The sequence below is a fragment of the Gamsiella multidivaricata genome (assembly GCF_025024155.1).
Source record: "Gamsiella multidivaricata strain RSA 2152 chromosome Unknown BC939scaffold_1, whole genome shotgun sequence".
Classification (NCBI taxonomy): Eukaryota; Fungi; Mortierellomycota; class Mortierellomycetes; order Mortierellales; family Mortierellaceae; genus Gamsiella; species Gamsiella multidivaricata.
Window position 1 is genome coordinate 506,300 of NW_026251709.1, and position 519,790 is coordinate 1,026,089.

The 519,790-nt window shown below is 49.4% G+C and overlaps 168 protein-coding genes and 2 non-coding genes across 170 annotated transcripts in view; 89 read left to right on the forward strand and 81 right to left on the reverse strand.

Annotated features, from left to right (window-relative positions):
• Positions 1–767: 767 nt before the first annotated feature.
• Positions 768–4,819, forward strand: BC939DRAFT_472271 (uncharacterized protein; the record flags this gene model as incomplete). Its single annotated transcript, XM_051558258.1, has 3 exons — positions 768–1,153; positions 1,256–4,751; positions 4,811–4,819. 3 exons carry the CDS (start codon positions 768–770, stop codon positions 4,817–4,819), a joined length of 3,891 nt encoding a protein of 1,296 aa, XP_051417821.1.
• A 1,516-nt stretch (positions 4,820–6,335) lies between these two features.
• On the forward strand, positions 6,336–11,114 carry BC939DRAFT_472272 (uncharacterized protein; the record flags this gene model as incomplete). The annotated part of the gene is made up of 4 exons (XM_051558259.1): positions 6,336–6,379; positions 6,474–9,036; positions 9,129–10,838; positions 10,935–11,114. 4 exons carry the CDS (start codon positions 6,336–6,338, stop codon positions 11,112–11,114), a joined length of 4,497 nt encoding a protein of 1,498 aa, XP_051417822.1.
• Positions 11,115–11,722: 608 nt separating this feature from the next.
• BC939DRAFT_434059 (cytochrome b-c1 complex subunit 7) lies at positions 11,723–12,886 on the forward strand. The gene is made up of 2 exons (XM_051553323.1): positions 11,723–11,940; positions 12,483–12,886. The coding sequence occupies exons 1-2, from the start codon at positions 11,832–11,834 to the stop codon at positions 12,743–12,745; spliced, it is 372 nt and encodes a 123-aa protein (XP_051417823.1). The 5' UTR covers positions 11,723–11,831; the 3' UTR covers positions 12,746–12,886.
• A 545-nt stretch (positions 12,887–13,431) lies between these two features.
• On the reverse strand, positions 13,432–13,821 carry BC939DRAFT_472274 (uncharacterized protein; the record flags this gene model as incomplete). The annotated part of the gene is made up of 1 exon (XM_051558260.1): positions 13,432–13,821. One exon carries the CDS (start codon positions 13,819–13,821, stop codon positions 13,432–13,434), a length of 390 nt encoding a protein of 129 aa, XP_051417824.1.
• Positions 13,822–14,432: 611 nt separating this feature from the next.
• On the reverse strand, positions 14,433–18,385 carry BC939DRAFT_488570 (uncharacterized protein). The gene is made up of 2 exons (XM_051559378.1): positions 16,245–18,385; positions 14,433–16,162 (listed from the first exon to the last, which is right to left on the reverse strand). Exons 1-2 carry the CDS (start codon positions 17,940–17,942, stop codon positions 14,831–14,833), a joined length of 3,030 nt encoding a protein of 1,009 aa, XP_051417825.1. The 5' UTR covers positions 17,943–18,385; the 3' UTR covers positions 14,433–14,830.
• A 707-nt stretch (positions 18,386–19,092) lies between these two features.
• Positions 19,093–20,923, forward strand: BC939DRAFT_498085 (autophagy-related protein 22-like protein; the record flags this gene model as incomplete). Its single annotated transcript, XM_051559771.1, has 3 exons — positions 19,093–19,648; positions 19,729–20,706; positions 20,793–20,923. The coding sequence occupies 3 exons, from the start codon at positions 19,093–19,095 to the stop codon at positions 20,921–20,923; spliced, it is 1,665 nt and encodes a 554-aa protein (XP_051417826.1).
• A 2,955-nt stretch (positions 20,924–23,878) lies between these two features.
• Positions 23,879–26,143, reverse strand: BC939DRAFT_434068 (mitochondrial carrier domain-containing protein). Its single transcript, XM_051553324.1, has 7 exons — positions 25,633–26,143; positions 25,431–25,514; positions 25,001–25,220; positions 24,817–24,886; positions 24,630–24,725; positions 24,323–24,504; positions 23,879–24,189 (listed from the first exon to the last, which is right to left on the reverse strand). Exons 1-7 carry the CDS (start codon positions 25,821–25,823, stop codon positions 24,052–24,054), a joined length of 981 nt encoding a protein of 326 aa, XP_051417827.1. The 5' UTR covers positions 25,824–26,143; the 3' UTR covers positions 23,879–24,051.
• Positions 26,144–26,267: 124 nt separating this feature from the next.
• On the forward strand, positions 26,268–29,619 carry BC939DRAFT_418186 (putative WD repeat protein). The gene is made up of 7 exons (XM_051553032.1): positions 26,268–26,395; positions 26,519–26,631; positions 26,730–26,824; positions 26,921–27,020; positions 27,116–27,676; positions 27,776–29,380; positions 29,492–29,619. Exons 1-7 carry the CDS (start codon positions 26,378–26,380, stop codon positions 29,547–29,549), a joined length of 2,550 nt encoding a protein of 849 aa, XP_051417828.1. The 5' UTR covers positions 26,268–26,377; the 3' UTR covers positions 29,550–29,619.
• A 1,967-nt stretch (positions 29,620–31,586) lies between these two features.
• On the reverse strand, positions 31,587–32,859 carry BC939DRAFT_482693 (3-hydroxyacyl-CoA dehydrogenase; the record flags this gene model as incomplete). The annotated part of the gene is made up of 3 exons (XM_051559141.1): positions 31,587–31,763; positions 31,887–32,028; positions 32,237–32,859. The coding sequence occupies 3 exons, from the start codon at positions 32,857–32,859 to the stop codon at positions 31,587–31,589; spliced, it is 942 nt and encodes a 313-aa protein (XP_051417829.1).
• A 404-nt stretch (positions 32,860–33,263) lies between these two features.
• Positions 33,264–35,785, forward strand: BC939DRAFT_434072 (uncharacterized protein). The gene is made up of 8 exons (XM_051553325.1): positions 33,264–33,778; positions 33,872–33,936; positions 34,123–34,221; positions 34,315–34,396; positions 34,494–35,239; positions 35,329–35,543; positions 35,627–35,673; positions 35,763–35,785. The coding sequence occupies exons 1-6, from the start codon at positions 33,487–33,489 to the stop codon at positions 35,467–35,469; spliced, it is 1,425 nt and encodes a 474-aa protein (XP_051417830.1). The 5' UTR covers positions 33,264–33,486; the 3' UTR covers positions 35,470–35,543; positions 35,627–35,673; positions 35,763–35,785.
• Positions 35,786–37,891: 2,106 nt separating this feature from the next.
• BC939DRAFT_390849 (glycoside hydrolase superfamily) lies at positions 37,892–39,506 on the forward strand (the record flags this gene model as incomplete). Its single annotated transcript, XM_051551920.1, has 2 exons — positions 37,892–38,888; positions 39,007–39,506. 2 exons carry the CDS (start codon positions 37,892–37,894, stop codon positions 39,504–39,506), a joined length of 1,497 nt encoding a protein of 498 aa, XP_051417831.1.
• Positions 39,507–40,636: 1,130 nt separating this feature from the next.
• On the forward strand, positions 40,637–43,252 carry BC939DRAFT_418194 (tim-barrel domain-containing protein; the record flags this gene model as incomplete). Its single annotated transcript, XM_051553033.1, has 4 exons — positions 40,637–41,096; positions 41,197–41,995; positions 42,106–42,818; positions 42,861–43,252. 4 exons carry the CDS (start codon positions 40,637–40,639, stop codon positions 43,250–43,252), a joined length of 2,364 nt encoding a protein of 787 aa, XP_051417832.1.
• A 46-nt stretch (positions 43,253–43,298) lies between these two features.
• Positions 43,299–44,551, reverse strand: BC939DRAFT_434085 (NUDIX hydrolase domain-like protein). Its single transcript, XM_051553326.1, has 4 exons — positions 44,402–44,551; positions 44,262–44,311; positions 43,978–44,172; positions 43,299–43,827 (listed from the first exon to the last, which is right to left on the reverse strand). Exons 1-4 carry the CDS (start codon positions 44,471–44,473, stop codon positions 43,434–43,436), a joined length of 711 nt encoding a protein of 236 aa, XP_051417833.1. The 5' UTR covers positions 44,474–44,551; the 3' UTR covers positions 43,299–43,433.
• A 274-nt stretch (positions 44,552–44,825) lies between these two features.
• On the forward strand, positions 44,826–46,525 carry BC939DRAFT_482695 (DNA-repair protein rad2; the record flags this gene model as incomplete). The annotated part of the gene is made up of 6 exons (XM_051559142.1): positions 44,826–45,013; positions 45,101–45,203; positions 45,315–45,488; positions 45,594–45,797; positions 45,927–46,145; positions 46,256–46,525. 6 exons carry the CDS (start codon positions 44,826–44,828, stop codon positions 46,523–46,525), a joined length of 1,158 nt encoding a protein of 385 aa, XP_051417834.1.
• Positions 46,526–46,724: 199 nt separating this feature from the next.
• Positions 46,725–48,666, forward strand: BC939DRAFT_434088 (WD40-repeat-containing domain protein). The gene is made up of 4 exons (XM_051553327.1): positions 46,725–46,988; positions 47,079–47,192; positions 47,308–48,022; positions 48,126–48,666. Exons 1-4 carry the CDS (start codon positions 46,773–46,775, stop codon positions 48,626–48,628), a joined length of 1,548 nt encoding a protein of 515 aa, XP_051417835.1. The 5' UTR covers positions 46,725–46,772; the 3' UTR covers positions 48,629–48,666.
• Positions 48,667–48,750: 84 nt separating this feature from the next.
• On the forward strand, positions 48,751–49,980 carry BC939DRAFT_434091 (uncharacterized protein). Its single transcript, XM_051553328.1, has 2 exons — positions 48,751–49,125; positions 49,263–49,980. The coding sequence occupies exons 1-2, from the start codon at positions 48,804–48,806 to the stop codon at positions 49,724–49,726; spliced, it is 786 nt and encodes a 261-aa protein (XP_051417836.1). The 5' UTR covers positions 48,751–48,803; the 3' UTR covers positions 49,727–49,980.
• Positions 49,981–50,327: 347 nt separating this feature from the next.
• On the reverse strand, positions 50,328–50,842 carry BC939DRAFT_434092 (uncharacterized protein). The gene has a single exon (XM_051553329.1). The coding sequence runs from the start codon at positions 50,676–50,678 to the stop codon at positions 50,379–50,381; it is 300 nt and encodes a 99-aa protein (XP_051417837.1). The 5' UTR covers positions 50,679–50,842; the 3' UTR covers positions 50,328–50,378.
• A 2,054-nt stretch (positions 50,843–52,896) lies between these two features.
• On the forward strand, positions 52,897–55,045 carry BC939DRAFT_434093 (uncharacterized protein). Its single transcript, XM_051553330.1, has one exon. It carries the CDS (start codon positions 53,107–53,109, stop codon positions 54,928–54,930), a length of 1,824 nt encoding a protein of 607 aa, XP_051417838.1. The 5' UTR covers positions 52,897–53,106; the 3' UTR covers positions 54,931–55,045.
• An 875-nt stretch (positions 55,046–55,920) lies between these two features.
• Positions 55,921–58,910, forward strand: BC939DRAFT_434096 (transmembrane amino acid transporter protein-domain-containing protein). Its single transcript, XM_051553331.1, has 7 exons — positions 55,921–56,322; positions 56,838–56,901; positions 57,016–57,143; positions 57,239–57,411; positions 57,533–57,736; positions 57,850–58,089; positions 58,189–58,910. Exons 1-7 carry the CDS (start codon positions 56,244–56,246, stop codon positions 58,834–58,836), a joined length of 1,536 nt encoding a protein of 511 aa, XP_051417839.1. The 5' UTR covers positions 55,921–56,243; the 3' UTR covers positions 58,837–58,910.
• A 4,102-nt stretch (positions 58,911–63,012) lies between these two features.
• BC939DRAFT_498099 (uncharacterized protein) lies at positions 63,013–63,763 on the reverse strand (the record flags this gene model as incomplete). Its single annotated transcript, XM_051559772.1, has 3 exons — positions 63,013–63,066; positions 63,230–63,628; positions 63,716–63,763. 3 exons carry the CDS (start codon positions 63,761–63,763, stop codon positions 63,013–63,015), a joined length of 501 nt encoding a protein of 166 aa, XP_051417840.1.
• Positions 63,764–68,858: 5,095 nt separating this feature from the next.
• Positions 68,859–73,358, reverse strand: BC939DRAFT_488583 (uncharacterized protein). The gene is made up of 5 exons (XM_051559379.1): positions 72,959–73,358; positions 72,203–72,875; positions 70,430–71,998; positions 70,102–70,344; positions 68,859–70,016 (listed from the first exon to the last, which is right to left on the reverse strand). The coding sequence occupies exons 1-5, from the start codon at positions 73,264–73,266 to the stop codon at positions 68,940–68,942; spliced, it is 3,870 nt and encodes a 1,289-aa protein (XP_051417841.1). The 5' UTR covers positions 73,267–73,358; the 3' UTR covers positions 68,859–68,939.
• Positions 73,359–73,802: 444 nt separating this feature from the next.
• BC939DRAFT_498101 (uncharacterized protein) lies at positions 73,803–75,002 on the reverse strand (the record flags this gene model as incomplete). The annotated part of the gene is made up of 2 exons (XM_051559773.1): positions 73,803–74,655; positions 74,743–75,002. 2 exons carry the CDS (start codon positions 75,000–75,002, stop codon positions 73,803–73,805), a joined length of 1,113 nt encoding a protein of 370 aa, XP_051417842.1.
• On the reverse strand, positions 74,726–75,789 carry BC939DRAFT_4084 (uncharacterized protein). Its single transcript, XM_051552884.1, has one exon. It carries the CDS (start codon positions 75,671–75,673, stop codon positions 75,101–75,103), a length of 573 nt encoding a protein of 190 aa, XP_051417843.1. The 5' UTR covers positions 75,674–75,789; the 3' UTR covers positions 74,726–75,100.
• An 89-nt stretch (positions 75,790–75,878) lies between these two features.
• On the forward strand, positions 75,879–77,814 carry BC939DRAFT_434114 (uncharacterized protein). The gene has a single exon (XM_051553332.1). The coding sequence runs from the start codon at positions 75,906–75,908 to the stop codon at positions 77,481–77,483; it is 1,578 nt and encodes a 525-aa protein (XP_051417844.1). The 5' UTR covers positions 75,879–75,905; the 3' UTR covers positions 77,484–77,814.
• A 69-nt stretch (positions 77,815–77,883) lies between these two features.
• Positions 77,884–79,385, forward strand: BC939DRAFT_472292 (mitotic checkpoint regulator, MAD2B-interacting-domain-containing protein; the record flags this gene model as incomplete). The annotated part of the gene is made up of 4 exons (XM_051558261.1): positions 77,884–78,888; positions 78,948–78,968; positions 78,994–79,146; positions 79,239–79,385. 4 exons carry the CDS (start codon positions 77,884–77,886, stop codon positions 79,383–79,385), a joined length of 1,326 nt encoding a protein of 441 aa, XP_051417845.1.
• A 146-nt stretch (positions 79,386–79,531) lies between these two features.
• Positions 79,532–81,461, reverse strand: BC939DRAFT_434116 (mitochondrial carrier domain-containing protein). Its single transcript, XM_051553333.1, has 3 exons — positions 81,028–81,461; positions 80,388–80,926; positions 79,532–80,294 (listed from the first exon to the last, which is right to left on the reverse strand). The coding sequence occupies exons 1-3, from the start codon at positions 81,355–81,357 to the stop codon at positions 79,688–79,690; spliced, it is 1,476 nt and encodes a 491-aa protein (XP_051417846.1). The 5' UTR covers positions 81,358–81,461; the 3' UTR covers positions 79,532–79,687.
• Positions 81,450–85,324, forward strand: BC939DRAFT_434119 (uncharacterized protein). The gene is made up of 4 exons (XM_051553334.1): positions 81,450–81,593; positions 82,086–82,300; positions 82,428–84,984; positions 85,045–85,324. The coding sequence occupies exons 1-4, from the start codon at positions 81,548–81,550 to the stop codon at positions 85,212–85,214; spliced, it is 2,988 nt and encodes a 995-aa protein (XP_051417847.1). The 5' UTR covers positions 81,450–81,547; the 3' UTR covers positions 85,215–85,324.
• A 1,709-nt stretch (positions 85,325–87,033) lies between these two features.
• BC939DRAFT_472295 (uncharacterized protein) lies at positions 87,034–90,994 on the forward strand (the record flags this gene model as incomplete). Its single annotated transcript, XM_051558262.1, has 3 exons — positions 87,034–87,146; positions 87,560–87,686; positions 88,217–90,994. 3 exons carry the CDS (start codon positions 87,034–87,036, stop codon positions 90,992–90,994), a joined length of 3,018 nt encoding a protein of 1,005 aa, XP_051417848.1.
• A 91-nt stretch (positions 90,995–91,085) lies between these two features.
• BC939DRAFT_498108 (telomere length regulation protein-domain-containing protein) lies at positions 91,086–94,818 on the forward strand (the record flags this gene model as incomplete). The annotated part of the gene is made up of 8 exons (XM_051559774.1): positions 91,086–91,914; positions 92,007–92,408; positions 92,489–92,578; positions 92,672–92,823; positions 92,900–93,449; positions 93,549–93,678; positions 93,768–94,231; positions 94,316–94,818. The coding sequence occupies 8 exons, from the start codon at positions 91,086–91,088 to the stop codon at positions 94,816–94,818; spliced, it is 3,120 nt and encodes a 1,039-aa protein (XP_051417849.1).
• A 117-nt stretch (positions 94,819–94,935) lies between these two features.
• Positions 94,936–96,705, forward strand: BC939DRAFT_4196 (uncharacterized protein). Its single transcript, XM_051553062.1, has 4 exons — positions 94,936–95,756; positions 95,889–95,984; positions 96,062–96,186; positions 96,281–96,705. Exons 1-4 carry the CDS (start codon positions 95,225–95,227, stop codon positions 96,377–96,379), a joined length of 852 nt encoding a protein of 283 aa, XP_051417850.1. The 5' UTR covers positions 94,936–95,224; the 3' UTR covers positions 96,380–96,705.
• Positions 96,706–97,160: 455 nt separating this feature from the next.
• BC939DRAFT_498110 (uncharacterized protein) lies at positions 97,161–99,116 on the forward strand (the record flags this gene model as incomplete). The annotated part of the gene is made up of 1 exon (XM_051559775.1): positions 97,161–99,116. The coding sequence occupies one exon, from the start codon at positions 97,161–97,163 to the stop codon at positions 99,114–99,116; it is 1,956 nt and encodes a 651-aa protein (XP_051417851.1).
• Positions 99,117–99,162: 46 nt separating this feature from the next.
• Positions 99,163–100,110, reverse strand: BC939DRAFT_472299 (uncharacterized protein; the record flags this gene model as incomplete). Its single annotated transcript, XM_051558263.1, has 1 exon — positions 99,163–100,110. The coding sequence occupies one exon, from the start codon at positions 100,108–100,110 to the stop codon at positions 99,163–99,165; it is 948 nt and encodes a 315-aa protein (XP_051417852.1).
• An 889-nt stretch (positions 100,111–100,999) lies between these two features.
• BC939DRAFT_4188 (uncharacterized protein) lies at positions 101,000–103,374 on the reverse strand. Its single transcript, XM_051553042.1, has 2 exons — positions 103,251–103,374; positions 101,000–103,076 (listed from the first exon to the last, which is right to left on the reverse strand). Exons 1-2 carry the CDS (start codon positions 103,261–103,263, stop codon positions 101,089–101,091), a joined length of 2,001 nt encoding a protein of 666 aa, XP_051417853.1. The 5' UTR covers positions 103,264–103,374; the 3' UTR covers positions 101,000–101,088.
• A 1,372-nt stretch (positions 103,375–104,746) lies between these two features.
• On the forward strand, positions 104,747–105,592 carry BC939DRAFT_376847 (cyclase/dehydrase; the record flags this gene model as incomplete). Its single annotated transcript, XM_051551696.1, has 2 exons — positions 104,747–105,136; positions 105,443–105,592. Coding segments are annotated over 2 exons (540 nt in total), but the record flags the coding sequence as incomplete, so codon positions are not given.
• A 355-nt stretch (positions 105,593–105,947) lies between these two features.
• BC939DRAFT_434134 (uncharacterized protein) lies at positions 105,948–106,620 on the reverse strand. The gene has a single exon (XM_051553335.1). It carries the CDS (start codon positions 106,594–106,596, stop codon positions 106,045–106,047), a length of 552 nt encoding a protein of 183 aa, XP_051417855.1. The 5' UTR covers positions 106,597–106,620; the 3' UTR covers positions 105,948–106,044.
• Positions 106,621–107,493: 873 nt separating this feature from the next.
• On the reverse strand, positions 107,494–108,544 carry BC939DRAFT_498114 (uncharacterized protein; the record flags this gene model as incomplete). The annotated part of the gene is made up of 3 exons (XM_051559776.1): positions 107,494–107,772; positions 107,925–108,244; positions 108,361–108,544. 3 exons carry the CDS (start codon positions 108,542–108,544, stop codon positions 107,494–107,496), a joined length of 783 nt encoding a protein of 260 aa, XP_051417856.1.
• A 5,283-nt stretch (positions 108,545–113,827) lies between these two features.
• BC939DRAFT_381337 (uncharacterized protein) lies at positions 113,828–114,067 on the forward strand (the record flags this gene model as incomplete). The annotated part of the gene is made up of 1 exon (XM_051551755.1): positions 113,828–114,067. A coding segment is annotated over one exon (240 nt), but the record flags the coding sequence as incomplete, so codon positions are not given.
• A 206-nt stretch (positions 114,068–114,273) lies between these two features.
• Positions 114,274–114,984, reverse strand: BC939DRAFT_4325 (uncharacterized protein). The gene has a single exon (XM_051553242.1). It carries the CDS (start codon positions 114,789–114,791, stop codon positions 114,399–114,401), a length of 393 nt encoding a protein of 130 aa, XP_051417858.1. The 5' UTR covers positions 114,792–114,984; the 3' UTR covers positions 114,274–114,398.
• A 230-nt stretch (positions 114,985–115,214) lies between these two features.
• On the forward strand, positions 115,215–117,091 carry BC939DRAFT_434141 (flavin monooxygenase-like protein). Its single transcript, XM_051553336.1, has one exon. It carries the CDS (start codon positions 115,310–115,312, stop codon positions 117,071–117,073), a length of 1,764 nt encoding a protein of 587 aa, XP_051417859.1. The 5' UTR covers positions 115,215–115,309; the 3' UTR covers positions 117,074–117,091.
• A 397-nt stretch (positions 117,092–117,488) lies between these two features.
• On the forward strand, positions 117,489–118,570 carry BC939DRAFT_472306 (uncharacterized protein; the record flags this gene model as incomplete). Its single annotated transcript, XM_051558264.1, has 3 exons — positions 117,489–117,662; positions 117,841–117,906; positions 118,043–118,570. 3 exons carry the CDS (start codon positions 117,489–117,491, stop codon positions 118,568–118,570), a joined length of 768 nt encoding a protein of 255 aa, XP_051417860.1.
• A 307-nt stretch (positions 118,571–118,877) lies between these two features.
• BC939DRAFT_434143 (uncharacterized protein) lies at positions 118,878–120,467 on the reverse strand. The gene has a single exon (XM_051553337.1). It carries the CDS (start codon positions 120,249–120,251, stop codon positions 119,085–119,087), a length of 1,167 nt encoding a protein of 388 aa, XP_051417861.1. The 5' UTR covers positions 120,252–120,467; the 3' UTR covers positions 118,878–119,084.
• A 1,519-nt stretch (positions 120,468–121,986) lies between these two features.
• On the forward strand, positions 121,987–123,255 carry BC939DRAFT_472308 (uncharacterized protein; the record flags this gene model as incomplete). The annotated part of the gene is made up of 1 exon (XM_051558265.1): positions 121,987–123,255. One exon carries the CDS (start codon positions 121,987–121,989, stop codon positions 123,253–123,255), a length of 1,269 nt encoding a protein of 422 aa, XP_051417862.1.
• Positions 123,256–123,394: 139 nt separating this feature from the next.
• BC939DRAFT_434146 (uncharacterized protein) lies at positions 123,395–126,828 on the forward strand. The gene is made up of 2 exons (XM_051553338.1): positions 123,395–123,980; positions 124,922–126,828. The coding sequence occupies exons 1-2, from the start codon at positions 123,635–123,637 to the stop codon at positions 126,601–126,603; spliced, it is 2,028 nt and encodes a 675-aa protein (XP_051417863.1). The 5' UTR covers positions 123,395–123,634; the 3' UTR covers positions 126,604–126,828.
• Positions 126,829–126,842: 14 nt separating this feature from the next.
• BC939DRAFT_434149 (pyridoxal phosphate-dependent transferase) lies at positions 126,843–129,224 on the forward strand. Its single transcript, XM_051553339.1, has 3 exons — positions 126,843–128,131; positions 128,300–128,453; positions 128,612–129,224. Exons 1-3 carry the CDS (start codon positions 127,148–127,150, stop codon positions 129,217–129,219), a joined length of 1,746 nt encoding a protein of 581 aa, XP_051417864.1. The 5' UTR covers positions 126,843–127,147; the 3' UTR covers positions 129,220–129,224.
• Positions 129,225–130,679: 1,455 nt separating this feature from the next.
• On the forward strand, positions 130,680–131,942 carry BC939DRAFT_434152 (ras family-domain-containing protein). The gene is made up of 2 exons (XM_051553340.1): positions 130,680–131,830; positions 131,895–131,942. Exon 1 carries the CDS (start codon positions 130,915–130,917, stop codon positions 131,536–131,538), a length of 624 nt encoding a protein of 207 aa, XP_051417865.1. The 5' UTR covers positions 130,680–130,914; the 3' UTR covers positions 131,539–131,830; positions 131,895–131,942.
• A 2,045-nt stretch (positions 131,943–133,987) lies between these two features.
• On the reverse strand, positions 133,988–135,171 carry BC939DRAFT_434156 (uncharacterized protein). Its single transcript, XM_051553341.1, has 3 exons — positions 135,145–135,171; positions 134,993–135,018; positions 133,988–134,862 (listed from the first exon to the last, which is right to left on the reverse strand). Exon 3 carries the CDS (start codon positions 134,712–134,714, stop codon positions 134,241–134,243), a length of 474 nt encoding a protein of 157 aa, XP_051417866.1. The 5' UTR covers positions 134,715–134,862; positions 134,993–135,018; positions 135,145–135,171; the 3' UTR covers positions 133,988–134,240.
• Positions 135,172–136,329: 1,158 nt separating this feature from the next.
• Positions 136,330–138,167, forward strand: BC939DRAFT_390773 (P-loop containing nucleoside triphosphate hydrolase protein; the record flags this gene model as incomplete). Its single annotated transcript, XM_051551912.1, has 5 exons — positions 136,330–136,474; positions 136,601–137,186; positions 137,250–137,461; positions 137,578–137,777; positions 137,898–138,167. The coding sequence occupies 5 exons, from the start codon at positions 136,330–136,332 to the stop codon at positions 138,165–138,167; spliced, it is 1,413 nt and encodes a 470-aa protein (XP_051417867.1).
• A 170-nt stretch (positions 138,168–138,337) lies between these two features.
• On the reverse strand, positions 138,338–141,405 carry BC939DRAFT_498126 (uncharacterized protein; the record flags this gene model as incomplete). The annotated part of the gene is made up of 3 exons (XM_051559777.1): positions 138,338–140,639; positions 140,732–140,856; positions 140,986–141,405. 3 exons carry the CDS (start codon positions 141,403–141,405, stop codon positions 138,338–138,340), a joined length of 2,847 nt encoding a protein of 948 aa, XP_051417868.1.
• Positions 141,406–143,155: 1,750 nt separating this feature from the next.
• On the reverse strand, positions 143,156–143,644 carry BC939DRAFT_434163 (uncharacterized protein). The gene has a single exon (XM_051553342.1). It carries the CDS (start codon positions 143,494–143,496, stop codon positions 143,254–143,256), a length of 243 nt encoding a protein of 80 aa, XP_051417869.1. The 5' UTR covers positions 143,497–143,644; the 3' UTR covers positions 143,156–143,253.
• Positions 143,645–147,876: 4,232 nt separating this feature from the next.
• Positions 147,877–149,808, forward strand: BC939DRAFT_4587 (beta-lactamase/transpeptidase-like protein). Its single transcript, XM_051556638.1, has 4 exons — positions 147,877–148,150; positions 148,238–148,420; positions 148,512–149,106; positions 149,213–149,808. The coding sequence occupies exons 1-4, from the start codon at positions 147,926–147,928 to the stop codon at positions 149,785–149,787; spliced, it is 1,578 nt and encodes a 525-aa protein (XP_051417870.1). The 5' UTR covers positions 147,877–147,925; the 3' UTR covers positions 149,788–149,808.
• A 3,571-nt stretch (positions 149,809–153,379) lies between these two features.
• On the forward strand, positions 153,380–155,213 carry BC939DRAFT_4619 (uncharacterized protein). Its single transcript, XM_051557055.1, has 4 exons — positions 153,380–154,073; positions 154,158–154,262; positions 154,416–154,799; positions 154,889–155,213. Exons 1-4 carry the CDS (start codon positions 153,465–153,467, stop codon positions 155,102–155,104), a joined length of 1,314 nt encoding a protein of 437 aa, XP_051417871.1. The 5' UTR covers positions 153,380–153,464; the 3' UTR covers positions 155,105–155,213.
• A 576-nt stretch (positions 155,214–155,789) lies between these two features.
• Positions 155,790–157,025, forward strand: BC939DRAFT_482700 (alpha beta-hydrolase; the record flags this gene model as incomplete). Its single annotated transcript, XM_051559143.1, has 4 exons — positions 155,790–156,008; positions 156,106–156,264; positions 156,407–156,638; positions 156,754–157,025. The coding sequence occupies 4 exons, from the start codon at positions 155,790–155,792 to the stop codon at positions 157,023–157,025; spliced, it is 882 nt and encodes a 293-aa protein (XP_051417872.1).
• A 650-nt stretch (positions 157,026–157,675) lies between these two features.
• On the reverse strand, positions 157,676–157,748 carry BC939DRAFT_t2. Its single transcript has one exon. It is a non-coding gene; the product is annotated as a tRNA-Trp (tRNA).
• Positions 157,749–161,621: 3,873 nt separating this feature from the next.
• BC939DRAFT_472317 (uncharacterized protein) lies at positions 161,622–161,933 on the forward strand (the record flags this gene model as incomplete). The annotated part of the gene is made up of 1 exon (XM_051558266.1): positions 161,622–161,933. The coding sequence occupies one exon, from the start codon at positions 161,622–161,624 to the stop codon at positions 161,931–161,933; it is 312 nt and encodes a 103-aa protein (XP_051417873.1).
• A 533-nt stretch (positions 161,934–162,466) lies between these two features.
• On the forward strand, positions 162,467–165,124 carry BC939DRAFT_434200 (uncharacterized protein). The gene is made up of 7 exons (XM_051553343.1): positions 162,467–162,875; positions 162,952–163,111; positions 163,233–163,623; positions 163,726–163,999; positions 164,145–164,155; positions 164,282–164,479; positions 164,565–165,124. The coding sequence occupies exons 1-7, from the start codon at positions 162,641–162,643 to the stop codon at positions 164,775–164,777; spliced, it is 1,482 nt and encodes a 493-aa protein (XP_051417874.1). The 5' UTR covers positions 162,467–162,640; the 3' UTR covers positions 164,778–165,124.
• On the forward strand, positions 164,991–167,444 carry BC939DRAFT_434222 (uncharacterized protein). The gene is made up of 8 exons (XM_051553344.1): positions 164,991–165,290; positions 165,376–165,535; positions 165,638–166,031; positions 166,150–166,423; positions 166,526–166,536; positions 166,638–166,835; positions 166,939–167,272; positions 167,351–167,444. Exons 1-7 carry the CDS (start codon positions 165,005–165,007, stop codon positions 167,149–167,151), a joined length of 1,536 nt encoding a protein of 511 aa, XP_051417875.1. The 5' UTR covers positions 164,991–165,004; the 3' UTR covers positions 167,152–167,272; positions 167,351–167,444.
• Positions 167,445–168,712: 1,268 nt separating this feature from the next.
• BC939DRAFT_472320 (uncharacterized protein) lies at positions 168,713–169,746 on the forward strand (the record flags this gene model as incomplete). The annotated part of the gene is made up of 2 exons (XM_051558267.1): positions 168,713–168,803; positions 168,887–169,746. 2 exons carry the CDS (start codon positions 168,713–168,715, stop codon positions 169,744–169,746), a joined length of 951 nt encoding a protein of 316 aa, XP_051417876.1.
• A 1,161-nt stretch (positions 169,747–170,907) lies between these two features.
• BC939DRAFT_434227 (uncharacterized protein) lies at positions 170,908–171,383 on the reverse strand. The gene has a single exon (XM_051553345.1). It carries the CDS (start codon positions 171,266–171,268, stop codon positions 170,981–170,983), a length of 288 nt encoding a protein of 95 aa, XP_051417877.1. The 5' UTR covers positions 171,269–171,383; the 3' UTR covers positions 170,908–170,980.
• Positions 171,384–172,443: 1,060 nt separating this feature from the next.
• On the reverse strand, positions 172,444–175,443 carry BC939DRAFT_418227 (uncharacterized protein). Its single transcript, XM_051553034.1, has 4 exons — positions 174,391–175,443; positions 173,696–174,302; positions 173,393–173,594; positions 172,444–173,306 (listed from the first exon to the last, which is right to left on the reverse strand). Exons 1-4 carry the CDS (start codon positions 175,376–175,378, stop codon positions 172,563–172,565), a joined length of 2,541 nt encoding a protein of 846 aa, XP_051417878.1. The 5' UTR covers positions 175,379–175,443; the 3' UTR covers positions 172,444–172,562.
• A 23-nt stretch (positions 175,444–175,466) lies between these two features.
• On the reverse strand, positions 175,467–177,794 carry BC939DRAFT_434230 (alginate lyase-domain-containing protein). The gene is made up of 2 exons (XM_051553346.1): positions 176,438–177,794; positions 175,467–176,344 (listed from the first exon to the last, which is right to left on the reverse strand). The coding sequence occupies exons 1-2, from the start codon at positions 177,490–177,492 to the stop codon at positions 175,546–175,548; spliced, it is 1,854 nt and encodes a 617-aa protein (XP_051417879.1). The 5' UTR covers positions 177,493–177,794; the 3' UTR covers positions 175,467–175,545.
• A 662-nt stretch (positions 177,795–178,456) lies between these two features.
• On the reverse strand, positions 178,457–180,307 carry BC939DRAFT_434232 (uncharacterized protein). Its single transcript, XM_051553347.1, has 6 exons — positions 180,122–180,307; positions 179,769–179,929; positions 179,603–179,678; positions 179,432–179,508; positions 178,941–179,335; positions 178,457–178,835 (listed from the first exon to the last, which is right to left on the reverse strand). The coding sequence occupies exons 1-6, from the start codon at positions 180,226–180,228 to the stop codon at positions 178,662–178,664; spliced, it is 990 nt and encodes a 329-aa protein (XP_051417880.1). The 5' UTR covers positions 180,229–180,307; the 3' UTR covers positions 178,457–178,661.
• A 373-nt stretch (positions 180,308–180,680) lies between these two features.
• On the forward strand, positions 180,681–182,119 carry BC939DRAFT_405280 (uncharacterized protein; the record flags this gene model as incomplete). Its single annotated transcript, XM_051552822.1, has 7 exons — positions 180,681–180,942; positions 181,041–181,097; positions 181,187–181,238; positions 181,360–181,460; positions 181,554–181,690; positions 181,789–181,965; positions 182,029–182,119. Coding segments are annotated over exons 1-7 (864 nt in total), but the record flags the coding sequence as incomplete, so codon positions are not given.
• Positions 182,120–184,421: 2,302 nt separating this feature from the next.
• On the reverse strand, positions 184,422–187,635 carry BC939DRAFT_434236 (uncharacterized protein). The gene is made up of 2 exons (XM_051553348.1): positions 186,635–187,635; positions 184,422–186,456 (listed from the first exon to the last, which is right to left on the reverse strand). The coding sequence occupies exons 1-2, from the start codon at positions 187,325–187,327 to the stop codon at positions 184,567–184,569; spliced, it is 2,583 nt and encodes an 860-aa protein (XP_051417882.1). The 5' UTR covers positions 187,328–187,635; the 3' UTR covers positions 184,422–184,566.
• A 2,297-nt stretch (positions 187,636–189,932) lies between these two features.
• Positions 189,933–191,777, forward strand: BC939DRAFT_434240 (WD40-repeat-containing domain protein). Its single transcript, XM_051553349.1, has 5 exons — positions 189,933–190,180; positions 190,321–190,456; positions 190,646–190,909; positions 191,041–191,178; positions 191,286–191,777. The coding sequence occupies exons 1-5, from the start codon at positions 190,054–190,056 to the stop codon at positions 191,584–191,586; spliced, it is 966 nt and encodes a 321-aa protein (XP_051417883.1). The 5' UTR covers positions 189,933–190,053; the 3' UTR covers positions 191,587–191,777.
• On the reverse strand, positions 191,776–193,923 carry BC939DRAFT_434244 (putative Golgi membrane protein). The gene is made up of 4 exons (XM_051553350.1): positions 193,825–193,923; positions 193,594–193,724; positions 192,793–193,091; positions 191,776–192,182 (listed from the first exon to the last, which is right to left on the reverse strand). The coding sequence occupies exons 2-4, from the start codon at positions 193,654–193,656 to the stop codon at positions 191,975–191,977; spliced, it is 570 nt and encodes a 189-aa protein (XP_051417884.1). The 5' UTR covers positions 193,657–193,724; positions 193,825–193,923; the 3' UTR covers positions 191,776–191,974.
• Positions 193,924–195,103: 1,180 nt separating this feature from the next.
• Positions 195,104–196,426, forward strand: BC939DRAFT_472328 (tubulin binding cofactor C-domain-containing protein; the record flags this gene model as incomplete). The annotated part of the gene is made up of 4 exons (XM_051558268.1): positions 195,104–195,158; positions 195,266–195,420; positions 195,512–196,021; positions 196,121–196,426. The coding sequence occupies 4 exons, from the start codon at positions 195,104–195,106 to the stop codon at positions 196,424–196,426; spliced, it is 1,026 nt and encodes a 341-aa protein (XP_051417885.1).
• A 242-nt stretch (positions 196,427–196,668) lies between these two features.
• BC939DRAFT_498142 (Golgin subfamily A member 7/ERF4 family-domain-containing protein) lies at positions 196,669–197,746 on the reverse strand (the record flags this gene model as incomplete). The annotated part of the gene is made up of 4 exons (XM_051559778.1): positions 196,669–196,689; positions 196,796–196,897; positions 197,010–197,159; positions 197,288–197,746. 4 exons carry the CDS (start codon positions 197,744–197,746, stop codon positions 196,669–196,671), a joined length of 732 nt encoding a protein of 243 aa, XP_051417886.1.
• Positions 197,747–199,299: 1,553 nt separating this feature from the next.
• BC939DRAFT_405291 (PAP2 domain protein) lies at positions 199,300–200,538 on the forward strand. The gene is made up of 4 exons (XM_051552823.1): positions 199,300–199,744; positions 199,842–199,932; positions 200,020–200,100; positions 200,221–200,538. The coding sequence occupies exons 1-4, from the start codon at positions 199,405–199,407 to the stop codon at positions 200,468–200,470; spliced, it is 762 nt and encodes a 253-aa protein (XP_051417887.1). The 5' UTR covers positions 199,300–199,404; the 3' UTR covers positions 200,471–200,538.
• A 100-nt stretch (positions 200,539–200,638) lies between these two features.
• On the reverse strand, positions 200,639–201,558 carry BC939DRAFT_390942 (uncharacterized protein; the record flags this gene model as incomplete). Its single annotated transcript, XM_051551925.1, has 2 exons — positions 200,639–201,278; positions 201,410–201,558. 2 exons carry the CDS (start codon positions 201,556–201,558, stop codon positions 200,639–200,641), a joined length of 789 nt encoding a protein of 262 aa, XP_051417888.1.
• Positions 201,559–203,954: 2,396 nt separating this feature from the next.
• Positions 203,955–206,940, forward strand: BC939DRAFT_434254 (uncharacterized protein). Its single transcript, XM_051553351.1, has 5 exons — positions 203,955–204,362; positions 204,508–204,696; positions 205,443–206,262; positions 206,360–206,532; positions 206,617–206,940. Exons 1-5 carry the CDS (start codon positions 204,232–204,234, stop codon positions 206,885–206,887), a joined length of 1,584 nt encoding a protein of 527 aa, XP_051417889.1. The 5' UTR covers positions 203,955–204,231; the 3' UTR covers positions 206,888–206,940.
• Positions 206,941–206,951: 11 nt separating this feature from the next.
• BC939DRAFT_5149 (uncharacterized protein) lies at positions 206,952–208,388 on the forward strand. The gene is made up of 5 exons (XM_051561138.1): positions 206,952–207,127; positions 207,294–207,357; positions 207,465–207,512; positions 207,712–207,865; positions 208,022–208,388. The coding sequence occupies exons 1-5, from the start codon at positions 207,069–207,071 to the stop codon at positions 208,228–208,230; spliced, it is 534 nt and encodes a 177-aa protein (XP_051417890.1). The 5' UTR covers positions 206,952–207,068; the 3' UTR covers positions 208,231–208,388.
• A 365-nt stretch (positions 208,389–208,753) lies between these two features.
• On the reverse strand, positions 208,754–209,447 carry BC939DRAFT_391036 (uncharacterized protein; the record flags this gene model as incomplete). The annotated part of the gene is made up of 2 exons (XM_051551931.1): positions 208,754–208,975; positions 209,076–209,447. 2 exons carry the CDS (start codon positions 209,445–209,447, stop codon positions 208,754–208,756), a joined length of 594 nt encoding a protein of 197 aa, XP_051417891.1.
• A 6,425-nt stretch (positions 209,448–215,872) lies between these two features.
• Positions 215,873–216,202, forward strand: BC939DRAFT_434272 (uncharacterized protein). Its single transcript, XM_051553352.1, has one exon. It carries the CDS (start codon positions 215,959–215,961, stop codon positions 216,181–216,183), a length of 225 nt encoding a protein of 74 aa, XP_051417892.1. The 5' UTR covers positions 215,873–215,958; the 3' UTR covers positions 216,184–216,202.
• Positions 216,203–217,292: 1,090 nt separating this feature from the next.
• Positions 217,293–219,917, forward strand: BC939DRAFT_405301 (cyclin-domain-containing protein). The gene is made up of 3 exons (XM_051552824.1): positions 217,293–217,916; positions 218,631–218,770; positions 219,139–219,917. The coding sequence occupies exons 1-3, from the start codon at positions 217,583–217,585 to the stop codon at positions 219,826–219,828; spliced, it is 1,164 nt and encodes a 387-aa protein (XP_051417893.1). The 5' UTR covers positions 217,293–217,582; the 3' UTR covers positions 219,829–219,917.
• A 2,431-nt stretch (positions 219,918–222,348) lies between these two features.
• Positions 222,349–223,609, reverse strand: BC939DRAFT_434283 (uncharacterized protein). Its single transcript, XM_051553353.1, has 3 exons — positions 223,152–223,609; positions 222,727–222,904; positions 222,349–222,579 (listed from the first exon to the last, which is right to left on the reverse strand). The coding sequence occupies exons 1-3, from the start codon at positions 223,413–223,415 to the stop codon at positions 222,545–222,547; spliced, it is 477 nt and encodes a 158-aa protein (XP_051417894.1). The 5' UTR covers positions 223,416–223,609; the 3' UTR covers positions 222,349–222,544.
• A 117-nt stretch (positions 223,610–223,726) lies between these two features.
• On the forward strand, positions 223,727–225,898 carry BC939DRAFT_5297 (uncharacterized protein). The gene is made up of 5 exons (XM_051561528.1): positions 223,727–224,159; positions 224,279–224,729; positions 224,850–224,937; positions 225,052–225,286; positions 225,381–225,898. The coding sequence occupies exons 1-5, from the start codon at positions 223,792–223,794 to the stop codon at positions 225,808–225,810; spliced, it is 1,572 nt and encodes a 523-aa protein (XP_051417895.1). The 5' UTR covers positions 223,727–223,791; the 3' UTR covers positions 225,811–225,898.
• Positions 225,899–225,986: 88 nt separating this feature from the next.
• Positions 225,987–227,003, forward strand: BC939DRAFT_488627 (uncharacterized protein; the record flags this gene model as incomplete). Its single annotated transcript, XM_051559380.1, has 1 exon — positions 225,987–227,003. The coding sequence occupies one exon, from the start codon at positions 225,987–225,989 to the stop codon at positions 226,980–226,982; it is 996 nt and encodes a 331-aa protein (XP_051417896.1). The 3' UTR covers positions 226,983–227,003.
• Positions 227,001–231,103, reverse strand: BC939DRAFT_434286 (elongation factor 2). The gene is made up of 3 exons (XM_051553354.1): positions 230,960–231,103; positions 229,595–229,841; positions 227,001–229,464 (listed from the first exon to the last, which is right to left on the reverse strand). Exons 1-3 carry the CDS (start codon positions 230,993–230,995, stop codon positions 227,222–227,224), a joined length of 2,526 nt encoding a protein of 841 aa, XP_051417897.1. The 5' UTR covers positions 230,996–231,103; the 3' UTR covers positions 227,001–227,221.
• A 1,278-nt stretch (positions 231,104–232,381) lies between these two features.
• BC939DRAFT_434295 (uncharacterized protein) lies at positions 232,382–234,133 on the forward strand. The gene has a single exon (XM_051553355.1). The coding sequence runs from the start codon at positions 232,589–232,591 to the stop codon at positions 234,014–234,016; it is 1,428 nt and encodes a 475-aa protein (XP_051417898.1). The 5' UTR covers positions 232,382–232,588; the 3' UTR covers positions 234,017–234,133.
• A 16-nt stretch (positions 234,134–234,149) lies between these two features.
• On the reverse strand, positions 234,150–235,411 carry BC939DRAFT_434296 (3-oxo-5-alpha-steroid 4-dehydrogenase-domain-containing protein). The gene has a single exon (XM_051553356.1). It carries the CDS (start codon positions 235,341–235,343, stop codon positions 234,171–234,173), a length of 1,173 nt encoding a protein of 390 aa, XP_051417899.1. The 5' UTR covers positions 235,344–235,411; the 3' UTR covers positions 234,150–234,170.
• Positions 235,412–235,973, forward strand: BC939DRAFT_434297 (uncharacterized protein). Its single transcript, XM_051553357.1, has one exon. It carries the CDS (start codon positions 235,557–235,559, stop codon positions 235,794–235,796), a length of 240 nt encoding a protein of 79 aa, XP_051417900.1. The 5' UTR covers positions 235,412–235,556; the 3' UTR covers positions 235,797–235,973.
• BC939DRAFT_434299 (cold-shock' DNA-binding domain-containing protein) lies at positions 235,915–238,883 on the reverse strand. Its single transcript, XM_051553358.1, has 6 exons — positions 238,699–238,883; positions 237,012–237,067; positions 236,902–236,910; positions 236,678–236,787; positions 236,527–236,594; positions 235,915–236,421 (listed from the first exon to the last, which is right to left on the reverse strand). Exons 1-6 carry the CDS (start codon positions 238,811–238,813, stop codon positions 236,111–236,113), a joined length of 669 nt encoding a protein of 222 aa, XP_051417901.1. The 5' UTR covers positions 238,814–238,883; the 3' UTR covers positions 235,915–236,110.
• Positions 238,884–240,216: 1,333 nt separating this feature from the next.
• On the reverse strand, positions 240,217–242,398 carry BC939DRAFT_524384 (mitochondrial 2-oxoglutarate/2-oxoadipate transporter-like protein; the record flags this gene model as incomplete). The annotated part of the gene is made up of 9 exons (XM_051561252.1): positions 240,217–240,437; positions 240,555–240,613; positions 240,721–240,899; positions 240,998–241,165; positions 241,295–241,351; positions 241,483–241,657; positions 241,938–242,034; positions 242,146–242,223; positions 242,350–242,398. The coding sequence occupies 9 exons, from the start codon at positions 242,396–242,398 to the stop codon at positions 240,367–240,369; spliced, it is 933 nt and encodes a 310-aa protein (XP_051417902.1). The 3' UTR covers positions 240,217–240,366.
• A 903-nt stretch (positions 242,399–243,301) lies between these two features.
• Positions 243,302–244,290, reverse strand: BC939DRAFT_472344 (ADP-ribosylation factor-like protein 2-like protein; the record flags this gene model as incomplete). Its single annotated transcript, XM_051558269.1, has 4 exons — positions 243,302–243,436; positions 243,583–243,663; positions 243,807–243,969; positions 244,115–244,290. 4 exons carry the CDS (start codon positions 244,288–244,290, stop codon positions 243,302–243,304), a joined length of 555 nt encoding a protein of 184 aa, XP_051417903.1.
• An 808-nt stretch (positions 244,291–245,098) lies between these two features.
• BC939DRAFT_390930 (nuclear transcription factor Y subunit B-3) lies at positions 245,099–245,525 on the reverse strand (the record flags this gene model as incomplete). Its single annotated transcript, XM_051551924.1, has 2 exons — positions 245,099–245,232; positions 245,339–245,525. The coding sequence occupies 2 exons, from the start codon at positions 245,523–245,525 to the stop codon at positions 245,099–245,101; spliced, it is 321 nt and encodes a 106-aa protein (XP_051417904.1).
• A 1,773-nt stretch (positions 245,526–247,298) lies between these two features.
• On the forward strand, positions 247,299–247,758 carry BC939DRAFT_434308 (uncharacterized protein). The gene has a single exon (XM_051553359.1). The coding sequence runs from the start codon at positions 247,421–247,423 to the stop codon at positions 247,598–247,600; it is 180 nt and encodes a 59-aa protein (XP_051417905.1). The 5' UTR covers positions 247,299–247,420; the 3' UTR covers positions 247,601–247,758.
• A 1-nt stretch (position 247,759) lies between these two features.
• On the reverse strand, positions 247,760–250,647 carry BC939DRAFT_488635 (uncharacterized protein; the record flags this gene model as incomplete). Its single annotated transcript, XM_051559381.1, has 4 exons — positions 247,760–248,323; positions 249,004–249,117; positions 250,398–250,537; positions 250,626–250,647. The coding sequence occupies 4 exons, from the start codon at positions 250,645–250,647 to the stop codon at positions 248,144–248,146; spliced, it is 456 nt and encodes a 151-aa protein (XP_051417906.1). The 3' UTR covers positions 247,760–248,143.
• A 922-nt stretch (positions 250,648–251,569) lies between these two features.
• BC939DRAFT_524388 (uncharacterized protein) lies at positions 251,570–252,692 on the forward strand (the record flags this gene model as incomplete). The annotated part of the gene is made up of 3 exons (XM_051561253.1): positions 251,570–251,764; positions 251,842–252,124; positions 252,191–252,692. Exons 1-3 carry the CDS (start codon positions 251,605–251,607, stop codon positions 252,690–252,692), a joined length of 945 nt encoding a protein of 314 aa, XP_051417907.1. The 5' UTR covers positions 251,570–251,604.
• A 579-nt stretch (positions 252,693–253,271) lies between these two features.
• On the reverse strand, positions 253,272–253,862 carry BC939DRAFT_498160 (uncharacterized protein; the record flags this gene model as incomplete). Its single annotated transcript, XM_051559779.1, has 2 exons — positions 253,272–253,709; positions 253,812–253,862. The coding sequence occupies 2 exons, from the start codon at positions 253,860–253,862 to the stop codon at positions 253,272–253,274; spliced, it is 489 nt and encodes a 162-aa protein (XP_051417908.1).
• Positions 253,863–256,088, reverse strand: BC939DRAFT_434311 (AP-1 complex subunit MU-1-like protein). The gene is made up of 6 exons (XM_051553360.1): positions 255,767–256,088; positions 255,081–255,554; positions 254,759–254,976; positions 254,558–254,647; positions 254,335–254,458; positions 253,863–254,231 (listed from the first exon to the last, which is right to left on the reverse strand). The coding sequence occupies exons 1-6, from the start codon at positions 255,972–255,974 to the stop codon at positions 254,026–254,028; spliced, it is 1,320 nt and encodes a 439-aa protein (XP_051417909.1). The 5' UTR covers positions 255,975–256,088; the 3' UTR covers positions 253,863–254,025.
• Positions 256,089–256,483: 395 nt separating this feature from the next.
• BC939DRAFT_472350 (uncharacterized protein) lies at positions 256,484–256,996 on the reverse strand (the record flags this gene model as incomplete). The annotated part of the gene is made up of 1 exon (XM_051558270.1): positions 256,484–256,996. One exon carries the CDS (start codon positions 256,994–256,996, stop codon positions 256,484–256,486), a length of 513 nt encoding a protein of 170 aa, XP_051417910.1.
• A 621-nt stretch (positions 256,997–257,617) lies between these two features.
• BC939DRAFT_472351 (uncharacterized protein) lies at positions 257,618–258,157 on the forward strand (the record flags this gene model as incomplete). The annotated part of the gene is made up of 1 exon (XM_051558271.1): positions 257,618–258,157. One exon carries the CDS (start codon positions 257,618–257,620, stop codon positions 258,155–258,157), a length of 540 nt encoding a protein of 179 aa, XP_051417911.1.
• A 520-nt stretch (positions 258,158–258,677) lies between these two features.
• BC939DRAFT_5868 (uncharacterized protein) lies at positions 258,678–261,428 on the reverse strand. The gene is made up of 3 exons (XM_051561764.1): positions 260,843–261,428; positions 260,518–260,743; positions 258,678–260,399 (listed from the first exon to the last, which is right to left on the reverse strand). The coding sequence occupies exons 1-3, from the start codon at positions 261,219–261,221 to the stop codon at positions 258,812–258,814; spliced, it is 2,193 nt and encodes a 730-aa protein (XP_051417912.1). The 5' UTR covers positions 261,222–261,428; the 3' UTR covers positions 258,678–258,811.
• Positions 261,429–266,011: 4,583 nt separating this feature from the next.
• On the forward strand, positions 266,012–267,070 carry BC939DRAFT_434318 (uncharacterized protein). The gene has a single exon (XM_051553361.1). It carries the CDS (start codon positions 266,260–266,262, stop codon positions 266,830–266,832), a length of 573 nt encoding a protein of 190 aa, XP_051417913.1. The 5' UTR covers positions 266,012–266,259; the 3' UTR covers positions 266,833–267,070.
• A 222-nt stretch (positions 267,071–267,292) lies between these two features.
• BC939DRAFT_434319 (uncharacterized protein) lies at positions 267,293–269,648 on the reverse strand (the record flags this gene model as incomplete). The annotated part of the gene is made up of 1 exon (XM_051553362.1): positions 267,293–269,648. A coding segment is annotated over exon 1 (1,640 nt), but the record flags the coding sequence as incomplete, so codon positions are not given.
• A 33-nt stretch (positions 269,649–269,681) lies between these two features.
• Positions 269,682–270,212, forward strand: BC939DRAFT_434320 (uncharacterized protein). Its single transcript, XM_051553363.1, has one exon. It carries the CDS (start codon positions 269,773–269,775, stop codon positions 270,001–270,003), a length of 231 nt encoding a protein of 76 aa, XP_051417915.1. The 5' UTR covers positions 269,682–269,772; the 3' UTR covers positions 270,004–270,212.
• Positions 270,213–270,720: 508 nt separating this feature from the next.
• BC939DRAFT_524394 (uncharacterized protein) lies at positions 270,721–273,296 on the reverse strand (the record flags this gene model as incomplete). Its single annotated transcript, XM_051561254.1, has 2 exons — positions 270,721–272,221; positions 272,712–273,296. 2 exons carry the CDS (start codon positions 273,294–273,296, stop codon positions 270,926–270,928), a joined length of 1,881 nt encoding a protein of 626 aa, XP_051417916.1. The 3' UTR covers positions 270,721–270,925.
• A 1,897-nt stretch (positions 273,297–275,193) lies between these two features.
• BC939DRAFT_498169 (uncharacterized protein) lies at positions 275,194–277,558 on the forward strand (the record flags this gene model as incomplete). Its single annotated transcript, XM_051559780.1, has 5 exons — positions 275,194–276,178; positions 276,306–276,736; positions 276,841–276,951; positions 277,052–277,152; positions 277,270–277,558. 5 exons carry the CDS (start codon positions 275,194–275,196, stop codon positions 277,556–277,558), a joined length of 1,917 nt encoding a protein of 638 aa, XP_051417917.1.
• Positions 277,559–278,145: 587 nt separating this feature from the next.
• On the reverse strand, positions 278,146–278,526 carry BC939DRAFT_498170 (uncharacterized protein; the record flags this gene model as incomplete). The annotated part of the gene is made up of 1 exon (XM_051559781.1): positions 278,146–278,526. One exon carries the CDS (start codon positions 278,524–278,526, stop codon positions 278,146–278,148), a length of 381 nt encoding a protein of 126 aa, XP_051417918.1.
• An 8,493-nt stretch (positions 278,527–287,019) lies between these two features.
• BC939DRAFT_6080 (uncharacterized protein) lies at positions 287,020–288,959 on the forward strand. The gene is made up of 3 exons (XM_051561774.1): positions 287,020–287,106; positions 287,318–288,159; positions 288,278–288,959. The coding sequence occupies exons 2-3, from the start codon at positions 287,318–287,320 to the stop codon at positions 288,738–288,740; spliced, it is 1,305 nt and encodes a 434-aa protein (XP_051417919.1). The 5' UTR covers positions 287,020–287,106; the 3' UTR covers positions 288,741–288,959.
• A 1,013-nt stretch (positions 288,960–289,972) lies between these two features.
• On the forward strand, positions 289,973–291,391 carry BC939DRAFT_434348 (uncharacterized protein). Its single transcript, XM_051553364.1, has 5 exons — positions 289,973–290,211; positions 290,298–290,432; positions 290,526–290,725; positions 290,811–291,009; positions 291,104–291,391. Exons 1-5 carry the CDS (start codon positions 290,046–290,048, stop codon positions 291,211–291,213), a joined length of 810 nt encoding a protein of 269 aa, XP_051417920.1. The 5' UTR covers positions 289,973–290,045; the 3' UTR covers positions 291,214–291,391.
• On the reverse strand, positions 291,303–291,824 carry BC939DRAFT_434351 (uncharacterized protein; the record flags this gene model as incomplete). The annotated part of the gene is made up of 2 exons (XM_051553365.1): positions 291,778–291,824; positions 291,303–291,475 (listed from the first exon to the last, which is right to left on the reverse strand). Coding segments are annotated over exons 1-2 (158 nt in total), but the record flags the coding sequence as incomplete, so codon positions are not given.
• A 4,105-nt stretch (positions 291,825–295,929) lies between these two features.
• BC939DRAFT_t1 lies at positions 295,930–296,003 on the forward strand. Its single transcript has one exon. It is a non-coding gene; the product is annotated as a tRNA-Asn (tRNA).
• A 224-nt stretch (positions 296,004–296,227) lies between these two features.
• Positions 296,228–297,234, forward strand: BC939DRAFT_434363 (uncharacterized protein). The gene has a single exon (XM_051553366.1). It carries the CDS (start codon positions 296,309–296,311, stop codon positions 297,113–297,115), a length of 807 nt encoding a protein of 268 aa, XP_051417922.1. The 5' UTR covers positions 296,228–296,308; the 3' UTR covers positions 297,116–297,234.
• A 2,573-nt stretch (positions 297,235–299,807) lies between these two features.
• On the reverse strand, positions 299,808–300,188 carry BC939DRAFT_472363 (uncharacterized protein; the record flags this gene model as incomplete). Its single annotated transcript, XM_051558272.1, has 1 exon — positions 299,808–300,188. The coding sequence occupies one exon, from the start codon at positions 300,186–300,188 to the stop codon at positions 299,808–299,810; it is 381 nt and encodes a 126-aa protein (XP_051417923.1).
• Positions 300,189–302,792: 2,604 nt separating this feature from the next.
• BC939DRAFT_524403 (uncharacterized protein) lies at positions 302,793–303,580 on the reverse strand. The gene is made up of 2 exons (XM_051561255.1): positions 303,413–303,580; positions 302,793–303,220 (listed from the first exon to the last, which is right to left on the reverse strand). The coding sequence occupies exon 2, from the start codon at positions 303,210–303,212 to the stop codon at positions 302,874–302,876; it is 339 nt and encodes a 112-aa protein (XP_051417924.1). The 5' UTR covers positions 303,213–303,220; positions 303,413–303,580; the 3' UTR covers positions 302,793–302,873.
• Positions 303,581–304,085: 505 nt separating this feature from the next.
• BC939DRAFT_434371 (uncharacterized protein) lies at positions 304,086–304,903 on the forward strand. The gene is made up of 2 exons (XM_051553367.1): positions 304,086–304,253; positions 304,446–304,903. The coding sequence occupies exon 2, from the start codon at positions 304,454–304,456 to the stop codon at positions 304,790–304,792; it is 339 nt and encodes a 112-aa protein (XP_051417925.1). The 5' UTR covers positions 304,086–304,253; positions 304,446–304,453; the 3' UTR covers positions 304,793–304,903.
• Positions 304,904–305,561: 658 nt separating this feature from the next.
• BC939DRAFT_434372 (uncharacterized protein) lies at positions 305,562–306,056 on the reverse strand. The gene has a single exon (XM_051553368.1). It carries the CDS (start codon positions 305,824–305,826, stop codon positions 305,644–305,646), a length of 183 nt encoding a protein of 60 aa, XP_051417926.1. The 5' UTR covers positions 305,827–306,056; the 3' UTR covers positions 305,562–305,643.
• Positions 306,057–306,779: 723 nt separating this feature from the next.
• On the forward strand, positions 306,780–309,149 carry BC939DRAFT_472366 (uncharacterized protein; the record flags this gene model as incomplete). The annotated part of the gene is made up of 4 exons (XM_051558273.1): positions 306,780–306,976; positions 307,080–307,242; positions 307,300–307,704; positions 307,746–309,149. 4 exons carry the CDS (start codon positions 306,780–306,782, stop codon positions 309,147–309,149), a joined length of 2,169 nt encoding a protein of 722 aa, XP_051417927.1.
• A 30-nt stretch (positions 309,150–309,179) lies between these two features.
• On the forward strand, positions 309,180–309,530 carry BC939DRAFT_498184 (uncharacterized protein; the record flags this gene model as incomplete). The annotated part of the gene is made up of 1 exon (XM_051559782.1): positions 309,180–309,530. The coding sequence occupies one exon, from the start codon at positions 309,180–309,182 to the stop codon at positions 309,528–309,530; it is 351 nt and encodes a 116-aa protein (XP_051417928.1).
• A 215-nt stretch (positions 309,531–309,745) lies between these two features.
• On the forward strand, positions 309,746–310,183 carry BC939DRAFT_472367 (uncharacterized protein; the record flags this gene model as incomplete). Its single annotated transcript, XM_051558274.1, has 1 exon — positions 309,746–310,183. The coding sequence occupies one exon, from the start codon at positions 309,746–309,748 to the stop codon at positions 310,181–310,183; it is 438 nt and encodes a 145-aa protein (XP_051417929.1).
• A 1,319-nt stretch (positions 310,184–311,502) lies between these two features.
• BC939DRAFT_380585 (uncharacterized protein) lies at positions 311,503–312,006 on the forward strand (the record flags this gene model as incomplete). The annotated part of the gene is made up of 1 exon (XM_051551739.1): positions 311,503–312,006. A coding segment is annotated over one exon (504 nt), but the record flags the coding sequence as incomplete, so codon positions are not given.
• A 661-nt stretch (positions 312,007–312,667) lies between these two features.
• BC939DRAFT_391060 (ABC-2 type transporter-domain-containing protein) lies at positions 312,668–317,435 on the reverse strand (the record flags this gene model as incomplete). The annotated part of the gene is made up of 5 exons (XM_051551934.1): positions 312,668–314,587; positions 314,618–315,517; positions 315,619–316,095; positions 316,191–316,567; positions 316,664–317,435. The coding sequence occupies 5 exons, from the start codon at positions 317,433–317,435 to the stop codon at positions 312,668–312,670; spliced, it is 4,446 nt and encodes a 1,481-aa protein (XP_051417931.1).
• A 691-nt stretch (positions 317,436–318,126) lies between these two features.
• On the forward strand, positions 318,127–319,395 carry BC939DRAFT_6305 (uncharacterized protein). Its single transcript, XM_051561795.1, has one exon. The coding sequence runs from the start codon at positions 318,524–318,526 to the stop codon at positions 319,187–319,189; it is 666 nt and encodes a 221-aa protein (XP_051417932.1). The 5' UTR covers positions 318,127–318,523; the 3' UTR covers positions 319,190–319,395.
• Positions 319,396–319,511: 116 nt separating this feature from the next.
• Positions 319,512–320,718, reverse strand: BC939DRAFT_434381 (uncharacterized protein). Its single transcript, XM_051553369.1, has 2 exons — positions 320,465–320,718; positions 319,512–320,208 (listed from the first exon to the last, which is right to left on the reverse strand). Exons 1-2 carry the CDS (start codon positions 320,650–320,652, stop codon positions 319,830–319,832), a joined length of 567 nt encoding a protein of 188 aa, XP_051417933.1. The 5' UTR covers positions 320,653–320,718; the 3' UTR covers positions 319,512–319,829.
• A 1,307-nt stretch (positions 320,719–322,025) lies between these two features.
• Positions 322,026–324,226, forward strand: BC939DRAFT_391129 (acyl-CoA dehydrogenase/oxidase; the record flags this gene model as incomplete). The annotated part of the gene is made up of 5 exons (XM_051551936.1): positions 322,026–322,076; positions 322,236–322,310; positions 322,531–322,594; positions 322,702–322,849; positions 322,942–324,226. The coding sequence occupies 5 exons, from the start codon at positions 322,026–322,028 to the stop codon at positions 324,224–324,226; spliced, it is 1,623 nt and encodes a 540-aa protein (XP_051417934.1).
• Positions 324,227–324,422: 196 nt separating this feature from the next.
• On the reverse strand, positions 324,423–326,845 carry BC939DRAFT_434387 (elongator complex protein 3). The gene is made up of 6 exons (XM_051553370.1): positions 326,670–326,845; positions 326,241–326,473; positions 326,063–326,133; positions 325,593–325,961; positions 324,566–325,488; positions 324,423–324,472 (listed from the first exon to the last, which is right to left on the reverse strand). Exons 1-6 carry the CDS (start codon positions 326,701–326,703, stop codon positions 324,444–324,446), a joined length of 1,659 nt encoding a protein of 552 aa, XP_051417935.1. The 5' UTR covers positions 326,704–326,845; the 3' UTR covers positions 324,423–324,443.
• Positions 326,846–326,914: 69 nt separating this feature from the next.
• BC939DRAFT_434388 (uncharacterized protein) lies at positions 326,915–329,552 on the forward strand. Its single transcript, XM_051553371.1, has 5 exons — positions 326,915–327,422; positions 327,512–327,763; positions 327,865–328,939; positions 329,100–329,200; positions 329,346–329,552. The coding sequence occupies exons 1-5, from the start codon at positions 327,036–327,038 to the stop codon at positions 329,496–329,498; spliced, it is 1,968 nt and encodes a 655-aa protein (XP_051417936.1). The 5' UTR covers positions 326,915–327,035; the 3' UTR covers positions 329,499–329,552.
• Positions 329,553–330,118: 566 nt separating this feature from the next.
• BC939DRAFT_524412 (uncharacterized protein) lies at positions 330,119–332,698 on the forward strand (the record flags this gene model as incomplete). The annotated part of the gene is made up of 2 exons (XM_051561256.1): positions 330,119–330,992; positions 331,071–332,698. Coding segments are annotated over exons 1-2 (2,193 nt in total), but the record flags the coding sequence as incomplete, so codon positions are not given.
• A 995-nt stretch (positions 332,699–333,693) lies between these two features.
• Positions 333,694–335,470, forward strand: BC939DRAFT_524413 (Tetraspanin family-domain-containing protein). Its single transcript, XM_051561257.1, has 5 exons — positions 333,694–334,179; positions 334,270–334,446; positions 334,531–334,605; positions 334,686–334,943; positions 335,052–335,470. The coding sequence occupies exons 1-5, from the start codon at positions 334,111–334,113 to the stop codon at positions 335,250–335,252; spliced, it is 780 nt and encodes a 259-aa protein (XP_051417938.1). The 5' UTR covers positions 333,694–334,110; the 3' UTR covers positions 335,253–335,470.
• Positions 335,471–335,815: 345 nt separating this feature from the next.
• On the forward strand, positions 335,816–339,926 carry BC939DRAFT_524414 (uncharacterized protein). The gene is made up of 2 exons (XM_051561258.1): positions 335,816–336,372; positions 336,462–339,926. Exons 1-2 carry the CDS (start codon positions 336,170–336,172, stop codon positions 339,802–339,804), a joined length of 3,546 nt encoding a protein of 1,181 aa, XP_051417939.1. The 5' UTR covers positions 335,816–336,169; the 3' UTR covers positions 339,805–339,926.
• On the reverse strand, positions 339,890–342,914 carry BC939DRAFT_6391 (uncharacterized protein). The gene is made up of 2 exons (XM_051561800.1): positions 342,345–342,914; positions 339,890–342,244 (listed from the first exon to the last, which is right to left on the reverse strand). Exons 1-2 carry the CDS (start codon positions 342,617–342,619, stop codon positions 339,976–339,978), a joined length of 2,544 nt encoding a protein of 847 aa, XP_051417940.1. The 5' UTR covers positions 342,620–342,914; the 3' UTR covers positions 339,890–339,975.
• Positions 342,915–345,116, reverse strand: BC939DRAFT_6390 (tetrapyrrole biosynthesis porphobilinogen synthase). Its single transcript, XM_051561799.1, has 4 exons — positions 344,520–345,116; positions 344,198–344,294; positions 343,686–344,050; positions 342,915–343,583 (listed from the first exon to the last, which is right to left on the reverse strand). Exons 1-4 carry the CDS (start codon positions 344,693–344,695, stop codon positions 343,211–343,213), a joined length of 1,011 nt encoding a protein of 336 aa, XP_051417941.1. The 5' UTR covers positions 344,696–345,116; the 3' UTR covers positions 342,915–343,210.
• A 19-nt stretch (positions 345,117–345,135) lies between these two features.
• On the reverse strand, positions 345,136–346,881 carry BC939DRAFT_434399 (uncharacterized protein). Its single transcript, XM_051553372.1, has 2 exons — positions 346,791–346,881; positions 345,136–346,690 (listed from the first exon to the last, which is right to left on the reverse strand). Exons 1-2 carry the CDS (start codon positions 346,836–346,838, stop codon positions 345,362–345,364), a joined length of 1,377 nt encoding a protein of 458 aa, XP_051417942.1. The 5' UTR covers positions 346,839–346,881; the 3' UTR covers positions 345,136–345,361.
• A 1,877-nt stretch (positions 346,882–348,758) lies between these two features.
• Positions 348,759–350,196, reverse strand: BC939DRAFT_6462 (uncharacterized protein). Its single transcript, XM_051561801.1, has 5 exons — positions 349,985–350,196; positions 349,783–349,849; positions 349,581–349,601; positions 349,337–349,464; positions 348,759–349,225 (listed from the first exon to the last, which is right to left on the reverse strand). The coding sequence occupies exons 1-5, from the start codon at positions 350,048–350,050 to the stop codon at positions 348,917–348,919; spliced, it is 591 nt and encodes a 196-aa protein (XP_051417943.1). The 5' UTR covers positions 350,051–350,196; the 3' UTR covers positions 348,759–348,916.
• Positions 349,843–351,204, forward strand: BC939DRAFT_6538 (uncharacterized protein). The gene is made up of 3 exons (XM_051561806.1): positions 349,843–350,544; positions 350,646–350,763; positions 350,939–351,204. Exons 1-3 carry the CDS (start codon positions 350,228–350,230, stop codon positions 351,110–351,112), a joined length of 609 nt encoding a protein of 202 aa, XP_051417944.1. The 5' UTR covers positions 349,843–350,227; the 3' UTR covers positions 351,113–351,204.
• A 24-nt stretch (positions 351,205–351,228) lies between these two features.
• BC939DRAFT_434406 (Adaptor complexes medium subunit family-domain-containing protein) lies at positions 351,229–353,972 on the reverse strand. Its single transcript, XM_051553373.1, has 10 exons — positions 353,868–353,972; positions 353,716–353,755; positions 353,430–353,621; positions 353,112–353,323; positions 352,750–353,012; positions 352,306–352,651; positions 352,064–352,211; positions 351,860–351,971; positions 351,552–351,756; positions 351,229–351,451 (listed from the first exon to the last, which is right to left on the reverse strand). Exons 1-10 carry the CDS (start codon positions 353,868–353,870, stop codon positions 351,362–351,364), a joined length of 1,611 nt encoding a protein of 536 aa, XP_051417945.1. The 5' UTR covers positions 353,871–353,972; the 3' UTR covers positions 351,229–351,361.
• A 571-nt stretch (positions 353,973–354,543) lies between these two features.
• Positions 354,544–355,029, forward strand: BC939DRAFT_498200 (uncharacterized protein; the record flags this gene model as incomplete). The annotated part of the gene is made up of 1 exon (XM_051559783.1): positions 354,544–355,029. The coding sequence occupies one exon, from the start codon at positions 354,544–354,546 to the stop codon at positions 355,027–355,029; it is 486 nt and encodes a 161-aa protein (XP_051417946.1).
• An 857-nt stretch (positions 355,030–355,886) lies between these two features.
• BC939DRAFT_6563 (uncharacterized protein) lies at positions 355,887–357,728 on the reverse strand. Its single transcript, XM_051561809.1, has 2 exons — positions 357,442–357,728; positions 355,887–357,344 (listed from the first exon to the last, which is right to left on the reverse strand). The coding sequence occupies exons 1-2, from the start codon at positions 357,671–357,673 to the stop codon at positions 356,137–356,139; spliced, it is 1,440 nt and encodes a 479-aa protein (XP_051417947.1). The 5' UTR covers positions 357,674–357,728; the 3' UTR covers positions 355,887–356,136.
• Position 357,729: 1 nt separating this feature from the next.
• On the forward strand, positions 357,730–358,930 carry BC939DRAFT_6586 (uncharacterized protein). Its single transcript, XM_051561811.1, has 2 exons — positions 357,730–357,989; positions 358,664–358,930. The coding sequence occupies exons 1-2, from the start codon at positions 357,890–357,892 to the stop codon at positions 358,828–358,830; spliced, it is 267 nt and encodes an 88-aa protein (XP_051417948.1). The 5' UTR covers positions 357,730–357,889; the 3' UTR covers positions 358,831–358,930.
• Positions 358,931–359,114: 184 nt separating this feature from the next.
• BC939DRAFT_498203 (uncharacterized protein) lies at positions 359,115–360,127 on the forward strand (the record flags this gene model as incomplete). Its single annotated transcript, XM_051559784.1, has 3 exons — positions 359,115–359,273; positions 359,635–359,694; positions 359,786–360,127. 3 exons carry the CDS (start codon positions 359,115–359,117, stop codon positions 360,125–360,127), a joined length of 561 nt encoding a protein of 186 aa, XP_051417949.1.
• Positions 360,128–361,304: 1,177 nt separating this feature from the next.
• Positions 361,305–361,874, forward strand: BC939DRAFT_498204 (uncharacterized protein; the record flags this gene model as incomplete). Its single annotated transcript, XM_051559785.1, has 1 exon — positions 361,305–361,874. The coding sequence occupies one exon, from the start codon at positions 361,305–361,307 to the stop codon at positions 361,872–361,874; it is 570 nt and encodes a 189-aa protein (XP_051417950.1).
• Positions 361,875–362,081: 207 nt separating this feature from the next.
• BC939DRAFT_498205 (uncharacterized protein) lies at positions 362,082–363,821 on the reverse strand (the record flags this gene model as incomplete). The annotated part of the gene is made up of 2 exons (XM_051559786.1): positions 362,082–363,361; positions 363,629–363,821. The coding sequence occupies 2 exons, from the start codon at positions 363,819–363,821 to the stop codon at positions 362,082–362,084; spliced, it is 1,473 nt and encodes a 490-aa protein (XP_051417951.1).
• A 3,255-nt stretch (positions 363,822–367,076) lies between these two features.
• On the reverse strand, positions 367,077–370,815 carry BC939DRAFT_434420 (uncharacterized protein). Its single transcript, XM_051553374.1, has one exon. The coding sequence runs from the start codon at positions 370,477–370,479 to the stop codon at positions 367,279–367,281; it is 3,201 nt and encodes a 1,066-aa protein (XP_051417952.1). The 5' UTR covers positions 370,480–370,815; the 3' UTR covers positions 367,077–367,278.
• Positions 370,816–371,302: 487 nt separating this feature from the next.
• BC939DRAFT_434423 (uncharacterized protein) lies at positions 371,303–373,659 on the forward strand. Its single transcript, XM_051553375.1, has 3 exons — positions 371,303–371,953; positions 372,409–372,534; positions 372,745–373,659. The coding sequence occupies exons 1-3, from the start codon at positions 371,615–371,617 to the stop codon at positions 373,501–373,503; spliced, it is 1,224 nt and encodes a 407-aa protein (XP_051417953.1). The 5' UTR covers positions 371,303–371,614; the 3' UTR covers positions 373,504–373,659.
• Positions 373,660–375,271: 1,612 nt separating this feature from the next.
• BC939DRAFT_524426 (uncharacterized protein) lies at positions 375,272–378,865 on the reverse strand. Its single transcript, XM_051561259.1, has 2 exons — positions 378,606–378,865; positions 375,272–378,508 (listed from the first exon to the last, which is right to left on the reverse strand). The coding sequence occupies exons 1-2, from the start codon at positions 378,812–378,814 to the stop codon at positions 375,355–375,357; spliced, it is 3,363 nt and encodes a 1,120-aa protein (XP_051417954.1). The 5' UTR covers positions 378,815–378,865; the 3' UTR covers positions 375,272–375,354.
• Positions 378,866–380,712: 1,847 nt separating this feature from the next.
• Positions 380,713–383,096, reverse strand: BC939DRAFT_488666 (major facilitator superfamily domain-containing protein). The gene is made up of 8 exons (XM_051559382.1): positions 383,063–383,096; positions 382,705–382,925; positions 382,531–382,548; positions 382,379–382,385; positions 382,055–382,251; positions 381,366–381,965; positions 381,022–381,269; positions 380,713–380,907 (listed from the first exon to the last, which is right to left on the reverse strand). Exons 2-8 carry the CDS (start codon positions 382,876–382,878, stop codon positions 380,760–380,762), a joined length of 1,392 nt encoding a protein of 463 aa, XP_051417955.1. The 5' UTR covers positions 382,879–382,925; positions 383,063–383,096; the 3' UTR covers positions 380,713–380,759.
• Positions 383,097–384,228: 1,132 nt separating this feature from the next.
• Positions 384,229–386,590, reverse strand: BC939DRAFT_524428 (uncharacterized protein). The gene is made up of 3 exons (XM_051561260.1): positions 385,510–386,590; positions 384,825–385,419; positions 384,229–384,732 (listed from the first exon to the last, which is right to left on the reverse strand). The coding sequence occupies exons 1-3, from the start codon at positions 386,414–386,416 to the stop codon at positions 384,339–384,341; spliced, it is 1,896 nt and encodes a 631-aa protein (XP_051417956.1). The 5' UTR covers positions 386,417–386,590; the 3' UTR covers positions 384,229–384,338.
• Positions 386,591–387,603: 1,013 nt separating this feature from the next.
• BC939DRAFT_434433 (uncharacterized protein) lies at positions 387,604–393,031 on the reverse strand. The gene is made up of 4 exons (XM_051553376.1): positions 392,503–393,031; positions 391,605–392,325; positions 391,098–391,434; positions 387,604–391,013 (listed from the first exon to the last, which is right to left on the reverse strand). Exons 1-4 carry the CDS (start codon positions 392,597–392,599, stop codon positions 387,702–387,704), a joined length of 4,467 nt encoding a protein of 1,488 aa, XP_051417957.1. The 5' UTR covers positions 392,600–393,031; the 3' UTR covers positions 387,604–387,701.
• A 3,420-nt stretch (positions 393,032–396,451) lies between these two features.
• On the forward strand, positions 396,452–400,859 carry BC939DRAFT_6803 (fungal-specific transcription factor domain-containing protein). The gene is made up of 4 exons (XM_051561829.1): positions 396,452–397,729; positions 397,961–398,025; positions 398,108–398,544; positions 398,633–400,859. The coding sequence occupies exons 1-4, from the start codon at positions 396,798–396,800 to the stop codon at positions 400,712–400,714; spliced, it is 3,516 nt and encodes a 1,171-aa protein (XP_051417958.1). The 5' UTR covers positions 396,452–396,797; the 3' UTR covers positions 400,715–400,859.
• Positions 400,860–402,364: 1,505 nt separating this feature from the next.
• Positions 402,365–406,831, forward strand: BC939DRAFT_482716 (putative ABC transporter protein; the record flags this gene model as incomplete). Its single annotated transcript, XM_051559144.1, has 10 exons — positions 402,365–402,878; positions 402,957–403,170; positions 403,273–403,310; positions 403,395–403,500; positions 403,583–403,887; positions 403,975–404,870; positions 404,967–405,558; positions 405,728–405,881; positions 405,973–406,242; positions 406,309–406,831. 10 exons carry the CDS (start codon positions 402,365–402,367, stop codon positions 406,829–406,831), a joined length of 3,612 nt encoding a protein of 1,203 aa, XP_051417959.1.
• A 1,715-nt stretch (positions 406,832–408,546) lies between these two features.
• BC939DRAFT_472394 (major facilitator superfamily domain-containing protein) lies at positions 408,547–411,055 on the forward strand (the record flags this gene model as incomplete). Its single annotated transcript, XM_051558275.1, has 4 exons — positions 408,547–409,042; positions 409,306–409,606; positions 409,714–410,092; positions 410,204–411,055. The coding sequence occupies 4 exons, from the start codon at positions 408,547–408,549 to the stop codon at positions 411,053–411,055; spliced, it is 2,028 nt and encodes a 675-aa protein (XP_051417960.1).
• A 164-nt stretch (positions 411,056–411,219) lies between these two features.
• Positions 411,220–413,061, reverse strand: BC939DRAFT_6922 (uncharacterized protein). The gene is made up of 4 exons (XM_051561840.1): positions 412,903–413,061; positions 412,664–412,813; positions 412,045–412,578; positions 411,220–411,913 (listed from the first exon to the last, which is right to left on the reverse strand). The coding sequence occupies exons 1-4, from the start codon at positions 412,964–412,966 to the stop codon at positions 411,384–411,386; spliced, it is 1,278 nt and encodes a 425-aa protein (XP_051417961.1). The 5' UTR covers positions 412,967–413,061; the 3' UTR covers positions 411,220–411,383.
• A 1,478-nt stretch (positions 413,062–414,539) lies between these two features.
• On the reverse strand, positions 414,540–416,793 carry BC939DRAFT_6848 (uncharacterized protein). Its single transcript, XM_051561832.1, has 3 exons — positions 416,515–416,793; positions 415,615–415,694; positions 414,540–415,517 (listed from the first exon to the last, which is right to left on the reverse strand). The coding sequence occupies exons 1-3, from the start codon at positions 416,648–416,650 to the stop codon at positions 414,609–414,611; spliced, it is 1,125 nt and encodes a 374-aa protein (XP_051417962.1). The 5' UTR covers positions 416,651–416,793; the 3' UTR covers positions 414,540–414,608.
• Positions 416,794–425,892: 9,099 nt separating this feature from the next.
• BC939DRAFT_434484 (uncharacterized protein) lies at positions 425,893–431,769 on the forward strand. Its single transcript, XM_051553377.1, has 7 exons — positions 425,893–426,021; positions 426,114–426,163; positions 426,244–426,481; positions 426,567–427,560; positions 427,643–428,072; positions 428,170–429,720; positions 429,818–431,769. The coding sequence occupies exons 1-7, from the start codon at positions 425,962–425,964 to the stop codon at positions 431,367–431,369; spliced, it is 4,875 nt and encodes a 1,624-aa protein (XP_051417963.1). The 5' UTR covers positions 425,893–425,961; the 3' UTR covers positions 431,370–431,769.
• A 2,403-nt stretch (positions 431,770–434,172) lies between these two features.
• Positions 434,173–438,442, forward strand: BC939DRAFT_390819 (P-loop containing nucleoside triphosphate hydrolase protein; the record flags this gene model as incomplete). The annotated part of the gene is made up of 6 exons (XM_051551915.1): positions 434,173–434,330; positions 434,426–435,546; positions 435,650–436,374; positions 436,453–436,806; positions 436,889–437,490; positions 437,584–438,442. The coding sequence occupies 6 exons, from the start codon at positions 434,173–434,175 to the stop codon at positions 438,440–438,442; spliced, it is 3,819 nt and encodes a 1,272-aa protein (XP_051417964.1).
• Positions 438,443–440,807: 2,365 nt separating this feature from the next.
• BC939DRAFT_498222 (uncharacterized protein) lies at positions 440,808–452,646 on the forward strand (the record flags this gene model as incomplete). Its single annotated transcript, XM_051559787.1, has 9 exons — positions 440,808–440,868; positions 440,951–441,376; positions 441,655–444,381; positions 444,479–446,164; positions 446,258–450,657; positions 450,750–451,074; positions 451,162–451,418; positions 451,518–452,453; positions 452,551–452,646. 9 exons carry the CDS (start codon positions 440,808–440,810, stop codon positions 452,644–452,646), a joined length of 10,914 nt encoding a protein of 3,637 aa, XP_051417965.1.
• Positions 452,647–452,837: 191 nt separating this feature from the next.
• BC939DRAFT_509319 (uncharacterized protein) lies at positions 452,838–454,778 on the reverse strand (the record flags this gene model as incomplete). Its single annotated transcript, XM_051561082.1, has 3 exons — positions 453,716–454,778; positions 453,362–453,379; positions 452,838–453,240 (listed from the first exon to the last, which is right to left on the reverse strand). The coding sequence occupies exons 1-3, from the start codon at positions 454,312–454,314 to the stop codon at positions 452,838–452,840; spliced, it is 1,020 nt and encodes a 339-aa protein (XP_051417966.1). The 5' UTR covers positions 454,315–454,778.
• Positions 454,779–456,094: 1,316 nt separating this feature from the next.
• On the reverse strand, positions 456,095–456,740 carry BC939DRAFT_434512 (uncharacterized protein). Its single transcript, XM_051553378.1, has one exon. The coding sequence runs from the start codon at positions 456,563–456,565 to the stop codon at positions 456,254–456,256; it is 312 nt and encodes a 103-aa protein (XP_051417967.1). The 5' UTR covers positions 456,566–456,740; the 3' UTR covers positions 456,095–456,253.
• Positions 456,741–457,534: 794 nt separating this feature from the next.
• On the reverse strand, positions 457,535–459,129 carry BC939DRAFT_482720 (uncharacterized protein; the record flags this gene model as incomplete). Its single annotated transcript, XM_051559145.1, has 3 exons — positions 457,535–457,984; positions 458,015–458,092; positions 459,106–459,129. The coding sequence occupies 3 exons, from the start codon at positions 459,127–459,129 to the stop codon at positions 457,535–457,537; spliced, it is 552 nt and encodes a 183-aa protein (XP_051417968.1).
• A 1,365-nt stretch (positions 459,130–460,494) lies between these two features.
• Positions 460,495–465,012, reverse strand: BC939DRAFT_434513 (uncharacterized protein; the record flags this gene model as incomplete). The annotated part of the gene is made up of 5 exons (XM_051553379.1): positions 464,765–465,012; positions 464,613–464,657; positions 464,384–464,452; positions 462,482–464,260; positions 460,495–462,396 (listed from the first exon to the last, which is right to left on the reverse strand). Coding segments are annotated over exons 1-5 (3,719 nt in total), but the record flags the coding sequence as incomplete, so codon positions are not given.
• Positions 465,013–469,888: 4,876 nt separating this feature from the next.
• BC939DRAFT_488680 (uncharacterized protein) lies at positions 469,889–472,461 on the forward strand. Its single transcript, XM_051559383.1, has 3 exons — positions 469,889–470,436; positions 470,524–471,685; positions 471,800–472,461. Exons 1-3 carry the CDS (start codon positions 470,019–470,021, stop codon positions 472,170–472,172), a joined length of 1,953 nt encoding a protein of 650 aa, XP_051417970.1. The 5' UTR covers positions 469,889–470,018; the 3' UTR covers positions 472,173–472,461.
• On the reverse strand, positions 472,385–473,902 carry BC939DRAFT_434519 (inosine triphosphate pyrophosphatase). Its single transcript, XM_051553380.1, has 7 exons — positions 473,849–473,902; positions 473,724–473,735; positions 473,551–473,625; positions 473,380–473,444; positions 473,214–473,287; positions 472,964–473,108; positions 472,385–472,838 (listed from the first exon to the last, which is right to left on the reverse strand). Exons 1-7 carry the CDS (start codon positions 473,868–473,870, stop codon positions 472,638–472,640), a joined length of 594 nt encoding a protein of 197 aa, XP_051417971.1. The 5' UTR covers positions 473,871–473,902; the 3' UTR covers positions 472,385–472,637.
• Positions 473,881–476,483, forward strand: BC939DRAFT_434520 (uncharacterized protein). Its single transcript, XM_051553381.1, has 5 exons — positions 473,881–473,926; positions 474,050–474,362; positions 474,492–474,872; positions 474,980–475,308; positions 475,406–476,483. Exons 2-5 carry the CDS (start codon positions 474,312–474,314, stop codon positions 476,337–476,339), a joined length of 1,695 nt encoding a protein of 564 aa, XP_051417972.1. The 5' UTR covers positions 473,881–473,926; positions 474,050–474,311; the 3' UTR covers positions 476,340–476,483.
• Positions 476,484–476,596: 113 nt separating this feature from the next.
• BC939DRAFT_498232 (uncharacterized protein) lies at positions 476,597–477,601 on the reverse strand (the record flags this gene model as incomplete). Its single annotated transcript, XM_051559788.1, has 4 exons — positions 476,597–476,716; positions 477,155–477,220; positions 477,420–477,443; positions 477,596–477,601. 4 exons carry the CDS (start codon positions 477,599–477,601, stop codon positions 476,597–476,599), a joined length of 216 nt encoding a protein of 71 aa, XP_051417973.1.
• A 256-nt stretch (positions 477,602–477,857) lies between these two features.
• BC939DRAFT_434524 (uncharacterized protein) lies at positions 477,858–480,319 on the forward strand. The gene has a single exon (XM_051553382.1). It carries the CDS (start codon positions 477,889–477,891, stop codon positions 480,274–480,276), a length of 2,388 nt encoding a protein of 795 aa, XP_051417974.1. The 5' UTR covers positions 477,858–477,888; the 3' UTR covers positions 480,277–480,319.
• BC939DRAFT_434525 (uncharacterized protein) lies at positions 480,320–482,734 on the reverse strand. Its single transcript, XM_051553383.1, has one exon. It carries the CDS (start codon positions 482,546–482,548, stop codon positions 480,350–480,352), a length of 2,199 nt encoding a protein of 732 aa, XP_051417975.1. The 5' UTR covers positions 482,549–482,734; the 3' UTR covers positions 480,320–480,349.
• Positions 482,735–483,365: 631 nt separating this feature from the next.
• On the reverse strand, positions 483,366–486,350 carry BC939DRAFT_472409 (FAS1 domain-containing protein; the record flags this gene model as incomplete). The annotated part of the gene is made up of 4 exons (XM_051558276.1): positions 483,366–484,318; positions 484,434–484,871; positions 484,957–485,721; positions 485,816–486,350. 4 exons carry the CDS (start codon positions 486,348–486,350, stop codon positions 483,366–483,368), a joined length of 2,691 nt encoding a protein of 896 aa, XP_051417976.1.
• A 2,116-nt stretch (positions 486,351–488,466) lies between these two features.
• BC939DRAFT_390873 (uncharacterized protein) lies at positions 488,467–490,605 on the forward strand (the record flags this gene model as incomplete). The annotated part of the gene is made up of 2 exons (XM_051551922.1): positions 488,467–490,311; positions 490,411–490,605. 2 exons carry the CDS (start codon positions 488,467–488,469, stop codon positions 490,603–490,605), a joined length of 2,040 nt encoding a protein of 679 aa, XP_051417977.1.
• Positions 490,606–491,111: 506 nt separating this feature from the next.
• Positions 491,112–492,373, forward strand: BC939DRAFT_434536 (PQ loop repeat-domain-containing protein). The gene is made up of 2 exons (XM_051553384.1): positions 491,112–491,705; positions 491,861–492,373. Exons 1-2 carry the CDS (start codon positions 491,337–491,339, stop codon positions 492,191–492,193), a joined length of 702 nt encoding a protein of 233 aa, XP_051417978.1. The 5' UTR covers positions 491,112–491,336; the 3' UTR covers positions 492,194–492,373.
• On the reverse strand, positions 492,340–494,134 carry BC939DRAFT_7642 (uncharacterized protein). Its single transcript, XM_051561887.1, has one exon. It carries the CDS (start codon positions 494,089–494,091, stop codon positions 492,547–492,549), a length of 1,545 nt encoding a protein of 514 aa, XP_051417979.1. The 5' UTR covers positions 494,092–494,134; the 3' UTR covers positions 492,340–492,546.
• Positions 494,135–495,315: 1,181 nt separating this feature from the next.
• BC939DRAFT_8088 (fungal-specific transcription factor domain-containing protein) lies at positions 495,316–500,034 on the reverse strand. The gene is made up of 7 exons (XM_051561917.1): positions 499,807–500,034; positions 499,468–499,504; positions 499,254–499,301; positions 499,104–499,145; positions 498,764–498,942; positions 497,518–498,656; positions 495,316–497,409 (listed from the first exon to the last, which is right to left on the reverse strand). The coding sequence occupies exons 1-7, from the start codon at positions 499,837–499,839 to the stop codon at positions 495,480–495,482; spliced, it is 3,408 nt and encodes a 1,135-aa protein (XP_051417980.1). The 5' UTR covers positions 499,840–500,034; the 3' UTR covers positions 495,316–495,479.
• Positions 500,035–501,088: 1,054 nt separating this feature from the next.
• On the forward strand, positions 501,089–503,198 carry BC939DRAFT_498239 (uncharacterized protein; the record flags this gene model as incomplete). Its single annotated transcript, XM_051559789.1, has 5 exons — positions 501,089–501,115; positions 501,195–501,283; positions 501,388–501,466; positions 501,564–501,724; positions 501,812–503,198. The coding sequence occupies 5 exons, from the start codon at positions 501,089–501,091 to the stop codon at positions 503,196–503,198; spliced, it is 1,743 nt and encodes a 580-aa protein (XP_051417981.1).
• Positions 503,199–503,277: 79 nt separating this feature from the next.
• Positions 503,278–504,683, reverse strand: BC939DRAFT_434554 (uncharacterized protein). The gene is made up of 3 exons (XM_051553385.1): positions 504,364–504,683; positions 503,867–503,971; positions 503,278–503,527 (listed from the first exon to the last, which is right to left on the reverse strand). The coding sequence occupies exons 1-3, from the start codon at positions 504,661–504,663 to the stop codon at positions 503,408–503,410; spliced, it is 525 nt and encodes a 174-aa protein (XP_051417982.1). The 5' UTR covers positions 504,664–504,683; the 3' UTR covers positions 503,278–503,407.
• A 64-nt stretch (positions 504,684–504,747) lies between these two features.
• Positions 504,748–508,135, reverse strand: BC939DRAFT_498241 (uncharacterized protein; the record flags this gene model as incomplete). The annotated part of the gene is made up of 5 exons (XM_051559790.1): positions 504,748–504,958; positions 505,045–505,933; positions 506,029–506,629; positions 506,743–507,883; positions 507,972–508,135. 5 exons carry the CDS (start codon positions 508,133–508,135, stop codon positions 504,748–504,750), a joined length of 3,006 nt encoding a protein of 1,001 aa, XP_051417983.1.
• A 66-nt stretch (positions 508,136–508,201) lies between these two features.
• BC939DRAFT_8102 (uncharacterized protein) lies at positions 508,202–508,795 on the reverse strand. The gene has a single exon (XM_051561919.1). The coding sequence runs from the start codon at positions 508,563–508,565 to the stop codon at positions 508,260–508,262; it is 306 nt and encodes a 101-aa protein (XP_051417984.1). The 5' UTR covers positions 508,566–508,795; the 3' UTR covers positions 508,202–508,259.
• Positions 508,796–509,025: 230 nt separating this feature from the next.
• BC939DRAFT_498242 (putative bifunctional fatty acid transporter/acyl-CoA synthetase FAT1) lies at positions 509,026–512,019 on the forward strand (the record flags this gene model as incomplete). Its single annotated transcript, XM_051559791.1, has 10 exons — positions 509,026–509,059; positions 509,174–509,288; positions 509,390–509,520; positions 509,627–509,640; positions 509,767–510,271; positions 510,374–510,460; positions 510,548–510,663; positions 510,759–510,927; positions 511,073–511,148; positions 511,254–512,019. The coding sequence occupies 10 exons, from the start codon at positions 509,026–509,028 to the stop codon at positions 512,017–512,019; spliced, it is 2,013 nt and encodes a 670-aa protein (XP_051417985.1).
• Positions 512,020–512,734: 715 nt separating this feature from the next.
• Positions 512,735–514,375, reverse strand: BC939DRAFT_8298 (uncharacterized protein). Its single transcript, XM_051561930.1, has one exon. It carries the CDS (start codon positions 514,252–514,254, stop codon positions 512,965–512,967), a length of 1,290 nt encoding a protein of 429 aa, XP_051417986.1. The 5' UTR covers positions 514,255–514,375; the 3' UTR covers positions 512,735–512,964.
• Positions 514,376–516,397: 2,022 nt separating this feature from the next.
• Positions 516,398–516,849, forward strand: BC939DRAFT_434585 (uncharacterized protein; the record flags this gene model as incomplete). The annotated part of the gene is made up of 2 exons (XM_051553386.1): positions 516,398–516,722; positions 516,826–516,849. A coding segment is annotated over one exon (294 nt), but the record flags the coding sequence as incomplete, so codon positions are not given.
• Positions 516,850–517,989: 1,140 nt separating this feature from the next.
• Positions 517,990–519,790, reverse strand: part of BC939DRAFT_524457 (uncharacterized protein) — a 3,829-nt gene continuing 2,028 nt past the window's right edge. The window contains exons 2-6 of the mRNA XM_051561261.1: positions 519,208–519,718; positions 519,025–519,128; positions 518,702–518,941; positions 518,206–518,551; positions 517,990–518,107 (exon numbers count right to left, since the gene is read on the reverse strand). Coding sequence (XP_051417988.1) covers positions 518,482–518,551; positions 518,702–518,941; positions 519,025–519,128; positions 519,208–519,718 — 925 coding nt within the window. The 3' untranslated portion in view covers positions 517,990–518,107; positions 518,206–518,481. The remainder of the gene's footprint in view (positions 518,108–518,205; positions 518,552–518,701; positions 518,942–519,024; positions 519,129–519,207; positions 519,719–519,790) is intronic.

The window sequence follows — 519,790 nt, forward strand, 5'->3', positions numbered from 1 at the left end:
CACCAGTGCATCATCCACTCTCTTGTAGCCTGTCTTGAACGCTTCTCCACACAATACGCCGCACGGACACTGCCCAATTGATATTCACCATGAACAAAGACGAACCCTCACACTCGACCACACAAGTCGCTGCCTCAATACCACGGCCTCTACACCTTTCCCAGTCTTATACACCTCAACAGCCATCAACCTCACTAGCCGTGCCAGATCCCACCCTCGCCCCCCTTGCACAGACACAGCACTCCTCACAGACACAGCACTCCTCACAGCCACATCCGAATCAAGCCTCCCTTTCGCCGACCCCAAACGAGTTTCCTCAAGGCGAAGACATCCTCTCGACGAATTCCACCAAAAGTGTGTCCCTTACATCGCGGATAGGGTCGACAGGGTCCCAATTAGTATCGCCAACACAAGAAGTCCGAAAGAGAACAGGACGTAGAGTGTTGCACCGACCACGACCCCTGGACCTCGATCATGCAAAGCTCAATCGGGGGGGTAGTCAGCAATCTCATCAGCAACCACCTTCAGCTCCGGGGATAGGGACTGAACAACGGCCAGTCTCCGCATATTTGGCGTCTGCTACTGAGTCAGGACCAGTTACTGGGGAGGAGGGTGGAGCACAGCGTGAGCCAAAACACCGAGGAAAGTTCCCACTGCTGCAAATCAAAACCGACCTTACCCCCGCAACGTCTTTTCGTCGGATATCCACGAATGGTCCAGCATCTGCCCTCAGTCAAACGAACCCAGCGCAGCCTGCTGTATATGGCATGAGCAATAAAGTCAATGAGCCTCAACGAAAAGAACCCAGCAAGTGGCAGGTTGGATTGGAGCGGATTCTGAAAAAGATTCAACGACGGAAACGGGCCCCCTCCAACTTGGTATGGTATGCGACACACTCGACAGAGTCTTACTTATCAGGAACGACATTTGATTTTCAGTCGGGTGTATTGACGAGCGACGTTGATCCAGAAGCAGAGGAGTTACATTTTGGACGCGATCAGCCACCTCGATGGGTCGTCAATTCTTTGCAAGACAACGACCCGTTCTTTAGCGACGACACTGTAGACTTGATGCTGGGGCTTCGCGACTACTTGGTCAAGGCAACAGAGGATGGATGGGACATTGCAGAACTGAAGGAGGAGATTTTTCCCATGTAAGTCCGAGACATCTCATAGGACAGCGTGTTCCAAATACCTTTGATGTGAGGAGCTGCATGCTAATAATTTACTCCGCATGTGCATACTACGTGATATAGTGAATCCAAGTCCATATTTCAAAGTCGCAGGAACCGATCTGTGTCGCCACATGGTAGTCCTCATCGAACATCACCAATCATCCGCCCATCTGCACCAGAATCACCAGGAGCAGCATCACAAGATTCAGGAGCGACTTCACGACGTGAATCGAGGGGGTCGCTCGATTTTGAATACATTTCTCAGCCAGCTGCTGACCGCTACGCCGACGAAGAAGCAGGGTCGTACCGGTTACTGGACTATTTCATGGCAAATCTATCCGATGTCATTTCTCACGATTGTCACTACAAAATTCAGCATCCTCGCCCATCGCGTCCAGATTGGATCCTCCACTCGATTGTACTCGACATCCTTCTTTATTTCTCAAAAGCCTTGGCACATGACCACAAGGCCATGTACGATATCGGCATGTTAGCCCTATCTGCATTCCCCGTCTTCGAGAACAACTGTCTCATTCGCCTCCTGAATCTTCTGACGGATATGATCTTGCCGTCGTTCGCCCTCGCTCGGTCACAATCTTTCGGATCTTCGCAAAGATTACCTTCGATGGCGCCCTTAAAACCAACCTCCCCGCTATCGCCATCCGAAATCCGAGTTCAGCTCGATAACAACCAGACATTCGCTATTCAGGTGCATTCGCCTACAGAGGAGCAAGGAATGTTAGCTGTTCCTCAACGAGGGGAACAATTCATTAGTTCGCTCGGTTCGCCTCACATACCTAGTTCTAGATCAAGTTCGACATCCCTCTCAAGAGCAAGTCCAGGACCTACAACCCAAGCTCAGGACACCATGGATAAGCACGCCAGTTCTCTCATTTCGCTCACTCTCCTGGCTGTACTCCAACAAATATCCTTTTCGAAATCACCACTTCCCGTTGTCCAACAGCTTCAAAAATCGATGGGCGACTTATTACGGATAAAACCGGACCTCTCAGTGGACTTGTTGGAGGTGATTACGATTGTCGAGAACGAGAAGGTAGTGCGCCAGGCGTTGGAGGTCATGTGGTGGATCGGCATGCCATGCTTGGGACATCATATTCTTGGCGAGAAGTTTTATCCGCTCGACTATGATTCCGTATTGTTCATGCGGCAGAGTCTTCAGGAGTGGCAAGGCGCGGAGACAATGGGTGCTATAACACGGAACAACACTGTAAAATCGGACACTGTGTTTTCTTTTCGAAAAGATTTCATAGACGAGCACACGACACCCAGGAATGACGCTTCAGCCAGGAACAACTCTGTAGGAAGTTTCGGGATTCGGTCCAAGCGTTCATATCGATCTGTATTACCATGGAAAACCGCCAACGGAGCAGAATCTATACCCTTATCTGGTTCACTACCACAACAATCAAACAATTCTGCAACCACGGGCGCGGATTTTCTTGCGGATCATGAGCTATATCCATACATGTTTTCTTCACCGGATATCGAGGACGACGACGCAAACAATATAACCCACTGCGAACGATGTGAGTTAAACATGAAGGGCTTCGGACTTTACTGTTATCACTGTCGGGGGGCGCTCCATTTGGAGTGCTTCTACTCCATCAAAAAATACGCAGGCGTCGACTGCATGCAGCTGGGCTGTGCATTGGATCTTGTCTCGAGACGGTCAAGGAACCAGCTCATCTATCCGCTCGAGAATTGCGGGAACAAGAGTCATATCGACATGACATGTCGCATAAGGGCCGGTCATCAACTTCAGCTGGTGAATTTGTTTTCAACCTGTTTATGCGCCGCGTGCAAGTTGCCTCTTTGGGGTCTCCACTACCAGGCGTATCGATGCCAAGAATGCTCACAGTTGATGCATGCGGAGTGCAAGGGTACCGTTCAGGACTGTGGAGTAACGTCGCAGCCACTCACTCTTCGCCATTCCTTCCCCACTCAAATAAGCTATGGCGATTTAAAGCAGAGTTTTCAGGAGTTTTTTCGAGAGCTCATCGCTATCTGGGAGACCTATCATCCGACGGCGCCGTTATCTCCAGCAACGCCATCATCTACTCAGTCTAAGGATCGGTATTCGTACGAAGAGGCGAGCTGTAACGCCAGCACATTGACATTGCAGTTGGAAGTCTTCAAGGCAGGAATCGCGCGTGGAGAAATTCAGGTGCAAGAATGGGTTCTGGAAGGGCAGATCACAGACGAAAGCTGCATAGGGTCGAGTGGGTTTGAGCTGCTGACCCTTCAGAAGCATTTCGTAGATCTCGTACGACTCTTGCGACTCCCTGGCCATTCAACAGCGCCCACATTGTTCTTATCGGATTTCTTCGAGGACAAGAGACCTGACCCTCTTCTGCTCTTTTCGTGTAACTATTGGAGCCACTTTGCTGCTCTGGCGAAAACCATGATCAAGGACGCAGAGGCAACTCGATTGAGTTATAGCCACGATCCCTTTTCACCCCCTGCTGAGGATGTTTTGCAAGGGGATATCTTTACAACCAGTCCGGATACAGGGCAGGATCAGTTACTCGCAGGACTCTCGGCTCAAACGAGCCATGTATCATTGTCGACTATCTTCCGATTCTGCATGCGAAGACTTTGTTTTCACAGCACTTGGACGATGCAACTAGTCTTACAAGAATGGGTCAAGATCGGATTGCTGGAGCGTCTCGATGGAGAGCTGTGTCTTTTTGAGAATGCGGTACAGGATCCAGCTTTTTCACCACCCGCGGCATCACTCTTTCCCCAGTTCACTACTGGTATTGCACCCGGCCTTCCAACATTTCAGACATCGTACTTTGACAGCATCAATGGCGAGAACGGCGTTAACAATAGCTGTATTCACACTCCAACATTTCGGAACGTACATTGCCTCTTCTCCATGGCCACCGCCATCGATCCTACCCCAGATGTCGAGAACCTGATTCATGCAATTTGGCGTTGCCTAAGCAGTGTCGATCTGTCTGTGAATGAGTGCGGCTTCTTACTTTTGTCACGGCGATGCTGGCCGGACCCATTCATGTCGCAATACACGACCGAGCGGCTACTAGGATGTGTCTTCCATTGGCTTTTACTGGAAGACAGTCATTTGTTTGATATCCACAAGAACTATACATCCAAGGGTAAACGGATCCCAGGTGTCAGGAGTGATTTGGAGGAACAGATAGGCATGAGGCGTACAGCCTTGAGCGCTAACAACCGGCCTCCCAGACTTGGTGGTCCAGCGGAGAGTTCGACTGCTGCAATTGGGGCTACAGCGGCAACCGAAACCAGTGGCAATACTACTAGCTCTCTGACGGCGGTGACGGGCGGTACGATTTTGAGCGCGACCGGCAACTCGAGGAGCAGCTCTGCGAACTCGAGTCTCTTTGGAACAGTTGGTTCGTATGTCATGACAAGGAAGCTGATGGCAAAGAAGTTTGCATTGCCATGGCTGAAGAAAGTCATGAATTTGGACCAGGAGGGGTACGTGGACATGACTTACCGACAAATCCGTATACTGGAGAGAGAGATGGCTCCTGAAATGAAAGAGCAGTACGTTTCAAAGGAGGAACAGGAGGTAAGAGTACAATGGACATGATGTCCGCATATCTGAAGTGCTTTGCGACTATTGTCTAGTCATACTGATGAATATCGGTCTTTGCCATCCTTAGAAATTCCGCCATACGCAGTCGGAGCGTTACCTTGAGTCTATTACTAAACTTCGGCATGCCGGATTCCTATTCTGTGCGTTCTCAAGTGTTCTCTGCCGCTGGCTAGAGGAGGTCGAGGAGATGCTTGGGGGTATGGATGTCTCCAGTAAAAGTTTTAAGACCCTAAATCGACTATTCATGAAAACGAGCGCCAGAAACGGAAGTGGACTTGGACTTGGCATTGTTCAGGGCAACACCCACTCAGTACTCAATGGACCATCTGCATCTGCATCTGTTCAGGCTGCGGTTGCAGGCGCTGGCGGTGATGTTGGGGGACAGGGTGAGGGAGATAACGAGTGGCGAAATCGACTTAGAGCAAGGCTTCAGCAGGGCAGCGGGAGTGGCAGTAGCTCGCCGGCTAGTGTAGCAGCAACGACTATATCGGACGCTGTAGTTAATCGGGTTGATGATTCAGGAGAAACCCCATTAAACACGCTTCGGTCAATACTGAGTACCACGAATGGACAGAGTAAGGACGAACATACCAGGAGGGCACTCATTTGGCTGGATTTGATGGTGGAAAGTGGTGTCCAGCTTCCTCTGCAGGTTTTCTTGGATTGCTGCAGCGAGCTGTTGGGTGCTGCGGAGACGTCATTACTCACGCCTGCTGGAAAGGCATCTGAGGGCTCATTGGATCCAACTGAAGCTACAGCAGCGTCTATTTCTACGGCTACCGATCAGGCACCGCAGCCTACTCTGACCTGTGCTGGACTCCTACAGAACTCAGGGGACTTTCTTCGGACATGCTGGGAGCAAATTATGAGCTCTGCCCACCGTATATCCGAAGTAGAGGCTGGCGAAATCTTGGATGCTGTGTTGACAGCGAACAGGACGAAAATTCTTGGAGTGATGGGCGATAATCCGACTATAGATTCTAAGGATCTTGACAGGTAGAAGATACACTACCACTTTCAACATTGGATATTCATGTATGACATTAATGGATACTGACACGCCCCCCCCCCCCCCCCCCCCCCCTTTTTTTTTTTTTTTTTCCTTTTTTTTACTTGCTTTCTCGGAACATTACAGAGTTCAACAGCTTCTCAAATATGCATTGGCAATCATGATGTACGTATATGGATGTCCGCTGCAGGTTATTCAGTCTCTTGAAATCACACCCGCAAGCCCGAATGTCAGGACTCTACTAAGGTATGCGAACACGATCCCCATATTTGCCCTTTTTTTAAAATGACAAGTATTTGTCCCTAACACCAGCTCCACAAACATCTACTGTTCATAGCCAACAAAGCAAGAGCACTCCAGCGGCAGCAAGTCATTCACCGCTGCAGCAACAGCCCCACCATCGACCTCAGCATCAGACAGAACTCGACCGCAACTCGGTGCCGATCACCATTTTCTTGGCAAGCCTGCGATCACATGCACTATCATTCCAGGGAGAGGTGATTAAAGCTTTGGCGACGATACTGGAGCACGCGCAGCATGTTTCCAACATGGATGATTTCATTGATAGTATCCATATGGAAATAATTCCTTGGTAAGGCTAGGGCACACACTCAGAGACACTACGTACTATATGATCCGAATTGAGATGTAGTGCGCTAATATTCGTGAATCCTTTGCTTTTCTAGCCTGTGGGAAATGTTATCACCGTTGAATGATCATATGGCCGATACGACGCTACCGCTGATCATGCTTTTCGCCTCCAAACGCCCAGGATTCTTTCACAAGACCGTCTCTCAGCTCTTTCATGACGACGACTGGGAGGTCCGCTTCTCAGCACTCGATCCAATCTTTGGGCTATTCTCCAAGTTGGATGACGCTTTGGTCATGAAACTCTTCTTCCGGCAGACTGTACCAACCACATCCCCTTTGGGCACGATGCAGAGCGGTAAGGGAAAAGGCAACAACAGAGGTCAGCGTAACCGAGATCGCTCACAACATCAGACCAGGACAGGAACCAGTTCATTCGAACCTGAGACCAGTGAAAGCAGTGGTACGGGCTTGAGCGGGCAGGCACGAAGGGGTGCGTCGACTCTGCATGGCGAGCAAAACCATCCAAGCACCTACCAAACTTTGCGTCAGAGCCCACTTCAGCAGTCGGTCTTATACTCACAATTCCTGCCAGAGCAGCTCCAGATTTTGGGACCGGCGTTCAGTTTCTTTGTCTCGTCTATGTGGGATAAAGAAGAGGCCGTTCGGACTAAAGCGAGGACACTACTGAAGTCGCTCCAGCCAGTTCATGTCTGCCACGCGCTCAAAGCATGGGAGCTGCATTTTATTGATAGCCCTCCCGAGATCCAACAGACGCTACTGAAACTGATGACTCGACTCAACAACTACTTTCCTGGCTGGAAAATCATGGACTACAGTCAAGTCTTCAGATTACTGACGAGCGGCACATTGGGCCGACCAACGAACAAAGGCTCGAGTGACCCTTTTATGTCGGGAACTGATACCGGTAGTGTAGCGTCGGACCCACAGGAAGAAAGTAGGTTGAGCGGGTCTGGAGTACACTCTCAAGGTATCAGTGGACGGAGGCCTGGGCGCGCACCTGTGGGCTCCTTCATACCCCAGGACAGCGCTAGCGATAACATAGCCGGAGATGCATTAGCAGAAGGCGCGGAGCCTATTCATCCTCACCACGGACCACAGCCCTCGATTGCCGAGTCATCAGTTCTCGATGTGCCCCCGATGGCGTTCATGCCTTCCGGTGAACCCTCTCGCAGTAAGCAGCGCGCTTCCATCGTCTCGGCATCCAGCGTTACGACGACTTCAGAAGAATCTTTGCCAGCAATGACAGCGGAGGCAGAAGAGCGTGAAAGGCAGTTAGCACTGGAGGACGATATTCACTGCAGTCTGTTGAATCTGGCGCTTCAAATGGCAGCAAACGGTATTGAACCCCGACTGGACGAAGTTATTCAGCTCAAATACCTGGTCGTCTTCTATCTCGATTTCGAGGGCTGCGAACTGCTGAGTTTGGGCCAAGGAAAGTTTCAGGTGCGATACGGAGAGTACATTCCTCGGCAGCGAACGACGCCACTTTATGAAGGAGAGGAGGAAGATCTCAATGGCAATGTTCTTCTCAATGATCCAGGGCATGAGAGTTTTGTCATGGTAATTTGCAAGAACCTGCAGTTGATCCTGGACAGATACGTCGAGATCAAGCCTGACTACGAGAAGGATGCGCCGACACTTTACGATCGTTTACAATCAAGGGATACGAGCTTGTATGGTGGTGGAATGTACGGCTATGAAGGAGTGGCTATGCAGAGCGATCTGCAGACACAGGTCCCCCAGGATGGGCGGACATTCAGCGCCACTACTACCACAAGCAGGGAGTTATCCAACGAAGGCACCCAGGATGGTGAAGACGAGTATGGCCAGGAGCACTACCATCGGCGTTATGGTCTGTTCTGCTTCCCGCGTTATAAGCATCATCAGGACGATCACTATCGCAACCATCACCACCACGTTGAGGATCCATACAATCTGCAGAGTCCAACTACGCAAAAGAGCCAGTACCAGCAGGCCTACTACTCTCTGCATGGACAGCATACAGCACCACTGTACCAGCAGCATCACCATCACCACTATCACAGAAACCAGAATCGACGCCTGGACGAGAACGCGCCCGTGGTGGGAACGTATTTTGTAGATGTGATTCTGAGATTCTTTGGATCGGAGACGGATCTGAGCGCTCTCCCCGCAGGCAGACTGAAGAATTGGCTGGAATTGCTTCTGATTGTGATATACAAGTACGTCAAGGAGGTCGACCCTCTTTCTGACTTAGTAATCGTGTTGATGAAGCGCATCGTCGAGATGCTTATGGGCAGGAAGAGTGGTCTCGCCACGACCGCAGCTGCAGCTCCCGTGGGAGTGAATGGTGCGAACGGCAACGAGTCAGGGGGTGCTGGTGGTACAGGAAACGTGGGCACTTCAGCATCGCCATCCGGAGAAGAATCAATGTCAGAAGAGAATATTCTTTTGGCAATTTCGATCTGCTCAACTCTTCTGAAGAGATCATCGACTATGACTACTGCGCTTTTGTCGAGAGAGATTATGGCTATGGGACGATTGATGACCAAGAGGAGGGACGATCCAGAGGACCCGGTTTTGATCCGCGCACAAAACTTTTTGCACGACGCATTTGTGCATTTTATGGGCAATGGTCTTTTCGTGCTCGTCTTCAAGGTGAGTGTGATACTCCTACAATGGTTTATGGAAATGTAAGGCGTGATAAGAATATGTTTACTGATGCAATGGTTCTGGTTCTGGTTGTATAGACGCAGCCTGCGCATATCACCAACACTTTTGGATGGGAGGAAGAAGGATGGGAAGTGGATCAAGAACTCGACCTTTTCTATGTCCTCGCAGCAGTATTGGGTGAAGACGAGATGGTCCCACTAGATCCTACTAGCACCTCATCCTCTGCAAACGGCCGCCTGGTGCACTTTCGCGATCAACCTATCCGGGACATCTTGGACCGCGTCATGATCTTCAGGGACCTAGAGCCCATTCAAGTGTCGACTATCTTGACCAACCTGGCCCTCTATATCGAGCGAGTCCACTCCAAGTTCGAAGACCCACACCTGCTGCCCGATATGGGCCAGTTCTTGATCAAAATCACAAAGTATACGGCTGAATGGGATCACCAACAGCACCAAAAACAAAAGGAGCAGATCCAGCAGCTTCGGATGGCGCAGGAGCAACAGCAGCGGATGGTTCAGGAACAGCAACAGCATCAGCAGTTTTTGCAACAGCAAGCGCAAATGAAATCACAGGCGAAATACAGAACCTCTCAAGCCTTGTTCTCGACGAACACTTCAACCATGCTCTCCAGTGAATCGTCTCTTCGTATGTCAAATCAACATCAGCAGGAGCTACAACCGGAACAAAAGCAAAAACAGGTGCAAACCCCAACTCAGACGCCGATACTGCAGCAGAAAGAGGGCGTATTGTCCATGACATCAGGATCAACAGTGGTCGGAGTGAGTGAGCCATCGACAGCTCCCTTAATTTCTTTACCAGCGCTGCCGGCTTCCGCTCCGCTGTCGACTCCAAAGCCAGTTGTAGAGGCACAGAGAAGAAATACAGCGACCTCAATAACGTTGACCCCTACGACGCCGTCTTCATCATCCACTTCGACACCTGCGCGGCAAGAGCAGAGCCATCAGTTGACCCATCAGTCGACCATACCTTCCTCCACCACCTTTGAATTGTCGCCCTCTATCGCGACACCTAAGCCGTCCTTTGTTAGAAGCAAATCGGATATCCTCAAAACCATGACATCCTTTGATTCGGAGAACAGCCCGTTCGCAAAGTTGCGGAACAATCGACAGGAGAACACCCACGACGGCTTTCAGGCGCTACCGCAACAGCAGCAGTCATACCATCATGATCCACACCTTCATTTGCATTCCCGCCGTCAACCGAGCCAAAAATCCCGGGCTCATCGACAGGTTTACGGGCATCATTGGGATTACAGCAACGCTGTCTTGCGGATGTGCTCGATCTTGATGATCCAGAATCCACTTAAGGGACATCATTTGATCGCGGCGATCAAGCATGTCTTGAGACAAGCGCTGTATCGGGACAAGATCTCTGCACCGGCTCTGATCCGCATAGTGACCGGATACTGCTATATGGCGGAACTAGACTTCTCACTCTCCCTGGTAAATATATTCGGAGAGTTCGTCGTCGAAGAAATGAAGACGTCGATCCAGCATCATGCGCATGCCAAGCACGACGATCATTTAATAGTACATCATAAGAACGGGATTGAAGGTCAGGATTTGGATTCTTCTCGGAGGAACAGCGTTTTCCGACGCAGCAGTGGAAAAGAAAGCGAGAAGGAAAAAGAACACGCGATGGGAGCTGTGAACCTGGGATTGGGAGCAGTGAATCTTGGCGTTGGAGTCGCCGGAGTAGGTGGAGGATATCATCCTGGCGGGCGCACTAAGATCCTGGCCAGCAATCTTCATCTACTACATCATGTAAGTTACAAATTTGGCCTTGCACTCTCTCATTATGCTCAACTCATTTCTGACATATCGCTGATCAATTTTATCTTGCCTGCTATGGATATATAGTTACTGATTTGGGACTTGGATCCGAATTATAATCAGGAATGGACCCAAATCAAGTGGGAGATCTTGGGATCAATGCGTTTCCCACCTGGACATCCGATTTTGTTTCCTGGAGCGAATGAAGCCTTGCGTCAGACAACTGCTTCCATTATTAGTGACTGGGCTGACCGGTGCCCTAGTTGACCATGCGAGAAAATAAGGTTTTGAAGAGCACATCGGTGGTAAGGAATGGTTCTGGAGGGCTATACGTGTATTATGCATTGTTTATCATGTCGAACCTGTATACCACTTTGAATGTGGTATAGATAAATAAAAGGCCGTATCAGAGTCTTACTCTGTAGTTTCCCAGTACTCCCCTTTTTTACATAAAGAACTCCACGACTCCACAGCTCACCACGTTCTACATTTTCTATCAACCTCTGAAGTGAATCAGGGGCAAAAAAAGTTGCCTGACAGAAATGGGAAAAGAGGTGATGGCCCTTCGCTGTTCTCGTGCACTGATCGCTACGCGTGAATCAGCCAAGGACGCGAGCAAGACGCGCACAGCACATTGACAGTCGAGCGCGTTTCTAGTAGGAAGGTAAAAGGCGGGAAACTGGATAAACCCTGGTCAGACCATATAGCCGCGTTTATATGCACAACACTTGCTCTTTGCCCCTTCAAAAGCGGCACCCTGGTTCCCAAGCGCCGCCCGGTACCCATTTCTTGGTGCCCTTAAAGCCAGGGCATATCACTGCTAAACGCGTCTTCCACTGGCCAATGGGATCATAGCAACTCCGCATTGAGTTCGGGACCAAGCCACCCGATAATGCTCGGTGTTTTTTGTTGCCCAGTTCAGCGAACTTGATCAAGGCCCGCATCACTCCCCTCCGAACATCGCATACATCCGCCTCCTTCACCATGTCTGGAATCTCTCTTGTCAACCAGGTCAAGGCCTCCAAGTTCTTGTCTGGATTCCTCCAGCCTGTCGCCAACGCCTTCGTCAACGCTGCTGGCTACCGTCAGCTTGGTGCGTCTCCCCCCACCCCTTTTTTATTTTTTTTTATTCACGATTGTTTCCGAACCTTACCAGAGTATCTGCAGGAACTAGAAACATCACCCAGCAATGGATGCATCTTTTCACAACTGCAACCATGCAACCATGGATCGCACTGGCGAAAATACGTTTAATTCAGGTCGACGCAGGAAGCTTTGGAGTCAGTATCGCTTTCAACACACCGGAGAAGACAAAGGTTGTGTACCGGAGACACTGCACTGGATCTGTTACACTTCAGCATGTCTGAATCCGAGATGCATACTGGACACATGCACAGCATCAGGAGCCATGCAACTTCCGACTCGGTCGGCTTGAAGCATTCATACTAGAAAACCAAGGATACATCGCAGGTGCAAATTCAGCCGTAATACATCAGTAGGGGCAGCATATCCATGGCCTCCTCAGCACACTTTACAAGGGATAGTCAGGAACGTTAGCATGCTTTCCAATTGCATTGAGAGTACTTACCATCATGCTCTCTCAATTGCACCTTGCTCTCCCCGTCTCGATGATAGGTTTGCGCTACGACGATGTCCTTCGCGAGGAGACCGATATCATTCGCGAGGCCATCAATCGTCTTCCTGAAAACGAGAGCTACGAGCGTGTCTTCCGCATGAAGACTGCTTTCCAGTACTCGCTCTCGCACACTGTTGCCACCAAGGACAGCGCCCTTAAAGCTGAGGATGATATCAGATACCTGACCCCCCTCATTGACGAAGTTGCTACCGAGGTTACCGAGAGAGAGGATTTCAACAACATCAAATCTTTCAGCAAGTAGGAACACTCCAGCACAGGACAGATAATCGATAAATGTTGGAACGAATCGAAGACTAATAGAGGCACCAGGACCACAACGCTAGAAAACTAGAAATAAAATAAACATTACTCACGCTACACATGCAAAACAGCGTTGTTGGGATATGGAAGGAAATACTACTGGTTGCTGAATGGCTTTCATTACAAGTCTTATAAGGCCATATGGCCGCTTGGATCTATGATATCAAACACACGAAACGAATAGAACGCGTTGCCCATCTCAATTGCTGCGTGCTTTACGCCAATGCGGATGGTTACCGTCCTGCTGGTAGCCTCTATGATCGGATCTCGGAACGGTACCTCTGACTCGCCTTTCTTCTAAAATTGACCCCTGTAACCTACAAAATTTGGCCATTTCCCTGAAGCGATATCGTACTCGGTAATATAAGTGGCGTCGCCCATGCTCTGTTCGTTGATGTATCCGCCCAGGTACATAATCGTGCGCCTCGCGCTAATATAAACCGCTCCGCCAAAGGTCCTCTGGTTGAGTACGTTTGGGGGGATTATGCTGTATTGACAGCTGGCCACGAACGGGTCATAAATATACATACTGAACGAGTCTACTATATAGATAATTCCAGTGCTGGCGTCGGCTATGGGGTAGAACCCAAAGCCAAGAGGCTCAGAGGGCGTTGTTGTTCCATACCTTCAGGTGTTGACTTGGAAATCATACAGGCCAACCGTGATGTCAGCACTCAGGTTCACGAAAACCAACAAGGTATTAAGGTCGGGTATTGAGACTCTAGAAGAGGGGACGGCTGCTGATCCATTGACGAGTGTCTTCCAAGGCAGGGTGCTGACCGGCCAGGATGTAGATAGATCTGGCGCATAGGATTGTAGGTAGAGCGACACTTGGGCGCTATCGACCACATGTCTGTCACCTTGGATATAAAGACTGGAGCCAATACGGGCAAATGCCATCTCCTGAACAGGCAATGGGCCTTGTGCGCAAGACACGGTCGGAAGAATGCCTACCAGAAAAATAAGGAGCGCAAAGAAAAAGGCTACGGCTGGCGGAGAGTAGGATGATCGGGTCATGATGGCGTCTGGTGTTATTGGGGGGAGGAGGGAGGTCGATTAAGTAAGGCCAACGGATACAAAACGCTTGATCAGAGTATCAGAGTGTGTATGCGCTGCATGGGAGAGCCTTGCCAGGCGCAATATGGTTTAACAATTTTAAAGCGCGTCCACGACTTGTTCTAGCGAGGGCTCCTGCATCTGCATAGCTCAAAAACGTTCTAATAAACCCCTACATAGAAGCTTTACTTCGTCCCTCTTTATTATTCTGCTTATTCGCGTGTTGCTGCGATGATGCTCTCTACCAGTTTTTGGGAGCAGCTAGTGATACGCCATACGCCTTGTAAAAGGATAGAGAACGCGATGACAATGATTGGAATTCTCTCGGTCCTGATTCCAAGTGCCCAGTCCAAGTTGGTGCTCTTAGTTGTCTCGGGTATTGTCTTTGCAAAGGCGGAGCCGGCGTCAGCGTAGTGGTCCTTCTCTCTCATTTCTCTAAGCTTGAACATAGCCACCATGGTCTATATCTCCACTTGATCTATCAGATCAATTCTGCCCTGGATGCTACAGACGAGAATAAAGTTGTTGACGCATTTATGCGTTTCTTTACGTTTACTGTCTTTACCCGCACTGATGTCTCTTATGCAGCGCCTAGCCATCTTGATCCTCAGTCCAACTTCATAACATACAACACCTGCCTCTAACTTTGTGCGCCTATTGGCATAGCACAATCCACGGGTGCATTGAAATAATGGCCGTGAGATTTATCGCCATCTTGCCAACAAGGACTACTTCGAACATCTTATAACGGTGGTAGCGCAGTAGATGTTAATACTGGTGCACTTGCTTCTCCGAAAACAGGACATTTTGCAAGAGAACACAGGGCAGCTCAGCCAGACCAAAGTTCTAGCACAGCCTTCCTGGACAAGCGATAGGATCAAAGGCATAGCGTCATTCAATATATATATTTGCTGGTAGAAATGTTGCACTAAGCACATAGAGTACTGCTTCTGTTTTGCTCCAATTCCCACTACCTCAGCGAGACATGGACCATAGAGTCTGCAATATCAGGCCGGACAAGTGATGCATCCGTGAGGGATTCGATCCCCATCTCTTTTCTTCTTCGCCTTCTTTCTAGCGTTCGCCGCCGGTAAGCCACCTTGAGTCTCCGGAACTCGTTCTCGTCTAGCCTCCAGCCGATCCAAACCTTGCCCGTGATCCGGGCCTGATGCATATTCCTGAATACTGATGCGTCGACCTGTTGCATCACCATGTTGTTGTTAAACCTTCCTTCGCAGCCTGAATCCCCACTCCACTCATCCGTTTCGTCTTCATCGTTCTGAGATATTTCCTGATCTAATATCTCATCATTGGATCCGCCATGCTCCCCCTCTTCGTAGTCGATATCGTACTTGTCTATGATCATAGTCGACATCTCAGCCCCTTGTTCGTGGTACCCCTGCAGCCGCGACCCATTAAAGTCCCAACAGTAGACTCCCTCCCTTCCCTCGTGTGAGCGTTCGCATAGCGTGGCAACGAGGGTTGTGTGATCAGGGGTGACCGTAATGTCCAGCAAGGTTAATGGTGCCGAAATAGGACTCTGAGGCGACTGGGATGTATGTAGCCGGGATTTAATACTTCCACGCTGCTGCCGGCTTGATGCGAATGAAGTATGCCCGGAGTCCGTAGATCCCATATTATGCTGAATTGTAGTAATATCAGGGGAGCGAGTCGCTGTCCGTATATAGTGTTCGGTGTTCGAACTCCTCGTCTTCCAATGTCTCACATTACTTGGCTGAGGGTCGCTGAGTATAGAGACGATATTTCTTGTCTGCTGGAGATGGTGCATTGGCAATCTGGGGGTCAGCGAGTAAAGTCGGTCGCCTGTTCTGAGATCCCAGACATTGATACAGCAGCTCATATTGTCGTCACTGTCCATTGCTATCCCATCCCGCCACCGTTGTTGACCCGCCACGTCCTCATCGTGTCCAGCATCCTCGTGCTCATGCTGCCCATTTTGCTGTGAAAGGCGAGTCATCATGCTGCCTCCTTGGTTCCATGGTCCTCGACCTCCTGTCAACAAAAAAAAGTCTGTCATACACATCTTTGATGGCTGATAAAGCCCAGGGATCTCGTAGACCAGACTTCCAGTAGCGAGTGAGAAGACAAGTACCGACCCTGAGAATTCTGTAGAACAGGCAACAAGCGAATCACCGACACATATATGCTCGATTCCGGAAACCCACTCGTCTAAACCTGGTGTAGCAGTTGAGGCGAGATAAGATGCCGAGTGTATGGTGCCATGCGAAGACAGTGACGAGTTCGGGTCAGGGTGGATATCCCAAACACACAGCGTAGAGTCCTAGTGAAAAAAGGCACAGGTGTTAGAATTGTGGGATGGAAACATTAAACGTGTGATATGAATGTATAACCATGCACTTTACAGCGTTGCCGCAGACAACGACCCTGGAGTTCATGCCAACACAAAGAACTCTGCGACGCGCCCCTGTCTGCCAATGACGGATACATTGTTGCCCCGGCTCCTGAATGGACATATCCCATAGCCGCACTCCTCCATCCATGTGCCCTGTAACAAGAAACGAATGCAAGGGCGAGGAATAGTGGCACAAGATATCGTTCGCAGAGTCTTCGCTCATCTGATGTCCCAGAGGTGGAGAGAGCAGTGTTTCCAAAGATGAGGGAAAGCCCTGTGGATTCAACTGGTCGTCGTGCTGCAGCTGCTCTGTTATTGTCGTGGTAGCATTTGCAGTCGAACCGGATTCATCACCACCGCCACCAATATTGTTGCTACTGTCTTTGTTGAATTTCAGCGCTGAAGCCGTTCGGATGGCAAAGACAACCCGATCATGCTCCTCTGGATCCTGCGCCATGATATTTGGTGTTTGACGGTTCGTTTGAGAGCCTACTCCATGTTCAGCTCCAGAAGGCAATTTGTCGCGATAATGAGGATTGGATCGTATCAATGCCGCCTGGCGACTCTTCGGGCGGGACCCTGTTCTCATCATCTCATCACTGCATCCTGTTGAATCGAGATGACGCGTGGGAAAGCTGGCCAAACTCAACGCCGTCAGTGCCGATCCTTCATGCTGAAGTCCAACAACTGCCATAGGTCGCCGCTTGCCCAGTATCCTCCGGATAGCACGATGTGCTGGCGTCGACAAAATCCGTCCAGAGGTTGATCTCGACCTTGAAGATGATCTCGTTCCTGCTGAAGAGGACGACACTGATGGGCTCTCTGAGAGGGTCTGCGTTGCAGAAGTAAGGGTAGTGAGTGATGGGAGCATGAGTGGACAGTACCCTTTAGCGCGACCGCGGTACCAATTACTGGTCAGTCGGTAGAGAGCTCTCCAGTCCTGCTCCTGATCCCCCAAGATCCAGTCCTCGCCTTCATGATTGATCGCGTCCAAAGTATTCAAAGAGTCTTCTTCATGGTCTGGCTGATGTTGGTAGAGAGCGTCTGCACGCCGCTTGCCCTTCGGGTCTGCTAGTCGTACGCAGGTGCAAGTGTTGGAAGAGGTTGCCGAGATTTTATCCCCGTCTCCGTACTGACCGGGTCCTGACTCGCACTCCGCGATGCTGTCATGCTCAGTATCGGTCCCTAAGTTCGGACCGATACGCGAAGATGTGCTCGCCGACGTTGCTGTGCCCAGCTGGCTTGCATCGTCTCGATGCCGTGCCGTGCAAGAAGTGCATAATGAACACCTCCGCAAGCGTTCCTTGTCGCCACTGGTGTGCGAAGACAGATCATTGCAATCGGCGGACTCTGCTAACATAGCAGAGAGCGGAAAGCAAAGACGCAGGTCACGGTCTTTGAGGAACTCCAGTTTCCACAGCCCACGAGCAGCGGTGAAGGAGAAATCCCTCCAGGCTAGATGTCTCCAGAGAAATTGGCGGTATCGTTGGGTGAGGGCATACCAGCGCCGGCAGGTCGCAGCCGCGTTAAGAAGTGTGAGATGGTCTAGGTGAATGAGGACCAGGAGGATGATCTCTGTGGGAAGATGAGCGGGTGCATTGAAAGCATTGCAGCTGAGGTCCAAAGTGGAAGTTGTTGCTGCTTCAGAGGCTACAGTGTTTGTGTTGCCTAGGGCCGGCGTAGCCTCGGCCATGTCATTGTGTTGCATCTCAGATGGTGAAGTGTACGAGAAGGGCTTATCTGATGAAGAGGAGAGTGGAGGCGGAACACTAATAGACGTTGCGAGATTGAGAAGGATGGAATGAGGATCCGTTTATTTGATTGAACAAGACATGGAGCTGCTATGGAGGTGCTCGCGAAGGCTGCTGGAAGAGTGAGCGTGGAAATTGGCCAGTGCAGAGCTGCCTGCAGCTCTTGATACATGACATTCCAATTTGATCCCTATTGAAAAAACCGAGGATGCCCTACGACCAGTAGCCGACGATCTCGAGGTACTAGGCGATTTAGAGGTGGATAGACGCGCATAGCGGCTGAACTCTTTGTCAATTGAGGCATAGACAAACGCGTCTTCAGTGATAGACAGCAGCTGATTCTGCCCTGCCCAGCAGTGAACAGAGCACGACACGTGTGCCCAATGTTTGTGTCCTTACTCTACCCTTCAACAAATGGATATACCGATTTATGGTGGATAATAAATTAGTCTATTGGGCTAAGAGACGGACGCTTGTCAAGGAATGCAGACTATGGAGCACTTGCATGTGGAGTCTACATGTGGAGAAGCAGCCCGAAGGAGATAGGCCCGGCCCCCACAAAAGAAGGTGTGGGTCATCCCGCCTACAAACAGCGCCCCAAGCGCACAAACAAAAAACCGTTACTCTGTTTACATTCCCGCAAAACCTTTATTCGCTTGCTCCTCCTCTATTTCTTTCCTCTCCACAGCCCTTGTTGCTGGTGTTCTTTGTTTCCTCCGCATTGCCGCCCATGCAAAAGAGCAGCCTCGGATGAATTCTGTGCAATCCTGGAGCTTGCATTGTCAACAATGGTCGAAGAAGCAAAAAACGTTTGTCTTTCGTGTTCATGGCATTCTGTACCATCTGTTCATGGCATCTTCCTCTAGAGTTTGTGTTTTAACTTTTGTTCTTAGCTACCTTTTGTCCATGAGCGGTATATAAACAAGTGGAAGGCATACACTCTAGTATCTCTCTTGTCTCTCTACTCCTCCCCTTCTCCGCTCTGCAGGTGCTTACGCTCCATGTTCCAGCATCAATAGCGCTTCCCGCAATAAGGATAAGTCACTGTCGCTTCCTCGACCACTCCACATCCCACTCCAGACTCTACTTGCCCGACCTTTCTTGACAATGGCCAACTACACCAGCGCTACGGATCTAAAACATGTATCTGGGCTGCAAAGGCTCCGACGCCGACTCTTTTACAACAACCCCTCAGACGAAACAGAACTCCAACCGTTCATTCAGGAGCCACTCGTCAAAAAGTCAGAGCTTTGGGGATTCTTTCTTTTAGGATTCGGTTACTACTCCTGGCCAAATGTCTGCGCTTCGCTGTTACTCCCTATTCTCCTTCAGGGCATCGCCAGAGATGCTTCCCACCTTGAATCTAATCCTTTGATTGCTTGTCCGGACTTGGACTCAGACATCCCTGCAGGTGATCGGTGCCAGGTACCGTTCGGCTGGATCCATGTCACACCAACGTCGTATGTGCTCCTGCTAAACGTCGTCTCAGTCTGGTGTACTATCTTTGTGACAATGGGCGTGTCCGCGCATGCAGACCATGGTCGGACATCAAAAAAGATTCTGTTGACTTTTATCACGGCGCTGTGTGCGGTTGCCTGCCTGTTCTTTGTTGGCGCCCTGAGACCGGAGGTTTGGTGGTTCTCTGGAATAGTTTATGTCCTTGGTAAGTGCTTCTGCAAAGGCGAACTGTGTCTGATAATAAATACAGTATGCGCTGAACGCTTCTCAAATTTGTGAATATAGCGGCTATCATGTATGGCGTCGGGCTCAATTTTTATGACGCCCACATCTCCATTTTGACAAGATACCATCCAGATGTCGTCCGTGCTGAACTGGCCTACGGCGAGTCCGCCCCTGAATACATTGATGCCAAGGTCAATGTCCAGACATTTCTTTCAGGCGGCTCCTCTGGCGCTGGATACGCTGGCGGTTTGATTCTCACAATCTTCGTGGCTATCATCCTGTTATTCACAGATGCCAGTCTCCTGATGGTCGGCTATTGTGTAGTCATGGCCGGCATCTACATATTTATCTTCACGGTCCTCTATGCCCGACTGTCCATCCAGCGCACATTCCCACCTTTACCACCAGACGCTAGCATACTCACGTACGGATACAAGCGTATTGGAAAGACAGTCAGCAAGGCGCGCAAACTGAAGACGCTTTTTTACTTCCTGTGCACATGGTTCATTCTCGGAGACGGCCTCTCTGCAACGTCCAATATGGCCATTTTGATCGCACAAGATCAGCTCCAGCTCGGTAATACATCCATGATAATTGCTGCCTTGATCCAGTTCATCACTGCGGGCGCCGGTATTGTATTCTGGATATGGGTGCAAAACTCGCGCGGCCTCTCGCCTCTTAAAACCGTCATCCTCAATACCATCCTCTTTGGCATGCTTCCTGCATACTGCCTGCTGGGGCTAATCAAGGACAGCCCCATTGGTCTGAAGCATGAGTGGGAACTATACATGTTGGCAGCTTTCTTTGGATTCTTCTCAGGAGCGATCTATTCGTCCAATCGCGTCGTATATGCACAACTCATCCCATTTGGACACGAGAATGAGCTGTTTGCGCTGTACGAGATGTCGTCCGTGAGCTCGTCTTGGATTGCGCCATTGATTTGCACAGCGATCATCGAGCGTTCAAGTGTACGGCATACGTGGTGGTTCCTGGCGTCACAGTTCTTCATCCCTGCATTTTTCATGATATTTATTAATGGTAAGTTCCATGAAGTTGAGACGTTTTTTTTTTTTTTTTTCTCGTTCTGCTATTAACATAATTCCTTTTTACACGACGGCGAATAGTGGACAAGGGTCGTACGGAGGCTACAGAATTTTACGAAGCTGAGCAACTGAGTCAAAGGCAGCTTGCCGAACACGAGACTTCCGGGATGGTGCAAGCGGACAACGCCTCTGGTTTTGAAGATCAAGAGTAAAGTTCTTTAGGTTCTTAATTTATTAAATCGTAATACTATGCTAGGTGCTATATACTATTTGAATCGGCTTTCTAGACGAAAGACACGGTGCACGAGGTTGAATAGTCCAATAGAGTACTTTAGACACGTATTACTGTGCATGGCCTTGATTGAGGTGCTGACGCTATGCGGTTCTGCCGCACCGATACCTTCCAGCCAACCGTTTTTTTTTTTTTTTTTTTGTAAAGAGCTGGGAAACATGACCCTGAATGGCGGTGTCCTCTTCATGAGAATCGTGGCCAGCCTTCCTACTGTAGGTGCAGTAAAGGTATGCCAAGCATACTTATATTTAAAGACCCCTTCCACAAGTATGCAGTCAACTGGTATGTGGAGCAGTTCTGGCACAAAGTTGGAGCTCAAAAAGTCTCTTTTCCAGGGCCAAATACATGGGATCGTATCGGATTCTATGAAGCGTGACGAGTCTTAAATGTCTTCACGGGTTGGGAACGGCCGCGGACGAAACCAGCCGGCTTCTATCTGGTTCCTCTGATGACGGACAAGGGAGGTTTTTTTTGGGATTGACGTAGCGTAAACCATGGTGGCAATCCATTGGGCGCAGTCTCGAGAAAGTTTTTTGTGCGTCCATGTAGAACTGCTCAAACAGTTCTACAGTTCTAACTCCGAGAGGCCATATCTTCTTGGACGCAACTTTGTAGCCACGAGGATCCAAATTCCGGCAGGCTTCCCTGTTAACTCCACACAATCCATTCATTTGCCATATCGACGAAGCAACTGTTCCACTTTTACACGTTTACACTTCTCCTTCGTTGGACCTATGGATTCTCCCAGAAATTATCGTTATTGTATGCGATGTTGGCGGACACGGTGTCCACTGAGCAACTGAGATGCTAAGAAGCAGAATTTCGCCCTTGTGAATCAGGATTTGGTTGTTATTGCTATATATTAATGTGATGGAGCGTACGATGCTCCGAGAAAATAACGTTCCTAGTATCTGCAGTCGTATTGAAGATGGCATGCGTGGTGTCCGGGAGGGCAGCCAACCTTTACAATAATCAGACTGAGATTTCAACTTATGATGATGAGGAGTTGGTGCTTCGAATTCATAAATTCATGATACTGCAAATTGATGAATGAAGGGAGGACATGGACTGTGCTTAGATGCCTCAGGAACAGATAAAAAAATACGGGATAAACAACCCCTGATTACCTGGTTGCTGCTCGCCGCAGAGGTTGCACATCAGACTTTATTCACAAAGACCGTCCACAAAAGAAGTGTGATATGCCGGATGCGAGGATAGCCCTCATTTACTCGCGAAGTAATCCATCCCTGGTCCACAGCCTGCCAAGGTCCTCATCATCAACGTCGCCAAGGTGTTTCGCGAGGTGCAGCGTCCTGAGCTATATCATGGTCACTATTCGAGAGTACATCGCACGCTGACTCTCTCCCAGGCCCGTCAAAGAATGATCATCCACCTCGATGTAGACTGTCATCCTTCGCATACCGCGATACGCCCGCGGTTCACCCTTGACAATGTCCGTCACCATCACCGTATCAGCCTGAAAAGTCGTTAATTTCAGACAGTTCTCCTGCAAGATTTGCACCATGGCACTCGTCACCGCCACGCAGCCATCGAGTCACAGACTTGCAATCAATTAACAGAGCCGAAGTCCTTGCGTTCTCAGCTGCGGTCACTGTTGGTATACATCCATCACGAGAAGTCCTGCCACACCAATCTTGCGGTTCAGAGTCAATGCTCGGGACGACCTAATTCCTCTGCCGTCAAGTCCTGAAGCTGTTGCATTTTTTTTTTTTCAATAACTCCGCCAAGTCCTCATCCTCCACATGTACCCACAACATGTCTATTGACTTGAGTTTCGAAAGTGGCTATGGATTCAAAGTAAGCGCCTTGATGGAAATACTAGCCTCCTTGTCATACCCCTTTCGCTGCTCCGACGGCCTGAATCAACTCCTGTTCCCACTCGATAATTCTCCTCTCCAGTGAAGTGACTCGAGATTCGGATACTGACGGAAGAACATGGCTTGACTCTGAGGCGATAGATCTGTGGGCGCACTATTGTCGATACAATTGCCGATTTCTCCAGCTTAAAGTGCCTCGGTCTTTCAAAAGCGAACACAGTCTGGTTTTCCATATGACGGAGCCCATTGTTCTATAATAGTGCTGATCAATCTCGCACGCTAACTTGAGTCAACGTCAGAGAGCGAGGTTTCGAGCAGACTTGAAGGAATAGACCCTACAGCTCGTCCAGGATGTTTGTCAGCGCGAGCGAAAAGTTACTTAGGTTGGTGCATAAAGCAAGCGCGCTAAGGAATGCCCTCAAGAATTGGGGTTCAAGCGAATGGTATCTTAACATGCCGCATCTAATTTCCCGCAGGGTTACAGAGAAGACCCCAGACAAAAGCTTTGCTGGCTCGGGATGATCCATAGGAGACTCCCATAAGTTGATGGGGAGGACCCAGAACCGGCTGCAGTCGTAGAGGGAAAGATACTCGCGGGTATACTTTCCCATAAAGCTGATCTCGTGGATGTAGCTCTTGTAAAGGCTACGAGCATTTTCGGTGGGATAGATGGAACCTCTCTATCTCCGTTTCGGTGGTCTGTCCAGCACGATGGAGTGGTATATACCTGGGATAAAGGTGTCATGAGAAAGCTTGTTGGATAGCTGCTTGCCAATATAGCCTCCACGATTTCAGGAATATCGAGTGGATTCGTTTGGACTGCCGCGGTAAAAAAAAAAAAAAAAAAAAAAGGTCTGGTAAACAAGGTCTGGAAGGAATGCACTTTTTATATTCTCGCCGATTACACCCTTTAAGGTCTGCTCATCGACAGCCTGCATCGCTCGCATTTACGCTCATGATAGACTCGTTCTCCCACTCCACCTTGAATTCAAGACGCTGTTGCTTATCGTTATACATAGCGAGCTTGTTCCAAAGAGTTGTTGTTAGATTACTATATTGTTTTATTTGATTATGAACGAAACATATATACGAAGTACTAAATCAAGCTGTCGCGGAACCCGCGCTGGTGTTATCATTGTTCATGAGGTATATGTAAGATGTGGGTATTGCAATGGCCAGACATAGGCGCCTAAGCATGTGCGTGGCGTTATCACAGGAGATGGTCAGCCTTTCGGGCCCGTTGCCACCGCACAACCTCCTCGTACACGGTCCAAGAGATGGCAGAGTGGATCGATTTGCGTATCGTTCTCACGAAAATACCATCAAGGAACCCGATTGCACCTTCCTCCTATTAACATTCACGAGAAACAATAAAGTATTGATTAAGTTTGGAGTTGCCATGGATAGACTATCAACGAGAGTCTGGTAGATTATATATGCATGCACAAGGCTTTTGTAGTGTATGTGTGACAGATACGTACCAGTAGGACCTTGCGGGCACCTTGGAACACATTCTTGTATTCTGCAGGCTTCAACTGCATTCTTGTTTTCAGCATATCGAACGGGTGCGTTAAGGTTGTGGAAAGAAAACCCGCAGCGATACCGGATACCATATGGATGGTGGGTGTGCTCACATCGAAGTATGCCGAAGTTGCCCTCAATGCTATATATTTACCACATCGGAATCGTACAGTAAGAAGGCAACACATGTCAGAATACTGCCTGTGTAATGGGAGATATCGTCCAACCATATCCAGTTACATCGCATGAATGCATTCGTGTACATACCTGAGAGATGGGATTTGCTCTGCTCGTAGAACAGAACATAGAGACCGGCAAGAGGAGCGTCTCTCATAGCGGTCGCACCAAATCCTGCCCACAATCCTAAAGTAAATCATGTTTGTGATACATTAACACTGGAGCCCATGCTAGTACAGACATCAATCATGATAGCATTAGTGCTTCTATGGTGTACCTCGAATTCCTTCGTTCCTGAAGATGGACGAGAAAGCTCCAGACATGCTGTTGTAATTATACAGATTGCTCTAGAACGCATAGTTGAGTATTCAATAGTGATTTAGGCCAAGCCGTAGCAGTATTCGCATTTTTGCGCAGCGTTGTATCCAAAATGAAAATAAAGGAGTAGAAGGCCAGCCTACCTCATAGCGCACTTTAATCACCGTCGCAGGCATCATCACAAAGCCGATCGCAGCTCGGGATGCACCGCCAGCAATCAGATTTTCGGTATTGCTCAGCTTAGGCAAGGCACTGCTGCTGGACATGGTCTCTGTCCGTTCCAGGCCATTGATCTTGCGCTTTGCGAGCAAAGTTCTCGCCTCGTTCAATACTGTAAAGTACATGGCAGCGCCAGGCACATTTCTGTGCGAGATATGAAGATGGAGCGACTCTGGCATCAGTTAAGAACGTTCATACTGGGAGAATGGAGCTAATCCACGTTTGCAATAAAGTTTGGCAAGAGTGTCGTGGGAGCTTTCCAAATGCTCGTAGCACGGCAGTGTATGGTTCCTAGGGGTGATACTTTGGGGGTCTTTGCTTAATACGAATTACATCGCGCTTATTAAAACATACCTGACAACTGTGGGAACGGTTCCACGCCACAGACTGAGCACCGAGCCCTCTTTGATGATGCCGAAGACAGTCCTCCAGATCGTGCTATAGTCCCATTCAGGACAGCAGAGCGCGAATAAAAGGCGACCGTGGGATTAGATTCCGGATGACCGAGCGGGGCCCTCAAGTCACCAAACGAGGGGACCGTGAGTATTTTGTTTACCTTTCCAGAGGAGCGATGGTGAGGCCGGCCTGACTGCCCTGCTTGATAAAAGCAAGATGGGCTTGCTGCTGCTGCTGTAGCCGTGTCTTGAGCAGGTCTAGGGGCTGGACAAAGACGCAGGCACATAGTCCGGAGACGGCTCCACCGATGAGGTGTTCAATTGGGTCACTTGATTTCTGCTTCGAAGGCATGGTGATGTTAAAGTGGGGTTTGATGGAGAGGAAGGGTGAGGTTGGGTGGAGACGTGAAAAGGAGAGGGGTTCTGTGTGAGGGTAGGGGTAAATCGCAAAGGCGCAGAGAGGGAGAGAGAGATAGAGAGAGAGAGGAAATTAGGGTGCTTTAAAGAAAGGAAGACTTGAGGGAGGATAACAGGCGCTGGCTGGGAAACCGGTCTGTTGGTCTGGTCCAGGCTGGTTCGCTATCGGGAGCAATTGAACGGATACGCGGTGCTGTGCTTTGTACAACTCGCGGGCTCACTTGCGCCCGTTCTCTGCTCCCAGCGGAAGCAAAAGGTTCCGCTCGGCTGCATTTGCACCAATGTGCAGTGCAGTCACGGATGTAAACAGCTGTTGGGGGCTTGCAAAAAAAAAAAAGAAAAAAAGAATAAAGAAAAACGAGACCAAGCTTTGCTGGTACAACACGCTTCATTCACATTCAGGACATCGGCTCGACTACAAGGCCATCCCATCCTCCATCCCTTATTTCTTTCCTTCTGTATTGCTGCCCATTTCAATATCATTGCAATATGAAGTCGGACTTCAAGGCATGTAAAACCGGACATAATTCATACTTGGATACGTGGTCAGCTTCAAAGGAAATATCACGACGGACAGGATCCATGAGAGCAGTCGATAATAACCAGGACTTTGAACCTATGCTCCTCTAGTTCTCGAATCTATGTGGAACTGTCTACAAGCAGGGAAACCTCATTTTCACGCCTGACGGCAACTCGGTTTTAAGTCCCGTTGGAAACAGACTGACAGTCTTCGATCTGGTCAAGTATGTATACACCAAGTGGAAATGAACCAGTGGGTACCCCGTCATCAATTCACGATCTGCTAAGGCACTGACTCTGTTTTAACGTTTGTATTCCCTAGCAATAAGGCGACGACGTTCCCATATGAGAATAGGAAAAACATTGACAGGATTGCTCTCAGCCCAAACGCCACTCTCTTGATCTCCGTTGATGAAGGTATACGTTGTTTTTCACAAAAAACGGTTCGAACAATTAGAGGAAGTGAGCTACTATCAATACTGACCATTACCTCAATCATTTTTTCAAAAATAGATGGTCGTGCCCTACTTGTCAATTACAATCGCCAGATCGTCCTACACCACTTCAACTTCAAGACGAAGGTGTACGACCTTCAATTCAGTCCAGACGGAAGGTAACGATTAAATCAGGAAAGACTCGAGCTATTTTTCCGCATTATTTTTATAGTATACTTCTCACCGACTTTTGCATCGTTACTTTTGAAACCAGATTCTTTGCTGTTACGCATGGAAAGCAGATTCAGCTTTGGAAGACACCAGGATTCCATCGCGAGTTCACCCCAGTTGTTTTTCACCGCACCTACACTGGACACTATGACGATGTCATTTCCATCTCCTGGTCCCCCGACTCTAAATATTTCGTGACCACTTCCAAGGATATGAGCGCCCGCATTTACTCTGCGGACAAGATCGAGGACTTCGTGCCATTCACTTTATCAGGACACAGAGATGCAGTCATTGGAGCGTGGTTCTCGAAGGATCAGGATTGCATTTATACTGTCAGCAAGGACGGAGCCCTCTTTGAATGGCGCCACCAACTGATCAACCCAAAGTCTCAGAACGGCGAGGACTCGGATGATGAGACGGTAATGGAGGTCGATGAAGGCCCACGGAGATGGTCTGCTGTTCAGAGACACTTTTTTTTTCAGGATCATGCCAAGGTTATCTGCGCTGCATACCATGCAGCATCAGGAATGATGGTGGTCGGGTTCTCGAACGGTGTCTTCGGTATCTGGGAGCTCCCTTCTTTTAACAACATTCACTCTCTGAGGTAACAGCAGGCACATGGACATCGTCATTAATGAGGAATGTATTGTCCAAAACTGGAACACCCTATTTACGATGTGTTTAATCTTTCGTATCAACATAGCATTTCACAAAAGAAGATTGATTCTGTGACAATCAACAAATCTGGAGAATGGCTGGCATTCGGTGCATCAAAACTAGGACAGCTCTTGGTCTGGGAATGGCAATCAGAATCATACGTGTTGAAGCAACAAGGGCACTTCTACGACATGAACTGCCTCTCCTACTCTACGGATGGACAGAGCGTAGTCACTGGAGGCGACGATGGCAAAGTCAAGGTCTGGAACACTGTCTCTGGATTCTGCTTCGTCACCTTTTCGGACCACGCATCCCGCGTGGCCGCAACGGAATTTGCAAAGAACGGTCAGGTCGTCTTTTCCGCATCGTTGGATGGGACTGTAAGAGCTTACGATTTAGTCCGTTATCGTAATTTCAGGACATTCACATCGCCCACACCTGTCCAGTTCTCCTCTCTTGCAGTGGATCCTAGCGGAGAAATTGTCTGCGCAGGAGCACAGAACACCTTTGAGATATATGTTTGGTCTGTTCAAACTGGAAAGCTGCTGGATATTCTCGCCGGACACACTGCTCCCATTTCTGGACTCGCCTTTTCACCTTCTTCTCAGTTCTTGGCTTCCTCCTCCTGGGATCACTCTATTCGCACTTGGGATGTCTTCGGTCGTGGAAAGAGCGTCGAAAGCTTTACACATATGTCAGAGGTTTTGGCGTTGGCCTTCCGACCCGATGGCAAGGAGCTGTGCGGGTCAACTCTGGATGGCCAGTTGAGTTTCTGGGACGTCGAGGACGCCCTTCAAACGAACGTCATTGACGGACGCCGCGATATTTCTGGAGGACGCAAGGCGGCAGACAAAATCACAGCTGAGAACTCGACTTCAGGAAAGCACTTCAACTCTTTGTGCTACACTGCGGATGGATCTTGCATCATTGGAGGTGGTAACAGCAAATACGTGTGCATCTACGACATCAAAGCCAATATTCTGGTCAAGAAATGGCAGATTTCCAAGAACCTGTCCTTTGACGGAACACTCGAGTTCCTGAACTCTAAAAACATGACCGAGGCAGGGCCCATGGATCTGATTGATGACGACGATTTCAGTGATTTGGAGGATCGTCAGGACAACGCTCTCCCCGGAACGAAGGATCTGTCTAAGCGAAATGTCCGTCCAGAGATTCGTACCAAGGCCGTCCGATTCTCGCCCACAGGACGATCATGGGCTGCCGCCTCAACTGAGGGACTGCTGATCTACTCTTTGGACGACACGCTGATGTTCGATCCTTTCGACCTTGAGATTGACATTACACCGGAGACTATTCTGGAGACATTGGATGAGAAGGATTATCTGAAGGCTCTGGTCATGGCATTCAGGTTGAATGAGCGGCAATATATCCAGCGTTGTTACGAGGCGATCCCTCCATCAGATGTTCGACTCGTAGCAAGGCAACTGCCGACAAAGTACCTGGAGCGGCTGATGAAGTTTATTGCCAGCTACATGGAGGACTCACCTCATCTGGAATTCCACCTGATCTGGTGCACAAGTCTACTGATCAGTCACGGCAGGTACCTGAAAGATCACTCTGGCGAATTCTTGACAGTCTTTAGAGGTTTGCAGAAGGGTGTCGGCAAAATGCACGAGGACCTTGCAAAAGTGTAAGTGCCTTTTGTTCTGTGTTTTTTGAAAGAATGGTGCGGAGCGACCGTTATGGTTGAGTTGCATGCTAATGTCTTATCCGCTCTTGTTTTTGCCCATACAACCTGTAGATGTAACGACAACACATACACATTAGAATACCTGTTGTCGCAAGCAGAAAAGAACTAAGGCGCAAACATTAGCATGAGCATTTCTACATCATCTTTAGCATCTTTAAACCAATACACGCATTTGCAACCAATCCATGTTCTAAAAAAAGAAATGCTGTGCACAACCGCAGCGCACGGTGGCAATCTGCGAGAGCTTAACAGCAACAACAGCAACAACAACAACAACTGGATCTTCTCGCCCTCCCTCGCCCTCCCTCGCCCTCGCCCTCCCTCGTCGGCCGTACAGGTATACGACCGTAATGGGCTGACGTACTATCCCCATGCCACCCTCATAAACAAACATATAAACTGGCCTCTTATTTTTTTGCGCCACAATACATCCTTATTCATTTTGCGCAAGCACACCAACGCTATGGCTAGGATATAGTTCCCATCGAAATCCTGTTTGAGATAAGCCAGCGCCTCGATCGCCGCTACTTCTCGCGCTGCGCTCTAATCCGGTTTGCAGACCGTGGGGTACTTCTTTCGGTTCATCCACCTAGTTTAGTGTCCTCTTTGGAGAAAAGCAAGGGGCCAATCAAGCCGCTATAGATGAGTTCTAGTCGAACTCGAGATGGATAGCATAATCACATACTAGGCCCACCACGATGCCGCCTATGAAATTGACCTCCCGTGAAAAATCACAAGAGTCTCGTCAAACGGAACCAAGACACTGGAGTCTCTCTCACTCTATGATATGACCTTCCCCGACCAGATCTGAACAACGCTCCCTGATTTGGAGTCCCTTCTTCAGTTTTACACGTCCTTCGTATTCGGCCCTAAAGACCCAAGCTATGGTTCAATTCACACCTCCAGCCCGGCACATACGAGTCCTTTAGGATGTCCCTATACGACCAGAGGGACCTTGAGCTGGCTTGTGTTCGTTTCAACCCGCCACCGCACATGCTGAAGCCCAAGCCCCAAGGCCTAAACCCATCGCCGCCTTAGGGCAACCAATGTAGCTTCCATCAGGCCATCGACGTGTAGTCTTTCAAGGTATGGATGGATTGATATCCATAGCCGATTCTTCTTTGATCAGGCTAGGTATGATGCACATACGATGCATTGGCAAAACAGACTGCCAAGCGCTGGTTTGTTCCTTTGTCTCTTCACCTAAAGATGCGCATATTCAATTCCACACGGAAGCTGGCGCTGGTACTGAAGGGCTTCTCAGGTTCGCACATTGACGCCGTTAAATCCTTTGCTGCATTCCGCTTTCGTTTTTTTTTGTGCCTCCCACAGCTCCTATCGCAATGATAGATGCTGGCTCTTTTACTCTGGCGTTTCATTCGATTACAACTCTCTGCCTCCAATTCTAGCCTATCTGTTTTGCTATAGAGTTATCGCTCCAGTGTTTAGCAAGAATACAATTAGCCGAGTCTTTCGAGTAGGCTGGCGTGCTGCGGATGGACCATCAACAAGGGTCCTTCCTGGTGAATCAATTGACACCAATGATTCCGCACCTATTCAGCTCCACCAATTGCTCCATGGACCGGGCACGTTCCATATCCTCGTTTTCGTCTCTGATATGATAAGCGTTGCCTCTGCAGATGCTGCTATGACTGCAGCGAAGTTGACCACGAACCTGGAGCAATATCTTTAAGAATGGCGGTCCAAATGAGGCTATAGACGATCGTCTTGCTCATTGCTGTTTCAGATCCACGCTCTCGCTACCCTAAACGGAATATTATCTCTAAACCCATCCAAGGTTCGGCCTAATACTCTAGTAGACGAAGAGCGCTAACGAAGATAGGGGTCTACGCGGATTAATCAAGTACTGTGCAAGGATGATATGGCATACCTATCAAGATCAGCGTGGATCTATAGTCCTCCCGCCAGATTCGTATGTCGACTACAGAGCGATGAGAATCGAGGGGTTAGCGTGGCAGGATGTGGACGGGCACTTTAGGTCCACCTTTATGTTCATGTTCATGTTTCTTTTTTTGTCCAATGTTTTTATTCCATAGGGATATCTACAAGTTGTGTTTTTAGCAATAGGCATTGACTCAATTGCATTCTTTTTTTCTTTTTTTTTCACTGCGTTCCGTTTCGTCTTTTACTTCTTGCCTGCAACGCCGTTGTAAGGGTAGAAGCCCTGTCCAGACTTGCGTCCCAAGTTGCCCTGAGCAACCAACTCCTCCAAAAGCTTGACGGGAGCGACCAAGTTGGCATCGATCTTGCCATCCTTGCGCCAGCCATCGACAATGAACTTCATGGTATCCAGACCGACGAACTATATATCGTTTCAAGCAAACGATAGAAAAGCAAAAAAAAAAAAAAAAGCGAGAACCGGGAGTTAGCGGACATCGTCTCACGTGAAATTAGATCAGGGCATGAACCTAAAAACGAAACGTACGTCGGCAAGCTCGAAAGGACCCATGGGGAATCCAGCACCCAACTTCATGGCGGTATCAACATCCTGAGGAGTAGCTTCGCCACGCTCAACAATGCGGAGAGACTCCATCATGTAAGGGACCAAGAGACGGTTGACGATGAATCTATATTCCACAAAGATTATAAGAAAAGATAAAATAAAAAAGTAGATAAAAACGTTAGAGCCTTTGTCAGCCCTGGGCTATAAAATCTTCACATGCCACTTGGTACCCGGCTTCTTGCGGTGGATCGTACAAAGATCCCCGAAGGATCTCATTTCTTTCCAGTCTCTCTACTTTACATTTCTATGAAGAGAAACAGTGTATTGCTTACCCAGGGGTGTCCTTGCAGGAGACAGGGGTCTTCTTCATGCGCGTGCAGACATCCATGAGCGAATCGAAAGAGTCCTGGCTGGTTTCGTTTGTGCGGATCACCTCGACCAACTTCATCTGGGGGACGGGGTTGAAGAAGTGAAGTCCTCCGAAGCGATCTGCCCTCTTGGTGGCTTTGGCAATTTCCTCGATGGGCAAGGAGGAGGTGTTGGAGCAGAAGAGGGTGTGCTCGGGAGCGACCTTGTCCAACATGGCGAACAGCTGCTGCTTGGTCTTCAGGTTCTCGACAATAGCCTCGACGATCAGATCTGCATCCTTGGAGGCAGCCTCAGAGTCGGTGCTGATCTTGATCTTGGACATGGTCTTGTCGATGAATTCCTTTTGCTTGTCCGCATCCTCGGGGAACTGCTTCTTGGCAATACGCTTGAGGGACGAGGTAATAATGTCCTGGCCCTTCTTGAGGGCCTCGGGGTTGAGGTCGACCATCGTGACGTTGAACGCGTTCTGGGCCGCGACCTGGACGATACCGGCGCCCATGAGCCCTGAGCCGAAGACGGTGATATTCTTGACGTTGGTGGGGGCATAGGCAGAGGACGAGGTCGAGAATGAGGAGGTCATGGTCATGGAGGTCAGAGGACGCATGAGGGCGGCAGGGTTGGCCGAGGCCACACGACGGACAGCAGAGAGCATTATAGGAGGAGCGAGGTTTTTGGTTGGTAGCGGGTGGAAAGAGTGAAGAGGATGGAAAGGAAAGAGAAAGAAGAAAAGGAATGGAGCAGGAGGAATAAGAACAAGAATAAGAGCAAGAACAAGAACAAGAACAGGGAAAAAGAGTTTGCCCACGGACAACGGTGCGCGTTCGCATTGGGTGTGGGGGGGAAGGAGCCGCCTTTCCTTAACTGCATGCAAACAGCCATTTAAGTAAGTTTCCAGCGCATTCTCCAATTGCACGATGTCCATGAAACAGGGTACTGAGAGTGTGCACTGCCCCTTTTTTCTGAATGGATTATGGATTCCAATTTATACTCCTCATGTATTTGAATGCTGGTGTCCCCTCTCTTTCTTTCCTCGTCTCTTCTCTCGCTACTACCCCACACAACCGTCGCATCCCTCTCTCTCGCTCTCTCTCGTTCTCCACATTCTGCGCACTGAATCCGTCCAAACTAACTCTCAGCCCTCAACCCCCCTCGTCCTTTCAAGATACATTCCCTAATCAAACGCGCCTCTATTTCGTTCCAAGAATTCAGAGGCATGAATGACACCTACTCCCAGGTCCGCGAGGAAGACTCGCCAATCCAACCTCAGCCCATTTCCAATCGGGGCAATGGGCATCCAGATCACATAATCGTCGCAGACATGACCTCCTACGGCACCGGAGACGAGACCATCCGCAGCAAGGCCCCCAGAAGACGATATAGCCACAAATCGACAACATCCAGCTCGTCTTCAAGCTCTGGTCTGTCACGGCCGGCACCATTGCCATCGGGTCTTAGCCGATTCAAGAAAGCAACCGACCAGATCGTCGCTGCCCGACGAATGTCGAGTAAGTCCATGTGAGCTGTAACCTTCCCCCTATTGGTCTAAGGGACGCTTTTTTCGCATTCTGATCGATATAACCTGCTTCGTGGTCTTGTAGCGTACGCCATGAATGGCCAGGGTGTTGATGTCTCGGATATGGACAGTATCTTCAGCTGCATCGAGGTACGGTATTGCGCTCCTAAATTGAGTGCAAGTCAGGGAACACAGCGATAAGAATGACGATGCGGGGGGATGGATCACTCATGACATAAGGATGAGCCAGCTCCCTGGAATAGCTTAATTTTGTGCTTTAAAGTCCGTGCGCCTCTAATTTGAATCTCAATATTGCTGTCAATGCTGTGTGGATAGAGCACTGTCGATGTACTGGCAATGGATATGGACAGCGCCCGATATACGAAGCGGTCAGGGATGAACAACGAAGAATTCTTGATGTGGCTGGAACAGCCTGTAGGTGAACAAACAATGTGCACGATGAGGCACGACTGTGGATCTTGATCTTTCGTTTTACTTACTGTTCCATTCACATTATTTGTTCAATAGAGACCAGAGTGGTCGAAGGTACGATGGATCAACATCAATGGAATGAGCTGGGATGTCATCAAGGCCATCTCTATCAAATATAGTACGACGGGCTGCAGCTTGCTTCTACGAATGCAGTTGTGTCTGCAGCTGTTGAATTCACTACTAAAATTCTTCTTTGCCCTGCGTTTGATATCCAGGTCTGCACCACTTGGCCGTCGAAGACTTGTTGCATGTGCCACAACGAACTAAGGTCGACATTTATCCTAAGCAAACATACATCGCATTAACTCTTCTGACTTTAATGGAGACCCTTGAAAACGGCGAAGTCAGGGAAGTCGATCCAACAGCAACCTCGACCGGAATACACCCAGACATCCTGAGCCACCGCTTACCACTGGACAAACTGGACCATTACAAGCAACAATATCCTGTTAGCTATAACCGCGAGGGAGGTTTTAAGGTCGAATTGGAGCAAGTCACCATGTTCCTGCTGGACGACGGTACCTTAATCACGATGTTCCAAGTATCTGGAAAGTCCGTGGTGGCACCCATTGCCGGACGAATCATACAAGACTTCTCGATCGTCAGAAAGAATAACGATGCCAGCTTTCTGCTTCAGTCAGTCATTGACGGCATTGTGGACCATGCGATTCCCATCACGGACGCCTTTCGCCAGGCGATTAATGAGCTAGAGACACATGTGCTGGCATTACCGAGTATGAAGTTTACAAAGGAACTTCATCAGATGACAGCGCAGCTTTCGACGTTGAAGCGTACATTGGCACCGACTCAGACTCTCGTTCATGCGTTGCGGGGAAAGGATGAACGAAGTCCTTTGTCAAGTCTATCCAGGACATATATGGGAGACGTGGCGGATCACTGCAATACCCTTGTGGAAGACATTGACTCAATGCTCTCTCTCTGCGCTGCGCTTATCGACATGGTAACATAACGCCTCCGCTTTATGGGACAATCACGAGTGGAGCGACGTATTCGGTGTTAATATGCCTCGATCTTCCATGCCGCGTTTAGATTTTCAACCTTATCGCATATGATACGAACGAATCCATGCGGCGCCTGGCTCTGGTCTCGATTATCTTTCTTCCCATCACATTCATTGCTGGAGGTTCGTCCCATTACTATGGCTTGCGTTTCGTACCTTCTTTGGGCTAAGTATTAACCATGGGATCTTGTGTAAAATTTAGTATACGGCACGAACTTTGAGGATTTCCCCGAGCTGAAGCACAGTACGTTCATTGATTTAGACACGCACAGCAGCCATCTCGTCTTTATGAATAGCCGGCTAACGATCCTCCATTGATTTCGGTAGACATCTCTTACTTCTGGATTATTTGCGCGGTTGTCACTGCGTTGGTAGTAAGTATTACGCCATGGTGAGGTTGACCCGAGACACACTGTTTATTATCATGCTAATGCAAAGCACTGTTTGCGGATATCAACCATAGCTCATTGGCTTTATCATGGAATGGCTCAAAAACCAATGGAGGGCGTCGAAGGTGGAGAAACGTCTTGGGCAGAGAGAGCCTGTCAGCATCGGCACTGGTCATTCGAGAAGCGTCCTGTGGTGTGTCTGAGCTGTGTGAATTCCTAGGGCTATGTGGCAGCGTCTCTCAGTGAGACCTTGACAGCATAATCAGCATAAATAATAAAATGTGCTGTCTTAAAAGCCATGCGTAACTCGGTAGATCCTTCTTTTCTCCACACTCCTCCAGACACCCACACTAAGAATACACTTCCTTCGACAGCAAGATACACTCCAACATGGTTGCTATGATCAATAGATACAAGGTACACTTTGAAGTGGTTCGGAGGATGGATTATCCACTGTTTGTTCGATCCACCGCTTACACCTCCTTCTTTATCGCTGTTTTTTTTTTTTTTTTTTTTTTTTCCCTCCTGCTGCTGCTTTTGTCTACTGCAGGCGCTACCTCAAAAGACGCGCAACTACATCCAACTCGGTAAGTTAGCGAGACCCGTCGGCTTTTATGGACTGGACAAGTTCAGCCGGACCTTTACCAGAAGGGTTTGCTCTTTTTTTTTTTCCGTCCTTGAACCAACACTTTTTATTGTATTTTATTTTATTTTTTGTCTCTACACGAGCATGTTTCTGTGCCATGTAACTACGCACATGTTCCCATAGCCTTTCATCTCTAATATGACGCACCTACTCTACCTACTCTACCTTTGCCCAAACAGGTGGGGCGAGTGCGGCTGCATTGGGATTCTACTACCGCAACAGGATTATGGATATGATGGGCCCTGCGAGACGCGAGGCCAGAGAGGCCGCCCATCAGGCTGCCCTTGACGTTAATCAGAGGACGAAGCCTTAAGCAAGACAAGGCAAGAACCGTGACTGGACCATTCGAACCTTGAAGGAAAAGCAGGCGGGGGCGGATTAAGGGGAAGGTTGTTTGATCCGTTGATTTCCAAGGGAGAGAGGATCGATTGTCATCGACGCGTCGCTTATCGCACGCACACTTTCTCGCTTTTTTTTTTTTTCTTTTTCCGTCGATATGCAACATTAGTGCTGTGTTTCTTATCTTTCCATCAATTGTATCGCCATACATTGAGTAAAGTCTTTTGGTCTCTGGTGGCAAATATGTGTGGTGTGTTATATGTGCTGTATGTGTTGAGCGGCCAAGTGAAATGCAACCAGTGCAGCTGCACCTGTTTAAGTCGCGTTTTGAAAAACGATTCTCCGCCTTGGGCGCTAACCTTGTTGCGGACGATAACGTTGTCCCTGCAGCTGGGAATGGCCTGATGAATTCGATGAGAGCATTCATTTTTGTTCCGTGCGTCATTTGTAAGGAAAGAGGGCCCCACAGGACGCATGCATCGCAATCACGATGGCAGCGGTAGTTCACAGGCCCATTGTTTGTGAGTGCGAGCTCGATGGGCGGGGTGACGATGTCATGCGCGCATCATTGCTGCTACTTCACCGTACTGCAGCGGTGTGCGCCTTCCTATTTTTAAAGCGGCCGTTGACAAAGACGCGGTGGGTGCACTGTGGTGCCTGAGCGGGGTAAATCACCTTCTTGTTCGCTCTAGATGCCGGTGGTCTGTTCCTGAGAAAACCCCATGCTGCTGTTGTTTGTCTGCCGTCGGCGGTCGTCCCCTGGTGCTGAGGCGACATTCGCTCATTGATTGCCCCATGGTCATCGCACTTCATCCTCCGTCTTCATCGCCCGGCCAAGTTTGCCCCATTCGGTCACTGGTGCAACCACCGTAGTCATATTCCTCAATTGGAAACCTGTGCTGGCCCCACGCAGCTACAATTCGCTCATTTCTCTTGCCACTAATATTGACGTACTTTACTCTTGATTATGGTTTGCTTATCTATCTTCGCGCACAATTGCATATATACTCTCCATTTCACACCTACCGCGTCAAAACCCCCCAGTCTCTAACAGCCCTTCTCTCTGCTTGCAGCTCGCCATTGCTTTCCCTTTCTTTCGCCTCAGGATCCCCTCCCGACCTCGCTTATTATCGCTACAACCATTGCCACTTCCACCCACCATCTCTTTATATTGCTCAGGAACGCGACCACAACAAACCACATTTTTATATACTACAGATGGGACCACATAAACATAATGAGCGATCGTGCTTTCGCCGATATCTATGCCTCATCATCCTCGCCGCCCTCGTCATCATAGCGGCTGCCATCGCAATACCGCTCGCCATCATCAAGCCATGGGAAAAGAACAAAGGCTCCTCAGAGTTAGGAAATGGATCAGAAACACCGAACTTGATCCCCGATAATACTCCCATCACACCATCATCCGACAACTCAGCAAAGGTTAACAGCTATACCCCAGCTCTTGATCAGCCCTTTGATTATGCCGGCGGGACTGTCAAGATGCGCGGCGTCAACCTTGGAGGATGGCTGGTCCTGGAACCCTTCATCACGCCCTCGCTCTTCAATCCCTATATCTCTGCCGGTGTCATCGACGAGTGGACACTTTGCGCACATTTGGGACAAGATGCCGCCAAGACCCTGCTCGAGAACCATTACGCGTCCTGGGTCACCGAGGACACTTTTGTGCAGCTCAAGAACCTCGGCCTGAACCATGTCCGTATCCCAGTTGGTTTTTGGGCCATGGGCAACCTGACCGCTGGAGAGCCCTACGTCCCAAATGTCGCGTGGAAGTACTTGCTTCGTGGTATCGAATGGGCTCGCAAGTACGGCATCCGTGTCATGGTCGAACTGCATGGTGCGCCCGGATCTCAGAATGGCTGGAACCACTCTGGCAGGTCCGGTCAGATCGATTGGATCAATGGAACCATGGGCCCCATGAATGCCCAGCGGACGCTGCCATATCTGCAACAGATGGCGTCCCTCTTCTCGACCCCGGCTTATGTCCACGTAAATCCTATTGTGGGCATGCTGAACGAACCTGCTGCGTACGTTATTGGTGCCGAGAAAGTTATGGCCTGGTACAAGCAAGCATTCGCAGCCTTCAGACAGTCAACTGGAGCCAGCAAGGGTCCTTGGTCAATCATTCACGACGGTTTCTTGGGTCTCGAGGCGTGGTCCGGTTTCATGAAAGGCGCTGACCGCCTTATGATCGGTATGCACCACGACATCTATGTTTGTTTCCAGTTTGAACGACCTCTGATCTTGGTGACAAAAGAGCGCCCACTAACATATAATTCGTGTCTTTATCACTATATCCTTGATATCTTTAGATGTCCATCAGTACATTATGTTCAACGAGAACTTGATGAACATGAACCAGACTGCTCAACTCAAGTTCGCATGCGAGCAATGGGGCTCAGCCTCGTCGACGAGCACCAAGAACTTTGGCCCCACCATGGTCGGCGAATTCTCCGTTGCTGTCAATGACTGCGCGACATATCTCAATGGCATTGGTGTCGGCTGCCGCTGGGAGGGTACCTTCCCCGGCTCTAAACCCCACTCTGCAAACAGCACGTGCGCTCACGAGAACGATGTTTCGTTCTACAGCACCGCGTACAAGCAGTTCCTAGCCAATTTCTTCAACGCTCAATTGGATGCGTTTGAACAGGGCGCGGGCTGGTTCTACTGGAACTTCAAGACAGAATCCAATCCGCTGTGGTCGTATTTTGATGGAGTCGAGAATGGATGGATTCCCAAAGATGTGAACAACCGCGGACCGAGCTTTTGTGCCACGAACGGCTTTTCAACCAGCAAGGCTCTCGATTCATAGACATACCATAACCCTCCTCCATATATGATCTACAAAACAAACTCACTGACGATCTCAATGTATTTCTTTTTTTCATATCCCGCGATCGCTACCGAGATTTGATTCGTAGTACCATGCACTACAATTGGTCTTGTTCAGTTGTTTCTTCCGCAGCTCGCCACCTCACCATCAATTCTTTGGCCTGTGGAGGAACAAGTTTGTTGTATCTATAGATTCGCGAGATCCATGCTTGTAAAATCTTGCGCCCATTACCAGTGAGATGGTCTCATCGGCTACACAAGTGTTTTTTTTTTTAATCCTTGTTTGTGTATTTTTAATCTCAACTTGGGATGGACTATATGACGTTTCAGTGTCCCATATCGGATACCGCACCTCTGGATGGATGCTCAGAATGTTCCTAAATTTCAAATGTCTCGTTCCCTCCACAGGCCGAACTAGACCCTGTTCTGGCCGCCCAAACTCTCCGTAAACAATACACCGGCGCCCATTTTCTGCAGGAGCATGTTGGATGGATGAAAGGTGTATACACATCGACTATATACATGTAGAAAACCACGGACCGTCCAACCAAAGATTGCAGGTCTGTGTGCGACGTACCAGAAATGAGAGGCTCACCTTATCGTGCAGGATCTACAGAAAAGCTCCAGAAAAGAACATGTCAACAAACTCGCGCCGCTACCTTAGTACCCTAATTTTTTTTTCTATACGACAAAGCGCTAGATCAACCTGTGGTCGCTTGTCCGTATGGCTCCGCTATGGCTCCGCTTTAGGCTATGCAATAAGTGCATTTCGGCGCAGATACACTGCCTTATAATGTGTTCGATAGAACCTGTTTTCTACGGCTATAAATCTAGACTGGCCTCCATCTCCCGCTCTTCTTCTTTGCCTCTTCGCCACTCTGCAGCCACTTCACCTCCCCTACTACTTCCTTATTTCCGCTGTCGCGACTTTTTCTTCTTTTTTTGTTCATTTCCGTCCTTTTCCATTCTTTCGATCATTTCAATCTTCCTGTCTCCCATTTGCCCAGTCTAGTCGCTATGATGGCCAAGAAAAGTGGTTCGCTCTCTTGGGCCTCGCTAGGAGTCATCGCCACCGTGCTGCTCCACGCGCTGGCCTCGAGCAACCTCGCCATGGCGGCTCCTGCGCCAGTAAATTCGACCGCGTCTCTCCAGGGTCTCGTGCAGCGTCTTTTGCCGCGATCGTACCACAATGCCTTTGATTTCAAACTGGTATCGGACTTGGCACCACCAACACCCGAGAACAAGTATGACGTGTTCCGCGTCTCGAACAAGAACTCGACCAATGCCGCCCGTATCATGATCGAGGGAACCACCCTGTCTGCCCTGAGTCGCGGACTGAAGTATTATTTGGATCAGGCTGGTCAGGTCGAGCTGACCTGGAGCGGCAACCGCTTCGATGAGCTCCCCCAAACACCACCACCCGTGCCTGATCTGGAGATCGACACTAAAAAAGTTGCTACCGCCGGACACGTCCGTGGAAGTATTGTCCCCTGGAGGTATTACACCAACGTTGTCTCCTATGGTTACCAATTTGCCTTCTGGGACTGGAAGCGCTGGGAGCGTGAAATCGGTATGAAGCGTAGTCAAATTGTTTGCCTTAAGGAAAATTCGTGCTCTCAATCGCTTAGATTATCAGTTTATCTAACAATGTTTATGACTTTCTTGTGCAGATTGGATGGCTCTGAACGGCATTAACATGTTGCCTGCCATGATCGGTCAGGAGTACGTCGTCCGCGAGTTCTACCGCAGCCTGGGCCTTACGGACGAGGACATTGACAGCTTCATTGCCGGTCCCGCTTACATGCCTTGGCAGCGCATGGGTAATCTCCAAGGTTCCTGGAACCACGATCTTTTGAACAGCAGTGCCGCCAACGAGCTCGTCTACAAGAAGAAATGGATCGATGCTCAGTGGGACCTTCAGCAGTTGATCCTGGCGCGTCTCCAGGCCCTTGATATCACTGCAGTCCTGCCCACTTTCCAGGCCTTTGTTCCCCGAGCACTTGTGAACAAGTTCCCCAACAACGAATTCAAGAACACGAGTGTCTGGTCCTTCTTCCCCGAAAAATACACCATGGTCACCTATGTAGAGCAGACGGACCCCCTCTTCAACGAGCTCTCTACCAAATTCCTGCAGCTTCAGCAGAAGATGAATAATGGTTACCAGGCTCACTATTACCTGCTGGATCTGTACAACGAGTTGGTCCCTGACTGTGTCACTCCTGAGTGTCTTAAGGCGACAACGACTAGTGTCACGAAGGCGTTGCAGGCTGCAGACAAGGATGCGGTTTGGGTGATGCAGGGATGGTTCCTGACGAACACTGCCATTTGGACACCCGAGGCCACCGCCGCTTACTTCCAAGGTATTCGCGATGCCAACGGCACGCCTTTCATCTACGATTTGGCTTCAGAATCCATGCCCATCTGGAATTCGAATGATGGATTCTATGGAAACAACTTTGGCTGGAGTTTGTAAGTTCATCTCCGCTTCTTTTCTATCGCCTCTTCGTGGTTTGGTTATCCGAGTCCAAAATACATGTTGTTCATATATATATTTTTTACTTTTTATTATCTTCACCTAGGCTTAACAACTTCGGTGCTGCCCAAGGTCTGTTTGCAAAGCTTCCTGAGCTGCTGACCGTTCCTTTCGAGGCCTACGAACAGTACTCCGGCAACTTGAAGGGTATGGGTGTCACTGCTGAGGGTATCAACAACAACGAGTACATCTATCAGACCATGCTGGAGTTACCCTGGCACAGCCCTAAGGAGACCATCAACGGCACCCAGCATCTCCAGCAGTTCATCCGCCGTCGCTATGGTGCCACCAAGGCCACGGCTCTTGTCCAGGATGCATGGAACAAGTTGCGTCAGACTGTTTGGGATTGCCAGTCCGGCCAGGCCTCGCAGAGCAAATCCTTTGTCGAAAAGTTGCCCGCACTTAACATGACCAACACCGACTGGTTGGGCACTGTCTTCTGGTACAACCAGACCATCGTCGTCCAGGCCTGGGATCAGCTGGTCCGAGCCGCCCTCCACGAGCAGCACGCCAATGTCCCCAAGTCATTCAAATTCGATCTGGTCGACACGACCCGTGAGGTCCTATTGGCAACCGTGTTCCCTGCGCTGCACGAGTCCCTTATCGACGGTTATGAGACCAAGAATCTCCAGAAGATCAGGAACTATGGTCGCCAGATCATCGCCCTTATCCGCGATGCTGATACGCTGTTGAACACCAGCCCTTTCTTCTCCCTTGGCAGCTTTATCCGCGAGGCTAAAGCCTCGATCGACCCCACCGGTAAGCTGAACCAGAAGGTCACTTTCGAGACTAACACTTCAGGAGGCCCCTCTAAGGCCGGATACGAGCAGTTCTTGGAGTCGAATGCGCGTAACATCGTGACCTGGTGGGGTCCTGAGGGCACTGGCCCACCAGGCTCGCTGCCTGATTATGCCTCGAAGCAGTGGGGTGGTCTGCTCAACTCATTCTACTTGCCTCGCTGGGAGTTGTTCATCCAGCAACTGGAACAGGCTGTTGCCACCAAGACCGCTTGGGACCCAGAGGATTACTTGAAGAAGAACTTGGCTCGTGAGGCACAGTGGCAGGCAGAAGTTTGGGGCCGTCGCCCTGGAGAGACTGTTCTCAACGGTCAAGAATCCACGGAGGTTGTGCGTGAGTTGTGGGACAAGTACCGTGCTTTGGCGGTCAAGATTGCTGCTGGCGGCAAGGCTTAAGAAGCTTGTAAGCACAGTATAAAAAATATAATATTAGATAGAAGATCCTTAGATCGCTTATTTTATTTATTTTTTAAAGCGACTTCTTTTCAGTTCAGTTTGACATTTGAACATTGGCGCTTTTGTTATCTAATCTATAACGTTTATTGTTTTTATGAAAGGTACATGCTATACATACTCTTTAATCCTCGAAAGAGGCGATGGTACCATCCAGAGCAAACTCTCTAGGGACGCCTGCAAGATTCTTTTCCAGATGATAATCGAACATAGCAAAGGGTCCACTCTTGGGCTGAGTGGCCGTGAAGGATGTGGTGGCCATGGTTGCGGACAAGCTGACTGCAGATGTCGTTGAGTTGACCATGACTGGATCTGCCACGGTCGTGGTCGTGGCCGTGGTAACCGTGGAGGGTTCTAATCCAGTTGATTCTTCGAGAGGCTTGTGCTTAAAATACATTCTGCCATAGAACGGGTCTTGCCCCTCCAGAAGTATAGGAAGCCAGATGCGATCATCTTCCCACATCTGGTCAAAGGGAATATCCGCAAAATTGAACCATTGCGGACGCATTTCTTCACATCTAGGAAAACGATGTAATAGGATAGGGAACATGTTCAAAAAAAAAAAAAAAAAAAAAAAAGAAACGCGCGCTTTGTCAATTGGAATCAGTTGAAAATTATATATGAAAAGATCCCAGGAAGTGTGCGCTGCAGTGCAGTGCTGAGCTTACTCTCGGATCTGGCCCTCATACTGATAGGCCTTATAGACATGCACCTCTAGACCGACGGGATCGTTTTCAAACACGAAGAGGAGGACGCCGGCCTTTTGGAAGCGTTCAGGACTGACAGTGATACCGGCTTCTTCTTCCAGCTCACGTAGGGCACCTTGCTGAATTGTCTCGCCCGGTTCGACTTTACCACCGAAACTATATGGTATGTGAGAAGGAGGTGTGTTATTAAAGCAAAGATCGGGACAAATTAATTGTTGAGGATGGAAGAGAGCTAATCTACATACCCATTCCAGAGGTGGGCGCCAAAGCCTCGCTTCTTGTATCCGAGTAGGATCTGCAGAGAGATATAGATGGGCTAATTAGAGTGCGGTTTTGGGCATAGTTGTTCGCCCTGAGAAAGTGGTGCAGTTGAGTATTGCGGTGCCTTTTGCAGGTCCTTGTCAATGACCAGGATGAGGGTCAGGACTTTCTTCGATGTGATGCGGAAGGGATCCATGGCGATGTACTCAGTTCAATGTTGGATGATGGACCGAAGATGAATCAGTTACTGAGGGAGCGAAGAGAACGCGGCTAGAAGGGCGGCAGGGGTATTTTTTTTTTCCTTTGCTGGAGATCAAGATGGTCACTTTTTGCCACCAAAAATGAGTCTGTTGTGTTTTGTTCAGGGTCGCGTCTTTCTTCCTCTTCTCTTTTTTTTTTTTTTTTGTATGCACGTTTTGGCCACACCCTCACGTCTCCCGCTCCCCAACTCCACCGCGCTCACCCGACTCTTGCAGAAACGACCGCTGCGACAAGCATTCATTCAGCCACTTGTCCACACCTTCTCCTTCCACTCGGGATCCATCGCCATGGGAATTCACGGTCTCTCCAAGGTCATTGGTGACAACGCAAAGGAGGCTATCAAAGAGGACGACATCAAGAACTACTTTGGACGCAAGGTCGCAATCGACGCTTCGATGTCCATCTATCAGTTCATGATTGCTGTCAGACAGCAGGATGGACAGCTCTTGCAGAACGAGAACGGAGAGACGACAAGGTAGGCCCTTACGTTTATGTCGACATGTCAAGCGGTTTGCGTGCGTGCTGGTTTTACTAAAACAAACCGTTTTGTACTGTGTTGTAGTCATTTGATGGGCATGTTCTATCGTACGCTGCGGATGGTCGATAACGGTATCAAACCTGTTTATGTCTTTGATGGCAAACCACCCACCTTGAAGTCTGGCGAGGTAACGACAAACGATTCTGATTGTCTTGTGGGAAATCACAAAAAAAAACACCAGCTCTTTCTAATGTCCACTATATGTATTACATGCATTTTCATTTCGTACGAAAACTAGCTTGCGAAGCGCACAGAGAAGCGTAAGGCGGCCACAGCAAGCAAAGAAGAGGCCGAGGAGATTGGTGACCAAGAAGCCATTGACAAGTTCAACAGACGCACAGTCAAGGTCACACCGGAACATAACGCAGAGTGCAAGAAGCTATTGAAGCTGCTTGGCATTCCATACGTCGATGTAGGTATCATTCCTCTTGTCGTTTGTCATTTGTCGGTTATATTGAATCATGTCCGCATGCTATTTGATAACTTATTGCTAACATGCTTGCATATGGTCTATTAGGCGCCATGCGAGGCGGAGGCCCAGTGTGCTGCATTGGCAAAGTCTGGAAAGGTGTATGCGGCAGGATCGGAAGATATGGATACCTTGACATTTGGATCACCCATCCTACTGCGCCATTTGACGTTCAGTGAGGCCAAGAAGATGCCCATCAGTGAAATTTCGCTCAACAAAACTTTGGGCGGACTCAATTTTACCATGGATGAGGTATGCTGGATGTCCATTATGCACAACTCTACGGCCTTTTTTATTTTATTTTTTTTATTTTTCTGTACATTGATGTCTCTATATTTTGAACTGACACTGGACATTCTTTGTTGCGGTGCTTGCTCACAGTTCGTGGACCTGTGTATCCTGTTGGGATGCGACTACTGCGACTCGATCAAGGGTATTGGACCGACACGAGCGATCCAGTTGATCAAAGAACACAAGAACATTGAGACGATTTTAGAGAACATTGACCAGAAGCGCTATCCTATTCCTGAGCACTGGCCCTACAAGGATGCGCGCGAGTTGTTCTTGAATCCTCTTGTCAAGGATCCCGCTGAGATCGAGGTAAATCATCTTTGCTACATTAACTCTTTGGTTAGATCATGCCAGGATTGATTGCATCCAGGGGGCTGACGATTGAACCTCCAATATCTATTGTCTCCCCATTCTTTTAGATCAAATGGGACAAGCCAGATGTAGAAGGCTTGGTCGAGTTTTTGGTCAGGGACAAAGGATTCAGTGAGGAGCGTGTGCGCAAGGGATGCGAGAGACTGGAAAAGAACTTGAAGACCGCGACTCAGGGACGATTGGATGGCTTCTTTACAGTCCAGGCGTCGTCGGATAAGAAACGCAAAGTTGAGGAGGCTACAGGCGGCAAGTCAAAGAAGGCGGCACCAGCAAAGAGCAAGGCCACAGGAGCTGGACGTGGTCGGCCTAGAAAGTAATGTTTTTTTCTTCATATCATCACTCTGTAATATCGATCGCCCTCGACTCTCGATCGTTTTCAAATAAAGCTGTATCACCATTGATATGTTGAACGCGGGTGAAAATTGGTGGCAAATTTGCTGGTCACTGTTTTGATTCAGTCACAAACATATTTGCCTTTCTTTTTTTTTTTTTTTTTTTTTTGGTCCTGAGAGGTAGCTCTACAGCCGTTAACCTCATCTCATCCGCCAAAACGTTGAGCACGCCATGTTTGTCGAACTTGCATTAACCTCGTCCTCTGATGTAGGCGATGGTACCACATACCTCTGGAACCTGCACACTGGATCGATGCTGGGCTCGTTCAAGCAGAATATCACTCCTCTCCAGTCCATGGCCCTAGTGAACAATCCACGGAACCTGGGTAGCATCTTTTTGAGCGCGCAGGCCGAGAAGGGCATGATGCACGTTTACAACTTTCAGAAGGTTAGCAACCTCTTTTCATATGTTCCAACTATGGTATATGTTCTATTTCGCGCTCAATTGCTGACTGAAATGAATCTGTCGATGAATTAGGACCAAGTGTATATGAAGTTTCCATTGCCAGACAAGATTGTATGCCTGACAGTGTCTAGCCGCGGAACGTACTGTGCAGGAGGAACTGAAAGTGGTCGTATCCACATCTGGGAGGTAATACGGCGACATGTGGATCCGTGTCATACGAAGAAAAAAGTGTCGTTGGCGGAAACGGACCGGGACGGCAGTATCTGATCAAACATGTATTTTCGTACCTCCATGGATCTAGATTGCAACAGGAATTCTTCACAGGACATTCGATGCACACTACAAGAAGGTCACTGTCCTCCGGTTCTCGTCCGATGACACTGTCATGTTCTCAGGAAGTGAGGATGCCGTCGTTCATGTCTGGATGCTCAACTCACTTCTCGACGACTCATTCACGGATTCACCCGCACCACACTACTCCTGGACAGATCACACTCTCTCCATCACAGATATTCAATGCGGGATCGGTCGGTTCCATGGCGCCCGTGTCCTGACCTCGTCGCTGGATCATACGTGCAAACTCTGGGATCTCTCAACAGGCCTCCTGTTGACGACGTTCTTGTTTCCGACAAAGATTCTTGCATTAGCACTGGACCCATCAGAGCGGTTTTTTTTTGCAGCATCCGGTACACCTGCGGCTACGGCGTCTGCAGCAAACGAGGCGGACTATTTAATTTATCAGGCGTTGTTGTATAAGGCTAAGCATACGCAGCAGGGATATACGACGGTTGAGGCCGTGGATGGTGATTCGGGCTTGGAGCAGATTGGATTGGGAGGCGCGCAGAGGAATGGCGCTAGGGGCGGGGATTTGGTGATGAGGGGTCATCATCACCCAATTTTAAGGTTGGCGTTGAACTTTGACGGGTCGGCATTGGTCAGTGGAGACTCGAAGGGACACCTCATGGTCTGGGATGTTGCGAGTCGGCAAATGATCCGGGACATTAAGCAACACAAGGGTATGCTTGCGCAAGTTTTTTTTTTGAGAACATTTGAACTATGTCCTCCTGACTGCTAACCTCCTACAAATCTATCATATTGATTGCTCATGATGTGCTATAGGTGCCATTTCGTCAATTCACACACTTATCCAGCCCGCGGATCTGTACTCCAACACCACGCTTTCTGAGAAGCCCAAAGTCTCCCCCATTACGCCCTTCAAGCGGATCCCACAGTCCCGGATGGGCGAGGGAGGACCAGAAGTGAACGGCAACAACTCGATTGCGGATGATCCTCAAATTATGATCTCGACTTCGACCTCAAGTGTAGGACAAGCAGCAGCCCTTGCACAATCACAAGAGTTTCGGATTCTGGAAAGTGCACGTTGTGCATTAGTAGGGTCACGGTCCGGAGGGCTGAGCACTGCTGCCTCAGGAACGAAATCGTCAGCACAAGACTATGAGGAACTGCAGAAGCGATACCAAGAATTGGAGGCGAAGATGGCAGCGATGATGAGCGCAGGTGCAGCGGCGGCAGTGGCTCAACAGCCCGTGGTCTCGTCCTCAGATATCAGCGCGGCGTTGAGTGGGTTGAGGAGTTCAGGGACCAAGAGGCGAAAGGCCTAGGGACATCCAATTGCCAGAAATAAAACAGCACAGCCAATTTTTTCATTTCCTTTTGTGTCACCACGACCGACTTTTAAAACCATTCAAGGGGAAGGGGGACGAGAAGGAATCATAACTTTCCTCATTCCTCTTCTTCCATCGAAAACACATCTTCATCCACACCCAAGAACAAAGAATGTCCATGTGGCACTCATCAGTCGCCGACCCTTCTCTGCGGCTTGGTCCAGTATGCACCTACAAGACCTGCCGACTACAGAGCCCTAACAACGAGCACCGCATGTATCGACACCTCGACATCCCCTATTTCCACCTTCACCAAGGAGAGCGGATCCGACTTGAGCGCATTGGCAAAGAAGGCGACGAGGAGCGACCGTATGAATGCCGTTGCAAAGAGCAATTCCATTACCAGCGATGGTTAATAGACCATATCCATCACGGATGTGTTGAACTCAAGACAGCAGAGCAGCAGAAGAGTTCTGAAGGCATCCAGAGTCCAGGTATCGACCCTTTGTTGTTGTGAACTTTGAGGAATGGTGGAATTCAATGGGCGCAGTTCCTCAATGTGGATTTTATTTCGCTTTCTAAATCAAATATATACATATATATCATAAATCTGGATCCATTTCAATGATAGCGGTGGTTTCCCCTTCCAGTCCCCTCTCCGCGCAATCGCCGTCGCCTTCTCTCTCGTCACCGCGATCGATGACGGACTCTGGAGGACCACCAGATTCTTTTGGGACCCAGCTCCTCCAGAAACTGGATAATTTGAATCAGAGGCAAGCCCCCATGGGCGCCATTACTATCACATCCACGACCTCGACCCCATCAGTCACTCGAGAGTCGTCTCAGAAATCTGCTACTGCATGTCTCGACAGATGGGAGGGCAGCACTTCGGATTTGAATGGACGGGTGGACAGTTTGGAGTCGCAGTTCTCGGATATGGAAAAATCATTGGCGCAGATGATGGAGAAATTGAATGGGGTCGAGAAGAAGCATGAGACGTTCCAGAAGGACACGCAGCGCGTGAGGGCCTTGTCGGGGATGATTCTCGAGTTTACAGAGAGGATGAAGAACGAGGTCCCTAATGAGAGCAAATGAGGAGCAGTAGAGGCGACCACATGGCGGGGTATTCCTCCGTACAACAATTACATGTAAGAAAAAAGAAAGAACAGGGAAGGAATGTACAATTCTGGGCTATGCTGGTTTCATGTCAGAGCAGCCTTTGAACGCGTTCAATTTGACTCAGGAACGCAAACTCTACTCTTAATAAAGTGCACGCGGTTATTGTGCCTTTCTATTTTATCATGACAATAAAATTGACACGAGCCTCTAGAATAACTACATCTTTTAATACAACGAAATACGCGTTTTCCGCTTCTTCCTGGGAGATGTAAAGTAACCAGTGGTGTTTCTGCATTTTTTTTTTTTTTTTTTGGGGGGGGGCTAAAAACACGAGGTACACTTTATCTCGACCACCTTCTCTCACACACCCCGTTCAGCCGTCTCTAGACAACCATGGTCTCTTTTGAAAATCCTCATTGGCAAGCCATTACGATATTGGTGTAATGAACATGAAGATACAGGGTATTGGCCACCCCCTTTGTCATATCACCATCCTTCATGTAGCTCTTTAGGTATAATAGTTAGAAAATTCCGAACGAAATAACTTTATCGCCGACATAATTAAATAAAATTATTGCTATCATTTGGAGTGCTGAGCGAGAGACAGAAGGAGTGAAATTATCGTTGTTTAGCAAAGTCCCTTTTTGCAAGGGTATTCATAGTCGCCGCAGTACTGGAAGTTGAACTTCTGGAAGCAGTAGTTGATGCGCTTGCATTGGGTGAGGGCTGGAGCGTTGTCGTTCGCGTACATGACCTGCTGTTGGTCCGAGGTGTTGGTGACAGTGCACAGTCCGCAATTGACTTGTCCGTGTGCGCCAATGACAAGATCTCCACCTGAGCAGCCGCTGGCGCGCTTCTCAAGGTCGGCAGGGGCAGCTTGGATGAGGGTGAGACCGAGGACGGCAAGGGCAACGAAGGAGAAACGCATGATGTTAAGCTCGAGATGGTCTTGAGGAGATGTCTTGGTGAGTTTGTTTGGTAATGAAGCAGAGAATGAGAAGGATGAAGATGGAGTTCTTATAGTGGGAACTGAGGCATAGTTTTAAAGTGGAGCGATATAAAGTACTATACCTGCCCTGAGTTGACCCATTTGTTCCCAGGAAGAACGTTGGGAGAACGCGAACTCTGGGTTATGGTATTTTGATGGGAATAAATCCACCCTTGCCCTCACCCTCGCCCTCGCCCTCGGTTAAACCCGATGTAATGCCAAGCAGAGCAATAATGGCGCTGAGTAACCTACGGCGTAAACCCAACTCATCTAGAGTCGAAATCTCTGCAGGGATAGCACAACATGTAAATAATCAGGCTCTCTGAGCCGCATGTAGTCCCGCCGACCATAGTAAGAATGTTGTATCCGAACGGAATAGAGATACCGGATTCATAACAAGCAGTAATTGGCTCCATATGCTCTTCTAAAAGCCAAGGGAATACACGAGTAGAGGTCTCGTTGTTCGCGTCCTTTTTTTTTTTCTTTTTTAACCATCGAACTGTGAGACTTTAAATCCGGCCTATTCATCAATGCGATTGCTGCCATTAGGGTCTCATGGTGGAACTATGAACCTTGAAGATAGCCCCATAGAGTAAAAGCTTCAGGCTCATAGTTCTAACCATACAAACTCGACACTCTAACTATGGCTGGTGGGCCTGTACCATTGTCCTAGTGAGGTGTTTGTTTGGTTGCGGTGTTATCCATGGTTATTCCTAAGAGAGCGTTGGTGTCCACAATCGAGCGCGAAGGGATGCAGTGTCCAACCGACTAAAATTTTCCCTGGAGCCTGCCTTTGTGTTCAAGCTCCTCCGTTCAGGCAGCTGACAGAAAGTAGACATCATTTTTAATTCCGCGCTGGGCTCATTCAACTTTTGCTTTTAAGATTGGGCTGAAGGGCCCTCCAGCTTTGCAGGGTAACGAACGGAATAAGAAAGTAAGAATGCTAGTACCTGTAAGAAGACGGTGCCTGTTACTGTTTGATATGAAGATAAGAGTTCCCTTTTAAAATGGGCGACCTTGGAAGTCGACTCAATCGCCAAAAAAGGGTTTGTCATCAACTGACGAGTGCTGCACAAAGGTCGACGTGTGCGCATCGTTCTCGCGCGCCCCATTCGTTTTCGCATCTCCGGAAGCTTACAGTTGCGAATGTCCAATCGATCGTGGACATTGTGCGAACGTATATTTCTTGTCAAACCTTGTTGCAGCGGAAAGTAGACACTGTTCGTCCAACGTCCCAAAAGATTTATATTTTATTGGGATAGTACGCTGTTTCTCCATGGAGCGGAGGTATCTGGATCTTGCGGCCGTTGTACATGCTGATGTGAAAATTGATGCGCTGCGTTTCCTGCAGGGTGTGCTGAGCGTTCATTGACAGCTGCATGCCCCTGTCCTCGCCCTTTGCCTTCGCCCTTTGCCTTCGCCCTCACCCTTGCCCTCATCCCTTGCATGGTTACAGTAACACGTACAAGACGAAGACAAGGTGATACGCAATGCAGAATGTGACAAGAGGATCCAATTATGTTTAAGGTGCTCTTCCATGGAAGGTATTTTTCTCGACGTTGCCATCACATATGTCTTGGCCATGGAGACACCCGAAGTGAGCAAGAAGAAATGCACTCAAAAAAGAGTTCGCGGCCTAGATAACGAGAAGAGTGCGCTGCCATGACCCGCCGATAGACGCTTGATGCAGCTGAAGAGAAAAGGTTTGGAGAAACTAATTATGTCGGATAGAGGTCGTTTCCAAGGGGCGCTGGATGCACGTCCTCTCTTCACCGTATACAGGAGAGTGCTTCGATGAACAGGACGGAGGATTGGAAGAAGATAATTAGCCCCGCTAGAACGCGACCACTCACAGACGCGTCCGTTTCATTTGGTTGATCAGGAGCACAAGCAGTGTCCCAAGTGCCCGTAGGTGCGCTGAACTCAGCGATTGGACGACAGTTGATGCCGCCGAAAACACGACTCCGGGAAAGTACCGCGTGTATTTGAAAAGCCGAAGGACAACCAGGGCTTAACGTTCAAGAGCGTCAGCCCTCACAGTGCACCACCAATCCAAACTATGGAAAAGCCTCATAGAAAATTTGGAGGAGCTCTCGTCCCAAGCACACCCAATGTGGACATGTGGGGTGGGGCGATTATATCACACTAAAAAGGATCAGTTAGTAAGTTGGTGGCGATCCAGGTATCGGCCTAATCTGGTTGGTCAGTTGCGGTGTGCAGTGCCCAGCTTAGCGAATCGGGCGTAGTAGAGTGGACTGATGATCATCCTCATCGTCAACTCCATTCTCATCCTCAACTTCGCCCTCGTTCTTGTCCTTCTCCTCATTCTCATCCCCATTCTTAAGCACAACTTGCCTTTACAGAAAAAATGAAATTATCGCCCAATACCATGTTCAAGTTGACCAAGTACTTCTCGCGCTCCAAAAAGCCAGCCTCCAGCATAAAATCGCCCCTCCTAATACCAGAACTCTTGTTGCTCATTTTCGCCTATCTTAACCCCTTCATCATCCACAATTGTGTCCCCCTTGTCTGCCGCCAATGGTACCAGGTCTCTAGGTCCTTCGTACCAGTCGTCTGGGACGAGTTTCCGCCCAAGCACAAATTCAAGGTTCAGGATTACTGGCCAAAATGTTTGCAGCGGAGCCGGAGCTTGATCATACGCAGCCATGGTTACATACCGGGAGTGACATATATTTCAGACAGGGCATGGCGAACATTGATGGACAGGCTGCATGCGCTATCTTCGGAGGGCCAGCTCAGCATCATGGACCTCGTATTACAGCGACCACTCGCAGTCAAAACTCAATTGTTCCCGATGCTGGCCTACGTGGGAACCGCGCTAACAAGCCTACGAATCGAATCAATGAGATGCTCTGGAGATATTCCTCTTAACAGGATCTTGATAATGTGCTCGCGGCTTGTGACACTCCATCTGACGGTTGAAGACAAGGCAAGCATCGAACAAGTCCAACCAGTTTTACATGGTCCACTGCGTCTACGATATCTGGTGCTGGGGGAACTTGTGATCAAGGAAAGTAGCTTACTGGAACTCTTGAACGCATGCCCTGATCTGGAAGAGCTTCGCTTTATACGGCTGGAGGCATGGAGGAACATTTCCGAGGTGACTATTACTCCGCTTTTCAAAGTTTCCTTTTTGGAATTCATGGAGCGCCTATCAGTGCTCTGTCCCAACTTGACGAGCGCACACCTCTCAAGTGGCTACGGTAGCGGTTGGAGTAGTATCCAGGAGGCCGGTCGTATCGTCCAGACGTTGGAGTTGTTCCCAAAGATCAATGAATGGAGCTTCGATTGTCCCGACGCAACACTGTTCAAGGCACTCATGGATTGCACGCAGGATACACTCACGTCACTTGAGATCTGGAATATCATGGGGCCAAGACATGTTTGTGGACTACTCTTGCATCGGTATTTGTGCAAGACTCCACATCTGTTAGACCTCAAAGCTTCGGTCGTCAAGTTTTCAGTCCGCTGGTTTGATCTGGAGGGGATCCTGGGTACCGATGACGACCAATTCGACGAACGCGATGGCAGAAATCATAATCCCACTGTTCCTTTACGCCGAAGGATCTGGGCTTGTCGTAGCCTGCGCACTCTACACTTTACATGCGGTCCAAGCAGGAGACATGACAATGTTGCCCAGAATTCAAGAATACTTTTCGATTACCTGACCAGAGTATGCCCTCGACTGCGGGATCTAAAGATCAGGTCTACTGACAATTCCCTTACCTTGACCCTAGAAGGCGGATTCTGTCTTCTCTCGCGACTTTGCGATCTTCGCCGACTGGAGATTACGGGGCACAAGGAGAGATTGCGGTGGAAATGGCATATGGCATGGATGGTCAAACGCATGACAGTATCTCAGAGGTTACGGACGAAGATCCTGTTGGCGCGACGCAGAGGGCTTATGGAGAAAGGATCCACAGAAAAGTTAGGATCTGGCGGGTTTGATTTGCAGCAGCAGATGATAAGCAGCAATTCGGATGTGCATGGGCGTAGCGAGAGTAATGGCAATGGGATTGACCAAGAAGAGGACCCGGGGTTGGACTACATAGTCGATGGGGTGGATATGAAGAATCTAGGACGTTGGAAGAACGTTACGGATCTGCTTCAGGATCGTATGTCGAAAGACTGGTGCTGCTGGCCACAATTGGAGTGCCTCAGTTCGATATAATGATAGAGGGATTTACCCAGTAGTAGCTTCACTAAAGAAACTGGTCCCGAAATACCGACCTAACGTCGAGTTTCTCTTGAGAAGCAAGTAAAGCATTCGTGTAACGAAATAAATTTCAGTGCATGTTTTATTGCTTTGCATCTTGAGTTCAGGTACTCAGCGCAGCCATGCCCAACCGCACAAACACCGACACAAAATTATATTCCACGCGTGATATTTGGTCCTTGAATGGTGGACAGGATGCGATTGCAAGCAAAAAATTCTCGCGCAATTGCATTCCATTCATTCCACTACAAGATACGTACATTCGCAATCAAAGTCGTTGTCTCCACCACAACAGTCTCGTGATATAACACCACAAAGACAACTCACCAAGCAGCGAGTTGAATGTAGGGACTATGGTCCACACTGCCTTTACGATTATCTCAGGAACAGCATTGATATTCTCAAGTACTCATAAGAGGAAATGTGCAACATCAATCGCTGTTTCTAGTAGTTTTTTCACCCATGACGCAAGCAATGGCCCAAAGGGCTCTTTAGATACACCAGCATGGAGGTGGATCGACTATGCTACTGCCACGGAATCAGATGTTATGTCAGCTCATGTTCAAAGTTGTGAAAGTAGCATAGGTCATTGATAGATTTGCTCAACAAGACGCTGGTGACTGGGAGGGATATGGTGCCAGTAGGGGCTTTTCACAGCCTCAGGAAATAGATGGAAAGGCTGACTGTGTGGGAGTCATGGTTGAAGGTGTCGTCCACGGAGGCCGATATTAGAAAGCGGCTCCGGTATGCGTCATCTGCATATCTAAACAGGCTATTTCCAGAGCATGGTCATGTGCCAGGAATAGCTATTGTGAGTGAGCGAACGAGAGAGGGGTAATGTGAATTGTGGGGTTGGTTATACGGGTGGCCAGAGGCACCACTCACATTGGTTCCTGCTGTCAAGTAAGGAAAGAGAGGATCGTCGGATATACAATGATATAGTACAGTAGTACAAATACAAGGGGGGGGTGGGGTATAAGCCTGCTCTCGATATAAAAACTCCAGCCTTCCGTCCCTCCAGCTTCGTCTTCATTTCCTACCTCTGCCACTCTTTCACACTTCACACTTCCTACACCATTGCAAGCAACGGATCATCAACCTACCATTTAGCCAGTCAATCTCCATCCAGACGACCTATTCAATCTCGCCCAACACATTCCCGTAGTTATCTGTATCTGTCACTTTTGTCCTCCCCATTCATCTTCGACATATACCCAGAAACCTCCTAAGGATCCACCACCACTCGACTTGATTTTCACACTAATACCATGACACAGCCGTCGAGTCCTTCGAAACGGTCAAATGCCGTCGACGAGCCTGGATCTGGCAACTGTTCTGTGCTAGAGGGTAAGGCTTGGTCCGCTTTATTCTCACTTCACTCGCTTTACTTGGCTCTCCCTCTGACCGCTCAGGGGCCGGTGGTTCGCTCTTGTGAAAAAGAAAGACGACATCGGCTACCAAGGATTAGGTCATGCCTGTAGAGGGGGGCGGTGACAGGAATGAGTCGTACTACATATTGGATTTTGAGTTTCGAATAATTCCTTCATGGGATGGATGCCAGACATGTGGTTGGATGAAAATGGTGTCCTTCCTCGACTGAATGACACACAAAAAGAAAAGGAGGGCCGCAGCAGCAAAGAGCAAGACTAATATACATAGTATACATACACACGGACGAATGGCTGATGAGCCATTTGTGGGGACGACATCGTCATCCGATAAGGGCGGGGTGACCCCTTCCGTCGTGCTCTCTACACGATCGGACACGGGGATCGGAAAGCGAACTACGCACTGGTGTATCATGCGTGCAGAGCAATTGCTAATGATCGATGTCCCTGTTCAATCCCTTTGGTCGCCCCTAGTGTCGTTCAGTATCCTCAACTGCACCGTCGGGTCGGGAATTTTGGCCCTGCCTTTTGCCCTCAAGTAAGGAAAACGAAATCGAGTAGGATGTAGGGCCCCTGGAAACACAAAGACACAGGAGCACAGAGAAGCAGGATGCTAACCACGATTTGTCATTTACGCTATCGCTTCTTGCAGAGATAGCGGATTCGGACTGGGCCTTACGCTGTCAGTTGTGGTCAGTGTCTTGTGCTGGTTCGCATTGTACATCCTGATTGTAACAGGACAGCGCATTGGAGTGTACAAATATGCGGCTCTTTGTGAAGGTAGGCGATCAGGAACGATGTCTGCTCTGCAGGAGGAGGCACTAGAGATCATTCATAGAGCATCCAACTGACACCGCCGTATTTACATTATTTAGCAACCATGGGATCATTCGGCGTTTATCTGCTGAGCTCAGTTCTCTTTTTCCAGGCAGTCGGTGCCTGCATCACATATATGATCGTCATCGGAGATACCATCCCAGTCGTCCTCGAGATTGTCGGCATCAACGCAACAAGGCAGTGGACCATCTTTGTGTCGTCTTTGATCTTTGTAAGGCTCTAATTGATCCGGCATACAGGAAAAACATCTCGTGGAGACTGGATCCTTCTGCTGTTTGGCAGCAAGTACACTAGCACTCACATTTCGTGTATCATTTCGTTTCTCTTTGCAGATCTTGCCACTGCTTTTTTACAGGTCAGTCGGATCGTTGGCCAAGGCGTCGATCGTCTCAGTCGCGACTCTGCCTCCAATCCTGCTCGTAGTCGCCATCCGTGGTTTCCACTACGCTCCAGAGCATAAGCGCTCATACGAATTCGTCGGCGATAATGTGTTCCCTGCCATCGGCGTCATGGCCTTTGCTATGCTTTCAACTCAGGTGCGGAGAAAAAGAAAACGATTGCTGCAAATATACCATCTACTTTAAGCAGTTGGACGACGACGGAAGAGTGTATTAACTCGATTTATTTTCTTGACATGTCCGGAATGTAGACTGCATTTTTGAATTTTACGACCATGAAGCAGCCGACGCGAAAGGCATGGGCGCATGCGACTATTATTGCAGTCTTCCTCTCGTGGCTGGTCTCATTCGCGTTTGCGATTTTCGGGTTTATTGCGTTCGGAGTCGATGTCAAGGCCAATATCTTCAACTCTTTCCCCTTGACAGATGGACTCATCAACTTTGGACGTGGCCTGCTCGGGTTCTCCATGTTCTTGACCTTTCCGCAAGCTGTAGGTCCTATTTTTTTTCTATTGCTTTCTCATACTACTAGATTTTCTCGCTTGTATTTCTCGTATCCTTAACATTCTTGTAATGATCTCTTTCGTTAGTTCTATCCTGCTCGCACAGCTCTCCACAGTGCCTTTGGCCATGAAGACAACGTTAAAATTCCTACGGACAACCAACATCTCTATACGACCATCGGACTGTTCGTCCCTATCCTTATCTGCGGTGTATTTGTCAAGGACCTCGGACTGCTCTACCAGCTCATCGGAGGATTCTGTTCTACTTTCTTGGCCTATATCATTCCCGCTCTATGCTACTTCCTTGTGTTCTGGAAGAAGAACAGTGCTCTTGGTAGCTCCTCCAGACTGATCTCGGAGGACGAGCATGGAGAGAGCCGGTACGACGACGAGGAGGATTCTCAGGAGGATGAGGAAGAGAGGCTGCTGAAGAAGGCAGCAGCGAACAGGAAGCAGCATCATATGGGACATGAAGAAGAACAGGATGTCGCTATAACGGGAACAGCAGTGGCATCGTATGGAGCTACGGACTCTTCATCGTCATCGGCATCGGCATCCTCACAGGAGGATTTGCTGGCGACGGCGGCGCACATGAGGCAGGGTTACACGAACAATGGTAGTGAGAAAACGGATCTGTGGTTGGATATTGGTTCGGGTGTGTTGTTGGTCTTTGGAGTATTCGTCATGGTCATCTCAACGTCGCTCACTCTCAAGAAAATGCTGGGTGCTGTGTGACAAACGCTGCTCTCCTGTAGATTGTCCCTTGTACAATATAATATACAATAAGTCGACTATGGTAATAACGCAGCATGCGTTATTATTATTATTACTGTTATTACTTGTATATCCTTTCTCTGCCTTACTGGTAAAGTTTGATGAATCAAATAGACAAGGCAAGGCTTACATAAATGACCATAATTGATATGCACCGTTCCAGTCGGCGCTTCTTGACTCTCAACGAGTTGTCGGTTCAGCACGTCGAGCCACTTGAAGTCCTCTACCTATTAAAGGGCTGCGTTGGCCATGTTCTGGCCAGCGTTGTGCTTACGATCGCGCTGGAGACTGGTATTAGGGTTCAACTTGCGTGTTAAGTAGTGATTCTCACCGGTGAACGGTTAACCGACCGGTGAAAAATAAATTTCACCGGATTTCACCGCTCACTGAACTAAAATACACGAGACCGATTCTTTGTTCACTAGTGAATTGTAGTGCAATTTTCGCAATCTGCTCGAGGATACCCTGCTTGTCGTCCGGATCACATCTGCGCAGCACGGCGAGGTTCTTTGCGAACTTGCGAACGACTAGTCTCGCACACGGCTCGTGTAGTTGTTGTCTGTAACGATGACGGGGACAATCCACTGGACTCGCTGACTTTCAGCTTCTGGACCACGTCTTTTGCCTTGTACGATGTGAAAGTGTGGTTACGAAGGTCCTTTCTAAGTACGATATATATTCATTTACAGACAATAAAATCAACAAGACAAAGGCCAGACGGTACCTTATAAAGCAGTTTCCGTCTGCGCCATATTAAGGGCACTCTTCTCTGTTTGTACGCACTACATAGGTCATATAGTGCAGATGAAACGGGTCTCTCCGCGAAAGAATGATGCCAACAAAGTCTTGGCTCTGCATGGGCGTCAAGGACTGTTATACCAGTCCTCCGAACATTTATTCAGGCACAACGACGGGCTGGTAGGCTAGACTCTTTTTGTAAAATTTCTTCAAGTGTGGACAAACAATAATGCAGAGGTGCCTAGTTCTGCTGCTAGAATTGGAGGATTCTTGCTCTTTCCCTCCCCTCTCACTCTTTGTAAGAGGATCAGCATCGAACAAGCAGGGTGTCCTGCGGATCGGAGTGCTGATATCACCGTGACTAGTGCACACATCTTTGGGACAGTCAAACCCTTCGCCGCTTTCAGAGCGCGATCTTAATGGCTTCAAATGCATCATCGTGAGTGAGGTAGGTACAATTCTGGCGCTAGGCAGCCACCTTGACCCAGTTCAGCATGGAGGAACTAAAGATACCATGATCGACCAATAGGCGCGCCATGCTGCCATAAAAACCTACGCACATGTCTTCGACCGCTTTAGGGTGGATAAAAAGGAAGCGGAAGGTGTAGCTCTTAAGGGCATGGCAACGCATGGAGAACCCCGCGGCTGTATCGGTACTGTGACCACTTTCCTTTGACTTGAAAGCAAGGTGCAAACCGGTGACAGCGGTTTCTGTTGTCAACGGTATCATCCCTCTTCCCTCAGAAGGTCGTAAGCTGCTATGGCGTGTATAACAAGGTTTGGGTTTGGATTTCTTCGAAATTGTGGACTGCGCCCATTTTTACCACGACTGCAGATTTCTCGTGTGGTTATACTAACACGGAAGAAATGAAGTGCTGCAGAATATGCGCATAAACATGGACAATCCTTGGAGAGGGACGCGTGTGTCGTTGCTGACAGCCCTTTTTATCCCTCCCAGTGCTGCTGTTCGCAGCCACGACGTGTATCGACTAAGCAGTGTCGTCCATAACAAAGTGATTTTCTCAAGGAGTGGATGCAGTGCAGTCATATGTGAGCACCTGATGAAATAAGAAGAAAGCTGGAGAGGATACAGCCAGCAGTGGTTATGCTGGAATAGATAGTTTGGTCCGAGTCCAACATAATCGCGGTGTATTGTCTTTAAGGACTGTTGTATGCCCGCATACTGCCGCGAAAGAATAATATCGCTGTATGTGACCCATATGATCATCGTCGCTGTAGCCGCTTTTTCCTTGTCTCACTCGTTCTCTTTCCTTGCTGCTTATTCTTGTGTCTTTATCTCTCTTTATCCTTGTAAGTTCTCAGGTACATCATTGGGCGCTTCGATAGACGTCCTGACTGAGACACTCTTGTGGTGGCACTACTTTTGCCATGTCTCTTCTGTCTATTGCTTACTATCTATTCTATGCTTGCATGCTCATCAAAGGAGGCCTCTCTTCCTCTCTTCCTCCCATCCTCACTCTCTCACTCCCTCTCTCGCTCTCTTTGCTCCTTTGCTGTCAAGACCAGGCTATCTTACCACCAAAGTATATTTCATGTCCCGATAGGTCACCGGTCAGATATATTTTGCCACCATTATTTCCTTGCTTGTCTCTGTCCGCTGTCTCCGTGCTGTCTATCACCCACTATCTCTTTTTTCTTTCATGTGAAAGGTCCGAAAAGACTATACCAATAGGAGGCCGCTCGAAGACACTCTCTTCGTTGCAGATAGCAGCGATGACGCGCACCGTCTGTCGAGGAGGGAGTGTCTATCGAGGGCCGAATATGAAGCCCTCCTCTATTTTTCTCTCTTCTCTCTTCTCTCTTCTCTTCCTTATCTTCTCCCCGATCTTCTTCCTGGTCTTCAAGGTAAGCTCTCCTTCCTCCTCCTCTTCCACCTTTACCCCTACTCCAGCTACTTCCACTTTCACTCCCAGTCCTTTACTTCTGCTGTCTCTTGCCCTTCTTTCTCACTGCTCTCCCCCGCTGCTCTCTCCACTCTTGTCCACCTCAGTCTCGTTCATCTGCACTTCTTGTATCTCTCTCACGCACTCACTCACTCAGCGCTCCCTTGTCTCTATTGCTTCTAGCTCTCTCTCTTTCCCCTTCTCCTCCTTTGTTTACTTTTGCTTTTGCGTTTGCTTTTGCTTTTGCTTGGACTTTTGCATCTATCACTGCTCTGACTCTGGCATTTGCCTAAGCTTCCGCTTTTGCTTTTGCTTGTGCTCTGGCTTTTGCTTTCGCTTTTGCTTTTGTTTGGACTTTTGCTTTTGCTTCTGCTCCGGCGTTGCTTTTGCTTTGGCTTCGACATCTGCTTTTGCTTCTCCATCTGGCTTTGCTATTGCTTTTGCTTTTGCTTGGACTTGCGCATCTATCACTGCTCTGACTCTGGCATTTGCTTAGGCCTCGGCTTCTGCTCTTGCTTCTGCTCTTGCTTTATTACACCTCTCTAAAAAAAAGAAAAAAAGAAAAAAAGAAAGAAAAAGAAAAAGAAAAAGAAAAAGAAAAAGAAAAAGAAAAAAAAACACGAACAAGAAAAATACAATTCCCCACCCCCAAAAAAATAAGAAGGTCAAAAGCCGAACTTTTTTTCCCTTGTGGTTTTTTCTGGGGTACCATGGCTTGCAACCTGCCCGCGGTGTACCCTGCACAGTCTTTACTTTCCCAAGTAAGACTGACTGATGGCAAGCCAATCCACTTTCCTTTGTATGTATCGCTTCGAATCCCACACCTTAGTCAGCTTAGAGTCAGCAAACGTCAATGTGAAAATGAAATAAAGAGTGAGTAGAGTGAGGATTGAACCAAATGATGAAAAGATAAAAATGTGCAATAGCAAGAAAAGCCTTTGTCAGCAATATAATGAAGAGATTTGCACTTGGTGCTCGCGCTGCATTGAAGGGACATAGTGATCGACGCATATATCTGGCCCGGGCGGTGCACAGCCTCGATGGCATCACATAGATCTTGACCTCCAGAGCACCTGTGCAACATTCACATCTACCCGCAATGAAGGGACTCAGGGGCTGTTTTTTCTGGGAAAACCCATTTCTTTCACCATAATCGAACCTTCACCGCGACTCATTGACTATGAGGAGTGCGTCAGATAGTCGGTTTCGTAGTTGCTGTTCTGTTGTGGTGGTAAAAGCAGGTCCATTGGCTGAGCCAGACGCGCTTTTTCATGTGTTTTTTTGTATCCGATGTTCACCGCAAACCACCCCTGAGGGTTTTTGTCTTCGGTAGGATGTGTCCTCGCTATTTTTCTTCAAAAATTATTACGCTGGTTTTCGTGTGTCAGGCCGTCTCCATGCATTTGGTGGTGCAATATTTTACCCTTATATATTTACTTACAAGAAAGTCAACAAGACAAGTGAGATATCCTTAGTTCCAGGGCAGACGGGCACCTTATAAAGCGGTTTCCGTCTGCACCACATTAAAGGTGCTGTTTTCTGCCCGTACCTATTACATAGGTCAATATAGTGCACTAAGGAGCACCTTCACCCCGCGGAAGAGCATATCTGAATCAACTGAGGCAACCGCAACCTGGCCAGGGCGCGCTTTCGCTTTGACACCGATACAGACGTCCGTCTCCCCCGTTGCAGTGGCACACGTTCCAGCCCACCTCCTTCAACCCGGCAGTGAGACCGGTCTTTATCGTCGAATAGACCAGCTTCGCGACGGCCCAACTCCCCTTTACTTTCTGAATCGACTGAACAAGCTTCCGCTTCCGAATCCGCGAGAATAGGTTGGTGCTGTCAGAGCCTACCATCTCCTGAATCTTATTTGCCTGATCGTTCATGGCCTCCACATCCTTGCTGCTCTTGATCCTTCTCTTCTCCCGTGCCTTCGCTTTCTGCGTCGTTGGTGGACCATCAAAGTGCAGGATGGTTGCTGAACCTTGGGTAAATATCTGCAGCAATGTCTTGTGGTGCGCCTGAACGAGTCGTGTCATGACCGAATTGGATGGAATTGACAGAGTCGTGGACTGGGCGGCGCGTCGGAATGCCTCGTAAGTCACCTTCTGATGGGTTGCACGAATGTAGGAAAAATATATGTCGAGAACATCCACCTCGACCTCTCAGATCAGGGCCATATCCACGGGTGTTACCTCCACCTTCTGCTCCTCCAAATGAAGAAAGGTGCCCACCACCCCCATGTGTGCGTTCTGACAGGAGCAACAAATAGAAAGATGAACAAGTATGTAAACGAATACAGAAAAGGAGCAAGTGCAAGGGAAATGCAAGGCAGTTGAAAAAAAGACGATGAGCAGCAGGTGGAGCTGAGGTGAGGAAGAAAAAGAGAGAGAGTTGAGGTGGTGTTTGTTCGGGGAGTTGAGGTTTTCGATGGGGTTGGTGGAAAAGTGGTGGTATCAATTGATTTCTCGAAGCGCTGTGGGGTGGGCCTGACTCTGACTTGCGCTCAATCAAGTAATACTTTGAGGGCATTTTTTTGGTTACCCAGAGTCTTCTCCATAAGAAAACTTGCTGCGAGCTATTGCGATGGTGATGTCGAATAAGTCAGACTTTGCAAGCGATGCAACTTTTTTAGATCACCTTGGAGAGCTGTTGTGTAACTTGGACAGGTATGTGCTGTAGTTTATTGAACCTTAACTTCACGTTTCCTCTGCAAAGCACAGCTCGTTCATAAGCGTGTCCTCTTCAGTATCCTCCTCCCCGTCTTCCTCGCCTCCGTCTTCCTCATCATGGTCAACCAGCAACGGAGAGCAAGGGGCGACCGTCCACATTCATTGCAGTCTTATATTTCCTTTCATTATCCATTGTCCGTCTCATCAAGTCACATCATTTTGGACCTGCTATATAGTACATTTGCCAATGAGGAATCAGGTTGCCCTTCTCGAAAAGTCAAAATCCTGTCTCGCAATTTGCAGTTACAGGCGTGCGCCCTGTGATCATCGGAGAGTGCATGTTGTCTGTTTGCGTCTTTTTCTGTGCGACCTTCACTCTTACTACACTCGTCGTCCTGGCGGTCGCTGTCTATACCGTTAGAGCGACCCTAGTCGAAAAAATCAAGGAGACCAAGAATGCCAGTGCCTGCACCTGCACCCATAAATCATCTTACGAGGCCTGTTATCAAAATCTGTCAACGAGAATCTCGTAGTGCCAGGACAAGCGCAACAACAGCGGTGGCGACATTGGTGGTTATTAAAGAGCGTCTCCCGCATCTTGTTATGGCGACTACATTCATCGCCTGCGTGGTTCGGAGGGCTTCGCTGATTTCAAGTATGAGTTTTATCGCGCCAATTGCGGGAGCAACTTTCGGTCCATCTGGTCACTTACACCTGGACTACACGGACTTTGGACTGCACAATTGGTGACCACTAGATTTTACTTTACATTCCATCGTTCTTTCTTTTAGTACATCTTGCCATTAGCCCCTCGGCAATATCTATCTCCATGCTAGCAGCAGGCGCAACTCCAAGACAGGGGCTCTTGAGCTACAATGGTTCATGATGGAAGCTTCGAACAACGGCCTGGAAACGCAAAGACTACCAGAGTAAATATCACCTTTAGACATCATCGCGGAAGGATTTTTGTATGGTTAGGGATACTAATGCGGACAAAACTCAAGGTTAAGATCCACAGTGTAACGATCTGGACAATGACGGGGCAGGCTGAGGTACTCGCAGCCTGTGAGGTATGCGAGTCAATGTACGGCACATCATGAATAGGAAAGTCAGGTTAGAAGAGTGCAGGAAGCTTAAGCGATGCTCCCGTTGTTGGGTCTGAGGCCTTTGCCAAAGCTGTCAGACCATTAATCCAAACAATGCATGCGTCTATTTCTGAGAACTCAGGGGCGCTGTCAAAGAAGCCGAAGTGGCCGCAGGCTAGCAGATCTGGGTGTTGTGCGAGATATTCTTCAAGCCTGTGGTGAACCATCCTTGGTTTTGAAGGCGAGAGAAGTGGTTGAAAGGGTAGCAGCGACCGCCTACCAAAAAGAGGTGGCAAAGAACAGCACTCATCAATACTCTGACAGTTCGGCAGCACTTTTTTAAAGGAAGAAGCCAGATATTTGCACTTCCAAGTTGAATATCTGCCCCCTGCTATTAGCGACAAGTTTTTAGATATCCTCCTGGAGCCCATGCGACAGCACTCAGGCTCCTATGCTGCATGGTAACCACTGCTTTATATAAGAGACGCGTGGATCCCATGATCTCATCCAGGGCGGTTGTCAAGCCAATCAATACCGCAAACGAAACAGTCAAGCGAGTTGATGGAAAGGCTAAGGAGAGTTAGGCATCAAGAGAAGGAGGAAAGGACATGCATACCAGCAAAAGAAAAAAAAAAAGCTGTCGTCGTATTAGGCTTATGTCATGGACTCTAGGCTATCAGTGATCAACGCCTTGGTCTATATAAATAATAAATGAGTGTGCTTCGTGTTGTGATATTCGCGTCGTCTGAAATTTCGACGTGCACGTTGTTTTTGACACCAAGCATCGATGGGATTCGTTGTTTTCATACTACTCCTCCCATTTGTTATGCTCAACTTGGTGTCTAGGCTACTGACATTAAGCAAAAGGTCATTTTATAAACTTGGGGGCAGGCCCTGAACGTTGTGGACTGGTCTATGGATGCCAGAGTCGGTTCTGAATACCACCAAAAAACAGATCAACACGTCATTCAGGAATAGATATCTCATGAGTAAAGAAGTTCTTTGTTGATCTGTAACCAAAGGCTAGGAGTATGGATTTCTGCAATGGCATCAAAGATTTGATCCCGTATATGCTAAAGGACTATATAGATTCCAAACAGCAGATAACATACGTCGAGATGGTCCTAGAGGGGTTTTAGCACCGCTGTCGTTTCAGCTAGTTGCTGCACCAAGTAGCCAGAAGAATACTTACCAGAAACTCACGCCGAGCGTGAGATAGTTTGTACAGGGGAAGGGGATTCTATCTTGAGGCTTTGTCTTTCCTTGAGTATCATTACGGGGGAAAATGCAGCAGATCCTGGGGCATGTAGTCCCACGCTTGTTTCGTCTCCTGCATCAGTCTCGCTGGGCTAGCAAGTAACACCCGTCTGACTCCTGCGTCCCTTTGTTCCTGTTTTCGAGTCTCATAGTATGTGTGCATCAAATCTAGAACAGTGGTCTAGAAAAAAACAGCGCAGATATGTTAAAATGGAAGAATGAGTGAAGTAAATTATGTAATGCACAAAAACATACCCGGAACAGTAACATGGTCCAAGCTTTGCGAAAACAGTTCTACATGCGACTCCAATCTCATTACCGGGGTTCGTCTAAATCGTGTCACGTTCGTGCCCTTGAGTTCCCAGCAGAGCTGAACTTGTATTACCGGGCCTATATCAAAGGCGAAGTCAGAATTCGTAAAAAGAAACCCATGCGTGCATAGCGTGCATACCTATAAAGTGATGTGCTTACCCCCAATGACGAGTCCTGGAACGACAGCTGCTCCCCCAACCTCTTGTGTGCGATGGAGGAGAAACATCGTGCAGTTGACGTGGAAGTTTTGACGTGCTCTCAACAATGTATTTTCTGCCGAACGTATTCTATGTCTTTGCCACTTCAACGACTGCCCAGTCTTTCACTGGCTCGTTAAACGAGCGCCAAAACATATCTCCTTTCTTGCCCATCCGAGCTCGTCTTTGCTCCTTTGTACCTGGCCCCTCTGTCTCACTATTGTAAAGAATCATGTTCTGGCGTTTCTTCGACTCTACTCTAGTAACATCTCCTGGCAGCATAATGCAATCTGGAACTCCCTTCGCCAACTTTCGTACACGCCCCATGACTCGTTTTGCCATCAAGACCGACAATTTATCAGCGATGGTAAACGCGAACGGATCGTCAGCATAGATATCGAACCTGAACATGAAAAATTAGCAACCTTAAATGCTTGATAAAAAAGAAGAAAAAAGCCAAGCAAACAGTTGACTTATCAGTCCTCAAGGCAAGCGATACACAAGCAACCCTTAATCTTATCGAAAGACTGAATGTACCCCAAGGCTGAACTAGAGAAGGGTGTAACTTGTAGCCATTGTGAACAGATCTCGCGCCAATCACGCGCTTTGAACCTGCTCTCGAGCCACTTGTCGTCGACGTCGAGTGGAGCGCGCTAAGTAACAATTACAGTAAAAGATATATTGAGCAAAAAAAAAGACGGCATAGAGAATATCCAACGCAGAAATAAAGAAGCTTACTGGTATTCGGTGCAATCTCTCTACTCCTGCCGGGCGATACGCTATGCTGGCCAGCGATGGCAGATTATACCAACTTGGGGCACAGTGTAATGGGACAAGGGTGAGTGGAGCGACTTAGGGAGCCGTATAGGGCAAGTGTTGTACAAAGTATGGGGAGGAAACAGACCAGGAACCATCGGCCCTGTCGTTCTGTGTTATTTATTGTTTATTGACCAAGAAATTCCTATAAATGCATGTACAGCCTGTACTTGGTATGGTCGTATGAATGTCTGTATCTATCCCGCTCATCGAGTCATATCAAGTGATGTGCCTGATCCTTGTATCTAGCTATCCCGTTTGCACTCTATGTAGATATACCACACCACATCGCTGTCGGCTTGGAGGAAACGCGCGCATTTGCGGGCGTACAGAGGGATCGACCCTTATCCTCGATCCCCAATTAACCCCAGGCCATCGATGAAAGGCTTGAGTGAGGTGGTCGAGGGCTGCATGGCGAAATAGTTTGGGTGCCACAGGCCTGGAATGTCGTACGTTAACATACTAAGGTACATGGTTCGCGCCGTGCTAGCTTCTGAGCAGGGGGCCATGGGGGTCCCCTTACCCTAACTAAGAGAATGCTGGAGAAAACTGCTACGAGCACTTGACAAATACTTATGAATAGACGGATGTTCAAGCTAATAAAGTTAGGAAGCTCCAGAGCGGAAAGAACAAAAGGGGATAAGGTGCGTGCAGAGTACGCTCGGTGAATGACTGTGGAATAACGCGCACATATGCTAGTTCTTCTCACGCCCTCTAAACATGTGTGCGGGATGGAGCATATGTCTGAAACCATTAAGGTGGATCAGGATAGGGCGGAAGAGTAAGTAATCTTTGGGAATGATGCCGTGTCCATCTCACTTCGGCTGCTGTTTCTGCAAGGACGCCTTCATCCATTTGAAAGCAAAAACGTAGAGACGCAAGTGGAGGAAGGAAGTGATGGTAGCGAAGTGTTACAGCAAATGGATGCAGGAAAAAGAGAGCGAGAGCGAGCACGCGCGTCTATCAAGTGAAAGCAAAGGGACACATAGTATGTACAATCGACGATTCACAGCTTTTTTTATTCCGATCTTCTGAGGTTATACACTATTCCTTGTTCTCTTCTTTTTACAGTTGGATCCTCTATTCCTCTCGGGAAGCCTCGTAACCAGTGGTCTTCAGATGCGACTCGAGGTGGTCGAGGATGAATGGGTACACATCCTTGTACGCCCTGTCGCCGACAATGCAGTCCAAGTGACCATAGCCCGGAATCACCTCTCTCCTATACATCCCCTTGTAGTCGGATGCCATATTCGTCATCGGCAACAGATCCCTGAGCTTCTCAACAGTCTTCAAGGTCGACTCGGGGACGAACACCTGATTCTTTGCACCATGGATCAGGAGCACAGGGACGTTTTCAAAGGCCTTCTTCAAGTTCTCCTCCGTCACCAGATTCTTGCCCTCCGTGTCCATCAGTGTCTGCTGCTTGCACCACCCCATCACTAATCCCCTCAACGACTCAATGTTGATGGAGCCCAGGATTTCGTCCAGGTTGTCGTGGAAGTTCTTCGACAGCTTGTCGTGTTCCCAGAGTAGTCCAAAGCAGAAAGAGGCGCGGTGGCAAACAGCATTGTTGCAGTACTCGTGCAGAGGCATGGGCATGAAACGCAATGCATTATCAACCGCGCGATCCAACAGGGTCACCTTGCCCGCTGCTGGCTTGTTGGCTTCCGCTGGCTTATTGGCCTCCGCTGGCTTCGCGTCTTCATTATCCGAGGATGATGCAGAACCCGAATGAGTAACGCAATCGAACTCATCCTGTCGCAGCACCTTCTCGAACAACGGCACAAGCTGCAAGTTCTGCTTGATTCTGTTGGCGACCGTGACCAGAGGATGGGTAGCAACTTGAGAGGAAACGACGGATCCAACACCCTCGATCTCTCCGTTCAGCATACCGGCCCACAGGGTGACCGATCCAACACAGTGAGCAACAACTTGGATGTTCTTAACGCCAGTCTCTTTCAAGATGACCTTGACCGCAGCGGCATGGTCGTGGGCGCCACCATAGACGGGAGATTGGCGACGAGAGTCCTTAACAAGGACGGACATGCGCCAGTCGGACAGCCAGACGTCGTAATCGTGAGCCAAGAGGAAGTCGCAGAGGTTGTGAGGGATCAAATTGGTGGCGAATATCTCCGAGCTGACCGAGGCGCCATGCAGCTATTGTTCGATCGAATAGGCTACGTTAATTAAGACCGATCTTTCAGGAAAGACATCAACCAAGAACATTTCACAGGCTGTTTACCAGAAGAACGGGTCCCTTCTTGCCCCTGTAGCGGGTCAAGCGAGTGTGGAAGCCATCAGAGGAGACAACCTCAAACACTTGTGCTTCTGGACGCTGGCGTGGGAAGGTCTTACGAGTATGCGTATCCTCTGGATATTTGAGGTCGTTCAAGAAGGGCAAGTAAGTCTTGACGGTAGCGCTGATCGTCGACACACCAAATTCCTTGATAGCCCTCAAGTTAGCTGTAACACTGGTTGTGTCGCCCTATTGCATCAGAAACACATGCTGTTAGCGGTGGGAGGATACCTGGCAACAATAAAACAGGAGGGCCTCCATTGACTGAACTTACGCGGAGTGCCGAAATCTGGCTGAAAAAGTCGCCATCGCGCTCGCCCAGCTTGCCCCGTCCAACGACCTTTTCAGCGCCATCCTCAATCTTGTACACTGTCACAAGGATGCGTGAGGGCTTGATCCAGCCCTCCAGGACATGACCAGTTGAAATGGGCTTGCGACCCTCGAATAGGTAGCGGTCGCCAGAGGCGCAAAGAAGGATCATCTTGTACAGGATCGCGCACTCGTCCGCAGGGTCGTCCTCTGTGCCAGTGAAAACCGTAAACACACCAGTCTCGATCATCATGGGCTGGTCAGACAGGGCTCTGCAGGAAACCGTTCCGACGATCCTGGCGCGATGATCAGTCCTCTTCAAGAACTCCTCGATGGGTCCTGTAGAGAGCGTCAACACCATGTTCATGGTCGAACCAGCAGATCTGGCCTGGTTATCGGCGGTCTCAAAGTCCTCAGTCAAAATCACAGTCGAAAGGTGTCCCTTAAGTAACTCTGTGAAGCTGACTCCTGCCTTCTTTTTCAGCTCCGCCTTCTCAGACGACTTGCCCCAGGACGAGAAAACAGAGGGAAGTACTCTGCTTGGTTTAGCCCCGTCATCAGAATCGCTTGAAGAGTCGCTGCTGTCACCAGGGAAGTGCTCCGTGACAATCAGACCACGAACTTCGCCCTCCGCTTCTGCAACGTCCTTCAGGGCCGACTTTCTGAGCTTTTGCGCCCACGCATAAGCTTCCGTCTCGTGTTCGTTGTACGGAATGGGGAACTGCGGCGTCTTAAAATCGATAGGCTGCGTGGTGGGTTCATACTTGATTGTCCAGCCGCGATCGCGGGCCAACAGAGTACATGCGCGTTCTGCAAGGGCTGAGATAGTCAAGAAGGGGTTGACACCCAAGGACATAGGCATGACAGCGCCATCCATAACATAGAAGCCTTCGTAAACCTCGTCGCCCTGACCGGCAAAGACCTGACCCTTGTGGTTGATGACGCCTTCAGCGCCCGTACGACCGATACTGCAGCCTCCGATAGGATGGACAGTGACCACAGCATCCTCTGTGGCCGAAGTCAATGGGTCACGAACATAGGTTCCGCGAACAGCCTCCGCCAAGGTCTCCAACAGCGGATCAAGTCGCGAAAAGTTGCGGGTGGTCCCAATGCCGGGCCAGTTGATACGAACGCGATCGTCCTGAAGGCTCAATTCACCGCGAGCTTCATCGTGAGACATGACTAAAAATGTCTGTGTGTTGGCCATGGCTCCTCTATACACGCCAGCGACATAAGACGACAGCTCGCGTGCGTTTCTACCAATCTTTTCCTGGAAGGATAAATCCTGGGCGGTCTTGATCGACTTGCTTGATTTCTCGCTCATGAACTGGTAGATGGTTCTCAGGAGCAGTGCAGCCTGGGCAGGGATAGCACCTTCCTCGACCACATATCCATCCATGACATTGGGTGTGTCGCGGTAGTCGATGAGCCCTGTGATGACGGGGCCGACCTTGTTCTCGAACTTCTTGGGGTCTTCATCTCCCATTGAAACTCCGTTGACGAGGGTCTCGCCATTATAGGAAAATGCAAGGAACTATAAGATATTTAAGGAATAAGGAACCCAAGGAGATGATTGAGTATACAAAGGTTGGTTTTCACATGGGATGCGATGGATGTGAAAAAAATGTCGGCTCAGGAACCGCCACAGCCTAAGGATGCTCCTTGTAGGAACAACATGCGCAGGCTGTGGGAAAATAACAAACAATTGTGTTCAGCGTGACCAGATGCGTCTACATACGTCGCCGTTTCCGCTAAAGCGCTTGCCCAGTTGATCCGATGTCTGCAGTCCAGACCTATTTGACCGTAACAAGATCTCCGTTGACCCCAATGCTCCGGCTCCAAGAACAACGATATCGGCTGTGACGAACATGGGTGCGATGGAGGACCCATGTCCGTGCAAGAAGACCTCACGATTCGGCTCCTGCCACTCAAAATAGACGACATAGGGCGCCGGCTGGTTAGGTTTCGTGTTAGATCTCTCGACACGGACGACATTGCAGCAGGTGAAGATCTCGGCGCCGTGGTTCCATGCGTCAGGGATATAGTTCATGAGGGTGGTGTTTTTGCTCCAGTCGTTGATTCCTGTGGTGTCGTTACCCGTGAGGGTGCTTGGCTTTTGGAAGACTCCCGCGGGGTTGAGCGCTTCCCTGAAGTGCACGGTGATTGGTGGACGCACAAACTTGTCGTGGACTCCTGCGCCCTTGGCCTGGGCCTCCAGGGTGGCGAGCTTTGGCAGGACAGGCCAATCCTCTGGGTAGGGAGTCGGCTGCAGCATGTCAATAGCATGTTGAAACGACTGCTCCAGGAGCTCTTTATCCTTGTTGATCTCCTCGGGCCACGCATCCTGGTCCCAGATGCGCGGCTCGGGCCTGAGGGCTGTGTTGGCGTTCAACAGCGATGTTCCTCCGAGACTAGAGCAGGCATCAAGCCAATTGGGTAAGTAAGACACCAGTAAGCATATACATTTTGAGAGAGAGGTGTTCATTCAACTCACCCGCAGGCGACGAATGCCCATTGGTCCTTGTTCTTGTGGATTTCGTAGAGACCCGTCTTCTTGCCCTCATGACCATGCTCGCCATTGAACTGAACCTCGGATGCAGCCTTGAGGGTGTCCTCGGGGTACTCGCCAGGCCAACGCTCCTCGCCTCGCTCGAGAATACAAACACGTTTGCCAGCACGGGCGAGACGCGAGGCAGCAATTGAGGCACCGTAGCCGGATCCGACAACGATAACATCGTAATGGCTCTTGAGCTTTGTCAAGGGGAGGCTGAGCCTTGGGGGGCGGTTCTTGTGGCCAGGCATGTCTCCAGGGGTATATGATTTTATTTTAATGCAAGTACCAGAAAAAAGAAATAGAGAAACGAATGAGGAGGAAGACAATGAGAGGATGGGATGAGGAAGGAGGGAAAAGACGGTACCATGCGCAAGAGTATTTAATGTCACCACGATGTCCAGCCTCACCAACCCAGCCCAGCCAGCCTGGTCTTTTACCCGTTGCTCTCAAGCGCAAGTGCACGTTCTAGGGTTTCCACAGCGCTTCCCGTTATTCCGTGTGCTTATGCGATTTGTTTGTCCTTCAGTGAGTGGAATTTCACTGGGAACTGCCCCGAGGAGAAAAATAAAGAGTGCATGGGTGGGGATATCAATTGACCACCTGGTTCGCAGGGTAGCATGTGAATGGAAGGTCTACCTATCTCTACCTCTCCTTTACTCCCATTGCCTGCATGGACAAACGCCTAGAATCGCCACAAATGGCTCGGCTGTAGTCTATTGGCATGCGTTATTTTATATCCTGGAAGGAACACGTCAAAAAGAGACGACGCCTCGAGACACTGTTCTCATAGTTGTCCTAGATCTTCACCAGGCTCGTCCTCGTCGCCGCTGAACCCGCAACAGTCTTCAAAACCGTCGTAACCAGGTTCCTCCGCCAATATGAGCAGATGATACGATTTGTCGGTCGTGATCCCGCGTTGATTCAGCCATTCAGACAGCTTACGCGAAAGAAGATATTTGTCGTATGAATCTTCATAAATGGCTAGAAGGCATCCACCACCAAGCCTCTTCAGTCGCTTCCAGCGCTCTACCATCCAGACCAGTTCCTTCATGCACACCTCATATCTGCCACCCCAGAAGCCGACCTCCTTCAGGTTCGTCAACCCCGCCAACAGATCCAGACCTGCTCTCAACCGCATCGGAAGCGGCACCAGAAGGTGTCGTAAGCGCCGAGGGCTCCCAGAGTCATAGGACGTACACGCCTGGTAAAATGTAGCCAGCATATCCAGCACCTGCAACTGTTTGAATATCGCTAGTCTTTTGTACACTGCTCGGCACAGCTGCAGCTCCTCCACCGTGAATCGTCGAAAGGGTCCGTTATCCCGAAATTCCATATCAATACAGATCTGCCATTTTTGCAGACCCTTGCAGGCCCACGGCCTCGAGTTCAAGATATCCTGTGCAGTAATAATCCTTGCAGTGGTCTTCTTCAGTCCCGGACAGAAGTTGAGGACCTCGATCGCCCACCTCTCGTGGCGTTCAGTGGAATATAGAAGGTCAACGAATTCCAGTGTCGCAAAGTGTCGCGTCCTTAGCACATCGAACGTCTCAAGTGAGACTGTATAGTGCTCGACTTCGAGCCGACGCAGAGGCCGCGGGGATGACTGTAAGAGTTCACGGTGGTTTGTATCAAGTACCCTAGCAATTTTGGTCCTGATTCTGATCGAAGTGAGTTCCGGTCACGTCGAGGCCTTAAAAAGGTTGCCGAAGTCGTCGATGGTGTACAATGACTTGTGAAACCTCCAGTAGAGGGTCCGGAGGACAGGGCATTGGCGGATCAGTAATTCGAGCTGTCGTCTGGGGTGAGTATTTATTCCGCGAAGACTGAGCTCCTGCAGTCTTGGAAGCCGCTTAGCAGTCGCATCTGCTCCGTTGATACGTCTTTGCGGCATCGACAGGTCGAACTCGGTCGATTCCAGCTCCAGGACCTCCAGCCGAGCAAAGACTGTCCAGAGCGTCTTGAAATGTCCCCCTGGATCTGACATTGCTTCGGACGTAATGTCCTCAAGTTCCAGCTTCCTGTACAACTCAGGATAGGTGCCCACATAAGGTGTCCGCGTGGCGCTGTGTTCGGCTCATCTATTCAATCGACCAGTGCAAGAGACTGCAGGTGAGGCTGGTTTTGAGAAAGCATTTTCCTGCAATTCTCCCAGTAAATAGCCCCGCTCTTCTCGTCCTTAAGCGACAAGCCCGCCAGAGTGATCGACTCGAGCCGATGGCAGATCGCGCCGAACTGTAATGGAAGACCGGAGTCATGTTTATGGATCGATAGGGACTGAACCAGGGGCGCGATCCTTGAAAGTGTGCTCAGCAACTCATTTTGATGTTGATGATCCTGGTTATCACGGTTCGGAGAGGGGTCATCGCTGTCCTGATAGTGGTCTTTGACAGGCAGGGCTTTATAAGTGAGGCTGGTGGGTATAGATCTTGCAAACGGCTTATCGCGATCGTCCAGTTTTTGGGTCAATCCGAAATGTAGATCTTGCCAGACAAGGGGCCCAAGGGAATAATGAATCGACCTGGAGACGGCAGAGAAGGCAAGCATGTCCTTGGCATCCAAGTAGCTTCCTATCAAGAGGATGATATCGCACAGTTCAAGTACGTGAAGCCTTGGCGACGCCGCCGGATTGGACTCGATGCTGTTGTGAGTGGACATTGAGAGGCAAAGGAGAAGGAGAAGGCGTGAGCACTTATGTATGGTGTTTACTGCGGTTGTGGACTGGACCCCATCAGCTCAATATATGACACATCGTTTCCTTCGGCTGCGCCCCTACACTGCGGGCGGAAGTCGTTCACACTACCAATACTTTAGGCTACTTTTTTCTTTTGTTTCCTGAATAAATACAAAAACCCCCCGCCTACCTTTTGTTCCTTATTCTGCACATGATATGCCTGCCTCACGCATCTCCATATTCGACATTCCACTCGTGGTCGAGGCAATATGCGACCACCTCACCACAAAGGATATCTGGCGTTGCTATCGCGTGAACAAGTCCTGGAGCGATCTCTTCAGTCCCCACCGCTGCAAGCATATCCAGTTCTTGGACCTAGACTCAACACAGACCTGGTACATCCTCAACAACGCTCATCATATTCGGGAACTCAAAGTCGACCTCGCAGATGCCACTGATCTTCTCAACAGTTCATGCACGCGGCTGGAAAAGCTATCCTGTGTCAACTTCGGATACATGACCTGGCCATCCACAGTCCATCAGGACGAGTGGGCCTTGGATTTTACCCCTCGCTGGATAGACCTTGAACCATCTATAAATGCCCTCTCGCTAATCAAGATGAACCCGCGACTGAGGGAGTTGAACATCTTGTGGTACCCTGCCATAGGAATCCCTGTACGACCATTCACTCCCACAGTACTCAGCGCCCTCTCCAGTCACCGATTTCTGCGGAGTATGTCTATCAGCTTACGGTCAACGCACAAAGAACTCGTCGCACTCTTGACACATTGCCCGCCTCATTTGGAAGAGCTCGAACTCCAATGTAAGGTATCTTATCCTTTTGGAGAGGAAGGACAGCACATCCCGTTAGTGCTCTCAGGACCAACGAATCTTCGATGTCTTATTGTTCGGGATACATTTATCAGAGACCAACCGAATATCTTCTCGACACTGCTCAAGTACTGCCCCTTGCTCGAGAAAGTCGAGCTACCACAGGCGGAGGGCTCAACGTATCGCGACTTTATCAACATACTGGTAGAGCACTGCCCGAAACTACAGTCCTTCCACCAAGGTATGACGCACAGCCTCATCGCGAGTAGTGATGCAGCCAGACTACTGAATGGATACCCGAATGGACTACGCGAGGTCAAGCTAAACGTGTATATCTCCGACGGGGATCCAACCTCGAGATCTCAGGAAGGCCTTATGAGACCGCTTGCGGCATATTATTTCAACGTACTTGAAGTCCTGAGATTACAAGTGAGAATGGGCCCAATCTCTGCTAGAATCGTATCCCTTCTAGGACTGTGTCCGAGACTAAGGGTACTGGAAGTCATAGGCAATATTACTATGTTGGACGAGATTGTCTCGAAAGAACGCTGGAAGGTATTAATGGCTCGGTTGGATGGGGCGATAGATTCAACAGCAGATGCGCAGACAGAGTTACTTCCCTGGGTCTGCAGTAGACTCGAGTCCCTGATGCTACACATCGCCAAGCCCTCAATCAAGCGCATCGGTACAGTCATGCTTCAGAAGCATCCGATGACCGAGGATGCCATTGAGGAGGTCAGCATTTCGACGATATTTCAGGCTGGTTTGTTCTGTCAAACACTGAAGTCCTTGAGGTGCTTGACAAATCTGGAGCTAACCTGGGAAGCTTCCATTGTTGAGGCAGTTGGGATGATACCATACGATCGGGGGTCCTTATATATGGAGCGAGTTGGACTGCCGCGAGTATCGCAGAAAGACATGCTATGGATGGGCATAGAATGGTCTACTGTGACCGATCGTTGATGGATGGAGGATAGCGAGCGGATATGTCAAATCGCCCTCAAAGAGCGAACGAAGAACGAACGTTTAAAGGAGCACAGTTCTTGCTGCGGTGGTACACTTGTGGACACGGATGATGTGGAAGCCAACGTGGAATGGTGTCCTAATCATAAGACACCTAATAGAACCCGGAAGTTATATGCGCGTAGGTCGCAGAGGAATACTCGAGAGTAGTTCGAGACGCAACCAAGGTAGCTTGCCATCATAAAATTCACTTGAAGAGCAAACACTTGAGAGGATCGTTGAAGCTTTTTTTCCTTGGGAATGATAGACGCATTATCGGTTACTCCGCCCACGTTGACAAGTGAGCTGCATCACCTGACCTGGAAGGCCATGGAGTTCAACCTGCTTTGAAGCGGGCCGCATGGTCTTTGAATACAACAACGACAAGCTCAAGCAAGCACTCAGATCAATGGATGCCCTCGCAGCCTACGGATCTGACTCGGAAGAGTCAGGTACAGAATTGGCCCCCATCTCGGCTAGTACTCTTGCATCAACCTCAAGTCCAGCTGCTTCAAAAGCGTCAGCGCAGGGTTCAAAGATCAACTCACTTTCTAACATGCTGCCTCCACCGAAAGCGCAAACCAGCAGTACATCAACCATGAAAATCCAGCCCTCATCAGGATCAGCATCAGCTGCACCAAAGACAAGCAAGTACCACACACTTCCAACCCTCGAGTCTGATTCGGACTCTGACGAAGAAGAATCAGCTTTTAGGAAAAAGGCCAAGTTGGCCGAGGCATCCAAGAAAGCAGGTGGAGGAGTCGGTGCCTTGTTTGCGATGCTTCCAGCGCCCAAGAGTGCCGCTGCAGCGTCTTCGTCAACATCCTCAGGAAAGCCGGCTGCAGCGAAGCCGGGATTCATGCCTAGGACAGTCAAGAAACCAGTACCAGCAGCAACGCAGGCAAAGAAACCTACGGCTAGTGTCACCGATGCCAAGGGAGAGGGCACTGATCAGGATGATGATGAGGATGATGATGAGGAACCGGCTCCATTCTTTCCTCTGGGAGCAGCGGCAACAGCGACAACATCGGCTTCTTCGACAGGAAAGGCAGCCTCAAGCACATATATCCCGCTGTTCTTTGACAGGAAGCCGTTGACTACGCAGGAACGACAGGCACAGCAGGAGACTGTTGTGGATATGTCGACAACGAACGAACAGTATGCATATCCGAACAATGAGCAGTATGCTTATAATGAGCAATACGCATACCCGACGAATGATCAGTACGCCTATGCAACCAACGACCAGTATGCCTATCCTACTGATGATGCGTATACAACAGAAGGCTACGGAGTGGATGCCTATGCACAAGAAGCACAAGGAGGGAGCAGTGGTTCCAACAGGATTGAGCTAGACGATGCCGCGGTAAGCAAGGATACTCAAATCTGCTGCGGATAATACTAACTGTATGGCATATTTCTTAGATGCGATTGGAATCCACTCATGTATGTTGTTTTCTCACAATTATAGCTGCACAAACTGGGCATGAGGAAGGCAAGGGATGTCCCCATCAATGTTATCGATGTCTCTGCAAGGGACCAAATGAGCCAAGCCCAACATGTGCGACAGGCCATGAGCGCGAGCAATAGTCAGCCCAAGCCCGTCGATCTGGCCTCGATCAAGGTAACGTCCTCAACACTTTTGTTCGCTCTGCGTTGAGATTGATGTGATCTTTAGAAAACTAATAGCTGCTGTCGTCCTGTTAAACTGTGTAGCATCTAAAACCAACGGCTGCCTTGAAGCGCAAGCACAATATCATGTCCCTGGCATATGAGGCCAAGGCTAACGAGGCGCAACTGAATGCTTCTTGGGCGGCAAGTCGTCGAACGAAAGCAGAGACGCAATCGAAATACGGATTTTGAGTCGTCCTTTTCGCTCTTGTACATTAGTAGTTAGAAATAATAATAAAAAAAAAATGAAACTCGTTAAAACTTCAGCACATGGATGACAAACCAAAGTGTAGTTTGATGCATTATGCCATTACTACAAGAAGGCTGCTCTGCAAGATGTGCCAAAGCTTTTCAGGCCCTTTTATTTTTAATCTTCAGCCAGAACTTGGCCCAAGGGTCAATATTTATTAATTTGATGAGGTCAAAAATATCGCGTATTTTCGGAAAAACAATGTCCATTGAATGTGAGAATGCGATCCCTACTGGCGATGTATCTACCAGTCGTCGCTGTCGTCCTGCAAGTTGGTTACTGCACCGACCGCAAAGATGGCCAGGTTACTCGTCAAGTGCATGCCGAGGCCAGTATACAATCCGCGGATAGCCCAGGTTCCATACCACGGCGTCTTTACATCCTTCTCACCACCATCCTCGTCGACCTGCTTCTTCGAGCGCCCCCTACGCTGTCCTCCTTCCTCCTGAATAATTCTGTACACACAATCCATGATGCCGGCATAGGGTCTCTTCCTGGTCTCGACCACGGTCTCGTATCTCTTTCCAGGGATCTTTGCCTGGATCTGGATCTGGAGACGCTTGCGGATAGTTTCGATCGGCAAGCGGATCAAAAGATCGAGTGTGTCCAGACCCAGTTCTGCAACTGCATAAAGCACCGGTGAGTCTGCCGCAGAGATGCCGAAGATGCGATCGATGATAAGTGGGATCGAGTTTGACAAGAGCGGTGTGATTGTGTGATAGAGAATCGTGGGAAAGAGGTTGACACCTCCCCAAAGAGCAATGAATCCTTCCTCTGAGACAATAGTCGAGATGCAGTTGAGCATACCGGTGTACTTTCGCTGCTTAGGATCCGAGGTCTGAACAACAAGACTAGAGTTGAATGCAGAGGAGAGGTACATTGTTTAGTAGAGCAAAACCATGAGGCAGTCCGTTGCAATACCGACATGTTAAAGTGTTGCCTACCGAGTGCGGACGAGCTCCAAAGGCGAGAGAATGAATCCGACGACGAGATGGGAGGTGACCATTGTTGCGATGTTGGGACCGACTCTGTCCAAATGGACGAGTGGGATCGTATCATCGTACAGATCAAACGTGTCGTTCAAGGTCGCTTCCAGAGTCGGCTGAGCAAAGAGGTGCAAGATCTCATACACCCAGTTTGTGTATTGTCCCTTCCAAAGAGAAAGGTATCCCTCAGTGGGGTGGTAGGCCAATGCCTTCACTACCTGCCACACGCCCTCCTCTTGGGGTGGCAGCTGGAAGGCGGGTCTCGAGCTGTCGTCATATACATTGGTTCGAATCAAGTATCCTGACTGATCAAAGTCCCTACGCTCCCGGAAGACGACTGAGCTGGGATCTAGCTTATTGACATTTGAGCGAGGCGAAGGAAAATGGTCGTGACGGGTACTACTCGAGTAGTATCCTCCTGATCCCGATCCGTCATTAAGATACTCTTCCTCGTCCATTTCCTCCTGCATCCGGCGAAACTCTTCATCACGTCGCTCCTAATTTTCATTAGAGAAGGGCTCAATTAAACATGACGAGTTGACACTATCCATCGCAGACGAAAGAGAAGGCACGCGAGGACATGTTGATCTTATGGTACCTGCTCTGCGAGATCTTCATTGTTAATGCTCGGATCGGAAGTGTTATTGGGCATATACTGGACTTGCAGCAACGTCTGTCCTGCCTCGAAGGGCGCAGCTATCGCGAGCGTTAGGTACTTGATCAGGCCATAGTTGAGGAGCTCCTTGGCAGCAGCCTGTGTGGTGACATCGTGTGAGGCAGCCAGGTCGTGTTCGAGCTGGGAAGCGTCTTGGTAGTAGGACTGCAGGGGAGAGTCCAAGGGTGAGCCATAGAAGGGCCGTAGAGGACTGGTGCTGCTGTTGGCGTTGGGGACACCGCCAGGGGAAGGAAAGTTGAAGTTGGATGCCATTGGTTTGCGGCGGGGCTGAATGAGGACGGAAGGAAGACCGATCGTGACAGGGCTGGACGCGGGTTCAAGCCGTTTTAGATTCGATATGTAGTCTGTCTAATTTGGTGGCAGACTCGAGAAAGTTTTTTTTTTTTTCTGCGAGTGATATTACAATTCCTCTTCTTTACCCCTTCCACCTCCTCACATCATCATGGCACCATTCGCAAAGCCGGAATCCGTGCTTCGCAGAGCCGATGGTAATAAAGCAGACCCCACCCCATCCTCCATCCTCCTCCCTTCCTCCCGTTCAACGCGTGTACACCTTTTACCTGGAGCCAGCACACAGATCGCACCACCCCCAGAGCAGATCCGATCGAGCTCACGTTTAAAGTTCACTGCTGGATACCACTCCACCACTCCACTACGACAAAAGGAAAACATCCGCTGACTGGCTACTTCGCCGCCTATCCATCGATACAATCCTGCCATACATCCACCTATCCACCTATCCATCGATCCATATATCCCGCCATCAAGCCCACCATCCATCGCCCAACATGACCCTGCGCCCTGAACGACCTTTTTGGCCAGCTTGGATGTTACATGGTGCTTCCAGGAACACACAGACCAGCACCCGCCAGTGCATACCCGATCTGATGTCTTCCTCGGCCAGTCAGCACCTCGTCCACATCAGGACCCAACACTGTTCTCACACCTGCACGTCGCTTCTGAATGAATCCTTGTAATAGAGCTCATCGCTGTCGGTCAGAATGCCGCAGCCCTCGAGGCCCTCCATGACGTGATCATCTCAAAGAGATCCCGCAGTGTCCCCCTGGCATCCCTGGAGCCAATCATGCTCAAGTTCGTTGAGCTCTGCGTCTCGCTCCGTAAGGGCAAGATCGCCAAGGAGGGTCTCCATCAGTACAAGAACATTTCCCAGAACACCAGTATCGCCACTATTGAGGTATATAAAAAAAGAAAGCGCGACCATAGAAGAAAGTGTCCTGTTGTTTTGTTGCTTTGTTGCTTTGTTTGGAAATAGCGCGCTAACCCTCCGACGCCATGGCTGTATACGCGACAAAACAAACTAGCTGGTCATCAGAAAGTTCATCCAGCTCTCGGAGGAGAAGGTCCAGGAGGCTCAGGCCAAGGCCGATCAAATCACCCTGGACGGCCTGGACGATCTAGAGGCGACCGAAACCCCCGAGTCGATCCTCCTCAGCACCGTCTCTGGCGAGCAGAACAAGGACCGCACCGACCGCGCCGTCGTTACCCCCTGGCTCAAGTTCCTCTGGGAGGCCTACAGGACCGTCCTGGACATTCTCAGGAACAACGCCCGTCTCGAGGCCCTTTACCAGACCACTGCCCATCAGGCCTTCCAGTTCTGCTTGAAGTACACTCGCAAGACCGAGTTCCGCCGCCTCTGCGACCTCCTCCGTAACCATTTGCAGAACATTGCCAAGTACGCCCACCAGCCTCACTCCATCAACCTGAACGAGCCCGAGTCGCTCCAGCGCCACTTGGACACCCGCTTCCAGCAGCTGAATGGTGCCGCTGAGCTTGAGCTCTGGCAGGAGGCCTTTCGCTCGGTCGAGGATATTCACAACCTGATGACCATGTCCAAGAAGATGCCCAAGCCCTTTATGATGGCCAACTACTACGAGAAGCTGACCAAGATCTTCATGGTCTCGGACAATTACCTCTTCCATGCTGCTGCCTGGAACAAGTACTACACCCTCGTCAAGACCCAGAACAAGTCTGTCACCGATGAGGAGCAGACCCGCATGGCCTCCTTGGCCTTGTTGTCCGCCTTGGCCATCCCTGTCATTTCTTCCAAGGACAACGGTTATGAGGTCGACGAATCCAAGAACAAGTCTCATCGCCTTGCCGCCCTCTTGGGTCTCAGTCGTTCCCCCAACCGTGCTGGTCTTTTGAAGGAGGCCCTCAGCAAGAACATTCTCAGGCATGTTCGCCCTGAGCTCCGCGAGTTGTATAACATTCTCGAGGTCCAGTTCCATCCTCTCTCTATCTGCAAGAAGATCGAACCCATCATGAACAAGCTGACTGAGGACCCCGAGCTTGTCAAGTACGTCAAGCCTCTCCATCAGGTCATTTTGACCCGTCTCTTCCAGCAGCTTTCTCAGGTTTACACCACCGTCAAGTTGGACTTTGTCATTCAGCTTGCCTCGTTCGCTGCCCCTTTCAACTACGATTCTGCTACAATTGAAAAATTCATTATGAAGGGATGCAAGAAGGGCGAACTCTCGATCCGTATTGACCACGCCACCCAGTCTTTGACCTTCGAGACCGATTTGTTTGCTTCCGACAGCAAGACTGTGACTGACGGACCCGTCTTGCAGTCCTTGCCCTCTGATCTCATGAGGACTCAGCTCACCCGCCTTGCCACCTGCCTTAACACCACTGTCTCTATGATCTCACCCGACGTTGTCGAAGCGAAGAAGGAGGCCAAGAAGGCTGCTTTCGTCAAGGCTTTGGCCAGTATGAAGGAGGAGCACAAGCTTGCCCTTGAACGCAAGGCCATCATCGAGCGCAAGAAGGAGTTGATCGAGACTATGTTGGCTCGCAAGGAGAAGGAGGAGGCCCGCGAGAAGGCCCTCCGTCTCCAGGCTGAGCAGGAGGCTCTCAAGATCCGCCTGGCAGAGGAACGTCGCAAGCGCGAGGAGGAGCGTATCCGTGCTGAGCAGGAGGCTATTCGCAAGAACGAGTCACTCAAGTTGGCCGAATCCCTCAAGAACAAGGCCGGTGTCGATCTCAACGACGAGGATCTCGAGAACTTGGATAAGGACAAGTTGGTTGCTATCCAGATCAAACAGCTGGAGAAGGAGAAGAGTGAGATGGCTGCACGTACCAAGGCCATTGGCAAGCGTCTGGATCATGTCGAGCGTGCCATGCGTCTGGAAGAGCGTCCCCTCTTGGCCAAGGATTACGAGCGTCAGCAGAGAGCGGACCGCGTTTATCATGATGCTGCTGTCAAGGCTCAACGCGAGGCTGCTGCTACCAAGCACGCCCATGAGTTGGAGCTCAAGAAGCGCATGGTCAAGATCCTGGATGATTACCGCCAAGTCCGTCACGATATGGAGGAGAAGCGTCAGGAAGAATTTGCTCAGAAGCGCGAGGCTGCCCGTCTCAAGATCGAGGAGGAGAAGCAGAGGCGTATTCTGTGGTTCAGAGAGCATAAGGCTGAGCTCGAGCGTCGCAAGGCTCAAGAGGAAGAGGAGAGGATCGAGCGTGAGGCTGAGGCTGCTCGTCGTGCTGCCGAGGAGGAAAAGAGACGCGTTGAGCGTGAGGCCCAGGCTGCCAAGGAGAAGGAGGAGTACGAGGAGAGGAGACTCCAGTTGGATGCTATCGCTGCCAAGCAACGCGAGAAGGAAGCTCAGATCGAGGCCCGTCTCAGCGGCGCAAGAGCCGGATCGGCCGCACCTGTCGTACCTCCCAAGCTTGTACCATCACCATCTGGAGGGGAGAAGCCCAACTGGAGAGAGCGCTTGGCTGCCAAGGAAGCTGCAGCTGCAGCTGGTGAGATCCCTGCCCCCGCTCCCTCGACCAGTGCCTACCGTCCCCCTGGTGCTCGTGGATCGGAGCCACCCCGTCGCGATTCACCTCGCGATTTTGGACGCGACTCTCCTCGCGATTCTCCTCGCGATTCTCCTCGCGATTCTCCTCGCGATTTTGGACGCGACTCTCCTCGTGATTCACCTCGCGATTCACCTCGCAGTTTTGGACGTGAATCTCCCCGCGAGGCTCCTCGCGAGGCTCCTCGCTCGGAAGAGCCGTCAACTGTCCGTCCCCCATTGTTCGGTAAGGCTGGCGGTGGATGGAGAGAGCGTGAGGCCAAGAAAAATGAACAGAACCAGTAATCAGCGGTCAAAGATGTGTTCACTGTCCTATCACCACATTACTACAATAAAATGACCAACCTACAAACACTTGGATTATGCAGAAGATATGGTGTTGGGCGAAGTCAAATACACCCTTATTTAAGGTTATCAAGATCCAAGAAATCGCGATTGGGCACTGCCAGCAATGTGGCAACATTTTATATAAATGTGAAAAGACGCGCTTTGCTTCCCCACGCCTATGTTCTCTTACTCACTCGTCTCTATTTGCACAGAATACTGAATCGATATGCGCTGAAGCCGCTCTTTAAAAGGCCCTATTGGTGCGCTGTCTTTCTGCTGCAAATGCCTCTCACTATACGCGTGGTTTATTCCGCTGCATCTTATCTGCACCAACTGACTCTCCATTGTCTAAACGCTCGAACTCTTAAGCCTCCGCGAGGTGGGGAACATATCCTTGCAACAGGGAAACCATTCGCCATCCCAGCTCATGACCTAGAATAATATTATATACATGTGGATTTTGTGAGTACTCCTCCCTTTGTGAAACAAAGAAAAGATGTGGTTTGCGTCCAACAAGGCAGGTCTTGCATATGTACATGTATGGTGAAGATGAAGAAATGACTTTTCAGGAACATCCATCTACAAGCAAGAGTTGGAAGAAGAATTGGATATGGTGAGCATTGTTTGATGCAGGTAACAAGTGAATCCATTTGTCAGGCTATGCATCCAGATGAGGCAAAGGGAGGGGTAGACGTTTCCATTACACTACTGTTTCCATCGCAAGCTCGAATGATTGGAGCCAGCTGCTTCAGTCCCTAGAATAAAGCAGGGGTTCAATTGCGCTGTGGCACACAATCCCGCTGGCTTACACACCACACGCATACACACAACGCATACAGGCAAATAAGGAGGTTGTTGGAGAATATTGCGGAGAGAGATGTACGGAAAATACCATTTATGTTGTCTCTGTTTAAAACGCAGCACCTTTTGCTTGCGATGGGGATGAGGGGCAGAGAGCGTCCAGAACTGGAGTTATCAATTCTTTAAATCACGGCTTGTGTACTTCCCTGACAAATGTCAAGGCGCATGGTCGGCTTTTGTTTTAGGACCATTATCGTAATAATACGAGGAGGCGCTTAAATAATTGATGAGGAAACAAGGTCTCGTTCACGCGAGCGAGAGAAAAATAAAAATAAATAGACGCGACGGACCACATAGTGCGGAGACATATCTACGAAAAGGGAAAACGGAGCCCGATAGAGATGAAACAGGCGAGGGCCCAACAAAACGGGTCAGCTAAACCGCCGAGATATTCTTTGCACGCCTGAACAAAGCGCCTCCATACCGCTGCACCCTTCGTCTCCTCATTACGGGAGCCGCCTTGCTGCTATTCCGTTTTTCTGTCCCATTTCCTTTTGTAGCCATTCGAAGGAGGATGGGCTCTTTGATTAGGATCAACGGTCCTAATCGAAGGATATGAGTTGGATCGCACCACTGAGCAAACAGGAAAAACAATCCGACGTGTCGAGCAATCCAATGGTTTCTAGCCCGACAAGTCGCGCATTGACACGCCTCCCAGTCTCTGGAGTGTGTGGGGGCAAGAAGGAAGGGGAGGAGGCGCGTAAGGGTCCATCTGGAAAAGACCGTCCATCCAAAAAAGGACGTCCATCCTAAAAAAAAAAAAGGGCCAATAGGGAATAGAGGGAATAGAGGGAATAGAGGGAAATTGGGCGCTTTTTTTTCTCTCTTCCTCCTCTCTCTTTCCGCTCCTCCACCCGCAGCCCTTTCCGTCGCCCATCACTCATCAGTCAACAATGATGTTCCTGCTCAGGATCTGATGACCCCACAGAAAGCATCATCTCTGGAAACCCCCGCCCCACCCCGAACCCCCCTGCGCCTGAACCACAAGTGTCCTTTGCCGTACCTTGTCTCTGTCTGCCGCATAGAAGCGTATGTCATCGTCACAGCGGAACATTGTTTTTCTATCGCATGCAGGGACAGCGAACCTCCTCCGCCTCCCCCAGGGTACACTGTTTAGCATTGGGGTGCACATTTTGTATTCTCCCGCAAGACGTCCATCCATCCCCCGGTGTCTAGCACCCTGACGGGGTCTTTTGGCCCTTCGAGCTCCAATGCCTTGATCCAGCCCAATTAACGTCATTATCTTCTATTCCACAGTATCTCCTTTTTTTTTTTTTTTTTTTTTTTTTTTTCCTCCACAACGCTCTGCCTTGCACACACTCTACTCCGCACCAGCAATGGACCTTATCCACAGACTTAGACGATCTATATCGCATCGACCTCGCCATTTGTTCGACCTGCCGGACGAGATCTTGTGTATGATCTTTGAATACTGCTGCCAGGACCTGGACTTCTTACTTTGGAGCTGTCCCCTTGTCACGCTCGAGAACCAGTTCTGCCACGATTGTTTTCACTGCACCCTCTGCCATGGCCCTGTCCCACAGATACACCGAGCCAATCACAGGCGCCGTCAGCACGGACTGTCCATATCCTCAATATCGGGGACATCATCAACAACATCGAGAGAAACCGCAGGGAATTTGTCATCCGAAGGAAGCAACAGCAGCCATACACACGACAGGGGCCATCCACTAGAAAACATCGCGCTGAAAAAGAGGAGAAAACGATTCCACAACACAATAGTATATGGCAACAGCAGCAGGACCGATCGGTTTACCATTGATTTACAGCGGCACGAGACACGAGGGGCACAGCCATGTCCGAGGAACGGAAATCGTCCATGGTGCCAGCACCTCCAGCAGCAGCATTCGACCCGGATACCCCTTCTATCGCGTATCTTCCCGCGGTTCATATCACGTTCAGGCTGGCGTTCGTTCCCCAGTCTTACTTTTAGGCGCCTTCTACTGCGACCGTTTGATCATCTCACTTTGATATCGTCGTCTATGGGATCTACCCATTCTTCCGCAAAACTCTCTCTTCATGAACTTGTGCATCGCCTGGAGGGCTTATTCTCATTTATCTCGCCCGCAGATGAACAGTACCTTGAGGAGCAGCCAGAGTCTGGGCCGCAGCAGGTCAGTCCGTCCAGCTCCCCAGCTTCAGCAACAATATCCAGCGTATCCGAACTGCCAAATGGCCATAGCTCCAGCTCCAATCCTTTCCATGGCAGCAATCTTCACAGGCGGAGAACAGTAACCTTGGACACGCATTCCACCAATGTATCCAGGGGCTCTTCCATGAGCGGAACAAGAGGTAATGCAGGATCTATACGGGCGCCGACATCTCAGAGTCATGGCGACGGCGCTGAGCCATTTGATTCATTTTCTGAGAGCAGCTCCGACAATGACGAGGACAGGGATGACTTTGACAGCTCGATCCATCTTGCAGCACCTTTCCAACTTTTGCTTGTCAGCAGGCGAATCGCCAATGCAGCCGTCAAGACCTTGTGGCGCGACGTTGTCTTTCACGGCCAGGATCCGTACCAGATACGGTCGCTATTGACAATGCTTTCAATGGGAGACGGTTTATCGGACGGTTCTTCTGATCTTGGTCGCCATTCTTCCGGCCTGGGAAATCTCGAGGAGGTGGACGAAGCGGAGGAGTCAGAAGGTCAGGAGGATGAACGGATTAATCAAGCACAGGACACAGCTAGGAGGTGTGGAGTAGAGATGAAAGCTAAACCATCAGGAAGCAAGGTTTGCCATTCCGAGCATGGATCATACCAACGAACACCTCCTGGACAGACCAATCGTGAGCACGGGGCGAAGTTGGCCTGGGCCGAATCTTGGAACAAGTCGCTGAAGCAATTCTCGAGATCCCAAGAGGTTTCAGGTGTTCGTGGCTCTACCACCGAGACCGCAGCCAAGGGTCCAACTCACACTACCAGTAAGCGAGCAACACCTGGTGAAGAGTGGAGTCGTTTCTCTAAATCATCGAGCGCCAGGCAACAAACCGGCCTTTGTAGTTCGAATCGTGGTCAAGGACATATATCTCCTATGGCAAGAGATCGGGCGTCAGGGATGCGATCGCGTGAGCCAAGATGGCCTTATCGGCGTTACATTCGGCGAGTGGTGCTGAACTTTGCGCACCCGCATGCTTCTCCGCACATGCTCGTCCAGGCTCTCGAATGTCTCCGCTCGCGTTGCCCGGATCAGATTCTTGCGCTGGATTTGCATGCCAACGAAAAGATGCGGGATGCAGGATTGGAAAAATCTGAGGAACTAGAGCGACTGTTCGGCTCAGGACTCTCGAAGCTGCGCTATCTGAGGTTACAGGGAGGATTCGTGGACAATCAGTTGCTGTGCGCATTGATCAAGGGTTTAGGCGCGCCTAAACCTGACCCTACAGACCACAGCGACCACAGCGACCACAGCGACCACAGTAATCACAGCAACCACAGCAACCACAGCAACCACAGCATTGGCATGCAAAATACGGACCGCGCTTTACCATCTATCCCATCTTCATATCCCAGTCCCCCATGCCGTCTCTCCCAGGTGTTTTTAGGCCCAGGATCAATCACGGACACGGCGATCGAGAAGCTTATTGCAGCTGCAGGATTATCTCTCGAGGTCTTTGCAGTCACCAGTTGCGTAGATGTAGGAGGAGGCGCGCTGGCGGATTTACTAACAAAGTGTCCAAAGTTGCGTGTACTGGGAGTCCATTGTTCGCTCGCCCGCGACAAAGAACTACTGGAAGGATTGGGCATCGAGGTCGATCTTCCAGCTGCAGGCACCATGCTTCCTGAAATGGGTGAGCAATCAGGCTTAGCATACGGCGCCAGCAGCAACCCCAACGGCGGATCTGCTCCACCAAGAATTACTAGAAAGACCATTGTTGCACCACTGGAAAGATTGGAGCTGGGAATAGTGAAGTTGACAGGAGCTGGAGTTACGGAAATCTTGAAAGGCACCTGCAATACGCTACGGTTCTTAGTTCTGGAATCGCAGCATTTTAGCGAAGAACTCCTGGAAGACGTTATCTCACCATTTTGCACGCAACTGGAAGGGCTTTATTTTGACGACCCGGATCAGATTCAAAAACATCAACAACAGATGCAGGGTTTAGGATTCAGTGCTGGCCGTCGTGGATCCCATCGCCCGAATTGTCACTTTGAGTTTGGTCGATCACGGAGAACGTTTTATTCGGACCCAAATCGCCAGTATCAGCAGCCATCGACGCCGCCTCCATCACCACACCAGCGTTCGTTCAACCGCCAACATCCGAACCAGTTCTTGGGAACAGAGGCCATGGAGCAACAAATTTCGAGTCGATCGAAGCCGACATCTAAAGTGAGCGCATGGCTCGGGGAGACAAGCACAGACGAATGGATCACGTATGGCGACTGTGCACTATGGACAAGTGCGGCATCACCAAGTATTTCGTTCGAGAATGGAGATGTGAACTCGGGTAATATGGGACTCCGCGACCATCATCCCCGCTGGCAGCCTTTGCCATTGCACCATGCCTATCACAGTCCAGCATTCATGTCGACTATAACCAATCCCTCTCGATCTGGTGTACAGAGAGGACTCAACCCACTGAACAACGCGTATGTGGGTGACTATGACCATATACTGGAACGGTTCCGGGTCACACACGCGACTATCGAGAATCTGCTACATACGTTAAGACGCCTTGAAGCCTTCACTGTGATGCAGATGGACTTCATTCTGGAGAGTCAGGGACTGTCGGAGTGGAATATACTGATGCAGCAGGACGAGATCTGGGTACAGAGCATAGGATTCCGGGCACTACAGCCGTTTTACTTGTGCCTCTTCCTGAGCACCATCTATTTCGGAACATTGCGATGGTGAACAAAATAAAGCTTCGTCCATAAAAGGAAATCAATTGTGTTTAAAGCACGGCTGCAGTGTTTGCATGGCATCCCTGACCAACAGAACAGTAATGGGCGACACTCAGGACTCGGAGGCGATCTCAGCATACCTCACAGACCTGCAGGACCAGGTCCGTGCACCGTCGCCACCGCTTGCGGCTGCAGTTCGTGTCCTCGCGGAGCCATTGTCCTTCCTCGGTCTCCTGCCCAGTCGTGCTGACACAAATGGGACCACGAGAGAATCATTCCCACATTGGGCTGGACCTGTTCAGCAAACGGCCTCCAAGCAGCTGTACTTTATCCAGCACCTCCTCCCCAACCACCTTGACTTTATTCTCGATAACATCACGTTGGACTGGCTGAGCGCACTGCCTTCAGCACAGCAGACGGCCTTGTTCGACACGTACTTTATCCCAGCACTGTCACGCCAACAAAACGCCTGGAATGCATTGGTGGCCGTGATGTCCTTACAGACCCTTGTGAACAGGATCAATTCCCGGTTCAGCGAGAACCATTCGTTCTTCAACAAGACTGTCCTGCGTCTGCTTCGGAGACTGGTAGAAACGTACTCGTTAGCGGATTTCTGCCAGGGTTGCTCAGCCTTCGGACAGATGGATTACAGTTCAGGAGGCACTGGCGGGCCAACATTGGATATAACAGCCTGGGACACATTCCTGTCAAAGTTGTTTTCGGTCCCTACCAGGATCGCGAACGCATTTGGAGTGTCGCTCAAAAATGAAATCGAGGAATGTTTTCAGGAGGTAGTGTTCATCCAGCGGCAGACTGCACAATTACAGCGCTGTCTGGAGAGTATAGGGGATATGGAGCAAGGGTTGCAGAACCAGTATGCTAGAGCACTTGCGATCGTCGTTGCGAAACTCTTGCGCCTGGGTTATGGAAGTGAGTGCGCAACAGCTTTGTTTTCATTGTTGCCTGTCTTGAGAAGGTTACCAACCAAAATATATCTGTTTATCTGTTTCTCGGTACATTAGGGATCTTGGTCGAATTGGTGGTATCTGTACTTTGGGGTTCAAGTGTGAGCACTGTAGCGTCAGGATGGAAACTGGTATTATCACACACGTCTTCACCAGGGACAACACAGCTTTTTCTCACAGCATTAATGGATTATCTCGACAAAAATCAGCTGGATTTCAATAGTGGTGACAATCTACTTCGTCAACATCGTCCGCAGGATACGATATCGGAGGATCAAAAACTCGAAGCCGTGCAAAGAGGAGCGAACCTACTGATATCGATTGGATTTGGAGCTGAAGAGAAGAACAACGGGATGGTTGGAGAGGTGTTGCTACAGGGACGGGTCTTTGGTCTTGGCGCGCTGCGCATGTTGATCTGCATTCAGAGTGGCTGGCCCACAGGTGTGCGGTCGAATAAAGGTACGTGTCGATCCGTACCTTGATTTTTGAGTTGCCACATCACTGGGAGACATTGCTGACTCGATCGTTGCGCTGCTTAGATTCGGTTCTGGCGCAGACTTTCAAGAGATCCCTGGAAATTTGGTCCGATTCTATACTTGTTAACCATTCATCCGTCGAGTATCAGAGATGTAGGGGGGGGTTTTTTTCCGCTCCACAGGTCAGGAATGCGATTCTTGTCGAGAAATACATTCGTTTCTGACATCTTTGTGTTTTCTTAATAGACATTTCGTATCAAGTTCTGCTCATGCTTGGATATCTCGACCATAAAGTGATATTCGAGATGGATTTGATACCCATGTTCGGTGCTGGCATGACCGGTTGGCTCGAAATAGAGGATTTCAAAAAGAAACAGATCGCACTGGCAAGTCTACATGTCTGCACCATTGATTAAGAAGGTATTTATTTAGTGCGCTTGTTCCTGACACTGTTGTTTCGATTTGATAATTTAGGTGGTCGCGGAGGAGTTTTCGCGGATCGTGGATACGATTGGGTCACCGGCAGATTTTGACCTGAATAATGAGGATAAGGACGTTCGGCTCGGCCGATCCCTTGTTCGCCTCAAGGACGGTGCCAAGCCGTACAACCCTACCACGCTTCCATCTTTCAACACTATTGGGGGCCCCGGTACAGAAAAAGACGTAGCTGAAGGAACATCGACGACGCCGACTGTTACCCAAGGATTCTTGCTACAAGAGGATTCCGACGATGAAGAAGACCCAGACGCGATTGAGGGTCCCTATTCCAAAGCCGCGAGGGCAAGGAAAGACAGTAGTGACGAGAGTAGTGATGAAGAAGACGACTTGAAGCCCTATGAGATGGAGTACGAGTCAGATCCGGATGAAGATGCTGGATCGGTCAAGAAAGCCAAGGTCGCAGTGCCAGTCTACCTGCGCGATCTGGTATCCTATATCCGAGCGAGTGAAGATCGCGACAAGACCGAAATTGGACTGAAGAATGCTGCTGAGCTGATTCGGCGCAAGGTTGGCAGTCTGGAATTGGGTAAGTCGCATTGTCCTGAGATGTTCAAGCTCTATGTGCGCTCCAAATTTGATCCGCAGGCTTGCGCTAACGGAACGGGCTATTTATTATCATTCTTAGAGGAATACGCAGAAGAATTGGCCAGGTCACTGGTTCTATTGCAGGATAATTTTGACTTGCCCGGTTTCTACAGATCCAGAGAAAATTCATTGATAGCCCTGATTGTAACTTCACCTGTCTTGGTTGCAGGGTAAGGACCTTTTGGGAATCATCCGCAAGCAGGCTAATGGTTCTCTTCTGATTGATGCTGATCCATTCCTTTTTCCGCGTTTATCGTAGGGTGTTGACGCAGGAATTTTACGCGCGAAAGAACTCGATGGGGCAGCGACTAAATATTTTGACCGCTCTAGCGCTTGGTGCACAGGAGCTGTCAGGGTCTGATCGTCCTCCAGCAGTATCCTCATCAACATCAGCAAAGAATGTCTCAAGGTCACTTCCCAAGAAGTCCGAGATACCCACCGCTGTTGCAGTTCAGAAGCCGTCGTTCGATTCAATCACATCAAGTATTTCCATGGAACGAACGCGTCGCTTTTCTCAAAAGTCGCATATCGAGGCGAGTCGTCCAGCACCCAAGGCCAATGCGTTCTCAAACGTAGCACCGATCTTTTTAGGTGGACTACTTGGACGTTGGGGCGGTAACCGCGGTGCAGGAATGGAACGTGGATATGACGCGTTGAAAAAGGCACCAGTGATAGTCCTCAAGAAGTTTGTGATCACTCTCGGCGTTTTGGTTCATTATGCAGGTACGATGTGGGTCTTTGATGCGCAAGGTTTTATTAAATTCGTCTATATTTCATGCTAACAAACAAGATATTATTTTTCTACAGGTACTTCACCGCATCTAATTCCTATCACTAGGGAACTGTTTCAGTTCTTGCTTGCACTTCGATATCATAATCCACCGGCCCAAGCAACTCCAGGACCGATACCAGGAGCAGCAGCCACTACTGCAAGTCTGACAGGATCAGTATTTTCAACACCTTCGCTGACCTCTCTGAGACTGCCGGGCGACGTTGGGGTCGCGACCAGACTTTCATCTACAGGCGCTGGAGGCTCATTGTCAGCACTGTCTTCAGGGTCGTTGCCCTACAATCCTGACCTGGTAGAAAGCATCCTCTTCGATCTCCTGATTTTGCTGACACCATCGACACAGACACTATCGGATCAGCTTCTTATGCATGAATTTTATGCAGAGATTATGGAGTGCCAGCAGTGGGCAATGGAGCTATGGGAGGTGTACAAGCTTGAACAAGGCAGTGGGGAGAAGGCAAGGATGTACTGCGCGGCATTACTGCAGCGGTCATTTGAACTCTTGGAAGTGCACATGTAATAAAACACGCGCTTTGCTTCCCGAGACAAATAAGGTTTTTAGCATTCAAGGAGGGGATACATTACCGCTAAAAATATGTTCAACCATGCGTTCAGCCCCCCTCAGGAGTTGGGGAAACGGTGCTTTCCCCCTCCCTGCACATCGCTGCAGATGTGCTCTCATCCCGCGTCATAACAAACGATTACTATTTCAAAGTCGATGTAGACTTCGCCCTCTTTTTCTTGATTCTTCTCATTCCACCTTTCTTACCCTCTTTCAGCCGGCGTCATACCAAACTGCTCACGCCGCGTGCCTTCTTTGTCTGTTCCTGACCTCATAAACAGTGTTCACTCGTCGCTTCTGCACACGCTTGACTCCTCATTCGATCGAATAGCACATACCACACACCACAGAACACAACCACACCATGGAGCCACCATTGCCTCAACCGCCTGCCAGCGAAACCTCTCAGTTCTACAGCTCGGCCACCCGTCCCGTCCGTGTCGGTTCCTTGCTCCTCCAATCTGTCGCCGTTACAGTACCAACGTTCTCAAAGGAACTCGACCTGGGATCGATAGCCAACCCTCAGAAACACTCGACCATCAAGCAATATCTCTTTGCGTCTCTTCTTTTCAAGCCCCTCGCTGCACTCTTACTCGACTGCTTCTCGTTGGTATTCTTGTCCGCATGGGTCAGGGGCTCGGTTGGCAAGGGCAACAGTTCTGGACTTGTTATCTATGCCCTGGCAACAACTGGATCGTTGGCGATTGTGGCCTATGGAGGATGGAGGGCGAGTCAGGTGCTGAAAAAGGGGCATATCCAGGCCATCTTTGTGAACAGGGAGGCCTACCGATGGGTGTGTCTGAAGAGTCGGGATAGGTTCTTCTTCTTCGAGAGGGTCGGACAAGGATATGGACAAAGGGATGCACTTGCTTTCTTTGCTTGGTTCACACTCCGCGGTAAGGATCATGTTTACTCGCAAGGAAAAAAGAAAAAAAGAAAAAAGAAAAAAAAAGCTGGGTTATTAGTGTTCTCGGCAACAGGATTCACTAAATGTCATTGGGCTGTATATTTAATTCTCGGAAGCATAGATTGGATGCAACATTTGCTTTGCGACCTGCCTCGTCTCGTCATCAACTCGACTATTCTCGCCCAGGTCGCCCACCAGCGTTCGTTGATCAGCAGAGGTGAGGCTCCAACGTTGAACCTTCCAGAACTGAGCACGATCACACATTTGGCATTGGCGCTCAACATCATACTTCAGGTCTGCAACTTGGTTCAGTTCCTGGGCGCCTTGGTCGTCCTGCTCCTTGTGCGCATGGGCAAATTGGTAGCGCTGAGAAAGGACGAGCACCTCCATACGTACTGCCAGAGGAATCTGAACGTCAGGTAAGCAACATGCGGATCGCTCGTGCCACACAGAGTACTTACACAGTGCCATTGGACTAACTCCCTGAAACATCTGTCCTGGATTTACATATAGAATCGTCCGCCTTTACAAACTCGCCAAATCGGGAACAACAGCACCGCTTCGGGAGAACAATCAACTGGAGCAGCAGATGAATCAATACAGAATGGATGAAGAGGGCGGGATTGATCTCTCGCTTGCAGCACTGGCTTGGGACACCGAGACTCAGGACGATCATGTTGATTACAACCACTATGCGTACAGACCAAGGCCTATGACGAACACTCCGTCCTCACGTACGGGACAGCCTGCAATGGAAGATAGAAGAGGGTTCTATGATGATGAGAGGATAGAGATGACGGAAAAATTGCCATCGTCGCTTTCTTCGCCAGCCCCGGTACCGGGGACGTTCTCGTATGCGCAGATGCAGCATTTGGAGCTGCAACGACAAAAATATGGCGACAATAAGGAGCTGTACGAGACCATGGAATGGAGGCCGTCAGCATCGAATCCTGGGGGCCAGAGTCAGCCTGGTAATCACTTGCAGAGTCAATACGCTCCACCAATGACAGGGAGCGGCACGTCGGGAGGATCATATGCACCGCAGCCGGGAGGATCATATGCATCGCAGCCAGGAGTGGTCTCACCGCCCATCTCACCAAAGCCATAGTAGCAGGTAAATTGGAAACGAAATAAAATCTGCTACAAACCCCCCCTGACCATTGATATATTCGGTGTATCACGTATCATGTTCAGGTGCTCCAGATTTCCAGGGGCGTAAAGTGAGCGTTTTGTCGGTACTCTTTTTGTATTTGAACTCTCGACTATGCTGCGCCGTACTCCAAACCAAAACGCTGCGAATGACTGTGGCGATGCATTGGAAGATGCTTGTCTTTTTATCTTTTTTTTTCCTCCCACTTTCCACCACTTCAGCATATTTCCCAGTTTCCCAACAATGCGACGACCAGCAACCGTCTTTGAGATACCCCACCTGTTGGACGCAATATGCGACAATCTCTCAGGGCGCGATACCTGGAACTGCTACCGCTGCAGCAGGTCCTGGCGGCTCCTCTTCGACATCTACCGCTACAGGCACATCCGCTTCGCCAATTTGAACTCTTCGCAAACATGGTATATTCTCCATCACAGCCATCAAATCCAGGACCTCCAAATCGATCTCTTGGATGGGGGACTCCTCCTCAATTCTGGTTGTACAAACCTCTGGAAATTGGTCTGCGTCGATTTCGGATACGCAAAAACGGCCGAGGAGTACTACGAATTCGAGGATTATTACAACATCCATCCGAGGGGCCCTGAATTGATCGACTCCTCTATCAATGCCCTGGGTCTCATCGCCAGGAACCCGAAACTGGAACACTTGGAGGTGAGGCATCCATCTCTCACACATCGGATGCAGGTCCTCAACGGTTCGATCCTCAGAGCCCTCTCGACCCATTCTTCCTTGACGACGATTATCCTCGAGGTTCAGTTAAGCAGCTTGCAGGCCGCATTGTTCTTGAACCACCTCCCCGAGGGCATCGTCGATCTGCAACTATGGACAGAACAAACCCGTTCGGATCTTCACGAATACCATTTCTGGGACGCACGCTTTCTTGCTCCCAATACAAGGCATCTCACCGCTCTTCGCAGCCTGGCTTTGGTGGGCACGATGCCCTGCACAAGAGAAAGCCTGGTGGTCAAATTCCTGAGACGATGTCCCGCCCTTGAGGTGATCACCGTACCGTACATCCTCACCCGCAACTATGATGATCTAGCCTGTACGCTGAGGATATACTGTCCAAAACTCCATACACTCAATCAAGCGATCGCGTGCAGGCTCTATCTTTGTGGGACCAAGATCAGGCGGCTACTGGGAGGCTTCGCGTACGGCGCGCCGCGGGAGTTGTGGTTGGGGACCGTGTGTTTGAACGAGGACTTTTGGGGCACGGATCGCGACTTTTTATGGGTGCTGCTCAATAGGTCCAGGGCTGCGGAAACACTTGAGGTGCTGAGGATGTGTTCACAGTTGCGTGGGTGGATGGAGGTCCCACAGATGTTGCGTTATTGTAGCAACCTGCGAGAACTCTCTGTGGAGAGCGACCAGAACCGGGACGATGGGGTCGAGCTTTCGGATGTGGTTGCGTCTCTGAGCGGGCCTTGGGAGTGTTGGGCGACGTTGGAGATCCTGCGGCTCGATATCGTCACGACGCCTCCTGTCTTGGACGAGATAGAAGTAGAGTCTGTGGCCGAGTCAGAGGCAAGTTCAGGGGCAGAGTCAGAGGCAGAGTCAGAGGCCGAGTCAGAGGTAGAGTCAGAGGTAGAGTCAGAGGTAGAGTCAGAGGCAAGTTCAGAGGCAAGTTCAGAGGCGGACCTTGGTCGAGGCTATTATGGTCGACGGAGCGAAGAGCAGTGGTGTACATTGCGCTATATAGGTCGCCTGTTTGAGCGTCTGCATTTGCTTCCAAAGCTGACAGTTCTGGAGTTGAACTGGAAGTCCAGCTGTTCTGGAGAGGATCCGATACCATTGGAAACGGCCCTCGCCTACGTGAATGAGTATCTAGCAGAGCGGGGTACGGCACTGATGACAAAAAAGGACGTGGAGTGGATGGGGTTAGGCTGGCCAACGTTCGAGGAGATCCGTCGGGATGCGGAGCTATGGACAATGTGCGAGGTCGCTGCTACAGAGAGGACTGGTTGCGAGTTTTATTACTATCCTTCTAGATCGGATGTTGAGGAATTCGAGGACGAGATCGAGGAGGAAGAGGAGGAAGAGGAAGAAGAGGAGGGATGCCAGGATATGGATGCGCCGTGGCGGCTGAATCGAAAGCGGTACAATAAGGAAGGAGTGATGCACTGTCGAAGGTCGCTGAGGAATAGTCCGACCTGGTTCCGGACACGATCAATACACTAACTCTTTCGGCCCTTTTTTATTATAATAAATGCCCCTCAAATGAACATCACTCGTTCCACCGAAGGCGAGCCTCTACGGCCCTGTCATCAGAAGTGTCTTCCGTGATGTTGATCCCGTGTTTGTTCAGCAACTTTTTTTGCTCGCCTGCCAAAGAGAGAAAGAAGCCGCCTTCCGCTGTGCAGCACCATCCCCCATCAAGGCGTCTGAGCTGCTTCCAATGTTCCAGAATCCAGGCCAACTCTCTCTCGTTCACCTCCTCTCTCCCGGGCCAGAGCTTGAATTTCTTCAGCTTGACCGAGCCAGCCATCAGTTCCAGACCTGCATCCAGACAGAATGGGAGTGGAACTTTCAAAGCACTGCCCATTGAACCCCATATAGTGTCGAATTTAGAGAGCATATCCAGGACACGCAGCTCCCTGAGCGCAGCCAGCTGCCTGTAAATGCCGCGACATTGTTGGATTTCCTTTGCTGAAAGTTGGTTTCTAAACTGGCCACGTTCAACAACATCCATATCAATGAAAACCGTCAGCTCCTTCAGCCCATGGCAGACCCACGGCTCACCCTCAAGGATGTGCGAAGCAAAGATAGTTTCAGCGCTGAACCGCTCCAGCCTTGGGAATGACGTGAGAACCTTGATCGCCCATTTGCCAGCATTGCCTAGGTAGCACAAGTCGATCGACTGCATGGTCGCAAAGTGTTGGTCCATAAGCAGCTCCAGTGTCCTGGGCCCAAGTCCTGACAGGTGATAGTCCAGAACACGAAAGGGTTGCTTGGCAACCTGTAGCAGTCTGAAATGGCTCTCCTCTGGTATATTGATTCCAGCGGCTTTGAATGTTATCGAATCAAGATCTGGCCATTTGGATTCGATATACAAGGCACAGAATTCAGCGTGGGGAAAGCCCCTTCCATATGTGGGTCTCCAAAGCAGGGTCTGGAGTGCTGGGCATTGGCAAATGAGCAGGTGGAGTTGGTCAGTGCCGCTTAAGGATGCCATGTTGATTAGGGTGAGTTCCTGGAGTCTCGGAAACCGAACTCCCGCCCCCGTCATCGCTGAAAGCTCTGTCTGTGTCTTTGTAGCGTCCGCGGGCAAAAGTAGCGAGACCGATGGGTCAAATTCGATCCTAGCCAAAGTCAGCTTCTCCAGTTGCTCGCATATCTCCCAGAACGCCTTCGAATGCTCCACAGGGATTTTGCAACCACTCATACTCAGCGATCGCAGGTTCCGACTTTGTGTGCAGTCCAAGAGGGGGCTCCACATCCGCTGTTTTGGGTGGCCTTTTGTGTATTTTGACTCCCAATTGACTAGCACGAGCGATCGCAAATGACCAGAATTTCGTCGGATCATCCGTTTGCAGCTTTTCCAGTGCTGTCTCATGTTGCACGTCATATACGATGGTATACCTTCCATAGCGATGAACTCAAGCCGGCTGCAAGCCTCTCCTAGCAGCAACGGAATGAGGGAGTTTTGGTGGTGGATTGTGAGCGACCTTATCCAGGGTGTCTTGTCCAGAAGGTCGATTAGCGCTTCATCCTGCTGCTCTTTTTCAGTCTTCTCTGAGCAGGAGAGAAAGGCGGGAAGAGGGTCGAGGCTGATGGACCGTGCAAAGGGTGCACTGTCGTGGTCGATGTTGCAGGGCCGTCCGAAATGAAGGTTCCGCCAGACCAGAGGTGCGAACGAGGCATACAAGGGTCTCGAGACTGCAGACAAGGCGAGGACAGCGGATGCATCGAGGTGCCACGATATCCTGAGGACAAGCTCCGGAAGGGACAGTACGAAGACCGCGACTCCTGTCATTGGTGGTTCTGTGTCGTTTATTTTGGCTGCCACTGTTGTTCGTAACGGTGTCTGTGGTGGCGATAAGCGTCGCCGCGTTTATGGGGGGGGGGGTGAGAAAGGGACGAAATCACCGTGCTCATGATGGAATAGAAATGGCGCCATGCAGTCACAGCTTGAATTGCTTTACTAGACGAGTTAGCTTACTATATCACCCTCCTGGATATCCTGGTCAAGCGCACAGCATTCTCCGCAACTCTGCTTGTCCAGCTCATTCTCATCTCGTTCAAAAATCTGACAGCCATCCGTGTTGATTCCGCGTTCGGCTAGCCATTTATGATGTCTTCCTGCCCGAAGGAAATTATCCTGGACAAAGTGCGTCTTTCCCGGCGCCGTGCGCCATGCCCCTCTGATAGCCTTCAGCGCCTTCATATGATCGACCATCCAGACCAACTCCCGCCGGTGCACCACGTGCTTGCCACCCCAGAAGCTAATCTTCTGTAACCTGCGCAAGCTCGCCAATTCGTCCAGACCGGCTTCCAATCGCATCGGGAGTGCTGTGAGAGAATATTGCGGGTGGTTCGAGCCCGATATTGGCTGGCCGTTCGTATACAAACAGGGATACAAAATCAGCATATCCAGGTTACGCAACTCCCGTAGGGTAGCCAATTGCTTGAAGACGGCTCGACATTGTCGATGTTCCTCCTCCGTTAGCCTGCGGTTGGGTGCGTTGTCGGGAAAGCCCATATTAATAAAAACGTCCAGTTCTTGCAGTCCCAGGCACACCCACGGCTTCATGTTTTTAAGGAACTGTTGCGCGTGTAAAACATTTGCTTTAAGCAGTTTCAGATTCGGACAGCTCGTGAGAACTTCTAACGCCCAGTCATTACTCACTTCCTCGCGGTTGTAAATAATGATGGTCTCAAGGGTGGAAAAATGGTGTGCCTTCAACAAGTCGAATGCCTCAGTCTGGGTCCAGGCAACGCATAAATTGAGGCAACGAAGTGGTATCTTGGCCGCTCGCAGAAACTGTGTGTACTGCTCATCAGTGAACCGGTCACTGTGGCTCATGATTATAATCGAGTCCAATTTTGGCCATGTGCCCGCTGCAAAGTGATGATAAAACTCCGTAGTTGGTGTTTCACACGTAGAGTAGATGCTCCAGGTCAAGCTTTGGAGTTCTGGACATTGGGCGATAAGCAAGTTGACGATCTGGAGCTGGTCGTAGCGCGGGAATTTTATCACAGTGAGTTCCTTTAGTCGTGGAAATCGAGTTGTCGGGAGGAGATGGGTCGACTGCACGGGTGTGCTTTCCGTTGGCGTTGGCGTCGGCGCGAGATGTGTTCCATTAGTTGCCGTAGGTTCGTTATCCGCCCTGTTCAGGCTATTCCTGGTCGGTCGCAGCGGTAAATCGAAGCTGGTATGATCCATGTACAGAGTCTCGAGGCGCTCACAGACCTTCCAAAATGCTTCTAAATGCTTTCCGCGGATAGCACAGTTCTCAAGGCGCAGCGATCGTAAATTCCAGGCCCGGGTGCATCGCAAGATCGGGTTCCAGACTGGTCGACCATACTGGGCCTTCTTATCGGGACTATAGAACCAATCGACCAATGTTAGGGACCGTAGGTGGGTTCGATTCCGCATCATCATCAACTTGCAGCTGTCCCAGTGCTCTGCTACGTGGTTCTTCTTTTCGTCCAGAGATAGTCCTGCGATCGTTATCGATTCGAGTTGTTGACAGACCATTCCAAGTTGCAGCGGCAGAGTTGCGTCCTGGTTGTTGATCGTCAACGACCTGACCCACGGAGCGTTGCTCTGAAAGGTCTCCAAAAATGGATTTCTCGGCTCCTGTCCACCACCGTCGGCTGTACGGTCGGGGGCGGAGACATCAGTCGCGGCGACGTGGGTCAAGATTTTGAAGGATCTTGCGAGTGGCGCCTGTTCGGGATCAAGTCTGCATGGGGTCCCGAAATGAAGGTCTCTCCATACGAGGGGCGCAAAGACGCTGTAGAAGGATCTGCAGACATAGGAGCAGACCCAAACATCGGCTGCATTGAGATAGAAGGCCACCTGGAGTAAGATTTCTGGAAGGTCGAGTGCGCGCGTCATGGTTGTTGTCGGTGTCACTATGGTTGTTGCTGTTGGCATATCTGTCGGTGTCGCTATTGCTATCGTTGCTGGCGTTGCTGTTATCGTGTGCGCCATGAAATGAGAGAGAGGGCCAGTGAGATTTTATATTGTCCTGCTGCGGCAATTTACAAAAGAGTTCATGACTCATGTGCTATATGCACCATATACACGTTCCAGAACAGCGACACGCTCAATGCGCGTCCGTTAGGAGGACAATGGTAATGACGAACCTTTGAATACCATCGTCCCTTTGTCCTCTCTATAGACGCCGCAGCCTAGACTATGTCACTCTCTCTTTATCTGCTACATTCTCTGTTGACCACTTCGAATCAATCCGTATCTACTTTTTGGCGTAGATAAATAGAAGGTAGGATCCGAACCTTTTCTTTTATAAGGCGCACTATAACTCACTTCTTTCTCCCTTTACCTCATTTCTCCGTGCAGCCAAATTCCTCGCGATGAAGGTCTATTTTGTCCGTGCAATTCCCTTCATCCCTTGAGAACCATAATAAAATCGGTCGATCAGGCTCTTGCGCTGTAGCTGACAGAAACTGCGATTGGGGTCAACTCCATGGATAGGAGCTGCTGTTTGGATGACAACGCAGCGAGATGGCACAAGTAGGCGATGGGAAAGCTGCTGTGGAAAACAGGGAGAGAACATGCATGACAATAAGGTTCACGCCGCCACCAGCCTAAAGATGCACAGATCGACTATTGAGTTTCGTGTATAGAAAGTTAGATATTTTATTCAGCTCAACGTTCGTATCCCAGGGTATTGTCATGGCCGAAGTTAACCTCAGCCGACGGAACGATGGTCAGTAATAAAAAAAATCAGTCTTACCATGTCATTCGCTTTGTTGCGGAACGAGCACTTCTTGAGCGATACTAGCGATTCCTTCCTCTAATTGATCGCTAGTGCACCTGGATCAAATGCCTTCGTTACAAACAGCCGGGGCTACTCAAGGCCAAGGTCAGATCTGTAAATAATATGGACCTGAATACGGTATGCATTTTTTTCCTGAATGTAGACGGACTGTAGGCCTCTCAGAACTCGATCCTCCAGCGGACCAATTGAGACCAAAAGCATAGGATATGTGAACAGTGTGGAGGATCGACGAAGTATTTGATGCGTGCCGACCCTTGGATATCTGACTGGGCTGTGTATGTCAACGAACCGGGTTGTATCCAATCGAATGCGTGAGGCGGTGCCAGTTCTCTGTACGAGAGGAATGAGGAATGAGGAATGAGGAATGAGGAATGAGGAATGAGGAATGAGGAATGAGGAATGAGGCATGGAGTGATCCTTTTGCGAAGCCGTGGGCGGCGGGAGCTGTCCATACTGACAAATGCCTGCGCCCAATTGACATGTTTTTTTTGCGCCTGAAGGGATCAAACCAATCAGCTTGGGGTTTGTTTTGCCACTAAAAAAAATGGGCTCCGTACACACGGAATGCTGTTCGTGATCAGACTGTATACATTCAACAACGCATCGATGCAAGGATTCGTGCGAGGGGCAGCACCATGGCTCACAAGAAGTTCATCTCAGCAAGGTCAACGGCTAGGACTTCCAAGGCATTCAGTCGCCTTCTCTGGACACAGGAGACATGAACATCCACGTCATTTCATTACCCTGCCGAAACTGCCGGATCTACCCAACCTGCTCAAGCCAATCTCGTCGTCGCGACAATACAAGGACCGCACCCTTGTCAAATACTCCCAGCAGGAATTCTACAGCCTCGTTGCTAATGTTGACGACTATCACTACTTCTTGCCCTGGTGCACCCACTCGAAAATGTCAGATCCTCTACCTGCTGGATCCGAACAAGTCACCGTCGCAGGATCAGGAGCGGGGCCAAGTTCAGGATCCGTCACCGTGAGACATGGTGAACTCGGGATTGGGTTCAACTCTCTCCAGGAACGATACGTCTCTACCGTAACATGTCAAGAGCCATGGGCCGTCCGCGCTGTCTCGTATGACTCGAAACTGTTCAAAGAGCTTTCCACAACCTGGAAATTTACGCCCAATGCCCCAAAGAACACGACTCTGGAGGCAGCCATGGACCAGGATCTACAGGAGACACATTTACTTAGACGATTAGCAGGAGAGCCGGACGCAGTATCACCACAGCCGCCATCGCCAGCGTCACCCACAAATCAGTCAAATCAGCCTGGGCACCAGCTTACAGCCGCAGCCGTGTTCGGTGCTGCCGCTGTGCCAAAACCTAGGACATCCGAAAACCGGACAACGTCATCTCCATCCAAAGTATCACCGGTACAGAAGTACACCATTTCAGCCTCGAGAGTGCCTTCTCCATCTCCCTCCCCTGAGATTCGCATACCTACACACCAAAAGCCGCTCCCCTCTCCGCCAAAGCAAACCATACAAAGAACATCTTCGCCCTCGAATCTGGCGGTGATGAAGCCGAGCGATTACCCATCGTGCTGGGTGGATTTTGAGATCCAGTTTGAGTTTGCGTCGCCGGTGCATGCGTCCATGTCGTCGCTGTTCTTTGACCAGGTCAGCAAGGAGATGCTGAAGGCATTTGTCGATCGTGCGGAAGAATTATACGGAAAGCGGTAGACCCTCCACATTATCGGGAGCATAATAACGGTTATCAGATAGACCAACGTGATAGAGAGATACCTAAGCTTGTGCCAGTTCAATCTAGATGCTGTACTTAATGTAAAATCGCCTGCTCTGAAAACCTGCGTATCTTTTTATCTTGTTAATAAAGCACACGGATAACGTCGTAATTCTATTGAAAGGTGTCCTCACCAATTGCTAGATTGCCCAAATATCCTCCCCATTCTCAGCCCGATCCGATGTGCGGCGCAGTCTGACCTCTTCATCGTCATCGTCTTCGCCCTCATACTCGCAATCTTATCTATCGTAATCCTCAAGAAATTCATTGCGCGGAATCCGTATACCATGCGTGTTGAAGATAGGCGCTCACTCCGAGCCTTGACTTATTTCCCCAATGAGGGACGATCCTTCCGCTGATTTTCTGGAGTGCAAACTAATGCTCAGCCATCCACATCCACATCGCGCCCGTCTTGGTCATATCCTGAGATCCTAGTGATTATATTTTCTCTAGCTCTGTTAGTCCTGCCAGCTGGCCTAGTCCCATGGCCAATGTGATAGGCAAGGACACATTCTTTTTTCCAGAAATGGACACCTGATTCCCATATACCATCGGAATATCTCCGGTCCAAGGCCCTCAATGCACGCAGCCTGCTCAACTGCACATGCGTCGCCCAGCTCAGTTCCCTGAGCTCCTCCAGAGAAATGGGTGACTCCAACGTCCGCAAATTGAGCCCACGCAGCATACTGCTATATCGCTGCGCGAGTTGTTGATAAATCAAATATTCCGGATAATTCACGGGCGCGTCTAACTTTCGAAGGCGCGGCATAGTTTCGAGGAGTATCTGATGATCCTCTGATTCGTAATAACTTCCCCAGATCCAAAGGGTAATAGACTCGAGGTCTGGCCAGCATGGTGAGGTACAAAGATCCAATCGGACGTAACTGGGAGGCTTCTGCTCGTCGTACCTTTCCTGTGCCGTGAGGAGGCACATAAGGCGATTTCTCGAAAGGTAAGAGGTCGTAGCTGTCGCCCATTTGAGGGACCTTAGTTTCGGAGACCAGCGGATGATGCTCTCGAATTGGATCAGAAAGTTGCGAGGACCCAATAGTATCAATTCGAGCTTCAGGGGCCATGGAAATCGCATGTCGATATCCTGTTGTGCGCTGCCACGGTTTCTCGATGGCGCGATAGCCTTAGGTTCGGGCCTCAGTATGTTCTGGGGTAGTTCGAAAGAGATCTCAGTCAGCTTGAGCCCTTCTAGCCTTTAAGCAGATGTCCTAGAAGGCGCGCAGGTATCGGTCGGTATGGAAGATTGCAGCGCACAAGACAAAGACTGTTCAAGGATGAATGCGATGGATGGGGCGAGACTCAGCAGTGAACACCAAAGCTGGTATCTTCGAGGTTTATGCACAGGCAAGTTCATGTCACGTAGAGAGTGATTGTAGCGACCTTAGATTCTGTTGGACGAGATCCCTGCAGCTTTTCCAGCACCTCTGACAGTCGTGGCCATGGTAGACGATCAAGCGTATCCGCAATGTTATTTACCCGAGATATATCAGACGCATCCGCCGTGATTCGATGGTCTTCTTCCTTTTTCGAATGAGATGCTGAACCAGACGAGCGAACCAAAGGTTGCATACTACGACTTGCAGACAAGTACACAGCGTGCGAACTGACGACGACCTAGGTACCGGATTCTCTCAAGCAGGACCTCGGTCGGCAATTGTTGGATAAATATGACTGTGCAAATGGCGGTATAAAAAAAAACTAGAGTATGTGAATACCCTCCATATGAACCACCAAGGAGACATGAACAACACTCCAAGATTATCAAAACACACACAAGTCCCTTCCTCTTATTATTGTTTGCTTTTATTTCCTACAGTCTCTAATCATTGTCAGGAGTTGCCTTAGGCTTACTACGGATGAGGCCAAGGTTTAGTCCGCTCGTTCCTGCACCGCCTCCCGCAGCGAAGTACCCGCTCAGGTTCTGCTCCAGCTCGTCAGACTGGGGGCCCGTGGACGTCGTAGATAATTTGTCACCATCCGCATGAGTATCCAATTGTTGTCCTAGCTGCTGCACATCAACAATAGTCATTTGAAGTGGAGGCAGGGCACCACCTTGATCCTTGCCTTCGATGATGACATTCGCGCAATGATGATAGAACTTTATAAAAAAAAAATGTAAATCGTGAAGAGAAGTTAGTATACTACAGTCTGTTGTCACTATCAAAGAAGGCTACCCTCCTCTCTCAAAAACTCTTTGCAAAGCTGAAAATACCAAAAAAAAAAAAAAAAAAAAAAAAAAAGATCCCTCACCTGGTTCGTTGAAAAGGCTGTCCATGACATCGCGAATAGACATCTGTCCGAATCTGTACAGCTAGGGACGTTGCTCGGCACTAGCACTGGCCACCGGTAGTAGAGATCTGGGCAGGTCTTGGTGTATTGTCCAATGACATGCCAGGTCTTTCCGGCGTTGTACGACAGCGAGAACTCGCAAGCACCACCGCCATGCCGTGCCTGTGGCACACCTGCAGGTGGAGGGAATACAGTGCTGTCCTTGACCTGGAAGTTCCAGAACGTAACGTTGATCACTTGGCCGGCCTGATAGGTCGTTACTGGACCCTTCCTATAGCCGCCTGATGACCGAGTCGTAAATTTGGATGAGATAAAAAAAAAGGGTAAAGACGAGTCAATGAGCGGAACTTCTGCGCTGAGATGCGGACTGTGGTGCTGAGAGGTGTGCTTTACATACCACAAGGAAACGGCTTGCCTTCAAAGCCGATCCAAGCATGGACATCGCTCCTTGGGCTTTGGGACCAAGGTCCAGCCTGAGCAGGTGGGTTTGAGATGGCGATATGGGCGGTGGTTGTGAAGAGGATGGAGAAGAGTGTCACTGCGACAGCGAGAACGCTGTTGGCGAGTGTGGTGGATTTCATGCTGGAAGTAGTTTCACTAAAGTGAGTGGGTGAGTGGTGTGTGCGTGAAGGAGAAGGAAGAGAAGGAGGAGGAAGAGAAGGAGGAGGAAGAGAAGGAGGAGGAAGAGAAGGAGGAGGAGAGAGAAAGCGCGGGAAGAGTAGAGATGGAGCGATGGGGTGAAGGGGTGAGGGCAGATAGGGTGCGGAAGTACAGGAAGGAAAGGGTATCAAGAAGCAGAGAGGAGAGAGGATTGAAAAACGATTTCCCTTGAGGACAAGGGCCGTTATTAAATAGGATTGGTTTCCCTCCATGGATGACACAAAGACGGAAGGTTCTTAGGTGGCATGGTTCGTTTAGCAGTAGACCGGCCAGGGAAGCTAGTCTGCAAGTGGGATAGGACGCGTAGGTTTGGATTACATACGATTGAAAAAAGAGACTTATCAAATAACTCTCCGACAAGCAAAAATTGTTTACCAATGAGCCCTCATTCCCCCTAGGAGGTTCACCCGCTAGTACAGTACGTCTTTACACAAATGTCTTATTTCACTGTCCATCGATAGACTAGGTATCGATATAAAAGTAGTCTATCCCATGCAACCACTGTATCGGTCAAAGGAACAGCGGTGTGTGCTGTCCATGCCAGCCATCACAATCGGTTCCTGTCCCTGTCTCGGGGCACGGTCGTTCAGGACAAAGTTAGCCACGAGAACTTTATCTTGATTGGAATTGGTCGCTTTTATTTGTTTCAGGGTTCTCATCGCTGAAACGAGGCGCACTCACACACTGGCGCCACCCCCTAGATGATGCAGCATGAGACAAGTACAGCTCATTCCTGGCTCTTGCTCGCTCCCACGCGCCCTTGTTTTTCCTCTTCCGGATACGGAACAGACCCGGCTCTCAGGAACTGTAACCATCCGTAATCAGCACCGACATTGCTTCATAATCCCATCCCATACAGATATCCCTACCCTAGCCAGCGCTGCATGAAGTTTCGGATGTATTGGTCCTCCCATTTCAAGCTCTCCCAATGCCATACTATCCAATAGGCATCCTTCCTCCGCAGCATCATGGACCCCTTCAGTTCCTAACAAACCCATGGGAGCCACCCATCCTCCAACACTTGCTAGGCTAGAGTCGTGTGCGCCGAAATGATCTCCATGGCCTGGACAGGACGCTGACACCCATAGACCCGCGTAGCTGCTGCCGAAGTCACGCAAGGCTAATTTCTTGAAGAGTCGCAAAATGCCAAGAATGTTGAAAGCTACCGGACTATCAGACGCATTTCGTTGATAGAGAGGTCGATTTTATTTTTATTTTTTGGAGGCACGCTTGTCTCTGTGTAGAACCCTTCTGCATCACATCCTGGACAGGTAACCCTCCAGAGTGGCCTCCAAGGATCCGAGATGTGACCACGTTCCGTTTTACAAGAGTGGAAGAACTGTTCAGAGGGCCACACAGAGGGGCATGGTAATCGCCATTGTCCATACACCCTCAACAAGGGCTCTGGAGAAGCAGACATTCTACAACGATGAGGTTGAGCAGCCGAACAGGGGATGCGGAAAACATCTCGTTGAGCTTGGGATCCAGTACTCACGGAAATCTTGTCGGTGGTGTCAAGCCTGCAGATCCGAGAGTGCTTGATACGTCGGTATGAAAATTGCTGCTGCTATGGTTGTTGACGGCGATGGCTTTGATGGTGGTCTCATCAAGGCTGCGAATGCTGAAACTTGAAAGGTCCAGTCTTTGCAAGGTCCTGTGAAATGTTCAAGTACCCTACCCTACAGTCGAAAAGAGAGATGTTGGTGTGATCGGAGCAGCTCATAAAGGGGGTCCATGGTGATTCACCGTATGAGGACGCCCAGTTGTCGCTCCAGCCCTCAACAGAAAGCAATCGCAATTCCCGACTCATTGTTTTTGGTCAAATTCTTGAAGTTCCGGACGTGCTCCTGAGGATGTTCATCAGCTGGAAAGTATCCTTTGATGGACTGGAACGTCAAACGATTGTGTGTTCTGTCCGAGAGAAAATTGTGCGGGTCTGCAGTACTGATGATAGCTGAGGGACCGTGTTCCTGCGAAGGATGTGAACCAATTGCTCAATATGAAGTTCGTTCCGATCAAGACGGAGAATGCGCGTCCGAGGGCTTCGATGGCAGAAATCTGGAGGGCTGTTGATGCAGTATCGGCCCTAGGGTGCCAATGTTGAGTAATGACGGAGAGAGTAAGAGAAATGCCGGTACATCCGCTACGTCCAAGTATTGTTCAACGAGGAACTGTACTTCAGGCAAGTGGAGCCCCTGTCCTGTGGTCGTGTGGGCGGGAAGACTGTCTGATAGTGTTGTTTTGAAGTACAAAAGGAGGAGGATGCCAACGATAACAGCCGCGCTCTTGTTATTTTGTTGCCTCCAAAGCATAGTCGCAACCCGGTCCTGCTTTATCTATGCATCACTCTTAGAAAAGCATCTAGCTGGAAAACAGCGGTATTTCAGGCGACCGCTCAAAAGGAGATACGGCATGAATAGACTGTGGAAAGAAATCACGTTGCCATATCTGCTATCGTGGAAAATAAATGGCTGCTAGCCTGCTATACGGTCCGGGGACTTGATGCCCAAGTTGCGGAACTGAATAGGAAAACGGATCTCCGGATGGGATCCCCCTCCTTACTTCCTCCTCGGACACGTGTGATATATATGTAATGCATGGTGTGGCGATGCAACCTGACACATCCTGCCAAGAGAGTCGAATCGACTGCTCCCCCGCGTTACACGAGCGAACATCAGGGTTCCCCTCCCCCTCCTTTCATAGCGCTGTTTGCTCTATTTATTCCTTCTATCTGTTATGTCTGTTAGTCTATTGTCCGCGTGCGCCTCAGAAAGCGACATGATAGCCATCGTCTTCATGACTCCATTGCTCCATGCAGACCATCAGACGGAGGGGGCCGCAGCGGATCAAACTATTGTATTAGAAGGTGGGTTCCGGCGGGTTCTTCAACGCGTATGCAAATCAATGGGGCAGATACCTGGGGTGACAAATTAGGATTTATTGGTGGGCCCTCTCTCCGCTTTCTGGTTTGATCTTTGCCACCAAAGGAGCAATGGGCGCATCTGAAGAAGGATGTCGCTCTGTACTTTTTATTTGTAAACGTCGTTTGTGTGTAAAGCTGCCACGATGCAACATTTAAACAAAAGGGCCGGGAGAAAAGACAAATGGATGGCGAGGGCAACTACTGTAGTAGTCTCTCTCAATTGCTGTTATGCAATTTGTCCCGATATCTTTCTATCTATCTCTCGCTCCCACAAACAATAGGGAGGTCGACTGCGGCGTGGTGCATATTCTCTTTTTCCTTTTTCCTCACCCTTTTGACCTTAACCATACACGACTCCTCCTATAGGACACGAGCGTGGTTTTGGATGTGTTTTTTTCCACTCTCCCCCTCTCCATGCTGAATGGCAATGGGACGGCGGGGGGCAGTCTGTCGGTCGTGTGCTCTCGGGCAGCGATATGATCAATTGTATCCCCCAGCCTCGACTCGACTCTACTCGGACATACGCTCTTTCCAAAGGAAATGCATTTTATGTGGTCCCTGGCTGAAGGCCCAATTGGTGCACGGGTCTATGGGCCATACGTCGTATACATCGGTGGCCATGGTTGAACAAGGAACGGGGTGCTTCTTTGGCTTTGTTATATAGCGTCGTCTACGTTCTCTCTCTCTCTCTTTTTTTTTCTTTTGTTCTTCGTCCTTCATCACAATTCCATTCAGTGCCGGAAAGACGCCTTCATTCACCTTTTTCCATCGGACAATCTTCTCCTTTGCCACCCAATTCACATCCCCCATTCCAGAAAGCAAGCATAGCCCTTTCTTAACAGCAGCGCACCACTGGGAGATCTCAATAAAGCATCCGTATCCGAGCCTCAATTGGACTCTCTCCTCTCTTCTCTTCTCCTCTCCCGTCAGAAAAAGCATACTGTTATCCTATCCCCCACTTGACATCAACTCGACTTGACTGATGTCTGACCACTTGAACACCTTGACCACCTCGGGCACCAACAACTCTGCTGCCAACTCCCCCACTGCCAGCCCCCGCGTTGTACCCATTCCCCCTGAAGCCTCCGCTCTCCTTCAGTCGCTCCTCCGTGAGAACAACATCGTCATGCCCACCAACGCCAACGCCAACGCCAACACCATCAGCCAAGATTTCTGTCTCTTCGAGGCCAACGAATCCGCCTTTGACTATCCCCTCTTTGCTGAAAGCCTCAAGCTGCAGCAACAGCAACAGCAACAGCAACAGCAATTCACTCAACATCAACAACAGCAACAGCAGCATCCTACGAACATCATTACTACCAACCCTCTTTGCACTCCGCAGACCCCGTCCATGGACCTGCCCGAAGGCAACAACCGGTCTATGGATTCGTTTGGATTCGACGGCTTTTCTGCCTTTTTAGAAGAGTCTGCTAGTAGCCACAGTGCCCCTTCAGTCGCCCTGATCCATCTGAATGAGGACCCGTTTGACAATGCTATGAATCGAGCCAGTTGCGCAGACGGCCTCATGAGTCAGCAATCTCAGCAGTCGGCCCCGTCACTCATGAACACACCTTTCACACCCTATCTCGACACTCCGTTCGAGACCCCGTACCTGGCCGATTTTGGGTGGGACAATAAACGCACGAGCCAGGTCCTCTTTGGTGCCGGGCAGGACATGGCCAACGGCTGCGGTAATAGCCATGGCCGTAACCAACCCCCCGTCATCGCGTGCTCGCTCTTTCCCGAGTACGACTTTGACATCGCCGCTGCTCTCGAGGGCTGTGCATACAATACAATTGAGCCTGCAACGCTCCTCATGGCCTCGCCCGCGATTCATCACCCGACTGATTTTTTGGACGACAACGCGTCTGACACCTCCTCCTCCGCCTCGGACCTTTCCCTTGGCTCGCCCTCGCCTTCTCCCGCTCCCGTCAAGGCCCTTTCTGAAGACTTTTTGGATTCTGAGAGCGAGGACCTGGAGCAGGGTGATGAACAGGACGACAATGAGGCTGACTCGTCTGAGGACAATGACGAAAATGACCTTGACGACGACGATGACGAGTACGTCCCTTCGCGGTCCCAGGCATCCGCAAGCGCCATGTCTGGATTCAAGCGAAAGGCGCCCTCCTCCTTCGCCTCTGGCCGCGCCACCAACCGCACCAGTATCGACGATGCCACCCCGGCCAACCCATGCAAGAGGACTCGCCCAGAGCTGGCGAGTCCTTTTGGGGGGAAGAAGTCCACCAGGAAAAAGAAGCCCGACGCTGACAAGCGTTTCTTGTGTATCCACCCTGGCTGCGGTCGTCGATTCGCGCGTCTCTTCAACCTTCACACACACGAGCGGACCCACGACCCTTGCCAGGTCCGTCCATTTGTCTGTCCCGCTCTCCATTGTACCAAAGCGTTCTCTCGCAAGCACGATCTCCAGCGCCACGAGGCGTCGGTCCACAAGGGAGAGCGCAATTACAAATGCCCGACATGCTTCAAGCCCTTCTCGCGCCAGGACGGCCTCCGCCGCCACCTCGTTGTCAAGGGCAGCATCTGTGCAACAGGACGCGTTGATGATGCCGCCGAGACCGAGACAGGATGGAGTGCGACTTGAGAGCATAGGCTGCGTCAGCCCAGCCACCCTTGCACTTGAACAATTACTCTTGACGACAGGCGAATCCGACTCTTTTGGATGGCCCTGGTTCGGTACCGATGATATCCATGCCTCCATAGGCGTCGATCCCTCATCTCTCTTCATTCCGACTTTTCCATGGAACCCCGGGATTGGACCGCCTTTTTATAAGGCTGGTTCTCGAAACATGGACACCGTATATGTTCCTTACACTGATGGGACTACAACTCTTCTACAACAGGACACAATTGGACCTGGATATGCGCGGGATATAATGGGAGTGGATTTCGACGATCTCGCTCTTTTGGATTGACGGACCATGAAACCATCTCAGCAGCAGACTCTTGTTGGACATTTTCTTTCTTTGATATACTGGTTTTTCGGCGGCTACAGCACGGCGCGCTAAAGGATGGTTTTTTCGGGAGACGGACATGATCTTTTCTCTCTTTTCCTTCCACTTGCGCCCCCCGATGTGTGTTGGCTTTGGTTTTATCTTCCATTTGGTTTTATTCATCTTCGATACTGTCAATACCCTTTTCTTGGAAAATCTCAGTCCCCTCTCCCTCTCTTTTCTTGAGGGTGTTTTTTCTTTCTTTCTGTATTGTTTGATAGCGACCACCTGCATGCATGCATGTATGTTTGCGCATTAGAATACAGCGTCCTAGACCATACTCTAGATAAATGTGCATGCTTCTTCTAGGGGGTTGTACTATCAGAAGAGTAAATCGCCTTAATGGCAGAGGACAAAGAGACAGGGGATTAGAGACAACAGAAATAATAAATAATACTTTCACAAGTAAATGAAGGAGTTACAGAACGCGGCGCTGCGGCTCAACAATAAGAGAGAAAGTGATCGAGAAGGCGCGTGGTTCTAGACGAGGATTACGTGTCGAGGACAATGAAAACAATCTAGTCCGCCCCCTCCCTCCCTTCCTCCTCCAAGCCGATGCGAGCATTCAGAAGAGGGCTCACAGAAATGTACATGGTACTCAAAAGGATAGGGCTTCATCGTTTCTCTTTTTTTTCTTTTTCCTTCCTTTCTTCTTGCACTTCTCTTGCTCCACAAACACAAACACACTCCATATTTCGTACATATTCTACCCCACACTCCGGACCATCTTAACTGCAGGAACACACACGCGAATGACACCAGCAGCGACGGCACATCCGGGTGTCAGGGCCAAGAAGCGAGTGGCAGTGATTGGAGCTGGTTGCGTGGGCTTAGCAGCCATCAAATCGTGCCTTGAAGAACCGGAGCATCTCGAGGTGGTCGGGTTCGAGCAAGAGTCCTACAGTGGTGGTCTCTGGCGCTATGTGGATGTCACGGCCGAGAACACGGACCCGCACTCATCCGTTTATCAGAGCACGATCATCAACACGTCGAAACCGATGATGACGTTTTCGGATTATGCGATCCCAGGATCTTGGCCGATGTATTTGCATAATAAGAAGGTCGTCCAGTACTTTGATCTTTATGCGGCACATTTCAAGCTGGTGGAACATATCAGGTTCAGGACAAAGGTCGTTGAGGTCAAGGAGCTCAAGGATGAGAAGCGAAGGTGGTTGGTGCGCTCACATTCCTTGGGCGCACCCACGCCGCCGTCATCTTCAACGATGGCTACGTCAGAGATTCAAGAGGAAGTGTTTGATTATGTGATGATGTGTACTGGACACCACTCCGTCCCACGGTACCCATCCTTCCCCGGTATGGACGCCTCAGACCCAGACGCCTTCACGGGCCAACAGATGCACTCGCATTTTTATCGATCCCCGGACGAGTTCAAGAACAAGAAGGTGGTAGTCGTCGGATTGGGGAACAGTGCTGTCGACCTTGCGGTGGAGCTGTCGATGAACCAATCCCAAGTGTATCTCGCGATTCGGTCCCCGATCTGGGTGGCCCCCCGCTGGCTCTTTGGCAAGCCCCTGGATTACTACACCCTCCGATTCAATTACTTCCTTCCGTTTATCGTTCTGAAACTCATGGCCGCATTCCTGTTCAGTCTCGCGGTCCCGGATGTGCACCCGCTGATGCGACCGAAGCGCCGACCCTTTGAGGCCCATACGACAATCAATTCCATTCTCCCCGAGCGGATCTCGACGGGCACGGTCGTGCCAAAGCCGAACATCAAGCGGATTGGACCAGGCAAACGTGTGGAATTCGAGGATGGAACGGTGGTGGAGGAGGTGGATGTCATTTTCTGGTGTACCGGTTACAAGATCTCGTTCCCTGCTCTCCATCCCGAGGTCCTCACGGACGGGCACGGCGATCTTTCAAAGAACCAGGTCTGGCTTTGGAATTATATGCTCCCGCCTCGCCACCCGAACCTGGCCTTCATCGGACTCTTCCAGGCCGTGGGCGCGCTCATGCCTGTGGCAGAACTCCAGACCCGGCTCCTGGTGCAGGTGTGGTCCGGTAAATCCAAGCTTCAGGAACCCATCCCGACCGATCCAGGAAAGATGGACGAGGAGATTTTGAAGATGAAGGGAGAGATCCGGAAGCAGTATGGGGATTCGCCCAGACATACGATTCAGGTCGATTTCACGCCCTATAACGATAAGCTGGCGAAGCAGATTGGGTGCTTTCCAAGCTTTGGGAAGCTGGTGAGGGCGTTTGGGGTGGTCGAGGGAGTGAAGTTGTGGCTGGAGACGATCTTTGGGCCGCCGATTCCAGTGCATTTCCGGTTGGTGGGACCTCATGCCTGGGTCGGGGATGAGGACGAGGTGCGGGGTCAGGGAGATGAGAAGGCGGGAGAGGCGGCGAGGCAGGCTATTTGGGGGTATTCGGGGAAGAAGAAGTATGTGGACTCGAAGTACCTGAGGGACGAGACCGAGGAATTGCTGGAGAAGGAGAAGAAGAAGAAGAACGGGGTATTGGTACAGCCGCAAGAAAACCTTGTGGATCTTTGAGCGGCCCTTCTTTTTTCGTGTTTTATTACTGGTATTGCTATCCTATACCGGTTAATGCAGTTTAGTGATTGATATGAGAATAAAGAAAAAGAAAAAGAAAAAAGAGAAAGACAGCTGTTGGAAAGCGAGCCAGCTTGGTTCCGGAAATGGACTCCTCCATGGTGCCTCGGCGAAGCACTTTGAGGGGGGAGGAGGAGGGGGTGTGATCCAGGCACGATTTCACAGCATAAGTGTATTAAGGTTAATAGTCACCCATGGAATCCTCAAGCCACTCTCAACAACAGACCTCAAGGAAAAAAAAAATGCCCTTTTCTTCAACTCAATTCTCCTCCTTCATTCCAAACTCAGAGTCCAGCAAGCCCTTCAACAGAACAAAAAACAAAGAAAGGAAGAAAGAAAAAAACCCCCCGAGACCATGGTTGTTATCACATACTGCGTGGAATACGCCCAGTCTCAGAAGAGTGTCTGTTTGAAATGCAACAAGGTGATCCCGAACAAGTCTTTGCGGGTCGGACGCATGGAGCGTCAGTCCGAGAAGGAGAAGAAGAAGTTTGCAAAGTTCCGGTGGTACCATTTCAAGTGCTTTGAGGTAAGCAAGCAAGCAAAAGAAAGAGAAAAAAACTCCTTCCCCCTCGGTCGTCAGCGAAGAAGAAGAGGAGCGTTGTTACAAGGAAACAACATTAGGAGGGAAGGAATCCTTCCAGGAATATTGAAAGTATACTGACAGCCCATTACTCGTCCTCAACGCCCCCTTGTTGTTTTGTTAGATCCCCGAGATCATGACCAAGATCCCAGTGCACCTGATCCGCGGACAAGTCGACCTCCTCGACAAAGTATGCCACTGACAACCTACAGCCTGTTTTTTTTTTTGTGTGTGTGTTTTTCTTTTCGTTTCCAACCTTTCAACCCTTCCCCTCCTCTAACTGTCTCCACTATTTCCTCCCTACTCAATCTCTCATTATCGCATAGGACAAAGTACGCCTGGAACGCGTGATCAAACTCGGAGTCGGAGCCTCATGGTCCCAAATTGTTGAGCAGCACAAAAAGAAGGCCCAAGAGGACGCGGACGCCGCCGCTGCCGAGGCCCTCGCCAATGGCACACCCCTGCCTACTCCATCTTCGAAATCCATAGACTCTGACGATGACGAAAACGACGATGATGGCAACGGACAGAACGGCGGGAGGGATTTCACGGCCCAGTTGACGGGTGAGGTCGACCGGAAACAGGAGCGGAAGAACCGAAAGGTGAATAAGTTGAAGGCCAAGACTGAGGGAGCCAAGGTCGAGAAGAAGAAGCAACAGAATCAGAAGGGCGCAGCAGTATCGGCATCAGGAACAAAAAGCAGCAGCAGCAGCAGCAGCAGTAATAACAACAAGAGTGCAGGAGCAAGCAAAGGAGGAAAGGAAATGTCGGCGGTCGAGAAGGCGATTGCGGCCTCGAGGGCTGATAGTAAAAAGAAAATGGAGCAGATGCAGAACAAGTTTGGGAAGAAGTAAGGGCGAGCTATCGTCTGAGGCGAACCCCACACGCATGCACATACACACACAAACACACAAACACACAAACACACACACATCACAACAGCAATAACAGCATTCAGGATAGGCATTAGGGACGAAGCATCAGGACAAAGCATCAGGACAAAGCATCAGGACAAAGCGTCGGGGAACAAGCGTCGAGAGGAATTCGCATCATTCACGAAAAAAAAAAAAAAAAAAAAAAAAAAAAAGATATTAATAAAATGATAATAAAAACTGAAACTCATCAGGCACTATTGCGCTACATTCCATCCATATTGCTATGCTGACATGGACAACGACGACGGCGCCAGCAATCATCTGTATGTATGCATAGATAGGATCGAAAAGGTAATGTTTATAATCATGTTTTTTTTTTCTTGTATTTACAAGTCTTTGGTCGACTGCGTTTACTCTTCGTTCATCTGTGGTTGGGCGAGATATGGTGTTGGGGTTGGCAATTTTGGTGGCAAAAATAAAATCGATCTATTCCTCACACAGACCATTTGTTCATCTCCTCAACCAGCCGATCTACTGTACTCCCCCCACCTCCTCCTGCTCCTTCTACTCCTCTTGTAGTAGATCCAGTCCCAGACATGCCACCATCCTGCCTGGCCTGCAACAGATTTGCCAATCCGCCACGCTGACTCTTCCAATGCCTTCCACCACCACCACCACTATTAATACTACTCTTGAGTCCCGACAACGACGACGACGAAGACGACAATAAAGAAGTGTGTGTAGTGACCAGATCATTAGTCGCCAACCGCATGATCATTCCTCCCCCACGCTGCTGTCCTTCGTCCTCCAGATCCAATCTAAACGCCGACACCCTCTTCCAGTCTGACAGTCTCCTCCAATTCGATCCTGCAGAAGACGACGACGACGACGACGCATTGTTATTGTTCAGGCCCGTGGATGGGTCGGCTGCGAGGGCTGAAGGTGGTGTCAATCCAGTCGAAAACTCGTCATTTATGCTCAGATTCGACAACAAAGACCCATAATAGTCCTGCTTATCCTGCTGCTGTTGTTGTTGCTGTTGTCGCCCTTGAGATTGCTTAGTCCCGTCCTGAAAGGGATTCACACAGGTAGCGGCCCGTCGATTCGTCCTCGCAGTCATATGCCTCAAATGCACCGGTAGTCTTGACCGATAATGAGCCTTGTTCACTCCTCCCCCACTCGCTCCCGATCCTGTCACCAACAACGACAACGGTGGCGGCCGTAGCACCATATCCTCACCTCCATCCTCCCACCGTCCCTCTGCCGAGAGCGGTGGCACAGTCCGAGGCCGTCCAACGACCCCGATCGTCCTCAGATGATAATCCCGCTGGGCCGAAGAAGTCCAATGCTGATAGGGTGGGAACTTGCGATACGTGAATGGATTGTAATGGAGATGATGGCGAAGTGTGTAGCCATGGTTATGGTTATGGTTATGGCTATGATTATGGTGATGGTGGTGACTCGGATGGGTGTAGAGTAAGGCGTTCGCACGTTCGGACCCTGGGGCGGGAGCATAATAGAGCCGGTGCCGGTGCGGACGCGGGATGGAGGCGAGGAAGGATTCGCGTGAGAGGTGTGGTAAGTTCGCGTAGTCTGGAGTTGCAGTGTGGAGTGTTGTCTTTGAAGGGGCAGTGGAAGGGTGTGAATCGTCGGTTTCCATATCCTGGTCGCCGTCGTTGTCCGTTTGTTTTGAGGAGGAGGATGACAATAATGGGGCGGTGATGGTGGCGGTAGTAGCGGTGGAAGAAGAAGAAGTAGTGGTGATGGTTGTATCGGTGTCTCCATTTTGGGATTGCTGCTGCTGCTGCTGTTGCTGTTGCTGTTGCTGTTGCTGTTGCTGTTGCTGTTGCTGTTGCTGTTGCTGTTGCTGTTGCTGTTGCTGTTGCTGTTGCTGTTGCTGTTGCTGTTGCTGTTGCTGTTGCTGTTGCTGTTGCTGTTGCTGTTGCTGTTGCTGCTGAAGAAGCAGGGGGACAGATAGACTGCGTTTGCGGTGGAATCCTGCGATGGCAGCCCCAGAGCGACCTCGTTCGATAGGCTCCCCTTGCTGGGCCATCGCTGGTTCTTGTTGGAGGTGAAAGGCACTACGGTGGTGATGGAGTTGTGGATGGGGGTGGTGGATGTGCTGCTGGTGAATATGGATGAGATGGGGGTGGAGATGTTCTTGCTCGTTGATGTGTTGGGAGGGGAGGATGGTTGGGCTCATCAGCAGGGCCGGTGAGGGCGAAACTGATGAGCCGCTGTTGTTGCCGCTGCTGTTGTTGTTGTTGTTGTTGTTGCCCCCATAGCGTTCCTGGATGAAGCCCCGCTCCTGCTCGTGCTCCTGTGCCTGTGCATGGACCGGTGGCTGTGCCTTTGACTCCTGCTGATGTGGATGAGGCTGATGGTGTGGATGATGTCGATGCTGGAGCTGCTGGTTCAAGAAGTGTTGTTGTTGCTGTTGCTGTTGCTGTTCCTGCGCGAGGGCACCACTGTTGTATTGATGAAGCATGCAGAAGTGCGGTGGCAGGAAGGGATCAGATGGGATGGGGAAGAGGAAGGAAGGAAGGAAGGAAGTGGAGAGTGGGAAGTGATTGGAAGGAAGGAGGGAGGGAAGGGGGGAAGGAAAGATATAAAAAGATGTGTAGAAAGATATAAAAAGATAAAGACGATTAAACAAAGGAAAGGGGAAGGGGGAGCATGGACGACGTGTCTTTCCTCCTTTCCCTGGGACCCTTACACCCTCACACCGACTCAATGGGTGGTCCTCGCCTCTCCATACGCCCACTGGTCTCCCTTCCCTTGCCTCCAGTCTGCTATCGCATGGAGGCTAAACGAGCACGCGTAGCCATCCTTCCCCCCTACCTCTTGTTTGGCTGCTGGTGGGACAATCGGACGCGCCTGAGTGGTTGAGTGGTTGAGTGGTCGATCGGATCTTCATTGCCTGAAATCGAGGGGGCTCGACTCCACGCACACGACTTCCTGGCTGGCACACCTTAATCTCTCCAGATGAGTCCTGTCTTTGTATCTTTTTCTGCGCACATCAGCATGTATAAAAACATATACAACATATACATGTACATGTACATACACATACAGCGCACATACCGGACATCCACAAGCAATGGCCAGATCGTACCACCAAAAATCATTCGCTCCCCTCCTCTCGCACGGACACACTGGACCTCAAGTCCTCTGGTGACACAGCCGCTTAGCCACGACCAAAAAGCGTCACCACCAAGTCGCGCCCTGCTTGCCAATCAGATCTCCCTATGCTGCCCGCACCGTACCCGAGGAAGATGTTTATAAAACCATGCCCAGGGACCTCTCTCTCCTCCACTTCCTCGATCGCACCCTCCCCTCCATATTAACCTTCCTCTGAACGACATCCCCCTCTCCTCCAAACACTCCGTCGCAGCATGAACACCCTCATGGACATCCCCGAGCTGCTGTCAACAATCTGCCACAACCTCGACAGACACTCTCTGCTCGCCGCTACCCTTGTTTCCCGATCCTGGAACTACATCTGCTCCCCTCTCCTCTGGGAATACTGTCTCTTCTCCGCAGAGCAATACGGCCTCTTTCATGACATCTTTGACAATCATGCTCAACTTATCCGCCACATGGATGCCAAGCACCGCCTTATCGGAAACGAAATGCGCTTTGTTGCCCAACAATGCACCAATCTTGCTTCGCTCAAGCTACAAAACTGTCATGTCGCCCCCTCAAGTCTCGAGATCCTATGCGAGGGCATCCCTCAGGTCCAGTTCCTGGCCTTTGAGCTCTGCAGAGGTGTCAACAGCTCTAGTATCGCTTCCAGACTAACACGGCTACCGAGGCTGTCGCGTCTAGATATCGTTGTCCATGTACAGGAGCGAGGCAATGGCGACTGGCGAGAAAACGATGTTGCCCTCATGCTGACGGGATGTTCGCTTCTCGAGTACCTCAGGATTGTAGGACCAGACTTATCGCATATCCATCTCCGTAGTGTCCGTCGCCACAGTTCACCACTACGGCTGGTCCAGCTGCATTTGGTGTCCACATTCATATCCGAAGGAGCGCTAGAGAACCTGCTGGCGAAATCCCCGAATCTCTCCACACTGATCCTCCTGATGAACGCGAATAAGAACTCGATGGTCCAGGCGATTGCCAACAACTGCCCGAACCTTCGGATGCTCGAGCTCAAGAATTCCAAGAGCATTGCGACCTCTGCATTTGGCTCTGTCTTCAAGAAATGTCCATTGTTGACGAACCTCGATATTTCGTACACACTCATCTATGACGCTGCCATCTCAGCCCTCGCACAGCATTGTAGTCGGCTTCGGATCTTGGATCTCACAGGCTGCTCGCGTATGACACATGTTGCGTTCTTGGAGCTGATGTCGAGGTTGACGAATCTCAAAGAGCTGTTGGTGAGCGGGTGTACTCGACTGAGGATTGCGGCCTTTTCTGATGCGACAGTGTGGGCCAGTCGAGGGTCGCTTGAGGTGCTGGATATTTCCTCGGTCGGGATCAAGGTTGGGTCGGATTCGTTGGAGGGGCTGGTTCAGCACTTGAGGTCGTTGAAGAGGCTTCGACAGCTGTATCTGGACGAGGCAGTGAGTCAGCATGGTGATGTGCAGCGGCTCCTAGAGTCTTTAGATGTGGTGCTGTCCATAACCGAACCTGCTCACCAACCACCCAACTGAAAGTAAATTGGTGGCAACACAATTCCCAGTCCATATCACATGACGAGTGTTTTGGTGATGAAAAAGAGAAAAAGAGAGAGTGGGTCCTGGCTCTGTTCGGCTCCTTCTCTCTTCTCTCCATCCTCACTCCCCCCATCCAAAAAGAAAAAAATCTTTTTTTTTTTTTTTTAATACTCTTTTTCCTCTCCGATTGCCTTTGCCCAGTGCACTCCCAAGGGAAAAACAAAAAAAAACAAAAAAAAATAAAAAAGAATCAAAAAACAGCCCTCACTTCCACCCTTTCCCTTCAACCGAACGACCCTCCAACGGATTTCTTCAGTGAAACTCCCTTGTCTTCACCTCCATCCAACCAACCCTCCTTTTCAATCTCAATCCAATAATGTCCTCACCTGTTGCCGCCGCTGACGTCCAGGCCGCTGCTGCCACCCCCGTCGCCACCTCTGCCGCACCCGCTGCCAACCACCTCAGTTTGGAACAGCAGCAGCAGATTGCCGCCGCTCAGGCCCAGGCTGCCCAGGCTGCCCACTTCGCACCCGTCCCAGCCGCTGCCCCAACTGCCTCGGCTTCGCTCTATATCGGCGAACTCGATCCCTCCGTCAACGAGGCCATGTTGTTCGAGATGTTCAACTCGGTCGGCCCTGTTGCTTCGATCCGTGTCTGCCGCGATGCTGTCACTAGACGTTCGCTCGGCTATGCCTATGTCAATTTCCACAACGTTGCCGATGGTATGTCCCTTGTCACTATTACTGAATCCTTATTCTTACTTTGCCACCAGCTGTCTGTTCCTTTCTTTGTTTCTTTGTTGTTTGTCGTAGGCGGCGGTGGGTGATTAGTCTTTTTGTTGTGATGGAAGAATTTTACTATTGTTATTATTTTTTTCCCCCAGAGCAGGACCGGACTGGACTTTGAACGGGAACAGTACGGTGCAGGACGGGACATGTGGGGCAAGGTGGCAAACACAGGATACAAAAGCAAAAGACCCAACTTGTCGGATCTATTAGGGTTAATTCGAGCACCATACCTGCAGCATTTTTTTTTCTTCATCGATAGGGAGGGAGTCTAGCAAAAAGAAGACGGATACCACACACCATGCATACCATGCGCCTTTTTCTTTTTTTCTTTTTCCTTCTTTGTTACGGCTTTACTGCGGAGAAAATCAAAATCAGCCAGTCATGAATGATTCTACAGTCGATAGCGAGCAACAACCTGGCATGAACACAAACACAAACACAACTTTTTTTTTTTTTTTTTGTAACATCTTTTATGCATCTTTGTTGTTCGTTGTGTTTTTTTTTTTTTTTTTCCTTCAGGTAGAAAAGGCATTTGATCATGGAGAAAAGAGATTGCTGAAGGACAGACGGGTCTAAAAAATACGCTGTTGTTCACAGGGGTTGTTAATGTGCAACTAATGACTCAGGATGGCACTGGGATATCCTCAGTGGTTGTGAAACGACCATGGAACCCAGGCACTCGGCTTCCTTTCAAATTGGATGCAGTGCGTTCTCACGGTCTATCGAAACCCTGATGGCGTGTTTTATTTCTTCCTTCTCTCCTTCCTTTTCTATTTCTCTCTATCTTGTGGAAACAGATGCTTTTGGATTGTACGCCGCCTCTACTGAAGGCATGCTTGTGGCTAACCATAGCTCGCTCTGATCTCTTTGAATAGGTGAGCGTGCTTTGGAGACCTTGAACTACACTTTGATCAAGAACCGTCCCTGCCGCATCATGTGGTCCCAGCGCGACCCCGCCCTTCGCAAGACCGGTACCGGCAACATCTTTATCAAGAACTTGGATGCTACGATCGACAACAAGGCCCTTCACGACACCTTCTCTGCCTTTGGCAACATCTTGTCGTGCAAGGTCGCCACTGAGGATGGTCAGTCCAAGGGATACGGTTTCGTTCACTACGAGACCCACGAGGCTGCCGAGAACGCCATCAAGCACGTCAACGGCATGTTGTTGAACGACAAGAAGGTCTTTGTTGGTCACCACATCTCCAAGAAAGAGCGCCAGTCCAAGGTTGAGGAAATGAAGGCAAAGTTCACGAACGTCTATATCAAGAACTTGGATCCCGAAGTCTCCCAGGAGGAGGTTGAGGCTCTCTTCACCAAGTACGGCCCCGTTACCTCGTGCGTCGTCTCGACCGACGAGAACGGTCGTTCCAAGGGCTTTGGATTTATCAACTTTGAGAACCATGATGATGCCAAGCGCGCCGTCGACGAGCTGCACGAGTCCGAGTACAAGGACAGGAAGCTGTTTGTGACCCGCGCCCAGAAGAAGGGCGAGCGTGAGGAGGAGCTCAAGAAGCAGTACGAGCAGCAGAAGCTCGAGAAGCTGAGCAAGTACCAGGGCGTCAACCTCTACATTAAGAACTTAGACGATGATATCGATGATGAGAAGCTGCGTCAAGAGTTCTCGGTCTATGGTGTCATCACCTCCGCCAAGGTCATGCGTGACGAGAAGGCCGCCGGCGAGGGTGAGGAGGCCAAGGGCCCCTCCAAGGGATTCGGATTCGTCTGCTTCTCTTCCCCTGACGAGGCTACCAAGGCTGTTACGGAGATGAACGGTCGCATGATCGGAACGAAGCCCATCTACGTTGCTCTTGCACAGCGCAAGGAGGTCCGTAAGTCCCAGCTCGAGGCTCAGATGGCTCAGCGCAACCAACTCCGCATGCAACAGATCCCTGGACAGATGGCAGGCGGCATGTACCCACCCCAGCTCTTCTACCCCGGCTTCCCTCCCCAGGGCGGCCGCGGCATGGTCTACCCTGGCCAGCCTGGTATGATGCCCCGTCCCCGCTGGGTTAACCCCGGCCAGCCTCAGCAGATGCACCCCGGCGCCCCCATGCCCGGCTACCCCATGGGTCAGGGATTCCCTCCCATGCAGGGCCGTCCTCGTGGTCAAGGACCCCGTTCCCAGTCCCAGCGCGGAGGTGCTGCCGGTCAGCAAGGTCGTCCCCAGGGCCCTCCCTCCCAAGGACCTGCTGGAGCTCCCCGCGGCGCCCCTGGCGCTGGCCGCGGTGGTTACACCCGTAACACTGGACAAGGCCGTGGTGGTAATGCACCTGCCGCGGCTGCCGCCCCTGCTGGCGATGCCAACACGTTGACGGCTGCTGCTTTGGCGGCTGCCGACCCTGACCAGCAGAAGCAGATGGTTGGTGAGCATCTTTACCCCAAGATTGCAGCCCGCCAGCCCGACTATGCCGGCAAGATCACCGGAATGTTGTTGGAGATGGACAATGGAGAGTTGCTGCACCTGTTGGAGGATAGTGAGGCTCTGGATGCCAAGGTCGAGGAAGCGGTTTCGGTGCTCAAGGCCCACGAGGGTGATGATGAGAGATCTGCTTAAGGAAGGGACCAAGGATCGAACAAGACTGCGCGAGGAAAGACAAGGAAACGAAGGGGAAAAGGATTAATCAATGGGATCGTCGTTGGCTTTACTTCTTTATCCTCTCGTTCTCTCACCCTCTCTGCACCAACACACACACACATCCTTTTGAGCAGGTTGTATCAATGAAATAAAATTTCGCCTGGGCAAAGGTCATCTCGAAAGAGAGTTAAAAGAAAAGAAAAAAGAAAGAAAGAAAACTACCACCATGCGTTGCACGTTTTGTTTCTACAAGGTACATCGGCTCCTTCGGCTGTCCCGTCTTCCTGCCAATTGTCGCGTCCTTTGAAAATAAGCACCACGTGCCTTATGGGAGATGGCACTTTATTTTATTTGGGCGTAAGTCTATTTTGCGCAGACTCCCTCTGGCCAAAGGGCGGTTGCACAAAGGATCATCCGCCCCATCACTCTCAAACCCATCCTCTTGTTCATCCATTCGAGGAAGAAGAAAGAAGAAAAAAAACCAACCCAACTAACTACAACCAACTACAACCAAGAAAGAAGAATGGCACTCCCGGACGACCCAAAGACGATCGCAAGGCTGCTCGAGCAAGTGGCCCAACACGCGGCCGGCCAGCTCGACTGCTCGACCGAAGTCCAGCGGCATACCCTTCCCCTCCGACCCTTCCCTGCACACTCTGCGCAATTCGTTTCCAGCTCCTGCAAAGAGTCTTCCGGCTCCACCGTAGGAGCAGCAGCAGCAGCAGCAGGTACAGGAGCAGGGTCAGGGGCAGGAACAGGGACAGCGGTTGGGACGATGGATGAAGAAACACGGGCGTTCCTAAAGCAAGGGTTAAGTGAACATGGCTCTGGGTTAGAGAAGACTGTAGAGGAGCTCCTGACGAGGATCGGACCGTCGTTGGCGAACAGTGCGGGGCCACGGTATTTTGGGTTGGTGACTGGAGGGGTCACGCCGGCGGCCCTGTTGGCGGATTGGGTGGTCTCGACCTATGATCAGAACACGATCCTCTGGAGCGACGAGCAGACTTCGGGATATAGTCTGATCACGGAGCTGGGGATGCGGATGCTCGTCCAACTGTTTGATCTCCCCTTGCCCGAGCAGGTTGGGGGCCGCGACGGTAACGACGTCGTCGTCGTCCATAGTGAAGCCAATGGTGATGGTGATGGTGGACATGAAGAGTCCAAGGGGTTCAGGGCAATGACGACGACGGGGTCGACGGCCTCGAACATCGTGGGCATGGCTGCTGGGCGACAATGGCTTGGGATCTATGATCGGGATGGGACGGATTATGCACAGGATGGGTATGATGGGCAGGTGGTGGTGGTGACGAACATGGCCCATGCGAGTGTGTGGAAGGCGGCGAGTATCTTGGGGATTGGACGGAAGCAGGTCGTGGAGGTCCCAGAGATGGGGATGGGGGACTCGGAGGAGGATGAGCGTGAGGAGGCCTTGGAAAGCAAGGTGAAGGAGTTGAAAGAACGGGGAAAGAGTGTTCTTGTGTTCTTGGCCTTTGGGGAGGTTAACACGGTAAGTTTAGATTGATTCAGCTTCGTCGTTTGTTTTTTTTTTTCTTTTTTTATTACTATGGTCTGAACTGTAGTTTGTGGTTTTATGGAGTAGAGGAAGGACGAAGGAGATTAAGACGCTGGATTATTTTCATTTTTTTTTTATCGACTCGACTGGGTGGATGTGTAGGGCATATTCCCGAAGAACACGCGTCGGATCGCGGAGATTTGCAGAAAGTATAACGCGTACTTTCATATCGATGGCGCCTTTGGGATCTACGCGCGTTGTTCTCCAAAGTACGCGCACCTCGCTGACGGGCTTGAATTGGCCCATAGCATCACCGGTAAGGACTCGATTTTCATGGTGGATGAACAACACGCGTTTATTTCGTTTACTTTTTAGTTTTTTTCTATTCACCTCTAACGCATACTTCTTTTTTTCTTTTTTTCTTTTTTTCTTTTTTTCTTTTTTTCTTTTTTTCTTTCTTTTTTTTTTTCTTAGCCTGCGGACACAAATGGCTGAATGTTCCTTACGACTGCGGCCTCTTCCTGTACCGGTCCTCACTCGAGACCGCGATCCTCGAACCGATCTTCTCCTCCACAGCCGCATACCTCCGTCCCTCCGGCACATCCTTCTCGCACCCGATGAACATCTCGATCGAGAACTCTCAGCGGTTCCGCGCCCTCCCCGTCTGGGCTACCCTCCACGCCTACGGTCGTGAGGGGTACTGTAGGATCGTGGAGGAGAACTGTCGGTTCGCGAAACGGATGTTTGATTGGATGAAGGTGGAGAGGTGTGATTTATTTGAGGTGCTCACGGAGGAGTGTCCGTTGAACATCGTTGTCTTTGCGGGGATTAGTCTTCCTAACCGTTCTCAGGAAGGAGGAGGAGAAAGGGAGAAGGAGGTGTTGGAGAGGAGGAATGCGAAGCTGTTGAGGGCAATCAATGAGACGGGGGTCGCGTATTTCTCACCGACAGTGTGGAAGGGTCGAGCAGCGATTCGGGCGGCGATCAGTAACTGGAAGACGACGGTTGAGCGCGATTGGGAGCCTGTGAGGGCTATGCTGGAGGAACAAGGGGAGAAGATCTTGAGGGAGGAAGTAGTTTGAGGGGCTTTTTTTTTTTTTTTTTTTTGCTGAGCATAGATCGTACTATAGACATAGACGCGTGTTGTTTCTGTTGGAAATGAATTACTACCCCCAAGATGTGCTATGGTTGGTGTGAATTCTCAACCCATCCCCGTGCGTTCCTGGATCGGCGTGCACGGACAGTTCGCGTCTAGAAGAAATTGGCCCCATTCAAGCCTCGCTGAGTTGAATCTGCAGGAGAAACAATAGGATAATCCGTGACGAAGATGATGATAGCGATAGAGGACCTATACAGGACGATGACGCGTTTGACAATGGGGATATTGATCCCAGGAACAGTCGAGCGCCTGGAGGAGAGCAAGGACCGAAAGCTAAAAAATAAAATACAAAAACTGAAAAGGAAACCAGCAGTGGACAGTGTTCTGGATCACATCAAGAAGATCGATCATCACACGGAGGCCTAGTTAAAGGAAATCGAGGAGATAAAGCGGCAACTGGCTAAGGAAGAGGCCGCGTCCGTGGAGTGGAGGGAACCTGCGGAGTTTCAAGCAAAGACGGGAGCAGAGAAGAAAGAACTTGGGGTCAAGCCTGCACGGCAAAAGAGACAATACACGATAAAGCCGATTTAAGAAGGGTGCAGCTCAAGTAGGAGGAGGTGTAGCTAGAGCAATCAAGAGAGAAGGGGCCCGAGAAGAAGCTGCGAACGAGTTCTTTGGAACTACAACGGATATTCTTGAGAGGTGAAGGAACGCAGATGGGGTTACTGAGGATGAAGTTGCTACTGCGGGCGAATAAAAGGACACGTCAACTTGCTTAATATTAGCACACACACTTCTCCTCCACGGTAGCCGGAATTAACATTGTGACGACCTCCTCTCAAAGATATACAAAAAGCATAGCTCTTGTTGATAGATCTTTTACTTCCCACCCCCTCGGGGGGGGAGGGTTAGAACGCGTGTTGATGGGTCGGAGATGAAATGGGTGTACTGGCAATATTGCTGCTGGACGCGCAAGAAATACCCCCCCCCCCCCCCTTTATTCATCTCGAACCCGTGACCTAGAATAAAAATAAAATAACACAGCAAAACACAGCGCGGAGTCAAAGATGCGTACAGCAGCACAGCTATTTTGTGAGAACTGACAGTGGCGCGTGCATAGTTCAGCAAAAGAGTTTGCTGTCTAGCCTAGAACTGAGAGAAACTATGCTTGGCGCTGTAAAGCAGCCAGATTCGATGTTATAGTCTGCTTTGCGTGGAATTCTAGTAGACATTCCTGTGGTGTATTCACCATATGATTGTCTTGCTTATATAAAGTGCCTCATTTCTCTGAATCCGCCACCACTCGGCGCCGATTCTTTATGAAGAGCATTGTGCCTCTGGGACTACCTCCTATATTTCTAGCCTCCAATTATAGATGCATTTATAGCCATTCCCTAGTATATAAGGCACGATCTGCCACTATTAAACGGGCACCTCGTTTTTCACAGATCCATCGTTCTCACATACTCCGCAATCCCCATTTCAACTGACACAGTGGCAGCCTTATTCTAATTTATACCAACAGCGCTATAGATAAAGCCAGCTTAAATATTCTTTCTCCTGGGTGATAGAACGTATTCCTTCATTACACCCTTGGCTGCATTATCCCAGCTACATCAGCGCCCTTACGCTCCCAACCGCATCAGCGCCTCCAGAAGCGATTCACTAATACGGAACCATGTTCTGCTCCAATGGGTTCGACTATATCATCTCGCTTATCGTCATCGGAGATTCGGGCATAGGCAAAAGCGCACTACTCAGGCAGTTTTCCCGAGGAGATTTCGAATACGATGTTAAGCCAACAGTTGGCACTGAGATGGATTTGCGTCCAGTTTCCGTCTTAGGAAAGAGTCTCTGTCTTCGACTTACGGATACTGCTGGGCAAGAGAGATATAAGTCCATCACTCGACAATACTACAGAAACGCCGCCGGTATATTATTAATATATGATGTGACAGCACGACAGACATTCAACAACTTGCCTAGATGGCTCGAGGATATCAGACAATATGCTGGCGCCAACGTGTCAATCACGGTTGTCGGCAACAAGAAAGATTTGATCAACCAAAGGGTGGTTTCGTACGCTGAGGGAGAAGCCTTTGCCAGGGAACACCACCTCCCTTTCGTTGAAACCTCGGCCAAAGATGCATACACCGTCGAAGATGCCTTTATGAACACCACTGTGGAAATCTGCAAGAAGATTGAGCTTGGCCTGCTCAGGAACAAATCACACGGAATCATGATCGGGGAGCCTGAGCTTCCTCCTCCACCTCCATATAGTTCTCAATCCTGTTGTTGGTAATACAATTCGCGGGACGTCTCTGTACCAAATGTCTTCAGCCAAACTGTCGCAGGTAGCATCCACATATAGAAACAAAAAGTAGTTTCAATAAAACAAGAGATCCGGGTACGTCTCATGACAATATGTGGAAGTCTTTGGTGATCAGCGCGTCATATTGTTTATATAGAAATATGATAGCATAGCTACCATAGAGGAAGAAGGCGGACAACTAGACCAACTGACTTGTAGCGGCCAAGCGTTCATAGCGATGTTACTTTTTCCGATCCTTCGATGTCGGCTCTTCCTACCATAGCTGAAGCAGAACTCGGTAAGCGGTGGAATAATTCATCAAGGAATTACGAGCATGTAAAACGTACCATAAATAGGTACTGTGTAGTGTGCATGTACAAAGGCCGTAGAGAGGTCGCATCTAGAAAATGCTAGTGGCCGATCCTACATTAATGTCCTTATCCGGTGCACCCCAGACTTGTCCAACGAGAGACGAGAGTGCCTCCTGCTGGGTCATCTTGAGCGCTAGTTTGGGAGCTTTTTCTTGAGCCAGGTCTTGGGATGAGTATGGTGGGGGGGCAAGGTCGTCCTGGGCCAAGGTAGGGACAGGGGCAGGGAAAGGAACGGCGGCGGGCTGCTTCTTAGGGGACTTGAAGAGAGTCATGGTTTGTTGTGGCTGCGGTTGCTTGATGGCTGTAAAGAGGGTGCTGAAGAGATAATGGGGAGGAAGGCCAAAAGGACGATCCCTTTTAAGCAGCCACGGGGAGCTGAACACTGTGCTGAGGTGGGGGTAAAGGATATCAGGGAGACACTGTCGCACAAGCGACTTTCAAGTTTTCGACTTTCAAGTTTTCGACTTTGAAATCAATTGTCCATGGACGGTGGGAAAAATGGCTTGGTCGTAGAGTTTTCACCAAGAAGTCCCAGGCCCAATGTAATTTCTCAGTAGCTCTTTCCTTTGCCCCCATTTTGCACCCGCCTATGTCCTACCTTACACTCCTAGCCTATCCTCATTGTCATCCGCATCTCTGCAAAACAAAGCGTGTGCATTATCAAATTAGGGATAGAACTCGCATCAATTCAATATATTGCGCCCGCGACTCTCTGGCGAGGGCTGACTTTTGGACGGACTCTACTGCTGTGCTGAAGGTTAGCCGGACCAATAGAGTTAGACAACAATGAAGACTCGGACAATTGACGAGGCCCTAGCGGTCTCACGGCGGGGCGCGAGTCAATTGACTTCAGAGGAAAATTGGCATTATTTCTCACAGGTGGACACATTTTTCTAAGGATTAATGACTTGGTGGAGTCCTCGCCTAAAAGTTGCAGTGAATTTTATTCCTATTTTATGAGGATGACGATGGGGATAGACTAGGAGTGTAAGGTAGGACATAGGTGCAGAATGGGGGCAAAGACGTCAAATCGAAAGAGCTATTGAAAAACAATATTGACCCTGGACCTTCAGGCGAGGATTCTACCAAGTCATTGATCCCTCGGAAAGTGCGTCCATCCGCAGGGCCTTTTTTTTTAAATGACAGTTTGCCTCTCGAGACGATTGGCTCTGTGAATCTATCGCGCTCATCCGCGAGACCGCCAGGGCCTCGTCAGTAGAGTTCGAGCAATCAACTTTAGCCGCAGTCGCCATATCAGATTAGTCAGGCGCTTTGGTACCTCGTATATTCAACTGCAGGGATAAGTGGATAAGACAGACGTTCGAGTTTATTGCAGATAGCGTGGCAGTCGTTTTTCTTTTCTTTTTTTTTCTTGTTTTTTTTTTATTTGATGTATGTAGTGGTAAGGACAGGTACGCTGAAGGACTGACAAAGAAGTAGGGTTCATTGGCTGTGCCGTGAGCGGGCGGAAGACGCGTGTCGAAGGCGCATCCAGTCGAATTAACGGTTGTAGCTATATCCCTTGCCCTAAATTCAACACTTTTTTGTATTGGGATTGCAATTGTGTAAAATACTATTATGATTGCCACCCCACCCCCCACCCCCCCTTTCTAAGCACATATTGACACCTGGCCCCCGGTGCACCTAGAAATATAACTTGGTTGGCATTTGCTTGGAGTTGGTATTAAGGAATGAGCTGAAATGGGTACCATTGAACTCAAAACAATGCAGGCTTATATGAAGTGGACAAGAGAGCCATCAATCGTTACATGGAGATAGTGCAGGAAAAATTTCAACCCATATGTGGGATGAATTTTTTTTTCTCCCTTTTTGTAAAGGGCAAGGGATATATTAAAATAAAAATTCCTAGGGTATTCAAGGGGTCAATTGAAGCAAGCGCGACAAGCAACTAAAAAGCTTGTACAGACACACACCGAATATTCATTTCTGAAGGACTCGAAGGTGAAGGTGAGAAGGAGGTTGTGGGCCATGATGAGATCGAGGGTGCCGCGCTTTTTTTTCTTCTTTTTTTTTTTTTTGCTGCGTTGAGCGTTTGTTCCTAGTCAACCTTGTATAAATTAGAAATTGGAAACTTAATAATAATAATGATGACTGATCAAATTTTATATATCTAAAAAAGGGGGACTCAAAATCAGCCATATCAAAATACAGCGGTCGACGAATATGATTATTAAATAGTTCTTTTGTATCGGTCGGTGTATTCAGCTCGTTCGCATTGACCACTGACTATGAATGTATATACAAAAAAAATCTGCCGCAGTGGATCATTTCCTGTGCTTGTGCGGTGCTTGAATGCACTCTTTAGCGAGGAGGCAATAATTCATCGAAATCGGGTTCGCCGCTACCCGGCAATCCCTGGCCTTGCACTCGTCCCTGTCCTTGTCCTTGCCCTGGGCCACGATGCGGTAATCCCTGCCTGACATCGTCCGGCATGATCGGATCGAATCTGGCTCCCTGGGGCACTGCGTCTGGAGGAAGGTACGAATCCGCGTCCGGTCCTGCTCTGAACCGTCCCGTCGCGCTTGCTTGTCCGCTTGACAATCCAGAACTAGGATTGTTGGTTGAAGAGCCGCGCTGGGGATGCTCGTGTTGTTGCTGGTTAGCGAAGTCCTGACTGTGGTCTGCGTGCCAGGCTGGGTGGTCGGGCGTGAGGACCATGTCGGCGCTGCTGCGGGTAGTAGACGGGTTGGCTGCTTGGTGGAGCGGGTTTGAGGATTTTGAGGGCGTGGATCCCATCGAGGGGAGGCGGTCGTTGTTCCCGAGATTGAAGGACATGGTTTCTGTTGGCGATGAAGATGTAACAAGTGGTTGAAAAGTCAAGGATAGCTCGAACGCTTTGAGGGAGTAACAAGTCAAGTCGTAGAAGAACAAGGAAAATGTCTTGGCTGAGCTGATCGCGGACTGAGATCATAGACCCCGCTATGTACGTGGAAATTGAATACGTGAAAATGCGACCGCATAAAGTCTGTGTTGAATCTCCACTCCCATTCTCTCATTCACACTTCTTTTCTTTTTTACATTCATTCAACACAACGCATAATGTCGCGGCATAGGAACGTACGCAACCTCGACCTGGATGGTAATTGAACAACACACATGTTCTTCATCAGGGACGGAACCGCTTTGCACCGTCTCCACGTTATTGACTGATCGCCCCCTTTGCCATACTTTCGCACCCCTTCTCCGATATATTTCACACGAATAGATGTCCTGGACGACGGATACGACGAAGAGGATTATATCGAGGAGCAGCCCATGACCGAAGAAGAGCAAGGTAGCGATACATCCTGTCAATCGGAGACTCGATTCCTGCTCTTATTGTTCCGTCCTGCACAATGGATACTGACTGGATGTCACATCTTTTTTTTTCTTTCAAATCTGGGTTTTCTTCGGTCTAAACCCATCTCAAATATGACATCAACTGCGGTCCTCTCTACCTTCGTCGTCGTCATCGAAAAAACGGGAATTATCTACGGAAACCCAACCAAACCCTTCTCGACCTTTCAATCGCATGCTCGGAATGACCTCTACGGCATTCATCCCGCCATATTGATTTCTATCGGAAACAATAAAAGCCCAAATGGCCGATGCGATAGAGAAAGTGAAGGCGATGCTTGGAGGTGCCAAGTTGTCGATCAAGGAAATCCAGGATGCATTGTGGTATTACTATTTCGATGTCGACCAAGCGGCTGTTTATCTCATCGGTAAAGTACTCTTTTTATTCCTTTTTTTTTTTTTTTTTTTTTGCAATTGAACTACGCCTCCTTTATAAGACATATGCATGGCACCCTCTGTTTCTTATCTTAACATCCTAGTTGTTTTTCTGAAATAGATGAGCTGGCAAAGAAGCAGAAGGCGACCTCATCTGCCGCAGCAAAGAAGAACAACAACGCGGCAACTAAACCCGCGCAGCAACAGGGCAGCGCCGCAACACCTTCAGGAACAACTGGAAAGCCCCTCTCTTCTCCTTCGGCTCCAGCAAAAGGTATTGCAATATCAACCTGAGTCCTTCAGGATGGGGATGAAAACATTAGGATTGGAAAAAAAAAAAAAAAAAAAAAAAAAAAAAGTTTCATGTTTCTAACCTGCTATATCCTCCATATGCATTTTTTTCTTTTCTTTTTCTTTTTCCTCCGCCCTAGTCAAGGAAACTCCTAAATCAGCAGCAACATCAACTCTTGCACATCAGGACGATAACGACGACATTGTCGAGTATTTAGATGATGATGAAGATGTCTCAGAAGGACAATTGCGTTTCGACCTCTCCGCCATGAACTTTGGACCACTTGCAAAATTCCCAATCAGCACTGGCACTCAGCCGTCCAAAAAGACCACGTCAGCGACACAAAAGGCCGCATCGGTATCACTGACATCGCCGGATCAATCAGAGATGTCCTCGCCCACGGGATCGGCTCCACCATCGGGCGTGTCGACTCCGAACAAGGCATCGACGAAAGTGGGCAAGAGAATTGATGTGGCTTCGGAGTACCAGAAACGTGTGGCAGAAAAGGAGTCTCTGAACTTGGTCGTCATTGGTAAGGAACTGGACTTTAAAACAGCAGGAACACCTAAAAAAAAAAAAAAAAATTGCTAACGCCTCTTTTTTTTTTTTTTTTTCTTTTTTTTCAATCCTATGAAAATGATGTTCCTGGGAACATTAGGCCACGTGGATGCTGGCAAAAGTACATTGATGGGTCATTTGCTATATCTACAGGGCGAAGTTACGGAAAAGACGATCCGAAAGCATGAGCGAGAGGCCCAGAAGATCGGCAAGGCCTCGTTTGCGTTTGCGTGGGTGCTCGACGAGACCGGGGAGGAACGCGCGCGTGGAATCACCATGGACGTTGGTGTGACGAAATTCGAAACTGCAAACCGTCGGTTCACGCTCCTGGACGCTCCTGGACACCGGGATTTTATTCCGAACATGATCTCGGGCACTGCACAGGCAGATGTGGCGATCCTGGTGGTCGATGCGACGACGGGGGAATTCGAGGCCGGATTCGAGCAGAACGGACAGACGAAGGAACATGCGCTGCTGGCAAGGAGTTTGGGCGTCCAGCAGTTGGTCGTTGCCGTGAACAAGTTGGACGTGGTCGGGTGGTCGCAAGAGAGATTTGAGGAAATCAAGCAGAAATTGGAACAGTTTTTAGTCAGGGATGCAAGTTTCAGGAAGCAGAACTTGATCTTCGTGCCCTGCTCCGGGTTCACGGGCGAGAATCTGGTGAAGAGGTCGAAGGCGGGAGATGTGTGTAATGGGTCAGCGGTTAGCGGCACGCCTATGGGTGAGAATGTGAAGGATGTGGTCGAGAGCTTTGGTTGGTATAAAGGCCTGACGTTGATCGAAACGATTGATGGGTTGGATGCGCCGACGAGGGCGGTCGAGAAGCCATTCAGGATGTCGGTCACGGATGTATTCAAGGGTACCGGAGGAGTTTCTGCGGCGGGACGGCTGGAAGCCGGACATATCCAGGTCGGAGAGGCGGTCATGGTCATGCCTGGGTCTGAGATGGCCGTTGTCAAATGTGAGTATCCCCGATCTGTGACGCATACATTTGTAGGATGTTCCACGACATTCAAGGTTATCTAATGATTATATTGTTATCTTTATTTTATTTTTCGTATTGTGCGATGGATATAGCGATGGAAGTGAACGACGAACCGACGCGGTGGGCTGCTGCAGGCGACTCAGTGCTGTTGACGCTTTCGGGGATCGATATCTTACAAGTTAGTAATGGATCGGTGCTGTGCGCAAGGGACGCGCCTATCCCTGTCACGACACACTTTGCAGCCCAAATCGTGGTCTTTGATGTCAAGATCCCCATCACCGTTGGATTCCCTGTAAGTCCCTCTCCTTGACTTTGTCTTTGTTCTCTATTATTTGTACTCTCCTTTCTTGTTCCCGACATTGTGTTAATCAAACTATTATTGCTTTAAATTTGTTCCGCGGACTGGTAATAGATTATTATGCACCACCAGAGCCATAACGAACCTGGCACGGTTTCGAAACTGGTTGCGACTATCGATAAGGGCACAGGCGAGATTGTGAAGAAGTCGCCCCGCCATCTGGGCAAGAACACGACGGCCATGGTCGAAATTAAACTGAACGGACGGCCTATCCCGTTGGAGACGTTTAAGGATTCGAAGGAACTGGGAAGGGTTATGCTCCGAAAGGGCGGCGAGACCGTCGCGGCGGGTATTGTCACTAAAATCTTGAGCTTTGGGTCATAGACAGCACCACAAAGAGATGAAGGGAATGTATGCTAGGGAGAAATAAAGACATTTACACTTAAACATTATAATAAAGACACGGTCTTCTTATGTTGGGATATGAGGTTGTTTTCTTTATTTTATTTTTTTGATGGGAGACGTAAAGTACATGTACAGGGGTGGCTAGGGGATTATGACTTGAAGGTGGGGGGCAAGGGCCAAGTGTTATCCTCTGCAGAACCGACACTTGCGCCATCCTCCTCCTCCTCAAGCTCTTGCTTCTGAACCGGTGCGCCTCGACCTCTCAACGACTGCGGATGTGATTGCAAAGGCGTGGGTTCATCTTTTTGGCTCTGATATCCACCTCCGGGACCCCTGGATGCTGCCACGACAGCCGCGACACTGGGAGAAGGCGCTGTAAGTACCTCCCTCTCCCTGTTCTCTTTGCTCGCACCGTTGCTAGCACCACGTCGGACTCCATTTCCCATACGCGGAGATGCCTGTTGTTGCTGAGACTGTGTCTGCATCGATGGAGAGGTTTGTGCGTTCAAAGGGACGGCCGTAATGATTGTGGGCGATGTTGGTGGAGAGACCATCGCGCCGCCGGTTCGGCGTACAGGACTCGTGGGGCTCGTGGGACTCTGAGGGGTCGAGCGTGGAGGAGGTGAGAGACCCTTGAACGCGACCTGGTGCAGCGGATGTTGTTGCTGGAGCTGCATGTCGGTGGGCAGGTCCGGTTGTTGATAGTGCTTTACAGAGGAAGTGGGCGGGAAGGGCATGTTGCTCTCGTGGTAAATGTACTGGGCCTGGTGGCGTGGTGAGGAAGGAGTCGGGACCATGATCGGGGAGGGTTGGGTTCGTGAGGAGGACTTCATCCGAGCGTGCTTGGGGGACTGCGGTGGTGGAGACGATAATTCAAAAGAGGCTTGACGCATGCTGTCGCTGTACAGAAGGTCGCCGCCGTAGTCCTCGCCAGCTGTGGCAGTCGCAGTGCTCTCGGGGATGGTCTGGAAGGAGCCGCCCTTGACATGTATCCGCTGCAGAGAGACGCGAGGGTTGGATTGCGGAAGCTGCTGGAGTTGCTGTTGTGTTTGTTGTTGCAGCAGAGATGCAGGGTTCAGGGCTGGGCTAGTAGGCGGGAGAGGATACCCCAGGGAGCCGCTGGAGGAGGTGCCATGTTTGGAAGATCCGTGTGAGAGCCTTGAAGAGATGGTTGAGCTCGTGTGGGTCGCAGAGCTGGTAGAAGGCCTTGGTTGTTGCGGGATGCTGTTCTTAGAGTTCGATCGCATGGCTACAAGTGGGAATGACGGTAGTGAAAATCCACCCCCGCTAAGTGGTGGTGATCCTGGGGTGCCATCCTCTCTAATTGTGCGTCCTCCAAAGACAGACTCGCGGATATTGCTGGGAGTTTTCGTCATTGCCTGGCCGTTGTTGATCTGGATCGTCAATGACCGTGTAGGCGACGTAGGGCTAACAGGTCTCCAAGAATCTCGGTTTTGTCCATTCATGGCAGCCTCCTGGTCCATGCTGTCTGACAGAGCCGCCATGGCAGCGACTGATGCCGCAACCGTCGCTCGATGACGGTCACTTTCCTCCAGGTATACGATGTATCTCGGGTCATCATATCGTTCCAACGATCCCTTTTCCGAGTCCTGTGAATCCAGTTCATGCGAACTATCATGCGTCAACCCCGTCTCTGGGTCTGAGATATTAAACTGGTGTCCGGATTTCGAGGCTCTGTTTGCTGAACTCTTCTGTCCCCCCGAATGCGACAATGTCATCGTCGCCGTGGTCGTCGAGGGCTCATGCAGTCCACGTCTTCGACTCCTGACGGACTGTGCAGCGATCAAGGACATCACCACAAAGAAAGCCAAGGCAATCGCGCAAGTCCAGAACACAGCCATCGTATGCGGCAATCGGTCATTCGGCATCTCCAAAATCCTATCTTTGAAAAGAACCCAAAGTATACAGAGCGTTCCTGCAAGGACCGTCACCGCGCATCCACCAAAGCCAGTGATCTGTAGCTGAATGAACAAGAACCGTGCTGGTGATCGCGATTTCAGATTTCCAATTCCAAAAGCCGCCCTCGGCGCCTTGAGTGCCGCCTCTGCGATAATGATATTGGCTCGCAGGATAAAGGTGTACTTTAGTCCATAGTAAAAGAACATCAGGGCCATCGTGTACAAGATCAGGACCCAGTTCGAGTATTGCAGAAGCATGAGAACCCTCGAGGCATAGTAATGTCCGGAATCATGCAGCGCTCCCGAAGCGATTCCAAGACCTGCGCCAAAGATCGTTGGGTAGATGGCACCGATGGCGAGCATGGAGTTCTTCTGGACGGTTGTCGGGGTGAGTACATGGATCGGGGGCAGGGGCTTGGTACCAAAGACAACTTCGGGATGATAGACTGCGAAGATACCCTCACGTGTTGTTACGGGCATGGCGTAGAGGAGTCCAACAAAGTATGATGAGAACGCAAACGCGACGAAAATCCTAGTTATATCAAACAAAATATTAAGAAATTAGCAAGCTGAAGGAAGAGCGGAGCAGTACAACTGGCGTAAATGAAATGAGGTGTTGTTTACCAGTAGACCTGCTCAATGGCGACGCGTAGCCACATGGTATGCTGTAGAGCACCGGAGACTAGGATGAGATTTGCAACAATCTTGACGAAGCAGGCGATGCTCGTAAAGAAGACGATGCAGTCCATCTGTTTGGAGAAAAAAAAAAAAAAAAAAAAAGCAGACAGACAGATAGAGCACGTTAATCTTCTAAAACACGGCCTGCCACGCGTTCTTTCGTCTTCAGATCACAAAGTGTCTGGTTTTCCTGTGCTTACAGGTTTGGGCCGGATGCCGGTGCCGACTTTGACGAAGAGCTCTGTAAATATCTTGCTGTTGAACCCTCGGTTGCGATAGCTTAGCAACCAAATGCCAAACAAGGCAACGAGGAAGTGTGCGGCCGAGGAAGTGATGAGCATGTACTTTACGAAATCCGAGTCCTTACAGCCGGTGGCCGAGCGGGTCCAATCACAAAGCAGGCTCGGATCCAAGGAAGGGTCATCGTAGGTCTGCTGGGGTATCGTTGGGTCAGGGACCGTGGTTGTGGGGGTGGGCGATGAGAGGGATGTGGCTGTACTGGTTGCGGAGATGGTTTCGGATATGGTGGAGAGGATGGTGGATGTAACGGACGTTATGAAGGAGGTTGTCGTAGGGGAGGCGGTAGAAGAGGAGGACGAGGATGAACTTGACTCGCTCATGGTATGGTATCTGCATAAAAGGTATAAAAATGGCGGTTAAGGAGCTGAAGTGCCTGTGCCACAGGTGTGATGTGGAGAAGCGACAAATATAAACATTTGTAGGTATGCACACGTAAACGAATGGGGATGTAAATGGTTCCCTCGAGTGTTTCCTCCATAACAAATCTTTTCCTTCTCCTTCTTCCTTCTTTCTCCACACACGGCGCCGAAAAGATGATTTGTAAGAAAATGAAAAAGAACCCGGCTCACCGGAGCGGAAGCAGGTTGGCGGATTTGTTGATAGTTTGCAGCATACTTTAAGAAAGTAGATGCAATCTACGGGCCTAGACTAGACTGGACCAATGTAATCCCGTTAAGGTTCTTCCTGCCATCCTAGTGCTCTTTTTTCTTGAATCCACCACATCACCCCCGCATATACTCACAAATTCTATTCGTCCTCCTCTGAGTCCATCCTGACACCCGATCTGGAGACAAAGGACGAGCCTGAACAAACGAAGCGCGTAAATCAGCCTATTGGCGCGACCCTTTTTTTTTCTCCAACTGATCTCTCTACCTAGCCTCGTAACGAACCTGTTCGCTTAATGTGTAGTACGCGTAGCCGTATAACTAATCACTTGCGACCAAGATTGATCCAATAAACAATAAAGCAAATGGGCAATAGAGCTATATAGCATAAGAAAAGCTCTAATTTACGGAGCATACCTCCCCATAGATTCATCATGTGCCCTCTCTAAGTACCAGATGCCCCAGGAACGGTGGGAGAAGCCTATGCTAAGATCTACACCACACAATGGAAATTGGGCGTAAAGTGGCCCTGAATGTTGCTGCACACATATTCCTTAGTGTGACAGTGTAAGAATTTGATATGTACTATTGATTCTTACCTATTTACAGGAGGGAGGGGGTGCAAACCAAGACAAATGAAAGAGAGAATGCGGTGGACGTTGATAATGAAGATGGAGTTGAGAGAATTAACATGAATGGGAAGGAAAGCTAGGGTAGTGTTTGTCCGAGGAGGAGTGCGTGAAAGTACTGGTTGGATTGGTTTAAGGTTGGTTCCTGGGTGGAGTACGAAAAAAAAAAAATAGTCTCGAAACAGTGGGGCCGAGAGTGTCGAAGGGATCAGGGTGCGGATGTGAATGTGAATGAGATGAAGAGATGAGGAGAAGAGGACGGACTGCGATGGCGAAAGAGTGAGAGAGTGAAAGAGAGCAGGGAGGATGGAAGGGAGGGGAGGATGGAAGGGAGGAGAGGCGCAACAACAACACGCGCAGCAACAAGAAAGAGAGAGAGAATAGAAGAAGGACCGATGTGGGGTAAAGTGTCGGTGTCCGACCCTTCAATCAATCCTTCATTATTCATTCGGCATATGCATATGTCTGAATCGACTGCAGGAACTAAAAAAACTACCAACACCCACCCACCTGTTTGCCCGCAACAGCCATATGAATGGCCATCTTCATACTGTGCCGAGTAAATAAACGCGCCCCACACCCCTTTTCTTGCTTGCTTGCCTCCTTTCGTAGTTTATGCACTGGGTCATCACCTTAAAGTGCAACGCAACCTGCAAGCCCATCTTTATGTCCATTATATCTGGATCCACTCGTTTGCCCTGTTTCCAAAACTGAGAATAAAAAACGGTCGAATGATCGACGGACACCTGAAGGAGGAACAACAAAAAGATTGCTCCGCAACTTGAGAACCCTTCCCTTGGCTCAGCTCTGTGCCCATCAGGACCAGAACAACCCAAACCGCATCCGAAACCAAGATTCCACAAGTGCCTAGAATTCGGGCGTAGATCTCTCAAAGAGGGCTTCGTTTTAAAGTGTAAAAACTCCCCTGTCCTGCCTACAACGTTTTTTTTTTTTTCATACAACTCCTTTTGCTCCAATTGCTTCTTCCTTTTATTGACACACAGGACACAAAGGCGGTCGTTATTGTCGGGTTTTTTTTCTCCTTTGCAGCATGCGATCGATGGTGAAGAAAGATATCTCTGTGCACAAAACAACAAACTCCACTCCACCTACGACAAATTGTCATTTCGTGCAACCGGGCTAAAAAAAAATAAAAAAAAAAATGCAGGCTAGACATGTGCTTGTGTTCACATCAGACAGACGACAACGGCATGAACGTGCATTGGTACTTTGATCCACCTTCTTGTTGGGCAGCCAGATGGACCATATGCGATGATTAATGTGCAATACATCATCGGACATATTATAGCCGTGGCATCGTTTGGAAAAGAAGAAAAGAGGTAGGCATTTCCTGGGAACCGAATAGACACTTTAATAGAGGTCGTTTTTTTCTACTCCACAAATTTCTTCAAGCCCAAGAGCTGCGCCTCAATGTACTTGGCATGTGTACAGGCCCAATCCCCAGAGCTGTCAATTCCGCCTTCTTGGCAAGCAGATGGAAACACAAATTATAGTACTCTACTCATTCCACCACTGTGAAATGCTTCCTAAAGCTATCCTTTGAGCAGACAACACCATAGTCATCCTCATCTGCACATGCTTATCTTGGATAGCTCGTATCACTTTTGCTGGGAATTCATTTGTGTCGATAAAATGAACCCCTGGACTCGTGTACAAAAATTGCGATAAATGGTCGTGTAGTACCAAATATCATGCGCGTATGTGTATGCATTGTGCACAGTCTCGCTCGGCATCTTTACAGGTTGTCATACATTACAAGCAATGCTACCGCATACCACAAGGAGCATGGGCCAAGCGGCTATTCCGGGTCGGTGCGGCGCGGCCGACTATTTTAGTAATGGTGGCGCGCCACCAATTTTGTACTGAAGGCTTTTGCCCGAAGGGGGAGAGATGTACTCACGCGCGGTACTACGGCGCGACATGCTTGACGCGTCTTGGCTATGATTTACGACGCAGAGCACTCTTGATCATCTCAAGGGACATCTCTCTTTCATCCATGTGTATCATTATGGAGATCTGTGCGCTCTATATGAACGTGTACCTGTAGGGTAGTTTATGTGTCTGCGCCTATGCACATTTGCACCCCTTTGACCTGATGCTTCCCCCAAGAAGCGAGATCTTTCTGTACTACAACCTGTTGCAGGCTGACATATAAGTGAAAATGTTAAGCAACAATCCAGAGCGACTTAATTTGCTTTATTCTTTTCCGGCTGCAGCTTTTTGCTACTCAGATTTGTTAGTTTCTTTTGTGAAGGAAACAGGAGAGGGAAAGGATCGAAGGATGGGAAGGGCAGAGAAGAGAAGAGGAGAAGGATTAGTCTATCTCTCACATGGGTAGTCTGCATGGGTGAAGAGAAAACCGGAGTGATCTCAATTACTCTCAGGAAAGGTGCCAGTAGCGGACATTCATTTGTCTTTCATTAAGAAGGAAGGAATGATAACAAAAAAGAGCAAAATCGAAAACCAGGGCAGCTGTGAGCGGAGACACGCCACACTTGTGCTCTTCTTTTTTTCATAACAATCGCAACCTCTGGCCTTACAAAATGAAGATCTCCATTCTATTCTCGATCGCCGTGGTCATTATAACTGTTGCCGATGGCGCCACTCCCGGTGGGGACAAAGTCCCAGCCCTTTCCCCTGTCTTTAACAGGATTGAACCCCACTTCAGCTCGGTCTTGAGCCGTCGCGATGATTCGCTCAATCTCGAGACCGATAATCTCTTAAAGAAACGAAAAGGTATGGCGAGTCTGACATGTAAACGAAAGCCAATTTATGTAGTCCATGGAGACTGGAAACGATGGTTTTAAAATTAACGCTGTTGTACTTTTAATCTAAAAACATCGCTTTGGTTTAATCTGTCCTGGCAGAACCGGCCTTTGTTCCAACAATCGATCCCGGTGCTGTCCCCTTGGGGGTAGATGCTGCCCCAAACGTGGTTGTTGCGCTGCTGGTAAATTTTGTGTCAGGCCAGGATGTTGCCCCAACAATCAAATGGGATATGGCGGGAAGGATTGTTGCCCTAAGAACTCCAAGCACTGTAAGGGAGGTGCATGCTACCGAAAATGAACCTACTGTGCATGGCTTAAAGGAGAAAGACAGGTTGGTGCCCAAATGGCAAGCTTTGTCATGCTTGGGGCACGAGTGCCATACACTATATAATCTCGGATAGAGTAGTTTTAAGAGCGAGCAGGCAATCTGCCATTAATCTTTGGAAGCATTACGGGTCTTGCTGGTAATGCCGTTATTCTACAATTGATCCATCCTGAGCCTATCATCGGCTACTAATCCCTGAAGGTGACCAACCGTTAACTGCATTCATGCACGACGGTAAGCAGTAAAGCCTTTATCTAGTCTTTTCAAACGGGCATTGAACCAGGATCCCAGCGATTTGTCCTCTGTTTTCAACTCTTGACAGCACCGCGATATTCTCTCGAGATCGAGATGAACGGATTGAGTATGTGCGTACAGTTATCGAGAGGCTGAATACGACCAACCTGGCCTTCAACACAAATAAGTGTAATTTTACAGTACACAGATCTCACTGCTGGTTTTTGTGATTGGTTTGCACAAAGTCGCGAATGCGGATGATTGGGGACCTCCACGAGCTGCTAGTCTCTTTCGTGAGCTTACCCCTATCTTCAGCAACCTTGTTGCACCGCTCGATCGACCTCGCAATCGAACGGAGCCATTCGTGTCGAACGAGGAATGCTCTACATTGGTATCCAACGCCAAGCGATGCATCCATACTGCTTTGACTTTGTTCCGATTGCTGTTGCCGTGGTCCATCCGTCGTTGGGTCACTGTCTCTAACTACCTTAGGTATACACATGGCTTGGTTGTAATTGGCTAGACAGGAGTGAAAATGAGGTGGAGTTGGAAATAACACACGTCAAGGCTGGCCAATCCGTTGTCCTCTATCAGTTGGATTCACCTCTTCTCATCTCTTCTTGTGCTTCCAATTACCTTTAAAGATCCGCCATGTTTAAAACTCGCTTGCGTTTCATAATTATAGAAAGCGTCTCTGTTGTCAGCTCGACGCCACATAAAGCGAACAGCAGTAAGCCGTTTCCAGCAACGGGTCGAAAAAGGAAACTAGCGGCTCAAGGCGGTCCTACCACAAAAGTGCTGGACTAATCAGCTTCTGCAACGGGCAATGGATTTTGAAGATGTTCTTACTCGACGCAGGAAAGAGTTTGAAGCAGAAGTGTCTGAGCGTAGGGCAGCATTCAAGAAGGAAAGAGAGAAGTTCGATGAAGAACGGGCGGGCCTAAGAAAGGAACTGGAAGAAGAATAAACACAAGTGAAGAAGGCGATGTCAAGGCACGAGGAACGTCCCTTTCTAGAGTGAAGATAGATCCTTCTGTACGCCAGCGAGTCATGCATAGACCCAAAGTAGCCGGTGGAGAAATAGATGAAACGTCTCAAATGGCCGCATACGGCTGCTGCTCCCATTGCATAGTCGCATTTGCGTATGATTCAAGCATTCGTCTCCCATGTTGGAGCCATAGCAAAAAGAAATGATGCCCCGTCGACGGCACCAATTGCATTGGGAAATCCATGTTCGAATCTAAAGGCATGCTTGACCGCTTGGTCACATCCTTTACTGCTTGGTCCGGCCAATAAACAAATTGTAGCAGAAGTTCCCCGATAGCATAAATACACCGCCATATATAGCTGCAGACCGACTCTTCGCTGACACCGAAGATAAATGCGACCTTCTCCATGGACTCACCTCTAGTACCCAAGCAGAATAAGACGACCTTTAATTGGATGACGATAAGCTGCGGAGGGACTTGACCGTCTTCTGTAGCGGAGGTTTACAAGACCATCAAATTAAGTTGTTGTGAGGTGAACAATATCCTGGAACCCGTCATCATCGTACTCCTCGAGGACTCGGTCCTGCAAATCCTCTAAAGATGAAACTCGTACTCGAGACCGCAGATACCTCCAAGCCGAGAAAACGCCGTGGACATCATCAGATTGAATAAAATCGACATATGAATGTAGACGCAAAAGGGTTATGTCTCCGATTTTGGTGAAGAAAGACGAGCGCATCGTAGTATGCCTCAAGTAAAAAAAGGGTCGCTAATTATACCCGCCATGATGAACCTAGCATGTCCTTTTGCAGCCTCGGTGAAGGCTTCCTCAATATACTTGACCAGACGCTGCTTTGGGGTGAATCTTTGTCTAGGCATGGTGATGAGCAAGGCAGATAGGGAACCATGGTGGGGAGAGCTTTGACATTTTACGGAAGAGCCCGTTCGAGTCAGCCAATAATTGCGCGTTTTCGGACCCAAAGATTGAAATATCTATCTCAGCCTTGACAGAAACCCGCCCTCGCCCGCTTAATGAACCTTACTGGGGAAAGCGCCATTGTAATCATTGCAGAGGAGAGAATCAATTATATGCATGCACATGCATGGTACAAACATGTAGGAAGAGTGAGGGGGAAGAAAAGAAACGCAGAGGGATGATGATAGCGAGTATGTCAATCAAACTATCCCTCCTCCCTCTACTATTCTAGGGTGAACGAATAGTCTTGGTAATTGCTCCTTTCATCTTTTTCTCCCTACTTCCTCTCAGAAATGTACCGGTATTGCTCTCATCTCTTTATTCAGCAAAGGCAGACTCACAGTCTCTCGAGACCCTCGTCCATTAAAAAGACGCTCGCAGATCTTAGCGACGTTCTTGAGAAGGGAAGGATCCAGTGCGGCATCCCCGGAATGAGTGTGGCCATCCTCCACAAGGGCAAGCTCATCTTTGCAGAGGGGTTCGGAAAGAGAAACGAACAAGAACCCTTCACCTCGGAGGTAAAATACGATATGATCTGCTTTACTTGACGATTTTTTTTATCTCATCCGAGGGATATGCTAAGAGAAAATACAATGCGACCATAGACATTGGCACCTATCGGATCTCTCACAAAGGCCTTTACAGCCACAGCCATTGGTGAATTGATTGCAGAAGGAAAGATGGATTGGGACACGACATCGGTTAACAAGTACCTGCCAGAGTTTGAGCTCAAGGACCCAGTCCTGACTTCTCAATTGACACTCGTCGACCTTCTCTCTCATCGCACGGTATGTTTTGCGATATTGGACATTGTTTACCATGTATATGTACAGAAGTGAGAAGCAGTTCGGTTCACTAAGCACAAGAATTTGCCTCTAGGGTCTACCACGCAACGTTGGATATTCCTGGTACAGGACCACAGAGAGCAGAAGAGACCTTATCAAGCGCTTGAAGCACGTTGAGATGACCTCCAAGCTAGGCTCCAAAACTCAATACAACAATATCATGTACGCGGTCGCAGGAGAGGCTGCAGCCAACGTCGCAGGAATTCCATACGAGAAACTCGTTGAAACAAAGATTCTAGAGCCATTAGGGCTAACCAATACTGGATTCTCGCCTATGGAGATGAAGAAGCGATCACCCAACCATGCCATGCCCTTTTCTGCGGAATCATTACGGGACGCACGAAAGGGACTCTACGTGATGGACTCTCTAGACGAAGTTTACATGGCATGTGCACCTGCCGGTGACATGTATTCCAATGCCTTGGATCTAGTTCGCTGGGGTAAGATTGTCATGAGCAGCGGCAAAATTGATGGCGACCAGGTCCTAAATAAGGAGGCTCTTCGAGAGACCTTGACCGCGCACACCATCACGGCAAGTCTAAGGGGCTCATCCGATTTTGGGCGGGTAGTTGCCTATGGCATGGGCTGGGCCCTGGATTCTTTCAAGGGACAGACTTATTACACGCACGGTAAAGTCATTTGTCCATAAACCTGTAGAAGACAAATGTATGCACGTCTGATACACAACGGCATTGATGCACAAAGATGATAACACTATTCTTTCAACGCATGTAGATGGCGCCATCTCCGGTTTCCAGGCACGCTTGGACATTTTTCCAGACGCTGATTTGGTCGTTGCTCAACTTTTCAACATAAGTGTCGCGGATTGGTCCCACGGTGTTGCGTGCTATATTGCAGATGAGGTTCTCGATTTGCCCAAGACTCGAGATTGGATCTTTGATTTCGCTATCAAATCAACTGAAATGGCGTACAATGAGCGCGAAGCTGGACTCAAAGGCAATCTTCCCAAGCGTATTCCAAGCAAACAGGCAGCCCAGGACTTGCATGCCTATGAGGGTGAATACACCAATCCGATATTGGGCGATGCTTCCGTTCGAGTGGACGTGGACAAGAAGACAGGAAAGGAGACTCTGATTTGTAAGATAAGCGCTTTTGACAGCAAAATGGAGCATTATCATTTTGACGCGTTTGTCGTCCGTCTGAAAGATGCACTCGCCGCGATGGCAGGTCTCGTGACATTTCGAACAGGAGGTCATGGCAAAGTGGAAGGGCTTCACTTCTTTAATGAGGAGTTCAAGAGGAAGGACAATTCCAATGCCGGCCCTTATGAAGCCAAAGAGAAGCAATAAATTTCTAATTTTTGACCAAGGTGGTTCAGCCACACGTATTTCATCAAAAGCCCCTTGATACTACTAAGTAAAGCCGGATTTGATATATGGCTGAAGATATACACTAACTCGTTGGGGTTGATACATAATCGCGCGCGAGTTCGTGGGTTCTTTTCAATTGCAATGGTGTGTAGCGCAGAGTGTCAATTGAGCTGCGCGCTCAATTGCTCATGTTGAATTGTGGCTGGTTCTAGGCGCTCTCTCTTTTGCACGCGTTACTTCAGAGTCGCGTAGAATCTTCGCCTGGTACTCTGCCATCGTATTCGTCCCAACCCATCCGTCTTGCCTCAACCCATCGGAACCAATATATGCTCAACCAAATATCTTTATTGCCATTACTATTGTCATGCTCGCTGAGTACCATCGCTCCCTACGTAGATCTTTGTACTATTCTCAGCAAATATACCTCGCGTCCCGTAGTAGCCATCCAAGTACCCTGACCAAGAATCCTAGAAACACATAGATAGAGCCATAGCATCCATAGCATAGAATCTCAGTTTGCAATACAATTCTTACCTACCTTGTCCACCTGTCTGCCTTTCTCTTCCACTGCCATAACCCATTTTCCTAGTCTGTTCCTGACAAATGGCGAATAGCGAATGGGCTATCTGCAGCCAACTGACTAAAGGAGTTACTGGATGTTTTAACGCTTCACCACAGTCAAGCAGGAAGAAGATGGGAGTCCAATCTGACCTTATTTGGTGTACTATGCTTGCACCTGTGAAGGACTGGGCGGTAGGTGAGGCTTCAAGGGCTTGGGACGATATGAGACAGAAATACATACATGAGAGTACACTCAAGCTTCCTCGGCAACTGCACGATGGCAAGGTCGATGAAAGTAGGAGAGCCTGATATGATGAGGGATGTGCAATTGTCAGGGCTAGTCATTGGAGATAAGAATCTTTCGCTTGTTTGTCGTTTTTTGGTCAGTATCCCGAAGGACCTGCACTGGTCTTCAACTCACCATTGACTTTATCATCTAGGGCCTTGCGTACAATGCTTTGCTCTGTGCTGTGGTGCACAGGGAATATAACCAGGTTGTTAAGATGGGACCCCACACCACTGGGTTCATCATTGAAGAATCTTTCTGTATCGTCTTTCAAAGCACCCTGTATCTTCAGTTAGGATTTTAATCAATCTAATGTCTCGGACTGATTCTCTTTCATTCTAGACCAGTACCATGCATTTTATGGACATGTACGATCGCCTCAACGAAGAATTAAACAAACAGAGGCTTAAACACCGTCAAAAGGATCAAGTACTAGCTCGCGTCTCGATGGGATAGATCTGTTGAACTCTTCGCCCTGAATCAGTCTTCGGACTGAATGGTACATAGGTTGAACGGTGTTTTTAAATTGGTTAGCTTGCATTCAACGCACTGAAACACCGTTGAACGAGATTTTCAAGAACTGAGTAAGGCACCTAGCTTGAGCCTGCCGTGGATATTATATTTGCTGCAAATGTTTTTATCCCATATATTTTGCTTCTGTCTTAGACCCAGAATCATCGCTCCCAATGCGGACAATGATTCCGGACCAATACGTAATAAAAGCACAGAAAAAGACGCGTCAAGTGACACGAACAGGCGCGCCTATGGATTGACAAACAGATGGAGTGTATTAACTTTGATATAAGTAGCGGTAGACGCGCACTGGAGGCTATCCGTCGCATAAAGATGGAAGTTACGGTGCTACAAGTGCAGCAGCTATATAAAAACATAGAGCACCACGCATAAAATAAGATACGATCAATCACTGTTGGTGTTGCATTAATTCATAATCAATTACATCAGAGACTAGACGTGTCCACGCGTTCAGGCATGTTGAAGAACGGTCGCTTATGTTCTGGGTAAAGAGTCTACAGTCTAGGGTCTAAGGATTGAGATGTCGATGCTGATTGAGTTGGAAGATGATGCGCCAGTAGCCTGTCCTGGCCGTTTACATGCAAATTGAAATCTTATTCTAAAAATATTGGTGCTAGCACTTATTGGCGAGGACTCTAATACGCGATGCTTTATTTTTTTTGCTAGCACGCATGTCCCGTCCTCCCTCCCTCGATGCCCAACTCTCCTTGGTCTTTCCATCACCTCGCTTGCTTACTAATCCTCTCTCTTCTACATTTGAAAGGTAAGTACAACGTGCTTTGAAGACTGTTTCGTTTGTGGTGCTAATTGTCTTGACAACCGCCTTGGTTGAGACCATGCGGTCCACGCAACTCCTGTAGAGAGCAGTGGTTACCATGCGACATGGGAGTCTGGGTACTGGTGCATGAGCTCCAGGAGGATATCTAAAAGCTCTTCGCTAATAGTAGAAGGCAGATACTCGACTTGGAAGTGCAGATATCCGGCTTCTTGCTTTAAGAGCAGCCTGCGCTGCCTCCCCTCCCCCACACCGTGCAAACAGAGTGGACGGAAGCTGGATCTGGTAGCCAGAGACACAACACAACCAACAAGCGCGACTTGTTTGTAGAGAGTCTGAAGGCCTGGTAAAATCTATAATTGCAAGGAGATAACTTAGGTTGTTCGAGTATCGGTTTTGTTGTGCAGTAATACCACGGGCAACCTTTATGTCCTTTGCAAGTAATGCACTATTGTTTGAGCAGTGTGATAGTGCAAATTCGAAGGATTTTTTGCTGACATTGAAGGCTATCGATGCCAAATTTCAAGGAAACGGCTACATGAGACGCGAACTGTTTGTCGATCGACTCTGGAAGCTAGACTGAGACATGTACAGGAAGAGACGCGAGGTCGCTTTGGTGATCGACAGCGCACCAGGACATGGGAGGTGCGAAGAATGGGGCTTCCTCAACGTCGCCATCATCAGGCTACTTCCAAACACAACATCCATGATCCAGCCGCTCGATGCTGGGATTACCCGGTCCTTGAAGGCCCACTACAGTCAAGAGATGCACCAAGAGATGCAGGTGGTCGAACTCGTTCTCCGTAACCGCACCGTTGAGGAGATTCCCATCGAGGGATTCTCGCCAGCACCTTCAAGCCCCTACGCAGTTGAGGCCTATTCTCAAGAATATCTTCAAGACGCTGTAAGATGTGTTCGTTGATTGTCATGGGCTTGGGTTATAAGATAAAATATATTTTTCAATCGGATTGAATACGGGGCTGGCCCCTCCATAATGATCCCAATGCACAGTAGCCCGCCTATGGTTCCATGGATCCATGTCCGCTGGTGGAGAGAGGAAAGAGAATGGAATGCTCAATGCAAATCACACTTGCAGGTTGCACAACATACACATAAAACTTCTTCATACTTCTCATCCTTCATCAGCACCCTTGTTCCATCATCCTTCATCCTTTCACACCCTCAACCATCATGTCATCACCCGCTGGCCCATCCCCATCCTCATCCGGGGTCAAGACCATCATCGTCGGCGCCGGTGTCTGCGGTCTGCTCACCGCCATCCAGCTCGAGCGTGCTGGCATGGACTACATCGTCATTGAGAAGGCCAAAGACTTCTCTCCCCTTGGTTCCGCTCTCTCCTTGACCCCTGCCTGCAATTATATCCTGGACCAGCTCGGGTGTGTATTTTTATTTTTATTTTATTTTTACTACCACTGCATACCATCGCCAGTTATCCATCTAGATGGAATTGCATTGCCATCGTAGCCAACGGACAGCTGTATGCCCAAGATGCCTCAGCTTGGTGCAACCCTTTCATCTGACATAACCCTGCTTTTCTTGTGCCACAGCCTCCTCGAGGAGATCCACAAGAACTCCCATCCTTGCCGCAAGATCGATTACGTCCGCGATGACCTGTCCAAGGTCGGCGTCATGGACGCTGGCAACCAAAAGTCCCGCTACGGCTACAACGGCGTCCTTATCACTCGTCCCACCTTCTATAACATCCTCCTATCCAAGGTTCCTAAGGAGAAGATCCAGTGGGGTAAGCGCATGATCGGCCTCAAGCAGGACGAACACAGTGTCGAGATCGAGTGCGAAGACAACTTGGTTGTCCAGACTGGCGAGGAAGGTGCTGCCAAGCCCAAGGTCCTGTTCAAAGGTGATATCTTGATCGGTGCCGATGGTGCATACTCGTCTGTGCGTCGCCATATGTACCAGGCCATGAAGGACGAGGGTATTGAGTTGCCCGAAACCGATATGGCCCCTCTGCGATTCGACTCCAACTGTGTGGTCGGTGTTACTGAGGAGCTGACGGAAAAGGAATATCCAGCTTTGGGAAACAGATCCGGGGACTTTTATGTCATCATCGGCAAAGAAAGAGCCATCCAGGTAAGCCATGGCGACTTCGCATTGCCAGGTACCGACAAAAAAAAGGGGGGGCCAATCACTGAACGAGCATCGGTGTGATTTTAGGTGTACCTGTTCACTTTTGCAGAGAACAGACTAGGATGGCAGATTTGCGGACAGATGGACAAGCCCGAAGAATACGACGAAAAAGACTTCCGCTTCAGCGACTGGGTAAGTAAAACGCTCTCTTTCGCTCTCATGTATGAACTGTTTACAAATAAAAACATGGTTTACGCTTAAGAGACCTGCTGACAGACGCTCTACGGGCATATTTGCATATTTGTGTGCATTCCCGCCTGCTGTTCTGTCCGTTTTCCGCCTCAGAAACCCACGGCTGCGGATGAACTTTGCGAGATGGTCCGTCACTACAAGAACCCTTATGGTGGCACGGTCGGCGATCTCATCGACCGCACCCCCAAGGAACGTCTCTCCAAAGTCATGTTGGAGGACAAGTACTTCTCAACCTGGTTCCACAAGCGCACTGTCCTTATGGGCGACGCCTGCCATAAGCATCTGCCCTTTGGTGGCCAGGGTGCCAACCAGGCCATCCTGGACTCGGTGCATCTCGTGAACCAGCTGTATGGCATACCCTCGAACTCACTGGCAGATATCACAAAATCCTTCCAGGCTTACTATGACTACCGTAGCCCTAATGCGAAGGAGGTCTTCAAGAGTACCACCATGGTTGCCAACGTCCTCAGCGCTCGCGTAAGTCTTACGAATCATGGTATATCTCTTGCATCTTGCGAGTCAATTGCGCTACATGTCCCTCTAATGTGATTCGTTCCTTCTTGCAGGGGTTTGTCTCGGACATGGTGCGTTTCGTTGCTTTGGGCCATCTGCCCGAATTTATCAACAACCTGGGTATGGATGGCATGAACACGGATCGTCCGTACCTCTGCTTCCTCCCTCCTCCTCCCGGTCAAGGCACCGTCATGCCCACCCCCCAGGCTGTTCCTGTGCATTACAAGGGAGGCCCTATGGCAGCTGCTGTACCAGTTGGAGACCAATAAAGTTTTTTAAGTTTGTATAATTTTCATGGATACCGCAGCAGCTTTTCAAGTGTGTGTTGCACAGAGATGACGACGGCACACGCACGCTCTTTCCCTTCCCTTTTTCTCTCCATTCATTCCTCTCATTCCATTCCACTCACACCACTCACACTTGCACTCAAGCTCAACACGCCAGCAACAACACCAGGGAGAAGCACCGCGACAGAGCCTTCAAGCTATGCGCACGCTACACCTCACGCTGGCCACGCTTCTCGCCACCTGCACCGCTGCATGGCCTTGGCAGCAGATACCGTTCTCCTGGGGAAGGGGATCCAGTTCGCCATCGCCACCAATCCAGGACACAGGAAATGCACATGTATTCTCACCACGGCGACAAACCCTTCGACTGGAGAACATCCTCGTCCACGGGGCACCGCACTCAAAACACTCCAAGGTCTTTCGTCGACTCGCAGTCGATGATGAAACCCGACAACAGATGGCGCAGATAAACGCTCTGAACGCTGAGAGCTCCAGTCCTGGGTCTTCGTTTGAGCACCCCATTACGGACGCCTTCTTTTCTTTGTATGATGACGAAGGTGATGATGCTGATGAAAAGGGCAGGAAGGAAGGTGCGCAGCTTTTCCCCCTTCCTTGGAAACGAGTCCCGGATGCGAAGGACCAGGCAACAGTGGTGTCAATGGTCCGGATGGCGCTGGATTGTTATGTAGATCCGAAACGACAGGGGTGGGTTGATATTGGGGATCCATGGGATGTGGAGACGGAGATCGGATGGCTTGAGGCTGGATTGAGGGGATATGTGTTTTCGAGCGAGGATAAGAAGACAGTCGTGATTGGGATCAAGGGCACGTCGCTGAAGTTGTTCGGGACCGGAGGCGGGCCAACAGGGACAAATGATAAGATCAATGTGAGTGAGTGGATCAATTGGCTGGTTAAGTAATGTGTTGTAGCCAGATATTGTTGAAGGAATCTGATTAACTTTTTTTGGCATGTGGGGTTAATAGGATAACAAGATGTTTTCGTGCTGTTGCGGAAAAGTTGATAGGACGTGGTGGCCGGTGTGCAGTTGTGCAACGGGCGGGAACCAATGTAATCAGCAATGTCTGGTCAATGACCTGATCACGGATCGCGACGAAGGCGATAGTTACTACGGCATTGCACTGGTATGCGAAGAGAACATCTCTTTTTTTTTTTTGCTTTTGGACCACGCAAACTTTAACATCCGTGAATGTTGACCCGAACAACCCGCATTCTGACCCAACCTGACCTCGCCTTAACTTGATTGGCCTTCTGACGATGCGATAGAGAGTACTGGATGCAGCAAAGCAACTATACCCGGATGCGAGTATCTGGCTGACAGGACATTCCCTGGGCGGGAGCGTAGCCTCTACGGTCGGGATCACGAAGGGTTACCCTGTTTTTACGTTCCAATCGCCGGGTGATGCACGGTTCGCACAGCGGATTGGGATTGTAAAGTCTGGAAATTTGACAGCATCGGAGCTGAAGCGGATGCCCGTCTGGCAATTTGGACACACCGGTATGTCAAAAGGGCCAGAAAGAAGGTGATAATGCGTTATAAACTATATGTCAATAGCTTTTTAACATGAACTTCCACTTCTGATTTTTGATTTTTTTGGTGTGTATATGTGTAGCTGATCCGGTATTCATGGGTACGTGCAACGGTCCAACATCGTCCTGCTACTCTGCAGGATATGCGCTCGAGACGAAGTGTCATCTAGGCAGGTCGTGTATTTATGACACAATGGGCGTCCTAGGTTGGCGCCAGAATATCCAGGCACATACTATTTTTACGTTCATTAGCGTGGTCGAGAACTGGGGGAACATGACAGAGGGACGGGAGTTTGTGCCAAAGTGTGAAGCACAGGCGGATTGTCAGGATTGCACGTACTGGGACTATGTTTGAAGCCACGAGAGCAGACAACGAAGATTACGACTGCGTAACGGATCTGGAGGAGGAATAATAATGAAGAGGAGGGGTTTATGTTGCTCATATACGTAACCTTTAAGCGTTCCATTGCAAAAATGACATATATAAATAAAGGGACAATCTATTTGACAACCAGGGTTGCCACTGCTATTTGGCAACCCCTATACTAACTCCATATAAGGCCAACGTTTTTTAAATATCGATTATGCCAGTAGTCTTTATGGTACCTGGCCCCGGCTCTTTAAGCTAGAATCGTCATCTGTCTCTTAAAGGACTCCACAATGTAACTGATTTCCCATTTCGTCATCGCTGAGTCCGCCATCGACAAAACCCTGTTTTCCGTCATGAAGAAGGCTTCTCCCAAGGTCGCAAAAGGTTGCATGGGGTGCCAGGTGGAGGAAGGGATGGTTTTTAATCTCTCGCCGCGTTGTTTCGACTTGAAATTCGCAAAAGATACGAGTCTTGTTTTACATGGGATTTATGCAGGGGTTGCCAAATAAGAGTGACAACCCGGGTTGTCAAATAGATTATTCCAATAAATCGAAACCATTTCCGTATCCAAATGTTGCAACAAAAAGATTGTGGAGCTCCTAAATGTGTTAAACTTGAGCATGGCAAAAGGAAACTGGAGAATGAGAGACTTGAACTCCCGACCTTCCGCTTTGGAGACGGACGCGCTGCCAATTGCGCCAATCCTCCTTTCTTTCCGTTTTAATGAGCGAAAATGAGATCTAAATCTCTCAATTACCTTAAGGCACGTGATAAACCTAAAAAATCCGGTTCCTGGCCCTCCTGGCCCCACAGGCCCCCGGTTTCAAGCCTAGATGATTTGGCTGGAGTTCTTGCAAGTGCAGATATCAGATTAAAAGACGCTAGGGGTACAGCAGGTCGCGTAGCGAGCAAGACACGTTTGGTACTTACCCATGCGGTCAGCGATTATAAAAGTAAGATATATGTGTCGGTGTGCTTGTGCTCATGGGGATTTATGTTAATAAAAAAAAAAAAAAAAAAAAAAGATATATGTGTCGGTGTAGGCCGGGGTGCATGGATTGCAGAGATGTGTGGGCTTTTGGCAACAATTCTTATCAGCCCAAGGGAAGAGAACGTCGACATCTACATCGACAATCTCACAGTCGTCAACAATTTCAAGGAGTTGGTGCAGCAGCGGGATTCAGCAACAGCAAGGCAGCGTTTGAGATCTGCAGATGCACAGTGGTGGGCGATGGTGCATTATGCCTTATTGCAACAAGGACAAGGTATATCTGTGCATTGGGTACGAGGACATGCTGGACACCGTGGCAACGAGGCTGCAGACACTGTTGCCAAGGCAGCACATGGGATCGATACAGGACTATGGAGGCTAGACGCAACGCAGCACCATGATTTGAAGTGCCACGCACAGTTTGCAACACACAGTGCAGACCTGGACTTGAGGAGGATACTGAAGCTGCAGTCCGCGGTACGACACCATTATCAGTGGACATTGCAGCATCGAACGAGGACCTACATCAAGTATTGGCGGTCGGTAGCGTGGGCGCCCACGCTGCGGATCTTACACGATAACAACCCACCAAAGCGCTTATACACCAGCCTGTAAGACTGTCGTTTACGTTTGCACAGGATCAAGAAGTTGCATGGAGATTTGCCGACATTGCAGGTGATGAAGAAACGACATCCAGATACCTACCAAACGGACATATGTCGTAGGTGTGAGAGGGAACCAGAGACGAACGATCATCTTTGGCGTTGTTCAGCTACCTTGTGCGACCAGCGACAAGAGTGGAGGGACGCGGTGGAGGAAATGGAGTTGAATGGATATCGTGCATGGAGACAGGCAGTGCGAAAATGGGAACAGGAGAGAGAGGAGGCCGAACGGAAGGACAAGCCCTTCACTGCGACTTGTCCCAACTTCTCGGCAATAGGAACGAAGGCTATCTGGGAGTCAATGCAGTGGATTCAGGGGACGGCGGAAATACGAGGGACATATCGGGTTGCGGAAGGAGAGGAGCCGGAGAGTGAGGCAGATTGGGAGGTCAAGGACTTATACCGAGGTTTGGTGCCAACGGGACTCATTGAGACCTGGAAGCAGCTATTTACCACCACCAAGTGGATTGCGACGATCATGGTGACAAAGTTCGTGAGCAGGATCGAAGAATTTGGCAGGACCAAGATATGGAACAAACGATGCGAGGACACTGTCGCCTGGGAAAAGTCAGTTGGAATCACCTTCATGAGCAAACGCGCCGGAGGACGCAACGGTGATCGGGGACACCAACGTAGTGTTGGTGATTTCTCTGATTTGAAAGGGAGACGGTTACTTGCAGCGGAGATCCAGGAAGGTAGACGGACCGCGGATTATAGGGTGCTACAGCATTGCTTGGGGCGAGGGAAGTTGGACATAATGGAGGGGTTATTCGGTTTAAAAACAACTTTATTAACATTGGATCTGGATTAGGAGACGTGTATCGCGCAACAGGTCACGCAGGAGTTAAGTTAGGCTAGCTATGCGACATGGGTTATGAATTTGACGCCTCAAGCCAACATAGTTGGTAGGGGATGCGGCTCTGCCGTGCATGGAAGGCATCTATGGCTTCAAGGCCTTTGCGGACCATGCGTCGCGTGCTCATGGGGATTTATGTTAATAATAATAAAAAAAAAAAAAGCCGGGATGGATATAGCTATGCTGCTTGAGGGAGACGCTATGGGACACAGCCTCTACGGATTATAAATCCCATGTCGTTGAGGGTTCTTGTTAATAAAAAAAAAAAAAAAAAAGAGAATAGGTGTTAGTAGTGAAATAATGATCAGATGTTTTTTTTTAATGGGGTCCCACGTATATCGTTATGAATGATGTGCTGAATGGTGTAGACGAGTATCTAGAGTTGTGTAGCTTGATGGAGATGAAGCATTGGTTTTTGTGAAGTTATTCGCAGGCGGAAATCAGCGTTAATTTTAATGGCCGCTTGTGAAGGAACACAAGATGTAAAGTCACCGTCGACTGAGAACGAGAACATGGGATCACTGTTATGAGCAAACGCGCCCAGAGGTATAACTGTGATAGGGTCACAGACATGGCAGCAATGGTTTTATGGAATTTACCCTGAGGCCACAACAAGCATTCGACGTGAAAGAGATCAACGGTGCCGTGGATGATCGAGTGTAGGGGTACTATCTGGAGCAGTTGAGACTCGATGAAATATAGTCGGGGTAGACAGCTTGCTGTTTGCTTTTTGCCCCACCTGTAGATTTCCTCCAGGCCGCTGTTAATAAATGCCATTTTTCGTTTTTTTTAAAAAAATAATAATTGAGTGCGTCAAATGTATTAGGACATCTTGTGCCTGGATTACCATCGCCTATCCACACCCTCGAGATCCTTGTGCACATCCTCTCCTTTCTTATCCAGTCTAGTTTGCGATACACCATCTCACTCGTATGCCGCCAATGGAACAAGGTCGCCCTCAGTATTATTACGCGAACCATCCACTTCTCGGCCATGCATGTGCCCCAGGAACTAGATCATCCTGCGTTTCTACAACGACTTAAGGCAGCCAAAACACTCATTCTCGAAAGGATCGCAGCTCGGTACTGCGAGAGGATGATGTGGCCTTTAGCTCTTGGACAGGAAGATGCAGTATGGGCAAAACTAAAGGACAGTCTCGCACTCTTTTCCAGCAGGCCAAGAGGATCAAACATTCGCTGCCTCACACTCGATATTAACGCGGATTTAGATCCTTTTTATACTATGTGGTCGCTGGTCCACGTCGTGGGCCTCACATTGACAAATTTCCGGCTCGACAGGATCTCCATAACGTCGACTATTCCCTTAGCGAGATCCTGAAATCGCGCCCTCTGCTCAATGATCTCCACCAGAGGGGTGCGACATTCCATTCTGGTGAAAGCCTTATATTGATACGTCAAGAAGGCGACCTCGTACTGGGCAGCTTACAGACGTGTACCCGAGAACCTAGTCCTCCTTGAGTCCGCGTTGTTGCATAGTTTCTGAGGGTGGAGAGCTGGGGATTAAAATTGCAGGTACCGTGCTGAGCATACATGGATGAGCTTAGTATCCACAGGGACACGAATCGGCTGACGACTGTCGAGATTACGATTCCCAGATTCAGCGAATCTTTTGTCAGGAGCAAGAGGTGAGCGGAATTGGTTCATGATTTCCTGTGCTTAAGTCCTTTGCTGGGACATTTCCAAGCGCCCGAAGTCAACATCCTCATGGAGCTACCGGGATGCCGTAAGCCCCTTCGGTCACCGACAACTAAGTCAGAACCGAGCGTACCCTAGATACCAAGCACGCTGCCGCCAAAGATGTGAGCCTGTCAGCAGTTGAAGACGTTGCAACTGCGTATGAATCCACAGCATTGGACAGTCCCCAAACACGCATACAGACCTATTTTTGGATACATTGGTTGTGTATGTCCGAATCTGGAGGAATTAGTCATCAAGTGCGATGAGATCGATCTTCGCGCGGGCAGTGGTCTGTGCCTGCTTTCGGGACTGTGTCGGTTGAGGCGATTCAAGTTGGTGGTCCAAGATTGACCATGTTGGTTTGACGAGGATCAAATGAGCTGGGTGCAGCGGCAATATATCTATGATTCGCAAGAACACCGACGTGCTCGGTTACAGGCGAGGAAGGAAGGTCTTTGGCGTGGTCTTAGGGACTATATGCTAAAGAAATCGGATTCTAGTATTTCGGAGCTGAGCGTTCGGCATAAGGTCTTCAGAAGAATCGTTCCGAAAGGCGCAAGTTACGTGGTTGGCGGCGTGGGCTTGATGCATTTTGGTCTACTGAAGGATGTGTTGTCGTATTTTCGAGGAACGGAAGAGCTGCCCAGACGAGTACCTTTGGCTGGAGATGAAGATATTAGAGATTAGCCATGAAGAATACAAGCCCAGGCTTCGTATACGGGGGCAATGTGAACTGATAGCGTCAATGATTAGGAAGTACCAGTCAGAGATCCGGGCCAGGGTCTCTAGAGCAGACCCGCGCGGTTCATAAAAGAGAACGTTTACTCTGTAAAAATTGTGAGGAATGATAAAGAACACCATGGACGCATTGGCTGCGTGCGTTTGTGCTTGCTTACGTGAGTTCGTACAACAAAGCAAGCCCTTGCAGGTTTGTTGTCTGTCGCGTGCTCATGTCGCCAATCAGCGGGTTCTTTAAGACATTAACATCACTTAGAAACGCGAAAAAGAGACTGGGCTCAGCTGGAGGCGCGTTTTTTGCTGGGAACCCTGATGATTAAGGTTGTTGTTTCGTTTACCAAGGGATAAGCGGTCATGCGCGGCAGCCATTTGCGATTCAGTCTCTGGTTATTTTAAACGCGTGCATCATGACTATATCAGGCATGGCCTAGACACGGCACAGAAATGCCAGATGCGACTGAAAATGCCTCTGCACAGCAATTGCGCAACTTACAGAACGGACAACACATCTTTCCTTCGTTCCTGAAATCTAATTCCTCATCTGACCACCGCCCTCCTCATTCCCCATTCTCATCCCTCGTTCTCATTCCTCTCTAAAGAATTTTTAAACCTCGTCGAACAATCACCAGCTCACATAATATATTATCTTTCGCACAATGTCAACATCCATCGATGTGTCTTCAGGATCCATGGAGGGGAAAGAGGAGTCCCCTGCACAGAAACACCTCAAGTTCTTTAAAGGCAGTCAATTGCCGCCGCTGATCTCCAATGGCCCACCCCATGTCCTCATTTCAGGTGCAGGATTGGCTGGATTGTTCCTGGCCAATTTGCTCGAACGGGCCAACATTCCTTATCAGCTCTTTGAACGGGCCAAGGAAGTCCTTCCACTGGGTAAACGATACAACGACTCAACGCACGTTCCAACTTTTTCACACGACTAACGACGAATCAAAATTTGATCTCATAGGTTCCATTATGTGCCTGACCGCAAACATTCTGCCAGTGTTTGAACAGCTGGGGCTATACGACGACCTCATGAAGGTGTCACATCCAAGTCTGAGCACCAAGATCTTGTCTGCTGACCTAAAGAAGATCGGCGAGTTCAATGCCGAGAACGACATTGAGGTGTAATGGACCATTGTACACCATCCCGTATCCAGTTATCAGTACAGTTAGCACCACCTGCTTGCATATCCTTTTCCCAAAGACGTTACTAACAGCGTTAATGTATTCTGCCCGCATACATAGTACTGGATACCATCGGGCACTGTTTTCCCGACCAGAGCTATACAAAATCCTACTCTCCCGCATCCCACCGCACAAGATCCACATGTCCAAGAAGGTGATGTCCTTTTTGCAGAATAAGGACGGCGTGATGGTGCGTCTACAGGATGGTTCTACTGTTCATGGCGACATCCTTGTGGGAGCTGATGGGGCACATAGTGCTGTCCGTCAAACCCTCTATCAGGAGATGGAGAAGCAAGGAAAGTTACCGCAGTGCGATACGCGAAGGATGATGAAAGGATATATATGTATGGTGGGCACAACGGGTCCATTAGACCCGGCCAAGTATCCCGGCGTTGATGTCCCTGCATCGGATGGTACGCTGCTTATTGGTAACAGCTCATCGCCATATGCAGTAAGGAAATTGTTCTATGTACCTCTCCTTGAAGCACAAACCTTCTGGTACTCATTTTAAACCTTTTTTTAACGGAAACGATAACGATTGTGATAATAATAGTGGAGCATGTTCTCGGTCCCTGGGAACAAAATGTGTTGGAACGTGGTGCTGCAGCTGGACGTGGATGCATCCGAGGACGAACAGTTCCGAAACTCGGAGTGGTCTTCGATCACGAACAAAAGAATGATCGAGGAGGTTTACCATTTCAAAACACCGTACGGGATCATGGGTGACTTAATCGATGCCACGCCCAGTGAACAGATTAGCAGAGTATTTTTGGAAGATATTCTCTACGAGACTTGGCACCATATGCGGACAGTACTCATTGGAGATGGTACGGCATCTAATTGGAGGGCCTTGCCTCAAGAGAAAAAACAGTGATCGGGTTGTTCAATTACTGTCAGCATCTGAAAGCTAACCGCTAACAACATACTTTCGTCCATCTTTTGGTTCCCTATTTACATGGTGTCCAAAAAAAGCTGCGCACAAGGTTTGTGGTTTGATCGAAGAGTTGGAGCGGTACTTCATTTTTCGGTTTCCAGCATGCATGTCTGCATGTCATGTAGAACATGCAATATACTCATATTTGACCATTTTCACCTTTGTGTCCACTCAGTTGCTGCCAAGTACTGGCCAAGGAGCCGTGAACGCAATGCAGGACGCAGTTGTCCTTGCTAACTGCCTCTATGATCTTACACCATTATCCATTGACGGTATCAAGACCGCGTTGAAGGATTACCGCGAGCAGCGTTTCGCCCATGTGAAAACTCAATACGAAGCAAGCCAAATGGGTGCAAAACTACAATACGGCCATGTAAGAAAGGACACTCTTATAATACCGATTCTATAAAAGACATAACTTTGTGTTTGCTGATTTTTTTCTTTCATCCCTATCGTAGACTTGGCAGGAGCGTATTCTAAGGCACTTCGTCTTCAACTATATGCCGAAATCAGTACAACGGAACCATATTTTGAAGGATTCTCAGTACCGGCCTCAAGCAATGTTTCTTCCCCCGGCACCCAAGCGCGGCTCAGGCCCAGTTTTGGCACAGAAGCCCTCAAAGCGATACGCGGAGAAGCAGACCATGTCAGGTTCGACAATGGTGGTTTAGTAATAAATAAAAGACTCATTCATGAGGTGCTCTTTGATCAAATGCTTTAGCCAGGCATCTCAATAAAATGGCGTACCAGTGCCTGATCTTCAATCTTTTTTTCTAGGGAGCCTTGGGAAAACTTGTGCGTTATTGAAGGCGTATGCGCATGAGGGCGTAGAGCCTGCAACAGCACAGCATGCCTCGATGCATCAAATTGATGGCGGCATTTAAAAGACCTTTTGCCTATGTACATCTTTGTCTTAGTCCACTTTGTCTTTATCTCTCATTCTCATTCTCATTCTCATTCCCCTTGCTTCCTCCTCTCTCGGCACCATTCTACGATACTTGGTTTCAAAATGAACGGCGAAGACTCGGTTCAAGCACATGGAGCAACAGCTAGCACGACGGATCGCCCTCCCAAAGTCCTGATTTCAGGTGCTGGCCTTGCTGGTCTGCTGTTAGCGAACCTGCTGGAGAAAGCTAATATCCCCTACGAGATCTTCGAGCGCGCCAAGGAAGTCCTTCCCTTGGGTATGTATATACTGATTTGCTTGTTTGTTTGTTCCAGCCACTATATATACTGCCAATGATGCTTACAGAGTCTTCGGCAAAATAGGTTCGATTATGTGTCTGACTGCGAACATACTGCCAGCGTTTGAGCAACTGGAGCTGTATGATGATCTTATGAAGGCCTCTTATCCAAGTCACAGCACCAAGCTCCTCTCTGCCGATCTAAAGCGCATTGGTGAATTCAATGCCGAGGAGGATAAGGCTTTGTACGAGTGATGTTTGGAATGTAATTGTAAATCAAACGAGACAACATCATTAGGGCCTGTGTTCTCATCGATGAGATCATTTTGTTCATGATTCACGCGTAGAACTGGATATCACCGCGCTCTCTTTGCTCGGCCTGAGCTGTATAAAATTCTGCTCTCCCGTATCCCGCCGCAGAAGATTCACTTGTCCAAGAGGGTGGCCTCGTTCCATCAGGACAAAGACGGCGTCACTCTGGAGTTTCAAGACAATACCCCCGCTGTCCATGGCGATATTCTTGTGGGAGCCGATGGCGCTTATAGTGCTGTGCGCCAGCATTTATACCAGGAACTGGAACAACAAGGGAAACTCCCGCTCGCCGATAAGCGCAAGTCTCAGAAGGGCTATATCTGTTTGGTAGGAACGACAGGTTCTTTGGATACTACAAAATTTCCAGGCGTGGATGTGCCAGCCTCTGAAGGTACCTTGTTAGTCGGCGACAGTGCATCGCCATATGCTGTAAGTGTTGTAACTTCCTTGCGTGATCATAGATAGCCGTTATGCTCTGTAAGGACATCCATGGCTATTGAGCAAATGGCACTTTATTGAATGACTATTTCTTATCGATTGTTGCTAGTGGAGTACATTCACTGTTCCCGGAAACAAGATTTGCTGGAATGTAGTGGTACAGCTAGATGTAAATGCGTCCGAAGAAGAGAAGTTCAAGAACTCGGAATGGGCATCGACTACCAACGAAAAGATGATCGAAAAGGTCTGCGAGTTCAAGACGCCATATGGCAAGATGGGCGACCTGTTTGATGCAACACCCAAGGACCAGATCAGTAGGGTGTTTCTGGAGGACATGGTCTACGAGACTTGGTACCACTCGCGTACTGTCCTTATTGGAGATGGTATGTACGCTACCGTATTTTGTTTGTAAATGAAAGGACTACTGGCAGACAACTCACCGGTTTCGTTTCCTTCATTGTCGACTTGACTCTTCATACATATAGCTGCACATAAGGTAAGATAAAATCCCTCTGAAGATACATCAAGGTTCCGAGGCGAATGAATAAATTACTTGTTGTAAACGCGTCTTCGTTCTTTCTTTGCGGTCTTACCTAGCTACTTCCGAGTACTGGTCAAGGCGCGGTCAACGCCATGCAGGATGCAGTTGTTCTCGCAAACTGCCTCTACGACCTCGAGTCTGTGACGCATGAGAACATCCAAGCTGCGCTCAAGAACTTTCGCGAACAGCGGTATGACCATGTGAAAACGCAGCACGAGGCGAGCCAGTTCGGAGCTAAGATTCAATATGGACATGTAGGCTAAAAAAGCATTAGAGAGGTTGTGGTTGGCATCATGAGGACGTAGAATGATTCTGGTCTAACGTGATGTTGTCGCCCCTCTTTTTTTTTGCGCGTAGACTTGGTATGAGCGTATTCTGAGACACATCGTGTTCAATTATCTGCCCAAATCGTTGCAAAGAAACCATATTCTCAAGGATTCCCAGTATCGTCCCCAGGTTGCTTTCCTTCCTCAGACTGCCAACCGTGGGTCTGGTTCAGTTCAGCCGCAGAGACCGTCAAAGCGCTACGCTGAAGAGCAGGCCAAACTATCATCGACACAAGCAGTGTAGAAACGCGAACGACTAAATAACAACGTGGTGGATTGGCGATATTTTATTCGGTGTCCTGTCATATAAACGTATGAAAAAAAGGTGCATGTTGTCTGTAATGCACGGGATGAAAAAACTAAATGTGTGTATGACTTTATGTGCGAAGTCTAAGGTGGACCGTTGAAAAGTCATAGACTGACAGTTAGTCTATGCTCCTTAGGTGTTTGTTCTCGTGTCTTGAGGGCTTCTTTTTTCATGATCGCGTGGTGCTTATTCTTAATTTTAGTACTGGGACCTATGCAACAGCTGCAGCACGTACCGTGCACTGAGCGGTTCATAACCACCTGTGCAGCTGTTCATTGGAGGGATAGCCTAAATGCTGTCCGTGCAGATGTGGGTAACTTGACTGTAAACTATTCATGCCGTCCTTGCAACGAGGCACTGGCAAGGAATGCAGGGGACCCTTGACTTTCCTTTATCCTGGCTTGCATTTTGTCAAATTATAATGTAGGGAGGCGAACCTCGCGCAAACCAAATAAACGGCACGTCGTCGACTCTTTCAGGAGTTCGTTCCTCTCTTCTTTTGTGGTCTCGCGGCCTCGCCTTTTGCACATGAGTATAAGGGAAAACAAACAAACAAAAAGCACTGGGTTTTGATGTCATATATTGATGAGTTTTTGGAGTGTCCTTCGACAAGAGGTGTCTGACCATAGCCCTTCATTCCAATTCATCATTTTTCATGCGTCAAAGAGTGAGGACCGGAGGGCCATTGAGGGGGCTTTATCGTTGCACACATGCAGCGTTCGGTATTCAGAGAATGAATCCCAGTGCGAAGATCTCAAAGAAAAAGGCCGGTCTGCGCACTTTTTTGTGCCTGAAGTGCCTGAGGCCCTCTCCCGAGCAACCAACCTAAAAAAAAAGAGGGCGGCGAGGAGAATTCCCGTCCAATCAGCGCGGCTATCGGCTCAATCGCTCCAATGATTCTTGGATTAAACCCTTAAGCAAACGCCCGCTTTCAATCTATTTTCTGTTTATCTTTCCTCCTCTCCTCTCTTTCTCTCTTTTCTTTTCTTCTCCTCACCTTTCCCCATACTCACATCCATTTCCTTACCCTTTTTTTATTACAACACACCCCTGTCCCTTTACTGACCATCTCTTTCTTCTTGGACGTACTATCCAACCCTTTTCAGAACTCGTAACCATTTCCAGCACGCACATAGTTGCCAAGATGGCCCCCTCCGCTTAAACGCCTTGTACATTTGTACACCGTACCCAATTCGCACCAGAACAGTCAAAAAAATTAGAAAAAGCTTTTCCAGAACCCCCCCGTTCCCCCCCCTTAACCCCACCCCCAAGCATTACCTTACAACCTTTACGGTTTAAAGCAAGTTAGCCACCATGGTTTCCTCAATCATCCCCCCCACCAACAATAGCAATACCAATAGCAACATTCCAGTACACACCTCGATTATCTCTGTAATCGCCTTAATTGCCTTACACTCCTAAGTACCCTACATCCTTTTGAACACTCCCTTTGAGCAACCCATTGTTCTATACCCAAGAAACTTCGTCTTCTCCCACCATGGCCATCTCATTCGACTTTACTATGTTTGATACGACCAACCCCAAGCTCTCGAAATCGGCGGACGCTCTAGAGTCGGCCCTTGCCCAATGTATGTATTTCCTCGTCATGTTTTCACGATCTGGTAAAGTTCACGCCATATCTTAATACTTTTATCCTAATTTTTCTCCTTAGTCGGCAAGCACGCCAGCGTCAACGATGATATCGCCGACAGTCTCTTCGCCGACACTCCTGCTGTCGTCTCAAACAGCGGCAGTGGTTTCGACGAGTGGCTCGCCAACGATTTCCAGTTGGGAGCCTTGTCTGGCGATGATATCTCTTCCTCATTGTCGTCAAGCCCATGCTCGGCACTGGATGATTCGCCCCTCTTGGGCTTGGATTCTTTCAGTGCAGCTATGGGTCAGTCGCTGTTCGACGTGACCTTGGGCTTCCCTATTAGCAATAATCTGGCTATGCCTGTCGTTCCCACACCTGCTCCCATTCCTGTCCAGGTCAAGGCTGCGCCGCTTCTTACAACTGCTGCGGTCCAGCAGGCTGCCGCAGCCCTTAACATCCCCTGGAGTCACGATTTGGAGATGGCTGTACTGGCTCAGGCTGCCAGCCAGGCCTCTGCCTCTGCTTCCGCACCAGCCGCCGCATTCCCCATTGACAACGCATGTGCGATGATCATTCCCAAGGTCGAGCCTGTTGAGAAGAGCTTTGCTTCTGCTCCCACGGTTGATGTATCCAAGGCCAAGGACATCAAGAAGCGTGCATTCACGCCCGAGGATGATATGGATGAGATTGTCGCCAAGCGTGCCAAGAACACGGATGCTGCTCGTCGCTCCCGTCTCAAGAAGATGCTTCGCCTGGAGACACTCGAAACCAAGGTGGCCGAGCTTGAGGCGACCAACAACCGCCTGACGATGAAGGTGGCGATCCTTGAGACCGAGAAGAATGGCCATCTTTCCAAGGAAGTCGATCAGAGCGCACGTATCGCTCAGCTCGAGGCTAAGCTTGCCGAGGCCCATGCTGCACTCACGAGCCGTGCCTGAGCATTCGCTTCTTTTTTTGTAGTTTCTGTAATCATCATTTGTAATATCTATCATTGCTGTCAATAAAACTTTTCGACTCTATCGATATCTTGATATTAGTGCTTGTTCGCTGGAAAAAAATGACCTCTTGTTCTGAGATGAAGTGGTGCCTACACTGTAAGCAATTGCTCGTCCCTTCGAATATCAAACAGCTTATCCGCCTACTATGTTGTACGATCTAACTCCATTTGATTCGCCGTCGAGATCCGAATGCCTTCATGGAGAAGGACACCGCACCACTAGATTTACTAGAAATCATAATCCTCGTCGGGTCCTTTCTCAAGCCTTAGGACCCTTAGTGGTCAAATTAGCGACATAGCAACGCGTTAATAAACAACAAGGAAGATGGTCGAGGCCAAGCATTAAAAGCACTGCCCCAAGGTACTAACGTTTCGATAGAGCAGTGCCCATTTCGATAGAACAGTGCCCATTTCGGCAGACTTTCATCGTTAGTCCACCGCTTCTCTATAAATCTGATAAAGATATTGACCGTTGAGAAGCATTCTTTGAATCGATCCCATAGCTCCAGGAGCTCAACTTTAGTCTTGGTTCTACGGATCTGTTGCAAGATCGGGCGCATATCATTTCCAACTGAAATCTAACAACGCATTGAAATTGGATATTAATACATAGTTTTTACATAGTTGGAGGATGCCACACCAATGTGTGAATATTCAAGTCAGGCCTAGTGCAACATCCTTACCGACACGCTTGGCCTGACCTTCTGCTCCCACGATTTTGCAACGTGAAAGAGGCAGTAATATACGGATAGAGACGCCTCATTCACCTCAATGTCTATCAGCAGTATTTTTTCCCTCTAGCTCCTCTTCAAGTGCTATCATATCGTTCGGTAGATCAAGCCCATTTCTCACGGCTGTGAAAACACTGCGACTAAGCGGTTGTGTGGGGACATCGGATGCTAACGCATGTCTCCTTCAGACCCTGCATCACCAACTCGTACGGCTCTTCTTCATGAATGCTTGATTCTTGCAATGAGTTCACGTTTGGCGGCAGCTCCGTCTCATGTGTACCAGACCGACGTTCCATGGCTCGTTGGGGAGTTCTGCTCTTGACTGCCTCATTGCTTAGCGGTAAGGAATAGTCCGTATCGGAGAAAGCATCGTCCTCATCCTTGTCATCCTCGTCGACTAGTCGTACACTCCCGGGAGATAGAAAGAACATCTTGAATTTCTCGTCAGTCGAGACAGTTCTGTTTCTTGATGGCTTCTACACGATCATGGTACAATTCCATTATCTCTTGCTTGAGCTGTTCCACGTCTTTGTTGTCGTTATCGAGATCGTCGGCCGTTCGTAAAAGATCCTTAATTTCTGGAGGTATAGTAAGGACGCGGGCGAAACAGATGCTAATGGTGACCTTTGTCACAGCGTCCCAAGCAGAACTAAGGCATGGCCACAGCAGATTGTTAGGAATTGCTTTGCCAGATTCTGCCTCTGCTCGCCACTTGGATACAACACGAATCATATCCCGACTATATTTCACTTTAAATGAGCGAATGGTCCCTGCATCCAAAGGCTGGGGAACTGAGGTTGTTTTTGGTGGTAGTCGAATGATATCAATATTCCTGTGGATAAGGTCGCGGGCATTGCCGTGTCCTGGTGTGTTGTCGATCACCAAAGCAATATGTCGCCCCTCCATAGCAGTGTCGAGCTCCCCAAGCCATTTGTCGAATAGGATACGGTTCATATATCCTTTACCACCGTAATGGGGTTTCAGTTGTGCCTCTAGCACGGTATTTAGCTAAAACGAAGCCAAAAAAACACGACGAAAGGGCTGTGTTAAATTCCACTGGTTTGTTAGTGCTGCATTTGGAGGCACGCTTGCTAAAGTTTGGACGCCTTACACCCGATCCATCAATATTACAGCACAGCAGGATGGATATCCTGGGGACCTTATCAAGTATAAACACTTACTCTTGATAATCTCGGTCTGAAATTGCTCTTTCATTGACCTTCATCTTCCGTGGGTAAATATTTGTAATCGTCACTGCGTTCTTAGTGGCTTACTTGTTCAGCCTTGTGAATGATGCCTTCTGCTTCACGGGACATGCAAGTGACTTTCCTAGGCCCGAAGCTGTATTTTTCTCATCTCCCGACGGAGGCTGCTGAACATTTTGGATCCCATTGTCATGCGGCGAGCATATCCTTGATGAACCCTGCCTTCAAACCTAATGGAGTACCTTTAAGTCGCTTCTTACTGTCAGATTATCCAGCCACAGAAGTAGTCGAGGAATTTTTCATCTTAGCTTTAGTCGCAGGGTGTTTTTTTGCAGGAGGTTTGACCGATGTTGTAACTGTGGTTTTCGGTGGAGGCTTCACGTTAGTTTTGGACTTTGTCACTGGGTCCTTGATCGCCTTCGATGTCGTCGTCTTGGTATTAGTAGATATAGGTTCAGTATTTGGCATAGTGGAGTCGAGAAGGAGTATGGGGATGGGGTTGGGGAAGTTTTTTCTCTCACATTCAGCACTCAGGCACCATGGCGTACTAAGGTTTACATAAAAGATTCCGAATCTGGGTAGAACATATTAACCTTATTTCTGCGAGCTAAATTTTGGTGGCGCATTTTGTTTGTGCATCACTGGTTGCTTTCGGCACGCTAAGCCCAACCCATGCCGTCCCATGGCCTTTCTGAGCTGCGCATATCGTTTAAATTACTCATATGGTCTCATTGGCGAGCATCAAAAGGAAATTTTCGTTGAAAATGAATGAGAGTACACTGATATACATTGATACTAAAATAAATGCTCCTGTGTGTCCTTTACTGATTCTCTTCCTCGTCTTCACGTCGTTCCCTTTCCACCTTGCGCTGCTCCTTGGTCTTCCTAAAGTACCGCGTCTCTTCCGGGTCAAATCCACCCTCAGGTGCACCAAAGTACGCCCATGAGGGTGTCTCAGCCATGTAATCCAGACTCGTGAACTTCTCGCCCGATTCGACCAGATCAAAGAACTTGTCGTAGTCAATATGTGTGTACCATTTGTCGCCCTTCTTGAACTTTGTGGACGCAACCAAGATCGAGCACGAATGTGCGTGTTCGGCCGCAATCTCATATCCCGCGCCCAATTGCTCCTGGATCAGTTCGACAAACCGGACTACTTCTGCATGGTAGGGAACGTTAGCCATGGTGAGGCCAGAGGCACCTCCGTATCCACAGTAGGTCACTCCCTTGATTTCGATAAAATCGGGCTGACCGCGACGGATGAGCTCGACATAGTTGGCAATTTCGTCCGTGTTGAAGTCCTTAACAAGGGTCAATCTGTAGACTGTGCGCTGTCCCTTCTTCCCAAGGGCATCCAAACTATCAAGGAACCGCTCCCAAAAGTCGCGGAACAGGGGACGGTCAATCTTCTTGAGAGATTCCTTGGTCGAGGCGTCCACGCTGACATACAGTTGTGTAACGGGATCCATGTTGGCAATGGCATCGGGGAACTGGGCGTTGGTGACCAAGAAGGATGAGATACGCTTCTTATGCAATAGCTTCACGAATTCGTTGATGTGGGGGTACTATGAGAAGCAATGAAAACCAACGAGGACGGTTAGAAACAAGTGCAGATGGAACGCAAAAGAAAGTTACAGTTTGATGAACTTACAAAGATCGGTTCCCCGACCAGGGACAAGGCACAATGCTTGACCTGGGTCGCCTCTACAAAGCGATCTGCACGGACTCCTGGAACACCCTTGAGCTGCTTCAGCATGCCGTAATGGTTCTCCAAGGCGCCCTCCAGAATGAACTCGGGATCGTCCACCTTCCATCTCCACTCAGTTCCAACGGGATTTGTATGGTGTCTCCAGCTATATTCAAGGATCATTTGAGTAAGCCGTTGTTAATAAGGCAGTGCATATCAGGAGCTGTGATCAAGCATCAAGTTGATGAACATGTGCTGACAACTTACCAGAAAACACACTTGTTGGCACAAGCCAGGGAAGGCGTCGTCTCCATGCACAAATGGGACTGAATCCCGTAAAACGAGTGCTTATAACAGAATCCGCGTCCACGCAGAGCAGCCTTGGTCCAGCGACAGATCTTGACTCCAGAGTGCGATCCAATAATCTTATAGCCCTGTTTCGTCAAGGATTTGTACAACAGAGGACTGACCATCTCGCGAACCTCGCGAGGCTTGATCGCCTTGCCATCCTTGGTCTCACCTACAGCACGTTTAGCTCGGACCTTCTGGTTTGCATAGGCCTCCTCATCAAGGGCCTTGTCCTCCTTGGCCTGTTTGATCTTGCGTGCAACATTTCCCATATCCTCAAGATCGACCATCTCACCCTCCGAAGCATTGCCACCGTCGATCGTGGGGAGTCCGAGCTTTTCCTCCTTGGTCTTTCGTACGGGTTCACCATCCTCGTCCAGCTCGGCATCGTCATCATCGTGTTCCGAGGCAGAGGCACCGTCTTCCTCGTCCGAGGAAAAGTATGCCTCATGTGTGTGGCTCTGAGTGGGATCCAAAAGCGAGGCCAACAAGGCATCGTTCCATTGCTTGAATGAGCCTCCCTGGTCTACAATATTACAAGTCAATGTTAGTGTTGCTCATTGCAGGAACCTCGGGACGTGATCTGGCATTACGACAGTTCTCTTCAAACTTACCTCCGTTCTTGTCTCCTTCGCCAAGAGGCCAGACACGCTGGGCTCCCATCTGTCCGAGCCACTTATCCGCTGATCGAGGGCCGTTACAGAACTCTTCAGTGTATGCCGAGTCGCCCAAACCAAAGACCGAGAACTTGAGTTTGTTCAAGGACTCCTTCTGCACACGCCAATCGAAACGAGTGTCCTCCAACCACTTTAGGAACCAGTCATTGGGTCCCTCAACGTTGTAGGTCGACAGAATAAAAACGCAAAGGCTGGACTCTGACAAAAAATCCTCCGTATCATAATCCACAATGTCAATCACCTTGGGTTCCGGAAGTCCGTGATCAGTTGCAGATTGAGCTAGCTGCTGTGCAAACAACTTTGCAGTTCCAGTAATAGTCGAGTAGAAGATCTTCATGGGCTCAACGAGCAGAGGCAGGAGCAATGGATCGAGTTGAGTGAGAACTGGGGGCGGAGTCAAAGTTGTTGATGAGGAGCATGCACAGGCATGGGCTGGAGCAGAGACATTGTTGTTGCTAGTGTCCTTGTACTTTCCGCCGCAGCAGCCAGTCGAGTTGTCTCCCTCAGGCTTATTCTTCCCACCACAACATCCAGAGTCGGTAGCGGTTGCGTCCATTTCGGCCTGCTTTTTCTTGGGCTTTTTGCGGATGACCTTGGGCAACCTACGGTAGACTTCCTTTTTGAGCCCCTGGTGCTGATAGGGCTTTTGCTCAGGAGTGGCATGCTCCACAACACGATCGACGGCTTCAGGAGATAGTTCTGGTATGGTGGGGTCCTGTTCCATATCCTGGACGAGCTCCTCGACCTTGCTTTGAGGCCGTCTGCCGTGGGAATTATTGGGGTGAGTTGGACCCTGAGAGTCGTCCGGAGAGGATTTGTTCTTGTTGGCGAGGAGGATGGAGAGAGTGGCGATTCCGACGGCCATGCAGACCAGGGGGATTCGGTACTCCTTCCAGAGCTGTAGAGTGGAGGATGAAGAACTCATGTTGTGTTGACTCCTTTCACTCCTGCTGAGGTGTGGATTGCGGGGATGAAGTGTGAAAAAGAAAGACCTTTCAGTTGGCACCTTTTTATTTTTATTTTTTGCTGTTGTTTATTAGCAAGCCACTGCTAAGTGTAGCAGGGTTCATAAGCTTTACTGAGACTCCATCTCTATTTGTAGCAGTGCCACAGTGTGCCCTTGCTGAGGACACCCAGCTCGCAAATGAAGCTGTTAGAATCGCTTTCGGCCGGCACAGCCGCCTTGGCCCCTTCACCACCATTATCGCCTTCCTCGCTAGCACCCTTGCCAGGAATCGCCTCGTCGATCTTGGCCTCCAGGTTCTCGATCAACTCTTGCCACCGGTCACGTCCGTACACTACGCTCGCAACCTTGGCCATCAAGTGCACGTCTTTAATGGGGCGCGAGCCCGAGTCGGGATATGGCCACTCGGATGCGTCCCTCACGCCGTAATCGGACACATACCGAGTCGCATCCTCAATGGTACCGCCTCCGACCACGATATCGACACTGACCCTCGAATTCACACGAATCACGCTCTCCTCAATGGGTCCCTTGTGACGCCACAGATCAACGCCATGGCTATCGGCCTGCATCGCAAGCAAGTACAGTCCCTGCAAGTTAAATACTGAGTAAAAGAAGCTGATTGGGCGGATGGTTTCATGAGGTTGGGCACCGTCCTTGCGGATCTGAGATCCAACGCGCGCCTCCTTGGCATCCTCCAGCATGGCCTTGGCCTCGTTGTTGCGGCCGAGGAACTCGAGGATGGAAATGTACTGGACAGTGAAGTAGGTGCCGTGGTTGTTCCTGGCATTCTTTTCTTGGTTGGCTTGAATCGAACCGTCCATCCATTCGAGATAGGAGGTGAACCACTTTCGGAGATCGGAGATCAGCGCTGGCTCTGCCTGCAGAGCCTTGGATCCCTCGATTGCTCGCAGCCCGTCAAACATGCTAAAGAAGATTTGTCGATACAATCGATTAATAAGCTTGACTTTTTTTTTTGGAAATTGTAATTGCAATCTGCACAATAAGCTGAAGACGTACCCATAGACCTTGAACATGTCGAGAACACCCTGGGCTCGACCCAGGTCATTGCCAAAGATCAAGCTTCCATACTTGATGTTCGGATTCATGTACGTCTCTCTGTCCACAAACCACTCCTTGATTCTGTAGACGATCTTCTCTGCATAACGCTCCTCGCCCGTCCAGAAGTACGCCATACCCATATAGTAGCAATCCCTGAACATCTTTCTCAGCAATCGATAGTCGTGGACAGAGTCCATGTCCGGGTTGGGCTGACCATCGAGACGGATGTACGGCAATCCATCAGGAGTTTTCGGGTTCTTCCAAAAGTACCGGGCCAGCGATGTATAGTCGTGAATGTCGCCCGAGGGTGCGATCTTTGACTTGGGCTTGAGCACGACCGAGTAAACAGAGTCGTTACGGTAGGCGATGTTGGCCTGACCCAAGATGTAGGCAATAGCGGAATCGCGCGACAGCAGAGCTCGCGGCTTTCCGTGAAGATACTCCTTCATGGCTTTGGCGCCAATCTTGGTCTCGAGGATCTTTTGCGAGGAAATAGGGAAAAGCGATTCGTTGAACTCTGTAGGCAGGCCGTCCTGAGGTTTCTCCAGATCACCATCTTCCAGGGAATTATCGTCCTCCTGCTCGGTTTTGGGCTGCTGCTTCTCTCCCTCCTTGGTCGTCTCTTTGTTCTCAAACAGAATCTTGTCATTGTTGACCTCGCCGAGTTCCTTGTCATTCTGTTGCGCCTCCTCCTTCAACCTTTCCTTCTCTAATAGTTCCTCCTGACGATTTTCTTCCTCTTGTTGTTTCTGCCTCAGGATCCGCTCTTGATCCTGCTGTTCGTATTTCTGGCGCTGCTGTTCTGCGTCGACCTTTGGACGTGTTTGCTTCGCGATAGGTTGTTGATTTTCCTCGGGAGCGAGTGATGATTTGCTGGAAGTGCGCCAGTCATAATCGGGCAGTTGGTCCAGGGCCTTATCGGAGTATGGGGTGAAGGTGAAGAGGATGACAAAAATGCAGAGCCCCAAGAGGATGGTCAACGTCCGCTTCGTTGGTCCTCGAAGGTATACCATTGTGGGGATTGTATTTTCACACTAAAAAAATAAATGATAGCGATTCCTGGTAAGAAGACGTGCTCGATTGTACACAAAATGAAAAATGGAGTAAGGAATGAGAGGCGGGAAAGCCGGGAAGAAGAGGAAAAAGTTGAAAGCGGAAGAGAAAGGAAGAAAGAAGAGAGAGAGAGAGGGGACCAGAAAACATCTGGAGGAAATGCACAACGCTAAACCGATCCAGCAGACTAACTGTCCATCGGGCTATTCTAAATATACAAGTAATTCCGCGGCAACGTGAAGCAAGCAGGAGCAGCACCACCGGCGTACAAGGTGCCTACTTGACTGGCTGGGTGCCCTTGTGCCCTCAGTCTCGCTCCGGCTGGGGCGTATTCAGCGCCTAGACCTCACTTCTGAATGAACCCTATTCTGGACATGAGCGGAGCCAGCGCCATGGATGTCTTCATTTGTTCTTTTTTTTAATTTTTTATTTCCCCGCCAGAGAACAGGAGAGCCCTGTTTGATCGTGAATTGGAATTGCAGATGTGCACTTGTTTGGTTCTGAGGAAAAGACCAATTAGGGCCCACGACTCTTTTTGGGCAAGATCTAAATAGACCTTTGAAGGTTCAGTGGAGGAGGGGGATGGTGGTGGGTAAGCAGAGCAAGTGTAGACGATAATCCGGCCCAAGTATTCAGTCCAATTGAAAAAACATACAGCTTACCACATGCCCATTTATCAAATTACTGGAGACTCTTATATTCTTATATTTCCGATTGGACTGAAAACTTGAAGGCACTTCTACACTTGGGGCCACTTCCCCGGATTAGCGGGGATGACTGTAGGCATCGCCGTGGACATTTCTCTTCTCTCTACCAAGGATTGTGTCTTTGTTTCCCGTTGAGAGCATGTGCAAGTCCATGCAGGAAACAAACACGCCATCAAATATTTAATCTATCCCACCATTTCGTCCCATCATTTGCAGCAGATGCAGAGTCCATAACGGATTGAAATTCTGACGACATCGTCCAGGAACAAATCCGATCAAGAAGCAACTGTTTCATAGATGGTTTATGGATGGTGCACTTCCTTCTGAACTCTTTAATCAACATCCGTTGGTCATGATGCGTCTTCATGCTAATCTCATTTCAGAGAGGGGAAAGAAAGTATCAAAAGCCACTATTCACGGCTCTAGTCCATCTCCTCGATGGCAGGCTGTGGCGGCTGTGCGCTTCCTGAACCCAAAGCTGGTCGTGATGCTGAGGAGGGAGGGCCTGAGAACAGGCTGCTCATCAAATCTGCCAACATGTTGGCCTGCTTGGGCGCCTTGATACCAAAGAAGAGCTCCCCAATCGTCGTCATCAACTAACGTCCGAGCGCGATGCAGCAAAGAGAATTACATATTAGAATAAACGAGTTTCAATCATAATGCTCATTCGACACGTTGCAGACTAATAAGACAGCACTTACAGCGCCAAAGTTCTCGTCAATGGCAAGGGCAGGTCTGTACTTTGCTGAGACCTGCTTGAAAATCGCTGGGTTGCCCGTCTCGCACGCCAGCAGCAGCAGCTGGGTCAAATTCAGCAACGAAGACTTAAACGTCTGGATAGTCTTTGAGCCATCGGATGTCTTTTGTTCAGAGGCCAAATAGGTCGGGGGCAATCTCTCCATAAACGTCCTGAAAACGATATTGGCATCTCGCAAATTGCGCATGGCCAGTTCCTGAAGGACTCCTCGCAACAGATACGCACCCTTGTCGTGACTAGGCTCCAGTTCTGACCATTCAAAGAGAACATGGCCCAATGCCTCCGCGCTTTCCTGAGTACCGACCAGGAAATGTGCCTCTGCTTGGTTGTAATCCTTCTCTGTTTTGATGCACACCAATGAAAAAATGTGCATGTATTAGATTTCATTGGCCAATGCAAGACGATAATGATTGCGAGAATATATCCTGGCTTTACCTCTCCAGAAGATCAATCCAATGTAATGCTGAAGAAGAGGGTCCCCGTTCCTGTACTCGCTGTTGTTTGCTGACCAGCTATTGGTAGTTTGGAGCGAGATATGGTTTTATAAGTTCACGTCAATTCTACCTTGCGCATTTCTTAGAAACCACGATGCGTCCTCGCCTGTACCTGATAGCGTTCTGTAGGAAGGACTTTCGCTGACTGTTCTCATTGTCCATCAAATCGGCAAGATCGAAAATACGATCTTGATCCAATAATAAACAGTATGGATTAGAAACGCCGGCTCAAATGAAAATATGGGAGCACTACCAATACACGCTGCATGAAGAATTACCTCGCGACTCTTCAGTGACAGGGACCTTGTCGAGATTGTAGACCTCGATGAGATATATTGCCAGATCTGTGCCTGAGCCAGTCTGCTTGTGCTTGAGAAGGAGCAAAGACCCCGAGTGCAATAGGTCAATTGCATCCTTGTAGTTGTGCGCTTTCACATATCTATGTGAAGAGAGTAGAGCTATGTCAGTCCCCAGACCACTTTCGAAATCAGTCCCAAGACAGTCAGATTCCCTTCCATTGCCATTTCTTCTCGTCCATCAGTCCCTTGTCCTTGCTCAGGGTAGAGTTTTCGAGTGTCGCCTTTCTCCTCATGCTGTCCTTTGCAGATGAAGATTCGAGGCCCCTGCTTACCGATTGGCGACAGTGCGATACATCTGATGGGCCTCATAATAGTTTCCGTCGCTGACTGACTTTTCGAGCTTCTGCAGCACCTTTGCGGTTCCTCTTGCAGCTGCCATGGTTGTATGTGTTGATTGTTGCGAATATATAAGAGGGAGACGCGAGAAACGGGTTCGTGTTGCTCGCGGTTCTATTCACTTCCACAAGCACGGTGCCTGTGAGGGTGACTCGATGTTGTGGTGTCGAGCGCAGGAGGCCCTTAATAGGGTATGCAGGATTCGAACCTTGTCTCTTTTCTTGGTTCGACTCTCGGCAACAGGTACACCTCCGTCGTAGAAACATGAAGTTATAATCCGAAGCAATATCTAATACAGGGTCTTCGAATCTCGACAACAGCTTGGGTACACCACCGACGGTCAAACTATCCACCACCCTTTTTCACCCAATCAGCATGGAGGATCAGCAGGATCGGGCGATCTAGACAGCAACTCCCCCAAACCAACGAAACCCAATTCTCCCACGTGTGTATGTCTCACGTGATGTCTGAAGTCCTCCTCGACCGCACATGCCTCGCCAAAAACCCGATGCGCTCCCATGTGCCTACACGATCCAGGTTCTCACTTTCAATCTCCTTGAACTCTTCTATTCGACTGTCATTGCTGACAAAACGGCTCCGGGCCCGTTCGACTTCTCCTCTCCGTACCATATACACAATATACATACCCGTCTTTTCCGCCGCTCAGCATATCTTTCCCGGTCCTTGGCCGATCTATCTTGGACCCACACGCGCACACTCACACGTTGCAAAGATGGGCATTTACCGACCACTCGTGGTAAGTAGTACGAAGTCCCTAAAAATGACGATTAGTTCCATGTTTCGAGATAACTCAGCTGTCGACAAATATGTCCTCTTCAATGGGAACTGAATTAGGTCACAGCACTTTTGGAAGGATGTCAGCTCCTGGAATGCGACTCGCCTGTTACCATGGTACGGAAGCGGACATTTTTCAGATCCATCACGTTTTATCAACATGGTTACCATACTAACGGTTTCCATCCTTCTATCTTCATGATTAGAGGATGAACTTGATGGCATCGAGCAGAGATGATCCAAGGATCCTGTATATCGGTATGGGCGTCGGTTTTCACAGCAAATCGAAGAACATCTGCAACGCACGCGGAAATATCAGGGAATACCGTGTTTTTGATATATAAAACCAACAGACGTCTTGTCATCGTCCATGACATAGTCAACGGGGACCGGATTCTTGTCTACCACTTCTCGACGCTGACGCCCTCGGGATTACCAACGTTGACGAAGCGAATGTCGGATCCAAGATGCGCAAACGATGTAATGCTCAGCAGTATGATTGAGATATCAAGTGTTGCGATCCTTGCAACATGGAGGTCTCATCTAACAATATTCATGACTTTGTCAACCTAGAACAGTGACGACAAAACGATCAATGTCATAAAAACTGGATACCTCGGCACAGAAGAAGTTCTGGTAACTGCAGATGAATCTGGAGATGTCTGCGTATGGTTTACCATGAACCTGCAGCGCGACCCACTCCTATTGAGGTAGGTTTGTTATGGCCAATCACCGTTTTTTGTGTGTCATGTATTTGGCATTCTCATTGCGCGGACTAATCTCAGTCGCCGTTATTTCTTTTAACTAGTGTAACAGAGTCCGCATGGGGGATCGCAATACACGCAGAGCAGCGCCTCATCGCCATATCGTCCAACGCCCATACTGTGACAGTGTTTCATTGTGGAATTGACTCGCGGCCCTCACAGCGACTTTTCTCAGGATATACAGAGCCCTCGGCGTCGGGATCAAACGCGTCTTCATCCTCGTCATCATCAACAACAGGAGCAATGCCAGCGCTCGTCGATCGCACATCACAGCAGATTCTCAGAGGCCATGGGCACAATATTCCGTGCGTGACATTCAGTCCCTGCGGTCGCTTTGTTGCCACTGCATCAGTCGATCAGACCTGTCGGACCTGGCGCTTGTCAGATGGGAAGCAGATCCAGCAAAAGTCCCTTGGTCCACTCTGGGGTTGGGGCGTCTGCTTCGTTGACAGGGACTCCTGGATAACTATTTCCAGAACAGAGTACAAGATGATCCCCAAGGACCATTTGCGACCGGGAAAGCTACCTGGACAGAATGTCAGGGATTCTCCGCTCTCGACCACAACATTTTCGCAGAGACGGCTACCACCTGGACGGGATTTTCGCATGATTAGGAGTAGGTGGTTTGCGGGGCCGTTGCATAATACATCGTGCGATGAACAGGAGTCGGGTGATGAAGCGGATGAAGATGGCCATCGGTGGACGCGCGATGGCGATTTAGGAGATGACAATGACGATATGGACGACCGGGATGCAGCATTGTTTGGCATGGATGACGATGAAGGCGAGGATGAATGGGAGGATATGAGCAGCACCGATGGAGATGACGACGAGGGGATGGAGAGTGAAGAAGACGTGGTCGATCAACGTTCTGCAGAGACAGCTCCTCCTGCGCAGGATGCAGAGATATCGATAGATACCGGGGACGATGGTGACAACGAAGGCGCAGGAGCAGACACGGAGGATGGTGGAGGCACTACGACTGAGGAAGGGATCGCTGCCAGATCTGTCACCGCACGAAGCCTAAAGACAGAGCGGCGGACAAGTGTCGCAACTGTCGCGAGAGCACAATTCAGCCATGGCGAATCGTCTTCAGAACAGGAGCAGTTGCGAACTACATCCTCGCGGTCGGCGACTTCAGGTCCTGTAGCTATGCCGGAGCCTGAGATAGCATCGGGCGATCTAGTACATTCAGAGGTGGAAGAGGTAGCCATCAACCAGGACCCAAACCTCTTTGTTAGTTTGATCCGCACCGATCAGAGCATTGATGGACGATCAACATATGGGCAGCCATCAGAAATACAACCAGGGGTCGGACTATCTGCAGCAGCAGGACAATCGCCAACATTGCCTCCGCAGTATCCGTCAGAGCTCCTATTGTGTGCCACTGCTCGAAACATCTACCTTTTCAGTCGGCATACGCCACCTGATGAACCTGAGGATAGAACACAGGGTGCAGACACTGCTCGAGATGAGGCGTCAGAGTCTGCAGAGCGGTTCGGAACCCACAATACCGAGTGGATGTCGATGTCTATCGTACAGGACAATGAAGACGACGGAGAGGAAGACATTGTTCCTACTCTGACGGATCTGGCAGCTCACGGAGATTATCTGGATTGGCATCATGATGAAGAGGGCGCTGAAAGCGAGTACGATCCTGATTATGATACTGACCCGTATTACGAGGATATGGACGATTTCATGGGCACCGCAGATGAGGACAGCGTTGAGGACGAAGGGAATAGCGATGAGGACGAGGACATGAGTGATCTACTTGGCTTCCAGCATCAGCACTCGCGGCGTGGTAATAATAATGCGAACAACAACAACCAACCTCCAACGGTTCCGCTACTGCACACACTCTCCGTCGCCCGTGCAGCAGCAGCACGAGCAGATGGACGCAGGTTCCATCATCTGGAGCATTATGATCGGCTCTTTGTGATGCTGTTGGTTCCAGAGCTGAGTGTCCTGGTTGCGGCAAGTCAGAAGGGATCGGTCACGATTTTCCGGCTACTGAGGGTCCTTGACGATCTTCCACCACCGTTACCGCCACATTCACCACCACCAGTCACTGCTTCTTCTTCATCTTCAAGGGAACGGGTGATGGCCGTGGAGATACCTAGTATGACGCGCAGGCATCGCGAAGAGGCAACGCGTGAACGCCATGCTTCTCCAAATCGCGCAGATGGCGAGAAGGACAAGAATGTAGCTGGTTCTAAAGACTCTGACGACAAGAAACGGGGAAGCAAAGTGGAAAAGGATTCGGAATCTGCGGGTACGCAGCAGCCGGCAACGATTGTGACCCAGGGTGCGAAATACGTCTTGTTTCCAGAGATGTACCTCCCTCGACTCGAACCGCCGCCGTTTCCACTGCTTGGAATCTCGGTTGTGCCTATCCAGCGATCGAGCTGTCCCTCGCCTTGGAGTACCGGCAGCACTAGCGGTTTTGTAGGTATGAACCCGACGTCGTCACCTTTATCATCATCAAGGTCTGCATGTTCGACGACGTCGCCGGGTGCATCTTTCATGTTGCATATGGTGTATATCGACTCTCAGTTCTATAGTTACGAGATCCGGCTCCGTAACGAGAAGGATGACCCAGTTGGCTTGAGTAATGTCTTTGTATAGTTTGTTTTCTTTTCTTTGTCTGTCGTATATTATTACATTATAAAAGCAAATTACAATGGCGCCAATGTTTGGTTTTGCATGCTATGCATGTCTCTCTATCTATGTCAAAAAATAAAAATAAAAATAAAAATAAAAATAAAATAAAGGCGCTCTCTTTTTTCCGTGCGCGCCCTACTAGCTTTGCTTTGGCTATTTCAGCGTCGGCTTGACTGTGCCCTCTGCACGTCGTCATCGTCTGCGTCTACGTTTCCAAAAACATCTTTGTCCGCCTCAACCTCTTCCTCGTCATCATCCTCTTCCTCCGTAGGACTACCACGTCCGCTTCCACCGCTACTACCTTCCGCACCTTCGCCTTCGCCTCTAGCTTGGTCGCGGTTACCGTCCGAGCGATGGTGACGATGATGACGATGACGACCCTGCTGCTCGTCTTCATCCTCCTCTTCCTGTTCCTGGTCTACAGAACTCGGCGTAGCCATTCGATCATCCTGCGCCTGGACCATCATCACTGCCGTCTCCGAGGTTGGCTCCGCATCTTGATCCTGTCCAGCGGTGATCGTGGGCTGAAACCGACGCGCATGGTTGTGGTAGTACGGACACAGGGGCAAATGGGTATTGTTGGGTGTCCATGCAGATGCAGACGCCGATGACGATGATGAATCCTGTCCCGAAGACGTCGTAGCCGTAGTCGATGTTTCTGATGCTGATGCGCACGAGCTTATCCCGCTAGAAGCACTGTCTGTACCATGCCCGTGGTGTCCATGATGGGGATGACGCTGATAGTGGTGTCGATGATGGTGACGACGGAGCAAATGGTGCTGCTGCATCATCATCTCTGCATAGTCCTGCTCCGCCTCGTCAAGGTCCTCTATTTCTTGCTCCAACTCCATTGTCAGCGCTTCGCTCAAGTGATTCTGCTGCTGCTGCTGCTGATGATGATCTGAAAGAGTGCCGTCCGCGATCATTGCAGAAAGAGAATCCGTCGAGCCCGGCCCCGCCATGGCACTTGACCCTTGTTCACTTTCCGCCACCGAAAGACTCTGTACATGCGCCTCAGTCTCTCTCAGAGTCAATCCCAGATGCGCCAAAATCGCCGAAGAATGCTGACCTCCCGCCACCATGGACGCAACTGTCGATCCCATGATTCGATAGCTCCTCTGAATGCTCGATAAAGTTGACAAAGGCATCGTCGGGTTCTCGTGCATGAAGTGCCTCAACTCCCTCACGCCCTTGCCCGAAAACACACAAAATACCTCCCGCTGGTGCGCCGTAAATTCAGAGGGGGGCACCCGACAAAACTTCTGGTATTTTGGTGACGTGAACGCGGGTACGCCCGTAACAGACAGATGCGTCAGCTTCGTGCACTGGTTCACCAGAGCCGCCACGGCGGTGTCTGACAGATGCACACAGTATGACAAATGCACCCGCTCCAGCGTCTGCGGCACAATCTGCGACACCAACATCGCATAAATCCCGTGGTCCGTAATGTTCGAGCACTTCACCAACCCGATCCTCCTCAATTTTGGCAACTGCGCCATCGCGAACACAGCCGCATCCGTTAGTTTGGAACAGCATGCTAAATCCAAGTATCGGATTCTGGTACAGTGCTGCGTCAGCGTCGTAATGGCCCTGTCCGTCAATTTGGAGCAATGTCCCAAATGCAGATAATGCAAATGCTTGCCCAGCAGCTTGATCACACTCGCGCCTACATCCGTGATCTGATCACATTTCGTCAACGCCAGGTTGCGGAGTCGTGGTGCCGCTGGTATGATCCTCGCCAGGGTCTCGTCCGTGATATGCGCGCATGATGTCAAGTTCAGGACTCGTAATTGCTCGAACCGGATAGGGGATGAGGTTGAGGACGATATCGACCCAATGGGAATAGATGCAAAGGCATGATCCGTGAGATTGGTGAGGAGGGCCATGTTGATATCTCGAATTTGGGGCAAGAATCGGAAGACAGCTTGGATGGCGTTATTCGTCATGAGATTGCAATTAGTGACATCAATTTCCATGAGATGTGGGCAGTGCTGAATGAGGGCGAGGATCGATCTATCTGTCAACAGCATGCATTGTCCTAGTTTGATCTAGCAGAGTATTCGTAGAAAGCAAAAAAAAAAAGAAAAAGAAAAGAAAAGTGAGTACAACTGCAATCAACATTGCTACCAATGCGAGACCCATCTACCTATCCTTCGAGACCCCATCACCCTATTTTTGGCGGCCCATTCACCTGGGCCCCGCCGCTCGCCTCCAAAAGAAACTTACTCGCTTGAGACTTGGACAGCTGGTTGCTAATTTGACTACAGACTCATCTGTGAGAGTGACACATCCTGTCAGGTAAAGGGTATGCAGTTTTGGACAGTGTTCTGCTACATGTTCGAGGACTGAGTCCGTCACTGCAGAAATGTCTGACAGATCCAATGAATATAGGCCATGTCCGACCTCCAGGATCTGCTTCAGCCCTTCCTCCGTGGCCCTAGTACAGCCCGGCAAAAGCAATCGTTCCAATCGTCGACAGCAGCTGAACTGGATTAAGACATCGTCTGTAAGGTCCTGGGCCAGAAAGGAGAAGTTGAGACGTCGGATGTAATCAGCATAGGGGAAGACGGTTTCGGATCGGCCAAGGGATATGGTCTGACACATTTTTTCGACGAGAGGCAGGCTCAGGAGTGCCGGGCGAGACCAGAGCAGGTCCATGCCACAGGAGCACCAGAGCTTGCAGACGAGGATAGCGGTGCGCAGGTCCTGGGGGGCGCTGAGGAACTTGAAAATATGGAGAATCAGCTCTGAGGGGATGATAGGGTGCGGTTTTGTTGAGGGAGGCTGATTGAAGTGCTCCATCGTTCCTTGTGAGTGAGCTTTCTGGTTAAGAATGGGTGAAAACGAGCGTTCACGCTCCTGGTCCGAGTCGATATCGACGTCCATGTGTTGATGCATCTCTCCTTGCGAGATGAGCATGGAGGTGAGGGAGCAGACGGAATTGAGGGAAGGAGGAAGGACAAACAGAAAATAACAATAACAAAGAAGACGTAGGGATAGCACCGAAACGGAGAGGGAGGATGTGAGAGCGGTAATGGGTGGTTATCCACACCCTGTTAAAATGATTTGGAAGGGGAGGAGTTGGGGTTGAGGCGGTGGGGAGAGCGGCGGGTAGAAGGGATGAGAAGAGGATGGGAGAGTATGGAGAAAAGATGGAAGAAGGGGAGGAAGGGGAGGGAAGAGGGTGAGAGTGTGGATGGGATGGGATGGGATGGGATGGGATGGGAAGGGATGGAATGAACGGGAATGGATTGAAAAGAAGGAAGGATCACAGGAATAGCGCCTTGAATAAAGGGCACGGGCGGTCCATTGCACCGAATGAGTACACCAATCGGTGGATACATCGATTTATTATTATTATTGCTATTATTATTTTCATTATCATTACGCTCCTTACATCTGTCCATGGAGTCTACCGACACGTCGATGTCGCCGTCGGTGTCAATGTCGATGTCGATGTCAATGTCGTCGTCGCCAGTAGTGTCTTTCTCTATTCTTGACTCGTATATGTCACTGCCATGTCATGTCCCCAGGCACTTGGACATCGACCCGTCCCTTTTTTTTTTTAACTTTTACTTTGGTGGTGACAGTTTGAAAACCACCCTAGTCCTCATTTTTATCTATTAGATCGCACCTGCAATAGTCATCGTAAGAGAGATAGATCGGCGATATTAAAAAAAAGAAAAAAAAAAGAAGGGGCCGCAGTGAGCATCAGGGGCACAGCGCATTCTTCCTAAATGCGCCTGCTTTGCTTAGCAGCCTCCAAGGAGCGGCATTTGCCATGTATGCCACATGGATCGACTCACATAGCGCAAAGGACAAAGAAAAGAACAGCATGTGCGTGCCTGTTTGCCTGTGATTGTTCGATCCGTGCCGTTCACCCAACAGAAAATACAGGTGAGTGTCCTGTGAAAGGGCACCCTCGCTTGTCGTGTAAACCATTCCTCCCCTTAGGAGCATGGCAAGCGCTGGCCAGTGCATACCGCGCACAGGGACATACAGTACACAGCCAAATCAAACCTATCGGAGCATGAGCTCCCGAACTCTCATGGGTTCTCCAGCATGATTACGGTCTCCAGGATCTCAGATTCAGCAAATTGCATTCCAGAAATAGACTTTTATTTCTTCGTCAATAAGCAGGATTTCTGCTTACAGAATAGTGCTGAACTCCTCTCCATGACCTTTGGATGCAGTATTGGATAGCAAAGGCCCGTCCCTCAGGATCAGGGAAACATCCACGGCATACCATTGTCGAGCGCAACGCGTTTCAGTACTGATCAATAGGCACCCCTCCATCGTTGCGTGGACAATTACATGGTAGTACAAAGGGCAAAGGGATTTTGCCACGTACTGCACCTGAACAATGATCTCAGCCCTCTCTCGTCAAGATCATCTCATCTTCATTTTCTGATGCCCCAAAATGATTCCCAAACGCCTACTTCCATTTATTGGAGTCTTCGCGCTCAACCTCCTATCCCTGGTATCCCACCACTTCGATCTTCTAAGCACCATTCGCAAGAAATGCACCAAAAGCGATGACAACTGCTTTATCTACCGACCGTCGGACAGACGACGGCTCACGTCAAAAAGAACTCGACGAGTGCCTGGCCAGTGTCACCTCGAACGCAATTATTTCACAAGCCCATGTCATGGTCGAGAAGGACCACTTGCCCCTGCCATCCTTTGCTGAGCTGTCCTCCAATCTCACACAGGCTGAAGTCTCAAACCGGTCGCTTGTGGGCGGCTTTTTCAGTACATTTGCCACCACTTACTGGACTATCGAGTCATTTTCTCTAACGCTAACGTTCTCTTCTACTCCTTGGTCGACTACTTTGCCAAAATGTCGGACAAGATTTTTGATTCGACCCTTTATGCGATCTCACGGCGGCATTTGGATCCTGTCGACGGCCTGACACCCCATCCATATCCGTTGTATGGAGGTTACGATACATTCGCTTTCAAGCCGAGAAGCATCTGCATGGATAAGTAGAAGCTACAGGATATGGTTTCGAGTCTCGACTATCCGCTAGCTGTCCTGTGAATGGAGAACAGGGTGCTATATGAAATCGACCGACAATATCCAAAGATGAACATGCTCAATTCAGTATGGAAAACCAAGGCGCTTCATAACCATAACTGGCCCAAGCGATCTGCAGGATGGGAACATCGAGTAAGTCTCAACGGAAAGAGCATGGTTATTGACGATCCATTCGTCGTCTAAAGACATATATTCTCCAGAAGGCAGCCCAAGAGTTTATATTGTACGATTAGCAGAGGAAAGAAAACTATTTCAATAAACCTATGGAAAACGCTCTCGACTGCCCACTCTGAAAAGGAATGGTTCTACGCTATGCGAAGAGCAATTTGATCCAGGGATGGCCTCAAAGAGCCCAAGGACAAGGTCAGCGTTTCCACAGAGACATGACAGCGGCATTTCTCCTTGGGGTCGCTGTGTGGCTTCCGTGGGGGGAAGAAGTCCTGTCATTGGTCGACTGCACGTAAGCTTTCCTCTGCCCTGCCTGCCTTCCACTTCCACTCACCTCCTTCTTGCCACCACCACCACCTCCCCCTGGACGCGCTTTCATCATCTCCTCTCTTTCATCCAAAATACCCTTTCCCCCCTTGAAACCGATTCCTCCCTTATTATGGCCATGGCATCAACCCCGCGCTCTATTCCCCTGACCTGCTCTGGACACACGCGTCCAGTTGTCGACCTCCAGTTCTCGAGGGTCATGTCCGACGGCACCTACTACATGATCAGTGCTTGCAAAGGTACCTTGCTCTCAGCAGAGGCACCGTGCATACACGTATTGTATACTGTATAGCACACGCCACTAACATGCATCAACCTCAATTTCCACGCCTTCTGTTTGGCGGATCTTTTTTTTTTTTTTTTTTTTTTTTTTATAAAGATGGCAATCCCATGCTGAGAGATGGCCAGACAGGAGACTGGATTGGAACATTTATCGGACACAAAGGTGCAGTCTGGAGCGCGCGTATGAGTACCGATGTCACTAAAGCTGTTACCGCCTCGGCCGACTTCACAGCGTAAGAGGGTCCTCTTCTTCACATCTACTGGTGCATGTTGTGTGTGTATCTTGTTCAAATGTTTGCAAATCAATCATCCAAAGCATCCATACTGACCTAGTCTTTTGTTTTAACCTCCTCCTCCTCCTTCTCATGCATAATTTTCTCCTTTTTCGATGGATTATGATGATAATGATGGGTCGAGAGCAGTAAAGTTTGGGACACATACACGGGCGACATCCTTCACTCGTTCCCTCACCAACACATTGTTCGTGGATGCGACTTTTCCGGAGATGGTAGCCGCATCGTCACAGGAGGCATGGAAAAGAAACTGAGGATCTTTGACTTGAACAGAGAGGATCTCGCGGGCCAGCCCTTGCTCGCCGCAGACGGACATTCCTTAATGATTAGGAACGTTGTCTGGGATGGCGCACGGAATATGATCCTGAGCTCGGGCGATGACATGGAGATCAGGTAAAAAAAAAAGGATAAAACATATTATCTAATGAATCTTGGTTCTCTTTCATTGCAGCGGATTGATAATCGCATTTTTGCACGGTGATCTTACTCGTCACGGTTTTTTTTCTTTCTTTTCTGCAATATAGGGTATGGGATCCTCGTACCTTCAACCAGGTGCACTCTTGCAAGATGGATGGACCCATTGCTTCGATGGAGTTGTCAGCAGATGGACAGTACATCACCTCAACCACTGGAAAATCGGTCTACTTCTGGGATGCCCAGACGTAAGGCTTTTCTGAATCAACCTTTCACTCCTCTTTGCTGCTCTGGTTCATTTGAGATACATGTTGATAATTTTTTTCTTTCGCTGTATGTCTAAATTCCCGAATAGTTACACACTGAGGAAGCACATCAAGACGGAATATGACGTTTCGGCAGTCTCGCTTCATCCAAACCACACCCGTTTCGTTGCCGGTGGGTCTTCGGATCTGTGGGTCCGCATCTACGATTTCGAGTCGGGCCGTGAGCTTGAGGTCTACAAGGGTCACCATGGACCCGTTCACACGGTCAGTTACAGCCCCGATGGAGAGCTGTATGCCACAGGATCGGAGGACGGCACCATTCGGTTGTGGCAGACAACACCAGGAAAGCGATATGGACTCTGGCAGGGCGATGGTAACGAGGATGCATGAGGTCACTAATGGCCAAGGAAGCTAGTTGCTATGCATGCAAAATTCGCAGGGTCCTTTCGCTCTCGTTTTCGCGAATGTAGGACAAAAGGAACGGTCTTGAGAGCGAGCACGCAGGAATCACACGAGCAGACATACAAGACAGACAGACAGACAGCACTCGCAGAAACCTTGAAAGAAATAAACGATTGTCTGTTATAAAAGAACACACGACTCTTTCGATAGCATAGAGTTTATTGATAAAGTCTATCCAGCGCAGGAGAAAAAAACAGGGTGGGATTTGAAAAGGCGGAATGGCCGCTTGATGTCTAACTGTCTTGAACAGACAGGGCATTATCTGATCCGCTTCTCCAGTTTTTATTTTTACTATTTCCTCTGCTGACCGAGTCCTTTATTTGAAACTACTCTTTCCATACGACCGCTTGCCGACGTTGAAGGGGATATAGCGGTACTTGATCATATGCCGGATCTGTCGCTTCATCGTGATCGTGAAGAGGACGCAGAAGTAGACGAGCAGGATCGGCCAGAAGACCGGGATGTCGAACACTCGGAAGAGTGTACATCCGAACGCGATTATTATGGACCTCGTCGCTGAATGCCTAGGTGCGATCAAGTGGGCGCAGACAAAAATATAAAAGGTGTGAGTGAGTTCGATGTTGTTACTCAAAGATCGGCCGTTGAGTAAGCGCTTTTTTTTTTTTAAGGAAGCGAGGGGGGGAGGGGGAGAGAGAGAGAGATTGTCGTTCATGTCCGCAGTGTTTTCCGCAAGTCCTTGTTGAACGCCGTCCTTTGCTCTATCCTGTCGTGTCCCCTAACGTAATGCATGTAATCGCCTAGCTGCATAACTCTCCATGGTGGTGAGGAGCCCATAACGTTGAACACAAGATGTTGATGCCTCCACAAACCGACCGCCCAATGCTCACAAGAAAAAAAAAAAAAAAAAAAAAAAAGACGTTCGATCGAGAAAAAGAAAAGAGAAGAGATACACAACGGACAATTCTCCTTGCTGCGTTCCATTGGCTCCGTATCTCATTGGTCGGTCGATGCTTTGTTGCGGTAATCCACCTGTTTGCGAGCCAATGTCCCTCATAAAAATAAAATAAAAAAGCGCCCATCTCCTCGTTCGTCCTGATACTAATGACATGATACGATGCTGGATAACATGTTCAATACAAAGAAAAAAAAAAAGCCGAAGTAACAAAAACTTACCAGAACTTGAACTCTGGTAGCCTCCTGACGAACGGTCTAAACTCCTCATCCGATCTCATCGGCAGCGTCGGTCCCTCCTCGGCAGCGTCCGCCGCCATGTCCATCTCCAATGAAGGGTCGAATTTCGGTTGCAAGAACGCCAAGAAGAGGTTCAGGAGGTAGATACCCAGGGCATAGGTCACGATATACCAACCCTGAGCAAACAGCACCCTGATGAAGTAGATCAGCAAGACGACACCCGTGAAGGTCCAGCGTTCTATTGTGTGAGGTGTCACCCTGTCCAGGATAACTTGATAACGCTATTTTGACGAAACATGAAAAAAAAGGTGGGCGAAATGTCAATGACAGTGGGAGGGGAAAAGTTCAGAACCTACGATCAGATAAGGCGAGAGACGTCTTCTGAGGTCGAGAAAAACTGTTGTGTTCTGTCCTGGATGCGGATGGACCATCCAAAAACCCCCCTTTAGTACTCCTGAATCTGGATCTTCATCCAGAACCCTGCCCTGCATTATAAGACGATTTGCCTTTGGTCAGATATCCCTTGAACAGGCCGCCTTTGTCGATCGACTGAGATCGGGTCCTGATATGAGCCCTGAGAAAGGTTCTTCGACTCGACTCCTGACAATGATTGGACCCAGCTTTTGATAATGCCTGTCAGCATCCAGACAAAGGCTTTCATGAGGCCAGGTTGCTTTTAAGGTTGTCCTGTCTCGACCTCCCCAACAAAGATGTCTGAACAATCACTCAAAGAGATCACAGTTGTCGAAAGAAAACAAGAACAACAGTAAGAAAGTGTTATACCTGCTCCAGGGCAGACTTTTGTGCCCAAAAGGTGTTGCCGCTCTCTGGTGGTTCGGTGTTCATGGTTGATGCTCGGTTGATGCTTGGTTGCTGGATGAGATGAAGGCTGGTGAGACTTGTGTTTTGAGTTGCTGCAGGTTGGTTTGACAGGGAAATTAAAGAACGGAACATTAGAGAAGTTGAATGCTACAAATTGACGATCGAAGACCCTGGAGATATGGAGATACTTACTCGGAGGGAGACTATACTGAGGACGGAGACGATATCCTTGGCCCGGATAAGGATGTGGAAAGACAGGAAAAGAGATGGGGGGGGGGGGAGAAGGTGGGGTGAGAAAGCGAAGGTATGCGGTTCCCACTCCGTCCCAAGTAGGCCCCAGTTTTTTTTCCCTTCAAAAAGGCAGTCATCATTGTTCTGGCGAAGACCAAAAATAAAAATGGGGGAAACTGCCGACTCTCTGAGTAACAACGTGGTGTGATGGGACGAAGGAGGCCATTCGGTGGGGGAGCAGCTAACTGAAGGCGGATACTGCCGCCAGCATCCTCGCAACTGCTGTTTGATCAGACATTGCGCCATCGGCGCCTTTGTTCTTCTCCCTCAACGTTTTACCGATTTACTTGCGTCAGAAATGAAAACAGCATTTCCCGCCAAAAATAACAAAAAAAAAGATACCATTGCTGGACATGGACATATGGAATCGTTATACCGTATGGCATCAGCATTCGCTCTGCTTTAGACTTTGACTTGGATGTCCACATTCTTTTGGAGGTCCCTCACAATCATAGGGCTGGCACAGTTGCTGCTCAAAGAAGACAGGACTCAAGAAGACTCATTCAGTGTACTGTTCTCGCTCAAACCTCATAGCAATCATCTTCCTCTGTTCTACATGCATCCCATTTCTGGATCGAGCTGGGAATATTATTGGATTATCGCAGCACTTGCATGCGAAGCAGCCTATGAATGATATACAGGCATGCGGTGCAAATGAGCAGGCTGCGGCGACAACGGAGGATATGCCACAGCTTTACATTGAACTGGTTCGCAAGCTCCAGCCTCAAGGGCCATATCACCCCCTGGGGTAGCCATTCCGGTGAGGGATATCCACTGTTGCCATAGCCCCGTAACCTTAGTCTGAAGCAATGGTCAGAGTAGCCCTCTCTCCGAGGAACATATGGGGAGCAACCTCGCCCCAGCCGCGGAGGACATGGCGGCCCCGATCTGGGTCATAGAGGACTTGTTGCGGTCGTGGGACGAGTCGAACTTGGAGTCGTTCTCGAGTGTGCCGAAGTGCTGTAGTTGACTGACTCGAGGGGAAGGTGGCTTGGTTTGTACGACAATCCGAATGTGCCCTGAACTCAAAAAAAAGAGGTCCGGAGAAAACGACCGCGCGTCAACTATTTGAAGGAGAGGCATAGCGTCCGAATTAGCAGTACGCCCCCCCCCCTAAACACGGCTCTCTTCCTTCTCCAGAAACACACCTTTGCACATAACAACTACACTACTGAACGCCATGGCCGCTGAAGCATCGAAGGACTTTCGTGCTGTTTTTGACCCCGAGAAACAGAGTACCTATCAGCATTTTCTTCCTTTGTTAAAAACACGTCTGTCCAATTTCGTACCTCGAATTTAGTTAACTAATTTTTTTTTTTTTTTTTTTGAACTGCTGCAATAGGCATTGAACGCGAACTTGCTGAACTTAACACGGTCCCCAAGGACAAGATCCAGGCGGTCGTCGACAATATTCTCCAGCGGATCCATGCTCTAGAGAAAACAGTTACCGACAAGATCACTGTCCTTCCTCCATACGATGTCCGCATCTGTTTAGAGGTACTGATGACGCCTTGCCTCAAAAAAATAAAACAAAATAAAAAAATATACTATGTATGATATGTGTTTAACCAAGCATCTAACGATCTAGGCTGTGAAATCCATGTCCGAGACACTGAGCCAGCTTCGCGGCAAGTTAGTCCCGAAACCAAAGTTTTCCTTCAAGTCGCGCAAGGCCCTCACACCGACACCATCTTCTCCCTCCGCCTTGGCCGTGTCCAGCACCCCCATTGCTTCCAACAAGTCCCCAAAGCCTTCAGAGTCCACAATTGACGAGCGCCTGTTCATGAAGTTTGAGGACCGTGTGGGCGAACATCTCTTCATTGGGACCCTAGAAGATCCTGATTCCACTGCTCAAATGGATCAGACCATTTATCTGGGCGGTGTTCCTGTAGAGTCGGCACATTCGGTGCAGAGAAAGGCCAAGGACGTGGCCTTGACGAACTTGACGGACTGTACTGTCAACCTCGTCCACAGTATACCCCTCGGAGCGATCCATATCAGGAACTTGAAGCGATGCACCTTGGTCATCCCGCCGGTCTCAGGAAGTATCCTGCTGCACGACTGTGAAGGATGTGTGCTAATTGGAGCGTGTCATCAGGTAAAAAAAAAAAAAAAAAAAGAATAGAAAGAAAGAAACGTCGTGTGCAGTTGTGCTAATTTGGTTCTTTATTGCTCCATGGCGACAATTAAAAACTAGTCGCGTATGCACACCTCCACAGATATGGATATCTACCTCCACGTTACAAGCGAGCCCATCATCGAGGACTGCACCGAAATGCGCTTCGCTTCCTACCCATACCAAGACCTCCTCCCTACAGACCAACTTCACCGTCTTTTCGCAGCTGTACAGCTGAACTCGGATGTCAACTATTACGACCGAGTCAAGGACTTTAACTGGCTGCGTCAGCAAAAGTCGCCAAACTGGCGATTGCTTGAGCCCCATGAGGTTCACAATGAAATTGCACAGACAGTCCTGGCAAAGGACGGTATGGGGCCCGCCTGACAAACACATACAGGGGTTCTTCTGCGGGGCTGTGAAATGACAAGGAAACGACAACAAGAGAACCAAAGGACATGTCGAGTTATATCCGCACATCGAGACAAGCGATTGTGCTATTATTGAAAAGAGTAGACTATAACCGTAAAAAAAAAAAAAATAAAGGGTTCTATGTGTACTAAGGTATATTGATGTCTTGCAGCGTCCATGGTCTGTGTCCTGAAAAACCGTGCGGACGTAAGGCACACCTAAAAGATCTCGAACTCAAGCTGTCAGTGGAGCAAACAGAAAAAAAAAAAGATGTGGGTGTTAGAAAACGATATCTTCTTCGGTCTACTGCCCGGCGTGTCAGCAATACCAAGTGCAAGGAATTACATAGATCATGCCGACTTTCTGTGGATCTCTCAGGTGCATCCTCGCGGGATGATACAGTCGCCTGTTCTCCTGTTCAATGAACTGCTCCATCTTCCGAATTGCCTACCATCAAACAAATTCAAACATGGACCATAAAAGACGGGCATTAGTCTTGATCGCTCGGATACTCGGTTGCGACTGCTCCAAAACCACGAGAACATAGCATGACATTTACCCGCTGATAATGCGTCCCAAAACAGTACTTAGCCGTGTATGCTGTAAGACAATCCAGAAACGTATCTAGACAATTCATGATCGACTCTTCCGCATCGCGCATGCACTCATTGATCCCCTCTACCGTCGCCTTGAGTTCTTGACGGGTTATCTACACAGAAATACCAGCATACATAAGAACTGGTTATTAAGTGTCCGTTTATCCCATAGCAAATAGCAATTCACGATGCTTATCGCTCGATCTTTGCTTCCGCAAATGTTCTCTATGGGTCTTCATACTCGTCCAAGGAATTCCTCTGGAAACTGCTCGGTTTCGAATCGGGTTGCTTCGTCGCCCAAATGATGGTCCCGCTCAATCCGTACGACCAATCGAGCGGTCCCAGTCGGCTGCTCTGATGAATATGCATTCACAGAGGACCGCGTACCCCGATTACTGATGGTGGATCCGTTGGGTCCTAGTGCCGCGCTTGCAGCTGTGCTTGTGGAAGGGTATTTGGGCGCAGTGCTTGGAGAGAATTGGGAGGGTAGTTTCGGTAACGGTTTGGAGTGTGGATGGGGTGATACGATGGTTGAGGCATCCGAGGGTGCGTGTCCTGGAACGACCTCTTTGACATTATCATCTCCTACTACTACTGCATGGTTGCTGTCGCTTGCGAAGGTGGCCGAGGTGAGGGTAGGCAATGGGATGGGGACCGAGACGGCATCTTCTGGTGGTGGTTCTGATGGCAGCTGCCACATGGTATATAACTTGGTGATGAAGTGATGGTCTGCCCGTCTTTTGATGGGTAGTGTCTTGTCTGGTTGTTCTGTTTGGTGTGATGGTTGATGATGCAAAAGGCTGGAGGCGATCCTATACTTGGCTGAAACGTAGTTCAACTAATGCAATGGAGCTGCTTTTGCTTGCAGAACTGAGAATGCAGACTCAAATAGAACCTGCAGTAAATCCATCCAGTTACAGCCAATGCGAGAACCACAAAGCATTTGGCAACCGCGACAAGAAAGACGCGTCTTGGATGCTTGAGGCCCCAGAGTCCATAATAAACCGGCGTCCCGGCACCGAAACAACACTACCTCTCTTTAAGAATCCCAGTCGTTCTGCATCGTTTGGTACTCTAGTCAATCGCTTTGAGATACACCTGCGATTGAGCTTCCTGCTGGGGATCTGGGTTGACCAGCTCAACGGACCAGCTCAAAATGAATATTTGGTTCGTCTGCCCATTACAGGCTGACTGGAGCTATGGAGAGATGCAACGCTGTGGGCAGTTGCTGGAACCCAGATAACCGGCACCTTTGTGCGAAATAAATGTCACTCTACTTATAAATCCTGGCCTTCCTGAATCGCGTACAGAGTGTAGCTACGAGCTGATCGCGAACCTCGCAGGTAAAAAATTGGTGGCAAAAAAACCGTCATACGAGTTATTATGTGGGTCTTGTGTGCTGCAAGAGTCCACTGTGTCTCTTGAAGCCTTTGCTAAATACCGATTGTCTCTCGAGATGTTGAACTGCAACTGCATGATCCTCAAAAGAGAATTAACCAAGATAGAGTGCAGCTTCCTTTTGACAGACACGTTGAAAAGATAAGCTTCACCATTTGTCCTTTTATATTAAACAGCAACTTTGACGGCGACGCCTCTGCTGGTATTAGTGGTTTAGAGACTTTTGAGGCTATAGGGAGCATCAGAGGCCATCGATGGTCCTGATCCCGTTGTGTATCTCTTTTATTAAAACGTTGAAGTAGATCCTGATCTTCATGCTTTCGGATTTATGTGCGCATTTGGACGCCTTGAAAACAGCTGTGCCTTGTCATGCTACCCGTTTCATCTAAGAATATAGCTGCTACTCTACTTGTTCGATCTACGAAACAAGCCTTGTCGCCGCAAGTGACTGCAAACATCTACGTCCGCGGTACTTCTGTGCAAAATCAGGTATATTTGATGATGATCAAGGATATGGATCGAAGAAGTAAAATGAGTACCTGAGTGTTCCGCTTGTCCAGGAGATGGAACGCGCCATCCAGGATTGTCTGGTTCTGCGTGTTTCTTTTCTTCAAATGGGAGGCGTGTAGTGCCAATGACCGAAAATGTCCAGAGCGATCTCCCGACTTTAGTGAGCAATTGTGCTCCAGCGTCAAGAGTTACGATAACAGAACTATGCAGACATGTTGCAAGAATACGCGAGATTATACTCCGTCGATCCGAGGCATGTGCAGCGAAGAATGGAAGCAGGAGTCTTGAAGGGTGAAAAAGGTTCGATTTGTCTGATTTGAGTGAATTCCACGCGCATGCCCTGCTCTCAATCGCTATCTCTGACACTTGACACAGCAGCAACTTTCCATCTCATCCCATCCTCTTTGCATCCGATTCATCTTTCTTCACTCGACACATCCCCTCACAAGAATGTCGCCGGATGTGTCATCGCTCAGGTACCGTGCCATCGCCGGTGCAGCGACCCTGGCCAAGCCAGCAGCAGCCGCCTTAGGAATCTCTGTTTCACAGATCCCTCCCCACCACACCCTCACGTCGCTCTCCATCACCCATGTCCAGTTCTCGCAAAACAACTTTCTCTCGAAGCTGCTAGCCTATGTGACACTGTCCCCACTGGGTATCATCTGCAGTTATGTCGCTATCGTCCTCACCTCTCGGGATCTGAAGCCCCTAGTCATGTTTGCAGGCCAACTCGCCAACGAATTCGTCAACCAGGTCCTGAAACGGCTCTTCAAGCAGGCTAGGCCTACAGGTAACGTGAAACTCTTCAATTACTGGATGCAGCTCTCTGAATATCTCAATGCAGTTGAATGTCTGAATGTCCAACTGACGCAGTGAATCTATGATAGAGTATCTCGGAGATGGCTATGGAATGCCCTCTAGCCACTCTCAGTTCATGGCCTACTTTGCAACCTACACCGCGATTCTCATGTACCGAAGGTAAGTTGCGTTTATTCGCTTCCAACTGATGTTTATATTGCCGTCTGCTTTGAGGAGATCTATGCTAATCTCATCGTATTAACATAGAGGAGGGGCATCTGACGGTTTCCTCCCACATCTCGTATCTGGTTGTGTCGTCCTTTGGTCCGCTCTGGTTGTCTACTCTCGGTAAGTTGATGCTGTGCCGTTTGAAAGCCACTACACTTCCTTGTCGTGGTCAGTTTTAACCGTATAGACATGATCGTTTCTGACCTTGTAAACGCTCTGCTGTTACGATTTCAACTGTAGCGTACATTTATATTATCACACATGGCAACAGGTGGTGGCAGGAAGCCTTTGCGGTATTGCGTTTGCACTGGGTTACTACTACATTGTCAATAGCGTCTTGCGGCCACAAGGTGTCTTTGACTGGATCGTCAATCTTCCGTTGGCAAAGCAATTCTACGTCCGGGACACAGACGCGATCCCCGATCTCGCCAAATTCGACTGGGAGATGTGGCAACAACATCGTAATGCCGACCATACCAAGCAGGAATAGATTGTACATTCCCCTTCTCGATAACGCTTGATGACTAAAACGATTCAACATATTACCAATGTCACTCGAAATGCTTTTACGATGATTCTTTTTTTATTACTGCAGAGATTATGTTACAAGGAAGGATATAGCGGAGAGTGAGTGGTATTTGCGCAAAGGATGTCCTTTTTAAGCACTTGACCTTAAGCCGACAGCGACAGCCAGGCTATTGATCAAATTCGAGGGAGCCAAGGACGACATCAGAGTAGTGGCCTTGGCAGCATCAGCGGCCTGTGCTGCCTCAAGGGCTTCCTGCTCCTTCTTTGACAAGGGCAAGCCGACAAGCTCGTCATCAAACTCCTGGAAGATATCGATGTTTCGGATGAAGGCCTGGCAGGACTCCTGGACGATCTGGTTGTGGGTCACCTCATCGACTTCAACCTGGTTCAGACGAATGCGGTATTGGTCCTTGAACCCGGTCTTGTCCTCGATCTCGTCAAAGCTGTAGAAGGCAACACCCTTGCCCTCGGGCAAGTCGTTGTACTTCTGCAGCTTCTTGGCCAGGATCTGACCACCGGAGAGATCACCAAGGTAGCGGACATAGGCATGAGCGATGAGCAGCTCGGGTTTGGTGGCACTGCAGCGCTCGATGGCCTCGATGTAGGCCTTCTGGGCGGGCGAGACAGGGTTCAGCATCTCACGCCATTCGGAGCCGTTAAAGAACTCGAGATCCTCCTCGAGGGCCTGCTTACGGGAGAGCTCTTTGGGGAAGTAAATAAGCTGGATGTTTGCGTTGTCCTTGTGCTCGTCAAGGGCCTTTTCAAGAGCGCTGCGCGGCGAAGAAGAAAAAAAAAATTGTTTGAGTCGTTGGAAATAAGGGGTTTTTTGTGCAAAATCGATTATCCTTCCCCATGCATTCCCAATGTGTAACAGTTACTGCGACTGTGCTCGCGTTCTTACCTGTAGATCTGGTAGAGAGAGATGAGGAACCTGCCATAGACAGCAGGGGAAATCTCGCCCTTGAAAAAGTACTTGACGAACTTTGAACGCTCGGCCTCGGCGTGAACGGTCTTGGTGCCTTCCTTGAGATCGACAGCGAGAAGAGTCATTGTAAAAAGTGGGTCTGCTTATGTTTTTAGTCACAAAGGAAAAGACGAAAGATCGTTGGAATCGAGATTAGAGACGAGTCGGAATGGCTCATTCAGCGAATGAGTAAACCGTCAGGCATAAGTGAAAGGAGCGCGAGGGACAGGAGACGGACCTTGAGAGAGAGAGAGATTGACGAGGACTTGTAGTGCGTTTAAGCGAGCGTGGGATAGTTCAGGGACAGGTGTGGGGTATAGGTGTAAAGGTGAATATGAGGATGGAATGTGGATGAAAAAAAGAGAGGGAATCAGTGGATGCCGGGGTGGGTATTTATACCCAAGGGACGGGGCAAACGGCGTGGGAGAAGGTATCCACTTTTCGTATTGTAAGCAGAGAATGGCGCCCTTTTTTTTGTTTATGAGGCTGTTAGATTGCTTGTATTCAGTCCAATTGAATCGAAGTGGTACCTGACCTGACGGATATGTCAAATCTGATAAGAAAATTCTATTCCTTCGTCTCTCTTCTGGGCACACAGGTCTCAGCTTCAATCATCTGCACGCCCTTACTCGAAAAAAACGCAACATACACTCACATCTGACCATCGGCCAGGAATTGCACTCTTTCCTGCCACGGCGCTGTTTGCACAGAGTAAATCTTAAATCACTGCCGAGATGGCCTTAAACAGCACCGACCATGACTAGTGTCTGCTACCAAAGGCCTATATTTCAGTAAACAGCATTTACATCCGCACCAATCTTTACCCTACATTCTTTCCTTCCCACCCCTCTTCATCCATTAAGCACGCCGTCGCCGCTTCATAATCAGTAAATGCAAATAAAAAAACATTCATCGCGGCTCAGGTTTTCAATCCACTCTTTTTTTTTTCGGAACATCATGCCGCGTAATCAACCATGTCTTGATCGGAACCTCAAATACTTATTAGTCATGTCCGTTCGACTCTTCTCGCCCTTCTTTTTTGTTCGTTCCTATTGACAAAAAGGATGGATCCAAACACGAAAGGCCGTGATGAAGCTCCAAAGTTCAAGGCAGTTATTTATTTATTTTTTCTTGGGAAGACCTATAAATTCTCCGATTGGCTAGATTTTCCTCGTACACGACTAATTTGTCACGTATAGTTTCTACAAAATCAGCTGGGCGTAGCCGCACTATCATCATCCTCAAGAGAGTTATTCATGGTTCCTGAACGGCCATGCTCTTCAGTTCCTGGTATTGAATGAATGAATTGGGATTGATACCTTGCCAATAAACGAAAAAAAAACTTCTCATCGTGGCACCGACTCTGGACTCGGGAACGGTGTTTATGCCGCTCACTAGCAGGGATGAATAATGATGGTGATGAAAAGACCATGGGTTACAGCCGATTGTTGTTCCATGGCGTAAGCATAGACTGTGAGAGACGGCGGCAACGAAGCACTATAAGCATTATAAGCAGAAGGCGTCATGTCTGCAATGATATGATTGGGTCTTATGATGAGGTGCAGTCTGGATGACCCGTTTTGGTGGCGTTGTTTGGTTCCGTAGATCCCTAGGCTGGCAAAACTCGCGTTTCCGCTTTTGCCAACAGTCTGCCCGTGTAGCACGTTTCTCTCTTTCCTCTTTAATTTCTTTCGCTCTCTTCTTTTGAGGCGCCAGCGCCCATGATTCATTGTCTCTCATCCTTCCTCAACGTGTTAAGCGAGCCTATCATGTGTGGAAGAGTCGTTACTCTCAATGGATGAACTGGACCCTACCCCTACGAATCAGCGAATGCCCCGATAGTCCCAGAAGGGTCGATAAACACTTGTACGTGCCAAGATAGACAACCCGGCGGAAACACAGGATGCCGTGATAATAGTAGGTGCTGTGGGATAATTCTCGTGCGTGGCAAAGTTGATAGATAAGTAGCGTTTCATTTTACAAAGACGTGTTACAATCTGCAGATGAAGATGTCCATATGACAGATGAACCGATACTTTAAGAGAGGAATTCGTTCATGAATGGACCGAGATACGAGAGCACACGCTTACTTTGGGTTGCATATCCTTCGGACGCCGGAATGAGGAAATGGAAGGGATGGGTCTGAGCAGTCTGATCCGAAGAGATGGTCAAGGAAAGCGAAGGCGACTATGTCTTGGCAAACATATGATTAATGCTATGCTATGCTGTGCTGTGTGTGGGCCGTTGGCGTTTGATGGCAGTGTAGAGCAAGTGTGTGCTTGCCTTAGTTTACAGCCCATGTCCGGCATATAAAATGAAGCTCTCTCTCTCTTTGAAGTAAACGCCCTGTGCAGCTCTGCCTCCTTCCCCTTAAAAGAAGCTTCTTTGTCGTGTGCTTCACCTCCGCTAATTCGCTTACATCTCCACCCACACTTTCCCCCTCCCCGCTCGGCCCTTTCCTCTTCTGCACTTCCTTCCACGGACACACACACATCTCCACTTCATCTCGCGCCTCCCTCCAGGCTCTTCTCGTCTTGTCTCCTCCCCCATACTCTTTCACATACCCCACAGTCGCCAATTCGTGGGTTCTGCCCTGTCCGAGCAGGACTTTGTCATTACATCACGCGAAATCATAAAGATGCCAAGCGCCTAGTTCCTGACTTTCCATTTTCTTTTTTATATATATTTTTCACCACACCCCAACCCTTCTCTTCCACATACCCTTCCGCTTCCCCTACTCAACACACCCGACTGCCAACATGGAGGATGCCTGGGAGAACTTTCTTGAGGCAATTGCCGGGCTGCTGTCCATAGCCTTGACGAATAAAGAGACGGAAAAGGTCATTGCCGGATTCAACAATTTCCAACAGCGACTGCAGCGTCTTAGCAGGTACTGTAAAGCCGTGCGATGCATGCACACTTTGCCCCTGCGTTGAAACTGGAACAAAAGGGTCCGAGACCGTTAAACTTCGGACGTTGGGATGAACCCTCATGAACTGACGATGACTCATTCGTTCTCGGCATCGCAACTGTAGTCATAACCTTCAGCGGCTGCACCTCGAAATCACCCAGGACACGAAACGGGTCAACAAGTGTAAGCACGAGGGCAAGACTTGCACCCAGAATGTGACTCGAGGATTCCTCAAGACCTGGGTTATTGGATACGTGGTCAAGTACATGATCGGTGTCTTGCCCGCGCTCCTGACGGGGAAGGCCCTGAAAAAGTAAGTCGGTTATGCCCATGCGAAAGGCTCCTTTTATTTATTGTTGTTTTCCGGCATTTTTTTTTACAGCAGAAAGTGACAGGTATGGCAGCTATCTACAAAACACAACTAAGGAAAAACTGGAAGGGCCAGCAACAAGATCAGCAAGATAGGCAGAAGATCTATTTTGAAGCAGGAACATCCTTCCATTACGCATGAATAGAGGGCATCATCCGACTGACCCGACAACCACGAGCATTCCGAGTTGTTTTGTTACAGCTTGCTTCCCGTTCTTTGCTCGAATCAATCTATCATGCATTTTGAAATCTCGGATGGAACGGATGTCAAATGCTTGACGGTGTTTATTTTGGCGGTGAGCCTTTTGACTGGTCCCATTTGGCGATGTCAGGGAGAAGAATGGCAGGGAGGAGCGTGTTTAGATCGTATCATCTGTGCTGCCCGGTTCAACGGCGGTAGTAGGGTTGCTCATGTGCTTAACATAGATCCAGATGAGGGCTCGGTATTGTGGGTGAACTATTAGTTCATTCAAAGGGGGAGAGGATGCAATATGGGTATTGGGGGAAGGGCTGCAGGTCATCATTCTTGACTCTCCACAGAAAACCCTTTCTGTTGCCTTCACATGCCAGCCAGGCACCTACACATCACATACTCTTCCGCATGTATGTTTTGTATACCAGTTATTTTATCCTAGCTCTATTTTTTTTTTCTCACGTTTTCTCTCGCTCCATCAATTGAATCGAAATTAGTCCAGGGATATTTAAGAAAAGCGGAGGCAGAGACACTGTCGGATTCGCGTTCTTCCTGTCCTCATTCTTGTCCGCCTACAAGGCGGTGCTCTGCACCATGCGGTACTATCGGCCGGATCACGAGGGTGACCGGCTGAACGCGTTTGTGGCCGGATCTGTTGCAGGACTGACACTGTTGCTCGACAAGAACAAGAGTCGCAGGACTGCACTCACTCTCTACCTGTTCACGCGATCGATCCAGTTCGGATCGAGCTACACGATGAAAAAGTGGGCTGAGCACCGGGACGCCAAGAGGGCTGCGAATCGCCAGGCGCTCATGGACAATGCGGAGTTTACGGGACAGAAGCAGACACTCGTGACAAAGAATGGATGGGACGATATTCTTGCAAAGGTATTAACGGCATCGGCGGCAACCATTCTGATGTCGCTCACGGCCTCGGTCAACTTGTACTCATGTGTCATTGAGCCGGACGCCATGCCGAGGTCCTACTGGAACTTTATCATGCAGCACTCAGGTCTGCCCCAAAAGTTCGGACCCATGTTCCCGCCCCTGATAGAGACATTCCAGTCTCAGTACAAGATCCTGAAGGAGCTGCCGGGCGGCATGGAGAACGTTGGCATCCCAGCGGGCATGTCATCCAAGGACTTTGTCGCACAGAACATTTCGCCCAACATTGCGACATTGTTTCCTAGCGGTCTGCACCACGACTTTCAGCTGTGCGCGTTGCTTCACCCCCTGACGCCTTGCAAGGGACACGCGTTAGATGTCCTCACAGGCGAGTTTGCTCGTGCAGCCAAGATGTACGGTACACTGAACTTTGTAAGTTGCCACTCAGTTGTTACCGTATTGGATTCTGGTATATATTGGCACGTAAGGCAGAAAGATTCTCACTGACGACGACTTCTTGGTTTCATAGATCGTAACTCTCGTCTTCCAGCATAAGAAACTAGCGACGAATCCTAAGGGAGTCGCGTATCGCTATTTCAAATCGACTTTGCGGTCATGCCTCTTCTTGACAATGTATGTCTTGGGCGCGTTCAGCACTCCCTGTGTGACGCGTAGGGTCTTCAAGAGTGAGGTCCTTTTCACGTAAGTCGCGAAAGCTGCTATTCACTTTTTTGGGTTTCTTTACAATTATCAAATGCACTCACCTTTTATTTCTCTCTTCAATAGCTATCTTTTCAACGGCATTATTTCTGGATTGGCGGTCTTGATTGAAGCGCCTGGACGCCAGATGGAGTTGGCATTGTACTGCCTGCCCCGTGCGCTGGAGACTGCGTGGAACCTGCTGTTGAAGCGTGGGCTGGTCCGCAATGTTCCTTATGGCGATATCGCATTGTTCAGTGCATCGATGGGAGTGATGATGACCCTGTACCAGAACGATCCCAGCGTGATTAACAAGCACTACCTCACAGTTTTGACCCGCGTCTTTGGACGCAACTAGAGCAGTTGTTTACTATTTTAACATGCACCACATCAGATAATAAACAATTGCCAAATGAAATATGTGACAAGTGAACCTGACTGAAAGCTCATCCCATCATCTTGACCATCGACCATCACTCTTTCGACACACCTCGACAGCGCATCAGCCAGGAGCGGAATAACAAAAGAAGCCGATCAGCATGTCGACCATCATCCCACAGACCTGGAAGTTTGACTTTACATCCGTAGACGCCTCATAGTAAGACAAGCAGCCAGGGATGGGCAAGGGAGAGGTTTCTTCAGAACGAACAAGACATTTAGAGATGATGTTCCACGAAGTCGCGCCATCACTATGCCATTCTACTCGCTCACAAAAACATCCACCACCCTTTGCGACAAAAAAAAAAAAAAAAAAAAAACAGTAGCAAACGCAGCGTCGCAGACCCTCCAGGATACGTCGGTTTAAAAGATGTCGCCTCAAGAGGACAGGTACGCATGTTTTGTTATACAACTGGATAATCTGAGTACGACACGACAATGTAATGCCCGTTCTCGGGTCTGCTAACGATTGGTTTTCTTGGATTGTCCGTTGATAGAAAGGATCCAAGGGCAAGGAAATAGACAACGAGCTTTTGAAAGTCAAGGTACATACACATCATATCCCAGGAAGCTGTCCATCAACCACACAGGGACTACTCTCAGCACATACATTATCCGATCGGCCATTTGGAATCAATCGAACTTACCAAAAAAAAAAAGCGACTTCTTCCTCTCCGTCTTCGACTGACCACTGGTTTTTTTTTTCTTGTCTGCATTGTTTATTGATCGATACGACATTCACAGAAAGCATGGGATACGGCATTGGCGCCAGGAAAGCAGCTTCCAATGCAGGGATTCATGCTGTGGATGAGCGGTAACAGCGTCCAGATCTTTTCCGTCGCCATCACGGCCATGCTCATGTTCTCGCCTATCAAAGCGGTCCTCAACATGTCCCAGGGTAAGCATACCTCAATCTTCTAAAACCTCCTGGGGCTCAGAAGTTCGTTTTCATACTTTGCATGTTAAGGTTGGATCGAACCGACAACGAGCGACATCATGACATTTTCTTCTTCTTCTTCTATGTATTTTACTACTTCGTTTATAATCCTTCTAGTCTTTGAACGCTACGAAACAGTGTCGCCCGTGAAGGTCTCCTTTCTGGAGAGCAAGTTGGCGTTGCCGAAACTGACGTTTGTGGCGATGCAGATCTTGACGATCCTCTTGGGCATGTGGAAGTTGAATTCGATGGGGTTGTTGCCGACCTCGCATTCGGACTGGTTGGCCTTCTTGGATCCCAAGGTGCCTCTGGAGTACACTGCGTAATGCCTTGCCCTCCCCTCCCTCCCTAGGAAAATTGAGATACAGACGAGTGGATGGACTCTACATGGATGGGGAGTGTAGGATATACAGGAGCAGCAGCAGCAGCAGCAGTATACGGCCAAAGGATAGAATGGACACAAATAAAACAACTTTTACACAAATGCTTTGCTAATCAAAGTTGTACCTATCCCTTGCGGAGGGGAGGTTATTATTGTTTTTTACTCAGAACAGCAACGTCGGTGTCTCCGAGGCGATAATGATTTCATCCGCACAACACCACTCTAATACAGGAAAGGGATGTGATAACGTAATGTATTAAAAAGAATAATTCGAATCAAGTAATAGTACAGGACTAAAGCTGGGTATTCAAAAGAAAGAAAGATCATATCGCAATGTTCATGATGCGAAGTTTTGAGATCGTTTCAATGTGTTCATGTCGCTTTGTAGGTCGTAGCAATAATATCATATCATTTGCGGATGTGTGATAGCGTGTGTGTGTGTGTGTGTGTGTGTGTGTGTGCATCAATCAATACGCGCGAAGTGTGTGCTGATGCTGGTGCTGCTTCTCCAGAGGTGCCGGACTCGTCGGCCCCCCATACTTGTCCTTCCAGATCCACGAATTCCCCATCGTCTCCAATCCCTGTGCAGCCGCCATTCGATAGTACTTTGCGGACTTGTACATGTCCTTCTTCACTCCTATGCCGTGGTAATAGCACCATGCCAGATCGTTCTGTGCATCCGGATCTCCCTATTTTTTTTTAACGTGCAGAGCGCATTAGTATCTTCAACTACCAGAGTTCACGACACCTTTCAAATACTGCATGCCGCTGTAGATCGAGAGGACTTACCAAGTTGGCCGCAATCTCAAAGTAATACGCCGCAGTCTTCTTGTTCTTATCCACACCCCACCCATGTCGGAAGCAGATCCCGAGCTCATAGATCGCCAGGACCAGTTCCCCCTTCGCCGCCGAGCTCGTGAACGAATCCCTCGAATTCAAGTCTCCGACCGCATGCTCCGCACTTTTCTGCAGATACTGGAACGCCAGGACCCGATTCGCAGTACAGCCCCATCCATGTCGGACCGACAACCCGTACATCAACATCCCCACAGGGTCGCCAATCTCGGCAGCCGTTCGGAAGTAATGGGTCGCCTTTGAGATCTCTCCGATCTCATGGAACTCGATCCCCTGTCGGACGTAGTCCTCGGCCTGCTCGGGCATCGGGTTTGAGGGGCTAAAGGCTTCTTCCGGGCGGACGTATCCGCCGCTAGGGAAATGATGGGCTGGATGCATATTCAAGGGACTGTTCTTGTTATTGCTGTTGTTGCCGAGACCAGCGCCACCGCGCGCCGTTGTCGGGAGTGGATGATGTGATAGACCACCACGAAGAAGACTGCCAGACGGCGAGAGTGCGCCTGCTCGACTAGGGGACTTGGAGCGGTTAGGATCCGAACCTGGTACGGATCCACCGTTCCGCCCTTGCTGTGCGTCTGGCCGATGACGGGAGTATTGAGACCGCATACTCTGGGCACTCTCATGACTCGGCCTGGGTTCATGCTGGCCACGTTGCTGGGCTGCGCTTTGTGAACCAGCTGATGAAGAGGTATTAGCCGGGGTCGGAAGGTAGTTCGACGGATAAGGATGCTCTTTCCAGTGTTGCGGCTGCTGTTGAAGCTGACCATGGTGCTGGTACTTTGACTTTTGGTGCTGCTGTTGAGATCCGTCCATCCGTTGCTGCGAGCGACCGGCACCGCTGTTCTGATGATAAACATTGTCTGCAGAGATGCTCCGCTCAGGAGCCATGGTCTCCTTTGACCGCGATACCGGCGGATCATTTGTGGTGTTGGCTCGGACTGGCCGTGGCCGACCTGCATCGTCCTGACGAGAGCGCGAATCGTGATATCTGTGTCCCTGATCGGTCGTCGCCAGCGATGATCCAGATCCATAGTTGCTGCCTGACTTTACGTTCCCCTGTTGCTGGTAATGAAGGCTAGAAGATTCTTTACTCGTCGGTGATTGCTGCTGTTGCTGTTGCTGTTGCTTATGTTGCTGAGAGGACTGTCCCTCATCCTTTTGTTCCTTGGCCACTGTCTTCACTCCTGATACGGCAATCGATCCCGCCGCAGACCGATCATATTGCACAATCTGCGGCCTCTGATGCGAAGCGAATGGGGTGATATTCGCTACGCCCGCTCTGCCCATATAGGTCATCGAGAGTCGATGAATCGACCTGCGATATGACACAATCGATCCAGAATCACTGTCCTCGTCCGTATCTTCGCCTTGCTTTGGCGGCTTCTGCCGCAGCTTTTGCTGGTACTGCAGTGCCTGCTTCTCGTACTCCTGCGAGTTCTGAGTTGGCTGGTCCTGTCCAGTATTCCGGTCAAAGGACAGGGAGAGGGAGGACGATGGGATATCGGTGATGATCGACGGCCGATCAGACCGTGTAGGAGAGGATACTGTTGTCGTTGTTGCGGAGGGCCCATGGCGCGGTGAAGTTGAAGGAGTAGACCCGTTCTGTTTCAGTCCATTCTGATGCTGGCTGGATCCTGACGGCGTGGAAGATGAGCCCGGGAATGTAGACTGTTTCAGGGCGGCGACTTGTCCTTGAGCGCGTCCATGCTCCTGCCCTTGATTCTGTTCGGCAGGAGATGGCTTCTGAACCGACTGCCGTGGCACACTGCCTCCATAAGTCGGGTGTAGCTGTAGACCATGCTGTCGAGACGGCGGACTAGAGGCATACAGCCCTAATGGCGTTGAAGTGCTGCTGACTTCGCGCTGTGCTGTGGTCTTGCTGGAAACAGCCTGTCGATCGTTCCGAACGCCGTCACTGCCTGCGCCCGCTCTCATTGGTGCCCGATCGCTCTGTGGAGAAAGCAAAGATTTGTCGTCGATCACACGAGTATTTCCCTTGTTGACTGTGACAAAAACTTTGGATGCTGGGCTCGAAGGGGATATGGGCGATGGGAGGACGTTCTTCAGTGAAGAATAAGCTTGTTGCTGCTGTTGCTGAGAAGGGTGAGGTTGCGGGCTGGATTGCTGTTGATTCTGCTGTTTGGAGTTCTGTTTGCTGCCTTCGCGTGTAGAGACCGTAGGCTGTGCTTTCGCTTGTGCGCTGGCAGTGTGAGATGACGACTTTGTTGATGAAAAGGAGGATTGAGTCGTTAGATCAGAATGGGATGCCTTGGACTTTTGGTCCTGCCGGTTCTTTGATAGCAGTTGCGAGGGTGAGGGTGGCAGCTGAGGGGCAGAGGGCTGTCTGATGGGTGGGTCAGGGTAGAGGGTATATACTTGTGGTTTGGAAGGGCGCTTTTGCTGTAGCTTTCCATGCTGTGGTGGAGGCTGCGATTGCTGTGGGCGGTGACTCCTCGAGGCTTCAGTCTTGGCAGCCATTATCGGCGATGGTGTGAAGTGCTTGTCAAATGGGGTTTCTCGAGAGCTCTCGGGCTAGAAGACTGCAATATCGGATGATATTACGATGGTGTAACCACAATATACAGCACTTGCAGTAGTATGCGGTATCGACAGTGGACGTGGGAGGAAGTGCACTTTGACTTGGGTAAGGAATAAAGTGTGAAGCGTAAGCAAATACGATGAATGTTTGGAGACAAAGAAGAACCTACAAAGTCCATGGTACAAATTGCAGTACATGCAGAAGATAGAAAGAAAACCGTAGGTGAGTCTGATGTTCAATGCAGCAGCGTTATGCTTCATCCGCTTAACTTCCTCCCCTCTTATCTCCATCCATGGCCCGTGACAAACTTACTCAGGCAACCCTTCGATTGCTTCAGGTCCAAAAGTGGAAGGAGTGAAGGTATAAAGTATAGTACAGTTGACAGCACTGCAGAAAAGATACTAAGCAATAAAAGTACAAGGGTGTGCTGGACAGGAAGTGTGAAAAAAAAAAAATAGCAGCAAAATAGAAGGACAGGATGGGGGAAAGGAAAAAGGAGATGTACGCCGTTGCATCAATCAGGTCATGAAAGAGGAATGGTGAGGGACGAGGGAGGGATGCAATGAGGAAGGAAGGATTGCACAAAGGTTGGGATGAGAAAGGAATCACCAAGAGAAGAGGCAAGTTGAACCGCTCTTCCACACAAACAACACACGTCGGGTACCGAATGAATTCCCCACAAAGCAACGGTTTTTGTCTCTCTTCTTTGCCATAAGCAAACAAAGCAAAGCAGCTCACGGGCTCCTTTCTCTTTTCTTTTGTTCATACGCATAACGCTCCTTTTGTATGCTCTCGCGGAATACTTTGCTTGTTCGTGCTGCATGGTGCGTGTGCATCTGTAGACTATTGTGAACCATGAGTAATACTTATTCTCAGCAGCTTTGTGCTTCACATGCAGTTCAGGAAAGATTTGTACTCGTACTTTTGTCCATTGTGCCCCTCCTGTCTATCGAACAATGGATCAATAATTACCTCCGCCTATTCTTTGCGGTCTTATCCTCAAACAAAGAGGAGGCTGACTACAAATCGGGCAAAATGGCAGCGCAACGTCTCTTTCTTAACTCTTTTTGTCTTCCCGCGCATTTTAAGTTTTCTCCTCGGGCAGTGCGCGTTCTAGGGCGAGACGAATGATCCATCTGCAGCTTACGAATTCAGTCTACTAAGGACACATAAGCATGGGTACAACCATAGACATGGAGTCTCATCCTCTCTTTCTTGTCATGAGCCATGGCCATGTCCAAAGCGATCAGATGAAGACGCGTCCAAGGCGCGTTTCGCCTCCGGCCGGACTCGGTTCCTTACTAATTAGTATCTTCTTCTCCTGCTGGTCCCTTTGTCTCGGTCCCTGACGTGTATCGTGTGGTCCCTGGTTCCTGAAATTATTTGCGGCTAGTTTCAAGAAACACGTAGACTATTCTTAGCCTGAACCAGTCTCCATAAGTCAGATTAGGCGCAAAGGGACCTGATCCACTCAGCTCTTGTGGACCCAAGATTGCGCTCAATCGGATGTTTACAAATTGCTACCCCGTTGCAACCATTTTATCGTTACTGTTTTTTTCTTCTTTGTGCTCCGTAGTTGCCCAAGGCATGTTACGCATTTGCCTGCTTTGCCACTTTGCCACTACACGGTCCTCTCATACGCTCACATCCCTCCATCTGCTCCTGCTCAATGCACAAGGAATGCGTAATACGATTCAACGTCGAAACTAGCACAGAGGAGCAAAGTGTATACTGAATAGGCAGACTGCAGCCTTCAATCTAGACAGCACGTCTCCTTCCTTTTCCAAAAACTCCTCTGCCGCGCTCTTCTTCTAGTATCCAAAGCAACAGCACTTTCGCTCTCATTGAGTAGGCTCCGTCTTTTTATTTTATTCTCTTTGCTTTCCTGGATGTCGAGTCGCCACCTGTTTCAAAACAGATACAACTTTTGCTCCTAATACACCAAACTATGCCACTCTGTTCATCTGGAAGTGGTTGCTCCTATTGGTGTGAGAAAAGCGGGGAGGGAGGGGACACTCCTTCAGATAGAGAAACTGTGCTGCAAAACCAGCGCCTCCAGGAAATCCCCTTTGGAAACCCCTTTAAGACTATTAGGGATCTCCATTTTCGCTGCCTATGATGATCCTCTGGCAACCAAATACTAGCAACCTTGTTCGAATCATGCTGTTCATATATCTTGGATGTCAAAAACGGTTGCAGTTGCACTTTTTTTTTCTCGAAAAATTTCTAATCTGCCTAGGATCAAGACCTGCTCGTGCAAATAAAGTGAGCTCTACCGGCCATCGTCAATCAAGTCGGCGCAACAGCAGTAACAGCAGCATCATGTCTTCAAAAAAAAAATCGACAACATCATCAGTTACGCGGACTGTGTGAACGAGACGATTGTGAACATCGACTCTGAGCATGCTGAGATCGATGAACAGCCGGGCAGTAGCACCAGCAACCGCAAGGGGCACAAACTGAAGAAATGCATGAGCTTCAATCCCACCAAGGCTGTCATTGGCGGCATCTCCCAGAGTGCAAACGTTGTCAAGGGTGGAGTCACACAGAGTAAGCGCGCGCTCCACCGCAATGCGTCCATCCGCTCAGGTTTCTGGCTATGACTGGCGATTAACCGGAGGCCTCTATGCATTTTTGTAGTTCCATATACACCTTAATAGGGAATGGGCTTAACGACGTCGGCGGCGAGCTGACAAACGTTCCCGGCATCAGTCAGGGTGTGTCTATCCTTGTGGATTATCGCAAATTTCTGGACCGAGGTAATGTGATCGATCTGGCAGTGGCAGTGGTTATCGGTAAGACACTGCATATTGCGTACACAGAAGACCCTCAGATGTCATACCCCTGGGCGCAGCCCTTTGCCTTTGACGCCACTAACTTTGCTGCACTCTCTTGTTATCCATAAAAAAAATTCGTTCTACGCGCCTACAAATAATAAGCGCTGCTTTCACTGCAGTAGGCGTTCGAGTTTTTTTACTCATTTGTAGACGTGGATTGCTTATTCCTCCATATTTTGGTTTGTTGACGACTGCTTATTACTTCAGATCGTCGGTAGCTTGGTCAAAGACATCATCGCACCCATCCTTGCTCTCGCTTCTGACAGAGCACTTGAAGAAAACTTTGTGATTTTGCGCAAAAATGGTTCCTTTCCCAGTCCATATGTGAGTATTTCATGATGTAGGGTCGGGTATGAGCATTCCAGCGTTCTTGGAGCAGTACTCTCATGTTATCCTTGTGTGTAATTCTTATTGAAATAGTACTCGACGCGAGCAGCAGTGAAGGCGAGCGACGCCTTGTCCTAGAACTATGGTAAATTTATCCAGGGTCATCAACTTCTTCATCATCCCTGCTTGCGTCTTTATCGTTGTCAAAAGTAAGCTCGCTTTTATTCCTAAGTGGCGTACTATCTAGTTATTCGTCTGCTATCTGTTCTCTCTTCTAGTTTATCAAATGGGTCGAAACACAAAAACGGCTATAACGGAGAAAATATGTCCCTACTGTGCAGAATCCATTAGCCTGAAGACTGTCCGGTGCGGAAAGTGCACAAGTTGGCTAGATTTGGACGAGTATGCAAAAGCCGAGAGCAGGCTTGCCCAGAGACTGGAAGAAGACGAGCACAGGGTCGACATCCAAAAGGAGGAGTACTCAATGCATGATGGAGTCAACCGCTACTGAGGCTATGGATGGAAACAGTTGAACCTTCATCACCCGAAAATAGTATTTCCCTGCACAATGAGATAAATCCACTCAACTTTATCATAGCAAGCATCGATGACGAATTCAAGGCGCGGTAGCCAGACGTCTAGAACTTTAAATTCCTCAGTATTTGAGGGCGCCGGTAGCATTCATTCTGGTCGTTCGTCCGAATAGGGCAAATAACGGCCATCTCTACAATCAATCAGGCTCCAGAGGTGTTTTGCCCGATCCTCCAGCAACTCCTTCCGTGTGAGATCTTCCTGGTCAAGTCCAACAGGCCTTGAGAGACAATTTAAGGTTCTTAACCAAAACCTAGAGAAATCAAAAATTTAGGATTGGCTACAGAGCGTGCAAATCCAACTCGAGGAAAGCGTAGGAGCTTGACGATGAGTGGACGCGAAATCCACATGAAGGAACGAGAGGCTGAAATTGAATGGTGGTCATACGCAACACAGCCTTTGATGTAGCTGCGTGGGCTAGAGCGCTAAGAAACGAACAGGAAGGGACGTATAATTTTATTTTCGGAGCAGACAGATCTGGGGCAATGCGAGACAGAATATATGTCATTAGGATATACGATACATGGGGAAGGCGGGTGCCATTAGGCGTACCATTGGCTGGGCACTCATGAGCGGTTGGATAAGTGGATGCGATGCAAAATGTGAACATGTGGGGGCCTTGAGGAATTGCCCGAATGCATACATATGTGGAAACAAGGAGAGAGTCAGAGAAAGAAACGTGTATATATCATCTTGCATGCATCAGCTGCAGACACCCTATGAGTCTCTTTCTTTTATTTTTTTATAGCGGAGGCGCTCTTAAATGCACGCACCGGATAGGCTGACCATATAGCTAGCTAGTATGGGCCGTGGCCATGCTGTCATCGGCCCATCGTCCGATTCCCCCCACACGTGCTCTGGACAGGAGCGGCCGATGCTGGGATGCGAAGTGGGGAATAGACCATTGAGCAGATGCAGGGAGTCCACATGTACCTAAAATTTCATTCATACCCAATCAGAGCGCGTCTTCTTCACACGACGCATCTGTCGGACATGGCGAACCTGTGCTTCGTTTGTTCAGCTCTCAACCATGGGTGGGATGGGATGGCCATAGAGTAGGGAAGTGCCCCGCCGGTTAACAGAGGGCAGGGACAAGGACACAGCTTTGGCCATTGATTGTCCCCAGGTGCACTTTTGTCACAGATTGCAGCGATGGTGATGACGATGGCAACAAAAGTCTGCATCCCTTGGACATACTTCATCCTTAACCCCCGGCATGATGTCCTGCCCCAAGCTACTGTACGCACCCCCTTGCCTTGCCAAATGATTTGCCATCATTGCTTGGTTACCCCGGAACGTGTACTGGATACTGGATACTGTATACCGTATACTGCATGTATGTGTTATTGTTGGATGCGGAGGGAGAAGAGGAAGGACCTTCCTCTTGATCCTCTTGCACAACGCAGGTGCCTTTTTTCTCTTCTGTTTCTTCTTTTTCTTCTTTTTCTTCTTCCTTTCTCTCTCCCCTCCTCTCTCTCCCTCCCGCTTTCATTCTCTTTCTTTCTATCTCTCTCTTTTCTATCTCTTTTCTCTTTTTATCTCTTTTCTCTTTCTATCTTTCTTTCTCTCTTTCTACTCTCTTCTCCTAAAGATCTCTTAAGCAAACTGCGAAGGTGTGCCGGACAGATCTCTTGGATTATCTGATCCATCGTCTGCAGATCCTTTTCTCTCTCCTAAAGAACGATTCATTTTGTGCTGACAGGGGGGGGCGATCGCAGATTATTCTTTACCGTATCATGCAACACCCGTGCCTCGCCTCTCAGCACCATCGCACTCGTACCACTGCCACTGCCGACGCCACTGCTATCTCCCACTTCCCTCCTCCTCCTCCTCCTTGCTTAGTCTTGGCTGCTGCTTTCCTTGACCACACACAGTCCTCTACATCCTCAGTATCCCCATTGTCCCCAACATCTAGATCAACGTCGTCATCAACAGCACAGCCCCTCCTATCCACAAGCACTGACGCGACACCAACACACCCCTTCAACAGATCAACATCGGTTCCCCTTTCAGCACCACCGCATCATCAGGCCAGAGCCACAACCAACATTCCACCATCCGTCTCACCTGCTGGTACAGCCGAGACGATCGAGTCTACTGCAACACTCGCTAATAAACCTACAGCTGCACTATCCTGTGATCCCTGCATGGCCGAATCCAGCGCATCTCAGCAATCGTCTTCCCCACATCGCCATGCATCGGCAGCACCTCTCTCGCCAGCAAACGAACCAGAATTCGATATTGTGCATCATCCTATTAAGGACACGTTGCTGATCGTCTCATCGCTGCTCTCCTTGATGGTGCACAAGAACGATAGTCAGTACAACCCCCTCGTCGATCCTGTTACCCTCTTCCACTCACGAGCAGTTCCTCGGATATCGATCGAATCATATCTTGCTCGAATCCTGCAATTTATTCCATTCACAAACGAGGTCCTGCTCAATGTGCTCGTTCTCCTGGATCGGATTGGGGGATTGAGCGGTATGGAGATGACCCTGTCCGGGAGGGTCGAGTTTGGTCAACCCAAGCAAGCGGGGGAATCTTCAGAGCGACTCTTTGGCAACACTGCAGCACCCGCTCTACCACCAGTAACAGTTCCCTCGGCATCTACTGCACCAGCAGTAACATCTCCATCAACATCATCACCGACCTCTTCTTCCCGCTCCTCTCAATCCTGGGCAAGTGTATCAATATCAACCCCTTGTTCAGCATCCAAATCATACGAATTATCTCCCTCGTTCTCGTCGTCACCCTCTTCTCGATCGTCACCACAAATACCATGGGTAGCACGCTCTTCATATTCTTCGGCACATCCATCGACCTGCAGCAGCGCCTCATATTCCTCCCCGAAGAAAATTTTGCGAGACTCACGATCCTCAGCCAACTTGAACTCTGATTCGCCAATGGTGCAGAAACGTGCGAGGGAAGAAGCCGAAGGGAAGGAAGTAGGGGGACCCGACGTGTTTGGCGACCAACCGCAGCAATATCACCCACACAGCCAACAGGAACAATCACAGCCCCCTCTTCTACAGCATGAGGGCGATAGGGATCCTCCGCGCATTTCAAAGAAACCCAGGCTTGAACAAGGCCCCTCCTCACCAACAATGTCAGCGCCAAGCATAGCACCCGCAGCGCAGTATACACAACATGCATCTGCTACCATCGATGCACACGCCCCAGGCGGATCAACACCAGCGCCGACACCAAAGCTGACGGTCGCCCCAAATGGGTTCCGGATTAACAGCTTCAATATCCATCGACTGCTCATCACCTGCCTCATGGTCGCAGCCAAGTTCACGTCAGATCTCTTTTATTCAAACGCCCGATATGCCAAGGTAACTATACTCATATTAAGCTGCCAATAGATCTTTAATGCACAATGCAAGATGAATAGTGCACGTTCTTCATTCTCTCGTCCTTTTTGCCTACATTTATTTGTGTCCATTGTGCGTCCATTCTATCACATTATATTAAAAAGAGGGCGTTGCATCGAGGAAGCAACATGTGCACAATTATACGCTATAGCTCACTTCATTTTCTCATTCCTTCGCCCCCTCGCTTCAGTCAGGAAAATTTCTTCATATCAGACAAAAAGTGCTCAGCATCGCACAAACTCATTTTTGAACAGTTATGGAGTGATGTCTTTTTGCAATTATGAGATTAAACAAAGATGCCCTTTTATCGGTTTGTGTATTAAATATAGGTTGGCGGTCTTAGCCTATTGGAGCTGAACCAACTCGAGCTCGAGTTCCTCTTTACAACCCGGTTCGAATTGAATGTCAAGGTTGAGGAGCTCCAGAAGGTTGGTAATGCGCTCTTGCGGTTCAAGAACCACGAGATGATCCCTGAGCAGCCAGCACAGTCTTTGCAGAATAAGCATCAGGCACCACTTCATGGCCCACAAATGCGTACACCTATTATTGTTGCGGCGAATGGCCATCATAGTAATGTCACCACTACTGCCACTTCGGAAGTGACAGGCCATGGCGGTCAGAGCCAGCAGGCGAAGGCAGGCCGCTTCTCGATCCCTTCACCCACCAGTCCACGGAACGGACCCATGTCGGACAGAGCTGTTCTGTCGGCTACGCTATGTTCTTCGTCGGCGTCATCGACCACGACAACCAGTGCCCTCGTATCCACCGCCATTGCATCGTCGGACAGCGTCGGAAACGCACATGGGGCGACGGCGGTTGTCGCCTCTGAGGCGTCGTTACAGCGCCCTCAATTGCTCTCTCCTCCAGAGGAAAAGCACACGTGGGCAGAGACCGAGGTTCAGATGACTGAAGAGAGAATCGATCAGGCCCAGGACCAGAAAGAAGCGTCTGGGTCTGCATCCTCAAGTACTGACTCGGCCTTGTCGTCGGACCCTTCATCGTCATCATCGCCTTCGTAATCCCAGCACTTTATAGTATTATTGCATGTATATAGTTATATTGTTTTCCTATTTCTTCCTCTTTTTTGTTGTCTTTTTTTTTTTTTTTGCAGTTCATAGTAGAACATACAAAGTGCTTAGAGTAACTTGCACGCGTATGGTTCTTTGTACATCACATCCAACCTAATACAGCATCGTATAGTCAAACATGATCTTCTTGAAGACGCGTTTCCAGGATGCGTACATATGAGGACTGGAAATGGTGTGGTCACATGTTAAGGGTGCAGAGGGCAGCCGATTTGTTTATTTAGATCGAAAAAATTTTCTTCTTTTTATTTGTTCTTCACACCTTTCCCCCCCCTTCAGTTTCCCCTTCTCCTCAAGGTATGCATTGTGATCGATTGTTACCCTGACTCGACTTCAACCTCTGTTTCCTTCTTTATTGCCTTCATGGCCAAAGAGTCCCCAGCCTGGATGATCACCTTTCAACAAATTCAAACTAGAGTTTCTGAAAGCATACATGTTTATAATGCAAAATCTGAGCCAACATAACCCAAGAACTCTTTGGACCAGTTATCCTCCCTATGGGGTATCTTTTTTGAACAATTGAATGGTGCGGTTTCTGACGCGTTTGTTTATTTGCATCGATCGATCGATAGATGTGTACCGCCTTACCGGAACGAACTTGGACGGACTGAGTCAGCGATGAGAGTTTTTTATTTTTGAAATGGTAAGGATCTATTTTCTCATTCATTTTTTTATTTTCATTTTTTTTCATACTTTTTTTTTTCGTGACCACGATCGGAAGAACGCTTTCTTGGACAATTGTCAACTAGGATGAGACATAAGCAATTAAAGCTGGAATTACCGCCTGAATCAACAGTGTTGATAGTTATTGCACCCTACTGAAAATTCGACTTTTGCAGAAAAAAAACCAGAAAGATTGCTTCCGATCTATCCTATCCTTCTTTTTTTCTTTCATGCTTCATATCCAAAGTCGCGTGGGTCTTGAACTAATTTCATCCGCAAAAAATCGGTTTTTCTTTTCGGATTGATTAGATATCTCAATCAAGTCTTCAATGGAAGTGACGCGATGAAGTCGTTGTCGTGTTGAGCAGGATAGGAATGTCAATCGGTAAGCATTTTGATATGTTCTTTGACGACGACGCGCTCGATGGGACTGGAGAAAGGGTTGCCTAAGCTGATGAGCCCTTAAGGGTATGCACTGGGCACTGAAAAAACCATGTGGTCAAGCATATATACGGCCTAGAAAACCGTGGACTGAACCTTAAGCAACCAATCATCTCAGTCCTTTTCGTCTTTCTCAAGTCGAGACTGTCGAGCTCTGCTTAATATAGATTGAAGTTTCTAACCGGTCTGGTATTATCTTTTGTCTTTTTTCAGATTGGTAGATTGACTCCTCATTGATCATGCCCTGTTCCTCGCTCTGGAGCATCCATTCTCATGGCACGCAGGATCTTAATTGGTAAGTTCTCGCGTCCTCGGGTTCATCTCGGTGATTTTTTCTCCTTCCCTTCCGAACGGTTGTTTGTTTTTATTTTTGCATCGAAAATGATGATCCCCTTTTAGATGACGAGTCTGAATGTTTATACACTGAGCGGTTTTCGCAAAGTGTTGTTACGTGTTGAGACTCTTTTATAATACCATTCATGCATTTCTGATTTTCTTGCAAGAATACAACAACCCGTTCTCTCCAGAAAACCCGGGTGCTTGTTGATATACTGTATATTTATTTTTGTTAACGACATTTTTTTAATTATGTCCGTTGGTCAAAGTAGATCGACTCCTTCATGCGTTCCCAAGTCGCTTTGGCATCGTTTTTTTCAGCTTCAAGTCTGGATCGGATTGAAAAGGTAACGATTGGGACCCATGGATCCATGACCCTTCCCTCCTTTGGCGAAAGAAGAAGACCGAAAACTTTTAGTATTTCCTGTCTGCATGAGATGAATTTCAATTAAAAGACAAGCATATGTCTGAGTTACGATGACACCTTTGACCGACTGATGCATCCCACAAATACGACCACGCGTTCTGAACGGAAGCTCGAGAATAAACAACAACAGAAAACTAATCGTCCCAACGGTTGTTTGCTTCTGTTGATAGGGTACTGTAACAGGAACATGCCACGGCAACAAAGATTCCTTTGTTCTTTTCCCGAGCGGCCGCACGACTTGATGATATCTCTTCAAGCAAAGTATCAAAAGGTAAAACACCAACTCCCTTTTTTCTCTCTTTCCATACCTTGGGTGTCTTCCCTGCTCATTCCTCCTTTCAGCTCAATGATGATTTATTTAATCACGACGGTCAACTTAGCACAAAAGTGCATTGATTATAACGGCTGTGACAGGCCACTACCTTTCTGACTCTGCATGCTCTCCTTTTGATGCAGAGGTTTTGTTTTGGAGAGAATGGGATTATCGATACACAGTTTTTTTTTTCTTGAACTGTTTTCGCTTGAGATGTTGACATGCAAACTCATCGTTTCTGAACGTCCCTTCTTTTGCTTTAGGTATGTTATGGGCTGTCTTTTGTTTAATGTAGTTGATATTATTTACAATGAACAATAAACTGTTGTCAAAACGAATACTTTTATACTATGTGCCTCGCTTCAGTCTGTGTCTCGCACCAGTCCACGCAAATGATAGAGTTTATTATGTAGCAAGTGACCATTAAAAATTAATGACACTGCTGTCCTCTGCCACGACTTGATGAGGTATCATGGCAGGGGCATGGTCAATTTCAACACATTATCTACAGAAAAGAAGCAGACGAGGAAGAAGAAGAAAAAGGATACCGGTTACTCGTGCAACCCCATTCATTATTCATTATCGATCAACTTTGATCCTTAAGTCGCCCTCGATAGACGCACGTCAACATAGAAGGCACTGTTACACTTACGACGATGCTTGACTGCAAAGAGGAAGTAGGCGACGCTGTCGAGTTCTTTGGCATTGACCGAGTTCCAGTGCTTGGTCGCAGCAGTAACGAGGTCGTCGCGTGCCTTTGACTTTGGTTTCAGCTTGTTTAGCCGGCAATACCGGCGTAATGCTGAGATATCCATATCCGCAAAGTCGACCTTTTTTGTTTTTGTGCGTAGTTGTATGTCAGACGCGTTCCATTGATGAGGGCGTCCAGCGGTAGTTGTCCAGAGTGATGGGGATCAGAAAAGGGATGGTTCACATCGTTGAAGTAGGTAAAATAATAATATTAATATTAATTAGTTCACTGAAGGGACCCGTTACAACAGCCCTGATGCTCCAACCCCTACTCGTATCCTTTCATTCAGTCCTTGGCCAGGAGAGGTATGCATCGTGTGTGCTTACAGTGATAAGTGGTGCCTCTGCTTTCCGTTTGGCGGTTCCACTGCTGACTGTCAAACTGGATCCTTTCTCACCGTGTCCTGTTCCTGAGGAGGAGCGGTCGTTTCCTACTCCTGAGCCAGCACGTTCCAAAACTGCGTTTCCATTGCTGTGTCCACCGTGTCCCCGTTCAGAGTTTCCCTGGCGGTCGTGCGGGTTGTTGTTGGAAGACTTGGCTCCAGTGGAGGTCGAGGATCCTGCGTCGGATGCCTTTTGTTTCGGTGCCATCGAGTCCTGAGTGAGTGAGCGGGCGAGTGTGCGTGCCTTGTCTGAGGAAACAGGCTAGAGCGGGAGAGAGCGAGAACGGGAGCAAGGATGGGAGCGAGAATAGGAGTGAGTGGGTGAGGTGGAGCGAGACGAAGAGAAGACGAGGCTGAGGAGGAGAAAAGAGGATGGGGAGAGTGGGGGGCGATGGCAAAGGTGAAAAAGATCAGTGGTTCGCTCGCTGCCCCTCCTCTTGGGCAGGTTCTTCTTTTTCACGGTCACTCCCTTGCGCTCTGCACCCCGTTGGCTGCATGGATTTCCCCCCCTCCACTTTCCCCTCTGGTGCTCTGGTACAGCCGTGAGCTCTCCTCTCCCCCAGCATCAGGTCGATCCCTCGACAATGGACCCCGACGACCAGCACCTGCGAGGAACCCAGCACCGTCCACCCGTCCTCCTTCAGTCCGATGACCACGACCACTCTGGTCATCACTCCCGTCGCTCGTCGAATCCTCACCCCCTCAGCTTTGGTCTCCCGGACAAACCCCTGTCGCGACAGGGTCACCGGCACGATGATATGAACAACGACTATGACGATTCTTTATTCGGATACCACTCGGATCACGGAGACCATCGACGAGGAAGTGGAAGTGCCCTGGATGAAGACGAGCGACCCGCTCCTGTGCACGCGCAGGCATGTCAGGATTCGTGCCCTGTGCAGGATATTTATACAGAGACATGTTATTCGCGCTTCAGTAAAGGCGCCCGCACGTAAGGGCCCCTACCCGCCTTAACTTTCTTTTTATCATTTTTTCCCATTTCGAAGGGCTCAAAGCTGAGCATCGAACCAACATATATTCACGCATTTGCCTTGTCTATATCTCGATTAGGAATCTCTATGGACTGGCGGTGATCAAAGAACTGGAGAGTAGCACGCCACCAGCACCACGGATACTGGATCAAGGAATTTCGTCCGCAGAGGATACATCAACTAATAACGATCGCGTGAAAGGATCCAGCATTTTTACAAGCAGCGGCGACATTGCGTACAAACACCTCCCAGCAAGATATGCCCTCGTCGCAGCCGGTGGGACCATCAAATGCTTCATGGGACTTCAAGAGTCATTCGAGTTCACGCTTGGAGAGGCTGTTAAACCAGTAGGCAGCATAGCTGATACTGGAGCCACAGGAGCGACTGAATCACCATCATCATCAGCGGCAGCAGCAGCGGCAGCTTCAACAACAGCAACGGTGGTGAACCAGGAGATCATTTCCATGGACGCGTTTGAACGCAAAGACGGACGTGGCTGTCAATTGGTCATCGCCGTATCCATTGCGAAAGTACGTAAGAGCGGTCATTACTGTCGGATAGAACCCAGCTTGATCAGCGACCATCATTACGAACGGAACATTTCTCTCAGTTGCTTGCGGACTAAATTGTTTCTCTGTTGATGACTTTAGGGCGAGAATCCTGCACAATTTGAGCTGCGTTTCTATGGTGCCAATACGTTTGGCGAGAGCATTCGAGATCTCTTGGTTCAATTGCCAAGTAGGTGCTTCTGCACAGATATATATCTTTTGGATCGCCTTTTAGAATCCATCTTTACCCATGGTTATTAACAAAAATGCGACGTTCTTGCTTTGTCAATTTTTGTGTTTATAGACACTACAGACATTCAGTCCATTCCAATACCCTGGGCACCGACTAAGATTGCCCACACCCCACTGGATGACGACCCATTCGAGATGGCAGTCCTAGTAGCAGGGAGTGATAGCAGTGTTCATTTCTTTGTTCAGGATCTGTCAACATCAGATACTTTGACCGACAAATTCTTTGATGAGCGACCTATTGAGCCTCATGTCACAGTCCTGGCGTCATTCACGTACTGTGAATACTGGTACGGAGGCCTTGCGTGAAGGAAGGACTCGTCATTGAGCAAGAAATACGTTTGAGGGCCATACTAATGTGATATTTTTGGCTTTATCGCATAGTGTATTGAGTCTTGACGTAAAGGACTATCCTACATGCCGAGTCGTGGCGGCAGGGACACAAAACGGGACGTTGAATGTCGGGATTATCCCTAGGGACCCTAAAACACTGAAACTGACCCGCTCTCAGACTAGGTGTCATACTGTCGTCTTATTTGCACCGATCACGACTCTCAGCGTGTTTACGTCCCGAGTCCCGACAGAGCATCGACAGAAGCGGGGCGGGGTCGTTGGTAATAAGGATGGTCAAGGGCAGACGCAGGCTGATCAGCAGGCTGAACAGAGCGCGCAGACAGCGACTAACGAGCAACAGAAGAAGGAAGATATGAAACCACATGATGTGGAGGTGGACGAGGCTTTTGAGGAAGAAGAAGAAACTGGGATCCATCTGTTGGTGACCTGCGCGATCGAGCAGGCTTGGGTCTACAGGTAATAGACACAAGAAGCACTCATCACCGTCTTATCAAGATATTTGCAGAAAGGTCCTAATTTTGCATATATCGGTCCCTTTCTTTTTTTCTCCCTAGCGATATCAACAAGTTTGGATTAAGTCGGAGGACAGATCTGGCAGAATGCTCGCATCACGACAGCATCCTGACCGCCCATATTATGGACGCCGATTGGGACGGACACAACGAGATCATGATCGGGACGTATGGTCGACAGCTCATGGTGTTCAAGGAACTCCCGCCGGGACAAGATCCGTACTCTGAAGCCTCTGAACCAGACATATATAATCATCAACATCAGCATCAACATCAAGAATCACAGCATCGACCTCAGCCCCAGTACTTGTATCCGCCACTTCCGGATCAGCAGCCTCAACAATCATCGTCAGCAGCTGCCAAGAGCTCAACACTACCCATCCCTCCTTCACCTCCTTCACAATGGGGCATGACCTGGAACCGACGTTTCGCGACCCCCATTTATGGGATCGCATCCGCAGATCTGAATGACGACGGATTGGAAGAGTTGGTCATCACTACCATCAACGGCGTGTCCCTGTTCCTGCCCGATCCTTATGCGGCAAAACAACGACTTCAACAAGCGGTCGAGCGTATACAAGAGATTGAGGAGATGAAGGTTATCCTCGAACGGCTACGGAAATCAAATGAGGAACTTGCAGAAATGCAGCAACAGAAGGAGATTGAAAGAGAGAGGAAAGAGAAGGAGGAGAAGGAAAAGAAGGAGAAGGAAAAGAAGGAGAAGGAGGAGAAGGAAAAGAAGGAGAAGGAGGAAGAGGAAAAGAGGGAGAAGGAGGAAGAGGAAAAGAAGAAGGAGGAGGAAGAGGAAAAGAAGAAGGAGGAAGAGGAAAAGAAGAAGGAGGAAGAGGAAGAGGAGGAGGAGGAGGAGGAGGAGGAGGAGGAGGAGGAGGAGGAGGAGGAGGAGGAGGAGGAGGAGCAGTTAGAGCGAGATGCAGAAAAGCAGCGGGAGAAGGAACGATTAGAGCAGGATCAGAAAGAGCCTGAAATAGCGTCAGAAGAAGCAGACGTAGAAGCAGTCGTAGAAACAGACGTAGAAGCGAAAGCAGACACGGAAGCAGAAGCACATGCAGAAGATGCCGAGAAGAGTGCCGAGGCACATCAGGAAGACTCAAGGAAATAAAGCCAACATGCACGTATTGTCATTCTCAGTTTAGTTCAGTTCAAGTGTCTTAGCATTCTTATACAACGGATTGTTTATGTCTTCTTTCTTTTTCAAACTGTACAGGTTTCTACATGCAGAAAGAAGAGTGGAATGGTAGAGGGACGGAGAGGGAAGGAAACGACTGGATGGTAGAACAGAACAAAGGATTATTGTATATATCAACAACAAACACGCGACACGTAACGACGACCCTTCGTTTAAAGTCTGTCCATGAAGTTCTCCAGCTTGGGCATTTCCACCTTCAGACCCTTGCGCTTGCGGATGCTCAGCACCAATGCCTCGAGCTTGGCGTCCTCGCCCAAGGTACCGTTCAACATCTCCCAGTGATCGAACACAGACTGGGGGAAGGCCTGACCACTGGTGGCCTGACGAAGATCTGACGTGAAACCGAACGACTCCGCGACGGGCAGGTAGGCCTTGAGCGTGTACATGGGGGTACCGGGGCGCTGCTCCTCACCGATCATGTGGCCACGACGCTTGTTCAAGACACCATAGATACCACCCATGGCCGTCTCAGGGCACGTAATCTCGACCAAATAGATGGGCTCCATGAGACCGGGTTCTGCAACCATGGCCGAGGCATAAATGGCGCTACGACAGGCTGGAATAATCTGTCCACCACCACGATGGATAGCATCAGCGTGGAGGACAACATCGAGAATGTTGAAGCGACAGCCGCGCATCTGCTCATCAGCAAAGACACCCTCACGAGTGGCCCACTGGAAGGCGGCAACACAGGAATCCTTGATTTCGTTGAGGTAGGCGACTCCCTTGGTCAGATCCACGAGCAAGTTAGGGCCAGTACCGTCGGGACCGAACGACCAAATCTTACGGGCCTCAGTGTTATCCCATGCATATTCATCCGACATGATACGGGCACGGGCCTTGAGCTCATCACGGGCACCAAGCTTTCCGCTCTCGATGGCATTTGAAACCTCCTCACCAAGAGGTGCGGCCTTGATGAAGAGACGGTTGTGCTTGTTGGGGGACTTGGCAAGGGCAGTGACTGAAGACTCGGCCTTGACGGTTTCCTTGTACTGGACGACGGGGTCCGACTTGCGGATGGGGACCTGGGCGTGATCCTCCTCAAGATCCTTCAAGCAAATCTCGAGATGCAACTCTCCGGAACCAGCAACAATGTGTTCTCCCGTATCGGAGGTGAAGCAGAGGACACAAGGATCCGACTTTGACAGACGCTTGAGACCCTCGACCAACTTGGGAAGATCGGCAGCGTTCTTACACTCGACAGCGACCCGGACGACAGGGGAGACAGAGAATTTCATGACCTTAAGGTTGTGGGCAGTATCCGAGGTGGTAATGGTACCGGACTTGAGCAAGAACTGGTCAACACCGACCAAGCCGACAATGTTACCGGCAGGGCAGTCCTCAATGGGCTCGACATAGCGACCCATCATCAGAACAATACGCTGGACAGACTTGACAAACAAATCGGTCTTGCTGCCGACCTGGTAGTTGGGGCCCTGGATGCGGACCTTGAGACCGGCACGGACGGTACCAGAGAAGACACGACCAAAGGCATAGAAACGACCCTTGTCGGAAGTGGGGACCATCTTGGAGACGTACAACATGAGGGGACCGGTGGGGTCGCAGGCACCGATGCTCTTAGCGCACTCGTCATCCATGGGGCCTTCATACAAGTTCTCGACACGATACTTTTGCGCAGTGATGGGCGAAGGCAAGTGGATGACAAGCATCTCCATGAGAGCCTCACCGGCGGGAAGGAACTTCTTCATGACGGCCCTGAGTAGCAGCTTTCCCTCCATCTCCTTCTCCTCAGACTTCAAGGGAATCTCGAGCTTCTCGGCAATGGCCCAGGCATCCTGCTTCTTCTTGTTCATACAGGTGTCGAAGAGCTTGAAAATGGGATCCAAGACGAACATGTTGAAAGCACGCTCCAGCGGCTTGCCCTCGGCAGTGGTACCCTTGTTGGTCCACTTCTTAGTGGCGGGGTTGAAGTAGTTCTCGCCCCAGAGACGGGACATCATCTTCTGGCGGTCGACACCAAACTTCTTGGCATAACGCTGAGCGAACTGGCGGATTGTGAAAGCCCATCCATGAAGAGCGGAGGCGAAGGCGACGGTTCCCTGCTCGGGGTAGACCTGGACATCACCGAGGACCTTGTCGTTGTAGGTGGCAATGATAACGTTCACGGACTCAATGGTACGGGAGAAGGACTGGTAGAGATCCTCTTTATTGATCTGCAGCTCGAGAAGGGCACGATCGACCTTGTTGATGACGACGACGGGCTTGATACGCTCACCCAAGGCTTGACGCAAGACAGTTTCGGTCTGGACACAAACACCGTCAATGCAGTCGACGACGACTAGGGCACCATCGGTGACACGAAGAGCGGCTGTAACCTCGGACGAGAAGTCAACGTGCCCGGGGGAATCAATCAAGTTGATCAAAAAGGCAGTTCCTATAAGAAAACAAGAAACAGCGCAAAAAGTTATTGGTACGTTAGCATATTATTCAGCTTGTAAACTGCGATTACTGTTTGTCAGGCAATTGGCTCTATTTACGTGTATTTTTTTTTTTTTTTCACATACCATCGGTCTTCTGCTTGATATCCGAAAGATCGTCCTCTGAAATCTCGAAGAACAGAGAGATGGCGGTCGCCTTGATGGTGATACCACGGTCCTGTTCGTCCTGACGGGTATCCATGAAACGGGCCTCACCAGCACGAGCAGAGGAAATAATACCGGCCATCGAGACCAGGGAATCCGTCAAGGTCGACTTTCCGTGATCGACGTGGGCAATGACGGACATGTTACGAACATTCGTAACCTTGTCCATCTATTGTGGATGCAATTCATGATAAGAAAAAAAAAAAAAAGGGATAAACCGCGGTTAGTCAAAGTTAAAATACGAGTGGTCTGTTATGGATATATATGGTATGAAGGTCTCCTCTTCTTGCCTCCTCCAAAGCATTGTGTCCATCGATGTGGTTCCCACGCTCATATTTTTTGAGCAAAATGGATATGTTTGAGGGAACGAACGGGATCAATTGTTCGTTTCAATTGTATCGCGTACGGTGTGGAGAAGAACTTGAGATCGCATAATGGATGATATCGTCGTTCTGTTCCCCACATCCAGGCCACGGACCCTCTTTCGTGTCCCCACGGGGGCTCATTTGTGTACGTGTGCAAGAGAGGGTTTGTTTTGTGTTGCGTCTCGTGTTCGCGTTGGCATTGGATTTTTTTTTCCTCCTCCTCAGCTGACCGGGCCCAGTCCCAACCTAAAACCCCCGTACAAAAGAGTACGGTCTTGTTGGACGTGGAAAGACACGTCATACAACCATTGGCCGTTAGAGCATACGACAACAATGCACGCGATTCACACGCTACCCATCGATTTGTATCGATCCAAGCGCGACTGTATACGCACGATAGAAAAGTATTGATCTTTAACGAGTCGGATTCCCACTTGTCAAGAGTGGGGGGGGAAGTATTATGGAACACTTTTTTTTTTTTTTTATTCTTGATTAAAAATGAAACCAAATGATCGTATTGCGCCGCATAATATACACCAAGAAAGAAAAAAAAGCGAGATCAACCCATGCAAGTCTGGTGGGAGCAAATCCTCAAGGATGAACTTTGCCATAGAAAACCCCCCTTCAGTGTGGGGAAATACACTTTAGAGAACGCAATAAAGTATGAAAGAAAAGACTGCTTCCCATGGGAAGCATAGGGACGGAGTCTAGAATGAACGAAAAAATGCTCATAACGACTGAAAGGAAATATGTGGCCCCAGCACTCTGAATCGCGTTCATTCCCATGGTCTCCTCCATTGCCATTGACCTTGACGAATCTCCCTCCACAAAACACAGCTTCAAAGAAGAATAGTAACCAAAGAAATGACCATGGGAAAATAATAATAATAATAATAAGACGAGACATAGAAAGATAACTTACCAAGGCGCGGATTTGGTCGATGGTAAAGTTAACCATGTTCGCTTCTTATTCGGAGTTGAAGGGACTACGTGAAGAGAGGAATGGGGAAGGGGAGATGAGGGTGATGAAGAAAAGAGAAGAAGAAAAAAAAAGAGAGAAAAGAGGGAAAGGGAGAAAGAGTACAGGTATCCTTATATATGTCTCTGCTGCGTAACATTGCAAACCACAGACCCCCACTGAGACCTGCGTCCGCCTTCCTGCACTCTTTCGGCTTGGCCAAATCGCGCCGATCGGACAGATCTGTGTCCAAGACACCACTCATCAGTGGTCATCGCAACCACTTACTGCGTCGCAACGACAACGAGCGCTCTTATTCGCTTTCGTGTTTCTTTTTCATCATCAACTACTTCTCCTGCTTCCTTTTTTTTTTTTTTTATCATGGGGAGGGTCTAGCTGGACTTGTGGACCCAGTCGACAAAACTGCCCTAGTAATTTTTTTTTCCATTTGTTTACACAACTGATGTTGCAGCAATGGAGGGTTTCCTCTGTGTGCACACAATGATAGCGCTCGCTCTGCTGGATAGACTATCGATCGCAATCGATGGGTTCGTTCTTGGCGAGTTTTGATAGACACAGATGTCATCATACGACGCTTCGCAGGACCAAGGTCATTAAAGTCAACCTATGATTCAACTAGAGGATTGCTTGCTTAAGGTAGCTCGACCTGGACGGGGAGTCGGCGCGTGGAATTGCAATGTTATCGATGGATGGGTAAATGGAGAGATGAGTCGATGGATGGATGCAGTGTCGTGGATATCGTTGCATTGCCTCCTTAGGACATGTCGATGGCTTCCATTGCTGCAAGGGAGAGGTTGGCTGTCCAACCCAACCATGCACTGTCGAATTCGCGCGCACGAGGACCGTGCGCAGGAGGGAAAGGTCAGCAGCCCGCCAACCGAGCTGTGAAGATACTTGGAATGAAGAGCTGCCATCCAGGCGTGTGGGGGGTGGTCCTTGTCTGCCGCAGCAAGCAGTCGCGCCGCGGCTGCAACAAAAGAGGAGAAAAAAATAATAAAAGACGCTCTGGGACGTGAAGGAGCAGATGTGTGTTTTTTTTTGGTGGCAAAACGCGTAGCAGATCCTCTTTTGCGGGTGAGTGGCCAGTGAGGCTCTACTCCTCAGCACACACACACACACGGGCACACACACGCATACATTTATATTATATATGCTTACACGCACACGTACACGCTCCTGCTTGCCTCGCGTGGAAGGACTGGGCCGATCGATCCATCTCCCCTCTTTCTCTCTTTCCATCTTTCGTCTGCTCCCGTCTTCGGGCGTTTACCAGGGCACATCCACTCTTCGCTGTTGTTTTTTTGTGAGCAAAAAAAACTAAAAATAAAACACGCATTTCCTTCTGTCCATCAGCACTCCCTTTTTTCATCACACTCCATGACCCCATTCACCCTTCTTCGTCCCCCTCTTCTTCTTCTTCTTCTTCCCTCTACCTCCTTTCGCCACTCGTCTCCTTCGCATCACCCCGGCGCTCCAAGAGCACTCTCACGAATACTTCCCAACTCGCACTCCCGCTGACTGGTGCCAGTGGTCCATCAAGACCCCATCCGAATCCCTCCCTCTCTCCTTTCAATGATGCCATCCATACCACCACTGGGCCGCTCATTGGTTCTCTTCATCGGCTGTGCAGTCTTTGTCCAGTTCATCTTCTTCATCAGAAGCAATCTCTTCTCCACCTCCCCCCATCGAGACTTCCCCGAGCCATACGACTCACCATCCTTCCACGGGGCCGACCCCACCAGGAACCGACACCCGACCGTCCCTCTCTCCCTCCACGACCTCGAGATCCTCGATGGACTCTCAGACACTATCGCCGAAACCGAAGCCTACCGCGTCTTCGAGGACAAGGAAGCCGGACGAATCCACGGCACGACCATCAAGAACAATCCCTTGCTCGTCAGACAGATCAGGGACCAGATCCGATGCTGGACCACCCATGGCTCCTGGCAACGACAGGGCAACGAGTTCCAGACCCTCAAACACCTAGGCGACTCACGCTTTACCAAATGCGACAAGAACTTTATTAAGGCACTCGATCGTGAAGGCAATGGACACTATCTGGGCGAATTCGATCATGTCAACAACCGACTCCTGATCCGTGAGGCCGTCAAGTATAAATGGGTTCCGGACGAAAAGATCTGCGGACCGGGTTCAGGACCAGGAATGATGGGACTCGAGGACGACAGAGCAGAATATCGGTCCTATACCAAATCGAAATTCTGTCAGGCGATCGGAAAACGGAACCTCTTGGTCGTCGGCGACCTCACGCAGTATCAGCTTCACGACGTGATCGTATCAGCCTTCCAGTCCTCGTTCGTCTGCTATGGAGAGCTAGGCTGTCTCCATCACAGTTCCCATGGGCTCTGTCAGAACGTTGCAGTCAAGTACGCCAGGAACGACTTGCTCTCCGTTCCCTGGGCAGTCGACCCCGAGGCGGATGAATTCCCCAGTGCATCGACGGTCGAGCAGACATGGGCGACACCGGATATGCTGCTTCAGTACCCGATCTTGATCCTGAACAGGGGCCTGGTCTGGAGACCAGACGAGGTGTTTTTGAGCGAGCTAGTCTTTACGATGAAACATATCTGGAAGTATTACCCCAACACCTTGGTCCTCTACCGTGCCACACATCCGATCTCGCCCAATTGCACACAGTTCAAGAACGAGGGCGAGGATGAGGCCATCGCCGACAATTTTGGCAAGCCTATCTCTGCGGGAACTGTTCTCCGGAAACCGCTTGATACGCCACCCAAGAGACAGGAGTCTCATCATGAAGGCAAGGAAGAATATCGGCCCACGTTGGCGGATATTCAACGACAGAACCGGATGGCGAAACGGGTAGTCGAGGCCGCTGGAGGCATCTATCTGGACACGGAGGCCATGTTTGCGATGCGACCGGATGGACGGATGGGCGATGGCGATTGTTCAAGGTTCTGTGCTCCAGGCCCATTGGATGCATATGCAGACCTGCTCTACAATACCTTTAGGATCCTGCAATAGTGAATCTCTCTTTTTCTTTCTTTATGTAGATATTGTAATATGTTTAGTCCGCATCCGTCCACTGCCCATTGAACAATATTGTCTGATGCGTGAAATGCCAGTATTATTCGTTTCTTTTTTTTTTTTTTTTTTTTTTTTTTTTCCATTGAATGATTCAATACACAAACGGAATTAGAATTGCGCGCCTTTGTCCAGCATAGGCTTCCCCAAACCGACTCCTATACCACTGATCCGTCTCCTTTGCCACGATACCCAGGTTCACGACCACCCAAACCCAAGCGAACAGGAGTGTCATCGGTGACAACGACGACGACGACGACGACAGGGTGAGATACAGCGCAAAGTAGATCACCATCTCTGCCGAATAATGCGGTGTGACCAGGTACTCGAACCAATCCCCAAACGGCACCCTGTACTCCTGCGATCCTTTCGCTTCCTCCGCACCACCTGCCTTGGAGGACCCCCTAGTCTTGACCACTACTGGTTTTCGTAAGTCCGCCAGAATGACATGACACCGATGCTGATGCCACGACGCCCAAACGAACAGCCCCACACCGACCACACACCGCCAGCTCTCCAACAACCCCTTCAACTCTGCCTGTGTATTTTCTAAATCGTATTCCCTCCACTGCGGACCAGATCCGACTCTGACCCAAGATTCATACGCATCCACCCACAAGGCTGGAGCCATGGCCGCATAGAAGGAGATGCCGACCAGGTAATGTCCCAAATGAATCTGTGCCCCAGTCGAGGGCCGTTCCACGAACCAGGATTCGTACCATCTCCGGAGGACGTGGATCCAATAGCAGGACATGGCGAGGAGGACGGCTGCGGGTGGAGTCCAAGAGGAGATTTGAGGCGATGGTCCTGTGGGCATGATCCCAAGCCAGTTCAGGAGGGAAAGAAAGCTCCAGTAAGGGTATGTGGATACCAGGATATGGGGAAGCGCCCATGATCTCGCAGAGGTGTACTGGACGAGATCGATCGAGAGATAGACAAACCAGATCGTCGCAAAGACGTAGAAATGTCCGAACCAAGTCTTGGGCACCCTCAAGGTCTTGAGAACTGAAATAAACCGGCCATGGTCCGTGTTTGTGTCCCTGCGCGGAGTCGCAGAAGAATTGGAAATGTTTGTTGTGTCAGTGGATGAGCAAGGAGAGGAAGAGGGGGCGTCTAGTTTGCCATAGGTGAGGATCGAATCGCGGAGGGGCGGTAATGTTGCGGCGAGGAGTGCAGTCGAGGTGATGATAATGAAGTATAGCTGGATCAGCTGCGAAAGCGAGGGGATCCAATCTGCCATGGTAGACATAGTTGACATAGTTGGCATGGATGCCGCGGGGTGGGGAGTGTGATGATTGATGGAGGGGAGGATAGAGCCGATTTCCAGATCTGGAAGGAGACGCCTTTCGAAACGCGTTCCTGAACGCGGTGACCCGTGCTCCCCCCGCTTCGGTAACGATGGCGTCAAGACTCGATCGGATCCTGATCACTTTTTTTTTGCTTCTTACATCTCCTCCTCCTCTTCCTCATTACAAACACCATGGCCACCTCCTCAACCTCCTTAGACTCTCAGCCCTGCCACAAGCAAGCCTGTGCGATCCAATCCTGTCTGACAAAGAACAACTACCAAGAAAGTCGGTGCAAGGACGTTATCGAGAAGCTGGAGCAGTGCTGTCAAGCCCTCATAGATGCCGGCGGATCCTCGCCCAGCTGCCCCACCAAGAAGTACAAGAAAAAGACGCCCTCCTTAGAGCCACCGTCATCATCATCATCGACCTAAGGGCCTTCAGAGTAGCATTGAAGCCAACATGCAATAAACAAAGACACGCTTCCCAAAGCATTCCTCCTCTTCAGTTGTTTCGCATGCTGTCAAGAGAGTGTACGAAGTGACATAGACATAGACAACACCATGGAGACCATATTGTGTTTGTTATTACTATCGTAAACAAAAAAAAACAATGGTTCGGATTTGAGAGGATGGAGGGAAGGTGAAGGTGGGTAGTTGAGGATGGGCAGAAAGAAGATGGATCAAAAAGGGCGCGTCAAAAGAATCAGCTAAAACAAAAAAGCGTTCAATCGCACTCAATTGCCTGCTTAGTGCTGCTGAGGACCTCCGCCAGAAGCCTGGGAATTCCAACCGGCCGCCTGGGGTCCAGCATTCGATCCGTAGGGCTGTCCAAACGACGATGGTGCATTCTGCTGCTGACCCTGCTGACCCTGCAACCCTGCGTTCGCGCCACCATAGCCACCCTGAGGGTATCCGTACTGGAACTGGCTGTTACCCTGCTGGAATCCCTGGCCTCCAAAGCCATGCTGCTGGTAGCCCTGGCCATATCCCTGCTGACCACTGGCTCCCTGGCCACCATAAGGCGCGTTGCCCATGCCTCCGAATCCACCGCCATAGGCTATATAAAAAATATAAAAAATAGATTGTCGAGACAATGTCAGCAAAGCTGCCTTTTTTGGATACCATATTCCCGCCTTTTTTTTTTTCTTTTATCCGTCTTTACCGTTGGGTCCGCCGAATCCACCATATCCGCCGCCATATCCTCCGCCACCATAGCGACCACCGCCATGTCTAGACAAATAAAAGACGGGCGATGGTGAGTTGCGATGTCTTGGAATCATTACGTCAGCAGGGTGGCTATCTGGTGTCCTTACCCGTAGCCACCGCGACCAATGTTGGGATCACCACGGACAGAGGCACCATGAGGGCCAGTTACATTGGCAGCCTGCATGCCCTTGGGGCCTGGCACAATGTCATATTCGACCTGTCAAAATAAGAAGGAACAAAAGAATAAGAATGGGCCTATCCTGTCCTGTCGGGACCGTACACGAAATAAGATAAAATAAAAGTGTCGATGGACAATCGTATTCGTTTCTACCTCTTCACCCTATCAGGTACAAACAGAAAATAAGGATGGATCAGATTAGCATGGGGCGTTCTCGAATACATGTTTGGGCGCTGCTCTTTGTGTTCAAACGGATAGGATACCTCTGCAAGACTCTTAAATCCGCCATCATTGTGGATGGCGGTGTGGTGGACAAAGACTAAAACGAACGAATGGATGGGTCAATAATAAATTAATTATTCAGTTACCGTGCGCCCACGGAAACAATCATCAAGAGCGGGCTAGCAGCGGACAATAACAAAACAAATGGAAACAGCAGCAATCCTCCCTTGGCAAGAAAAAGGAAACAGCAGCAACAATAGCGAGACCAACACCAGTAATACGATAAGGCATCCAGAGGGAAAAAAGAGGCGTAAACAACAAGAAACAACAGTGAAAGCGACGATGAAAGCGACGCTAAGCACCTTCATCCCCCGACTGAGAACGGCACCAGGCGGTACTCCAGATTGTCCCCACACTTTTCTCTTGCGAGACAAAATAATGTCGTGTGTCGCACCACGATGCCGTGCCGACCTCCAACTCTTTCGAGGCATCGCACTCGCCCGTCTCCTCCCTGGATCTTCCCCGTCGCATGTCCTGTAATTGTTGCGGCTGGTGCGAGTGTTGATGTAAGCTGCCACCGTCCTCTCTCCCTTTCTCTCTTTTTTTTTCATGATATGCTGACAAACAACCGGTTTTGTACGTTAAATAAAGACCTCTGCCGATATGGTTCCTGCTTGCTTCATGAAATGGTGTGCGTCTGTCTGTAAAGTGTCCAGTACACCGCGACGATGCTGTCCATTCCCACGGCGACCTTGCTCCACTCACTCTCTCCTACGTATGCCTCCATTGGTCCTGCAGGCGAAGCGAGCAGAGAAGAGGCCCTTCTGATCCTATCGTCACTTCCTACTTCGACCCAGCATACACCAGCATACACCCTCCACGCATCTGCTCACAGACAAATAACTCGCACTAATCTGCCGAGCCCAACCTCACTTGTTTAATTTCGATCGGTTGTCGGTGCGCTCCCCCGTTCTCTCCTGTCTACTTAGGCAAGCCTCTCTTGTACTCACCACTCTCTCTCTTTGACCGATTGAGTAAATGAATGAGTGAAAAAGGATTAAAGAAACTTTTGGAGTGTCTTTGGACACGTAAAATAAAAAAGGGACCATTCCTTCAGTATTCGCTCATCATTTCCCACGAACAGGGGAACCTCTCCATTTTTTCTGATCCCTGGCCTGGCGCAAAAAAAGAAAAAAAAAAAAAAAAAAAAGAGGCGCCAAAGAAGAACCTGCCCCAGAGTACAACTGCCGACCTCGGTATTCCTCTCGATCGAGAGTAGGACCCAGTCCCCAACAATAGCGTGACAGCAAGGATCGCAGACAACCGTGCCCTGGAACAGGGGATAAAATCGAAAGGGGCCGACAAGTTCAAGGAGGAGGAGGACAGGTCCGCGGACCCATTGACAGAAAAATAAAATAAAATAAGGAGCACAGCGCGAAGGGGTCTGAGAGTGAGGAACCAAAGGCAGTGGAGCCATTGGAGGATCTACCGACCAAGGGTCCGATGACCGAGGCACTCTGTTCGAAAGCGAGTGCCTATCACTGATCACTTCCTCCATTCTGATATACAGCTACAGTGCTCAATCGATGCATTGCATTGCAATCCTCTACTACTGCTCCTACTGCTGCTGCTGCTGCTGCTGCTGCTGCTGCCGGTCTTGTGCTTTACACAATAAAATAAAGTAAAGAACGGGCATGAAGCCAATTTGGCAAAGAATGGATGACTTACTCTCGTCCACAGGGTTGGCTTCAGTACTCTCTGAAGGGATAATGAAACCAAATCCCTTTTGGCTGTTGAAGAACTTGACTCTTCCGGATCTGCGGGCAGCGACGGGGGCAGACATTTTTTTTTTTTCTTTCTTTTTGATTACAGGGAAGGACCAGCAAAAAAAAAAAAAAATGAAAAATGAAAAAGACAGAGAAATGAAAGAAAACGTACAGTCAAAAAAAAAGAAAAAAAAAAAAAGAGCAGATAAAAGTGGATACTGTTGTAAGGACTTTTTTACTAACTGATGCAAAGTACAATGCAAGTTAATGGATAAACGAACAGAAAGAGCGATACAAGATAGCAATTAAAACAGCAAAAGGAGCACTGACGACTGAACCACTGACTGGACTGACTGACTGACTGACTGATTGACTGACTGACTGAGAGACTGATTCACTGACAGGACTGACTGACTGATGGACGACTGACAAAACGGAAACAGATTTCAACAGAATGGAGAAACAACAAAAAGAAGAGAGGAATGAAGAAAAAAGAAGGACGAACAGGCCAGCCAGAAGGCAGGCGTATGCATGCACGCTACTACATTTCGACAGGGGGAGAGTACAGAACAATTCAAGCTCAAATACGTCACAGAACGCATCTTTGCAGGAAAGTACTGCATCTGAACTATGAGAGTGTTACTTGCTGACACACATTTATCTTACATGGTCTATTGTCCCTTGGCGCCAGGCGTTTCCATCCCTTCCATGGGTGAGGCTGCTCGCTTGCGTCCGCCAGTCCATCCTTGCCCTTATCCTCGCCCCGCTCTGCTACCGCTGTTGCTGCTACCACTACTGCTTTCCCCGACTTCTGTGTGTGGTCTCGTATCTTGCATCCAATGGTCGTTCCTGTCCTTACCTACTGGCTGAAGATAGAGCGGTCGCTGTTGATGGAGTAAACGGCTGCTGCCATAATATCGCGGCGCATGAAAGCGCCACAGGCTGAGCAGTATAGCCTGCATATCTCGACCTGTCCGACAAACTTCTCGCACGTCGGGCACTTCTTCGAAGTAGCCTAGGGACCTGGCCTAGAGGACATCAAGACAAAGTCAATAAAAGCATAAAGCGATTTTATATAACTTGGATCTTCAAGTGATAGTGCTCTTACCTTCTGAACAATGTACGACTGAAAGGACTCGTGCAAAGAGGAAGGTCGAAAACTCGCCCAGACCAACCCCAATCACAACCTTGTTGGCTTCCTCTCTCCAACTTGAGTCTGTCCTCCGCGTCCCTGGCCCTTCTTGCATCCCACTTATGCTTCTTGAACCGGTTGTTGCCGTTGTAGAACTCATTCAGTTATCTCCAGCTCCGTAAAGTAGCTCGCAAAGCCGGCTCCCTCACCGCGCAGTGGCAGCAGCCTAGTCTCAATGTTGCTGATGGATTCTATTCCATCGCCTGGTACAATGTTGTTGTTTTTTTTGCTCTTCCATCCATATTCTGTGCTTGACACAGGCCCTCATTTTCCATGGTAATCTACACGAGCGAGGAATATGGTGCTTTATTTCGAGGAATGGCAGTGAGGGAGGGAAGAGTGAGAGATAAAAATGTGGGGCTTCTATGTATATGCTGTCCTTCCCAGACAGCCTCTATCCGATTGTGTGTTGGTTGTGCTGGATTGACAAAGGCACCTTTAGACGGTCTCCAGCAGGACGTGCTTGCGGATCAGGGTCGATACGGTATCAAAGACAACCAGCAGGATACCTATTTTTCGCCAATGCAGAAATCCATTCGAACGCGTCAGATACACACGCACATGCGCACTTTTTTTTTTTTTTTTTTTTTTTTACAAAAAAAAGCATGATGCCCTTTGGATCTTACCACCGCCCGGACCCAAACGAAGAACCTTCGGTACGAATCCCTTGTACAAAGCGCGGAATCTGCAGTGGAAGTGGGAGAAGACGAAAGAATGAGCGAATGAGGGAGGGAAACATCTAGCAATAAACAATGTCGTATTGACAACAAAACCAACGCTGGCGGTTCTTACCCTTCCTCGCGGTAGACCATGGCGACACCGGGCAATGTCCAGTTGTACTTGAGCACTGTTCCCTTGGCCTGGTTCTGGATACGGGTCTTGACGACATCGAAGGGAGTGTTGAGCATGGTGGCAAAAGTACCACCAACAGCACCAGCAACAAAGTTACGAGCCAGGTTTCCGTTGGGAGTCTGTAATACATGGCAGCGACAAGAACACAGGTCTTAGAATCACTTCGCTGTCAACGTTGCCGTCTAATAGTCCTGCCTCTATACAAAGAAATCGTTACCTCGGCCTCAGGGATGGCATTCTTGACTCCCTGGATGCACCCAAAGTATCCACCGTTCCACATGGCGTGGCGCCAGAGAGTGGCCTCCAAGCCGTTGAATAATGCCAGGGGACCCTCATGTTTGACGATCTTGGACAAGGCATCCAACGATCCGTTGTATTTGCCGGCCTAGTCGCAATATTAATAAAAAAAAAAGGTGCGATGGACCGTCAATACACCACCACAAGGAATCAGCTGCTTCATCTTTGGCCCTCTCTCCTAGATATTCTCTTTTTTTTTTTTTCATGCGGCCCTTACATTGCCCTTGTCCTGGAGACGAATCTTGACCAATTCGAAGGGAACGACGAGGAAGGCCTGAAAATAGGAAGTAGATTGGGTTTGCAGTGTCAGCTTTGGATTCCGTTGTCATAAAAAAAACCTCCGCGAGTTGTTCCTCCTTTCGATTCATGAACAAACGAGAGAAAAGGCGAGCTCGTTTCGTTTACCTCAGTGATACCGGCGCTGACACCGGTCAAGATGGCGAGACCCTGCTTATTGATATCGCTGCCGAGAATGTTCCTGTACAGAATCGTGTACTGCTCATTCGCTGCAAATTTGGTTGCACGCTTGGGTGCCTCGACCATGATGGGAGGGATGATACCACGATAGAGCGTGCCGAACCTGGATTTCGTTTTACCACATGGAAATGTGAAATCGTATGGGCCAAGAAGATATGAAAAAAAAGCGTTAATCCAAAATATTGCTCTCATAAAATCTCAGTCTAGATCGTGCTTCGTGCTCGGATCTGCAATCCATGCATTGACTCTTGGCTGCTGCATTCACAACAGTGCGTTCAAAGCGATAATGGACCCCAAGAAAACTAAATAATAATAATCGAAACACATGGTCATACAACAAACAACCCAGACCACTACAAGGTGCACATCTTCATATTCATTACCCTTCATTCTTGATAATCTTTTTGAAGCAGTCGCCGATCGAGCTGTATCCATCAGCTCCTCCGGTTCCGACCTGAAGCTGGAAGCGGGTCTTGACGACTATTTTTTTTTTTTAGTTCCCACAGGAATTCAAGATAATCAGCAAAACAAACGTATGGGGGTAGATAACGCCACCAACAAATTCGATTGCGAATAGAAAAAGGCACTTACCATCAAGAGGATACATGGTCAAGATTTCAGACACACCAGCCACAGCTCCGGCCAAGAACTGCCACTGGAAGGGCAGGGCTATATTGGAGGGTCGGGGAGGGTCAAGGAGGAATGTCAGATTCAGAACTCGACTTTGTGATTCCCATCAAGATCAAAACGACCTCAAATGATTTGTGTAAATCAAATTGATTTGATATATGATACGATCCTGCAGAGATCCAAAGTCATCCAGCGTGAGGCATCCTTCGCCCATGTTCGTCCGCAGTCGACAATGCTTTCAGGAGCAAATCCTTCTACAGTTCCTGTAGACCCAACTGCTGATCAAATATGATCAAATATCCCTGAAGATTTGGTTCCTCATTGCAAAACGCCCGTTCGTTGTCGAGATGCCAAACTGACAGATTTCTTACGCTTTTGTGCCTGTTTTTCCTTGATTGCGGACATTATGGATATGGGGGTATGTGGAAGTGGGAGGGTGGAGTGGGGAGGTGCTGGAGTGGATGTAAAGCGAGAGAAAGAAAGGAGAAAAAAAAAAAGAAAAGAAAGAAAAGCAAGAAGAGATAGAGCCAAATATGAAAATCGGATAATACTGCGATGATAGTAAAAAAAATGACTCCCTCTTTCCCCACATTATCCTCCAATCACAATCTGTCCTTTAAAGTACACCTCGTGTCAAAAGCCTGTACCTGGACCGAGCCTGGCTGCTGGTCCCCTCGTATACTTCCGTGTTACCCCGCAAGGAAAATAAAGTCTCCAGGCCTTCCACTTGCACATGTGCGCTTTCTGCAGAGCTGTCTGTGGCAATGCATTCCTCAGCAGAGTAGCTGCTGTGGTCAGTCTCATTTCCACTTTTCACTTTTGCAATCCATCCCAAAAGTTACCAAGGACCCATTTTTCGGGGAAAGTCGCTTCAGCTACTCACAGGTTGCACCCACCCTGCATGTTCATTTCCCCACGGTGCATTAGATCCACTTTTTTCATTTCAAAGTTGTCTTATCCTGGAGTTCATTTGTCTCTTTTTTTTTACTTGCAAGATCACGTCTGAGCTTGCAAATGTGGCATCAATTCCAAATACACAGACAGCCTTCGCACGTTCGCTTTATTTTATTTTATTTTTTGGACGCAAGGAGTGAACGCTACAAAGCACAATAGTCTTTCAGTCAAGCAGATAGATCCTTGACCCAATATCGCCAACGATCCAATCCATACCCTTGAGCAGATGTGCACCCGTCTTGGCACTGCAGGCGAGGATCGCCCAATGATGTGTCTGGATATCGTCGAGTGCCAATGCCTATTTTTATTTTATTTTTTGGAGAATGAATATGAATCACGCGTTGAGTCTTTGCCATCAAAAAAAAAAAAAAAAAAAAAAACCTCCTAGAAAGAAATCAGACCATGGTCAATGTTGGTGGCAAAAAAGCACGTAACACAACTTACCTCGCGAATTTGATCGTCGGTCAATGCGCCAGGAAGATCTTGCTTGTTTGCAAAGACCAACAACGAGGCACCCGACAAGCGCTAAGAGACCAAAACCATGAAAAAAAAAGAACGAACGAACGAACGAACGAACGAACGTAGGGGTTAAGGACTGTTGGTCAGATCAACTGCTTCTTACAAAGAAAGAGCCAATAGCACAAGGGACCATGAGTCGCTTCACTTACTTCCTCCTGGAGCAACTCATGCAGCTCCTTCTTGCAGTCGTCCAGTCGAAGTCTGTCTGCGGAATCAACGACCCAGACCAGCCCGTCTGTCTGCTCAAAGTAGTTGCGCCAGTAGGAGCGGATCGACTTTTGTCCACCAACGTCCCAAATGTTCATTTTGAACCTGTGAAGCAGCAAAGTGAATGTTAAAGTCAGCAATGTGGGGAAGAACGAGTGGCGTTAATTGGCTCCACATGGTGCGCGCTTGGGAAGATCAGTTGAAGTATCCAATTGGTCAATTGGCGTCAATTGACCACAGCTGTGCTTACCCTTTGTGTTCCAATGTCTTGATGTTGAAGCCCAGTGTGGGCGAGATCGTGTCGATGTCCTCGCCATTGATACGTTTGAGGATAGTGGTCTTGCCTGCATTGTCGAGTCCGAGCATAAGCAGCCGAATCTCCTTCTCCTTTTGGCGGTTCTTTTTAAGAATAGTCAGGAGACCCATCGTGCTTGCTTGTTGTAGGGGTGATACAGTTCCGTGAGAGGATTTTATTTTTATTTATTTTTTTTACAGAGAGGAGCGTATACGGGAATGAGGTTGAATGAGTTGGGGGTGCACCAAGTGCTGGATGGTGGAGATGATCTTTTCAAAAGGCGAGCGAGTGCAAGTGATGCAAGCGATGGGATGCACAGAACGTGGTGCCTTTTCTATATGAGCCGTGTGACTGTAAGCTCTCTGTGGAAATCCCTTCAAATCTGCCGCGCTTCGCCCCGAGGGAGATTTGCGCGGTTGCTCTCACTGGATCATGGACCTACATATTGTACGTCCATGTCAAATATCTATGGAGACACACCTTGTTTACTACGCGTTCAATCAAATCTGTGGCCCTGTAATGGTTCTCGAAAAAGTCGCAGTTGACCCTCTCTTCCCACGACTACAGGTCTGACATAAATGAACAAGGATAGTGGTGGTGCGACAAAATGCCTTTATTCTCTGAAGTATGATACAATACGTGGTGGTAGAAATGTTGCTTTCTCAAGATTGGATACGCATGTTTGGTTTGCTCTTACTACTGGTGCTGAATGGACTGGTAGTCATTGCTGTCTTGGTAGTATCCCGCATTAACGTCCTGTTGCTGGAAAAGCGTCTGCTCATCCAACTTGACATCCTCCTCCCCGTCCTTGTCCTTCCCACCCGTTGCAGCTTGCCGTTCGATCTTGGTGGTCTATAGTTTTAGCGAATGAAAAAAAGAGGGTTTAGTTAAGCTGTTGTCTTGATGATACATTTGCATGCATTACTGAGCATAGAAGGTTCATACCTCTCTGTACTTTGCCAAGTAGATCTTAAGCGCCTCTGCATAGTTTTCGAAACCGAGAGACTGCATTGCCCAAAGGATATCCTCACCATTGATCGTTTTGCGCTTCTCGAGCTGGCATCGATCGCTTGCTATTCCATAGGATGTATTTTTTTTTTTTTTTTTTTTTCACCAAGCACTGCGTTAGTCTAATTGGTCTCATTTCTTGCTTTGGCAAAACACTGCTATCGCCCATACCTTCACTTGTGATAAAGGAAATGAACTCTGAGACGCATTCCTGAACTGTCTCCTTGGCCTCCTTTGCGATTTTAGCATTGTCAGGTAGGGCCTTCTTCATGATACGGGCGACGTTCGCGATCGGCAAAAAGCGATCCTGCTCCTTGAAGTCGTCCAGCTCATCGCCCGACTGGTGTTGCTCTGACATGGCTGGTTTCCAGTTGTGGAGTTCCGCTTTTGTGTCGTCCCTGTGTTAGTTCCGGTAGTGGCGTTCTGCTCAAGTGCGGTTGAAGAAGAGAGAGGGAGGAGAGATGTTTCGTCTGTCCTGTTACAGCTACGAAGCGATGACCCACTTGACCCTCCCAACGGTTTCGGTCAGTCTTGGAGGTCAAGAGTCCACTTTACCCTTAATAAAAGGGAGTGACATCTGCTCCCGTCCACCCCTCATAAAATGTTTATTCGTTCGACTGTGCGCTGTTTCCGCTCCCTCTCCTTTCCGAACCCCTTTCTGCACACTCCTCAGAGTTGATCATTTAAACAGGGAAGACCCGATCACTTTAAACTCATGCCGTCGCGGAGACCTCAACCTCAACCCCAACCTCAACCGCACGCCGGTGTCAACCCACAGCAGCAACCGCAGACCATCGCCACCCTGACGCCCGCCGTCGTGCAGGCCGCTGCTCTGTCTCTGCAGCAGCAGCAGCAACAACAACAGCAGCAGCAGCAACAACAACAGCAGCAGCAGCAGCAACATGTTCAACAGCCGCAGGACCACCATACCGGCACGGCTTCCAACTCCAGCTCCGGCTCGAGCCCAAAACTCGAACCCGTTGCTTCAACCTCCTCTAAATCCACGGGCTCCCGCACACCCTCTGTCCATGTCGGCCGCAACGTCACCCTCACGAACGCCCACCGCAAACAGATCTGTGAGAAACGCCGCCAGAACCCGGATATGACCCTCAACGCCCTTGGCGACTGGGCCTTCCAAGAATTTGCTCTCCAACGCAAGCCCGCCATGGGCACTCTCTCCCGGATCCTCAAGGCCCAGAACCGATATAGCCATATGACAGATTCGGAACTGCAGAGTCAACGGCGACGGGCAGTTTTGTGTACAGAGCTCGATGATGCCCTCGTGGCATGGATCCATGAGAACCAGGAACGACACGTCCATATCTCATACAAGATGATTATTGAGAAGGCCAAGGAGTTGGCGGCGTATATCAAGACCATGCCAGGAAAGAGCGACGCGGAAATGCCGAGTTTCTCGAATGGTTGGGTATCTGGATTTACAAAGAGGCATATGTTTGTAGGGACGGCATTGAATGCTCCAGGAGTGACTCCAGCATCGTCTTCCCCAGCAGCGGCAGCGGCAGCAGCGGCAGCAGCGGTGTCGTCATCGTCGGCAATAGCAGGAGGGTCGTTAGTGTCCCTAGATTCGGCGGTTCCAGCTGACCTGCCATTCTCGACAAATGAGCAGCTTGTTCAGCGGGCCATTGAGGTTGGAATCGCACGGGCGAGGGAACTGGAATTGCAAGAAAGCATGGATATGGACTATGATATGATCGACAATGGTGTTGATGATTCCATGGTAACCGCATCGATGGAGGATATCGTATCAGACATGCAGACGGATCTGCATCACCAAGTCGTCCATGCCGTCGTCTCCTCTGCGTCAACTTCAACAGCACCAGCATCTGTACCTACGCATGCACCGGCATCGGCGCAAGCACCTGTGCCAGTACCGGTATCGGTTCCGGTGGTACTACCATCTGCAACACTGGAGCCACCAACGAGGAAACAACGGGGCAGGAAGCCTCGTACACCGCAACAGCATCAAGTTCATCCCGCGACACCAACTGTCATACAGGTATTTTATTGAGCAGTGCTTTTTTTGTCATCTCTACGTTCTCAGTCTTTGTCTTATCTAATATTTTCACATTTATTCTCATAACCTAGCAGCAACAGCAGCAACAACAACAACAACACCAAGTACTTCTACATGCAGCAACAACCACGAGCGGAACAAGCGCGGGAGATTCCATAGCTGTGGTTGCACCGCCAGTCATCACCACCACAACGACCACAACAGCATCTTCTTCTACCATGCGACCAACGCCTACATCAAGTGAAGCTCTGGCAGCGGTACGGATCGTCATCGACTCTTTGAACGTCAATATCCCAGCGGAGGTGGATCTGTTACGGCCGCTCTTTGATATGGAACGGAGGCTGCAGGACGAAATCCATGCAGCCGAGCGGCAGACGCCATTCAACTGGGTCAAGTGAACGAAAGCGCGGGCACGACAATATACTCAGCACTGCTTCTCTAGTTATATCCTTCTCGAATAAAATTGGATGAGTTTTTATTTTTTGTCACCCAGTCCGAGAAATAAAATAAAATAAAAAAAGACTCTTGTGAGATTCAGTGCACCGAAGAAGTGCCGATTGTGCATTTGAGTCCTCTCGATTTTCTCGCCCTATCTTCCCTCCCATATCATCAATTTTCGGCCTTCAAAAAAAAAAAGTCGAGGAGGGTGACCGCGACGCGCTCCCAAAATGATGACATCCAGACACCAGACTCTGTGTAGATATCGCGGTTACGAAAAAATAGCTCTGCAGTGGAGGCGGAGTGGGGATGGAGGAGGGGCGTCAGTAAGAAAGTGAAGACTCTGACGCCCTGCATGCCATATTTCTGGAAAAGGACTACGTGCGTGTCATAAAGGAACAAATCATAAGCTAAAAAAGCTGAAGATGATCGTAATTCACCTCGAGTCGGCAGGAGCTGTTTCGCTCCCCGCGGTCGCTCGCTTGCTTGTGGGTCAATAGACTTCAGAGTTTCGATCGAAGTGTCGCCAACACCGTTTGGATATCCTCGGCCTTGATCCGTATCTCGTGTATGCCATTGCTACTACAGCTGGCGCTCTTCTTGTTGGCTGTCCGTGTTGATGGAAGTGATGCCCTGAAGGCGCCCGCGCGCTGATTTGATGTTGTAGGCGCAGGCTGATACAGCTATAAGCGAAGCTGTAGTTCTTGCTGACATTGCTATCGATATCATGCTCGAATCTTGGAGCTGTCGTCTGCCGACCTGCCTTGACTCCACTGTAGTATCAGCGCAGGGCTTTCAAGTTAATGTTCATGTTAAAAGAGCCGATCCACAGTGCCACTAAGACATATTGGGGGAACGATGCTTACCTTGATGGAGTTCGAGCTCGAGCTGATTCCCCACTGCCTCTCGTGCGCTCCTCTTGTGCCCTCTCCTGGACCTCCACTTTCGTTCTTCTTTCCGAGTTTTTTTTCTTTTTTTTCTTTTTTCTTCTTTTTCTTTTCTTTTTCTTTTCTTTTTCTTTCTGATGTTTTTCGATATCGCTTTTGGACAGCTGCCATCCTCCACCCTCCCTCTCCTTTGCTAGAGCCCTCCAATGCGCACCGCCCGCACTCGTTTTGCTGTCCCTCCTCACCATTCTTCCCCATCGTCTATGACTTTACCCCATTCGCCCTCTCCCTCTTGTGCCCATGCACACTGGCCATCCCTCCGCAGAGGAGCCGACCTCGCGACCAGCAAACCCCTAGGGTTCGGGACTGTCTCCCCTCAGCCAAGAGAGGGTGATCTGCTGTGCGGTCACTGCCAGCACTGCCCCTGCCTCCTCCCTACCCGCTCCACCTCTACCTTGAACCCATGGCGTACTTACCTCTTTGCATGTGTCCAGCCTAGGACTAGGACCCTTGATCGACTGACGCGCTCTTTCTCTCCCGCTGCCCAGATGGGGAGCACTACTAGGCTTGATGTTGCCGAGACATCGCCGCTACCACGAATGGATCAGTTAAATAGTGCGTCAGTATATCGCTGTTTTCTGCATGTTGAACTCAACACACATACATCTCTTTATCCAAAAGGGCACGCGCAAACGTACCTTCGTCTTCCAGATGTCAGTAGCGGTTTGTCGACCATGGGTCTACCGGTGTGCTACCTCAAAGACGAAGCCATCTCTGTCACAGATCTGCCCCAGAGTCCCTTCCTAGGATCAGGACCGCTGGACATCCCCTTGACCATGATGTTTCCGCTCCGAGCCTCACAATCAGCTGGCCTATGAGTCGGCAAGTGTCCCTTCGCGCGACCATAGTCGAGTCCCCCCAGGACGATGAACCTGGAACAAGTCCAGGATCGGAGAAAACGGCGGGGACGCTGTCTCAGCATCAGGCCATGCATCCATCCGGGTGAGCAAGAGTGAGCATGAGCACGTCGACGATCTATAGGATCCCTGGACACAGCAAAGGGTAAGTATCTTGGTTTGACCCCAGAAACAAGGAGGATGGGCAGGAGAGGGCCGGCTAGGGTACAGCACTGGATGACCAGCACAGCAGGCACCCAATCCCAGCTGGGATCGACAGCCCCTCAGCTTCGAGGTCACTGGACCGCGAGAGGACTCTTGCGGGTGGTGACCAAGCGCACAAAGGCACTCGAAGAGGAGGATATTTTCGGATGGGGTAAGGGCAATCATTGACGACGGGAAGGGTGGTGGAAGGGTTGAGTGGGGTGGCGGAGGAGGGGAGAGGATGGAGCGCACTTAGCTTTTTCTCTTTTTCAAGCTTGATAGGTTCAAGTAGTCTGTTGGGACTTGCTGGGACTCGACGGGTAACAAAGGCCTTGGCGCGTTGAGCGCGTGCTGAACTGAGCCTGATTGGACTGAGCGGACGGTGCGTGGTTACTGCCGCGTCTCGCTCGAGGCAGAAGGAAGCGGAGGCTACAACGTATGCAGTTTCAAACAGTAGCAAGGGCAAGGCGACAGGTAAGAAGCGAGAAAACGATATAAACACCTATCATTCACAGGCATGACAGCGAATAATGATACCTTTGTGGACTCCTGGTTCCTTCTCCTTGATGAGTCCCTGTGTGCTGGGTCGCGCTTGCATGGAGGCCGCAGTAGTCGACCGGCACATGTGTTAGGGTTAGAGGACCAATCGCTCTCTGGTAGGGAAGGAAGGAAATGAAAAATATGGTCAGAATCAAGTGGCAAACATCCTCTGGCGCTTGAGAGTGGAGTACAATGCACCTGTGCTGTGAAAACTGAATTTCAGGACGTACCTTCCTGAGACTTGGCTGGCCTCTGGGATGATCCGCTGCAGCTGAATGGCTACTGCTGCTCTTGAATCCCTCGAATAACGGAGCAGAGACGCTGCTGGGCGAAGCAGAGAACAAAAAGGGGTCAGAAATCAAACAGCGGGCTCAGACACAGGCGCAGGCATTGCAGCCATGGGCGCAAAACGCAATTCAAGAAGCAGAATGAGTAATTCCATTCGCACAGTAACATACCTGAACGGCACTGCGATGCCATTTGTATCCTCAAGAGAAGGACGGACAGACAGATGAGAGGATTATCTGTGTGCTTCTGGTGGTCTTGGAGGGAGGAAAGTGGGGAGTGAAGGAAGGAAGAAAATGCCAGCGCAATTCGACGCGCAATAGAAAATAAAAAGAGACGCGTCACCGAGTCGCATACTTTCGGCAATTCATATGAGGTGCCCCAGGATTTGGTCGACTCCTAATCAAAATACTGAAGAGGCGGCTTTTCCGTAGCTATTGATGTATGTAAACAAGGCGAGGTTGTGTAGAGGCGCGTCGCCCGGTCGTCTGCACACCATGTTCAAAAATAGAGAGTACTTTTACGACCAAGTTATTTTTCATTAGCAGCAGCTCGTTTTTATTTCCTGTCCACTATAGAACCCTTTAGATTAACACCTGAGGATTGTAACCACGTACCTTTGAGGTCAATGCGACCATGAGATGCAGAGAACAAGGTCTTTGTGGTGTCAGTTTACATGGATGGAGCACGAAAAAGGGTTAACACGCGAGTAGATTCCTTAGGAGGAGACAGTGTGTTCCTCGGCTCTAGGCCGTGTAGATTCTAGTGGTAAACAGCGTTTCCTCTCAGTCTGAAGAGGACAAACTCTTCGGAGAGGACATATTATTCCTCCAAACGGTAGCCCATACACACACACACACACACACTTCTGCATCCTCATACGATGCGTACGTATACTTATATGTCTACGTACATGCGGCCATTCTCCACTCTTCTGTCTTTTAAAAGGGACAGCGTCTCAGTTGCATGAAGATGTGCCCGCAAGGAGAGCGATGCCATGCTTCTTGCCGAGAAGTGGTCTGTGCAGCCACATGCTGGAAATAACAGTCCTGCAACTTGTCTCAGCATGCGGGCACGTTTTAACAACAAACGCAAGAACACCTCGTCCCTCATCACTCTCTTTTCATCAACACTTGTTCCACTGCCCTCACAATGCCACCCAAGCACTCCCAAGAAGCTGCCCATGACCTTAGGCCGAGAAAGAGGGTTGATTCAAAATCGCTGTATGCCAGACTAAAGCCTTTCGTAGAATTCTTCAAAGACCCCCCTAACGTGGACGGCTTGACAAACTCTGTTCGTCCTCCTTGTAATGGTGAGTTCGGAAGAAACTTTGTTTCTGGAAAATCCGCTTCGAATCCGGAGCTAACGATAATTACCAACGATTTTTAGCCGCCAGTGCCTCGTTAGGCCCAGAAGCCTCAAGAGGTGGTGGCGAGGAGGCTCCGTACCATTTATTGCAGCTCGAGTTCAGTGGGTCTGACAGTTTATGTGAGGCAAACCGGCCAAGGGTTTTTCTAGAGACATTGTACCTCAGTGATCGCATTAGGCAGAGGATGCGGAACAACTTCGACAAAGTGAACCTGATGAAAGGAGGCAACACTTTCAAGGATATAGCATCCGAACTCGACCAAACAGAGCCAGAACTTCAGGGAGTTACGGGAGTTGCGCTGGCGTAATGTTTTAATCGCATTGTTACTATGCGGCGCGAGCTCGAGCAGGAGCTGGGTCGATTGACTAGTGACCTCTGGCAACCAACTAAGTTCTCGGATGTGGCTAATGAAATTGTCGCTCTCGTGGACGACATCCAGGAAGCAAAGGGCAGGAAGACAGCAGCGAAGGAGGGCAAGCAAGTGGAGGAAGTTTCTAGAGCGGCAAGGGCTACTCGAGCTTTATTCGCAACAACATCCCGCTCTTTTCTGCCATCACAGCCGTCAGCGTTATCAGCACCATCAGCCTCTACATCCTCAGCGCCGTCCTCCATGCACTTGGCGCCATCTTCCTCGTCGTCTTCACCGCCATCCTCTTCCATGGGTCCTACTACACTGGCAACGGCATCGTTACTATCTTCGGACTCGTTTGAACCCATCACCTCAACCGCTACCTCACCATTGGCCTCTACAGATATACTTGTGGCTCCTCTGGCCACCACTAGGTCGTCGACCACATTACATTCAAATCGCGGGTCAAATGCTGTCTCGAATGTAACCCGCTTTTTATCGCTCAGCTCAGCAACAGAGTGAGAGGACTCGCCCTACTCGCAGCAACCCCGGCAAGGCATTAAGAAGACGCCTTATGCATATCGTAGAGTGCAAAGATTGTTAAAGTCTGTTATTGTGAAGCAGGATGAGGAGCTGACGGCATTGAAGAACACAGTAGACAGCATCAGCCAAAGGACTGACAGCAACAAAAGCGAATTACAAGAGATGCGGAAATATGTCGACACACAGCAAACGATGATCTTGGGGCTTAGGAGTGTAACTGAGCGACTGTCAATACAAACGGCGCCTGACACATCAAGGAGTGGAGCTGCTGGCAACATAGGATTTGGTACTTACCAATACCCCTGAACCCCTGACATATATAATATGTCTCTAAGGGCAGAAAACATTGCTCCGAACCCTCAACAACTGATGATGGGAATGTACAGTCAGCCGATGTAGTTCTAACAAATAAAATATCTGTCAGAGAATTGACCCGTCGCGTCTCCCTTTTATTTAAATTTCCATATTACTTTTTTTTTTCCTTGAACGATATCACATTATGAGGATCCCAAATTGGTCCCCAGAGTAGCTGTGGGCTCTGGTTTTCTCGTAATATCTTTACTCACAATCATCATCGCTCTTGTCGCCGAGATCTATGCTATCATAATCTTCAGTCTGGCCATCAAATGCTAGAATACCGTCATCGGCATCCAGGTCCTCAATATCGTCCATGTGGTCTTCATCAAACACACCAGAACAATCAGGCTCTGTCATGACAATCCTCTCATCTTTCCAGACATCGCCCGGCGTAATATAATCCTCAATGATGGGTGGCTGTATTCGATAGAAGCTCCTCGTAGGTGTATATCTCCCAAGATGCACATGCAGATTCGCAAGAATGGTTGAAACAAGATAAAGCATCCCGACACGCATCAGCCCAACCCTCAATCGTTGAAGGTAGTTACAAAACTGCCAATTGTTGGACATAGCCAATCGATTTTCAGTGCGGAAGGTACCAGGCAGGCGAAGATAGCGCGCCAGGAGATCGAGACCTCGCTAATGAAATCGATAGTAGAGGAACGGGTTGACTGTGCTCTAGTTCTATGGGCTCTGTACTGGGACTTGCAGCGGGATTGCATCAAGTAAGTTGTGCACGACCTCAAAGAAACCGATTTGGGCGCCCTGGAGCGCTTGCGTCAGCCCGTCCATGTTATGAAATGGTTTACGCGTTTTATTATTTATTTACTTTTTGCTTTTTGCCGAATCGATCCCCATGAGATGGTCGTGTAAAAGAGTTATACAAAAGAATAGGGGAATGCGCCTCATTTTTGTCAGTCGAAGGGTATGGGCTTAAAAAATGAAAATGTGTTGTTTAAATGGGTGCCATTTTCGAAGCCTTGATACTGTCAGGCATTCTCATCTGATAGTCACCGTTCTGTGTGATGTAACGAACCCATGGAAGGGCTGCATATCCTGAGCGTTCCTGGATCTTGAGGTACCGGACCTGAATGCCCGATGTTGTGAAGTAGGGGATCTCAAACTTGATGGACATGGGTGGTCGCTTGTCAGCATCCTCCACTAAGGAAACAGAAATGGAATGCGCAAGGATATGTTTAGTCAAGTAGTGAACAAGGTCTGCCTTATTGCCAGATCCCCTGCGACAAAATTCAATCAAACATACAGTTCTTGACGGATGGAAGTCCAAAGTGTGCTCTCATCGAAAACTCCTTGCCTCCCTGGAACTGTTTGATCTTCCAGATAACACAGGCCTTTTCAGGAACATATTGTACTGAGCCGATCCCGCTCTATCAGAAAGGAAGGGACAAAGGAAGAATGTATGAGTTCCATTGATCAGGCTTGTAGTTGCCCTTCGAAAAATCCAATTCCAATGCATCGTATCATACTCTGAATTTTGGCGTGTCAGCATCCTCGGGGACAGGGATGTGGATCTCGACATTATTGGCTGATGAGCGACGCTTAAACTGAGCCTTAGCCTAATACCATAAAGAAGGGGAAAACTGGAGGTCAGCCTACTTTTGCTGCATGTTTGCAATACGAGACTCAAAAAAAACTCATTGCTGCCGACAAAAAGACATCAAACGTACGCGGATAAGATATTCGACTCTGCTTCCTGTATAGTTCTCAACCAAGGCCTCGACCCAGATCAATGGCTTGACCTGGGTGTTAAGGCGGTAGGTCATCAAGTCGAATTCGCCATCTGGAGGGATAAACGAAATCGTCCTGTCGTTCTCGAACTTTGAAAGGCGTACGCACTGATGGAACTTTACATCTTCCATTTCGATCGACTTGCCCTTCGTAGGTGCTATAAAAACATATGATATAGAAATAAAAAAGCAACGTGTCAATAAAGTCGTGATTCCTTGACAAGGATAAACCCAAGAACAAAGGAGGCCCCAACCGACTTACCACGTCCAGTGCTCTCGAACATGACCTTGTCGTTCAATCCCAGTCTCAGCTCTGGCATGCCGGACAAAAAGACCTTCATCTTGACGGCGCCCAAGATCTCGCTTCGCAGCACATTTCCGTTGGCATTGACCAACAGATTGACAGATTCGACCACGTCCAAAAAGACCTCGTTCTTGCGATATCGAATACCCTCTGAACGCCATGAGACCGCATTGGTGACTGCCATCGGTGGCCTGACCTGGACCTCCAGCTTGTAGGCGTCCTGAGTGATGTATTCCTGCAGAATCTTGGACTCTGTCGTCTGTGGGTATCCGAAATCCATCATCTCGTCCAGCAACTCATAGATGATCACAAAGTTGTCCCGGATCGACTCCTCCTCGAGCTCTTTGAAGTACTCTGTCAGGACCTCAGCGATCGTGTGCAGGAAGAGCATCACAGTTGTTGCATTTGAGTTTTTGCGGGTGATGGCCAGCACTGCAAGAATATCAGAAGATGAAAGACAAGGACGAGGATCCCATTTTAGTTCATAGCATCTCCAAGGCTCCAAGCTGTGCTAATGGCGTCCATCCTGTGCTCCATATCCCTTGGAGTCGCCTTCATCACCCTTCAAGCGACCGGAACGTTGCATTTATCGATGCGAGTTGTGCTCCTGAAAAGAAAAAGAATGTGCGTTCGAGACGACTTACAGAACAGGTTATTGTGTCGGATATAAAGATAATTGATGCCGTCATCGGTAAAGCATGGTGCTGGTGCCTGGCTGTCCTCCTCGGCCTCGAGAACGAGTGGCAAGAACTTCTCGACTGCAGACATGGGGATGTCGCCACGATAGTTGCGCGAGATCAGAACCTTGCCCTTGAGATCAAGGATGAAGATGGCGGACACTGCTGAGGCCATGGTGATGGTGCTTGTGCAGTTGCTGAGAGTGCTCTATAGTTCGATTTGGACAGCTCGATGCGATGCTGATGTTGATGGCTATCCGTGTGAGTGTTTCGTTTGGCGGTGAAGATGATGAAGGGTGAGATGATGAGTTCCTTTTAAAGCTCTCGCGCCCAAGAACAAAGTCAGGTGCAGATGTGACGTGGTCCTACTGGGCTGGACGCGAGAGCCCTCAGACGCGATTTTGACGCGAAACACGACTCTGACCTGATAGCATTGACGCTTTTCATTATAGAAGACATTTTGCTGCCTCGTTGTCATATTCAGAAGAGACCTTGACCGTACACGTCCTCTGCTGTTTTCGCAAGGCAACTTGAGGGTTTACTTTTTTTTTTGTTTTTTTTTATTTCTGGTAGAGCTGCTGTGAGAGTACTCTCTGTTGGGGCTGATCACTGCCAAGTCGCACTGTCTGCCTAAGCTGGGGCGTCCAGATGTCCACTTACCCACTACATCGTCGCACCGCCATGCTAATACCAGGGGCGATACCACCAAGGACGGTACCAAAAGGGGCGGCGCCAAGGAGGGAACATGCCCCACTTCTCGTGTTCCTCCGCATCCATGTCCACATCCATATCCACATACCTGGTGGATCCCTTCAGATTCAGCGTGCCAACGTCGGCATCCACGTTTCTCAAGTCTTTCGCCTTTTCGGCCTTGGAGGTCTGATACACGAGCTCCTTTCCGGTTGACGAGACAAGGACGGGTGAGACGTAACCATGGTCGGGCTGGTTCTCCACGCCGTAGTGGACGACCTGGCTGGGCATCATGCCAGTACCCTGGTTGAGGTTTCCGTAGTTGATGGGCGCAGTCTTGGTGTTGAGGGTTGAGGAAAAGACAGAGGGGGTTGAAAGACCGCCAATCATCTGCTTGTCGATCGGGGACTTTTCGAGCTCGATCTTGGGGCTGGAACCAAGGTCGACAAGGGGGGCGGCCGAAGCGGTGGCGGCGAGAGCAGCGCCGAGGGCAATGGTGTACTTCATGATGGCGAAGTGTGTTTTCGAGTGATTGGTGTTGCTGAAGTTACTGGTTGCAGTGGATGAATAGGTGAATCGCAAGGTGAGGAGAAGACGTTTTCGACGATGGGGCCAGCTGGATTTATAGTAAATGGAGGGTGTTCATATTGTGGGAAGCATCAATGCTTGAACGCGTTTGAACGATATTTATTAAACTAGCTCCTCCTCGTTTGACGCCATACACCATCGTTACCCTGTGAGAAGCGAAGACCTGTTGAGCTTCTGATATTGCTGTGTCCTTGCCAACAAAAGAAGTCGATCAGCCAGTAGCCGGGTCTCTTATGGGATTACCAAGGAGCGAGTTTTCAGTCCTTCACTTCTATCTCTCGGATCAGCCTGAGCGGGTTAAGCGAGGACCCGATCAGTGTCTGCATCTCTAGTTGATCCACAATACTTCCGTCGCGTCCATTGATCACTGACACTTCCTCGCACTAATCTGCCTCTCATCAAATCAAATGCCGCGCGAGATCGCAGTGCCTAAAGAACGCGTCCCTGACGCGTCTTCTATATTATATACTTTTTCTTCTTCTGTACGATAATCTCTGTCGCTTCTCTTTGCCTTCCACTCACTTTTCAGCTTTCTAAAAAATGCGCCTCATCATCGCGTTGTCCGTCGCCATTCACTTTGCGGCCTGCACCGCTCTTCCCATGGTCGAACGCGCTCCTGTTCAAATCTACGCGCCCAGCCCAGCCTTTCAAGTCAACCCCCCCCTCAGTACCATGCCGACGCCATCTCTTGCCCTGCTACATAACTCCCTGGTCCGATCACCGGCGCCAACACCGCAACACGAGCCGCAACCACAAAAATCCACCCGCCCTGATTACGTGCCTCAATCAGAATCCCAGTCTATATCGAGCTCTGTTCGTTCCGAAGTCCCACCCGAGAACTTGCACATAGGCGAGAAGCAACTCGAGGACCTCCTCAGCCTTGCGCTGGATGCTCAATTCTATCTGGAGGTCATGTCGGACAAGGCGGATGCGAAAGGTCATCAGGAGTCCCTGGGCACCATCCCGGTGCATCTGAGGGTCAAGGAGTTGACAATCGGCGGCGTGTCGGTTCCAAGCATCCATGCTGAGAGTCTTAATCGCGTGGTGGGGCCGATCAACTTTGGGAATGTTCGAATTTGAACAAACGGAATGCAGCACAGATAGAGGGGAGGCAAGAGTTGGTATTGGAGCTTGCTCTGTCGTCAGTTAGGATCGACGCGGATAGGGCTAACATTGCTGCTTTATACTGAGCGATTAAAAGAAAGAAAGAAAAATGTATCATGTAAGATGTGCACTGGATTGACTTTTTTCACAAAGTTTTTTTTTTTTTTTTTTTGAAGAATGGTTTGAAGTAAGCATCTCTCTTCAGTAAACTATAACATGGGTAAAGGGTCTACTTTTTCAAACAAGTTTGAAGCAGGAAAGATCCGACTGAGATTGCATTGCAGAGGGGGGCAACGAAAAGCCGAGTGCTTTTCCTCGGTGATTGTGATTGTGGTGGTTAGGGTTATCGACTTGGAACAATGATGTCGTGAACTAAACACAATGGATCAGAGGACACAAGTACGATTTGATAGAGACTCGGTAGCATGGAACACCACTCTCACTTGCATTTAAAAAATTGGTCCGCACATCGTCTAGATCGATGGTACCCTTCATTGAACCACAGCAACTCGTCCAACGCCAGTTCGCAATAAACCGCTTTGATATTAGCCCTTGATACTACTGGAAAATAATGTCGCTAATGGTACATATAGAAATAAAAAAAAGGTATACGGATATACCACTGCGCTTCTAAACGTCAAAGATCCAGTTCTTCAGCTCCGTGATCCCCTGTCTCATCGCCTCACTCTCTGGCTTATGCTGGCCCCACTTGTCGATATTGTCCGTCGAATACTGCGCAAACGCGCTCGAGTCCTGTACCACGTTCCTGTTCAACATTGTCTCGCATTGCTCAAACCCACACGCCTTACCCTCCTTCACATAGTCCAGGTACTGTCCGAACGTCTTTTGAGTCTTCGTCATCGTCTCGCTCGCACTGTTCTTCAGGTTCTCCTGCTTCTCACGCTCGAGATCCGCCTGTCGTGCCTGCATAAACTTGATTACACGTGTCACATCCACATATCGTGGCATCGCCTTCCAGAATTCCGAGAGAAACGACCATACGTCCTCACCGTACTTCTGAATCAGCGAGACCGGCAATTCGGCGCCGATCAAGATCTCCAGCTCCTCTGCTGCCAATGCTTGGGCCTCAGGATGGCCCCTGACATAGGCCCGGTTACGGTCCGCCAATCGGCCCAGCTCTCTATTCGACATATTTTTCTTCTCTTCGTCCGATTTGACCATCGATGCTGGGATACCTAGAATCAGCCTGTTGTTCTCGATCTGCTTCTTTCCTGCGGCGAAATCTTTATAGAACGGACACTGCGCCTTAGTCGCTTCATCTTTGTAATCCGAGGGTCCACAGGCTGTGGAGATGAACCGCTGTCCGATCGCCGTTGCCGTGTACTTGAACCAATTCTCCCAATACCGAGACGAATCGACACTGATCAAGGTCGGTACTGGTTCGGTCGTGGGCATGAAGACCGATGTGCCGATCGCGTTTCCGTGCGGCGAGATCAGGACCTGAACGTCTCGTAGCAGGTAGGCCGTCTCGGCGAGTCCACATCCGTGATCGAAACTCATCCATTTGACTCGGAATCCAGCTTCGACGAGACTGTTGATGAGCTCCTGGTCATTGATCAGCCTTCTTGACTTCTCGCGCTGAATGATCCCGACCACCAGCTTTCGCTTGCTCCCCCCGTTCTCTTCAGCTTCCGTGTACCGATTCTGATAGTCCTGCTCCGGATCTGAAACGTCCGGAAACCGCTGTCCGACTCGGTTCTTCTTCTCTTCCGGCTCTACTCCATGACCTGGGCCGGCCTCTTCAAAATTGTAATACCTCGCCAGTTCCAAGCACTTAATTGGTGTCCCATCGTCCTTCTTCTTCGCTTTTCTCAGGACCTCATCAATGGCTTCTCGACGAATCGTCTGCTTCATGATGCTCAGGTGCCTTTCCCATATCTGTGGTGTCTGCCAATAATACTCTGCGATTTCGTCCCTGAAGGATTGGTAGATCTCCGCAGGGATGCTCTTTTCACAGTAATCCAACGCGCATTGAGATCCCAAGCCGATGACGGCCCTCCGGAAACACACGGGTGCATCAGACGGGGGTAAGGTCTGGAACGAGGTCGCGAGTTCATATTGGGAGAGGACAAGTTCTTGACCGGTTTGGAAGAAGTGGTCCATCTCCCAAGTGCCTTGACGGTCAATCGGATCCCAGGAGAAGCGGGCGGCACGGAAGGTCCAGGAATTCTTTGTGCCACCAAATCGCCTCATCGTACTACTCCAGAGCGTAAAATATGAGGCCATTGATGAGAAAAGGGATACAAAAAACAAGAAGGCATCGACAATGTTTAAAACGACAGTGCGTTCACAAAAATAGAGGGGGAAAAAAGTACCTGTACAGAGGCATCATGCCGTTATAAAGCCAATGTGAGAAATGGAAAGGCGAGTATAATCCATGGACAAACAGGGTATCGTTGACATAGTGCGCCTTCATGGTCTTGCTCCAGATCCGCTCCACTCTCGGCTGCCAATAGACATCGGACTGCGTGTCGGACGATAGCAGGTTGACCTTTGGCATATTCTCCAGACGGTATCCCCCGCTTCCTCGAATAAAGGCACCTGCAATGGCATCATGAAGAAGACAACGTTGTTTCAGTTTACGATAACACACAATGGATCGCACACTTCCATTTGCACATCGGAAACCGAGGCCTTTACCTTTACGATCCACGCATAGGTTCTCGACAACGCACTGTCGAGTGCGTCGGTTCGACTGCGTATCCTTCTCCTCCTCCGAGAGATGATCATCTGTACAGGTCCATGTTGCCTCTGGGATCTCGACTAGTCTTGCAACGGTCTTTCCTCGATACTGATGGTTCTCTCTCGTAATCGGCCGCCTTGAACTATCGAATCCATAGAACCCCCCATAGGACCCAAGGTCGAGGACGACGCTCGACTGCTGGAAGGTGAGGAACAGAAAGATGATGATTGAGAACAGGAGCACGAGAAGAAGGTGGCGGCGGCTTTTCCTGGAGCTTATGATATTGTGTGCCATGATTTTGAAAGACGAGGGCAACGAAGCCATTGAGCCCTTCATTGGCTCTATAGGGTGTTGTTGTGTTTGTAGTGGAGGGAGAGGGCAAAGTTCTAGGGAGGCGGTAGAAGAGGTGGTAGAAGAGGAGGAGGAGGAGGAGAAGTTGCTGAGGTTGATGGAGGCGGTGCGATCCAGATGAAGGAGGGGCCTGATGGGCAGGGATGAGTATTTCCCAGTCCAAGAGTCGACAGTGTGCGGGGGAATGTCCTTCGATAGATTTTTTGTGGACTGCGAAGGTGTCGAGCCACCACTCTTTTGGAAGAAATCAACGGTACGGGGGGGGAATCTTACCAGCAAAGAGCTACTCAAAAAGCAGGTGGGGCCGGTGCCTTCCTTTCCTTCCATCCATTCCTTCCCTTCCTTCCCTTCCTTCTCTCCCTTCCCTTCCTTCCCTTTCTGTCCCTCTTGTCCCTTCCATCCCTCCCTTTCGCTCCTACAACTGAGGCGCAGGGCCGTTTCTTCATGAAAAGGCAACGTGAATAAAAATCACGTTTCCTCGACAAACAACAGCCGTGTTATCGAGCGTCCGTTGCCGTTAGGGTTCAGCTTCAAGAGCATGGTGCTGCTTACGGGTCTCTTTCGAGTAGACTAATAGCATTTTGAGTTCAGGTGCAGACCACAGCCGGGGCATCAAACTAAAAAAAAAAAAACATATGTTAGAGTCCTCACCAGTACTCTATCTTTCCCGAAAAGTGTGAACCTTTTTGAAATTGAGTTGCGGTCGTTCTACTCTTCGCGTCTACGCTTCCTGAGGCTATCCTCGGCCAGACAGATCTCAACACCATCATCGTCGATGGCTTCGTAGCCGCGCGTCTCCTCTTCTGAGCGAATTATTTAGAAACTGGGTCTTGGTGGGCGTAGTCTTTGTAGGCGTGACGACTGGCTCCTCGGGAACATGGGGTCCAGCAGGGGTAGACACGTCTTCCCGTCGAGACATAGGTTAGGCGTCTTAGAATCAGTCTAGGAAATGAGGGGGAGATGATGGTGGTGGATGAGGCTGTTGCGCAGGCGAAAGGCTTGTCTTCAGTCCATTCTGGAAAAGATGGATGTGCACGTTGATTATCATAGACTTGTCAACTGTACATTAGACTAGTAGCATTTTGTGTTCAGGTATAGGCCAGCCGGGGCACCTAACTAAAAAAAAAAACAAGACGGACATTGAATGCTGTACCTCTATTCGCCCTCGTCTATGCTGTCGGGATCGATCCAATCTGCCTGCTGTGCTGTACAACACGGTCGGCTGTAGGCTTTTTCCCGTTTCGCGAAGAATTCCAGGTATTCGTCGGTTATACTAAGTCTTGGAATAGTCTTTGCAAAAGTGGTTGCAACAATGTAATGGGTTCACACCTGCATACCCCATAGATATGCTGTACGTAAATACTCTATGCAATACGTGTTCAGAATGGCTGAAATTAGGCGCCTCGACATCTGTCAAGTCCTACGATGGTAGCCCCTTGGCGCCCACTTGATTCTGATGGACATGCAGTTGCAGCATGCATTAGTCGCCCTCATCTCTTAAAAAACTGCTTCCCACCCAAAAACCAATTTACACAAAAAAGTACAAGCGAGAAACAGGTTTGCTGCCTACAGGAAAAAAGGTAGGTTGCCGCTCTCCAGTGTTTAAACCACGTTTTATAAGTACTATAACTCCATTACAGGACGCCTGTGGACCGCCCGTGAGAATCTAGAATCGAACAGACCAGCAGTTCCTGGTCCATTCACTGAGAGTCAGCCTACATGTGCAGCACTATTGCTTGTTCGCGCACAAATGGATGCACTTGAGCCGTTACTTAGCACCGAAAAGCTCATGATGTACCTGGTACCTAGTGCCGTTTCGACCGCCTGCCCTGTATTTTCTACTGGACTGAAGCTGTCAACCTGCCCAAGCTAGGACACTGTCCAAATCGGAATAGAACTTATTCTGGGACACTCGCTTCAGTTCGCGGTTCCTCTATGGCTCGGGTCTCTACAGCCGCATAGACTATACTCTGTACAGTACATACTCGGGTTGCTATATAACCCTTGGTAGTCCACCTCAAGTATGGGAATATACTGGGCTATGGGCGCGTATATATGCAGCCAATCAGAGGACATATCCTACACGCGTATAGCACAAAGAGCTCTCGATGTCATGTTCATATTCACAAGACTACATGTCCTATCTTTCCTGTGCACAGAAATATGCACATTCATGTGCACCCGCAACCCTCTTGCGGCGAAAAGATACTCTGCAAGGCGCGCTAATCTTCGGTTTTTGGATACGGTCCGTTGTCCCCATCCAGGTCCGTTGTCCCCATCCAAGCTGAGTGGCAACTCTCAGGTTGTTGGTTATCGATGGATCTGGGACAACGAAACAAGGCAACACTTTATAGAATGTTTCTTCATCTTTTTTTCCAATACACTCTTCATTTTATATGCCTTGACCTTATCCTAGGCACTTGCCCAATGCATGTGTCGCGAACGTTTATCCAAGCGCGTACCTTTTTTTTTGGTGGGTATATAAGGCACTACATTCTGCTACATTTTTAACCACCACCGCCTCCTCATCCACACAAGTCCAAGTAAGTCCCTAAACCCCTCTCACTCTTAAAACCTGCAACAACCGCCTACAGATGTATTAAACCGATGCGATTTTCACTTCGTTGACTGAGAAGTGCCCTACCTTGCAGGTTATCGATCACGGCGACTGGGTTGAGACTCTATGCGAGCCTGAGGAGCACGCCCTTCAGGCCCGCGCCACGCTGGATCATTACTTTTCCTACAGGAAAGACGACGCCTACGTCTCTGCTGTCGAGTCCCGATATGGAACCGCCCACACCATTGTCGTCAGGGGCAGCAGCTGGAACAACGTTGTGAACCAGCCCAAGCTCTGCACCTCGGACGGACACTTCTGCTTCGATATCGCAGAGAATGTTTGTTATTACTACTTTTCTAATTCAGTGCATCAGGCAAGCTGCTTCGAGTGGAGCGGAGTTGACTTCTGGGCCTAAAGTCGATGAGGACGATGACTGGATGCAGGTCTTAGAGAGTACTTGGGCATTCGCAAATGAGGACTGAAGAGAAATAGTACCTATGTATTTGAGTAGAATGCAGCTCTTTAATAAATGTATCTAAAAGGCAACTCGGCAAAGAAGAGACACAGAATGGGGGACAAGGAGGTTTGTTGAGAAATAAAGGACAGCGCCACAGCATGCATTTTTGTTTCCATTATCTTTATTTTTTACACAAATATACCGCATCTCTTCAAAAATGAGTAGGATTCCCTTACGTGGCACAACCCCGTTGCGCATCTGATTATAGGATAGGGTCGATCTGAGGATAGGAATGACGAGCTTCCATCCTTGTCTCGGATGTTCAACTGCAGATTCATCGCTTTGCCTACATCTGAAGGTCAATTTTGACGTCCCAGCCGTGGGTGGTTATGTATAAGGGCTGTAACTAGATATTTAAAGTTGGAACCGGGATAGGACGAGCTGTGAGGCGCAATTTTGGACTATGGGCATTGCTTTGAATTTCTTTCGCCGCTATTACCTGGTACGTAAACTATGATTATCCGTTCATGAGCTATATAGACCATTGAATAATAACAGAGGCCGAACTAAAGCGAGGAAGGAGTTAGGCGGAATGCGCGTTTTAGTGGAAGTGTGAAAGTGAAGATTTTTTTATTTTTATTCTTTTTTACATTGCGCGGAAGGAACCTGAACTTGAACCTGGATGTTCTCCACACCATTCGCTGTCCTTGGTTGTCTTGTCATGCATGCACCCTTCGTGTCCACTGCGGTTCTTGCTTCCTTCACCTCGTTCTGCTCCTCGCCCCTTATCTCGACCCCTCCCCATCAACCCTTCTTTTCCGCACCATCTTCTGCTCCCCACCACATTCTCCGCAGATTCTCTCGTCCGTTCCCTCGCGCCTCGGTACATGACATGTATGTGTGAAGCGTGAATCCTGATTCGCCCTAGAAGCAAGTACAGTAGTCTTTTATTTATTTATTTTTGGCAGTGGGTGGATGTAGGGAAAGATAAAGAAAAAGGAAGTTTATGAGGCGTTGAAAAATGAGCTCAACTGCTCAACTGTACGCTATGCTAGATTATTGCGCACTAAACCTTATGCATAGCGTTGATGGTGCTGTTGTTGTTTTCTTCCTCTTCTTCTTCTTCTTACTTGCGTGAGCCGCCTGGTGGCGTTGAAGGGTCAATGAAGCTTCAGCATGTCCACGCGAATGCAGCATGGTAGTCTGCGCACAATGGTGCTACAGCAGGCTTTCCCTCGATTGTACCAAAAAGACGTTTACTGAGCAGAGGGATGTATTCCATGGGACAAATGCTTTTAAATACCAAGGCCGCAGCCCGTCTACTCAATAGACGTTTCTATATTGCAGCTCGTTGCCCAATCAGTCTGCTCCATGCAATACACAAACCACTTTTGGGTCAAAAAATGTGCGGGACTGCAAAAAGGGTTTTCTACTCTTGATTGGAGTGCACACTGCAGTTCTCGGGAAACTGCTTAAGCGACCATCTTTTGTGGCGCTCTCCATCTTTCTCTCCTACTCCTCCTCACTCCCGCAACTTTGATACCCCTCCTCACCATCCTCACTTCCTCAGCATGTCTTTCAAGCGTCTCCTCCCCTTCTTTGGACTCTTGTTCCTCGAATTCGTAATCCTTACTGTCTATCACCGTCCAGATGTCCGAAGGATTATGTCGAAAGAAGAGATCGTGCCAAAGGAAGCGATCGTACCAAAGGAAGCGATCGTACCAAAGGAAGCGATCGTACCAAAGGAAGCGATCGTACCAAAGGAAGCGATCGTACCAAAGGAAGAACCCTTCCAACATGACCGCACTCCATGCAAACGAGACCAGGACGGCGACACTCCCCTAACTGCCAGCATAAAAGACGGTAACGACTGCCTCATTTACCGACCCGACGCCAAGGTGGCCCTAATCACCTCCTATTTCCGGACAAACGAACAAGGGCGCCAAAGAGAGCTCGATGAATCTTTAGCCAGTATCTCCTCCAACCCAATTTTTGACCAAGTTCACGTCATGGTCGAAAAGAAACACCAGCCCTTACCGTCCTTTGCTGAGCTGGCACCCCACGTACGACAATCCGTGATCCCAAAACGACCATTCATGGGCGACTTTATCCAGTATGCATGCGACCACCTCATGGACTATCGGGTCATGTTCTCAAACGCCGATATCCTCTTTGACTCCTCGATCGGCTATTTCACCATGATGTCCGACAAGGTCTTCGATTCGACCTTTTATGCGATCACACGCTGGTATAAGCATGAGACTGAGGGCATGACACCGAACCCGTTTCAATGGGGTGGAAGCTACGATACCTTTGTGTTCAAGCCCAGGAGCATCTGTACGAACCAAACGGCGCTCCAGGACTTGGTCTCGAATCTGGATTTTCACCTGGGCGTCATGGGGATGGAGAACAGGCTCCTGTGGGAGGTTAGGCGACAGTACCCGGAGATGAGGCTGATCAATCCTTTATGGCAGGTCAAGACCGTCCATAACCACGCTAGTCCTGAGCGATCGGCAGAGTGGGCGAAGAGAGTCGATTCTGGAGGAAAGAGTATCGTTATTTCTTGGGAATACATGGTTTGATAACCTCCTATCCCCCCATCTCCACCCATCCTTCCTACCTTAACCTCTCACTATGTTAGACTATTTACTTCCTCTTATATACAATAATACTGCACGCATATAACAATGCATCGAAAGCATCTGGGAAGGTTCTGGGTTCTGTTCTGAAAGTACGCAGGCTTCAGAGACACCTGAAATTAAGTTCACACGCACCTGGTAGGTAGTCCATCTTCGGTACCTCCCGGCACCTCCCTCCCCCCCCCCCCCCCTGGACGGGTGATATATAGTTCCGCTGAACAGACGTCCTGAGCCCCCAATACTAGTCTAAGTTACTCCAGGTCCCCCTGAGTTCCCAAGATTGTAATCTCCAGAGGAGGGGGACAAAGATATGGGTAACTGTGTTCAGGTTCTTTCCCCTCCACAAAAAAAATATATATATATGTGTCTGCTGGGCCTGTCCCATTGCTCAGTCTTCTGATGCATGCACCAAGCGTCTGTTGATTTATTGATACATCGACAGCAGATGTCTCCGACCAAACATGCATGCGTGCGTGCGTGCCTCGATGGAAAACAGATATGTGATGTTAGGGTATGCATCTATGCCATTGCACAGCGGAGCCTCCTGCAACTGTCCACGTTCCCAATGAGTGGATTATTGTCATAACTATTACTACTACCATTAATATTACTACCGTGATGAATATCTCAAATAGAGCGAGAAGGGAGGGAGGACACATATAAGGAAGAGCTATTTACTAACAATAGCGACCAGTGGCTCCAGATCAGACGCAACAGCCCCATCTCCACCTCCTCCGCGTCCTCCTATCGTCGCCTGTCCTCCATCATGCTGATGACCATGAGAACTGACTCTGTGCGCAACACTCCTCCAAAGCCTACTGAATTTGCCGCCCGAAACCAAATCCGTGGACTTTGTCCTAAAAGATCTCTCCGCACCCGTCGACATCGTCCTCGGGACCATGCCTGCAGTCGCAGGCGTCTGTGATGAGGATGAGGATGAAGAAGGAGGTGTAGAGGGCGAGGGAGTGCTCAGGTTGCGGTGATGTGTCTGTGCACTCGGCCGGGGCTGTGCAGGTCGTGCGGGGAGTGAGGATGGCGGGACTCGTGAGACGGGCATGGACGTGGATCTGCCAGATGTGCCGAGATCACCTTCTATAGATGGACGGATTAACATGGGCACCGATACACCCCCCGCCTCGCCGCCCGACCTCATCATCGTCGCCCTCGTCGAAATCTTAGCGCTCGGCGGCTCTCCCCCCACCTTCGTTCCCACCTTTCCCTCTATATCCTCATCCACCGCCGTCCTCGCCGTTGAGGGATCCTTCCACTGGTCCAGTTCCTTGAACGAGACCGTCTTCGTACACTTGGCACTCTGACTTTTCTTCAACGGGAACTCTGGGGTCTGTCGAAACTGTCGTGACTGCCGTTGCTGCTGCTGTTGTGGTACAGATCCTCGTCTCGTCTTGTCCGCTCCTGCGGCACCGGCACCGGGGCCACGATGCGGACGTGAGATCTCGTCGCGCATATGAAAGACCATCCGACATTTCGTCGGGATCGCGTATACGTTCTCAGAGGGAGGCTGTGGACCGTTAGAGATGTACATCGATAGAGGTAGGCATCGTGTGCCGTCCTCGTTCTGCCCGACGCCGTGCTCGTGACCGTGGCCGTGGACAAGTCCGTCCTCGGAAGAATGCCTTCTTTGACCCTGGGATGATCCTGATTTAGCTGTTGCTATTGTTGTCGTCGTGGACTCTGCGGGGAGAGAGACAGGTCTTGTATGCTGCTGCTCCACTCCCGCTGCCACTACTGCTCCTGCTCCTGTTCCTGCTCCTGCTGCATCTGTTGTTGCTGTCATCATCTCTTTCGTCGCCCGCATACATGGGACTATTCCTACTCTGCTACCGCTAGCTCCATTCATGCCCATCGACGACGTCAATATGTTCTTTTGACCCTGCACGGACACCAACTCTGTTTGTCCTTGGACAACAGCAGCCATCATCACATCATCCTTCAGAGCCTTTGTACCATCGCCATCGCCTTTGCTGTTGCCTCTGCCGCCGTCGTTGTCACGCCTTGGCCTTGTCGCCCCTGTTCTGCCACGGCCCTCATCATCAGCATCGCCGTCGTCCCAGAAGGCACTGAAGGGTGCATAAGTCCAAAAGGCCGACGGCGCCGACGACGACAGGGACGCTGTTTCTGAAGAGCTCACTCTATTGGCCGCCTGAAGACTGTTACCGGTAATAGAAAGGGCGATGGGTTTGGGCTTTCTGATGGGAACGGCTGCGTGGAAATTGGGTCGACGATCGCATTCAAAGGAGACTCGTCCGGAAGGATTCGAGGGAATGGTTCGAGAAGGTTGGCCTGCTCGCTTCATTGGTCTGTGTTGTGTCTTGCTGAGTTTTCTTTTTTAACTGCTCTGTTTGCTTGATTAGTTCTTGGATGGTGTGGGAGGGAGGTGTTACTTCAACGGACGGTACCTGGTGTCTGGGACCAGGTTGTGAATGCTGAGAATGAAGGAGACGTTTGGATTTGGACTGCGAGGGTCTATTCCTTGAAGAGCTGGAATGGGATGGAGAAAGAGGAAATGTGGAGCTTTGTGTTGCTTTTGTGCATCAGGTTTGGTGTGGAAGGGTTTGAGAATGGCAAAGTACAGTGCAAGGCGGGTGAGATGTATGGAGAAGAGGAACTGGAGGTGAAATAAGGGAGCAGCAGATGACTTCCAGCAAACGAGGAGGAAAGGAAGATGGAGGAGGAGGAGGAGGAGGAGCTGAAGGAGTTAAAGGCGTGAAGGAGTTGAGTGCCTTCACACTGTGGGTTGGGTGCATATCATATCCCGAATAAACTTTTTTAAGGTTGATTTTATTATTATTCTTTTGGTTCACATTCCACTTCTTGCGTGCCTTCGGTTGGACAAGGACGAATCTCCTGCTTTTTTACTTTCTAATGCCAACCCTTGCTGCTCACACCGCCAGCTTATCCGTCTGTCTGCCGTACGCTACGGCGTGTGCTTTTTCTTCTGGCCGACCTCTTCTTCTTCAGCCCTATCCCTATCCCCATCCCTCGTGTCCCCATCCATCGCTCGCCTTTGTCCTACTTTGTTTTTCCTTAACCCCATGTCCAGTTGCTGGGTGCTACCACGCGCTCCAAAACATTCCACCATCTTTTGTTTGCTGATGCTATCCCCTAGTTCCTCGTATGTTTCCCCCCTGTGTCATGCTAGGCCTGTGGGTCGGGTTGTTCCTCATGATAAAAAAAAAAGCCTTTACAACTGCTTCACCCAATTCTTATGTAGTGGAGGGCGATGCGAGTGGAATGATAAAATTCAAATAAAATAAAAAATAATAATGAAGTGGAGCATGGAGCATGGAGAATGGCAAAGGGTGTAGGGTCCTCTGGTGAGTCCAAGGCCACACTCACTCTCCCTTGGAAACGCACATTCCAAGACCCAAGTTCGAGATCGATCAAATCAAAGGAAATCGGGCCAAGTTCCTCTCTGGTTTCTGTTGCGAACACAAACAAATAACGGTGTCAACATACCGAATGCGCGGTAGTGGTCTACCTTTTTTTCCTGTGATTTTTTGGTATGGCATGTGTCATGAATAACCGCGCTCCAGAACAGCGGCAGAAACCAAAGAAAAAAAAAAAAAAAAAAAAAAGGTGGCCTGATCAACTTCACAAGGGCAACAATGTTCCCCCGACTCAAATATCATGCTATCGAGTAACATCCGACTCATTGCCTTTAGACAATCGAAAGGCGTATGATAATAAAGAAATGATGATCTTTATAGAAATGCTATGATAATGCTATGCCAATGCAACTATGTATGAATGAATCTTTTTTGTAGTCTTTAAATGAAATGATGGGTATGCGTCAACTGGTCGAACGTATCAAGGAACGAACGGGATATAAAATGAGAAGAAAAAAAAAAAAGATGGATGAACACATGAGATATGCCTGCGTCCAAAAAGCACAACGACCCCAACGCCATGGATGGAAACAAAAGAATGTCTCAAATGACACTCATCAGCAGAGAAGAGAGTGTAAAAAAAAGAGAAAAATAAAGTAAGAACGATCTGCACCTGGTACGCACGGCCTCTAATAATGCTGCTCAAACATGGCGGTCATGCTGTCCCTGCGATCCAGAAACGAGGCGCCGTTCATGTTGTGAAGCTGGTTTCCAAGTCCGCTTGGCTGGGACGGGGTCGAGTTCCGCACACCGAGTGGGTTCTTCGAGTAGCTGAGACGAATACCACCCTTGACAGAGTTGCTCAGTGGGTTGCCATACAAATCGTTCAGCGCCTGGGTCGCACACTCGATGTTCTCAAACTCGACAAAGCACATCGGTCCATTGGACTTTGTACGGAAGCACAGGCGGCGGTATCCCACGCAGCGCGAAAACAGGGCCCGAAGTTCGTCCTCAGACGTGTTCATCGGCAGGTTTCCGACATAAAGCGTGTTGCACGGAGGGTTTTGGTCACCAGGATTGACAGGCGGACGGAATCCGGGGGAGGCCACGCCAGGCGAAGGAATGGGTGCTGAGATCAACGCCGCTGCAGCGGTGGTGTTGATAGGCAGTCCCTGGAACCTGGGGTTGGGCAGGTCCTCGTTGTTGAAAAGAACGCTGTTGAACCCGCGCTCGGTGTGTGCTGGAATCGACTTTGAGAGGTATCCTGAAGTGGTCGTCGGTGTGTCGTTGTCTAGATCCAAAAAGTTCTTGTTGAATCGCTGTGAGCTTGCGAGGCCAATGTGACGACCGCTGCTGAAAGAGTTAGAGACGGAGTTGGGGAACGAGCCAGCGATCGATCCACCCAGCCCTCCGGCATTGTTGCTCAGACTACCCATCGACAAGGGGTCGACTCTGTTCATATCAAAGACACTCTGGCGCCCCAGAAACGAAGACGAGAGATCCGACTGCTGCTGCTGGATCGAATTCTGATGGCGACCTCCGAATGATTCTGAAGAGCTGAGGTTGGACGTGCTGTTGGGCGCATAGACATCCGCATAGAAATCATAGCTGCTGGGATAGTCCTTCGGGGAGAGAAGGTCGCTGGGCAAGGCAGGGCTGCAGGGGACGGAGTGAAAGGCATCGTAGGCGGCGGACCCAGCGAGACTGTTGCGGTGCTGGAGAGGGTGGGGCAGCTTTGCGTTGCTGATACCGTTGTGGTTGCCGTTGATGCCAATGGGTGTGGGAGGCATGGCGGCAGCAGCAGGGTTGATTGCAACCGCGGAAGTGGCAACCAGTTCGTTGGAGAGACCTCTGCGGGTATGAAGGTTCTTCTTGGCCATCTCGGCCTTGAGCAGGGAGCCCTTTTCGGCGTCGACCCTACGTCCGCTAAGCACGGTGATGGCCTGCAGGGCCTCCTGGTGAGTGCGGAACTTTGCAAATCCAATCTAAATTTCCCCGAGTGAGCGAGCCCAGAGAAATGAACGGGTTAGCTTCATACTTCATATCCGGGATTGTGTCCTTATTTGCTTGTTGGCTTCTACTTGGGATGATGCAGCAGGGGCATCGGTGTTCCCGTCCTTGGGTTCTCATGTTCTGTTTGTGCTCCTGCAATTGGGTCGTGAGGCCGATGAGATTGAGCAGGGGGGGGATGCATATGTCATCTGTTTACTTTTTTCCTGCTGAGATAACACAAACAGCACCAAAAAGAAAAGGAAAAAAAAAATGAAAAAGAAAACGAACCAAAGGATGGGCTGGCAGAGAAGGGCATTTTCATCCATACGAAGGGGATAGTAGACTAGAAAAGGGATGGAAGACGTCTTGCCCGCAGGAAATAGCAGGGAAGCGGGCTAGTGATGCAAGCATGGGCAGGCGAGCATGCGAGGGATGGGCGAGAAACAGAGATGAGGCCCTGATCACAAACGGTCGTAGACTTACAATCTGCTTGCGAGGGTTGATTCCATTCACACCCAGGGTCAGGGCATCGTCCTCCTGCTGGTCCTTGTTCGGGATCTTGAGTGTCGCCGCCTCGAACCCCGGCGTAAACACAAACATGTTTTGGAACTCTCGTTCCTGCATGTCGTCCGGAAAGCCAACGACAAAGATGGTCGAGATCTCTTCTTGCTGGCCAGTACTGCTGGTGTTGCTGCTTCCATTGACAGTGATATTGCCGTTCCCATTAGCATTGCCGTTGCCGTTGCCACTGTAGCTATGGAGACCCGAGCTCAGAGTGGAGGAGGTCGTTGGAGAGTAATTCTGAGCCGCCAGACTGAGGCCACTGAGGCCACTAGTCAGACTGCCGATATGAACACTGTTGCTGTTGTTGTTACCGGCTTGCAGACTGGACTTGGAGATGCTTGAGCTGAGATAGTCAGAGATACCAAAGGAGCCGGATATACCACCGTTGCTATTGTTGCTCAGACTGCTGCTGAGGTAATTGATGCTCTTGACCGAGGAGGAGTAGTCCTGGGGCCCATTGGAGAAGGGACCGCTGCCGACGATGTTGAGGGTGGCAGCGGACATGGCAGCAGATACGGCAGATGTCTGCGAGGGGGGCGAGATTGGGGAACAGTGGGAGGCAGCAGGGGTGGTGGTGGAGGTGGAGGGGGAGGAGAGGATGGGGGAGGAGGAGGAGGAGGAGGAGTTTGAGACGGAGTGGATGGCCATCGTTTTAGGAGGCACTCGTCCTTTGTTGCTGTTGCGTCGAGGGCGGTACCGAGCAGAGTAAGGGAAGTAAAGAAGGAGTGATTATCGATAACAAACACGAGGAGGATGGGGATAGAAAGATGAGAATAGAAGGATAGTAGGATAGAAGAAGAGAAAAGGTGAACTGAAAAAATCTTTATAGCAAAGAAAGAATATTAAAGGGTGGAGATAAAGGGGAGATGAAGAAAGGGATGATGATGATGATGATGATGATGATGATGATGATGATGTAGGATGTAGGATGTGGATGAGGATGATGACGATGACGCTCAGGATGATGATCAGTTAAGGTGCTTTGAGGGGGAAAGTCTTGCCTGGTGTGGGGGACATGGGATGGCCCGCACGCACTGTCTGCCACTTATATCGCAGTGAGTACGTGGCCCGGGTATACATTTCACACTTTTCATATTACGGAATGGCAATCAAAGCAGGGACCACCCCGCCTGTTTCATCTTTTTACTCTTTCTGTCCCGCCATCTTTCCTCCCCCTATCCCTCTCCCCTTCCCTTCCCCAGGCTGGAGACGATTGTCACCCATCTTTGTTGATCCCAATGGGTCTCCTAATGCTCTTCTCAGATCCATTTAGCCACACAGACAGTGGCTAGATAGGAGGGGAGGGGGACATGAATAAAGAAAAGAGATATGGAAGGCGGCAGAGAAGAGAGCCCTGTGTGCGTTCATTTTTCTTTGTTTTGCATCACTCGACTCAATTACCATCCTCTGCACTTCCCAATTGGATTGGGCATTTCCGAATCGATATATATTCCAGGAATCAGCAGATCTTTGATGGTTTTACTTCATAGCCATGTAGCAAGCAGAGTAAGGTGGGCACGGTTCTCTGCAGGAGACTACCCGGGGCTACTCGATAGTCCAGTAGATTATGCGTGCTGCGAAGAGGACCGTGGATGCTCATTTATTACCACACGACTTGCAGCATCCGATCGCCGTTGCACACGAGCAAGTACCAGGGGTGGAACGTGCACTTTTGCATATCTTCAAGTCACCCTTAATGTCATCTGTCGATGAACACTGCTCTCAAAGTTGGCTGCACGTAGACCGCCTCTGCCGCGCGGGACGGAGGAGGTATAATAAAGACCGTCATAGTAAGTGAGAAATTGAAAGAGAGCAAAAGTTCTCAGGAACAACGTTTTTCAACCTGCCTTTTATACTCTGCAAAATGGCACAATGCCACAAACACACAACCCTGGTATAGATGCTCTCTCCCAGATGGACTCGCCCACTTCTCCTTCCTCGGACTGGTTGCCAAACCAAATTTGCTTGAACACATGCCATGCAGACGGCGCAATGTACTTTACTGTAGGACGAAACCTTGTTCCTCACACGTTTATTTTGATCCGCTTGGGTCATCCTCCGTCTGTATCTCTGTCGCTTCATATATCTCTTTTTTGTCGCTGTCGCACTCGTCCAAAGGTTTCTCCGAAAGAGCGAACTCTTGTTTGCTCTCCTCCTTCGCGATTACCAGGCGATCTGTACAGTCAAGCAACCTCGTGAGGAAGCACCAGCCTGTTGAGCTCTTAATGTCAGTCCAGGCCTCGCTTCGCCTTGGTACCTGTCCTCGGAGGACATGAGTATATATATTCCGGACACTGTTTTCGCCTCTCCTTCCTTCCTTCCTTCACTCTCACCCACTCCAACCCCTCTCTATCTTGCTCTGTCCTCTTTGATATACCCCTCCGTAGAAGAACACCCAGCCATGGCACTTAAAGACGAGCACCCCCATCTGTCTGCCATCAGCGGCTTTGTTTCCCAAATCGGCAACAAGATCTCAGGCATCTTCGGTAAGGACGACGACCAGCCCAACCACGACGGGACCATCATCACCATTCATGACCGAGACCAGCACAATATCGATCCACTTCTCGAAGACCCAGAAGAATGCGAGGACTGTAATGTCGAAGCCGTCCATCAAGAGTACGAACGCATCCTTCCAGCCGCCCAATTCAAGTGTGGCCCCGTCCTTCGTTACCAAGACATCCAGGTCGATCGTCGTCGGTGGGTTGGCTCTGCGCTGATCGTCACCGATAAAGAGGCTCAGCCCCCGCGTCTAGTCATCAAGGACCCTACAAAGTCCCGCCTCGGCTACTCCCAGCCACGACACCTCGAGACTTGGCAGGAAAATCGCTTCTACCGCTACGAGATCCAACTGACCCTGATGGCACATCGGGAGAAGAGGATTGAGTTCTGGTTCGAGACCGAGGATGGCCAGCGTGCGGCAGAGCCTCAGAAGTGGAACTTTTATATTCCGGCGCTGGAAGAGGGCTTCAACTGGGCCTTCTATTCCTGTAACGGATTCACGTCCGATGTCGAGGACCCAGAGAAGAACTTCCATGGGGCTAATCCTCTATGGGACGATTTGTTGGTCAAGCACGACCAAAGGCCCTTTCATGCCATGGTTGGAGGCGGCGATCAGATCTATAACGATGATGTACTGGCAATGCCCGAGATGGCCGAGTGGTTGGCTATGGACGAGGAGAACCGAATCGGAACTGAATTCACGAACGATAAGAGGTACGCGGCCGAGAAATACTACTTTGACCACTACGTCAAGCACTTTACCACGGGTTCCTACTCCAAGGCCTTGTCGTTGATCCCCTCAGTGAACACCTGGGACGACCACGATATTATTGATGGCTACGGATCTTATCCCTCCAAGTACCAGCTCTGTCGTGTCATGCAAGGTAAAGCTGATTTTTATTTTTTTTTGCAAGGTTCAACTGAGCCCATAGTCTGTGTTTTTTTAACGCGCAGTTTAAAAGTGCTCCTGGTTTGTCTCACTCTCGCCCATCCATCTCATTTGTTTATTAGGAATCGGCGCAGCCGCTTCACGCTTCTATCTTCTCTTCCAGCAACACGCTAATGCAAACACAACCACTCAGGCTGGTCTCCAAACCTCTGCCTCCGGCAAAGGTTGGAACTGTATCACACACTTCGGCAAGCGAACCCTGGTCGTCCTGCCCGATACCCGTTCAGAGCGAAGCAAGAGTATGATTCTTTCGAACGAGACCTATAACCTGTTGGAGAGCGTGATTAAGGAAAAATTGCTGCCCACGACCAAGCATGTGGTCATTGTTCTGGGAACACCGTTGGTCTACCCAGCCCTGAAGCTGTTTGAAGAGGTACTGGAGAAGATGGGAGACGCGTTGTCGAGGGGAAGCGTAATTGGCAAGATCTTTGGCAAGTGCAAGGCCTTTGGGAACGTTCTGGGACAGTTTGGTCCAGAGCTGTTGGATGATTTGGTAAGGAAGCAAACTCATTATGACAGCTGTTTTTGTGTACGTGCTTTTTTTATATTTCTGGCACCAGTGTCTAATGGTCTGTGGCTCTTTCTGTTATGTGGTAGGTCGATTCATGGGCCTGCACTGTCCATACGGACGAAAAGAAGCGACTTGTTGAGATGCTGCAAGCGATTGCCGTTCAGCGGGGTGTTCGTGTCACCTTTGTTGGTGGAGATGTAAGCTCTTCAATAGCATGGGGCGCTCGCATCTATTTGAGCTTTTTCCTTTGCATGCGATGCTGATGTTAGACCATTGCCATATTTATCAAATTTTTAGGTCCATGTGGGCGGAGCAGGTCGCTTGTTCGGTACCCAGAGCACTGATCGATTGAGCGATCCCTACGACATGGTTCAAGTCGTGTCCTCTGCCATTGTCAAGTAATGCCCTCCACCCCTCCCTCCTTCTCCCTTGCTAACCTATGCTCCCTACTCCAATATTTTTGTAAGGACACAGGCACTAACACGCACTTTTTTTTTTGTTTAATCTTACAACAGCGGTCCACCACCTGGCGCCGTCGTTTCTGCACTCCACAACGCCTCGAAGACCTACATCCTAAACGAATACACCTCCGAAGAAATGACCGAGATCTTCCACCAGGATGTCGATGGCCAACCTCTCGACAACAAGAAACTATTGAACCGTCGCAACTGGTGCACAGTCCGTGAGCTTGTCAACGAGGGCCAATTGAAGTTCACCCTTCGTGTCGAGAACGTGGATCATGTTGGGACTAAACAGTACCCGATCATCGTAGATAGCCTGCAACTTGCACCCCGCGAGGAGTAAATACATTTGTTTTGTTTTGTTTTAATTTTTCTTTTTCTTTTTCTTTTTCTTTTTTTTTTTTTGAGCAAGTGAGAGAAGGAAAAAAACGAATCCACATGCTGGGATCTGTTTTTATAGAGTGCTATCATTGCGAGTGTCCGATCTCATTCCCGCTTTGTATGCTCATGTTCTTCACGATCATGCTGGGTTTATATGTCAACGCCATCCATGTAGCCGATCTGCGCCCACAGCCGGAGACGTGTGCTAGTAGGCTTGACCCTTACTCTTGACATCCCTCCCGAGTTAAATCCTCCGGGGAGGTTGTTGCAGGCACGTAGTTTTTTTTGAATCGCTATCCTAATAGACCATGCAACCTCGTTAACATTCACTGAAATCACAGAAGGTCGAAGGCTATTCTCCTTCTGTCTCTCTATTATGAAATGGTCAATAGCAAGATGTACCAACATGGCACTTGCTCTTCTTTGATTAAAGGCCAAGCGTGACAATAAAGCACGCGAAACCAACAACGATGAGTTTTATAGAGTCAACGAATCCGCTTGCGCTTGCAGAGTTAGGTCTCTGCTTAATTTGAATAGGCGATGCTCCCATTATGTTTCCGTACCGCTGTCAACGGCCGGATCGTATCCAACAATAAGAATCTCCATGTCCCTCTTCATGCAGTCGTTTCCAGTCCCGCCGTTGTAACTGACCACGGCAGCATAGGAAAATGTATGCTCAAAGGACCGGTCTTTGGACTTTGGGCCCGAGTTGAGCCCACCAGCCATGCTATTGCAGCTACGTGCACCACTCGTGGTTTTGACAACCATGTGAGGTGCGCTGTCGGTCATGGGCCAGACAGCAGTATCTCCGGAAGCGATGGTGAGCTCCTTGGGCGAAAACATACCGTTAATGATGTTGACGTCCCAGGTTTTTACACCCAAGGCCGGGGCGATGGCGGCGGAGATGAGAACGAGAGGGATGAATTGCATTCTAAAATGAGATGCATATGTGTCGACAGGTGTAGACAGTTGCAGTAAGGAGAGAATGCTAAGAGGATGGAAAAACGAGGCTTGGATTATATAACTCGTTATCTGGTCGTTCTCCTCGCAATCGGTGCATTTGAGAGGCTCCTTGTAGGGACGAGATGTTTAGATCCTTGTTTAAATAACAGGTCTTTACTTTCTATTACATTTGCTTCCCTTTCTCCTGGATATGGGCGCCTGTAACTTCAACAGCGTAATGTCGCCTGCGTGTATCTGTTTGATCGGTGGATCCTAGCAACGATTGTGTGAAGGTGCCACGACCTACGCTTAGATCCTATATTTAAGGCGGAAAATGAGATATAACGCCTTTCCATGCTGTTTTACTCGGCAACATTCTATTATATTACAATCCATAGAGGTATTCGTAGAGATTCAAAAGCGGTAATAAAAAATCAAGGCCCCATTAAAGGACAAGGGTGCTAGTAAAGCAGGTAATGCCAACAAGGCGCTACGACCTCGCCGGTGATGTATCCGCTCGCAGCGCTGGGCTACTGCGTGGGTGGTGATATCAGGAGCCATAGTACCCGTGCCAGTAACCATATACGTGCCAGTAGCGCCCTGAGGACCCGTAGTCATTATTTCAATGATAGCCTTGGGTCCTACAACAAGCATTCTTGTAGTTCTCATTGATACAGTATCTGTCTACCAGAAATCACCCAAATCAAGTAAAAAAGTGACTGGTTAGAATTCAGAATAGGTTGGGTGTTCGTGCACGTTATTTTTGTATGTTGAACTTACAAATTTTGAAAGAGGGTTCCGACCCCCTATGATTATGTTGATGGCATGAACTTGGCAGGTCGGCACTGGTTCTGAATTTGCGACAGACACACGGTGGCAATGTTCTCAGAGCCGACAATATCGCGATCAAAGAACATTTGACAGCTTCGGCAGTACTTTGACCGCCTCTTGTCGGACTCCAAGAACGCCATACACTGGTCACGAGGGCACCGAGCACTGGTGTAGTACTCGTGCACCCCGACCACAGTGTGTCTCATAGCCTTTGCCTATCAGCAGCGTCAAGGAACAAACAAAAAGATGAGAAAAAGTTGCAGTGCAGATGAGAGATGGTATGCCACCCTTTTTTTTTTTTTCTCCTTCCTACCTTGCCGACAAATTTCTTCTCGAGTGCGCTATGCTTGCTTGGCAGGCCAGTTTGCGAATCAAAAGAGCCCAATCCTACCGCAAACACCACTTTTACACCATCCTGCGAGCTCAGCGGCTGACCAACAAAGTCCTTGCTGACGGCGAGGTCAAGCAAGGCCGCAACTGCGTAGTCATACGTTGCCTGTTGAGCCTTTTGAAGATCCCAGCGCTTCCTTAGCATTCACTGACTGTTGTAAAAGTTAAAAAGGCAGACTCTCGTGGTGGGCGCGGCAGTGCCGTCCATACCAGGCGCCTCCAGGTACGCCAGATATTCCTCGATCTTCTCCACGGTAAATGAGGGCAGTCTTGCCTAAAGAACATCAATGCGTGCCGCGGCCTTCTGCTTTTCTAGGAGACGCTTGAAGAGCATATAAGGCCTGTAGAGGAATGCCCTGCGGATTCGTAAAGACTCTCTTTTCGTAGGTAAGGCGGGGTCGATTCTTGTCGCTGTCATTGTGTAAATCTCACCCGGGTCAATGCCGATGACCACAGTATCGCCTGGTGGACAAGTGCCAGGAGAGTTGAAGTGCACCTCCACGTTTTCTAGGATCTTTGAACTTCGCTTCCAGTTGATGGTGTTGCAAGTGATATCGATCGTATCTGCGCATGATGTCGGAACAGATGAGGCTTCTGAGCTGGATGAGGACGAAACAGCCGCAGTAGGGTCTACGGGTGACAGTTGGTGTATCGACAGCCTCTGCCGCTTTGAACTTTCTGGCGTCGAAGACGGGAGCGTGATGCGTTTCTTTTTGGCGGGTCCTGCCGCAGCTGCGACCGGATCTGTACCAGATTCGCCCCCTCCACTTTCAAGAAACGCGTCGTCGAGGTCATAGTCACCGTCAACATCGTGGAACAGGGTCACGTCCTCGTCGCCGTCGCCATCGTCGTCGTTGTCGTGCTCTTCTTCATCGTCGTCATCGCCCCTGATGCTTTGGCGGGGTGCTCGGCATCGCGTTGTCGTTGTGTGATGCGCAAGAAGATGCAACACCAGTCCGTTCGTGCAGATGATGCCCCGAAGCTTGAACCTTGTGTGGTACTGTCTGTCACTCTGAAACGAAACCTTCCTGTAATACCCGTCAAAGCGCGTCGCCGGGTCCAGTCTGTATAGCAGCTTCTCGATGAGGATCCCTTTCTTGCCGATGACCTTGGCTTCCGCAGCGTTGGATGTTGTATCGCTCAGCATTCGGACTATAATTGGCCGTGTCGTATTGCTTGTATAGAATAAATGGACAAGGTCCGCCTCTGACAAGAACACGAAGTCAGCTGCAAACTTTGCCTTGACAAAGTCTACAAACATGCGCTTCTCGGTATTCTTTTCGAAGAAGTAGTCGATCGGATTGACAGCTTCGGGGCGCTCTTCGTTCTCGGAAAACTATTAAAGAAATTTGAAGAGCTAATGGTCAACACTAGTGCTCCGAAAAGCAAGGAACACAACGGATACATCTTGCATACTCTTTAACATACCTTTGTGCCATAGTAATGGACTCGCACTGCATTGTAGACTGCCGCAACAGCAAGCTTCGAGACCGTCAAAGGGAACACCTCTGGTTCTCGTTGGCGAAAGGGGACAAAGCCGGTGAACGTCGTGTACGCTTCAAAGACACGTCGGGCATGGGTGGCTGTTGGTTGTGGTTGTGCCTGTACATATGCCTGTACTTGCGGTTGTGGGACGCCAGGGACCAACGGCGTATTTTGAGTGCTCATTCTGCGCGCAGGGGCAACCGATACTCGAACAGCCTGGGAACCTCGTCCTTCTTGACCACTGCACAAGAATGTGTTGAGTGCAAAGTAGAAGGCCTTGCTGTCGATAATGTCTGCAATATCCTCCTTCTGCTGTGTCACGTCTGTCGCTGTGTCCTTGGAACGAACAAGCCGCGCGATATCCAGCGCAATAGCCTCGTACATATGCATCTGGATCGCGTTAAGGATCGCAACCGTTGAACGTAGCCTGTCTGAAAGGAACTTGCTTTCTGCAACCGAGATCTGATCCATTCGCTTTACGTTGGCCTGGATACCCCCACAGTGAGTGCCTTGGTTATATGCAGCTTGCGGAGGCGGCGGTTCGCTGCAGTTGCAGAAGTGGGCCGTGGGTTCGATGGGTCGGCAGAGCCCACCCCTTTCCGTTTTCTCGGCAGTGCCCCCTTCTTCCTCTTTTTCTTGTTTTTCTTCTTCATGACCGCCTTCCGAGTCTTGACGGGGGGCTTTGCTTTTGGCTGCGGGCGATCGTGAGGTACGGCAGTCGAGAAGTCAATCGATTGTCGCGGTAGGATCGATTTCTTGTCTGAAAAGATCGGCCGGAACTGGTTCCGCTTTGAGTTCCTCGCAACGTAGAAGGGAACCGCACTAGTAAATATACGCATACATCGCCATGCAAAAGGTGTTAGAGAACTTGATATCTGTACAACGCGTGCGTGAATGAAGTGGTGTCGCACTTAAATTACCTTTTACTCGCATGCTGATATGTAGCGACGGCAAATCGCTGCAGCTTGAGATGCTGGAACTGCGGTGCTGCACTGCTGAAATCAAAGCCGAGCATGTCCTCATCGGCGGCCTCATCTCCTGGTTGCAGTTGGAGCACTTTCTCCTCGAGGTCCAAAAAGATGTCTTCCGATGGCTTGAATCGGCTCTGGTCGATAACCTCATGGGTTTTGATGGCTGCCATGAATCTGTAAGCATCGATCATATGGCTGATATCGGGCGACTGGGGTAGAGCGCGGATGATCTCCAGGTTGCGAACTATTCCAAGGCCGGGAATGTTCTCGGTATAGTCGTTCTTGGACACGATGGCCAGCAATGTCACATAGTCTGCGCTGGGAACCTGAAGTGCATTGGTAACACTCTCCTTGGTGTACAACGCGTAGGTCAGGCCGTAGAAGATCGGCCGCAAAACCTTGGTGACCGACGGATATATCAACAGATCGGAATCTGCTGACACTACGAAGCTACCGGCTGTCATGGTCAGTGTGCGTGCAATGCAGGTGTCGGCCTCGGTCCTGCAAGTGCAGACAGAAAACCCTTTTCTCGTAAGGCATCCCGGAGTGTCTGCTTGGCTGCTGCATCAAATCTGTATACATCGCGGAAGCCCTTCTTGATCTTCGCTACTACGCTCTTCGAGGTCAATTGGCCGTTCGATGACTTCGTGCTCATGACTTTCAAGTCCGCGTGCAACTTCTTGAGGTCCGCTGTCAGTCTGTTCTTTCGCCTGATGTGCTCGTTCCGCTTCTGTTGGGATAGGGCGCCATCGATGTGAATCGTACATTGCGCAGGGGTAAAGTCCTTCGCCAAACGCGCTGCCATCGCGAGACCGACAGTTCGGACCTTGCTTGGATCGTAATCATCCGTGATCTGGCGAACGAGGGATCCATAAAACGCGCCGAAGAGGTCAACCTCAATAGCTTTGTTCTGGTAATCTTGAGGATCCGCGGCAACTGGATCCAAACCGCGCTTCTTCAGAGCACCGTAAAGGCCTCTTATGCCCATGCTGTGATCACTATGGTGAGTTGAAAGCTTAGCAGTGTTAGTGAAACCCTCTCGTAAGGACGCTGAAGATATGGAAGGATAGGCTTGGAGGGTACATTACCTTTTCTACAGGCGTATAGTATCTAGCGTGAAGGTGTATATGGATAGCGAACTGCGGGCAAAGGGCAATGAGGAGAAAGCATGATGAACGAAGGGAGCTGTGAAGTGTGTGGCAGAATACTTATAGGCGAGAAGCAATGTCTGCTTTCTCACAATAAAAAAGACTTTCCACAATAAAGAAAGGCATTACCACAATAACAAAGACTTTCCACAGTAAAAAAGGCATTGCCACAATAACAAAGACTTTCCACAGTAAAAAAAGGCATTGCCGCAATAACAAAAGGCTTTGATAAAGAGCCATCACACTGATATATGTTAGTCGCTTGACACGAAGCACGATCAGTGTTATACAAGTAGCTTTGCCACGGCCTGACACAGATGTCCACCTACATCGCCATCATCGCTGTTTCCAACGTACGCGGGGCAGACGCAAATCTAGATAGGTCGCTAGGGATGCAGTGGAGGATAGGGAAATCAGTCAAGTAGCACGGTCAACCTTCAAAGGACTAAAGCCTATGAGAACTTTTGCTATTAAATTAATTACGGGGAAGAGCATCACTCCAGGATAAAAGAATAAACGGTCTGGTTCATGAACCAGTCTCTTCTCCACATATATATCTTGTATCACACATTGTATTCATCCAGATTGTCCGGATAACACCGCATCTTCGACAGGTACTGACTGCCGTCGTCAGCAACCCACGCAACGAGATACAATCAACAGAGAATGCCAAGCCTGATCATTCGCCACCTTTGCGCTATCAATTGCAACATTTCCCCGATCTCCGATCGTCTCATTATTGAGCATCCGTCATCGGCTTACCCTCGTGAAACGGCATTATAAAAGTACAATGGGGGCCTGATCAGCGAACATTGCCATTCAACGACTCCGGAGGGGTGGACTTCATTGTCACGACTTTTCACTTCATCAGATATCATAGAGTCCTGGCCAAAAATTCGAGCACACCGTAACACTTTTTTGTATTCGCTACGCTCATTAAAAAGAAAAAATCGGCTTTATTGAGGAGAAAGCTACGGAGCTGAGTCACAGCCAAGATGAAACGCGCATCATGCAAGGGCCTTAGAGGAGACTGGAGTGAGGGCAATGGATACATTTGCGACGCTGACCACTGTCCGTGTGGTGCGTTGCTAGCCGACCATGCAAACGAGAGCTGCCCTGGCCCCGTACTCGAACCAGACGCAGCGGATCGGACGCTGCTGGATTGCCTGCAAGGGAGGAGGCGGTTGACAACTATGGAGGGGATGGGGAAGATACCCTTCTTGTAACAAGGTGTTTTCAGCTTTTAACACACTGATGAGGTGTGGCAATTGTTGCGCAGGCCCTAGGGGCAGGCCCGGGGAATGTGACCTGTCTTTTGGCGACTGTGGATCGGTTCCGCTTTGGTGGTGAGGACAGCGATAGTAGATCTTTGCTAGTTAGTCTGATAGATTCGCAGAGTCAATTGACTCGAGAGACAAGTTGTTATAAAAAAAAAAAGCCCCTATAAAAAAATAAAAAAAAAAAGATTTGACGCACGGATTGGGAAGTCAAGGACTTATACCGAGGTTTGGTGCCAACGAGACTCATTGAGACCTGGAAACAGTTATTTACCACCATCAAGTGGATTGCAACGATCATGGCGACAAAGTTCGTGAGCAGGATCGAAGAGTTTGGCAGGACCAAGATATGGAACAAACGATGCGAGGACACTGTCGCCTGGGAAAAGTCAGTTGGAATCACCTTCATGAGCAAACGCGCCGGAGGACGCAACGGTGATCGGGGACACCAACGTAGTGTTGGTGATTTCTCTGATTTGAAAGGGAGACGGTTACTTGCAACGGAGATCCAGGAAGGTAGACGGGCCGCGGATTATAGGGTGCTACAGCATTGCTTGGGGCGAGGGAAGTTGGACATAATGGAGGGGTTATTCGGTTTAAAAACAACTTTATTAACATTGGATCTGGATTAGGAGACGTGTATCGCGCAACAGGTCACGCAGGAGTTAGGTTAGGCTAGCTATGCGACATGGGTTATGAATTTGACGCCTCAAGCCAACATAGTTGGTAGGGGATGCGGCTCTGCCGTGCATGGAAGGCATCTATGGCTTCAAGGCCTTTGTGGACCATGCGTCTCGTGCTCATGTGGATTTATGTTAATAATAAAAAAAAAAAGATTTGACGCAACTGTGTTGGAGAGCACAGACGTAGTGATAGCGGTTTCGTTGGGTCCTCAGGAGGCAACGACGCGCATTGGATGTGAAAGAAATCGAGGAACGAGCGGACAAGCGAGTGCTGCAGAGTTGCGTGCAGCAGGTGGAACTCAACGTGATGGAACGCACCGGCAACTGTAAATTTTTTGATGATTGAGGAACGCGGCTAAAGGATGACCTTCGCGCACAACAGGCCAAGTAGGGAGCAGGGCTCAGTCATCGACCCCAGGCGGGGTCGAGTCGCCACTCATGCTGACGGAGATTGTGAAGGGGATTGGAGTTGCGAGTGGCCAGCAGCGGTGCGGCAAAAGCCGCTTATTAGAATATTGAGTACCCTTTTCTATGCCCCTAGCAATAGGGCTCCCTAGTCTAGAGTCCCTCACTAATAGTCTAAATCCCACATATTCTCGGTTCACTGAATTTCACCGGAATTCACGGATTTCACTGGATTCAACGGTGAGCGGTGAACTTTAATACACGTAACCGACTCTTTGTTCACCGGTGATAATCACTACAATTCACCGGTGAGAATTACTAATAATATCTTTCCGATATGAAAAAGTGTATTGCTTTTTAAGTGGTCGATGATGAGGATAGTGATGAGCTGGAGAACGCTATCGTTTGTCTACGAATCCCGCTACAAGTCGATTTTCAAACACGCCATGAAGTATAACCAAACGCTTAATTTTGAACTAGGCGGATTTAGAGGCGGATAAGAATAAGTAGCGATCTGAGGTGTGTCCGAGGTATGCTGTATACCATGCTTCATTTCAGAGGGTGCGGCAACAATACAGACCTGCCTAATATTATATTTTTCTTCTCCATCCAAATCCATCACATCGGAATGCTCACGGCAAAGGAATCCACGCCGTTGCCGCCACCCCCGATCTTATCTCTCACAACATGTACAGCCCTCCCTTGATGGCAGCGACAAACTGTCACCAGTATCGAACCCATTAGATTTCGACGAATACAACTGGCAAAGGCTGCCAGGAGACAGCGCCAACCTCGGCGTGCAGGCCGCAAGGCGGAGTTTGAACTCAATTGTATTCGTTTTGTCGGTACCGTCGAAGGAGGGCTGTAGCGTGAGGCATGTAACCCAATTATATTTGTTTGTCGGTACCGTCGAAGGAAGGCTGTAGCCTAGGGCATGTACTGTAGTAGTATTGTTACGCTAAACTTTGAATCGCCTTAAGGGGCAAAAGTTGATCCAGTAAATGGTCAGTAGGCCATGTTGACAGCCAACACGGCCTCTAGAGATACAGCAGCAGGAACGACTACTGTTCCTTTCAACTAAAATAAGATAAGACAGATGAAATCATTACTCTTTCGAGGCCACAACCCCGGAAATGATTACACCGGGGAGGAGGGCAAATTGCGTTGTGTAACCTATGCTGCGAGACACGAGTGAAGTCGATGGATTTACTTAAGGGGTTTAGTTGTGGGAAGTGCTGTGCTTTTAACCTTCCCATAATACGCGAGCTCCTTCGTTCATTCTCATTCTCAATGCATATCCCCCCGCACACACGCACACACACACGTTCTTATCGCTGAAGCTCATCCCTCAAGCGCACATCGAGAGTCGTTACGGAAGGTACATCTCTCCATCTGACCGTTGCTCCATCGCTCCAACCGCTGTCTGCGAAAATAGAATGCGCGGCCTCTTTGGCTATATGTCCATACGGGTACGGACTTTTAGCCATGGTTTAAATGGCTCATTCTCACTTTGATCTGACTTATACTATTATTATTGCTTTTTTCACATCACTGAATTTAACGCGTAAACTCTCCCGCCACTCCAAAAGATGGCAAAGCCACGTAGTTGGATGCTCCTAGCCTGTGGATTGTTGCTGTTAACTTTTTCGTACTACGCAATCTACATGGGTATAACAAACGAGTCTTTCGAGTACGAATCTTCAGAGCTCACGACAAGGACGCTCGAATGTCCCATTCCTGACAATGGAGATGTCTGCATTCATCATCAAGCAAACATAGAAGACTTCGTGCAACTGTGTAGAAACATCCTTCCGTCAGTCGGTACCTGTCAAGATCGGACGTACGGAGCGATTGTGACCACCAAGCGATTCATCACAGAGGCCAGCAACAACACATATACGATGATTGTGCAAGGAAAACACCTCGGGAAAGAGATGGATAACTTCGTGCAAACAAGGTCTCATTGGATGATTGACACCATGGGCGAGAAAGGATATGAGGCGCTGAGGTCGTTCGCCGATACCGAGCGTCTCGCCCTGCAGAAGGAGCTGGATCGACTACAACATCGATGCGTCCGTTTCTTTAACGGAGCAGTTGGTTTTAACGGTTTCGGATCCAACTGGCACAACTTGGGTCTGGGGCTTTCCTATGGCCTGCATTACAACATGACGCTGTCGCCTCCACACAAGTTCGAAAACTTCATACCCATGACGACATGCACCTACAAAGAAATGGAAAGGGCTTTCAACGAACACTCTCCAGAGCTTGAATACTCCAGATGGAATGTCTCCACGGTCAACTTCAAATCTCTTCGCGAAGACGTCATGCTTCTGATGGAGAACGTAACCATCATCAGGCCTGAATTTCAGCACAAGGGCCATTTCTGGTGGAGATCTATGTTGACCTATTATGCCGTACGGCCCAATTTCAGGTAACTAAATCGCCAACACTCTGTACAGCCTCACCATCATCAAAGCTGACTTTCAGCAATAAGACTATCTCAAACTGAGATCTATATCGACCTAATATGCCATATTACTCAATTTTAGGATGGGGAAGCTAATCAGGCAGTCTGCAGTCGTAAAAACTCCCTGCATCTCCATCCATGTGAGACACTCGGATAATTTTTCAGAGGCTAAGCCCATTGCATTCCCAGAGTACATGAAGCAGGCCGCTTTAATGAGGAACAGGACAGGAATATCGAATATTTATCTCATGACGGACGACGAACATGTCATAAAGTCGACCAAACATTACCCCGACTTCCAGCTCCGCTACATGAATGTAACAAGGTCGAATAAGGGATGGGCCGTCGACAGAGGTAAGGGTTTGTCCATGGATTATCAGGAGAGGACTTTTCTGGTTGACCTGTTTTCGGCCGTACAATGCCAACACAGCATCGTCACATACTCCAGCAACGTTGGTAGGCTCATCGCAGAAGTCGGGTACGCGATACGAAACAAAGAACCTGACGTCGTGTCTATGGACATGGAATGGATGATGCAACCATAGAATATATATATATTTTTAACGAGAATCCTCAAGAAAGTAGCTCGTTTCTCTCCGAAAATATGTCACCGAAGTCGCTCTTCCCGCGAAGACGTGCAGCCTCTAAACTAAAAGTGTGCTTGCAAACACACATTAATGGAAAATAAAGCAAGACTAATGTAACTAGCTATGCGATATGAGTTATGAAACCAAGACGCCTCAAGGCAACATAGTTGGCAGGGGACGCGGCTCTGCCATGCATGGAAGGCATCTGGGGCTTAAGGCCTTTGCGGACCATGCATCTCGTGCTCAAGTAGATTTATGTTAATAAAAAAAAAAAAAACCTGCCCTGGCTCCCGACTGTGGATCGGTTCCGCTTTGTTGGAAAGGACAACTGCAGTAGATCATTGCTAGTTAGGCCTGGCGGATACACAGGGTCAATTGACTCGAGAGATGGAATGTAAAGAAAAAACTCTGGCCCTTGAGACCCATCTTGAAGCGCTGTTAAATATATATTACATTTAGCGATAGTCGTCGTAGAAATGGCGAAAATAGATGGTAGACCAGTCTTTGCGCGCGGCAGTAGATCAAAGCGCAGTTCTTCGAAGAATAGAAACGCAGTTCTCCATACCTATGCTTGCGCAGGATCATTGTTGGGATGGTACGGCCGAACGGATGCGGCTGGATACCTTTTCTCAAATGTAGATACGAATGCAACGTAAAAAATTTAAACGTGTTCTCGATCCATTACTCTTTTGACATTCTACCCACTGCATAATAATTCTCCTCCTCCTGCTTCTACAGATACCATTTTACAACGAAGACCACCGATGTCTCTCTCTCGTCCTCAACTACACCTTTCCCCTTGACGAGGTCCTCATCATCGAGATCAATCCTGGAATGTGTATCTGCAAGGTCAGGGGGATCAAACTAGTGAGCAAACGTTCCGCTTGGAGGGGACGATTGAATTACAAGGATGCCATTGGAGCCAACTGTATAGAGTATTTTTTCCAAAAATTTCTCCCTCGACCAAGGAAATTTCCGCTCTCACATTCCATCCGTATGAGATCTCAGCCATAGGACGAATAGGCAGATACGCATCCTTTTCCAAACCTTAGTTCCATGTCTGGTCTCTAATCTAATAATCTAATAAAATATGCTGTCTTGCCCATTTCTGCCTTGCCACTTCTCACTTCTGCCTTATTCTTTTTCAAGTTCATTGCCTCTTCTCGTATTCATCGGCTACTCCAATTGATCGACTATTCCTCCGCTTTGTCCATCGATTCTTCTTTCGCCTTATTCTGAAACTCATCTCTTGCCTCATTCCTCATGAGCACCTCACCTTCGAACCAGCAAGCTTCCAAAAATCAGGCCACAAGGCAGACACAAAAACGTCGAGCAGCAAAGCGCCAGATCTCAGAGGATGTAGAAAAAGAGGAAGAAGGAGGAGAGGAAATACTTGTGAGGCGGCGCCGTCGTCTTCACGCCGCTCAAGGCAAGGAACTTACAAGACCATCATCGTTGCTTTGGTTCCCACGCATGTCATCCTTGATTTTGCTGACCTTTGACAGCATGACGTAGAAGGTCGAGGCATGATTTCCCTAGATCAGTTGATTGAAGCTGAGGAAGACCTGGAGGGAAGTCCGGTTGCTGAAGAAGATTCAGAGGGTGAAGAGCCACAAGTCGATAAACGAACCAGAGACCATGGAAACAATTGTATGTGCTGCGCTCACCCAGAAGTTGAGTAACCATGCTGCTGTGCATGCGTTCATTAATCTCCATATCTATTTTTTTTCCCTCTGGCTCCAGATTTGGCTTCAACGATAGACGAGTTAGTATGTTCGCCAGAACTTTTACAGGAAAAGAGAAATATAGATTGTGGCAGCGTAGATGAAGCCATTGCTCGCTTCCAGGAGAACCAGCTTCTTACCAACAAGCTCAGGCTGGAAGAGTCGAGACTGAAGCCAAACAGCCAGAAGAGCTATAGAACATATTTAGGCTTTTGGAAGGTATGCGGATGGAAGGCCATGGTTTGTGCATACTCTCGCGTGCTCATGACACGACATAACCGAACAACTGGCTCATTATGTCTAGGCTTGGTGCGACGCGAAATACGCGTGGGAAATGGGACGGCGCTACGATATATGCGAACTCAAGGCGCTTAGGTTCTTCTCTGAGTTCATGTTTAAAAGGGAGACCAAGAAATCCTTCTATGCGAACCAGAGGAAGGACGTCATTACTCCTTACAGAATTGAAGCTGGATCGGAAGGTCGAACGATCGATTTGAGTGAAGGTACGGTCCATGTGATAGACAAGCGCTTTTCGCCACCTCTCAGGCTTTCGTTATTCCTCGACACTCTTCTGACATCTGATATATTGCTATTCAGTCCTCGAGGTCGTTCCAGTGGACACAAAAGGAAGGAGAATGCTCACGATCCCTTGTGGCTCTGGCAGTAATGAGCAAGCGCTCAAGGCGATTATCCATCTGCAGAAGTGACTGGCTTGCCGCAAAGTACTCCCTGTAACTGAGAGAAGTGTTCGAGAGAGCGGGACCATTGCCAACGCCCTCGAAGAGTACTGAGGTGTAGTAAATGAGAATCAGTTGGTTGTTCTTGCAAAGTTAATATTAGATCACGGGGAAGAGCATCGCCCCCAGAATAAAAGAATAAACGGTCCGGTACCTGAACCAGAGTCTTCTTTCCACCTAAATCATTTGTATCACACATTGTATTCGTCCAGATTGTCCGGATAACACCGCATCAACGACAGGTACTGACTACCACCGTCAGTAACCCATGCAACGAGATACGATCAACAGGGAATGCCGATCCTGATCATTCGCCACCTTTGCACCGTCAATCGCTCTTATTTAGACGTTGTACTTGCCCCGCAGCGCTTCCCCGATTACCGATCGTCTCATTGAGCATCCGACATCGGCCCACCCTCGTGAAACGGCATTATAAAGGTACAACGGAGGCCTGATCAGCGACTATTGGCATACAACGACTCCAGAGGGGTGGACTTTATTGTCACGACTCCTCACCTCATCGGACATCACAATATGCGAACTCCTTGCAACTACCCCAGTCATTCCCAAAGGAATATAGTCCTAGCTCGCACCATTTAGCTAAACAGATCCCCATATTTATTCCTTTCCATTTACGTCTAGTCTATTTTGCCTTTGTGTTCTTACATTCCGATCTAAAGGAGGACCCTGCGCCGCGAACCAGTAAGTGACCGAAGCACACCCTTGCCGAAGTCCTATTCGCGTGGTAACTCCTGTTGTAAATAGAACTAATGGTAGAAGTTATAGAACCCGTTAGTAGACCCCCTACACCGCAGTACAGACAGAGCATTGTGATGGGAACTCTGAAGCACGGCGACGACATGACATTCAGGGGCGAAATCAGCAGGAGCTACAGCATTGAGGAGCACTTGCGCATATTGCTGGGCGCCTGGGGCCAGCCGCTGTCAATCCAGTCACCTTGGCAGAGGGAGCATATGGCGTACGCGACAAGGCACGCCATGGCATTGCGGGACGAGGAGATCCGAAAACTGAATCTGTCTGACTGCTATGTGGATCAGATACTCAATCAGGATGGAGGATCGCAAGCCGTGACAATGCTGGTGTTCACCACCCATCGTTCGAAGACGAACAAGAGTGGGCGACCACAGTATGACTGCGCCCTCAGGCATGAAGATGTTCGCCGCTGTAGTGTTGGTGCTATGGGGTTCTACCTTTATGACCGGTTCGAAGTAAGTGCGATGGTTTTGTTTCCCATTAGTTAATGCAAAGCTCGATGTCGCTGTATAACTAATTCATATTTCTTTTCGCAACAGATCTGGAAGGAGGACAAGATTAATTTCGATGAGCCTTCCTGGCGTAGTATTAAGACGTTGAAAGGCACAGGGCTTGACCGAACAAAGGAAATCTCGTATACCGTAGGGCACAAGCATACGACGGAACTCTTTGCCAGGCAACAGCTGAGCAGCGATGTCAAAGCACATGCTAACCGCCACAGCGCAGCTCTTGAGGCTCAGAGGTTAGGTTTGACAGACGATTCGATCAAGGTGGGAGGTCGATGGACTCAACGTGGCAGCAAATTGCACAGCTACAGTGCGCAACAAAAAGTTCACATGATTTTGTAAAATTCGACATTTTCCTTCATAAGTCCTCGTTGGCACATTTGATTACTCCAGAACCTCGGGGAACTACACTCTGGTATTATATCCTCCACAATGGGAAATTCGAGAAGGATCTGATGACTATGGATTTCTATGTGATTTTAAAGTCGCATGTCCATATGAACTTTATTTTTTGGATAAACGTTGATTGTCAACTCCTTTATTGATATCTCCAGTCATTCTTCCTTTAATACTCGATAGGGCCTCCCTTACTTCTGTAGACCATCGCGATGCGCTGTGGCATGCTATCGTACAGTTTATGGATAAAGTCTATGGGAATATTTGTCCATATGTCCTGCACTCTCTCCCATAGTTCTTCCATGTTCACTGGTGCCTTTGGGTAATGTCCGAGCTTGCGTTTAACGTGCGTCCACACATGCTCGATCGAATTAAGGTCTGCTGAGTTGGCAGGCCACTGCAGGGTTTTGATCTTGGCCTTGGAAAGGAACTTTTGGACGGCTTTTGCGGTGTGAACCTTGGCATTGTCATGCTGATAAACAACTTTTGTCGGATCCATGTCATACCCATCCCTGGATTGGAGAACATAGGAATTGAGGACATCCACGTACGCCTCAGCGGTGACCCTGTCCCGGATCCAACAGGCATCTCCTACGCCGTAATAGGTGATACAACCCCAGATCATCATTTTACCACCGCCGCCTTGCTTGGTTTTCTTGGTTTGAAATGTCCGGATCGTCTTGCCCTCGGGCCTTTTGTAGTAGAACTCCCTTCCAAAGGACCCAATCCTGCTAATTATGCTTTCGTCCGAGAACATTATATCACGCCATTGCTCAGTAGTCCAATGTAAATGGTCGCGAGCGAATTTGTACCGATTCTCGATTTGATCGTCCGTCAGATCAGGTTTCTTAGGCTTGACGTACGCTTTCAGTCCTTGCTGCCTTAGATAGTTCCGGATCGTCTGTACATGGACATGAACACCTTGTGTCGAAAGGACAAGTTCCTGACCATCATGTGGAGTTAATAGTTGTCCGATTGACATTTTTCGGGCTAAAAGAGTCTTCGTGGTCTTGGAAACCTTTGAAGGCCTGCCTCTTTTCTTGATGGGGATGTAGTACTTGTATAGTCTCCTAACCTTGGATACCATTCCGACCGATATACGAAGGGTTTGGGAGATCTCACGAACAGTTTTTCCTTGTTTGAGGAGCGCAAATGCTTTCGCTTTGGTTGATTCCGGCAGAGACTTCATGTTAAGGAGCAAAGTTGCTGAGAGTGAATATGAAGGGGAGTGCAGTGTAGCGGTAGTGTTTAATTGACGAGTGAGGATGTAAAGTACAGAGAATGGAACTATTGAGGATGAAGTTCTTATATCCAAAAAATAAAGTTCATATGGATATAAGACTCTAGAATTACATAGAAATCCATAGAGTCATTAGATCCTTCTCTAATTTCCATAGTGGAGGATGTAAAACCAAGGTATAGCTCCCCGAGATTCTGGAGCAATCAAATGGGCGAACAAGGAATTATGAAGGGAATTGTCGAATTTTGCAAAATCATGTGAACTTTTTGTTGCGCACTGTATCACGCTCTTGCTGCTTCTTGCTGTTCTTGTTGTATGCGGTCGTTGCAGCTTGTCCCCACTTATCAATCTGCTGCAGCCCTTCGCGCCAGATCTCCTTGTGGACATCTCCAGTAGCACTGCACGTCCACAGGTGATGGTTGTCCTCGTCCTGAACATCGCAGACGCAGCAGACACGGTCAGGATATAGACTCGGGTGGCGAGCCTTCATGGTATTCAGGGTGGGCAGCATACCATGCAGCTTCTTAATATGATGTGTCCTCTGGGACGTATCAGCAGCACTGCTGAAGAACGTGTGCACAGAGCGCTTGTCGTGGACATGGGCAAGGGTGGACCGCCACTCCACGTCGGCAAGATCTGGTATCGCTCTCTTGACACGACGTTGGGTTGTCCAGGCCTGATGACGCCTGATTGTCGTCTGCTGCTTGAGTAGCTGCCGCAGATCATGTTCCACAAGATGGTCGTGGCAATGTGCAAAAAAACGGATGTCTTGCTGCTCGCTTAAATCAACCGACCAGGGCGTTGACTCGACTTTTTTTTTTTATTTTTTTTTTTTATTAACATAAATTCCCATGAGCACAAGACGCATGGTCCGCAAAGGCCTTGAAGCCATAGATGCCTTCCATGCACGGCAGAGCCGCATCCCCTACCAACTATGTTGGCTTGAGGCGTCAAATTCATAACCCATGTCGCATAGCTAGCCTAACCTAACTCCTGCGTGACCTGTTGCGCGATACACGTCTCCTAATCCAGATCCAATGTTAATAAAGTTGTTTTTAAACCGAATAACCCCTCCATTATGTCCAACTTCCCTCGCCCCAAGCAATGCTGTAGCACCCTATAATCCGCGGCCCGTCTACCTTCCTGGATCTCCGTTGCAAGTAACCGTCTCCCTTTCAAATTCTCTCGAGCAGCATCCCAGTGTAGAGTGGGGGAACCTTTTTTTTTTTTTTTTTTTTTTTTATAACAACTTGTCTCTCGAGTCAATTGACTCTGCGAATCTATCAGACTAACTAGCAAAGATCTACTATCGCTGTCCTCACCACCAAAGCGGAACCGATCCACAGTCGCCAAAAGACAGGTCACATTCCCCGGGCCTGCCCCTAGGGCCTGCGCAACAATTGCCACACCTCATCAGTGTGTTAAAAGCTGAAAACACCTTGTTACAAGAAGGGTATCTTCCCCATCCCCTCCATAGTTGTCAACCGCCTCCTCCCTTGCAGGCAATCCAGCAGTGTCCGATCCGCTGCGTCTGGGTCAAGCACGGGGCCAGGGCAGCTCCCGTTTACATGGTCAGCGAGTAATGCACCACACGGACATTGGTCATCGTCGCTAATATATCCATACCCATCACTCCAGTCCCCTCTCGGTCCCTTGTATGGAGTTCGTTTCATTGTAGAGTGGGGGAACCTGGACTCGAACCGTGGTTATGACGTCACCTGTCACTGAACCGATGTGACTTTTATTCCGTCCAGCGGATGGCACAAAAGAGCTTCTGTGGCGCAATTGGTTAGCGCGTCTGACTGTTAATCAGGAGGTTGGTGGTTCAAGCCCACCCAGGAGCGACGTTTTCTTTTTTGGGTTAATCTATGATGACAACTCCTCTAGTTTAACAGTCCCATTTTACATGCTATGGGCAACCCGGCCTTCTGGCTGGAGCGAGGCGAGGACTCAAGACGCGATTAAAAGAAGGCATACTTCCTCCAGCATCACCCTAGTCATACGTGGCTATTTAGTATTATTCACCACCTAGACTCAATAAAGTTCCTGGCTTAAAAAAAAAGGATATATGCTGTTGAGTCCAGTGCTGTGCTGCAGATATTGATGGGGGAGGGGAGGGGGTGAATTTTTAAACCCTCTTTTTCACATCATGACATCCAGGCAACTTTCTGTATTCCTACTCCTCGTCATCTCTGTTGGGCTCATCATCAAGGCATCTCGTGGCAACTCGGAGAACTGCGACCCGGCCGACCACAGATGCTTTACCTACCGACCAGATGCAAAGATCGCCTTCATCACCTCCTACTTCAAGCCAAGCGATGACCAACGCAAGGCGGAAATCGATGTCTGTCTGGCCAGCCTGATGGCAAATCCGGTGCTGGAGCAGGTCCATGTTCTTGTCCAGTCAGAGGATCTGCCTCTGCCCTCCTTCGCTGTCCACAATCCAAAGACACATGTTTCCAACGTCACAAAACGACCGCTAATGGGAGATTTCATTCAGTACAGCTGCGACCACCTGCTCGACCATCGTGTCATCTTTGCCAACTCGGACATCTTTTTTGACTCATCGCTGGAGTACTTCACTAAGAAGTCCGACAAGGTATTCGACTCGACCTTCTACGCTATTTCTCGGTGGTGGCTAGCCAAAGAGGGTATGACGCCACACCCTTATCCAGCATACGGCAGTTATGATACATTCGCGTTCAAGCCCAGGGTCCTTTGCACAGAGAAGGCGAAACTCCAAGAGCTGGTTGCCAACCTCAATTACACATTAGGCATCCTTGGAGCCGAGAATCGACTTTTATATGAGGTCAAGCGCCTTTATCCAGAGCTCAAGCTGGAAAATCCCGTGTGGACCATTAGGACAGTGCACATCCATCAGTCTCAATATCGCTCCGGCGATTGGCATAACCGCGTGGACGAGGATGGGAAGAGTCATAGGATAACGAGCTACTAGAGCCTTGATTCCAAACAGGCAGATAGAAAGCATGTCCCTTACACTGATTAAACGCTCTTTCTGCGACATTCCTGGTGAGAAATATGACTGTGTCCAGGATCAATGAGAGCAAGAGAGGGATCTTTAATTACAGCGACCGAGCAATTACCTATTGCTCAGCGGCTTAAGTTAATGTCTGGACTCAGTCTAGCTATCGAGCACAGATACAGCGTGTAAATGGGCTATATGCCACACGGCTCCCCTCCCATAGGAGAGTGAATCGTACTGTTCTATGCGAGCTCTTAAGATGCTGAATGTATGTTGAGGATAAAAATGTAAAAACCTCTAGTGATAATTATGGGGCGAGGATAAAAATATAAACCTCTTTGATGTATGATGTGCGAGGCATAAAAAGCTGATTCCAGCAAAACCTCTTGGTAATGTAGATTTGACGAGGGATAAAAAGCTATTATGTAGCAAAAAACCTCTTTGATGAAGTGCGATCATTTGCGGGCGCGAAGACTTCTGTTATCCCTTCGTCTGTTTCTGCCCAAAATATTGGGCAGATTTTTTTCAGTTTGCAGATTAAAGAGGTTATCTCAAAAACTGGCTAGGAGACCCCCTCACGCCTAAACGAAGTCGATTCTCGCATCAATTTTACGTAGGGAGGAAGTTCGTTTGGAGCAGGTCGCCATCATCGACATGTATGCTTTCCTCAATTCACTTTTTTTGCTCATTTCGCCCATTTCACCCATTACTCTCAATGGACCCTATTCTTGCGTCTTTAGATGTCCAGGATTTTTAGCCCTCTATACCATGCCAACCATCTTGGCTCACCCCCCCTCACAGATAAACGCAAGATATACCAATCAATGAAAAATGAGTGTCTCGAATTTCAAGGCCCCAGGACCGGCACTGGACACCTGAGGCCATATCCCCTTCACCCTATTTTTATGACTCTTATCGTATGGTGTGACATGCATTTTGTGCCCAGAAAAATCTGCCCAATATTTTGGGCAGATTTTGTGACAGACGAAGGGATAGGGCTTTCTTCTTTCCGTTTTATTCTGAGATTTGGGTTTGTATTACTGTGATTATTAGGCTTGTTTGGTGCGGCTTTTGTGCCATGCTTCTCCCAATAATCACGAATGCATTGTCTTTCTACGAAGTTTTCTTCGGGTTCCCAGGTACATTCCTTTGTTAGAGTAACCCTTCCACTTAGTTCTGTACTCCCACTTCCCCTTCTTCGTAGGATGTGGACGATGATGTAGAATTTTCTCCACCGCGTACGTTGGTGTTAAGCCAAAGTCTTCTAGAGTTGAGATGGAGCGTATTTTCTACCAAGTAGGGCTCTTGTACCATCTCACGGCTCATATGCGCCTCCTGTCGATCGGCGTACTACGGTGTAAGGCCCTTCATAACGAGGTGATAGGTTATCGCCTCTGATTGCATCGAGGGTCATAATCTTTGCGCCTTCAGGAAAGTCGTTATGTAGAATAGTCGCATTAAAGCGCTCAATCATTTTCTGTTGTGTTCCTCTCGATCTTTTGTCGATTGCGGGAAAGATGATTGTCGTCATATAATCGAGACGTTTACAGAGTCCTTCATGGGTAAGCAGTTGGTCCTTTCGTTGGAGAAGTTATGGAACCCATTAAATTTTCTTGCAAAAAATAGAGAGAACGGCGATGAGTTGTGCAGCGCCACTACGCGGGTGTTCATCGCCAGTTGAGCCATGGGAACATGTTCGTCCCAGGTATCACTCTTCTGTTTGAATTCTTTTTTGATAATATCTACGGCAACTTTGACGTGCCTTTCTGCGACGCCATTGCCTCTAGGATGATATGGGATGACTAAGCGGTGGTGTGTGCCCATCTCAGTGCTGATAGTGTTCATGAGAGCGTTCACAAATTCAGTGCCATTGTCAGATTGCAAACCACGCGGAAAACCAATGAGGCAAAATATGTCAAAGAGGGCGCGCCCGATGGTGATTGCTTGCTTATCATGTATTAGTTTCAGAAACACGAAGCGCGTGCACACATCGACTACTATCAGAAGGCATTGATTACCATTAGCTGAAGTAGGGAATTTCCCAGCGAGATCTGTGGCCATGTGTTCTCGAGGCAATTGAGCGTGGATGGCTTTCAATAGATGATAACCCTTTTGAGCAATGTTGTATCTTTGACAATCCGGGCATTTCTTAACCCAGGTCAGGCAATCTTCTGCTAGTCGCGGCCATGTAACATGATCAGCATGAATATTCTTCGCCATGACATTAGTGCCAAAATGACCAAGAGAATGGGCTTTGTCCAATACAGTTTTAGCACGGAGGGCGGATTATTCTCAAAGGAAGAAGATTATTCACCATGGAATTTTAAAGACCAATGTGCTAGTCTATCTCTGCCCAGGACAACCAATTTTTGTTGCTAAAACTACCTATAATAAACTACACAAAATAAATCATCACTGAGCCTTTCTATTGCTTTTCATTACCATGGCTATTGCCATACTCAGCTTTTCCTTTTAGGTGACGAATACGATGGCTTTGCTCCTGAAGATGCTCCACCGCGGGCACGCTCCTCTACATCCGTACTTGTTCCACTAGTTGATATGTTCCTAGTACAAGTCCTTTCACATCCACCACTTCGCACTTTTTTCCATCCACCTCTGTAATGAAACGCATCTTCGATTATTTTATATTTAGAATATACATGCCTTAGAACGGCAGTTTAATGTATCTACCCATTCGCCAGTCGTTGAACGATTGTATGTCAAAGTTATGGCCTGCCCAGTGGATCATAAAATCACCTGGGCGGTACATTTCGTATAGCTTCTTGACGTGCCAGTAACTGTTGAAACTGCATTGCGGGAGGTACTTGACATGCTGTTGCTCTTCAAAATTGGGATCCCCCAACAACTTGATCATCCAGTCCTGTTCACTTGATCCATTGCCCATCTTGGATAGAATCTCTCGCATGTAGGACCGCGACCAGTCATTGACTTTGAGCATAAAGACGCCCGCGTTCATGAAATTCAAGTCCTTTGTGATTAGGAGCGAGTAGCGATCATCGACAAATTGCTCGAGTTGGATATCCATATTGGCGATCAAAACTTCGCCCAAAAACCTCCTCCCACATCCACCACTGCCAAACACCCTTCATCTTTACACATTCACTGTTTGACCCTTATCACTCAACACCATTCCCTTTGCTCCTCCTCAACCACTAAATCCCTACTATATTGACTACCGAGAGCATGGATACAGCGTGCAGCCAATCGTATGTGAAGTGTACCTTTGTTACTTTTTACATAGACATTGGTCCCATGCTGACTCGACACGAATTTATCGAATCTATAGTCCTGCCGCTGGACCTGTCCGAGCACCTCGAGCATGTAAATGTGGGCAACTTAGCCACTCCAGAATCATCTTCAATGAATGCCCTGAGAATGCTAATAATACGCCCGAAAGGCAGGTTCTTTTTATTCTTTTATTTTCTTTACTTTTTTTTATGGGATGAGTTTATACTTCTCACCAGGCGCGCTGATTTAATTGCCGCTTACAATCACCGGCATAGCGCATTGGATTTAGGTGCGCTACCCATCGGCCGACTGCACTACGCGGTCTCAAACTTTGCGAGCAGCGTGGATCGTGATCGTTACTGTTTGCTTCTTTTCTCCTGCATGTCAGTGGAGCGACCAGCTTTAATCATCTCCGCACGAATCCAGACACTGGCGAAATTTTATGCTACTTACTGAGAGACCGCCAATGCGCGCAGGTTACTGGAAGATGACTCTGAATGGCACCGTTGTCTTCAGGAAACTGCAGGTCACCAAAGACCTGCGGCCTCGCGCCATCTTTTTGCCATGGTTCTACATCCATGCAGCCCATCTACTCCTCTCGAATTATGGGAAGCGTTCGCTGATGACCCATCTCAGAACTTTCTGTACATTGCTGGAGATCGCCCAAATACTGAAGAGGATGCCAAGAGCACTGCACTGTTCCACGTCAACGGGATTTTGAAGGGAACTGGGACTAGTCTGGCGGTCTATGAGGAGATGCCTCGAGACTTTCGCAACCTCATCGATCGTCAACCCAACAATGATGAACTTGGACAATATGCAGAGCTCGACACTGGAACACTTGCGACTAAGGCGGCACATGACCTAGATCTCTGCAATGACGATCAAAATGCGATGTACGCTGAAATCACAGCAGCGCTGTATATAACAAGGACGAAGGGGCGACAAGGGTGTTTTTTATTGATGAGCCAGGAAGAACGGGCAAGTCTTTTTTGTACAACGCTTTGATTGCCCACATCCGAGGAAGGCGTGAGAAGGACGTGATCGTAGCCGCCTCATCTGGAATTGCTGCTCAGCTCTTGACAAGAGGTCGTACAGCCCACTCGACTTTCAAAATCCCGCTCCAGATCATGGAAAGCTCAACGTGAAATATCCCTATGGAGTCAGGAGCGGCAAAAAGGATCCGAGAAGCAGAAGCCATCTTCTGGGACGAGGCGCCGATACACCACCAGCATATCTTCAAAGCGGTGGATGGCACATTCCGCGACATCATGCAAAGGTCGACCTCCCATTTGGTGGTAAAGTCGTTGTATTTGGAATAGACTTTTGTGAAGTCTTGCCAGTGGTGCCTCGAGGAACTCCTGGCCAGATCGAGGGTCCTGCCTTAGGGACTCTCAGAAGACCTAATCGCATGTACAGACGTTGTTCCTTAGAGAGAATATGCGAACAAAGGGAGATCCGCTCAACCACCTTTCTCAAAATGGCTACTCGACATTGGCGATGGTACGGAGCCAACAGTGGATTCAGGACCATACAATGATTTGGTAAGGATTCCAGATCGATTTGTCTTCAAACTACCCGACCCCGTCACCAGGGACAACCCTTCCGAAAAGCAGTTCATCGGGGAGATTTGCCCCGACATTGAGACCGCTCCCTTGCGGCCAGCTGTTTTAAAAGATCGGGCTATACTGACGATACTAAATGCCGATGTTGACAGAGTCAACGCTATGGCAACCAGATGGTTCTTAGTGGGAGACAAGGCGAGGGGAAGGTTTATATCAGTCAGGACATAGTAGCGGACGGCGTGAACGCTGCCGCGTATTCTGTAGAGTACCTGAATTCCCTCAACCCTCCAGGTATGCCTCCGCATGTGTTACTGTTGAAGATTGGCAAGCCCATCATTCTCCAAATATGGATGGCAAATCAGGCCTCTGCAACGGCACTCGATTGGTCGCTCGAGCGCTCCATCAGAGATACCTGAGTGCAGAGATTCTTCATGGCGAGTTCAAGGGTCGGACAGTCCTCATTCCGTGCATACCACTTACGACCATGGACGACGGAAGTACGCCAATTAAGTTCACTAGGCTTCAGTTCCCTGTCAAGGCCGCATTTGCCATGATCGTCAATAAGGCGCAAGGGCAAACACTTTAGTATGTTGGTGTTTACCTCCCTCAACACCATTTTGGTGCTGGGCAACTTTATGTCGTCTTCTCGCGTTGCACGCACCGAGACAATTTAAAGGTTCTGGTAGAAAATAGTACCATAAATGGACGAGAGGGAGTTTATTCGGGAAACATCGTTTCTGGAGCGCACAATAATTTTTTTGCGCCCCTTGGCCTCGAGGCGATAGCCGCGGGCAAGCTGTTAGTGGTTATTAAAAACGACCTGTGAGAAGTGACACATAGGCAAATACAATAAGAGGAGAGCTGATCGTAAACGGCTTTGCTTTGATAGTTTATAACAATAGTTGTGGCAGAAATATCTACTGTTTGTAGTACTTGAACATGCTGACTCTCTTCAAATCGGTATAGTCGCAAGAAGCCGGATCTCCATCTGCGACATCTGGGGCAACAGCAACGCCTGCCTCAGGGCAGACCTTTCTCAGTCCTGACTCAGTGAAGCGCTCATCCGAGCAAGAAACGCACATATTTCCTCTGCAGTTACTCAAAACATTGTCATTCATCGTTCCATCCTTTCCGATCCTGACCAAGGCGTAGAACAAATCGGTGACATCTTGACCCTTGATCGTGCCGCCCCCGCAGGCGGCAGCCTGGACATAGACGAGAACGGAGGACACAATCACGACGAGTGTAAGTTTCATGGTGGAAACTAATTTGCAAGATGTCGCAGAGGTTGAAGTAAACAAGTTAATGGCTGGTTATACGTTCCATGACATAACGGTTTTTCTCCACAAGAGCACATGGGATGTAAAGCTGAAGCATTACTGAAGCCGGACAAAACGCGACACAGTTACGGAATGGCTGCTGTGGTCTGGAGTAGCATTACCAGGAGGATACTTACATTGTGAAGGTGATGAGGAATGGTAAGAAGCAAATAGGGCATAGTCCTTGCCCTTTATAACAAAATCAAGAAGTAGGGTACCAAAGTAAGTAGATGGACCAGCATAAACTATGACGCGCAGAAAGACGCCTGATATTGCGGTGAAGTATTGAGCTTTGCTGCCTGCGCTGGTCTAGGTATGGATAAGAGTATACATCAAAGCCAGTTGCTGTGCTAAAATTTATGTTGAAGACAAACGATTGGAGACGTGGCGCATTCTGTGAGGTACATTTTTTGTGTTGTTGTTGCGCTTGGAGATAGTTCTTTTACAGTTGTATGGAGTAAGGAAACTCCCAATCTGAATGCTCGAATAATTTGTGTTCCACACTGAATACAAGGGTCTAACGCACAACTACGCACACTGTAGCGAGTGATCAGCACAACGGTCTTCTTGTTCAACTGGAACAAGGAACAAAAGACCGCTGGCTTCGATCCTCCTTTTATACAGGCACAACCCCAAAACCTAATATCAAATCCTGCGTACCCTTGGTGGCTGCTGGCCAACAATGATCAATGACCCCTAACACAAAAAATGTACCTCACAGAATGCGCCACGTCTCCAATCGTTTGTCTTCAACATAAATTTTAGCACAGCAACTGGCTTTGATGTATACTCTTATCCATACCTAGACCAGCGCAGGCAGCAAAGCTCAATACTTCACCGCAATATCAGGCGTCTTTCTGCGCGTCATAGTTTATGCTGGTCCATCTACTTACTTTGGTACCCTACTTCTTGATTTTGTTATAAAGGGCAAGGACTATGCCCTATTTGCTTCTTACCATTCCTCATCACCTTCACAATGTAAGTATCCTCCTGGTAATGCTACTCCAGACCACAGCAGCCATTCCGTAACTGTGTCGCGTTTTGTCCGGCTTCAGTAATGCTTCAGCTTTACATCCCATGTGCTCTTGTGGAGAAAAACCGTTATGTCATGGAACGTATAACCAGCCATTAACTTGTTTACTTCAACCTCTGCGACATCTTGCAAATTAGTTTCCACCATGAAACTTACACTCGTCGTGATTGTGTCCTCCGTTCTCGTCTATGTCCAGGCTGCCGCCTGCGGGGGCGGCACGATCAAGGGTCAAGATGTCACCGATTTGTTCTACGCCTTGGTCAGGATCGGAAAGGATGGAACGATGAATGACAATGTTTTGAGTAACTGCAGAGGAAATATGTGCGTTTCTTGCTCGGATGAGCGCTTCACTGAGTCAGGACTGAGAAAGGTCTGCCCTGAGGCAGGCGTTGCTGTTGCCCCAGATGTCGCAGATGGAGATCCGGCTTCTTGCGACTATACCGATTTGAAGAGAGTCAGCATGTTCAAGTACTACAAACAGTAGATATTTCTGCCACAACTATTGTTATAAACTATCAAAGCAAAGCCGTTTACGATCAGCTCTCCTCTTATTGTATTTGCCTATCGCGCTTTAGCCACACTTCTTACAGGTCGCTTTAAATAGCCATTCGCGATATTGTGCATTTCACACAAAAGTGTAAAAAATATATTCTAAGACTAAGACCAGGTTCTAAATTGCTCAAGAATGTACCGACCTCGAGTAAGAGCCGCTTCAGACAGCGCAATTCCATGCTGCTCGAGTCTCGGCTTTATCTGTTTGGATTTGGGCAATGAGCGCCATCGACTTGTATTATACCGCAAATTTTTTTATTTTTTTTTTATTTGACAAACCCCTGCGGTATAACTTGTTCAAGCTGCAGATCGCCTATTCAAGGAACAATAGTTGTTTAATGGTCACCGATTTGTAGGCCTGTCCTCTTCATCTCAGGCAACAAGGCCTAGTAACAATCAAAGAACATCGAATAATGAACCTGAGCAAACAAGCAATGTCATTCATCAAAAGAAAAACGAGAAAAAAATGTCATATAGTTTCCTTCTATATATCACTTAATGGACTGTCCACTACGGTGCAGGAAAGAAGGATTGGTGAGTCCATTTAGGACGCGAGAACAGAACGAGATGCATGAAACAGGATCGGCAGTAGACGTGAAGGATGTGCGGAAAGGCAGCGGGGCGAGAACGACGACCAATACGGAGTGCAAAAAAAAGGTCAAATGTGTCGGCTGAGTCGACAGTGACACGCTCCTAAGATGTTGGCACAAACAACCACAAAAGAAAAAAGAAGAGATAGAAAAGAAAAAGAGAGAGACAGCAGACTCTGCGCAGATATCACAATTACGAGCAGATAGCTCTGCGGGGTGGCTCTTTATGGTGAGAGTGGAAGAGGAGTGGGGACAAGGGAGGAGCGCCAACTGGGAGATGAGAACGGGGAATAGGAGGTCCTGATGGCTTGCCACGACCGCCGTCTCCCTCCCATAAGAGACTTTTCTTTCCGAGGCGAGTGTCGCGAGTCATCATATACAGTCTTTGCTCCAGACATCCCAGTGGAGGAAGCCTCTTTGGACCAAATGTTTGTGCAAGACACACAGCAAATTTTCTCTCCAGAAGATGAAAGCGAGAAGAGTCAGGATGGTCAAACAGAACCACGCTACCACAGAATGAAGGAAACGAAGGAGTATAAACTAACCCTTGCCACCAAATGTTTGCACAGAGACGCACGCCAAGTTTTAGAGGAGGCGGGAAGGATGAAGTTGCAGGTCAGAGTGGAATGAAAGAAACCACGCTTTACTTGACTCGGGGCGTTGGCCGCGAGCAGTGCACCTAGTTGCAAATAGAAGCTAGTATTAAAAGAAAATGCTTTATTAGCGCCCCTACACCGCAGTGCTAGACGATTTGAAGCGAGGTTATATGAAGCGATAGTATGTTTCAAGAAATGCATCCAAGGATGATGTCTCTAGTACAAGGATGTAAATTGGCAATGGACTTCAAGCGGACATCAAAACAAACGGGCCAGAGAAGAAAAAAGCATGCAGTGCGTATGAAATTCCAATACTCGGCGAGGTTTTACAGCACAGACTCCAAGTTTAGAGTGTAGTTGGCAATGGTACTTGAACGTCAAATTGTACCTGCGCTTTTCATCTGCACTAAATGCCAAGCTCGCTCGAGCTGAGAATCTATCCTGATCAGCTTGTGATTCTGCAAAGGGCCCTGTTGTGTGTCTACCCGCCGCAGATATATACCTAGTCAATATGTAGGGCTTATGGTTCCGCAGAAATGACAATCAACATTGGCACGATGGTGGGACAAGATGTTGGCGAAGCAGCACAAAGAGGCGATGCAAATGGGGAGGCGAGGGCAGAAGGTATATTTATTCTTCACACCTTCCTCTTTCTGCGCTCGCCATCTTCTTCTCACGACTTTTCCCCGCCCGGTATCTCCCACCACTTTTTCATCCAAGGAGCAAGAGAGGCATGACAAAACTCAACCATGACCAGCAGTTCCGAGCCCAGTCGACGAGCAACATAGTCGCCATCCCAAGCCTGCCGGATATCAAGTCTGGAGATCGCTTTGTTCTGTGGAAGCATATCCAGAAAATATTCAAGAATGCGGACTACATCGCTAACGGCAGCGGTTTGGTCCCCTTTATGATAGGCGACGACTATGAAGAGTAAGAGGTGCAGAAACAAAGAGTGAAATATCCATTAGTTGCCGAGAAACGAAAGAAGGACAGCATTCAATTGACATGCATCTACTTCTGCTATGGAAACTAGTCTAGTTCCCCAGAGAGTCCTCTATCATCCAGGCGTTGTTCTCGATGTTGAGATGAAAGATGTCGACCAAGAAGCCATCACTTCGCTAAAGGCTACTTCTTGCAGTAGCACCACCGCCATTGTCCCTGACGCGAGTTCATCGTCTGGATCGTCGCTGGTGGTGGTAGAACGCGCGCGCACCACATTTCAAAATGCAACAAAAGTCATTTCTGGCTCGTAGCAAATCACAGACCTCACCATAGCAACCGAGAAGGCGTCGAGAAGGAGTATTATCGCCCAGTCTGCCGAGCAGGCGGCCATAGCCCAGCAAAATACTCAGGAATACCTCCGGCTCTACACTTCATACATCGAGGCCAATGTCTCTGGCCAGTCCATCCAGGCTGCAAGCATCAAGAGCGCAATGCAGGAACGCTTCGGTCTCTGGGACCCGCAGGTCCTGCAGCAGGCCCTCGATCGTCAAGCCGTTCTCCAAAGCCAAGTGCGGCGCTTCGCATCCAGACATACGAGCTCCACCAGTACCCAATACCTCGACTGTTTATCGTTCTACCGAAATCAAAGCGGCGCAGAGACAAGCTCTTCAAACCATTCGCAAAGCAGTTCCGGCTGTTCTTCCTGTGCGAGTGCGGTGAGCACACCATGATAGAGGATACCACGATCCCGCACGAGATACATCTGGCCAAGCACGAGGGATATGATATCGACCAGCCCAACGACTTCTTCGAGAGATACGGATCCCATGTTCTGACGGTCATGAAGCTGCTCAAGCACGGCTGCACTATCGTCGGTCGTGCTGTACCGCCCTTGGCGTGCTTAAACTTAGCCGAGGGAGTCGAGACTATCAGGAGGAGCGTTGAGGTCGGGGTGTATGGCATCGAGACCCTGGTAGGTAATGCGATCAAGTACATCGAGGATTTGCAGGACCGCAGCGGAGGGCTTCACACATCACCTGGAACGATGGACCTGAATGCGATCGAGGCGTTGGAGGGAGCGGATCTGAGGCAGCTCGAGTCGTTTCTGCGCGCCAGTGACAAGGGTCGCGATCTTGGTAATCTATTCCAGGTCGTTACGCCTAAAGGTCACATCAAATGGGTGTGCTCGGACCACTTCCGCGACAGCTACCGAGAGTTTACAAAACAGCAATTCAAGGATATTGTCGAGGCAAATCGAGGGTCTTATGCCATTGAAAGAGACTATGTTGACATCACTCTTGAGACCAATATCGTCGCACAGCAATTTTACGAGGCGCTGATCAAGGCTCGTGGGGTACGATCTCTGACTGTTACTATGAACTGGGATGTTAGCCTGGACGACCTCCGGATGTTTGAGGCTGCCATTCGCAAGACCAACGTTGTCGACCTAATAATACGGGGACTAAGGAACAGGAAGTCGCTAGTGGATATCTTCAATCGTGGCCGTCAATATGACCCTCTTCTCCAGTGCATGGCCAATGGAAAGATCCAACAAATTAAGATCTACGCAGATGACAACTTTTATCAACACACCAACAGCTCCTCTTTTACGACGGCACCTCAACTACGTACACTGAGTATCTTTTCTGCTGCAGCACCACCAGGGAAACAGTTGCCAGGGTCTGTACTGTTCGGCAACCTCAAACGCTGTCCTTCATTGTTGGAACTCGATATCACGACTGACGACATACATAATACATTTGAGGACCTCAGGAGTAAAGCATCCCAGTGTTTGAGCCTCAAGAAGTTGGTTCTGTATAAGGGATTTTTTACTATTCTCACTGCTGAATTCTGTTATGGCGTGATTCGAACTGCTGAGCTTAGAACTGGTTATCTTGAAGATATCTCGTCAAATGAGCGCAGTATATTTCGCGAGGGTTACCTGACAGGACTGAGCGTTCGAGGTATCAGGACAGAGGATGATGAGGTCCAACTGATGGATATCATGCGCCGAAACCCCAAGCTCTCTACCATTACAACTGAATGCGCACTTAAACGCATGTGTGCCATCCTCGATGCATTCACTGATACGAGAAAGGCTATTCTTGCGGAAGGAGGATCCTCAGTAATCCGTCGTGTCAACCTGAAGTGGGCAGACTAGTCTGGTAAAATTGCACTGAATTTCTTTACAATGTCCATCGAATTTTCAAGTACAGTGGTAACAGATGCCATATCCACCAACATTGTGTACTCTGGGATGGAAGAAGACTGGGCGATAAAACCCTTGATGGAAGATAGTGAGGTATTTGCGGAAGTGTTGGTTCAGTACGGACGGTCTTTGGATACATTGTGCATACACTGTGCGTTTGGCGACAATATGGCAGTAGTTCTGGATATGGTCTTGGATAAACAGGACTCCGCGATCACTTCGTTGCGGTTGACCTCGAGGTTGCTGGCGAATGTTGGACTAGAGTGCATGGGTAGAATCATTGAGAGGTTACATAACCTAACACATCTCAGGATCGTTGCTAATGAGCTGTAAAAGAAGAGCGAGCAAGAGAAGTTGGAGAAGTTGCTGGCTCGACATTGCATGAGGTTGAATTACCTGATTTTGAGTGGGAAGATGCCTGAGTCGTGGATCTCAATGGTCGCCAAGATGTGTCCGACCAGGCATGAACTTCCAAATTGGACCATTTACGACTTATCTACCCGGATGATGTATATCTCCCTCAAGAGCACGCTCGATGAATTGTCGCCATGGTCTCTCCTCCTCCTCAGACCCCCACCGCGTCGTTGTCTCCTCGGCCATCCAGGACCATCCAAGAGATCTCGGGCACTTTGATCGATGAATCGGACCAGATCAACCTTGTGCCATTGCCCACAGTATCCTATCCATGGGGGTTCTTGAGCGACCTAGAGCTCAAAGGGATTCAACTTCAGTCCCAGGATTGGAAGACATTGATTGAAGCTTTTGAATTCACGGTATTGAGGTGTCTGGAATTTAATTGTAGCAATTTTGCGCAGGATCAACTCCAAATTCTTGTCGATTGCATTCCCGAGGAAAGCAACCGTCCAATGCCGCTGCACATAGGACTCATATGTACGTGGATTAGTGAATTTGCCGAAACACTCAGGTTGACCGCTGCGCTCATGGAGAAGGCGCCTCATGTCATCATCGATCATCTATTCAATTAAATTAAACGAACAATGAGGATGGGATACTGCGCCCGAGGCGATGGCCTGGCGGATACACAGACAGAGCGTGCTTTAAGTTTCGGCGCTTCTTACGGAGGAATTTTTTCTAGTTTGATCCTTTAAGACAGACGGGTACTGTATTGTTTGGATAAGTTTATTCGCATCGAAGCGAAGGAGGGTGAGAACGAAGGAACGAGGACGATGAAATCTCCAGTACGAGAATGAGAATATCTGTAAACAGATAATGAGTTTCAACGAATACCAAAAACACGCGGGCCAGAGAGAAAACGAAGAAAAAAAACCAGCATGCAAAGTATATGGAAATGGTAACACTAGATCTAGATCCTACCGCACAAGTTCAGGGAGGGTCGAAGTCTTGCCCGCCATGATATTCCACAATATTATTTCATGGAGCAAAATATTCCAAAGGGAGGATGTGTGTTGAGGTTGCTAATTTGAAAGTCAAATTGGTACCTCCGCTTTTTAGTCTATGCAGAATGTGAAGCGCTTGAGTTGAGAATCTATCCCGACCAGCTTATGATCCCGCAAAGGACCCCTATCGCGTGTCCGTTTGCCGCAGGTACCAAAGAGAAAAAAAAAAGGCACAGGATACAGGGCAGGGGTTTACGGTCTGCATGTACCTGAAAATCACTTTACGGCAAATTGATTTTGTACGACCCTGCAACGCGTATTAAGCTCCTTTTTTTTTTTTGACGGCTGAAGCATTTAATATCATGTACCTCCAGATCTTTTCTGTATTGCAATTCCCTGGTGGTTTATGTCCGGTAGCGACGATAGCAGCCTGCATCGCAGGCCCGATCGATTGCGTGCGTGGTTCCACAGACTGTGGCGCGTCCGCAAGCGAACAAAGAAAGCCTTATTGCCATTTGTTATGGATAAGGAAAAATTGCCAGAGTCCTCTTACCTCACCTGTGGAGTAAAAGCCCTTCATATGGCCATATGAACCTCTAAAGGTGACCCTTGCAGAGGGAAAGATGCAGGTACCTGTCGTCGATAAGGCTGTTATTTGACTCTGAAGGCAACTCCAAACAATACGGATACATCGCGGTTTCGTGGTTCCTTCTCCAACCTCACGAAAAAAGCGTATAAATACACCATCGACCACGCTCCACAAACAGTTCCTCCTCATCTCTTCCTGTCTTCCACTTCAGTCTTGTCAACTTACCACAGCAACAACTCTTTCACTCAAGTCTTCATTCAGTCCTTCTACTCAATCTTCAACCATGCACTTCACCCGCTCCATCACCTCCTTTGTTCTAGGCCTCATCACCCTCGTGGCTCTTGCCTCTGTCACCCAGGCCCATGTCGGTCTCCTTCGTCCTTGTGCTCGTGGAAGCCCCCGCGCCGGCTGCCCTCCACCCTCGAATGGCCAGTACATCGACTATGATCTGAACTCTCCTATCGGGACCCATGACTCCCAGAACGCTCCCCTCTGCAAGCAATCCATCCCTTCTGCCATCCGCACCGTCCTCACTGCTGGTCAGAGCATCCAAACCTCTTATTCTGTTGGCGCCCCCCACATGGGCGGACACTGCCAATGGGCCCTCTCGTACGACGGTGGCCGTACCTGGGTTGTGCTCAAGACCATGATCCGCAGCTGTCTCCAGGGCATCAGCGGTGGACAAGATTACTCGGTTTCGGTGCCCTTGCCTGCGAACGCGCCTAATGGCAAGGCAACCTTGATGTGGTTGTGGAACAATGCGGTCGGTAACCGAGAGCTGTACTCGAACTGTGCAGATGTTGAGATCCAGGGCGGACCCAATGGTGGACAGCTGTCTGGTGTAGTGCCTTTGATTGCGAACTACGGTGCCGGTAGTGTGCTCATCCCAGAGTTTGGTGGTGCGGGCCAGCCTGATGGATCTGAGGCGTTTAATACGCGCAAACCTATCACTATTTCGGCTTAGAGAGCATGGGGTCGTGGGGTCTTGACCAATTAACCTCGTGAAGCATTCACCTAGAGAAAGCAATCTTCATATGTACAAGAAAAAAAAAAAAAAAAAGAGTTAAAGAAGCAATGGTAGCAATAGCAACTAGGGATGTGTAAATAAATACGCTCCAGACGCAGGCGTCTGGGCGAAATACGCTTTCTGTTTTCATTTCCAGCAACAGAGGCTAATTCAATTAGGCACTTCACGGCAGATTCAACGTGAGCAAGCAGAGTATCGAAAGGTGTATATCTGAAGGCAGTCATCTATGTGTATGCATTCACTAAGAGTGGAAGTATTACCAAGAAGCGTACATAGCCGGCATATTAGGCGAAGCAAGTCTAAGTGGGTAGCACAGAGCTCCCAACTAATAAGAATCAAGATGAAGTTGCTACACATAAAAGTTCATTTCACATTTTCATATCAACTGGATCCAAGAGTTTTTTTTTTGTAATATATTTCAATGGTATGTGTGGTAGTTTAATTTACAGGCAGGTCTATGTTGTTTATATCTCTAAAAGATAATATCAAAAGCCCCTTAGCGACGATCCCAACGGACAAAGCGGATCGCAACCATGAGCATGATGATGTTAAAGGCGAGGTAGACGCACAGGATGCCAACGTTTCTCCAGCGGTGGCTAAAGTCCATGCTGAGGGCGCCGTAGAAGTCTTGACCGTACTCATACTGGCAGTACTGGCAGTTCGAGGTATCGTTAGGGTTGTTGATGTATCCGACAGCCTTCTCCATAAAGGCTGCAGCATAAGAAGCACAGGTCTGTCCAGCAGGCACATTAAAGATCGAGAACTCGTCGCTGGCGCAGTGAACTGGGACGTCGTGAAGCTGAGCCGAGACAAGGCCCTCGATGACGTAGTGGTAAGGATCGAGCCAGTACATCCACGAGGACCAGAACTTGGGCATCTGGTCCTTGGCAATCATGACACCGCAGAACAGGTTGAGCGACGAGAAGATGAAGGGGTTCAGAAGGGCAGCGACGGTCGTCGAAGGCGTGAGTGCAGCAATGAGCTGACCAAGGGTGACGGCGAACAAACAGAAGAGAACAATCATCAACCAGGTAAAGAAGGTCAAGGCCGAGTCCGAGACAAAGCCAACAGTCCAGTAGAAGACGGCAAAGAAGACCGTGGCCGAGAGAATAACGTATGGAATCTCAATGACCATGATTGACACGGCAAAGGGCTTCCAACCGTAATATTTACCGGCAAACTCGCGGTAGAACCACTGACGCTCCATGTGGAATCGAGGCTGGACCATGTTGACGAGAAGGGCAGCCATGACCATGATCTGGAAAATGACGAAGACACGGGATTGAAGATCGACCTTGGTAGCACCAAGCTTGTAGAAAGAGAAACCGTTCAGGAGCGCAAAGATGATCATCATGAAGACACGACCAAAGTTGTACTGGGGCAGACGCCAGTAGGTCCTGGACATGCGCTGGAAGACATACTTAAGCTGCATCCTAGTGGGGGTGGCGTACTCGAGACCCTCGTTTGAGGTGACGACAGCGCTAGACTTGCGAGTGGTCTTGATGTTGGCAAGCAAGTTGCTCTTTTCAGGCGAAGCAGCCCAGATCTCAGGCCAGTTGAGGTCAGAGTGGCGGGCATTGACGACGTCGAGAATGTATTCAGCGGGGTTGGCATCAGAGGCGCACTTGGGAGCGCCGTTCTTCTCAAAGTAGTTGATCAAGTCCTGGGAATCGTGTCCGAGCTCACCAAAGAAGACAGTCTTTCCGCCCTTGGCCAAGAGGAGCAAATCGTCAAAGAAGGCGAACAACTGCGACGAAGGCTGATGGATAGTGCAGAGAATAGCCTGACCCTGATCGGTCAACTTGCGCATGAAACGCATGATGTTGTACGAGGCCTGGGCATCCAAACCGGAGGTAGGCTCGTCCAAGAAGAGTAGCTTGGGCTTGGCGACCAGTTCAACACCGATGGTGAGACGCTTGCGCTCCTCGACAGAGATACCGAGGCCAGATTCAGTGGTACCGACCAAGGCATCAGCAATGTTCTCCATCTCGAGAATGTGGATGATCTCCTCGACATAGGCGTTCTTCTCCTCCTCAGGGACATCGGCAGGCTGACGCAGGTGGGCAGAGAAGCGAAGGGCCTCTCTGACAGTGCACTCGGGGACGTGGACATCAAGCTGCTCGCAGTATCCGGTCGTACGCTGGAAATCACGGCGAAGGGGCTCGCCATCGACCTCGATCTGGCCCGTGACCGTACCAGTGTTCTTGCGCTGGGCGAGAACATCCAGAAGAGTGGTCTTTCCAGCACCGGAGGATCCCATAAGAGCGGTCATCGTTCCGGGCTTGACGAGACCAGCGATACCAGTCAGCAACTGCTTCTTGCCCGAGGGATCAGACTTATAGGGAACAACATAGTCGAGGTTCTCCCAGGCAAAGACGGATCCCTTGGCCATCTCGAGTTCGATACCAGAGTTGTCCTTGGCAGCAGCAGGGTTCGAAGCAGCAACAGTCGAAACGGAAGCAGCGGGGCGAGACTCCTCATCCTCGGGCTTGTTCTCGACGATTACAGAACCCTTCTTGAAGATGTTGGTGGAGAAACCTCCCTTACCGAACTCAATCTTCTCCAGAGCAAGGCAGGTAATAGAGACAAAGAGCAACCAAAACAGGAAGACGGCAAGGACATCATACCACATATCCGATGTCTTGTAGCGGTAGGCAGCATAAAGATAATCAGAACCGTCGACCTCGGTCAAACCAGGCTTGGAACCGGCGAGAGAGCAGACCTGGTACTGGACATCGGTGTAAGTGGGGCCGTGAGGAACCATGGTAGGACCAGCGCAGTCAAACTTGAGTCCACGCATTTCATTTGAGATCAGAGCCTTGAAAGCATAGGCCAGAGGATTGATCCAGAAGATCCAGATGAACCAAGGGTGCATGGACTGATACGGAATCATGTAGCCAGAATACAAGATCAAGGCCAAGAGAATCAGACCAGAGTTGCGAGAAGCCGCGTCGAAGGTAGCAGAAACGGCAGCCCACATGCGGAAGAAGGCCGTCATGCACATGGCTGTTAAGAACAGGATGAAGCAGAAGAAGAACCATTTGCCTGCCTCGAGCTGCAAGCCGGACATGAAGTAGAGTACGACAGCAAAGAGGATAATCTGGACGATAATGAGAGGAATATCGACACAGATCTGGGCAATGGCGAAGGCAGAGGGACGGTACATGGCAAAGTTCTTGTGCTTGTACAAGATCGGGCGACCTTGCATAGCCATAGGCAACTCAGCTTGAGAGATCAGGGCGTTGAAGAGCAGAGAAAAGAAGAGAACACCTCCGCGAGTAAAGGTTCCACTTGCGTCTGTCTTCAGCTTAAAGAACACGGATCCGACAATGATAGCTTTGATAACCTGTGTTGCAGAAAAGATAATAAAAATGTTAACAGCCGTCGAAGATGTTGTGAAGCCATTGTCGATAATATGATGTGATAGTGATAGTGGAGAAGACTTACATTAGAGGCATAACGGGAAATGACCGAGCTCATGTCTCCACGAGTGAGCTGGACCTGGCGCACGGTCAGGGTCTTGACCTGGCCAGCAAAAGAAATAGTGTAGGGGTTCTTCACAGAGACGTGCTTCTGCTTGACCTGCTTGGCAGCCTCCTTGAATTGCTCGATGGGGATGTCCTCCTTGACAGAGTCCTGGTAAGTAATACGGTGACTCTCGACCGATGTGTAAAAAGCCGAGGCCTTGAAGACGTCCTCGAACTGTTTGGGAGTGTGGGGAACACGACCCTCGAAACCGCTGCGAGCCTTGCGCTCGTGAGGATCGGTGACAGCGGTCAAGAAATCGGCGGTGGTCTGACGAGCGGGGCACTCGAAACCGAGGTCGATGAAGTACTGACGAGCCTCGTTGGCGGGACCAAAGTAAATGCAGCGACCCTCGTAAAGAAGAAGAGTCTTGTCAAAGAGATCGTAGATGTTCTCGGACTAGTACGATTCCATAGAGATATAGTACGTTAGAAAAGAGCGCCATGAATGATGACGATGATGTATGACAAAGAAATCACGAAGGAGGTACTTACAGCCTGGTAGATGGAGACCATGGTGGCCTTTTTCATCAGGTTGGTCATGACACGAAGGGACTTGACATAGTCAAGAGCCGAGGAAGCATCAAGACCTCGAGTGGAACCGTCCCACATGTTGATGGAGGAGCGGGTGGCCATCTGCTCGGCAATCGAAAGGCGCTTGCGCTCTCCTCCAGAGATACCACGGATAAAGGCGTTACCGACGACAGTCTCGACCTGCTTGGTCAGACCGTACATCTTAGTGAGGACATCCAAGAACTCGTTAACGAACTGCTTCTTTTGGGACTGCTCAGGCAGACGCTTGCCAGGGGTCTTAGTCTTTAAAGCAGTCGTCAAAGTCTGGCGCACAGTCAAGGTGGGATAATGGAAGTCATCTGTGAATGAAAAAAAAAAAAAAAGAAAAGGTCAGATACAAATTCTTCAGCATTGATTGCCACATATCATTAAGAGAAAGAAACAATTAATATTACCTTCTTGGTTGTACAAAACTTCACCGCGGTGGTGCTCAGCAATCTCGTGGGCATTGAAGGGTCCGTAGGTGACTTCACCCGAGACACTCTTGTAGTTCTTGCGGTCGTTGGCGAGGACGCGAAGGAGAGTGGAGCATCCAGCACCTGGACGACCGAGAACGAGGATCATCTCGCCGTCCTTGCAGTATCCGTTCATGGGATGGAGGATGGTCTTGGTAATGGTCTTGGGAGCAGATTGACCCTTGGAGAAGGCCTTCTTGGCCCAGAAGTAAGGGTTGATGAGGTTGGAGAGACCGATGAAGGGGTCAGCAAACGTCTTGATGTACTGGGCACCAACACCCTCGCCCAAGACCTCGAGGTTCTCCCAGACGACTCCGAGGTGGCGGCGCTTGATGCCAGCATCATCAGCGCGGGGAATGATGTCCTGCAGATAATCGGTCAAATCAAAGTCGCCATTGTCGCCAGAGGCCTTCTCGCCGGTTTGAGTGCGGTAGATCGAGGAGCGCCTGGTGAGCTGACGCTCCAGCTTCTTGAAGTCCTTCTCGGCACCAATGACGTTCACACGGGAGGGGCCCTCGCCCCAGCGGCCGCTAATGGCGTCTTCGTAGGTGCCGGTCTCTGAGTGATCATCGGTGTCGACGTCATCGTCCTTTTCGTTGCCGAGGGGGATGACGGTTTCTTGTTGGTGTTGGTGATGGGAGGCGTTGCGCAAGATACCCGTAGGTCCCTTGGGCTCAGGTGCTCCCAAGGTGGTTTCGCTTGGGTTGGACATGATGTCGTGGAGGTGTGCTTAGGTCAGCCGAACTGGGTGGTACAGAGTGTAGATCAACAATGATAATGTGCTGTGCTGTTGTTGAGTGTGAGGTATGAGAGAGCCTTTGTGAAGGAGGGAGAGTGGAGAGAAAGAGTGAGAGTGGAGAGTAGTGGTTTGGTGTCAATGCAGTGGATTATGAAGCGAGGGAGAGGAATGTATTAAAGAGTAGAATACAGTGAAAATAAACAACAAAGAAAAGAAAAGATAAAAAGGTATTGAAGAAGAAGAAGATGCTGGAGAATGAGAAAAAAGAGGGCGATGGAGCGGAAACCGATGGTGCTTTATATCCTTTTCTCATTGTCCTTCCCTCGGCAATTGCGGCGCACCTTTTCTTTTCTCTCTGGGGCGACACCAAATCAGCAGTGGTCGGACATTCAGATAGACCACCCTTATAATAAAAAATAGAAATTTAATTTCCTTATTCATTCCCTATTCAGTCCGATATGTCGCCGGGTCCTTGTATTCCCGGGAGGGAGGACAAGGGTTGTCTGAATCTTAAATATTTGAAATGAAAGATCGTCTAAGACATATCCCAGCATCTTATCTTGCTATCCAATAGTCTCCTGCCCCTGTCCCCTGTCCCCTGTGGCTAAATTTGACCCGAGCTACTCTTTTTATTCTTCCTTTTTTTTATTCTTTTTTCTTTTAAGGTTCCTTTCCTCGGTAGGAGATCAGCCATCCTTGTCGCTATTCTGACACGTTCTCTACCCCTCTGTTCCCCCTCGGTCCTTCCCTGTCCAGAGGCTGTCTATCAAAAAGTCCTCTTCGACTCGCCTCAAACACCTGTTCTACTGCACTGATGCCCCTGTGCTATCTGCGCATAAATTTCGCACGCTTGTTTGTGCCCAGATCCCTACTCCACCCTCGGGCGGTCAGGCAGCGTTTGAGCGCATTTTGCATTTGAAATGCCGCCATAGCTGTTGGATCATCTCTCCTGCTCGCTACAGCATTGTCTCCGTCCACAATAATTTACATCCAGAGCCTCAGCACAGCTTTCTAGATTGGAAACCAACTAAAACATCCAGCAAGATATCGCAAGGGTCGCCATGCTAGGCATAAGAAGCAGTAGCTCCAACATAGACTTGCCCCACTCTGCTCAACGCGAAGGGCCGGCTTCTATTTTCCCTTCTCCAACCGCATTCCCCACACACGCTGTTCGCCACGGTAAGCACTCTCCTATCTCATACAGAACATTATATACTAATGTGCTTTCCCCATGGTCCAATCGAACTCCACTCTATTCATGTGTTCAAGGTTATGGAGGATGGCGCAAGGTGTCCATCCCGTACATTGAGAGCATGGCAAAAATAGGCCAACATGCAGCACCAATGCAACCTGGAGTATTGCAGGTGAACTCTATGCGCCTTTCCAGATACTGTTTTTATACTGATATGTTTAGAGCAGGGGCACGTTATTCCATCCCGGTGCATTTGCCCATGGAGATTATGGAGATCGTTCTCATTGCTCCGATCAGGGACTCCTTGGATCGCCGACAAGGGAGCTTTTTACGCTCGTCAACAGTTTACACCCTGCCCACAGCCAGGTCGGACGTTAAAAATAAAGAAATAGCAATGAACAGCCACGATGTAGATCAACCTGTCGGCTTTTTCTTAACCCGTCTAGCAGAACACACTCTTGCTCCAGGCGCCTATTTTTTTTTTTTTTTTTTTTTTTCATTGGCCTATCAGCAGTACACACGCAGCAATGTGTAGCAGATAAAAGAAAGGGGGTTACTTATGAACCGCACAGGATACCGCGACAGCACGTTATTAAAAAGGCTTCTGTTTCCCGTTAGTGTTGCGAATCCCTTGTACATGCGGAGGCTACGCGTTTGAAAGCTATCAACCGGCGCCCTTTTATTGCCGTAAAATAAAAAAAGGAAAAGGAAAAGGAAAAGAAAAAGAAAAAGAAAAAGAAGGGACTTTTTGATCTTCCGCGTTTTTATTGCTCACAGAACGCAATTATAAGCAGTTTATAAAAAGAGCGTCGTCTTCCCCACGCACAATTCGTTCGAAATACCAGCGATCTTGGACACGATCCCCTGCATCTTTTCTTTCCTTCCTGTTTTCTAACCAATGCTTCCACGCTTTTAGCACATTGGACGCTTGCCCAGGAGAAGACGATCTAAAACTACTGAACTAATCAGCAATTTCCAGCAAAGGCATGCAAAAACCATAGATACAAACGTTGAAACATAAGCTGCGGCACAGAAAATACCCATGCTTCATTCCACATCCGCTTCTCTGGAAGTACAGCGCAGCTGCATGTTTCGTATTCCTTGTATCTGAAATATCTGTTCCTTCAAGCTAAAGAGTTGTCCGTCTGGGTTTCATTAAGGTTTCATATGGGTCATTAAACCAATTTAAGTCGAGACGGCAGGCCCGCACCCGCCTCGGCGAGAAATTTATCCCCACCGCCCAAAGACTCTCGATCGCGCTCCCTGCAGCCAACGCTTAGTGCTCTTTCTCTTGCAACCTTCTTATTCTTATCGCTCAAAGTCGAAGTACATGTACATAGTCCAGGTGATCTACTCGCCTTTTGATCCCAATGAACTATACCTTCCTTTGTCCCACCCACGCGCCATTTTATTCGTCGCCTGCTTGCATGCCTGCTCGGCCCAGGAGACAGGAGACGACAGACACTATCAGAAACAGGTGTGAGATGAGGCATAGGTCGGGCCATAAGTGATAAAGAGTTACCGCGGCATTGGGACTGAGCTGTGTCAGAGATGGTATTTGTAAACATCTGCACCGCAGATAAACATTGATGCTGTTTGTTTCCCCTTTTGAACCCGATGCTTATTCTCATAGTACTGTACACAAGACACAGACCATTGACACGCAAACATTGATATGTATTAATAAACATTATAGATAGTCGCTATTATCGCATAAGGGTTTACCCAAAAGGATTAGCTTGCTCACTCGCCTTGTATCCCTTTTTTTTGTTTACTCCCGCCTTCTTTCCGTTATGCTCATACCCATTAGCCCATTTTGCTCTCCCCCATGGCTCCATTTTCAATTGATTTGTCAGTGGTCAGTGTGGATTCAAGGGAATGATTTTTCCGAAGGAAAAGCACCAAGACGTCATTCGTGAACTCAAAAGGAGACGACGGCAAAATTTCCCCATTTGGATAACAATCCAGAGCTTTGTGCAGATATGCATTGATGTGCATTTAGAGAGAGAGAGCGCTCGCATCTGTCCACGTGGAATAAAGAGAGGGAGTTGATTTTATCTTGCCAAAGTGCATCCCACCAGGGAAAGACTTTGCCGTCAATCTTATCAGATCCCCATACGATAGTCCCAAAAGATCTTATGAATGGCTACTCCTTCCCTCAGGCAACACCCACGTTTGCGCTTGGGCGCTGCGGCCTCACAATGAATGGCGATGCTTAGAATCATCAGGGAATCTATCTGCAAAGGCACTGTACCCGCATATTTCTGCCTGGCTCCTAGTGGATCCGATGTACCCGAGATATGACTGATGATCTCCAGTGCTGTGCTAAGAGGACACATGGTCCACGTTCCCACAAGCAGAGGGGAGGGGATGCGCGTGTTGCCTAGGACGCGCCAGACGATAGTTTTGTCTCCACAAAGGGCTCACAAGCTGACTCCGTACTGCGCTTAACACCTTCTTCTCAACAGATATTTCTATGCACACACACAGACACATACGCATATTATTAGTTCGACGACAGAGGGTAACGGTGCTCTACAAACAAGAGATCCACTGAATTTTATTATCAATCTGCAATACGGACAAGAGACTCCATTCATGCAACCTTGACACGGACACACATATATATCTTGGCCTGGGTGTCCGAACGTTACACCACACTCGCCAATAATCCTCTCAGCCGAAAAGTGAAACAACGAGGCCGAAACTGAGGGATGGGATGTATACGCGGGTACCATGACGGGCGCTTCTCGGCTTGGGCTGTTCAGCTGGGGATGAGAGTCCGAGTCCATAACATGGTCCGGCTGTTCATGGGCGTTCACACGGAGGGCATAGGCAAGAGTAAGGGCAGGAGTGTGGAGATTAAACCCTATAGCTTGACGATGTGATGAGGGGTAGAGATGACACTTTGAGAAGCAATTGCCTGTTGTCGCACAATGGTCCAAGGGCTGGAAGAGGCAATGTTGAGAAAGAAGCGGGATGCGGATGCTGCTCCCTGCAGCACAAGATGGCGACCATCTGCTCTCATATGATTATGGCCAGCCGTGGTCATTGTTCTACAGTTCCAACACATATGCAGACCATCGATCGAAGGGAAGACATGTGCGCCCCGGAGCTCATCCCCGAGACACGGAAGCATCGGAGGAGTCACTCATCGCCATATTTATTCTCTTTCTCCACACTTTTCTTCATCCCTTTTTCTTCTTTTTCTCCCTTTTCTTCTTCTTCTCGCCTTGACATCTTTCTATCCCCCCCGCCATCCTTCTTTCCGTGCATACTTCGCCATCTCGGACCTAAGCTTCCCCCTCCGCTTCCAGTTCAAATCTCGTCTCGAAACTCTCTTCGAATACAGACGAGACCCCACGCCCATCATGACCACTGGATACTACTCCGTCTCCCAAGTTGCGACCCATAACTCTGAGGTACGTTCATACATTACATCCACGTTCCTTCTTTTTACACGCGAAATGTCCTTATATGCCTTGCCTTGCTTTCATGTTCATTGTGCACACGATTTGCAAGCTGCTTCTTAATAACGCGACTTTCCTACGATCCTCTGTCACGTTCGTTTTCTACGCTAGAATGACTGCTGGGTCATTATTCACGACAAGGTGTACGACGTCTCGTCGTTCTTGAACGACCATCCTGGTGGAAAGGTAAACCTTCAATTACCCTTCACTGGATTTTTTTTTTCTTTTTATGATTCGGCGGAGTTGAGAACAAAGTTTTTTTTTGTGGAGATGTGGATGAACAATACTTCGAGAGGAATGAGCATGGAGATTTGATGAGAAAAGACGAATGCAGGTGATCAAGTGAATGGTAAACTGATGCTGGCCCGACTCGTCTTCTCTCATGCGTGGTTGTTGCGACCGATAGAAAATCATCCTCAAGAACGCAGGCACGGATGCCACGAAGCAGTTCGATGCCTTCCACAACGCAGGTAAAGCGCCTCAGTCGCGAATTGCACATTGCAAGCAACGGTGTCATCATCATCATCCCTAGAATGAAAAACTATGATGTTTACTGGCGATGAGATTATGCTATTAGGTGTCCTTGAGAAATACGGCGCGCTCTGCATCGGAGCCATTGGTCAGGCACCCAAGCAAGGTGGTGCTGCTCCTGCTGCCGAGCCAGCTGCGGATGATGATGATGAGATGCAGTTTGGTGACATGATTCCCTTTGGTGATCCATCCTGGTAAGCCCTACTGCTCACAAGAAGCGCATGCAAGATTCCTTTATCTATATTACGCGTCATTAAAACTCGCCTATCATTTTTTTCATCTGCAGGTACCAGCAATGGGGAAGCCCGTACTACAACGAGTCCCACCGCCGCCTTCGTCGTGTCATCCGAGCCTTTGTCGACAGGGAGATCATGCCCTTCGTGCACGAGTGGGATGAAGCCAAGCAAGTGCCCATGTCGCTCTTCAAGAAATGCGCCGACATGGGTATCCTCCCCGCGATTGCCGGTAACGGCAAGCTGCCAGTCGACTACTTCGAGGTCGAGCAGACTGTGCTCTTCAAGGGCGGTGCAAGTGCGATCGTCAACCCTGCAGAATTTGATGCTTTCCACTCATTTATTATCGGAGACGAACTTGCGCGCTGCGGGTCTGGTGGTGTCCTCTGGGGTCTCTGTGGTGGATTGGGTATTGGTCTTCCTCCAATTATCAACCACGGCTCAGAGGAGCTGAAGAGACGCATTGTGCCCGAGTGCTTGTCCGGTCGGAAGACCATCTGCTTGGCGATCACGGAGCCCTCAGCAGGATCGGATGTCGCCAACTTGACGACAGTCGCAAACGAGGCCAATGATGGATACATCGTCAACGGTGAGAAGAAGTGGATCACCAACGGCACATTTGCCGATTTCTTCACAGTCGCTGTGCGTACAGGAGGTGATGGCATGGGCGGAGTCTCTCTGCTGGTTGTGGAGCGTGCTATGAAGGGTGTCAGCACCCGCCAGATGAAGTGTTCAGGTGTATGGTCCTCCGGTACAGCATACATCAACTTTGAGGACGTCCTTGTCCCCAAGGCCAACCTTATCGGCAAGGAGAACCGCGGCTTCAAGTATATTGTCGATAACTTTAACCACGAGCGCATGGGTATCGTCGTCCAAGCCAACCGTCTGGCCCGTGTCTGCTTGGAGGAGGCTATCAAGTACGGAAGCAAGCGCAAGACCTTTGGTGTCAAGCTTGTCAACCACCCTGTCCTCCGCAACAAGCTGGCGCACATGTCTCGTCAGATCGAGGCCACGCATGCTTGGACTGAGAACGTCATCTACCAGACCATGACCATGCCCGAGGACTTGCAGATGATTAAGCTGGGTGGCCCCATCGCCCTGCTCAAGGCCCAGGCAACCCAGACGCTCGAATACTGTGCTCGCGAGGCATCTCAGATCTTTGGAGGACTGGCATACACTCGTGGCGGTCAGGGCGAGAAGGTCGAGCGCATCTACCGCGAGGTCCGTGCCTACGCTATCCCTGGAGGTTCTGAGGAGATCATGTTGGATCTTGGAATGAGACAGAGCATGAAGGTAAGCAACGATATGTTTCTTGAGATAGAGATCCTGGTGCAGTAGCTGTTGCTGCAGGGTTCTGGATGGTCATTAACACTTCCTATTTCATTACGATACCATGTTTAGGTTGCCAGCATGATGTATGGTGCTAAGCTGTGATTACATCGATACATTTTTTAGAGGTTTCAAATTCTCAATAAAACACTGCTAAAACGAACACTTCATCGCCGGCAATTTGGGCGAAGCATTGTTAATGATATTTTTGTTTATTATGATACATCTACACCAGCATCTTGGACATATAAGGACCTGCAGCACAAACACAGAATAAAAGAGAATGGTTAGCATTATATAGTACACCCCCACACTGCATTTGTTTCCCAAAGGAGTGGTCCAACTCACCATCGAGAACGTAGCCCAGCTTAGCATAGTAATTCCTGACACCGACACCACTGATAACGCTCAGCTTGACACTTCCATGCTCCTCCCTCGCAATCCTCTCCGCCTCTTCCATCAGCAGCGTACCGTATCCCTGGTGCTGAAACTTGGAAGGGTCTCTCGAGTGCACAGGGACCACAGATCCGTATACATGCAGCTCACGAACAATGGAGGTCGGACCAGCCTTTGTCAACTCTGGTCGGAACGCCAAAGGTGAGCACTTGCGCAATCTTAACAGCCCGATCAAAATATCCTGTTCCGGATCCTCATAGCTCAAAAAGGTCTCCCATCCCCCGTTCGCTGTGTAATCCCTTCGGATCAGTTCGACCTGGTCTGGCTTGACCTTGTTGTGAATATCAACAATTCCGACCTCGCGCGTTCGGACATCCCTGCACTCTGTCCCCAGATCCTTCATCCTCTGCAGTGCCAACTCTCTCAAGTTTCCATGCTCAACTCCAGATGTGACCAAGGGCATGGGAATATCGCGCTGGACTCTGTAGACACGAGTCCATGGTGGAACCAGAGCCAGAATCCTCGCCACAAGGTCAACAAGGGCGTTGGGTGTGTAGTTCTTGTAACGTCCTGTTCTCCAGAGCTCATAGAGTCCAGTTCCACGAATGACCAATGTGGGGTAGAGCTTCAATCCGTCGGACCGGAAAGCCGGGTTCTCAAAGTACTCCTTGAACTGATCCATATCGCGCTCCATACCAACGTTAGGCAGATCGGGCATCATGTGTGCCACCACCTTGAATCCAGCGTCCTTGGCCAGCTGGAAGGATTCTGTAACGGCCTTCACAGTGTGTCCTCGATTTGTGTCACGGGCCACATCTTCGTATACACTCTGAACTCCGATTTCCAATCTTGTGCATCCATATCGCAACATTTGACTATGCGTCCATAGGAAAAGGAAAATGGATGTTAGGCGCTTGTTTGAAGGCATGGATGATCATGAAAATGTGGTTGATCTTCCAGCATATCCTTGTCGCTCTACCTCAGATGTGGCTTTAGACAGTAGTCAGGACGAGTTTCAATAGTGATTCCAATGCACTTGTTCGGACTGACTTCAGACATCCTGACGGCCTCATCAACATCGTTACTGGAGTGACCCGAGAGAGAGTCGTGCAGATTGCTGATGAACCAGTCCCTGTAATCCTCAGGCAGCGACATAAATGTCCCTCCCATGACAATATATTCGACCTTGTCCACGCTGTGTCCAAGCGACTTGAGCTGATCCTGTCGACCTCTTGACTGCTCAAATGGATTGTAGCGAGCTCTGATAGCGCGCATGCTGGTTGGCTCGTATCCCGTGTACGACTGTGTGGAGTATTCGAAATCGGAGTCCGGACCTCCAGGGCAGTACCTATTAATCGAGAGATGTGTGTCCATGGTAAGAACTTCAACGTTGTAATGCCTCCTTCTGCTTCTGTTCTTTTGTCGTTGAGAACCGAGCAATCCACCTACACACAAATGTTTCCTGTCATGGCAATATGTGGGCATCGATGGGGCTTGCACATCACAGCGACAACAGCAATCTAGGAAAAAAACCAAAGCAGTTATAGTAATGGGTTGAGTACTAGTGTCCTTTTCATTTTATGATGCAGCATATGACAGGAGTAGATATGCCTAGAAAGCAACTTACTCCGGAGGCAGTACGAACGGGCTTGGCCTTTAAATTGGGTAGCAAAACTGCCTTGTATTGCTCGGGAATGGCAGCGATGATATCCACTAGCTTGGGCTGGTTCTGTGCCTTGTGCTTGCGTGAGTAGCGCTGCTTCAGTCCGTTCAAGTTGATGTCCTTGCCAGCCTCATGCGCCTGAATCAGTTCGGCCACGATCTCGCTGCAGACCTTGATCATGATCTCGGCCTGCGAAGAGTGGTAATGAGAATCGCCACCGTTAGTGCATGTGCAATTCCTGCTAGTTGTGAGACATGTCGATGCTACTGCGGTGATTGCTGTACCTGCGAAGGGCCTATCGAGGAGAAGGAGAGAGAGAGAATAAGAGCAAGCGTGAGAGCTTTGCCCGAGCCTTGGTTTGCCTCAAGTTGGTCAAACTATGCAAGACATGGGGGATGTTCGTACCCTTCTTCTTGATGGTCGACATCTCTGGCAAATACGAATATGATTCCAACGAGTTGTTTGTGCTTAAGTGTGTGCGACTTGACTTGATCAGGAGGATCAGCGGCTCGGTGCTGTTGAAGTCAATGCCGAGAGGGAGAGAGAGGTTGAACGAAGAAAAGGTCAGAATGTGGCTTGTATTATTGGTCCTCCAAATCAATGCGGTGTGGGGGCAAAGTCGCTCCCCTCCCCCGCCAACAGCCTCACCCGCGTGCACCATCAGTACCGCGTCAACGTTGACTCATACGGACGACCTGCGGCTGCAGACTACGGCATCCAATCTCACTAAAAAATAAACCGGCGGGAGCCTAGCGATTCATGCCTTTAACAAAGGTCTCATTCCTCGTCGTTCGTTCTGCTGCTCAATACATCCGGCCCTATCCACTTCAACACGGCCTCACCATCCCACGCTCAGCCGTCAGAGGATATCATCGCCATATCATCCGTTCATCGCCAACGCGCCGAGTATCTGATTTGACCTGCGCCGCAGAAGTCCCTTTCACGAGAAATATGTCCACCATGGGTTCGGGCGGATCAATTTTACAAGGCACCAGTGCTACAAACGTGCCACGTCCGTTGGAGATTCGGTTGACAGACCAGGAGGCCGAAATCTGCAAAGCCTTGGACAGTGTCGCCAGAAAACATGAGGAGCAGGGGGGCAAGAAGGTGCAGCTCCGAATCGCAGGTGGTTGGGTTCGCGACAAGGTATGCTGGGTTCATGATACGAAGCAAGGTTCACGGCGGCAGAGTACCATTGGTCAAACACATCTTTTTATTATGGTTGCATCTAATAGCTGCTGGGACTCTCCTGCCACGACCTGGATATCGGAATCGACACTATGATGGGCTACGACTTTGCATTACTGGTCAACGAATACATGGAATCCCTAGGTCATGGGAAACGCACAATTGCCAAGATTGCCACCAATCCTGAAAAGTCAAAGCACCTGGAGACTGCGACTATGGTTGTACTCGGAATGCCATTGGATTTTGTGAACTTACGCTCCGAGGTCTATGATGATGCTAGCCGTATCCCCACTGGAATTGTAAGTTAAGGCTGGGGGGAGAGGGGGGGAGGTGAATGGTTTTTTTTGCTGACGGTAGATCCAACACTATGCTTGAGGCTAATATCATTACCTTTTGTTAGACCTTTGGGACGCCTTCCGAGGACGCATATCGACGCGACATTACCATCAACGCGCTGTTTTACAACATTCACACACACACTGTCGAGGATTTTACTGGAAAGGGTCTAGAAGACCTGAAGAACGGACTCATCAGAACCCCTCTGGAGGCATTTGAGACATTTTGGCAGGATCCCCTTCGAGTCATGCGGTGCATTCGATTTGCGTCCAGGTTCCAGTTCCGGATCGCTGAGGATGCCAAGCAAGCGATTCTCGATGCGCGGATCAAACATGCGCTGAGGACAAAGATTTCCAAGGAACGAATAGGCGCGGAGCTGGACAAGATGATCGACGATGGAGCCGGCCGAAGCACAGCTATCCAGCTGCTGCATGAGCTTGATCTGTATGATGTTGTTTTTGCCCCCCCTGAAGTCGATGGCAACCCAAAGGGTACTACAGCAGTGAATGGAGAGATCAGGGATATCGAGGACGCCTTCAAATTGGTGTGGATTATGGAGTGGCTACTCAAGATCAACCCTGCCCCTGCCAGCCAGGATGACCTTGAGGGACGGATTTTCCAGGCTGAGATCGATCATGGACTGGAAGCACTGTTGTCACGGACGCGTGGATCACCGTTCACTTCTCATTTGTATCCTGTCATCACCACAGCACCTACGCCAAACATTGCACAAATTGTTCCAAAGGACGAACCATTCCCCGAAAAACTCGGCACGCGCAATCTGATCTTGTCAGGAATGTTGTACCCGTACCGCAACATGTCGGCCACTGTCAACAAGAAGAGCATGCCAGCGGGATCGTGGATCCTTCGCTACGCTCTCAAGGGCAGGAATCTGGATATCGAAAATGTCACCAAGTTGATGGAGAGTCTGGAAGCTGTGAAGAGTATTGTGAACACCGTCACACAAAATCCAGCTGTGGATGAGAAAAGTATTGAGGCGGAGCGAGCGAATATGGGCATGGTTATTAGGGAGATTGCATCTTCTTCTGTCCTTGGAAAGAAGTGGCCTTGCGCCTTCTTGTTAGCCATGGGAGTGGATCTACTTCCAATGTACAAGTCATTACGGAAAGGAATCCTAGGCAAGTGAAAAAAAAAAAAAAGCTGTGTTGCACGCGACTTTTCTTTTTTTTTTTTTGGGCAGCAATTACCCTTTTCCTATTGTTTGAATTAAATTGAATTGGCTGCATGAGACATCTAACTTTGCACGCCACGTTTTTTTTTATTTTCGTCCCGCCATAGATGGTGATGCCAAGGCACAGATTGCAAAGTACAATGCCTTCCTCTCCAGAGCTGAATCATACCAAATCGAGCATTGCTTTGCATGGAAGTACCTGGTGGATGTAAGTCAAGTCGGAAAAAAGGATACGGTGCTCATCCATAATGCTGCAGGGGATAGCCACGTTTTTCGGATGCCTATATGGATGTGGGCCCTTACCCTTATTCTAATGCCCATACTTATTGTTACAAATTATGAACCTGCATTAGGGCAAAGAATTGACCCAATTGCTCAAGATCAAGCCTGGTCCTAAGGTCAATGATCTTCTCCGTCATGTCATGATCTGGCAACTTATGCACCCACGGTCCTCAAAGGAGGAATGCCAGAAGTGGATCCTCGAGCACTCAGAGCAATTTGCATAGAAAAACCTCATTCCTGCAAAATAAAAAAAAAAAGGAGGATATGCAAAAAAGCCAAAATATGAACGCGCATTGAAGAGGATGGCGGGTAACTGGATTTCCTCTTTCGGATAGTAGCGAGAGGCTAGATTATCGACCTGTGGGTCTTAATGCAGCCTCGTCGTGGCCGGCGGCCGTTAGGCCTCGTACTATCGTCATAGCCGGCTCTCAGTGACCCAATGTATCTGGCACATAGCACTATGCCGCTGGCGCAAGGAGCACCTCAAACCGGACCCAAACAGGTACAGTAACAAGAAGAGAACAACATGGTGCTAAAATTAAAGACAATGAGAAGAAATGAAGCGTTACCCGACTCTGGTTCTGAGGATAGGTGTCGCAGTTTGGGACTCAAACAAAAAGACAACTGGTGGTACGAGGTGGTCCAAGCTGTTGGTGCAATTGCTACATCGCCATTCAGACTCATGGCAGAAACAAAACCCCTTTTTTTCGTATTCTCTCCTGCCTGAATTCTCTTGTGGAATTTGGAGTTCCAGGGACGGAAGTCGCTTATGCAAAAAAACGGATGCGGTACCCGAGTATAAAAGCGGTGGTCAGGAAATGAAGAGGAATGCTTTTCGAGATAGGTTTTTGGTCCTTCCCTTATGTTGCCCTCTCCAGTTCATGTATCCCTTTTTGTGTAGATTTTCTTTCTCCAGTACTGGCACCAGCACCAGCACCAGCACCAGCACTAGTACCATCTTCAACTATAACTACACTTTTTCAGATTCCACCACGAGTCTGGTTTACAATACATATACGCATACACACAGACACACACACACACAGCTTTCCAATCTATCCAACTCCAGTACCGAGCACGCGTCCCTCTCCCCTAGTTAATTTATTCATTGCAGCCCACTCAGTGGGCACCTTTTTTCATATCACACTGTTATGTACCAGGCAATCGACACCTCATCACCAGCGCTGGAAAATATTCTCACATTGACTCGTACATCTCAACTCTCAATCATGCTCCGCCGAGACTCTCGCCCCGAGATGACGCTTGTCTCTCCAGTCTCCCTCTTTTGTCATACCAGCAATACATCCACAGATTTAAATGCGTTCAACGACGCCTACAAACCGCCCACTCGCTCTGTTTCCAAAACTCTTCGACGCAAAACCAACGCAACCGACATCGTGCACCAGTTCTTTAGAAGCTTCTCTTCTGTGGACCCTGTTTCCGAGTCGAGCATGGTTGCCTCCTATTCCAGTGCTAAACTCGCTCCACCTGTTTCACATGTGGTTGTCGAGGCAGTCGAGGTCCGTGCAGGTCCGTGCCACTGGTTCACAATCCGGGTCCATCCATGTCCCATAGTCATCCCTGGAAGTGATGCCGCGCCGATTCCTCGGAGGTCATATTGTGTCTATAGGCAATATGAAGACATTGCCGACTTTGCCGCCCGTTTAGAGGGAGAAGCCTCGCTGAAGCGGTCTAGTCAGGCTGGTCCCCAGCACATGGTAAAGAAATTTTAATGCCACCAATTACTGTGCGTTCTTGATTCGCGGACCATCTGTCATGCTCACGTTCATAAGAAGTTCCTCTCATTTAATCAGCCTAGCCTACCCAAACTGAGTCCGCGAGACAAGTCCATGGTACACTCTCGCAAGAAGCCACGACGTCCCCATACTGTCTTTGATGCGGATAGTTTAGACCTCAGGGTGGACGTCTCCAACTACTTCCAAGAGCTCTTTGCTTCGGATGAATCAACTGGTCGATGCCGCCTCGCCGCCGAGTTTTTTGGGATCTGGAAAACCGACCTCGAGGCCCATCTGAGCCAAGACGATCAAGACCCTCTGGCTCTCCAAACTGTTGGTCCTCAACCACCACCATCAAAACTACCTGCCACCGTTGTGAGGTCGGTCGCCCTCCCCATCGCATTTAGATATGGTAGCGACACTTCCTCCGTGACCACACCCTCGACGATGTTCTCGTCCCCAACCTCATCGAGTTCTTGCTCTTCGATATCGATCTCGCCAACACTCTCGCCGAGTAAAGTCAGAATCGGATCGGACTTTCCCTGGGACACCAAATTGTTCAGTCAATTGGCCGAGTTGGCGCCACCAAGCACTTTCTCTCTGTACGCTTCTTCCTTGGGTTCCTCATACCACGCCGATGTCGATGACGATGACGACGAAGACAACGATGAGGATTACAGCGATGAAGATGATAACGATGAAGACGACAACTGCGACGATGGCAACGACGATGAAAGCTATGGCACTGACACCGATGAATCGATCTCAGATTCGAGTACCGGGTGTGAAGAAGAGGCAAATGCTCTGAGCATGATTCCTCCTTTGCGTACGCTCAAGAAAATGATCTCCTTCCAGAACCTAAGGAAGCACTTCCGAGGAGAAAATGATCTATCCCCACTGCGCTCGGGAGCATCTACATCGTCAGAGCCACTTAAATCACTCCAATCCTCGCAATCGCTTAGCAAAGTACCATCACGCGATAAGACCTCAAAGAGGAAAAGGCACGTTGAACAAGTGGCGCCATATTCCAGAGCTATCCTGTCTGATGTCTTCCCATCCGAGTCGGACCTTCCTCAAGTATCTCAAGTAACCAGGTCTAGAGAGCCTCCCACTACACCCATTCTTGGGCCCGTGGCCACCGCGTCCTTGACATCCGGGAAAGAGTATCTGGCGACCTCTCCATTATCCATTAGTCCGGTCTTAACAGCAGGAAGTCGATCCGAGATGAAGCGCAGCGAAAAGAACCTGTCTCATTATTCCTCAAGCAAAGCTTCGACCCTAGATGACCAAGTCTTTTCAAGTACCGTCCCATCAAAATCGCCTCGAAAGTCCCCGAGCGGCGAAGCTGAAGCTGAAGGTATACATGAGCGTAAGAGCACCCTTCAAAGTCCGTATCCTAGAGCATCGGCTGCGCGATGGAGAGGCCAGCGAGAGCGATCAGCGTCGGACGGGGTCTACCCAGACTTACCTATCAGCGCCAACTTCAAACGCGGGCTTCACGGACCACTCGCGCAAAGCACCAAGGCCCAGTATTGTTCTGCTCCAATCGATGCCATCCCTCCGTCTTCATCCCATAGATTGGAAGCCCCACCCCGAATCACGAGCCCACTACTGAACAAGCGAATTTCCGGCAGTGTCCTACGCCGCGACAAGAGTCACAGCAGCAATGCGCGACGAAAGCAACGCGTTGATTCAGATGTGGACCAAGAAGGGTACTGTTCGCGAGGACAGGAAAGCGATCGCGGCATCATCAGCTCTGCCTCCAGCAGCGCTGGATTATTCCCCACACGCGACCCTTCTGCGTTCGTGGCGACGTTCAAGATCATTGTGGACGCGGAGAGGATTGTCGCACTGCAGATACAGGAGCAGGAGGAGGATTTCTTGCTGAGTGTCCCGGATTTGCGGTTGAGGGTGCAGAAGAAGTTTGAGAAGATGGACATGCCATTGCCGAGCGAGTTTGAGCTGGTGTGGACGCCGTGGCATGGGAATATGGTGACGTTGAAGAATGATGAGGAGCTGAGGAAGGCGCTCGAGTCGTCGGTGAACCAGAAGGTCACCCTGAGATGTATTTGTTAGATAACCCCATATATCCATAACGCCTAATGCTTAATGCTTAATGACTAATGACTAATGCCCAGAACTAGACTAATGACCCTGTAAATAAATAATAAATTATACACTTGATGCACGATCCATCAGGACGAATCCTTAATAAGCACGGCCAGCCAAAAAGAGTAGAAAAAGCCTGCTGAACAGTTGCGTGCAAAAGCGGGTACGAGCGATGCGGATGCCCTTCATGGTGTACATTCTAGCAAAGCCTAGCATTCGAAGGCACCTGATGGTGTTTGTTGCATCCAGTGCGGTATCCATCCTTCCACCCAGAAAACCGATCGCCCGCATCCTACCATTTTCCACCATGTTCGCCTTTTGGCCTTTTGGTTATCCTCACGAACGCAAAAACACCACCATGATATCCCTTAAACCTTTTTCTCGCACGGACTTTCTTGGTACTGTAGTGTACTATAACCTCGAAAAAAACCAACGACAACCACCACCGTTGCTTTGGACGCGTTATGATTGCGTTTTGCGTATCTTTCTCTACACTCCGCCAACGAGAATCACATGCTTGGTGTGCATGCATGCTTGCCTCTCATATCGGTGTCTACTCCTTCTTTCCGCACGCGTCGTCTTCACAGGTAATTTTATGCAACCTCAGGATCGCGAATCATCGTCACGTATCTGACCAATCGCCATCGCAAACAATCGAACCCGCACTTATCTGCTTCGTACCTACTATAATCCTATATCATCTCTGGATTACCGTAAAATGTACTATGGGATTTTACACGGGTCTTTGGGCTTAGATGTTGCATAGTAGACCTGTGTCCTCATGCAATAAAACGGGCCCGATTAGTGTTGCTGGGCACCAGCACTCGAAGCTGGCCTATTCTGCTCTGAATGAAAAGCATATTGTATTGGGAGGAATTTCAAATGATAAAATCGCACTGATATTCGATGGGTGTAATCGGCGCGCTTTGTCCTCACCTTTTCTTCATCCAAGCCAACTTCCTCAAGGACACTCTTTTTCCTCTACGCACAAATGGATCTTATGCACATTTACCGACACCCAATGCGGCTCTACATCCTTGCCTTCAATATCCTCGCCATGGTAACGAACGCTGGATCCTGTTTCTATACTCCGTTGGCCATAAAACAACATACGTCGATTATCTCGATGGTAACTTGACATTGTATTCAGATAGGGAGCGTCGGACTCACAGCCGTTGGGATTATCGGACTGACCAGCAACACACGCCTCTTGCTCGACTCAAGTATTCTCTCGTGGACGTCGATCGCACTCAGCCTGTTCATATTCTTGGTCTCCCTACTGGGCTGCGCGGCTGCTTTGGCGAACTCTAAAAGTGTTCTCAGCAGTGTAGGTCATCATCATAAGGCCGAAATTGAACCGCCCTGATCTTTGGCAAATCGAACTGATCGTCTTTCGCCCTCGTGGCTCTAGTATGGGGTCATGATATCGCTGCTGATCCTGCTGCAGCTGAGCGTCATCATCTTCGCACTCAGCCGACACGACAAGGTAAGAAAGTACTGTGTTATATAAGCTGCGATAGTCATATCATGCTGACCGTACCACCAATTTTTTTTTGGAATGCAAAGGTGGATGGCATTCTGGACAACGCCTGGCAGAGAGTCTACGACAACAATCCTCGCATTCTTCAGGATATCGAAACTCGTCTCGCCTGCTGTGGCTACTCTTCCGTTGGCGACCGAGCCGTCCCAAAGACATCCAAGTACGCGTGCCGTGAATCGCCCGCGTTCGGATACACTGTTTCATGCCAGAGACAAATCAAGGGCGCGTACCTGGATCATGAGGACCTTCTCTTGAGCGTCGTCACGAGCATCCAATTCCTGCAGGTAACGGTTCTGATATATCACCTTACCCTTGTGACGTGTGAGGAAAAAAAAAAAAACGAAACAGCGATGGATTCAGCTTAATATCGCCTTTGTTTTCTTATCCTGTAGATTCTCGCGCTGGTAGCGGCAGTGGCTCTGTGGTCACAACTGCCTCGCAGTAACGAGATCGAGGACCGATATCGGGTCGAGCACTCGCAGAGACTGCTCCGAGGAATGAGAGAGGACCAGGCACAGAGAGGATACCGTGATACTGGTGGCCAAGGCGAGGAACAGGAGCGTTACGGAGCGACTGAGTGGTCTAATCGCTAGGTGCTCCTTCATCGTAAGGACCGGCAACTGGACTCTCTCTTCTTTTTTTTTTTTGGCGGGTTCTCTTTTCTGGCCCTCGCATGTTCAAACAACCGTGCACTCCGTGCGATCAACAAGGTTTCCGAGTTGTTTTTGCTTGCTTGCATGGCAACCCTCTTTCTCGCCTCCCTCTTCAAACGTTGCGGACGTCCATGTGCTGCGAATAAAAATACCGCGGGAGTATGAAAAAGGTGTTTGCGTTTCTGTGGTAGTCTGCTGTAGTTGGAACAGGGCAGTGACACGTTCTTTTAATAGACTAAGCACGGCCGCTCGTGCTATTTTCTCCCATTGGCGCTGTTTCCCATTGATACCGTTGCTGCTTTGTTTGTGGACATGCAGCTGGGCTCGTTGTTGGGCCCTGGTTTCCCCTGTTTCAGGCTGTATGTATCATTACTCCCCTGAAATCGCGCCCAGAGCTTAAGGGCTTCCTGAGTAGATTTCTGTATCACAGAGGCGAGAGGCGTTTCAATTCCACATAGGAGCAGGAGTCTAGTCTAGTCGATGACAAGACCCTTGCCTAATCCATACGCCAATGCTAATGGGCTCCAGACCATCGGCTATTTATCCTATTACACTGCTTAGCGTAACACTCGATTTGCCTTGGCTAATCCCCCTAGTGCCAGTCTACCCCTATTCGTGCACTCGCCCTCGGTTTCGGTTCCACGTCTTGGTCCTTTCATTTTCCTCCTCTCCCCTCCTTTCCCTCCCCCTTTTTCTATTGCCCGCCCCTATCATCCTCCCATCCTTACCCGCTTACATTCTCCCTCCATCCACTCATCCTCATTTCCATTAATACCGTTAGTCCTTCTTCTTACGCACCTCTTTTCTTCTTCTCTTCTGTTCCTTGAACTCAGTTCACATACATACAAAAAAAAGCCATGTCGAGTGAAGGTGGAGGCCTTTGGCAAATCATTCAGTTCAATGGCCAGGCTGTTGAGGTCGAAGCACGAGTGGGCACTCCACATACGCACGACCAGCCTTTTGTACTACTGCACGATGTTCAGGACATCTTTCCTGGTGCCGCTCGCTTTCAATGTGGGAAGCGGGCCGTGGGGTTCATGGTCGATGTCGATGGAAACAAGTATGTTACACCTTTTGCAGCTCTATGTCTCCTCGAATTTCTTTCTTTGTCCGAACGCTAAGTGTATGTTATTTATCTGTCCAATGTAGGTTGCAGCCGCTGCGTGTACCATATCTACCAGGCACACCGTTGGAGGTGATTGTGTCGGATGTTCAGACAACCACCCCTCCTCTTCGGCCGAGCCCCAGTCCTCTGGCCAGAGAAAGAGCGTCTCGGATATCCAGTCAGAAGCTACGTCCAAGGCTTCTGCGGTCGCAACCTTCAGGACAGAAACAGGAGCTGGCAGAAACACCAGTGCAAGAGCAGCGGCAGCAAGGATCCAAGGAAGAACTGAGGGACGAGGACGGACTACCCGAGTTGTCTTTAGATCAGCAGCTGGAACTGCAGCTACAACAACCGAAGCAGGACCTGATGGAGCAGCGAGAACTACGAAGACAACAGAGACAGCAACGCCAACAGGGAACAGAGCAACAGGCGCAGCTGGACGAGCAGATGTTGCGGCAAAAACTGGTAGGGCTCGAACAGCAGCAGATCCAGCAAGAGCAGGAGCGCCTGCGCCAACAAAAGCTACGACGGCAGGAACAGTTGCGCCAAAAGCAACAGCAGCAGCAGGAACAGATGCATCAAGCACAGCCTCAACAACAAGAGCAAGCCCAGGAGCAGCAGGAGCAGGAGCAGCAGGAGCAGGAGCAGCAGGAGCAGGAGCAGCAGGAGCAGGAGCACCAAGAGGAGGAGCAACAAGAGCATCAGCAAGGGCAAAAACAAGAACAACAAGAACAACAGCAAGAGCAGCAGCAGCGTGAGCAGCAACGAGAACAGCGTCAGCAACGGTTATCACGTCAACAAAGACAGCAACAACAGCAACAACAAGGACGATCAGAAAGAGCCGCAACCCCGCCTGTCATCCCTGCTCCGACTCCACGAAAGCCCAGACTTCCCTCCATCCCTCCAGACGATCCCAACTCCAACGTCCGGATCTCAACCGACTCAGCCAAAAACAAATATCGAAAGTCCGTCATGCTCTACCAGTCCTTCCTCCACCACATCCGAGCGGGCCAAACTGAGCAGGCCAATGTCGTCAAAGAGGATTTCCGCCACCACTTCAACAACCTGGAGCTCGAGATGGCCAAGAATCAGGACCTGCAGGAACGGATGCTGGAGATGCAACAAACCATGCTCGAAATGCAACAGCGCTCGCTCGACCGCCTCGCCGTCATCCAAAACCGCGTGCAGGCTATTCTGGTGCAGAATTACGAGTTGCACGAGTACCCCGTCCCCAGACTGTTTGTTGTCTTGCCCAAGGATTCGACACGATGGGATTCAGATAACCTGTTCCAGAACAAGTTCCGACTGTACTTTTTGTGCGAGTGTGGCGACCACACCAAATCGAGCCAGAGCAAGATTCCACACCATATTCACCTAGCAAAGCATGAGGGGTACGACATTGAGAGACCGAGAGAGTTCTTTAGACGTTATGGACACTACGTGCTCAAGCTGTTGCAGATGCTCAAGTACGGCGTGGCAGTAGGCGGGTTCGCGGTGCCGGCACTGGTGCCCTCGCGAGTTGGAGAATCTGTCCGCAGGAACAACACGTATTCCGTCGACGGCTATTCCTTCGATATCGAGCCTAGTGTGAACCAGGCGATCGAATTCTTGCAGGCGTTACTGACAGACGGCGAGGTCACTCCGAATGGAATCCGACATCCGGACGACATGATGGAATCACTCGAGGGCTCGGACTTGAGGCGACTGGGGGCATTTCTGAAGAATAAGGACGAGGATCACGTACTGGGAAATCTCTACAGGGTGGTGACGAATCAGGGTCACGTTAAGTGGGTCTGTCTGGATCATTATCGCGAGACCTACAACACCTTGGCGATGAGGGAGCTGGAGGATATCGCGACGGTCAATGGTGGTCTAGTAGACGAGCACTACGGACGCGTCGTCATAGCTCTATACTCGTCCGCGGTTGCTACTCAATTCTACAGGGCTCTCGAGCGAGCAAAGTTTGTGCAGGAACTCAAAGTCAAACTCCGTTGGGATATCACGTACAGCGACGCCAAGGCCTTCAAGGAGACCATCAATCGATCCAACATCTCGGCGCTCGAACTCACCTGCACGGCCTCAAACTCTGCGGGCGAGCTATTGAACCGCAACAAGCGAGCCGAACCCCTGTGGCAGATCCTGTCGAATCCCAAGATCCGATCGTTCTCGCTCGATGGGTACTCGGGCTTCTTTCGGAGGGCCTCACTAGAAGTTCGTCCGAGCGAGGTCAGGGTCCTGCGCATCTCGGACGAAATTGACTGGAAGAAGGATTATGCCAAGGTGGTCGAGATGCTCCAGATGAGTCCTCACCTTACGGACCTGACGCTCGGCTGCACCAACATGAACGAGGCGTACAAGGCCATCCGTGAAGCGGCCTCCAAGCGCTGCCCACTCTCGAAACTCACACTTAAGGCTGGCCCGGACGAGCGACTGACAGCCCAGTTCGAACAGGACCAGGCATTGGTGAGCATGGATCTCGTCATCCCCAACTTGACAGCCTACAGTCACCTCCTCAAGGCCGCAGACTGTATCTCGACCCTGCATATCAGTTCGCAGACCAACAGCTACGGCGACTGCGCCCCCATCGTCGATGTCATCAACAGGAACCGCAACCTGACGGAGCTCAAGATCGCATGCTATGTCTCGGAGTTTGGATTGGTGTACGAGGCCATCCGAGCCAGTGTCGTGGCCAACCGTTCGAGTCGATTGAAGAAGGTGTGTATCTATCGCGCAGAGAACCAGCTCACGACCACAGACATCCGTACACCCCATCTCCTCTCGCTCGAGCTGCTCCAAATGAACATCCACGACGGTGTCCTCGCACAGTTGTTAAGCACATTCGGCTCCAAGCTGACGAAACTCAGGATCGACACCGATAGATGGAGGCCCATCCATTCAGCTATACTTCGCGAGGCATTCATGTCTTCGACGACTGGGTCTCGCCTGACTCACTTGTACCAAACGATCGCCGGCGTTGACGAGGGCATCCTGCGCGAGCTGAGCATGGTCATCAACCGGTCCAACCTGGCAGAGTACCATATGGTTATCGATCAGGCCTTCAAGATCGATCCAGAGCGAGCCATGTACTGGGTCGACTATATTACCTGCATTGGCGAGAAGTTGTCCTCGCTCGTCGTGGCCTGTCCAGAGCCGAATGAGTGGGTCGCGGCCTTGGGCAATGCAGATTTCCCAGCCATGGAGCGCATTTCGTTCCACCATCCGGGACAGAGGATCCAACGGGGCGGCCTGGAGTATATGACGCAGGAACACCACCAACAGCAGCAATATTCGAAATCAGAGGTCGACGCGAACTATATGCGCAGGACCGTAAGTGCTCCAGAGATACATGGATATCCAACGAGAGATAGCGCAATTACAGCGAATTAGTCTGCATTTCTTTTTTAATGACCAACAATAATGAGCAGCGAGGACTACCACTGGCCTCGTGAAGAAGACACGACACAATTATCATGATGAACAGTAAATAAAAAAAAAAGAAACACGTTTATTTCATATATATGAATAAGTAGGTATATGTGTCCAGTATAAGAAGGGTGCTTATTTCCGGTTTGCGATATCCGTTATGAAATCAGGCCACGCGTTCCTCTCCCTTGCTTCGATCGGCAGTCTTATACCTGATCCTCCGATTTGAGTTCCGTACAATCTCAAGGCCTCTAGTGCGGGACGCTGACCTTGACCGACTGAGTTTTCCATGCAGTCCACGAACATCTGCAGATCCACATCAGCCATGTTGGATTTGTTGATTTCCAAAATCCTCAGGATCCTGAAGTTCAGGCTCTTCAGGAACTTGTGCCAGTCCGTTTCGGAAGGCGTCCGCAGCCCAGTCCACTCTCCTTCTTCTCTGTCCCCCATTTCTTTCTTTATACTGATCATATCCTCCAGGGTCATATCGGTCTCTGTGGGGAAAAAATTCTCGAGTTCAAGTGTTCTCAGTGTGGGGCCGAAACGTCTTAGCATCTCGCAAAAGTGTCCGAAACTCTCGCTCCTGATCTTCTTGCAGTCCACATGGAGTTTCTGAAGGTGTCGACTTTTCTTGGCCCAGTCTATAATATCGTGTATCCACTCACTGTCAGAAGTGTGCCTGAGCCGAAGGGTCGTCAAGGACTTGAGAAGATCACCCTGAAAGAGCGAGGACCATGACACGGGACAATCTCGGGGCCGTACACGATCGCGCTCGAGCAACAACTCCTTGACTTCAGCCGAGGCGCGCTCGACCTTCAAGACAATAGTTGCTTTACCGCGGTTATTAAACTGGATGTCGGTAGATGGTGATCCTATCTGGCCCGGAAACGGATGGGCTCCCAAGATTCTTTCAAGCTGTCGGCGGAACTGCCGCCGAGGGCTGTCTAGGATCAAGCGCTGCAGATGAGTCGCTCGGTGAATGATGTTCTGGATCTTCTCCGAACGTGAATGGTCAGAAAAGTCCTCGATATCGAGGCCAAGCCGTAAGAGGCGCAAGTGCGAAAGATCAGAAGGGACATCAGTTGAGGACAGGCGCAAGATCTTGGGCGCTTCGATCAGCTGCAGCTCCTTGATCGTCGGGATACCAAGTAGCTCCACCCAAGCATCGCATGACCCTCGGAAATATCGGGGTGCAATTCCCCTAGCACAGGCGATGTGAACGATTTCGATTGCAGGGGCGTTCCTGATGGCTTTCACGTAGTCGTTCATCTGGTGATGATTCGCGACCCACGCCAGCGTAAGATCGATCCAAGTACCGGGAAAATCCCTGGCCTGGAGAAATCTGCAAAACGATCGCGCCTCTTGTGCACTCCTCAAGGTAAGCGTGACCTTGATGGCAGAGTAGGAGTAGGACGAGGGGTAACTCTCGACGGAGCCGTTATGGGTGCGAAGGAACTCCTTGAAATGCTCATTTGAGAACTCGAATCCAGAGCTGGGGAGAGGTCCAGCAGAGAGATGTCTCTGTCGCTTGTTTCGCGACTGATAGTTCGGCTGAGAGGGATAATGAACAGGGTACGATGGATCACTATGGTGGTCGTTAGATGAATGATCCCTGTAGCGTTTATATTCTTGTGAGCGATGAGGCTCGTCCATATACATATCGCGATTCTGGGATCCTGAACGACTAGGAGACCTCTGCGGATCGCCCAAGAGCGCAAGGGGTCGCGACCGACTGTGAGGTCTTCTTGAATGATTGTTTGTTTCAGGGCGAGCGGCGCCCACAGAGCGATCAGGACTACGAGGACTCCTCGAGCGCCCGATTAAATAAGAGCGACCAGATGACTCGTTGGGTCTAGGAGACATTGATTGGCGAGGCGACTCTCTCGAATGATAGTCTGCATCGTAATGACTAGGCGCCTTTGAGTGGTCGCCAGGAGACCTCGGTCGATTATTGGGGTTCCTTGGGTGACTGATCATGCGGGAGCTGCCGTTCGTGTCGGGTCGATCAGAGGATTTTGGATTCTCAGGAAGCCATGGATCGCTGGGGGGCTTGGCGAAGCTACGAGTCCTCGAACGACCCCTTTCGGACGGATGGTCATTATGGGTGTCATGATCTTCATGGTCGTCATGATCATCATGTTCATCATGGGCGTCATCCACGGTCAGATCCAGGCGCTTGACTACTCGCTGGTGATGTTCAAGGACAACTTCCCTCACTAGGTTGCCCATTTGAGTCCAATATGCCTTTGGAAAATAGCCAAGGTTTTCTCCCATCAGGTCATCAATTCGATTCCAGTATGACTCTGGAAAACCATCGAGGACCGAGTGATCGTGTATAACATGGATGACCTGGTTTCGATAGTAGGGGATCCATTCAGCCTTTTCATTTCCGCCCTCATCTTGGCTGACGTGGGCGAAGCACCAAAAAAAAACTACCAAAGGTTAAAAGCGAGTTATGAGCTCGATGTGCCTGTTTGTTTGCTATCAAATATTCATCCGCGTACCGTTTGTGGACCCCTTCCTGAACCCCTTCCATGTCCTCATCATCTCCAAGCGATTTAAACCCAACGCGCTTCTCAAGGACTTTGCCCCCAATCTCCAATCGCTTCATGTGAGGGAATAACTCACGGATAGTGCTGAGGGGAATGTATTTGAGTCCAGATTTGTGAGTACAGATTGGGATGCGCCAAGGGCCTTGGCACTCGCTAGGAATGGTGGCTATGAATTGCTGGCTCACTGGCGGGGGCCGCGGTGTAGTGTTGTCCATCGTGGTCTCCATTTGAGGTGTGAGAGACGCGCGTGTTACGGATAGATGTGCAATATGGTCACAAAGGGAACCGAAGCTAGGCCGCAGACAGTTTTATGGACAGACAGTGCCTGTACCACACTGTGAGCGCATGTTGTATTTTGCCATGTTCTTCATGGAGAGTGGTTCCGTCGGTTCGCAAGTGAGGTTATGTACAAGTTGCCTACTGCAATACCTCGAATTCCGTTCCGATGACAAGCAGCATCCTTCCGCCACAACGGAACCTGCTTCAGTGGCACTATCGACTTAGATATTTGCACCGGTGATCGAATTCATCTCAAAGACTCGGACATGTCTTGACAGCGTCTGCCACAAAGAGCCAATCAGGTCTCCAAATTCTGGCCGCAAAGCTCCCTGTCATCATCATGCGTAGCCACAGTATTCTAGAGCAAATGGCCCCGCTGGACCGCATCACGCACGGAGAATACCGCAAAATTAGCGTGGCACCACCAGTTACCGTCAAGACCAATGCTCCTGTAAATCGTATTCAAACGCTTTGTTTATTGTGCTCTTCCTCCCCTGCAGCCGCAAATATGATTTGGCACAAGGGTTCCTTTACTCCTTTTACTTTTTGTCCTCTTTGAGCCACTCCAAGACCTGGGGCGTATAGTACGTCAAGATAAAGTTGGCGCCCGCTCGAATGAATCCATCCATGGTCTCCATAACTCCTGTCTTCAGATCAAAGACGCCCGCCTTGGCCGCGTGCCAGATCATGGCATACTCTCCCGAGACCTGGTAGACCGACAGTGGATAGTCGGGCGCAATCTCACGAGCGTCCCTCAAAATATCCAAGTAAGGCGTGCCTGGCTTGACCATTAGAACATCTGCTCCCTCGCCCATATCCCTGACAATAGCACGACGTGCCAGCCCACGGGCCTGAGGAGGTAACTGGTAGCATCTACGGTCACCGCTTCCGGGAGTAGAATGGCAAGCATCACTATCAAACATTACAAGAGATATATCGCCAGTCAGTTACAGTTCGTAGCATTGTATCCCTATCAACAAAAGAAACGCGACCTTTCTTTCAAGCAACACATACCGGAAGGGTCCATAGAAGCCCGATGCAAACTTGGCAGAGTACGACATCACGCTGACCTTGTGCGCAATACCCTCCTCGACCAACGCATCCTTGATGCCCTTGATACGTCCATCCATCATATCGCTGGGCGAGATCATATGGCAGCCGTTACGAGCATAGGCCATTGAGATTTCAACCAGACGCTTGACCGATGCACGGTTGTCGATCGTACCGTCCTTGCGCAGGACACCACAGTGGCCGTGCGACGTGTACGGACACAAGCAGACATCACAGGCAAGCAGCAGATTCGGGAAAGTCTTGCTTAGCACATGCAGAGCTCGGATCGCGGGGGTGTTGGGATCATCTGCTGCAGATCCAACAGCATCCTATAGCGATAATGCCCAAGGCAGAGGGAGAGGCACATTAGAACGCGTTTGCATTAGTAGCGGAAGAGCGATCGACTCGCGGCCATTTTCATTTCGATACTTCAGTTAGATCTAGTCGCATGGGATTCATAGCGTCCAGCGCCATACCTTTTCGATCTTGGCTGGCACGCCGAAAATGATGACCGATTTGAGGCCATTGGCAACCAGGGGCCTCAAAAAGTTGACCAGCAAGTTGACTCCCCAGCTATTGGAGCAATACCATAACCACAAAATAATGGTTAGCGCTCTCAAACCAAGATCGCAAAGCCGGTCCAGAGAGATAGAGAGTGAGGTGCTGCGCTAGCAATTGGCAGACGATCCGCACAGGAAAGCACCATGCATATCGCAATGGACAGAGGCAACGACACAGGCACCAGAAAGTGCGAAGGAGGGAATGGGGCAGAGACAAGGGAAGGGGTGCAGCCCTTACCGAGATTGACCAGGCAAGGTTTCGATCTTTTCCTCGACATCGTCATTGTCGGTGACAAAGATGGGGTACATGAGCATGCTGGGATTGAGCTTCGAGCCAGCCTGCCATGTTCTGTGCAAGGGGTGGTGGTAGCCAGCGTGGAGGAGCGAGGTGTTGCGGTTGGGTTCTTGGGTCATGGTGGGGCTGCGTGTGGGAAAAGTAGGGGAAAGACACAGCGCGACACAGGGTTTTATTCTCTCCTCAGCTCATTGGATCACGTGTTAGTCCGTGGCGAAACGCGTTTGAGGAGCAAGAGGTCGCTGCTACGGGCGCATAATGGGGGTCTCAACAATGGGGTTTTTGCATGTGGGTTTGGATATTTTCCCGCGACGCATTGGCCCTCGAGATCCGTGCCTTAGACGCGTCAGCCCACGAGCTGTGTATTTGCAGCGACTGAAACCCCCTAGTGGGATCCATGGCCAGTCTTCAAGATCAAGCTGAAAAAATGGTCGGAGCATGACAGCAGTCTTTGCATTGGGCAGGTCTTTACCATGGTGTCTTAGTTCCAGAGTTCCAGAGTCTTAATCCCTCTTGAAGTAAGACGCGCGATGGGCATAGCCATTTGGCTCTGCTATTTATTAGATTGGATGTGAAACTGCTTGATTTCATCAGGGATGTCCTACGCCTATTACTGCTCCTTGAGGTTCCGGCACCCATGTGCTAGATGCTGAGTATGATCCTGGATATCCTTGACCAGCAAGGTATTTCCTGTGCACATCCCTGCTTCCCTGTCCAGCCATATATACCTGTCGCTGTCATCCTCACCGCTCGGGGTATTATCGCTGGCCGCGTGCTACGCCTGATCACCTCGACCTGTCTCCATAAAGACCATTTCTTGCCTTCTCCGACTCTATGACGATATCCATTGGTGGACAGGTGTCGTCGTTATCATCGTTATCATCGTTATCGTCGTCATCATCGTCATCTGCGAGTCTCACAAGACCATGTCCACGACCCTTCACCACCACCTGTTGCTGCTGTCCCATCTGACGAGCCCTCAGCTCCCGCATATGTTGTTCCTCCTCCTCTTGTATTTCCATCTCCTTCGCTACTCGCTTCTGTCTCGAGATCGCAAACGGCAGCAGCACAATGGGAATCAAGATCCAGGTCGCCAAAACCGGAATGTTGTACTTTAACCGATTATAGGACCCCATCAGTACGTATCGCGCAATTTGGACCGCGTTCAGGAATGGCATCGCATAGACCCACTTGTAAAAGTCCGGCAGGAGCTCCACAGGGTTGAAGACCGCAATCACATTCATAATAACGAAGGTGATCGTAAAGCATGGGATGAACACCACGGGAATCAGGTAGATCAGGAAAATGACCATGGACGCGACTGCACACTGGAGGAGCAACATGCCCGCAAAAAGTGAAACGAACTGCGAACCGCCCGAAGGGAAGGGAACGCCAAAGACGAACAAGAGGAGACTGTACGCCATCGAAAGCGCAGACAGGAACGCGAGCAGCGGGAGCAGCAGACAGGCCATCGTCTTGGGAACAGTCGCGTTTCGGGTCATCGGCTGGATCAAATGCGCAACCAAGTATGTACTTCCTCCGGCAACCAAAAAGATCCAGATGTAGGCCACAGATGTCGCAGACGTAATGATCGGGGCGGTGACGGGATGTAGGTCGAATTCCTCGAATGCCACGGGCGTTCCCATGACCTGTGGTGCAGCCTGCAAATTGGAGAGAGGGATGTTGCTTTGAGCCGAATACGCGAGCAAGAACTTGATCCAAGCCGGGTTGAAGAACTTTGTGAAGAGCAGGAATTGTGTGTACATGTAGGCGACGATGTAGGGCTTGACCACCAACGGATCTCGGCCTCCTTCGTAGATAAACATGAATGCCTTGGTCGGGTCATAGTCTGGCAATGGCACTGCAAACGCCTTGTTCAGATTCGCGGATGCGTTCGGTTGTACGACAACAGCACCCCAGTAGTTACCGTTCAGGACCTGTTCCTGGATGGCGGAGATATTGGGGTAGCGCGTCATGTTGTGGACGTCCCAGTTGATCTGTCCTGGTTGATCGTTGACCTGCTGCGTGAAGTTGAGATAATTCATCCCGATTATCCCCTGGTCCAGATCCACTACCAGAACATTGAAGTTCTTCATATGGTCGGCTGATTGAAACTATCAAGGTTGAGAGCAAGGTGTGGAAGAATTTGAGATTTGGAAAGAAGACTAGAGAACAAATATGGCGCATAGAATAAAGAGCTTTCGCCGCACGTACTTCTGCTCCGAAATACAATGCCATCAGGCCAAAGTAGGAGACGGTCATCACCACCAGCACTTTTGCAGCCTTGATGATAACCTGCTTCCACGTAGGCTTCTCGGGCATATCCAGCATGATGTTGACAAAATTAAACAAGTCGGTTTCTGGTTCCTCGCCGCCTTTCCCTGGGACTCCAGTCTTTCGCTGAGAGCCGTGGTCACGAGAGAGCTGATGTTTCTCCGGAACCATGTCGTTCCTGAGATGCTCATGATGGTGGTCATGAATAAGGTCGTTCTTGCTTCCGGTTGCGCTCTGTAGCTCTGGCGTACTTGCTTCAAAACGAGAGATGTCCTTGCTATTCTTCGAACGATGAAAGTATCCCAGGGTTGATGGAAGTCCAGTCCCTGAAGTTGGTTCATGGCTACCTTTGCTGCGTGAAGCTGGATTATGTTTCGCTCCATCCCTGGTACTGCTGCCGTTGCTGTTGTTACTTTTGTTGCTTTTGTTGTGTTTGTTGTGTTTGTTGTTGTTGTTGTTAGAGCGAGTGGCATGATCGGCTGAAGAAGTGTCCTCTTGCGCTGTACGACCCGAAGCAATCTCCCCTAGCGTTGTACGACCTGAGCACCCTGCATGGCCATTTCTGCTTGTTGATGTTTTGTTCTCCTGTGCCGCTGAACTGAGCCCTCGGCTCGCATCTGTAGTGTTTATTATCTTCGAGGCCTTAGATGTCGATGCTGAGGAGAGAGTGGGCGATTTCAGCCGTGGGGGCTGCTGCCGACTCAGGTTTCGGTCTTGTAGCTCCACATCGCCCTGATGGGGATGGCCTCGCTGGTCTTTGTAGCTGAATTTGGTGTCATGATCAGGATCAAGGGCATGCTGATGGTACTGCGGTTGGTTCAATGTGGGCGTAGTCGCAGATTGCAGCGGCACGGGTAGGGTTGAAGAGGTATATGGCGCTGTGGTCGCTTGTATCGACCGAAAAGCTTCCGAGGGTGACGATGGTATCACTGCTCCTCCATGGCGTGATGTGTATGGTGGCGACGCTGAAGCCGAGGTCAAACGCGAGTGTGATAAGGACGGGGTGTGCCAATGTGATCCCTTATTGGGAATAGAACCTCGTGGCTGTGAAGGCAGGGGCAGAGCACTCAATGACGGACTGTCCATTCCCGAGTGCTCACTTTGATTTGAGGACGACAGCGTCTCGTCGTCGTCGTCGTTGTCGGTGGCCTCAATCATGATATCATTGTTGACGATGATGATACTGCCACTGCCGCTGCTTTTTTTCCTGTTAAGAGGAGCATCGTTCTTGTTGGAGAAGGAGTTGGTGTACTGGGGCACTCGTGATCTTGTGTTTCGTGAAGACATGTTCAATAGCGCGATTCCCCCGGTCAGCCACTTTGCAACAACAGTAAGAACTGGAGAAATCTGCAAAAGGAAACGCTTGTTGAGCTTGGGAGGAGGTAGCGAGGAAGCAGGTGTGTGAAGGAGAGGAGAGACAATGAATATGAGATACGAGTTGCTCTTGCTTCTTGGTGCAAGGAACGGATACTGTACTCAGGAGGAGAACAAGTGAAAGAACGAAAGGAAGAAGAAGAGCGAGATGAAAAAGAGATGAAGAACGGCATTTGAAAGGCTTCTTAAACAGATAACACACGCTCCTTACAATAACACGCGACCAAGAGCTGAGCTCCTTGGTAGAGCCATTGGGTCTAGCAACAACAAACATGCAAACCCTTTATTTGTAAGAGCTATTAGCAATCTTATTTCTTGCCAAATTGTGCTTTTTGCTTGTACCACCTACACAAAATAATTTGATCCGCATGCTATGGGTCATACGCAAGTGGCGACCTTTATTGCGTTAGCACAAGAACCAGCAACAGCAACAGCAGGAGCAGGGGTAATAAAAGTAGCCATTAGGGTGTGGAGAAAGCATGTAGAAAGTATGGAGAAACATGCAGTGCTTAGTAACATTTTTTAGTAGCAATCATCGGGATCTGTTTGAATATCTAGCTGAGTTTATTGCAATTAAAACCACCCTAGATGTGCGTGCATGTCAATTTCATTGTCATGGGAACCCATGCCTAGCAATCCAAGATTCGTTTCCGACAAAAAATGGGGTCCATCCAAAAGTCTTGAAGTTCCAATTAACGCCTCTCGACAACAACCTTCAGCTCGACCGACCCCAGGTCGCCCAGATCAACTCGTGCCCAAGAGTCGCCAATAGACTTGATCTTCGTTCCATTGACTGTGACCTTATCGACAACAATACCGTGCTTCTCCTTGAGCTCCTTGATCACATCCTCAACCTGTACAGATCCGAAAATAGTTTTTGATCCAGGTAAGACCTCGTTCACAGCGCGCGGGAAGACCAGAGGAGGAAGCACCTGTAGACGGTGACGGAGTTCCTGTAACTGAATAATACGCTGCTCCTTCTTCACTGCCTGTTGAAAAACCTGTTCATGTTGTAGTGTATGTAATTGATCAAATTTCGTGTTAGAAACATAGATCATTCCAAAACCGTATGGCATCTTTGACCTGTTCTGACATAGCAAATTTTTCCATGCCTTGTTAGCCTCGTGTGCGTGCTTCATAGAGTCTTGACCAGCACTGAATGCTTGCATAACGTGTTGTGAGCTCCTGTCGATATAGTTGGCGAGTCTCATAGGATACAGCTTGTTTCTCATTCTTCCGGCTAGTTGTGTGTGCAATGAATATAAGCAAATGGTAAGTACGGCAAGAGCTTTGATTCGCTGTATTAAACTTGTCCTCGTCAGGCGCTTAGGCCGTCAAGTTATCCAGAAGACTTACGAGCAACGGTGACAACATCCCCTAGATCAACAAAGGCAATGTAGTTCAAATTAAAAACAGAGCCACATTAACGTCAATTGCCTTTAGTCCTTCGCTGAAATATCTCTTTAAAGGTCCCTGCATTTCACTAGCGGCACACCCTCGACTATCGTAGCGGATAGACTCAATTCCTGTTCGACTCAGCATGTCGCTGTCTCCATACCTGGCTTTCCGAGTCCCTGGACGTTTGCCCTCAAGGTGACTTCAACGGACTTCTGAGACTTCCAGCGCTACCGCCGCCATAAACAAAACACAGGTATATGCAATAGGATAGATATGTTAATATCCTTCCTGTTGAGTATTACTTAGTGCGTCCCGTTCCGGAGCTGATCTGCCTGCTCCTGAAGACTGCGTCCGAAGTGTACCTTGACGATGTGAGTGGCGGAACGGCTGACTGCCCCGGTGAGCGCTGACCTGTTGACTGAAAACATGCTGTGAAGTGCTGGTGCTGTCTAAAAGAACGAAGTCGTTGCTGTCCTGGCAAGTAAACGAAAGTGAATAGGCTCGTTGGCGGCACACCAAGCCGAGGGGAGGGGAGGTAAACAAATCGTCCGAAACGGGTGACTGCCGCTTTCACCATTTCTTGAGCTCCTTCCGCAATAAGTGTCATGGGAACAAGACGCCCTATCGCATTTGTCGTCTTGACCCATCAACACTTTCAGGAATCAACAATGTCACCAACAACAGCGCTCGCTCTCACAAGAGCCCTTATTTCGAGAGCCAGGCCGGGACAGCTTACGACCCGCCAACTCTCACACGCTGCCCGTTATGCCGCGCGCTTTTCTTCAACAGTCTCTGAATCACTCCTTGCCCGCACTCATATCCGTCATACCCACGGAGCCCTTCTTGTCACCAAATTGTCAACTGCCTATACCTTTTCGCGTCTCTTCAGCTCTTCAAAGCAGGAACAAGAATATGCCATCAGGTACATTTTGAATTATTTTACATTACCCAGCTGCTATCCAAGCATGTCATTCCATATACATGGGCAGCTCATCATATTCAACGCCTTGCTTTCAATCACAGCGAATTGTCCAACGACGATTACCACAGCGTTTCCGACGCTTGCATGAATAGGATGGTCGAATACTTCGAGGATCTGGGCGACGAGCACGAAATCCCTGGATACGATGTTGAATATCAGGTGAGTTCATGCAAAAAGGTGTGTTACTCAGCTTGTTTCCCCCACAACCTTCTGAAGGTTCTGAGAAGAACGGATCGCTGACTTTGTCTGTATTCGTTCTATAGAGCGGAGTGATGACTCTTAAGCTCGGTGATAAGGGAACATATGTGGTTAACAAGCAACCCCCAATAAACAGCTCTGGCTATCATCGCCAACCACAGGGCCTAAACGATACGACTACGATACGACACACAAAACCTGGTTCTACGGCCGCGACCATCATTCTTTAAAGTACTTGCTCGACACAGAGATCTCAGAGGCGACTGGAATTGACATTGACGTGCCGCTGGATGGTCTCGACAATGAATAAGCAGCAGGGCGCACGGAGATCATACATGTATAGATTATTGGAGGACAGGACAAGTGCTGGAGATAACCAATAAACACTCTTCAGTAACTGAGCGATCAAAGAAAGATGAACTGGAGTGACGAAATAGTTCGAATGGTATTATTATTTCAGGTATTTTTTGGTCCTTTCTATCAATGGTCCTCGGATGGCATCCATGATCAAAAGCGTCGTTATTCCGTCTCCCCAGCAGTCGATCATGTCCATGCTTGTTTACACAACGCTATATTCTGCTGGCGTCAGGATACTTTGTTTGGAGAATGGCACATCGGAGCCGTCTGCAACCAGAGTCACAGAGATAACCTATTGGCGCAAAAAGGAGCAATTGAGCGAATGGATGAGTTAGCATACATGGTCATTCAAAACAAAAGGATATCGGCGCTCCATGCAATTGGATACGTACATCGACATCACAGATAAGACGTTCGCTCTCAAACTGAACAGAGACAGGGAAGAAACTCTCGGTATCTTCACCCTGACAGTTGAATTCCAATGATCCTGATGGATTGGACGCATCAATCGACGACAATTGCCAGATCAGCGCGCTTTGCTGGGGATCCACAACGTATTCACCATCGGCATCGCCCACAGTTGGCCGTGCTCCTTGTCTATGGTATGCAATGCAACACATGGTTGATCATATTAATAACGGCGGCATATATGAAGCGCGTCTTACAGCACAAGAATACCAAGTAAAATATGTAAACTTACGGCAAAGGGATGATAATGTTGACGTTCTTGAACGCCATCTCCTCGTTCTCTAGCTGATATTCAATATTGACATCACTTGTGCCATCTCCTGAAGGAGATGGCCAACAGTTGACTAGCGGTGCAAAGCAAATAAAGTCGATTAGATTTTTTTTATCCAGTGTAAAAGTCGCCATATAAAATCCCCAAATGGTCGAGCATCCTTACTCGATAGAGGAATAGAGCTCTCGTCCTTGCTGATGAATCTCCAGCGCAATACTCCTGTGGGCGTATTAAGTGGAAACTCCTTTGAAGAATCCCTGAAAGCAATCACATTTTCACTGTTGAATAGAATCTTGTTGACATTTGGATGGGTCTAAGCAATATGTACGGTCAGGCATTAGCAACCCTTCTCCATGGTCCGATATAAATCCAAAGCGATGTGTTGAACTATCGAAGCTGATCCTCACCTTGAACTGAATGCTAGAATCCTCGAGATGACTGAGCGCAAGGCTGACCTTGGCAAAGGCAGGGTCAGAGACGCGCAGCATCAGATCACCCTTGACTTCCATGTTCTCCAGTCCACCATCCCGATTCGCCACGACTGTGATCTTTTCTTCGATATGGACATGCACACTCTCCATGGGGAAAGTAGGCTCCGCTGGAGCAGAATAGCTGGGCTGAAGAGGGGCACGCTGCTGAACAATGGGTGCCGCCTCAACTTCTGATCGAAGGGATTCAAACAAGTCCGTGTTGTTTTGCTTGCGTCCCAGCTGCATGCCTCTAGCCTTTGTAGTAGGTGCCTTGGGCGCAGAACTATATGTACAAAAAGAAGAAATAGCATCAGTCCATAACTCTCTGGAGTAGTCTGGTCGACTTTCGTCGCTGCGATAGCACAAATCAGTGAGCCATACTTGAACTTGGATATGTTGTCATCCATGGAGGGGCTTGGTGAATCATAGCCCTGGCTTCCACCCATGCCTCCCATACCCCCCATGCCTCCCATGCCCATGCCGGATTGACCTCCAAAGCCCATGGGGCTGCTCTGGCCATATCCACCCATTCCCTGTCCGTAGGCGCCGCCCATTCCGCCCATTGCCTTCTTCTGCTCCTTCCTTTGTAGATCCAATAACTTGGCCCTCCTCTTGAGCTCCTCCTTGGCCTCACGTTCCTTATTCTATATCACAGGTGTTCAAACAAGAAAACGTGTTAGGTGAAGACCAGGTTTCATGTCACCTTCAAACACGATCCTAGACGTTAAATCCGACAAAGTAACCTTCTCAATCATCTCCTGGATCTTTTCTTCATGGCTCTCCATTTCAGAGATACTTGCAACCTGGGCCAGATTCACGTTCTCTCTGTATCCAAGCGAGATGATCTCGTCAAAGGAGCTCAGCAGCTCGAATGCATTCCTGTCAATCTCGCGAGCATCCGTTGGCCTGCAAACCGAGGAAACGACTCGGGAGACCAGTTGAAGTGTGTCAATATCTGGAAGACAAAAGTGGGTAAATAGTTAATTCGATACCAATTACTCTGAGTTCGAAGTTCGATCAATATTCGTAGTCGAAACTATTCGGTCAATGGTTGGCGTTACCTTGCAAGATGTTGGATTGCTTGTTGGTGATAAGGACAACGAAAACATCCTCCAGCGGTTGGTATACATAGCGCACATTGTCTGTCTCGATTGTTGTGTGTTGCTGTCCGCTGCTGGTCAACTTTGGGAACGAGGCGATCAGGCCCTCGATTCTCGCGCGTGTCATTTCCTTAAACTGGCGCGAAATCAGAGCTGGGAAGAAAGGGGGGCCGGAGGTTAGCATCGGGAGCAAAAAAGCATTGACAGTGCAACGAGATCAGCAGCAACCAAATGAAGAACTGGTTACCTTTGCCGCTCTTTGTACAGATAGAGACCGCAAGGACGACCTAAAGAACGTGAGGTGGTTGTGGGCGAGAGTGAGGTGATCAGCCTCAACGGTCATCAGAATGTCTACAAGTCGAAACTCGGTTCCTGAGCAGTCGTGAAGGTGGTATTTACCATGGTGGATGCGGAGTGTAGGTTGCAGGTGAGTGGCGAGAGGAGGGAGTGTTTGCTGCAGATGCAGAGGAAGAGAGATGGGCGTTGGTGTTGATGCGAGGTCGAGATGAAGAATGGTTCGCCCGACGTGGCAGTCATCCAGACCTTGCAACGATCTGATTGCTGCCCTTACGAGCCATTTGGGCTCCTGCACGTGAATGATCGCGTCGCGTCCACTTCACGACGCGAATAAAGGGAAAATTTCCGGCAGCTCGCTGTGCCTTCGTTCTTCTGTGTATGCTGTACATGTACAATGAAAAGAGACCATGCTCGCCCTTGTCGACCGACCACAGTAAAATACTCGAGATGTAGGGTCATATTCTTATCGTCATCTGGGAATTGTGCGTAGTCTGCTGTCGTATCCATAGATACCAGTGCTGCCGCCGGCGTCTCTTTTGATTTTCTTTTAATATGCGCACATGTGCCAAAGTCCCACCTTTAGTCTGTGGGCTGACGCTGCAAGGGAGCACGTTGGCATGGGAGTGTCGGTCAAGTGCGCGACAGTAGCCCAGAATAATGATAGGATTTAGAGTTGAGCCTGGAAATACATCTTCTTTCTCGCGCTACCAAAAACGCTTCACCATCATTTTTTTCTTTCGTCGTGCCTCTTCCTTTTCGCCCTTCTCAAGAAGCCAGGATGTTCGGCGCTTTGATATTCGACAACCTTTTGATCCTGAGCCTGCTATGCGAGCATCTCTCCGTCAACGACCTATATTCCTGCTGCAAAGTCAACAAAGCATGGAACACCGTCAGCTTAGCCTATCTGTGGAAGTCCGTCAAGATTGTCACGCCCGAACCTCGATGCGAGTGGCCACCTAGACCGAAAATGCAGCCTATCCTTCAGAACGCTCCACGCATACGGTCGCTCGATATTGCCAATACTCGAGTCCTGGACAAAATATTTGATCCGGTCTACACACCACCCTCGCCCTCGGATGATCCACCTGTCGTCTACACCACCGCCTGCACTCGTCTCGAATCCTTGACCTGCACAATGATGTCCCGGGCAGAGAAGGAGAGCGACCTGGATCGATTAGATTGCCCACAGGCATTGGTGGTCTTGATTGAACAAACCCCACGCCTTGGACGACTAGAACTCAGGAGCATGGATTTTTTCACTTGATAGAGAATACAACGCCATGCTGTTCTCGGCCATCGCAAAACATTCTTCGTTACCATGTCTCCAAATTTTGACAGAATCAGTCATCCCCTTGAAGTCTATCAAATCACCACCCGTTCGATGCCCCAGACGCTGCGGTCACTCACTCTCAAGCTCCCGTTCGTAAAGCGGGAGTGTACCAGGAGAAAATGAAAAATGCCTTTGGCGACCACCCATCAGAATGTTTACCACCGTGGGAACTGCAGCGACCAAACTCTTTACGGAAACTACACATAATTGGGCCGATGTTTGGGTTGGAGGGAACCGCTCTATTCCCTCTTCTCAGGAGCTGCTCCCAATTGACAGATTTTACCTGCCCCGAGATGGATCGAACCCATGCCATGGCCCCGGGGACAGTCCTCTGTGATCAATGCCCACAGCTTGCGGCTCTATCCACCCATCGGGACTCGGATCTGTCGAGGGACCTTAAGATCCTGATCATCGAGGCCTCCCCTGCCTCGACAGCGACAACGCCTTGCCGCCTTCGGTCTGTCGGTATCTTTGGCTGGATCAGGAACAGTGACAACCGTAACACCAACCATGTCACCTTTCTCAACGTTCAGCGATCTTGAGTCTACCTTGGAGCTCCTGCGAATCCAAGATTGTGATATCGAGCACGGAAGGCCCTTAATTGGGCTTGGATAAAGAGAGGTCGCCTGCAGAATCTGAACCCGTCATGATGCTGTCCGTGACAACAGCCTTCTCAGTCTTAATGGGTTTCTTGAGATAGTCAACGGTACGAGTGGCCGAAATATCAACGGAGAAAGCCTCTGACGTGGTCTCTCCATCCACAACACAGAAGAGTGCAAACTTTTCGGCCATCTTATGTTGATTACGAGCGTGATTGTTGGAATATTGTTTGAAGTGAGGACAACGTGCTTGAATGCGAGGTGTTGGAGGGTATGAAGCAGTTTAATGGGAAACCAAATAGGAATGAAGGGTATTGTGGGTAGGGCAAAACTATTGGTCGAGATCAATACTAACATTACCCATTTTTTATTTTACAAGGCACAATGCTGCGGTGTCCTTACTATTCCACCCACAAGTAAGGGCGAAGCCAAATTCACTTCGTTACACCACCATGCTGAGATTACTTGTTTTTTCTCTCATTACTCTGCTAGGCTCCACGTGCTTCCTGCGTGTTACACTTTCCAGAGCCTTCAGCGTCTTCAATATCAGAGCCTTTGCACGCCTACGGCCAGTTCTCGTCAACAGCACAAATAACAGCACAACCATCATCACCAGCGCTAGCAAGGTCCAGTATGGGTAGAACGCTATGATCCAGCTTGCATGGTGAAACTTGCGGAACTTGCACGTCTTGTCAATAGCCAATCGCTTGCTTGGATTAATAACGGTATCACCCTCAGTGAGATCGCGTGCAACTCTGCAAAGCGCGCATCGAGCACCTTGACCATCGGGACCCCATTGCACACCATACTTGGCTCGACTCGTCTGCTTACTACCATCTTTGCTCAACCATTGTGTGGTCGAATTGACAGGGAACCCCGGTGCATCAATGTCCCAGGTGTCGACAAACCATGGTAGCAACCGCCTCTTGTAGTCCTGATTGAACATTGCCGGTGCGTTGGTATACACTTGACGATTTTCATCCGTGTTATCGGTAGTGTGTTTTGCCCTGAATGCCAAGTACTCCTGATACGATTCATCGTCACGGTCAAGAGCCTTCAGATAATGTGCAAGCCGTTCCGGGGATCCATGGTCATCGTACTTGATAAGTGATTTCTCGCCTGGTGTGAATCTCGAGTAATCTTCAGGTCCATCCACCACAGGTACTGTTCCGGCTGCAAGCGCCCGCTCAAATTTCTCGGTCACATAGTCTTCGCAGTTGGAGTTTTCAAGTGCCAGATAAAACTTGTAGTGCGAGACCAGTTCTTCATCCGTCATCTCTGTCACACCATCCTTTTTTTTTGGCCACGCCCTGTTGGGCATGCATTTACCGTAAATGTCCACATCGATGTACTTTTTGAGCTGATTGACCATGAAGTGCCGTCCATTGTTAGCCTTGCAATTGCTTACGATCCACGCGACTGGTGCCAAGGGCTTGCTGTCTTGTTCGTGAAAGCCATGCTTGCGGAACTGATTCTTTTCTGGCAGAGTGTGCAGTGGTGGCCGGCTGACAAGGTTAATCAAAGCTTGTGGGTTCGAGCGTCCAGACGTGAAGTATGTTGCGATAAAGTCCGACCCAAAGTGGTACGTGAACTGGTAAGCAAACAGAGAGATATATTTCTGCTGGTACGCAAATGGCTGCGGTCTCTCGGCTAAGGCCAGCGCACAAGATGCAATCAGGATGAGTTAGAATGAGTTAGAGTGTATGTCCAACCGCCTCAATTGAAGGGGCGCACACACAAAACTTGCCTGTATTTAGCACCCACGACTTTTTGCTGTCGTGCACATCCTGCAATGGCGGTAGGTCCCTGGGGTTCCAATCATGGAAGACAATGACCTTGGCTTCATTGTACTTGCTGCGATCCAGGGTATGCCGGCAGGTGTAGGGTAGGCCACAGTCGTCTGTCATCATGCCTTCGTACCGGTCGGTATCGAACCACTTTGTCCACCAGATGATCGGGTATTCCTTTTTGACTGACATTGTTCCCAAGGTATTTAGACAGTAAGGAAGAAAAGAAGCTTAAGATTTTGTGTATTGACTACGAGAGTCCCCTCCCGGCACAATTTGGGCTCTAATTACGTCTTCGAAGTTCACTCTGCAGCATTTCCAAGCACGTTTACTTTCCCAGACTCTTCTATCAACTTCTAAAAGGTAATTCACCGACCCTAGTGTCATCCCGCCCAGAAACGCCATGTTATGAGTGGCCCCACTTCTTTCATTTCAGCAGATACGCTACGGGCTCTGCTGAGTGGGGGAGTGGCTACGATACTGGTTGTCTTCAGAAGGGTTCTACATGGCATGTGCTCTCTTGTGCGGCATGTTATCGTTCTATTTGATACAATGCCTGGAGGAACGTTGTTGAAGGCAGGGCAGGACCGCCAGAATCTTGTCTCTTACTCTCTTTCTCTCTTCCCTCTCTTGTAACGGGTTACGTCCGTCCAGGTGATGATCCATTCTTCAGAAAAAAAGGCTTCATTAACAACTGTCTTTGGATTCATCAACAACCCTTCAGAGCTTGCACCACCGCTATTTTTTATCAACTGACACTCCAATTGTTTACAGATATCTTTTGACCTGATCTAGAAACGAGGGTCAGTTAGTTTTTTCAAATCATCATTCCGCACAACGTTACACTCTCTGCTTTCACAGCATCGGCTTTCTCGGCTTTGTTTTTTTCTGGTGTGCTTGCTTTCCGAACCGGCTCACCTCTTCTATGAAGTCTGAGCGTCTGACATGCCCTACCATTTGAAAGAATGCAGTGTATTGCCCATTAGCCTGTGCAGCGACTCGTTATTTGTGAGAGGTTCGCTCAGGTGTTACTGTGGTTCTTCGGAAAGTATTGAGTACCGGCTGGACTCTAGCAAGGTCACGCGGACTTACCTGGGAGGCATCTTTGGCAGCCTATTTTTTTTTTTTCGTCCTTCAGTTATTGGAACATTAAACTAACAGGATGTAAGTTCTTTCCAATAGCGGCGATGAGTTTGGAGTTTGCCATCGATGTTATGACTAAAGATCTCGAAATGGAGGGCACTTTCGTCAAATTAGTCCAAAGGCTTTCGATGCAGAAGGGTTCTTTGCAGGATTCGACGACCATAGACGGGCTCAAACGATTTGGTGATCTCACGATTGATATCTAGCAGGTATCACGGCTTGCGGAGCGCGGGTCTGGCTCTTCAAAAGAAGTGGAACAGTATGGCCTACAAGAAACAACTGAATAGAGCGCGGGCGCATGAAGAGATTATCTTGAACTCGATGCACGAGCACCGGATGAAGATCCTTGATCACTCATACAAAGATCTATGTCACACTCTAAGGTATATTCATTGAATCATATCATATAATGCTGTTGCTATACGTATGGTAGGTTTACCTGTGTTTCACTGTCTCATTACACCTAGCATCAAACAAATCTGAGGACGCAATGAGTCAGACCGATATAGTCGTGGAACAGCAAGTGGAGATGGGCTCAACGGGCCAGGCCGACACAACTGAGAGTGATCATGTTTTGGCGGATGCATGGGGCCAGATCAACTCGACAGCAGGACAGCAAACCGCTGAGGATTCATCTAGCAGAAATATGGTAGGCGAGGTTGACAGCGTCTGCATACACAGGAGGCACAAGCGACGTCAGAGGTCCTATTCACGAAGTGAAAGATGCTCAAGAAGCGGGAGAGAATAGTGTGAGAATAATCAGGACGTTAATAACGTGGTGCATTCAATGAGTTTTTTTTTTTTTTTTTTAATGACTAAGCTCTTTCATTATATTTCATGTTGGGTGGACTTGGTGAGGATGTCGTGGAGATTGCGAGCTTCATCTTTGTATCTCTCTTCTGGACTGATTGGCAGGAAGAGATATGGACCTTTCAGGCGGTTACAGTATACAGCATGACGGTCTATGATAAAGGTGTTTTGCGTTATCTTCTATCCTCATACTCTTCTAGGCTGCTAGCAGGAAGAGGTGTCCATCCGGGTACACTGGGCTACTGGCAGGTGAACCCAAGGTAGGTCGGATGCACTGGGAGATTGGCAGGTGCATCCAATGAATTCATTTTTTATGGCTAAATCCATTGCTGTTTTCCTTTGAATGATAAGGCACATCAGAGGAAGGATGGTTTCCCCTCTACCTTACATCGGAAAGGAGGATGTCCTTCACAGGGCATTATCACCCATTCCTATTTCAGGACGCGCAAGGTAGCGGAGTGGAATTTGGATGGATTTCTCACCTCCATAGGACTCACGGAAGTAGCGTTTACATCGATACTGAAGGACATGTCACGGATCAAACGTTTGCCATCTGGGATTCAGATTTTTGCGAAGAGGCTGGAAGACTACTATGGCGGCGTCTTCCAAGAGGTCATTGAAATGGCGAAAAACAATGTCCGCAAGAATGTCACCGCGCGCGTTCAAAATGAAAAAGAACATCTACTGCTGTAGAGCTATGTGGATGACACTCTTGAGATGGATTGAACATTTCAATTCGCTCACAGCTCACAGTGCTAACAAGTCTACTGATTTTTTTAACATTATTATCTCCAAGTGCGTGTCGAACCGTGGAAAGTGGTCGAGGTCTTCACCATGGGAAGGAGAGTCAGTCATTCTGATGTCACCGCAAGCAAAAGCTGCCTATGGTAATTGACGATTCTCCCAACGCGAATGAAGCCATTAACTTGCTAAGGTTTTTGTTGATAATGGTTATTCCAAATTTTAACAGAGGAAAGAAGAACAGCAAGAAACGCAGCTTCGACTCCAACGACGTCAACGTCAAAAGGTTTTTTTTTCTGTTACTGTTAGCATAACTGTTGTTGTTGCTAACATTATCTCTTCAATTAGAGGTTGCATGTGGCTCTAGACGCGTGATAAAGAAGGTATGTCAGTCTCTTCCTCTTAGATTCAAGTGAGATAACTATTTAATTTCACCCGCTACTCTTGTTCAGGTATATGGCGTTACAAGGTGTTCTCGATAGATCGTAAACTTGCTCCCGTTATTCTGTTTCATAACCATTTTTGTGATTTGAAGCCTGCGCCTGTGTTTCTCTCGCGTGCATTATTTCAGGGCCAGCGTCTGTCCATGATTTCTTTGAGAAACCGGGTTCTTTATGGAGTGTTACCTACGCGTTTTGTTATCATGTCCCGTGGTCTAGTAAATATTTGATTACGGGGAAGAGCACCGCTCCAGAATAAAAGAACAAACGGTCTAGTTCCTGAACCAGAATCGCTTCTTCACGTATATATCTTGTATTGCATATCGCCTTCGTTTGGATCGTCACGGATCACACCGCGCTATCGACAGGTGCTGACCACCATCGTCAGCAGTCGACATAACGAAATACAATCAGCAAGGAATGTCAATCCTGATCATTCATCACCATTGCATCGTCAATCGCTCTTAATAGCCATTGTACTCGCCCCGCCAACGTTTCCTTGATCTCCGATCGTCTCATTGGGCATCCGTCATCGGCTTATCCTCGTGAAACGGCGTTATAAGGGCGCAACGACTCCAGAGGGGTGGACTTCATTGTCACGACTCCTCACCTCATCGGACATCATATATGCGAATTCCTTGCAAGCATGGGTGATAGCTTTATAACGATATGCTGACCTCCTGTAGAGAATGGTGGACCAGGACTCGGAACTTGTAGGATTTAGTAATGCGTCGATTGAGAAACTGTTATCTGGGCCGCAGAGCTGGAAAAAGGAAGAGTTGGCGTCATTTGGTGGTCCATCTACGGAGATGAATCAGTGGGTCTGTAAGAACATCGAAACTTTACATATCATTATGTGCGGCGACTCGATGAGGGAGGACGGGGAGGAAGAAGAAGGCGACGAAAGTGAAGGAATTTTGCAGCGGAAGCTAGAGATTTGGGAGATGCAGAACTTATTGTTTCGACGTCTGGGTCAGCTTACGCGTCCCAAGAAGCTGATGTTGGGATGGGAGATGCTAGGCCTGTGTGGCCGTGAGCCCGCCTTCTCCTTGCGACTCCGATCAGGGCTGAAACACTTGGATAAGCTGAAAGACCTGGAGGTATTCCACGTCTGCCACTTTGCGGACGAGATATGCACTGTTGAGAAAAGGATTGAAGGGACCGATGATAAGCCCTTGTTCGCGGGTCAGGAAGAACGACGCTGGATAAAAAAGCATTGGCCAAAGCTGAAGGAATTTAGGGTGGTCGCCTGGAGCTGAGCCAGGGATATCATTAAAGTCGTTTTGCGTATAGCATGGCTGCCAGTAAATGTTGGTCATTATCCAATGTGCTCGAGATAAAGATGCAATAAGTGTTCGTATTTATTATTTGTACAGGCATTTCTTTCGAATGCATGGTAGAGTCGTTTTTTCTTTCGTTCAATGCTTACGGCCCTCTTCAAACAACAATTCTCCTTCATGAATTCTTTACAACACAATCGCTACTACAGATCCCTCCAGGCCTTCTTCCTCGCCCTCGCTATTGGCGACTCCCAAGTCTTTACGTGTCTGGTCCAGTACCTTGGCCACAGCAGCTGCACAGTTCTCCTCACCCTTCTCCAATGCGCTCGAGACCAGGCGTGAGAGCTCAAAGTCCGAGATCAGTGCCTGGTCGTACGGGTTGGGCTTCCCTCCCGCATCCGTGCCGTTTCTGTTGCTGTTCGTGGTACTATGTGCCGTGGTGTATAGCAATCCACGGTTCACCAGAATCAGCAGCTGATTCGATGCACGCTGTGGGTCTGGATGCGAAGGTTTCCTCGTCTCGAGCACGAACCGCGAAATCCTGGGGTCGGCGCTCACGTATGGAGGGTCGCTCAGATTGTTGATCCCAGCCTCATCCTGTGACCGACCTGACATAGAGCCTTCGCCGTTGCTCTCCTGTTGTTGCTGACCACTTCCCAGGGCCTGGTCGATCTTGGCCCGAAGAGACTTTTCGACCCAGGTCGCCACCGAGAATCGGGCCTCTTGCTCCAGCTTCCAGTCAAGGTCTCCAAAGGCCCTGGTAACAGGCAGGCCCAAGAACTTGCCGTCCTTCGTCAAGAAACTCTCGTGTGCCCCTCCTATTGATGCTCCGTCCGTGTCCACGCCGTTATGGTCGTGCTGTGAAGAACCGTTATGTTGCGTCAAGAACTGCTCCACCGTCAATGCTCGTTCCTTGACCTCCGAGACCACCTTGCGATATTCCTCCGAGCCCTGGTACCGGACGGAATGCTCGTGTGTCTCTGGTGGGTTTAATCGTTGAGCTGTCCATTGACCCTGGGCATCAAAGCCTGCCAAGATGGCAACCGAGTCACCCAACTGCGCCAAATATAAGTCGTGCTTCAAAACCGCATCATTTGTCTCACTTCCTGTTGTTGTAGCTGATGATGGTGCGGTATGCGGTGCCAAGAACCCGACCAGTGCTGTGGACCCTGTCACGACCCTCGCAATCACTTCCTGTGTCTTCTTAAGTTCTTCCTCGGACGGAAGCTGGTCCGCGGTCTCTGGCTGGGTCAATGCTACGGTGATAGCTGTCGCCAGCAAGAGTTCATCAAGCTCCTTGAACGTCGACTTGAGCGTGTCGACCACTTGTGTGGGGTCAATCTTACAGGTGTTGGGGTTTTGATGATGATCATCGTCCGAGTGATCGAGCTGGGTCGAGAGCGATTCGTCCAGGATGGGGACCAAGTGCTGCTGGAGGTATTCGGCACATTGTGGGCCGAGGTGTGCTAAATAAATAATTACACAAAGGGGTTAAAATAATCATTTATAGCGGGGTGGATGGTGCGTGCGCATTGTCCGTTGAGCATTGGGCTGAAACGGCCTTGCTTTGAATATTGTATCGGAGGGCACATGAAAGTAAACGCGCCTCTGGCAGGAATGAATCCACTGCTGCATGAGAACCTTAAATATAGCGAAAGAAAAAACTGGTGGGAAAAAACAAGAGAAGAGGGAGAGGGAGAGTGGGTGTATGTGTATCAGCTGAGTTCACTTACGATCATACAGTCCAACCAAGAGGCCACCTTCGAAGCCAGTGGGCTGTACACTAACGCGGCCGTTGTGATCGCCACGGCTGGCTTCTGAGGAAGTGACAGGAGCCTGTCTCACAAAGCAGTGGACTCTGGTTGACGTGGCTGTGGGGATCACAGTAACGGTTGTCACCGGCTTGTTGAACTCGGGTACAGTCATTTTGTGCGGTGCTATGGGATGGTACAGGGCCGCCTTGCTGCTCAGTCGTACGATAGACTGGAGATGGACAAGATAGGGCCTGAAATATGGGTAGAAAGTGAAAGGGTTGTGTGCGGCTGAGGACGTACAATGGTACGGAGGGCAGTGATATGGCAAGGAGGTAGAGCGAAGTGAATTATTGAGGGGTGAAGAGCGGAAGAAGGGGATGGAGAGGGGGAGGGGATAGACAGTTATATAGGCGATTCTTTTTGTGTTGAAAGAGGGCCAGTAGGTTTCCGGTTATTGCAGGTGCTTGAATGCAGAGATGGAAGTATTGGATAAAGAAGCCCTTTTCTACGCCTTTTTTATTGTTTGTTTCCACTCTACGTCCCTGGATTTGTTTGTTGTTGTTTACTGTAGTCGTTGACAAACTGCATTGCAGAGAGCTACATAGTCTATACTATTGTTCTATTGCCCCTACTATAGACTACTGACTACTTTATCATAGATTGCCAGGATTGCATGGATGTGTACTAAGATATTCTACATGTACCCTGCACTGTCTCTGGGAGAAAGCTCTCCAATGAAAGCGGTGGGGGGGGGAAGAAGTCGTCGCGCCTTGAGAGCACAGGACACGCAGAGACACAGGCTGGCTGGTAAAAAAATAAAAAAATAACGAGGGCAGGGCACCATTGAAGGCGACAGAAAAGGATAATTAGAGACGGTAAAAGGCAAAAACGAAGCGCTTTCGAGCTGTGGTCCACGAAAAAGACCCGACGGTAAACCCTTCTTTCAGTTCATGCACGATAACAAAATAAAATAAAAATGGATATACTGAATACTGAGACGAATTTAGAAACGAGGCATGGCATTTACACGGTCTACATTCCATCAGGGTTCCACATCCTGGGTGCCCTGATCCAGTTACCCATCCGCCCATCTGCATACATATCTCTCGCAGTTGCCTAAAAAAAATAAAGAACCAAATCGCCGACAAATTTTAGGGCGTTGAGAATGCTACATGGAATAGCCAGTCATCCCTTCAAAGAAGATAGTAATGTAAAAAAAATGGGCGCCTTGGTCCAGGGTCATAACGTTTTGTGTAGTTGTCGTCAGAGGCAAGTTGCTGAGTGTCTATTCGGGAGATCATTATCGGCGACGTTTTGCCTTATACTATGTTCTCGACCATGCCAGAACTCTATAAACCAATTGACGGAGACATGGCGTTCCTGACACGCTTTCATCAAGTTTATCTTTCCATTACAAGGAAAACGCGAACGTGTCCTGAACCAAGAAAAGAAAAATCTTTCTTCCCCGCAAATGAAGAAAAGGTGCTTAGAAACCACACACTTCAGCTGACGCAGGCTTTGTTTATTGTCCAGAAGAAAGACCTACTCCTCTAATGTGTAATTTTTTTTCCATCGACATCTCAGCTATGCTGCTTTAGTCCATCAAAGGCTTGTCCGGAAGCTGAGAAAAAGAAAGAGGATGCTACTGGGCAGGGATGGTTTAAAGCCTTGTGATTCCCGCCCAGCGAACTTTGTGTTCACGAAAGAGGGCATGATCCTCTTTTCTATCCCACTAAATCCTTCGGTTCAAAATCAAGATACCCATTCGCTTCCGATGCCATAGACGGTTCTTTCCTTTCATGTTGACCAATCCCAATTGACTAATGAGCGTTTTGTTTTCCTGTGAATGAACACTTGAGCATGGGTAGTGTGTCTAATGCTACGCTTACGATATACTTCCAGACTCTCACGATCGAACTTCTTTTAATTCAAATGCCACAATCAGGAAAACCAAAGTTTCGCTTTTTTCACCCTTTTGCTTCGGTTGATCCGCAAGACTCTTGAGATGGAAAAGAGGGGAGGGAGGAGGGCACACTGAAGATCGGCAGTACGCGTGCGTGTTTCGTCCGCCGCCTTCTACCTTTACCTTGAAATCACACGAGGCCCCATGGACAGACGATTGCCGCAACTGCTTTTGATTACCCCTGTTGCAGTGCGTCCATAAACCACGTAGCAAAACTTCATCAAGTTGTTTGATCCATCTGTGCGCCTTCGCGTGCAGGGCGCTGCACGGAGGAGTTGCAAAAAAAAGGCATCCAATGAGGCGGATGTATGATGTATAAACAACAAACAAGCAACCTCTGCAGCACATCTATTTTTTTTTTTTTCGCTGTACAGTTCTGCAGCAGATAGTCTACAAGAACGTGGTATCGCACACATGGGCAGGAGAGAAGAGTCGCCACGAGATTCGACTGCAGTCTCAACCACACGCGGGATAGACATGGCCAAAGTAGCCCATGCATTTGTGCCTTTTTCCATCTTTCCGCACGCGTTTTTCTTTTGACTCGATCTAAATTTCAATTCATCGCTGGTTGGTTTTCCGCTTCCACGGGTTCCTTTCCCAGCTCCTGTGCTCGCCTTTGTCCTTGTGTACCCATGCACTCAACCACATATAGTCAATTCATCCGCAGGCTAAACCATGCATGTATACAGGAGAAAATAACGTGTCTTCTTTGCTCGTATAAATCAAATCGATCTGTAGGGCTGGTCAATGAACAGACCATGTCTGATCTGGCCCCAATAGTTCATACCTCTATATTTTTGCTCCCTCGCGTATCAGTTGTACGGGACTATGCTTTGTTAACCTGCTAATTCAACAAGGACCCTTTGCTCGACGTGTGTTTTGGACCGTGCCCTCTCCCCCAGGGCTAGTCATTTTGGCGTCCTTTTTCTTCTGGACGATTTGTTTACTCAGATATCTTCCTTTGAACAACAACAACCAACAGCTCAAAAGCAGAACGCTCGGAGTACAGTAGACGTATATAGATTGATGCGTAAACTAGGACAGGTTAACAGTTCGGTCTAGAACCGCCTAGCTTCGCTTACACATCCTGTCATACAAACCTACCTGATCCTGATCATGATCCTGACCATGATCCTGACACCCTAACCTAAGGCACCTTCGTATTGTCCGTGCGACGGTAAATTATCGCCATCATCCTTTCCTCTATTATGCATCGCATCATTCGCAAGTCCAATCGAACAAAAAAATGGGCCAGACACTGTACTCCCTAGATCCGGTGTTACGCATAATCGCACGAGAGAAGGCGTTCGTGTCTCCAAGAAATGTACATTAGAGTAGCCATTTATGCGTCTCATGCAGTAACTCTATCCAGAAAACGAGGGAGAACGTAATTGTCTGTTGCAGCCGCGGTCTTTTTTCTTTTGATATTTTCTGGATCAGGGTATCCACATCCGTTTTGTCCTTCCCGCGCGCCTTGAACAGCAGCAACAACAAACCAAAACAAATAAACAAAAATAACGGCAAACATGCACAATGTAGCGGAAGAACGCTTTAATCAGGGACAGGGGCATTTGACATTGCCCCAGGGCCACAGCAGGTATTGAAGTCACCCCAATCGTGTCCCGAACCCATCCTGCGCTCTGGAAGTCATTCCGAGCATCATTTTTTACCGACCAATCATCTCTTCCTTGCCCCTTCGCCACCTCTCCTCTGGCCTCAACGTCCCGCCCTCAAAGTCCACATAGAGACTCTGACTCCTTCTCCGACGCCTCTCGTCCTGTCCCTCAAGCAATGACGACCGATCCGTACCCTCAGGCACCTCATCCTCTGAACTTCGTCGTTGATTCTGAGAAGCGCCGCCGCTACCAATAGCAGTAGGTGGGTTTGAGGATGTGTTCGATGGACGGAGCATTGCCATCTCGCGATTGTACTGCTCCAATTCGAGCACCCGCTCCCACTCTTGCTCACGTCTTAGCAGATCCGTCAACTCGGAAATTACACGCTGCTGTCGCCTTGCGCTCTCGGGGCCGTAGCGGTTCCTGACGTTCCCATAAATGTAGAAAACACCTCCATTGTTGCTGACGCTCGATGAATTCTGAAATCCAGCCTGAAGAACACCAAGTGAAGGCTCACTTCCTGTACTACGTCGCATGAACCCTGTTGCATGTTGCTGTTGCTGATCCTTATCATCTGCATCATTCATACCAGCAGCCCCAACGCCATGTCGCCGTCTCTGTGGGCCCTCGCCATCTTCATCGTCATCGCTCCAACTCTCGCCGTTCGGATTCGTGGCCCAAGGTGCCTTCAAAGACTGGTAAAGATGCTGTTCCTCCAACAGACTGTCCGCCTCTGAAATGTGCTCCATGCCCTCGAACACAGTTCCTGTACTCATCACGCGAGATCGTCCATGACCGCAGATAATCCCGCCACGGTTCCAGTCCGATCGAAATCTTTCCATCCGTGCTGTTGTGGTTACTGCTCGGTTCCTCCGACTGCCCAAGGTACTCCTCTGTCGGTCTACACTACTGCTCGTCCACTCGTCATCGCGTTGTTCTTCTTCTTCGATGGCTTCATGAGACGCAATTGAGGAAGCATACGAGCTGCTGTCGCTACTACTGCCCCTGTTTCTGCTCCACTCGATCGAGTTCCCATTGCGATCGAGGATTTCCGCAAATGACGGACAATGCACTGGAAGGAATCGCTCCCGATACCGGTCTCTGTTCATGGCAGCATTCCGACCTTCGTCTACTGTATCTTGAGAATCTGCTTCTTGTCCCAAATCCGCATGCCCGTCCTCAAGCGAGTCCGCTTGACTGGTTCCACGGCTTCCACTGGCATGATTGAGCATGCTCCTTGTGTCCGTCTGCGCAAATCGGTTCCAGGGGTATCGTTCTGGGTACCCCATAGCCGTATCCCGCTCATTCATCAGTCGCAACAACCTGGTCAGTCGAGCTTGGCGTATCCGAGAAGCCATAGATAGAATAGAAGAATCAAGCCCTGAGCGAGTGGAGCCTAGTAGAGAGAAATCTAACGTATCCTCGGAAGGTGGTGGCAATGCCGCTGATGTTGAGGCTGATCTGGATGATCTTGTTGTTTGAGTGCTTGAAAGTAATGGTCCAAGTAAACCTTGACGATCTGACTGAGTGGCGCCTGACATAATTTCTAAACCAAGTCTCGTTGTCGTATTATTCTCGCTGGCCTCGAGGGTGCCGGTGACTAAAGTGAACCCTGAGTCTTCATCACTGACAGTAGGAACATCAGTGGAGATGACGGTGTCTAAAGTTGGATCAACAGCCAGTGATTCCATTATGCGACCCATCTCACTATGACCATTGTTGCCCGGTTCCTGGTCTCGTAAAATTTGTGCCGCTTCTTGTTCCACATTGCCATCTGTTGGTAATACTGACTGACGGGGATCGTCCGGGGTATGCGGTGTCTCTGTCAACGCTCCATGTAAGCCAAGCGGTATTGTTGGTGTATATCCAATGCTGATATCAGGTGTACTTTCCGCAGGTGGATTAAGGCCATGGTCAGGCTGAGGAGGAATGTTCTCTTGATTCTCAAGCATCGTATCAGGCCTGCCTGTGTCCACCTCATACCTGCCTCGCTGTACGGCGGATTCTGCTGTTGGTGGCGATGTCGCATTGTCCGTGCTGATAAAGGCAACCACATCCGGATGACGCAGCCAGTCGTCCGACGAGACTGAGCCGGACGAGTAATCCCTGGTAGCGTACCTTCTTCGAGGAAGGGTGGCTCTGGGTACGATTGCAAGGTCGTCCAAAGAGAATGTTGAAGGAAGTCGACGATGCTCGCTATTTGTGATATCTTCACCATTAATGCTGTCGTTCATGCTGCTGCCCGTGCCATGTGAAGATGGCTCAAATGCGGAATTGGATCGGTCGAACTGCGGCTGAACACGAATCTCATCGATGGCGAGTGGTTGAGCCAACAGCAATGGTGGTTGTAATGGCCAAGAGTCTTCCAAGGGTTGAGTTGATTCCTGTCCCAAGGATTGATCCACCATGTGGCCATAGATTCGGTCCTGCTCTCGGTCACGGTATTGATCTAGGCCTGGCTCAAGAACAGCGGGTGCGGCATTGAACAACGAATCCTGCCTTAAAATTGTCGAAACCGGTAACTCCACGATGATGTCTTCAAGATTTGGCGCGGAAGTAGTCAGTGCGCCGTGCGCGATCGACGCGATCCCTTCGGCGCTGTGGACAGGTGGCGAAGTCAACATTGGACTCATCTCTGCCTCGTGGTTGTCGACAGTGGGTGAGGAAGCAGCGGTTGAAGGATCGCGTTGGTCTGGTGGAAGCTGCTGTATTGGGTGATATGGGCGAGATATGTCGAACGAGTGATCCGCAGGAGCACTGTGGAAGTCGCTGGCAATCGCAGTGGCAGCGATTGTACCAAGTGGGCTTGAATCTGCCCGCGGTTCCTGTTGCTGCTGTTGCTGATGCTGCTGCTGTTGCAGGCGAAGTTGCAGCAGTTGCTGCTGCTGTCTCTCGCGGATGGCCAGCAGAAGTGACTCGTGCAACTCCAGGGAGCTATTTGAGAACGAGCTTGAATAGGACGGGTAGATTGGAGTGTAGGAGATTTGGTCGTGCTCGTCGCGACTGCTGGTGAGACTGCTTCCTAGGCTCTGAGGACGACCCTCGCCCAAACTGGCAAGACCAACCAGATCTGCCAGGCCTGCCATGACTGTGGCACTGCTAGTGCTACCTGGATTGCTGCTGCTGTTGCCAGTGGCGGTGGAGAGATCAAGGTTGTAGGTACTGAGGCCTGAATAGGGTACAAAGGACGAGGATGCTGAGGAGGAAGTCGAAGACGACGGCGTGAAAGAGAATGGTGTTCGTGAGGGCATGGAGTCTGGTGATATGGGCTGATCGGTTGAGGAATAGTGCAGTCAGCAGACGATTATGGTGGTGACAAATGAAATGGACAGGCAATGATGACAAGAGGGATATGAAGTCGGTGTGGTTCTTGGTTTTTATCCTACGAAACAATATGAATAAATAAATAAAAATAAAAAGGCGAAACACATAGAAAGAGACCGTTGAAGGTATGTGTTAGTCGGAGGAGGGGTATACTAATAGTCAGCATGCCGTGTCCTCTCTGTCTCGTGCTGCTGCTACCATAATATAGTGGGTGCCTTTGGCTACCAGTCTTGGCACTTGCCTTTTTGTGTTTTATTTACAGGCGTGAGATATAAAGGGGGCTGCCGCGGTGGTGTGAAAAGAGAGGGAGAAAGAGAGAATGAGTCAATGAGGGGGCGACGGAATGAGTGAGCGAGAGTAATGATGAATAAATGAGACAAGAGAGGTGGACCTAAGCAAAGCAAAGAGGAAATCGGAGAGAGAAGAGCGCTGATGTTGATTATGATGCAAGGAAGTGGAGGTGGAAGTGGAAGTGAGAAGGATGCAAAAGGGACGAGGGCGTAGCAAGCTGTCCGAGTCTCTTCTTACCGCGAGTGAACCGGGTGCATGTACAAAGGCATTAAGGAGAGGCGGCTAAACGTGCAATTACAGGGGATATCAATACTATTCAGCATGTCAGTTGACAGCAACTAGTCTAGGAATGGGTGAGTGGATGGGTGCGATAGAGCAGTGGGCTCTCTCGCATGGCTGGCCATCCATCCAAAGCTAATCCGTTCAAAGTTGAAGTTCTGCTCAGTAGAGCCTTAACCTTTTTTTTTTTCATCTCGTTCTTCTTCTTACTCCCCTTCTTGTTCCTGGGTATGCCCTCCGGCTGCCTTGAGACAGACATGAGTATCAGGGGAGCACAGGATGACAAAAATGTACACTCCTCATGCACATACGAAGGCTATCCGAACGTGAGAGCGAGCAAGCGAGAATGAAGGGTGCAGTGCATGGTGTGGATGAGATAGATGTAAGCCAAACAAGGTTCTCCTTCTTCATTTCCTCTGTTCGCTTACTCGCTCGTCCCATCCACCCACCACCGACAGTTGCAATATTTATGCTTCGGGGGCAGTGTTTGGGATGGAATATCTTCTTTCGCCTCTCATTCCATCTCTCCATCTCTCCATCCCTCCATCCCTCCATCCCTCTCCCGCTTTCTTCATCCACCTCCTCATCAGCTCCTATCTTCCCTTTGGACCATTTCCTCCTGATTGTTTTCAGTCGTGTCTTCACAACACCTCTTTATTTCCGTTCTGCGCACGAAGGATCTTCCTTCCCCTTCCTATTCCCACTATATCCACAATGGCTTTTCCCCTGAGGGCTAGGGGCTTTCGACGTCGTCAGCAATGCACCTTGGTGTTAGCCCTCTTAACCTTCCTTGTCGCCTTGACAATGGCCCCCTCGTTCTCTACAGCTAGTGTAAGTGGCACCATCGCGCTATGTCTTCACACCTTTGCTTTATCGCACTAAGACCACAATCCAGAAATCAGGAACCAGGAACCAAAAATAAATTCTCAGGAACAGCGCCAATTTGTATCCGCTCAAGTGCAAAATACAATTACTCCTGAGACGAGACACAGCGACCATCACCAACAGACATACACACACACAGCGAAAATAAATGAATGAGGCTCTATATCCCTCCCTCCATTCACATTCTCTCTCTCACAAACTGCATACTGCGCTGCACTCCTCTATACTACCTCCACGGGAATGAACAACCTCTCGTGATGCATACACATTCAAAATGGGAAAAAAAAAATGATCGAAACAGTTTCACAAATAGCAATTTGTGGAATGATTATGTACGACAAACACCTTGTTCGCAGTAATTTAACCTACCATTCTTTAATATTATTTTTTGTCGCACTCAGCCTAGGGATGATCCTACAGTTACTGCTTACGTCCAGCAACCCACACAAGGCTTCGCCCACACCCTCAACAAGCGCCAGGAACTGAATACTACCGCCGTCCCACCTACTACGACACCTCAGGTCACGGTAGGCGGCCTTCATATTTTTTTTTTTATGATTCGCTCTCAGTTTGTTCCTCGAACGAAAAAAGGACCTCGAACCAGTAACAGGAGCGTGAACGAGATAAAGACAGATAAAGAGCCAGCTCACACCCGGCTTGTTCTGCAAAACAATGATCCATTGACTAAACTTCAATATGGTCCGATCGTCCCTTATTATAACACCCATTGTCTATAGGAAACATCCATCAGTACCCCCGGAACTACGACTGCAAGTACCACTTTGACCCCCAACACGACTACCGTTGCCACGACCACAGCCGCGTCTTCAACGGCTGTCAGCACCACGCTCACAACAATCACTGCGACTATCAGTACGACCTCGACTCTGTCCTCGACCGCGACCACCAACGCAACCGCAATACCTACTCAGTCGCCAAGCAGTGGTGACACTAGTAAGGGGTTGGTTATTGGAGGCGCAGCTATCGGAGGACTTGTCTTTGCTATCGGTCTTGCCATCATTGCTTTCCGATGCACCCTGAACCGTAAAGAACGCGCTCGTCGGAACAAGGAGATGGCAGCAACACTCGCCGAGAACTTTGATCGAAGTGCCGATCCTATTGCGTCCCCGCGAAAGGGTTATCTGGAGTTGGGAGATGGGCCACCAACACCCAGTTCTGGACGTGGCGCAAATCTGTCGCGCCAAGGATCCCAAGACGCCTACTTCGCAGCGAACAAGGAAGGAGGTGGTCAAGATTATTACAACCCACATTATGTTCAGGAACGGTATGGAGCTGCCAATGCTGGAACGTATGGCATGTATGAGGAGACGGAGCTGTCAGTCATGGGCGGCAGTGCTGGTCGCCAAATGGCCTATCCTCCCACGAGTGTGCCGACCAACCACTATGCAGGATACAATGACTACGACTACGGCAATCAGCAGGGAAGCTACTATGGTGGAGGCGGACAGGCACCAAGAGGACATCAAGGCTATTAGGGTCACTGTCCCTTCGTAGAGAGCTTAGACTCCTCCCTCGTTACGCGATAGAGCGCACCCTTTCCTTCCATGTATCATAGATGATTGTCTCTCCTCTGTAAGGAAGAGCTATTCCCAGATCCAATACACCAATCAGTTACTGTGCCTGCTGCATACGTTTTCTAATTGCTGAAATTCACTATACTCCCACACGACTTGTCCCGTCCGCTGCATGTATTCATCCAATAACGTTTTTCTACAAGATGGAAAACTCCCTTAGTTCTTTGGTGGCAATTCTCTCCAACTATATAACTATATTGCGTTCTATCGCGTAATAAGGGCGTCAGTTTACTTGTCATCTTGTAAAGAGCTATATGAATCTGGTAACAATGATCTGACTCACAAAACCCAGCTGGTGAGGGGGGGTTTTTTTTTTTAATAACGAAAGAACTTAACCACCTCCGAATGGCGTAACAACGTTCGACCTATAGACACCTATGTGCAGTCGAGAGTAAGTTCTGTCGATTTCTCTTGGACCCAGGAACACTACCTTGTTTGTACTAAATATTGTTAATATCCATTGAGGGAACTATCAGCAATTATAATACTACGTCAAATTGGTACTCTCGCGTTTTCCTGCGGAGATTAGATTTCTGTTCCGCCGATTCATATTTCGCCCGCGATCTTGTCGCTTCTACAATGTGGGGTTTATGTTCCACATGTACAGCACCTGAAAATCATATCGTTTTACATGTATCCATGTACAAACATCATTTATGCACAAGAACATACTTTCGGTCCTCATGTGCTTCATTATATTGCAATTCTCCATTTGCTTCATTGCTTCATAACTTTGTGATCAGCAGGGACAACAACGGGTTGCACTACAGATGCGCTCGCTCGAGGTTCCACAGATTGTAGACTGTAGCGAGTTTGTACGCGACTAAAAGAAGCATTTTTGCCATTTGTTACGGACCGGAGACAATTGAATGAGCCCTCCTTAGAGCAAATAGAGTTGCATGGTCCTTTGAATGGATCTCCAACGGCCGTCTTGTAGCAGAAAAGCACATGCATACCCGGTAAAGTCTGCGTTTAGCCTTGTTAAAGATACTTCAAACAATATGTACAGATCACAGCTGCAATGGCCCCTTCTTCAGCTTCGTGAAAAAGCATGTTAATATGCCTTCTTCTATGCCCACAACCACTTCCTCTTACACTCAAATAATCAACTCTTCTATCCTCCACTCTCTCACCCCTCACCATGCACTTCACGCGCTCGATCACCTCCTTCGCTTTGGTCTTATTATCCTTATGACCCTCGCGTCCGTCGCCCAGGCCCACGGCGGACAGGGTTGCTCGGCCTCAATGCCTTTGCCCAAGAGCAACCAATGGCAAGGCGACCTTCATGTGACTGTGGAACAATGCCGTCGGCAGCCGAGAGCTTTACTCGAACTATGTAACATGCCGAGATCCAGGGCGGAGCCAAGATGGACAGATCAGGGGTGTGGCACCTTTGATCGCGAACTATGGTGCCGGCAGCGTGCTCATCCTGGAATTCGGCAGTGCGAGCCAGCCCGATGGATCCCAGATGTTTAACACGCGCAAGTCTGTTATCGTTAAGATAATGATTGAGAACCCATGACGAATAGCGAAATACTCACCAGATCACAGCAATTACCACATACAAAAACATTGAATAGATGCACTGAAAGCAGCAAGAAGATAAGAAATAAGAACACAAAAAGTGCGCTGAACAATGCGCTGACTGTTTACATACATGAAAAAAGATGCCTTATCCGTGCCTCCATCAGGCCATCGCCTCGGGCGCAGCACCGAGCGCGGATACTCCTTTATTAGTCTAACTACAGTCGATCAATAATAGACACTGACATGGGGTGCCTTTTCCTTGAGTGCATTGATCATCCTGCGTGTTTGACTAGATTCAGTGATTCCCGTATACCAGAGCTTTATGTCCAGCAGTATTGGACAGTTGCTTTCCTCGGGAATGCAATCGACAAGAACCTGGAGCTGATCCTGCGCGAAGTTGCTATAACTAAATTCCAAGTTTCTCAATGCCGTGAAATCAAGGGCTTCAATCACTGCCTCCCAATCCTGGGGCTGGAGTCCAATCATTTCGAGCGCTAGGTCGCTCAAGGACATCCATGGATAGGAAAATGTGGGCAATGGCACAAGGTTGATCTGGTCTGATTCATCGATCAAAGTGCCCGAGATCTCTTGGATGGCCCTGGATGGCCGAGGAGACAACGGCGTGGCGGGAGTCCGAGGAGGAGGTAAGACCATGGCGACAATCCATCGAACGCACTCTTGAGGAAGATATTGATCGCCCGGACAGGTATCTTGATCGTCCGGGTAGGTAATATACAGAAGGTCTAGCTCTGGAAGTTCATGTCTGGTCGGACACATCCTTGCAACCATTGGGATCCACAACTCAGGCGTCTCCCCACTCAATATCATGCGACTAAACCTCCTAGAATATCGAACGAGCAACTGTTCCAGCTTCCATTGCTCGCTGTTCTCCTGTAAATCTTTGGAAAAGATTTCGAGATGCGCTAGGTTATGTGACCTCTCAATAACTCCACCCATGCACTCCAGTCCTACGGCCGTCAGCGACCTTGGGGCTAGTTGCAGCAAAGTGATTGCGGAGCCCTGTTCCTTCAAGACCTTATTTAGAATTACTGCCATATCGTCGCTGAACGTCGAGTGCATTCGCAATGTATCCAGAAACCGTCCATATTGAACCAACACTTCCGCAAATGCCTCATCATCCTCCATCGAAAAGCTTACCCCCCAGCCTTCTTCCGCTCCAGAGTATCCAATGTTGGTGGATATGGTATCTGCTGCCACGGTGCTTGGAAATTCGATAGACATCGTAGCAGGGTTCGTAGTGAAATCATCAAACTGATTTACCCACCGTAGGTTGGCACGACGGATTGCTGGGGACCCTCCTTCCAAAAGAACGGCCTTCCTCGCATCAGTGAGCGCATCGAGGATGGCACGCGTACGTCCGGGTGCGCAACTGATTGTAACGGTAAAGAGCTTGAAGTTTTGACGCATGATACCTATCAGCTGAGCCTCGTAGTCCTCTGGCCTGATATATGGAACATATGATATCGAGAAACCTTCCTGAACCATTGCGTTGTGCTTATGTAGCGGGTCATCATCAAGATATAAAGCTTGAAGCTCTGAAGTTCGGATCACACCGCGACAGATTTCAGCAGTGAGAGCATCAGAAGATCCCATACCCCTATGCAGAATCAACTTCTCGAGGCTCAGAGACTGGGATACTTTGCTTCTGAAGTCTTCAAATGTACCAAGTATGTCGCCAGTCTGGATCTTGAGTTCCTTCAATGCGGGACAGCACTGAAGAATACTCTTCAGAACAAATACCGGAGGCCGTTTGCCGTCTGGAACCGCAGAGTCGATACAGAGTTTGTGGAGCAAGGGCGCCGTCATAAAAGAGGAGTTGTTGATGTGTTGATAAAAGTTGTGATCTATGGCAATTTCCATTTGTTGGATCTTTCCATTGGCCATGCACTGGAGAAGAGGGTCATATTGACGGCCACGGTTGATGACGCCCACTAGTAACTTCCTGTTCTTCAGTCCCCATATTCCCAGCTCAACAATGCTAGTCTTGCGAATGGCATCCTCAAACATCTGAAGGTCTCCCAAGCTAACATCCCAGTTCATAGTAACAGTCAGAGATCGTACCCCACAAGCCTTGATCAGCGCCTCGTAAAACTGTTGTGCAACGATGTTGGTCCAAAGAATGATAAAAACAGCGCCTCTTTCAATGTTATAACTCCCTTGATTGGCCTCAACAATATCCTTGAGTTGCTGTTTTGTAGACTCTCGATAGTTGTCGTGGAAGTGGTCCAAGCACACCCATTTGACGTGACCTTTAGGCGTAACGACCTGGAATAGATTACCGAGCTCGCGACCCTTGTCCTTGACGCGCAGAAACGACTCGAGCTGTCTCAGATCCGCTCCCTCCAACGCCTCGATCGCATTCAGGTCCATCGTTCCAGGTGCTGTGTCAAGCCCTCCACTGTGGTCCTGCAAATCCTCGATGTACTTGGTCGCGTCACCCACCAGGGTCCCGATGTCATTCACCCCGACCTCAACGCTCTTCCTGACAGTCTCGACTCCCTCGGCTAAGTTCAAGTGCGCCAAGGGTGGCACAACAATACCGGCGATAGTGCAGCCGTACTTGAGCAGCTTCATGATCGTCAGAACATGGGATCCGTATCTTTTGAAGAAGTCGCTGGGTTGGTCGATATCGTATCCCTCGTGCTTAGCCAGATGGATCTCATGTGGAATCATGGTATCCTCTGTCATGGTGTGCTCACCGCACTCGCACAGGAAGAACAGCCGGAACTGCTTTGCGAATGGTTTGAAGAGCTTGTCTCTGAACCGTTTTAATTTCGGTAGAACGATAAACAGTCGAGGGATCGAGTACTGGTGGAGCTCGTGTGTCTGGATACAAAGTGCCTGCACTTGGTTTTGGAGGATGGCTTGGCGATCGAGGGCCTGCTGAAGGATTTGCAGGGTATAGATCTGAAAGACGTCGCTAGACTGCATCTGCGGATCCCAGAGACCGAAGCGTTTCTGCATTGCGCTCTTGATGCTTGCAGCCTGGATGGGCTGGCCAGAGACATTAGCCTCGACGTATGAAGTGTAGAGCCGGAGGTACTCCTGAGTATTTTGCTGAGCTACGGCCGCCTGCTCAGCAGACTGGGCGATAATACTCCTTCTCGACGCCTTCTCGGTGGTGATGGCGAAATGGCTCGCTTGCTGTTCTGAGGCGATAGTAGCTGTGTCCTGCTCTCTGAGGTAGTTGTACTCCGACATGGTCTGGTCTGCCTCTGATGAATGATCGGCTCTGTTTACAGAGATACCAGTGTGGCGAGAATAGACCCCTTGTGCGGCAGTAACTCCTAGCTCGACATCCTTCATGACAACATCAAGTATCACGCCTGGATGGTAGCTGATTCTGCGAGGGATAATCCTGGTAAAGCCGGAGTCAAGACTCATTAATGCCATACTATGATTGCGAGCATTCGCCATCAATATGCACTCGCAGTTCCATTATCTCGTGAACTTACACTTCGTCCGTATCATTGGTCATAAACTCGACAAGGTTCCCATTCTCCTTGATACACTTGGCATTCTCATAGCACACCTGAATGCTTCCCCACAGGATGTAGCGTTCTCCAGTGGTGTTGTCCACGCGAGTGAAGATGTTGACGATCTTGGGCGACGATTGGGCTCGGAGCTGCTGAATGAGTTTCTCATTCTTGTCAGTTCTTGTCATGGCCTTGTAATCTCTGGGAGGTATGCTGAGAGGGAATTACGGGAAGAAGAGAAGATGCTGAAAGCCATAAACATTAAGCGTTTTTAGCCCTCGCCCTGAGGAGCTATGCTTCGCCTCTCTGTGTCTATTTCTTGTTATCGTTGCTTCGCCATATTTGGCACTACTAGTCTATCGATCTTACAAGTAGCACTAAGTGCGACAAGATTTTTCTTTCCTACCAAGCGCTTTAATATTCATTGAGCAATCATCCGTCTGGCGTTCTGTAGACTCTGTAGACGTGTTATGATGACCTTTCTGAATCCCTATCACTGCTCCGTCAGCTCAGCTGTGGATCTCACAACGAAATTTAACATGGACCGATATGGCGCAGTTGAAGTGAGATAGAGCCATGCATGCTAGTTGATACTCTCCATATCCGGCCAGAGAGGATCATCCGAAACACTCCATAATATCCATTAGCTCATGGCAGCGCCTTATATCAATGCCCAACCACGAATGACTCTCGCTTTGCAGCGCTGTTTTATCTTGGTAACCACTCCTGCAACCAGAGCATAAATCTTATCTACTCCGATCATCTACTGGCTACTGCCGCCATTGTCTTGGTAAATGCCCTATCCCATCCCTGCTTCGGAAAAGATAATAAATAGACTGTCTCTGGATCCAGTCCATGTCTTGCCTGCCCGGCCCCTACCTAACACAAGTCATGACCAGCCTTAACTTTCGCATTTCCAACCCTGACAACAGGCACATCCCTGATTCGGCCCTCAGGTCGAGCCTCCTTTTGCGAATCAGCAAAACCTGCAGCCACGAATAGATGCGACTAATATACTCGCGGAGCGCCCGTGAGTCATCAACATGTCTTCCATCAATAAAATATTGCGTCGATAGAACATCAGATGTAACGTCCTCAGATTTCGGCATGCCTACAGCTGCTACCTCATTGAACCGCTTTCCCCGGTATCAGCAGGATTCTGGAGATGTGTCAATAGCACCAAGACCCCTTATCTCCCCATATGGCTGGGCAGTAATCAAGCGAATTTCCTTCAAGCAAGGGCACGCTTGGAGTAGAGGCAGAGCGCTGTCTCGGTGAGGAAAAGGCTTCGAAGTGCATGGGCGTAAATGGGGTCCTCTAGGTCGAATTTCTTGAGATATCAGCTATTGACGATTCAATTTTACTGAGGATTCCATTCTTGGGTCCTGTCAGCCAGGCTTGCTTTAGTATAGCGCGATGGACAGCTGGATACACGCTCAAATGCACCAGTTGAGGCATATATTGCGAATCCCTCCCCACGATATAACATAACTACCGAGCACCTATTTGACCTTGAGCGCTGTCAACGAGGAGCCCAGGCAATTCACCATGCGCTTCCTGACCGACAGAAACGACCCGTTCATTTCCACCAGTAGCTCTAGACACTTGATTCCAAGCTGCTGGCTGTTCAAAAGTCGTTGAACTGTACTGGTCAATTCTTTTCATCGCTTGATTCCAGAAGCAGAAGGCACTCGATTGCGGGACATCTCATAGTTTGACTTGCTCTCACCTCATTGATTGACCAGAAAGGCATTTTGACAGCGCGACCTTAGTGCCAACACCGCGTGGGTAGAACTCGTGCCAGTGAACTGTTTTGACAATGAGTGAACGGGCAGCCTCGGACCATTGACGGTGCATTACAGACTTCGGACGACGAAGACAGCATTGTAAAACACGTGCAAACATAGCGTGGAGGATCTCTGGGAGAAGTAGGGCAGCTGCTTGCTTGCTTTGTAGCGTAGGATCGCCCAAAAAGTTGCGCACAGGCGCCCTCAGGGGACTTTTTCTGCCACGCGTCTTAACGTCAAAAAAAAAGGGAGGGGAAGGGCATGTGATATAGAAAGGATCTGTGAAGCATAAATTGTCGTATTCGAACACTAGGACGTTTAATGAAAAGGTTGTATTCTTCGGCTTCTATTCTGCAGCCCTGCCTTTAGTTTCGATGGGTAAGAAACACATGCAGATTCCCGAAATCAAAAATGTAGTCGAGGATGCGTACAATGGGAAATACGTGCTGACAGCCAGCATTGCTCCAACAATCAGAGGCGACACGATACCAGCCCTATGGGAAGTGCGGACGATATAAAATAACGGATTTCGCATACATTAGTTTCAATCGCATCTCGTTTCAACGCAAAGAGACTGGAAATCGAAAAGTCGAGCAAATTGTACGTACAGCCGCGACATGGCAGCCGCGACACCACAGGCGGTGCCTCGGATCTCGGACGGAAAGACTTCAGGCGTGTAAGAGTATAGGACAGCATAGTTAAGCGTCGAAAGTAGACTGAGGATCCCCGAGAAGGTCGTCATGAGAGCGTGGCTACTTAGTACAGTAAAGAGGATGGTAGCCAATGCTGCTCCTAGTGTCGAGACCGCCATGGTATATCGTCTGCCCAGTCTCCCTTCGACCATGAATGTTGCCAGCTAGAGATCAAGGGTACCAATGAAGAGAAAACATGACGGTTAGTATCATGACAATTGAAATATCAGTCCAAAAAACACAGAAGCTGTGCCACATACCACAGAGCCGGGCACGCCTGCGACAGAGTAGATGAGGGTATCCTGATAAACCTGCTTCAACGACTCATTGCCGTCCTGTCCGTGCTCCTGCAGAAACTTTGGATAAAACACATTGAACCCCGTATACGCAAACGCTACCAATGCCCAAATGATCCAGAGCAGAATCGTGCTCAGCCGAAACTTGGGTGACAATAACGGCTTCAATCGATCCAATGCAATGTCGAATTTTCGTCGCCATCGATAATGCTGTCCGTGAAACAGACTCCTGTATCTTCCCCTAGGCACTTCCTGACGAGGATGACGAAGCTCTACAGGCATTCTGCGGATCGTTCCAAAATCTGCGGATGACCTGGCATCACCCGTGTCAGATTCTTCGGACGATTCCTCGGACGAGAAAGATGCAGAGGCGGAGTGGTTGAATCGAGAAGTCAGGGTCTCGATGTTCCCTTCAAAGTTCTCAGATTGAGGCTCTTTGTGGTTGATTTTGTAGATCCTTCGCAGTACAATGGCTGCCTCCGCGTGTCGATTTTGGTTCAACAGGAACTTCGGCGACTCTTCAAGACGGAATAGAATAACGCGACCCACTACCATCGATAGTGTCTATGAAGTGCAGTAAAGATATCACCAATGGGTGTCAACTTCCTGACTGGACTTCAAAAAAATGACACAAGTTTTGTGCGGTGACATACCAGACCACCCAAGGCGAGCAGCATGTATCGCCATCCTTTTCCTTGACAGCCCCCGTCCATATGGGTCTCGCAACTGAAGGGCGGTAGCAAAAAATATCCCAGCAGCGAAGATGCCACTGCCCCAAACGAGAAGAATATTGACAAAAACGTCAGCAGGTACTGATCCTTTTTCGGCGTGAACTCCAGAAACAACGCTCCTAAAAACGCGCGGCAGAAAATGAAGACACATAGGTACATTAGTGACAAAGGGCCTAGCGCACCTCGAAAGTTGTGCTGCTGTCGTGGACGGCGGATCCTTTTGATCATATCCATTGCGCAATTTACCATCCACCTATCAACAGGTTGTTGAGAGGGAAATGGCATCGTTTTTTTGTTTGTGCGAAAATACGTAAAGAAAGGAGGAGCAGTTTAATAAACAGTGAGAAGATGGAGTTGATACATACTTATTCGAAGTCACTTGTGAACAAGAGTCTTACCGGCATGTTTCCGCCGACCTGGAGAGAATGTATGGTATTCCGGACACAGTTAACACGAAAGAATAGAAGACAGTGGCAACAGGACAAATCACACCATAAGTGCTTTGTTGGTCACTCTTTACGACCAGCCGCAATGCGCGCTAAGAGCGATCGAGGGAGCAAAAATTATCTTACCCCGAATCCCAAGAACAGGATCAAGATGCACAGGAGCCAGTACGTGTGTGCGAAGCTGGAGGCGATCCCAAAGACCGTCGTGACAATCAATGTAAAATTGAAGGCCTGTTTTCGTCCATAGACATCCGCAAGCATGCCCCAGAACATGGCCCCGAACATCATCCCCACAAACATGGAGCTGGACAATATCCCGATATACTGATCCTGGACCTCAAATTGGGCTGATTGTGTTTTCAAGGTTACAAAGGTATTTAGATCATTACGCTTGGAGCTACAACAGGATTGCTAGCCCATTTTTGCCTTGTTTCCCTGGCTCCTTAAAGTGAAAACGACGGGGTTTCTCTCAATTCATGTTTACCTTGAACGCGAGGTAGAATTAATGCAATGCACTGACGAATGCATTATCGACAAAGGGTGAGGGCCACCATCCGTGATTGAGAGAAGTGAAAAGATGAGCGAGGTTAATAGAAAAATCGTCAAGATACTCCGTCCGGTCCCTGGTCACTGGTCCCCTGAACCATTTGATGCAGACTGCAGATTACAGATTGTCGTATTTTCCCACAATGAGAAGTGTTCGTTTATCATAGTCATCCTGCGTACCTGCAACCACATCTATAATATAACCCATAAATAAATCCACACGCCAACATCTGACGGTTAGTGAACGAAAGGAGCGGGGCAACATAGAATCTTTAGCCCACAACATGCAGCAGCGGCTTAAATGGTACTCACATTATCTGCAAACCAGCCTAATCCACATAGCACCTGTTATGACGAGTAGAGAGTGCGGTTGTTGGTAGATGAGTCGCAGCGGGCGCAGAAAAGAAAAGCTGATCATTGAAGTATATGTTCGCAAGGCGCATCGACAAGAAGACTATGCGTACCAGAAGCTGCTTCTGGAACCTGCCCATGCCGATATCGTCCATGAGATCGTCCAGGAGGCTCATCTGCGCGAGCTGCTCCTCTGGCGAGAGTGACCGTGGTGGAGCTGTAAGCGGCGAGAATTGCACTGAGGCAGATTGATGCTGTGATGGCCGTGATCGTTCGCTTGGCATGGTGGCTATTCAGGTGTATCAGTGCCGGTTTGTGCTTCACTGCAATGTCTATTGTACGTGTAAGCCTAGAGACAAATGAAGCGGTATTGTTTCCGTCTGCGTAAAGCTGGGCATCAATAACGCAAAAAAAAATACGTAAAGACAAAGTTGAGGAAACGGTGCCAAAGAGAGACAGAATGAACAATGAGTCGTTGGGAATGGCGGATTCAAATGCGGATGGGGGATGAAGAGAGGAGTAAAGAAGCGAACTTGCACGGCCCACTCTCAGCCGTCATTTGTTCCCAGCGTCTAAAGGCCGACTTACGTCCAAGTTGTGCAGCGGCGTGTTGGTACTGTTTGTCATTCATTTTGAATACCCCTCGGCAAAAAAAAAAAAAAAAAAAAAAGGGCGCTGTCCCTCAAGATCGACAGGAGTCTTGAAATCGTATGTAGAGGCCTTTCCTTCACGCATAGACCAGGTTGTCATCGACACGCTCAATATTCCCTTCTCTTACTTGTGGGCGAAGCAGCGCGATGCATTTATTAGATGTTGGTATTAATTAGATACAATGTATAGGCGTCAAGTTGTGGGATTCCAGTCTATTGAGCGGGAATAGCGGTAGGAGCCGGCACTGAAGTGGCAGCAGGTGCAGCAGGGGTGGGTGCAGCATTTGGCTCTGGAGCAGGAGCAGCAACAGGAGCAGGAGCAGCAACAGGAGCAAGAGCAGCAACAGGAGCAGAAGCAGCAACAGGAGCAGAAGCAGCAACAGGAGCAGGGATAGCGGCAACGGCCTTTTCGTCATGATGTTCCTGAGCAACATATGGTGGGGAAGGATCTTGGAGATGCTCTGGCGTCTTGGGGTGTACGACGGATCCAGAGCGCGAGATAGCCTGCAGATTACCGTCGCCAGGTTGGATGAATGTGGAGGACTGAGCGCGCTTAGAGATCTCGCTCCACCACTCCAACATCTCCTCTCTCGAATTGGCGCGAAGACTACATAGGAGACAGTAAAGTTATAAAACAGGTTAGTAGACTATCTCTATTATAGGAAAGGAGCCAAGTCAAGTCTGAGTCGAGTTGCTTACGTGAGAGTCTGAGCATCCCTGTGTAAGAGTCCACCCTTGCCCTTGCCCTCCAGCGAAAAGACGTGCTGCTTCTGGCTGGGTTCTGAGTGAGGTCCAAGGGTGGATGTGGGGAGATAGATCGAATAATCCGGGACAGGATCTTTTTCATGGTCAGCAGTGCCGAAGACGTGGAGCCATCCAGCGAGGGTGAGGACGAAGTATCCGTCCTTCCAGCTCTTGAGTACCGAGGACTGCCGGCTAAGATGAGCGGTCTTGACAGGCACGACATAGATGCTTGTCTTGCAGGGGTAGTCAAGGTCGTTCGGGTTGGCGTCGACGAGGTCTGAGGGAAAGAGGCGGTGGCCATGGAGTTCTGAAAAGTTGTTCCACTCGCTATCCTCCTGGAGGACATTCAAAGCCAACTGCGTGGGAGCCCATGACTGACTGAAGGCGTTCGTAGCGTTGTTGAGCTGGTATTCCGCAAAGGATGCCAGAATCTGCTTGAGCTCCTTGATGATGTGGGCCTCGAAGGTCTTGATCTCGTCCTGGCATTGCTTCAGTGCACGAGCAAACAAATTCTCTTCGTGGACCTGCTTCGCCAATTGGCGCTTCAGTGCTACACACGCATATCAAAGTCATAACATGAGTGCCTGAGTATTGGTGCCTGAAATAAACAAGTAATACCAAAGCAAGTCGTCTAGCTTACCGAGGTTAATTACAAAGGGATCAGACTGCATCTTCTCCATGTCATGCTGATGGTGCTGGCCAGACATGTCAAAGAGGCCGATGGCCTTCGCAAGACTGGCAATCTTCTCCTGAGTTGCCTCGCGCTCCTTGAAGACCTTGTTGCTGTACAGGCCCGAATCGGCCTTCAGGGCCTTGATCCTGCCCTTGATATCCTGCTTCAATCGGCGCAAATTCTTGGCGATGTTCTCCTCGACAAAGCGAGCGGCACTAGCATGCTGCTCACTCCTGGTCTTTGCAGAGTCTCTAATGCCTATACACACGTCCTGAAGACCTCCTTTATCCAGGAACTGCTGTCCATCCTTGAAGGGAACCACAATCACGCCCGACACCTTGTTCATGGCCTTGCTAACGCTAGTCTCGACCTCGGCGACCTCTGTAAAGTACTTTTGCAAGTTCTTGACAACTCCTCTGAAGGCTGTGAGACGGTTCAGCAGAATATCCGCAGGGTTAAGGCCCTCACCGTTCTCGCCAGAGAGACCGCGACGGCTCATGGTGCTTGAGTTGGAGAGTGCGGTTCCTTCGCGAGGGTGAGCCGAGTGGCTAATGGGCGACAATGGCGAGCCGTCCTGGGTATGCTGAGTTGGGGAGGCAACATGCGAGACGCTGGTAGAGTCTGGAGGGGAGACAGTCGCCATGTCAGGATTTGGGATCGAGATAGGCGAGACAGGGTTGGCGGTACTGGCTGGAGGCGTGGCTGGCGCGAGGGCTTCCTTAGTCTCGACAGGCTTTGTTGGTGCAGGGGCGGCAACGGTGGCAGCAGCGACTGGGGCCGGAGTGGCCGCTGCAGGAGAGGAAGACGATGTTTTGCGACTGAAGGTACGCGCAAAGGCCTTTCCGAAGGGGGATTTCTTTTTCTCTTCCGCCATGGTTAAATCAGATGAATCAGGAGAGGAGGAATGAGAATGCGGAATGAAGGGGAGATGCAGAAGGAAGGAGAGGGGGAAAGAGGGTTGGAGAAGAAGGAAAAGAAGAAGAGGCGGAGATACTGCTGTTTGGTATATATGCGAAAGAGTCCAAGACCAATAAAGTGCAGAAAATGGGTATAGGTGTGCAATTGAGTTCAACACAACCCTCTCCTGTAAAAAAAGCGCGCTTTAGTTTGCTTAGCATATCCATCCCGATAGACCCCAGCAGCAGAATTGTAAAGAGGATCTGGTTCGGTTGATCTTACGATGATAACACAGGCCGAGCAGGAAGGAAGGCGGCAGGCACCGGCCATCCCAGTCAGCTGCTTACTGCTTAGCGTAAAAAAAAATAGTAGGAGCCACCCCGATGGCATCAACGGCACCGCAGGGATGCCATAAAAATCATCCTTTGGAGCACCATCAAGAATCTCGAAGCACCAAGAGGTGCGAATTTACTTAACAGACACCCATAATATGTGCATAGATTATCCTTGGCTATCAGATGTACATGTACATGTACCACTCCTGCCATTGCTTCTCCATAGGTTGGGACGATAAATGCTCTAGGACTGGACGCAGTAACTATAACCTTCGTCGTTGCTGCTGATGCACTTTCTGTTCGGGAGCAGAAAGGGGGCGATCGGCACCGTTACAAAGGGTTGCTTATCCTCTAAGCTTGGCCAAATCAACCATCGCTGGTGGGGAATCTTCGGCAAATAATAGAAAACGCATAACTAGAGGAGTCCTTAGTCTGCTTGCGCGCGCCCCAAGGATTGGAGTGAGGAATGGAGTGCTTCTCGCATTGCTCGCTTTGCTTTGTGCTCACGCATTTTTTTTTGATTTGTACGCCCATCCCAACCTTGTTTGCTGGACTACTTGTAGGGTACCCCAGCCTTTGTCCAACACCTGAAGGGGTGCGTGCATGGAGAGGAATGCTTAGATCGGTTAACGATCATCAGTAGACCTGCTTCAGCCCTGGCGCCTTCTGGTGCCTTCTGGTGCCTTATACATCGGTTTCTGTTGATTTGACTACTTCGCCTTCCATTAAGACCCATCGATCCCATTCGTTCGGTATCAGTTCTCACACAACCGGTCAGCCATAGTCGAGCATCACTCGTGCATCGGTGCGCCGCTCACGGCTACCTTCGGCATCCTTTACCTAAATTTCACTTTTCTTACTGAGGTTTAATATTGTGCAGATGCTTCTTTATGTGCTAGAAATGACTATCATGGCATGCAATGCCATTTACTCCCGCGCATCCAAGTACAAATTCCGGACCTCCTTGTGGTCTAAGCGTCGCTCCGGTTTCATCTCCAACAGACCCGTGATGACCTCTCTTGCGCCATGGTCCTTAATCTTCTCAATCCTATCTATCTGGCCGTGCAGCTGCTGGCGAGTCTTATCGTGCGTCCTAGCCTTGTCTAGATCATCATTATTCTCATCCTCGCCATCTTCGCCCCTTTCCAGCGCAAACGTCAGTTTGACACGGGCGTCCTCGTCCGATGTAAACATTGCCTGGCTCGTGTGCATCTCGTACATGATCTGACCTAGCGACCACATATCCATCGCTGTGGTAGCTATCAACTTTTCGGAATCTTGACTAGTGATGGTAGTCGTGCCAGAGGTCGAGGACTTTGTTGTTGTCGTCTTCGTGACAGTGCCGTCCGAGGAGACGGTCGTCTCCACAGTCGTATCCTTATTCGGATCCTCTGCCTGTAACGTTGTGATAGTTGACCTTTTCTGCTGACGGCGCGCGGCGACCAAGATCTCTGGCGCGGTGTACGGTGCCATGTCCATCGATAAGTCAACAGTCTCGCCCACAAACCGCGCATGACCAAAGTTCCATAGCTTCCACTGCTGTTGTATCCTGGGAGCCTCGCTGTCCTTTACTGCGTCCACGGATTTGTTCGAGTAGGAGGAGTAGACGGAATTGCGGTAGCCACCATGACCATCCGGCTCGGAATAAAACTCCTGTAAAAAGATGCTGGCAGGTGTCAGACTGAGGTGAACAACGTGGTGATCGTGGCACCACTTGACCGCGGACGCGATACTGTCTGTCATCGTCTTAATCTCCTCCAGCGTCAATGACCCTTTGTTCAATGGCAGTAAGTCCTGATCCGGGGCAATGATGGGTGTCCCTCGGCGCTCTCTGATATACGACTCGAGAGTGCGAGTGAAAGGGCCTATTACTGACACGAAGCGGTACTCTGCCAATGTCGGTAACGAATACAGCGTGAAGAGTTCGGCAATGTACTGGTCAGATCGTAGATGCTGCAACATGCCAGCCTCACGCTTCCATTGGAATTCATTCTTCATCCATTTCAGAGAACGTTCGCGAGGCTCGGATTCGGAACTGGACGCTGCTCCACTGGGGCCAGGAACCGCAGGTGAGGGTAGGCCATCTTCTTGACCAGTGATCTTGGACGAATCACGCACATGCGAAAACGCCGAGCCAGGGATCTGAATATCTGATGCAGCGCCCAACATCTCTACTTGCGAGAACATGAGGGCACCTCGCTTCGCGTGGGGAGTTGCCTGAGCTGCATCCGAACGTTCGTACCGGACAATGCTCAACTTGAGGGTGATCTGGGTCTTGTGGATTGTGGGCTGCTGCTGCTGCTGTGTGGTATCTGTAGCTACTGCGATACCTCCAACAATGGTCTTCCCAGATGAGCTGACTGTCTTGCCATTTATGATATGCGTTATTGGTGTCGAAAACGATTCAGTGCGACCGGCACCCAAGAATCTCTCGACGGAGGTAGAGTTCGCAAGGACTTCTTGGGTTTCGCCTTGAACAGTGCCAACGCCAGGTCTGGTACCCGTCGTAGCAGTAGCTGTTGTATTCGAGAATGACTCTGTTGTGTGCGTCTCCTTGCTGGCATGATGCGCCACTGCAACTGCGCCTGCTACTAGAGCCTTACCAGCAAGGTCTCTGCTCTTGTATGTCTCAGTAGCCTCGAGAATGGTATCCTCTACCTCGGTCTTTGGTCCTGTCGTGGTTACGGGCAAAGCAGGTGGACCAGCGCTTGATCGACGGAATGGTTTGTAGTCACCGCCGCCCATGAAGAACTTGGCCGTGGAAATTCGCTTGGAACCGAGAACTGGCGTAGTTGAAGACCCCCCATTAGTAACGTATTCTGCCTCAGTCATCTCCTGCGGCTGCTTTTGCTCGGAGATGATCGATTCCTTTCGCTTGTGCTCGTTCACGACAGCACTGGCAATCAGGACAGCTCCACCAGCAGCGGCGCCAGTTGCAGTGCCAGACGATCCGCCAGAGCCAGAGGAGCCACCAGTGGCAGCTCCATTGATATTTGTACCACCGGAGCTCGTAGGAATGGTGCCGACTGCGCCTGGAATGACGGATGTTAGGTCCGGCATGCTGTTTGCGTTAAAGGCGTACTTGCATTGATCGGCTGGAGTTCCTGCGACATAGCCCACAGGTGCGATGATGCCAGCATCTCCTATGTTGCTATCCAGACTGGAGCCCGCCTCTGAGAGCGAGGCCTCGTTCGCTTGACGGCGTTTTTTTGTGGCAAGAAAGATTAGAGATACAAGCGCGATGAGCGCAAGGAAGCCAAGGACACCACCAATGATAGCGCCCGTATGCTTGCGGCTATCGTCGTCAGTCGCCTTGGCGCCCACAGGAAGTCCATTAGTTTGAAGAGATCCAACACTTGTCGTGGTGGCAGTAGTACTGCTTGTAATAAAGACAGTTGGAGTTGGGGCTACACCCACCAGAACCTGAGAAGAGCTTGCTTCAGAGTTAGGGTAAGGATACTGAGGGACGTTGGCTCCCGGAACAACTTCAGGAACGGTACCACCAGGGATTTCAGAACTAGGTGACCAAGGTTCGCCATAGCCACCGGAGCCTCCAGAACCTCCAGAACCTCCAGAACCTGGGCTAGAACCATCAGAACTACCGAAGCCTCCAGACCCCCCAGAACCCTCAGAGCCTCCAGAGCTTCCAGGACCTCCAAAATCGCCGGAGCCAGAGCCGCCAGAGCTCCCAGAATCACCAGAACTGCCAGAGCTCCCAGAACCGCCAGAACTACCGGATTCTCCGGAACCGCTAGAGCCAGAGTCCACATGGCCATCTTCGCCGCCGTGGCCATCAATAAAGGTACCATCTCCTTCAATAGAATCAGACGAGTCACTTGAACCATGCGAACCGGAGCGGCCACCACTTTCTCCAGCTCCAGATCCTTGGTGACCATCCTTATCCCCATTTTTTGTATGATCGGTATGGTTTTCATTCTCGTCCTCATCCTCTTCGTCGTCATCGTCGTTCTCATTCCGGATACCTGGCCTAAAAATCGACACGGGTGCGTTACCCTCAGTCAGCCCGTGAATATCCCCCGGACGAAGATTCGTACTACAGTCCTCAGGCCGATCACATCCGCCGTAGACGATAATGCCGTCGCCGCAGCTGGCGCAAGTCAGGCCACCAGGACTAGGCCCACCCTGGGATCGTGTTGCGATCTCGTACTCGCGGTTCTTACGTTTAGAAGATGAAGAGGAGGATGTGTCGATGCTTAAGACAGCGACGCCGTGATCATTCTGTTTTTACAGAATTAGAGTTAGTCGCCTTGATAATAGCATACTATTGCGTGCTGCAGACTCGAACCCCTTCCTTTTTTTTACCTTTCCAAAAATCCATAGCTGTCCTCCATAGTACACCGCGCGTGGATACTCGACTTCCAGGTTCGGCATCATATGAAAGAATCCACCCTTCATGCTCTTGTTGTCCTCCCTATGACCGCTGTAGATGATATCGACAGGCCGCTCGCTCGACCGATCTGATATTGAGATATCGAGCCATCCCGAGCCATGCGGTCCAAAGAGAAACAAGGTGGTGTTGTCGCATCGACTGCCGTGATCGCCTGGGTGCTTATACTTCTTAGGTGTCTTGTGGAATGTGTACTGGTAGGGGTTGATTGGGGAGGCGGCAAGGGTGAGGTTCGCGGGAAGGACCTCATGACTGAAAACAAATCGTGTCGATAAGGAGTACGAAAAAGTATAAAAAAGAGAGAGAAGAAGGGAAGGAAGGAGAGTGAAGGGTGGTTGAGTATGAAACGGAATGCCTTGTTACGAACAACCGTTTTTGCCTCCATAACTCTCACTATAGACATAGATACACAAAGCACTCACCCGATCTTGATGTCATGGCACGAATAGACCTGATGGTTCACGAGCTGGACCCCCGTCAAATGGTCGCGACCCAGTTGGTCTTTCCACTGTATCACAACAGTGTCCAGGGCCTCTTGAATACGCTGCTTAAAGTCTGTGTGACCATGACGCAGACTTTCTTCGCGATAGGACTGGTACACGACCGCCAATAGATTGGGGTACTCGAACTTTAGGCGCTTCCTATCCTTCTCAACCTTAAGCTTTTCACCATGCTCCACGCCCTCTTCATGGCATGAACACTCGCGATCGATTCGAACGTGGGTCCACGTCCGCTGGTCATGATCCCAAACCGAGAACCCGCCTTCTCCATCGCGCTCATAAGCTGGCACCATGAACATATGATCGCTACTTAGGAAGCAGTTATCAGTATCAAACCGTCGTCCAATGCGTCTCACGCCAACGCCCGGATGCGGAAGCGAGGTCCACTGTGCGTGTCGCCATTCGAGCGACTGTTTCTCTTGCCACTCCTCCCCATCTGCTTTGTCTCCCTTGCACCTTTCTTGTTTCGAACTGTCGCAGGCCTCTGTAGAGTTTATGAAGTTGAAGACAAGGTTGTTTTGGGAACCATAACCGATCATGTAGGTCCGGCCATTGTGCTTGTCCACAGCTAGGCAGGGATGTTGCAGCACTGGTGGAGGTTCTGCATGCCAGCGCTTAATGAGATGTGAATCATGGCGCCTCTCTGTTGAACAAGAGCGAAAGAAAAAATAAAAGAAAAAGAATAGGGATAAGGATAAGGAGTGACGCGAGAAAGAACAAACGTGGGTCGATCGAGGTTCCCAAGGCAGAGAGAGAAGGAACGAAACCGTGGGTCATGTTTGAATTTTCAGGGTATGCAGTACTTCGTTAGAGCACTTGCCTATAGGAATAAGGGATCCCAAAGCGGATCCAAGATGACATTGTAGTACAATGGCCGCCATAAAGACAGCCGGCGTGAGGGCTGATGAGGGACCCATTGTTTTACGGGCATATATTCAGCAAAATCTTTGGCAGGACAGTGTCGAGAAGGAGGGGTATATGAGAGCGAAAAGATGAGAGAAGACGTTGGAGTCGACTTTTGTATGATCTCCAGATGTGTGAAGGTAGTGTATGGATTAAATGCAATGACTGATGTACTCCGGAATCTCGGTGGCTAGTAGCGAGGGCAAAAACAAAGAAGGAAGCCTGTGGAGAGTGTCAAGGGATAACTAAGAAGCAAGTACCCAGAGGCGTGACAGCAAATGACGAGCAAGCGAGAAAAAAAAGAGAGCGCAAGAGAAGAAGAGAAAAGAGAAAGGGGGAAGAAAGCGAAGCTGCGTGTTGCCCGGTAGCGGAAGATGCTGGCGCTGATGGTACTGATGCTGGAGACGGCGCTAAGGTGAGCAAGGAAGTACCACGGGGCACCAGACAAAGTATGTCCCCATTTTGAGGGAGGAAGGGGACTCCAGGTGGTATTGTCGCCCTCATTTTTCACACCTCTACCACAGTCGCACTTCTTCATGTCTGCACCCACCCTACGGGAGAAAAATAAAAGGCGCTTTGCCAAAAGAAGACCCATCCCTGGCTCCCTTTTTCTTAATCCCTTCAGTCTGCTGCCTCTCCTACTCCTCCTTATATCCTTTTCTATGGTCCAATGTAGCTCCTAAAGATACGCTTCATCATTTCCTGCGCCAGTCCTTCTTCTCGCTTATCTTTAGCTGCTCGTTCTTCCCAAGCGTGAAAAGGATCTTGGCTGGCATTCCTTTTGTTCATGTCTAGCCTCCTGAATCTCTTTTTGTTCACTAGTGCCAGGTTCAGACCCATAATCTCATGCCTTGTCCTGCCCTATCACTTCGCACGGAACCCCTCGTGCCTATCTTTTTCTATGTAGGCTCGAGGGCCATGCACGGCTACAGTAGTATACGGTACACTCGCATCGCATTGCAATCGAGTGACCAGTGGTGACAGTAAAGGAGGCATAAACCTGATATATATAGATATCTTCTTCTTTGAACCCCTGGATCGTCAACAATAGCATTCCAGAACTATTATCCTTTTCTGCATCTTTTGGCATGCTGGCTGTTTATTTTTATCACCGTGCACTGGTTTTGACGCGTCTACCTGGAGCAGTCGATGCACAAGGTCTTTATTCATTTTTAGCTCTATACACGTTTCCAACTGCGGGATATACGATTTTTGTGAGGAGGTTGTAGATATGAATGCCGCTAGCAATTTCGATGGTAATTATAAGCGCTTCACAGGTGAAGTAAGGCCTTTAGCTATAAGATTTGAGGGAGAGTGATAGAGTGATAACATAATGAAGAGTGAATATAAAGAGTGAGAATCAAGGGAAGGCTGCAGTGATTGATATGGAGAAGCTGGTTCAGGAGGCATTGGACAAGGCGCGTGCGGGCAGGACGACGATTGTAATTGCACATCGATTGAGCACGTTCCATAATGCGGATCTGACCTTGGTGGTGAGGTGGTGAAGGATGGATCGATTGCTGAGTCCGATCGGCACTATAAGCTGGTGGTACTCGGTGTCTACGCGAAACTATGCAAAAAGCATAATCCCTAGAGCGGCGTAATATTTTACGAACGTAATCTCACGCCAAGCATACAATACGTAAATAGCAGTAAAAATGAATGTCGTAGAAAACGTACATGTACATTAAGTCGTGAGTATTGCTGTTTGGATATTAATCCACTCGGTCGGTCATCAGGGTAAGCCGGTGTTTGGTATACTCAATTTAACCGACCATGATTGTTGATGCACCGATTGTAGACTTGAACAAATAGTACGTCGCTTCCTTTTCCTCTTTCATACTGCTCAAATGTTTACCACAAGCCCAATGAGCGGTGGATGCTCTGATTGGCAACGGGACACCGCACCGCATCAGTTTATACATGCTAACGTTCTTTACAGTACTGGGCGTAATTGCTACTGGGCGCGCGTCGTCGTTGATCGATCTTCAAGCAGACGATCGATCAATTCATAGAAAGAACCAGCTTGCCAAATGATTTAACAGGGCATAATGAGAACAAATGCACGGCTCATCCTATTGCCACTGGTTGTAGGATGGGCAATCAGAGTTTCCATTCATTGGCCCTGACTCGAATGCAATAAAGGGTTAGTGAAAGCGGCAAATGGCTGCTTGGGTCAAACAGGGGCCTCGTAATGAAAATTGAGAGCGAATCCGCAAAAATAAGGCCTTGGCCCCACAAATGGAACCCACACAGTAGCGGCAAATAAATCAGGCAGTGACCAACAACAGTTTCTCCCACGCCTTAGCATTAGCGCTTCCGACGCAGCCCATGGTTTGATCTCTCATAAATTTCAATACACAAGTTGACATAAATCGGGGAATAAGTAGTTGCTGAGTGATCCTCTTTCCACAATAGGCAATCTGGCTCGGTTGTTCATTAGCCGGTGCTCTGTTAAGAAAAGCTGCCCCGTCTTTTGTATGACAACATGACCCCACAGAGCGGGCAAAAGAAATGAGAGAAAGGCGCATTTTAGGCTAGTCTAGTCTATGGAGGATACATAGCAGAAACTTTATTGCTGTATTCTTGTGTGACCAGATGGTCAAGATGCCCTTTTGTTTGTTACCCACCAATAAACAGTTGTTAATGTGAGTTGTTCGTTGGCATGTGAAGAAACATGCAAACATGCACTCACGACGAGCATTTGCGCAAGGTGGGCTACCAAGGTGTTACTGTCACATCTCCATCAGTTCGTTGACAGGAAACAACTCTTGCGCTCGAACCTGGCCACGAGAAGAATCACAGTTTTGACAATCGTGCGTCTATCATGAAACACGACTTCGCGTGATTCCTCGCCACACCCTTTATACAAGAGTCAGCATGTATCAAACAGGCAGGTCAACAAGCGCGGTTGTATGCAAGCATACTACGAGAACTTTGATCCCTGCACTTCTACTTTTCGAAGACCCCGAACAAGTCTGTTAAATGGGAAGTGTGAAAATCTGGTGCAACAGTCTCCACCCCAACAGAAAAGATTGGTTGTGGAAAGTGCCGAGAAGATGAAGGCTCGTCGCGATCGAAAAGATGGTAGACGCAAGCGTTGAAAGTTAGAACGTACTGTACACTTTACGACTCAGTCTCTGAGGGCAGGCATATTTCATACCGCATGCAGCAGAATGGATGTAGTTTAAAGTATGCCACGTAGAACATAAACATCAAAGCGAGGTGCTTGGCATGGCGACACATGGCAATGAAGGCAAAACAGAGTTGTTGTTGTCCTACAACGCGTGGTGCACTCCACGTCCTAATAACCAGACACTGCATGGCCGAGTTTGCTCCGAAGCGCGACCGTAGGGGACGCGTATGGGTCTATCATGGATATGCAAGCATCATCATCAACTGCCGCTACACTTGCCATTTCTCGAACTGCAGCACAGGGCAGTTAGAGCCTTGATGAGAGGCTTCCAAGAGATGGGACCTCTTGATAAGGTTGTGGAAAAGAGAGAGGGGACACCGAACGCGTTGAAGCACTGGCGGAGTCGATTGGTCTGCGCTGTGGCAGAGACGGTTCCGTTGAAGTTCGCAAGCAAGTAATTATGGATCTGGTGAGCAGAGAGAGTATTTTTGGGCGTAGGGTAGGGGGTTCTCCACAGACTGTTAATTTTGGGCCACGCACAACAAACCATGCAAATCATGCCTGCAGCACTGAAGGAAAGAGACCAAAGGTCTAAAAAATATTATGTTTTGTGATTTGATTGGGCACAACTGCTAAATAGAGTTTCGGCTCGCGGAGTGAGCCGAATGAATTGAAGGCGAGTAATTTGAAGAAGTAATTAGTCTCTTCTTCACCCACAGGCGTCATGGAAGGGAGAATGCCACTGCCTGACCGACCCACTCGAGCCTCGTTGCCTCTCTCCACACTTTTTATCTTCAACTCGAAGACTTGGCAGCGACGGAAAACAGGGCAAGGCACGCGTAACTCTCCTCCTCTCTCTCTCTTTTCTCCTCTTCTTTTTCCTTTTCTTCTTCCTTCTTCACCCCGTTCTGCCTCTTCTTGACTTCTTGACTTGCTTCAGCTACTATTTATCTGATTTCTATCTCACACCCGAGAGTGCCACTAATTGCAACACACGCACCAACTCACACATCCCAGTCCGATACCCCCTGTAACATACTGCCCACACCACTTCCATCCCCCACCAGCTCGATCCAATGGAGCCCAGCAATAGCCAAGCTATCCGTCAGAAACGCCTCAAGGCAGGCACAGCCTGCACCAACTGTCGCCGCAAGAAGCTGCGGTGCACCGGCACACCCAATTGCGCCCGGTGTGTCACCCACAACCTCGACTGTGTGGTCGACGAGGCCCTGTTCCTGAAGACCAACAGTCCCCAGAGTCTCTTTGCCAAAGCATCCTCCTCCTCCAGACCCTCACAAGGTTCTTCTTCCAATCAACAATACCACCGCTCCAAGGGCAATGGAAACAACCAGTTGTCCTCCTCCTATCCTCCTCATCACCACCACCATGACCGTGGCTCGCTATCATCCACGTCATCTGGTTCTGCAGACGAGATGATAGAACGCAGGGACTCGATAGATTATCAGTCCGATCGCCGCATGTCCGCCAGCAGTGCGACTAGCTTCTCCAGTCTCAGTCCTTCCCCTTCCCCAGCAGCATATTCATACAACTACACCAGCAGCCAAAATAACTATCTCAATGGTAACCCATACCAACCCTCACCATCCAAGCACACCTCCTCCAAGAAATCAACTTCCTCGTCCTATCGATCTGAACCAGGGGCTGGCCCTCTCGATCCTGTATCGTCTTCTTCACGCCCCTATTCCTCATCATATAATAACAACACCTCCCACATTGACTCGAACCTGGCCCAGTCCCCTTCATCGTCTTCATCATGCTTGAATAACAAGAAGAGGGTCTCGAAGGACCAAGGCACGACCAAGCCCAAGCAAAAGAGAAGGGACTCTCGCAGTGATCGAGATAGTGATCCAGGCTCACCTTCACCGCTCCTTGTCCCACAGGATTCGTCCTCCAGCGGGGGCTCTTCGTCCACTTCCACTGGCGCCAGTAAAGGAGAAGATTTCAAGTCTGTTGTGAGCACCATGAGCTTGGACGGACATGGCCAGCAGTAAGTGACATTCCGCGTTTGTTCAATCAAGACAAATTTGTTGCGGTACTTCAAATGACCTCCATACATCCCTTATTACCACCATTGCCACGTTGTTTAATCCCGATCCTCACCATGATCCAGACGTCTTTATTGTCTGGTTCACCAGTCATCATCCTGAACATTTTCGTAACAATCCCTTTGGAAAAAAAAATACTTACAGGACATGTTTTATTGACCTCCCCTGCCTAGCTTTCACGGTAGTAGTTCTGGCTTCTATGTCTGCCAGCTTAGCTCTCGCTACCGTCAGGGAGTCTGTAAGTACTGCTCCAGTTGTACCTGAATGTGCACGTATATACCGTATCAGACACTCACCATCTCAACCTCTCCTCCTTTTAGATCCCTTGCCAATGGCGCACTTAAACGACAGCGATCTTTGGTCCCACTCGCTCCAGATGACCAGCGAACGCGAGCTGCCTACCAAGGACGAGATGGACAACCTCCTCAGCCTCTACTTCCGCTTCATGTATCCATTTGCGCCCATGTTCATCCGCAGGACATTTATGCAGCAATATGAACAAAAGCGACCAGATCTCTCGCAAATCTTGATCCTAAACGCCATCTTTTGCAACGCCTGCTGGTACTCGGACGATCCATTGATCAAGCAGGACTCGACAAAGTACTTTAACCGTGCCAAGATTATCCTGGATGAGACCTATCACGTCTCGCGTGTCAGTACTGTCCAGGCATTGCTGTTGATGTCGCATCATCAGTACGCTGTTGGTAACTACTCGGGAGGATGGCTCTACACAGGCATGGCAACTCGTATCGCTCATGTAAGTTGACCAGATGGATGGTCTACTCTTCCACTCAACTCTCTACTTGTATTTCTTCTAATCCTTCGACTTTTCCTATCTCCATTAGGATATTGGCTTGCATCGTCAGGATGTACAAATAAACGAGCCAGAGGAGGCAGAAATCAGGAGGCGCGTCTGGTGGGCCGTCTACATTGCAGACCGACTTGGTGGCGGTGTCCTCGGTAGGCCATTGAATCTTCGCGACAAGGAATACAACGTTCAGATGCCGTCGGATGACTGGATTGGCGAGCTCGGTGGCGACGATGAGGTCGAGTACCCCTATGAACCTGAACGAATCATTTCCTGCCGTCTGCTGTGGGCTGTCAAGCTGTTTATGCAGATGGGCAATGTCCTCAACGCCATGCACTGCATTGAGGCTGAGATCAACGGAGCCTTTCTAGCAGACATCTCCCGGACACAGCTTCCTCAGCTCCATAACAGCCTGACGTCCTGGTTCCTGTCCCTGCCCAACGAGCTCATGTACACGCCCTATACAATGTCACCTAACTCAAACCACCCCCCCTCACCACCCACGGCGCTGATGCATATGTTCTATTACACCACCTTGACTATGCTCCATCGACCATATCTCCGCCCCGTCAACTCCGCGGCTATCGACCCCAACTTTTTGGTGTCATCCAGGAATATCTGCACAGCAGCTGCGACTAATGTCTGCCACATTGCGGATTCGCTGATGCTTCACGGACAGCTCCGCGATACATGCTACTATGGTATGGCCTGTCTCTTGGCTGCCGGAACGGTTCATGTGCACAACGCCATCACGCCGACACCAAGCAACCGCGAGACCACCCGCGCTGGGCTCTCCAAGACTGTGAAGGCGGCGCACGAGTTGGTCAAAACCTTTCCTGTGGCAGAGTCGCTGATCGCCGTTGCTTTGGACGTCTTTGCCAGCCAGACGAGTTCGGTCCCGACCGAGATGGCTGCTTCGTTTATTGATATTTCGACCTTTGTCGCTCCGTTTATTGACATGACCCAGCTTCAGTCGACATCCATCGGCAACATTTACGAGGCTGCAAGGCTCGCCAAGTTGGCTAAGGACGGCCCTGGTCCTGCACCCTCGATCCAGCTGCGTCACCCGTATGGAAACTTTTCAATGCCTCTTCCCGAAGGCGGAAAGGATCAGAACTCGACGACCCTCAGTACTATGTGGCAAAGTCAGATTGCCACTGCGGTCGCGATGGCAGCAATCGCGTTTGGTGGTACGGACCCACAACAGGAGCAGCAGTTCTTTGCCAACCCACTCGAACTGCCCGAAGCCCTGCGATTGGCGCCTATTGACGCGATGATGTTTCAAGTAGACGGCACGACCGGGTTGGACACCTTTGGTACTGATCCTCTGCAGTTCGGTAATTTAAATGCTACTGGCGCCGGAGCAACTGGATTCAACATGTCTCAGCAGGCGGACTCGCATCTGCTTCAGTACCAGCACCTTCAACAGCAACCTGTGCAACCCCAACAACAGCCGCCTCAGTCTCAGGCCCAGTCTCAGACCCATGTATTGCAGCAGCCCCAGCAGCAGCAACCAGTACAGCAACAGCCAGCCCAGACATCAGTTCCTGTGACGCAATCTAGCACACAGTTCAGTAACTCGTTCAGTGCGGTGCAGGCACTCAATCTGATGCAGGCAGCTCTTACCTCCTCTCTTCAGGTTAGCAACTCCACTTCACAGCTGCAGCAGTCAACTCAATCGACCGCTCAACAGCAGCAGCACCCCATGATGGAGGATGACACTGCTGATCCACCTTCGCCTCCTGCGATCTCATCAGATGATATGGACATGGAGGCGTCCCTCTCTGACAACAACACACCAAGTCCCGCTTCTGTGTCCTTGTCTGGGGGACCCCGTCAAGATGCTCAGACTCAGTGCGATACTCCATCGGGCTATTCTCCTAACGGATCAACGGCATCACACGAGTCGTTTATGTCATCGTTGACCGAAGACCCTGATCACAGTCTGCCGTTTTTCATAGATGGTCATCATGAGCAGCACTCGCAGCAACAGCAGCAGCAATCACAACAGCAGCAGCAGCAGATGGGTCAGCATCCGTTGAAGGAGGGATTCGGATGTCATAAGGATGTGGAGAAGGTCAATACGCTGTTGTTTGATGGACATGCGATGGAGTGTTAAGCAATGCTACCATTTGTGGGATGCTTTCCTGTCTTTTTCGTGGTTTCCTTTATTAGTCGAGTTTTCTTTTTCTTTTTTCGTTATTTTGTACATAATCTTGTAGCTCTACCCTAGAAACGGCAATAAACACATAGCGCAACAGTCCAAAGATTTAAAAAACGTTGGACGCAACTGCACACTCACCAATTTAACGGCAACAGGGTAAGGAACCAGAGAGACGCGGTTTCTGCGCGCCGCGTACGCTTAAATAGGAGAATGTCGTTATCAGATTCCTGCACATCTAGCCTATCTTGCCACATCTTCGATAGATGTAAATGCTGTTGCTTTAACACCCGAACTTGACAACGCGATCTTTAGACAGCCATTGGAGTTAATCTATATATTATTCGCGAAATGGCAATCCTGCTGAGTACTTATCTGAGAGTATGTGTCCCTCAAAGGACCGAACGATGCCCGTGTCGTGTCGTGTCATGATTGACGACGCGTTGATTTGAGGTCGTTCGCAACCACGCGGGTCTTCGCGCTTGACAAGACGAGGAAGCGTGTCTGCAACCTGTTCATGTTGCAGCACTGAAGTGAAGGACGACGAGCTGCTGCGCTTTATGCTGCGAGAAACAGGTTTGCTTTAATACAGCGGCATTGAAAAAATGTTGCAGTTGCAATGGTTCGTTCTGGTTTCAGCCCAGCTGGCCCATGACATCTTTGCGAATCCTACCCAGGAGAGTGGTTCCCAATCTCCGATTAACTCCATTTTCTCTCTATTTCGAAGCCCCCGACTCTGCTGCTTTGCTCTTTAGAAACCCATCTCGGTCCTCATCCTACCTGCATCACCAACACTATCTTCTACACCTTATCTTTCTTGTTGGGTGCAGGGACACTCTCGTGCCACCATTTACATTCGATCTGACAACCAATCTTTTGCTGCATATTTACTATACTTTGTAGCAGCCCAAAGCTCTATTCTAAAAACCGAGAAGGAAGGGGGGGGGGGGTTTTGAAACAGAACAGCCGCGGCCATGGCAGACCAAAAGGTAGAACTTGACAACTATAGCTGGCCTACTGCCATCAACGATCACAATATCCTATCACTACCGTTACCACCATCAACACCAATACCAACGATACCAACAATACCAGCAATCATACAGCAAGACAGCCATATCCAAACGAGTAATGTGGAACATGATAGGTTAATGAGTGAGAAGAACGAGGCTGCCAATAACGGTTTCCAACAGGAACCAGCGCCCAACGCCGGTACCTCTGCCCTCACTCCAGCTCCGGAGAACAACCGCCAGCGAGATGGTATGTTTGGATGGTTCAAGAAGCTGAATGGCGGCGACAGGAGGCAGCCAAAACCAAAAGTCGAGGCAGTGGGATACTGGCAGTTGTATCGGTTTGCATCCAAGGCGGATTGGGTCTATGTCGCGTAAGGTTTCCTACAATCGGTCTTTTCTATCCTTCGATATTATCGTTGCCGCACTTCCTTATCCTTATCCCTCCCGTCCCCCGTCTCTGGCATGTAACTGACGCTCTTCTCTTTCTCCTCTCTCGCCTGCATATCGTTAGACTCGGATGCATCTGCTCTATAGGTAACAGTAGATCAACGTAGGTCTTTTAAATAGGGGTCAGATCCAGAAACCTTAACCCAACATGCTTCGCATCTCCCCTCTCACTTTTTTATTTTTTCCGCCTCCAGGCCTCGGCGTTGGACAGCCCCTTGTAGCCCTCCTCTTCGGAAACATCGTCAGCGATCTAACGGACGGCAACGAGGGTAAGGGCGCCGCCATCGTCAGGGACGTCAAGCTCTTCACCTATGTCGGCATCGCCATGTTCGTCGCCGGATACGGCCAACAATGTTTCTGGACCCTCTCTGCAGAACACCAATCGAAGCGCATCCGTCAGAAGTACTTCCATGCCATCCTACGACAGGATATGGCATGGCATGATACCAGAAATCAGTCCGAGTCACTCACGACAAGGTTGAACTCGGATACGCAAATGATTTATGAGGGCTTGGCAGACAAATGTGGGTTGGTCCTATCGAACTTGGCCACTTTTGTGGCAGGGTTCGTCATTGGCTTTGTCAAAGGATGGAAATTGAGTCTGGTGCTTTTGGCAGCCGTGCCTTTGATCATTGGCAAGCGAAGACTTGAGTCAGCAAGAAGTACCTGTATCCACTGTGAAGAATTATGCTGTGCTAACATTACACTTCATATTTTTTATTACTGGAAATGAATGATAGCCGCTGGCGCGTTTATGACAAAGTATGCAACCGAGAGCGCTTCGGCGGGACAGGGCTCGTACTCGAAGGCAGGTGGTGTCGCCGAGCAGGCGATCTCGTCTATTAGGACGGTTGTCGCTTTCGGTGGACAAAAGAAAGAGACCGCGGCGTATCTCAAGCACCTGGACAATGCATACAAGGCTGGAGCCAAGAGAACTCGCGTGGCCGGCATTGGGTAATTCACTCTGACAGCTGAAGCATCAGGTTAAGCATGCAAGGGAGAATCATTATTTTTCTTTACTTCACTAACCGTTTCTGCTTCCTTCCATCTTGTAAGGAACGGTCTCATCTTGTTTATTCTCTTCCTCACATATGGTATGTGCCTCATTATTAGCTTTCCTTTGCAAATGTTCAAGCGGAGTCTTATTTCTGACACGAAGTATCCTGCGAATTGTATAGGACTCGGGTTTTGGTATGGATCGAACCGTGTTGCTGCTAGGGAGATAACTTCTGGTCAAGTATTGAACGTGTTCCTGGGCATGATTATCGGTGCCTTTGCTCTTGGGTAAAGCTCCTTCTTCTCATCTCCATAGTGTTCTCTTGGTAACGGATACAATAGTTAACCATTCCCTCTGGCTCTTGTCTAGAAACGTTGGACCGTATCTGTCAGCCTTCGCCAACGCGCAAGGTGCTGCATATCACATTTTTAAAACGATCGATCGAGTCCCCACTATCGACTCGGCTAGCACAGAAGGAGCGAAGCCTGACAATATCCAAGGACATATCGTTGTCAAGGACGTCGATTTCCATTACCCAGGTCGACCAGACGTTCAGATTTTAAAAAAGATGAGTGTTGAAGTCAAGCCTAGCCAGACGATTGCGCTTGTGGGTCAGTCCGGAAGTGGCAAGTCGACCATCGTAGGATTGATCGAGCGTTTCTACGACCCCGTTTGTATGCATATCACTAGTTTCTGGAGCTGCTGGTTTTGGTCTCCATCAGACTTGAGAATACTAATGTGTCGAAATAACTTTGTTATAGCTGGCTCGGTGACATTGGATGGAATAGAGATCAGGGATTACAATATTACATTCTTGCGCGACTCCATTGGAGTTGTCTCCCAGGAGCCGGTCCTCTTCAACGCCAGCATCAAACAAAATATTATCAACGGTATCCGCAAGGATCAAGCCACTCCTACGGATGAAGAAATCGAGAATGTCTGCCGCCTGTCCAACGCTCATGACTTTATTTCCAAACTTCCCGACAAGTACGAGACCATGGTCGGCGAGAAGGGCGCGCTGTTATCCGGGGGTCAGAAGCAGCGTATCGCTATCGCTCGCGCCTTGATAAAAAATCCTCATATCCTGCTCTTGGACGAGGCAACCTCTGCGCTCGACACAGAATCCGAGAGAGTGGTCCAAGTAGCGCTCGACACCGCCTCTACAGGCCGCTCGACCATTGTGGGGGCGCATCGACTCTCAACTATCATGAATGCGGACGTAATCTACGTTCTAGAGAAAGGTGTTGTCGTCGAGACAGGAAACCATAGATCGCTTCTAGAAAAGGGCGGTGCGTATGCGGAATTGGTGGCAAAGCAACAACTCAAGACCGGAGGCAAGGACGTGGATCGGTCGCTTGATGAGGACGAAGCGGAGATGGGGTCCTCGTTTGCTGGTACCCCAAAACCAATTCGACATGGACGTTCGACTCCTGCGAAGATGATGTCGAAGCGATCGAGTATCGTATCAAAAAACAAGGTCGATTCGACGATTGTTATTGGCGAAAACGATGAGATCGAGACTGCAGATAACAATAAGAAGCGAGAGGCAAAGGAGCTGGCCAAGAAGAAGGCGCCTATCGGTCGCGTTATAAAGATCATGAGGCCCGAGCTACCCTTCGCTGTATTCGGTGGCCTCATGAGCGCCATCTCTGGAGCTGTAAATGACATTGACGATCTGCTGCAGAACGCGATCAAGAGCATCTTTGTTCACAAAGATCGCTACTAACATAGCTTCAATGAGTTATCGCGGTAGATTTTCCCTGTGTTCTCGAAGCTCTTCTCCAAGATGCTGGAGATCCTAACAAAGCCCGAAAGTCCCAACTTCACCAAGGACGCCAATTTTTACTCTCTCCTATTCGTGGTTCTCGCCGTGATTGCTCTGTTCAGTAACGGATCCTCTGTGTTTGTATTCGAGCTCATTGGCGAAAAAATGGCACGAAGGATGCGCGAATTGAGTTTCAAAGCCATTATTAGTCAAGAGATGGGCTTCTTTGATGACGAAAGACACAGTACGGGCGCCTTGTCATCCCGACTGGCGACAGATGCCTTCCAAATGCACGAGCTGGTGTCACAGATGCTCAAGACTGTTTGTTCAACGCTGGCAATCATCGTGATTGGTCTCGTCTTTGCATTCACAGCCAACTGGATCCTGACCTTTATTATCCTGGCGCTCATCCCTATCCTGGGGCTGGCACAGTATTATGAGATCGTGGCGCTGACGGGATTCGGGCAAAAGACACAAAAAGCGTATGAGCAATCTGGAAGGGTTGCAGGAGAGGCTATTGCCAATATTCGGACTGTTGCTGCTCTAGCCAAGGAATCTGTCTTTGAGGAGAGGTATGAAGGTAAGAGCCGATCAGTACAAAACGCGACCCTTTTTGATTTTCCAAGTGAGGAACAGAGCTGTTAACTTAGTCTATGTATTCGCTTCGACCCGCGTACGTGCAGCTGTGACACGAGAGCCGCACAAGTATTCGTTGCACAAAGCCTACTTTGCATCGTTCGGTTACGCAGTGTCGCAAGGAGTGATCTATTGGGCATATGCGGTCGGGTTCTATGCGGGTTATCGCCTTGAGAGGGTAGGGAAGATGAGTTGGGACGATATGCTTCAGACCATGTTCGCTGTCGTCTTTATGGCAGTGGGACTCGGTCAAATGGCCGTGCAAATGTACGTCGGCATTCTTTTCATGTTAGGGCTGATGTGTATCGAACGAGTGGGAATTGTTTATTGATACCATTTTGGCTTTGACAAAAACTAGGCCAAAGTATGTCAAAGGAAAGCAATCTGCTATCAACGTGTTTGAGTTGCTCGATAAGAAGACGACGATCGATGCCGACAAGGACGGTGTTGTGTTGGATCATATGGCTGGGCAGGCGGCCCTCGAAAAGGTTGACTTCGCATACCCAACCCGACCCGACATCGAGCTGTTCAAGGGGGTCAGCCTCGAGGTCAGGCCTTCGCAGACCGTAGCCTTGGTCGGCCCCTCTGGATGTGGAAAATCAACGATTATTGCACTGCTGGAACGATGGTACGATGCCTTGGGCGGATGAGTGATCGTGGATCGGTACGACATCAAGGACATGCAGCTGAACAGCCTTCGAGCACACATGGCGCTCGTTGGTCAGGAGCCTGTGTTGTTTGATATCTCGATCGGCGAGAATATCCGCTACGGTATTCCTGATGGCCAGACTGTGGATCAGGAGCAAGTTGTTGCTGCCGCAAGAGCAGCCAACATCCACGACTTTGTCGTGTCCTTGCCTCAGGGATACGATACCCGTGTTGGAGACAAGGGTTCGCAGCTGTCCGGCGGTCAGAAGCAGCGTATTGCGATTGCTCGTGCATTGATTCGTAATCCCAAGATCTTGCTGCTGGACGAGGCCACCTCTGCTTTGGATTCCGAATCCGAGAAGCTAGTTCAGGAAGCATTGGACAAGGCGCGAGCGGGCAGGACGACAGTTGTGATTGCACATCGCCTGAGCACGATCCAGGATGCGGACCTAATATTGGTGGTGAAGGGTGGATCAATTGCTGAGTCTGGCCGGCACTATGAGCTGCTGGCACTCGGAGGTGTCTATGCGGAGCTGTGCAAGAAGCAGAATCTCGAAGTGACGCACTAAACAAGGCAAGCAGGTAGCCAGAATGTCTCCTTGCAATAAAGAGACTTGATTGTACTGAGAGGAGAACTACAACGCGGGCCTTTTTGTTTGTATGCGTGCGTGCTTGTTCGGGAAAAGAATATGTCTCGAAAAGATCTGTGCATCCTTACCGCGCTCGATCTCTCACTCCCATCCTTCTTTATTGCTGACCGTGAGTGCTAACAAGCACGACCAATCCGATCCATGCGGCCGATGGAGTGAGTAAGGAGCTGCAACAACCATTGGCGTTTGTTTAGTTGCAACACCACTCCTCACCTTCCTCATTTTGCTCACGCCCTTTTGCTTTTGAGTCGATGATCCCGTTTTAGTTTTGTACACCTTTTAAGGAAGGCTTTTGTAAAGCAAGCAAAAGACGCGACAAATGGTTATTGGTGGTGCATGATGAAACTGTTGAGAGAGTGCTGTTGTCTTCCCGGACAGGTGTGCCTGCATAACGGTAGGGCAAAGGCTTATTAATTGAGCTGGGGATGCCCCTAACCGTGTGAAGATCGAAGAGAGATCGAAGACGATCTTCGAGTTTAACTGGAGAAAGATCTTTTTTGTATGTCGTCGCACCAACTAGGTGGTGCTAGTCAGTGCAACCTCGTTCGTACTACACCATGCGATGACCTAAGAGGCCTTAGAGATCCAAGAAATATAAAAAATGAAGATGAGAACAGTGGTTGCTCACACATCCCAACTCTTTATTCTTAGAATAGTGAGTGGTGAACTCCATCACTAACGTTACCAGCTGAGAACAACAAGGTTGTTAGTTGTACTTTTACCGCCCACGGTTCAGCTGCAAATCGTTGCCATTTTGAGGGCACAACATCACTCTTTGTAGAATGAGCCAATGATGATCGGCAGCAATCTCCCAGGGGAGGAAGGGCAGGGTCTTTTTCTTACCGGCCAGCAGCAGGGATTGAGATAGCATATATCGGCTTCGTTTAAATTGCTCTTCCAAGGAACCGTTTCCTTTCTCACCAATACACCTTTCTTCCCTTTCTTCCTCTCCACCAGCACTAACTTCATGGCACATTTTCCCCTCCTTTTGCTCTGACTCTGTCTTTCTGACCCTGCATTTGTAACCATGAAGTAGTACTCGTCCTTTTTTTTTTTCTGTCGTACACACTCTCTCTCTTCGTTTACATACATCTCCCTGCTTGCTGTGTTGCTGCCATAAAGTAAGTGGACATATCATTCAAAGGTCCCTCCTCGACGCATCGCAGGAAAGGATTTCCAGGAACAGTAATAACAACAGCAATAGAAATAACAGGAATAGGAATAGGAACAGGAATAGGAACACAAGAGATGATTGAGACAGAAACAATATATGAAAAACATAGCACTTCTCTCTGTGCGAGTCTATCATAGTCTACCCCGCACTCTGCCCACTCTGCACACTGCATTCTCTCCCTTGCACCATCCTTCTAGGCATTCCATTCCTCTTTCATTCTCTTGTTTCATTTGTTCTCAATTCCTCATTCATTCGTTCATTTATTTATTCTCTTTCGCTTTCTCTTTTGCCTACTTTTTCACTTTCTCACTTTCTTCCTTTCGTCGCTGTGTCCACTATAAAAAGTAGGCCTAAGTGTGAACAGAAGCAACGCCCAATTTTCTTTATTATACTGCCCACGCTTGCACTGCACAGCACTCTATCACCGATATACCTCAATCGCAGTTTAAGCCAGACAGATATGGCATCGCCAAGCGATCGACCCAAGGGACGGAAACTGCCCCACCATCCCTCAGAAGCGACCATCACGAACCTCGAGAATGAGAACACCCCTCTTCTTCCCAAGAAAACTAGCGACAAGCAAGTTATTGACCCCACTGCGCTCTATGTCAAGGTTCTCGACGAACACCTGCCCTGGCACAAACGCCCCTCGGTCCTCTGGCTGCTCCCGATCTTCGGTCTCGCCTGGATCGGCAGTGGCATGCTCGCCTCCTCCATTGGTCAACTCCAAGCTGCACTTCTCTGTCGCGAGTATCTCAACCGCCACACATCCAACACCACCTTGCTCGCCAGTGAGGGCGTGGTCTCGTTCCTGTCCAGGGTCTCTTCAAGCACTGGGGGATTGGCTGAACACGTCGCAGTCGCGATGCGACCCGCTGCAGAGTGTCAGATCCCAGAGATCCAGGCGTACACTGCCAAGATCACAGGCCTTATCGAGGTGCTCACCGGTATTGCGAGTAAGTCTTGTTTGCTATTGCTCTAGCTACTGACCTGCTTTAAAAATGGTGCTTACCTCACTTTAAGGCGCTCGTCACTGTTGATTTAAAACAGCTATGGTTGCCTTTTAAAGACACATACCATACGCTCGCATCTTGCCTTTGCCGCGTGAGCATCTATGGCAACGAAGAGCCTGGTGTATTTCTGCTAGCAATAATCCCATCACGTTCTTTTCATTGAATCCAATCTAATCCCAGGCCCCCTCTTTCTCTCTCTGAATCAGGCACATTCTCGATCGGATACTACTCGTCCTTGAGTGATAAGCATGGGCGCAGGACTATCATGTTCGTCTGCTTCGTTAACTCGTTCCTGACCCTCGCCGCCATCCTCGCCATGAGTCTATACTGGGACCAAATTGGATTGCCCCTCATGGTCGCCTCTGGGCTCCTCGTCGGACTACTCGGCGGTACTAGCCTCAGTCTCACCATTACACTGGCTTACACAGCCGATTGCACAGATCCTGCGAAGCGTAGTCTGGCCTTTTCCTGGCTTCACGCCAGTCTCTTCCTCGGACTCTCTGTCGGGTATTGCCTGTTGTGTCTTGCTTGCAAAATCTGTTTTTTTGCATCTTGCCAATATTGCGAAACACTGAGTATTTCTATTTGTTTTTTTTTTCTGCGTGTTCTGTTAGATCATATCTGGGAGGAACGATCGTGAGAGCCACGAACACCATCCTGTCGATCGTCTATCTCGAGATGATCACAACCACCATCTGTTTCCTACTTGTACTGTTCTTTGTGCCAGAGTCCCTGCCGGGCAAACAACCTGAGAAAGTTCAGCGACTTTACGAGACCTTCAAGAAGAAGAACGGCACAGGAACAACATCTCAGGAACGCGTCGCGTGGCATTCACACGCTATACGCGCACTCAGCTTTTTCAAACCCAACGGTCGCAACACCAACTTGGTTCTCTTAGCAGCAATATCGTTCCTGCAGATGCTAGCCATGCGCGGTACACTCTCGGTCATCATTCTCTACACAAACAAGATGTTTGACTGGACTGAATACGAGGTATATATGCAAACAAAGAGGAACGCGCACAGTACGGACGTCATATTTCTGAATTCTCTCAACTGACAATTCACACAACTTTTATGAAACGACTTGATTTAACTTGAATAGGACGGCATTATGTTCATGCTGAGCTCGCTGGTTCGATTGTTCACGATGCTGCTTTTGCTGCCGATCCTAGTCCAGCTGCACCAGAGGGCCTACCAAAGGAAGCAGAACAAGGTTGCAAAGGAAGCCCTCCGTCACGGGAAGCAGCCCGATGTCCAATCTCAATACCTGCAGACACGGGATCCAATCATCGACAGCGTCTATATGTCCAGTCAAGTCCCATTCAACGAGAACGATCCTAGTGCCGCAGCGAGTGTGCAACATTTGGGCGGGACTGCGCTCGAATTGTCGCTTGAGGAACATGAGCGTCGGAATCGTCAGATCTCGGTGGATTCTATCGGAACGTTGGCTCCCTCTAACGGAGTAACATCTCATCCACAAAACGCCATCGAGGCAGGGGAAGAGGACGAAAACAGCTCTGCGGACGCCTACATTGCGCCAGTGAGGACACAAGCGCAGACGTTTAGCGACATGAAGTTCGATACATGGATGATTCGACTGGGCTCTGCGATCAGCTCGATTACTTATGTCGGGTACGGTCTGGCACGAGAGGGCTGGGTGTTCTACCTGGCTACAGCACTGCACGCCGTCTATATCATCTCGAGCCCATCACTTAAATCCCTTCTAACGAATCTGGTCGAACCTTCGCAGTTTGGAGCGGTACTGGGGGCTGTGCAGGTCGTGGACTCGATTGCTGTGATCTTCTCACCGATTGTGATCTCGTGGGTGTATGCGCTGACGGTCGGAACGATGCCGGAGTTTGTGTGGTACAGCTGTGCTGCCTGGGCGGGCATCTGTGTGGTCCTGGCGTTCATGATTCGGCAGAAGCAGTTTCGTAACAACATGGATTTCTAAAAATCGCATATACCCCTCCCCCCTCCCACTCCATTCTTTATCATACCCTTTCTTTTTTCTATGACTCCATCCTTCCTTTGACCTTTTTTTTTTTTCCTTTGTACTCTTTCATGGGATAGATCCATTTCATCTCTTCCTATTCACTAGAAATAATTGTAAATAGTGCACTGTTTTCCCTCTCTTCACGATCTACCTCTGAACACAAATAAATCCAAAGGCTGTATGCCTCAAAAGAGGCATATTTACAACAGTGAGATTTAATTCAATTACTGAAAAATATTTTTGTGAACATCCAAGTGGTCTTCAACGCAACGAAATAGTCGTCAGTTCAGGACAACATATCGAATCCAGAATCGCGGCGCTCATCCACGACGGTCACCTTATGTCCATGCTCGTCCAACGTATACTCCTGCATCGTCGGAGGTTGGATCCCCTCCATCGTCAAAATCACTGGAACATGCCCCGTATGCGGGATATCGAACTCGTCGTGTGGGTGGATCACCAAATGATGCGTATGACGATCGCGGCCGCGACCGTGTTTTTGTTGATGCTCCGAGGCTTCATACTCCTCATTATTCTGTCCACTTTCGGCGGTGGTGCATGTAACCCGTGCGACGTCTGCGCACGTTGCCGGGGTGTCATGGTCTTCCAAAGTAGAAGAGTCCTCGACAGAGAGTTTGTGAGGGGATGACGGGGGTGTGGACTTGTAGGACGAGGCTACCATATTGTCTTCTTCCAGAATTTGTGAAACAGCTTTCCGGATCCCCCAAGTTTCTTCGTTAGGGATAGCCGAGATCGAGGAATCTTCAAGGCGGATGATCGAGTAGTCCAAAGTGTCCCTCAGTTCTTGTGCGAAATCTGAACATTAGTTTAAACGTTGTGAGCACACGGAGTATGGGAGCGTGATAGGGATACTGCAAAGTTTTGCGCCGCAAAAGAGAGAGAGAGAGAGAGAGAGAGAAGAAAAGGAACAGACGACATGGGATTACCTTTGACAGAATCCGGTAGATTATGCTTAATCGTTCCTGCAGCCGCCTCGGCCGTGGATGCAACTGCCGCAGCCATAAAGATCGCCGTCCCGAAAAGCCCGCCCGACAATGAATCCATATTCTTCAATAACTGACTATCCTGTGTAAGACCATAGATCCTCGCTCCAAGATCTTGTTGCTCACCACCTGCCTTGGCCTTTGCCTGGGCTGTGTGGTCATCACGCTGATGCTGTGTTTGTGTACGGTCTGGCTGCTGGATGCTATTGCCACTGCTGGGCCGGTGTGTCCGCGTTCGCAGAGAGACAGAGGCACGTTGTGTCTTCATGGATTCTGTGTCGACCGAGGATTCTTGATCAGCGTCTGATGCAGGAGCAGTCCTCTGCATGGAAGACGGTGCCTTGTTTTGCAACGAGTGTTTCTCCTGATGTGAATGCTTCTCCTGAGCAGAGGGTTGCTTTTCGGGCGATTTTTTAACAATGTCTGCGTACGATATCTTTTTATCCACGTAAGCGTGCCTTGAAGAGTATTTCTCACCTACAGTATTATAAAAAGATTAGTTAGAACAGTAGCGTCCACCATGCAGGGCCAGTATCCGCGTTATCGGTGCGATGTGACTTACTCTCGGTGGGTGTCTGAACGGAAGTCTGAGGATGTGTTTCCTCGCCCGAATCCCGCTCAAGAAGATGGCCAAGGTCCTCGCCCTTCAGCTGTCTGTACGGCTCAGAATTGATAACCGAAGGGGATTCCTTCGCCGCAGCTGCGTATCCAGCTGATGACAATACTAATACGGTTAGCACGGTTGATGTAGAAAGCCTTAGACACGCAAGAGATATAGAGGGTTACGTAAAAAGAACTTGCCAGTGATGTCAATGGGCTTGAAGTACGAGATCTCGCCGCCGTAGAAGCCGGCAGACCCGAGCATGGAGCCCCAGGTGCCAAGACCGTAGTTGTTTCCGTGTGCATGCTGTCTCGAATTATGTCCATCTAGGTCAAAGAAATATCCACAGCACTTACCAGGTCAGCATACTACCACAGCTACTATCACTAAAAAAATGAGGAGTGAATGTCATTCTTACCATTGTTGGCAGTGCCTTCCTCTGCGGATCTTGCTTTACCCTTACGCTCTCTCTTCTCGTCAGAAGCTGAGACATTTGTTCTCTCTGCCATACAAGATGCTGCTGAGACATCCACAAAGTTCCCCGGATCCATAACGACACAAGCCAACATGAACAACAGCACGAGCGGCACCATCACCAGGAACATCAAGATCTTCGGCTCGATGCCATAGGTCTCTACGAGATGTCCAAATTCCATCCGCTGCTGCAACGAGCGGATATCGGGGGTGTAGTTCCAGAGGATGCTGTCGAATGTGGCTATGGGGTCCCAGGACCTGAAGTAATTCGCGAGCGTGGAGAGCACAGAGTCCGTGGAATACTGGATGGTTTCATCATCATACAGCCAAGGAGTGGGTTCGATAGGCAAGTCGATTACAGTGTGCAGATATGGGACTGGGTGGGATGAAGAGGGCGTTGGGGAAGCGTTGGAGATCCAGTTGTAGAGCACATCGAGGGCCCTCTTTGGGTATAGAGGGCGGTCGATATCCCCTGATAGCGAAAAAGCGTGCATGTTCATGGTGCGAAGTAGAGGTAGGGTGGAGCGGAAGGAGTTGAAGAGACAGAGGGATGACGGAGGAGTGCATGTACATGTAGTGGTAAAAAAGGAATGAAATAAAAAAATACAAGCTGGCGCCCACGGTGTCTTCCACAGGCTATGTTCCAGCCAGTTGACCCGAGTGTGACCAAATGGGCAGCATGAACAAACATCGCGTCCACAACACGCGTCATTGGAATCAATTTGGATTTCCATTTCCAAGGGGCCCTTGCGGGCGTGTTTGCAAATAGAGAGATTTAAATAAGAGAGGGAGGGGCGGCTGCTGTGGTAGGCCAATAATCCGCATTGAGTTGCAGCTCTCTTGCGAGAACCTACAGCGTATTGGACTGATAGAAGCTGTGTGCTAGAGGCCGATTTCAATCATTCCGGGTAGAATGAGAAATTGCTGGTAGCCGAATTCTCGCCAGCGATTCGCCAGCGTCCCCACTAAGGAAGGAAGCGCACCTGCGCGGACTTTACCCGCTTGCAATGTCATTCACTGGATCATCGAAATGTCGCAGTCGTAATGTTTCCAAGCAAACGCTATTCAGCCTGCCACAGCAGCCAATGAGGGCAGAGCCATGCGGCCCAGATCCGTGGCCTCCTTTTGTACTCCCCCAGGACTGTCACACATAAAATATATTCCACCGCAATATTCCGGCCTTCAAGCTGGAAAGGACCGAAAATTGGACTCGCAACCCGCTCTCAAGAAATCAGTCACTCTCTACTCCTCTCTCATCTGTCAATTTTCAGCTGTAGAGAACCTACTAGCCTGACATGTCTATTTAAATGAGGGCCTTGGAAATGCATTATCGTGATTAAAGGGGTGTATGGGACTAGTGAAGACATCGAAAAAAAAAAAAAAAGAAAAGTACAACAGCAACAAAATAATAAACGAAATGAGTCGCTATCTTTTACTCGACAAACTCGAACTGGACAGCCCAGAAGACAGCGCTGCCGTCCAAGGTCCTGCATGTGTAGCGCACCGGCTGCCCACCCAGGTATTTTAGCACATTCAGCGATAGTCCTAGCTTGATATTGCCAGTGTTGAAGTCCATATGCGGCGAAAAGAACTCGAATCCATATACCAGATCCGGGTTGTACTTGAAATCCTTGCGATGCTGCTCCGTCTGGAAATACTTCCTGCGTTCTGCTGTGCTGAGACTCGCCTGGCCCGGCAAAAAGAATGTCGTGTCCTCCTCAAGGTGCTGGCGCCACTGTCCCAGAGGCATCTCACCCTCGAGCTCTGTCCCTGCCTCCCAATCTGCAGACGTTCCTGACGAGTTGAGTGATTCAGGCTGAGGGGTCGCAGGAGAGGTGATAGTTCCCGCTTCCTCAGTAATAGGGGGCGAGATCGACCGGACCTTGTGAACCTGATCAGACGAAGAACTCCGTTTTGTTGAATAGCTACTCAATCCACTGTTCTCGTTATTGGATGCTGTGCTGCTGGTACCCATGACCGATGCACGGTTGCCACGCTTAAATTTGCCTAGAAAGCCCCACGCACTCGACACTGCACCAGTGACATTCTCGGTCATAGAAAAGGAGCGCGAAAGATCCATGGAGGGGCGAGGTGTAAGCGGCGGTGATGGGAGCTTTGTGTCCTGAGGACGCCAGGCCGACATGGTATTGATGGACGAGACCAGAGGGCTTAGGATCCAGGGCTGTCCGTCCTTGGAGAACGAGGTTCTGACGACCGGATCGATGTAGCGGCAGACCTTGAGCATCATCTCGAATCCATCTGGCAGATCCACGGACCGGTCAAAGTCTGTGCCAAAGTATAAGTCCTGGCCATCCCACTCGCGCTTGAACCGACCTTCAATCTAAATGGTTGAACAACCAAGTCGGTATCGTTCTAGACATCTTTCTTTCTTGGTTCCTCTTGTTTCTGAAATTTGTAGCATAGTTTCTGTCTCTTACCTGAAATGAAAATCTGCGGTTGCGTCCTTTAAAGTAGTCGGAATTGTAGACGGGTTGTGAGCCGTCGTTCGTGATGCCCACTGTTCAGGAACAAACCATCCGGGTGATCCATATCATGCGATGCCCGAGTTCATACAAGTTAAAATAGAATATACAACGGCGGCGGTACATTACGAAGAGACAGAAAAATGAAAGTGAGCATTGAGGTTAGCCCATTTGAAATATGGAAAAGCATTGATGATAAGTAACGGAGTATCGTATAGCCATCGATGTGCATGGATCGATGGAGAGCCCAAATCCCCCCTTGAGATCCCTGTCCCCACACAGACAGGGTCACTCTCGCCCTCCACTTCTGGTTGTCCGAAAGTGCGTGCATGCGTATGAACTTTGTCCTAAGAGTGCAGTGGATTTGGAAAAATGTGACCCGATAATGCTGGCAGGGATGCACATCTTGTCCTTGGCAACAGACAAGGACACCAAAGCACTGTGGTGGCCAGAAGAAGGATTTCCTACTGTCTTCCACACGCTTCTCCAAATCAACAGCCTCCAAAGCGATATGAAATAAAAGCAAGAACGGGCCAGGCTAATGGAAAGGCACACTGCCTCCTCCTTCTTTGGCACCTCCTGTTGTTCCTGACCACTCCAATCATCCGATTTCTTTTCTTTCCTTGACCAAGCCCGCCCAGTGTCTGTCTCTGGTGCGTTGTTTTCCTGATCCTCAGCCCCATCATTGAGTATTGAGTAATAAGCAGTACATATCATGCCCCTTCTGCCTCCGGACGGATAGCATCCCTTTGAAAGCGAGAGTATTATCTACACCACAAGAGGATTTGTAGAGGGGGGGAATGTTGCAGAGTGTGCAAGGGACGCATGTTGAATGCAGTAAAAGTGTTTCCTTACCAAAGTCCTTGATACGAACAACAGCACGGCCTTTGAAGTTGGGGGCATCGAACTCAATGGGCTGGATCTCGTCGTTGCAGTTGACAATAGACAAATCCGTGTACGACCCGCCGATGGAAACACGTAGCTTGACCATGATTTATGTTTAAGGCTTATAGACTTTGTTACTGTAGGTAGCACAGAGGGAGCAATTGGGATCGATCGCTTGAAGCAAGTGGTGGTGTGTTGTAGTTGAAAAGAAGAGTGGGGAAGGTGGGCTATAGCTGAAAAATGTAAACTGGTAATGAGGAGAGGGAAGACGGAGAAGGTCGATGAGGAGAAAGAAAGAACGAATGTCAAAGTGATGAGTGGCCTGAAGTTCAGCAGACAAGGACAGAAAGCCAAATAACGAATTAAATTGTCAGCGAGTGAGATGCTTATTTTTACAATATGTCCGAGAAACAAGGTCCAAAGTCGATTTTATTTAATCCGCTGCTGCTGCAGAGTTTCGATGATCCTGGAAAGTGAAATGCGGATGTAGAGGAAGGCGACAAAGAATGGATAGGGGAGAGGAGTCTGAGAATGCGAAGAAGAAAAAGAAGGAGAAAAGGATGCGCAGTGCAAAGAATGAGGAACGGGTTCCCTTTAAATAAACCTCGCCATGCAACAGCATACCAGTAACTAATAATCGAAGTGCATACAGCCATACATGAAGTGCATATACATGCACTTCACTGGACTATATATACGCAACTCTTCAAGCCGATGAATAATGCGCCTGTCTTACTCAGCAAAGAACCATCACTAGCGACCACCAGCATCCATCCTCAATTGACATCGCTCTCCTAATATGTGTATCTTTTTGTTTCTGTGGGATTGTGGTGCGCAGTCAAGACCATCAGCCCGGTGGAGGAAGAACAGGAGGAGACAACTCTGCTCACCTTTGCATACGCACATGGCTGTCGACTCTATCTGCTGGTGTCGAAACAAACGACGTCTTGGCTCTTGGCTTGGCTGCGGCCATCCACTGCAGCATGCGCATTACAATTTGTCGTCATCCAGCCGATGTCTCCTTACTACACGCACCTCGCAGTAAGACCAAAGATGGCTCAGAGCAGCTTCTATGTTTCTTTCCCCCTTCAGTTGTGGACCTTCATGATGCCATTTCCATGCGCCCTAAACCCTTGGGCTCACCTCAAGAAAATGACCATATCCTCTCTCTCTCTTTCCCTCTGCAAATGGGAGTTGAAGCATGGCGCGGTGTGCCAGCAGCTGAACAAGGATATAGGACTTCTTGCTATCCATCCAAACATTGCACGTTGGCAGGGGCTCAGGGTCTGGTCGGAGGATAGGTAGGCGGTGCATGCTGGGCGAAGCGGCTCGATGATTTGTTGTTGAAAACACGCATGCACAAATCATGTGGGCAAATCGCATAGGCTCATGCTAACTCCCTAGCTAGACTTTTATTTCCAACAGCCATGACTCGGAGATACCTGCCCTTGGGTCCTTCTTCTGCACGTCCATTGTCCCAAGCGCGTTGATTTCTGGGTGATTATTGTAGCCCTGCTCCTCTTCTCCCCACTCTCTCCGCTTCCATTTAGCCCACTCCTTCCCCTTTTGCCTTTCGGATGGATAGCATAGATGGCAGCTCTGTGGCCCTGCAGCTGGCTCCTACGTGAGCCTTCATTTCCTGCGGCCATGCGCGATACCTCCGTGCTTGTTCACTTTCGATATTATCTTGAGCTTCCAGCGTAATCTAAGCTGTCAAAATACACCATGAATGGACAACAGCCTCCCTCGGCCTTGTGCCACTACCTTGCCCAGACCAGAAGTGAATCGCACCAGCCAATGAGACCAAAACCTTGTTTTGGATGTACGCCACCAAAATTGAGCATGCCTGGCCGAAGCTCTGAACCCATCCCCCTTTGTTCAATTTTTCACTGCAGAGGGGCTGGGACAAAATCTTTCACTTTCTTATGGGGTCACCCTTTAGTCCATTTTGCCCAAAAAAGGAAAGTGCTCGGTGGTTTTTTGTTCACGTGATCGTACGCGGGCTGCCCAAGCTTATTTCTTGCATCCTCTTCCTTCATGTCTCCTGTTACAGTGACAATCCACCTGATGAAGAGACCCGGCGCACGCCTCGCAAGTGCCTTCCCAAAACTCCCAACACTCCTGGAACCCTCCGCAGGACTTACAAAGCAAGGACACATTTTGTTACAGGAGTTGGGAGTTTGTAGCTGTTGGGGTTGTCACCCTTCCTGACGTCCTGACCCTCAATACTGTATAGCGCAATGACATACCCACAGGTCTGATCTCCTTCAGCGCCAATATTCCCGTCGCGTCGTCCTTAGGAGGGAGTAATCCAGTGAGTACATACCGATGATTGGCATGACAACAGTCACTCATTTCCAAGCACAATCCTAACGAACTTCTTGTCCTTTTATGTTTTTCTCTCTATAGGATACTCCGCAAGGAGCTACTGAAGCCCCGCCCGTCCTGACTGGAGCGTGTTCCACTCCAGCGGCGTCAATCTCCTTGCAGCTCGCCATGGCGTTCACCGCTGCAGAAGAGTCCTTGCCAAACCCTTTCTGGTTGCCTGAGGAAGAACGTCAGTCTGGACAAGAAGCACATTCTTCACTGTATTTCCGCCTCCGGCGACTACAAGATATCGATTCGCCTGGACATTCTCGTGGACTCACAACACCATTTACATATGGAACTGTGCCGTCGTCGCTTGCACGAACAGTGGTATCATCTGTGCGCCTTTCTTCGCCACTTCGGCGGACTGTGTCGTCGCCAATTCAAATTGATTCTTCAGATTCGGACGCGTCTTCAGATGATTATGATTCCACGCCTAAAAAAACTTTCTCCACGCCCATCAAGCGAATGTCAACATGGAGGGAGGCTGATTGCACCCCACCGCCATATATCTCGACGCCAACATCGTCTCCCTCCACGTCCATGCAGCCGGAGCTGTCGCCCCTGCAGTTTCTATCTTCGCCATCGCATATTGTACACCAGATACATATACCATTAGTTCAAGAGCACGAAGACGACATTAGCGATTACTCTGTAAGTTATTTCAACTAATGACACAGTCATTTGTATTGTAACATTTTAATCATCCTTTGCATGTTGTTTTACACACGCTGTATTCTTTTTTTTCAGACCTCCCCACTTACTTTGAGGTCACAAGCCATCAGCACTTGCAAACAAGTTTTCCGCTGTGCACCAAAGGAAGAGCAACTGGAAGTTCTGTATAACATTGAAGCAAAGCACGACTGTGTCTTAATTGCTCCTTGTGGCTGGGGCAAGACTTTAGCGTTTTTCCTGCCTATGGTGCTCTGGCCTCGCTCAGTAACCGTCGTCATCTCACCGCTGATATCTTTGATGGAGGATCAACAGCAGGTAGCTTTCAAGTACTCTTGTAACTGTACGATTGCATATGCCTTCAATAAATGTGTCTATGTTACACGACTGACCCCGTCTTTGGATCCTGCCCTACAAATCGATAGAAGCTGGCCGCGGCCGGCATATCGTACTTCGTTCTAACTGGCGCCAACTCGGATGCTATTAACAAGGGTACGATCCAACGCGCACTAAATGGCGAGTACAGGGCTGTCTACTTCACCCCCGAGATCATTTTCAGCGGCAGCAAGGCAAATTTGCTTCAAGATCTTTGGCGGAACGAGCAATGGCGATCATTGTTGGCCGCAATAGTGATCGATGAAGTGCACTGCGTCGAGAAATGGGTCAAGTTTCGCGAGGACTATACACGCCTAGGTGATCTGCGTGTCTGGGCACCTGGAGTACCATTTGTAGGGCTAACAGCGACTCTCACAGCGGACGCTATCCTAAAAACTAAGGCCAAGCTTTTTTTGTCCAAGGCAACGACGATACGTGTGAACGAGGTTCGCACGAACTTGCGCCTCGAGGTGCACACTCAGCCCAAGGATGCCATGAAAGGCCTCCATAGACTTTTGCACAAAGAGAAGACCATCGTCTACTTTGATTCAATCGCTGTTCTCATCCGTGTTTTCAAATGTCTGCAGTGGATAAGGCCCGACCTGCAAGGAAAACTTGGGTTGTACTTTTCAACCCTAGATGAACAGTACAAGAGGACGACCATGAAAAAATTTGTAGATGGGGACATCCTGATCCTGCTGGCTACCGAGGCTGCAGGAATGGGTGTCGACATACAGGATGTTGTTCAAGTGATTCAGTACGGGTAAGTTCATATGTTAATAGCATGGAAATTGAGCAATCAGAACGAAACAAGTTGTCGTATATTTGGGTCGTCAGTCCGCTAGAACGACACTTCTTAATAAAACAAGTAGACCAGAGCAATACCGAGTCACTTCAGCTCAGCCTTTCAAGACTGAGCTGGAAGGGGCCGGTTCTGATCTCTATATCTTGTGAGCCCAAAACATAACACAAGTTATTATCTCTAAAATATTTCGATATGCACTTGTGAATCATTTAGTTTTCCAAGGGACATGACAAGCTTGGTGCAACGGTTTGGCCGTGCAGCGCGACGCAAGGATATCAACGGCCGTGCGATTCTCTATGCTCCGCCAGTCTCTCACAAGACTGTTTCAGATGCACAAGTCCGCCAGTTCCTCCTGGATCACCACAGCAAAAAATGTCTTTGGAGGTTTATCGATGACTTGTTTGGCAACGAGATTCGTGTTTGCAACAACAACTGTTCAGCATGTCATACTGTTAATTGTCCCCCTCTACTCCCTAGTCGCATTGTCGCCAAATCTGTCATCAGAGGAAGATGGCCGAAACGCTCGAAAGAGGAGAAGGCTCTGGCATTACGGGAACTGATATCATGGAGGAAGGATGCCTTCAAGAGGTGGCAAGCAACACAACGTTACGCCAATGGTGCAGAAACCGGGATCCTGCCGGACATGACTGCCAAGAAGCTCTCGCAGCAATTCTCAGGGATCAGAACTGCTGAGGCAGTCGCAACCTTCGCATCTTCTTCCCTCTGGTTTCCTCGTGGAAACCCTCAGAATTGGTTCGTCGAGATCGCACAGCTGCTGGCTAAGATCAACAAGAATATTGATGATGGTCTCATACCAAGTAGCCAGCTGATAGTGGCGTTGGCTCCAGACCTACCAAACGACGGCTCTGACGGCAATGACGATGGAAGTGATGACGGGGAGGATAGATAATTTTGTCCGCGTACCGCAACCAGTTGCCCACTCTATTCCCTCCACTTCCAACTCCTCTTTCCTCCTCCCTTTATTTTTACATCCGCTATTCCTTACTTTCTTCTTCTATCCTTTGTTTAGTTAGTCATGCTTTTTTTAATACTTTCATCTGCGTATTCAGAGCAGTATAACGGCAACAATAACAAAGTCATGTTCAAAATAGTATTATATTTTAATTCTGATCGATAACATTTTCGAGATCCTCGGCTTCTTCAATGTCCACAGCATTACCCCACAGTGATGTATGATTATCAAAAAATCTTCCTATCGCGCCTCCGACCATCTTCTCTTCGCCAACACGCTGAAGATCAACCACCGGTGGTCCTTGTTCGCACTCGCCGGAAGTCCATAAAATGCCACAGCCTTGGAAGTTCTCCTGGATCCTCGAAATATCCAATGCAGTCGACGGCTTTTTGTGTCTAGTGCTGTTGGAACGAATGCCGACCTCTCGTTCGAACATCCGTGAAATGACCTGAAAGGTTTTGATGTTGGTGGAAATGGCGTCCTGGAGGTATTCCCAGCTCATGTTCGAGCCTTTGGCTGAAAAAATGGCTTTGATGAGATAGTTGTGGTTTTCCTGCATCATGTCCGTTGCCATCCATCCACCAGCGACGCCTTTCGGGTTCACAAGCATACTTGACAGGACCCTTCTCGCCCATTCATCTGTCCAAAGATAGCGAATGCCATAGAGGAGGCGTAAAAGCTCTAGGGCATAATTGGTGTTGCCACCCCCATGCATCATTATAACGATGAATGGCAGCAAATGCTTGATGCGGCCAATATCGCCAGCTTTGATGGCCGCGCCAAGCTCAATGTAGACGGCTACATCGCGCAGGAAAAGAAGAGCGTTGGTATTGGCGGTAGTACAGGGAAGGCCAAGGAGCAAAGGCGAAGGCTGAGAGCAATATGACTTGGTGATGCTTTCTGTAATGCTCTGAACAGAAAGCTCCTTTGATACACCACGATCCCGCAAAGACTGATAGAGCAACTGCACCTTCGCATCAAAGACTACCCGCAAGAGCTCATCGGTGGCGTGAAAGATGATCTTGTCCCTGCTTAGGCCCTTACGGTTCAGCAGACATGCAATCGATGCCAGGGTCCCAGGAAACTCTTTGGAGCCAAGGTGAGTCCTCCAAATGGTACCACACAAATTCATCTCCAAATGAAAAAGTTGGAGAACAGGATGTACCTGTCAAGTTTGAGGGATACTTTTAGTTGTCAAGGAATGTATATACAGGGCTATGCTCCTGTGTAACAATCAAGCACCTTCTTTCCGCCTCACATCACTCTTTATTAACTTTGACTTTCACGTACCCACGACAGGCTATGGTAGGGATCAGGATCGAAGCACCGGTGGACCTTGAGCGTCAGCAGCCTTGACACTGTCATTTGATCCCCAGCGAAAATTGTGTTCTTGGGATCGGCAAACCAGGCTTTTGGTAAATTGAGACCGACCTCCGTAATCCTCTGCAACACTGACAGGTTTCCTGCAATGGTAGACTCGTCTAGCTTCATGACTGGAAGTGGGAAAACAGTACTCTTGGTGAGGTCAAGTTGCTCGACAGGAACAACAAGAATGACGGATGTTGTTGATCCTTCCGGTAACGAGCGCACAATGGAGTCCGAAACATGCGATTGGCAAGCATTTACAAAAACCTCAAGGTCGCCGTTGTTGGGGAAAAAAAGGTTGGCATCTGCCTCCGGCCTCTCCTCCACTGGACGAAAAAGAGTAGGTGCGGGCTTGCTCTTTTCTGAGGGTAAAAGGATGATGGTGGCAGCAGTGCCATTGTCGAAAATATCCCGTTTGTTGACGCGCTGATGATGGTGCTTAGCGGCGATATTGATATTATCGTAAACGACATAAAAGTCGTTCTCCTTGACTGCCTGTATTACACGCCTGCACGCATCCCTGGTCAGCGACTTGAGGCAATTGCGAACTTGATTGTACGAGATCGAAAGCCCAAGGCCAGAAAGGACCTCAAGAACTCTCCTCGGACACCCAGTGCAGTGCAGAAAAATGCCAAGGATTGTCTGGAAAGCACTGGCTTTTTGTGACGACATAAAGAGCAGCATTGCTGAAATGCAGCCGCGGACTGATGATGGCTTCCGAGCACGGTGACGCCTCAGTGCTCTTTTTGTGAGATTTTGGACAGGTACATCCTCTTTGAGCACGCCCTTCAAGAAACGCGTCAGGTACTTTGCGCCACCGCCTTTGCCACTGGTGTTGGGACCTCCATCCATATGTGCCTTGTCCTCCACCATTCCATCATTCTTGTCATCTGCCGTGCCAGCAGCGTAGCGATTGAGGAAACCAAAGTCGTCAAGCAAGTAGCCGGCGATCTTCTCCTCTGTGACATCGGTATGTGGAAGCCGCCATTCTTTTTTGACATCATTGTCACCCAGATGCCTGAGAGTGCGGTCGACGACGACATCGACGGCACTGTTGACAAACGATTCGTCCCACCGCTCATGCCTTTTGTCGTGTCGGAGCTGCTCGTCCCAGATCTGTATAAGTCGCCGTGGACCATGTGCCTCGTAGAACGGATTGGTGTAGTCAGTAGCTGTCTTGTCGTCAGACTTGAACAACTCAACAAGGAATCTAGGCAGGGACAAATCCACTGCTTTAATACATTCTAGAACCGTACAAAGTTTGTCTGACATGGAGGACTGAAAATTATACATCCATCTGTTAGAAGCTAAGGCACTGAATACTGTAGCTCGTTTCATTTTCATCAAAGTCAATGCATTTTAAAATTCAAGTTGGCTGCTTACACGTGTTTTGCCACTGGAAGCTGAGATCAGCACAGTTGGGTCAGATCCTTGGCTCGTTGAGTCAGATCCTTGGCTCGTTGGGTCAGATCCTTGGCTCTCCGTCGAAGAAGAGCTGACCATCTAAGTAAACAATAGGATGTATAATGAATGATGAGTTCTTGACCATATCAGGTTCTCGCCAGAGAGCATAAACATTTAAAACAGTATGTCTCATACCTCCAAGGCAAGTCGCTGTCGCTCCATCTCGGTTGCCCTAATATTGGCCAACTGTTTTGAGCAATACATTTAGCAAAACGCATATTGCATTAATAGGTCTGATCTTTGTCCACAAGTAACGCTTGACAACCTACACGTTTGGCAGATGGCGAAGCTAAAGCTGCAGGCACAATTTCTTTGAACGCGCGAATACTTATGCCTTGGTCCAAGGGTGATTTGGCCATGTTGACTGCGAACGATTCTTCTGCAGCGGTGAACGCCATGGCGAGCTGCAAGGAGATTGATGCCGCTGGAGTGGAACACGCTCCAGTCAGGACGGGCGGGGCTTCAGTAGCTCCTTGCGGAGTATCCTATAGAGAGAAAAACATAAAAGGACAAGAAGTTCGTTAGGATTGTGCTTGGAAATGAGTGACTGTTGTCATGCCAATCATCGGTATGTACTCACTGGATTACTCCCTCCTAAGGACGACGCGACGGGAATATTGGCGCTGAAGGAGATCAGACCTGTGGGTATGTCATTGCGCTATACAGTATTGAGGGTCAGGACGTCAGGAAGGGTGACAACCCCAACAGCTACAAACTCCCAACTCCTGTAACAAAATGTGTCCTTGCTTTGTAAGTCCTGCGGAGGGTTCCAGGAGTGTTGGGAGTTTTGGGAAGGCACTTGCGAGGCGTGCGCCGGGTCTCTTCATCAGGTGGATTGTCACTGTAACAGGAGACATGAAGGAAGAGGATGCAAGAAATAAGCTTGGGCAGCCCGCGTACGATCACGTGAACAAAAAACCACCGAGCACTTTCCTTTTTTGGGCAAAATGGACTAAAGGGTGACCCCATAAGAAAGTGAAAGATTTTGTCCCAGCCCCTCTGCAGTGAAAAATTGAACAAAGGGGGATGGGTTCAGAGCTTCTGCCTGGCCCCACAAGGAACTAAACACAGTTGATCCCTGCACCGGCAAAAAACTGAATTGCCTCGTCCTCATTCAGAATCTACCACTCACTACTGTGGAGCAGCCTGACGTCCAGGAACCTTCTGGAATATCCTGGCGAGCAGTGGAGTGCTAGAAAAACTCTTGGGGAGGGCGCTTATGGACCTGCCATGAGTCAACGGTGTGCCACAAAATTGTAGCAAGGTCCACTGCTCCATCCCACAAATTTACTCAATATAATAACGATGATCGGTCGTCATTAGGAACTGTTATTTTCAGCACACAGTTTCCCTTTCACGTTCTTTTCTTCTAATTTTATACTTCCATCGTGCAGCAATGGCCCTGCTTCAAGATAACCCATCGTGGCTCTGTGGGAGGAATTCCACTGAGGGCTGGGTACGTAAACAATAGGTGTCTAATAAAATCGAATGGTATCTCCCATGAACATAAACAGCATCGTCGCTCATGTTGACAATGACCATTAATAGGGCCCGCTGAGTCCAGATCGAATGGACTTCACGCTCTGCTACGAATACAGGTACTTCAATTGATAGCAATGATTCTTGGATAACAATAATTTATCTTACGTGATGAACATTTATGTCCCCATATCGATAGTATCTTTTACGGAGCTGTCGCAACCGCGGCCTTTTTAGTGTTCTTCTTGCGTATCCACCATCTCCGCACCACACGCCGACCGCACAATCTGGGGCAAGCAGCATGGATCTATTGGCTGACCCAGTCGTTTATGTTATTGGCCAGCATCTCCATGTTCGCTCAAGCGTTCACCGGCATTCTGTCCGCAGACCCTTCTTTAATGCAAATCACTGGTACCATCGCTATGGGTTCAGCATGGGTAAGTCTGGCGCCTAGGACGAAGGAAGGCAGGGGCACCAAAGGATCAATGGTTGACTATTTCTTTATCCCTGCTTTTACAATAGTTATGCGCATTGCTGGTAAACTACAGTGAGCACAAGTACACAATCCGATCATCCAACTCGCTGTTCATCTTCTACCTAATCTCAATTTTCGGAGCAGTCTTAGTCACACACACCCACTTCAGGCTGGACTCTTCAACGCAGATAGAGCTCTATCTCAGCATCGCATTCCTCATATTCCTCATCTTTGGGTTCGTGGTCGAGGCATGGCCGCGGGGATCAACAGGAGTACAACAGGCCAGCGATGCACAAGCGTTCGACAAAGCCAATTTGTTCTCCCAGTTGACCTTTCATTTCTTTCAGCCAATCATCTCCCTCGCGGCTAAAAAGCAGATGCTTCAGCCTTCAGATATTGCTAGCCAGCTGCCAGAATCGTACAGTGCAGAAGTGGGATACACTCGGTTGTCAGCACGCTGGAATGAGCGAATTCAAGGATATTATGAAAAATTGCGTGCAGCAGAACGCGGACCCAACGCGGAGGAAGAGATTAGAAAGATCAAGAAGCCTTCGCTACTTGCAACCATCCTAATAACCCATTGGAAGGCACTCGTCCCTGTGGTCATCATAAGGATTGCGATCCCGTTCACAGAATACTTGGCGCCTGCACTGTTGGGTCTTCTCCTGGATTACGTTCAAGGCCCTGACGAAAACATGGAGGAACCCTCAGCGCTCCCATTGTCGCGATCAAACGAGGAAAAACCGCTGCTGTATGGTGTTGCGGTTGTGATCGCTATCTTTGTTGTCCGATCGATCGTCCCCATGCTGTATTCGTACGTTATCCGGGACATGTATCTAATCAGCTGCGAGATCAAGTCAAGCGTGGTGGCCATGATCTACCGCAAGGCTCTCAAGCTTTCCCCAGACGCTAGACGCAAGTCTTCCACGGGATCTATCATCAATCATATGTCGGTAGATGCGGCTTTGTGGGAGGAAGGTGTCGATGAGCTGTCCATCTGGGCCAGTCTTCCCTTTGATTTTGGTATCTGCCTATTCATGTGTGAGTAGCCTGTTCTGTCAGAAGTTTAACTTTTAGCCCTACACATCTATCTACTCAACTGCTTACATTTTTCTTTGAACAGTGTACCGACTCCTAGGGTGGAGCTTCTTGGCCGGCTTGTTCACGATCCTGGCGCTTGTGCCCCTGCAGATTTGGCGCGCTGGTGCTATTGAGCGGCTGGAGGAAGACCGTCTCAAGGCGACAGACGAGCGAGTTCGCATGACATCCGAGGTTCTTTCCAGCTCAAAAGTCGTCAAACTGTATGGATGGGAGTCTACCTTCAGGCGCAGGATTTTGGGATCCAGGGCCAAGGAGTTGGATGTTTTGAGACGTATGGGTATTTTGGAAGCGATCATGAGCGTGGTCTTTGCATCGAGTTCTATCATTGTGGGCCTACTGACGTTCACTGTCTATGTGACAATCGGTAACGGCGTATTGACACCCAAGATTGTATTTGTCAGCTTGAGTCTAATGGATCTGCTACACGAACCAGTTAGTCGAATGGCTGAGGGGTAAGCTGTCTACGCTTCTTTCACTTATTGCCTCAAAAATGTGCTGGCGAAGCGGATGCTAATCAAAGTCGATATCCTTCAACATTTACGAAATAAGAACATCATCGACCATAGCTTTGATTGTCGGAAACAAGCGTATTCAACGATTCTTACTCAGAGAGGAGATTGACGATACACAAGTCATTCGTGAAGAATGCAGTAGTAACAGCACTGAGAATGTGGTTGAGATTCGGGATGCGACCCTATCCTGGACATCAGGAAAACAGCTTGAGGAAGACCCTGAAGAGGACGAGGAGAGCGAGCAGGACGAGCATGGTCAAGGCACCCCCGATCGTCAGCGCTTGTTATCGGAGCAATATGATGTAGCAAATAGGAATAATGGCCAACCCCCACGACCAGTCCTTCAAAAAATTAGCCTCGCCGTACGGGAAAAGACAATAACAGCCATTGTCGGCCGAGTCGGACAGGGCAAGTCCTCACTCTTGAGTGCGATTATTGGCGAGATGTACAAGCTGGAGGGCTCAATCAGCATCCGGGGCAGAATCGCATACGTGCCACAGCAGGCCTGGATCCTTAACGCAACACTAAGAGATAATATCCTGTTTGGGAATGATTTTGATCCTATCCAATACCAGCAAGTTCTCTATGCTTGCGGGTTGGAGCCCGATCTGGTGATTCTGCCTGCAGGCGATCTCACTGAAATTGGGGAGCGAGGCATCAATTTATCGGGTGGCCAGAAACAGCGCGTCTCATTAGCAAGAGCAGCCTATGGCGGCGCGGACGTATACCTCCTGGATGACCCCTTGAGCGCTGTGGATGCACATGTGGACCGACATTTGTGGGATAACTTGATCGGACCACACGGTATACTCAAGGACAAGACTAGGATCCTGGTCACCCATGGCATCCATCATCTGGAACACGTCGATCAGATTATCGTCATGAAGGACGGAGAGATCGCCGAGCTGGGCAAGTACGAGGACCTCATGTCCGCACAGCGATCGTTCTACCAGCTGATCAAGGAGTACTCCACAAAGCAAGCACGGAAGCGCAGGGGTAACCACGCGGTACCATCAGCTGAAGCAGCGGGAGAAAGCCATACTGATGCACAGCAGCCCTCCTCTATCAAGGCAATCATTGATGACATATCCAGTGAGAATTCTGTTGAGGACATATCAGGAGGAAGCATGGTCGGTTCGGACAGCGCAACGGTTGAGGACGACAACAGTCAAGACCTTAAGAGGATTACCAGCAAGGACCAGACCGGAAAGACGGATGACTTGGATCAGGAAGAGGACGAACTCATTGCGGAAGAGATCATGAAGAAGGGCGGCATCGAATGGAAGTTGATCAAGAGCTATGCCAGGGCGTGCACGGTCAGGCTTGCTGTGGTAATCATCTTGATCAACATTGTCACCCAAATCTGCACAGTCGGCGTCAGTTTATGGCTGAAGCATTGGATCTCCAAGACCAAAGAGGAGCTCCAGGCGTCTTTGGCCTTATTTTTGGGTGGATATGCTGCTATGACAGTGCTTTATGTCGTGGGCTATGTCGTTTTTGTACACCTTGCCCTGGCTGTGGCCCGTATTCGCGCATCAGAGCTGATCCACCGACGGCTCCTTACGACCATTATCAGATTGCCAATGAGGTACCTCCACGGCATTTCCTTATGGTTCAGAAGTGGTCATCATGTCTCAGCGATGTTACTGACGTGTCCTTTATTTTTATTTATTCGTACTGTCCAGTTTCTTCGATACGACGCCCATCGGTCGCATAGTAAATCGCTTCTCCTCGGACATGTTCAGTATCGACGAGCACCTCCCTTGGAAGTTCATGGATCTGATATATCTCGTTATCTCCGTGGTGGTGACCACCACAATCCTCGTCCTGACTACGCCGGTCTTTGCGTTCATGATCCCAGTTATCGTGGTCGTATATTATCTTATCCAACAATATTTCCTGTGGGCTGCAAGGTCTCTCAAACGCATCCGCTCTGTCTCGATCTCGCCTCTTTATCAGCATTTTGATGAGACTCTGAACGGAGTTTCGACAATCCGTGCCATGGGGGTGCAGCAGCAATTCATCGAGGAGAACGCCAAGCGGATAGATTACAACGCCAATGCCTTCACTGCGTATCAATCCTGTGATCGTTGGGTGGAGTTGCGTCTGCAAATCCTGGGGGCGGGCATAATTTTTGTGGTAGCGCTCTCGGGGGTCTTTACTCGCTACACGGTTGATCCCAGTCTACTCGGTCTGTCGCTGAGCTTCGCATTGGACGTGATAGACAGCATCATGTGGCTGTGTAGAGACTACTCATCCTGGCAATCGCATGTCATCGCCATCGAGCGTGTCCAGGAGTATACGGATAAATGCACTGAGGCGCCAGAGGAGACAGATACAGTCGTGTCAGAGCGCTGGCCAGATCAGGGTCGTATCGTATTCAAAGACTATTCGACGAGGTACCGCGAGGGTCTAAATCTGGTCATTAAGCACCTGACGTTTGAAGTCTTTCCGGGAGAGAAGATTGGAATCGTAGGTCGCACGGGTGCCGGAAAGTCGTCCCTGACATTTGCCTTGTTTAGGATCATCGAGGCAGCGAACAGTTACTGGGCACGAGCAAGCGACAATACTGGATATCATTCGCAAAGAACACAAGAAGGCGGTTTTGAGACGGATCCTCTTCTTGGCAGATCGGTAACAGGCCATCATCATCGTCCAGACGAGGAAATCGACGGCGGATCTATTGAAATTGACGGAATCAACATCTCGACCTTAGGCTTGACAGAGCTTCGGAAACACTTGGCCATCATCCCACAGGACCCGACTCTCTTTGCAGGCACGGTCCGCGATAACCTTGATCCCTTCCGGGAGGTGCCTGATTCAGACCTCTGGGAGGCGCTTGAGCGAGCTCATCTGAAGGACTACATCTGCAGCTTATCCGGCGGACTATCTGCGGAGGTTGCACAGAACGGCGAGAATTTTTCGGTCGGGCAGCGATCGCTGATCTGCCTTGCACGTGCGTTGCTCCGAAAATCAAAGATTCTGATTTTGGACGAAGCGACAGCAGCAGTGGATGTGGAGACAGACGAGCTGATCCAGAGGACAATCTGCCAGGAGTTCAAGGATCGGACAGTGCTGACGATCGCGCACAGGATTAAGACTGTGATGGATTCTAGCAGGATTTTGGTGATGGAGCAGGGCGAGGTAGCGGAATTTGATGCACCAGGGAACTTGCTGCAGAATCCCGAGTCGTTGTTCTTTAAGCTGGCACACCAGGCGGGGGAAGTTACGATGTAGCTGCCATTGAGGATGTGCAAGTCTTGTTATTATATATCTTATATAGAAGGGGATGCTGTCGATTTCATTGTGAACATGGCAATGGAGCTATGCGTATGAAGATCTTAGAGCTCAAGGTTTTTGTGTAAGGATTGTTCAAATCGCACGGACTTCATTGCATTCTATTATGACTCAGTCAATCGACCGTTCTAAATAATACTCCCCACTCTAGATCAGGACCCGCTGAAAAACTCAACGGCGGCCTTACACTGACACACTGACCAAGCGGCGTGAAATGTAGTACATGTACAAAATTACTACATTTAATCCGCAGCAAGAGGATTGATAAGGAGCCCCGGCAGCAACATTTGTTCTTTGTACGTGGACGTGGTCAGCTCCCATCCAGGAAGATAGATGTGACGAGAAGATAAAAAGGACGTAGTAGAAGGGTCTAGGTCTACAAGCGTAGCCCGTTGTCTTTTTTTTTTTTTTTTTTTTCTCGTTGACATGTCATACGGGCGTATGGAAGGACATGCGTTTCGGTATACAGCCATTTGCCATTTGCCATTTGCTTACCATTTCAGGCCACCATAGAGTCTATTGCTCATACAATCCTTGCCAAACACGCAAGGGCACATTGTATCCCATTGAAAGTCGACGGAATCATAAACAGCACCGCATTTATTTCAAACAACTCAGAAAATAAATCTCAAAAGGTTCTTGGCATCTCCTGCGTTTTGTACTGGCACAGCGTACTGTACTGAACCGGTGATGAGCCAGGGGAAGGGGGCTATTATTTTGTCCGAGACGCTGGCACCTGGTATGGCCCTGCGCGTGGACAGAATATGGTATACCTGCTCCTTGGATGTACCCCCTGTCCGACCTTCACACTTTTGACGGAAGGGAGGACGTGCCGAATAAACTACTTGGAAACGGACAATTTCAAAAACGACACTGATAGCTTAAAAACCGGTTATTTGTTGGGGTCCAGAAGACTTAAACCGGTTTCGCCTGGCAGAAGGAGAGTTACAGAGTTAATGGTTTTTGCTAATCTATGCATTGGCGAACGACAGATTGATCCCTCTGCAGCGTACGATCTCATCCCCGAGAGAAAGAGAGAGAGAGAGAGAGCGAAAGAGAGAGGGAGTGTAGGGATTCATGGATAACAGACTCATGTAGTCGGACTCAGGCATCAGAAAAGAGGTTTTCAGGTGGAAAAATGAATTTGACGCATGGCCCGTGAGGTGGTCTTATCGGGCGGCATGCGACACAAGACATGTGTACTGTAACTGGCAGGGGTGGCCTGTCAAGGAGCCAAGGACGCAGCGATGGTGCCTTTCCAGGCCACCCCTTTCTCTGCCTTTTCTCCTTGGCGAGTGACGTTTTTAGTCCCCAAAAGTCGAAAAGGCTACTCCATTGCTCCATTTCTCCCTCGGTCCATCATCCGTGGAGGTGGTTCGTTCGGGTCCTACAGGTTGGCAACTCAGCTCCAATGGAGCAAGGTCTTTCTTTAACCATCTTGACAATCCGTAAACTAAATCGATCGAATGGGTTGTGCAAACAGGTTAAGGACGACAATCGTGGCGCGTGAGCCCACTGTTCGATATAAATATCTATTCCTTATTCTCGTTTCCCCCTCCACCGCGCCTTCTCTCTCTCTTCCTCTTTCTCTCTTTCTCTCTACTCGACCTCATCTCAACCTGCGACTTTTGGATCGCCACTTCCCTCCCCACTCCACTTCGAAGACACACATCTGAGCGGTAAGTGAATGGTCGCGATAGTGGGCTGACTGCATGTACTCATCCAGGACATGTGTGCGGCGTGTCTCTAGTCCAACCGACACGGAGCTGAAAAATGAGTAATCTTGACCGCCCCTTCCCTCCTTCCTCCTCTCGCTGTCGGGCTGTATTTTTCTTTATTGTTATCCTATCCTATTTATGTATTATCGTATTTCCGATGGGATGGAATAGTCTGAGTGAGATGTGCTCACAAGAACTCTAAAACGCACCGTATCCAGTTCCCTGCCATTCGGAGGAGCTTTGGGGCTGGCTTTTTGGCTTTTTGTTTGTGTTCACTGAGATTGTCAGATTGTCAGGATGTCGAGCACACCGCGAGGCCATAAATACTTTTTGTATTCATTTCCGACTTTTCCTTCCCAAGACAACAGACATCCACCTGCTGTGACGCTCCCTGCTGCCAGTTGTATATTGTATATTGTATATTGTATATCCTTCCTTACCCACCAACCACTTCCAACCTTCACACCTGTCTTTTCCTCCTTTACCGAGACTACCTCTGCCCCTGCTACCGTCCCTGGCCCCTTACCCCTCCAATCTTTCACTGCTACACCCGTCTGTTCATAGCCTACTCGCTCTGCACACCTTGGTCTGACCACCTCTAACTCGTCCCGTTTCTCACTTTCACCCACACCCGCCTTTCCCTCCAACCCATCGTTTTCTCCTACCAACAGCATAGGCTCTTCTACAACCGTTGACAGAGAACCTTCCTCCTTTTGCTCCTCCCTCTCACATCCTCCTGCCCCCTCTTTCCCTCTTAACCCACGCTCCTTCCAGGGACCATGGCTGAGAGCAAGATGGAGCTCGAAGAGCTCGACCATAACAACAAGCTCAAGAACAACGCCACCTTAACCACTGCTGCTGCCGATGCTGTCATCGCCGAGGCCGTTACCACATCCAACCCTGTCCCAGCTGCGGCTGCCACCTACACAGATTCAGCTGTTGCCCATGCTACAACTTCGGAGAAAAGATCCGAGAGTGTGAGAACCCGGTCCACGACTAATGACTCGACCGAGGTCGCTTCGGATATGCATGTCGACGCCATCCAGGGTAAGGGCATCGGCAAGAAGGGCAAGAAGAGCAAGAAGAAGAAAGACGAAGCTGGCGAGGTTAGTACCGACAAGAAGGCCGTCAGCTACTTGGCCCTTTACCGCTTTGCTACCAAGAAGGAGTACATCTACATCACGTAAGTTCTCTGCCCTTGACATGCTCGCTAGTAGATGGGTCGAATATCTAATCCTTCTCTTCCTTTTTTTTCTCCTCATCGATATCAACGAACAGTATCGCCATCATCGGCTCGATTGCAACCGGTGTTGGCCAGCCCTTGGTCGCAGTGCTGATGGGGCGTATTATTACACACCTAACAGCTCCTGTGGCTGTCGATAAAATTATCGACGACGTCGTTCTGTTCGTCATCATCGGCGCCGCAGTCTTCCTCTGCGCCTACCTTCAAATGTGCTTCTGGACGCTCGCTGCCGAGAATCAGGTTAAACGAATTCGGGAAAAGTATTTACATGCGATCTTGAGACAGGATATTGGCTGGCACGACACCGGCAAGCAGGCCGAATCTCTCACCACGCGACTGAACTCTGACACTCAGTTAATTTACGATGGTATGGCGGACAAGGTTGGTTTGGCGCTCTCGAGCTTCACAACCTTCGTTGCCGGTTTCGTCATTGGCTTCACCAATGGATGGAGGCTGAGCTTGGTGCTCCTGGCCTGCGTACCCCTAATCGGCGCCTGTGCGGTCATGATGTCGAAAATCACTGTACAAATGACTTCCAAGGGTCAGGACTCGTATTCAAAGGCTGGATCGATCGCTGAACAGGCGTTTTCGTCAATCCGCACCATCGTTGCCTTTGGTGGGCAGAAGCGTGAGACCGCTGCATATGTCGAGCAGCTCGATCTTGCATATGCCAACGGAAAGAAGCGCTCCTATGTCACCGGTCTTGGTCTCGGCATGTTCATGTTCATTTTGTTCTCGACCTATGGCTTGGCTTTCTGGTTCGGTGCTCACGAAGTCTACAAAGGCAACATGGAGTCTGGACAGGTCCTCAGTGTCTTCATGGGCATGATCATTGGTGCTTTTGCTCTCGGAAACATTGGTCCCAATGTTTCGTCGTTTGCTAGCGCCCAGGGTGCTGCGTACAATATTTTCCAGACCATCGACCGTATCCCCGTCATCGACTCTTCGAGCCCCAACGGAGCCAAACCCGAGAACGTCCTGGGCCATATTGTCGTCCGCGATGTTGACTTTGTTTATCCCTCGCGTCCTGATGTCCCGATCTTGAAGAAGATGAGCATTGAGGTCAAGCCCGGTCAGACCGTCGCCTTGGTTGGTCACTCTGGAAGTGGAAAGTCGACAATTGTCGGCTTGGTTGAGCGATTCTATGACCCACTTTGTAGGTGCCACAGTCCTCGGATGTTTGAACGAGAAAAAAACTTGTATAACCGTGATGCATGTTGACTAACGCTACCATATTGTGTACATGCATAACTTGCTAGCTGGATCCATCACCCTGGACGGCATCGAGATCAAGGACTGGAATGTTACTTATCTGCGCGATACCATCGGAATTGTCTCTCAGGAACCGGTTCTTTTCAACGCCAGTATCAAACAGAACATCATCTACGGTATGCGCAAAGATCAGTCTGAGCCCACGGATAAGGAAATTGAGGCCGCCTGTCGTCTTTCGAACGCACACGACTTTATTATGAAGCTTCCCAACAAGTACGACACTCTGGTTGGCGAGAAGGGCGCGCTGTTGTCTGGAGGCCAGAAGCAACGTATTGCCATTGCCCGTGCTTTGATCAAGAACCCTCGCATTCTGCTCCTGGATGAGGCCACCTCTGCTTTGGATACCGAATCGGAACGCATTGTCCAGGCCGCTTTAGACAAGGCCTCTGCTGGACGCTCGACCATTGTGATTGCCCACCGTCTCTCGACCATCATGAACGCGGATGTCATCTATGTCATGGACAAGGGAATTGTTTTGGAGTCTGGATCTCATGAGTCCCTGTTGGCCCAAGGAGGTGTCTATTCTGAACTTGTCGCCAAGCAGCAACTCAAGACCGGTGGAACTGATGTCGACACCATCGAAGACGATGTTGTCCCCGATATCTCTACCTCCCCTCATATTGCTATTGCCGATGAGCCTGTTGTCCAGTATGAGTTGGATAACCATCGTAAGAGCGGTACTTTCTCCACCAAGCTTCGCCGCATGTCCTCCGTTCGCTCGGTTCCTCGATCTGAAAGGTCGCTGAAGAAGGCCGATGTCTCTGTCATCATTCCCGAGACCCCTGAGCAGATCGAAAAGCGCAAAAAGAAGGAGCATGCCGCTTTCATCAAGGCTCAGAAGGCGCCCATTATGCGTGTGCTCAAGATCATGCGTCCGGAATGGGGCCTCATCTTTGTTGGTGCTATTCTGAGTGGAGGAGCTGGAGCCATTTTCCCTATGTTTGCCAAATTCTTTGGTGAGATCCTAGACGTCTTGCAGTGGGACCCAGCCGAACATCCCACGTACCTTGAAGAGGTCAATCATGATTCGCTCATGTTTGTCGTTATTGGTATTGCCAACATGATTGCGACTGGAGGTTCGGTCATGATCTTTGAGTTGGCTGGTGAGAGGATGGCCCGCCGTATGAGAACCCTCAGTTTCCAGGTAAGAGAAATCGGTCAACAGTTTTTATTATGCATATTGGGATCACCATTGTTAACGCATCTTGTTTATTACTCGCATGTAGGCCATTATGTCTCAAGAGATGGGCTTCTTTGACCGTGAGGAGAACACCACCGGTGCTCTTGCGTCGCGTCTTGCCACCGATGCCTACCAGATGCACGAACTGGTCTCGCAGATCATGAAGCTGGCCTTCCAGGTGCTGGTCACTGTCGGCCTGTCTCTTGGATATGCCTTTTCTCGTAGTTGGCGATTGACCTTGGTCATCTTGGCTGTGATTCCTCTGCTCGCTGCCTCTCAGTTCTTCGCCATGCAGACTTTAACGGGCTTCAGCACCAAGACCAAGAAGGCGTATGAGCAATCTGGACGCGTCGCTAGTGAGGCCATTTCCAACGTCCGCACTGTCGTTGCTTTAGCCAAGGAAGAGACCTTTGAGAGCCGATACTACGACATCACGAAGGCACCACACAGCATCGCTTTGCGCCGTGCTTACTTTGGATCTGTGGGCTATGCGATGTCGCAGGGAGTGATGTTCTGGACCTACGCTGTTGGATTTTATGCTGGCTACCGCTTTGTTGAGGCTGAAATGATGCAGTGGTCAGATCTCTTCTCGACTATGTTCTTCATCGTCTTCATGGCTATGGGTCTCGGACAGATGGCCGCACAGCTGTAAGTGAAGAATGGACTGATATCCTTAACTGTGTCCGTAATTGCGAAGAATCGAATCTCATTGAAAATGTTCTCTTTTTTTTTATATTTTAGTCCGCGTTTCGTCAAGGGCAAGGAGTCCGCTATTAACGTGTTTGAGCTCTTGGACAAGCACACGACTATCGACGCCTACAAGGACGGCATCTCGCCTGACAGTGTTAACGGCTACCTTGGTCTGGAGGACGTTCACTTTCATTACCCAACCCGTCCTGATCAGCAAATCTTCAAGGGTGTCAACGTCTCTGTCAAGCCCGGTCAGACAGTTGCGCTGGTTGGTCCCTCCGGATGCGGCAAGTCGACTATCATTGCCTTGCTGGAGCGTTGGTACGATACCCTTGAGGGCAAGGCCACGATCGACACGTACGACGTCAAGGATCTGCAGCTCGACAACATCCGCAAGCACATGGCTCTTGTCGGTCAAGAACCTGTGTTGTTTGATATCTCGATCGGCGAAAATATCCGCTACGGTATTCCTGATGGCCAGACTGTGGATCAGGAGCAAGTTGTTGCTGCCGCAAGAGCAGCCAACATCCACGACTTTGTCGTGTCTTTGCCTCAGGGATACGATACCCGTGTTGGAGACAAGGGTTCGCAGCTGTCCGGCGGTCAGAAGCAGCGTATTGCGATTGCTCGTGCATTGATTCGTAATCCCAAGATCTTGCTGCTGGACGAGGCCACCTCTGCTTTGGATTCCGAATCCGAGAAGCTAGTTCAGGAAGCATTGGACAAGGCGCGAGCGGGCAGGACGACGGTTGTGATTGCACATCGCCTGAGGACTATCCAGGATGCGGACTTGATTCTCGTGGTGAAAGACGGAGCCATTGTCGAATCTGGTCGCCATTACGAGTTGATTGGCTTGGGTGGACTTTATGCTGAGCTCTGCACGAGACAGAACCTGGACGTCTCTCATTAAGCGCTCTATCTTTTCTACATATCCTCTCTTACTATATCTGCTTTCTAACATAATATATGTGATATACTCGATACATAAAGAAATAATGCCAACACTTGTGCTTCTGTGTACTCTTTCTCACGATGACTTCTTATGAGTGGAAGCCATCCCCTCAATCCCATGAAGACGAGGAGGGAATACAAACTGGTGGCGTTGAAGGCATGTGTAAGGACCAAAGGATGAGGAGGTCGCGATCTTGGCGGACCTCAGCCTCGGCGGTTGTTCTGGGTCGCTTACAAGGCATTTCTGCGAGCGAAGAATCATTTTTTATGGGAGGTAGTGTGTAGGCGAGTTGAATCCAATTGATCTGTTCCTCTCTCCTCACCAAAACGCCTTTCACCTCATCCTTATCCTTTTCCGGCCCTAAGCGCGCCCTTTTTATTTTCTTTCGCTACAACAGCAGCTTTGTCAAAAGCGATGGAGGGCTGTAGACTGATGGGCCGTGGGCGCACAGGAAAATTCTGTATAAAACACTTGTGGATCCACTGCTCATCCCACGTCAAAGCGATGTGGATACGTTTATGGCTCGATATTGGTGATTTGCAGCGCTTCCACGTTCTGTGAGGGTTCTGCCGCCTTGCGCTTGCTTTCAAAGCAAGTCAAATCCCTCATCAGCAAGGTGCCACACACGCCCACGATAGTTTTTCTTCTCTCACTTATGCCATCTGAAAGTATAATGGGGATAAACGAGAAAAAAAAAAAGGGTCGGTTCAGCTGTTGCAGAGTCATTTCTGCCCATAATAATGCTCGTCCTGTCAATCTGCATTTGAAAGTATTGTATTAACGTGAAGGCCTTACTTTTTACCTGGTGAGTAACATACAGGAGTATCTTGCGATCAATAGGTGTCCTTTTTGATCACAAAAAGACGGACTCGAAGTGTCTTAATCTACAGGTTAAATAGTGGCGGATGTCCGAAGCGAGAACGACGATCAATCGGGATGGAAGGGGTATAAGGTGTGGCCTCCTGTCGATTTATAATAAGTTCGGCGTTATTTTGTGGGCCATGGAGGCATATCGCGTCAGTTAAGGAGATGAACGAGTCTAATAAACGCATCCGAGTGTTCCGCGCACTGTCAATGAACGCTTACAGGCCATGGTTACGGGATGCTTCAGCTTACGTGTCCAACTACAATCAGTGACATATATTTTTGTTGGCGTACGGCTCAGCGCCGGGGAACAGCATCATTTTTACATGATCATGATCCTTCATAACCCATCAGTGTTACATGTAAATTTGAAGAGGCATGGATTGTGCTTCAGCCCGCGCTTTATGATGAATATGGAGGGGATACAGCAGAACTTGGAAATGACTCTTTTTTTCTTTTTTTTTTCAGGGGAATGAATGTACTGCACTGCACACACGCGTCTCGGCACATGGCAGAAACAGATTAAAAGTCTCTCCAGCAAGTTTTCTCATTACGCCCATGGGTCCGATTTGATTGAGCAGTTTTATTTTTACATCTGCACGTATCAGTCTGAGCATGGATGGCTGGGTTCGGTGTCTCGAGGAAGGTAGAACAACCGGGATCCCAATAATGGCCGCTGGAATGGGACCAAGGTCGAGAAAGGATTTTTCAATTAAGGTTCGCATGCACTTGACGTTGACCATTTCAACGCCACCAAAAATGAAGGAATAAAATGAGGCTAGGCCCTAATTCCAGCATGTTTTTTTTTTTATGGTTGATCTCCAAACAAATACCACACGACCCAAACTTTTGTAATCGGATGTTGGTAACTTCATGGCTTACGAAATTGTGCTCCTTCAATCCAGTGAGTTGAGCTGGAGCCGCTGCGGAGGCCAGTAGTAAGTATCACTAGTTACAGGGCGAGAATGGCATGGGTTTCTTAGTTTGCAACTGCGGAACATAACAGAGCCCTGTGGCAATGACCGTGGTTCATGAGCGAGAGTTAGTGAAAGGAAGACAATAGCACTAGAACATCATGAAAACGCACTTGGTGCAGCAGTTGCTATGCATGTGTGCCACAGATGGGATGTGCACGCCCTTTCTTTTTCGCATCGAAAATGGAAAGCAGGGCACGTGCCGACCGACTGCCAGGAGGGCGACGGACCAAAGAAAGTGGTGAACATTTTTCAGCGACATCGCATCGAGTGTCCATGCCTTTTCTTCAAACTCTTGTCTTCTCATCATCCTCGCCCCCCGAATTCTCTATTCCCACATCCGCCTACTCTTCCTTTATTAATACCTTGGCGAGCGCTCATTCCACGTCCTTGTCAATCCCACCCGTTCTTTCCTTCTTATACACACTCAGCCAGCCCGCCTTTTCCCTCTTGTCAAGCGACACCCTATTCGCGACCTTACACCAATGGAGGAAAACATGCAGAGGGCCCAATCCCCTGAGAAGCATGTCAATCTCAGCAGTAACGGTAATGGCCATTTCAAAGGACATGGCTGCAGTGATTTAGTTAGTCAGTCCACTCACTTTCGCCCTTGCCCTTCCTCAAATAGATCACATCACGTCTTGCGACCCAGCACAACCGCCACCATCAGATTCAATACCAGACCAGTCGGACTCTGCCCCAAAGAATATCCTGCCAGTGATCACATCGCATTCCCTCTCGCCAGCTCAGGGGAACCAAGGAACTCAAGGAAGCCAGGGACAACACCATCAATCGGGACACAGCCACTTGCATAACCACCACGCGCACAGCCTGTCACAATCCCACAGCAGCTCAACCACGACGCCGCTATTCCAGCTCGTCAACTTCCCCAGTCGTCTTGTCCTCGACAATGTCTATCTCAACGGCCTCCACTCGCTGCGGCGCTTCGGAATCAAAAACACCTCACAATGTGATATCGTCGTGAAGATGCGATCCAGTCTAGGCACCCAGATCTCCTTTCAGCTGACAAACGAGAACCTCCCGTTTGATCCAGGTAAAGCAGCACATTTGCTCCTGGATACTTTTTTTTTTTTTTTTGGCTCTCTTGTCTTTGGCATTTCCTCTGTGTTTGGTTGTTTGTCATGGTTGCTGTGGACACCAAAACATCTTTTTACAAGCATTGCCGCGTGTCCTCTGATTGGCCCTTTTCTGCAACTGGACTCTATATCATTGGATGCCATCCCCTATCATTGGCCTCCCATTCGCTCTTAACTAATCCCTCCGCTCTTTATGTTTTCCTTGCTCTCAAATAAAAAAATAAATGATTCATAGATGCCCATGTCGGGACCCTTCAGACAATCTCTACCAACACCGCAGCCGCAGCCGAAGCCGGATCCTTGACTGCAACAGGTCATCAGTTCAACCAGCTCTTCAACCACGTCAACCTGATCGATGAAGTAACCGTTCCTGCAGGAGAAACAGAATACGTCATCCTCGGATTCCTGCCAGATCCCAGGGGACGAAATAGGAGGGGCAAATGGGACTCTACTTCCACAGGCGTAGATATCACCAATGCGAACTCAGGGAACGGAAGTGCTCATGGGGATGGGGTCCAGATCTACGACGACAGTCGGCAGCGTGACGTTTCTGCAAACGGACTCGGGAACGGGAGCAGTATGGGCAATGAAGAGTTTGAAAGCAATGACCAGCAAACAGACAGCTTTGATTCGTTCGAGGTTAATGGGCTTGTCTTCTTTTTCGCCTACAAAACTACGACCGCTGCCGCCAAGTCCGACACTCTTATATTACCACCAGCTATTACCCAGTCGGATGCTGCTCTTTCCAGTTCACCACCCAACATACATGGCTTTACAGAAGATCTGACCTTGGCTACCACCGTCGCCACAGTCGCAAATATAGTACCAGCCTCCACAACTCACAAGGCGGATTACCAGCTCACAGTCAAATTCCGATCTACTGTCTGTCGGTCTGTACTATATTCCAACATTGGAGAAACTGGAATTAATTTTGAGGATTGTGTCGCCAACCAAGAGTTCGTCAAGGACTTTACTATATGGAACCGGAGTGAGATTCCACTCTATTGGCAGCTCAATGTGGTTGATGTCGGCAACACTGTACGGAAAGACTGGTTAAAGTTTGTCGACTATGAGGACTCCTTTGGAGGAAATCCTATGGAGGAGGGCGTCGACCGTGCTGACGACCAGGGACAAGCTCACCACTCAAAGACGATACGATCAAAGCCTATTCCAAGCTATGGTTATCGCAGGATCCGCGTTATTTTCCGTCCAGTAGAGAATGGCGACTATCTCTTCGACCTACTGCTGGAGAACCTCAACGATGCCAGCAATATTGAGGAGGCGAGCATTCATGCGACTGTTCGGGCTGTTTCCAGAGGAGAGGACACGCTGGTGATTTCAACAGGGAGCACGATGGACTTTGGAGATTGTTGCGCTGGGACGTGGACTCGACTGCCTATGACGTTCAGCAATAGCGGCCTGACGCCGACAGAAATCCATCTTAAAGTGGAGGGCGCCGAAGTCGTATTTGATATTCAGACGGAAGCAGGAACAGAGCTTGCCGAAGTTGCACAGGAATTAACGAGAGAAGGCAAATTTATGCCGGATCCAGATATATCATCGAGTTGGTACGAAAGTTCCCGTCGTTCAGAGTCTTCAGCAAATGCGGATCATTTAGACCACAGCCCTGCAGGAACCCACGGCAGAAGTCTTCTACGAGACTGGATAGACGATGGACCTCACTCACCCAGCGCTGCCGGATTCGCATCATCCTCTCCAAGCGTCGCAGATTCTGCAGGACTCAAGGGAGACCGTGGTGCACGTGAACAGGGGACAGCCATCGACTCTGGACCATCATCTCCTGTTACCTCCGAAGGCTTCTTTCCGGAACACATGCAACAGATCAACTCCACTGTCGAAAAGTATCTTGCTGGTCAGGAACTTGCACACCCTCCCAAGGAGGGCACGGAGGACGATTTGGAATCCGAGCCCGACAACATCAGCATGCAGGACTCTGCCAATCCCAGCATACTGATCAACCACAAAAAGCGATCCAGCCTTCGATCCATCTCATTTTCGGGCGCCCAGCGAGACAGGGAGCTAGCACAGGCACAAATGCATGGATCACAGTCACCAGTGCGTGGAAACCAATCTACAACACGCATAGAGGAGCTCTTTTTGAAGCCTGGAAAAGAGCGTACAGTCATTGTGTCATACCGCCCAGCGCGTGACTCATCGATCGAGAACTTTCAAGCTGGGAAGCTGCTACGAAAATCGTTCCGTATCATCGTGTCATATGCGCCATGGATGGGCACGTCGTCATCTATCCCATTTTCCGAGAACCCGCAAAAGGACCGCAAGATCATTCAGTGCAAGGCCAGAGCGTGTACCTCTTTTGTTTCTATCGAGCCAAAGACCTTGGATTTCGGTGACACAGATGTTGGAGCCCTCAAGTCTCTGCCCATCAAGCTGATGAATCAGTCTGAGATCCCCGCGGTCGTCCAGCTTGATTTCCAGAGCAAGGTTCTGAACTGCTCGCCATCTGGAGCTATCACTATACCACCAAAATCAAGCACCGAGCTAAAGCTGGATATCTACCCACGCAAGGTGAACCCGGACTATCGAAAGCAGCTAACGCTCTTCAACTTGACCAATCGCGCCAACGATCAGATCATCGAGGTCCGCTCAACAAACATTGACAAAAACAGAGTCACATTCCATTCCCTCTTCTACAGAGTATTGTATCCTGGCGGCTCCAACTTTTTGGATTTTGGCAACGTTGTTGTAGGCGGCATCAGCTTGCGAACAATCTACATTTCCAATTTTACAAGGAAATGGCTGACGCTTGAGGTCACTACCAGTTTGCCAGGCGAGTTATCCGTATATGAGCGCGCTCGAGAGCATCACGACTATCTGAACCTGAACCAAATCGGTGGTCTTTTGAATGGTGGCGATGAGTCGATTTCTACGACCCCAAGTGGCCCCTTTGCTAACGATTCATCCAGTGTTGCCAGCCGTGGAGGTGTGTTTTCGTGCATTACGGCCTTCCTTTGTTGCCTTTGATTGTCATATGTCAAACATATTAATCTCAGCGTCGTTTATTTGTGTGTGGACTATAGTTTCTCCGTCGTTTCTGGAAACAAGCACAAGTAAAGCATCGACCATGGACAGCTCAAAGTCAACCATTCTAAAAAGACGCCAGGATACTCGTGATCAACACTCAACAACTGGTTCAGAGTCTGGCACCCCGGCTGTGATCGGAGGCGCGTCATTAGCATCATCCCTGGCGCTTAGGGCCAAGGCTATTCTTTTTCATGGCGATACTTCACAGACATCGAGAAGCACGTCGGCTAATTTCCTGGATCTTGCAACGAGTAAGCCTAAGGAGGTCAAAAAGGTGACGAGACGCATTCCAACGATGAAGGAGCTCTTGGAACCAACATCAAGTCTTAAAACCACGACAGCTGAGCGACCCGGAAAGGGGGCGAATGGCTTCGGTCAGGAATCGAGTAAGTCACCGAGATCCAATGCAGGCGGAAATCAAGGCGGTGGAACGGTTGCTGTAGAAGGAGGAAATAAGCGTTTAGACACCTCAACAAGCAGTGCTCAGCGCCAACAAGATCAAAGGATATCTCAAAATCGTGGTACTACACAGGTTCCCACCAGTTCAAAACAGGACGGTCATTTATTACTGACCGAAACGTCTTTGGACAGTGTTCTAACGGCAATGGATTCCAATTCCGCTGTCGGAGGAAACATGCTGTTTTTCAAGCCAGCGGATGAAGAACGCTTTGTCAAGGAACGGATGAAATTAACGCGCGAGCTCCAGAATGCCATTACCACTGGAGAGCTGGCTCCTATCACAATTGTGAGCATCCCACCGGAGACTGAGCATCAACTCATTATCCTGTTTACGCCATCGTCAACCTTCCGTGACCACATCAAAGGCATCCCTAAGAAGCAGGATGGGCGGATGTTTTTGCGACTGATCGACTTCGATCGGGAGACAGTAGCTTGTAATCCTCAATTTCGACCCTTGTTGGACGGTGATCTCAGTCAGATTCCCCTGCGCGAGATCATGGTTCGATCTTCTCTTGTACGGAGCATCATGGATCTGGGCCAGAACAATATCAATTTTGGAACCATGGATAAGGGTGAGAAACGCACAAAGACGATCGTTATCCAGAACCGAAGCAAGGAGCCTTTGCTGTACCATATTCGCAAGTCGGGATCGATCGCCTCAGGAGATATTATTCTAGGTAACGGCAAGACCGGTGTGGTTCGTGGTTACAGTAAAAAGGAGGTCGACTTTATTTTTGAGCCCTCGCTATCCGGATTATATCACGAGAAGCTGGCAATCGAGAACGTTCAGGATCCAGACAGCAGCCGTATTTTGAGTGTCAAGGCCAACATTCGCAAGCCCAAGCACTTTTCAATTGATTCACAGGAAGTCGACTTTGGCAACTGCTGTGTGGGCAAGAAGACGGCTTCAAAGCGGATCACGGTGACGAATTCGACCAAGCAGACCAGGACGTTTGAAGTACGGGTGGATCCGCACGAGATGATGCCACTCTCGACCGAGTCTCATCATTATGGAGGTGAGATCGAATTCACGCTCGAAGACGATCCTGCTGGTCAAGCCGTGGTCACCAAGGAGATGGAGGATGAGATCGAGATCCTGGAGCAGAAGCTCAAGATTGCTAAAAGAAAGGGCCGCGAGGACAAGGTGCTGAAAGTGACAGCGCGCCTGAGCCTCCTTCGAAAAGGTGGTGTGGAGGACAAGGCTGACTCTCCGAAGCAACTAGGTACGTTTTTAAGCCATGAACCCTTTATATGTGTGATTGCATCGTCTGCCAGGGAAACAAGGAGTAAACTAACAGTCTTGTTATTGACAATAGATATGGACGATGTTACACCAACGCAGGAAAAGGTGCTTGAGTTCTCAAAAGCCGGCCAGATCGGTTCTCCGCTGGTTGAAACCCCAGTCAGGATGGCTGCAACCACGACACCGACCTCCGCCACTCCAATTGCCACTCCAACAACCAAAGAGGCTCCCAAGTTTAAGCGGACGGATCATTCGATTGTTTTTACACTGGAAGGTGGAAAGACTAAATCGGTATCCGCTTATTTTACGGCAGTGCGCGACCAAGCACCATTGCCTGTAGGAGCAGCGGAAAAGGATCGTTTGCGCCTGCAAGGAAAGATCTATGTGCATGAGCACAAGAACAGAGATATTTGCCGGGACGTCGCCTTTTATGCCACAGTAGAATGCAAGGCTTATTTGAACGGCGATGCGCCGGATCCCGGGGCTAGTCAGGATATCAAGACTACCAAGTTCAAGAAGGAACCTGAGGAGAAGGTGACTGAGAGGGGTGCAGACACTACAAATGGAAAGGACTCAGGGAAGAAGGCGGTTTCAAAGGCTACCGAGGTGAATCATTTGATTAAGGAACCGGAGCCACCCGCGGAATACCTCGTCCTATCGCCCAGGGACTTCGATGGAGGAAGGATTGAACATGGCCAAAAGGGCAGCTTCTACTTCACGTTGTCCAACACCAGCGAAAGCCCATTGCCTTTCAAGATCGATCTGGAAAAGAATAACCAAGATGTTTCGCGCTTCGTGTTCGAGGAAAAAGAGCTGGAGGGATCATTGAGACCCAAGGAGGTCCGGCGAATCACCTTTGGATTTTCTGCTCTAGAACTCGGCCGGCTCAAGGATCGACTGCGAGTAGTGAATATGGCCACTCTTACGTCCTACGAGTACACGTTTACCCTGTACTCACACCGACAGCAGTATCTGGCATTCCCATCCGTGGACGAATCCATGACTTTGGATCTCGGACACTGTTACGTTGACACCGGTCGGAAGTATTCCCAGGTGACACCACTTCTCGTTCAGAATGTCACGGATGACGACGTCTACATAACCTGCGCCTCCAACCTCTCGCAGCAAGTGGGCATCTACCTTGACGAGCAAGCGCAGAAGGGTCAAGTCATCAACACCCTCTTGAAGAAGCATAGCATGATTACTGTTTGGGTCGCCGTTCAGCCGAACCTGCTCGGAGGAATTGCCGGGGGCAACTCAAGCCGTCGAGCCGTTACAACTTCCAATGGCCTGGGTTCGACAAACAAGGACCGTGATAGCGAGTGCCGGACATTGGTCGGAGGAATCAAGTTCACAATTTCACTTCCTGAGGATGCACCCCTGCCCACAGCACCCGCACCAGAGGAAGCAGTGGAGACGCTGACTCAAGTCTCTTCGCAAACGGTCAAATTCACCTCGATTATCGGGCGCTCCATCCTCTCGGTGTCTGATACTCTATTGAATCTTGGATGGACCCCTGATGTCGGCAAGCCAGTCTACGGCTCATTCACACTTCAGAATATGTCCAGCTTGCTTCCGTTGGACTTTCATGTCGAATCACTATCGGGAAACATTATTTTGGATCGCACAGGAGGTATCCTCGATGGCTGGGACGTTGACAAGGTACTACCTTCCTCTCATGGGGCGCATGCGAGAACGGACGAGACGATGGGCGGCGACCACGACTCTACCGAGACTGCGCCTACGGATCGTTCACGTCTGCTGATCAGTTTCCGGATAACAGCATCGACGCCGGGGCTGCTGACTGACACCATCCTGGTAACGAACGAAAACAACTGCTCACAGAAAATCGAGATCAAAGTGCGCCTTTTTGCCGATCCAAAGCAGCTCATGACTAGCGGATATGGACATGGATACGCTTGTCCGATGACATTGGAAGATCTTACAGAAATTCAAGAAGTCAAGCCGGGCGTGCCACGCGAGGGTCTCAGTCTTCCGAGTTTGAGCTGGGAGGACATCTATGTCACCATCCACGAGGAGCAGGACGCGACAGGCGAAGGAACTCAATCATATGTTGCACTCGAGCCATCATACGGCGAGACAAAGGCTCAAATTGAGGACAGGTGGATCGAATTTTCCAATGATAGCAACGAGGCAATGGAGCTTGTGCCTCTCACAGACATTGTGGTCGATGCTGCCTGGGGGCCACTGGACTCTAAACCTGAAGAGATAGTTCCCTCTGGCTCGGAGGGCAAGTCGGTCGATGGCTTTCATTTTTGCGGTTCAGTGGTGCGAGTCGCTCCAGCTCAGAAGGTCCGACTGCTGGTATCCTGCCCCGCGCCTGAATTGCGCGCAGGAGATATCGAGAATCTTCAGAATGGCAAGAATGCGTCGTTGGTCGGTAACCTAATGGTCATGAATCGAGTGAAGAACCAGGTTGTCAAGGTCTTGGGATTGACTTCCACATTTGGCATTCCGTATGGCGCTATTTTCCCTGTCTCGACTGACCTCGGGAAGATCGGTCATTACAACTCCTGGGAGCCAGTGAAGGTTGAGTTCGAGCTCAAGAACTCGAGCGAGATTCCACTTCAATACGATATTATACTGGAAGACTACATGGAGCTGACGCAGCACACTGTCGACCCAACCAACACCGATGCCGTTCAAAGTATGAATGTCATGGGTGCAAAGAGAACTCTCCGCGGCCAAAGTGTGGAACATATCAAGATCATGCTTGATCCCAAGCGGATCGACAACTTTAAGATCGGACGAAGAACATTTCCTATCCGCGTCCTGAACCTCAACAACCCAAAGAACGAGATCGCGCATACTGTGGATGCTGTGCTGACAGAGTTTGAATTGGGCTTTGATCGACTTACAGACGGTAAACTGGTGCTCCCGCAACTGATGCATCCTCTGCCCTCGTCGGCCTTACCCTGTGATGCGTGGTTCTCGATCACAAACAAGTCGGCGGAAGACGTTCGTTTTGAAATTGGAGCAACCCTGTCTCCAGATGTCATCGACTATGTCCATCTCGATGTACTTTCTCGGTTCTCCAACTCTCCGCTCCATGGCACCATTTCGCTCAGTCCCCGTGGTTCGATCGAGGTGCGCATCCGCGCCTTCCCCAAGGAGGGCTCAAGACTACCAAGCGATACTTCGGCTCTTTGTACACCAGAGGGCCTGACATTCGGAACCCTGTGGGTTTCGACAAAATCGTCAGCATCCGAGGATGACTCGACATCGAGGCGATTTGCAGAGTCCATCCTGATACACGGCACGCTTGTAGAAGGATCAATGTTTTCTCTCTCGACTCAACGGATTGTATTTAGAAGTCTCCTGGAGACCTCAGATTACGAGGGCGAAAGTGATGACGAGAGCCTGTCAGTGCCTGATCTATCTACGCACACATCGAAGGACGCTTCTGATGACGGCTCGACTTCTGATATCCAACAGGGGTCGATCACCATTTCCAACTTGTCAATGACCTTCCCACTAGAGTTTCAGGTTACGCTGGAGGGGCCGATGGAGTACCCGGCTGCAGAGATCATCAAAGTGACGCCACTGGATGCCAATAACGCTGGGGTCATTGAGGCAGGGCAGCAACTCAAGTTGCTCGTGGAGCTGGTTGATCCGCATGTGATCATCTCGGAGGATATCAAGTTGTTTGTTCGCAACCTGAACTCGAATCTCGGGCAGCAGCAACGTGTTTTAATCAGCATTGTCTCAGATACCCGTGAGCATAGGAAGCCAAACAGGAAACACCTTATCGAAGACGAACGTATCGATCCGCATCATCATCAGAACAAGCTGAAGGAACAGTCTGCAGCCAGTGCAACCTGTGGCAACCAGTCGCAGTCCACAGCACCAGTGGACATGGATGCGAGTCTTCTCCAACCTGTCATTTCTCTCCGTGGCTGCAAACGCATCGACTCTGGTGGTGAATCGGCAGGTGGCCGCTATGAGCTGGACCTTGGACAACAAGATATGGGGTCGGCCAATGTTCTCCGCAAGTTGGTCTTGGAGAATGCGAACTATGATCGCATCTCGTATCGCATCAGAACCATCTCTATTCTCGATAAGAACTGGCTCAAGATCAGCCGTCTGGATGGCACCCTGGAACCACCCTCGGATGAACCACATTCTGGTGGATCGGCTTCTGTGCATACGATCTCGCTCAGCTTTTCGACAAACGTGCGCAATGTGTTTTCGACATATCTGCTTGTTGAGAATGTGGACAATCCTGCAGATACAAAGACGGTGCGAGTGACAATGGAGGTCGTTGCTCGTCAGAACTTGCGACGTGCAGCCAAGGGTAACGAGGCCAGCAACCGCGTCTTTGACGTGTTCGTGAACGGCATAGACTACAAAAACTCTTCTTCGATCGACATGAAGAATTTGTACTACGGTTCGGAGTACACTGCGAGGAGCATGGTTGTCTACAATCGCGAGAGCGTGCCTATGGAGTTTACAGTAAGTCTCACAGGTATACATATCGTTTACAAATAGAAGGTATTGTTTTATTCTGAATGCTGACCTTGGGTATTTTTCTCTTCCTTCTTTAGTTCAAATCGAACATTTCGCTCACAGACACCTCCGAGATATTATTCTCAACATCCCGTACCTCCGCCAAGCTGTTCAAAACCTTGACAGTCCCCTCGGAGAATCATGTCCGTGTCTACATCCGTTTCTTCCCCCGGCCATCTGCTGCCATCCAAGCCGCTTTGGATAGTGGCGAATGCCGAGATCCAGACGAGATGGAGCTGAAGACAGTGGAGATTTATATTAACTGTCGCCTTGTTAAGGACTATCAGCAGGTCGTTGTACTGACTGCAGAGTGCTACATGCCGGCCATTCGCGTGAGCTGGCAAGACTCTGTGTCCTTTGTTGGTAAGTCTTTGCTCAGCAATGTCCACTATTCAGTTGTGCCACGAACTAGTTCTAATCCAGCATGCTTCCATCCTTAAATTTCTACAGCTCGTGTCTTCCGAGAGCCCGAGGAATCGTCGGAGAACGCGGATGAATGGAAGATCTGGCTTAAAGAGGACCACAGGATCTTAGGCGTGTCAAATTTGCTGGATATTCCTCTCGAATACGAAATCGTAAACGACACGATGTACTTTCATCTCGAGTATCCGGAGCCAGACAAAATAATTGATGGACTGCAAAAGCACGAGATTCGCGTCGTCCCCAATATGAAGGCGCTCCTTCGCAATGCCGAAAACTTCAGGAGGGTATGTTATAGTCAGGGCAATGCCTTCCCTTATATTTTCTCTTCAACTGTTTTTTTTTTTTTGCTCATATGTGCACCTTATATTCGTTAATATAAATAGGAAAAGTACGTCCAGGAGAACGTTACGATCTATAACCGCAATCGACCGCTTGAGAACTACTGGATCCCGCTCCGGATCAGCTTTGGAAATGTATCTAGTTTCCAACTCTCGTCTGGATACAAGAGCTCATATGCTTTTGGAATGATCGAGCAACATGTGGTCAACTTTTTGAGCGATTTTAACAGCCACGCTGTTTTGGTCACTATGGGTGGCAGTGGCTGCTTCCCAGGTACCATTGGTAGTGGTCATAGTAATGGCAGTACCTCTGCCTCTGGGTTGGGCGCTGGTCTCGGTTCAGCGTTCAGTCTCTCGTCGGCCGGACTAGGGCCTGATCGGGGACCTAGTTCTCTGAACAGCAATGGGTCGGGAACCTCCCCTCCTTTGCTGATGAACGGTGGTTTGACTCTGTTGACCCCACCATCTTCTGGACCTGTTGCAGGAATGCTAGGGCTTGGTCGCACCACGTCTGCGCTGGCATCGTATCATGGACCATCGCATCATCCGCATTACCAGAGTACTGAGGCACAGGAAACACAGCGCAAGTTGATTGACCTTGAATTCCAGTACCGTTACGTGGTGGACCAGCTAGTGTATTATAGCACGATCAAGACTGGAGAAAACTTTTTCCAGCTGGCTAGCCTGCTATTCTGCACTCTGCTCAACAACAGAATCTTTCAAATCCTATCCCCGGCCTATCTTAAGGATCCGAGCAAGATTTGGTCTACCGGTGCGGCATCATCTGGTCCGACCTCAGGGCTTGGTCCATCCAACCCTAGCTCAGGCCTCGCATCAGCAACGTCTGCAGCAGTCGAATATGACGAAAATGGCGAGATGGTGCTGGTCCAGACAGGAGTAAACGGGTTTACGATGCAGAGCCATTACCGACAGCACGACGAAACGCGGGTGCGTGTGTGGCCTGAGTCCTTGAGGAAATGGGTAAGTCATCAACTCTCCTCCATTGCGCAATGGATATGATCATGGTCATATACAGCGTTTGATACTCACTTTGAATTTATATTTTTCATAAAAATAGGTTGAGGCATTGGACTACTTTGTATCATTCTTTCCGTACCATTCGCGACAGCTGGAGACGCTCAAGGCGTTGCACCACAGTCTGATTTTATCATAGTCGCGTTTTTTGTATTTCTAAATCGTTTATTTTGCTTCATCTTATTAAACGTAACGCGTAAAAAAGACGTAGCAATATAACCAAAATGCTTTTGGATATTGTGAAGAATGCTTGTTTTGTGCTTGAGAAGGATAAAAGAATTGCGGCGAACGTGGACATGGATGTGGATGTAGATGTAGATGTGAATACATTTAACATTCAAAGATGAAGTAAAAAGTCTTTGTTACTATTACACGACGCGAGCTGATAATGCTTTCTGCTAGGGCCAGGATAGTTCCCACACCGGCTGTGGCCAATCCAAGACTCTGGGGAACATATCGAAAAATGTCGGCGATGTACTCACAGCCAGTCCAGAGCGCACCCGTCTCTACATAACTTGTGCCTAGCAGATGCCTGAATCCGGCGGATTGGCCCAGGAACCAGGTCACAGCAAACTTAAACGCAAAGAATGACAGTGCTGATGTGGTACCTCCAGGAAGACGTATATGGCGGCGGCTGGTGAGTATGCCGACATGGATGAGATGACTCAGCATGGTGGGCAGGAGGAAGAATGTGGTGTAATAGGAGAAGAAGGGCGCGAGAAAGTCGGGCCAACTACAGAGAAATGCCAGCGATGACAAACGATGTGTTTTGTTCTAAAAGTAAAGGGAGAAAGCGGTTATTTATGTTGCTCCTGACGCCAAGTTACTGAAATGTACAAGACGTGAGGGCTTACATGATAATGGTGCCGATGCTATGAGACGGCATCGTAAGTGAACACGCTCAACTCGAATAGCAGTGTCAACCAGACCAGGCCGGTGCTTGTCGATGCCAGCTACATTAAAGTCCGCGTAAAAGAAAAGGCGGAATAAACAGCGTGTTTGTGTAACCCCCAGCGCTTGTCTCCGATCTCCCTGTGCAACACAAAGATCTCTATCCCACCTCCTGGAACAATCTCCATAACTTCCGTATGCATCCCACGATGCCAAACGGTCCAGTAGACGCAATGCTCCAATCAAATAGACGTGTTAATCGTGCAGAAAGTGGCATGTCAATATGATGCTCAAAATGCCGACGATGTTGCCGATACCTGTGCTTGTGGCGGTACCATCGATGCATACTGCCGTGCTTATTTTGCACATGATCCGGTTCATCTTTTTGCTTTGAGTCGGTCTCTTGAGCACCCTTTCTATTTCTGCTGCCGTTGCTAAGATAATGATGACGAGGGTCTGCTCCTCCAGCCAACATTCCCGGTGACTCTATCGATGACTTTGACGAATGTTCGCTCCTTGTGCTCAAAGGATCTCGGGCCTGCAAAGTACGTTCGAGTTCCTTGGCCAGATCTGAGATGTTATGAAGTTCATCCTCCATTTGCTCCATGAAGCTACAGACTTCATGTTCAGGCAGCAAACTGCTGTTGCTGTTGATGTGCGAGTGGCTGGTGATTTTCGTGGCCGTGGTCGTGGTGACGATTGTATTGTTGGAGGCATTCGACGGCGGATAGCTTGAGGGTGCGGGGACGGCACGGCTGTTGAGGGGTGTGTTGAGGATAGAGGAGCGGCTGGAGGGAGGGCTGGGTTCGCGGCTGTGAAGCAAGAGCACCAGCGAAGTGTCACCCGAGGATGTGATGTGGCGTCTACGTAGAGTGAGCATGCAAGGCATGAAGGGAAACACATAAAGGTTCCACATTCACACTTAACCATTTGCGCTGTATCAGTGTCCACGATAGTCTGAGGCAATCTTTTCCTTGTCCCTGTTCCCTTCCTCAACACTACTGTTCCTCTACATGGCACAAGTCCATGGGCAATCACTATAGTAGCTTTGACCGATGCACATTGCATCAGGCTTGTTGGATTGAGCGATATGCTCACACAGAATAGTCAGGCTGTATTGGCCAGGTAGGGGAGCGTCTGTATGTAACCACAGCACCTCTGGGAAAGTATCCTGTGGTGGACCAATTACCGTCTGTGCTCCTGAAGTTCTCGCGTTCCAACCAAATCACTACGCGGACCCCATATGGCCGCTCCCCCCTCCTCCCACCTCCTTTTTAAGTTGTGGCCACGTTGGAGCGTCCGTCCCATATGGCTGTCTGAAGCCAAGAATATGCATACTGTGCTACTCTTCCGCGGCCATTGGTGCCAGGTCGCCTAAGCCAATTACATGCATACCCCAGAGTTGTTAGCCCCTTCTCAAATTATATTTGAAATACTAAGGCATGAGTTCCAATTGGACTACGTAAAGCTCTGTAAGAGCTGCTTTGTGCAAAGAATCGACGTCTACCAAAGGCTATCCAGCCCCAATAGCATATAAGTAGGAAAGACTCAAGCACCGCCCAGAAGTTCCTGTAAGGTCACCATTCTGCTACCTCTATAACCTCCAAAGGTAGCAATGCAAGCAACATTTAATGACAGGATTCACTCCTCAGTATCTCGGAGTAAAGCAGAGCCATTCTCTTACAATACGCTGTCCTTGGATGCAAGTATCTGGTTTTCTTCTGGGAAAAGTACATCTTGTAAGAGAATGAAATGCTGCCTGTGCTTGGTGTCAAGAAAGCAATCTCTATTCAATGATACAGGTTTGAATTTAGTCAAGCGTCCATAGGGGCTGATCCTTTGAGCACTGCCCGCCAGTTCCAGTTCCGCCAGGGACGTATTGTATCAGTATCATCTCGCCTCTGCGGTGGGAACTTGGCATCGTCTCGTCGAGGATAGTCCCTCCAAGTCCCTGATATTGTTAGAGACAGTTGAGGTGCGTTCGAACCGTCCTCGACAGTGTCGTCAGATAAAGCTGGAGAAGGCGAAATGCGACGATTTAGCGCCAGGGGAAGCGCCACAGTGGGGCATAAGGTCGAGATCACGATTAGCACGAGAACAACGAACAGAAGGTTTGTGGATCTTGTGTCGCGCGCGACTGCGGCCCATGCGAACGCTGCCTGACATGGCTATTGCCAGCTTGTTGTAATTCAAGAGACGCAAGACAATGGCGTACTAGCAGTATGGTCGAGAGGAATAAAGAGGGAGTGGGTACGTGCTTTTGAATGCAAGGCAAACTGAGGTGTGATATGGGGAAAGTAGCTGGTGTATCGAGAACACAATTGAAAGGGAGGTAAAGAGGAAAGAAAAGGAATGAATTACCCTAAAGGGTCCTTTGCTCACTTTGCCTTCTTTCTCTGATATCTCATCCCTGTCTCCTCTGTTTTCAGACCTGGATCCTCGCCGCTACAATAATGCTCCATATGAATTCCACGGACCAGACTCGATACAAATGTCAAGGACCTTTTCTTCGAATCTGAGGACGTTTTTTCCTTTTTTAAAAGAGAATGTTGTTTATTACATGGCTGCTCTTGGTTTTTTGTTTTTTTGTTTCGCGAGTCCTTAGGGAACCAGAAGACGGGCATAGACAAAAAAATTAAACCTCCATGATCTCGCGGAGACGGCGGGTGGTGGAGCGGACGGTGGCAGCAGCGGTGGTCGACAAGGTCCAGGCACCGCCAGCCATCGTCTTCTTGCATCCACGGCACTTCCAGATACCGACAGACAGACGCTTGACGGCATCCTATGCGTTGTCGAGAGCATATTCAAGAGATAACAATGATGAGCTTCTCTGCTTCTTTTCTATTCCATAACTCCTATGATGATGACTCCTGTCCTGATCCATGTATAACATCCCATAGAGATCCCAGTAGTGCTGTATAAATCACTGCTGAGCATGCTGCACCTGTAAAGAATCGTAAGGAGATTGATACGGAACGCCAAGCAAGAAAAAAACGCAAAAAAATAGAAGCAGAAAACAAAACAAAAAAAAGCAAAAAAATATCGAGTGTAGTATTCAAGCTGTTGCTACTCCGCTGTTTCTCGCAAAGTGGCCTGCTCCAGAAATGGCTTTCAACCAAATCAAAGCACACTCCTGATAATAATAACACGCTGGATCCTGTTTCCATGCCATACTAGAGCACCAGTCCATGCGTCAATCTGCGTCAACGTGCGTCAATGTGTTCTATGGGGCAAGGCGACAGATCATAGACTTACACGACCGCAGAAAGTGCAAGTGTACTTGCTGTGCTGGGTGATTTCCATCTTCTTGACCTGCTTACGAAGCGAGGCACCATAACGGACACCGTATTTACCAACAACTCCGACCTTCTTAGTGCGCTTAGCCTACAAGTCATTAAACAGAGGAGCAGAAAGGTGTTAGGGATCTTCAAGTCTGAAAGGTGTCTGTTTGATGAGAGCTCTGAAGGGAAGGTGTTGGCTGGAAACGATCCTGGTTCGATCAGGTGATCCTGGAGTAGTCTTCGTGATGAATCATAGTGCCACTTTGAGATGCGTCAAGGCAGTCGTCGTGCTAGTCCTGGTACGCTTTTAACTGCGACTGAAGTGATGTGGTACGTCTGCCCTTGGTCAAGGGTTGAGGTCTCGTCTGTCATCTAAACGGCCAGACGTAACAGGCTTCAAGTCCTTCCCCTCGACGCTTTTTTAACGATGACGAAAGCGAGGGAAGAGCGGATTCCTGAAGCACTTTAATCGTGGGAGAAAAGAGCGTCCTTTTGAATCGGTTGTAACATGACGATCCTGTGCCTGGTGTTTCTCCAGAAGTAAGGGTCGATATGGTAGATTGGATTCTGTTTGCCACAATGTCTCCGCGAAACGTAGCTAGAAGTGCCGATGGCGTCAAGTGTCGCTCCCGAATGATGTGCTGACTGATGCATAGTCAGTATGCCCCCAACTGGGATGGATGTATCCATTTGATGCCGATGGATGCAATGGATGCTCTCCCTGCGGTGACTTGCCATCTTTGAATATGGAGTGGAAATGAAAGGAGGACTTCAAATGGAGCGCACTTCTGAGGCAAGTTGTACAGAGCAGATTTTTATTAAGGGCCTACGCACCCATATTCTTCGCCAAGAGTGCTATTGCTTCTTAGTCTTCGCCCTAAATTCTCGAATGTCTGTCTCGACCAGCTTTGCGAGCTCTGCCTTGAGTTTTGGTCTGTACCCGGCTGCGAGGAGCACTTCATACACCATAAGATACGGCGTCAACACAAGCGCCTGCATTAGATTGTCCTGCAGCTTTGGCGCGCGCTTCTCGTACACACCATGTCCAATGAGCTGTGCTATCCATGCAACAATTTGCACTAGAGTCACCACCTTGGTTGCGTCGGCCCTCGTGGTATTGAATTCTGTCGCAAGCTTAGCAAGTCCCATGAACAACGGCGCCGTTATCAAACCAGCGACCTTGTCGAGTTTGATGTAGTACAGGCAGTAAGCTGCCATAGTCAAAACCGCGGCATTGGGCAGGAAGGTCTGGAAGAGTCGTCCTTGGAGCGTTGAGGTCGTAGGCGTATGAAGCAAAGGTTCGGTCTTGGCGGCGAAAACGAGGGCACTTCAGACGATGAGGGGGATGCAGATGAGATAGATACCGATGTTGACGGCATTGTCGTGGTGGCTAGCGTACTGTAGCAAATGGTACTTGAGATCAAAGATGTGCGAAGAATGGTTCTTATCCTCGGGACGAGAGTGCTGTGGTGCCATGTCTTTTCGGTCGCGTGCTGCTGTGGCTAGTGGGAGCGTATGATGTGGAGTCGGCAAAGTAAAGAGAGAGCAGTGAGAGAGGAAGACGGATTAAAAGTCTATTGGTCGCGATCGGATCTTGTGGGGAAGAGTAAGGAGGAATGCTGGAGTCAGCTTCCTCGGCTGGACACATTCAGTTCGTGCGCAGATATGACCATGTCTGCGAAGTGTAACTGGCTCTACTCGCCATTCCGATTATTTTCAGACGCTGCTGTGCTACATGGACATCAGATGCAGTGGAACGCGCGGAAGATCGTGTCCATCCAGACTAGGGCGCAGCAGCATCTCACACCCTTCTAGCGCCTTCCAGGGGGATCCACTCGTGCGCATTTGGTCTGCCACTTACAAAATGCATTAAAAGGGCTCCTTATCTTTCTCTGCTCGCCATGCCGTTATTTCCTCTCCATCCAAGGCTCAAGGCCCGCATCCATGGCTGATATTCTACCGTCGGAACACCTCGCGAGCACAGCAGCGCAGTTGCCTAATGAGGTCCTTGAAAGAATTCTGTCCCTCCTCCCCTGGCGCTCCAAGTACGCATGCCTCACAGTCTGTCGAAACTGGCACTCGGCTGCCATCACTTCTCTGTACCGCTCCGTGCCTCTCCCAGGTCTGACCCCAAGTCTCTCCTTGGCCCCCTTCCGAAAGCATATGCATCTCATCAGAGAGGTCCAATGGACAACTCTAAGCAGGACACCTTCAAATTTCGACGAAATCAAACAGTTTCTGCTGCAACAAAACTCTGCAGGACAAGAATGCAGTGACCGTGTTGACGGCAGTGGACAACTGCGACTAAGGTCTTTGATCTACGGCGGAATATCAAGGGATGACAGCACATACGATTTCCTTTTGCAGCTTCTCGATCGCCACCCGACCTTGAAAGCATTGGAGATCAGCTGCCAATGCTGGAGCACAGCCAGGCTGTCGCTGGAGGACATCCTGGAGCGCCTTCCTCTTCTGACCGGATTTCGGGCGTATGATATCAGCTGTAAGCCTATCGAACGCTCACGCTGGACGAATCGAGATGACTCTGAACATAACGCCTCCAGCGCTGCTTCTTCAGGGAACTCTCTTGTCATCGCCAAAGCAAAACCACCATTTGCGCTTCAAAGACTCTGTTATTGTGATGCTGTCGCCGCAGCCGCAGAGCCCGATAACCTTTTTGGTGCACTTCCCGATCTTATGTCTCTCGACATTAAAACTTCAACACTCGCTAGAGGGTGGTCCAGTCAATTTGACTTCCACATTTCTGCTGAAAGCTCATTCTTGGATGAACAAAAGGCCATAATGCTTTCCGAGTCCCTGTTCAAGAATTGCTCCAAGCTGAGGACACTAAGCATCACAAGCGATTCTGACAATGTCGCTGCTATACTAGATTCTCAGGACTATATTACAGGCGCCTACCATAATCCTGATGGTCAAACCCCGCTTGTCAAGCTTCTACCACGGATCCTCACAGAGTTCCATAAACGTGCATACCGCATCTCGCGGGCATCACTCGATTGGATGGTGCGCTCCACGTGTCGTGGCCTTAAAATTCTGAGCCTGCCTAACGAAGCGACCAGTGAGATTACCAGCCAGGATCTACAGCGTATTTTGGAATTGTGTCCAAGTCTTACTACTTTTGTAGCCCGTGGGCGGAGTCTCAACATCGAGGATATGGCTCCATTGAGTGTGTTTGCAGGCACTGCGCGGCCCCTGGAGGGGGGCGCTGATCTCAGTTGCACGAGCCAGAGCAAAAACAACAGCGAGGGATGCCACGCACCACGGCCCTGGGCATGTTCTCGGACTCTGCGTCGGCTAGTTGTGGGGATGATCGCGCACACAGACGACCCTGACGAACACAAAAAGGCGTGGACGCAGCTGGGACAACTCACAGGAATAGATGCACTCGAGCTATACGGAACCAACCTGGTACCAAAACTGTCGTATGGCATTGGAGCCTTAGGAGACCTTGAGCGCATGTATGCCTTCACAATCGAACACTGGAAACAGCCACCATCGTCAAGCGACCATATGGAAGAGAGCAACGTGAAGGATGAGGATCAGGTCGAGGCAGAAACTTCAGTGATGATGGATGGGGAGACAACGGAGTGGATCGCAAGACACTGGACAAATCTGGGTTCATTGAGACTTGATACGGGAGAGACAAGTGAGTGCGGGGAAAGGATGAGAAAGTTCGTGGAAAGGGAACAAACAGCTGGGAGGATGAGGAAGGTTCAGCTCTCAACGACGCGTCTGCCATAATGGTGCCCTCAGCATCCATTCCAATATTCTGATACTGAAAAAAAAAAATGCGTTCAGCAATCAAATAAAGTTATCGTCGTTTATTATGCTCTTTTCTCATAGCTGTCCAGACCTAAAGTCGCTCATTGCCAACCCGATTGCGATCATTTCATCTCCATATGCGCGTTGCAAGTAGATCGAGAGCCGGTCGCGGTCCACATGTGGAAGGACATCGCTCAGTTTGTCCAAACTCTGCTCTGTCCAGTATTCGTTCACACTTGCAGGTGTCTGGTTCATGGACGCGGACGAAACAGAATATCTTTGATCCATCTGTGCCTGTTGTTGTTCCCGCAACTCTTTCTTGCGATCCTTCTTGCTCGATCGCTTCTGGTTTCTTGTAAAAGAACTGAGCGAAGAGAATGACGAGGTCGAGTACCGACTGCTCTTTTCTGTTTTTTCCTTCATGGGTTCCGGAGCACTACCGCTAGCACTGCGCTCAGGGGTCGGAGAATTGGATCCCATTAGCTGTTGAGGCTGAGGAGAATACCCCTTCAGAGTTGACGAAGAGGACATGATCAGCGAGGAACTCGAGGCCAACGATGAGGAGGATGGACCAGCATAGGTCAGTGGCCTGGTAAGGCCTCCTCCTGCAGACTGAGGGCTACTCCAGCCTCCATTGTTATTGTGGCCGCCACTGTGGTTGTGATTTGATTTGGGAGCTGGGAAGCCGCCAGCAGGGATCATGATAGGTGAGGTCAAAGGCGAATAGATCTCGTCCTTGCTTTTTGTTTCGTCCGCATAGGGGATAGGGGTTCCGTCTGCACTATACGCATGCGTAGGCTGATTTTCGGGTGTGCTGACTGCAGGAGATGATGTTATCGATGTCGCTGAGATTGTTACCGTTTCTTGTTGCGAGTTTGACTGAGTCTGAGATTGCTGCTGCTTGAGTTCATTGGGGTGAGAGGAATTCGCTTTAAGGTCCAGAGATTCGGCTACAGAATTAGACGAGACTGATCCAAGGGAGGATGACGATCGTGATCCGATAGAGAAGTTGGACACAGAGTTACTCCCAGAGCCACCCGAGAGTCCCAACCGCAGACTAGTGGCGGCCGCTACGTTGCTAGGGCGACGAACTTGATTTCCAGACGTGCTTCGCTGGGTCGGGCGGTCCATGAAGACTGAGGCGGTGGCCGAGAGAGGTAGTCCTGTGTAAATGGATGATGTGGATGAATGCTGTCCGATGCTTGCTCCGGCCACTCCGTACGAAATCGGTGAGCTCACGATTTCAGCTTGCTGCTGCTGGTAGGGCGATGGACTGTTGCTACTATGGCTGCCTTGCTGAGTTGGGCTGTCCCTTCCGGGCATGGACAGCCTGCTTCCTGCATGCATGTCTAATATGGTGCGATTTCTCGGTGAGTTGGGCAGTGGGCTGCCAGCGACAGCAATACTGTGTCTCTTGTTCTGCATCACATATGCCGACCCATTCATCGGAGAGCAGATGGGTCCACTGCGGAGCTGTTGTTGCGGTTGTTGCGGAGATGAAGCCGCCGTGAATCCCGACAACTCTGTGACCGAATGGCGATGGCTCACTGATCCATGCGATGGCGGATGGATGCCTGAAGAGACGCTAGAGCTTGAGTTGCCTCGCGCTCGTCCTGTAGCCAACTCAGTTGCAGACTTTGTGCTCTTTTGCTTGTAGAAAAACGAGCCCTGCCCGCTGATGTCAGGAGTCACCGGCTGATGATGACCAGCAGAAATACTGCCCGAGGCATCCAATGAAAGGCGCTTGCTTGCGCTCTTGAACCTGGCTCCGATGCCCTGGCCACCACTGATGCTTCCTGGGACAGGACTGTTAAAATGTGGAATCGTGGGTGTCATTCGACCAGTAACGGTATGGCTCTTGGTCTGGTTTTCAGACGAATGGTGTGCTGATCCCGCAGCGTACTTTCCAGCTACGGCCTTCACTATGGTCGGAGGATCTACGCGGAGAAAGAAGCAGACGTTGGGTTATCTTCATTCTTGGTGATATGTTACAGTTTCCTTTCAGGGTGCAGGGACCTTTACCTTTCATTAAGGCCGGGCGGTCCTGCAGCATGCACCTCAGTACCCAGACATCTAGACCTGTTCTTGCACGCGTGAATGCTTCGTACGCCTCAGCATAGATCTGGTTCTTCTCCTTCAGGCTCATCTTGCGGACTTTATAGGACTTTAGAGGAACAGGACGAATGCTTTGGTCAGGGAACACCAGTTTCTCTGGTTCGATATCCTTGAATTGGCCGCGCCCGAGAACTGCCTCATAAATGCCTTCTTCGGATTGGATCTGCTGGCTCTTGAGGCTGGCACGACGTGTAGCGTCCTGTAGATCCATCAGCGTTTCCGTGTCGTTGGCCTCGCCGCTGTTAGTATATGATGCAGCAGATGCTGGTCTGTCCACGGTTGATTCGAATGACGAAGTCGTGGAGGAAACGGAAAGTCCGCGCTGGGTCTGCTGCTTATCGGGTGATACTCTGAGAAGAGCCTCACGACCCGCTATAATCCTGGCCTCTCTGTTCGTGAAAGGAGTGGTTGGGGTCATCACAACTGCAGATGCTGGCGAGATGGCTCCGTTTAGATACTGGTTCTCGGCAGCAAGGGAGCCCTGTTGCTGGTCCGTGGAACTCCGCCGATTATTCATGGGCGATACAGTTGCTGAAGCGGAGCCCATCTCTTTTACTTCAATGGGCGGCGATAAGAGTGCCAAATTCCAAGTCGGCAAGTCCAATACGCTTCTCTCCATCTTTGGTTCCACCACTGCTGCAAGTCCCACTCCGGAGGTAATCAGACTAAGATGTTTCCTGTCCGAATGCTCATGATTCATGAATTTATTTTGTCCTTCGCTCGGCTCCCCAGCGTGCATTTCAGCCCCGTCTGTGTTCGGATCCACTATGTTGGCTGCCACGGACCTGTCCTTAGCGCCCATAACCAGGGCGTCATTTTCAGGCGTCAACAGGGATGATAGATCATTGGTCGAAAACGACAACTCGGGGAGCTTCAATGGTAAGGATGTGCTCAAAGGAGTATCCTCGGTTGTGTCCGCGTCTTCCGCCTCAACTTCAGCCTCAACTTCAACCCCAATCTGATCCTCCGTCTCGATCACTTCTTCATACTCGATTCTGAACGGTTTCCTTTGACCAAAACTCTCATAAAGGTCCGTGACATCCACCTTGATATCATCATCGTACAGCTGTCCCTCCTGAGACGTATCCTGCGGCATCATTGTTTGTTCAGCCGTCCTTTGAGTCTCCGTTTGGACAACTGTATTGTCTACTAGGAATGAGTCTTGATGTTCGTCCAGCAAATCTGTAGCCACAGCCGTGAGGGACCCCTGAGACAGCGATGGCTTTAGTTGGGTCGGCCGAGTATTGCTTAAAGAGTCATTCGAGCCCTGATCGTCCTGCTGGTCCGACTCAGGCGCAGTCGCAGCAAACTCAGGTGAGATTGGGGATGAGAGGGGTGAGGGAATGTACTGGGGTGCTCGGGGTCCCATGAAGTAACTACCATTCATGACCAACGACGTTGTTCCGAACGCAGACTGCTGCTGCTGCTGCTGCTGCTGCTGTAGTAGTAGTGGCGGAGACTGTTGAATAGGCCTTTCAAAAGCTGCGCCAAATATCGCAGAGGTCGCCGATGGTGGGTATAATTGTTGCTGCTGTTGTTGCTGTTGTTGCTGTTGTTGTTGCTGCTGTTGCTGCTGTTGTGGCGAAGGGAATGGATAATGGGACTGATCGAGTGACTGTCCGATGGTGGAGATAGAGGACGTCGATCCAGACTGGCTGTCTCCGGACTCTGAAGGTGTGAGAGATCCTACGGCAACAAGGTGTCGGGTATTTTGATGAGTACTGACTGTATGACCAACACAGAGCAATTGACCATTCGACACTTGATAGCCATTGCTCTCCATTCAATTGCGTCTTGTACAGCATATACCTTGACTGGTAGCGAGGGCTGACAGCGACTGATCGGACTCACCACCGCCAACACCCTGGAAGGTTGAGACTATGATCAATTGGTAAGAAGAAGTAGCAGATCCCCAGTCAGACGAGGGAGAGGGGCCAGGACAGACATCATTCCTCAGCTGCAAGAAGGCTCGCGCGCTTTCTCCAATTGCAAGCGACGCGGGCTCAAAGGGACAGTGAGCAGTGAAGAGGAGACTTACGTTCGCCCTCGATCTGATCGATCAGTTGCCGCAGGACGTTTGAATCTAGTATGCGCAAAAGCGAAAAGGGCGTAAGCAAGGCTGCTGCTGAGTGCACTGTGACAAGGGAGTGTTCACTCCCGGTTGAGGCGATGGGTGGTTCTGAGGGATACCTTCCGCAGAGGCCATCTTAGTGGTGGTTCCTGGTTCCTGAGACGGGCTGGGTGGGTCAAGAAAGAGTGGAATGAGAAGGATGGAGGGCGATGGGTAGCGGGAAGGAAGGATGAATAAGCAGGAGCAGCGAACAAGGAAGGGGAAGAGGCCTGTTTGCCGACAAGGCCTATGACATGACCACGGCCTCACGACCTGACTTGGCCCCTTTTTTCCATTATTGTTTTGTCATGCAGCAAGCAGCCTCGATTCCACCTTCCGCATTCCCAGCTCCCGCGGTTCTTCTCGTTCTGTTCCGTTCGTCCGTATCAGACCCATGCGCGCCACAGCCATTGGGCAGCATACAGATCTGCATCGAACACCAGCCAGCGCGAAGGACGGCCTCCAGAACGTCCTGGTTCACTTCTCTTGAAGATCTGTTGTGCGAGTCGCATTGTCCTCCAACGGACTTGGACCTGTATGCGTCATGTTTTTCACCCACTGCCCCGAAGGCTATTCCCAATTCTGCGACATGATTACAACACCACAGCCGGTACCTTTGTGGTGTTGAACCGTCGAACCATCCCAATGCGCACATGTGTCTTTTTGAAACGCATCTCCGGCGCTACCTGTGGCTATTTCATTACCTATAGGAAACAAGCGGAGAGGGACGTAGATCGAGTCCATCGTAGGCCGCATTGCAATATGGCGCAGGGACAGCCGCGAAGGTATATACACGTCTATACACATACACTCTCGTACATCCATTCATCAATCCGGTAGATATGCATGGGCTGTCCCTTCCTGCCGCGCCAGTTGGACATAATATAAAGTAACCAAGGTGCTTTAGACAGCAAATTGACCACAAGGCTCCGATGCTTGCATCTTGGATAGTCTATCAGGTGTATTTTCCCAGGACGATTGCTACTTTATCACAGTATGTACCTGTCATTACTCGCAAAGACAGAAATGCATTTGGTCAGGCTCTTGTCGTTGGCGCCGCAATAGAAATTACCAGGACCAATGCGTACTATATTGCTATCGATGTCGCCATGAAAGAAGGAAAGACGGCGCGGAAGCATTTGAGTGGATGAGCACAAGTCTACAGGGCAGCATGAGAGCGCGTTCGGCATGAGAGCAATTGCAATTGCGATTGGACAAGGGTAAAAACTGGTCCAGCAGGCTGCGCCAGAGAGCCAGGAGCCGAGAAGCGGTAAATACTAGTCGTGGGGACACAGGTTGATTGCAGAAAGGTGTACTGCAGTCTAGAGTCGAAAGCATTGGTAAACCGCGAAATATAATTTTGAATTGAAGTGAATACTCCTAATTTGGACGCATATATTTTTTGAATTGAATGATTACTATCCCGATTTGGACAGATTCCTGTTGTTCCCAATTTGGAACGACTGGTAGCTCTCTACAAGCAAACTGAGACGTAGTGCACTTAGGGAATGGGGCTACGGATGCACAACGCCAATGCTCATTTGAAAGCTCATGGCTAGATGATGAACCACACAAATCTTGCAACACAACCGAGAAAAAATGTCCAACAGCACTAGCATTCCCATTGAGACCATCGGACGCGTTAATTCATCGCTTCCCAATGCTTCCCCGAAACAAGACGCGTGGAATATTACCACATCCCCTACTCGCGTGAGTTGTCGTACCCCACCGAGGCCTGGAACCCCTACTGGGTCTCCAGGGTCTTCAGGGTCCCCAGGGCCTCTTGGCTACAACCGACGATCCCCTTACCGTTCCCCGAGTCATAGGATTCGTACTCCTCCTCCTCTCCGATATCACCCACCAGTAGGAAACTTGTTCTTTGTGCAGGAAACCCCTTCCAAGAGTCGCGGCATTTCGACCCAGTCCCCCAGCCTCCACCAGGTGCCTCCGACGTTAACCTTTGTCGAGGATGATCCCTCGGACACCTTCACCTCCAGAAATAGTTTCAGGACGCCAAAAAACTCTGCCAAGCCCAGGAACTGTCCCAAGCCCCCACAGAGGCGCAGAACTCCTACTCCTACTAGATCTCCGGGGTCTCCGGGGTCTCTTGGCTACAACCGACAATCCCCTTACCGTTCCCCGAGTCATAGGATTCGTACTCCTCCTCCTCCTCTCCGATATCACCCACCGGTAGGGAACTTGTTCTTTGTACAGGAAACCCCTCCCAAGAGTTGTGGCATTCCGATCCAACCCCCCAAATTCCATAAGGTGCCCCCGACGTTGGCCTTTGTCGCGGACGATTCCTCAAACCCCTTTGACTCCAGGAATGACTGTAGGGCACCAAAGGACTCTTCCAAACCTAAAAAGCCTGCTTCAGCATCGAAGCCAAGCGAGGATCTTGTCCTGAATAACCCCACCTTCAAGCGTGATAGATCCTGCGTTACGTTCAATGAATACTGCATCCTTGCAATGATTTTCAAGAGTCTCTCCCTCGCTCCAGAACCTGTCCAGCAATGGATCTCAAGCCTTGGCAATGGCTCAAGATCTAAAGAACTGTCATTGTTGACCGGCGTCAGTGAGTCGACATGCAGGAAGGCGATTGATTTTTCGATAACCGGCACCCTCAAAGGTGGCGAAGCCAAAAGATCTGGACCTCCCCAGCAAGCGCTGGAAATGGCCGTTTCTAATAGGATGATGGAAATTGTGGTCGAGACCAATAAGCTAGGACTACCCAACTCATCTAATCGCATTGCAAACCAGCTACGAGATGAGAAGGTACTCGATGTATCAGTCAGCACTATCCGACGCTATCTCCATAAACTGGGACTTCACTGGGGCAAAGGGATCCGCCAAAACATTTTGCACGATGCGCCGCAGAATGTTAAGTTCCGACGTCAGTACCTCGCGCGCCGCCTACAAAACCTGGGAACTCTATCGGATGGAAGGCTGGTGCCCAAACGGCCCGAGGTATTTTTGGATGAGTCGTACTGTCACCTTGATCATGCAGCAGCGAAGCGGTGGGTTTCAACAGGAGGTGCAGTTTCCGAGCCCGGTCGGAAGCCATTGTTGGTTATTTTCGCCGCCTTTGTGGTGTACTACGATGCGGACACGGACGAAGTTGTGGGCAAGTTCGTCAAGGACAGTGTGCATATCTGGCCCGCAAAATCAAAAAAAGGCCTATCCAATGGTCTGGAATCATTGCAAGACGCCGACTTATGGAAGGACGTCCCGGATGTAATTCGCTCATCTAATGTCATAGCAAAGGACGACGATTATCATGGAAACTTCAACTCGGAGACATTTAACGGCATCTTCAGGAAACTTTGCGAGAATCTGCGAGACATGGGACTCGGCCCTTGCCACATTCACCTTGATGGCGCCTCCTATCACTTCAGTAAGGTCAACAGGAAGCCCACTACCAGAAGCACTAAGGAGGACATATTGAATTGGTACGCTGTCACCAATAACCTGGTTCCACATGGGAAGAACGGACGCCCACCAACGAACCATGAAATGCTGGCGTATATCAAGAGTCTACCTGACCAGCCGTTTTCGATTTCAAAAATTGCGGAGGAAATTGGTGGCCATGAGATTTTCAAGACCCCTCCTTACCATTGCGAGCTCCAGCCCATCGAGAAGATATGGGCCGTTGTGAAGAACAAGGTCGCTGCCTATACGACAGGGAAGATGACACCGTTGAGACTCAAGAGAACCCTAACTCACTACTTTTGCGAGCTAAAGGACAGTACATTCATCTCAGTGTGGGCCAAGAGCGTCAAGATCGGCCAAGCATACTATGATGCCCTGGATAAACTGTCTCAAGGTGATATTTCGAGCGCTTCCGCTACCGCCACAGACCATGAGGAGGAGTCTCATTATCCGGATGAGGATGAACTCAGGTCTGTAAGTGAAGCGGACTGGGAGGAAGAGCTCCAAGAAGAATATGCTCGTTATGGCCGGCCATTAGTTATCATAGAGAAGCTGGATGACCATTTCGAATTCGAAGGGGAAGAGTACGAATATGAATAACCACAATTAAACGTGATTCTTTGTTTGAAATCAATGTATGGGGCCGAAAATTAATCGCATAGCCTCTTGTGAAATGCACGATCTTCATTCCTTCAACTCCATCCCTTATACAATCAGCAAGCAATGTCGACCCCTGCCGAGCGCACTTCTGGTTCCCTCATCTGCTCCGGACCCGCAAGCTCCTCATCCAGTTGTGAACTGTCACCTCCCGATTCTCGGATTCAAAGCGAAAATGCCTCTAAGGATATTCGTAGCCCCCTCACACGCGACGAGTACGTGGTCCTAGCCAACACCTTCAAAAAATTTTCCACGGCTCCGCCTGAGGTCCGAGACTGGATGACGAGAGATCGCTTGTCTGAGATTACTGGCGTGGATGTAGAGTTATGCGATATAGCCATAGAATTCTCGAGAACGGGCATCTTGAACATCCCTGAATAAACTGAAAATGGCACGGCAAAGCATACCACAAGACTCGGAGCATAGATGAGGAAGGACTATGGAGAGCAGACATTGTAATGTCTAGCAGGGCTACTACTTCAATGGAGCTCGTGGGTCACGTCTAGGCGGGACTTAAGAGGAATAAATACGATTGCGACGAACCTGCTTTTTATTATACATTTCCTTAATGAGGACGGCAGCAAGAGACACGTCGTATGCTTGGCTTTATGATCCATGACTCGCGACTTGTGCCTCAGATCTCGACTTGATTTGATACGCCCTTAGTAGTCCTTTTCAATTCCATCCGTGTCGTTTGGATGGTGGGTGGTTGGGCCTCCTTTAAAAGCATGACCATGCACTTACAGATCTACTGCTCAAAGAAACCTTATTTCATTAAATTGATTCTCAAGTATTCAGAAATATATCTTGCGGTTCGCCAGTGATTTGGACTCTATGCCCGGCAGTAGCCTTTATGAGAACAAAGTGCATTCAGGGCAGCGAATGAGATGCGCCCATTGGTTGAGAGCCATCAAACTAACTTTTAGACGCCATGTCCAACCGCCCAGGGACAGACCCCATTCGACGACTCAACAGACCCTATCCGCATAAAGGGTTCGACCAACTTCAGGTACATGCACATCCATGCACATGTACAACACATACTGTGCCAGGTACCGTCAACCACCCATCTACTCATGAGTATAAAGAGAGCCAGGTTTCTTTTTTTTTTCTTCCCTGGACACCTTTCCTTCCCCTCCTTTCATCACAAACCTTACCCTTGCTAACGCAAGAGTCTCCAGCCATCCGCCCCATTCCAACCCTTGTCAGGGACTATTATTAAAGAACCATCTCCTTCCCCAATCAGTCATGAAGCTCACCTCCATTCTCTCGCTCGCCGTCGCCCTATGCGTCGTCTCTTCCGATGCTGCCGCTGCCCCAAAACACCCCGCAAAGTCCGATCCCTGCAGCGATCTTGCTGCCCAGGCCCTTAATGCAACATCATCGCTCTCGTTCAAGGCCGTCAAGGGTTGCTACGAAGCCCAGGCATTCAACCGCGACGTTGCTGTCAAGACCCTCGCTTCCCTCGAGAGTCTGCTTGGGAACTTTTACGCCTTCACGGACATCGCCAGGTCCCACACTGGCTCCCCTTTCCAGTCTCCCCGAGTCGACCTTCTGGCTGGACTGAAGAAGATCGGTGCCAAGAAGTGGAAGACTGATTACGACTTCCAAATGGCCATTTACTACTTGCTAGCCTCCGTTAATGATGGTCATCTGGCCTACCTGAGTAAGCAACGTTCTATATTATCAAAGAATTAATTGCTCATGGATTTGTGCGTTTGGCTAATCACTCTATACACACATTTACATATAGGTAACTGCTACCGCACCGCCAGGTTTACTCAACCCATCGCGCTCTATGCACCTGTGGTGAACGGCAAGCAATCTGTGCGTATCTTCAGCGCCGATGCCACCCAGCCTGGTGTTCCTCAGTCGGCCATTGTCGACTGCGAGGTCAAGACCATCGATGGTGTCCCCGCCCTGAAGGCTGTCCAAGACTTTGTCGATCGCACCTCTGGTATCGCCAAGGACCCCAGCATTCGTTTGACCGACGCCCTGGCCAGTGTTTTCTGGTCTAAAGATTGGAGCGTTTCCGCTGGTGCCTTCTCGAAACGCTGGATCGTTCCTGAGAAGGAGACCATGGAATACACTCTTCAGTGCGGCTCATCCCACACGCAGAAGATCAAGGTGCCATGGACCATTAACCCAATCACAAGCACCATCAAGTTCAACTCGTTCAATGACACAAAGTCCTACTGGGCCTCCCAGTGCTTGGCTGCGCCCAAGAACAATGACCAGTCGAGTAACCGTCATCCTGATCATAAATCGAATCTGGCACCTGCTACGATTCTGTTCCAGGAACGTGGATCCACCAAGGTGCCAACGCCCCGCCGAGACGGTCTTACCGACTCCGGATTTATTACTAAGGCTACCCAGGTCTTTGCCTCCGCCACCAGTGCGTTTTACACCATCAACAAGTCCGATACTTGTGTCCTTGTGATCGCCACCGAATCAGTCCCTAACAAGGCTGAGTACACTCAGTTCCTCAAGGGAGTCGAGATCTTGCGCGACGCTGGATGCAAGAAGCTGGTATTTGATTTCACCAACAATGGAGGCGGCAGCATCGATTTTGCCTACTTTATCAATGCCCTCTTCTTCCCTGAAGCCAAGCCCTACTTCTCACAGGATCTCCGATCTGGTGCCTATGTCCAGGGTGTTGCTAAGCTGGCCATCAAGGAAGCTAGTGTTGGGAACTCTCTTTTTGATGCCCGTGGATGGGTTAGCTCAAAGACTGGTGAGCTCTTCACCGATGCCTCCATGTTTACCAAGGGCGTCAAGTACAACCGTGGTGGCAGGACTGATACCTACACTCAGCGAAATTTCTTTGGGACTGGTTGGACTCTTCTGCCCTTGCCCCAGAATCGCACTTTGTCCTGGAAGGCTGAAGACATGGCCATCATCACCAACGGTTTCTGGTAAGGAAAAAGTATCGGTTGCGGCGGCCCACCTTCCCCCCCCCCCCCCCCTCTTTTTCTTTTCTTCATGCGCTGACATATTCATCACTCCAATCGCGACCTTCATTCATATAGTGGATCTGCTTGCACCATGGTTGCGACCCGCTTCAACATTGTCCACAAGGTCAAGACCTATGTGATCGGCGGTATTCACAAGCGTCCCATGGGCTATTTCTCTTTCCCCGGTGGATTTGTCTACCAGAACGACGACATTGTTGAGGATATTCAAAGTCTAAATTACACCGCCAAAGGCGGCCCCTCTTACCTGCCCTCGAACTCGATTGCCAGCATTGCCATGGGCGAGCTCTACGCCTCGGACGCCAGCACCGTTCCCCTCGAGTACGACTACAAGTATTTCAGTGCCCAAGTCCATCTGGACCAGGACCCAGTCCTTGCGAGACATCCCGATAACGTCTGGGTCAAGATCGCTGGTGACTTCAAGCACTAAATGACTTAGATCGCCAGGTTGATACGAAATAAAATAGGTATCGCTTTGCTGCATGGAGCATAATAGTTTCTTTCTTGCTAAACGTAACAGAAATGATTTTCAGGTTTATATATTGCCTAGTTGCTCTCCTGGTGTCTCGTGTCTATGGACAGGAATAATAAACCACTTTTGTCTTTTGATGCAGGCTCATGAACCCGCGAAGTGAAGTTGTTGGTGAAAGCAATTGATCATCTAGACATCCTTATATCCGACAAAAAAAAACAAAAAAAAACAAAAAAAAAAGTCATACGACGCGATAGTTCATCAATTGAGCACTACTGCATACATGTTCTGGGATTTGGGCTGCCACTTTCACATCGTCAACTAAGCGATTGTTGCCTTGACCACAGAAAACATATTTGAGATGCTTGATAAAGTGGATTATTTACAATTCCTAATGGGATGTTAATGGGTGTCGCCTCGTGTTTATTCCATAACGGCAAGCGACTTGCGGAGTTCCAGCTCCCTCTCAAGGTACTGGCGCAACTTGGCGACAGCAACGCATCTGTGTGACATGGCATTCTTGACTGCCGAGTCCATCGAGGCGTAGGTACCATCTTGACCATCGGGCTTGAAAATGGGGTCCCACCCAAACTTCCTTGGTCCAACAGGATCCACAATTGAGCCCTGATATGCGTAGAGGCAAAAATGAAGAGTCAGTACGTGGAGTAATTTTGGGATATTTTGGGATATGGCCATGACTCATGCTGAGGTGGCCGTGGGAGACAAAAGCACTATCGCTGCGCCCATACCTTCACGCTTCCTTCAAACAGGATGGGTTCGGACCCAGGGCCAGTGGTATAGGCAATGGTACAGTATGCCATTGCAGATTTGTCAGTGTACCCCTCCAGCATCTTCACCAGTCCCTCGAGGCCAATGCTCTCCAAGAACCACTTACTAAGGTGAGAAAAAAGGAATAGGGTTAGCGCGAGTTGTTAGAGATATACAAGATGACGTTGTGTTGGTTGAGTTCAGGACATCGATTAGAAAAAAAAGCCTTACATGTAAGGGCCGGGAAGGCCTTTGAGGGCATCGAATCCAAGTCCGGTGTCTTCAACGTAAACAGGGCCCTTAGTCTAAAGATAAAAACAGCGCAAGGATTAATTACGGAGCTCATGAATCTTGTCAAAGCCTCTAATTATTGGCGCGATAAGGTATCGCTCTGTACAATTTCAGCGGCCTTCTTGCATTTTTCTCTGGCAATCTCGTAGCTGGATCCCTGAAGCTCAGGTACTGCCATTCAGAACACGGGATTAAAAGACGTTATTAAAACGGCGCAGAGAGAAGCATTTAGACCGAGGCGTTGTTTTTGGTCAATGCAGAAAGTACGCATGCTTACAGTCAACGCTGATCGACTCGAGCTGAAAGTGCTCTCCAAGCAGGGATTGCATCTCCTCGAGTTTGTTCTTGTTGCCTATCGAGATTTAGGGCATTACAATGAGCGTCGACTCCAAGGATTGATTGGGGCCGGTCCTTGCGGAGTGGTCTGGTCCATTTGCTCTGGGAACATACCTGTCACGAATACTGAGGGATATACCAGGAAGCAGTATAAAGGTCAAGTCCAGGAAAAGCTAGTTAGAGTATGAATGAGTAGCAGCTGCGTCTCATGCAAACAATTTTGGTAGAGGATAACATACAGAGCTTCTGCTTTTGTTCCATTGTGTGAACTGCGTGATGATTGAATGAGTCCAGGAACGGAGGAACAAAAGCTCAAGGTAAATTTTGGTGGCACAGAAAAGGAGAGACAACAGTGTAGCCACCCTTAATGAAATGGGTCGCTTGATTGACTGCTGAAAACGATAAACAACAACCTTATTTTTTTTTTTTTTTTATTGCAGACCTTCAAGTCCGCAACTCGCCCACTTCCTTTCCCTCGCTCCTTTGTCCTGTTCACTCCACCTCTCTTTCGCTTTCTCCTCTTCACCTCCCCGACTCTCTGTGTTCGAGTATCGCCTCTTTACTCCGTTACCTTCCTACACTTGGGAAGCTCTTTTTCCACCCAACTCTCTACTCTCTTTCTCTCTCTGAGAGGCGCTCGACTCTCGGTATCAACCACAAGTACTGTTCTTTAAAGGAGAAAAGCAACCGAAAGCACTCAACATGGAAGAAAAGCTGCAGGAAAAGTTTGCTCTTGTGCAGCAGATGAAGAGGGTAAACATATCGCAGTCCAAACCGGCTGTCTCTTTCCCACTGCACTCCGAATGGCTCTTGGCCGGGTTGTTCTTCAAGTGTTCACTTTCCTCGTATTAAGCTTACTGTCGTCCTTATGTGAATCAACAGGAAAAGGAGCTTAAAGAGGCAAAGGCAAGAGAATCTCAACCCTTTGATATCTTTGCGATCGCAGGAGTCACTCTACCAAGCAGCGGCTTGGGTGGACTCAACATGACCATTCGCCACGATGGACCCTCCGCTGCTGGAGCGACAATTGGCTCGGTTAAGCGACCACGCAAAGACAGGACCAGCTTGATGAACAACGAGATAGCAGGGTCCAGCCGACAAAGGCCGTCCTCCGCTGCAGACGGCACCGCTGGTGGTGATCGTCCAGAGGACACCGCGAGTAGCCAGAACACAAAGTTGAAGCGATCATCCATGGCGGCCAACCCAAACGATTCACAGGATTCTGCTCGTTCAAGAGGTACTGGACGCAACAACACATCCCTGGTAAGTGCCATGTGGATTTACCAATGTGAGTCCTTTGGACTCGACCGTACTCTATACAAACACTCTTGTTGCTCATATCACGCCCATTCTGCTGCATCGCTCCTTAGGACTCCTCGCATGGATCTGCCATTGTTCAACAATTTTCACAAGATTCGTCTCCTCTCGAGCCAGCTACCAGGAACAGTAACAGGAGTTCCAGTACGGCGACTCCACCCACACCCATCCCTTCGCCCAAAACGGACAGCAGTAGTCGGCGCAACTCGGGATCGGCCTCGCCTACCAAGATGCTGGCCAAAGACATGACCCACAACGTGCAAAGCCGGTCGGGAAGCGTTGATGAGAATGAAGAAATGGTGGTCGATATGTTTGGGCGTTCGGTCCCTCGGTCGAGACATCATTCCTCAGACGAAGGGTCGGACTCCGAAAGCGAGAGCGCGTAAGTCGCCATGCCTGCATCCTGCGCATTCCACGCATTTTATACTTTATTCTTTTTCTATAAGCGTACTGACATGGCTTTGCAATCTGTTATCCAGTCATCCTCGCCGAAGACGCAAGCGAAATGAGGAAGATGAGATGGATCGTTATCGACCTTCCTACCGTTCTGGCAGATATGGTTCCAGGTCCCGATCCCGTTCTCGATCCCGTTCCCGGTCACGCTCACCTGGCCGTCGCCAATACTATCGGAGGTCTCGATCGCGTTCTGTCAGTCCTTACTACCCACACTCCAGAGATGGCGGGGATCGGCGACGAAGGATCGGCGGGCGACGTGGCGGAGACAGAGACGGTCGTGATCGTCATTCTGGCGATGAAATGCCTGTGAATCCAGCAGCAGAGGCGGATCCTTACCTGGCGGCGAGTCGCTATTTGGATACTGCATTCTACCCCACCAAGATCTATGTCGGAAATCTACCCAGCTCGGTTTCCTTGACCAGCTTACGAACATTGTTTGCACCATTTGGCGACATCGAGGACATGAATCTGGTCGAGGGCAAGGATTTTGGATTCGTGACCTATGTCGAACCAACAGCAGCTCATCAGGCACTGATCAAAATGAACAGCGCCATGATCGATGGAACCTATATCCGTGTGAACAGGGCCAAGATCCCAGAGCGGAACCGCCGTGGGTTTGCTGGCGTGGCATGGATGGATGAGGACGGCGAACTTGCGAGACTGGAGGAGGAGCAGCATCAGCAGGCGGCAGCCATTGCTGGTGGACTGACTACTGGCTCTGGAAGTCAACACAGGGCACCAGGAGACGGTATGGCGACGCTCGACCAATCTCTCGAGGAGTCATCTCCTGTATCTGTTCGCCCAGTTCATCAACTCCCAGCCAGACCTCGCTCGCCCAAGCTGCCACCCAAACCGACTGGTGCTGCCCTGTACCCGCCCACAGGCACGGACCCTCGTGCCGCCATGGCTGCCAGTCGCGGAGCGGGACGACAGATTTTACGATACGACGACCTTTAGATTTACGATGCTGACCTGTACTATTTACTTAACGGGATCATCAGGAGATGAAGCATGTCCCATCTGTAACATTATCAACCACACACGAATGCATTTATGCTCATCGAGATCAAAAGGTTTGTATTTTACAAAATAAAAAAAAAGCTATTCATCTTTGAGCTTGTAATCTACTGCGTGTCTTTATTTTTTGGTTGTGCTCAAAAGGTAGGACTACGTGCCAATCGATAAGGGTCATCCAAGGGAGCAGCAGCAGCAGCTTACTTCTGCTGGATCGCAGGCTTGGCGTTGACGGCGACAAAATGGTAGACGACAATAAGGAACATGGCGGCACAGCAGAGTCCATTGACAAGAGCTGTCAACTGGTTATCGTCAATCATCTACTTGGAGCAAAAAATTGCGCGAAGAGCGTTAGCGCGGTCCTTCAGTCGCAATAAAGGCAAGGAAAGGCAACAGAGTCCACGTTGATCGTCTTGGACGTCCTGACGCTGTAACTCATTGGTCTGTATTCTTTCCGTACCTTTGGAGATTATGCTGATTCAGAAACGTGGAGTAGGATGGGACGGGATGGAGAAGGCGCGAAGCCAAAGACGTACCGTGCACAAAGCAGTGGTTTCTCTATTTGCATGGCCATTAGAAAGGCAATATCTCCCTAATTACACGTACCCTACATTTGCAAGCTTTTGCGTGGAGAACCAATGCAGCATAATGAACGGAAACACCATTTGGACCTTCGAAATGACCTAAACACACCTACTGCAACGACACTGTCTGCTTCAGCAGCCTGAGATTTGCTTCCAATTGAGCTGGCTGCTTACTCCAACGGATCTCAAGAGTCGCATGCTCTTCTGCCGCGACTGAATCTTGAACCTCGCAAAGCCCAACTAATCGAACATCAACCGAATTCCTCTCGGAAGTCTCGCTCAAATACCACATCCATGTCCGATACCTCGTCATCGAAAAACCCGCGGCCCCAATGGTCCTTATCCAACAGCACTAGGAAGATTTTTAAAGGATGAATCTTAAATCCTCAACTGCGCTGCCCGAGCATTATCGGCCTCCAAATCACGCCCGACGACCTACATGGACGCTGGCATCGCTTTTTACCTGTTAGTGGACGAAAGCGAGGAGTAGAAGAATGTCAGCGTAGGGTGGGCAGCAGTGCATTAATTGGACCGAGCACATCCCAAGGCGATTGAAAGGATGGTGATCCACATAGAGAATACACACGCGCCATTGCAGGAATAAAGACCGCTTACCTTCATACCGTCTACGTCCACATCCACATTTGCATTTCTATTGCCACCCAAAACTGGCGATATTTTCAGGTCTTACCGTGCGGCGAGCCAGACGACGGTGGAGGAGTATTTATTCGGTCTGTAAAGTCCAAACTGACGGCACCCGAAATTATGGCACACTGGGAATAGAGGCGTCTAAAAACTTTAAACAGGATAGAGTGGGATGCTATGCTGAGCTGAAAAAGCAGGTACAAACCGCTTGCAAAAGGGGCACACAGCACAAACCGTTTGGTGAACCAGCACAAGCCTGTTGTATGCAGCTCAGATCTCTGCTATGCACTGCCACCCAGGATGTCTCTCTTGGTCGACTCATCGCAGCTGCATGGCGCAGTCTTTCCCATCTAAAACCCAACTCCTTGCCATTGCTCGCTACTGATGCCCGGGCCTCTCAACCAATGAACCTGATCGAGTACTTCCGCAGATGGGGCCCGAGTGCCGGTCTGTCTGTATCGGACCCCTCCAGCACAACTGTCCAGTTGGCACAGCAGGAACAGCTGCAAAATCAAGTGCCACCGTACCCGTTACGTATCGACAACAGCAGTAATGCTCGCTCACTGCTGCTTCTACCCGAAATCCTCGACCCCGTATTCTCTCAACTTGACTGCAAATCCATCCTCGCTGTCCGACTAGTCTGCAAGCAGTGGGGATCGATTGCACGCCATTGTCTCACGATACGAGCGCTGTGGAAACATGACCTGTCCAACCTGGAAAAGAAGAGTCTCGGTGCAAGAATGACATTCTTTGATGCATTGGAGGTTGTGTGTGGAAGCGACGATTGGATCAAGAGGAACGGCGCCGCGGACGAGGACAGCGACGCTGGCGCCAGCAATAGCACCGGAGTCTCGACAGTGTCGACCAAGAAACACGAGTCACTGCAGGATTTGATCCCCGAGCCCATTCTTATTCTTATGGCCAAGGACAACGCCGCGGCAGCTGACGCTGACCGGATCCGGCTGCGCAAATTGACCCTGAGAATGGCGAGCGATCTCTGCAATTATCTCGACATTTGGTTGCCGCTGTTTCCTTTGACCACATCCTTAGAGCTCAATGACCTTGTCAAGACCGAGATCCGGCTTTATGACATCCTAAAGGCCCTTCCAAACCTGAGATCGCTTACTGTCGAGTACGCCATGAGTGGCGATGTTTCCTGGAATCCGCAACAGCAAGGTCTCCAGATCCCGTCCCAGGAGGAATACATCAACAGTGTCTCTACCTGCTACGCGAAAATTACCTATCCGCCCTTTACCCACAAATTCCTTGAAATCCTGATTCTGCGACATGTCAGGACAAGTCAAGCATATCTGGTGTCATTGCTGGAGGCGCTACCGAACCTTCGAGAGCTCGAGGTACGGCTCATGAAGCTCTGCGAGAATCCTGATACTGAGGAGTTGAATTTTAATCGACAGCGCCTGCACAAGACATTGGCCAGGTCGGCCCCACTTCTCGAATCCTTCCACTTTTCACTGTACCATCATGTGCTGACCTTGGAGGAGGCCATCGACCTGAGAGATCATTTTCCATCACTAAAGTCTTTCAGTGCTGTGGGCAAGGATATGGATGACCAAGGCAGGGGCAATCAAATGATTATACTGAATCACTATGCGAACTACCTGACTAAGCTCGAGATCTTGTGCTATACTGAGAGTCAATGCGACAAATTTGTCGAGGCTTTGCATCGGTTCTTGTGCAGTGCCCGGCATTTGAAACATTTGATCGCCCCCAAGGTGAGGATGTGGGCCGAGTATATGGACATGGAGCCAGTTCGCGACACGCCTGATGATTCCAGCTCGGAGGACGACAACAACCAGGTACCTGACCAAGGCTACTATCGACCCAGGAGCAAAAGGATCCCTAAATCGTTCAGGTGGAGGGTCCATATGAGAACGTGGGCATGTCGCGACCTCGAAACGCTGCATTTGGGATTTTGTGCGCGGTTCGGGTACAGCAACGAGGCTAAGTGTTCAAGAGTCGTGTTCGGGTACATCTCGAGGCATTGCCCCAATTTGAAGGATCTGTCGGTCGTACGGACTGCACTTAATCTGAAACTCGAAGGTGGACTTTGCCTCCTGACAAGGCTGAAGGACCTGGAGAGGCTGAAGATTGTGGGGTACACAAGGTATTTTAATCTCGAACCTGAGGATGTGAACTGGATCGGACACAAGCAGGGTACAACTTCGACAAGGATCGACAACATCACAACGACAAAGGAAACCATTCCAGGCACAGGATCGGTAGTGGTGGCAGATGCGAGGCTCAAGGACAAAGAGGGCCAGGCGATCGCATCTACTCCTTCAGTCGTTCCTATCTCACCTGATAATCTCGCTAAGGTTTTCGCCAAAGATGAGGAATGGTACACCAGCCAGCTATCGAAGGGACAACATAGGAAAAAACGGATCCAACGAATGAAGAAACATGAAAGGGCAACGCCGCGTTCTACCACTGAAACATCCGCACCGTCAGTGCCTTCAAACATGAAACTTCCGTTCAAGCAGCCTGCCGAGTCAGCATATCGATGCTGGCCTTGTCTGAGATCTTTTGTCCTGGCAGTCGATCCTGAACATCTCTTCAAGAACAAGAGGGACTTGGATCTCATTCCGAAACTTCGACCGGATATCAACTTTTGTGTGAGGCAGTATAATTGAATATACGCAATGAAATATATCAGCAGCGTTCGCTTGTGTATTGTGGATCACATTTATTATTATACATTTTGGTTTACTGTACGCTTGTGCATCTTTGCGCTGGCTCCAAGTCAGGTCGCAGACGCAGAATCAGCTCCTGATTCTGGGAGACTGGAGCTGACAAGGAGACCATTTGGTAGATCTCAAACTTCTCCAGCCTCGGCCAGCAACACGCCTTATTCAGGTCCCTGGACGTATTGGCCGACATCTGCACAAGTTTTTCCAATTGTTTCGCCACATGCTTGACGTTGTCCAGAGTCGTCATCTCAGCCGGATCCAGTTCTTCGAGCTCGTCATCGTCCGTCTTCCTCTCGAGGCGCTCAATAGTGGCACGTAGTGCTGGTGTTGACATGCACATCGAGCTGTGCGTCGACCCTATGGCTGGAGTTACATCTGGTATCGTCGAGGAATTTGTACTCACGGCAACCGAGTTGTGTGGCACAGTCCGTATGCGTTTCAAATCCTCGATCAACGCCCTGACTCTTGATTCCCTTGCACTCTTGCTGATGCCCGCAACGCCCTTGCTCATCCTCTGAACCGCCTGCAGTGCACCCGCAAATCCTCCAAGTAAACTGTATCGTGCGTTGTTCTGCTGCATACTACAGCCGTGGTTACTGCTATGCCCGCTGTTGATACTGCTACTAACGCTGTTCCTGCTTGGTTTATCGTCAATCATGCCAAGGCATATCCACTCAAGATCATGCTCCCGCACAAATGGCTGCAGACTTGTACAAATCCTGAGTCGCCGCAGCCGCCGACATCGCGTGAGCAACGGCAGACCCGCAAAGATATCCGCATGCAGGTACATGCGCTCGATTGCAATGTCCTCCAGCTGTGGACAGAGCCTGGAAATGTATCCGAATATCCTGCGGGAGGCGCCCGTTTCTTCAGAGGCGGGGAGCGGCGAGATGGACTCGATTGTCACGTACAGAGTACGTAGATTCTTGCACGCCCAGATGGGTTTGTCATAGATGTTTGACGGAGACCCATTCAATGCCGGGAGCTTGAGAATGAATTTTTCCAGAGGGAGTCGAACCCGGTACGCCTTGAGGTGCAACAATAATGGCGCCTGGCATAGATAGTCATGAAGCAAGCCCCCTAGTTCGACGCTATAGAAGTATCCGAAGCACTCGATCTCGAGGTTCGTCAATCGATCCGCAATGATCTCCAGAGTCCCGGTCTGCAAATCTCGGGCAGGCAAGGACATGGACTGTATCTTGGAGAACATGCCGCGAACTTGGGTGGCATCCGGGATAGTCATAGGACAGCCCGAGATTGAGAAATGGAGGTGAATCAATTCTGGGCAGGTCTTTGCTAAAAAGACGACTAAGCTCTGTCGGTCGATCGAAGCCTCTGCGAACTCAAAGTTAGCGATCAGATGCATGAGTTCAAGGGAACGCAGGTTGGGCATGGCACTTAGGACGATTTCAAGCATGGTTTGGTCGACGATCAGGCGTCGAAGCGCTAGTGTGCGCAGTTTGAGGATATGGATGGGTCGTTGTTGCTTCCAGAGCTGCTGTTCCCGGGTTCTCCAAGTGATGGTGGTGTTGCGCTTGTAAGTAAAAGGTTTGGATTCGGATGACTCGATGACGAGTTCCTCGAGCCCTGGGAGGCTCTCGAAGATGCAACTCAAGTCGACGACTCCAGGAGTGAGGTGCTCGAGACGGAGGGAGACGACGCCCCAGAAGCCGTGACACTGGCGTATCAATGGATCCCACCTCTGATTAAAGCAGTTCCATCCAGCAAAGACGATAGTCCGCCAAGGTAGTTCGTCTGTGATGCTGCTGTCATTGTGGACGAAGGAATTGCCTCTCCTGTTCTCAACAAGGATGGTGATGGCCTCCTGGAAGCGTTCCCAGGCCTGGTCGACATCCTGCTCAATGCCCGAGTGAAAGGCGGGGAAGGTTCTCTTGTCCTGAGCGTAGCAGTATAGGGTCTTGATTTGGGCGGAACCGAGTCTGGAGAGTCTGGCCAGCTGGTCGTCGAGCGCGAGGGTGTCCTTCCAGAGGACGGAGCCCTGGATCAGGGAGACACTCATGGCACGCCAGAGACGGTTGACCCCGCTGGAGCGGTGCTGAAGGTCATGCTGGGAGAGGTAAGAGAATATCTCTTGGAGGATTTCAGGGATTTGTGTTGCCAACGAAGGTTTCGGCGGGCGCACACTCCCTGGAGAGGCGGAGGAGTGCGGTTTAGTGGCGAAGGCAAACTCGCGCCAGTGCCTGAGAAATTCCATTGCGAGTGGGTTTAATGGTAGTTTATCGTGCCTGTTGTGGGTAGGAAGAAGAGGAGGAATGGAATGAAGAAAAAAAAGAAGAAAATGACGAATCAGTCATCAGTGAATGGGGGAGGAGGAGGAGGAGGAGGAGGAGGAGGAGGAGGAAAAGGAGGGGGGGTGTTGAAGTGTTACAGCAAGAGTGAGGATGGGTGCATGGTATGGTCTACTCTGCGGGAATGGGCCCCGTGGTTGATCATCCCCCTCATTCATCACCCTCAACCAACACCCCCAAGCAACCAACCAAAGAAAACCACTGGTGTCATCTGCAGCAGCAGTAGCCACGGATCATCCTTAATTGTTTGCTTGCGTGCTTGCTTAGATGCCCGCGACCTGCGCTCATTCAGTACCGCTCAACGACCTGCTTTTGGCTACTTTTTAGTGTTTAGCTCGATAAATATCCGGCGAGGAGGGCTGCAAGCATGTCGTTCATTTTATCGGTATATATATTCCCCTGCATGTACAAAAGATAGATGGCCATGCTGCACCAAGACTCATGGAGACTAAGGTTGCATGCATGGTTAGATGGCGGGGAGGTAAAAAAAAAAGAAAAAAGAAGAGCAAAGGAGACCGAGGGAGCAACGAGCAACGAGCAACGAGCAATGAGCACCAAGCAGTGTTAGACTCTGTATATCTAAATGTAACCCTACTAGCATGGTTTGCCGCATGGGTTGTTTGTGCATCGTTGCACCGAGGGGGGCGCCTCCTTCATGGTGAGCCTCGACCATTTTTAGTCCGCAGCTAATTGCCGCCATTGTTGTTGTTGTTGTTATTGCTGTTAATTGCGGTTGTTATTGCCGGTGTTGCCGCGCTCACTTCCTGCTCCTTCTATGTTGGCCTGGGCTGCCTCAGCTGCTAAGGTGTCTCCTGACGCAGCGACATCCGCCACAGGTTCAGCCTGTGCCGCACCCACTCCTACGGACCTCTGGACGTCGTCTCCATTTACATTCTGGGACTCCTCGTCTGTCGCAACAGCCTGGTACCCCTCCAGATGTCGGATCTCCTTCACTAACGCAAAAATCGATAGCGCCGTGAGTGCACACAGGACGGTTGTTCCAAGCAAGCCAAGCACGACGATGCCGATCCAGAACCATGCTGCACTCAGCCCATCAGGGTCTCCAGGCAACAGCACTCGGTCGATTACATAAACAACGCCTCCTGCCTGAGCTGCCGAAACGGTTGACCCTATCGAATGCACTCCACCATTCTCGACTGCCTGTTGCTGTTGCATGCCAGAGCCCGGTCGCTTGTTTCTGTAAAGGGATTCATCAGGCCATGCTGGATGGGCACGACCGCCACCAATGATTCGGGCCTCTTTCGTTGACCGCGCTCCCTTCACTCGGACACCAAAGGTCTTGCCGTCGTGGTGAATGTCCCTATAGCTCAGTCGTGCCTCGTCGTTCAGCATGCTAGCCTCGTCATCGTTAATGTCCTCCTCCAGCTTCAGGACTTTGCCCGGGATCACATGGAGACGAACCAGGCGTGCCACAAACTCGCGATCGCTCAGAGCGGCTTCAAGGCCAGCTTTCTTAAAAGCTTCATCTGTGGGCGCAAAAATGGTAAAGTCTTGCTCCCAGTTCGTCAAAATCCGAGTGATATTCGAGGTCTGGAATGCCTGCAAGAAGTCGGCCGTCCCAGCTCCCTGAAGCACGTTGTAAAGGGTGATGGAGAGCGTGGGGGGCAATGCCACAGATGACACAGTGTGGATGACTCCAGAATCGACCAAAAGATCTACAAGAGTTTTTTAAAAAAAGACAATTAATTTGGTGTATCTCCGCTGCCATCTCGGGGATTAATGTAGACCATTCAGTGTGGTATAGCTTTGTATAACTGTACATATTCGTACCTTTTCCGGTGATTTTACCACCAACCTGTTCCGACCGCTCAAGTCGACCTTCACCGACATAGATGGTTCCTCCATTCTTCTCAATAACTAGATTGCTTCCCTCTGACGTCGGCAAGAGTGTCCTCCCTGGTTTGATGTCGGGCGTATAGTGAGTGTTTTCCACAATGGTATAGCGTGCCACAGCCTCGAGAGCTGCAACCGAAGAATTCCCTTCAAGCATCAGGTAGTTCTTCACAACACCCAGTTCGTCCCAGGCCGGACTTGCTGGCGCAAAGACCGTGATACCACGCGCATCTGACAGTCGTCGATCGAGACCCGTGGCAGTCAAGACATGCGTGAACTCAGAAAGGGAGGCCTCCTTTTTTATCTGCTTGATCAAAGGAAGAGGCAGACCCAAAGGACGACTCACCAGGTAAATGATTGACCTACCAATTTGAACTGTAGACCGTCGAATAAGATTGCAGGCTTGGTTGGCATGGATGCAAAGAACAGCGAAGCATGAAAGACAGATTGCCATCCTTACCTGGCTCTCCTTTGAGTTCAACCCCATTGATCGACACGACAGTATGCTTGTTATCTTGCCTAACCTGAACCTTGGATCGCTGTGCATCTCCGTTCAATCGCTCCGTATGGAGCTCCGTCGACAGCAGCTGACCGTCCCGGAAACTGGTATATAAGTTCCTGCCTGGCACCACATGGTATTGGAGCACTTCTCTTGACATGTGGAAGGCATTCGAAAATTCATCTGGGAACGTATCGTCCTGAGGCGCAAAGATAGTGTAGCTCGCCGCTGGGTCGTCGATGTAATGGTTAAGTCCTGAATCTCGCAGCGCGTTCACGAAATTGGTGGCGTTTAATCCCACCAGATATTTGGCAGCTGTCCAGACCAGAGCGCTTGGTAACAGCGGACGTGAGACCGTATGGATGACGCCGTTAGAGGCGAGGATGTCAGTCGTCTCGACTTCGGCATTATCGACCAGCAGCTTATCGTCAAGGCTGATCATCAGGTCCTGTCCTTCGAGAGTGGATACGCTGCTGGTGCCAGGTCGAATGTCTTGCTTGTATAGAGTGCCGGCATGGATGTGATGGTGAAATGTGGTTTCGAGATCCTTGCGTCCTTGCTCATGACGGAGGTAGTGCACCTGGATATCGCTTAGTTTCTTGAGCCCGTCTGCAATCGGTGCAAACAGAGTGAACGGTCGGTGTTGACGCAGTAGATCGGTCAGACCAGCAGAGTGGACAATGTTGTATATTGCAGACAATTCGTCATGTTTCTTCATTGTTTCCACTAGATGATAAAAACAAAAACATGACGACAACCAGGAGAGTGTCAGTAACAAGAGAGGAAGAAGGTCATGAAAGACTTTAGGACGGTCCAAAACAAGACTTGCCGAGATCTTCGGGTGGCGATAGTAGGCGATCCACGACATGAACGACGCCATTGTCCGCCTGCCAATCCTTTTCTAGCAACTCGGCGCCTCCGACAAGCAGGCGCACCTTTCGTCCGGGTCTCCAGCTCGGCTTTGAGACTGCAACCAATTGGCCCTCGTTGTGCTCACCGAGATAGCCTTCCCGCACGAGGAGGGTCTCGAGCAGCATGGCATCCCGCAGATTGTCCGTTAAGGTGTTGTCGGGGAGAATATGATACAGGAGTGTCGCCTGGTCCATGCGTCTGCCGCTGTGTTCGGCATCCCACCTGTCGAACGCGGCATTGGTCGGGGCGAAAAACGTGCAGGTCTTGCGTCGGTTGAGGAGGACAATCAGTCTGAGACGCTGTAGCTCCTTGACGAGGCGCGAGAAGCCTGGGTCGGAGGATATGAGGTCGACGACGGTCTTTGTGGCGAGGACCGGGGCGGTGACCGCAAGACAGGAGAAGAGCAGCAGCAGCAGTACTGCAACCGAATTCTGTGGTCTCATGGTTAATGAGGAGTAAGGGCGGTGAATGTCAAGTGAATGGTAGGCGAATGAGAAGCAGCAAAAGAAAGGTGATGCATCGGTTTTTTGACAAAAGCGTTGAGAACAAAGCGACAGCGTGGGGAAGTGTTCATGGTGTTCTCACTAAACAGCCTTGCGCCTTGCAACTAAAGAGTGAAAAGGGGATGACAGCCATTGCAGTTAAAGAAAAGATGACCTTGTAATAAGGGGATGAAACAAGAGCCAATAAAGAATGACCCAACTGAAGACCCATTGTAACCGGGGACGTGCATTCGACAGGATCATGAATTGAGCGAACCAGATCTTTCCGCACCATCAACTTTTTTATTTTTTTATTTTTTTTTGTTCTCTTATCCCTGGCTATGTGCATCCATTAAGAGCGTACAGGAATCAGTAAGGAGCGTTCACCTTTGGTAAAGTGAGCGAGAGTCCTTCGTGCTGACATGGTAGGCTCAAGTGGGCAATGCTGCAGCATGGGAGTGTGAGCCGTGCAGGGACCATATCGCGAGAGTCTTTCTGCGTAAAGTCGAGCAGAGTGCTGTTCAAACATCTAACGAATATCTAGGGGTTTGGTGCTAGCACGCCGGGGCCCCACGTTCTCTTTCCTTATTTGTTTCGAGGCTATAGCAAAACGTGGGTAAACCGGTTCAGATAACACCCGAGTGGCTAAGAATGAGCGAGCCTACTAATGGATAAAGAGCGCCATATGGGATCGGACGAGGCGGATCCAGTCCGTGAGATCAATTGGTGGCGTTTCGAAGCCGACGACAAAGGACAAAGCGCGAAACGAAAAAAAAAAAAAAAAAAAGGTCCGATTACGTACAGACAAACATGCTGCGGTTTCCACAATGTCTACACAAGAAACATGGGGAGGACTGCACTGGAGGAGGGGGCGATGACGACTTGTTGCAGCGGGTGGTTGGATCAATCGCCGCCCTGGAAGAAAGGATAGAGATGAGCACAATTGTGTGCTCGATATGGGAGGCTCAAGGGGCTTTGCCGGGCACAGATGGGGCAGGTGTGTGTGGGATGTGCGTGTGGGATGTGTGTGTTTGTACATCGTTTAATTTCCTCATGCACTCTGTAGACTGTCGGTAGTCTATATTCAGGGGAGACTGCTGCCTGTGCCTGGGTTGGAGCAGTGTACTGTAATACTGTACTGTGCAATCAGGCCGAGTGGGTGGAGTGAGGTCAGGCAAGGGAGGTGGGTGACCCGGAAAAGAAAAGAGGAAAAGGAAATTCCTTTAGGAAGAAGGAAAAAGGAAAAGGAAAAGGGAAAAAGAAAAAAGAAAGAAAAAAAGGCCAATCCAGTCTAATAATATTGATAGGCTTTTTTACCATGCGCTTTTCATTAATGTTGTGCTGTAGTCTGCAGCACGTAGTGCAGGCCACAGTATTAGGTGTGCAGTATTGGTAGTCCACAGTAGACTATCCAGTAGGGCTGTACATGTGTGTATGTGTGTGTGTGTGTGTACATGTGTGTGTATATGTTATTCTTAGTCTATGGATCAAAGACACCCGCCGTCCCATTCGCATTCGGAGATGGAAAGCGGGACAGGAACAGACGACAACGTGGGTGGTGCAGGGCACGGCTGGTTATGTTATCCCTGCCTGTCTCTTTCTCTCTTTCTCTCTCTCTCTCTCTCTCTCTCTCTCTCTCTCTCTCTCTCTCTCTCTCTCTCTCTCTCTCTCTCTCTCTCTCTCTCTCTCTCTCTCTCTTCTCTTTCCTTTCCTACTTCATCTCATACTCCCTTCCCCCCCTCCCTTTAACCAGCACTCGCCCCCCACACCTCCTCTTCTTTTCCACACCCTTCCCCTCCTCTCCCCCTCTCCCCCTCTCCCCTCTACCCCTTCCCCGTAACAGCAACCCGGGTTTATTAATACTTCCGCTGCACCGCCTACCGCCACCGGCCCCCTCCCTTCGTCCTTCATCCTTCCATCCTTCTCGTTCTTTCGTTCTTTCGTTCTTTCGTCTTTCCCTTCAACTCCCCCACTCTCGCCCCTCCCCCTCCCGGCCTTGAACAGGCACACCCCACCAACCACATCCCCAACTGCTTCCACTCTCATCCTCACCCCCCCCAGTCCCAGCCAACACAGCATGTCCGCCTCGGCCTCTCATATACTGCACCGCGGTCGCAGCGTCTTCTCCAAGCTCAACAAAAAGTACCGACTCCCCGCCTCCGCCGCCCTCACCTCCGCCACCTCCGCCTCCACCATCTGCTCCCTCTCCGCGCCCTGCTCCCATGCCGGAGACCTCTTCATCTCCCCGGAACACCCCGCCCTCGACCCCTATGAATCCTCAGCCGACCAATCGACCCACCTCTCACCATCCCTCGACCTCTCCAGGGCCCGGCATCTCTTCGACCTCGGTCAGCGCCTGCTCTTTGGCCGCAGCGGCCATCCCAAGGACGAGCCCGCAGCTGTGGAATACTACCGCCTAGCCTCACAGCTCGGCCATCTCGAGGCCCAGGGCGTCCTGGCCTTCTGTTACGAATTTGGCCTGGGTGTCCAGGCTGATTATGTCGAAGCCGAGCGTCTCTACATCCTAGCCGCAGAAAAGGGCAACGGCCTCTCTCTCTCCCGCCTTGCCTTCCTGCGCAAATACGGTCGTCCCTCCGTCAAGATCGATCGCATCGAATCCGAGTACTGGCAACAAAAAATCAACCAGCAAGGGCCTTCAGCACTCGCTTGGCTCATGGAGGCCGCAGCCGTCGACAGCCACGACTGCTGCCAGTTTGCTCTTGGAGTGTGCTACCACGACGGCGTCGGCGTCGAAAAGAATGCGACCGAAGCCTTTCACTGGTACAGGAAATCGGCAGAGCAGGGCAACGCACGAGGCCAGGGCATCCTTGGTTACTGCTACGGCGAGGGCTTCGGCGTCGAGCGAGATCGGCAAAAGGCCATGTATTGGTATCGCATCGCTGCAGAGCAGGGAGAATCCGTGGCACTCTACAACATCGGGTACTGTTATGAGGATGGTCTGGGCGTCGAGCGCAACCCATACGAAGCCGTCAAATGGTATCGACTCTCTGCAGAGCTCGGCAACGCTTTCGCTCAAAATTCGCTCGGCTATTGTTACGAGGACGGAGTCGGTATTGAGCAGAATCTAGAATTGGCAGCTCTGTGGTACACAAAATCCGCAGAGCAAGGATATCCCTGGGCAGAGTGCAATCTCGGATACTGCAATCAAAACGGAATTGGTGTTCCCAAGGACGACGCCAAAGGCGCTTATTGGTATCGCAAGGCCGCCCTCCAGGGACATGCTCGTGCACAACATAACCTCGGTTTCTGCTACCAGAACGGCATCGGTGTCCCCAAGGACCCTGTCGAAGCAGTCAAGTGGTACATGAAGTCAGCAGAGCGCGGCAACATCTTTGCGTTCCATTCGCTCGGCTACTGCTATCAGAACGGCATTGGAGTCCAGCAAAACTTGGACGAAGCCGTTTATTGGTACTACCTTTCTGCAGAAGAGAACCACGCCCCAGCACAGCTCTCTCTTGGTTACTGCTTCCGTAACGGCGTCGGTGTCCCCAAGGAGCCCAAGGAAGCCGTCAAGTGGTTCTATCGCTCGGCCATTCAAGGAAATGCACTAGCGCAAAACTCGCTTGGATTCTGCTATGAGGAAGGTTTGGGCGTAGAAAAGAGCCGTGAAAAAGCCGTGTTCTGGTACGAAAAGTCGGCGGCTCAGAGCAACCCATGGGCACAGTGCAACCTCGGCTTTTGCTATGCGAACGAGATCGGAGTGCCCCAGAACTACGAGATGGCCGTTAAGTACTACTCCCTGGCTGCTGCCCAGAACCACGCCCGCGCCCAGGATAAGCTGGGGGTCTGTCTTCAACTCGGGCAGGGCATTGCTCAGGATGTCAAGCTTGCAGTCCGATACTTCCGGCTGGCAGCAGAACAGGGACATCTGGCGGGACAATACCATCTCGCCAATGCACTTGTAAGCCTTGATTGATTGTCTTGTTTGATCTTCTTCACTATCCTCCAGATGGTTTTCCATGATCCTGACGGTTCGTTACATTTTTTCCTGGAAACATAGGAAAAGGGCTTGGGCTGCGAAGTCGACCTGGAGGAGGCATCGATGTGGTTTGAGCGTGCAGCAGCGAACGGCTGCAGGACCTCGCACGAGCGGCTGCAGCGCCTCCTCGCACGTTCGTGTCTTGAAAGTGGACTGGGAGTCGCCGAAAGCGGCCTCTTCCTCGGTGCCATCGGGCATTGTGCCCCAGCAGCATAAGGCGCCATTCGCCCCTTATGTTGCCCAGGTTCAGATCCGACTACAGCAAACAGCGGCTACTGTAACGGAGCCAGCAACATCAATATCAGCATCAATAGCGCAGGAACAGGAGCTGGACCAGCACGGACAATTTACGTAACGGAGGTCCGTCCAAGAAACCGATCATAGTCAAGGACTATTATTGTCCCTGGCAGTGTCATTTATCATCCACACCATCTTCACGTTCCCATTATCCTTCTTGGACTCTGGTTCGTCTTTTGCATTGTTGGTCAACAGCCACACTGCCTGTATTACTTCCTGTTGTTTCTGCATCCGTTTCCGTAATCTTTGTGTTGTATCCCTATGTCGCTTCCCCCACCATCACCACTCTAAAAAAAAAAAAAAAAAACCTTTGCTTTCACTGCATCCTTGTTTTTTCATCGCATGATACCATTCAATAGACCTATACTCATAATAAACACTCAATTGCCCACTTAGTAATAAATAACGAACATTTGAAAGATCGATCTGTCCCATCTACCAGTCTGATCGTCATACGGGTTGCGCGATGGCTAGAACCGAAAGGGATAAACATTAAAACAACTAGCCTGGGCCAAGGCCGTTCCCGGGTATTGCCCCAAAGCCATCTCACGCTCTTCTTCGATCTTCGATCGATTTTACTCTCTCCTCCACTCTTCAAATAATTCTACTCCCCTTGTTCTTTTGCACCCGAAAAGTGACAGCAAAGAGATATGCCAACTGCCAAGGTCATTCTCGAAAATGTCTTTGGCATGCTGGGTATCATCTTCTGGAGCTTCCAGCTATTGCCCCAGATCATAGACAACTATAAGGCCAAGACGACCAAGGGACTTTCGCCCATCATGTTCCTGCTCTGGACACTGGCCGCACTCGGTTTTGGATCATACAGCATTGTCGAGGATCTGTCTGTCCCTATCATTATCCAGCCCCATGTCTTTGGTCTGTTCTCGACCATCTGCTTTTTGCAGTGCTTGTATTATGACCGAAAAGCACGCTGGTCGATGAACCATACCATCCTGATTAGTTTTCTGTTGCTTATTTCTCTGGCTGGCATGGAGGTCGGGGCGTACTATGGCACACGAGTAAGTCATCTGCCGCCTCTGTCACTTGCTCTTCGTCCTTTGACAAGTGCAGCTAATTCATCTACTGACTGTCCTCATTGCAGTAGAGTGAATGAGGTACGAATGAGGTATTGAGATCAACGACTCCTAACAACTCTCTCCGTACCATGTCCTAGGCGGGCCTGCGGCATAGCGTTCCTGGGACGATCCACGCCGCCGGAATTATCCCTGTGGTCCTACTCGGTTTGGGATTCCTTCCCCAATATGTTAATTTTTTGCAACACCACACCGTCCAAGGCGTGAGCATGGTCTTTATTTCCGCCGATGCCGCTGGCTCGGTCTTCTCGCTTATCAGTCTGGCCTTTCGTGAGGCCTTCGATCTGTTGGCAGCCCTGAACTATGTGATCGTCCTCGTCTGCGATCTCATAGTCATTGGATTCTACATTTACTACAACAGATTCAAAGGGCCAACACAAACCCCTACGGACGATGGCGAGCAGCGAACTTGAATCCATATGCACTACAACGCACTCTATTGTCTGTCGTTGCGGACACTCTCCACTCGTCCTTGTACTTGTATTCACACTGAACAAAATTACATATTACTAGACCATACCACTAGACTATATCACTAGACTATACCACTGTCGCAAGTTCTTGGGTTTAAAGGGTATATTTAAAGAAGAGTCAAATGCTCTATGTATGTATTATATTGTATTGTACATTTGCCGCAGTCCAGATGTTAAGGCGCGGATCCTGAGAGTGGGCCTGAAAAGAAGGACAGGGACGACAGTGCCTAAGCAGTTAAGTGCGCGGGACAGATCGAGAAGAGAAAAACAAAATAGTGAGCGAAAGATGTCTTCTAGGCTCGAGCAGAACCATTCAAAGCGATATGAAGGGTCATATGAGCACATACCTCAGCAAACTTGGCGACGAAGCCTGGCTCCTGATCGCTTCCTGAGTCTCCAAATTCAGAGTGGAGCTCTGCTGGGTCCCAATGCTCGTCCACTTTACGGTCATCAAAATCGCGATCGCTGCCAGAGTCCAGCATATCCAGGTCCGCGTCCGTGTAGAGCGACTTTTTCCCACGGCTTCTTGAGCAATGAGCATCACCTCCGTCGTCCGCACGGGCTTTTGCATCATCCATGGAATGTGGAGCATACTTATGTCCTTGGATGGGTCCTAAACCTCGGCGTACTTCTGATGTCGATGTTGATGTCGATACCGTGGCCGTTGTTGTTCGTGCATCGTGATGGGTGTGGTGTGCGTGTATATGCCTCGGGTGCGAGGTTCCAGCGTGGTCTCGACTAGAGCGCCTACCGTGTGATTCTTTTTTAGAAGAATGTCTGTGTCGCCGCTTAGCAGACGATCCTTGCTGCTGATCCTGGTTGTAGCGCCGCTCCAGTTCACCAAATATGTTGCCACGTACTCCAGGTAGATGAAAGTGGTGATGCAGATGCTGCTCAGTCGGAGGCGCTACAGGGGTCGTCATGTATGGCGGAGGCGACCCTGACAATTCACCTGAAAGGTCCTTTGACTGCTGAAGACCAACATCGAGCGTGGCCAAGGCATTGAATGTGCTCTTTGATACCGCAATGTCGGAAGGCGAATCATCTGAGAAGCCCTGGCCACAACAATCAAACGCATGGCCTTGCTCGTAATCCTCGACTTGTGAACGCAAATTGATCACTTCGTTCCTGGCATCTTGCAAGAGGTCGCGGTACTCACCTAGTTCTGTCCGCAGCGTCGAATTAGCAGTAGCGAGTTCTTTGATTAGGGAGACGAGTTGGTTTTGGGCCACCAGTGGTGGGTCCGTGATGACTGAGTGGTACGGGGGCGAGGAGGAAGGAGATGTCTGGTATATGTTGATGGGTGTCGATCCCTGTGATGCCTTCTCCTGCTGAATTGCCTGACCGAGACTTCCTTGGGGTGGTGAACACAACCGATCTGTTGTTTCCTTGAGCCATGCAAGAGCCTCTCTGCTCTCCCTGACGAGGTCCAGTTCCTGCTGCTGTCTTTTCAGGAGTTCATGGCGCTTGCCGATGGCCTCGTATTTTGTCTGCATGATAAAGAGCTTTTGTTGTAGAGATCGCTCTGAGCGCTGGACCTCATGGAGCTCATCCTGCAGTGCCTCGATTTGAAGACGTCCAGCATCCTCGCGCTCCTGAAGGGCTTCCCGCTTGATTCTTTCGACGCGAAGCAAATCTGAGTCTTTTTGACCGTCATTGATCTCCTTGGTCAGATTGAACAGCTGCTGTTCCGTGTGCTCGAGCTGGCTAGAGACGAGCAAGAGGCGCTTCGCTGTCCTGGCTTGATCACTGACAGCGACCATCCTTGACTCTTCCAGCTCCTGATTTGCTTTGGCGAGGCCCCGACTGGTCTTGTTCACCTTTTCGATCTCCATCATGGCGACGCGCAGCTAGCAAAAAGGAAGTGACCCACATTGGCGATAAGTATTTGTGTCTCCAATATACGACTGACAGAGGAAACATGCAGCAGAGAAGCAATCGCTCATCCTGCATAGCGTTCCCTAATTCGATGCAGCTTTTAACGAGGCATTTCCTCACGCCGTGCTAAATACCTCACGCTGTAGCTCGTTGGTCAACATTCGGTGATGGTCTTGATCAATTGGTACTTGCTCTAGATGACAAGATAGAGTAAAGTCAGCAGCACGGACTATTCAATCAGCTTTCTCATTTGCCAATTGTATCTGAATCCGACTGGTTCACGAAGAAGAGAGATTGCGCGAAATGGAGCAACTGAAACATACCGTCGTCCAGAGAATATTGCAGCAGGGCGTGGGGGTTGGCATGGCGCCTAGAGACAATCCAGTGGGGACACCTGCATGCCTGCAGGCAGTAGCATCCTTGAATAGCAGGGTCTGTGTCTCGGTCGGGGTCCAGAGAGTGCGAATCCATCTTTTTCGAGAGCACAAAAGAAAAAAAAAAAAAGAATCGGTAGATCTGATTCAGATGATGATCGAGTGTTAAGATGAACTTCCTCTGAGGCAAGAAAGTTGAGGAAGGACAAAAAGTTGATGAAGAGCAGAAAGTTGATGAATTTGAAGACGAGGAAGGGCAGAAGGAAAGTAAAGTGGAAGGAGCATGGTCAATAAGAGGTTGGGGGAAAGGTTTATTTTCAATGCATAACACTGTTGCTTCCAGGGGTAAGATGCTCTGTAGTCTAACCCCAAAGGTGCCTGTCTGGCCTTGGCACCCACGTGGCATACAATACATCTCCACGCGGATCCGAAGAGTAAAGGCATATTCGGGATTGTAGACGCTAACGTCGCATTGATTCCTGGCATACTTCTCTCCAGTGTGAACAGGACGAATATCGGCATGTCATGAATCAAAATAGTTTCACCAGATAGGCCCTAGGAAGGCAGCCTTACGATTCGGATATCGGTTGATGTGGGCTCGGCTTCGCCACAATTGGGTCGGTAACCTTAGCCGTGATCTGGATCGATCAGCCCCAGAGAGCACTGCCAGAAACAGGATGAGGAATCCTTCTTTCTCTTGATATGTATGCTTTGACAAGAATGAGGAAGAAGAACAAAAAAAAAAAAAAAAAGATAGGGAAGAGGACTATTAATGATTACGGTAGAAAGACTCAGACAGCGAAGGACGAAGCCCGTTACTGTGTCTGTGAACCGAATCGGAGTCGCTCTCGTTGTTTAAGAGGCCAAATCATCAGTTTTGCAACGATGGCTATACAGGTGCAGATGAGAAATAAATATCTTTATAACGAGATTAATGTACCGCATCAGTTTGACAGCGCTTATGGCTGGAAACACTATGCTGATAAAGTTGATGTTGGGGACGCTTCCCCACTCGCGAGCCAGCGCATCATTAAGGCCGCGATATAGGCCATCCATTCATCTAGGCCCAACGTTGGGGGCATATCATTCCAGGCAAGATCGAGATCTTCATTTTCCCGTTCCCCGCAACTGGGGCCGTTGCAAATCTGACCCGAAGCCTCTGTCGGCGCGGTTTGGTGGAAAGCAAACGGCTGTCTCTTTTCCTCCTGGCCGCACGGTCTATGCATCGACAACAACGTTTCAGCCCTTGCGATCGCGCGCTGTGTATGAGCATCCGTGGTCCACACAGTATTGGATTGAGGACCGGTATAGTGGACACCTCCGCCATTGCAGGCCTGCCGGACATGATTCTGTTCGGGAAAAGTGATACTGCTCGGCATTGAGAAAGGGTCCAACATTGCCGCCTGCTCTGCTGCGAAGGGCCTTGAAGCTGCAGTTGCGGATACTGCTCCATCATGGGATGAGTTGTAGTGGCTGGATCCATTGGCTATGGAGGCGTTATTAATTCCCAGGGTTGTCAATGTCATCGGCGTCATGGCCTTCCCCGAGCCATCGGCCAAGCCTGCTGAATCGAGCAGAAACGTCTTTTCAGCAGCCAGCGGCCGCAGATCACCGTCGCGATGATTTGAGGAGCCAAAGGTCACAGTTGAGATAAGCATCATTGGATCGGCATCCAGTTGATGTTGCTGTTCCGGCCGTCGGTCAATCTTCATTCCAGGCGCTGAGGCCTGAGATACGGACGAAAAGATTTTCACAGTTGGATGGCCATATCTGGCTTTGAAAGGAGCAGCGGACATGTCTGTTGTAATATCCATCGCCATTGTATCATCGCCGCCTCCTTGCTGGTGCGCCAAATCCTCTGGCAGATCGTCCATGCCTTGATAGTTGCGCTCGATTCCGCTCTCCTCCATACTAGTGCTCCTCCGACTCTGCATCTTTTCAAACTCATCGTCGGTTGCCAGCAAAGATTGAATCGCCATGATTTTAGAACGGCATTTCTGTCTCAAGCGATCGTGGCCTTCCCTAGGCGCGACCAGGACCCTGCCGTATCCTGACGGCTCCACCGCCCAAGATGGCAGCAAGGGTACATTCTTGAACGAGTTTCCCTCCAAGTCCTTCAGGCTGACATGCTTCAGATCCAGCAAATCCTCAAGGACCTTGGCACGTCGGGCGGCACTGACCCAATGCGTCGAAAGGTGCTTGAGGGCATCGATGCACCGCTTAAGGTTGGCTTTGGCCGCGAATGCATGATGAGAGGGCTCTGGATGAACCGAGGACATGACGGGGCTGGGACTGGACGAGCGAGACGTGCGTTTGGCGCTGGGAATATTGATGAAATGAATCACTCCGGCAGAGAATATAGCGTAAATGCAGCTGATGAACATCGATGTCAGGGATTTTGTCTGCATCAGCATTTCAGTGATGTCTGTGATTGTCGCCGCGGCTTGCGTGCACAGCGAAGCTGAATTTGCAGAGCAAGGAATCTCCGGTCGATGGAGGAGGATGATCAGGGTATTGTAGGTCATGTGGAGAAAGAGCCCAAAGTGTGGAGATTCAGCAGTTGGGTTCTGGAGGAGCTCTGGAAGACTTTGTCGCCATTTTACCAAGGACCTGTCAAGTGCTGAAAATGCATTGTGGCTAGTATCTACGCGGTATCCATGGTCTGAATCTCCTCCGATGTTCAGTTTAGGCGAGAAGCCATCGCTGCTGTCGTCGGATTGAACGGCTCTGGCCTTGATGAACTGCAGAATGTTACCCTGGATCCTGGAGAGCGTGATCAGGTGCACAAAATTGGAAATCAAACTTGATGGTCCTCGAAATGGTATCCCAGCAGCCATATCCATATCCTCCTCATCGAACTGAGGGTAGCCTGTTTCGCACTCTTGCTGGGTAATTGTAAGGGGTCTGAGATAACGCCATGATCGTTATTTCAGGGACGGTGGTTAGTACTCAAAGATATTTTTTGAGATGGCGAAGGTAGAGGGAAATAGCAGCGATCGCTATAACGCCTACCTTCCGAGTCCGGCACAAACAAGCCGCTCCACGACGTAGCAAGACCACCATGTTCGCTTCCGCAGCTCTACCCAAAGTCGGTTACGTGATTGCTCTTGTTCTGAAAGATCCTGGTTGAGTCCTAAGTCCTGCGCCATGCGGATTGCCATACCCACATAGAGCCAAGCCCTCTGGCTTTCACAAAAGCCCATTTGCTGGATCGACATGAGGAGGAGCGCTTGTACAGTCTCGATCTGCGAATTATCGTATTCTTCCTTGATCAAAAGTTTCGCACGCTCATAAAAGACGGTGCATGGCGGTCGATCTGCTCCTGGCTGAGGCGTCCGAAAGAGTGGATTGTCACTGAAACGGGAGGCTAAGCCGAGAATTGCAAAGAGCAGGTGCGATGGTAGGGATTGATGTCGATGAATCTGGTCATACAGGGTCCTTTGATGCAGCATGGGCAGCACTGGGTGGACAAATCGAAAGTGTATGTTCATAAGATGATAGATGACATTTGAGGGCGGCAAAATAATACTCAGGTCATGTTCGATTGTTGCCTGAGGTATCGACATATACCCTGTCAGAGGATTGGCGATCGGGTGCTGATCTGCAAACGAGGCGCGTCGATTACCCCCAAGACCTTGTCCACTGAATTCAGTTATCGAAGCGTTTCCCTCGGACCTTGTCTGATGACTTGCAGTAGTAAATATTCCAAGAGAGTCGTGATCTGGGTCGTGCGACTCTGAGTTGGCCATATGCTGGCTCAGCTGATGTTTCTGTCCCACGTGGGTATCATGAGCATGAGAGAAAGAGATGTTCTGTTGACGCCGGGACGGATGATACTGAGGCGAGTGAGCTAGTCCTTGGTCGAATCCTACGAAGGGACTTGGTGGGAATGCAGCTGCATCGACGAAGGATGGTGACAAACAAATAGCCATGGCGGAGTGCTGTAATTGAGACTGTTGATGCTGTTGATGCTGTTGATGCTGTTGATGCTGTTGCAAAGATTGGAGCGGCATTGGCTGAATATGCTGCTGCCGCCTACTGGTATTGTATGCGTTCTGTGGCGATGTCGGAGGGATTTGTGAAGTCGCTAATGCCGACGTGTTCCCTTGAGACAGCGATGTCAATCCTGAGGCGCCGGAGATGTTCATGGCCTTGATAGAAGAAAAGCAAATGTATCGGCGTGGTGAACAATGATGGACGCCTTTCATGCTAGAATGCCTACATTCCTGTCCAAATTTAGATCCAACGAGGTATTTACATGGTTGATCTCCTCATATGCCTTGGATCTCCTCAGCTTCAGTCCCGTCATCTCAGCCTCCCGTGCCATGGCGTCAAGTTCCGCTCTGACGATTTCTGCGCGAGGATCTTTGTCCTTGATCAGTCCGCCGAGCAATCCCTCCATCCGATGAAGTCGAGCCTCAATGGCCTCAATATATCCTAAGAAGTATTTAAATAAGGATGAGGATATGTCTGACCAACAGGATCACATATACTAGTGCCTCCGAGAACGAATCATCCATGCATTCATTCACCGCTGATTAGCGTGATTGCAACAAGAGAAGGGCGTGAGATGATATTGTCAGCAAAAATATGCACACCTTTGGGAGGTCCTCGTTTCTTGGTGGGATCGTTATAAGTGCCTAATATTATATCGACAGGCAATACTGAGTCAGCACCAAGTGATTATTGGCATAATGACGATGAGAAGATGGATAAGTTTTGCAATTTGCACACATCGCCTCACTTACATTCGTACTTGAATGTCTGGCAGTTGGTGCAGAGCGGATGTATCGCATCTATTGGAAAGACATGAATATGTATTTCTTAATATCTGCTTAATTCGACAACCCGTTCATTGCGTGGCTGTCTGTTGTTGGTTAGGCTGTACATCCACGACAAATGTAGGATTCAATCACACGTTCTATCTTAGCATATCCAAAGAGTTTTCATTCTCCTTCATACCGCACTTGACTTTTTTGCGCCGGCAGGAATCGCATGCCTGAAGGATGAACGAAGGAGAAGAAGAAGAAGAAAAAAGCGGTATGAACAATTACGAAATCTGCTAGGTAAAAAAAAAAGAAGAGGTATAAACAGTAACATTCTCCTGCTGCTAGATATGCCAAGAAAGTCGACCCGAGGCCTCCTACGAGGAGGACAGGCTTAAGTGCATTCACTGGGGTGCAGCTGAGCTGATATGGGCTGTAAGTCGGAGCAATGGAGCCAGATGCCGTTATGTGTATGGTGTCCTTTGCCACTCCATACTTGTGATACCCCTGTGCCCTATATTTCATTCCTCCTTACCTTTGAGACCCTAAGCCGTTTAATGTCAGTCATTGAGGATTGAGGAAGATAGAGGGAAGATCCAGACAGCAGAACCGATGCCTAGGTCTATAGTGGGGTTGGATACAGGCGAGTATTCTTCTGTTGTTGTCGGCAAGTGTACGATCAGGAACAAAGTTTTAGCGCACAGCCAAAGCCAAAGCAGTTCTTCGGAGCAAGAAAGAAGGAGGAAGAGCGAGCTGCAGAACTGGTTCCGAGGAAGGCGAGGGTGGGGCAGATGAGATGAAAGGTAAATTAGATTAGATGAGATTCATAAGAGTAAGGATGCTGTTGATGAGGAATGGCGATGGGTTGTTAAAAAAGAAGCACGAAGAAACAAAATAAGGTGGTGTGGTAGAGCTTCCTCATTTTTTTTAGACGCAGACGGGTGAGAAGGGAAAAAACTTTACTTATCCGAGCAAATAGGGTTGCAGATTGATCTTACGCATATCCGGATGGATCCGATGGCGTTTCGAGCTGCAGAGAGACAGAGCCAACTCTGCTCTGGGGTGCCAGGCCTGGGGATGTACTCTATGGTTTCCAAGAGACAACCCAGACAAATACAAACAAGCACTGCAGGTCGAGTTGACGATGGGGGCGATAGAGAAAAAAGGGTAATTGTTTTGCCTGCAGAAACAGTTGCAATGCCCAATGTCTCTACGATGCGAGTGATACATCGCACAATGGTACATCGCACAATGGTACTACTACTGGCTGCCGCGATCAGTGGCGAGACAAAGTACTTTGGGGAAAAGGCTGCAGGCGCGGAAAGAGGGTTTCCCGGCACTTCTACAGCCATTCGATGACTGATATGCCACATGTATGCGATAGAGCACGCAATGTCAGCGCGGTAGTAGTCTAGTACTGGAGTACTGTATACGAGCCATTGTCTCATGGAGGTATACCTCGATGTTCTTGATTGACCGATCGGATGAGGCGAAGAAGGCGCCTCGGAGCAAATTTTATTGCTTGTGGTTCTGCATAGAATATGACCCTTCTCTGCCGTGTTCCTTGCACAAGGTGTTTTGATGAGCAGTTGAATGGAGATCCTATACAGAGACATTCGTATATCCAAAATCCTACGTATGCAGCATGGCGGAGTTTAATGTAACACCCCCCCCAAAGAGGCACATCGGTGGCGGTGTCATCTTTTGGTCATGAACGCCACCACTCATACACCATGTTCTCTTCATCATGTTGATTTCTCCGCTTCCTTTCATCCGCCTTTTCTCATCCATTTCCCCCCTCACAGACGCAAACGCTCATGTGCGGCAGGACAGCCCAGGGTCTGGTAAGCTACCATTATTACTTTTACGCAGCCCTCTTGCCAACACTCTAAGGCTGACTACAGCACGCCTTCGCATTGCTAGGCATCAGCGCAAATCAGACAGCAGCTCGACAAGACTCTACCGAGCAAACCAAGAGACTTTTGGATTGACGAGGAAAAGTACCGAACTTCGTATGTCCGTATATTTGTAATTTCAAAAAAAAAAAGTCGAAGAAACAACGTTTGAATTTAATTTCCTTGACTGAACCTGCTCATTACTCTTGTCAAAATGATAGATACAATGTTGCACCCACCAGATACCAGCCAGTGGTTCGGGCTGACCCAAAAACCAATTCATATGTCGTTCATTTGATGGTGTGTTTCCATCGTAGTGTATTATTTACACTTTGCTGGCAGTAGCACAGATTCAAAGTTGGTCAACTTACCACTTTTGTACGCTATACTTTTTTAGAGATGGGGCTTGATTCCAAGGCACACAAAGTCCATGCCGGACTACAGCTCTGTTTTAAAGTCCATTAACGCACGTGATGATTCACTCTTCATGGGGCCGACGGGAAAGGCCATGTTCAACCACTCTAAAAATCACAAAAGATGCATCCTGCTTGCAGAGGGGTTAGTTTAACCACACATATTTTGGCGGTGATATCGCGTCTATTTATATTATCATATTTTTAATGCCTATTTTGTGAACAACGTCAGGTTTTACGAGTGGCGAAGACGAGGGAAAGATAGGGTGCCGTTCTACACAAAGCGTAGGGACGGCAACTTGATGTTGATGGCGGCTATCTATGACGTAGCCCAGATTCAAGGATCGACGGAGCCACTGTATACCTATGCAACCATCACCACCAACGCCTCTCCACAGCTCGACTGGCTTCATGACCGCATGCCTGTCCTTGTCCCCAACAATGACCACGAATTAATCCGCATGTGGCTGGACCCCAACCTAAAATGGAATACTACTCTGGAGGCGATGCTGAAGCCCTGTGATGAATTTATCGATATAGAGGAACCCGATGAGAGTTGCGAAGGAGCCATGGTCATCAAAAGAGTCTACGCTTTGGAGACCTATCAAGTGGACGAGAAAGTCAATAATGTTCGGAATGATTCTCCCGAGTTTGCTAAACCATGGAACTCGAGCTCTAATAAGCGAACACTCAACAGGTTTTTTGTCCCCAAAGCCTCTTCAAGCGACGCCGCCGCGTCACTAAAACTTTTTAGAAAGATGAAGCATGGCCATGGCACAACGGAACATGAGAAATCCAGCGAATTCAGCGACAGCGAAGGGGACAATGTTCATCGGAAACCAGAGGACAAAATCAAGTCAGACTCTTTGGATTGGGAGCAAGAGCAGAACAAGGTCTCTGTTTTGGCGGAAGATTCACAGCGAGATACAGGATTTGCACAACAGGAAAAAGTCCTATCGTACTCAGCGGTTCCGGACGACGAAGGACCAAAAGACGAAGAAGAGGAGGACAGCGATTTCAGGCTGGCCTTGGAGTTGTCGCGTCAAGAGCAGACAGACAGCACGTCTAATATGGCATCGACAAGGACTGGCTACCGTGGAACGCATCCAAACTTGAGTTCTACTCCAACTGGAGGGAGCGCAACATTTTGTGATTTTCCTGGATCTGTCGACCTTTTGGAAAAGAGGCGAATGCAACTTCAGGAACAGGATGAAGAAATGAAAAGGGTTTTGGAGTTATCGTTGTTACAGGCTATCGCTAATGGTCATGAAGACGTTCACGCTCACAGCGACACAGAGACGCCACAAGGAGGACATGCGCACGAATCGGCAAGACGGGAGCAAGAAGAGCTTGAAATAGCCATAGCAGCATCCCTAAACGACTTCGACAATCCTCCCGAACTTCAACTGCCACAACAGTCCGTGCAATCGACATCTTCGACGACAACGGCGATGGGGTCTTCAGCATCAAAAAAGACAAAGGTCTCTGCCCCATTGACGCCCAGGAAGCGAAAGCCTAACGTCAGTACGCCGGCTTCGCCCTTGAGTGCTTCCAAGAAGGGAAGACTAGGTCAGGAAAACAAGATCACTGACTTTTTCCGGCATGCGGCTCCTCCCTGAGTTTCTTGGGCAATGGCCTCCTAATGAGAGGAATAAAGCTTTGTACATATTCGACTACATATGATCCATCTGCCATTGACAGGTCCAATGTGTATTATGAACGCGAAGACTTTACTTTAGTTATTTGTTGAGTATTGAAAAGCAGATGGGTTTGTAGGACGTAGATCAAGAATAGTAAGTGGATATCGAGGAGCGCATGCAGACACTGCTTAGAAGAGGGTGACATATCCGAACTTTTCGTTGTAGCCCTTGGTATCCCATTTGCTCCTGGCCAACAGGGCATCGACCTTCTCGGCAATCTCGGGGCGGGACTTGAGGACATCATCAGCCTATAGTTGTGACATGAAGTGTTGGGGATGTCTTGTTGTCAGCCAAGTCTAAATCGATAGACAGATATATTGTCCGCAAAGGTGCTCTCCATAACGCCTTGTTCCCTGTCCATGAGTCCAAGATTCAAGGATATTTGCTGAAGATGCCTGACGTGTAAGTCAAACTTCAATATTGGACGCTGAGCTCTGTACTGGCCAAGATGAAGCAAGTTGTGTCCCTGCATGCTTTACAATCCATGATCCTCAGTATCGCCTGGCGTTCGCCTATCCATGGTCATCCTGCCCAGAATATACTTCAGGGTATATAAAAAAAAAAAAAAAAAAAAAAGGGATGCGTACAGTGAGCTCATCGATGGGGCGGGAGGTTTCAATGTTCTTCAGGGTGGCCTGAAGATCAGCGAGCTCAGACTCGACCTTGGTGGCAGTCGATTTGGCGCGCTCAAGCTAAGCATGGAACACAACGAAATTGGGGCATGTATAAGTTGCATGTGATTTTCAGATAGGTCCTTCTTTCGGTGCCTATTGCCGATACGAAGTGTAGCGCCGTAGTCGACTTTGACTCATAAATCCAGACCAGCAGTGTGTTCATGGTGTTGACAAACGTATCCTGTCCTGCCCGGCCTACAGTATCCCGAAGTATTGTGGAGCCAATGTAAGGCACACGATATGGAACGCCCATTCGCAGCGTTGATAAATATGGTACTGTCCTGTCTTCCCTGTTCGGCGTCGGTATGTTATAAAGCCAGCAGACGCATATCATGAAGCGAATGTCGGTCGAAGTGGCGCAGAGTGCCCGGAGAGTATTTCCTGGACGAATGTAGTAACAATTAACATACAGCCTTGGCCTCCACGGTCTCAATAGACTTGATCTGAGCTTTGACATCGTACGAAGTGGGCTTGAAGGACTTGAAGGACTTCTCGAGCTCATCCACGACGGCTTGGTTCTTGAGAACCTTGCGATAATGAGCAAAGTCAACGGCAGTCTTCTGCTCCCTGAGATCGGTCAGAACACGTCGCGCTTCTTCGTTGCGTTTGCGGAACGCAGCCAGGGCGGCGACGGTCTCAGTCTTAAGACCAAGCGATGTGGACAGCTTGGTCCAGTCGATGTGAATAGCAGCAGCCTTGACAGCGGACATGATGAAAAGAGAGAGAGTGATGAAGCGTTGCGCAAATCCGATCAAAACAAAACGTTTGTTCGCACTATTCATTTTTCACGTGATTTATTGTAGCATGGCGATTGGAGAACTGCCAGAATCTGAGCACGACCCTGCGCTAGGCTTAGATCCAGGAGGGGCCGCAACTGGGATCTCTGTCTTTAGCCATTGTTCCAGCAAAGGCTTCACCGGTGGCCCACCACCATCCAGACGCTCTCGGAAGCGAAAGACAATCGCAGACTCGTTCTCGTCTGGATTCAAGAGCTCCTTGTCAAACCTTGGAGAAAAAGCAAAAACAGAAAGCGTTAGCGACATACATATGGCAAAGATCACTCCAAGGACAAGACGATGGATTGAACTAACCTCGACAGGTGCTGCCTCAGCAGCGCCCTCATGACAATCATACTCTCACCGTCGCCAACATCCACGACCTGAAACTCTGTACTCACGATTCCCTCCTTCCAGACATCAATATCCGTACGCTCGCCCGCATTGATCAGCTTGATTTGGAAATGATTCTCAAACAAGACAACGGCGCAATTGGGGTACATGTAGTAGGCGTTGTTCGGTCCAAACGCAATCGAAATGGTCGGAAAGTGCAAAGGAAAGGTCGCCGTGTTGTTTGTATATAGGTTCTTGGTGGCATAGAGCGAGAGCCCATCGTCGGCCAAGCTAGCGGTGGACCCTGGCGTAGAATGGCTGATCTGGTACCTGGGGGTGCTGGCAAGCGATTTGAGAAGCGACAGTTTTGCAGCTGCAGAGGTCGGAAGTGAGGGCTTGGCGATTGCCGGTGTGGTGGTGCCAATGGCCGGAGTCTTTTGCTTTAATGCTCTGGATGTCGCTGCTGTCGACTTGACAATAGTAGCAGTAGCCGAGGTCTTTGCCGCAGCCACTTTCGTGGCTGTAGTTCTTGATGCTGCTGTTGCATTTGCTGGTGCAGACACTGAGGCTGGTGATGACATACTGTTTTCAGCAGATAGTGACACGTTTGAAGTAGAAGTATCGAGGTTTGCGTTTGTAGCCATGTAGCCTAGAACGTCCTGGAGGGAGGATGCATCTTCCTGTGTCGAATGCAATGCTAGGGCTGATGCTGCTTGGATTTTGTTACTGGTTGCAGCCTTGACCTTATCTTTGCCTGTGTCCCTGTCCCTGTCCTTCCTTGAGCTCGCACCGACTCTGCTTGATTGCTTGACTGTCCCTCCAATCTGATGAATGGGTACCAGTTTGGGTCCTGCTGCTGTGGACGGTGACGCTAAGTACCGCAGAAATCAGCCATCTCAGTCAAGATGAGTATATCATAAACATGTATTTCTGAGAGCCATGATTAGTCGAAGTTCTGTATCTCACCCTTTGCACTGCCGCGCTTTTTGCCGGGCGCTGTCTTGTCCTTATCACATGTCTTCGATCTACCTGCGGTTCCAATTTTCGAGTCTTCAGTCGATATAACCTTGCCAGATGGGTTCTCCGATGATGGTAAGCCCTCCATCTTTTGATCCACCTGTCCCGAGTTCTCTCCACTTGCAGGTAGATTCTGGTGCAGTCCAGTTGCACTTTCTGCCGCTTTTGTTGATGTCTCAACGGCACCAAACGATGATGGTGCAGAAGAAACGGTCGTAGCGGACGAGGATGATGTTTTTGCTGTTGCGGCTGATGGCGCGGTTGGGTTTTGAACATCAATAAAGATCTTTCCGTGCCTCCACTTGACTCCACAGGCATTACAAAGATTATGTGATCCATCTGGACCACGCCTCCACATGGGCGTCGATACGCTACCACAATACGCGCACTGCTTTTGATGAGGCGAGCCAGATGGATTGTTGGGTGTCGATGTATTCCTTCTGGACGTGGTCCCTCCCTTTGAAGTGGCAGCGGCGGCGGTAACAATGGTATTCTCATCCTGATTTGTCTTTAGTCGCTTCACCTTTATTGTTCCTAAAGGATGATCGACCTAGTAATACAAACGCACAAAAAAAAAAAAAAAAAAAAAAGAGTGAGCGATGGAAGACTTGAGTGCAGAACATTCTAGCGCAACACAGGTTTGAATAACAACGTGGCACCTACCCCTCCTATTGTCCGCTTAGAAGGCTCGAGGGTTGACAACGGAACAACTCTGTGATCTGGCAGTTTCTTAAGACCCATAAGCTGCAGCTGATCGTCTGGAAAGTCGAGAGGCAGGTTGTATTGGACATAAACGCGCGGAGGTATCTGTTTCATCTTTTCCATCATGAACCGATATGTTGCTGCGGAGTCGCTAATGGATCGCTGCAGTTCAAACCAAAGTTCCAGTGTCGCCTGCAGGATGACGAGTGTTGTTGCTTGACCTGGCCCTGGTATCGGACCCTGTGCTGTGCTCTGGCCTGTTCCTGCCAAGCCTGGTCGTGGCTCCTCCATCGTAGGCACATAGAACGACGCAGAAATCTTTGCTGCACCTTCACCTTCGGCTGGTGTGAACTCTACTGACGACTCGTATGGAAACAGCCACCGCACTCCAGAATTCTCCTTGAATTCAAATACCATCTGGTGCATGGGTCTCAAAGGTCGAGCCGCTGGTGTTTTGACTTTGGCACCTGAGGACGTTAATGTGGTTGGACGTGATGAAGTGGCGGATTTTTCTGAAGGACCTAATGGCGATACTGCTGGCGAGGCTGTCCCATCCATCTTTATCGGTGTATTAGTTGATTCCGATTTCGATTCCGACTCGTTTGGCGTCGCTGCTGGTGTGTTAACTATTTGATCCTTGTTGTCGCTGCTTGAGCTCGCTGCCACATTGGTATTGCTGGCATCAGAATCGATATCCATGGGTGTAGGCGATGATGATTCCCCCGCTACCATATCGGTTCTCGCCGCGGCCAATTCAACGGTCTTCTCTGGTGCAGGTGATCTCCCCAAGGCAGCAGGCGGTGTTGAAGATGGGGAATTGAGTGAGTCCTCTGTAGGTGTCGACACAGCAGTATTGAGAGCAATTGTGGATCCCGATATTGGGATAGAGGGTGGAGGCGGGGTAGGGTTGAAGACGGCGAAAAACTTTGTGTCGAAAAAAAGATGTGGTCCGATACAGACAGTGTAGGATCCAACAGGCGTCAGTTCTGAAGCGTACTTTTTGCCGCCGGGAGCACGCGCGGGAGGCTCGGGGATAAACCGAGTGAATGCTGTGTTAGACCATGCATACCGCGACTGAGCCAGGGTGGCCTGAAGAAGGGCGCTTTCCAATGCGATGGTCAACGGGCATAGAAGAGTATTAGTGGAGGGTTGATATAGTGGGACTTCCCAAAGTGGAGCAAGCCCCTTACCTGTCTGCGATGCTCATGGTCGGGATACGGTCCTGGGCATCCGGCTGCAACGTTGTTGGAAAGAACATCCTTGGTCTCTTGGCAGCATCTACAGCCAGTCTTTTCCTCTGCGAACCCCCTGACGAGGTCCTCTGGGTCATGGTCGTGGACAGAGTGTTGGTCATGTTGTAGAGATCTAATCAGGCACTGCGTCCACTCGTCCAATAGCAACTGTTGATGAAGTGATCCGACTGATGTCGTTCCTCTTGGTCCTGACTGACTCTGGTAGGGTATCCTATGGCTCTGCAACTACTCCTGAGTCTGGGTGCAGTGCTGATGGCCAGTCTGTGTGGACGTGTTGGCGCGGAGAAAGAGATCAGCTGGAAAATAAAATAAAAAGCCAGTGAGGACAGACCAGTGGTGTACATTCAGAAAAATTGGGTCATTCGGTCTCCACAGCGCGGTATCCTCACTCTGCTCCATTGCTCCCACTCTGCTTTTCTCCACCACCACTACTCCTTTTATCTTTTTGTCTGCTTTGTCTGCTTTGGGGATACCCCAATGTAGATACATTAGGCAACAGCGAATGACGAGAAGACACAGCACTCTGTCCATCAAGCATACTGCTTCCGGACAAAATAGCCGCTTACTTTGGGATGGTCCTTACGAGGCGCTGGTTGTAATTTCAGGTTCAGAACAGGACGCCATTTTTTGTGTGTACATGCATCTGATAGATTGATGTCCATTCAGGATAACAAAGTACAAGCTGCTGCTGTGCTACATACCGCGCATGATTGTGCACCATAGATTGGGCATACCTCTAATATGCAAGTCAGGCGAGATAAGTGCGGGTGGAGCGTTAGACGGTGTAGACTCCATGAGCCGTGGCCGTTTGTGCCTGGGAATTGTTGAACCTGCTTGGCAGACGATCCGAGCCGTAGGGCTCCAAATGCACCACGCCCTTTTCCTTCGCTCTCCTTCCTCTTTTCCACACTCGCGCTCCATTCCCCATCTCTAGCCGCAATAAACTCCCTTCTACTGCTCATCGGATTCATTCTCGAGTTCTCATTCAACCATGGGCAAGTTGACGTCTCTTTTCTCCTCTTCATGTGCAGGCACGCCTCTCCTGAAAAGGAGGAGGAGGACTCCTTAAACTGTGGCAATTAACCCGTCTGTTGTTGTTTGTGGTTCATAATCCTTGCTATCTTGTCTTCTTTACACAGCCCCGATTATAGCAGGCGTTGCGGCAGCATTGGCCACAGGATACTATGTCAACGATAAGTACCAGCTCACAAAGGACCTAACCTTTGTCAGGGGCGCATTCAGAGCACGCAAAAAGTACTTGATTCTCTTGCCACCTTCTTTCAATGAACTGTGTGGTGAGAAACGAGATTTCTGGGAATATACTCTAACGAATTTCCTCTTCCGCGAACTCCCAGATATGAAGCCTGCATCAAGGATCAGGACTGTAGTCTTTACAACCGCTTTGAGGAGCAGTGTCAAATCAGACCCTTTGCAATCGCGCTGGCCTTCGAGGGTGCCTCCTACACCTGGCGCGACCTGGAACTGGGTATGTCTCGAGATCTGCCCGCTATTCCTGCTTCTTTGCCCGGCTCATATCACCCTATACTGATTCAAGTATTGGCCATCTCTCCCACACCTATCAATAACCATAGCCTCAAACCGAATGGTACGCGCCCCTCACAGAAAACAAAGAATAGCGCACTGCATAGCGATGCTCAACGGTGCTATCCAGAGTATCTCTCATCCGGTCACGTTTCCTCACATCGACTTGCGATTCTTTTTCTCTACGTAGGCTCATTGGTTCGTATCCAAGGGCGTCCAGAGCAGCGACCGCGTTGCGATGATGATGCACAATTCACCCTTGTTCCTGATCGTCTGGCTGGCCCTGCTCAAGATGGCGGCTATCCCAGCCTTCATCAACAATCAAATCACCGGTCCTGTCTTGCTGCATTCACTCAAGGTCACTTCCGCTAACCTCCTTGTCTTTGACTATGAGCTCGCACCTGTGGTGGAAGAGTGCCTGGAGGATATCAAAGGGCTTGGATACAATGTCTATACTGTCACGCCCAAACAGCACATCCTTGGTCAATTTTACGGCCATCTGTCAGAAGCCGCTCGTCAGAAAATCGAGATTCCCACCTTTTTTGATTATGCCGAGTGGGGGCATTTGAGTACTGAAGGTTTCCCTAAGAGTGTCCGCAAGCACGTCGAAATGAAGGATCCCGCGGCCCTGATTTTCACCAGTGGAACCACTGGCTTTCCCAAAGCAGCCGTCATGGATCACGGACGATGCACCGGTATGTCTTTGAATCGATCTGCAGAGCCTATACAGCGATCTGCATTAAAAATAGAAGCACTATGCTTACCATAATATCTAATACCTGCCTCACCTCAATTAGTAGCCAGCGTCTCCTGGTCAATGTTCGGCGAGATCACAGCAGACAGCAAGGTCTATGTCACTCTTCCACTTTACCACTCTGCTGGATGTAAGTGTTCTGTTTAGGAGAATCGTGAGCAAAGCTTACACGCACCGTAGTCCAGCGCATCTGATCTGCTTCCTTGTAACATTTTAGCGATCGTGGGTGTGGGCCAGAGCTGGACCTCGGGTTCCACTATAGTGTTGGCGCGAAAGTTCTCTGTCACCAACTTTTGGAAGGACTGCATCGCGTACGACGTGACCCACTTTCAGGTAATCATCTCCGCATTGCTCAGCATGGGGCGACAGCACTTGGCCATGAATCAAGCCAAAGGCACTGATAATACATCGCTTGAATAACATCATAGTACATTGGAGAGCTCTGTCGTTATTTATTAAACGCTCCAGAGAGTCCTTTGGACAAGAAACATAAGGTCAGACTGGCTTTCGGCAACGGAATGCGTCCGGATATCTGGGCAAAGTTTCAGGAGCGCTTCAGCATTCCCACGGTATTTGAGTATTATACCATGAGCGAAGGTAATGATCTGATTCGATATCCGATTGCCATCCCTTCGATTACTTTGCTCACTCTGGAGTGAAGGATATAAAGTCTCTCCGTTTTAACGCGGATGTGTTAACGATACACTACTCTTACTTTGTTCTCATCTTTGCTTTGCTGCAGGTACCGGTGCGCTGTTCAACATTGCAAAGAACAAGCGAGATCAAGGTGCTGTCGGGTTCAGAGGGCCAATCGTCAGGTACCAAGTAATTTTGTTAGATGCAAGTCTATGGGAACTATTCCGTAATTAACCACAGATTGCGCTACACCCTATTTTTTTTATTGCTGCCGTTAATGCAATAAGGACGCTGGCACCTGGATTCAAATTGGTCAAAGTGGACACCGACACGGAGGAGCTCATCCGTGACAAGAAGACGGGCTTCTGCATCGAGTGTGGACCCGACGAGATTGGGGAGCTGCTGACGCTCGCCGACAACAAAACACCTGGAACGCGTTTTGTTGGGTATTTCAACCAACCAAAGATGTCACAGGCTAAGCTGGTTCACGATGCCTTGGCCAAAGGCGACATTTATATGCGCACTGGCGATCTCCTCTATAGAACCAAGGATCAGTACTGGTACTTTGCGGACCGCGCTGGCGATACATACCGCTGGAAGGGCGAAAACGTCTCGACAGCAGAAATTGCAGATTCGATGGGCCGGGTCGACGGCCTCACTTCGTGCACGGTCTATGGTGTTTCTGTCCCTGGTCAAGATGGGCGCGCAGGAATGGCGGCATTAGTCTTGAAGGACTCTATCATTCAGCCTGCGAGCGATGGTCGAACAACCGCGCTAGTAAACGAAGACGCACTCGCAGATTTTGTGCAGCGAATGGGCGACCATGTAGCTAAGAGTCTGCCTCCCTACGCCGTGCCTCGATTCCTCCGCATCTGTGAGCACGAATTGGAAACGACTGGCACATTCAAGAACAAGAAAGTGGAGCTTAGGAAGGAAGGCTTCGACCTACATCAAGTCAAGGACCGCATGTACTGGTGGACACCGCAGGGCTGCTATAAGCCATTCGGTCATCCTGAGAACGGAATGATCGTCGCTGGACGCGCTCGACTTTAAGTCGCTGTCGCCTAGGAATGGATTTAAATCTCATAGAGACGAAAGAAAATAAACGTGCACAAAATGCACTTTGCTTACGCACCTCCGTACTTGGGCAAAAAAAGCGTGCCATTGGTCCGATAAGTCAGTACCAATTCGCAGATAGAGCTCTGATGCGATTAAAGGATGCCACGCCTCCACACTCGGAGAGCATATATATTAAAGCGCAAATTTGTAGCTTCCAATAAATACGTCGCCGAATCCGTCTGGCTTTTATGCCTACAACTTGAACCCTCCTTCCGTCACTGCCGATATCATGGGAACATTGCTAGATCCTCACACCTTCCTTACATATATGTAACCAATTGCCGCATGACAGCGATATCAATGGTGCCTTTTTCCGCAGACAGGGAGACGTCTACACATCCACACATCACTGGTGCTTCATCGGAGAAATCGTAGATGATTCGTGTGCCAGAATTCCCTTTCTACGCCATCGACTTACTGTGAGAGATCGGGATGGTGCAGACATCAATGTTCAATGTCTTCTATCTATCACCTGGTGATATCTTGAACACTTCGCCCTTGAAAACCGGCAACATTACCTTTGTACGTTATGCCATGCAGCATTTCTTCCTGGGTATGTCAGAGAGCCTCCGCATCGAGGACACAGCCTATACCTATGTACTCAAAGCTAACGTCTACTCGCTCCATTCTGGATAAAAGATGCATTTATTCCGTTTTGCAATCGGTATAAGCTGCTACTTATACGAAAATGAATAATACAGGCTGTATCCCTTAGACCGTCTCAGCTGGAAAGAGAGACAACCACCTAGGATAAATATTAACTGATACGACCAGTACAGTTATTCTTGCTGGGGTCGGCGAAGGGGCTCTGGGCAAGACAGGCTACTGATCCATTCGAGGCCAATATTAGCTAAATTCTGAGCCCCACGCAGTCCCTGTCTAGCCATCTCTGGCACCCATCCTCAAAACAGACGAACGCCCGATTCGATGGCTTTGCCATTCTTCGGTCCTTGTTTTGTCGTACACAGCTTGGGCGTTTCGATGACGTGAGATACTCATCCGAACAAACGGCGGTGTACCCGAGGCTGTTTGCCTATGTAGTGCAATGACATGCGGAAACATGGCATCAGTATCGATACTAGACTGAAAACAAGCAAATCGCAACGAATATCTACATACCTTGTGGAAATAATACCCCTTGAAGCTCTCGTGTAGCGATGCCAGCCTGGTATGAGTGTTGAACTTTCCTGGCTCGTATACAAACATTGCTGGTCTCGTTGGCCCAGTATGCATCCCGCCTTGTGAGTCTACAGTTCGCAATGCCCCATGCACGGCATGATCCTTCTCAGCCCGGTTCGCCTTTTTGAGCTCCCACAGCTTTTTTTTCATTGAACGGGATCCGTAAAAATCGCGAAGTGGTTGTAGGACATAGCTGAACTGTCGGAGGCCATGCCGGTGTTCTTCCATGCTTACGAACGACGACGACGGTAGCGAGGCTTCTAATTCGGATATGCTAGGCGTCTCGCATGTGTGCCCGCTTAATCTTGTATCGTCTTTGATTGTGACAGTGGTCCGTTCGCGTTTTTTGGCCTCCAGCGCGGCTCTGAGTGACAAGTTGGGACTGTAGAGAGCGGAGTGTCTGATAGGCAGGTTCGTGACTTGGTTCGGTTTTCGGAGGTCCAGCGTACAAAATGATGCTGAAATTACTTCGCCGGGGTCCACTCCCACCCCCACAACATTCTGGAGGTCTTGATCGAAAGCCTTTGCGAGAGACCCTTTGTTAGGAAATCGCGATGTAATCTCCGGGATCCGCGCCTTAAATTTGGATGACTGCCAACATCGTCGTATGTCAAATGCCATTAGGTGGAGCTGGACTCCGTCTGTTCTCATCATATTGCTGATGGCATAGTGTTCCTTGACGCTGTCATTACTTGGGAGGTCGGGGGGCACGGGGGGCTCCGTGCCTTCGGCAGCTGCTTGCTTCCTAGCCTTGTGATTTGCAAAGACCCTCTTCATGTGCCCATCGAGTGCAGCTTGGCCGTATGTGTTTGGATGGTCCTTCAGCAATCGGCTCATGGTCGTTGTTTTCTTGCCATATGAAGTCTGGTTCTTGAGGGGATCCGCCTTGATCTCGACCTTGTCTCCAATAAACAGTAGTCGGAAAAGCTCCCCATATTTCTCTGCTGCAAGTTCGTGGGCCGTCTCGGAAGAGCAGACTTGAGATTCCATGATATGCCGCGTAGGGTGCGTCTTTGAATGTGGACTACCCCAAAGAAGTGAAAGAATGGCAGCCTCAGAGCACAAGATGAAAGAGTCTCCCAACTTCGACACTGGACAGAAAATAGGATGCAACTCCGACGGCACACGGAGAAAGTACCTCCACCAAGTTTGGATGTGCCCCTTCTTAAATGACACCTTGTCTTTCTGTTTATCGCCGTCGGAGCTCTCGTCATCCTCAACTGGAGGTATATCATCCGTGAAGAAACGAGCACGCTTCAGCTAATAGAAACAAGAAATAAACGTAAGTTCACAGTGGAAAAGCAAATCGACGCGAGATATATCTTGTTCCGGACAGCGGAAATGTTACCTTGTTCACAATGAGCTTGGGCAGTCTCTGGAAATGCTCCCGAACCGCGGTCCGGACCTCCACCGCCAGTTCCGCCTGGATGACACTCAGGGGTATATCTTGGCAGTCCTTTGTCGATGCGCAATCTGCAAGAACGCTCAGGAAATCGTCATAAATCGAGCGCGCAGTTGTTTTCGCCTGAATTGCCGCCGGGTCTTTAGGTGGTCTTCCGCGGGGCGCTACTGGACCATTCAGAATCAAAGAGATCAGATTTCTGATGATAGTTTCTCCATGTTCCTTGTGCAGAATGAGATCAAGTGGGTCCGCGTTCTTGTCCTCCTTGTGCTGGACTTCCGGAGTACTCGCTTGATTGACATCAATGTCCATATTATGTTCTGGTGCCGGGCGCGCTTGATCTGAGTTAGATATGGTGGCAGTGCTGACCTCCTTGTAGAGAAAGAGTTCAAGCGCTTTAAACACGATGATACGAGTTTGGCTCATGATGCGGACCGCCTCGCTGATGCGTTCCGCGACGATCTTGGTCTGGACTACGTTCAGCTTCGTCGCGCGATGCAGACATCCTGTGATCGACCCTGCAGTCATTGTGAGAGCCTTGAAAGCCTCCCCGAACAGGCGCTTAGTCAGGTTAGCTCCAGCTCGCCTCTCCGCTTTTTCACCATTCTCCCCGTCCTCCTTGGACATCGTCTTGGTTTCACTCGCAGCCTTAGGATTGTCATCCATGCTTCCGTCCTTCTTCTTCCGCGGGCGCGGTTCCTCGATGGACATCTTTTCCAATGCGATCTTGCCGACCGGGCATGACTGGCTGACGTCCATGACAACGTGAGGGGAATAACGAGGGTTGGCATATCCGTTCCTGCTTTTGTACCTAAGGGACAATCCCAAAAATTAAAAAAAAAAAAAAAAAAAAAAAAATATCAATAAGATGATTGTATCAAAGCGACAAAGCTGTAAAAGGTCGTAATGAATTTGAACCCGCTAACAAAGTCATACGACAATCATACCTGCTTCGTCTCCATTTCGCCTTCCGGACTTTCTTACGTCTTGCTTTGCCTTTGGGACGTCGCTTTCTCCGTTGCTGGGCGTTCCCTTTCTCGTGTCTGCGGCGACGGCGTCGGGCCTGAAGAATCGTCTGCAGGCTGTGTTGGACAAGGGAAGAAAACGCCAAGCCTGCAGAAGTATCGCTGGCGAGTGTGTCGGCTGGAGGATTTGTCCGCAAGGTTCGAGTCATATTTCTCCTTTGCAGCTTGCACTTCTCGAGCTTCTGGAGTATGCCCAGTATTCTCTCGTGGGTCGTGCACGATGGCGTAGCAGAGTCAAGATAGTCCTCACGTACTTGAACAAAAGCCAAAATGGCGTGGGTGTAGTCGTCCACACTCTTGTTTTGTCCTCCTCTCGCCCGTTGCAAATACTCTTGGATTAGCTCCTTGATAATCTCAGCCCCAGTCGTCTTGGATCCTGGCGCGTCCATTGTTGATCCATCGCCTGCTCTGGTCTCGGTCCTCATCTCTCGGATGATCTTGATATTTCTTTGGAAGCCGTGCCACGGGAGTGCCTTGGAGTAGTCGTTCCCAGTAATGATTGATGCCAGCAACAGCTCACGGTCGCATGCGAGGTCCAGAGACCCGAGCAGGTCAGCCTTCTTGTACGTGGTAAGCTCTCGGTACTTTCCGACGGGTATAGTGATTTCTCTAACACCTTGATATACCATCATATCATTGTCGGCGGTAATGATTGCGAGGTCGTCTTCGTTGTTATCAGCTTGATACAACTCGGCAATGTGCGTGTCTGCTTGGAAGGGACATTCGCAGGTGTGCCACTCCAAGGTCTCCAGCACATTTCTTATGTCTGCCAGCGCTGCCTTGGATGTCTTGTACGCGTTTCGACATTGCTTGTACAGGGGACCCAAAGAGCCGCTGTTTTTTCCTATGGCATTGTCAGCTCGCTCCTCCAGAGTCTTGATCCGGTTGCTGAGGGATATGGCCCGATTTTGTCGCTCCTGGGACTTTTGTATCGAGGCCTTTCCGTCAAAGTGTAGAACCGTGGTTGATTTGCTAAAGTGCTTTGACATGATTTTGTTGAGATCGTGCACTATATGGCCGTAATTCTGTGACTAGAGATGAGGCAGGATCGAGGGATGAAACAACAGAACATGTGTCAGCACTTGGTTGCTATGCTGCGTAAGCTAATACGAAACCATTGGCACATTTAATTACCTGCTCTGTTATTCCAGGTCGGTCTGGTGTCAATCGTTCGTTAGGGCCAATGAACAGTGCAGGATGTTGCGCCCCGGCAGCCTGCACCTCGCTCGCATAACTAGGGCATGCCTTTCCTCGCTTGAATGGAGCCTCGGAGGAACTCAGGGCGCGCTTCTTGATGTTGCTTCTCCTGCTAGTGCTGGCGTCTGCAACAGAAGGCGCGTCTTGCGCTGCTGAGGCTGTGGAGACTGCGGGGGCTGTGGGAACTGCGGGGGCTGTGGGCACTGCGAGAAAAGTTGCCGTTGCTGTTAGGATAGAAGCCGCTGATGCGCTGGTAGTTGTCGTAACCGTTGCCTCAGCTCTCGCTTCCTTGGCGACTCTGTTACACGTCGCTTTGAAGGTCCTTGTTTGCAAGAATCCAAGTACAGACTTAGGACACCGACATGAACTTTCTTGCTCTGCAGATCATAAGCTAGCGTTCCTTTGGTGTCTTTTATAGCTTTGGGTAGCCCAGTGACTCCCATCTGGTACGATAAAGGCCAAGTCAAAGTAGACAGTTAATGAGGATCAAATTTGGTACATGTATCCATTTGCAGAAGCATTCAAGACTCACGTTGAGAATATGCGACAGTGCTTGAGAGCTGATAAGGGAGTAGATGAGGAAAGGAGTGGGGTCAAGGATGTGCGGAATGATGTTTCTTTTAAGGCCCCGAAATCTACGTCCAAAATGTGTGTATGTTCATGCACTATGCTATAGAAATTGCAGTGTTCACGCTGATTATCGATTATTTCATTCGCATCTAACAGTGATTGATCACTGTTCTCATAAACCACCTAGACTGAGGCGGCGAAAAACTGCTGTAGGATAATGTATTTCGCGTCAGGAGTGGGCCGACGAGAAAATAATGGCGCCATAAGCTTCTATACTGTAATGAAGGCAATCATTAAAGACACCTTTCTCCTTATTCAGTCGAGGGGAATATGCTAAATCACATGATTTAGCCCAAAAGTAAGGCTGCTCTCTTCAACTGCTTGCGAAAGGGGGGAGTGTGCAATCGATGGAACTACGGTACATGTAGTGTGCAGTAAGCATACCAGTTGCTCAATTACAATTGCGCGCTTTCTTTCCCCACAAACAAGTCTCTCCCTTTCTTAATACGCCTTTTCCCTCCCTCTCTTTCCCTCTCTCTTTTCCTCTCTCTTTCCTTTTCTATTCACCCGCCTTCTCACAACTGCAGATTACAAATGGCCCATCATTCCAGATACATATGCGCCTGTGTATACTAAAAGAACGTACATAGTAATATATATGGCATGGCACTGACTCTGATGAACATACGACACACAATAAAATTATTTTACCAAACTGTGATCTATCCCTTACTCTGTACTATGCAGCTCGCGGAAGAGATCCACGTTTGATTCCACAAGGAACTTGGGAGACTTCTGGTCCCATGTGCGCATGCTTTCGACAATGAACCAGTCCTCTTTTCGGATGAAATTCCTCGCCACAAGATCTAGCTTGCACCCGATACGTCGCCTGGAAGAAGCATCATATTCAGTTTTTCTATTCTTATTCCTCCGGAGCGTAGATTCGATACCAGCCTTTTCGCCATCGACCATTAGAATCCCATTCACATCGTCCAATAGCTCTTTTAGGAGTGGCCATGACGTTCATGCCCAATAAGCCTCCGAGAGATTGTCTGCAATAAACGGCGAGGGGTCCTTCTTGTAAATCCGAGCCCTGCAACGAAGAGATTCAGAGACAAGACACGATGTTATTCAGAAGCTCAAAAAAAAAGGAAGTAAGCAAGTATGTCATAATAAAGAGAACAACAAGCGACCTTGCCGCTGATGTAATAACAACAGTAGCGCCAGCTGTCGATAGCCTTACCACTTCATGCATGTTGTCATCGCTAGCTCGCAAGTGAACCTGTCATGCTCAGGTAAAGGAATTTTGGAAACATGATCGCCTTCCAACATTGCTCGTCGCACCTGCTTCAGATACTCAGTGGTAGTGACTGGCGGATGCGGTAGGGTGAACTTGTTATGAGCTTGCAGCTCACGCCATTCTTTATCTGTAAAGAGTGCTTTGGTCGACTTGCAGTCAAAGTCAATTGTACATGAGCGGAATCTAGATGAAATCGGTAATTTGTTAGTTTGACGTGCAATACAATGATCTGGTTCTGTAGCATGCCAGTATGCTTCATTACTCACGCCACAGGTGCACTTTCCATTAAGCTGGCGTTAAACATCACATCTTCTACTGTACGCCCCGACTGCAGCTTCCAAAAGCGAGCACGATCAAGACTTTGGAAGCGCTATTTTGAATTGCCATTAGAATAGCGTAAGCAGACACAGTTACTTACATGACAACACGGAATAAAATTCTAATCTCACCTGTTGGCGTCGACCAAGCTTTGCCTTGCTACAGGTCGCATGCTGTCCAAGCGGCCATGATGTTGATGGCGATGATAATGATGATGATGCCACCGGTGATAGTGCTGATGCTGACGCTACCTCCGCCTCATTCAGGCTATCATATAGCAACGCGTCCAGATCGTCATCATTTTTGTCCTTGTCTCCAATGTCTCGTACTAGCCAAAATTCTTCAGACCGATCATCACCATCATCGCTGTTGACATCCTTAGTTTCTTGGACTTTGCGGGCTCGCTTTGAGGACTTAGTTCGAGAAGTTGTTGCATCAGTTGTTGTTCCTGATCCCGTCAGATCTGATAGATGAGGGTTTAGCCCAGAGGCTATCACACCCAGCTTGACTTCAGTATGCTTGATGACAGCCCCTGTTACAGTAGCAAATGTTCTGTCCACTGTGTCGACGGCATCATTGACATTTCGACGTGCAATGTCCTCAAAGCGCTTAGTTGTAGCCTGACGAAAACTGACAAACCAACTATCAAATGATTTAAATTGAAAACAATTCGTTACTTCAGTATATCATAATGCAACCTGTACTCAACTTAGT

Coding starts and splice junctions, on each gene's coding strand:
- BC939DRAFT_434406 (XM_051553373.1), bottom strand. Junction 353,013..353,111: donor TCCAGGAGATGATTGAGAAG/GTTACTTTGTCG, acceptor CCTGTGATATAG/AATAAGGAACGTGAGGCCAA. Junction 351,452..351,551: donor GTCTTATCTGTGATGTCGAT/GTACGTATCCAA, acceptor TTGCGCCAATAG/GTTATCTCTGTGACTCTGGT.
- BC939DRAFT_4619 (XM_051557055.1), top strand. CDS start 153,465: ATGCCCAAGATGCCTCAGCTTGGTGCAACCCTTTCATCTGACATAACC. Junction 154,074..154,157: donor GCAAAGAAAGAGCCATCCAG/GTAAGCCATGGC, acceptor GTGTGATTTTAG/GTGTACCTGTTCACTTTTGC. Junction 154,263..154,415: donor ACTTCCGCTTCAGCGACTGG/GTAAGTAAAACG, acceptor TTTCCGCCTCAG/AAACCCACGGCTGCGGATGA.
- BC939DRAFT_4084 (XM_051552884.1), bottom strand. CDS start 75,673: ATGTCCACTCACAACAGCATCGAGTCCAATCCGGCGGCGTCGCCAAGG.
- BC939DRAFT_434348 (XM_051553364.1), top strand. CDS start 290,046: ATGAGCACCTCACCTTCGAACCAGCAAGCTTCCAAAAATCAGGCCACA. Junction 290,433..290,525: donor CAGAGACCATGGAAACAATT/GTATGTGCTGCG, acceptor CTCTGGCTCCAG/ATTTGGCTTCAACGATAGAC. Junction 291,010..291,103: donor AACGATCGATTTGAGTGAAG/GTACGGTCCATG, acceptor ATTGCTATTCAG/TCCTCGAGGTCGTTCCAGTG.
- BC939DRAFT_6586 (XM_051561811.1), top strand. CDS start 357,890: ATGAGTGGCCCCACTTCTTTCATTTCAGCAGATACGCTACGGGCTCTG. Junction 357,990..358,663: donor CTTCAGAAGGGTTCTACATG/GCATGTGCTCTC, acceptor TCTTTCCAATAG/CGGCGATGAGTTTGGAGTTT.
- BC939DRAFT_434296 (XM_051553356.1), bottom strand. CDS start 235,343: ATGCCAACTATGTCAACTATGTCTACCATGGCAGATTGGATCCCCTCG.
- BC939DRAFT_8102 (XM_051561919.1), bottom strand. CDS start 508,565: ATGGACAGAGTGCTGTGTCTTCTCGTCATTCGCTGTTGCCTAATGTAT.
- BC939DRAFT_434388 (XM_051553371.1), top strand. CDS start 327,036: ATGCCTTTAACAAAGGTCTCATTCCTCGTCGTTCGTTCTGCTGCTCAA. Junction 327,423..327,511: donor GTGGTTGGGTTCGCGACAAG/GTATGCTGGGTT, acceptor TGCATCTAATAG/CTGCTGGGACTCTCCTGCCA. Junction 327,764..327,864: donor GCCGTATCCCCACTGGAATT/GTAAGTTAAGGC, acceptor ACCTTTTGTTAG/ACCTTTGGGACGCCTTCCGA.
- BC939DRAFT_434318 (XM_051553361.1), top strand. CDS start 266,260: ATGGTCGAAAAGAAACACCAGCCCTTACCGTCCTTTGCTGAGCTGGCA.
- BC939DRAFT_6848 (XM_051561832.1), bottom strand. CDS start 416,650: ATGGTCAAGCTACGTGTTTCCATCGGCGGGTCGTACACGGATTTGTCT. Junction 415,695..416,514: donor TGTTCGTATCAAGGACTTTG/GTAAGGAAACAC, acceptor GTTCCTGAACAG/TGGGCATCACGAACGACGGC. Junction 415,518..415,614: donor ACCGCAGATTTTCATTTCAG/GTAAGAGACAGA, acceptor TCAACCATTTAG/ATTGAAGGTCGGTTCAAGCG.
- BC939DRAFT_524403 (XM_051561255.1), bottom strand. CDS start 303,212: ATGAAACTTACACTCGTCGTGATTGTGTCCTCCGTTCTCGTCTATGTC.
- BC939DRAFT_8088 (XM_051561917.1), bottom strand. CDS start 499,839: ATGACTGACATTAAACGGCTTAGGGTCTCAAAG. Junction 499,146..499,253: donor CCAGACATTCAAGTACGAAT/GTAAGTGAGGCG, acceptor ATATAATATTAG/GCACTTATAACGATCCCACC. Junction 498,943..499,103: donor GAAACGAGGACCTCCCAAAG/GTGTGCATATTT, acceptor AATACTTCTTAG/GATATATTGAGGCCATTGAG.
- BC939DRAFT_434295 (XM_051553355.1), top strand. CDS start 232,589: ATGATGCCATCCATACCACCACTGGGCCGCTCATTGGTTCTCTTCATC.
- BC939DRAFT_434536 (XM_051553384.1), top strand. CDS start 491,337: ATGCCAACTGCCAAGGTCATTCTCGAAAATGTCTTTGGCATGCTGGGT. Junction 491,706..491,860: donor GGGCGTACTATGGCACACGA/GTAAGTCATCTG, acceptor ACCATGTCCTAG/GCGGGCCTGCGGCATAGCGT.
- BC939DRAFT_5868 (XM_051561764.1), bottom strand. CDS start 261,221: ATGAAGGGCTCAATGGCTTCGTTGCCCTCGTCTTTCAAAATCATGGCA. Junction 260,744..260,842: donor CCTATGCGTGGATCGTAAAG/GTAAAGGCCTCG, acceptor ATGCCATTGCAG/GTGCCTTTATTCGAGGAAGC. Junction 260,400..260,517: donor GGCATGATGCCTCTGTACAG/GTACTTTTTTCC, acceptor GCTCTGGAGTAG/TACGATGAGGCGATTTGGTG.
- BC939DRAFT_434272 (XM_051553352.1), top strand. CDS start 215,959: ATGGGGAAGGCGGGTGCCATTAGGCGTACCATTGGCTGGGCACTCATG.
- BC939DRAFT_434372 (XM_051553368.1), bottom strand. CDS start 305,826: ATGATGACTCGCGACACTCGCCTCGGAAAGAAAAGTCTCTTATGGGAG.
- BC939DRAFT_434519 (XM_051553380.1), bottom strand. CDS start 473,870: ATGGAACAAAAGCAGAAGCTCT. Junction 473,445..473,550: donor CGAGTCGATCAGCGTTGACT/GTAAGCATGCGT, acceptor TCTGAATGGCAG/TACCTGAGCTTCAGGGATCC. Junction 473,288..473,379: donor GCAAGAAGGCCGCTGAAATT/GTACAGAGCGAT, acceptor TTTTATCTTTAG/ACTAAGGGCCCTGTTTACGT.
- BC939DRAFT_8298 (XM_051561930.1), bottom strand. CDS start 514,254: ATGGAATCTCAAGTCTGCTCTTCCGAGACGGCCCACGAACTTGCAGCA.
- BC939DRAFT_434072 (XM_051553325.1), top strand. CDS start 33,487: ATGAATGACACCTACTCCCAGGTCCGCGAGGAAGACTCGCCAATCCAA. Junction 33,779..33,871: donor CGCTGCCCGACGAATGTCGA/GTAAGTCCATGT, acceptor GTGGTCTTGTAG/CGTACGCCATGAATGGCCAG. Junction 35,240..35,328: donor GCGCTGCGCTTATCGACATG/GTAACATAACGC, acceptor TGCCGCGTTTAG/ATTTTCAACCTTATCGCATA.
- BC939DRAFT_524426 (XM_051561259.1), bottom strand. CDS start 378,814: ATGACAAGAACTGACAAGAATGAGAAACTCATTCAGCAGCTCCGAGCC. Junction 378,509..378,605: donor ACCAATGATACGGACGAAGT/GTAAGTTCACGA, acceptor CGGCTTTACCAG/GATTATCCCTCGCAGAATCA.
- BC939DRAFT_434200 (XM_051553343.1), top strand. CDS start 162,641: ATGTCAACATCCATCGATGTGTCTTCAGGATCCATGGAGGGGAAAGAG. Junction 163,112..163,232: donor GCCGAGAACGACATTGAGGT/GTAATGGACCAT, acceptor CCGCATACATAG/TACTGGATACCATCGGGCAC. Junction 163,624..163,725: donor ACAGCTCATCGCCATATGCA/GTAAGGAAATTG, acceptor TGATAATAATAG/TGGAGCATGTTCTCGGTCCC.
- BC939DRAFT_6563 (XM_051561809.1), bottom strand. CDS start 357,673: ATGTCAGTCAAAAAGGAATACCCGATCATCTGGTGGACAAAGTGGTTC. Junction 357,345..357,441: donor GTCGTGGGTGCTAAATACAG/GCAAGTTTTGTG, acceptor CGCTGGCCTTAG/CCGAGAGACCGCAGCCATTT.
- BC939DRAFT_434299 (XM_051553358.1), bottom strand. CDS start 238,813: ATGTCTGCCCCCGTCGCTGCCCGCAGATCCGGAAGAGTCAAGTTCTTC. Junction 236,595..236,677: donor ATTGGTCGCGGTGGCTACGG/GTAAGGACACCA, acceptor TTATTTGTCTAG/ACATGGCGGTGGTCGCTATG. Junction 236,422..236,526: donor TGGATTCGGCGGACCCAACG/GTAAAGACGGAT, acceptor TTTTTTATATAG/CCTATGGCGGTGGATTCGGA.
- BC939DRAFT_434244 (XM_051553350.1), bottom strand. CDS start 193,656: ATGAACACCGAACCACCAGAGAGCGGCAACACCTTTTGGGCACAAAAG. Junction 193,092..193,593: donor AAAAGTCTGCCCTGGAGCAG/GTATAACACTTT, acceptor TCGTCAAAATAG/CGTTATCAAGTTATCCTGGA. Junction 192,183..192,792: donor CTACCAGAGTTCAAGTTCTG/GTAAGTTTTTGT, acceptor GATCGCACCTAG/GCATTCAGCGACGAGGTCCA.
- BC939DRAFT_434554 (XM_051553385.1), bottom strand. CDS start 504,663: ATGTCCGCTGTCAAGGCTGCTGCTATTCACATCGACTGGACCAAGCTG. Junction 503,972..504,363: donor AGACCGTGGAGGCCAAGGCT/GTATGTTAATTG, acceptor TTCCATGCTTAG/CTTGAGCGCGCCAAATCGAC. Junction 503,528..503,866: donor GCCCCATCGATGAGCTCACT/GTACGCATCCCT, acceptor TCACAACTATAG/GCTGATGATGTCCTCAAGTC.
- BC939DRAFT_434059 (XM_051553323.1), top strand. CDS start 11,832: ATGTCTGGAATCTCTCTTGTCAACCAGGTCAAGGCCTCCAAGTTCTTG. Junction 11,941..12,482: donor TGCTGGCTACCGTCAGCTTG/GTGCGTCTCCCC, acceptor TCTCGATGATAG/GTTTGCGCTACGACGATGTC.
- BC939DRAFT_4587 (XM_051556638.1), top strand. CDS start 147,926: ATGTACCGGTATTGCTCTCATCTCTTTATTCAGCAAAGGCAGACTCAC. Junction 148,421..148,511: donor ACCTTCTCTCTCATCGCACG/GTATGTTTTGCG, acceptor ATTTGCCTCTAG/GGTCTACCACGCAACGTTGG. Junction 149,107..149,212: donor ACAGACTTATTACACGCACG/GTAAAGTCATTT, acceptor CAACGCATGTAG/ATGGCGCCATCTCCGGTTTC.
- BC939DRAFT_6922 (XM_051561840.1), bottom strand. CDS start 412,966: ATGCTCGGGTCTGCCGGCTTCTACGGCGGCGAGATCTCGTACTTCAAG. Junction 412,579..412,663: donor CGTTCAGACACCCACCGAGA/GTAAGTCACATC, acceptor ATAATACTGTAG/GTGAGAAATACTCTTCAAGG. Junction 411,914..412,044: donor TCTACCGGATTCTGTCAAAG/GTAATCCCATGT, acceptor ACTAATGTTCAG/ATTTCGCACAAGAACTGAGG.
- BC939DRAFT_434068 (XM_051553324.1), bottom strand. CDS start 25,823: ATGCCTTCGAAGCAGAAATCAAGTGACCCAATTGAACACCTCATCGGT. Junction 25,221..25,430: donor ACCGTTCCCACAGTTGTCAG/GTATGTTTTAAT, acceptor TATCTCGCACAG/AAATGTGCCTGGCGCTGCCA. Junction 24,726..24,816: donor CAGGAACGAAGGAATTCGAG/GTACACCATAGA, acceptor GATTTACTTTAG/GATTGTGGGCAGGATTTGGT.
- BC939DRAFT_6080 (XM_051561774.1), top strand. CDS start 287,318: ATGGCAAAGCCACGTAGTTGGATGCTCCTAGCCTGTGGATTGTTGCTG. Junction 288,160..288,277: donor GCCGTACGGCCCAATTTCAG/GTAACTAAATCG, acceptor ACTCAATTTTAG/GATGGGGAAGCTAATCAGGC.
- BC939DRAFT_434311 (XM_051553360.1), bottom strand. CDS start 255,974: ATGGCCTCAGCAGTGTCCGCCATCTTCATCCTTGATCTCAAGGGCAAG. Junction 255,555..255,766: donor CCGACACAATAACCTGTTCT/GTAAGTCGTCTC, acceptor ATATTCTTGCAG/TGCTGGCCATCACCCGCAAA. Junction 254,459..254,557: donor CTGACACGCCAAAATTCAGA/GTATGATACGAT, acceptor CCTTTCTGATAG/AGCGGGATCGGCTCAGTACA.
- BC939DRAFT_488666 (XM_051559382.1), bottom strand. CDS start 382,878: ATGTTTGTGGGGATGATGTTCGGGGCCATGTTCTGGGGCATGCTTGCG. Junction 381,966..382,054: donor TGCTCGCCTTGGGTGGTCTG/GTATGTCACCGC, acceptor TGCACTTCATAG/ACACTATCGATGGTAGTGGG. Junction 381,270..381,365: donor CAGGCGTGCCCGGCTCTGTG/GTATGTGGCACA, acceptor CTTGATCTCTAG/CTGGCAACATTCATGGTCGA.
- BC939DRAFT_434381 (XM_051553369.1), bottom strand. CDS start 320,652: ATGCACATCAATGCATATCTGCACAAAGCTCTGGATTGTTATCCAAAT. Junction 320,209..320,464: donor ATGGGGGAGAGCAAAATGGG/CTAATGGGTATG, acceptor GTTTACAAATAC/CATCTCTGACACAGCTCAGT.
- BC939DRAFT_405301 (XM_051552824.1), top strand. CDS start 217,583: ATGGCCGAATCCAGCGCATCTCAGCAATCGTCTTCCCCACATCGCCAT. Junction 217,917..218,630: donor TCGGATTGGGGGATTGAGCG/GTATGGAGATGA, acceptor GATCAACACCAG/CGCCGACACCAAAGCTGACG. Junction 218,771..219,138: donor CAAACGCCCGATATGCCAAG/GTAACTATACTC, acceptor TATTAAATATAG/GTTGGCGGTCTTAGCCTATT.
- BC939DRAFT_488570 (XM_051559378.1), bottom strand. CDS start 17,942: ATGCAACACAATGACATGGCCGAGGCTACGCCGGCCCTAGGCAACACA. Junction 16,163..16,244: donor TCGTTGTCTGCGGCAACGCT/GTAAAGTGCATG, acceptor TTTTTTCACTAG/GACTCTACGCTGTGTGTTTG.
- BC939DRAFT_434236 (XM_051553348.1), bottom strand. CDS start 187,327: ATGCTCATCTCGCAAGGAGAGATGCATCAACACATGGACGTCGATATC. Junction 186,457..186,634: donor GCTGTCCAAGTCTCAAGCGA/GTAAGTTTCTTT, acceptor ATACTCTGCTAG/ATCAAACTAGGACAATGCAT.
- BC939DRAFT_434085 (XM_051553326.1), bottom strand. CDS start 44,473: ATGGATCCCTTCCGCATCACATCGAAGAAAGTCCTGACCCTCATCCTG. Junction 44,312..44,401: donor TTGACAAGGACCTGCAAAAG/GCACCGCAATAC, acceptor ATCTCTCTGCAG/ATCCTACTCGGATACAAGAA. Junction 43,828..43,977: donor TATGAGGGCCAGATCCGAGA/GTAAGCTCAGCA, acceptor TCGTTTTCCTAG/ATGTGAAGAAATGCGTCCGC.
- BC939DRAFT_6391 (XM_051561800.1), bottom strand. CDS start 342,619: ATGGAGACCACGATGGACAACACTACACCGCGGCCCCCGCCAGTGAGC. Junction 342,245..342,344: donor CAGGAAGGGGTCCACAAACG/GTACGCGGATGA, acceptor CGCCCACGTCAG/CCAAGATGAGGGCGGAAATG.
- BC939DRAFT_434387 (XM_051553370.1), bottom strand. CDS start 326,703: ATGTCGACCATCAAGAAGAAGGGTACGAACATCC. Junction 326,474..326,669: donor GAAGAAGGGTACGAACATCC/CCCATGTCTTGC, acceptor CTCATTACCACT/CTTCGCAGGCCGAGATCATG. Junction 326,134..326,240: donor CCGTTCGTACTGCCTCCGGA/GTAAGTTGCTTT, acceptor TTTTTTTCCTAG/ATTGCTGTTGTCGCTGTGAT.
- BC939DRAFT_434116 (XM_051553333.1), bottom strand. CDS start 81,357: ATGGCATCCAACTTCAACTTTCCTTCCCCTGGCGGTGTCCCCAACGCC. Junction 80,927..81,027: donor ATGAAGATCTCGCAGAGCAG/GTACCATAAGAT, acceptor AATGAAAATTAG/GAGCGACGTGATGAAGAGTT. Junction 80,295..80,387: donor TTGGAGCTCGTCCGCACTCG/GTAGGCAACACT, acceptor ATTCAACTCTAG/TCTTGTTGTTCAGACCTCGG.
- BC939DRAFT_524428 (XM_051561260.1), bottom strand. CDS start 386,416: ATGGCGGAAGAGAAAAAGAAATCCCCCTTCGGAAAGGCCTTTGCGCGT. Junction 385,420..385,509: donor TCCCTTTGTAATTAACCTCG/GTAAGCTAGACG, acceptor ATGCGTGTGTAG/CACTGAAGCGCCAATTGGCG. Junction 384,733..384,824: donor AGGGATGCTCAGACTCTCAC/GTAAGCAACTCG, acceptor TCTCCTATGTAG/TCTTCGCGCCAATTCGAGAG.
- BC939DRAFT_434163 (XM_051553342.1), bottom strand. CDS start 143,496: ATGTCTAGCCTGCATTTTTTTTTTTATTTTTTTTTAGCCCGGTTGCAC.
- BC939DRAFT_434420 (XM_051553374.1), bottom strand. CDS start 370,479: ATGCCCTCACGAACACCATTCTCTTTCACGCCGTCGTCTTCGACTTCC.
- BC939DRAFT_434283 (XM_051553353.1), bottom strand. CDS start 223,415: ATGGCACCGAAACAAAAGGCATCCGACGCAGGATCCTCGACCTCCACT. Junction 222,905..223,151: donor CAGAGGCACCACTTATCACT/GTAAGCACACAC, acceptor AAAACAAAAAAG/GTCGACTTTGCGGATATGGA. Junction 222,580..222,726: donor CTTTGCAGTCAAGCATCGTC/GTAAGTGTAACA, acceptor TCTTTTCTGTAG/ATAATGTGTTGAAATTGACC.
- BC939DRAFT_5297 (XM_051561528.1), top strand. CDS start 223,792: ATGGACCCCGACGACCAGCACCTGCGAGGAACCCAGCACCGTCCACCC. Junction 224,160..224,278: donor TTCAGTAAAGGCGCCCGCAC/GTAAGGGCCCCT, acceptor TATCTCGATTAG/GAATCTCTATGGACTGGCGG. Junction 224,730..224,849: donor TCGCCGTATCCATTGCGAAA/GTACGTAAGAGC, acceptor TGATGACTTTAG/GGCGAGAATCCTGCACAATT.
- BC939DRAFT_418227 (XM_051553034.1), bottom strand. CDS start 175,378: ATGAGTTCTTCATCCTCCACTCTACAGCTCTGGAAGGAGTACCGAATC. Junction 174,303..174,390: donor CGAAGGAGACAAGAACGGAG/GTAAGTTTGAAG, acceptor GTAATATTGTAG/ACCAGGGAGGCTCATTCAAG. Junction 173,595..173,695: donor GCCAACAAGTGTGTTTTCTG/GTAAGTTGTCAG, acceptor CCTTGAATATAG/CTGGAGACACCATACAAATC.
- BC939DRAFT_434320 (XM_051553363.1), top strand. CDS start 269,773: ATGCCAACCCTTGCTGCTCACACCGCCAGCTTATCCGTCTGTCTGCCG.
- BC939DRAFT_434484 (XM_051553377.1), top strand. CDS start 425,962: ATGGCCCTGCTTCAAGATAACCCATCGTGGCTCTGTGGGAGGAATTCC. Junction 428,073..428,169: donor GTTAGTCGAATGGCTGAGGG/GTAAGCTGTCTA, acceptor TTACGAAATAAG/AACATCATCGACCATAGCTT. Junction 429,721..429,817: donor ATTATCAGATTGCCAATGAG/GTACCTCCACGG, acceptor CGTACTGTCCAG/TTTCTTCGATACGACGCCCA.
- BC939DRAFT_434152 (XM_051553340.1), top strand. CDS start 130,915: ATGTTCTGCTCCAATGGGTTCGACTATATCATCTCGCTTATCGTCATC.
- BC939DRAFT_434096 (XM_051553331.1), top strand. CDS start 56,244: ATGACACAGCCGTCGAGTCCTTCGAAACGGTCAAATGCCGTCGACGAG. Junction 56,323..56,837: donor CAACTGTTCTGTGCTAGAGG/GTAAGGCTTGGT, acceptor GGTCGCCCCTAG/TGTCGTTCAGTATCCTCAAC. Junction 58,090..58,188: donor TCTTGACCTTTCCGCAAGCT/GTAGGTCCTATT, acceptor CTCTTTCGTTAG/TTCTATCCTGCTCGCACAGC.
- BC939DRAFT_434092 (XM_051553329.1), bottom strand. CDS start 50,678: ATGCGTTTCTCCTTCGTTGCCCTTGCCGTCCTCGGTCTCACCCTCATC.
- BC939DRAFT_434119 (XM_051553334.1), top strand. CDS start 81,548: ATGGCACCATTCGCAAAGCCGGAATCCGTGCTTCGCAGAGCCGATG. Junction 81,594..82,085: donor CGTGCTTCGCAGAGCCGATG/GTAATAAAGCAG, acceptor TCCTTGTAATAG/AGCTCATCGCTGTCGGTCAG. Junction 82,301..82,427: donor CCAGTATCGCCACTATTGAG/GTATATAAAAAA, acceptor AAAACAAACTAG/CTGGTCATCAGAAAGTTCAT.
- BC939DRAFT_434143 (XM_051553337.1), bottom strand. CDS start 120,251: ATGGAAACCGACGATTCACACCCTTCCACTGCCCCTTCAAAGACAACA.
- BC939DRAFT_434433 (XM_051553376.1), bottom strand. CDS start 392,599: ATGGGTCCCTCATCAGCCCTCACGCCGGCTGTCTTTATGGCGGCCATT. Junction 392,326..392,502: donor GGGATCCCTTATTCCTATAG/GCAAGTGCTCTA, acceptor CTTGTTCAACAG/AGAGGCGCCATGATTCACAT. Junction 391,014..391,097: donor AGCTATGGATTTTTGGAAAG/GTAAAAAAAAGG, acceptor CTGTAAAAACAG/AATGATCACGGCGTCGCTGT.
- BC939DRAFT_434363 (XM_051553366.1), top strand. CDS start 296,309: ATGACATCCAGGCAACTTTCTGTATTCCTACTCCTCGTCATCTCTGTT.
- BC939DRAFT_434149 (XM_051553339.1), top strand. CDS start 127,148: ATGGCACTCCCGGACGACCCAAAGACGATCGCAAGGCTGCTCGAGCAA. Junction 128,132..128,299: donor CCTTTGGGGAGGTTAACACG/GTAAGTTTAGAT, acceptor GTGGATGTGTAG/GGCATATTCCCGAAGAACAC. Junction 128,454..128,611: donor ATTGGCCCATAGCATCACCG/GTAAGGACTCGA, acceptor TTTTTTTCTTAG/CCTGCGGACACAAATGGCTG.
- BC939DRAFT_434371 (XM_051553367.1), top strand. CDS start 304,454: ATGAAACTTACACTCGTCGTGATTGTGTCCTCCGTTCTCGTCTATGTC.
- BC939DRAFT_434520 (XM_051553381.1), top strand. CDS start 474,312: ATGGAAGAAAAGCTGCAGGAAAAGTTTGCTCTTGTGCAGCAGATGAAG. Junction 474,363..474,491: donor TTGTGCAGCAGATGAAGAGG/GTAAACATATCG, acceptor GTGAATCAACAG/GAAAAGGAGCTTAAAGAGGC. Junction 475,309..475,405: donor GACTCCGAAAGCGAGAGCGC/GTAAGTCGCCAT, acceptor TCTGTTATCCAG/TCATCCTCGCCGAAGACGCA.
- BC939DRAFT_4196 (XM_051553062.1), top strand. CDS start 95,225: ATGGAGCCACCATTGCCTCAACCGCCTGCCAGCGAAACCTCTCAGTTC. Junction 95,757..95,888: donor TGCTTGGTTCACACTCCGCG/GTAAGGATCATG, acceptor TCGGAAGCATAG/ATTGGATGCAACATTTGCTT. Junction 96,187..96,280: donor CAGAGGAATCTGAACGTCAG/GTAAGCAACATG, acceptor ATTTACATATAG/AATCGTCCGCCTTTACAAAC.
- BC939DRAFT_434232 (XM_051553347.1), bottom strand. CDS start 180,228: ATGGCAGCTGCAAGAGGAACCGCAAAGGTGCTGCAGAAGCTCGAAAAG. Junction 179,679..179,768: donor TGTCACTGAAGAGTCGCGAG/GTAATTCTTCAT, acceptor TATTGGATCAAG/ATCGTATTTTCGATCTTGCC. Junction 179,509..179,602: donor TTCCTACAGAACGCTATCAG/GTACAGGCGAGG, acceptor AACTACCAATAG/CTGGTCAGCAAACAACAGCG.
- BC939DRAFT_5149 (XM_051561138.1), top strand. CDS start 207,069: ATGTCGACCATCATCCCACAGACCTGGAAGTTTGACTTTACATCCGTA. Junction 207,358..207,464: donor ATGTCGCCTCAAGAGGACAG/GTACGCATGTTT, acceptor GTCCGTTGATAG/AAAGGATCCAAGGGCAAGGA. Junction 207,513..207,711: donor ACGAGCTTTTGAAAGTCAAG/GTACATACACAT, acceptor CGACATTCACAG/AAAGCATGGGATACGGCATT.
- BC939DRAFT_434134 (XM_051553335.1), bottom strand. CDS start 106,596: ATGTGCCTCCTCACGGCACAGGAAAGGTACGACGAGCAGAAGCCTCCC.
- BC939DRAFT_434308 (XM_051553359.1), top strand. CDS start 247,421: ATGCGACCAACGCCTACATCAAGTGAAGCTCTGGCAGCGGTACGGATC.
- BC939DRAFT_524413 (XM_051561257.1), top strand. CDS start 334,111: ATGGATCTTATGCACATTTACCGACACCCAATGCGGCTCTACATCCTT. Junction 334,447..334,530: donor CTAAAAGTGTTCTCAGCAGT/GTAGGTCATCAT, acceptor TCGTGGCTCTAG/TATGGGGTCATGATATCGCT. Junction 334,606..334,685: donor CACTCAGCCGACACGACAAG/GTAAGAAAGTAC, acceptor TGGAATGCAAAG/GTGGATGGCATTCTGGACAA.
- BC939DRAFT_434227 (XM_051553345.1), bottom strand. CDS start 171,268: ATGATTCGTGTTGTATCCAAGTGGCGAGCAGAGGCAGAATCTGGCAAA.
- BC939DRAFT_6538 (XM_051561806.1), top strand. CDS start 350,228: ATGGGAACAAGACGCCCTATCGCATTTGTCGTCTTGACCCATCAACAC. Junction 350,545..350,645: donor GAACAAGAATATGCCATCAG/GTACATTTTGAA, acceptor TTTCAATCACAG/CGAATTGTCCAACGACGATT. Junction 350,764..350,938: donor GATACGATGTTGAATATCAG/GTGAGTTCATGC, acceptor CCCAATAAACAG/CTCTGGCTATCATCGCCAAC.
- BC939DRAFT_434222 (XM_051553344.1), top strand. CDS start 165,005: ATGTACATCTTTGTCTTAGTCCACTTTGTCTTTATCTCTCATTCTCAT. Junction 165,291..165,375: donor CAAGGAAGTCCTTCCCTTGG/GTATGTATATAC, acceptor TCGGCAAAATAG/GTTCGATTATGTGTCTGACT. Junction 166,032..166,149: donor ACAGTGCATCGCCATATGCT/GTAAGTGTTGTA, acceptor GATTGTTGCTAG/TGGAGTACATTCACTGTTCC.
- BC939DRAFT_405291 (XM_051552823.1), top strand. CDS start 199,405: ATGTCGCCGGATGTGTCATCGCTCAGGTACCGTGCCATCGCCGGTGCA. Junction 199,745..199,841: donor CAAGCAGGCTAGGCCTACAG/GTAACGTGAAAC, acceptor AATCTATGATAG/AGTATCTCGGAGATGGCTAT. Junction 200,101..200,220: donor GCTCTGGTTGTCTACTCTCG/GTAAGTTGATGC, acceptor TTTCAACTGTAG/CGTACATTTATATTATCACA.
- BC939DRAFT_488680 (XM_051559383.1), top strand. CDS start 470,019: ATGAAGCTCACCTCCATTCTCTCGCTCGCCGTCGCCCTATGCGTCGTC. Junction 470,437..470,523: donor TGGTCATCTGGCCTACCTGA/GTAAGCAACGTT, acceptor ATTTACATATAG/GTAACTGCTACCGCACCGCC. Junction 471,686..471,799: donor ATCATCACCAACGGTTTCTG/GTAAGGAAAAAG, acceptor TCATTCATATAG/TGGATCTGCTTGCACCATGG.
- BC939DRAFT_434146 (XM_051553338.1), top strand. CDS start 123,635: ATGTCCTCACCTGTTGCCGCCGCTGACGTCCAGGCCGCTGCTGCCACC. Junction 123,981..124,921: donor TTTCCACAACGTTGCCGATG/GTATGTCCCTTG, acceptor CTCTTTGAATAG/GTGAGCGTGCTTTGGAGACC.
- BC939DRAFT_418186 (XM_051553032.1), top strand. Junction 26,632..26,729: donor ACAGTCTTCGATCTGGTCAA/GTATGTATACAC, acceptor TGTATTCCCTAG/CAATAAGGCGACGACGTTCC. Junction 29,381..29,491: donor CACGAGGACCTTGCAAAAGT/GTAAGTGCCTTT, acceptor TACAACCTGTAG/ATGTAACGACAACACATACA.
- BC939DRAFT_434093 (XM_051553330.1), top strand. CDS start 53,107: ATGAAATTATCGCCCAATACCATGTTCAAGTTGACCAAGTACTTCTCG.
- BC939DRAFT_434512 (XM_051553378.1), bottom strand. CDS start 456,565: ATGGAAACAGGATCCAGCGTGTTATTATTATCAGGAGTGTGCTTTGAT.
- BC939DRAFT_524414 (XM_051561258.1), top strand. CDS start 336,170: ATGTCGAGTGAAGGTGGAGGCCTTTGGCAAATCATTCAGTTCAATGGC. Junction 336,373..336,461: donor GTCGATGTCGATGGAAACAA/GTATGTTACACC, acceptor TGTCCAATGTAG/GTTGCAGCCGCTGCGTGTAC.
- BC939DRAFT_434156 (XM_051553341.1), bottom strand. CDS start 134,714: ATGTCCTTCAATCTCGGGAACAACGACCGCCTCCCCTCGATGGGATCC.
- BC939DRAFT_434141 (XM_051553336.1), top strand. CDS start 115,310: ATGACACCAGCAGCGACGGCACATCCGGGTGTCAGGGCCAAGAAGCGA.
- BC939DRAFT_434240 (XM_051553349.1), top strand. CDS start 190,054: ATGGCCATGGCATCAACCCCGCGCTCTATTCCCCTGACCTGCTCTGGA. Junction 190,181..190,320: donor CATGATCAGTGCTTGCAAAG/GTACCTTGCTCT, acceptor TTTTTTATAAAG/ATGGCAATCCCATGCTGAGA. Junction 190,457..190,645: donor GCCTCGGCCGACTTCACAGC/GTAAGAGGGTCC, acceptor GGTCGAGAGCAG/TAAAGTTTGGGACACATACA.
- BC939DRAFT_4325 (XM_051553242.1), bottom strand. CDS start 114,791: ATGCAGGTGGTCGCTATCAAACAATACAGAAAGAAAGAAAAAACACCC.
- BC939DRAFT_6390 (XM_051561799.1), bottom strand. CDS start 344,695: ATGACCCAAGAACCCAACCGCAACACCTCGCTCCTCCACGCTGGCTAC. Junction 344,295..344,519: donor ACCTTGCCTGGTCAATCTCG/GTAAGGGCTGCA, acceptor TTGCTCCAATAG/CTGGGGAGTCAACTTGCTGG. Junction 343,584..343,685: donor GGCTTCTATGGACCCTTCCG/GTATGTGTTGCT, acceptor AATGTTTGATAG/TGATGCTTGCCATTCTACTC.
- BC939DRAFT_434088 (XM_051553327.1), top strand. CDS start 46,773: ATGTTTGTCGAACTTGCATTAACCTCGTCCTCTGATGTAGGCGATGGT. Junction 47,193..47,307: donor GTCGTATCCACATCTGGGAG/GTAATACGGCGA, acceptor CCATGGATCTAG/ATTGCAACAGGAATTCTTCA. Junction 48,023..48,125: donor GGACATTAAGCAACACAAGG/GTATGCTTGCGC, acceptor GATGTGCTATAG/GTGCCATTTCGTCAATTCAC.
- BC939DRAFT_6462 (XM_051561801.1), bottom strand. CDS start 350,050: ATGTTTTCAGTCAACAGGTCAGCGCTCACCGGGGCAGTCAGCCGTTCC. Junction 349,602..349,782: donor CCAGGGACTCGGAAAGCCAG/GTATGGAGACAG, acceptor TTGTTGATCTAG/GGGATGTTGTCACCGTTGCT. Junction 349,226..349,336: donor ACGCACACGAGGCTAACAAG/GCATGGAAAAAT, acceptor CAACATGAACAG/GTTTTTCAACAGGCAGTGAA.
- BC939DRAFT_434230 (XM_051553346.1), bottom strand. CDS start 177,492: ATGGTATACCTTCGAGGACCAACGAAGCGGACGTTGACCATCCTCTTG. Junction 176,345..176,437: donor GACATGTTCAAGGTCTATGG/GTACGTCTTCAG, acceptor AATCTTCTTTAG/CATGTTTGACGGGCTGCGAG.
- BC939DRAFT_6803 (XM_051561829.1), top strand. CDS start 396,798: ATGGAGCCCAGCAATAGCCAAGCTATCCGTCAGAAACGCCTCAAGGCA. Junction 397,730..397,960: donor TTGGACGGACATGGCCAGCA/GTAAGTGACATT, acceptor TCCCCTGCCTAG/CTTTCACGGTAGTAGTTCTG. Junction 398,026..398,107: donor TCGCTACCGTCAGGGAGTCT/GTAAGTACTGCT, acceptor TCCTCCTTTTAG/ATCCCTTGCCAATGGCGCAC.
- BC939DRAFT_434399 (XM_051553372.1), bottom strand. CDS start 346,838: ATGACCGTCTCCTACTTTGGCCTGATGGCATTGTATTTCGGAGCAGAA. Junction 346,691..346,790: donor CATTGTATTTCGGAGCAGAA/GTACGTGCGGCG, acceptor CAACCTTGATAG/TTTCAATCAGCCGACCATAT.
- BC939DRAFT_7642 (XM_051561887.1), bottom strand. CDS start 494,091: ATGATGGAGATCGAAAAGGTGAACAAGACCAGTCGGGGCCTCGCCAAA.
- BC939DRAFT_434114 (XM_051553332.1), top strand. CDS start 75,906: ATGCCTGCCTCACGCATCTCCATATTCGACATTCCACTCGTGGTCGAG.
- BC939DRAFT_434525 (XM_051553383.1), bottom strand. CDS start 482,548: ATGGAATTTCTCAGGCACTGGCGCGAGTTTGCCTTCGCCACTAAACCG.
- BC939DRAFT_434091 (XM_051553328.1), top strand. CDS start 48,804: ATGTCCATGTGGCACTCATCAGTCGCCGACCCTTCTCTGCGGCTTGGT. Junction 49,126..49,262: donor TGAAGGCATCCAGAGTCCAG/GTATCGACCCTT, acceptor TTTCAATGATAG/CGGTGGTTTCCCCTTCCAGT.
- BC939DRAFT_488583 (XM_051559379.1), bottom strand. CDS start 73,266: ATGCCTGGCCACAAGAACCGCCCCCCAAGGCTCAGCCTCCCCTTGACA. Junction 72,876..72,958: donor TGGGCATTCGTCGCCTGCGG/GTGAGTTGAATG, acceptor TGCCTGCTCTAG/TCTCGGAGGAACATCGCTGT. Junction 70,017..70,101: donor AGAAGGGACCCGTTCTTCTG/GTAAACAGCCTG, acceptor ATCGAACAATAG/CTGCATGGCGCCTCGGTCAG.
- BC939DRAFT_6305 (XM_051561795.1), top strand. CDS start 318,524: ATGCTAGGCATAAGAAGCAGTAGCTCCAACATAGACTTGCCCCACTCT.
- BC939DRAFT_434286 (XM_051553354.1), bottom strand. CDS start 230,995: ATGGTTAACTTTACCATCGACCAAATCCGCGCCTTG. Junction 229,842..230,959: donor TCGACCAAATCCGCGCCTTG/GTAAGTTATCTT, acceptor CATCCACAATAG/ATGGACAAGGTTACGAATGT. Junction 229,465..229,594: donor TATCAAGCAGAAGACCGATG/GTATGTGAAAAA, acceptor GTTTTCTTATAG/GAACTGCCTTTTTGATCAAC.
- BC939DRAFT_434254 (XM_051553351.1), top strand. CDS start 204,232: ATGGAGGATGCCTGGGAGAACTTTCTTGAGGCAATTGCCGGGCTGCTG. Junction 204,363..204,507: donor CGACTGCAGCGTCTTAGCAG/GTACTGTAAAGC, acceptor TCGCAACTGTAG/TCATAACCTTCAGCGGCTGC. Junction 206,533..206,616: donor AAGAGTGAGGTCCTTTTCAC/GTAAGTCGCGAA, acceptor TCTCTTCAATAG/CTATCTTTTCAACGGCATTA.
- BC939DRAFT_434423 (XM_051553375.1), top strand. CDS start 371,615: ATGGAATATCTTCTTTCGCCTCTCATTCCATCTCTCCATCTCTCCATC. Junction 371,954..372,408: donor CCTCGTTCTCTACAGCTAGT/GTAAGTGGCACC, acceptor TGTCGCACTCAG/CCTAGGGATGATCCTACAGT. Junction 372,535..372,744: donor CTACGACACCTCAGGTCACG/GTAGGCGGCCTT, acceptor CATTGTCTATAG/GAAACATCCATCAGTACCCC.
- BC939DRAFT_434524 (XM_051553382.1), top strand. CDS start 477,889: ATGCAGCTCAGATCTCTGCTATGCACTGCCACCCAGGATGTCTCTCTT.
- BC939DRAFT_434297 (XM_051553357.1), top strand. CDS start 235,557: ATGGCCACCTCCTCAACCTCCTTAGACTCTCAGCCCTGCCACAAGCAA.